The 570,381-nt window shown below is 42.2% G+C and overlaps 6 protein-coding genes, 3 long non-coding RNA genes and 2 pseudogenes across 17 annotated transcripts; 4 read left to right on the top strand and 7 right to left on the bottom strand.

Annotated features, from left to right (window-relative positions):
* Window positions 1-1,405: 1,405 nt before the first annotated feature.
* Window positions 1,406-3,869, bottom strand: SPACA3 (sperm acrosome associated 3). Its single transcript, XM_001113262.5, has 4 exons — window positions 3,564-3,869; window positions 2,273-2,431; window positions 1,755-1,833; window positions 1,406-1,566 (listed from the first exon to the last, which is right to left on the bottom strand). Exons 1-4 carry the CDS (start codon window positions 3,697-3,699, stop codon window positions 1,500-1,502), a joined length of 441 nt encoding a protein of 146 aa, XP_001113262.3. The 5' UTR covers window positions 3,700-3,869; the 3' UTR covers window positions 1,406-1,499.
* A 49,559-nt stretch (window positions 3,870-53,428) lies between these two features.
* On the top strand, window positions 53,429-58,199 carry LOC144335437 (uncharacterized). The gene is made up of 2 exons (XR_013406290.1): window positions 53,429-53,986; window positions 57,340-58,199. It is a non-coding gene; the product is annotated as an uncharacterized LOC144335437 (long non-coding RNA).
* Window positions 55,416-68,703, bottom strand: TMEM98 (transmembrane protein 98). Of its 3 annotated transcripts, XM_077970771.1 has the most exons (9): window positions 68,611-68,703; window positions 66,019-66,108; window positions 65,626-65,701; window positions 65,369-65,553; window positions 63,743-63,874; window positions 62,712-62,745; window positions 60,588-60,703; window positions 57,530-57,589; window positions 55,416-56,277 (listed from the first exon to the last, which is right to left on the bottom strand). In XM_077970771.1, the coding sequence occupies exons 4-9, from the start codon at window positions 65,497-65,499 to the stop codon at window positions 56,070-56,072; spliced, it is 681 nt and encodes a 226-aa protein (XP_077826897.1). In that variant the 5' UTR covers window positions 65,500-65,553; window positions 65,626-65,701; window positions 66,019-66,108; window positions 68,611-68,703; the 3' UTR covers window positions 55,416-56,069. The 3 variants fall into 3 exon arrangements, with proteins under 3 accessions (XP_077826897.1, XP_014974534.1, XP_014974535.1); XM_015119048.3 differs by lacking the exon at window positions 66,019-66,108; XM_015119049.3 differs by lacking the exons at window positions 65,626-65,701; window positions 66,019-66,108.
* An 18,974-nt stretch (window positions 68,704-87,677) lies between these two features.
* Window positions 87,678-99,436, bottom strand: LOC106993955 (histone H2B.N). Its single transcript, XM_077970770.1, has 2 exons — window positions 99,263-99,436; window positions 87,678-88,072 (listed from the first exon to the last, which is right to left on the bottom strand). The coding sequence occupies exons 1-2, from the start codon at window positions 99,434-99,436 to the stop codon at window positions 87,890-87,892; spliced, it is 357 nt and encodes a 118-aa protein (XP_077826896.1). The 3' UTR covers window positions 87,678-87,889.
* Window positions 99,437-110,435: 10,999 nt separating this feature from the next.
* LOC114673093 (uncharacterized) lies at window positions 110,436-112,749 on the bottom strand. Its single transcript, XR_013406288.1, has 3 exons — window positions 112,610-112,749; window positions 111,113-111,230; window positions 110,436-110,978 (listed from the first exon to the last, which is right to left on the bottom strand). It is a non-coding gene; the product is annotated as an uncharacterized LOC114673093 (long non-coding RNA).
* Window positions 112,379-491,905, top strand: MYO1D (myosin ID). Of its 6 annotated transcripts, XM_077970765.1 has the most exons (24): window positions 112,379-112,725; window positions 170,046-170,123; window positions 209,425-209,633; window positions 211,615-211,708; window positions 213,860-214,025; window positions 217,019-217,072; window positions 218,641-218,736; window positions 222,097-222,213; window positions 224,536-224,739; window positions 228,932-229,077; window positions 229,155-229,269; window positions 234,199-234,369; window positions 240,805-240,875; window positions 244,570-244,644; window positions 250,726-250,858; window positions 267,631-267,797; window positions 276,995-277,202; window positions 324,310-324,533; window positions 329,008-329,152; window positions 329,681-329,785; window positions 339,081-339,194; window positions 373,527-373,681; window positions 482,128-482,175; window positions 489,568-491,905. In XM_077970765.1, the coding sequence occupies exons 3-24, from the start codon at window positions 209,594-209,596 to the stop codon at window positions 489,722-489,724; spliced, it is 2,805 nt and encodes a 934-aa protein (XP_077826891.1). In that variant the 5' UTR covers window positions 112,379-112,725; window positions 170,046-170,123; window positions 209,425-209,593; the 3' UTR covers window positions 489,725-491,905. The 6 variants fall into 6 exon arrangements, with proteins under 6 accessions (XP_077826891.1, XP_077826890.1, XP_077826893.1 ...); XM_077970764.1 differs by lacking the exon at window positions 170,046-170,123; XM_077970767.1 differs by lacking the exon at window positions 482,128-482,175.
* On the bottom strand, window positions 309,291-454,560 carry LOC144335435 (uncharacterized). The gene is made up of 3 exons (XR_013406289.1): window positions 454,498-454,560; window positions 362,239-362,310; window positions 309,291-309,349 (listed from the first exon to the last, which is right to left on the bottom strand). It is a non-coding gene; the product is annotated as an uncharacterized LOC144335435 (long non-coding RNA).
* Window positions 491,906-493,253: 1,348 nt separating the features above from the next.
* Window positions 493,254-497,416, bottom strand: CDK5R1 (cyclin dependent kinase 5 regulatory subunit 1). 2 transcript variants are annotated; one of them, NM_001257715.1, is given in 2 exon segments: window positions 493,254-497,034; window positions 497,339-497,416. In NM_001257715.1, a coding segment is annotated over 1 exon segment (924 nt). In that variant the 5' UTR covers window positions 496,890-497,034; window positions 497,339-497,416; the 3' UTR covers window positions 493,254-495,965.
* A 6,064-nt stretch (window positions 497,417-503,480) lies between these two features.
* Window positions 503,481-540,751, bottom strand: PSMD11 (proteasome 26S subunit, non-ATPase 11). Its single transcript, XM_015119044.3, has 14 exons — window positions 540,647-540,751; window positions 538,196-538,297; window positions 530,626-530,750; window positions 520,892-520,963; window positions 520,436-520,493; window positions 517,305-517,499; window positions 511,178-511,322; window positions 510,304-510,364; window positions 507,551-507,613; window positions 505,144-505,269; window positions 504,620-504,655; window positions 504,309-504,360; window positions 503,874-504,016; window positions 503,481-503,752 (listed from the first exon to the last, which is right to left on the bottom strand). Exons 1-13 carry the CDS (start codon window positions 540,735-540,737, stop codon window positions 503,874-503,876), a joined length of 1,269 nt encoding a protein of 422 aa, XP_014974530.1. The 5' UTR covers window positions 540,738-540,751; the 3' UTR covers window positions 503,481-503,752.
* Window positions 511,741-512,399, top strand: LOC714217 (cytosolic iron-sulfur assembly component 2A pseudogene; annotated as a pseudogene).
* A 7,162-nt stretch (window positions 540,752-547,913) lies between the features above and the next one.
* On the top strand, window positions 547,914-548,656 carry LOC106993954 (nucleotide triphosphate diphosphatase NUDT15 pseudogene; annotated as a pseudogene).
* The last annotated feature ends 21,725 nt before the right edge of the window (window positions 548,657-570,381 follow it).

Raw genomic sequence — 570,381 nt, 5'->3', positions numbered from 1 at the left:
GTCTATGGAATGGTGGTCATAATAGTACCTGCATCATAGCTATTGTTCTAGGGTCTAGATTAGATGATGCATGGCACATGGTAGGCACATCGTGTTTGCCTTAATGTTAAAAAGACAGCAGCTTCTCCCTATTTATGATTTAATAGCTCCATTAGTCACTGACGCCCCTACTTCCAGCAGGGTTCTTCACCACTCTGTCCCCTTGCACGAGTCGCTCTCAAGTTTCATCATCACCTTGACCAGACCAACAGGGGAAGGAAAGTGGCCTGCCTTGATAATTGTGGACATTCCACACCCTTCTGGTGTTTGCTGACCCTGGGGCATTCAGGGTGCCTGAATTAGGTGGAGGAGGATGGTGGGGGGCAACATTGTCGTCCCCTCCTCTCCTTAACAGTCACCAGCCATGCCTCAACCAACAGTTCAGTACTTGCAGGTTTCTTTGGAGCCTTTTCATAAGAATCTACAATCTGAATTCAGGGTTCAGGCTTCTCACACATCACCCTGTCCCTGCAACTGCTGCTTTTGCCACCACATCCACCGTGATCCTGAGACCCCACCCACCTTCCTCCTTTAGAGGCAGTCGTTCCAGATTAGCAGGGGACCGCGCTGTCTTTTTCTGGGCTTCCCGTGTGCTGACTAAGGCAGAGGGCTGCACTGTGCGGATTGAAAGCCATGGTCACTCCCACCCCATCCTTCAACCCCCTAGCAGTGGTGGGTAAAGTGAGTGCACCGTCTCTATCAGCGGCACTTGAATCTTTCGCCACGAGAGGGCACTAGAGAGCAAAGTGACAGCTGAAGCGCCGAGTGGTCATTCCTCTCCCGCGACAAAGCAGCACCCCTGGGGCGGGAGGGGTGTGTGTTAGTAGTCACAGCTAGAGGGCCAAAGCACGGTGACCACCATCTGCAACCAAAGCTGCAGAAAATAAGTGTCCCAAGGATCTTCCCAATCAAGCCAGAGGTGCACAGCCCTAGATCCAGCTAGGGTTGCCACGTAAAACACAGGACACCCAGTTAAGTTTAAATTCTGGATAAACGTCAAATAGTTTTAATATAAATATGTTCCCATGCAATATTTTGGACATGCTTAAAATTATTTGTTGTATAACCAAAGTTCAAATTAAACCGGGGCATCCTGTTTTTGTTGTTTGTTATGTATTTGTTTTGTTAAATCTGGCCACCCTAGACCCAAACTCGGCCAGGTGTGGTGGACAAAAAATGCACTGGTGCCCCCCCCCCCCAATACCTGCCCTGAGGCCACCAGAAATGGAGGTAAGCCTCTGGTGCTGGACTTTCTGGAGTCCACTTGAACTACAGCCCAGGTGGACAGGTGAGGTGAGGGAACATGGAGGTGCTCTGGCTCTGACACGGCACCTGCAGACACACTGAGAGCTGAGAGCCACATTCACGTTCAACCATCCTTTATTTGCTGGCTTGTCTTCCCAAGCCTGGGTCAGGAACCAAACCACATTCCCAACCTGCTGTGTGTGGTTCCGTCCATCCTAGAAGTCACAGCCATCCACCCAGTCAGTGAGGTCTTTGCCCTGGCAGTGATGCCTCCAGGCCTCCCTGAGGATGGAGAACAAGGAAGAGGAGAGATCACATCAGCTGCAGTTGCCAGTCACTGCCCAGAGAAGAACAGGAAGGAGAGTGTGGGCTCTAAACCAGAAGTGAGGAAGGAAAGGGGTTTGTTCCCTGCTGCCGCCCACCTGTTCTAACCAGACCACTGCGGCAGGGCTGCCGCCCAAGTTACTTACCAGTAACCCAGACCCTGAGGCTCTTGGGTGATCTTCATGGCACAGATAACGGAATCCTTGAGATTAGGATTCAACAAATCTGGGTGATAGGCAGAGAAACACAATGAGGGAGCAGGAGACATCCAGAGTGTGTGTGTGTGTGTGTGTGTGTGTATGTGTGTGTGTATCTGTCTCTCTCTATATGTATATACATACACACACACACACTCCACTCCCCTAAATCCAGGCCTGTCTCAACCACTCTGGAAGCACAGGTTCCACCCTATCCTTCTCCCGCTCCATCAGAAACAATCCTCCCTCCATTCCTATAGCTCTAAGGCAGTCTCCTGTCTGGGACCCCAGTTCAGACTGATGGAAGACCTACCCTCATCCCTTGTCCCATCTCCCTCTCCTCCGTGGGCCCAGCCAGATGTGGGGGAACCCTCACTCAGAGATGCAGGTAGCAAACTAAACTGGGAAGGAAACAAAAGCTAATGCAGGGCCTGACTCCTGCCAGCCCTGGGCCCAGGCCCAGCTACCTGAGCAGTACATCCCGCACATGTTGGGGGCGTTGGGAGTGAGGTTTCTGCACCACCTCCGGCTGCTGATCTGGAAGATCCCGTTGTTGGTGCTCCCGTCAGCCTCGTGGTCCACAGCAGCTGTGTTGAAACCGCTTGTGAAATAAGCAAGGCAGACCCCTGCATAGGGCAGAGCACAGGCCTGGAGGTCAGACAGTTACGGCTACCCCAGGCCAGGGTACTCACTGCACAGGTCCCACGCTGGTTCCACCCAGCCTCACCTGCCTGATCAAGGTGATTGGGGAAGGTGCCTTCCCACCTGCTTTGCAAATGAATTAATCAATCGAGGCTTAGAGGTGCACAGAGACTCACACAGGCTCCCATCAGCTACCAAATAGCAGTGGTCGGGGCTGACCTCAGGCCTCTTGACTTTTAGCCCAGCAATCTTCCCACTTTCTCATTGTTCAGCATGTAGTAGGGCCCAGTAAATTTGTTGAATTAATCTACAAGTGCTAACTCTTTTTTTTTTTTTTTTTTTTTTTTGAGACGGAGTCTCACTCTGTTGCCCAGGCTGCAGTGTAGTGGCATGATCTCAGCTCACTGCAACTTCTGCCTCCTGAGTTCAAGGAATTCTCCTGTTTCAGTGTCCCAAGTAGCTGGGATTATAGATACCTGCCACCATGCCCAGCTAATTTTTGTATTTTTAGTAGAGGCGGGGTTTCGCCATGTCGGCCTGGTTGATCTCGAACTCCTGACCTCAGGTGATCCACCTGCCTCAGCTTCCCAAAGTGCTGGGATTACAGGCCTGAGCCACCGCGCCCAGCCTACAAGCGCTAAATCTTTAGTGACAAGATTAGGAAGACCCAGGTGGAATCTATAGAGGGCGCTGGACCTGTTGGAAAGATGAGCCCCGGTGTGACTTCCCTTCCCGCGTGGCCATCTAAAACTGCCACCAGCTGGAAAAGTTTGGCATGACTGCTCTGTTGTTTGTCTTTTCTAATTTCAGAAGGAATGTCTAATGCTAGTGGCCACGGTTAAGTTTAGGGGACTGAGCTGCTTGTTTCCTTTGACCCTGACTTTAGCAGCAGGGGAAAAGGAAGGAGTGAGTCCGATTTGGTTGCCTGCTGCCTGCCCTACTGCATGTTTAACTCAGTGCCGGCTTTTCTCTACCTGCCATCTCAAATCTTCTTCGGTTTACAGAAGGGCTCTAAAAGCTCCCGAAGCCACAGCCCTTGAATGAGAAGGAAAGAGGGAGGGAAGGAGGGAGAGAGGTGTGGGGAAGCCAGGGCCAGCCAGGGAGAAGGGTTCTCACAGTCAGCCAGGCTGTATCCCCGGTATCCGTCCAGCCCGAAGTCCTGTAGCACTCTGGCCAGTTCACAGCGACTGTAGACCTTGGCCTCACTGGAGGGTAGCAGGCAGCTGAGCAGAGAGACCAGAGCCAACAACATGATCGCAGCTGGGCACCACCGCCTTCCGAGAGCCCTGCTCCTGGCTTCTGTGCCGGTGGTAGAGGTGGAGCCACCACTCTGGCTCAGAGCTGAGCTTTGGGATGACCCACAGCTCACCAGCCTCGGCGGTCCACTCACAGAAGGAGAAGAAACGGGGCTTGAGTGTACCCCTGGGAAAGGGGAGAGGAGAGAAGGGGTGGGCAGAAGGCCAGGCTCCGGCAGCAGGAATCAGCCCCCTTGCATCCCTGATCAGCATCAGCCCTGCCCCCGAGGCCAGCCCTTCTCCTTCCCCATCCTGCTTCAAACCACCCTAGTCCGAACTGGGAAGAAAACTGACCTATTGTGAGCTCCATATTACACGATACACATTATTTAGTCCTGAGGCGCAAGAGTTTACAACTAGGAAGGGGAAAAGTTTGGATGGAGACAAAGTTCTATAAATCCAAAGCCCCGCTGAGCAGATGCTCCCGGAGAGGATGGCCAGGCGGTGTCATACCATGTTCACGGGCCCCTCAGCCCAGTTGTCAAGGGACAGCCCTTCTGGCACTGACCCTCCATCTCCAGATCTTAACTGAAACAAGGTCTCCCCCAGAACACTGCTCCCCTATAGCCCGCGCAAGGGGAAGCTGTTCTTTCTCCACACACAAGGCCCCAAGATGTCCCGAGAGTCTCCTCCACCCCCACCACCCCTTCTAAACCACAACCTGCAAAAAGCCCTTCTCCCTGGAAGGCCAGCCTGCCTGTCTGGTTTGACCTCCGTGCCCTCTCATCGCTGGCGGTGTGTGGCCAGTCCCCCAAATCATGGAGGACATTAGCATCTGGGTGTCACAGCCTCAGGGCTCCTTCATCTCCCCAGACCTAGTCCCCTCTGGCTCCACTGTGTCTCAACCAGTCCCTCCCCTGCCCTGTCATCCCTGCTTCTCGTCCTCACCCGCATTTCCCACCTCTGTGAGCTCCTATCCCACTGCCCACCACCTCTGACAAGCGTTCCCATGCCTCTCTTGAGCTCTGCACCTCCACACCTGCTCTCCGCCTTCACAGAGTCAAAAAGTGAAAGAGTTGCACAAACTCTTGTTTGTGCCAATGGGTGTCCCTGGTCTCCAACCTCCACGGGACTTTGAATGCCACCGAGGATGACAGTGGTTGAGGGCGTGGCTTTGCAGCAAGGCTGGGGTTGGAAGCCCCCCTCTGCTTCTTGCTCCATCTCTGACTTTGGGCCCTCCCTGGGCCTTGTTTCCTCCTCTATAAAATGAGGACGTGAGTAACACCTGCCTCATACGATTGTTGGAAGAATAAATGAGAAAAGGCGTGGGCACAGCTTAGCTCTTGGCACTAAAAATAAGTGAATTGTTGTTTCTGTTATGAACTACAACTAGCACTGGTACACGCGCTTGTCTCTGCTCAGATTTCTCTCTCCCGTTTCCCTCACAGGAAATGAAAATCCTCGGTATAGTCCTTGAGCACACCATACTGTCCCACCCCTTGGCTCCCAGAACATGATCTTGTCTCCCGATGCACTAAGAAAAGCAAGGTGCTCACTTGTGGAATTTCTTCCTCTTTCTGCCTTAGCCTCACTTACTTGCAAACTCATCAGTAGCCTCCTCGCCCTCATCTGCACCCCATCATTGTTTGGGTGCGGGGCTTCCACCCCCACGCAAGCCCACCTTCCTTCCCTCCAAGCTCTAGATTTGTCCTTCCCGTCTCCAAGTCTTGCTCCATTCATTGTCCCTCCTCTCCCAGTGCGCCAGCACCGTGCCCCTCCTGCTCCTCCTTCCCCTGCTCCTAGAGACTTGCTCAGTCTCCAGCTTCTAAATGCTTTCCCTCAAGTCTCATGCTGACTGGTACTCCCCTGTCTTTCCCCCTCCTCTCACCCAAACTCCTGGGGAAAATTACCACTTTCTCCCCTCGCATTTGTTTTCCAACCTGGTGAATTGCCCTCCCCGCCACCACCACACGCTGAAACTCCTCTGCAGGTCCTAGGAGGCCCCGTCGGTTCTGTCTTATGGGAGCTCTCAGCCGCACTCATGCTGTCCACCACCCCCTGTTGAAAGGCTTGCCTCTCCTGGTTTCCACGATGCTCCCCTCTCCCAGGTTTCCTCCTCCCTCTCTGGCTGACTCTCCTCTTTATCCTCTGTGGAATCCACTTCTGCCCAGGCCATAACCACTGATATGTGTTCCAGGCCTTCCTGCCTTGAGCCCTCTTCTCTTCCACTTTGAGGAAACCCTCTGGGCAGCCCTGCTGTCAGCCATCGCCTGCAGGCTGGCGACCCCTGTGGCATCTTCCCCAAGACCTCACAGGCAACTACTGGCTGGACACGTCCACTTGAATTCCTGCAGGCACCTCAAACTCAGCACATCTGAACAGAACCACTGTTCCCATCACTGCCTGCTTCTGCCTTACAACTTCCCTTATGTGCTTTAAAACATGACGGGCCACCCACTTACCCAAACCAGAAATATGGATGTCATTCTTCACTCCTTCCCCATGACATCTTTCACCCAGTCCCAGCCAACCAGTCCCAATGTCCTGTGAATTCCACCTTCCCTGTCAGAGCACCGTCCTTTCCTAGGATCACACTGGGTTCCTTCATGGTCTTCTTGTACCATGTCTTGACGACTCTTCCAAGCTATTCTATACATGTCCATTAGAACAAATTTGTTACATGAAAAGCCCAACCCTGTGACACCTTGGATGACTCCCACTGTTACTGCCCCTTCGAGGTCCACGCGGCCCTTCACGACCCTTCACGGCCCAGCCCTGCGGCCCACTCCCTCACTCATACATTATGTTCCAGCAATTGTTCTCTCACAATGACCTTGCTGTCTAGAACATTCACCTTCTCCTTTCCTCTACACGGTTAACTCTGACTCATACTTGAAGGGTCTCATCAGAGGGGGGTTCCCCAGTGAGAGTCTCCTGGCAGGCCACCGCCCCCCACACTCTCACACGCCCCATCTTCCACCTCCTCTGTCACACCAGGCTGGAATAGATGTCAGTCTTTCCCACCACGAAGTTAACTTCTGAAGAACGGCAGCCAGTTTTATTTATCTGCAGAGTTGCTGGCATGGAGTAGCCACTCAGGGGCTGCTTCTGAAATTCAAGTCCACAGAAGGCGTGGCCACAGGGACATAAGTCCTTCTCCTCACCGCGAGGGGAGTGACCAACCTGGTGGAGTTTGTCAAGTCTTTGAGCACCGTGCCAGGCCTTTCCCAGAGCTTTTCTAACTTAATCTCATCCAATCCTCTCAACAATTGAAAGGAGTGGGATTAATATCCCTAAGTTGTAAAGGAGGAAACCAAATTGTCTGCTACACAGGGACTGTTTTTGTAGAAAAGTGACTTAAAAGCAATTCCATCCTGACCATTTCACAGCAGCTCCAGAGTTTCTCTCTCTCTCTCTCTCTCTCTCTCTCTCTCTCTCTCTCTCTCTCTCTTCTCTCTCTCTGTCTCTCTCTCTCTCAGCTGATCAGTCTTCCAGGCCAGGACACCCCCATCCTAACCACCACCTTGTTTTACTCCACCTCTCTCTGGCCAGACCAAACCAGGGCCCTGTTAACAGCCCCAGGAAGAAGGGAAAGGGGGCTCACTGATCAGGAGTGCTCCCCACAGAGCTGAGATCATGGTGACAATGGCAGCAGCAGCAGTGGCCCAAAACCCTGCTGCAGCTCAGGATGCCCCCCACAACCTCGCCAGGGCCCCAGGCACCCAGTGTTAAGAGAACGATGGGGAAGGCAGGCTCCAGGTCAACCGAAGGCCTTCTAGAACTCCAGCTCTGTGAGCTCATCTTCCACAAACAGCTCCGCCTGGAGCTTTGACTAGCCCACCTGAGCCCTTCAACTCAGGGCCCAGGTGCAGAGCAGGGGTATCTAATCCCAGCCCCCTTGCACCTCTCTACCCCATCCCCCCTAAACACACACACACACACACACACACACACTACATTGAAGGATGACACTTCCTCTCCCAACAGATCTTTCAGATGATTTCCCAGGGACAGTGGGGGACACCAGGGATGGTGATGCATGTGCAGGGATGGTGGTGGGTGTCTGGAGATAGTGGTGAACATGCAGGGATGGTGGTGGGTGACCAGGGACAGTGGTAGGTTCCCAGGGATGGTAGCAGGTGTGCAAGGACAGTGGTCGGTGTGCAAGGACAGTAGTAGGTGCCAAGAGATCGTGGGGTGTGTAGGTATAGTAGTGGGTGCACATGGGCAATGGTGGGTGCCCAGGGATGGTGACGGATGTGCAGGGATGGTGGGTGTTCAGGGACAGTGGTGGATGTGTAGGGATGGTGGTGAATGTGCAGGGATGGTGATGGATGTGCCGGGATGGTGTTGGTGGGTGCCCAGGGATGGTGGTAGATGTTCAGGGATGGCAGTGGGTGCCCAGAGACAGAGGTGAGTGTGCAAGGATGGTGGTCCCAGTGTGCAGGAACGGTGTTAAGTGCCCAAGGATAGTAGTAGATTCCCAGAGATGGTGGTGTGTGCCCAAGGATCGTGGTGGATGTGGAGGGATGGTGGTGCGTGTCCAGGGATAGTGGTGGGTACCTAGGGATGGTGGTGGTTGCCCACTGCTTTTCCAGGCTGCCCATCTCACCATGGAGCTCCTTTGAGTGCCAGAAAGTTCTTCCTTAATGCTGAGTTACAAACCACTCCCTTCTCCACCTGGATAATGGCCATTCAGTGTGGACAAGTGCAGGGCAAAGGTTACACTACTGACCCTAAAACTTAAAGGGCAGAGAAGTGGAAAGAAAGGGCATGAGGTGCCTATGTCTGTGCCTCACAGGGGCCCAGGCTTGGAGGCCGTGCAGCACAGGAGCTAGAGCACAGGCTTTGGGGTCAGGCTGACCAGGGCTGAACACAGGTGCTAGTGACTTCCAGCTGGATGACCTAAAGAAAGTGGACTCACTCTCTGTTTCCTTGATTCTCAAGTGGGGATGACAATACCAACTTCACAGGGTACTAGGAAGGCTCAATGAAACAGCAATAAAATGCTTAGTACCCCAGGTGCTCAATAAATAATAGTAATTACTACTAAGTGCAGAGCACAGCCATGAATGTGTCTAGTTGCACCATGTCCACCCTATCTGCCTGGGCCCCACCCCAGGACAACCAAGTTAAAATTGAGGGTTGCCCCAGCATCAGCACCAGTGTTTTCTTTTCTTTTTTTTCCCTCTTTTTTTTTTTTTTTTTTTTTACTGAGGTAAGAACACTTAGCAGGAGACCTGCCCTCTTAACATATATTTAATGTGCAATCCATTATTGTTGACTGTATAGGACACTGCTCTACAGCAGATCTCTTGAGCTCATTCGTCTTGCCTGACCGGTTTTTTTTTTTCTTTTTTTTGAGATGGAGTTCCACTCTTTTGCCAAGGCTGGAGTGAAGTGGCATGATCTCGGCTCACTGCAACCTCTGCCCCCTGAGTTCAAGCGATTCTCCTGCCTCAGCCTCTCGAATAGCTGGGATTACAGATGCATGCCACCACACCGGCTAATTTTTGTATTTTTAGTAGAGACAGGGTTTCACCATGTTGGCCAGACTGGTCTCGAACTCCTGACCTCAGGTGATCCACCCTCCTCGGCCTCCTAAAGTGCTGGGATTACAGGTGTGAGCCACTGCACCCAGCCACCTGACTGGATCATTACGCTCATTGATTAGTAACTCCCTGTTTTCTCCTCCTGCCAGCCCCTGGTGACCACCATTCCTCTCTTTGATTCTATGAGTTTGACTATTCTAGGTACCTGATAAAAGGAGAATTATTTCCTTTTCTGGAACTGGCATATTTCACTTTACATATTGTCCTCAAAGCCCATCCATATTGTTGCATATGTCAGAATTTTCTTCTTTTTTACCCATGATTATTATTCCACTTTGTGTGTATATCACATTTTCTTTATCCATTAATCTATGTGTGTTAGTTTATTTTGCATTGCTATAAAGGAACATCTGAGGCTGGGGAACTTATAAAGAAAAGAAGTTTATTTGGCTCACAGTTCTGCAGGCTGTAAAGGAAATATGGTACCAGCATCTGCTGGGCTTCTGGGGAGGCCTCAAGAAGGTTTTACTCATGATGGAAGGTGAAGGGGGAGCAAGCATGTCCCATGGCAGGAGAGGGAGCAAGAGAGAGGGGAGGAGATGCCAGGTTATTTTAAACAACCAGCTCTTGCATGAACTAATAGAATGAGAGCTCACCCATTACCACGAGGACTGCACCAAGCCATTTATGAGGGATCCACCACCATGACCCAAACACCTCCTAACAGGACCCACCTCCAACACTGGAGATCACAACTCAACATGAGATTTGGAGGAGACACATATCCAAACCGTATCACTGTGGATGGACACACGTTTCCACCTCTTGGCTTTTGTGAACAATGCTGCAGTGAACATGTGATATTGTTTGGCTCTGTGTCCCCACTGAAATCTCAACTTGAATTGCAATCCCCATGTGTCAAGGGAGGAAGCTGTAATTCCCACATGTCAAGTGAGGGAGGAAGATTGGATCATGGAAGGTTTTCCCCCATGCTGGTCTCATGATAATGAATGAGTTCTCATGAGATCTAATGGTTTTCTAAGCATCTGACATTTCCACTGCTTGCACTTCTCTCACCTGCCACTGTGTAAAATGTGCCTGCTTCCCCTTCTGCCATGATTGTAAGTTTCCTGTGCCACCCCCACCAGCCTTGTGGAACTGTGAGTTAATTAAGCCTCTTTCCTTTATAAATTACCCAGTATCAGGTATTTCTTTATAGCAGTGTGAAAATGGACTAATACAGTAAATTGGTACCAATGTAGTGGGGCACTGCTATAAAGATAACTTGAAAATGTGGAAGCAGTTTTGGAACTGAGTAACAGGCAGAGGTTGGAACAGGTTGAAGGGCTCAGAAGAAGACAGGAAGATGTGGGAAAGTTTGGAACTTCCTAAAGATTTGTTGAATGGTTTTGGCCACATTGCTGATAGTGATATGGACAATGAAGCCCAGGCTCAGGTGGTCACAGATAGAGATGAGGAACTTATTGGGAACTGGAGCAAAGGTCACTCTTGCTATGCTTTAGCAAAGAGACTGGTGGCATTTTGACCTACCCTGGAGATCTGTGGAACTTTGAACTTGAGAGAGATGACTTAGGGTGTCTGGCAGAAGGAATTTTTTAAGCAGCCAAGCATTCAAGATGTGACCTGGGTGCTCTTAAAAGCATTTAGTTATACGCATTCACAAAGAGATGGTTTAGAATTGGAACTTATGTTTAAAAGGGAAGCAGAGCATAAAGTTTGGAAAATTTGCAGCCTGACCATGGGGTAGGAAAGAAAAACTCACTTTCTGGGGAAGAATTCAAATGGGCTACAGAAATTTGCATAAGTAACCAGGAACCAAATGTTAGTAGCCAAGACAATGGGAAAAATGTCTCCAAGGCATGTTAGAGATCTTCAAGCCAGCTCCTCCCATCATAGGCCTGGAGTCCTAGGAGGAAAAAATAATTTTATGGGCCAGGCCCAGGGCCCTGCTGCTTTGTGCAGCCTTGGCACTTGGTGCCCTGCATCCCAGCCACTCCAACTCCAGCCAGAGCTAAAAGGGGCTATGGATTCAGAGGGTGCAAACTCCAAGCCTTGGTGGCTTCCACATGGTGTTGGGCCTGCAGGTGCACAGAAGTTAAGAATTGAGGTTTGGGAACCTCCACTACATTTCAGAGGATGTATGAAAACACCTGGATGTGCAAGCAGAAGGCTGTTGCAGGGGCAGAGCCCTCATGGAGAACCTCTACTAGGGCAGTGCAGAAGGGAAATGTGGGGTTAGAGCCCCCACACAGAGTCCCCACTGGGGCACTGCCTAGTGGAGCTGTGAGAAGAGGGTCACCTTTCTCCAGACCCCAGAATGGTAGATCCACCGACAGCTTGCACTGTGCAACTAGAAAAGCCACAGACCCTCAATGCCAGCCAGTGAAAGCAGCCAGGAGGGAGCCTGTACCCTGCAAAACCACAGGGGCAGAGCTGCCCGAGACCGTGGGAACCCACCTCTTGCATCAGCATGACCTTGATGTAACACATAAAGTCAAAGGAGATTTTGGAGCTTTGAGATTTAATGACTGCCCAGACGGGTTTTGGACTTGCATGGGGCCTATAGCCCATTTGTTTTGGCCAATTTCTCCCATTTGGAATGGAAACTTTTACCCAATGCCTGTACCCCCATTGTATTTACTGTTTTAGCCCATTTTCACACTGCTATAAAGAAATACCTGAGACTGGGTAATCTATAAAGGAACAAGGTTTAATTAACTCACAGTTCTGCATAGCTGTGTAGGCCTCAGGAAACTTACCATCATGGTGAATTGGGAAGTTGGCAAATCTTATATGGCAGCAGGCAAGAGAAGTGCAAGCAGTGGAAATGCCAGATGCTTAGAAAACCATTAGATCTCATGAGAACTCTGGCTGGGCATGGTGGCTCATGCTTGTAATCCCAGCACTTTGGGAGGCCAAGGCAGGTGGATCACTTGGGACCAGGAGCTTGAGACCAGCCTGGGCAACATGGCAAAACCCCGTCTCTACTAAAAACACGAAAAAATTAAGTGTGGTGGCGTGCACCTCTAATCCCAGCTACTCAGTAGGCTGAGGCAGGAGAATCTCTTGAACTGGGGAGGCAGAGGTTGCAGAAAGCTAAGATCGTGCCACTGCACTCCAGCCAGACTTGGTCTCAAAAAAACAAAACAAAACAAAACAAAACAAAATCTCATGAGAACTCACTATCACGAGAACAGCATGGGGGAAACTGCCCCACCCCACCATGATCCAATCACCTCCCTCCCTCCCTCAACACATGGGGATTACAGATCCCTCCCGCAACACGTGGGGATTAAAATTCTAGATGAGATTTAAGTGGGGACACAGAGCCAAACCATATCAACATGGGAGTGCCAATATCTCTTGGAGATCATGATTTCAATTATTTTGGATAAATACCAAAAAACAGGATTGCCGGATCACATGGTAATTCTATTTTTAATTTTTTGAGGAATCTCCATACTGTTTTTCTTTTTTTGTTTTTTTTGTTTGTTTGTTTGTTTGTTTCTGAGATGGAGTCGTATTCTGTTGCCAAGGCTGGAGTGCAGTGATGTGATCTTAGCTCACTGCAACCTCCGCCTCCTGGGTTCATGCAATTCTCTGCCTCAGCCTCCCAAGTAGCTGGGATTGCAGGCGCCCACCACCATGCCTGGCTCATTTTTGCATTTTTAGTAGAGACGGGGTTTCACTATCTTGGCCAGGCTGGTCTTCAACTCCTGACCTTTTGATCCACCCGCCTCAGACTCCCAAAATGCTAGGATTACAGGCGTGAGCCACCACACCCAGCCTCCATACTGTTTTTTGTAACAGCAGCACCATTTTGTATTCACACCCATAGTGCACAAGAGTTCCAATTCTTTCACGCCCTCACCACCAGCACTTGTCTTAGATTTTTTTTAAAAATAATAGCCATCCTGACAGGTATGAGGTTATACTTCATTGTGGTTTAGTTTTGCATTTCCCTGGTGATTAGCTATACTGAGCATTTTTTCAAACACTGGTTGGCCATTTGTATGTCTTCTTTCAAGAAATGTCTATTTGGCATCAATACGTCTTTAAAGCTTCCCAGATGACTCTCACATGCAGCCAGGCTTCAGGTTTTATTGGAGGTGGGGGAGGGGAGAGCTTTGTACTTGAGTTAGAAACCCCAGTTCGATTTCTTGCTCTGCACCAACTGGCTAACTAGTCTTGGAAAGTTAGCCTCCACTTCCTCATCATTGAAATGGAGTCATTACCCTGCCCCGCCCACTGTAAGCTTGAGCACTGTACTTCATCTCCCCAAACCATGTTTCCCTCCCCTGTAAAATGGAAATAATAACCATCCCTCCCTCTTAGGTTGGTGGTGAATCTCAAGTGCCTCAATGCATGAAGATGCTTACCACTTGGAGCAGTACATTTTAGCTATTGTTTTTATTGCCTGGCCCTTGGTGGTGATTCTGTCTGGTCGAGTTTTGGGGGTTTTACTGCATCCGCCTGCTTTTACTATTTTATTGCTTATTTTTATTGAGTAATCTTTTAGCTTATTTTATTTTATTGTATGTTTTGTTATTTCCCAGTCGACATTCACTTTTAAATGGGGAATAAGAAACAGAAGCTCAAAAGCAACAGTTATGAGGGCAGACGAGGCCCCAGTTGGAGATCAGCAGGTCTTTATTTCCCTGCTGAGCTCTGCACAAGTGTTTCCTACCCCCAAAGTGAGCTCAGATTTTTGACCACATCCCAGAAGAGATACTCCTCTGCTCTCTCCAAGTTTAAGTTCTCCATCAGTCTCTCTTACATGCCTTATCCTCAGGCCTGGCAATACTTTAGAAAAACTACTGACTCCTGGGTCCCATCCCAGGCCATTTACACCAAAATCTCTGGGGGTAGAACCCAGGCATCTGTATGTTTGTAATGTTCCCAAGTGACTCCAAAGTGCAGCCAGGGCTCAGAGCCACTTCCAACCAAACTCTTATAGTTCCCCAAATGTGTGATGACATTTTGCATCCATGTCTTGTATGGGATCATATATTCATGAATGTCAAAATTGCTTCTTCTGACCCAACTCCCTGGCTAGAATCTAGTCCTTCTTAGAGCACTGCCAAAGCTTGACATCTCCCTCTGGACTCCTTGGGCTGACTTAGACAGTATCCAGTGGCACATTCTTGTACAGTGTCCAGTGCTAACTTATAATCTCAGCACATCCCACATGCTCTCAGTTCTTCTTTCTCTGTCATTCCCACCAGACTAGCAGATGCCTGATTTGTGTCTCTCATGTCTATTTTCCCAGCATCAAGAACAAAGATTTTTAGATGCTGGGTGAGTAAATAAATGAAGAAATGAATGAAAATCACCTAGTTAGTTGATTCAGAAGAAACTTAGCCCAGAAGACTTGGTCAGAAGAGTCCTCAGGCTGGCCACAAGGAATGTGCCAGGGTCACTGTAGGCAAAGAGAGAATGGGTCCTCCTCTGGCTAAGCAGAGAGAGCCTAAAGTCCATAGATCAAGATTCTCACCTGATTCACCCTGCTCTTTTCATCGGTGGGCACAGTACATGGGGGTAGTCATGTGGCATTGTTGGCAGGAGGACTGCGGTGTGTAAAGCCCCTTATTCCTACACTAGTCTCACACCACTGTATTCCTTTAGTGTTGTGTCTCCTTTATTATTCTATCTTGTCCTGTGTAATGGTTAATTTTATGTGTCCACTTGACTGGGTCACAGGATATTTGGTTAAACATTTTACTAGGTGTTTCTATTCTGGGTGCTTTAGATGAGATGAACATTTTAATTGGTAGACTGGATTGCCCTCCCTAAGGTGGGTGGGCCACATCCAATCTGTTGAAGTCCTGAATAGAAGAAAAGGCTCACCTTTCCCAAGTTAAGAGAGAATTCCTCCTGCCTGCCTGCCTGCCTGCCTGCCTTACAACTAAGGCATCACCTTTTTTTCCTGCCTCCAGTCTCAAACTGGAACATTTGGCTCTTCCTGGGTCTTGAGTCTGCCAGCCTTCAGATTGGAACTACAATATCAGCTCTCTTTGGTCTCCAGTTTGCCCTCTCACTCTGCAGATCTTGGGATTTGTCTCCATAATTGCATAAGTCAATTCCTTATAATAAATTTCCCTTGGCCAGGTGCTGTGGCTCCCGCCTGTAATCCCAGCACCTTGGGAGGCCAAGGCAGGAGAATTGCTTGAGGTTAGGAGTTTGAGACCAGCCTGGGCAACAAAGCAAGACCCCCATCTCTACAAAAATGAAAAATAAAAAATTAGCTGGGCACAGTGGCATGTGCTGTAGCCCCAGCTACTGAGGATGCTGAAGCAGGAGGATCCTTGGGCCTAGGAGTTCAAGGCTGCAGTAAGCTATGATGGTGCCACTGCACTCTGGCCTGGGTAACAAAGCAAGATCCTGTCTCAAAAACAAAAATTAAAAATTAAAAATATATAAAAATATAGATAGATAAGTAGGTACATAGATAATAGATAGATAGATAGATAGATAGATAGATAGATAGATAGATAGATAGATACATAGATACATAGATACATAGATACATAGATACATAGAATGATATGGTTTGGCTGTGTCCCCACCCAAATCTCATCTTGAACTGTAGTTCCCATAATCCCCACTTGTTGTGGGAGGGACCCAGTGGGAGGTAATTGAATCATGAGGGTGGACTTTTCCCATGCTGTTTTCATGATAGTGAATAAGTCTCATAAGATCTGATGGTTTTATAAAGGGCAGGTCCCCTGCACATGCTCTCTGCTCTCTTGACTGCTGCCATGCAAGATGTGACTTTGCTCCTCCTTCACCTTTTGCCATGATTGTGAGGCCTCCCCAGCCATGTGGAACCGTGAGTCCATTAAACCTCTTTTTCTTTATGAATTACCCAGTCTCAGGTATTTCTTCCTAGCAGTATGAAAATGGCTGGGCATGGTGGCTCACGCCTGTAATCCCAGCACTTTGGGAGGTCGAGGTGGGTGAATCACCTGAGGTCAGGAGTTCAAGACCATCCTGATCAACATGAAGAAACCCCATCTCTACTAAAAAATACAAAAATTAGCCAGGTGTGGTGGTGCATGCCTGTAATCCCACCCACTCTGGAGGCTGAGGCAGAAGAATCGTTTGAACCTGGGAAGTGGAGGTTGTGGTGAGTCGAGATTGCACCATTGTACTCCAGCCTGGGCAACAAGAGTGAAACTCTGTCTCAAAAAAGAAAGAAAGAAAAAGAGAAAAAGAGAAAGAGAGAAAGAAAGAGAGAGAGAGAGAAAGAAAGAAAGAAAGAAAGAAAGAAAGAAAGAAAGAAAGAAAGAAAGAAAGAAAGAAAGAAAGAGAGAGAGAGAAAGAAAGAAAAAGAAAGAAAGAGAGAGAAAAGAAGAGAAAAGAAAAGAAAAGGGACTAATACAGTAAATTGCTACTGCTAGAGTAGGGTACAACTATAAAGATACTCAAAAATGTAGAAGCAACTTTGGAACTGGTTAACAGGCAGAGGTTGAAACAGTTTGGAGGGCTCAGAAGAAGACAGGAAGATGTGGGAAAGTTTGGAGCTTCCTAGAGACTTGTTGAATGGTTTTGATCAAAATGCAGATAGTGATACGGACAATAAATGAAGTCTGTGCTGAGGTGGTGTCAGATGGAGATGAAGAACTTCTTGGGAACTGGAATAAAGGTGACTTTTGCTATGTTTTTGCAAAGAGGCTGGCAGCATTTTGCCCCCATCCTAGAGATCTGTGGAACTTTGAACTTGAGAGAGATGATTTAGGGTATCTGGCAGAAAAAATTTCTAAGCAGCAAAGCATTCAAAAAGAAGCAGAGCATAAAAGTTGTGAAAATTTGCAGCCTTACGATGCAATAGAAAAGAAAACCCCATTTTCTGGGAAGAAATTCAAGCCAGCTACAGAAATTTGCATAAGTAATGAGAAGCCAAATGTGAATCACCAAGACAATGGGGAAAATGTCTCCAGGGCATATCAGAGACCTACACAGCAGCCCCTTCCATCACAGGCCTAGGAGGAAAAAATGGTTTTCTGGGCCAGGGCCCTCCTGCTGTGTGCAGCCTCAGGACCTGGTACCCTGCATCACAACAACTCCTGCTGTGGCTAAAAGGGGCCAAAGTACAGTTCAGGCCATGGCTTCAGTGGGTACAAGCCTCAAGCCTTGGCAGCTTCCACATGGTGTCAGTCCTGCAGTTGCACAGAAGGCAAGAATTAAGGTTTGGGAACCTCCACCTAGATTTCAGAGGATGTATGGAAATGCCTGGATGTCCAGGCAGAGGTTTGCTTCAGGAGCAGAGTCCTCATGGAGAACCTCTGCTAGGGCATTGCAGAAGGGAAATACGGGGTTAGAGCCCCCACACAGAGTCTCTACTGTTGGAACTATGCCTGTTGGAACTATGAGAAGAGGGTCACTGTCCTCCAGACCCCAGAATGGTAAATCCACCAACAGCTTGCAACATGCACCTGGAAAAGTTGCAGACACTCAACGCTAGCCTGTGAAAGCAGCCAGGACTGTGGGGCTGCCCTCCAAAGCCACTGGGGCAGAGCTGCCCAAGACCATGGGAATCCACCTCTTGTATCAGCCTGTCCTGGATATGAGACAGGGAGTCAAAGGAAACCATTTTGGAGCTTTAAGGTTTGACTTCCCAACTGGATTTTGGACTTGCATGGGGCCTGTAGCCCCTATATTTTGGCCAATTTCTCCCATTTGGAATGGGTGTCTTTACCCAGTCTGTACCCCCATTGTATGTAGGAAGTAACTAACTGGCTTTTGATTGTACAGGCTCATAGGCAAAAGGGACTTGCCTTGTCTCAGATTAGACTTTGGACTGTGAACTTTTGAGTTAATGCTGAATGAGTTAAGACTTTGGGGGACTGTTGGGAAGTCATGATTGGCTTTGAATGTGAGGACATGAGATTTGGGTGGGGCCAGGGGCTGAATGATATGGTTTGGCTGTGTCCCTACCCAAATCTCATCTTGAAATCTAGCTCCCATAATCCCCATGTGTCATGGGAAAGACCAAGTGGGAGGTAACTGAAACACAGGGGCAGGTTTTTCCCGTGCTATTCTCATGATGGTGAATAAGTCTCATGAGATTTGATGGTTTTATAAAGGGCAGTTCCCCTGCACATGCTCTCTTGCCTGCTGCGGTGTAAGACAAGACTTTGCTCCTCCTTCGCCTTCCACTGTGATTGTGAGGCTTCCCCAGCCATCTGGAACTGTGAGTCCATTAAACCTCTTTCTCTTTATAATTACCCAGTCTCAGTTATTTCTTCATAGTAGCATGAAATGGATACATAGATAGATACATAGATAGATAGATATCCTATTGGTTCTGCTTCTCTGGAGAACTCTAACTTATACACCACTCATGTGAAGTTGGTAGAAAATTATTTGTTAGATAGATAGATGAATAGATAGACAGACAGATATCCTATTCTGTTTCTCTGGAGAAGCCCAACTTATATACCACTCATGTGAAGCTGATAGAAATTACTTAACAGTTGCCAAGATCCTCAATTCATGTGAATTTCCTTCCTGGACCTGGTGCCACTATAGGCTGACATTCTTCCTTTCCCTCTTGTGAGTTGTGGCTTCTATAGTCTGGGGCAGTGAGCTGTGAGAGCAGCAGACCTAGGGGGAGGCCTAATTTTACAGAACCTACCAGTTCTGTGAGCTTGGTGCATTAATTAACTTTGCTGACCTTCAGTATCCTCCCTGTAAAATGAAGAGAACTGCCACCCCAGGAAGGTGTGGAGGGGATTCATGAGATAACATGCAAAACATTTCACACAGTACCTGATACCAAGAAGACACTCAATAAAAGATTGCTTATATTATTATTTTAGGGGTGAGGAAACAAAGAAACTATGCTTTTGAGAACTACACTTGAATTGTCAAAAAGCCTCTGAGTAAGGACCTAAAGGATATTGCGAAGTTAAAACAGCATGAACTTGTTTTAACTGATCAGAGGCCTTTTCCTCATACAAGTTTGTGCTATCTTGGCTTTCATTGTAGTAGCAAGGTCTCTGGATAAGCAGGGAATGAATCTTCTTGCATTCATCTTCTTGGACTTACATCCTAGGGATTTTCTCTCAAGGAAACTGATATCACCTTAAAAAAAAAATCAGTCTTGGAAAAAGTGCTTGTTCATCCCTTTGATACTCCTCATTCCCATCCCGATCTCCTTCTGAGTTCAGAGCTGGTTCTTCCATACCTGTTCCCGCCACTCTGGTTGATGCCTTCTTCGTATCTTACCTGGGACTGCAGTCATTTCTTAACTGGCCTCTCTACATCACAGGACTCTTTCTAAATGACAGGGCTGAATGCACCATTCCCCATTTCTAAACCTTTCAGTGGGGCTCTGTCACGTGCAGAACTGGGCCAGCCCACTCGGTCAGAAGCCCAGATGGACCTCCACAGTCTGCCCTCTTCACCCGGCAGCCTCGCCTCCCAACCCCTAGGCCCTGGCAGTTCCAAACAACCAGCTCTTCCCAAGACATATCTGTCTAAAAGTTCTTCCTCATTTGGCAACAGATAACTTTGTCTCATCCTTCAAAATCAACCCGGTGTCACAACTTTTGCAGAAGGAGCTAATTCAATGCTCTCTGCCTCTTGAACACCTTCCCCTCTCACCTATTTTCTTGCCGCTACACCTTGAGCTTATTCCTATCATAGAATTACCACATTACACTATAATTTATAATGTACGTGACTATGGCCCTGTCTGTGAGCTCTTCCAGAGCTAGGAGTACGTTATATTTATCTCTGTATTTCCTTGACTTATTAATGGGTGAGGCACACAGAAGGCACTGAAGAGATGTTAAGCAAATACATTTAAAAATGCACAGGTTGGGGACGAAAGAAGATGAATGTAACTGTAAAGGGGTAGTACAAGGAAGAGCTTCGTGGTAATGGCATAGTTCTGTATTTGGATTGGAGTGGTGGGTATACAAATCTACACATGAGGCTGGGCAGAGTGGCTCATGCCTATTAATCTCAGCACTTTGGGAGGCTGGGACGGGCGGATCACCTGAGGTCAGGAGTTCGAGACCAGCCTGGCTAACATGGTGAAACCCCATCTCTACTAAAAATATGAAAATTAGCCATGCGTGGTGCTGCACACCTGTAGTCCCAGCTACATGGGAGGCCAAGGTGGAAGTAATCACTTGAACCCGGGAGGCAGAGGTTGCAGTGAGCAGAGATCCCACCACTGCACTCCAGCATGGGCGATGGAGCAAGACTCTGTCAAAAAAAAAAAAAGGAAAAGTTTCTTAGAAAGGAAAAACACACATAAAAGCTAGTTTTACTGTTCTGACTAATCAAATAAAATAATTGGAAGTAAAGGGCTGTCAAAGTCTAATTTAATATTATTTAAAATTGGTTAGAAGTGAATGATTACAACAGAAACATAATCCAAGTGTGCTTCAACATGTGGCTGTTTTAATCTGGTTTGAGTTGATGTTTAAAAAGAAAAAAGAAAAAGAAGAAAAGGAAAAAAAAAAGTGGTTGTTTTAGAATAATAACAAGTTTCTGCTCTGAAGACCTTTCCACCAGTGCCTAAGCGCTTAGGGCCATGAGTAGAGTGAATTAGGACAGTGCTGCTGTGGGTGCTGAACAAGCTCAGCAATGATGAAACACCTGAGAGAAACATACAGCTGCACTTATGGGATCTGATCACATAGAGGCTGAATGGGTGGAAGAAAACTGCTGGGCTGACCCACGACTCTGCGAAAACCTAAAACTCTGAGTCTGTGTCCATAGCAACTTGGAACCCGTGAAAAGCTACAGGTGCTAAAAAGTGAGGTTTTGAGTAGATTGACACCTTCAAAAGCTAAAGGCCTCTAGACACCCAGAGCCTCTAAAACCCTGAAATTCCTAGCAACCAGGTTGGGCTAGCAACCTAACAACTTCAAGAGCCTAGATCCGTAAGAGCCTAGGGCCCCTAGAAACTGATGTCTCTAATAACTTGGGGCCTTTGAGAAACATGAAGCTTTTAATAAATTGAAAATCTGAATAACCTGGGGCTTTTAACAACCCAAGACCTATAATAAACTGGAACTCTTAGCAACTTGGGTTGCCTAGCAACCTGGGGGCTCTAATTATCAGAGACTCCTAGCAACCAGAGAGATTGTACAACCTGAGGGCCCTGTACACATCCAACCCTGGACCCAGTCCGCCTCTCACTCTTGCAGTAGCTGCCGCTGGATCTTGAGAAGCAGTGTGATCTAAAAGACAGAGCTGGAATTGGAAACCAAAGACACATGCTTAGCGTTCTGATTTTGCCACTTACTAACCATATATCCTGTGGCCTAAGCTCCCTGACCATCACTTTCCTTACATATGAGAAAAGGCTGGGCACAGTAGCTCATGCCTGTAATCTCAGCACTTTAAGAGGCCAAGGTGGAAGGATTGCTTGAGGCCAGGAGTTCAACACCAACCCAGGCAACATAGAGAGACACTGTCTCTACAAAAAAAAAAATTAACCAGGTGTAATGGCATATACCTGGAGTCCCAGATATGCAGGAGGCTAAGGCAGGAGGATTTCTCAAGCCCAGGAGTCTGAGGCTGCAGTGGGCTATGATCACACCAGTACACTCTAGCCTGGGCAACAGAGCGAGACCCTGTCTCAAAAAACAAAACAAACGATCCAGTTATTAACATTTTAGTGGCTAAAAAGTCATTTGCATTAGCATACTTCCTGTGAATAAAACAGGTTAATCTGGATTCTAAAAATATACATTGTCCTTCATTGGGCTCAATAAAACTGTCATTTTGCATTAAAATAAATACGCCCTGTAAACACTGGTATTTGCCCCATTTGGTTCTCAAGGTTGCGGGTGTGGGAAGGCGGAGTGAACACCAGGAAGATGCTCATCCCTGGTGCAGTCCAATGTGAAGACGAAGACCCCCAAGGGGAAAGTGAAGACCTCCTGGGCTCACAGGAAGTAAGGGCTAGAGCAGGGACCAGATCTACCTTTCCAGAACATAACTGTGTACTCACACTACGCTTGCCATTGACAGAGAGGGCATAAGAGAAGCCCTCTGACATTATTGCTCATGGGCGTGGAGTTGAGAGACAGTAAGCCTGGGTATTCTATGGGGCTTCTTATGGTGTGTGGAAGGGAAATCACATGCGGCTCTATGGGTGTGTTCAACCCTCTGAACTTCTATGCCTTTCTCTGCAAAATGGGGAAAATGAAATGCATCTTTCAAAGAATCTGGTGTTCATGCTATCTTCCCTCTGACACATTCCCTATTACTCTCTGGGAGCTCCTCTCTCCTCGCTGAAATCCCGGGCCCCAGCAGAGCTCTCTCACGGTGCTGGAGGGTTGAGTGAGGAGGTAAGACAATATCCACTTCGCACCCAAAAGCAATTTCTCTCCCAAACTACAAGGAAAGAGCTGAGCTCCAGTTTCATGCTGTTCGATGGGCCCAAAGGAGTATCTTTTTTTTTTTTTTCTATTTAGACAGAGTCTCACTCCATTGTCTGGGCTGGAGCAATCTCAGCTCACTGCAACCTCTGCCTCCAGTGTTCTAGGGATCCTCCCACCTTAGCTTCCCAAGTAGCTGGGATCATGCCTGGCTAATTTTCTTTTTTTCTTTTTTTTCTTTTTTTTCTTTTTTGGTGTCTTAGTAGAGATGGAGTTTCACCATGTTGCCCAGGTTGGTCTTAAACTCCTGAGCTCAATCAATCTGCCCACGTTGGCCTCCCAAAGTGCTAGGATTACAGGCGTGAGCCACTGCACTCGGCCTTAAAGAATGATCTTACATAGCAATGATTTTCCACAGGAGATGGTTTTGCCCTCCGGAGGATGCATGGCAATGCCTGAAGACATTTTTGGTTACCACAACTAAGGGAGGGGGATTGCTACTGGCATTTGGTGAGGAAAAGTCAAGGATGCAGCATCCTACAAAGCACAGGACTGCTGCCCACAATAAATCATTATTCAGCCCAAATGTCAGTCGTGGCAAGGTCAAAACATCCTGATAGACAGCATAGAGCAGTCTAGGTCTGGATCCTTCACTGTTCCTAGCTTCCATGCGATCTTAGACAGGCTGTCTCATTTCTCTAGGCCATAGTCAGTTCCCTGACCTGTAAAATAAGACAATTTGATTTGATTGTGAGAAACACACATTCACCCATCCAAACCCAAAGAATGGACTTGGAGACACGAAGAACAGCGGAAGCGAGACTTTTAATGGCGGTCTTGCAAGATCAGGTGTCTGGTAGGCAGGCACACCCAGGGCAGTTACAATAGGTAATTTATCTCCTAGCAATCAAATCCCTTCCCCAGTTCCTCATCAGTGGAGTACTATGGTGTTACAATCCTCCTGGATATCGCCTAAGTTTCATTATCCCTCTTATAAGGTTATACCCTGGGTCCCCTTCCCCACTTAAGTTTCAAATTCTCAACAGCGAAACTTTCTTCCGTTTTATAGGGTGACCCCTCCTCTACACTCTTTTCACTTAATTGTGACCTTCTAGGTGCATGAGCCATGAGGTTTGTTACATTTGTAGGCTGGCTGCCAGTACTTAGATTTATCACGCCTTGAAAATGGACCATTTAAAATGTTTTCTTACAAACTCCCTCCTCTTTTCTATTTACTTCCTTTGGTCTCATTTTCATATGAAGCCTTTCGGTCCTCGAATTTCTCTTTTACTTTCTTCCTCATAGGAGAATGAGTTTAATTTGGTTTCTAATAGTAGCAGGTTATTTTCCTGGTAATTCATGGGCATTTGTTTATTAATAGCTGCTTCAGTTAATCTCTGTGCTAGTCCCCTCATACAAGGGATAACACAACATCTCACTGCGGTTAAGATTCCTGCCACAATTGTGAGAGATGTAAGGATTGAAGCTACTATGCCTTTCCAAACCAACTCCTAGCCAACCCACAAGTGGGTCATCAATTCCAGCATTTTCTGCCAGTTCGTTGGCTAGAGTTTTCAGTCCTTGTAAAGCTTCTGTAATGGTCCCATCTGGGGCAGTATTGTCGGGAATGAAAGTACAACATTTCCCACCTAGCATAACATATACGCCCCCTTTTTCTGCTAGTATCATGTCTAACACAAGCCCGTTTTCCCAGGCCATTTGGCTGGTGGCATCTAACTGGCTAGCCACCCTTTTGAGGGTGTCCCAAGTATAATTGATAAATCTCTGTTGATTATAATAGATGTAGTTAATCCAATCCACATTCTTATTAATAGTTGGGCCACGTGTGTTGGCTCACACCTGTAATCCCAACACTTTGGGAGGCCGAGGCAGACAGGTCACTTGAGGTCAGGAGCTTTAGACCAGCCTGGCCAACACAGCGAAACCCCATCTCCACTAAAAATACAAAAATTAGCTGGGTGTGGTGACATGCACCTGTAATCCCAGCTACTTGGGAGGCTGAGGCAGGAGAATGGCTTGAACCTGGGAGGCAGAGGAGGTTGCAGTGAGTCAAGAACATGCCACTGCACTCCAGCTGGGGTGACAAGTGAGACTCCATCCCCAAAAAAAAATGGTTGACCACCAGAAGAATGCTGACTTTGGGCCTTAAATTCATTAGGCCCCTCCCTAGGGACTCCTGTTGACTCAACATATATATTGGAGTCAAAATAATTTGTCAAATTTCTCCAGTTTTGATGGCCATGTGTATTTTCAGGTATCTTGTGGAATGCCAGGGTGAAGAGAATGGCCAATTGGACTAAAGCAAAGTCCTGGTCCAACTGGACAGTAACAAGTTATGGAGATTCCTTTCCCACAATACCACCAGACATCAGCCTGGGGTATATGGAGAGCTGAGTAATTGCCTTTGCCTCACCAGTGATGTTTAGGAATTGGGTACAAGTCAAGAGTTCTCATGGACTTACTGTACTCTGCCCCTGCCTAGAGAAGCAAGAGGAGTGGTTTATATTCCCTATAAAGAATGAGGGGATTGCTCTGGGATCTGACCTCCGCAATGCAGGAAAGAGTAATGACAGACTCCTACAAGTCTCATTTCCCCACGCATCCTTATCCTGGTATAGAACCAACATACAACGCATTCCTTCAGGATTGGTATCCCATCCTAAGGGCAACGGAACCACTTGTGCCTGAGGTCGTCCTGCAGCACACACATAATAGTTACTCTTGCTGAGGGCTTATACTGAAAATTTGACCCATTCGACCCAGGCATTCACATCTCTGTAAACTGTCTCAATTTCTATGATTTGCCTTAAATACTTTACCTCAATTATTTTTACCCTTTTAGGGTCATTATTTGGTGGACCGAAGTGTTTATTAGGGTCTGGGGTTGCAGTAGTCCCAGGCAAATGGGAGGTTGAGTTCTTGATTAGTTTGAGAGCAAATCACCCTAGGGGGTCTTTCTCTGTGATGCCTGCTCCTAACTTATACACATAAGATGCTACTTTTGGTTCTTGGTCTAGAACAGCTGGATTGTCAATGGTGATGAGTATAGGATTGCATTCTAAATTCTGACAGTTATTTGATGGGGAGCCCTTGGTCAGAGGTAGTTTATTCTTCAAGGGTCTCCAGCTCAGAGTTATCCACCCCAGGTTTACTGTCCAACACTCAAATGGGGTAATACACCATACATCATCCCAGCTGGGGCAGGGTGATGCCCTACTGTAACCTGCATTTGGCTCAGGGCGAAGATATTTATTCACCTGTGAGAGCTGTCTCTAATTTTCCAAATTCCCACAAGGTAAGACCTGGCAGGCATTAAATCTTATAGTTTGGGGTGCTACCATCTGGGTTATATTAATTACCAACCTGATTGGGTAGGCAGGAGTCCCCTGCCAGTTTCCATTTTGACCTTCTGCTCCTTGTGTGGTAGCACATCCCTGCCATATTAACTTCCAGAAATGGGGCCAGCCCATGTTTTCTTTTAAGATTTTTCTCAGAGTTGACTTTAAGGGTTCCTCAGGTGACCCATGCACTTTTCACTGGGTTTTTTTTTCCCTCCCTTCTGGGGTCTCTTTTACCAGTCCCTTGACTCAAGTATACTGAGTTCACCCCCATTCAGCTGTTTGCACAGCCGCCTCAGTGCTCAGGAGCACTTGATAGGGGCATTCCCAGCTTGGGTGCAGCTTGTCTTCTTTCCAAGTCTTAATCAGCACCAAGTCACCAGGCTGGAAGTGGTCAACCACAAACTCAAGAGGTGGAGTTTGAGTCAGAAGTCCTTTTAACCTAAGGGATGACAGGGTAGAGGATATGGCCAGTATATAATATCTTAAGAATTGATCCTTCGTTTCCATAGTAGGGAGATATGTAGTTCTGCCCAAATATGGGAGCCCATATAATAACTAATAGGGAGACAATCCCAAGTCTTTTCTTGGGGCTGTCCTAATCCTAAGGAGTGTTATTGGAAAACATTTTGTCCAAGGCATTTTAGTTTCTAAGATTAGCTTGGTGATACACTTTTTGGGTGTTTGATTCATTCTTTCTACCTTTCCAGAGGAAGGGGGATGCCAAAGGGTATGATAATCCCATCGAATTTGTAAACCTTCCATAATTCCCCTTAACACCCTTGAGGTAAAGTGGCTCTCATTGACTGAAGCAGTATTTTCCACCAGGCCAAATCTAGGTACAATTGTTCTAATATTATTTTGACCACATTTCTGGTGGTGGCTGTTGGAAAGGGAAAGACTTCCACCCAGCCAGGAAGGTGATCTACAATCACCAGTAAATACTTTAGTCTTCCTACTTAGGGCATTTCTGTGATATCTACTTGGATGCTTTGAAATGGTCTTAGTCTGGGAGGTCTTCCTCCCTTGTCCTGTTTTCTCATTACCTTTTTGTTTAGCCTTTGACAAGTTACAAAACTTGCACATACTTGTTTAGTGAGGGTATAAATCCCTATACACCCATAATTCCTAAGTATTGCATTACACAGAGCCTAGGATCCCCAGTGACTCCTTTTGCATAATACAGACATTATTTATCTTATTAGGGGTTTAGTCACACTGGCTCTCTCACACTGTCCACCTTTTTCTCTGCTGTCTGCTTTGGCTCTGCGGCTCCTGCCACCCCCACATCTGCAGCTGCACTCCCTGGCCTGCAAGGCCAGCTTTTAGTTACAAAGTTAACCTTTAAAAGGCCTTTCTCTGCTGGCTCCTCCAGATTTAATGTGAAGTATTTTCTCATCTGATCTCTGAGCGTCTGCAGGAATGCAGAGGGAGTTTCCTCTTTTTCTTGTTGAATCTCGAATGCTTTTGGGACATTTTATGTCCTAGGAGTGGACTCTTTGATCTCTTATAATTATTTGTTCCTCCATTTGAGCCCAGTCTCTGGGATCATTATTATCCCATTCGGGATTGACATTTGGAAATTTTTGTTTGGCTGGCAAGACCCTTTGCCCAGGAGGGTGCTGCTTCTCCCAGATGGTCATGACTGCTCTCCTAATCATTCCCCTTTCTTCTGCTGTAAACAGTGTATTTATAATGGAATAATTTTAGCCCAGGTGTAAAAGCTGGGTCCTAGGATTTGGTCCAACTGGTCTGCTAAACTGAGGGGATCTTCTAGGAGTGGTTTCATTTCCTTCTAGAAATTCCTAACTTCAGTACCTGTAAGAGGAGCATTTACAAAGCCAATCTCTTCGTGTCCCATGGGAACTTCCCTAAGAGGGAACATGCTAGATGCCTGCTGTGTGGAAGGGATAGGGGAGTTTTCAATATCCTCTTACACTGTTTTTTTGTTTGTTTTTAATTTATTTTTTTATTATACTTTAAGTTCTAGGGTACACATGCACAACGTGCAGGTTTGTTACATACGTAGACATGTGCCATGTTGGTGTGTTGCACCCATTAACTCATCATTTACATTAGGTATATCTCCTAACACTATCCCTCCCCCTTCTCCCCACCCCACGACAGGCCCTGGTGTGTGATGTTCCCCACCCTGTGTCCAAGTGTTCTTATTGTTCAATTCCCACCTATGAGTGAGAACATGTGGTGTTTGGTTTTCTATCCTTGCAATAGTTTGCCCAGAATTATGGTTTCCAGCTTCATCTATGTCCCTACAAAGGACATGAACTCATCCTTTTTTAGGGCTGCATAGTATTCCATGGTGTATATGTGCCACATTTTCTTAATCCAGTCTGTCATTGATGGGCATTTGGGTTGGTTCCAAGTCTTTGCTATTGTGAATAGTGCTGCAATAAACATACGTGTGCATGTGTCTTTATAGCAGCATGATTTATAATCCTTTGGGTATATACCCAGTAATGGGATGGCTGGGTCAAATGGTATTTCTAGTTCTAGATCCTTGAGGAATCTCCACACTGTCTTCCACAATGGTTGAACAAATCTACAGTCCCACCAATGGTGTGAAAGTGTTCCTATTTCTCCACATCCTCTCCAGCACCTGTTGTTTCCTGACTTTTTAATGATCAGCATTCTAACTGTTGTGAGATGGTATCTCATTGTGGTTTTGATTTGCATTTTCCTGATGGCCAGTGATGATGAGCATTTTTTCATGTGTCTGTTGGCTGCATAAATGTCTTCTTTTGAGAAGTGTCTGTTCATATCATTTGCCCACTTTTTGATGGGGTTGATTTTTTCTTGTAAATTTGTTTAAGATCTTTGTAGATTCTGGATATTAGCCCTTTGTCAGATGGATAGATTGTAAAAATTTTCTCCCATTCTGTAGGTTGCCTGTTCACTCTGATGGTAGTTTCTTTTGCTGTGCAGAAGCTCTTTAGTTTAATTAGATCCAATTTGTCGATTTTGGCTTTTCTTGCCATTGCCTTTGGTGTTTTAGTCATTAAGTCCTTGCCCATGCCTATGTCCTGAATGGTATTGCCTAGGTTTTCTTCTAGGGTTTTTATGGTTTTAGGTCTAACATTTAAGTCTTTAATCCATCTTGAATTAATTTTTGTATAAGGTGTAAGGAAGGGATCCAGTTTCAGCTTCCTACATATGGCTAGCCAGTTTTCCCAGCACCATTTATTAAATAGGGAATCTTTTTCCCATTTCTTGTTTTTGTCAGGTTTGTCAAAGATCAAATGGTTGTAGATGTGTGGTATTATTTCTGAGGGCTCTGTTTTGTTCCATTGGTCTACATCTCAGATTTGGTACTAGTGCCATGCTGTTTTGGTTACTGCAGACTTGTAGTATAGTTTGAAGTCAGGCAGCATGATGCCTCCAGCTTTGTTCTTTCGGCTTAGGATTGTCTTGGCAATGCAGGCTCTCTTCTGGATCCACATGAATTTTAAAGTAGTTTTTTCCAATTGTTTGATGAAAGTCATTGGTAGCTTGCTGGGGATGGCATTGAATCTATAAATTACCTTAGGCAGTATGGCCATTTTCACGATATTGATTCTTCCTATCCATGAACATGGAATGTTCTTCCATTTGTTTGTGTCCTCTTTTATTTCGTTGAGCAGTGGTTTGTAGTTCTCCTTGAAGAGGTCCTTCACATCTCTTGTAAGTTGGATTCTATTCTCTTTGAAGCAATTGTGAATGAGAGTTCACTCATGATTTGGCTGTTTGTCTGTTATTGGTGTATAGGAATGCTTGTGATTTTTGCACATTGATTTTGTATCCTGAGACTTTGCTGAAGTTGCTTATCAGCTTAAGGAGATTTGGGGCTGAGACGATGGGGTTTTCTAAATGTACAATCATGTAATCTGCAAATAGGGACAATTTGACTTCCTCTTTTCCTAATTGAATACCTTTTATTTCTTTCTCTTGCCTGATTGTCCTGGCCAGAACTTCCAACACTATGTTGAATAGGAGTGGTGAGAGAGGGCATCCCTGTCTTATGCCAGTTTTCAAAGGGAATGCTTCCAGTTTTTGCCCATTCAGTATGATATTGGCTGTGGGTTTGTCATAAATAGCTCTTATTATTTTGAGATACATCCAATCAATAACTAATTTGTTGAGAGTTTTTAGCATGAAGGTCTGTTGAATTTTGTCAAAGGCCTTTTCTGCATCCATTGAGATAATCACATGGTTTTTTTCTTTGGTTCTGTTTATATAATGGATTATGTTTATTGATTTGTGTATGTTGAACCAGTCTTGCATCCCAGGGATGAAGCCCACTTGGTCATGATGGATAAGCTCTTTGATGTGCTGCTGAATTCGGTTTGCCAGTATCTTATTGAGGATTTTTGCATCAATATTCATCAGGGATATTGGTCTAAAATTCTCTTTTTTTGTTGTGCCTCTGCCAGGCTTTGGTATCAGGATGATGCTGGCCTCATAAAATGAGTTAGGGAGGGTTCCCTCTTTTTCTACTGATTGGAATGGTTTTAGAAGGAATGGTACCAGCTCCTCCTTGTACCTCTGGTAGAATTTGGCTGTGAATCCGTCTGATCCTGGACTCTTTTTGGTTGGTAGGCTATTAATTATCACCTCAATTTCAGAGCCTGTTATTGGTCTATTCAGGGATTCAACTTCTTCCTGGTTTAGTCTTGGGATGGTGTATGTGTTCAGGAATTTATCCATTTCTTCTAGATTTTCTAGTTTATTTGTTTAGAGGTTTTCATTGTATTCTCTGATGGAAATTTGTATTTCTGTGGAATTGGTGGTGATACTCCCTCTATCATTTTTTATTGCATCTATTTGATTCTTCTCTCTTTTTCTTCTTTATTAGTCTTGCTAGTGGTCTATCAATTTTGTTGATCTTTTCAAAAAACTAACTCCTGGATTCACTGATTTTTTGAAGGGTTTTTTGTGTTTCTGTCTCCTTCTGTTCTGCTCTGATCTTAGTTATTTCTTGCCTTCTGCTAGCTGTTGAATGTGTTTGCTCTTGCTTCTCTAGTTCTTTTCATTGTGATGTTAGGGTGTCAATTTTAGATCTTTCCTGCTTTCTCTTGTGGGCATTTAGTGCTACACACTGCTTTAAATGTGTCCCAGAGATTCTGGTATGTTGTGTCTTTATTATCATTGGTTTCAAAGAACATCTTTATTTCTGCCTTCATTTCATTATGTACCCAGTAGTCATTCAGGAGCAGGTTGTTTAGTTTTCATGTAGTTGAGTGGTTTTGAGTGAGTTTCTTACTCCTGAGTTCTAGTTTGATTGCACTGTGGTCTAAGAGACAGTTTGTTATAATTTCTGTTCTTTTACATTTACTGAATAGTGCTTTACTTCCAACTATGTGGTCAGTTTTGGAATAAGTGCGATGTGGTGCTGAGAAGAATGCATATTCTGTTGATTTGGGGTGGAGAGTTCCGTAGATGTCTATTAGGTCTGCTTGGTGCAGAGCTATGTTCAATTCCTGGATATCCTTTTTAACTTTCTGTCTTGTTGATCTTTCTAATGTTGACAGTGGGGTGTTAAAGTCTCCCATTATTATTGTGTGGAAGTCTAAGTCTCTTTGTAGGTCTCTAAGGACTTGCTTTATGAATCTGGGTGTCCTGTATTGGGCGCATATATATTTAGGATAGTTAGCTCTTCTTGTTGAATTGATCCCTTTACCATTATGTAATGGCCTTCTTTGTCTCTTTTGATCTTTGTTGATTTAAAGTCTATTTTTTCAGAGACTAGGATTGCTACCTCTGCTTTTTTTGTTTTCCATTTGCTTGGTAGATCTTCCTCCATCCCTTGATTTTGAGTCTATGAGAGATTTTGTCACCACCAGGCCTGCCTTACAAGAGCTCCTGAAGGAAGTACTAAACATGGAAAGGAACAACCAGTACCAGTCACTGCAAAAACATGCCAAATTGTAAAGACCATTGATGCTAGGAAGAAATTGCATCAACTAATGAGCAAAATAACCAGTTAACATCATAATGACAGGATCAAATTCACACATAACAATATTAACCTTAAATGTAAATGGGCTAAATACTCCAATTAAAAGACACATACTGGCAAATTGGATAAGGAGTCAAGACCCATCAGTGTGCTGTATTCAGGAGACCCATCTCACATGCAGAGACACACAAAGCCTCTCACACTGTTCTAATTCTTTTCTAAAATTTGGATAAAGATTGAAAGGAGAGGTTGGTTCAGCTCCCCCATGGTCTCCAGGTCTTTCTTCCTCTGACCTTCTTCCTACCCCTTGATCTTCCGGTCCCCGATTTTGTGAGACGTATGGAGGGGGCAAGAATGGTAGGGGTTCCCAGGGCTTTTCCCTGGGTGAGGGCTTTTTACTAGGCTCTTTTTTTTCTTTGAGGGGGAACATGGGAGCTAATTCCATAATCCAGCAGAGTGTAACCTATCTCTTCTCGTGAGGATGGGGTTTTATAATTCACAGAGAGAGTTAAAGCTTGCCACATCCAGTCCTCCTCTGACCCAAAGTTAGGCCAAAAGACCGAAGGCTTACAAATGGGATCCTTGGGTCAGATAAAACAGCAATACTTTATCATCTTTTGCTTTTCCTTGTCCCTGGTTTGAGAGTTGTCCCTCCAAACCTGCAGCACTCTCCCCAAAGGACTATCCAGGGAATGTCAGAGAGAGTTTCTTTGATTCCCTCTTTCCTTTGTCCCCTCGGCCTAGAATTTCTGTTTCCCATTTTTGGTCAGTCTCTGTGTCTGAGTTTCCGTGTGTACTCAACCCCCCTCTACTGGAGGCTTCTCACACACCCCAAAAATCGCTTCATCCATTTCCAGCCATTTCCCTCGCAGGAGAATGGAACTGAGGATTGGGATTCTGCACTCGCTTCATATCTAAGATATGTCTCAGTCACACACACTCGACCTCCGAAAATGCCCAACCACCAAGGCAGTACTTATAGTCCAATTTTCTACCTTGCCTCATGCACAAGGTTGCCTGGTTGCCACGGTGTCTGCTTTTCTCCCTCTGTCGCCTCCGCTGCCTCCTGAATAACAGTCTCAAGTTTGTCTATGGCTTCTGCAGGGAGCCGGGACACTCGGACAGAGCAGGCCACCTAAGTTGGGTGGGACACATCTTCCCTCTCAGCCAGATTCTCACTCCACACAGGCACAGAGATCCCAGATGGGCCTCCAGGTTTGTGAGAAACACACAGTCACCCATTCAAACCCACAGAAAGGACTCAGAGACATGAAGAACAGCAGAAGTGAGACTTTTAATGGTGGACTTGCAAGATCGGGTGTCTGGTAGGCAGGCACGCTCAGGGCGGTCACAACAGGTAATTTAACTCCTAGCACACGAATCCTTCCCCCAGTTCCTCATTGGTTGAGTACTTCCTAGACGTCGCCTAAGTTTCATTATCTCCTTTCTAAGGTTATACCCTGGTCCCCTCCCCTGCTTAAGTTTCAATTTCTCAATAACAAAACTTTCTTCCCTTTTATGGGCTGACCCCTCCTCTACGTTCTGTTCACTTATGGTGACCTTCTAGGTGCATGAGACATGTGGTTTGTTACATTTGCAAGCTGGCTGCCAGTACTTAGATTTATCATGCCTTGAAAATGGACCATTTAAAATATTTTCTCACATTGATGATCCATGTGGCCCCTCCTAATGCCATCATCCTCTAGCTGTGCCCCCCACTCGCCCACCTGTTGACTTTGTATATGGTATTTTGAGTCTCCAAAAGCTAAAGTGGGTGTATTGTCACCTCCATTTCTTCAACTGTAAAATGGGAATAATTATTCCTACTTCACCATTCCTATATTGGCATAAGGAGAAAAAAGGGAATAATGTGTGTGAAATTGCCTTACACATAGTACATGCTTAATCAACATTTGTCTTTCTTAAAAAACCATCATAATGGGTTAGCATGGAAAAAATGTTTAAGAAAATTGTAATTCTCTGACAAGCATCTTCATTCAACAGCCACCGGGACAGAGGGGCCTTCAAGCCCCTCAAGACATGATGTCATAATTTTCCAAAAGGCAGTGATGGATCTCAGGTTTCACAGGCAGCCTAGAGAGGTGGAAAGAACTTGGGCAGGGAGATACATAGACCTGCTTTTAGGCCTCTGACCCATCCTTAATAGAAATATTTCTGTCCAAAAAAAAAAAAAAAAAAAAGATTACATTGGAATAATCATTTCAACAACTCCAGTCACTATAAGGTGGAAGGTTACAGAGCCTTGATGCCAAGTCTGAGCTGAGCTCAAACCCTTCCTTTGCCATTCTCTATTGAGTGACCTAATTGTCAATAGGGATGATAACAATTCAAATTATTATTAGGAGGCTGTGAATTTCAAGTGAGATAAAGCATTTAGTAAGTGCTTAATAATGTTAGCTATTGTTGTGTTCTAAGAGCTACAGATGGGTCCCAGTCAGTGTATTAGTGTATTGCCTGCCTAGGCACAACTGTATTCTTGTTTAAGATTTCCATGAAAAATCACACAACATTGTCAAACCCCATTATGGTTCCATGAGAAAGATGTTTAGTTGCCTCTGCTACCCTCCCTTCATACACACACACACGCGCGCGTGCGCGCACACACACACACACGTATTCCATTTTACATATAAAAGCTGACATTGGACGTTTGATCAAGATAAAGATCTGTTGTACTCTGAAGGATGGGGATATAAAGTTGTGTTTTTCCAGCATCTCATTCCTTCATCCCAAGAACATACTGCACTCCCAAGAACATACCCATCAAAAGAGGTTAAAATGCCCACTTTTGACTGTTTAAAGTGGGAAAGGCATCATCCTACCCCCTGAGCCTCTATAAAGAAAGCAATCTTGTAAAACAGAATCTGTCCCATGGTTAAGCCAAGACCATCTCTTATTGATTAAAGGTCAACAAGAATGTAGATTAGTTAAGCTATGCAGAGACCTAACATTCTGAAATGCCAAGTCCTGAGGCTAAAAGTCTAAAACCAATCATTCAAAATCCAAGGAGATGCAACCCTGGAGGAATGATCTGAAGTAAGCTACTTCACAGAATCTGAAATCCGGATTGCCAGTATCTCGCTAAGGCACTCCCACACAGAGGGCTGAAACTGAGCTCCAAATTCTGATAGTGCTCAGAATAGAGTCCTGCAAACATACACAGAGCTCATGGGGCTGTAAGGCAGACCCCTGAATTCCACAGTTGCTGGGAGTATTGGGACAATCAGGCTTGACAAGAGACAGAGGCAGACAAGAAGACAGAAGGAGACAGAGGCACGCACATGATAAAGAGAGTCAAGCAGCAGCTACCCACTTCTGGTTCCTTAAACATTCTAAATAAACAGTGGAAGCTTGCTCTTCTCTTGGTTAATCCTTCATCTCTCCAGAGAAGGTGGCTTTAGTTACTGACCAGTTTTCTTATCAGAGGAAGCCAGTGTGTACCAAGGCAATGGAGTTAGTCCGGAAGTCTTTATCTAATTATATTATCAGAAGTCAACAGTTGGCCTTAAACAGTGTCCACTTCTCTAGAGTCCAAGGCAGGGAGGTGAGAACAAGCCAGGCCAGAGCTCAGGATAGAGTTGAGTAGGGGGCAAAATTTCAGCTCCAGTCTGGACGCGGTGGCTCACGCCTGTAATCCCAGCAATTTGGGAGGCCGAGGTGGGTGGATCACTTGAGGTCACAAGTTTGAGACCAGCCTGGCCAACATGGTGAAACCCCGTCTCTACTAAAAGTATAAAAATTAGCCAGGCGTGATGGCGGGCGCCTGTAGTCCCAGCTACTCAGGAGGCTGAGGCAGGAGAATCACTTGAACCCGGAAGGTGGAGGTTGCAGTGAGCTGAGACAGCCTGGGTGACAGAGCAAGATAACATCTCAAAAAAAAAAAAAAAAAAATTCAGTTCCAGGGTTGGGCCCCTGGAGAAGGCAGCCCTTAAGGTTCAAGGTGTTTAGTTCAAAAGGTGAAGCAAACTCAAGGGTAAAAGGAGTAAATGTCTGTAAAGCTGATCTGGCTGGGTGAGTGCACAGCAGCAGAATGTCTAAGAAGTCAGCCAGAGCTCAGCAGCCAAACAAATGGAAGTCAGTTATGGAAAACATGTCCAGATGGGGCAAGACCTCACCAGCAAGTTGAGGGGGCAGAAACAAATATCTGGCTCGATTTTCTTGTTTGTCACTATCTTCTCATTGCCTAGCTTGGATGCTGGCATATAATCGGTGCTTAATAAACATTTGTAGAATTAATAAATGCAAGACAAAGCCCCTGTAGACGCCAAGTGTCTGCTTACCTTCCTGTCTCCACCATCCTGCCCATCACTGCCTTTCTTGCAGCTTCCCAGGGCAGTCTCATTAAATCACTAATTTTAATTAGATCACAAGAACAAAAGTACAGATACTGTCAGGTTGTTAAGGACAAGAATATTAGGAGAAATCTAGTGGGAAATATAAAGCTTGGAGATGGAGTTGCTAATTGAGCTCCAGGAGCAGCACCTGGGAGGGGAAGACTGGCTATTGCCAGAGGGTTGGAGCGGGCAGGGGAGCCTACTGGGGCATGGAGAGGAGAAGAGGGGGCTGGACCTTGCTTCCTGGTCCAGCCAGACACAGGGAACTAACCCCTAGTGAAAGCAGCCTTGCAAGCTCTCAATAGGACGTGGTCCCATCACCTCCACACTGTAACTCCAGTGGATGGGCTTCTCACACTGCCTATGGAAGAGGAAAGCATTACAGAAGCCACATGGGATGGGGCTGGCCTGTGGCTCCGTTCTGGAAACAGCAACCAGACTGCCTGCCCAAAAGGTGCTGCTAAGACCTTGGTGAAAGTCAATAACGATAAAAAGCCACCATCCCTCTGACAGAAGACTCATGACATGAGGGCCAGATGTTCCACAGGACAAGGATCTCCCTCCCTGAGTCAGAGGCAGGCAAGGAGCTGAAGTTGTGGCAATCCAGCCAGCTTGGGCCGAGCCACGGAGCAAACCAGGTCTGTTTGTAATCTTGTCATCTACTTTGCCTACGTTCAGGTGTGGCCTCAGGCATCCTCCTTACTCCTGACTTCCAGGAGGTGCCCCTTTGGGCCACATGTTGAGACTCAACCGTCAGAGAGGATCTGCTCCTGGTTGTGTTGCTGCAGATCCCTGGATCTTGCAGTGGGGGAAAGTGTTGACATCTCCTGGAAGAGGAAACAATGTAGGAGACTGGCTATCGAACTACCTTCCGTGAAGCTGGGGGACTCTGCAGAGTTGTTCCAGGAACAGAGGGGAGTTGAGCAGGCAGGAGTTCTGCACAGCCCCACTCCCACTTCAATCAGAGCAGCTTCACTTTTCTCCATTTTATACATTACAATTCCACATAAGATTTTGTTTCAAGAAAATGTTTCAAACTAGCCTGGGCAAAATAGTGAGAACCCCTGTCTCTATAATTTTTTTTTTAATTAGCCAAGCATGGTGGTGCATACCTATACTCTCAGCTACCAGGACGCTGAGGCAGAAGGATCGCTTGAGCCCAGGAGTTCACGGGTGCAGTGAGCTATGATCACGCCACTGCACTTCAGCCTGGCCAGCAGAGAAAGATCCTGTCTCCAACAAAGAAAGAGAAAGAGAGAGAGAGAGAGAGAGAGAGAGCTGGGCACAGTGGCTCACGCCTGTAATCCCAGCTCTTTGGGAGGCCAAGGTGAACAGATCCCTTGAGCCCAGGAGTTTGAGACCAGCCTGGGCAATATAGTGAGACCCTGTCTCTGCTTAAAAAAAAATAGCTGGGTATGGTGGCATATACCTGTGATCCCAGCTACTTGAGAGGCTGAGGCGAGAGGACCAATTGAACTTGGAAGGCCAAGACTGCAGTGAGCCATGATCAGCCACTGTACTCCAGCCTGGGTGACAGAGCAAGACCCTATCTCAAAAAAAAAAAAAAGAAAAAAGAAAAAAAAGATATTAGAAAAAGAGGGAGAAGAAAGAAAGAAAAGAAGGAAGGAAGGAAGGAAAGAAGGAAGGAAAGAAGGGCTCTGAAACTCAAAAACTTTGATGTCTGTGGTAGATTCAGTTATTGACCCCAGATCTTCCTTCCCCTGTAGTGAAATTAAACATCCACACTCATACCATGGCTTCCTGACGGACAGAGTGCATTTCTTGAGCTCTTGACTTTGGGCCTACCTATTCTTTGACCAACAGGATGATTGCACAACACTAGCAAAGATTTGAAAAGTGTTCGCGTGGGCCTACACTGGAGTTCTTGTCTTTTTCCATGAGAAAAATTTGCCTCAATTAGCTACAAGTCCAAGGAAGATGAGAGGCATGTGGAGTAAACCTGAGCCCAACCCACTGCTTGGAGTCAGGCTGAGTTGAACCCGTTGTGCATCAGCCAAACCCTACCAATGCACAGATCCATGAGCCCAAAATAAATGCTTGTTATAAAACATTCAAATTTATTTTTTTTCTTTCTTCTTCTTTTTTGTTCCATCTTGCCCTGTTGCCCAGACTGTGCAGTGCAGTGGTGCAATCACAGCTCACTGCAACCTCCACCTCCTGGCTCAAGTAATCCTCCCTCCTCAGCCTCCCAAGTAGCTGGAATTCCAGGTGCATGGCACCACACCCAGCTAATTTTTGCATTTTTTGTAGAGATCACATCTTGCTGTGTTGTCCAGGCTGGTCTCGACTCCCCAGCTCAAGCAGTCCGTCCGCCTGGCCTCCCAAAGTGTTAGGATTACAGGTGTGAGCCACCACGCTCTGCCACTATTCAAATTTCAAAGTTGCCTGTATGCAGCAACATTAACTGACTACACAATGCCGTTTAAGGGCCCTTCCAGCACCTTTATTTAAACAAAGAATCTGTCCAAAAAGGAAAGAAAGAAGTTTACAAAACACTCAAGCACTACAGTACTTAGTTCTATTGCTTTGGAGAGCAATTTTACAACATCTAGTAAAGCTGAAGATGCCCAAACCTTACCATTCATTATTCCACCTCTAGGTAATTACATAACAGAGAACAGGAGTTGGCAAACTTATTCTGTGAAGGGCCAGATAGTAAATATTTTAGGCTTTGCCAGCCATATGGTCTTAATTAACTGCTGTTTTAGCGTGAAAACAGGCACAGACAACACTTAAATGAATGCCTGTGGCTGTGTTCCAATCAAACTTTTCAATGGACACTGAAATCTGAATTTTATTTATTTTTCGCATGCCACAAAATAGTCTTATTATTTTTAACCATTAAAAATGTAGGGGATAAACAAAATGTATATGCACATGCAATGGAAAATTATTCAGCCTTAAAAAGTAAGGAAATTCTGACACATGCCTCAGCATGCATGAACCTTGGAGACATGAAGCTAAGTGAAATAAGCCAGTCACAAAAGGATGAATATGGCATGATTCTACCGACACAAAGGATCTAGAGTAGTCAAGTATACAGAGACGGAAAGTAGAATGGTGTTTGTCAGGGCGGGGGGAAGCGGGAAAGGGGAGTTATTAATGACCACGGAGTTTCAGTTTGGGATGATGAAAACATTCTGGAGATGGATGATGGTGATGGCCACACAATGATGCGAATGTACTTAATGCCACTGAACTATACCACTGAAAAATGGTGAAAACTGTACATCTTCTGTTATGCATATTTTACCATAATATTTTATTTTTTATTTGTATTTATTTTATTTATTTATTTATTTATTTTGAGACAGCAAGTCTTCTTCTGTCGCCCAGGCTGGAGTGCAGTGGCACGATCTTGGTTCACTGCAACCTCTGCCTCCTGGGTTCAAGTGATTTTCCTGCCTCAGCCTCCCGAGTAGCTAGGATAACAGCCATGCGCCACCACACCCAGCTAATTTTTGTATTTTTAGTAGAGATGGGGATTCGCCATGTTGACGAAGCTGATCTCGAACTCTTGACCCCAGGTGATCTGCCCACCTTGGTCTCCCAAAGTGCTAGGATTGCAGGCATGAGCCACCATGCCTGGCCCATTGTATCACAATTTTTAAAGTTAAAATTCAAATTCAGAAAAAGAAAAAATGTAAAAACCATTCTTAATTCATAGCTCCATACAAAAAACAAGTGGTAGCCAGGTATGACCTACAAGCTGTAGTTTGCTGACACTTGCCTTAAACAAACCCTCTCACTGTTCCCCAGGAGGAGGTAAGTAGAGGAATTCATCACAGCATTGTTTGAGTTATAAAAAAAAGAAAAAAATGGAAACAGCATAAATATTCATCAACAGGAAAATGGAGAAATGCATTGTGGTATATTTATACAATGGAATACTCAATGATAAGTGGAATCTGCTATAATTTATATACAAAATTTAAAACCCTACTGAGTAATGCTATATTGTATTACTGAATACATAAATATGTAGTAAAAGTGTAAAAACATACGTAGGAATGATAAACACTGGATTCATGGTAATAGTTACCTCTGAGGAGGGAGACGAACAGGGGTAGGAGTGGAATATGCAGAGAGCTTCAATTATATCAGTAACGTTTTATTTCTTTAAATGAGATCTGATGCTAATATGACATAATGTTAAGATTTGATAAAGCCTAATGGTGGGTAAATAGGTATTCATTATGCTCTTTTCTATTCTTGTCTATCTTTGAAATATTTCATGACAGAAAAATTAATTTAAAAAGAGCAAAGGGAGGAACAAGTTTTTTGAGGAAAGAAAAGAAACCATCAATTTCAAAACATGCCAGTAACAACAGCGTGAGTAACAGGCGAGGTAATCGGGCCATCTTATAGGTCCTGGCTCCCTCGGGCTTCTTCAGCCCACCAGCTGAGAGCTTAGGGGACGGACCACGTGCAGAGACCCACATTTGGAACCAAAGGATAGCTCTGTCCACAGGTTTGTCCCTCTGTGGCCGAGAAGACCGACAGAGCCAGACCACCCATACCTGGGCACCTTCCTCCAGCCACAGCCCTGGTTTCCAGAAATAAGCCCACCCACACCCACAAGGCATGAGAAGTCGTTTTAGGGCTTCAAGATGTTTTCTTGTGAAAACCCCAGCTTCTCTACAAATATCTGCAGAGATGGAAAAAGACAGGCCAGGCTTCTCTGGGGGACCCCCCCTCAACTCAACAAACATTTATTGACTGTTTCTAGTCGGTATCTAATGCTGTCTATTAGGATTAGGTTAGACTGCAAGTAACAGGAAACCCAAGCAACAGTGGCTTAAACAAGACAGAAGTTTACTTCTGTCTCATGTGAAATAAATCTAGAGGTATATAACTCATGGTAGTGTGAAGGCACTGTCATTCCTAGGCTGTGACGTACTCCTGTTCAAGATGACAGTTAGAGCTTCAGTTACCAGATCTGCCTTCCAAGCAAAAAGACGGAAGAAAGGGAGAAGAACCAGCATTCTCCCTTTTGAAGGAGACTTCCAGAAAGTAGCCTGTGACTTTTTCACTGACATCTCATTGACCAGACATAGTCAAATGGCCACACTTAGCTCCAAGGAAAGCTAGGAAATGTAGTCATTTATCAAGACACCATGAACTCAACTAAAAACCAGGGATGTGCAGTGAGCGGAGATTGTGCCACTTCACTCCAGCCTGGGCAACAGAGCGAGACTCCGTCTCAAAAAAAAAAAACAAAAAAAAAAACAAAAAAAAACAGGGATGCTATTGCTAAGGAAGAAGGGAGATAAGAGATTAGAAAAGGCAACTCGCAATCTTTGTCACAGTCACTATGTGACTGGCCTTGAGCAAGTGTCAATAATTCCTCATGCTTCAGACAATACATTGGATTAGGGCATTGCTAAGATCCTTTCCGGATCTAACATCTCTTTCTATCCTATACTATTCTATGCTAAAGTTTTATGCTTAATATAATTGATTGATTCAAAGTTGGAAGAGAACTAATATGTATTACTTATTTTCAAATGATCAATACTGTCATTATTTATCTTTTTTAAACCTCACAAACAATTATATGATGTTGGATGTATTATTCCCCCTTTTTTTTTTTGAGACAGAGTCTCACTCTCTCACCCAGGCTGGAGTGCAGTGGCGCGATCTCGGCTCACTACAAGCTCTGCCTCCCGAGTTCACGCCATTCTCCTGCCTCAGCCTCCCGAGTAGCTGGGACTATAGGCGCCCGCCACCACGCCCGGCTAATTTTTTACATTTTTAGTAGAGATGGGGTTTCACCATGTTAGCCAGGATGGTCTTGATCTCCTGACCTTGTGATCTGCCCACTTCGGCCTCTCAAAGTGCTGGGATTACAGGCATAAGCCACCGCGCCCAGCCTCCCCTTTTTTTTTTAGAGACAGGGTCTCACTCTGTCACCCAAGTTGGAGTGCATTGGCACAATCAGAGCTCAATGAAGCCTAGAACTTCTAGGCTGAAGCCATCCTCCCTGCCTCAGCCTCTTGAGTATCTAGGACTACAGGCACACACCACCATGCCCAGCTAATTTATTTATTTATTTATTTTAGAAACGGGTTATTGCTATGTTGACCAGTCCGGTCTCTAACTCCTGGCCTCAAGTCCTCCTGCTTCAGCCTCCCAAAGCGCTGGAATTACAGGCATGAGCCACCACACCCAACTGTATTATTCCCTTTCATAAATGAGAAAATTGAGGTTCAAGATGGATAAGCCACCTCCCAAGTTCATGCAGCTTTAAGTGGTGGGACCAAGATTTGAACCCAATCCAGGCTCCTTCACCACACCATGCTGCCAACTTCACTATCTGGAAATAGACTGGGGTACAGTCCCAGGTCTGCCATTTCCTAGCAGTGTCACCTTGGATAAATTACTTAACCTTTTTGTGCCTCGTTTTTCTCATCTGCAAAATGGAAATAATAGTACCTATGCCATAGGGCTGTTGAAAGGATTAAATAAATGAATAAATATATCTGCCACATAAGTATTAGTGTATAAGCATATTAGCTATTGTTACAACAGGGAACATTTGAGATGTACCTGGAGGAAGAACCGAGGAACAGGGAGGGTGTTGCAAGCAGAGGGAGGGATAAGCAGGAGGCAGTCGGTCTCCTCTAACTCCAGTACTTAAGCAGGGCCTCCACATGGGGCCGGTCCTCATTTGGCATGTATTTGACTCAAATAAGTCTCAAGAAAACCCCGAAGAATAAAGGACTATGAGACATGAATCTCAACCTCTACCCGGAAGGGGAGGGAGAGGAGCCCCTCTTAACTCCCACCTGCAAGCTCTCCATGGCACTGGGAGCATGTAAAAGGACGATGATGAGGGTCATACATGAACTTGGGTCCTTGCTCTGTCTTGGCCCATATCATGCCATATTTCAGGTGTTCTGGTTAGTTATTCACAGCAGGCAGCCAGCCAGCTGGGCAGCACTCAGCCCCACCTTCTGGGTGAGGCTGTTCTTTGAACTTTATCCCCAAGACATAAATTTTTTTTCTCTGTGTACTTAAGAAAAAGACAGCTACACAGGGTCACACCCACAGGTAGAGTTAGCCAGGGCACTGCAACCAGGAGGAGGGCTGACGGGCAGGGCTTTCCTCCCCAGTGCCAACTTCTCCCAAACAGAGATGTATCTCTACTGCAGGGGCCATGTGCAGGTCTGTCCTTCAGAAAACTGGGCAAATCGTGACATGCAGGCAAGCACATGAAAATGGAATTTGAGAGACCTGGTCTGTCATCCCAAATCAGTTCCTAAGCCACTCTGTGACTGTGAGCAAGTGCCTTGACCTCTCTGAGCCTTGAGCTGGTGGATGTAATAACACCAACCTCATAAGGTCATTCATCTCTTGTGAAGATTAAAAAAATAACGCATGTAAGGTGCTTCCAACAGCTCCCAACATGCAGTAGGGACCCAGTCACCCGAGGACCCTGTCTCTGCAGGCTCCTCTTGGCTATTTTAGCATTCTACAACACTGTGCTAGTGTGTCCCATAAGTCATAACATGACTTTTTTTTTTTTTTTTTTTTTTTGGCCCTAGGCATACCTTATATTTCCGAACTTAATGAGTTTACCTTTGAACTTTTTCACACTATTTATGCATTTATGACTTCTTCTTATAGCTTTTACAGGATGACAGATGTTAGGGGCTCCGAGTAGCACACTCCCCTCTTCTCCTCCAAGCAATGAACTGGGAAGTCCTTGGCATGCATTCTTTCCCAGTGCTTCCCTTACTGGCTGCACGAGCTTGGAGCATGAGTTTCCCTTCCTGGGCCTGTTTCCTCCTTGCTAAGTCTCATCTTCCTAACTAAAAAACAGGAATAATAGTTGCTACCCCTCCAGATCTCCCAGACGGTTTTAAGGAATCCATGGACTCCAGCAAGATGAGTGTGGGATGTGTGCTCCTGAGGAGAGGAGAGGAGATGGGGAAATCAGCAAAGTCCTACCAGGTCAGGATGAAGTGCTCAGTCCAACAACACCACCAACTAAGAGAAAGGGCGTCCCAGAGGCCAGGAAGGGTACCAGGGAGAGGCGCATGAAGAGAAGATGATTAATGGGTACAAATACAGACTTAGATGGAAAAAATAAGATCTAGTATTCGATAGAGCAGCAGGGTGACTATAGTTAACATTCATCAATTGTATATTTCCAAATAGCTAGAAGAGACTAATTCGAATGTTCCTCACTTAAAGATAAATATTTAAGGTGTTAAAGCAAGTTAAATATGGCCTGAGAAGGACTCCATACTTCTATATTTGAGTCATTGCGGACAAAATGTAACCTAGATTAATAGGCAGACAAGATTGAAAACCTAACTTAGGAGTATGTACCTGTAACAATAGCTGATTCTTGGCCAATCCCAGTGGCCATACTTCAACTACTCATGAACTAAGTGTTCAAAGGGTTCAAATAAGTTAAACACCAACCTGTAACCAATCCAGCTGTTTCTGTACCTCACTTCTGATTTCTGTACCTCACTTCCCTTTTTATAAATTTGTTCTGACCACAAGGCACCCCTGGAGTCTCTGATTCTGCTGTGATTCTGGGGGTTGCCTGATTCATGAATCGTTCATTGTTTGATTAAACTCCTTTAAATTTAATTCAGCTGAAGTTTTTATTTTAACAAAGGTGTTGGATGTCCCAAGTACTGTGATTTGACTATATGAATGTACCAAATTATCACTGTACCCCAAAAGTATGTATATCTAATATACATACCAATAAAAATAATTTTTTTAAAAGGAGAGAAAAGCAGTCTTATTCACCCTTCATAAGACAAATGGGGCTGGGTCATCTGGAAAGACAGTAAGAGGAAAGCCTCTCACAGGGGATGTATTAGTCTGTTCTCACGCTGCTAATAAAGACATACCCAAGACTGTAATTTATGAAGAAAAGAGGTTTAGTGGACTCACAGCTCCACATGGCTGGGGAGGCCTCACAGTCATGGCGGAAGAGCAAAGGACATCTTTTATGGCAGCAGACAAGTGAGAATGAGAGAGCCAAGTGAAAAGGGAAACCCCTTACAAAATCATCAGATCTCATGAGACTTATTCACTACCATGAGAAGAGTATGGGGAAACTGCCCCCATGATTCAAGTATCTTTCACTGGGTCCCTCCCACAACACATGGGAATTATAGGAGCTACAGTTCAAGACGACATTTGGGTGGCGACACAGCCAAACCATATGAGGGGAGGACAAAGCCACAAGTTTAAAAGAGTAAAATTAATAATCCCATGTGCAGAAGTAAATAACGAAGAGGAGAAGGAGAAATGGCAAAGTGCTGGATTGAAGCAGAAATCACTTTTAAAAAACCAAAGAGCCAAAGTGAGAAGCCTGTATAAACCGAATCCCAGGAATTAGGAGACACAGATGGAGTAGCAGGCAGGAAGGCAATGCCATGCACAGACCTTCATCAGAAATGCAAGGAGGTCAGAGGGCTGCCATAGGGTTGAGAGAGAATGCACAGGAAAAGGTGAGAAATAAGAAAGTAAGGACATCAGAACAGTGTAATCGTTCTGTTTCAGAAGCAAGGGAAGGCTCAGAGAAAGTGGGAGGCACGCTTTAGAGGAAGACTACAGCATCATTTCAGAATGGACCAAGCTATAAATCCAAGAAAGCACTCCCCAGGGAATCAGAGTCTGGCAATCAAGGTCTCTATATGGCCTCAAGACCAAGAAAACCTCAGATTGCCGTCCCAGGAAAAGGAGAGGCCTAGCCAAGGCAACAATAATATATTTAGAAAGGACAGTGGGCAGCTATGGCAAGCTGGAGCCCTCCAGCTCCAGCTCCAGCTTAAGTCCCACCACAAGCACTGGCAGCAACGGGTGAAGCTGGGGATGCCATGCAGGATGGCAGTGGACCACTCAGCAACCATAAGGGAAAACACAGAAGGGATGACAGAGTGAGCTGTGGGAGAACCGTCACATTCAGATCCATGATAAACTTCAGACCAGACAATGAGCCAGGGACCAATGTTGGCAGGAACGCTGGAGGTAAAGAAGATGCTAAACAACTGGGGAAGACAAGGGAAAGGACCTGGAGAGGAGCAGGCACATGGGGGCTGAGGCTCAGACATCTGCCTTCAAAGATCACATGGAGACAGACCAAGTGAAGTATCTCCCCCAAGCAGGGATGGGCCAGCAGGGCAAACACAGAAAGTCATCTGAGCAAACACAGAAAGTCATCTGAGTACTTGCTGCTGGAAGAAGACACGCTGAGCATCATCAGCATGTGCGTTTGTGTGTGTGTGTGTGTGTGTCTGTGTGTGTACTTTGAAGTGTACATAGCAACAATTTTTTTTTTTTTTTGAGACGGCGTCTTGTTCTGTGGCCCAGTCTGGAGTGCAGTGGGGCAATCTCAGCTACTGAAACCTCCGCCTCCCAGGCTTAAGCAATTCTCCTGCCTCAGCCTCCCAAGTAGCTGGGATTACCGGTGCATGTCACCACACCTGGCTAATTTTTGTATTTTTAGTAGAGATGGGGTTTCATCATGTTGGCCAGGCTGGTCTTAAACTCCTGGCCACAAGTAATCCACCCACCTCACCTCCCAAAGTGCTGGGATTACAGGTGTGAGCCACCACACCAGGCCCATAGCTACAATTTTTTTGAGCATCTACTGAATGTAAAGCAGTGAGTGAGGCACATTACATACATTAGCTCCCTCAGTTCACACATACACACAGACACACACATACACGATTTTGTGTAAGGCCACACAGTAAGTGGCAAAGCTGAGATTTGAATGTGTTTCTTGTATCCCAAGCCTATGCTCATAATTGCTCTTCTATTCCTTAAGATAAAAGGTAACTCTAGGAGAGACTTTCATTTCTCCTATTTGACTGGAAAATGGGAGGAAGGGTGGGCTCTGCAAAAAGTTCTTCTGGGATGAGACGGGGCACTGAGTCATCCACTCTGGGTAACCTGCCCGGCATTCTCACTTCCTAAGCTGGATCCCGGACGTCTCTTCTGTTCTCCTGCTGCCCCCCGTGCTTACTTCTGCCTTCACATTGTATTAAAATCATTTGTCTCCACATCTGTTTCATCCATTAGACCAGTGAATGTTTCTTATCCCTGGGTGCACATTAGGATCTCTGTTTAAAAATAACAATGCCAGGGTCTCAGTCAATACCAATTAAACCAGAATCTCTAGGGCTAGGACTTTAGAATTAGTATTTTTTTAAAGTTCTTCAGATGATGATTCAAACATGCCACGAGGTCTGAGACCCACTGTTGCAGGCTGTGAATACTTCAAGGTCAAGATCAGGTCATGGGTTTTTGAATCCCCAGAGTCCAGCACAGCGTCTGGTTCATAGTAGATGCTTGACACATGTTTGCTGAGATGATGAATTCAGATAGCAGAAGATAAAGATCAAGACCACAGAAAGGGAAATCAGGAAAGTGTCATGAAGAATGGGAAAAAAAGAAGTGATTTGAGAAGCAGAAAAGAATCTTCGAGATGCCAGGACAAAGGAAAAATCTGCATGAGGCTGCACGATCATGAGGTTGTCTTGCATAACAAATCTCTAGCTAAAGGTAATATGAAACTTCAATGCAAAATCAACAGCACTTGCCTCAGAGAGGAATGAGGTGGAGAGGAGTCAGAAACGTGAGTCTCTGAATGTGCTGGAACAATGGGCATTCGGGGCCAGAACCCTCATCGGTGAAAGGAGATGAAGAGGGCACGTGCCAAATCAGAAGAGAAAGAATGGAATCATGATTTTGAGAATAACAAAAATGTGTGAAAGAATATGGCCTGGAAGATAAAAATCATGATTTAAAAATAAAATGGGAAAACAAGAAAAAGAAATCTTATGAATAAGAGTGGATTTGTTAGCCATATGCGTGTTTGCTCAGAATGCTATTGTTTCAGCAGTGGGGAAAGGATTATAGGTAAATAAAATACGAAAATGCAGTTCATAATGAAAAATCCTTTGATGAACAACTGAGATAATCATTGTGAAAACTCCCTGAAAAAATACAAAATGTTCTGGAAATGCAAGATGACATAATTATCATTCTAAGGTGTGATCATCCAGTAGAAGTTGCTGTGTGTCCCAAGAAAATTAGCTCTCGGATGGGTGCAGTGGCTCATGCCTGTAATCCCAGCACTTTGGGAAGCCAAGGTGGGCAGATTGCTTGAGTTCAGGAGTTTGAGACCAGCCTGGGCAACATGGTAAAACCCCATCTCTACAAAAAAAATATACAAAAATTAGCCAGGTGTGGTGGCATGCACCTGTAGTCCCAGTTACACAGGAGGCTGAGGTGGGAGGATTGACTGAGCCCAGGAGGTGGAGGTTGCAGTGAGCTGAGAGATCATGCCACTGCACTCTAGCCTAGGTAACAGGGTGAGACCCCGTCTAAAAAAAACGAACGATCAAATGAAAGAAAGAACGAAAGGAAGGAAGGAAGGAAGGAAGGAAGGAAGGAAGGAAGGAAGGAAGGAAGGAAGGAAGGAGGGAGGGAGGGAGGGAGGGAGGGAGGGAGGGAGGGAGGGAGGGAGGGAGGGAAGGAAGGAAGGAGGGAAGGAAGGAAGGAAGGAAGGAGGGAGGGAGGGAAGGAAGGAAGGAAGGAAGGAGGGAGGGAGGGAGGGAGGGAGGGAAGGAAGGAAGGAAGGAAGGAAGGAAGGAAGGAAGGAAGGAAGGAAGGAAGGAAGGAAGGAAGGAAGAAAGGAAGGAAGGAGGGAGGGAGGGAGGGGAAAAAAAAAAAAAGACTGGCTCTCTGAGCACTGATCATTGGTAACCAAACAAAGGCCCAAAGTACCCTTACTTCAGCCTGAGACAGCTCTCTTGAGAGGTAGGCTCTCCTAGGCTGGGTCTTGGAGGAGAGTGATGCATGCCAGGTTCGTGCACTAGGTACCCTGGGGAAGTTGGAAGAAGTCAGCTTGAATCTCTGGCTGCAATACACAGAGCCAGGAAAGAGAGAGAAATAGAATAAAGGGAGCAGAGAAACAAAGGAGAAAAAGGAGATATGTTTAATATTTACTGAGTGCCTACTGTGTGCCAGGAACTGGGCATATGCAATTTCATTTAATCATCAACATAACTGTACAGAGCTTTGAACTGGCCCGATATCATATTCGATGTTAGAGTTTCTTATACCCCTCTGCAATTTTCACTCCACACTCTTTCCCTAGGATTGCACCCATGGCCAAAACTCTCATAATAACTTATGAAAAGCCTTTAGCCCAGTCTTCTCTGAGCTCCAACCATTATATATCTAACTCAACTCAGATATCTCAAATGCACCGCAAACTCTTCAAGTCCAAAATGGATGACTTTAAACTCGTCCCCAAACCTGATCCTCTTCTGGTGCTTCCTGTACCAGTGACCCCTAGCCCCAAACTGTCACCCCCATATAGGTATGCAAACTTGAAACGTAGGAGTCTTTCTTGGCACATTATTATCTTGTATCACTGTCCCATATTCAATCCACCCAAGTTCTATTTACTTCCTACACATCTCTCAAATGTGTCCACTCCCCTCTCCATCTTCCTCTCCCTGCCTAGACCAAGCTACCATCATCTCTCACCTAGACTGCTGCAGCAGCATCAGGCATCTCCTATCTGCTCCAGCCTCCTCCTATTGGTTCTCCATGTAGAAGGCAAAAGGATCTTCTCAAAATACAAATCTGATTATGTCTCCACCTCTAATCAAACCCCACCAGATTTGAGTAAACCATTTGAATGGGTTCTCATCACTCTTCGGAGAAAGACCAAAGTCCTTCACATGGCCTGCAAAGTCTGGCATGATTTGACCCCTCCCCCATTTTCATCTGACCTTCTTCCCCGTCTGCTCTCCAGTCACACTGGCCTGGTCTCAGTTCTTGTCCTTCTGCCCAAGGGCCTTTGCACGTACAGTTCCTTGTACACCCACTTCTTCACCTACGGACTTCTACTTTTCCTCCAGATAGTAGACCAAAGACTCTCTTAATGCAAGCCTTCCTTGACATCTGGATAGATCAGTTTCCCTTATAATCTCTCATAAGACTCAAATTCTTTTCTTACAACACTTTTAAAAGTTTTCATTTTACATTTATTTATGCAACATTTGTTTAATGTCTGTCTTCCCTCACCAGACTACAATCTCATGACAGCAGAAATTGTGTGGCTTTTCTCTGCCCTGTGAAAATTGTGTGGCTTTTCTCTGTCCCTGGCACTCAGACATGCTTGTTTCTTCAGCCTCTACCTTGGGACATGCAGCTTCCTTTCTGTGCTACTCCCACACACCCTGTATGCCTGACCAGCTCCTACTCGTCCTTCAAGGTTTCCCTTCCTCTTCTCATCAATTTCTTTGACCTGTGACTGTCTATTTCTTTGGCCTGTGACTGTTCCTACCCTTAACCTTGAGCTGGGTTTGGGGTGGATAAAGGAAGGTTTGGGTTTTTTTATACCCTGCTGGGTTTTTCTGCCACTCCACCTAACATGTGAATATTATTATTAATATTCCACCCAGAACACTCCACTGCTTCAAATATTTCTATGATATTTATTTTATCTCTGGGTAAGAAAGTATAAAAGCAATGGAAGAAATCACTAATGAAAAGAAAATCAATAAATTTGACTACACCAAATTTGAAACTTTTTGGACATCAGAAACCATTGTAAACAAAACTAAAAAGCAAATGACAAGGCTAGGGAAAAATATATGCAATAAATATGACAAAGGGTTGTTATGTTTAATATATAAAGAGCTTATATAAGTCAATAAGAATAATACTAAAATCCCAGTAGAAAAATGGGCAATGGTCATGAATATGTATAAATAGCTAATAAACACATTTTTAAAATGTCTAACTGCACCAGTAGTCACAGAAATGCAAATTAACACAATGCTAAGCCATTGTTCACCTATCAAATTAGGAAAACATTAAAGGCTGGTGAGGGTGCAGTGATCAATTGCTAGTGTCCCAGGAAAAAAATAAGAAAGCAATTTTCAACTTTCAATTGCCCCCTACGACCTAGAGAAAAAGTCCAAAGACCTCAGCAAGGCCTATGAGACTCTCCAGAGTTTCATCCTCACCTTCTTCTCCAGGCTCACCTCCCACCGTGCCCCGGCTCCCACCTGAGACTTGCAGTTACTGAACCAGCTGACATGTCCTGAGCATGGCATGGAATGTCATGTCTGCACAGATGGCCCTGCCTGGATGCTCTGTCCTCCACTTCCGCCTTCCCCAACCCCACCCTGTCTTCTCCTAACACCTACTCCTCCTTGACAGACAATTCTGAGATGTCACCACCTTTAGGAAACTCTCATGACCTGGGTTTGGTGGCCCTGATCCGTGCTGTCATCACACACACATTCCCTCCCTTATCCCTTACCACACTGTATTGAAAATGACTCTTTATGGTTTTCTTTCCACCTTAGATTGTATGTGCCTCAAGAGAGACATTATCTTTTTATTCATTCCTGCATCTCTGGGCCTAATCCAGTGCAGATGCTCAACAGATGACTCTTGAACTAATCAATCATGTAATAAATCAATTATTCTATTCTGCACCATAAATTTTTGCCGCTATTCTGGTAAATGCAAATTTTATTTTAAATAGATAAAATTAAGTCATTTTGGAAGGAGAGGAACTACCTCAGCCATGCCCCAGCCCTCATTTTAGTACCTATGTTCTATCATCCTGTGGACTGTAAGCCATGAAATTAGTTCATGGGTCACAATTACCATTTTTTTTTTTTTCACAAAAAAGATTTGAACTAGAAGAGAATGGAATGACTCTCATGTCTGTTCCTTTCCATGATGGATTTCCCACCTGCTGCACCCAGGCAGGAAGATGTGCCAGTGAAAAACACAAGTTGGGGAGCTGAAGATCCTGCTCTGATTCATATTAATTGTGAGACTCCAGGAGAGTTACTGATCTTTCTGCTTTGGTCTCCTTACCTAAAACATTGGGATAATAAAAATACAAATAGGATGAAATAGGAAGAACCAGTTTTGCCTCAAATTCTCAAAACTGCTCATCAGCCTTTCTCATAGAAACACAGTAAGACCCACCAGAACAAACACAACACAACCATATTACTTCCCCCGGCACTTTCTATGTGTGTGTACATGTGTGTGTTTTGAAACGAGGTCTTGCTCTGTCGCCCAAGCTAGAGTGCAGTGGCTCTATCAAGATTCACTGCAGCCTCCGCCCCACCTGGGCTCAAGCGATCCTCCCGCCTCTGCCACCTGAGTAGCTGGGACCATTTTCTGTTCTGTTGCTTGACTCTTCCTTTATCAAGTCTCCATTCAGGCAGCAGCTCTTTCCTATTTCAACCGCCCCCCTGCCCCGTCCCTGCTCTGTGTGCCCACGGCCCCTCTTGCGGTCCCCTCCAACACAGCACTGGCTACAGCCATGGCTCCAGCAGCTGTTCATTTCTCTATCGCTCCTTAAGGGCAGGGATTGTGCCTTTTGTTCCATAGCTCCAGCATCTAGCACGACCCCTCCTTCACAGTAGGCTCTCAGTATGCATTTATGGGAGACAGGGAGGAGGTGAGGAGGATAGAAATTCTTCATCTGACACTTTCCCCACATTTCCAAGGCCATAAAGCAATGCAGGGCCTTTGAACTATAGGCCATTTTCTAAAAGTCCACTCGTGTGGGCACACAGGGTCTCTGAAGAGAGGGAACTCCTGGAATGAGGCAGGTCAGGGGGAGCACCAGGGGAAGTTGGATGCCAGGAACACATGTTCCCTCTCGGAGATCTCACAAGCTGGGGGAGTTGCTCTAGAGGAATGTGAGCTTGCACAATCAACCCTTTGAATGTTGATAAGAGGCCCACGGCTTTGTATGTCTCCATATGAACAGACTTGTAGCAGGGCAGGGACAAGGCTACTCTCCCTACTGCAGGGATTCCAGATTTTTGGCCACTCAATTCCAGAGCCCATGAACAGAAGTCGCTGTTTGGACCAAGCCATGGTAACTGAGGTGATGCCATCTGGGTCAGCGGCATCAAAGAACGGGAAGCTGTGGAGAAAGAGGGGTTAACATCGACTAATCAGAACCAGGTCCACAGTTGGGCAGCTCACACATACCACTTCGCATGATTGGCATACCAACCCAATGACAATAGCCTTGATCATACAGATGGGAATGCTAAGGACCAGAATGTTAAGAACCTGACCAAGCTCACACTATAAGTCACTGAGCCCAAATTCAAACCTAATTCTGTCTGACTTCAAATATCTTGTTCTCTTCACATTGAATTCCTATGTCCAGGTAATTTCTTTTTCATCAGAATTTGAGTCTAATGCTCCTACTCCAGGCCAGGGGAAGGGAGACATGGAAGGAAGGCTCTACTACCATCTATATAGATGCTAGTGAACTAGGGACTTAGGAATGTGTCTGTTGCCTGGGAAACCACATCTGGCACAGAGACACTCCTGAGATCCCTGGCACTCACTAACCAGCCCCTTCCAAGGGAGGAAGTAACTTCAGCCAACTCCCAAAGGGCCTAGAGGAGTGGCATTGCCTCCTACCCCCTTACTGCTTCTACCTCAACCATCAGCCACCAACACCAAATTTATCCAGAGGCTTCTTGTACAGCACTAGAAAGAAAAACTACACAGCAGTGGAATCAGAAATCCTACAGTCCAGCAGACACCTCCAATATCTTTGGCAACCTCTCCTCACAACAGAAAGGGCAGCATCTACGGGATCCAGAAAGCCGGTGTGCCAGGACTTGCCAGGACTTAGAGAAGGTAATTGACATTGGGCATTGCTTTAGGGGTGCTGGGAAAGCTCTCCACCCCACAGACCCATACTGGGTGGATGGTATTTGAGATACTAATTCAGAACTGCTTCTCTGTGGCTTAGGGCTCTAGTGCAGGCTAAAATGCAGGGGACACTTACAACTGTGGCAGCCATTGCACTTAGCATGAATTGCTTTCCAGTCTAATTACGAAAACGGGCTCTGAAAGGGAGGTAAAAAGAAAATAGGAGGACTCTGGATGTTTACTGTGGAGGCCTCAAATAGAAAAGTCGAAGTAACTTTGTATACATTCCCCATTCACAGCTTGACAGGACAGGAAAGTTCACCACTTAACGTTTTTAGGGTTGATGGAAGCCACCAATCCAATAAGGTGTCCCCTGGAACCCATCCAGAATCCATCCTTTAGTCCATGAGAGTTGAGCTCCAGCTTCCCTCTCCTGACTCCATATCCCAGCTGTGGTTTGGTGTACATTGTGCAAGATGGAAATGGCCCATTTTCCTGGAGAGAATGAAATGTGCCCAAATTGAAAGACAAACCAGGCCCCAATCTTGCATTTGGGAATATGGGTTCCTGGTTTCCTAGAATCCAGCTGAGGAATTTCCTGACTTCAGTTAGAGAAACTGACATGGGAACAGGTATGCAACTCCAAACATGCTTGACAGCATAGGCTATGAACCTGGGCAGCCCCTATACCAGGCCCCTCTCCCAAGAGCAAGCTGGCTCTGAGAACCTGAGAAGTAAAGAACTTCAAGCTTTTCCTACAGGCTTATGATAGAAATTATGCCATCTGGGTATGTATCCAAATTATATAATTGTGATTCTGGGTCATAGTAAAGTTTCAAGTCATAAAAATGCCCCTCGTCTCAATGTTTCAAAATGAACAGATATTAATATCAGAAGAAAGGGGGAACACATCCTTCATGTCATCGCTATTGTTAATGTGGAAACTACTTCACAGTGGTATCTTCACTTCTGCCTGAACTTCAAGAAGTCTTTAAACATATTTTATATATATGTATGTTTTGGAGACAAAGTCTCACTTTGTCGCCCAGGCTGGAATGCAGTGGCACGATCAGGGCTCACTGCAACCTTCACCTCCTGGGCTCAAGCAATCCTCCCACCTCAGCCTACCAAGTAGCTGCATGTGTCACCATGTCCAGCTAATTTTTGTAGTTTCTGTAAAGATGAGGTTTCACCACGTTGCCCAGGCTGGTCTCAAATTCCTGGGCTCAAGCAATCCACCCAACTTAGCCTCCCAAAGTGCGAGGATTACAGGTGTGAGCCACTGCACCCAGCCTAAATATCTCATTTTGAGGCATACACAGAAATCATCTTCAGGATTCTTAGGCTCTCTCCTTCCATCTAAGTATGTCCCACAATACACCATCCATATGAATTTGACTCAATAACTACACACTTGAGGGAAACATTAAGTATAAATTTACTATCCACCTAGTGGTAGCTAGGTAAAATTGCAGGCATAATGATAAAAAAGAAATCATCAACTTTATAGTTCCTCAGTTTTAAACCCAAACCTGTAAGGGGGAGGAGAGACTCAGACGCCTCAGGGACCAGGCAGATAATACAAATAAATGAAACAGGCCAGATGAGAGTACAAGTCTTGCCAAAAGAAGCAACCCCTACTTAGTTTCAATTGATTGTCCTCTTCTGAAAATGCAGATCAGAATTGCCACACATTCTGGCTGATCGAGAGGCCAGAAATTCTAATTTTAACGTGAAACCTCTTGATTTCTTAGACGCTGGCTCAATTTTCTTGAAAATACTAGCTGAGCTAAATAAAGCTGACAGTCCACCAGTTTTCAGTGCTCCTCTGTGCAGAGAGTGAATGGCACCTCCCCTAACTGTAGTATTAGACTGCCACTCACCAGCCACAGTTTGCAACTGCAACAGAGGCATAAACTGATGCAGATCTCCTGCTTTACTATGCACACACAGGTGAACTCTTGAGCCATGGAGAACAACTAACTCTACAGGAAAAAGTGGAAGGCTAAGCTGAGCCACCCAGGAATGGCAGCAGGGGCCTTCATGGCTAGCTGCTGGCCTGTAGGCACTAAATTGCAGACTGCTCCTGCAGGAAGCCTTCGGGGCCGGGGAGGCCTTTATCTGGCTCAGAAGCTAGGGCTGCTTCTCGAAGGACTTCCAAATGCTCCTCAGCAGCCGACAGAGACTGGTCAATCCAGTCCAAGCCTCCCGTCAGATGGCAGGCATTCCTTGTCACCAGCACCAGATGACTGACAGACAGGAGCAGGGCAGTTGTCCTAGGGGAAAAAAAAATAGGGTCAGGTTTCCTAGGAAATGAGGGACTTTGCACAAAAGCCCAAATAGATAGACTTTTTGACTAGTATTCCCCAAACTGCACACCTTTCCCTATGATGTTGGTAGGTATGCAATTTAAAGTTGGTTCCATGCTCAAATAAATTTGGAGATGGCTAGGTTAAACAAGGTTAACTGAAGCTTGCCTCAGAGCCTTCTGAGATGTACCTGATAAAGCTCCGAGGAGAATATAACAGGCTGTCTCTCACAAGCCTATTTAAGACTGTGGAAGCCATTTTCTGCAGCACACCTATTAACATCTCCCCCAAAGAGCGCCTTGTGAAACAGTTCAGATATGATCAATCAGATGAGCACAATCCCCAACTGCTGCCCACTTAAACACAGGACAGACACACCCTCACTTAAACATTCCTTACTGATTACAAATCGGTAAGGCCCAGGGCTGGTTTATCCAACTCAAAAAAAACAAAAAAATGTAATTGAAAAGCGAAGTGAGGAGTAGATTTTTCAGTGCTGAAAAATTCACTGTAGAATACCTTTTATATAGTGAGTACCATGATGTATTTGAGAATATGTTACAGGTTATTAACCCATGGACAAAGCTGGGCAGCAGTAGGAGTGGGGCAGAGAAACCAAAGTTGAAGCGCTGTGACCCATTGCCGATCTGGCAACTGTTACATGCGTATGAAACAGTCATATAAATCCAAGGCAGAAAAGAATCTATCTTTCTTAAATGGCATGCATCTGGTACAGGAACATAACAATTTCATACGGCTAAGTACACTCTGTGTATGTGCACATCTGGTGGCAGGTGAGCACAGCCATGGCTGACCTGTCACTTCCATTCTCACTGCTCTGGGAACCACTGCCCCACCGCCCCACTGGGCAGCACTCACAGCTAAGGCATATCTGCTTCTGGGGTCCAAAAATCAGAGGGCGCAAGAGGAAAGGTGGAAGGGAAGGCACAGTTAGCATGTAACATGGCCGGATGTCTAATCATAACAATTTAAAATCTAAGACTGGCTCTTTCTTCTCTTGGGTTTCAGGAGAGGACTGGCCTCTATCACCCAGTCAGGAGCCACTCACTGAAGTAAATGGCACCTAAGGCCCGGGCAGCCTAAGGAGTCCGCAAAGCCACCCTCCCTACACAAGTCAGTCAGCCAGCCTCACAGATCTGATAAAACAGTTGTGGACCTCTGCATGACAAACCAAACGTGCACCCACCACCGCTCTCACCGTGCGTCCAGGAGCTTGGGGTCCAACGGAGGGTACATCGACTTCACAACATCATCCACCCTGACCAGAGGCAAAAGGTGTTCAGTACTTCACTTTCTTGATCTCCTTTTCTCCTTCTTTTTTTTTTCTGAGACGGAGTCTCGCTTTGTCACCCAGGCTGGAGTGCAGTGGTACTATCTCAGCTCACTGCAACCTCTACCTCCCGGACTCAAGTGATTCTCCTGCCTCAGCTTCCCAAGTAGCTGGGATTACAGGCGCACACCACCGTGCCTGGCTAATTTTTGTATTTTTAGTAGAGACGGGGTTTCACCATGTTGGCCAGGCTGGCCTTGAACTCCTGACCTCAGGTAATCCGCCCACCTCAGCCTTCCATAGTGCTGGGATTACAGGTGCGTGAGCCACCACACCCAGCCCCTTCCTTCCTGTCTATCTTTATTCCAATTCTTCTTTTTTGATATTCTAGACCCGGTCTTTAATGGTTCTTTCTCCAATTGCTTCTGCATTCTCAGACACTGAGGCACAAAGACTTCAGGTTCAGTCTTTGTAGAGACTATTTTGTTTTCCAGTTTTGTTTCAGTTCCAGTGGTTTTTAAAAATACAGTCATACATATGGAATGATGTTCAAGATTACTACTATATTAAAAAGGCAAATTGCCAAATAATATGTAAAGCTCGATCTGTCATTTGCATAAAAATAGATAAACAAAAGCTCTGAAATGTGGGATTGGGAAGGATCTGGAAGAACACTCACCACTTAATAGTGGTTACTTCCTACAATTGGGAGGGAGTAGACTTTCCAGGTCATCTATGTCTGCAGTATTTTAAATTTTTAGAAGCATGAATTACTCTTGTATTCAGGAAAAAAAAAATACAAAGCTAAAGGTATGTAAGACATGGAAAAAGAAGGCCATGAGTTTCATTTGGCTTCACACTGCTCTACTGGATTTCTTCTACCATGTGGTTAATTTTTTAAATCAAGTTCAGAACTACACTCCATTCTGATTTGCGTGGTACAAGGTTTTGCTCCAAATCTGCTTATAAACACTCGACAGGAAGAAAAAATAAAGATGTATTGTTTGATTTCTAAAAGCACTTGAAAAAAGATGGCCTCAAACACTCTTATTCAGGGCTGTGGGGCTGGTGAGGACATGCAGAGACACAGTCACCCTCGGCGCCTGTCTCAGCCAGTCCCTTTCTCTAGTACTGAAGCCACCACCTCGAGACTAATAGGCCATCAACACACTGTGTGGGATAAATGGAGCAGGAAAAACAATGGGGACAAAACATGGCCAGAAGGAGAAAAAAGAGTGAGGGCAAAAGGACAAAGTGAAGACCCTGGCTGAATTATGGCACAGAGCATTCTAGAAGTAGTCCAAGGTGCTCTTTAGGACCGGCCTGTGAGCACCAGAGCTGGTCCACCCTTTAGACAATGCCACACCCTCACCTTAGGACCAGTACTGATCCTACTCACCCAGGCTCACACAGAAACCTCAACCTCCTGAAAGTGCTGCCTTATAACCCATATCACAGGAATCTGCCTGGCCCCCAAATGGCTCGTAGAAGGCACAAAAAGCATGATGAAGGGTCTAGTGGATACCACAGTGCAGAATATTTAAAACTAATGGGGAAGGAGGCTGGGTGTGGTGGCTCACGCCTATAATCCCAGCACTTTGGGAGGCCGAGGTGGGCGGATCACCTGAGGTCAGGAGTTCAAGACCAGCCTGGCCAACATGGTGAAACCGCCTCTCTACTAAAAATACAAAAACTAGCTGGGCAAGGCAGCAGGTGCATGTAGTCCCAGCTACTCAGGGGCCTGAGGCAGGAGAATTTCTTGAACCCAGGAGGTTGGAGTTGCAGTGAGCCAAGATCACACCACCGCACTCCAGCCTGGGTGACAGAGCAAGATTTCATCTCAAAAATAAATAAATAAAAATAAATAATGGGGAAGGAATGCCCAGTGCCCACCCTGAGCCTGGGACGCGGGTTCTTATAAAGCCAGGAGCTGACCATGTAGCTACACCCCACTGGAGCAACTCCAGAGAAAGCCGGGAACTGTTCTGGGCTGAGTCCCTCCCTGGATTATCTCCCTCCCACTCTCTCAACTCATGAACTGCCTGAACCGAGTTCAAGCTGACCAGGTCGCGTCTTCCCTCAAAGGAACTCATGTGGCGACTCAGGAAACTGGTCGTTTTTATTTGGTTAATCTTGAGGCAGAGAACGGGCTGGTTCCCCGTGATTTACTAGGGGCCATGGCAACAAGGAACGTGTGGGTCCCTGGAACTTACAGCAGTGCCATTGTTTCACCAGGCATACAGAGGTGCCCTCCCGGTGGGCAGAGGGGCCAGGTGGCTGGCGGGGAAAACCCTCTGATTTGCATGTCAGCATACCAGCCACCAGGTGGCAGCACAAACTTAGTACAGCCCTTGGCTCTAAGAAAAGGGCTTTATTTTTCGTCAGGAAATCAAGCCCAAATGAGGGGGTGTAGCTGTTGACTGCAATCCTGCTGGTTGCCTCCCACACGGGATTTCACAGTCAGCCTGGAATTTGGGAGGTTGAAAGCCATATGGCTTCAGCTCCCACCCAGTGCTGGAGGTTGCTGACCTGGGCCAGGGATGGAGCAGTGGGCACAGCCAGAGTGGGTCCCCCAAGCTAGTCTCCAATACAGATTCATGCAGAGACAGGGGTGTGGGCGTCTGTGTGAAATGTTGGCCTGGGAGGAAGGTGTGGCAAGGGGAGCTGGTGTGTGGCTGGGAAAGAGGGGCCACTACGGGCTCTGCAAGGCAGAGTCTAGGACGGGGTCAGGACTAGGCACCTGCTGGAGCTTCCTCAAAGCCCTCTCAGATGGGTCATGCTGCAGGTGGGGATGGTGGGAGCACAACTTAGCTGGGAAGTCTCGATATCTAAACCCTCCTGGTCACTCTGTAAATGTGTGGGAAACAAATAGCTGAAGTTGCCTGTGCACCATTTTAAAGAAGAGCCCAGCTCTGCGGCTACCCCAGCATCCAGCCCCTCTCTTTCCTCATGGAGTGTGGGGACCTCGAGGCCGCCAATCGCTCACCTAGGGCTGATCCGCTTGGCCACCACAATGATGTCGCTGACACTGGCTGAAGTCTTCATCTTGGCCCCAGAGCCCATCGTCATGGCAACAAGCTTCTCTGTCAGAGTGTGACAAATCTAATGCGGCAGGGAGAAGAGAGATGAGGGCTGACCTGGCTCCACTCAGGGCCTCACCATCACCCCCCAAGACAAATCAACCCTGCCATGAGTCCCATTGCAGCTGGCCCCCTAACCTAATGGCCAGATGTGAAAAGTACAGAGATGAGAGGAAACGGGTGGGAAGTGGCAAAAGCCAAGGGCATGGCTGGGAGAGGAACTGGGGTGGGAGCCACAGATCAAGGGCAGGGTGTGGGCTCTGGGAAGACTAAGCTGAAATAATCTGTCTGAGAAAAATCATGTGCTCCAATTTCACCTTCTCGCTTAGGGGAAAAACCTACTTTCTTTTTCTATTCCTTCATCTCATGGTTTAGACTTCCACAAGAATAAATATCTCCAGCAGGGCACCCTCAGGAATGGGGCTGAACAAAGGGCCATTGTTCCCTTTGAGCACATGCTCCAAGAACAGCACTTATTTCAACAATGGTCTCAGGTAATATATTAGCGTGTTTGTCAAGCTGATGATGAAAGGACCTTAGGAAAAGCAGGGAAAAGGCAAGACTGACATACAGCCTTCTTTGTTGTCCACCCACAGAGCTGGCCACCCCAGAGCTTGCTTCCCCTTTCCAGGCCTCCCCATGCTAGAACCAACCAACATGGGTGCGTCTCTATCCATGGCAAGGAAGCACCTCTACCTGACCTATACTTGGAACTGGACAGTAGAGAGCAGAAAGAAGCCCAAAGGTCCATCCGGGCGTTAGCCCAGACCCCTCTCCCAGCTCCCACCACAGAGACTCAAGGGCGGGTGACCTAGCAAAAGTGTCTTAAGATCCCAAGAGGGGACTTAGAAGCGCTCTCCTTTGATCTGAGGTTCCCCGGGTAGACACTGATTCCAATTCAATACGACTCCCTCCAGCTGATTCGTCTCACACCACAGATGCCATTTATCCTCCTAATAGATGAGAACAGGAGACAAAACCCAGGCCCAGGACACATCTTGGCTGGGAGAAGGGAAATGTAGTATAGCATTATCCTCTAGTCATTATGCCTACCTAGCTCTATCAATAACCATATTTATATCTATAGCCATATTTGTATATCCAAAGAGCCTCTCGGAATTAACTAAACCTGGACTCTGAGATAATAACTTCCTAGTAGGCATTTATCCATCCCCTGAGAGAGACAGCCAAAGAAGAGGTGGGGTCAAGAATATTTTATTAATAGTGTCTTCTACTGAATGTCACTGAAGAAAAGACAAAGTTGTCTCTTTTGAAATCTTGAATATTTACTAGTCAAAGAGGTAAATGTGTGATTACCCAGGTTACTGATGTAAAAAAAAAAACCTGATATTTGCAACTGGCCGAATATTTCAGTATAGCTATTATTCTATTAGGTAGGATATTAACAGACAAGAATTGAAAACAAATGCTAAAACCATAAAATCACCCAAAATGCAAATTGGATGCAATATTTCAAAGATTCCAGGCATTCAAAGAAAAAATCGTCTGCCTTCAGATTGAAGTATGCCTGCTTTGGTTTTTTAACAATGATTGTCCCATTTGGCTGACTATGGTCACAGCCAAAGAGGGCTAGTGATGACTTTGTAGTCACAGTAGAAATCCAAATACAGAAAGAAACTCACTGTACAGGCCTGAACTCTGTTAGTGGAAAAAAAAGTGTGCAGGGGGAAGCAGGGAAACCCCATTTCTCTTGGCAGCTACATGGTCTCAGGCACACACAGCTTTCTCTATAAGGGGTGAAATGGTGGCTGTGTACCTAGGCTGTCTTTCCCGCAGGTCATTGAATTAAGACAACCAGATGAAATAAAGCCTTTGAAACAGCCTTGAGATTCTGTAAACAGCCAGTCCAGGCAGGAAAGGAAGGAAACCACAAAAATTCCAAGTGTCAGGTTAAGGAAAAGCCTCTTGCGAGGGGTCAGTGCCCTTTCTAAGGTCCTGTTCTACTCCGTCCATACACAGCGGTGCTTTTCGACTCCCCTTTATCCCACAGAGAAATGAGAGAGGTTTACCTTCAAGATGGCAATGCAGTGGGACATGAGACCCCTGGGAAAACAAGAAGAAGTCATCAGTGCTCATCTGGAGGGGCTCACCACCCTCCAGCTCCCACCCTTGCTCCTCAACTCGCCCTGACCAGTGGGCACAGTCAAATACCAACCACTGAGAGTGGGAATGCCTCAGTGTCAACATGGACCAGCCCATGAGTTAAACGAGAGAGCACCTCCCCTCCCTTCTCCTCCCTGCACCCAATCTACTCTTCCAGCAAACTCCACTGTGTGCCTAGTGAGTCATGCTTTATTATAACTCTCAAGCTTCTGGTAGACTGTTCCCTCTGCCCAATGTGTCCTTCCCCTGTGCTCAGCCTGGGGAACTCCTCCTCATCTTTCAAGACCCAAGTCAAAAGGCACCTCCTCTGTGGTAATATTCCGTGAGATCCAGCTCAACCTCCCCAACCCAGGCAAACCTAGACACTGCCTTCTCCATGTGCCTACTGCACTGTACGCAGGGATCTCTTACAGTTTCTGATACTGACTATAACTGTCTTCTCAACTGTTTCAGTATCTGCAGTACCTGACCCAACACCCTGCACATAATGCCCCATAAACATGTGCCCAGGGAATGGATGGCTAAATGGGTAAGGCAATGAAGTAGCAGCCACTTCTCAAAATGTAGGGGGTCCTGTTGGATGGAGAGATCCCTGAGATCCTAAAGAAAAAAGCTGCATCTCTGGAGCCTGAGCCAAATTTATGGGCACCTCAAGGATAACCCAAGCACACCAGGGTGACTTTATAACAACCTTTGCCACACATCTATAGGCCGCAGTGTTCAGGTCTACAAAATGTGGGCACAGAAGGAAAGGACAAACACTTTCAAGTCATATTCTGATTTCCCCCAACACTAAAGGCACAGGAAAGAGCAGCAAGTAACAGAGTGACTGTTCTTGAATGCCAGCTAAGTACTCTGGCAAAGGACGCCAGCAAAGGGCACCATTTTCCAGAAGCCCGGGGGGCCGTGGAAAAGCAAACAGTTCCCATGGCCTTACGAGGCATCTTCGATCCAGTCTTCATTCTCCAGAATGGCCTCAATGTGGGGGTTGGTGATAACGACATCATCCAGTTCTAACTCAGAGGGCTCAGACTGGGTCTCCATGGCACCGATGAGGTCCACAATGGGCCTGGAAGAAAAGGCCCCTGTCAAATGGTTTCATGGTGGGTGACTGCTGCTGACCCTCTCCTCACTGAGGCCCACATACACCATAAAAGAAGGAAGGGAGTCGATAAGCTAGAGCAGAGACCACTTGTCCCGGATCCAAACCTAAGCCTAGTGGGGCTGCAGTGCAAGGCAGGGCACGTGGCCAGACAGTGAGTTGGGGAGGCAGGCCGGGGGCACTAAAACAAAAGCAAAGTGAAATGGAGTCAGAAAGAGTAGGGTGTAACTACCTGATTACAAAGATGTTAGGGATATCCCTTCAGGACAAAATTATATCCTTCTGTAACGTATTTTCCCTTTAATCCTACATTTTATAGAGAGGCGGTGGTTCCTATTACCCAAACCTACGGGGGTTCCCTACCTGGTCTGCGGAATAACTCTTGTGAACCACTTTGGTCCATCCCTATATCCCTGCCTTTTCCTAGTAACACTGGAAAAGTGAAAGAAGTAAAAACACCTCAAATTTTACAACAGGGTACTTTAGGAAATGAGATACCATGGCATTCTGTTCAATAGAAATGCTTTCCTGGATCATATAAATGGGCATTTATAAATTATGAATCACTTGACAAAGATGCTGATAGGATTAAGACAGAAGGATGAGAAAAACTAAGGGTTAATCCCTGAAGGGTCTATCAATTAAAATATCCCTAAATTGAAAATTAAATCCTGCTTACAAAATATATTTCACATACAATGCATCACAAATAAATCTGCTGGGCAGGCCGAGCATGGTGGCTCATGCCTGTAATCCCAGCACTTTGGGAAGCTGAGGCGGGCAGATCACCTGAGGTCAGGAGTTCCAGACCAGCCTGGCCAACATGGTGAAACCCCACCTCTACTAAAAATACAAAAATTAGCTGAGCATGGTGGTGCATGCCTGTAATCCCAGCTACATGGGAGGCTGGAGCAGGAGAATCACTTGAATCCGGGAGGCAGAGGCTGCAGTGAGCCAAGATTGCACCATCGCACTCCAGCCTGGGAGACAAGAGTGAAACTCCATCTCAAAAAAAAAAAAAAAAACTCTGCTGTGCAAAGAGAGAGATGGTCCTAAGTTGGAATTTCACAAAACCAAATGTTTGTTGCTTAGATGTATGGGCAGAGTGTGGGCATCTGATTTCTGTTCCTCTGGGTCTGGCTGGAAAGTGATTTAGCTTGTCCAATTGCTAAGTGAGGTGGCCAGTTTGAGACAGATGGCTGAGCTTTTATGCTAGGTGAACATGTTCATATTCAGTGACTTTCTTCTTGGCTCAGGAAGCAGAGAAGGAGGTGACTCAGGATGTTGGGAGGCTTAAGGAACATTCTTAAACTCTGAGGCCTTTATAGGGAAGGACACCTGCAGGCACCATTTTAGAACCAAAAAGCTGAGTTAGAGTTGCCCAACACTGAACTACGTGTTCCTCTCTTTTTCTTTAGTTGGAGCCCACCCCTCCTCCTTGCCCTCCATGGGCTCACTCACTTAGAATCATAGCGCTGCAGCAGGTCTCGCGGCCGGCAGTAGCGCTGCCTGCAAACCAGCACCAAGGCTGCAAACGAAGCCAGAAAGATGGTGGCCAGCACACCTATGGCAACAATCACCACGGTCTCCATGCTTCCGGAGGGCTCCTGACTCAGTCCCACTCACATCCTCCTTATGGGCTAAAGCTTGAGAGAACATGAAGTCAGATCAGATCTGGTCAACAAGCCATGAAAGAGAGTGGGACAGGTGGGTCTTACCTGCTGGAAGTGGCAAATTGGGGGAGAGGATGACAGGTGCTAGGTTCCTCCACGACACCTGCAGAGATCTGAGGGCCTGAAGAGAACCAAGGTACATTTTATGCCGTGCCCCAAATTTGCCTTTTCCTTTATCAGAAGAATTTGCTCCCAATTGGACTATGACAGCTTTTTTTTTTTTTGAGATGGAGTCTAGCTCTGTCGCCCAGGCTGGAGTACAATAGCGCAATCTTGGCTCACTGCAACCTCCACCTCCTGGGTTCAAGAGATTCTCCTGCCTCAGCCTCCTAAGTAGCTGGGATTACAGGTGCCCACCACCACACCCAGCTAATTTTTTGTATTTTTAGTAGAGACGGGGTTTCACCATGTTGACCAGGCTGGTCTTGAACTCCTGACCTCAAGTGATCCACCCGCCTCGGGCCTCCCAAAGTGCTGGGATTACAGGCATGAGACACCACGCCGGGCCTTAAAATAGCTTTTTAAACCCTAGACAAAAGGAAACATTTTAACTAGCAGTTGTTTTCACATCCATAAACACATGCACAAAAGAACACCCATTAAAGAAGAGGAAAGATGAAACTGTATTTACTGAGGATCTACTCTGCACCAGGTACTTTGTTCAAACTTTTCCAACAGCAATCTTATGAAGTGGACATTAGTAACCCCATTTTACAGTTGAGGAAACTGAGGTTCAAGGAGGTTACAGAATTTGTCCAATATGCAGTCAGGAGGCAGAAAGCCATCCGCTTAAACTGAGATGGGCATTCACTATACTTTTCCTTACCAAGGAAGAAAGAAGACTGTAAAGGTTCTGAAAAGAGTTCTAATTGTCAGTTTCAATGCTGGAAACTTAGAATTGGCATTAAAGTGTCCATTGCCTCTTGCCTGTTTTCACTCAGGAGACTCTTTCACATCTATTTCTTTTTCTCATAGAATTCTTTTATTTGTATACAAAAGAAGAATGAAAGAAGTCCGTGCATTTGTATACACTAGTCTGTGCACAGAATTTTTTTTGGTATGAACACATAGATACGCACACACACACATAAAATGTAACTTGATAACAGTAGCTACCTCTGGAGAAAGGAACTGAAGAATAGCGGTCTTTCACACCTATTTTAAACTCATAAGCCAGAAGAACAAAGGCATCTCACAGAAGTACATATTCACTGTTATTTCATTGGAGGCCTCCTGCTTGCCTCTCTTTGTGCAAGCATTCTCCCCTCTCTGGGCTTTAATTTCTCTACGTGAAAAAAGAACACTCTGACTTAGGAGTCCTGGTACAATACCAGGATGGTGCTTTTCCTCTATTTGCACTTAATTCTATCCTCCATATATTGGAGGGCTCAAACGCTCTCAGTCACCATTCACACTGAGTATTTATTGACCATCTACTGTGCATCATGCAATGGAGATTGGAGACGGATAAGACAGAGACCCTGATCTTAAGCTGGTGGGAGAGGCAGACAGGTGACAAACCACTTCAACTCCATGTGCCTGTGCTTCCTGCAGAAGAACACGGAAAGGAGAGTAAATATGTTTGCATGACACTTTCTGGGTACTGACACTTCCACAGGAGTGCTGATGCTTGAGCTGGGTTTTGAAGGATGCGCAGGAGTTTGCTAGGTAGACAAGGCTGGGACGTGCCCGGCTTAAAGTGCCAAGGAGGCTTTTCTCAAAGGGCTCACAGAGCTGCTCTCCCACCTGGAGCTCACTGGACCACAAAGATGAGAAGGTTGGCATCTGCCTCTTTCATCTGTGTGTATCTCTGATTTTGTGAGAGGTAGGGTGGGGGGAAGGGGGTAATTGTCAGGGTCCACCCCTATTTCTCTCGATGTGTGTTTCTCTGTACTGTCCTTTCATCCACCTCCTTTTGGCCTGTGTTTTCTGCCTCCTCTTACGTCTGCCTTTATCTCTGTTTCTCTCTCCATGCATCTTTCCCTCTGCTGCTCCCATCTCCCCCTTCTCAGTGTCTCTCCTTCCCCTCCCCCATCCCAGGCTTCCAAGACCACCCACTTGGTTTCCTCTCTCTTCCTGTGCCTTGTGTTCCTCTGCGCGTGTTTCTCGGGGTGTGTGTGAGCTGAGTGTGCTTCTGAGTGTGTTTCTCCGAGTGTTTGTGTTTGAGTGTGCGCGAGCTGTTTTTCTTTGTGTGTGTGAGCTGCGTGTTTCTCAGAGTGTGCTTCTGAGTGTGTGAGCTGAGTGTGTTTCTCGGAGTGTATTTCTGAGTGTGAGCTGAGTGTGTTTCTGAGTGTTTTCTGAATGTGCTTGTGTGAGCTGTTTGAGTGTGCTTCTGAGTGGGTGTGAGCTGAGTGTGTTTCTCAGAGGGTGTTTCTGAGTGTGTGTGAGCTGAATGTTTCTCCGAGTGTGCTTCTGTGTGTGAGCTGAGTGTTTATCTTGAGTGTGCTTCTGAGTGAGTGTGAGCTGAGTGTGTTTCTCGGAGTGCGTTTCTGAGTGCGTGTGAACTGTTTCTCTGAGTGTGCTTCTATGTGTGACCTGAGTGTCTATCTTAAGTGTGCTTCTCAGTGCGTGTGAGCTGAGTGTGTTTCTCGGAGCGTGTGTTCGCGGTCCTTCCATGCAGTCTGTCTGCGTGGCGTTTCTTTGTGTTTTTGAAGAGTAAGTTTTCCTGTTTCTCTCCCTCTCTTTCTCTCTCCCTTACTTTCCCCCTTCCCTTCCGGTTCTGGACCCACAAGGACAAAACAGATCCAAGACCCTACCCGCTTCCCCGTCCGTGCTCGTCCACCCAGGACGCCCACTCTGTCCCTGGGAGGGAGGGACCCCCAGCCCGCCCGGGACGCGCTGCACGAGCCCCGGAGCGCTACCGGGCGCGGCTCCCACTCCTTTGCCCAACTTCGGGCGCGCGGCCCCGCGGCGAGAACAAAGCTGCGGCGCCGGCCTCCCCTCTCCCCGGCAGCCGGGCCGGGCCCCGAGCCCTCCTAGCCCCCCGCCCCGACTCGCCGCGGCCCGCCCGGCCAGGCGGGGCTCACCCACCTCAGGCTGCGGCTCCGGGGCGCATCCCGCGACAGTCCCGCCGATGGCAAAGTCCGGGCGCGGGCGCGGGCCTGCAGCGGAGCATGCCGGGAAGCGCCGCGGCCCTAGGAATCCAGCCCCGCGCCCCCGCGCCCCGGCCCCGGCCCCCGGCCCCCGGCCCGCGCCAAATCCCCGCCGCCAGGCGCCGCCGTCACCGCCAGGCCCCCCGGCGGCCGGGGCAGCTGGGAGGCGGGCCCTGGCGACCCAACACCCCTTCCTCGCGCCCCCGCGGAGGCCCGCCCGGGCGGCAGACGGAGAGGGGCGCGGAGGGTCCCTGCCGGCGCCCCGCCCCGGGCTGGCGGTCCCAGGCGGCGAGCGCCGACGGGTTCCGCAGGGGGGCTGGCGGCGGAGCCAGTCGGCTCCGCCACGGACTGTCCCATTGAAACCCTGCCTCTGCCACTCACTAGCTATGGGCAACTTATTTCAACCTCTGTGCCTCCGTCTGTAAAACGGGACTGCTGCTTGTCAGCGTCCTCAGAGTTGGTATTACGAATGATGGGATGCAGGATGCATCGGACTGTCTGGCCCAGGGTAAAGAGTGAATCGAGAGTCGCTCTTATTTACAGCCTGACCCACGGGGCAGTGACAGGCAGGCCCACCCCTGACGACTGCCTAGCCAGGGACAAGAGAACAAATGCAGAGCCCTTGCTAGTAGTCTTGCTGCTTCTATTCCCACACGACTCCATCCCATACATACCGAAGGGGGACTCCCAATGCATTCAGGCAAACACACACCCCCTACCCTGCCATCCTTCATTCTAACAGTGCAGGCTGCCCTGGGTGGAGGGAAGTCAGACCTTGGAAGCAGGCTCAGGGCTGTTTGCACAGGAATTTCCAGAGTCCAGGGTACCAGGAGCATGATCTAGAAGGGAACATGCCCTCCAGCTGGAGTGGGCCAACTAAAGCGTGGGGTGCAGGGCAGGATCCTGGTGGTCCAAGCCTAAGGTCAGTATCCGTGACAGGTAACAAAGCATACAGATAAGGTCCTAGGCCGCTTGACACAAGGTCTGGAAACTGGTACCCCCAAGGCCACATCCACCCCACAGAGGTGGTTTTTTTAGTTCATACTTCTGCTGTTGTTGTATTTTAATTTTTTTGAGACAGAGTCTCACTCTGTCGCCCAGGCTGGAGTGCTGTGGCACAGTCTTGGCTTATTACGGGTGGAAGATGTCCAGGTTCTTGTCTTTTTTTTTTTTTTTTTTTTTTTTTTTTTTTCAGACAGAGTCTGGCTCTGTTGCCCAGGCTGGAGTGCAATGGCACAATCTCAGCTCACTGCAACCTCCACCTCCTGGGTTCGAGCGATTCTCCTGACTCAGCCTCCCAAGTAGCTGGGATAATAGGTGTGCGCCCCCATGTCCTGCTAATTTTTTTGTATTTTTAGTAGAGAGGGGGTTTCGCCATGTTGGCCGGGCTGGTCTCTAACTCCTGACCTCAGGTGATCCACCTGCCTCAACTTCCCAAAGTGCTGGGATTACAGGCGTGAGCCACCGCACACGGCCGGTTCTTGTCATTTTGAACAAAGAATTATACAAAACGCACAAACAAAGCAAGGAAAGAAAGAATGAAGCAACAAAAGCAGAGATTTATTGAAAATGAAAGTGCATTCCACAGGGTGGGAGCAGACCCCAGCATAGGGGCTCAAGAGCCCCTGCTGTAGAATCTTCTGGGGTCCAAATACCTCCTAGAGGTTGTCCATTGGCCACTTGTTGTTCACCCCATGTAAATGAAGTGGTGCCACAATCAGTCTGATTGGTTGTGGAAAGCAACCACTCAGAGGCTGAAGTGAAGTTACAAAGGTTACACTCCTATGCAAAAGAAGATTTGGCCTGCAATCAGTCTGATTGGTTGCTTTCCACAACCAATCAAAGGCTAAAGTGAAGTTACAAATTTCCACTCCTATGCAAAAGAAGATTTGGACTGCAATTAGTCTGATTGGTTGCTTTCCATAACCAATCAGAGGCTGAAGTTACAAAGTTACACTCCTATGCAAACGTCGGATTGGTTATGGAAAGACAATCAGAGGTACTTTCAAAACATTTTCCATCTCCAAGAAGAAAGTGAGGAGTGGGAGTTGCAAAGGGAGTGGTCTCTGGTCCTTTTGTTACTTAGGTGCGGAAAGTTGAGGTTTTCCTTTTGATTTAATTCCAGGAAGTCAGGTGAACCCTTAGGTTCCCTATTGGAGATCATGGAACTATTGGAGATCATGGAACTCTGGCCCTACCCTGTCTAGTGGAGACAGGGTGGCATCCTGATGGCCAGGGGTGGTGTCTTCACCTGGAACTGACTGGAAACCTTGTCACATGATCATCTGAAGCTTGATGGTCTCTATGTGAGAGGAAATGAATATGGTTAAAAGATTTAACAGGAACCTCAGGGGGTGGATACTTATGCTGTCAGGAATGTTCATTACAGACATGAATTGAAACATTCTGCTAATTACTACAAAGGAAGTGATTCCATAAGTTTGGAAGGAGGCACTATAAAAATGGCCAGTATTATCCAGAGCAGGTGATCTCTCCTTCCATGTTTTAATAAGTACCTTATCTCCTGGCCTGATTTGGGGTTGCTGGAATTGGCCAAGACTCAGCTATTTTTACAGGCACGTATTCCTAAGTTAGGTTACCGTTTGTCCACAAGGACTCCGATATAGAAATACAGAGCCCTTCTCAGGCTATATTTAATTTGCTTTAACAATTTCCCCCTTTTGGTCATTTTCTCAATTTTGAGAGATTGACCGAAACTTTAGTCATTGATGTCAGTATTACCATCATAAATGTACTTATTTGGTCTTGAAACCCACTGGGAAACAATAAAACAAGAGTGGGTTTTGTAAGGTGGGAACAAGGACTGAGTAGAGGGTACCTCCTTATGGTGGAACATCCTGTTTGCAGGAGAAAAACAAAACCTGGTCTGTTTTAGGATCTATGTGTTTTGGTTTGTTTGGTTTGCTGGGGCCTAGCACATGGGCTCAGTCCAAAACACTGGCCTCCCAGAATTTTGTTTAAAAATTCTCCCTTTTTGGTCAGGTTCTCACTTGGGTGAGACTGTGATCAAAATGTAGGGCCTTAGCACCACACTCACTTGCCATCATTTTGGGTTTCCAACCTCACCACATCATTCATAGGTTATGGTATCCTCCTGGTCAGGCATTTTTTTTTCAGCTCTCATCATTCCAGTTGAAGAGAGACCATTTGACATTCTAGAGATGGCTGAATGCAAGCATTTAAAGCCTTTGAGAGAATACAGTGCACCAGGGAGACTATTATTATGACTACTGGGAGGATAATACCGAGAGTTTGGAGCATACTTCGTACCCAGGGTCCCCATAAACCAAACCACCTAAAATTAAATAGATCAGAGAATTTGCTAAAGAATCTACTCACTTAACTAAGAAATCTCTTCGCTAATCCCCTACAACTAAATCTCTATAGTCTTCATTTGATGTATGTCTCCATAGGCCACAAGTGCCAGCAGCTGCACAGATACTTCTCTGTTCAGCCGATTCTATCATAACTTTCACAAAAGAATTTAAAGTCTGTTGTGCAACTATAGCCTTTACAGTAGATGTTCTCAGAAGACCCAGTCTTTGGGTTCTAGATTGTGAAGGGGTTGACTGTCCTCAGTGAACCGTAAAGTTTTCTTTACCTGGTAAAAATACACTGTAGCATAATAATCTACTATTATAACATCAGCCCTCTTGCATAGGAAGGCTTTTTTACAACTAGAAACATACACTGAAAATGACAATTGAAATGTTTAAATGGTCCATGAGGTAACCAAATGTACCTGAAGCTTTGTCTTCTCAGCAGTATGGATTGACAAACCAAACAGTGGTTATAAACTACTTTAGCAATTTATAAGTCAGCACACCAATACATATTTAATTTGGATTATTTTATCTTTTCCATGAAGAGTCATGGAATGCATAACCTTTAATAACAGAAGCTTGAAGGACTCAGGAAGGGCAAGGCTGCTGTCCTGGTTCTTCATGAGTCCATGCTTAACATCTGACTTATGTCCTCTTGAATACCAGTTGTTTCTCCAATTTAGCTGCATAGCACTGACAACTGATGGGTTATCATAGGCAATTTGACTTAGACCTTGGAGTTCATTCAAACTGTATATCTAAACAATTTTAGTATCCGCTGATTTAGCATGCAAATCTGGCAAGGTATTTTCTTGGTACTCAATTAATTTTTGTTCTACTTGAGTTAACACTTTAATACAAAGAAATTTGGCTATTTTGGTGGTCTATAGTAAGTTAATATAATAAACATAATTATGATTGATAGCACATACTCAGACATATTTAGAATTTTAGAAATCCCCTATAATTTTGTAACATACGTTAATATTCACTGAAATATAACCTGAAGAAAATTAAACTTTTTTTTATTTTCACAATGCTTCCCATGTAACTAAACATGTAAGCTGAAATTTGATTTTGAAAGCCTATTAAATATGTTAAAGGTTTACAAAAACTTACATTCCCATACCTTCTTATAATCTTTTACCATTCATTCAATCGTTTGCACAGAGAGAGAGAGGCCAGAGACCCGACTGGTAAGAAATTCTTACCCTTCTGCCAGCGTGGCAGGTTTCTGGGTTCTCTCTCCCCGAGCAGCCCTAGTGACTGTGGCTCAACTATATGCAAACACAAACATTGCCACGAATTAAGAATATTCACAGGCCAGGCGCAGTGGTTCATGCCTGTAATCCCAGCACTTGGGGAGGCCAAGGTGGGTAGATCGCCTGAGGTCGGGAGTTCAAGACCACCCCAGACATCATGGTGAAACCCTGTCTCTACTAAAAATACAAAAATTAGCTGGGCATGGTAGCAGGCACCTGTAATCCCAGCTACTTGGGAGGTTGAGGCACGAGAATCACTTGAACCCAGGAGGCAGAGGTTGCAGTGAGCCGAGATCGCACCACTGCACTCCAGTCTGGGTAACAGAGCAAGACTCCATCTCAAAAAAAAAAGAATATTCACAAATAGTTTACAAAGTCTGGACAAATTAGGCAGAGAGAGAAAAACATAACTTGAAAGTATACTCAATACACTTAAAGTATCATGAAGCCTAATATCCAAAAAGTTAGTTTAAAGTTAACAAGCTGGTGTGCTCCATCAATTCCTGTGAACCCAACAAAGGTAGCCTAGAAATTCCAGACAAATGGAACAAATTACTTGCTAGAAATGCATAGGAAACAAAATAACTGTTCATAGAACCAAATAAAAGCCTTCCACTAGAAACTAAAACAATCATGGTTTTATATATATGCATACATAAGCAAAGCCCAGAGGAGCATAAACAGCAAACAAATGAAAATTAGAAGCAAAAACAAACAGGAAACCAACCCTAAATTCTTCCTACTCAATCTACCCGGGAGGCAGCAGTGTTACCCAGAGCTCCCCCAGAAAACCCACATAGTGAATATTTTATTCCTGATACACAATTCAGTATCCTTAAGTTCACCAATATCACCGTATATCCTGTGCAATCAAGAAATACACTCGACCAGGCATGGTGGTTCACACCTGTAATCCCAGCACTTTGGGAGGCCAAGGAGGGTGGATCACTTGAGGTCTGGACATCAAGACCAGCCTGGCCAACATAGTGAATCTCCAGGTCTACTAAAAAATATAAAAATTAACCAGGCATGGTGCACACACCCATAATCCCAGCTACTCAGAAGGCTGTGGCAGAAGAATAACTTGAACCCAGGAGGCAGAGGTTGCAGTGAGCCGAGATCGTGCCACTGCCCTCCAGTCTGGGTGACAGAGCCAGACTCCATCTCAAAAAAAAAAAAAAATTCACTCCAGGCATATAATCAGTAAGTACTCCAGTGCCAGCACTGTCCATGCAAAACAGTAAACATAGTGTGAAGCAATGCAAGCATGTATGTGAAATTTGACTCCACACATACATACACAGCTTAACTATATTAAAAAGGAATTGCCAAACTGCCAAAGCATTTTTTTACAATATTTCTTATTTTACTTTAATCAAGACTAAGAACTTTAACTACAAAAATGTTAATTAGCCGAATTTCTCCAATTCTCTACCAGGTTTTAAAGAATATTTTATTATCTAAACTTTTCCACATCTTTCTTCCCTACTTACTGGTCCCTTCTACCTTGTTTCATAAATAACTTTTTCAAATCTGTAATTTGAACTAACTTTTAGATAACTTATGAATTAGACAAAATTATTATTTTTCTCACTAATATCACAAACCTTTTTGGCATATTTTGTCCTTAGTAACCTAAAACTTTAGCAAAACACTAAAAAGCAAGAAATCTTGAACTATCAGACATGGGCATTTATAGATAAGAACAATTCCACAATTTTTAAAAACATATTTCCCCATATCACAATCCTCTCTTCATTGGAAATGATCCACGTATTCAATAAGCATCAAAAATAATTTTAAGATTTTAATTTACACAAAACATTTACAAAAACCATTTATCCCATTTACATGTACTCAATTTTTTCACTTACATTTATCTAGATAACTCCTGTAAAGTGAGATATTAGACACTATCATTTAAAGTTAGTTATTTCCTTGTTAACTACATTTTTAATAGCCAGTGAATATCAGGTGTTCACCTAAACCTAAGTAAGAAAGAGTCTCAGAGTTAAATACGTATGTATTTTTGCTAATAACTCACAAGATTTAGCTGACAACATTAAATTACTCATGTTTGTCAAAAAAAAGGGGGCACCCAAACCAAGATCACTTTGTTTTGGCTGGGTTTATAGTTTTATAACTTTCTATGCCAAACCTGGACACCTCAAAATATCCAGCAGAGACAAATATAAAATCCAGACAAAAATGTATGCTGACCATTCTGAAGGCATTTCTATTTTTATTTTACCAATAATTTTAAAAGCAGCTTGTTTAGTAAAGTTATACTTAAGTCACGTGAACTTGAAAATTGCTTAAACTTATTTATTTAATTTATGAGGGCTCTTCTACTTATAAGCCAGTTTGGTAGACACAACATATAACAATAAGCATACATACAAACAAACACATCTAGGCATGTATACACACACATAAACGAAGCTCCAATAGCTTTTACGTTGGAACCCTAGCTGTGAGATAGCAATACAAGCTTGCCAGTTTTACTTCGTTTGCCCCAGTAGGTAATCCAATGAAGGCCATGAACCAAAATTTCAGGTAAAGCAGTTTTCATAGCAGTTTGATTTTTAAAGGCCAGACCTCCCCAGATTCCAAAGAACGCTGGGGCCAAACAGCACCAAAGGAGAGCGTCACATATTAACCAGACCCAACCCTGCTTAGGACAGCAGCACTAAAGCCTGGATACATGCAACTCCATCCCACTTTCCCATTCAACAGCAAACTCCAGATTCCAAACAATATTGGGGCCAAACAGTATTGCAACTGCAAGAGAAAATTCTAAGGATGGCTTGTACTAGGCCTCAGAACCTGTGCCTAGGGCGTTCCCTTTGGAGAGGTTGCAGTCCAGAGGATTCCCCCAGGGTGTCCAATCTTAGAGTGTCAGATGTCTCTGACCTTAGTTGGGCATCAGTGCCACTTTGCATATTTTCCCTCCAGAGGTCATGGCCTACTATGAGCTTTCCTTTTATCCTTGGATGAAGGCCTGGACTTCCGGCACTCTTATAATTTGTTAAGGAAGGCCACACTTTCCCATGCTCTTCATTCCACTAGAGATAGCCATGAACTTTAATGACAGGAACTGGAGGCTGAGTGGGTTTCTTTCGCCCGCCCGTAGCCAGTCAAGTAGAAGAAGGGAAGAATTTAGCATAAGAAAAGGTTTAAGTCACCTGAAACACTTATGAGTTCGCCCCAAGCTGTGCTACTTGCAGCGATCAGGGACCACAACCAGAAAAGATAGAAGAGTCCTTCCTGCTTCTGGGCAGGGCAATTATCCCCGTTCACTCGGCCTTCAGGCAACAGTGGAGAGTGGTTCCAGCCAGTTGCCCTCAATTACCAAGGAGCTACTAGGAAACAGCCATGGAAAGACTGAAAAAGAAAGAAAGGAAAAAACAAGGAAAAATACCCAGGTCCCTTAAGCGAACTGGGCGGTGGCAGTTAGGTGCCTCCACATGGAAACCCTTTCAGTTCACCTGCCATAGCCAGATATCTGCAGTTGCCTCAATGCTTAGGCGCTGCTCACCAAGTGTCCCTAGTTGCAAAGGAAAAAGAGAGAGAGAGGGAGAAAGAGAGAGAGAGACAGAGAGAGACAGAGAGAGAGAGATTACTCTGTATGGAGCATAAAGGAAAGGGGAAAGGAGAAAAATGAACCCCAGACTTTGGGCTTGCCTTTTGGCTGGCTCACCAAAATATGTTACCAGTGGAAGGTGTCCAGGTTCTTGGCATTTTGAAAAAAGAATTAGACAAAATGCACTAAGCAAGGAAAGAATGAAGCAACAAAAGCAGAGATTTATTGAAAATGAAAGCTCGAGCAGGCCCAAGCATAGGGGCTCAAGAGCCCCTGTTACAGAATTTTCTGGGGTCCAAATACCCTCTAGAGGTTTCCCATTGGGCACTTGGTGTTCACCCCATGCAAATGAAGTGGTGGCCTGCAGTCAGTCTAATTGGTTGCTTTCCACAAACAATCAGAGGCTGAAGTGAAGTTACAAAGTTATCCTCCGATGCAAATGTCTGGTTGGTTTTGGAAAGCAATCTATCAGAGGTACTTTCAATTTTCTATCTGCCAAGCAGAAAGGCGGGTGGTTCACAAAGGGAGTAGCCTCTGGTCCTTTTGTTACTTAGGTGTGGGAAGTTGGGGTTTTCCTTTTGATTTAGTTCTAGGAAGTCAGGGTGAATCAGCCTTAGGTTCCCTGCCTCCAGACACTATTCTCCTGCCTCAGGCTCACTGCAACCTGTGCCTCCTGAGTTCATGCCTTGGCCACTCGAGTAGCTAGGATTATAAGCACCACCCCTGGCTAATTTTTGTATTTTTAGTAGAAATGGGTTTTCACCATATTGGCCAGGCTAGTCTCGAACACCTGGCCTCAAGTGATCCTCCTGCCTTGGCCTCCCAAAGTGCTGGGATTACAGATGTGAGCCACCATGCCTGGCCTGGTTCATGGTTTTTAAAAATCAAATTAGTTGCCAACATTTTAAAAAATCAGGACTCTCACTTATAATTATAGATTTCCAGCTTCCCTGAAAAATTCATAAGATCTCTCAAAAACACAGCCTACATTCCACCAGTATCAACAGTCAGCAGGAGAGGGCAGGTGCTGTCCAAGGCTTCTTTCCAGACCCAGCACTACCCCACTGCCCCTACAACATATGTGCACACACTCACAGCTCACCCTTTTGGTAAGTGCCTGGACCTGTAGGCAGCTGGGTTTTCCCACCATTGGCTCTCAGGGAAAAGAAGGCTGAGGGATGATTTTATCATCCTCTGAAGTGCTTTCATGAAGAAGCTACAAGCATTACAAACTGTGTAAGGAAAATAGGCTCAAAGCAAAGCAGCCACCATTGGAATGGGTGATTGGGGACATTAAATGTGTCCATTTCTTGGAGCGTCTCTGAGACAAACTAGGGGTGTTGGGTGGTTAAACATTTGGTGGCCTTGAGGTAAGAAGCTAAACCACATGATCTCTTGTGGACTCTTCCAGGTCTGGGGTTCTGTGACTTTGTACAAGAGATGTAAAAGAAAGCTTTAATCTTGAGGAGGTTACAGCACACATAGAAAACACATACACTTACCAAAAAACAAACAAGCAAACATAAACAAGTGAATAAACAGCTCAGCGACTGCCTGGAGCTGACAGTATGCATGCCCCAATTAACCACCCACTACCCTGCTGCTGGGAGGAAAGAGTTGTACCAAGGTTGTGCCCAGTACCTTTTCTAGCCAGCTGTCTCCCATTGTTCTAACAACCCAAGGCCCCTTGAAATCTCTCTCAGGATTGATCTGAGAAGACCTCAGTGTTGCACAAGACTGAATTGCAAGCAACAGAAATCGATTATCCCATGAGGAAAGGGGACCTGATGAAAGGACAAGAGGGTGCCCACAGAATCAGCAGGAGACTGAAGACCGAGATTAAGAACTGGGCAGGCTCCAGGGGCTAAGTGCCCCTCTCCATTATCCTACATTCTAGATCCCAAGTCCTGGGTAGGACCTCACCCTGTCTGCTTCCATGGTGGGAGGTGAGGCACAGGCAGTATCCTGCCTTCCAATATACTGCTTGTGAGGAGGTTATCCCCAAATAGGTAAGAGGTATGACTGCTGTATTGTTCTCCAAAATTCAAATACCCCTAGCTAAGGCCTCTCCTCACTAAGTCTGAACAGCAAACTGTGTAGCAAGGATCCCCAAATTGAAAGCTGAACCCAGTGATTAGAGAGGACAAGCCAGCAGGTCAGAAATGGTGCTGACCATGATAAGGAGGAAGAAGGCTTGGCTCCTGGCCACTGGGTGCATACTCATGCTCTACCCAGCAAGGAATGAATATTTGTTGAGCACTTACTATGTAACAAACATTAATTAGACATCTGACACACCTTATCTCTTTTGATCTTCTCCCCAACCCTAAAAAGTAGGTATGATTATGTTTTCAAATGAAGAAATAGCCTTGGAGGGGTAAGGCAACTTGCCTGAGCTCTTTCAGCTTATATATGGGAAGTCAGGAAGTGAAACTCAACACCTCCTGGCACCAAAGCCAAGACCACTCAAACCAGGAAACTGACAGCTCTTCCAACAACCTGGTTATTGGAACAGGACAGGTGGTCATGGCTCCAGCTGCAACAAATAGAGCCACTCCATCCCAGTTTTGCACACACTCCATCATCAAGAACAGACTTACTCTGGTCCAGATGTGACTCAAGTACTGTCCTTTTTTTTGCCTAGTCTCATCTTGATTTCCTTTGGTTCTGCTTTTTCTTTCTGATATCTGCTGCATAGCTGTATCTGTGTCACGTGTAGCTCCTGGATGAATCTCTTTGCAGCACCTAGCACTGTGTTATAACCAAGTAATAAATAAGTGGTGGTAGTGCTACCTGGCTGACTGGACACCAAGCGATAAAGATGCCCATGCTTATCCACTCAGAGCAGCTGATACCCCTTGAAAGACAGCTCAGAAGACAAAGATGGAAAAGGAGAATAGCAGACAGATGTTGGTTACCTACTCTCCCTTCCCTCCCCAATCCTTGTCACTGGACAACGGCCTCTTCCTTCCAGGCAGACAGGACCAGTGAGGTACAACAAACACCCTCCAGTCCCAACCAGAAAAGCTTCTCACATTGTCTGTAATCCACATGAAACTCTCTCAACTCACCTCTGTGTTGTCAGAGGGGCAGCAGAAGGACATCCTAAACCCCTACCAGGTAGGCAGTTACAAGCAGGAGCCTGAGCCAGAAGCACTGTGAATGGAGACCTCCTTCCCTCACTTAATGGCTGTGTGATCTGAGACAGTTCACTCAGTTTAAGTTTCCTCATCTGTAGAATAGGGATCACAGTAAAACTCACGGCCTACAGTTGTTTTGAAGATGAAATGAGATGACACATTTAAAGTGCTGACACCTAGAAAGTAGAATGGTGGTTGCCAGAGGTTGGAGGAGGGAGGGAGGGGGAGTCACTGTTGATGGGCACAGAGTTTCAATTTGAGAAGATGATAAAAAGTGCTAGAGATGGATCGTGGTGATAGCTGCGTAACAGCATAAATGTACTTAATTCCAGTGAACTGTATATGTCAAAATGGTTTAAATGGGGGACTTTATGTTATATATATCTTATCACAATTTTTTAAGTGCTCATCACTGTATGACATTAAAAAAAAATGAGGCCTCCCAGATGTTCCTCAAACATGTGAAGCTCATTCTACCCCAGTGATTTGCTGTGCCCTCTGCCTGGAAACCTTACCCCCATTATTCCCAAGGCTCCTTCTTCCCTTTGCTCAGGGACCTGCACAAGAGTCACCTCCACAGAGAAGTCTTCCCTGATCACCCTATCTAAAGTATCACCTCCCATCGTTGATGTGCCCCTGACCCTGTTGTGAAATGTGGGGTGTTTTTTTGTTTTGTTTTGTTTAGAATTTTTTTTTTCTTGCTCTGCCACCCAGGCTGGAGTGCAGTGGTGCAATCACGGCTCACTGCAGCCTTGACCTCCTGGGCTCAGGCAATCCTCCTGCCTCAGCCTCTCAAGTAAATAGGACCACAGATGCATGCAACCATACTTGTTGGGGACCAGTCTCGACACCACCCGTAGGGTACCCAAAGTCTGGTGGCGATAAAGGAATGAGAAGATACAGGTTAAGAGTGCATAAAGAGTGGGGGCCGGGGGCCAATTGTAAAATGGAGGCTGTAAAAGGCTCAGAGCTCTGGTCTCCACACTATTTATTGAGTACAATCACTTAGATCTAAGAAGCAGCAGATGTTCAGGGTGAAACAGTGAAAGGGAGGCAGTGTGTCATACGTGTAATCTATAGCAGTGGCGATTTAAATGAATCTCCCTTGTGCTCAAACAGTATATCTTTAACTTATTGGAGAGTAGTTAGTGGGAGTGGGTTTAACTGTACATCTGGCCACATTCTAATGTTTCAAAGGAGTGTCTTTTTTCTTGAACACAGTGTTTATGGGTAAGAGCAAGTCTCGCTCAGAGCATGGGAACATAATGGCGATAAGAAGACTTTCCTCCTCAGAGGCCTCTTGTGGCTTTTCACAATTTATTGTCCCATATTTTTATAGCCAGTTTATACAGGCACCCCATAAGCCTTTCCCCCAACACATACTCAGCTAATTTTTGTGTGTATATGTAGAGACAGGGTCTCTCTATGTTGCCCAGGCTGGTCTCGAACTGCTGGGCTCAGTGATCCACCCACCTCGGCCTCCCAAAGTGCTGGGATTATAGGCATGAGCCACCATGTCCTGCCTGATTTGGATTTCTGAATGGCATGTATCACTACCTGACACTGCACGGTATATTTATTACTTCTCCCCTTGCAGAATATAAGCTCCATAAGGGCAGGGACTTTATTGTCTTGTTCTCTGCTGACCCCTGATATCTAGAACAGTGCCTGGAGCTTAGGGCTTAGTAAGCACTTGTGCATGGAGTGAAAATAAAGCTTAGCTGTCATCGCTGTCATTCCACAGTGGGGATGGGAACTCTCAGCCCACACCTAGCACCAAGAGGCCCACTGGGGTGTGGCAGCCACTGGGAGGCAGGAGGGTTAAGCACATGGGAAACACTCAGACAGGGTAAGGCAGGGTAAGGCACCAGCATTGGAAAGAGAACGAAGGTTGACCCGAATTAAAGTGCCGCAATTTTAAATTTCTGGTTTGACTGAGTCCATGTTTGTTTTAAGTGGTCAGGCCCTTTTATGGACTAGTAAATGGCTTTCCAAGGAGAGCACCACCAGCCAGGAAGGGGTTTGTGTACACGCTGATCAGGCTGTCTCTGAGCTGTGGGTGTGGACAGAGACCATAGCGAAAGCCCGTCCTCCTTGGAGGAGTAAAAGTGAGCAAACACTCAGAACTGCTGTGGGTCTGGCTGGAGCGAGGAGGCAAGACCAGGAAGCAAGGAGAAAGAAAAAGGGTGGAGGAGGGTTGAGAGCTGGCAGGGCAGTTCTGAGCCGCTGGGGATACAGGGCAAGTTTGCATTTGCTCTAAGTTAAGGCAGCTGGGCCAGGGGACACTGAGACCCTGAGCAGGGTTTCCCTAGAGGAAAAGGCATGTGCATAGGGCATGTCCATCTGGCAATTGAGGCTTGGGGTGGGGAGGATGTACTCTTGGCAAGAACACTTAAAATCTTCAAAGGACTTCCCTGAAAAAGCTCTAAAGACAGATAACACAGCTGTCCTCTCTTGCCCATTTCCGTATTTTACCATGTCCCTCTTTACAGCCAATAGAACTCTCTTGCTTTAAGTATTTTGGGAATGATGTGTAGATGTGTATAAGGGGAAGTAAATCCCATATTTTAGTTAATGCAAAGAAGGTTGGTTCAAGGATGAATTTAATGCTATAAATAAAGTCATTTGGGTGTCTGGCTTTAAATCTGATACACTCTTTTAACTTTCAGCATTATCATATTAATTATAATCACTGCCATTTTTGAGACTTTGTTCATGCCAGGTACTGTGCTAGGTACTTTACATAGATTATATAATTATTACAATTATCTCTCAAAATAGATATTATTCTCCCTCACTTTACATAGGAAGAAACTAGGGCTCAAAGAAGTTAAATACATTTCTACAGCTGGTAAGTGGTAAATCTAGGATTTGAACTAGAACTGTCTATCTGAAAAGCTATAAGTGCTATAAGACAAAGTCACCCACTACCTAGCTTGGTGTCTGGCCCATAGTATATATATGTCCAAAATATCTAGTTTGGGATGACCTAAATGAATGCATTTTCATGATACCATATTCACTGAGTGCATACTCTATTCAAGGTGCTTTACAGGCAACACTTCATTGAATTTTCTCAACAGGTCGGCAGGGAAGAATTATCTCCACTTTATACAGGGGTACACTGAGCATCTGGGAAGTTCAGGAACTTGTCTGAGATGCCACAACCAGTAACTGGCAAATACAGGATAAGAAGCTAAGTCTGTCTGACTCCAAGCGGTGGATCTTCTCCTTTACCCACTTCTGTGTTCTCCCAGTCCTGGAAAAGACATCAACGGTCACTTTTCCTCTGACGGGTTCCCCCAGGGCCTGGTACACATCTAATGGAATTTCATTGCCATAAAGCTTTTTTCTTTTTCCTTAATGTCTGTGAAATCTGCCTTCGTATAAATATCTAATAATAATGCCTTAAACCAAAGCATTGTGTTGGTGTAAGAAACACTTTCATGTACATTGTTTAATTTTTCGCTACAACCATGTGCCATCACCACATCACCATTTTGCTAATGTGGAAGCAGATGTGGCCAAGGGATGACCTGACTACAAGTTCAGCACAGGCTCCTTCCACGACACCAGGCTGCCCTAAGTACAAAGTCAAGTTCAAACTGGGGAGTGTGAGATAAGAAATGGGGAAGCAGGATAGAGGTGAGTCAGAATCAGTTTTCCTCAATTTTTTGACCACCTTAGAAACCACCTCCCTCACCTACCCCATGCCATGGTTCATGCCTCAGTGACCCTCTTGTGTTTGAACTCAAACCTGATTTACTAACCTCTTAAAGTGGAAGGGAAAACAGCATGTCCTGGTACAGGGTAATTGATCAGAACAGTAAAAGTGCCTTAGGTTGCTGCAAAGGGGCTGTCCTGTCTTGGTCTTCTTTGTATTTCCCTATACCCTCTAACTAAGGGACACCCAACTGCTTGGCCCAGAAGTCACGCTCAGTACCTCTAATGACTGACAGGACTTTGGGAGGAATCTGTGTTTCCCTCTAGACTAAGCTGGATCCCAGTCCTTGGGTCAAGTGGAGCCAGAGACAGCAGGACCCTCTTAGAACCCCAGGGACAGTCAACTTTCGGGAGGTGGTGCTGAGAAGAGAGTCCTCACACAGTTCTGGGTCAGCCAGAATGATATTTCCCCAGGATAACTGCGGGCTGGAAAAGGATTATGTCACTACCTGGCATTTTTTTAAAACCCAGGCAGGGTTTTAGAATACCCAAAGTCATCCCAGGATTCAGGATCTGTCTCAGGACTAGCAGAGAAGCCCAGGTCTGGGGTCTGGAGCTAACAGCCCCCAGATTGCCTTCAGTCCACTTCTAGTCACCCCCTAAGCAGCAGCCTCTCCATCCCCTTGAAATGCCCGGGACCAATGGGACAGAATCCTGCGAGACAGAACCACGGAGAGAATGCCGAGGGCTCTGGTGCCTCCCAAGTGGAACGTAACACACACTTCCGGATCTGCTGACAACATAAAACCAAGAAGGTGCACTTCAAAGAGTGGTCACTGGGTGTCACCACTGCTTCTTAGGCAAGTGCCCTCATCGGTGAGCTAACGTTGAAGGTTGCTGGGGAGAGAAAATTCCTTCTTGGAGACTCTGTTTACAGGCCTGACATCTTCTATGCTTCCCTTGAGCTCCATGACATTCTCACTTCTCTCACCCCCTGGTGCTACCATCTGGCCTGGATCACATAGGCCACCATGGAGTTGCTCTCTTGCTCTTCTCTCCTTCCCAGCTTGCTTGGCAGAACCCAAACTCTGTGTTCTCCATGCTGGCACTGAAGCACGTAGTTAGGGAAAGTCACCCAAGACTGGCTTTGCTTTTGATTCATGATCACAAATCTCAAACAGGCACTTATTCCTAGTAATCCATCTGTCCATAAGTGTCCAACTCCCACTTACTCCCTCAAACAACTTTGCATCTAATCTTTAAACCTCCCATGCCCCTATTCTGCTTTTACTTGTGCCATTTAGGAAAGAAAAAAGAAATATGTACCAACTCCATCTTTTCATCACCAAACCTCTAAACCTACCAAAATTTGTACATATCTTCTCCTCTTTCACCTCTACTCTGTATCTCATCTCCCCTTACTTTCTCAAGGTCCTTTGGTTTCCTCTACTGTCTTCTGGATTAATATCTCCCTCTATGCTAGAGAATTCCCACCAATGAACAATTAAGCTCTAGTATCCCTCATCTTAAAAATCTCTGTATACCAAATGACTGTCCAGTTACCAGCCTGTGTCTCTCTTCTCTTTCAAACTAAATTTCACCTTTCATCTCAATATCATTTAAAAAAAAAAAAAAAAAAAAAAAGCTGTCTCTACTAACTACCTCCCATTCACTCTTCAACCTGCTAAAATCTGGCTGATACCCACCGTGCTCCAGAGTTGACTTCTCAAGATCACCATGACCCCCATGTCACCAAATGGACATAAATATCCTCACCTCCCCGCCAGGATTGTGAACACCAGTCTGACCATGTTCTCCCTCTTAGCTTCCATGACACTACCCTCTCCTGATTTGCTTAGATTTAGATTTATCCTTTGTTTCCTTTGTTGGCTCCTCCACTATCTGATTCTAAGTATTAGAATTTTTCAGTCTTTTTCCTGGATAGCTTTCTCTTTTCCTTTTTACCCCGTCTTCCTGGGTAATCTCATCCACTTCTGCTGATCTATACATTGCCTTTTGATGCTGATGGCTCCCAAATTTGTATTTTAGGCCCAGTCCTATCTATTTCACATCTTCACTTGCAAGTTTCATAGGTATTTCACAATGAGCATGTCCAGAATGGAATTCTCAATTTCTTCCTCTCCCCAAAACACCTGTCCTGTGTTTAGTCTTCTCCATCTCTGTAGATTGCACTGCTGTTTCTCCCGATGCCCAAGCTCCAAACCTAGGAATCAGCACTTTTTTCTTCACACTCATATTCATTCCATGAGCACATTCTATTCTCTCTCCAAAATTCATTTCAAATTTCTCACTTCTCTCCATTTTCACACTCATCTGGATCACCATCGCCTCTCTACGAAACTGACACAGAACATTTCTAACTAATCTTCTCATTTCCACACTTTGTGATCCATTATTGACACAGCAGCAACAGAGGTCTAAAAACTAAGTGATGGGACCATTCTGTATCTTAATCTGGTATACATACGTAGAACTTTGTGGTGTGCTTAAGATTTGTACACTTTACTGTAGGGTGTATCTCAACTAAAAACAACAACAAAACAAAATAAAGCTGAGTACATTGGTACATGCCTGTAATCCAGGCTACTTGGGAGGTCAAGGCAGGAGGTTGGCTTGAGGCCAGGAGCTTAAGACTAGCCTGGGCAACATGGAAAGACCCTGTCTGAAAACAAAACACCTAAGTAAAATGTCAATTCTCTAGCTAAAATTCTTCAGTGGTGTCCCTCTGTACCCAGGGAAAACCCAAGCCCTGCATCACGTGGCCCCAGCCTTTTCCTCCAGCTTCATCTCCTATTGTATTTCTTCCTTGTTTGCTAGAGCCCAGTTGTTCCAGCTTCATTTAGTTTCTCCAATTAATCCAAGAACTGTCCTGCCTGCCTCAGGGCTTTTGCTCAGGCTTTTTCCTTAGCCCAGAACCCTTCTCCATTCTTAGGGCCTTCTCCTTCCTGTCACCCACCCAGGCTTTCCCAGGCCCCCCACCCACCCATCTAGGGCATGTCATCCCATTTATACCTTACAGTTTTTTTGGGTTTTTTTTTGAGACAGGGTTTCACTCCTATGGCCAGGGCTGGAGTGCAATAGTGCAATCTTGGCTCGCCGCCATCTGTGCTTCCTGGGCTCAAGCGATTATCCTGCCTCAGACTCCCAAGTAGCTGGGATTATAGGCACATGCCACCACACCCAGAAAATTGTTGTATTTTCAATAGAGACAAGGTTTTGCCATGTTGCCCAGGCTGGTCTCCAACCCCTGGGCTCAAGCGATCTGCCCACCTCTGCCTCCCAAAGTATTGGGATTACAGGCTTGAGTCACCATGCCTGCCCTTGATTTTATCATACTATTATAATTGTCTTTTTCCCACAGTTGGGACCAGATTATACATTTGACACTTGCACACTTATTACACACGTTATTATACATAAGTGCTACATAGATAACCAATGCCACAATTCTTATACTCAAAGAGCAAGCAGATTCCTTTTGCTTTAGTTCCCATAAATCACGGCAGAGGTGCTTAAATTTTAAAAATCATCTTTCCTCATGAAGTCTAAACAATGTCTCAACACTGCCAAGAGCCATAGCTATCTACACAAGCCAGGTAAAAGGGAAGATTATGGCCAAAGCAAAGGTTGTGGGTAGGGATTGGAGAGGCAGGCACAGGTGGATAGGGAGAAAGCCAGAAGCTGGTAGCAGTCCTCATTACACTGCAAGTTTGGACAATACTGTCTACTTTCAAGCTCCCCTGTCCCTGGGTTAATACCCCCACATCTGTGCCCTCCACTTTGCCCCCCAGTCCTTTGTGATCTCAGTTCATTCTAGTGCAGCCATCTCCACCCTCAGTCTGGAGTGGGGAGAGATGATGGCTATGCAGTGTCATCGATCTAGTTGTGTCCTTCAAAGAATACAACGGGTAAGCACAAAACAGGGGATTAGCATACATAAGAAATTAAAAGCCATAGACAACAAGCACATACACACGTGCACACACAGCACACACAAGAGAAAATGCCTTTCCTTTATTATGTTCACGAAGTAAGCTGGAGGCCAAAAACACAGGACCCGGAGATTAGGTGTGTAGCAGTGAAACTCCTCATGCAGCAGGACAGCTTCTCAGACATCTTGTCTTCCAACCCAGCCTTCCAACACATCCAGTTGTTTTGACAAGTGAGTCATTTTAACAAGGCCATTCCGAACAACTTCATTTGTTCAAAAGCTCTTCTGAGAAGATCTCTGCTTAACTGCGCCAAGGATCTCTCTGCCAGTGATGGCTCTTCTGTGGTTGTAGAAGGACAGTCTAAATGCCTCCAGGCTAACCGATTCCAGTTGCCAAGCATTCAGAGCACCTAGTGCATACAAGACCCAGGAGCGCCCGCTGAAATCAGGGTGGATCTAGGGAAGAAATAGCACAAAGGTGAGACAGAAATAAAGGCTTCCCACAGTGAACAGTTGTGGTCTGACCCAGCACCCAGTACTCATGGTTTCTATGAATTCATGTACAAGTGGAACAACATAAGCGACCTTCAAGTTGAATGATGAATTAAAAAATAATGATAAACCACCTAAAGGGGCAATGACAGGCATTTGATGAAACAGGCTGTTGTACTGTGAAAGGAAAATAAATCTTAGGACCCCAAAATACTAAACTAAAGGAAAAAGTCAAACCAGGAACTGCTTAGGACAAACCTGCCTCCCATTCTATTCAAAGTCACCCGTCTACTGAGATAAATACATATCTGATTGCCTCATTTGGAGAAGCTAATCAGAAACTCAGTAGAATACAACCATTCGTCTCCTATCTACCTATGACCTGGAAGCCCCCTCCCCACTTTGAGTTGTCCCGCCTTCATCTCAAGTTGTCCCCTTTCCAGATGGAACCAAGGTACATCTGACACATATTGATTGCTGTCTCGTGTCTCCCTAAAATATGCAAAACACATTGTGCCCCTACAACCTTGGGCGTATGTCATCAGAGCCTCCTGAGACTGTGTCATGGAATACATCCTCAACCTTAACAAAATAAACTTTCTAAATTAACTGAAAACACACACACACACACACACACACACAACCACACACACGAAAATTAACTGAGACCTGTCTCAGATTTTCTGGGTTCACATTTTGGTAACCATAAAGGGATTCTCAGTAGAGATGCCCCTGACCTTTGACAAATCTTCTGTTGGTGCTTGGTACCAGTATGAGCTAACTTTATGGCTCAAACCAATAGGACAATTTACTGACGTCTGCGAGCACCCCCTCCAGAGAATTCCTCATCTCCTCAGATTTAGTCAAGAACTAAAGTTTATTTTGCTGTACAACTCCTCCCTTTTTTTTTTTTTTTTTTTTTTTTTTTTTTTTTTTTTTTGGAGTTTTACTTGCTTCCAACAAGGAAGGCAAGATTTCCTGTTGGAAGGCAGGTAACTCCTTTAATGGAGTTTGAGCTCACTCTCAGCAGGGAAGAGGAGTTGGAGGCTTTTGTTCCTGCTTCTAGGATGGTAGAAAGCAGTCTTCAGCCTCAGACCCATCCCTAGGTAAATAACTGAACTGGAGTTTTGTCTTGGCTAAAGTTTAACCACCAGCTGGTCTGAATTTTTTCTTGCCATTAGAACACTGAATGATCATATTGTTGGGTTTTCGTTGTTGTTTGTTTCAGTCTTTCTCCCATCAGATTTGACCAGCTTTACCTGACTTGATTAAATCCAAGTGAAAATTCCAAATTATGGGTAACAAAACCTCTCTCATTTGACTAAAATTCCTCACAACTATAAAAGAGTTTTAAAAATGTGTTTGGTTTCAGTGTTTACTTCCTGTCTTAAAAAAAATAAAGAAAAGTAAATGAAACTTTTCTTCCACCCTATACCTCCTTGCCCCTTTGCCATCTACAGTACCAAAAAAATCTAGAGAAGGCTTCTAATGACTTGAACCCTTTAAAAGAATTCAGAACGAAGGTGCCAGTCACCCCTTTTGGGGTGTTCTGTTTTCTTTGTTGAGTTTCAAGAGTCATAGGCAGATTTTTCTTAGGTCTGAGTATCTGTTTTTCTGTATTACATGACCTGACCTCTTTGGCTTTGGGGGTACCAGACATTATCTTGTACTGTTAGAGGATTTGACCTTGATGTGTGTAATGGCGGATGAGAACTACAAAGTAGGGAGAGTTGAACACAGTTTACAGGAAATGCCCTTGGCTATTGTTTATTTTTTTCTCTCCTAGGAAGTTGTTGTGTAAGGATCCTAATTCTAGTTCGGAGATGCATTCTAAGAGGTCTTGTCTATTACTTTGTCTCCCAAAATTTATCTCGATTTGGCTTGTCTGTGTACATTTACATGAGGAACTGAACTGTTGTTTTCATAGATAAATGAAAAACTGAGTTTTCTCAGCTCTGAAGAGAAAGGGCATTTTCTCCTCCTGGCTGAAAGGTGCCCTTGGGTGACCAGGGGCCTTGTGGGAGTGTCTGGGGGTTGACCCCCATGACATACAACAACCCCACAGGGAAATCTCCAACAAAAATTAATTTTAAAAAAGACTCATCCAGGAAACATGTATAAAGACTGATCACCTGGCATTTTGAACCCTCTCAGAAGTCTTAGACCTCTGGAGAGAGAAACAGACATGTAAGAGGGTGCAACAACCTAGTGGTGACACATTGTGGAGTGTGGCCACAAGCAGCACGCATCAACCCACCACACAAAAAACCTGAGGCCACAGCTGAGTTCCCCCTCTTCAGAAAAAAAAGTGAGAAATAATCTAAGAATGAGGAGAAAACAAGAATGACCCCTTTTCAAACACTCCGTAGGTTTTATGACACCTCTACTTGCCAGAGTTTACGTAAAATGGAATATGGTCTTTGTACACATTTACATTAAAGAAAAAGAGCCCTAATGTTGACCTGTAAACTATGGAATTCCTAAATTCTTTTTCTCTATTTTTCTTTTCTGCCTGCTTTAAATCTGCTATTATTTTTCTCTTCAGATAAAAACCACTGTTTAGATCCAACATGTTCATTTTGCAAGCTGGTGAATTTGTATTTATCTCATGGCTAAAGTTCTGAAGTAAAAACTATAGGGTGTGTGTGTGTGTATTTAAAAGGACTTTATAATTTCTATAGTTTTATGTTCAAATGACAATTAAATCCATTTTAATGTCCCTCTAACACAGACTTTTACTCTCTGTAACTTACGATGTAAATTTTGCTATTAGATTTTTACCTGAGTTGTTTCCTTTAACATACAAGTTTAAGACTATTTAACTGACAAGTGCCTAAGATAATAAAACAGGTTGTCAAGAATTTGAAAGTCTAAGATAGGAAAAAAAAGTTTTTTATGAATTGATAGGAAGTACTTCTATTGGCATGCCTAATACATCTATGTATTTATGTGTTGTATATATAATATTTCACTACTGAAAATATATAAAAGAACTCCAATTGGCTTAAGAATATAAAACACTTGAATCAAATACTTTATCAGGAAAAAAGAAAAGACTAGTCAAATGCTCTTTCAAGTTTATATAACAATTAAAATCTTTAATAAACTAACTTTAACATTGTTGGTAAAGTAATATTAGAAATATCTTAATAACTGCCAACATACATTGTTGTTTGCATTTATTAAACAATTTCATTCTTATCCCTGCCAAATACTATAAAGGTGTCAAAATTTGGTATAGGGGTTACAAAACTATAAACACAGCCCAAAAACAGAATTATCTTTGCTTGTGTAATTTTTTTTTTTTTTTTGAGATGGAGTCTCGCTCTGTCGCCCAGGATGGAGTGCAGTGGCGCAATCTCGGCTCACTGCAAGCTCCACCTCCCAGGTTCACACCATTCTCCTGCCTCAGCCTCCCAAGTAGCTGGGACTACAGGCACCCACCACCACGCCTGGCTAATGTTTTGTATTTTTAGTAAAGACGGGGTTTCACCATGTTATCGAGGATGGTCTCAATCTCCTGACCTCATGATCTGCCTGCCTTGGCCTCCCAAAGTGCTGGGATTACAGACGTGAGCCACCGCGCCTGGCCAACTTGTGTAATCTTTAATAAGATATTGATATTTGTTTAATAAAAACTACATCTTAAATTTAGTAAGATTATCAGAACTCCTAATCTTGTGACTTTCGATGGTCTAGTCTACAGGCAGTAAGGTTTGTTTGGGGAAGGGATTGTTATCTTTGTTTCAAAGCTAAACTATAAATTCCTCCCAAAGTTATTTCAGCTTACACCCCAAAATGAACAAGGACAACTTGGAAGTTAAAAACGAGATTGAGTCAGTTATGTCAGATCTTTTTCACTGTCTCAGTTATAATTTTACAATGATAGTTCCATAACTTTAAATGACGACTATCACAGTTTTTATAAATAATCTAGGTAAATGACTTCTGTCTAATTTAAAATGTATTTAAAGGTTATGTATAAAACAAGATAAAAGAAACCAAGAAATAAGAAAGATGTGAAGAAAGCTATAAAAGTAAAGAGGTGCCGGGCGCGGTGGCTCAAGCCTGTAATCCCAGCACTTTGGGAGGCCGAGACGGGCGGATCACGAGGTCAGGAGATCGAGACCATCCTGGCTGACACGGTGAAACCCCGTCTCTACTAAAAAATACAAAAACTTAGCCGGGCGAGGTGGCGGGCGTCTGTAGTCCCAGCTACTCGGGAGGCTGAGGCAGGAGAATGGCGTAAAAAACCCGGGAGGCGGAGCTTGCAGTGAGCTGAGATCCGGCCACTACACTCCAGCCTGGGCGACAGAGCTAGACTCCGTCTCAAAAAAAAAAAAAAAAAAAAAAAAAAAAGTAAAGAGGTGTTTTGTTTTTTGTTTTTTTTTTTGGTAAGAAAGCATAAAGAGAAATAATTTTATATGAGAAAGAGTCTTGTATGGTAGATTTAGTCCTAAAGTAAAATGACTGATTGTTTAAGAAAGAGGGATGTTCAGGACAAGCCAGAAAGTCCAAACATGTCATGAACAGTCTGTGTAAGTCACAATAAGAAAATTCAGTGTTTAAAAAAGTTTTATATGATCAAGTTGTCTATTAAAGTATAATCATCTTTCTAGAAATTGGGCTTGACATTTAAAAACACTTCTACACTAAATAATTGGTTAGAACAATGACATGTTCTTAAGGGATTGACTTACTCTCAATAAATTATAAGAGATTTTAACTTTTTTTAGCCCAAAGTTCAACTTTTATTGCATCTCACCGTTTTCAGTTTTCTTTCTCCTTTTAAAGGACACAAAATAGTATGCTCCTCTTCAACTCATTTTCAGCTCATAAATCATTTTTCCTTGAGTTCTGTTTATTGTGGATCAATACTAACAATGTTTTCTTGAAGGTCTAAAGGAATGTCTTCTTCCAACATAATATTCTGTACAGTATAGAAGGTCTTTTCTTTTACCTTTTGGTAACTGGTCTAACAGATTTTACATTTTATTGAAACAATTCCTATGCCATTATTATTAAGTTTTGGTTTGCTTAGGGAAAAAACTGAGATAAATTTTTTTTTTTAATTAAGGTTATTACATCCATGTATTTTTCTGTATGTACTTTTAAAGTACTTGTGACATTGAGTTACAGGACTTTGACTCCTGGGACTAAAAAGGACACCAAGTCCTGCTAAATCTTAAACACTGAGAACAATTAAAGCCTCATCTTCAGGCCCAATAGAAGATGCCAATTAAAATAAACTACATTCCTGAGTCATAGGGCCAGAAAATAAAATTATTCAACTCCTCAAGGCCCAGGGACTATCACAGAAGAGGTGACTATGTGAGATTGTAAGGGCCAATTTTGAGAGATAAAATAAGTTCAGTTTCCCTATAAATTAATAATTAATGTCAAAAACACACTGATTAAAGACCAACGCATAAGCCCCAATGTCAGATTAACAAGGTTTTTTTGAAACATTAACGGACTCCTTAATAAAAGTTATAAAAGGTATATGGAAATTATATCTTATGGTCAAGATTTAAAAAACAAAATTTTTTTTTGAGACAGTCTCGCTCTGTCACCCAGGCTGGAGTGCAGTGCCATGATAATGGCTCACTACAACCTCCACCTCCCGATTCAAGCGATTCTCCTGCTTCAGCCTTCCGATTAACTGAGATTATAGGCACATGCCACCATGCCCAGCTAATTTTTGTATTTTCAGTAGAGACAGGGTTTCACCATGTTGGCCAGGCTGGTCTCAAACTCCTGACCTCAGGTGATACACCCGCCTCAGTCTCCCAGAGTGTTGGGATTACAGGCTTGAGTCACCACACCCGGCCAAGATTAAAATTTTATAGATTGCTTATAAAATTTTTAAAAACAAGGGCCGGGTGTGGTGGCTCACACCCATAATCCCAGCACTTTGGGAGGCCAAAGTGGGCAGATCATGAGGTCAGGAGATCTAGACCATCCTGGCTAACATGGTGAAACCCCGTCTTTACTAAAAATACAAAAAATTAGCCAGGTATGGGGGCAGGCGCCTGTAGTCCCAGCTACTAGGGAGGCTGAGGCAGGAGAACAGTGTGAACCCCGGAGATGGAGCTTGCAGTGAGCCAAGATCACACCACTGCACTCCATCCTGGGTGACAGAGCAAGACTCCATCTCAAAAAAAAAATTTTTTTTTTAATTGGCTTCATACTGTTTATTAGGACTCATCGTTTGGAAAATTAAGTGTCCTCTCTCAAACAATGAAAGTTTTTGCCTTTTTTTGAAATCCTTGAGTTATCACTTTGGTCAGATGAATGACTTGTTTTATAATGACCTGTGATATCAGGTGTTTTTAACTTTTGATATTTTACAAAATTTCCAAAATCAAATTATAAATTATGTCTTTTTTCTGACCTAATTAATCCTTTAAGATATGAGGTTCCCTAAAGTCCAAAAATTAATCCTTTAAGATATTGGGTTTCCCAAAAGTCCTAGTTTGACTTATTTGATGTACAAATTACACAGGAAACAAGTCAAATATAAAATGATATTTTATTTTATTTGGGCTGTATTTATATAAATATGTTATTGGTATATGTTCCAAAATTATGGGAAATTCCTATAATTCTGATATGACTTAGTATACACTATCAATAATTATAATTGTTATGTTAAATTATTGTGTGCCACAGAAGTAACAAATTTCCTTGTCAATTGTATGTCAACTATGACTGACCTAAAACTGTCATCCACAGACAATTGTTGTCTTGCTTTGGTACTCTTTAGAAGGTGGCTTTATAAACAACTATAAGGCTCTAACAGATACTCTCGAATACAAATTTCTGATAACTATGGAGACTGTGACATGAGAATAGAAGAAAAACATTTAAGACTCACGGAAAATGGAAATGTTTATAAATATCAAACAGAACAAGAATTAATTATATGGAGTGACCTAATAGAAGACTGAAATAATCTTTTTAACTTTTTACTTAAAACTTTATTGCTGATCCTTTGTTTTGTTTTTTTAATAGTCAAGGAAACTTTTCTCTTGGGCTATTAACAACTTTTAACAATTTAGTATATGCCTATGAAACAAACTTTAAAACACACTTGTTTCTCTTTGATTTCTCCAGAATTTGGAAACTATTTGAGTATTCTTAACTTTTGAAAATACAATTATTTACATAAGTAGAGTAATAATCTATTTTCATTTATAACAGGACATAACTAGAGAAACTGGTTATTTCACCAAGACTTTGACGGGAATGGTGTGCTTTCCTTTAAAGAATCACACTTGACTTACGGAGCCAATAAAAGCCCCTTGGGAAAACTGGCCTCTCATACCTTGTTGGCACAGTCCCTATAAAGGTCTTCAGCCAGGCTGACCTATGATGAGTAAAGAATATTACTTTCTGACAGGCCCAGGAGCCCCAAGTTTATCTCGGAACCTCAAGAGGAGACGAATTCATCCAACTCATAGGTATTCGATGGTACAAATACATGACTGGGCTTGGCTTTTAAAAACTCTTATCTAAGATTCTTTCTATGGAACAAAGTTCCATCAAAGCCAATTTAAAAGCCTATGTTAAAAATTTTTTCCTACTGTACTATATACAAGTAATCAGGCCAAGTATAATAAAAGAAATCAGTCCTAGCATGATTTGTCTTTAATAAAAATGGGAAACTAGAGAGAAAAATTATATTTCAAAAACTATAGGACACCTGTTATTAGATTCTAGTCTTGCTTAATGTTGTTCAATTTTTACTGTTTTCTACAGTTTAAACCAAATTCTAATTTTTCTTGGCTACAAGTCTCCAAAATAATGTTTTCAATTTTTTTCTTTTCCCCCTCCACCCTTCTCAATTTAGAGTCACTGAAAACTAAGCTGTGCTTTCATAAAGCCCTACGAACTGAAACTAGACAACTTAAACTGCGGAAGAAAATAATAGCAACCTATTTACATACATAAGCCACTTTCATACCTGCCTACTAAAGTATGGACTTCAGAGTAATATAGCCTATACCAATTTTCCAAAATTGCTCTTTTGTTTTTGTTTTTCTCCCTTCCTCCCCCTACTTTCTCTTCATAGGTCACGAGACTTCACAACCTACTAAAAATGAACTTTCCTAATAACTCAAAACCTACCTATCTAAAAATAAGCCATCCTAGCCATGAGGGATCAGACGAAACCCGAGACCAGATTAATTGTCTCCTAAAATGTTTTCTCCAAAAGATTTTTTAAAAGGGGGAATGTGAAATGAAAATAAATCTTGGGACCCCCAAAATCACTAAAGAGAAAAGCCAAACTGGGAACTGCTTAGGACAAACCTGCCTTCCATTCTATTCAAGGTCACCCCCTACTCACTGAGATAAATACATATCTGATTCCCTCATTTGGAGAGGCTAATCAGAAACTCAATAGAATACAATCATTTGTCTCCTATCTACTTATGACCTGGAAGCCTCCTCCACACTTTGAGTTGTCCCACCTTCACCTCGAGTTGTCTCACCTTTCCAGGCTGAACCAGTATACATCTTACACATATTGATTGATGTCTCATGTCTCCCTAAAATATGTAAAACCACACTGTGCCCCTACCACCTTGGACACATGTCATCAGAACCTCCTGAGACTGTGTCACGGACACACATCCTCAACCTTGACAAAATAAACTTTCTAAGTTAACTGAGACCTATCTCAGATTTTTGGGGTCCACCGTACCTATCAGCAGTTTCTTGGGATGAGAAAGAAGAGAGGGAGGGGAATTTGGAGCTGGTGAGAAAGATAACCGTTGTTTGGATAACACAGACTAATTCCAGTCACTTCAACTTTTGTGACTTGGTTTTTCCTAACAGAAGTGGGTCCAACACCTTCTGAAGATGGAAAACACTTAGTTTAGAATGCGCTTTCCCATGTTATATTTCACTTTAAGTAAGCATTTTACTTTAACATTTCTCAATCTTCAGCCTCTCTTCCTTCCTATTACTTCCTTGTGGTCTTCAGCCAGGCTGGAAAACTTGGTTTTCCTCAGATATGTCCCTGTGTTTTCCAGCCTTCACCCCACTGTTCATCTGTCACTTCTATCTACCATGCTGACACCTAACTGCACTCTTCAGATCCTATCCATCCTGTAAGGCTCCTCCCCAAGTGCCAGCTCCCTTATCTGTGTTCCACACACACTTACTAAGTTCCTCCTCCCGCTGAGGACTTTGGCACTCTCTGCTCTCAGGCCCTGTATCACACGTTGCTACATGTCATTAGTGTCCTTGTTTGTTAGAGAGACAGCCAGAGTAGTAAAAAGAAGCTGTTCTGAGAATCATTTACCCAAGGCTCTAATCCTAGCTCTGCCTGGACATGAGACATATTGAGGAAGTCATATTTTCACACTGCTCTCAGCTTCTTTTTGCTGTGTGTGTGTGTGTGTGTGTGTGTGTGTGTGTGTGTGTGACGGGGGTGGGAGGGAGGGAAGAAGGGGAAGATGGGGGGTGAGAGGGAGAGGAAGGCTTGAGGTGAGATTCAAAAAGTTTTTCCTGGTTCTAATAATCGAGAAATACTTCCTCCTCAACACTTTCTCCCACCACAGGATTGTGAGTCCCTTTACAATAAAGGCTGCATCATTTTCATCTGAGTTCCCACAGCAAACAAGGCTTGCACTTAGACCATTTAGACCCTCAATACATTTATCCAACCAATATCTTGTTTTATCCTTATGGTGCCCTCAGACAGTGACTCCAGCCACAGATGCAAGCCTTGGGAGGTACAAGGTGGCCCGCCAGGACCACACAGTTAAGAACAAGCCAAAGAAAGGCTAATTAGAGGGCAATGTCCAGGGAATGCCCAAAGGACTACTTAATGCAAGTAATCCCATAGAGAGCCCTATCAGCCCTACGGGTCTAGAGCAGCAGTTCTCCACTAGGGGTTATCTTGCCCTCCAGAGGACATTCAGCAATGCCTGAACATTTTTGGTTGTCACAACTGCGAGGGAGGGTGCAACTGGCATCTAGCAGATAGAGGTCATAGAGGCTGCTTAACTTCCTACAATGCACAGAACCCCACAACAAAGAGTTAACCAGCCCCAAAATGTCAACCGGGCTACGGTTGAGAAGCTCTGCTCTATATATCCTCACTACATATCACGCACCTTCTCTCCTCTCCCATCTTTCCTTAATCCCATTCTCCCCTTCTTTTCCCAGGATAAGCAACAGATTCTAGATGATATTACTGGAATATGGGAGCTGTGGTATGACACACGTGAACACTCAAACTTACTTCCTTGTCATGAAGGCATAAAATTCAGTCAAGATTTCATAAAATCTCCTCACATCTTTTGAATCTCCCCAGCTTTTGAGGGGGAAGACTTTCCTGATTGTTTTCTACCAATTTTGTATGCCACGGGGTGAGGTTGGGTGGGCAAGAGGAAGGAACAAGGGTGCCTACCCCTCCTAAGAAATATTAGAAATACAGAGCATCATTTGATGAAAACCGATCTATGCCACTCTTCAAAGTTACAGAACAGACTAGATGGCGAATACCCGCTCTACAAGAAAAGGAGAGGGCATTTAAGAATCAGTTTAGGCCAGGTGCAGTGGCTCATGTCTATAATTCCAACACTTTGGGAGGCCAACATAGGAGGATTGCTTGAGTCTAGTAGTTCAATACCAGCCTGGGTAACGTAGTGAGACCCTATCTAAAAAAATAAAAACCCACTAAAACAAACAAACAAATTAGCTAGGCATGGTGGTGGTGTGGGCTTATAGTCTCACCTACTTGGGAGGTTGAGGTGGGAGAATCATTTGAGCCCAGGAGTTGGAGGCTGCAGTGAGCTATGATTGCAACAATGCACTCTAGTCTGGGTGACAGAGCAAGACCCCGTCTCAAAAAAAAGAAAAAAGAATCAGTTTACAGATTTACAGATTGCCTGTCAACAGATACGAGAGAGACATTCATTAAGAGCTCAGGTGTTCAGAGTTGCTGCCAAAAGAAAGAAAACGAAGCGAGAGAAGACAGCAGCCATTAGCAGATCCAATTTAGAAAAGCTGTTGGCACATAACGTTTCAGGAACGCAATGTGTGAAGGACTCCTGTATCACAGTATGTTGAAGTCAAGATCATACCCAGGACCGCTAACATGATACCTCTCTTAGCCATTCTAAGAGTGCACCAACTCACTTGCTTTAGGATTTTCCCCACGTAACTAAAATAGGCTTCCTTCCTCCTCTTCTTTCTCCACCTCCTCTTCTTCCCAGTGGCTGAGTTGGCCCGCTCATACTTCTTTTTCACTGGGAAATAAAGCTCAGTCTTGTTCTTAGGGAATCTTAGGTCATTTAAGCAAATGAAATACATGTTGAAAGCTCAATCCTTAGGCCACTAGCTCAGAGCACTGGCTGTATGCAAGTGTGTGCTCCGAAAGGGTTTTATAGGGAGGGCTTGAAGGTATGCTTTCCTAATTAAATTAGTGATCACACCTGCAAAGATGAAGGCTCTCAGAATCCATAATAGATATTAGGTGTAGGCCGGCACAGTGGCTCACACCTGTAATCCCAGCATTTTGGGAGGCCGAGGTGGGAGGATCACTTGACTCCAGGAGTTTGAGTCCAGCCTGGGCAATGTGGTGAAACCCTGTCTCTACAAAAAATAAAAATAAAAAATTGTCAGGCATGGTGATACATGCCTGTGGTCCCAGCTACTTGGGAGGCTGAGGTGGGAGGATCACCTGAGCCCAGGAGATGGAGGCTGCAGTGAGCCATGATCATGCCACTGCACTCCATTCTGGGTGACAGAGTGAGACCCTGTTTCAAAAAAAAAAAATAGAGAGCGAGATTAGGTGTAGACTCCAAACGAGAGAGGCTACTTTGATGCAATGGCCATTAATTTACCAGGCAACAGTCATTTCAGAAGTTATTCTTTTATTGTACCTAACTCAAGGTGTTTTTATTACATGATTCTTAGCCACTAAGATTTAAAAAGACTTGGAGTGAAACCTGGAAGACAGGTTTTTCTAAAGCATGCCAGGTGAATCTAATGACCAACCAGATACGGAATTTATTGATCTATGAAACCTTCCTGAAACAACTACACAAGCTTTGGGTTGGAGTGGAGGAGGCATATATGCACAGACATTGCACTTATGCCTTGTATTTGTATTTGCATCAGGAGAAAAATGCATCCTCTGAAAGGCAAGCATGTACCTGGTTATGCAATAGCAATTAGGAACTCGGGTGACAGCATGAACAAGAATGCCAGGAAGTCACTGTATGTACAAGACTGAACTTTGAGAAATCGTAGATAGGCCGTGAACTTCCTGCAATTAGTATATAAGCTCAGCTACAAGGAAGTGACCAGCCTGACACGAACGAACAGATAAGAGGACACCAGAGAACCAGGGTGTCAAAGGAGAGAAAAACCAGATCAGAACAGACACTCTTTCCCCTACCACTGGTTATAAGTTGCACCAAAGCCCCGGTGAAAGGGAATGACAGATAATAATAGTGCTGTCAACTTAGGAGCCCTAACTATGTCCCAGATGCCACACTAACATTCTTTATCCCATTTAATTACCAGAGCAATGCTATGAGGTAAGATATTAGCATTACTCCACTTAACAGAGAAGGACACTGAGGTTCAGAGGGCTTAAGTGACTTGTACAGGGTCATATACAGTGTCTGAGTGGCAGAGCCAGCCCTGGAGCTTTTGCTTTCTAACTCACATTCTACCTCCTTCCAAAACTGAACACCAGAGCCCCACAATGTTTGCAGTTACACATGTGCTCTACATAATTGCTACATGTATCAATTCATTGCTACATGTATTCAAATGTAACTTATTTATAGTGTAGGTTGAATTCTTCTGAATTATTTCTTTGATACTCTGCAAAGTCCTGAACTTAAAACCCTGAAAAAAAATCTGAATAGTGCCTGAGTTAACAACGACAACAAAAACTAAACAGAATACCTCTATGTACTGGAAAGGAACAAGTATGAAAGGAAAAAGTAGTTCCTTGTTGCCTGGTTGTCAAAACCATGCCCCCACCCCACCCCCAACTCTTACTCTCAAGTCACCAGTCTCACCTTTTAACTCTCTATTTTAAAATGCGAGTTTTATGGCCGGGTGCGGTGGCTCACGCCTGTAATCCCAACACTTTGGGAGGCCAAGGCGGGCAGATCACTTGAGGTCAGGAGTTCAATATCAGCCCGGCCAACATGGTGAAACCCCGTCTCTACTAAAAATACAAAAATTAGTCAGGTATGGTGGCAGGCGCCTGTAATCCCAGCTACTCGGGAGGCTAAGGCAGGAGAATCGCTTGAACCTGGGAGGTGGAGGTTGCAGTGAGCGGGAGCACACCACTGCACTCCAGCCTGGGCAACAGAGTGAGATTCTGCCACAAAACAAAACAAAACAAAACAAAATAAAATAAAATAAAATAAAATGCCATATATACACAGAGCATGTATGATAGAGTAAATCAGAAGGTTTTTCGTTTTGTTTTGTTTTTGTTGTTTTTATCTCATTATTTTAAATAAATTCAAGTCACACTTTAACAGAGTGAATCAGAAGTTTTAATGCAAATAAGTACAAATTGGCAGATAACAACCAAGGCTCCATGGGATGGCACTCTTCACGTGGAACAGGGAAATGGGAAGAGTTGTGCCAGGAGGGATGTAAACCAGGGCTGTATGTCAGGAAGATGCCGGAGAGCACTTGGGGAATGGGAAGAAGAAATGTGATGTTGCAGTGAGGGTGTAGCATAGAGGGCATTCACTCATTCAAATATATTCAAGAAGGCCAGGTGCAGTGGCTTATGCTTCTAATCCCAGCATTTTGGGAGGCCAAGGCAGGAGGATTGGTTAAGCCCGAGTTTGAGACCAGCCTGAGCAACATAGGAAACCCTGTCTCTACAAAAAAATTTAAATAAATAAATAAATAAGCCAAGCATGGTGGCACGTGCCTGTAGTCCCATATAGTCCTAGCTACTCAGGAGGGTAAGGTAGGAGAGTTGTTTGAGCCCAGGAGTTTGAGGCTGCAGTGAGTTGTGATGGCACCACTGCACTCCAGTCTGACAGAGCTGGACTCTGTCTCTTATTTTAAACACACACACACACACACACACACACACACACACACACACACAAGAAATTTTGATCCCCTACTAAGTGCAAGGCCCAGGGCTATACATGTAAATGGTCATAAATCAACAACAGGAATCATAAAACTCACATAGAGGAAAATCACAGGGTGATCAGAGACTCACAGACATCAATTAGAAATCTCCGTCTGCTAAAAAGGACATGCCACAAATTATCTGCTTCTAATAACTCCCTATTCTGAAGATAAAAGCAGCAATTGCACTAATAGCAATGCTAGCTTGTATTTACTGAGTGCTTACTGCCCACGTTAAATTACACAAAGCACTTTATAGATGTCACCTCACTTCACACTTGGAGGTGGGTTTTTCTCATCTTTATTAAAGGTGAGGAAACTGAGGCTTATGCAAATGAGCTAATTTGTTCACGGTCATACAGACCTAGCACCTGAACTCCAGTGTATGACACCAAAATTCCTCTCAATATTTCCCCAAGTTTGGTTGGCCCCCTGCCCACCTGCAGCAGAATCTCCTCAGCTGCTTATTAAAATTCAGATCTCTAAGCCTCTGGTGCAGGTACCTAAAGTTTGGGTACCACTGTGCCACCACTGCCTCCTGAGTACGGGGAGGATGCTACTCTGAACCGAATCCTATTCAGTTCAGGAGAGCTAAGTAGAGACTTGGAAAGGATGAGAACACTAAGAGAAAGTGACATTGTGAGGAGATAAGCAAAGTCAGACTGAGACATTGAGACGCTGGACCTCAAAAAGATCGGTGAAATCAGAGTTGGAATTTTATGGACAGAAACCCTAAAGAATTGTCAACTTGAGAAAAGTAGGAGGCTCCTTTCTACCTGGCCCTGACCTTGGCCCCCCAACTTGATTATAATTCACTTCAAGCTGGTCCTACCTTGGTGGCATATCAACTCCAAAGGACAAGTCAAGCTCATAAATAGGGATAATGAGGAAAACGAAGATGGGACAGTTGGGAGATGGTTGGCATACAGGGCATGGAGCAAGTCTGGGCAGTGGTTCAGGACTAAGAATGAGTGAGCTGTTTGTTTGTTTGTTTTGTTTTGAGATGGAGTCTTGCTCTGTCGCCCAGGCTGGAGTGTAGTGGCACGATCTTGGCTCACTGCAACCTCCGCCTCCAGGGTTCAAGTGATTCTCCTGCCTCAGCCTCCTGAGTAGCTGGGATTACAGGCATGCAACACCATGCCCAGCTAATTTTTGTATTTTTAGCAGAGACGGGGTTTCACCATGTTGGCCAGGCTGGTCTCGAACTCCTGACCTCGTGATTCGCCCACTCGGCCTCCCAAAGTGCTGGGATTACAGATGAGTGAGCTGTTTTTATGTAGATATATCTTCTGGGCATGAGGGAGGCCTAATGAGGCAAATGTCCCAGGTAGGTGCAGACATTGTGGCATATTACAGAGGGGATTCAGGCATTGGATGGGATATTGGGTTACATGACCTGTGGGATCTCCTAGATTGAAATTTTCCCCTGTATAATTTCTTTGGGGTTCAGGTTGTCAGATTTGGATATAAGCCTGGCTCATATTATTTATACCTCTAGATATTCTGAAGAATTAATCCAGTTGATTGGAAAAAGTTAGAGGGTCATGCTGTGCATTTTAATTCAGGATCTTAACCCTAGCAGATGGATACTGCTGCAGCTTACCAGTTGAAAAACTGAGAAACTCTAGATAAATGGCAGGAGGAAAGCAGTTTGGGGGAGCAGATTGTCCATCACCCTAAATATGATGTTGCACTCTTCCTGGAATGTCAATTCTGCAGATACTGACCCAATGTGAATGCTAGATGAAACTAGTACTAACTAGTACTAGGTATTAGATATTGTAGTAGTTGTTGTAGTATCTAGTACTATTTATTACTCTCATATCTTGTACTAGTTACTAGATATTGTTGGGTTTGGAAGAAAACTATTCCAATTCCTTTCTTCCCTCCACCTGACAAAGTAGCAAAGTATTTGGAATTGGAATGGTTTTTTCTTCCAGTCCCAAGAATATCTCCTCTTTAACTTCTACTCTAAGCTTTTAGGAGAAAAAGGGGACAGAGAAAAGGAAGACATCATCCCAATATTTAGAAAAGGGAAAGGAACAGAAGTTCTGGGGTTACCCAGAGAAGATCTAGGGTGTTGCTCTCCCTCACTTCTCCTTACCTTACCTCCTGAACTTCATCTCACGAAATGCAATGTCTTTTTTTTTTTTTTTTTTTTTTTGAGACAGAGTCTCACTCTGTCACCCAGGGTGGAGTGCAGTGGTCCGATATTGGCTCACCCGGGAACCTCTGCCTCCTGAGTTCAAGCAATTCTCCTGCCCCACCCTCCCGGCTCTATCTCTTAATTGAATGTCCATGCTAGGTAGTGGGAACTACCCATTACATGACCCAGACCAGATATTTTGAGTTCTGGTCTCAGCTCTACCACTGCCTCACTTTGATCTAGTTAGTCAGCCACTCTTCCTGGGACTCGGTTTGTCCATCTATAAAGGAGGATGTTTGATATGACCAAACATATCCTCCTTTATATATATCATCATACTTAAACATGATGTTTAAGTAACAACATTCTAGTCCTTAGAATCGTGCTACTTAAAGTGTGGTCTCAGAACCAGCAGCATCAGCATCAATTGGGAGCTTATTAGAAAAGCAGAATTTCAGGACCGGGACCTACTAAATCAAACTCTGCATTTTGACAAGATCCCTAAGTGATTTTTTTGTTTGGTTTTGGTTTTTTTGAGATGGAGTCTTGCTCTGTCACCAGGCTGGAAAGGAGTGGCATGATCTCGGCTCACTGCAACCTCCGCCTCCCGGGTTCAAGCGATTCTCCTGCCTCAGCCTCCTGAGTAGCTGGGACTACAGGCACCTGCCACCATGTCCAGCTAATTTTTGTATTTTTAGTAGAGATGGGGTTTCACCATGTTGGCCAGGATGGTCTCGATCTCTTGACCTCATAATCCACCTACCTCAGCCTCCCAAAGTGCTGGGATTACGGCATGAGCCACTGCGCCTGGCCCCCTAAGTGATTCTTCTGCACTTTAAAGCTTGAGACATCCTGCCTTAAGACACCATCAATCCATGAATAGATTGTGATATGTCTTTTTGTTTTCCCTCTCATGGGTTCCTATCACACTCTCAAACTTTCTAGCTCTAGGACTGCTTCCAATGGCCAGAATTGCTTGAGATTTAGTGATTATCTGGTTTGGGGCTTAAGGAAAGGCCACATGGCCCTTGAAATGGAACAATACATCTACACACATCCATTTACTAATTAACTTGCTAATTAATTCACCTACTCTACTCCAGAAATACCTGTTGGGTACCAGGCACAGCTTGAGGGGTTGTAGATAAGAGGATGAGCTGGGCACAGCCCCCGTCCTAGAGAGTTTAGGGATATGCCTGAACAGCCAACTCCAACCAAGCGTGATAAACACTTCCATAATTACTGAAAAGATGCATTCCCTTTCAATGTTTATAGTCAGAAACTACGTCATAGCAAGCAGGAATAATTCTGGAAGCAGTTGCAGGTTGTCCGCCTCCACCCTCTGATTCTATCTTTCCTGTGGCCTTACATCTGTGGCTTGTCTGCCCACACAGGGGGATGAGTTATTGGGACAGTCCCTGTCTGGTGACTCACAGGATACTGACGGTAATGGCTTGCTACAATTCTTCTCCATTCCATAACAATCAGGAATTGTGGTGTGATCTTTCCCTTAGCTCAGGAGTCCTTAACTTGGGGCCCATAGAAGAGAGGTTACTTCCAGAGGTGGAGGTGAAGAGGTGGCCCATGTGCAAACTGTTCTGCGTATGTGCTTAATATATGTGCCTCAAGAGAAAAAGTCCACAGGTGTTTTTTGTTTTGTTTTGTTTTGAGACAGAGTCTCGCTCTGTTGCCCAGGCTGCAGTGCTGTGGCACCATTTCAGCTCACTGCATCCTCTGCCTCCTGGGTTCAAGCAATTCTCCTGCCTCAGCCTCCCAAGTAACTAGGACTACAAGTGGGCACCACCATGCCCAACTAATTTTTGTAATTTTAGTAGAAATGGTGTTTCACTATGTTAGCCAGGCTGCTCTTGAACTCCCGACCTCATGATCCACCCGCCTAGGCCTCTCAAAGTGCTGGGATTACAGGCGTGAGCCAATGTGCCCAGCTGGAAGTCCACACTTTTTATTAAAGGATGATGAAACCTAAAATTGAGAAGCAGTACCTTGCTACTCTCCTCTTGCTATGGACACCCTTGTAGCAGTAGCTCCTTCCTTCTCTTCCTCCTCTATCTCCTCCCCTCTTCAGCTGACATCTCCCAACTCCCTCTGTGCTTAGCTTCATTAGTTAAAAGGAGCTCTGTCTGTGGTATCACAGTGACTCCTGTCCCCAACTCAACACCATCACAGGTAAGCATAGCTGGACCACAGGAACGATGGGGAAAAGAAGTCTCTAGAACTCAAAGCCAAGTCATTAGCAATTGGCTGGCTAGTCTTCTGGCTTTAAGAGTTAGAGGTGAGGGCCGGGCGCGGTGGCTCAAGCCTGTAATCCCAGCACTTTGGGAGGCCGAGACGGGCGGATCACGAGATCAGGAGATCGAGACCATCCTGGCGAACACGGTGAAACCCCGTCTCTACTAAAATATGCAAAAAAAACTAGACGGGCGCGGTGGCGGGCGCCTGTTGTGCCAGCTACTCGGGAGGCTGAGGCAGGAGAATGGCATGAACCCGGGAGGTGGAGCTTGCAGTGAGCTGAGATCCGGCCACTGCACTCCAGCCTGGGCGACAGAGCGAGACTCCGTCTCAAAAAAAAAAAAAAAAAAAGAGTTAGAGGTGAGAAGATGAACTTTAAAAATCACTTTTTGGGCTTTCAGGATGGTTTAGGGTAGTGATCCCTGCCATGAAAACTCCCTTTCCTTTGTCCTGTGAGATGTCTATATTGTCAGGTGGGGGGTTAGGGGAGACAGGGGACTCTACAGGTGGGTAAAAGTCATCAATGACATCAGAGAGCCAACTGTCAGGTCTCTTTATACTTAAATAATCTTTAGGCTTCAGAAACCATGAAAAGTACATATGCTATTTCTGATGTATCATTCTTAGTTCAAATCCAGGCTCATGCAGTAAAGAGGAGGAGGTATGTTTTGGATATTTTCTAAGGCAGAGTTCCAAATCATTTCTATATGGCTGTAAGTACATAATGAGGTTATTTTGCAAGATATATTTGCCTTTCTACTTCTGCTCTGTGACAATATGGGATTATAAAATAAATTTATAAAATGCCCTTAGAATACACTGTGTGACTATTGTTGTTGTTGTTGTTGTTTTCCTAGCCATTCTGTTTCTGTCTTGCCAGACTCATGCTGAAAGAGTCGTCTTCCTTGGATGCAGATCCCCTGGTAAAGGGAGGGAGGGCAGGGCAGCCCAGAAACATTCTGGGAAAGTTGAATGGGAATAAACATTTGCGGTGGAAAATTCAGGGTTGATTTTCGTGGATCATCAAAAGTAGACCCTCTGCAGCCACTGGTAACTACTGAAGGGTTTTTGGAACAGCAGCTTTTGGTCAGTGTGAACACACAGTGTGCAGGCCTGGCCCCAGGGCAAAAACAAACACAGCCCTGAGATCTGCTTCCGGGGCAGGAGATGAGACTGAGGTTAATGTTGTACGATGACTAATTTGCAACGCAGAAAATCTACCAATGGGGATGGATTCACAGTCTCACATTTTATGACCCATAGGTTCATAGACCATTTCATATTCATTTATCAAGCAAGTGTTTATTAAGCACTTCATCTCTTAGGCACTATGCTAGGAGGTGCCAGAGTTACGTTTACATCAAAAAACAGAAAAGACAGCTTCCAGCCCTCATGGCCCTTAAAAACAAGTGAGAGAGATGGACAATAGGCTCAAGGGCATTTAGTGCTGTAATGGGGGCAGCACTTCCAGGATGCTGTATGAGAGGAGGAACAGCCAATTCTGATTTAGGAGATTATGGAAGATTTCTTGGAGGAAGTGATGTTGAGACTGAGAGCGGAGGGATTAGCAGAAGTTAGCTAGGTCATAGGAGTGAGGGGTGGGGTGGCAGGGAGAATTTCAGGCAGAGAACAGGATGCACCTTCTCCGGGGTATATGGATATATTTGACATCTAATTATTTTTGTTTTTAGAATTACCTGTTCAGTGTTTATAATCTCCTAGCACATCTATGCCAAACAGAGCTAAGAAGTACCCTGGACCAGGGTTTTCAAAAATATCTGCTGGTTCTTCAGTTCTGGAAGGTTTGCAAAATTCTGATGTGACTTTTATTTCTAAGTGCTATTTAATTTTTTTAAAGTAAAAAATTTTATTTTAGGACAGTTTTAGATTGCTATTTAATTTTTAAGTTTAAATTTCAAGCCGAGTATGGTGGCTCACACCTGTAATCCCAGCACTTTGGGAGGCTGATGTGGTCAGATCATGAGGTCAGGAGCTTGAGACCAGCCTGACCAACAGGATGAAGCCCCGTTTCTACTAAAAATACAAAAATTAGCCGAGCATGGTGGCACACGCCTGTAGTCCCAGCTACAGGAGGCTGAGGCAGGAGACTCGCTTGAACCCTGGAGGTAGAGGTTGCAGTGAGCCAAGATCATGTCACTGCACTCCAGCCTGGGCGACACAGTGAGACTCTGTCTCTAAATAAATAAATAAATAAATAAATAAATAAATAAATAAATAAAATAAATTTCAAACTAATTTCAAAGTTACAGAAAAGTTGTGAGGATAGTACAAAAGAAAATCCCCTCAAAAGTCCCATATATTTTTAACGACTTTACCAGTTGTTAGTATTTTGCATCATTTGTTTTAATCATTTATATGTCTACCAACATATATCCATACCCTCCTTCCACCTCCTCATCTCCTTATTATTATTTTTATTATTCTTGCCAAACAGTTTGAGACATCATTTTACTCCTAAATACTTTAGCAGATATCTGCTAGAAACAAGGACATTATCTTGCAGAATCCCAGTAAAATGATCAAGTTCAGAAAAACTAACATTGATACTATTCTACTATCTAACATCGAGTCCATATTTGAATTTCACCAATTATCCCAATAATGTCCTTTACACTTTTCTGGTTGGAGATCCAGTCCAGAATCACACATTGCCTTTAACTGTGATGTGCCTCAGCCTCTTTGTCTTTCACACCATTGATATTTTTGAAGAATACAGGTCAATTGTTTTGTAGGATGTCCCTTAATGTGAGTTTGTTTGATGTTTCTTCATGATTAGATTCCATTTATGTATTTTTAGCAGGTCAATGATACGTGTCTTTTTCAGGAGATCACATCAGGAGGCTCATGGTGTCTGTGCGTCTCATGATTGGGGATATAAACTTATTTGTTTTATTTTTAGTATATTTTAAACTGTAACAAAAACATGCATCTCCAAATGTGTTTCTACTCAAATTTTGTCACAGCGAACGTGCATAATGAGCTAATCTGCTCTAGGTTACCTCGATTGAATACAGACCTCAGCATTCTGTCTCTCCTGCCAGCTTTGCATATACCTGAACTTTGCTCAAGTGTGCCATTGATTAATAAGGTTGTAACTGCACATTGGCCTAGAAATGCTGAATGTAAAGTTGTATGGGTAACAAATTACTGTGTAGTTATACAAACCAGAATTTCCTTGACACTGTACAATAAAAACAACATACAAAAGTAAACTGGAATCCTGAGGCTAATAGTGAGCCCCATTGAAAGATTTGGGTTCATCAAGAGAGCATCAATGCCTAATTTTACATTAATTTGGACTTAAACAAGAAATTAATAAAATACCCTTTGCATATGTTTTATATGTGTTTTATATGTTGGGTTCCTATATAAGATGTTGATTAAAATCAGGATCTCTTACTTTGGCCATTTGGAAACCACATTGTATCCCACCATAGCTCCTACCCACTGTACAATTTCTGCAACCCTCTCAGTCTGCAAGCCTTGATGTTTCTTTTCCTGGAACCTGGAATTTTGCCCTAATTTTTAACACCCACAAGGGCTCAGGGAACACACACATGTAATTTACCAATAGGTTTTGGGGTGTGGTCCCTGGATACTCCAAAGTCACACAGTTCGAGATTTCTTTCTTTCCGTTTTGAAGTTCAGTTCTGCTTATGTTTAAACATGCCAATACAAACATTAGGAATACAGCCATACCCTATGCAATAACCTACTTAGCCACTGACCGACATCTCCACAAATGACCCAACCATAGGTCAGTCCTACCTTATTCCAGAGCTTTTATTCCACGAATGAGGACACTGAGATCCAGACAGGTGGATCTCCTCCTTCTGAAGGACAGCTGCTAACGTAGTCAGATGCAGCCCAGCTCTGCTGGTGCCAGGGTTTGGGGTGGTTTTCTGATGTCAAAGGCAGTCCCTCAGGAGGTGACAAAGCCACTTTCCTTTCTCTTGGCAAGCGTGGGTGGCTGGCAGCTGAAGCAGGCCTTGGGCAAGGTCCTTCAGTCTGGTTTACTCATCTCAAACTCACGCAGAGTTGAAGCCCAGCCAGGTCCTTGGAGGCCTCTAGATTTCCTAGTAGATTTTGTAATAGAAGATGTCCTAACAGAAACACAGGACTGAATAAATGTAGATACCTTAGAAAGTCATTTATTTAAAAAAATAGCTGGGCATGGTATCATACACCTGTAGTCCTAGCTGCTCGGGAGGTTGAGGCTGGAGGATTGCTTGAGCCCAGGAGTTTGAGGTTGCAGTGAGCTGTGATTTCACCATTGCACTCCAGCCTGGGTGACAGAGGGATAATTTGTCTCTAGAAAAAGAAAAAAAAAAAAAAAAAAGAAAAGAAAGTCATTTGTAGTATATTTTCCTTGGGAAAACTCATTCTAAGTTCAAAAACAATTTTCCAAGCTCAACCAATGTGTCAATAAATTGGAGACTACTTACAACTCACTTCATTCCATTGAACCAATATGGATTTCATATTTATATATGCAAAGTAGTACAATAGCTATTTGGTGGATGCCCAAAGGATGGTCCCATGCTCAAGTCATCTGCAATAATCCTGGAGAGATGATACATAGATATATTAAAAACTTAATAATCATACAAGGTCATGTCTGATGACATGCTCGGATGAGTGGAAGAGAAAATGGGCCATTGGAGATTGGAGGTAGTCAGACGTGGTTGAACGCTGCGGCTCCTAAGTCAAATGACCTGCGTAAAACCGCAGCTGCTCCACTTCCTAGTCGTGTGGAAAGTTTGTTAAAAGTTCTCTAAGGCGCTGAGAACAACTCTGGGCATTTTTGGTGCCTCCAAAATGTTAGCCATTATTATTATCTTTCAGTCTGTGCTTGAACCACCACTTCAAAAATGGGCAGGGTGTGAGTAGAGAGGCGGGAGTGGGTTTTGGAGCAGGGTGACAGAATCATACTGAATTGTCCTCGCGAAAAGCTCCACGAACTACTTTTCTTTTTTATTTATTTATTTATTTATTTATTTTTTAAATTATTATTATACTTTAAGTTCTAGGGTACATGTGCATAACGTGCAGGTTTGTTACATATGTATACTTGTGCCATGTTGCTGTGCTGCACCCATCAACTCGTCAGCACCCATCGACTCCTCATTTACATCAGGTATAACTCCCAATGCAATCCCTTCCCCCTCCCCCCTCCCCATGATAGGCCCCGGTGTGTGATGTTCCCCTTCCCGAGTCCAAGTGATCTCATTGTTCAGTTCCCACCTATGAGTGAGAACATGCGGTGTTTGGTTTTCTGTTCTTGTGATAGTTTGCTAAGAATGATGGTTTCCAGCTGCATCCATGTCCCTACAAAGGACACAAACTCATCCTTTTTTATGGCTGCATAGTATTCCATGGTGTATATGTGCCACCTTTTCTAACTTTGTTGGCAGCTACCAAGTGTGCGCGGCAGGCGGCCATCCTCTTGGCCGCCTGAGATCCCAGCGTCTGTCCCCAGGGGGCGCTGCCGCCCAGCTGCCGCCGCCCGGCCCAGCGCGCGTCCCCGCCGCCCACCCGCGCGTGCGCGCCGCCCAGGTGAAGAGGCGGTGGCCAGGGCCGCGGCTGGGGCGGGCTCCTCAGTGGGCCAGGCGGGGCGGAGTCGGGAGGCCTGGGCGGGGCGGAGCCGGGGCGAGCCCCAGGCCGGAGGCGGGACCAGTCGCCGCCGTCTCTGTCTCGGTGTCCCGGCCCCTACAGCGCCCGGCAGCCGCGGCGGGAGGAGCGGAAACTGCCGGGTGCGTCCCGTACGGAGCCGCGCCGGCCAAGAAGGCGCCGAGGAGCAGCGGGGCGGCCTCCGTCCGGCCCGGACCCGCCGAGCGGCGTGCGCGCCCCCTCCCTGTAGCCTCGCGGCGAGGCCTCGCCCCGGCCCCTCCCGAGCACATCGCGGGCCCCCGGAGCGGCCCCGGCGGCCCGAGCGCGCCCACCTGAGTCCCCGCGCCGGCGCCATGGCGGAGCAGGAGAGCCTGGAGTTCGGCAAGGCGGACTTCGTGCTGATGGACACCGTCTCCATGCCCGAGTTCATGGCCAACCTCAGGCTCAGGTGAGGGCGGAGCGGCCGCGCGCAGGGGCGCGAGGCTGCGCTTTCCCGAGAGGGGGCGCCTCCGGGCGAGGCCGGATCCGGGGTGTCGGGGGGCGCCCAAGCTCCAGGGATGGAGGGGCGGCCGGGCTGCCGTGTCCGGGGATCTGCCGAGCTCCGCAGCTGCGCTTGCCCGAGAGCGGACGCCCCTGGGGTGCGGCCGCTTTGGGGTGCGGGGGGCGTGTCGAGCTCAAGGGCCGGGCTTCCCTGAGAGGGGAGCCCTGGGCGCTGTCCTGGGTTTGGGTGCAGGGGGTGTGCCGCGCGGAGGGCGCACTTCCCCGCGCCAGGTGAGGGATGTGGACGGGCCGGTGACCTCGTGGAAACTGAAGGGAAATAACTTGAGCGAGAGTTGCGGTGGCCCCGAAGGCCCTAGGAGGACTCAGGGTTATTTTAGAGAGAGGCTGGCGTCTCGTCCCGGCTTTACACTTGCTTCTTTTCTTTCTTTCTTCGCCACCCCCCCGCCCCGCCTTTTTTTTTTTTCTCCTGGCGTAGTTCCATCCTGTCATTCAGGATGCTATGGAGTGATCCCCGAGCTGTCTGTTCCGGGACACTGGCTATTTTTTTAGTTACTCTCTAAACGTAATTAGACACGTTTCCAGACATCGAAGAGACTGGTGTACTTGCCAGTGCCAAGATAAACTGTCTGAATTTGACAAGACGTTCATGGCTTTGGTTTTTTTCAAGGAGTTAGTGGATGGAGCCCTTGTGTTACTGACATCCTTGAGAACGTAGTCACAACTCATCGCCCCAAAATGGGCTTCCAAGATGTGAATTTGTTTTAGAAAGCCCTTTACATGGGATTATTTCACCCTTGATAGAGTAATATGTAAACAGTTTTAGTTTGACTTAAACGTTAAAGTAAGTGGAGTTTCAAAATAGCTGAGTTTTGGTGTGCGTGTATGTGTTTCCCTGCAAGCTTTGGCTCCATTTCTTCTAAGGTTTATAGCTAAACATCACTCCTTAAACTTATAAAATGGAAAATCATAATCTAGGCTTGGGTGCTTAACCCTACTTGCAGTTTTAACTACCTCTGTCAATCCAGTTGACAGGGGTCAATCAGATTTATTACATACCAGCATAATGATAGGATGTTACATTTCTGATCAAGTTTTGGATGCACAGCTTTTATAGAAATCACCTCAAATATTAATCAAAATGACATACTTCTACATCAGCTATAACCAATACCCATTATCATAGTGATTAAGAGTCTGATTGTTGAGATTAAAATTCTAGTTCTACTACATTTTTGCTGTGATTTTTGAGCAAGTTACTTAACCTCTCTGTGCCTCAGTCTTCTTGTCTGTAGGATTGGGTTTGTCCTGAGGGTTAAATGAATTATTAATAATATGTGTTTGTAACTTCAAAGATTAGTGCCTGGCAAATCCATATTAGCAAAACTGTTTTAAGTTTTCCCAAGTGCACGTAAAATAGATAAAGGGGTAAGTTACATAGCAATTTCATAGATTAAGGTTGTTTTAAATTAAGAGATTCTACTCCCCTGCCCCCAGGAAATAAGTTGTGTGCTTTGAGAAATGCCTTTATAATTTTGTCACTCTTGGCTTATAATCATTTCAGATTTTCAGACATTGGTACATTTATTATGTACATATTGTATACAAGACACTAGTAATAGTTGAATATGGAGCCATTCATTTTAACCTCCATCTGTCACCTGCAGCAAATACATGACCTCAGCCAGAGCTTTTGCAGAATTTTCAGAATTTGAAATTGAAGGCATAGAGTCTAACAGGGCTACATTAGTTTGTAGGACTACTCCTCTGCAATAGAATTGAAACTCATGTGGTTTTTTAAAAAGTAAATTGAGGGAAGGCACTTACAATTTCTGCTTTTTTTTTTTTCCTAAAGCATTAAGTCTCTTAAGTGTGAAGTTTGAATCTCAAGATAGATTACTAAGGTGAGGCTAACAACTCCTATGTGTAGAGAAGAGAATGCTGCAATTTTTTAATACTTATATTTTTTAGAGATGGGGTCTTGCTATGTTGACCAGACTGTTCTTGAATTTCTGGCCTCAAGCAATCCTCCCATCTTGGCCTCCCAAAGCACTAGGATTATAGGTGTGAGCCACAACGCCCAGCTGAATACTGCAATTTAATTCTACTGTGTGCAAGGTACTCTAGGAGATAAGCTAGGAGGATCCAAAGAACTACAAGATGTGCTCCTTACCTCTCAAAGGGGCGAATCTCAATGAAGACGTGGAGAAAGGTGGAATTTTCTAGGGGGTGATTTAAAGAATAGTTTAAGAAAACAACATCAGGAGGCTGAGACAGGAGGATTGTGTCAGTCCAGGAGTTCAAAGCTGCCATAAGCAGCTTTGATCACACCGCTGTACTCCAGCCTGTATAATAGAGCATGACCCTGTCTCTTAGAAGAAAAAGGAGAGAGAGAGAGAGAGAGGGAGAGAGAGAGAGAGAGAGAGAGAGAGAGAGAGAGAGAGAGAGAGAGAGAGAGAGAAAGGAAGGAAGGAAAGAAAAGAAAAGAGAAAGAAAGGAAAAGAAAGAGAAGATAAAAGCCTTATAAAGCTTAGGTGATTATTTGTCAAGTGATTATATAAATTGTTCTGTAAGTTCAGAAGAGAGAGAGATGCCTTAGATTGACTCCAAAACACCTTATAAAGGAAGAGAGGAGTTGAGCTGAGTTCCAAAGGGTGGGTAAGATTTGTAAAGCTAGACACGTGGCTGGAGAGCATTCCAGGTGGTTTAAGCAGCATGAGCAGGGGTTGGCGGCATGAAAGCTGACTCTGGGTGACAGTGAATAAGCTAAGTTGTTTGGAAGGGAAGGGGTTGGTGTTATGGAGATGTGGGAGGAATCACCAGCTCTCCACATGGCCAGTGGCTAAGGCCCAGGTTTTTAGGTCTACCTTTATACCCAGTCTCCACATCATTCAAGATCCTGGGTGTACAGATGTATATGTATTTGTACATATCTCATCTGTGTGTCCTTGATGACTCTGAGAATTGGCTGTGGTTCTCATCATACAGATCAGTGATTATTCGTGACTTACTTATAAATTAAAGTAGTTGGTTCACTGTAGTCATAAACACAGTGCCAGCAAAGGGTAGCACCCTTACCCTCCTCTCAAACTATAAATTCTGGCCCAGACAGAAAGCCGTCCTCTCTTTCCTTTCACTTTGCAGAAGGTGACCAGAAACCCACCACTGCATAATCCAGATGCTATTCTGTGATGCTGAAGTGTTTTTGTCTCCTGGAATATTGGTGGTTGGGCACATGTCTGGTTGTACATAGCTGAAATTGAACGTGTTTGGTCCATTGGTGGATATGGGTATGTGAGTGAAATTCCTATGTGTGCTTATACCTCATGACTCCTGCCCTCCCAAGCTGCAGTTCCTGCTCTTACTCCCCAGTCTGGAATGTCCTGTCCTCCCTTCCCACCTGGCTCTTCTGCAAGGCCTGTTTCCTTCCTTTAAGGCGTGTAATAGTCAAGCACTCAAGGCTGCAGGTGCTTCATGGGTCTGTGTTTTCTCAATAGCAGCACCTAGCGCAATGCTGGGTACAGAGTACCTTCCTTTGTGGCAACTTTTTTTTGAAGAGGGAAAAAAAAGTTACTTTTTTTTTTTTAAGCTTACGTGGCATTGTCCTTTTAGAATTATCTTCTTCTTTTGCTATTAATCTGGCCTTCTTTTTCCCTCTTGGAGCTAAAGCTTGATTTTTAGACAACTGCCACAATTGACGGAATTTTCTCCTACCATTTTTACTTTAAAAAATTGACCTAGATATGTGTCTGGATGGGGCAAGAGTAAAAGAGAGATGTGGATTAGTGCGAGTTAGGATATCTGAGAAGGAGCTTCAACTTATATTTCTTGCTTTATAACAAAACCTGCTTGTATTGTGAGGGCTCCTTCTTTCCCTCCCAGAAGTCTCTTGTTGGGGGATATTTCTTTTGCCTTTTTGGTGGAGGTGGTGGTGGTAAGTTCCTCATTCCAGTTTCCAAGGATCTCTGCCCAGGAGTAAGACTCCTGTATGAGTCCTGCCTGCTTCCATGGTCAGGAGCAGCTCCTGCCAGCAACCCTGATGACCAGTTGAAGCCCAAACCACAGCATCCCTGTCCTACCATGTTCTGCTTTCTCTGTAGCCACTTCCTTTTTAGATGTGGAGCTCGTTGGTTCCTTTTCTCCTTGCTTGGACCATTCCTATACATGAGTTCTTCCAGCATTAACATCAGCTTTGCATCCTCCCTCTGAAAGTCCTGCCAGGGCAAGCTGCTTGCATCTTCTCAGTGTGCTCCTTACTCTGCACACTCCTCACTCTCAGTTAGCCATGTGCATGAAAGGAAGAATACAGGCTACTTGCTCAGCAGTGGACTTGAGCCGTGGACGGTGTCCTTGACAGAAATGCTTTCCATTTTATAGGACAATGAAATATACGTTAGGCTTCCAGAGGTCCAGTTTCTTAACTTGCTTTGTTATTGGTTCCTGTTTTGAGAATAAAGCATCTATTCAGCCTTATATCTTGGCTTCTCAGAAAGTTAATTTTTCCTCCTCTCTTTTCTTAATGGGTTTTGTCTTCCATAAAAGGAATCATTTGAAGCACTGTGCGTGCCAAAGCTCCATGCAACTCCTCATTTTTAACCTAACACAGCATGTATTTTGTACCTTTGCTTAGGCCTGTGATTTTCAGCCTTGTCACTAGTGACATTTTAGACTTTTGTAGGGGCTGTCCTGTGTGTTGTAGGATGTTTAGCAGCATCTCTGGCCTCTATTCACCAGATGTCAACAACTCCACTCCTCTTTCGTTTATGACAACCAAAAATGTCTCTAGACATTGACACAAGTCCTTGGAGGAGGGGTTGTGTGTGGGTGGGTGTGTTTGTGCTCACACACATGCAATATTGTCCCTAGCTGCGAGCCACTGACCCTTACTGTTTTCACCCCCTGGAATGTCCTCCTTTCATCATCTCTGCCCTCATTCTCTGCCTGCCATACTCTTACTCATCCTTCAAGACCGGATGTGAGAAATCTTTCCCAATCCCCCAAAACAGGTCAATGTCACGTTCTCATGTGCTCTCAGGATACGTGGACGTTTATTCGTAATGGAGAATTTATCATATTCATAGGTTGCTTCCTCATCAACCTATGGAATCATAATGCTTGGGGGCAATCACCTTTAAGAAAAACAATGTAAATCATGAGTGCAGAATTAGATGCAAGGCTTTGGAAGGGGAAGGTGCAAGTGAGTGACTGTGAAGCAAACCTACCTTTAATGCTTTTGTGTTTTCTGTGATGCTACAGAATTTGCCCTCCCCCATGTTTAATACATCTTAAAATGAATTAACTGAGTACTCAAATGTTGGCTCATTGTTCTTCAACCAGTGGAATTCTTTCTTTCTTTTTTTTTTTTCTTTCGCATACAATCTTCTCAAAATATTGTACTTTAATAGAACTTAACTGTGTTTTGGGGCAGTGAGTTATAGATTAGAAGAAAGACAGGAAACAGACACACACACACTCACCACACCACCCCTGTATTCTTTCTCTGTGGCTGTTTGGTCGTTTGGAAAATTTGGTGGGACAAAGGGTTTCTCTTGCTTGCCAGGGGAAAAAAAAACCATAGATACCCTGGGTGGTCTTCAAGTAAATGTAAACCTGCCATTGGTTCAGGCCTCTAGTTAGAAATAGCTCTAGTTAGATTTATAGGAGAGGTGAATGGCACACTAAATCTTTTTGGCTTCCATGTGAAATTCTTTGGCAACCTCTTTTGAAGGCCTTTGGAAAAGGACAGTTTGCTCTCTGCCTGTTTTGTACATTGGCTTCATATTGGGACAAAAATGGGAATTTGGGTTTTGGAGCTGCCATTTGGAGTGAATCACCCTGCCGCCTGGTTTCCTTTCCTACTTTGTGACAGAGTTCCGAGACTATTTTTATTCAGGGTCATTTCTTGACCCTGGAGACTTCTGCTGAATTTAGTTCCCAAATAGAGCCAGATGTGGGTGGAATCAAGCACTTAGAAGTTGCTACTGGTTCATTTCCTTGCAGGTTCTGATGGGATCTTCTTTTGTTTTTCTTTTTTTTTTAGACAAGGTCTCACTCTGTCACCCAGGCTGGAGTGCGATGGCACAATTATGGTTCACTGCAGCCTTGACTTCCCCAGCTCAAGCAACCCTCCTGCTTCAGCCTTCTGAGTAGCTGGGACACACACCACCAAGCCTAGCTCATCTTTTTTTTTTTTTTTTTGTATTTGAGAACTACTTTTACATTAAAGAGATACACTTTGGCTTTTTGCTTAACTTTGAGACAAAAATGTTGAATCTGACATAGGTAGAAATGTGTTTACTTAGTGATCTCCGTGTTAGCTCTATGTGGAGAGCTGTTCGTTGACATTCTCACCTAAGTCTGAGTCAGCTAAGCAAAATGGACACTATCTCTAGGAGAGGTCCCATTTAAAGAGAATTCTTTAATACCCATTTGTGGTGCTGCCACTGGAACTGGTTTGGGTCATTGTATTATTGCCCAGCCACTGCCAAGTCGGGGAACTTTACCGTCAGCAGTGGCTCCAGCTCCACTGGGTTGATTACCTGTTCATGAGCCTCACCGACATGGCCTATAAAAACGCCAACTATATTCATCAATGGGGTCAGAGGGAAACAGCATTTTAAAATATGCATTGTATGTCTCTCCTTTATCATTTATTAGATGCCTTGATTTAGATGACGGTTTTATTTCCTGTAAGAAGCAGGTTTCTTTCAGTTCAACTACAATGTAATTACTGGCTAGATCTCTCTTCTGAGACAGGGCCTCCCTATGTTGCCCAGGCTAGGGTGCAGTGGTGCGATCTTGGCTCACTGCAACCTCTGCCTCCCGGGTTCAAGCGATTCTCATGCCTCAGCCTCCCTAATGACTGGTATTACAGGCACGTAGTACCACTCCCAGCTAATTTTTTGTGTGTGTTTTTAGTAGAGATGGGGTTTCGCTCTGTTGGTCAGGCTGGTCTCAAACTCCTGAGCTCAAGTGATCCACCTGCCTCGGCCTTCCAAAGTTCTGAGATTAGAGGCATGAGCCACTGCACCCGGTCAAGATCTCTTGAATAGAACAATGTTTTCCAAACTTTAGTTTTGAGCATTTATGGGAAAAAGAGAAGCAAAAGTATGCTTCCAATAGGGAGTCACAGAAAGAGCACAGGCTCTGAGACTAAGTGACCAAGTTCAAATCTCAGCTTCACTTTTATTCCTGTTAGCATGGGCTTCCCTAAGCCTCATTTCCTTATATGTAAAATGATCACCTTTCAGGGTTATTGAGATGAAATCACATGTGCAGCAAGTGCCTTGTATAGAATTCTCACTCAGCTAATGCTGACTCTCCCTGAATCCTTCCCAAATGGCCTCACCTCCCTACCCTGACCCCATAACTGCTAGAGAACTAGATATTTTCATGTCTTCCGTGTCATTTCTTCCTCCCTCATTAAGACAAATTTGTTTGTTTTGATTTTGTTTGCGGGGGGCAAGGATGAAACTTTGCAATGGCGCAAACTAGGGAATTCACATTACCTAGCAGAGAGTGCAAGAACACCGGAAATAGACAAATCTGGACCTTAATCTTGTCTTTGTTCATCTGCTACCACCTGTGTGACCTTGGACAAGTGACTTAGCTTTTTTGAGCCTCAGTTTTTTCATCTATAAAGATGATGTGTTCTTGTGAAATTATAGCACATTTAAAACATGTGTCAAATACCTATGGTGGTGGCTGAAGCATAGTAGATACTCAGTAGGTGCCCCCTGTCTCTGCTCCATTCCCTGGTCCAGCCCTGTGCACCAAAAATGCCCTTGCTATTCCCAATTCGCTCTGTAACTACCACCCTATGCATTCTCATAATCACGTTCCCTCCAGGTATCACTATTTAATTTCTGGAAAATGTTTTAAACTCTTTGGAAAATGAAATCTATTCATATTTAAGAGATTTCTAAACTATTTTATTCTGCATGTCACTGTTCTCAGCCTTCACGAAGGTTTGTAACATTTAGGCACTATTGCCAGGTAACAGACTTTAAGTCTAGAGTTGTTTTTTTTTTTTAATCTGTAACTAATTTCTTCATTCATCTCTAGACCCTATATATGTTATTTTTGTGTTATTATTTGTGTTATTATATGTGTTTCATATAATCTCCTGGTATTAAAGCTAGCAACTACTTGAATTCTTTTTTTTTTTTTTTTTTGAGATGGAGTCTTGCTCTGTCACCCAGGCTGGAGTGCAGTGGTGCGATCTTGGCTCACTGCAACCTCCATCTCCTGGGTTCAAGCAATTCTCCTACCTCAGCCTCCCAAGTAGCTGGGATTACAGGCACCTGCCACCTATGCCCAGCTGATTTTTGCATTTTTAGTAGAGACAGGATTTCACCACGTTGGCCAGGCTGGTCTCCAAATTCTGACCTCAGGTGATCCGCCCGCCTTATCCTCCCAAAGTGTTGGGATTACAGGCATGAGTCACCGTGCCTGGCCAACTACTTGAATTCTTAAAGTGTGCTTGGTGCCGGGTTGGGTACTTTGGTGGGGGTTACTTTTAATAAAGTTACTCTTTGAGAGATAATTTAATTGGGAGTAAGAGATACATTAATAAATGGATCAATATAAAGTGAAATATGATTGAGCTCAAATGAATAGCGCAGACAAGTCTTTTTTTTTTTTTTTTTTTTTTTGAGACAGTCTCACACTGTCACCTGGGCTGGAGTGCAGTGGCACAATCTCAGCTTACTGCAACCTCTGCCTCCTGCGTTCAAGCAATTCTCCTGCCTCAGCCTCCCGAGTAGCTGGGATTACAGGCACCCACCACCACAGTCAGCTAATTTTTGTATTTTTAATAGAGATGGGGTTTCACCATGTTGGCCAGGCTGGTCTCAAACACCTGACCTCATGATTCACCCGTCAGCCTCCCAAGACAATCCATTCTTTTAAGGGCTTCCTACAGAGAAGGAATCATATCACATTTTTAGAAAAGAGAACTGATGACAATATAATTAAGAGCTGTATGTATGTACTATATTAGGAGGGAATTCGGGAAAAGAAAAAATGGCATTGGGAGTAGGTAAAAAATGCCCTATGGAAGAGGTAGAATGTCAGCAGACCCTTGTTGAAGTATTTGGAAACAGCCCTTTCTCCCCCTGCCCTATGGCCTGAGCCATCCTGGCCTTCTTTTCTTCTCTCTCCACTCACTTTAAGCATGCGTGGGCTGGCTGTGCTGCTAGCCAGCCTCCATTGCTCAAAAATATTTTCCCCCACATTGTCTGCACTTCTTTCATTCTTGTCTTATGCTGCCCCAAATTCTCCCAACTAGAGATTGAGTTAGGTTGATAAGAATCCTCTTAGAAAGTCAAATACTTCTAATGCAGCACAAGTACATTAGTGTAAATCTGCTCAGTCTGGTTAATTTCTTTCTCATGCCTCAGTGGCATCAGTTAGAATAAGGAATAGAGAATTTCATTTTTGAGAAATAATTTTACAGTATGTTACTGTTCAGGGATATGGCAGACCTGGGATAGAGAACTGAACCCTTGTGGGAAGGGATGAGCAGCATATAGTATAAGGTTAGTTCATTCTTGGGGAGGCAGGTCCTGATGACAGCGAGGGGAGGGTACCTGATGAAAACTTCGCTCAATTAAAAATTGTGTCTGTGGTTTATCTTTGGATCTAGAAGAGGAAGAGAAGTTATTTTTTCTTTTATTTTATGCTCAATTACAGAACTTACAAGACTCAGCACTCAGTGTGTGTGGTGAATACTGTGGCCTTAACATTTGGGTTAAGGGGACATTAGTGAGGAGCCAGGTGCAATGACCCACACCTGTGGTCCCAGCTACTGGGGAGGCTGAGGCAGGAGGATTGCTCAAGCCCATGGATTTGACACTATGATCACACCTGTGAATAGCCACTGCACTCCAGCCTGGGCAATATAGTGATACTTTGTCTGTAAAAACATAAAAATAAAAAGAGAGACACTAGTGAGCCAGACTATGACTCTAATCATGGCTTTCAGCATTTCTTATTGAAATAGAATGGTCTGCTTTTGGAAAGCAGATCATTTTTTAAGAGAAGGGTTCCAGTAAGTGACTTCAGTTGATGGAGAAGGGAATCGAGAACATCTGCTAGTTCCTCTTGGTATTTTGTCCACCTTCCAGGCTCCTCATTGTCCTAGCCTTGTTCCTGAAGATATCCCAGTTTGTATTCCAGGCACAGCTGCTCACATAGGACTAGTTACAGTTATCCCAGAATGGGATTGCCTTTATTTTCCTACATTTCTGCTCCTTGATACACAATATAGAAATGGATTTCACTTTAATGAGTTTAAAGCATTAACTCTAGTAAAGCCATTTTGCTTTAATAAAAATATTGTTTACTCCTGAACACAGATTTTTCAGAAAGAGCCACAGGCCAGTTCAGGGTTCTAAAAGAACCTCCAGGAATAGATGGATAAACACACTGGGGAACAAACACAGCTTTCCTTTTATTCCTCCTCTCCTCATGTCTCTCACAGTTATATTGTTAAGTCTTGGGAAAAAACCCATTACCACTTACTGTATATTCACAAGGTTCACATATGCAGTAGAAGCAAATGAATTTATCAAAAAAAAAAAAATGGCTTCATCTAAAACAATGAAGCAAACAAATTTCGCCTCTGACCACAAAGTCGTCTTTGAGTAACTTGTACAATAGAGGACCATCTGTAGCGACGTCGGGTGATCCCAAATGGTTCTAGCTCAGACTGTTGCTTGGAGTCCAATATAAAGTCAAGATAAATTTTATAGTCAATTAAAAAAAAGTCAAACCCCATGGAAAAAAACCCAACAACGTATTTGTTTCGGATAAACCCCATCATTAGTCATATTTCAGCTTTGGGTTTTACAGATATTTAGGTCATTTTAAGTTTATTATAAGAATAGTCCTTGATATTGAGGTTGAGTTAACCTGATTCTACCATCTTATCCCATGTTCCTTCTGATTAAGACAAAAACCTATAAATGACTCAAAAAATCTCTAGAATAGTTTAAATGTCAGTGAGTACAACTATTTTTTTTTGTATTGCATTCAACCTTTCCTATCAGTTTATATTTATGTCCTACCTCTACACTCAAAGTTCTAAGGGCAAGACAAAGTCTTATCTCCCAAGGCTTATTCTGAGGCCTTAAGGACAAAATATTTTCACCTCTATCACAGAATAAACAAATAAATGCATAGTACTTCTGCATCTTTGATTCTTGGCTGAACTATGCATTTACTATATTTTATGTATGCTTTTTAATGTATTCTATTTTATGTGTTTATATAATCTGATTTTTCTGTAGTAACTTCAGTTTTTGGTAATACAGGAAAAATGAAATTACAGTTACTCTTGGAAAAAACCACTAAAATAGATTTTGGGCTTTTGTGAAATGGTAGACGTTTCTCTCCTTTTTTTTTTTTTTTCTTCCTCATTTGTAGAACTCAGACATGTGAAGCTTGACATGATACAACAAAGCAGGAAACATTAGTGGCACTGTAATCTTGAGCAGTCTCGTGTTGTTGCTTGCCTTAGTCAGTTAACTACATTTTACCATACTACCAAACTTTTCACAACATTGTGATGCCTTTATATAGCTTTGTGTTATTAGTTGAGTGTTTCTAAGGGACATGCTTTTACACAGCAAATCCAGGGACTAAGCTTGTTTAGATTGGTGCTTTTAAAAAAAAATCTGTATTCTGTGGTGTCCTGGGTCATGGAGGTGCCTGAGGAGCAGTCTTGGATTACAGGTAGAGGTGGAGTAGGGCTTCAGGCCCTGGCACTCTGGTGCTTTTAACAGAGCAGCTCTGCTCCTGCACAGTGGGGTTCCAAGGAATATGTCATTTGGGAAAAAATGCTATCACATTGGAAAAACAGCTTGCAAACAACTGTTTTAGATGATTTTTTTTCCAGAAGGCTTTTATCCTTGGAAACACCAAAAAAAAAAAAAAAAAAAAAAAAAGGAAGAAAGAAATGCTTGTAACCAAAATTACTTTAAAAGTGGCAATGTGGTATAAAATAATGAGCAAAGGAAATATTTCAGTTATTCAAAGTTAGACATCACTATGGCTACTTTCTGCGGTACAACTTTAAAAATCTACCTCAGTTCTCTGAGCCTTTAATGGCCCAGTCGTCTTCAAATGAGACTGATACCTACACTACAAGGTTATTACATCAAATGAGATAATAGCTGGGTTGTTTATTGTTCTTTACACATAGAGGGCACTCAGATGTTCGTGCCTTCTCATTTTTGCTTCCTTAAGCAGAATATAAAGAATGTGATTTAATTCTTTTTCTTAATGACTTAGATAATCATGACTGTAGTTATAAAAAGTTGTTTTCATGTCTTTGGTATTTATTGTCATATTTGTAATGTTTTGTTCCACACTAAGTTGATCTAAATTAACTTTTAAAAATACATGGTTCAGTTTCTGTCGTTGCTTTCTGTGTGCCTCTCCGTGAATTCCCTTCCCCCTCTTAATTTACAAAGGTAATCTGCTCTGAGTTTTGGCTGTCAGCGGAGCTCATTAGAAGGGTGTATAAAAAAGGAGTTAATATGTTCTAATGAAGACTGAGGGGTTATCTTGGCTGTATCAGTTGTAGGGCAAGAGTTTTAAGACGTCTGTTTTTTATCTTCTCTGCTGAGAGGTATTTTTTATTGCTTTGCTGTGTTTGGCTGGAAAGGCAAGTAGGCCAAGCTGAGTCCTAAGTAGGTAAGGTGCTACTCTAAAACATATTACTGCCCTTGGTATTTGAATTATTTGTGTGGTTGAACAAACCAAACATGATGAGTGGATTTTTCCACACTGTGTGCAATTTATGACTGCTTGTTGACTTGTGGTAGGCAGCTGCTATTGGCAGAATCTGTTACTGTTTGCATCTCTACCTCTCAGGTTCCTATTTTATCTGAAACGCTTACTGGAAAGAAACCTCTTCTCCAACTTCTTGATTTATCCTAGACTGGGGTTCCCAAATCCAGCCTTGTGTCACGATCACCCAGCTTTTAAAACACGCAGATTCCCTGGACTCCATCTCCTGGAGATGGTGATGTATTAAGCCTCCGTAGTGCCCAGGTGAGTCTCATATGCAGCCAGGCTCGGAGCCCCTGTCCTTGGCTAATGTTTTTTGCTCCACAGTTGTGTTCTGTTAAAACTGCTATGACTGTAATGTGAGCTGACTGACATATTAACAAATGTGTTACAACTTATCCAGATAATCAGTGTTCTCAGTTCTGTTTTGATTATTAAATCAATTTAATCATTTGATAATCACACTTTATTCCTTATCCTTATAACGAGTTTTCCATTTTTTCACCTGATGGTTATGGTTGTCCACTTTTAGCATACTATGTATGTATTTTCTGTCCTCAGATTCTCCATACAAAAATATATAATCCCACCCTCCTTGTTAATACCTTGATTTATTTCCCGTACAATCTTTTCTAGACATATAAAAATGTACATATTCAAAAATTTGGTATCTTCCTGCTTATACAACATATAGCTTTGTAAACTGTTTTTTCACACAGCATAGTATCTTAAATGTTTTTCCATGCCATTAAGATGCCTTTGAAAGTATGATGGCAACCACGTTGTCTTTATTCTTTTCTGGATATGCAGGAGCAACCCAGACAGACATGGTTCTTGTTCTCATGGAGCTGATAAACCAGCAAGGGGAACATACTAAACCAGTAAACAAACAAAAGGATAACTACAAGTAGTAATAAGTGCTATGAAGAGAAAGAGCAGAGTTCCCATAGGGGAAATGGAAGTGACGTGTCCAAGTTCGTGGATGTGTCACAGGGAGGGCACTTTATGGGGAAGATAGCTTTAAGCAAGATCAGAAGGCTGCAGAATGTGTGAGTGTTGGGGGAGAGGTTAGGGGCAGGGGAACACTCAGGGAAGAGAGAGAGAGAAGACAAAGAGACATACTTTTATTGATTATTTATTTATTGAGACAAGGTCTGACTCTGTTGCCCAGGCTGGAGTGCAGTGGCACAATCTCAGCTCACTGCAACCTCCACCTCCTGGGCTCAAGCTAGTCTCCTACCTCAGCCTCCCAAGTAGCTGGGACTACAGGCATGTACCACCATGCCCAGCTAATTTTTGTATTTTTTGTAGAGACGGGGTTTCACGATGTTGCCCAGGCTGGTCTCAAACTTATGAGCTCAAGTGATCCACACCTGCCTTGGCCTCCCAGTGTTGGAGTTACAGGTGTGAGCCATGGCATCTGGCCGAGACATATTTTTAGATAGACTCAATCAGTTTCTGAAACTGAAAGGCATCCAGTGAGGCTGGAGTCTTTGGGCCGAGTAAGGCAGGCAAAGTAGGGGCAGGTGAAGATGGAGCACTCATCAGGGACCACACTTTGCCGAAGGGGCTTGGGACATAAAATCCCAAGATTCAAAACTTAAGTATGTTGGGGAGCAATTGAAGGGCTTTACATCATGGTGACAGCACATTTATAACTATCTGGGCTTTCTTTCATTTAGCTCCTATAATCCCTCTGGTCTGGGAGATGGCTGAATGTTTATTTTTTGTCACATTCGTGAATTGGGTGCAGATTTGGCAATTGCTTTCTACACATTTCCTCTACTAAGAGTAAACACAAATACAGCCCAGACTTGATCTCTATAGTGTAATAGAGTTGTTTCTTGGAGTGAGTAGCCCAAGGGCAGTGTTTTGTTGATTTGAAATAAGTAAATCTTGATAATGACTAATGGGCTACCACTGATTTGGGGGGATTTACTTTTCTTGATTTTATGCTTCAAGCCAGAGAGAAATTCTGAGCCATGAATTCTCTGATGAAGTCTCTTGAGTCATAGAATTTTAATGCCAGAAGGGAATCTTGAGGTTCCTCACTGTTGTATAGATGCATGAAGTTAGAAACATAGAAAGTCAGGACTTTTTACTAGTCTAGTGGCACATTTACTATGGGGGCAAAAGTCTCCTGTCTCCTAGCTTTGTGTTTATTATTCTGTTTTTGCCCTATTCCTGGCTCTGTTGCTTTGCAGTCAAGTAACAACTCTTCAGTTTCCTTTATTATTCTCACTTAAAAGACCTGAACAAGTTGAAACAATGGAAAAGCTAACAATGTAAATAATAAGTAAACCTCTAGTTCTCTGTTGAAGGGCAACACTTTAACAATACAAATATAAAATAACATTGTTGTAGGTGTGAGAAAGGTGGACGTCTTAGTAGTCTATGTTATGTGTCACCATTGACCTGGGCTGTGTCAGAGGAAATACAGGGACTTGGAAGTTCCCTAGCTTATCACACCTCTCCTGGAGGGTTGTGTGGTTGCTGGCTTCACTCTGTATCAGTCAGAATGCTGTTGGGGGCAGCTAAAAAGAAAACCGGACCAAACTGGCTTAAACAGAAAAGAAACATGTTATCTCACACAACAAGAAACATGTTATCTCACACAACTGGCCAGTCCCTAAGAACTCTGCCTCCACTTGTCTGTGATCCTTTGGTCCTGCCCTTCTTGTTGTGCTGGTTTCATCCTCAGCTGGTGGAAGGTCGTTGCAACAGTTCTGTGCATCTCACCCAGGCACAGTAATGTCCTGAGGAAGGAGAGTGAGCTGTGTGCTTGTGTTGTGCTCCTTGCTTAGGAAGGCCCCCAGAAGACTTCCTTACATGTCTCATTAGTTAGCATTTGGTCACATGCCCATTATTAAACCTGTCACTGGTAAGAGGAATGTGGTTATCATGATTGAATAGTCAGGCGCTGATGGTAGATTTCACATTTCCTGCAGCATATAGCTCTATGGAAGGGAGTGGATACCTGAACAAAATCAGGCTTCTTTAGGAAAGAAGGAATTTTAGGGGCAGGATAGGATAGTGGATAGGCAACCAAAAGTGTTTCCTCTACAGTTTTACAAGCTATGTAGACAGAATAGGATTTATTCAGAAAAGAATGCTCAATATGATGAGGGTACTTGAAAATACGTCATTTAAGGAATGACTGAAGGAACAAGACAAGATGTGAACACCAACCTCAAATACTTGCATATGAATTGATTATGTTTATTATGGGAGACCCCAAAAGACAGAATTCATGCCAGTGGGTAAAAGTGAAGAGATGTAGATTTATCTTTCTGCTCCTTTTCTTCCTCCTCTTCTCTTCCTCCTGAAGAATTTGGTCCTAAAGCCATTGGGTTGGGGCACAGCATGGTAGGCATCCATCCCAGGGGAGGGGGAGCCACAGGGGCCCAGATTAGAGTTTGGAGCCAAGTTGAGTAAAGAGGGGGCCAATGCATGAGGACCTGAGTATGGAGAAAGAGCATCCGTGCTGGCATGGTCTTGGTGACAGCAGTGGGAGATAAGTGATAAACAGGGAGATTGACAAATAAGTAAATATGTTAAGGATAATGGAGTCAGGTTTCTCATGGTCATAAAAGAGAGCTCCAAATATGGAAAGGGGATAAGTACAATCAACCTTTTGTAGCTAGATTGGAATCAGAAGTTTTCAATATACAGCTAGACAGAGGAGTAAATATAAATGTGAATGTGTATCCATGTATATCCATACATCATATATTCCCAATCTCTGTCCATTGTGAGGACCTGGGAGCAGTGATACCTTAATATAATAGCAATGGTTACACCTAGTACCATCCTCCACTGAAAGAAATCAGGGCTCTGTGGAGAAATGGATAATTCCAGGGTTGTGGCAGAGTAAATATTAATACAAGGTGAGCCGGGGGGATCTTGTATCAGAAATCTAGGAAATCCTCAAAGAATGATGAAAAATGTAAAACAGATTCAGAAAGTAGCTTAAGTGAGTACCCACTAGCTAAATCTGGGTCAGTTTAATCATCAAAGTGAAATCGGAAACCATGAGTCCATACTTAACATGAAGTAATAAATAACTTTTGAAGTTTGATGAGGAATGGGATATTTACTTAGTATCTCCCTACAAAATGTTCAATTAATAAATATCAAAGAAAAAAAGATTATTGTTACAGTGGAGAAGCCTGACAGATGCTACCTTAATGAAGTGATCAAAATGAACAATATCAGAAACGGGACAGATCAGAATCATGTACCATGTGATCAGGTGCAATGAGAAAAACACAGCATTACTTCCTCTGTGACATTCCTGCTAAAGATGCATAACCTGAATCTAATCAGAGGAAACATCTAGCAAGCTCAAATTGAAGGCCAGTCTTTAAGTAGCCTGTAACCTTCAAAAATGTTAAATTCCAAGAAAGACTGAGGAAGTATTCTAGAAGCAATAAGAATAACAAGACATAACAACTAAAGGTGAAGCATGATGTTGAACTGTATCCTTTTGCTATAAGGGACATTTATTGGGGCATTTGGTAGAGTTTGAATGGGGTTCGAGAATTAAATCTTAGCAGTATACCATGTGTTAATCTCCTGGTATTGATAGTTGTATTATGGAACTGCTACTTAGACATCAAATGGTTCCCAAAGAAGGTAATGAGTTTCTTGTCATGTGAACTTACTGAAACTGGAGTTAAAAATTCACTCATTAGGTTCTTGTAAAGAGATGTTGTGCATCTGGAATATTGTTCTACATGGCTTCTAAAGTCATATATTCTAAGATTCCAGTTGTCTAAATGGATATTTTAAAGTAATAGTTGAAAATATTAAATGATGTTATGCCTTCAGTTATTGCAAATTAACAATTAACAAATTACCAATCAACAGGTATTACTTAAAGCTTTTTGCTAGAAACTGTGTATACTGAGGACTACATATAATTCATTCCAAGAATAATGATGTAATTGGAGATAAATAGAATGAAAAGATATGTAACCCCCAAAAGTAGCATATAATAAATGCCTGATGATTAGTACCAATATTCTACAGTTCACATGTGGAGGAAATTTCTGAGGAGTCTGAGCTTTGGTGGCTAAGGAAGCCCTTTATCGATTAAGGGATTGGGCTAAATGCTGGAATGTGAATAAGACTTAGCTATGCATGAAGTAAGAATGGCAAGGGAGAGCATTCCATGCAGGGGTGCCTCTGTGAATGGTGTGACATGTTCCGGGACAGTGAGAAGACCAGTCTGACAGGGTTAAAGGATTCTTCTTTTTTTTTTTTTTTTTTTTTTTGAGATGGAGTCTTACTCTGTCACCCAGGCTGGAGTGCAATGGTGCAGTTTTGGCTCACTACAAGCTCCGCCTCCTGGGTTCACGCCATTCCCCTGCCTCAGCCTCCCGAGTAGCTGGGACTACAGGCTCCCACCACCACACCTGGCTAATTTGTTGTATTTTTAGTAGAGACGGGATTTCACCGTGTTAGCTAGGATGGTCTCGATCTCCTGACCTCCTGATCTGCCCACCTCGTCCTCCCAAAGTGCTGGGATTACAGGCGTGAGCCACCGTGCCCAACCAAAGGATTCTTAAAGGATTGGCTCTGCCTTAAATTCATTACAGCTGGGAAGACAGGATTAGATTCCATAAAATGGAAAATGGGAAGGAAACTAATTATTGGGACAGCTACAAGGCATCATCAGGTGCAGCGTTAGGTGGTTTTCACTCATTACCTCTTATTATCTATTCAACCCCACAAGATAGGTGTTATACAGGTGTGAAACGTGTTTACAGAGAGAGAAGATGGCTTTGTCAAAGTCACATAACTAATTAAAAAGCAGTTTGAATTTGAAGCCAGACTGACAGGACTTCAAAGTGCTTGACCTTTCTGCTACCCCTGCTTGATACATATGGAAAGGAATAGAGAGCAGTGATACAGACTTGGGGGGAGGGGATGACTATATGTGTAGAATATTGAGAAGAATATTGGAAAAAGGAGGATGTTTCCCAGTACTTGTTCTCATGTTGAGATTGAAGTGCTCATAGAACATGACTCTGAGATTTAGATGATCAAAAATGAGCATAAAATGTAAGAAAAGGGCCAAGGATTGAACCTTCAAAGAGATCTATATTTAAGGGACAGTCAGAATAATAAGGATCCTAAGAGGAGTCTGAAGAGGAGTGTCCATGGAGGTTGGAAGAAAACAGGAAAGTATGATATCACAGAAGTTGAGAAGAGAGGGGTCAGCAAAGTTGCACACTTGAGAAACGCCAAGGAAGAGAAAGATGAAGAGGTGTCCATTAAGTACAGCATCCAAGAGGGCATTGATGACTTTCATTAAGGTCGTATCAGTGGAGGGGTAGAGGTGGAAAATAGTTTGTAGTGGGTTAAACAGTCAGTAGGGGTGAAGAAGTAGAGACTGAGTGGTGATACTGCTTTCAAGAAGTGTGTTTTAAAGGAAAGGAGAGAAGACCATAGCTATAGGTTTTTGTTTTTCTGCTACTTTTTAAGTCAAGAGAGTTGAGTGTGAATAAGTAATGATGGGAAGGAGGCAGTCGACAGAGAAAGACATTTGAGAGGACAGAGAGTCTTCTGCAAAGGATGAGATATCTGAGGAGATGTGAAGTGCTGGAATCTGGAGCAGCAGACATGAAGAGGATGAAGGCTCCTATGCTTTTTGCTGAAATTGTCCATGTCTCTCCCTCATACAATAGAAGTCTTTGTGTTCCCAGGCAGGGTGGTCTCACTGACCATAGTGTAGCTGCTGTGTGGTCTACACCATTTCAAAAAGAAAAAAAAAAAATCATCCAAGAACAGCATCTGCATGCACATTCTGATTGATGGCAACTAAGATACATTTTGTTTAAAGCTGCAAAATTCGGTACCGTCATTATAATGCTGTCATTCTGAAATACCTTCCTTAAAAATGAGAGTAAAAGGAGAACAAGAGAATAAGAATGAATATACTCTCAGCTAATGAAAGCTAGCCCTACAGACTATCATAGCATGGATCCATGAGTTAGCGCCTCAGACAGCCTCATCCAAAGAGCTCTGCGCTGTGCGTTCCAGAGATGAGTATGTTTCACGACATGTATTGTTTACTCTGTTGTGACCTCTTTCTCTCAATTTATTTTGGGTTCTGCAGACCTATTTTGATCTGTAATAGTTGCCAAAGATTTTAAGTGAATGAATGATATTAGGCATGCAAGAAGTAATACTAGACCTGCAGCTACTGCAGTGTAGAAATAAAGGGGGAAATTATTATGTTAGATGTTAAAATGCAATAGGAGTAGGAGTCGAAACCTGGGAAAAAACAAAGGTGACCGTCAACTGTGGGATGGAAAAATAAATTGTATTCATACAATAGAATGCTAGATGACAACAAAATTGAATGAATTACAGCTACATACATCAGCATGAATTAATCTCACAATCATAACATTGAGCAAAAGAAGCCAGACACAAAACAATACCGACTCTATGCTTCCATTTATATAGAATTCAAAAACAAGCAACACTAATCTATGCTGTAAGAAGTCAGGATCATGGTTATTTTTGGAGAAGACAGAGGGGACAGTAATTAGGAGGAGACTAAAGGAGGGTATCTGGGGGTGCAGGGAACAAATCTTCTTGGCACAGGCAGTGGTTATATATACTAAAGATGTGTATATTCTTATGTATGATGGTTGTACTTCAGTAAAAATGTGTTTTTAAAAAAGGCCACAAGGAGCCCTCAAGGAAATCATTGAGGAAACAGTATAAAAATCAGCAAGCAATTAAGGGTTTGTAGCAATCCTTTGACCTTATACATGGCATCATAAACCTCATTGCAGCCAATGGGGAAGAACAAACAATTTTATTGTTAGTTGAAGGTGTATGTCATGACTTCCTTGGATTTGCAGAGACTGCAAGAGTAACCGCCAAATATGGGATGTGTGCATGAGTGTGTGAGTGAAGCTACACTCGCACATGTACACATATACATTTGTATATCATATGTTGGCATCTTCATAGGGACCACAGTACAGCAACTCAATAAAGCGTGCAGATTCAGCCAGTGCCCTCATTCCAGAAAACTCTACTTACAGCTCTCTACTTTCAATTCATGTATTCTGTAGCTATAGTTACGGACTTTATTGTGCCTATTCAACCTTTACCCTGTGTTTATTACATGTCAAATCACTTTCTAATTTTATTTTGAGTTTCAGATGCCTTTCAAGAATTGCACATTTATGGGATGTTTTTACTCCCATAAATGTTTTTACTGTGTTAACCTGGCCCAGTTGGTCTGTGTACAGGGAGTACAAACTAATTCTGATGTTAGTTTGTCAAATAAAATTAAATCTGGTACCACTGCATAAAGTGTATAATGTATCCCAAAGTGAAGCAAGAATTATTTCTTGATTATTTGTTGTTTGCCATTGGCTTCACCAATGATTTCTCCCTTTAGCCCAGAAAAAAACTGAAGTTGATTCCTTTAGATGTGCAAGCTTTTCACATTCAGGTTTATTTCAGGTGGAACTTTGCCTTTCTTGGAGGACGGTGACTCACTTGTGAGGAATTTTGAATGGCTAAGTAAGGAAGAGATCTGTTTTTCAGAGTTTCATAAATTTTTACTAGTCTACTCTGCCAGGATCCATTTTTATTCCTTCATATAAGCTCTTATGAGTTAGATCTTAATGATGATTCTGATTAATAAGCTAAAATTCCCCAGGATTACCTATTGCCTATGCTTACAATTAATGTAAAAGAAATTTTCCATGGAGTAAAAAGGTTATTTTATTTTTCTTTAGTTTGGACTGATTCCAGTATGCTGAAATTGTTGATATTGCTAGTAAAAAGAGTATTTGAATTTTCGTTCTATTTTTAGGAAACTAACATAATTTTTGCCTATATTTGAAATCAGTGGCTATGAAAGGTAACTTTCAAGTGTATACCTAAGAGGAACTAAGAGGATGGGGGAACGTTCTAATAATTAAGTTTAAAATGTGCATACTTTAAATATCACTGCGAGACAGTTATTTGAACCTGAAGCAGGTACCATGCTTCATAATGTTGAATTTACTGTTTGTTTCAATAATTTATTGACAAATTTATTGGGTAAATTTGCCATCTTGCATATATTGATTCTAGAGCATTGGATCAGATATGTGGAAAAAAAGATCCATAATTTGTTAATCCATCATGTACTTTTTGTTTGTGAGCCAAATCATTCATTTAAGCAATTAGCAGTTAATTATCCATCAACTGTATGCTAGGTTTTTAGAGATACAAAAATGAATAGAATCCTTTCCTTGTCCCTGTGTAATCCAGGTCTATAGGGAAAGACAGACATAGAAATAATTACAGCAGTGTAATCCATGCTATGATGGAGATATGGATGACATGCCCCAGGAACTCAGAGGAGGATGCATCCAACTATTTCTGGGAGGTAAAGGGAAGCTTCAAAGGAGATGTTTGAACTAAAGGGTGAGCAGGAAGTTGACAAGTTGGCCATAGAATAAGAATTCATCAAATCCCATGCTAAAGAGTTTTTATTTTATTATGTGGTGATGGGGAGCCATTGAAGGATTTTAATTAGGGAAATGACTTGATCAGACTTACATTTTAGAAGACTGTGGTGTTAATGAAGGAGATATATAATCACATGACTGAAGCTGGAAGTAGAGAGAACATTTAGGAAATTGTTGAAAGAGTCCAAGTGAGACTAGTGAGAAAGTGGGAAGAGAGACACAGAAGCATGGTTTTCATATCTATTGAGAAGGTAGAATTGATCGGCTTTCATATTTGATTTCTAGTCTGGTTCACCTACTTACCTAAAGTAGGAGTTTGGGGTTGATGGTGCTGTTTACAAAGAGTAGAGATGCAAGAGGAAAGAAAACTTGGAGTGTGGGTTAGAAGGTAAGATAACAGGCAGAGGCTGTTGTTCTTGTGAGCCATCACACGGAATTGTCTAGTAGCCAGATGGAAGTACTGTACTGTACAGTTTTGAAGCACAGTAGAGTGGTGTGTAGTCGGGACATAGGTGTTAGAGTCATCTGTATATGATGACATTTGATGCTTTTCAAATATACGAGATTACCTTATTAGATAGAGAATGTATACAGTGAGAAGTGAAGGTAAATACTATCTTTCAAAAAAAGATCTTTTGGACCTCTGATTTGTTTCTCAAAATTGTTTCTTTTTTTAATCTAAATCTATAAATACATGATTCTTGTAGAAAAATTGAAAAATATAGAAATATATAAAGACAATAAGATAATAATATTCACCCATAATTCAATTCTCATTCCCCAAGAAAATCACTGTTGGGAAAAAACTATGCCTGTATTTGCCACATAGTTGAGATGACACTCTACAGACAATTTTGCACCCTATTTACCATTAATTCAAGCATAATATCATATTAGTATTATAAATAATACATCTGTACAAAAATTGTTTCTCTAAGATCACAATTCTTCTTGGTATGGATTCCTAGAAGTAGAATAACTTGGCTACAAGACATAAACAAATGTAAAACTTTACATTTTGTTTGGGCGCAGTGGCTCACGCCTGTAATGCCAGGAATTTGGGAGGCCGAGGTGGGTGGATCACCTGAGGTTAGGAGTTTGAGACCAGCCTGGTCAACATGGTGAAACCCCATCTCTACCAAAATATACAAAAACTAGCCGGGTGTGGTAGCGTGTGCCCATAGTCCCAGCTACTGGGGAGACTGAGTTGAGAGAATCGCTGGAACCTGGGAGGCAGAGGTTGCAGTGAACTGAGATCACACCAGCCTGGGTAACAGAGTGAGACCCTGTCTCAAAAAACAAACAAACAAAAAAGCTTTACATTTCATCAAGTGTTTTTCAAAATGGTCATATCAATTTCTACTTCCGCTGGCGGACAGTTCTAACATTGGAAGATTTTAGGGGAAGAAGAGTCAATAAAAGAAATAAGCTAGAAAGTAATGGTATGAGAGAAACTAACGGAGGAGAGAATTTCTAGAAGAAAACAACAGCAGTAGTAAATGCTGTAGATCAGGGGTCCCAAACCCCAGGCCCTGACCCGTACGGTGGCCTGTTAGGAACCAGGCTGGGCAGCACATCAGGAGGTGAGCAGTGAGCCAGCAAGCAATACAGCCTGAGCTCCGCCTCCTGTCAGATCAGCAGCATTAGATTTTCAGAGGAGTGCAAACCCTATTGCAAACTGCGCGTGTGAGAGATCTACGGTGCGCAGTCCTTATGAGACTCTAATGCCTGATGATCCGAGGTGGAACAGTTTCACCCTGAAACCACCATTTTGGGTCCATGGAGAAATTGTCTTCCACAGAACCTGCCCCTGGTGCCTAAAAGTTTGGGGGCCGCTGCTGTAGAGAGATCACGTAAGCAAACAGTGGAGGAGCCCATTGAGTTTGATGATGGGAGGCCTTGGTAGAATGGTAGGGAGTAAGCCAGGTTACAGTGAACTGAGGAGTAGATGAGGTGGATATGGACAGTTCGGTAGAAGGGCTGCAGAACTGGTGAAAAATATTGTGTTGTTTTTAAAGGTGAAGAGTCTTAGGCATGTTTGTGGGAATTGGAGTTGATCACTGATGGAACAAGATGCTTGAGGAAGTGAGAGAGGATGGGTTCCAGAGCTCTGGGGCTGCCTCTTTTGCAGGCTCAGGAAAAAAGGTGGTTAGGATTAGGGTGGATGTAGGTAAAGTGGCAGGAAGTCGGAGTTGTTTCTGTCTATTGGATTTTATTTTGCTTTGTGAAATAGAATGCAAGATGTTGGCCGAGAGTGAGGGGAATGGTAGAAACATCAGCTTGAGGTAAGAGTGAATAGGTTTACCTTCTGATTTGGGAGCTGTTGAAGGACAAGTACAAGGATCACCAGACAGTGCCAGAGGTCCTCCTGATGTTGAACTCCATGGATTTATAGAGTTTCCAGTTGGTCAACCTGAGTTGTTTTTTTTTTTTTTTTAATAGTACTTGGCAGCCTAGGTGCAGGGGAGAAATGAAGTAAACAGTTGGTCATCTGAAAACAAAATATTTTCGTAAGTGCTCTTAACTAACTTAAATTTAAAGTAGGTACAGGGAGGTTCATTCTCCAATAAGAAAAAAGAGACGGAGATTGACTCCCATGGTAAGTAGGTGATCAAGCCCAATCCAAGCCTTGATAAGACTCCATTCCCCTCAAATTCACTAATGCTTGTAGTTAAGTTTTAGAAAACTTGGTATATCCTTATATGGTGTATCTCAAACAAACAAGAAACAGGGTACATAAGAGTGAGTTAGGGAGAAGAAAAAAAATCAGGCAGCATTACTCTACTGTGTTATTCCTGTGCAAAATTACTTCATATTACAGAAGTGGAGTAGTGTTTAATGAGAGGAAATGCAGAGTAACAATGAAAGAGAGGCAAATAGAGCACTTACAAAAGTCACTTAGTTTTTGTACTGCTCATTTTTTCCTGAAGAAAACTTACAAAAATTAATATCAAATACAATTTTATTTCAGAATAAAATGGCTGCATTCTTTGATAGGATTGTTGTACCCATGGTGAAAGAGTAATGCAATAGTTGAGGTCTGAGTGTGTGATGTATTGGAGGATGGGCAGTTGTCCATTTAAATATCAGTGGATAACTGTTATTTTAAAAACTTCACATAGTTTGATTCTCTCTCAAAATATTGTAAAGAAATAACTCATTTACGAAAGTTACCATCATTGTTTTCTCTTACATGGTCTTGAGTGCCATCAGTTTTAAAGGATGTAAAGAGCCATCTCAAGAACAGTAGCTATTAAACTGGTTTGAAAGTTGCTTGACAATAATGGAAAAAAAAAGTTATTTCCCAAAGGATTGCAGTAAGACTGATGATTTTTATGCCAGTGGAAGGCCAGTTTTTACCACAAAAATTTCCCTGTAACCTTTCATGATTGAAAACATATTACTTGCTATTCAAAAACACAGGCAAATTAGTGAGGAGAGTTTCTAAAAGAAGCTCAAGGGTTAGACATATAATTTGTGGATGACATGTCATGATAGTGAAGTGTATTTCCTTCTGTGTTTTGTTTTAAACTGTAGAAGGGACACAAAAGTCCACAATTTGGGCTTCAAACATATTTTTACAGCTGTAAGATGAAAACACTTAATTTTTAAGAGATTTTGTGTTCCAGTTTTACATGTCTTACTACATGTTTATTTCTAACAATTTATTTCTTCTTATACTTCATAATATATGTTTATGTAACTTTGCATGGGTACGTAAGAATGTTAGGGAGCTTGGCATTGTCTATGAAATAGTCATCTAGGAGCCTCTTTATTACAATGTGGTTTATTCTCTTAAAGCATATACTTTAAGGAACAAATATGAGACATGGGACTACTGCATTGAATGAGCCCAGCTACCTACTATGGCAAGAAGGGCGTGGGACGGGGGACTGTGGTTAGGTAGCAATGGCACCAGTAATTCAAGCTGGAAGTCATCAGGGACTGATACCCCACAGAAACAAGACTGTTTCCACTTTAAGGAGTGAATCCGTTTTAAATCCAGTGTAAACAACAGAGAGCTAAGGACAGAGTATGGCAATTCCTCAAGCCCACTAATGGCCTCTGTAACATCCATTCTGAGACTTGACTACCACAGAACTACTTGTTTTCATAAGGAAATGTAAAGAATTAATGTTTTGGTAATGTTTTACTTGTGCATGATTTAAAATTTCAGAAAAGTTACAGGAATTCCCATGTACTTTTCACCCAGGTTCATCAACTGTTTGACATTTGCTTTATCACTCACCAATATTTGAGAGTGAGTTGCAGACATCCTGCCCCTTTCCCCTAATTCTTCGACGTGAATTTCCTAAGAACAAGGAGGGTCTCCTACATAACCGCAGCATAGTTATGAAAAGCAGGAAATTTTACATGGGGTAGATAATAATCTTGTACCAAAGTCCATATTTAGATTTTACAATTGCCATAATCATATGTTTTATAGCATTTTTCCTGGTCCAGGAGTCATATCTGATCTTTAATCTCATTTAATCTGAAATAAATTAACTAACTAGAATGGAGAAAGGCCCATTTTTCACAGTACACTCTGCACGCTTTCATTCATGTGTATTCATTTCAGCGTCTTCTCTGAAACAGAGTGACAGAAGCTTGTATATAGCAGGTACCCTGTAGGAAATACTTGTACATTTTTTTTTTTTTTTTTTTTTTTTTTTGAGGCAGAGTCTCGCTCTGTCGCCCAGGCTGGAGTGCAGTGGCCAAATCTCAGCTCACTGCAAGCTCCGCCTCCCGGGTTTACGCCATTCTCCTGCCTCAGCCTCCCGAGTAGCTGGGACTACAGGCGCCCGCCATCTCGCCCGGCTAGTTTTTTTGTATTTTTTTTAGTAGAGACGGGGTTTCACCGTGTTAGCCAGGATGGTCTCGATCTCCTGACCTCGTGATCGCCCGTCTCGGCCTCCCAAAGTGCTGGGTGGGATTACAGGCTTGAGCCACCGCACCCGGCCGGAAATACTTGTACTTTATGGCGTCTCAGTTAGTGCCTTTTTCAGCAGTGAATTAATTTTTGTATAAACAATCATTGGTTCTTATTCTACTGTATAGGTACTGTTGTATGCTGAGGACAATATTAAGCTTTCTTTGGTTTGAGCCATGTTTTTTAACGTGTTAGTAACTATTCTGGCTAGGCGTGGTGGCTCATGCCTATAATCCCAGCACTTTGGGAGGCTGAGGCAGGTTGATTGCTTGAGCTCAGGAGTTGGAGATCAGCCTGGGCAACATGGCAAAACCCCGTCTCTACTAAAAACACAAAAATTAGCTAGGCATGGTGGTGCAAGCCTGTAATCCCAGCTACTTGGGAGGCTGAGGCACAAGAATCGCTTGAACCCAGGAGGAGGAGGTTGCAGTGAGCTGAGATCGCGCCACTGCACTCCAGCCTGGTGACAGAGTGAGACTCAGTCTCAAAATAATAGTAATAACTGTTCTATCCCATTGGGACATTTTTGTGAGTCCCCGATGAAACGGTTCCAAAGTTCCAAAATATGTCCTGCAGTTTGTCTTTAGCTGAGAAAAAATGGCAAGTGACCACCATCTTTCTGCTTAGGGCCAGTGATTTAGTTTCTTTTCTCTGGGCTATAGTTATTCTCTGAAGTATGTGAACAAAGCAGCATATATATGCTTGTGATTCCAAAATCCCTTGTAACCTTCACCATGTTTGTTCCATTGAAAATTGCATGATAGTTTTTGGTACTGATGTTCCATTCTGTAGAAGTTTGGCACAGTTGACATTCTGCGTCTAACTCATTCATGCCACATATGAAGAATTCCCAAATTAGGATTTTTCTTAAAAGACTCATGGGCTACATGGAATTAAATTACTAAATTCAGGTATAGTTTTTAAATGGTTGTTTTGTTTAATGCTGTGATTCTATAAATTCTATAAAGGAGAATTGTGCTATCATCTAATCTCCCTGTTCTGTCTTATTTACCTATTTGTTTGTTTGTTTGAAACAGGCTCTCATTCTGTCCCCTAGGCTGGTGTTGAGTGGTGTGATCATAGCTTACTGCAGCCTCAGTCTCCTGGGCTCAAGCAATCCTTTTACCTCAGCCTCCTGAGTAGCTTGAACTTTAGGCACGGACCACTACACTTGGCTAATTTTTTTATTTTTTGTAGAGACATGGTCTCACTATGTTGCCCAGGCTGGTCTCAAAGTCCTGGCCTCAAGCAGTCTTCCTGCCTCGGCCTCCCAAAGTGCTGGGATTACAGGCATCAGCTATGACTCCTGTGCCTGACCTGTCTTGATTGTTTAAATTTTTATAAATGTTTGGCTACAAAAGGATTAGTGTTCTCCGCAAAGTCTACCTAGGTAATGCGCTTTGTTAATATTTGTATTATCAGTCTGCTTCCCTTTTTATTTAATTATTATTATAATTTACTTTTGCAAGAATGTATTTCTATTTCAGATGGTAGATTTCAAAACACAAAACACAAAATTAGATTTTTTTTAAACCTCAGAATGTACCTAGATACTCACCTGTACACATATTAGTAAAGCTAATAGAAATACTACACATACTAGTAAAACAGAGTGATGTGCTTGGCCCATATTGTGGACTCTGTTATACTGATGAGATAGAACTATTAATAGTCATGTATGTGATCACATGATACACATGCACTTTTTGGTTAATGCCTGAGATAATGTTGAAGTAGGTATTCTGCTATTTGGCCCTTCAGAGGCTAAGACCAAAGCCTCAAAAGGTGTTACTCTGTCAGCTAACTTTTTGTCTTACGTGATGAAGCCCAAATTGCATTGCAGGCCTGTTCCTGAACTGTGGGGTACAAAGCCCATATTGGGTAGGGGTAGATGCCAAAATAAAATCTTAGTCCTATTAAAAGGAAGAAGAGAGTGAATAGGTGCTAGGTGGGCGACCCTCAGAGTTCACTCTATCACCCTTCAGGCTTTCCTTGTGCCTTCTCCCACTACTCACCACTCTCTGGCTACCCTAGCAATCTTTGTATTATGAATCCAGCATTTTTTTTTCCTCTGCAGTATTTCAGAAGCTCATACCGTGTAGAGTAGGATGCTCAAATAATATTTTCCTTTCCTTTAAGAGGGCAAAGCAAGGGTGTAGAAAGCCACCACATGAGTGGAAAATGTTCTTGGAGTGGGAATCACATCAGTTCTGTGATGATGCAAATATTCTGTACTGTACTATCCAAAGCAGTAACCACGAGCCACCTGTGGCAATTGAGCCCTTAAAGTGTGGCCACTGCAACTGAGAAACTGAATTTTTAATTTTATTTCCCTTTAATTTAAGTATAATAGCCACATGTGGCTCATGGCTACTGTATTGGACTATGCAGGACAACACTGTCACTCCCCAGTTCAAGAACCTGGATACATCCCTCTACCTCTTCTAACTAAGACTACTTATCTTATAAGGGAGAATTATACCTCCCTGCCTTCTTCATAGACTTGAAAACCAAATATGATTGTAGTTGTAAAACCTCTTTGGAACTCATCAATCAAAAATGTGAAATGACATTATCAATATTATGACAGTCTATCTTTTTTTCGTAGCAAAGCTGAAAGCACCACTTTTTGTTGATGATCTCTGTCCTATTACTTCTCCTGTTCTACTGCTGATTCTTTAGGCAGGGGTAAACCTAGAGGCTATTGAGTGAATAGGGAGTGGAAGCATAATTAGAGTCAGTATTGTTGAACCGTTTTAGTTCTTAAAAAGGTTTACTAGTGAAAATTGAAGACGAAGTTTTTAAGTGAAAACTTCATTTATAAAAATAGTATGTGGCCTTAATTTTTTTAAAAGGGGAGTCAAAATAGAAAGTTACAAAGAGGAAAGTAAAAATCACACAAAAATCTCACCACCCAGAATAGCCATCAACAATGTTTTGGTGTAGCCTTCCAGATTTTTTTTTTTTTTGGGGGGGTGTGTGTCACTTTTTAGAAACCTGAATATGTTGCCTTAACCTGCATTTTTCATTTTAAAGCTGTATAGTTGACATTTTTACATGTCAGTAGATATACATCTACTTTAAAATATCTATACATTTCTAATTATGAATATAATACAAAGTTATACAAAATTCCTAACTCAAGTGTTTCATAAATACAAAATTTATAAAGAGAAAGTCTCCCAGAAGTCATACCCCATTTGACATTATTATTTGGTACATGCACATCAATATTACTTTAAAATTTATTTTTATAACACTTTATTACATTATACATTGTTTTTTTAGAGATAGGGTCTTGCCCTGTCATCCAGGCTGGAGTGCAGTGGCGTGATCATAGCTCACTGCAGCCTCAAGTTCCTGGGCTCAACCAATCCTCCTGCCTTAGTAACTCTGTAGTAACTGGGACTACAGGCATGTGCCACCATGCCCAGCTAATTTTTAAAAAATGTTTTACAGAGACATAGTCTTGCTATGTTCCCCAGGCTGGTCTGAACTCCTGGCCTCAAGTGATCCTCCTGTCTCAGCCTCCCAAAGGACTGGGATTACAGTTATGAGCCACTGCTCTCAGCCTCATACTGTTCTTAAACTTGATTTTGTCACTTATCAGCATATGTTTTATACAGGTATTTATTTTATATGTTACTTGTTGTGTTACATATAATAGAATATTTAATCAATTTACTGGTGAGCTGATACTAGTTTTTTGTTAATAAGGTTATCATTGTGCTGATGAATATCCATGTGTGCGTATATATGTGTATATATATGGGTGTGTGTGTATATATGTGTGTGTGTGTTTGTATGTATATATATAAAATATATTTATTTCTTTCTTAATATAGATTCCTAGAAGTAAAATAAGAAGTCAAGAAGTCAAAATGTATGCAAATTAACCATTTTTATATTTATTGCTGGATCAACATATAGAAAAGTGGTATTATTTCAACACAGAATGAGAGTTCTCCAGAATGGATATTGCCATATTCATTTGGAGGGGAAAAAAGCTTTACCATTGTTAATAGATTTTCTTCATGTTAATCCTAGACTAGAATGTGGCTGAATGAGTTTGTGTATATGTCCTTACGAAATTACAGATCCTACACCTTGCCTGTAGGATCTTGATGAAAACCACTGCCTTTCCTTCCATTCTGTTTCAACTGGATCTGTAAGCCATTCTTGCCTCCTTTATTTCCATCTCTTTCATTCTCCTTAAGATACGGGAAAATAAAGCTTGATGACTTTGGATTTTCTTAGCATACCAGATAGAAAACATGATGCTTTAGTGACTAATACACATAAGGCTAGTAGTCAGTATTATGAATTCCATTTGATTCATTCGACATTCCATTACTAATTTGGCAGGTTATTGTGCAGCTTTGAATACATTTTATATAAGCACACTTCTCTATTTTCTTCTTAGTCATTGGAGTTTGTTCTTTATGGATACTCAGTGTGATATGTAAGCTTTAGAATAAAAAGATAGTTGTCTACATGTTTGACTGGCTGTGTACTTTAAGTCAAGAGTCTTTCTTAGGCCCCAACTACACACACACATATTAAATTTTGAATTTAAGAGGAATTCTTGTCCTTAAAGAGAAATAGAAATAGACTGGGCGTAGTGGCTCACGCCTGTAATCCCAGCACTTTGGGAGGACGAGGCGGGCAGATCAGTTGAGGTCAGGAGTTTGAGACCAGCCTGACCAATATGATGAAACCCCATCTCTACTAAAAATACAAGAATTAGCCGGCCATGGTGGCAGGCGCCTGTAGTCCCAGCTACTCAGTAGGCTGAGACAGGAGAATTGCTTGAACCCAGGAGGCGGAGCTTGCAGTGAGCCAAGATCGCGCCACTGCACTCCAGCCTGGGCGACAGAGTGAGACTCCATCTCAAAAAAAAAAAAAAAAAAAAGAAATAGAAATAAAACAAATGACAGTGTAACTATGTTGAATACAAAAAACTTGTGTATTGAAAGAAATAGTGATTTGGGTTAGGTAGAATCTTGGAGACTTTCCTAGAAGAAATTGGATACTTACCTGGATGTTGAAGTTGGTGAGATTTTGAAGTCTGAACACACAGAATGTGGAAGCACATTCTGAATGAGAATGGGGAGAAGGTATGTAAGACACCTTGAGTGAAAGTTTGGGTGCCAGCAACATCTTGGAAATGGCACACAGCTTTGTCTGGTTGGGGTAGATCACCTTTGCTAAGAAAGAATGCAAGCATTTTATAGGAACCGATGGGAAGTGGGGGAGAGAAAAGGTGCCCCTTAAAGTGTATAAAGTACCTAAATATAAAGACTTGGAGGAAAAAACTGCATATTTCTAATCAAGAAAAATATCAGAAACCCCATTAATGCAGTGTGCAGCCAACTCCTAAGAGTCCTAAGTGACCCCTGTCCACTGAGGCACTGCTGGGATTAACTGTCTCGAAAACCTTGCAGTAACTTACGCTTTGCATCCCCTGTGTTCTCGGTTATCTCCCAGAATGTCATTCTATTTTATTGTTCTCATAGTGCTGCTTCTTCCTTCAGACCCACAACTCTCAGTCCAAGCTCCATTGTATCCCTGCCTTCCCAGCCTTAAACTGCCTTGTTCCTCTTTTCCTTCAAGGACCCTCACCTGGCAAAACCCCAGTCCTGGAACTATCAAATGGCTCATCTTAATTTGTCCCTACAGATCCAATATTGGGGCTGCCGAGACTTGCTGGAAAAAATGATACTACTGCACAGATGGGTATAAATAAATGTATAGTTGCTGACCTCACTCAGATCTTCAAATTTACGGACATTCGTTCTATGCTTCCCTAGACTCACTCTCTCTCTCTCTTTCTCTCTCTCTCTCTCTCTTATTTTGTGTAATGTCTCTTTCTTATCCTTTTCACTAATCTTCTGTTACTAGCCTACTCCCTGTCTCCTGCATCACCTTCCTGCCTCCCAGAGAAATACCCTGCAGACCTGAACTCCCACTTCCTCTGGCACGTGTGAAGACCGCATCTTTATCCATTCTTTCTTCCTTCCTTCCTCTTGCAATAGGAGATGGGGGCTTATCCTCTATTAGGCTAATCCTGCCTACTGTATCATGGGTCCTATCTTTTTTCATCCTCACAGGGACATTGATCTCTCAAATTATCTTTTTACTCTTTTGAATCTTCATCCTTGTCCTGTCTCCCAGATGCTTCCCTTCAGCATCCAAACTTTGTAGTAGACACCTGTTACTTTGTCTGACTAGTGCCCCTTTCTCCAATCTAGCCAAATGGTAACTCTGGGAGCTACAATTTAAATGCACATGCTTCTTGACTTACAAAGGGGTTGTGTCTTTTTTTTTTTTTTTTTTTTTTTTTTTGAGACAGGGTCTCACTCTGTCACCCAAACTGGAGTGCAGTGGCACAACCATAGCTCACTGTAGTCTTGACCTCCCCAGGCTCAGGTGATTCTCTCATCTCAGCTTCCTGAGTAGCTGAGACTACAGCATGCAAGCATGCCTGGCTTATTTTTTCTATTTTTTGTAGAGGTGGGATTTTTGCCCTGTTGCCCAGGCTGGTCTTGAACTCCTGGGCTCAAGCCATCTGTCTGCCTAGGTCTCCCAAAGCTCTGGGATTATAGGTGTGAACCACTGCGCCTGGCCTACAATGGGGTTACAGCCTGATAAACCCATCGTAAGTTGAAACTATTGTAAGTCAAAAATGCATTTAATACACCTAACCTACCAAACATCATAGCTCAGCCTAGCCTACCTTGAACATGTTTAGAACATTTGCATTAGCCTACAGTTGGTCAGAATCGTCTTACACAAAGCCTATTTTATACTAAAGTGTTAAATATCTCCTGTAATTTATCAAATACCGTACTGAAAATGAAAAACAGAATGGTTTTATGGGTACTTGAAGTATGGTCGTTACTGAATGTGTATCACATTTGCACCATTGGGAAGTTAAAAAAATCAAACCATCATAAGTTGGGGACCATCTGCACAAGATATTCCTACCTTTTGGTCACTGTTGATTTGTCCAAGGATGGGCACCTGACTCAAGCTGGACCAATCACAGTTCTTTCCCAGGACTTTATATTTGAAATGAAGTCATCTTTCTCTTTTGGTGGCTGAAATTCAGAATGTGTATGTTTTGGAATTGTTGGGAGTCAAGTTCTGAGGATTGAAGAGTAGAAAAGAGTAGAGAAGAATGAGGGGAAAGAAAGATAGGAGAGTAAGAGAGGGAGAGAATAAGAGTGAATTATAGCCAAGACGCAAAAACATTTCCTTAGTTCTTTACAAGCAGTGATTCCTAACCTTTTTTATGTCATGACACACATAGCAAATGGTAATATCAATACTGCCCATTGAAGGAGATGGACAAGGCTGTGCTTATGGCTGGCGGACACACCTGTAATCTGAACACAGGTTAAAAAGCTGTACTCTGCAGTGTTCTGAGAGGTCATACTTGTAAATCATTCCCATGTTGGGAAATGCTCTCTTCCAGAATCTGAGTCTAGTTATCTTGGTCCTAATCACCGGGTCCTATGAGATACCCATGCAACCTTCCTTTAGATGCCACTTCCTCCAGGCTGCTTCCTGAACTCCTCAGATGCCTCTCCTGTGTGCTCCAGTAACACCCTGGGCCTTTTGCTGTAATTATCTAATTATTTATCTGTATAATCTGTTGTACATGAACCCCAGGAAGATAAGAAGTAGTTTTTTTCATCTTTTCATCTGTCTTTTCATCTTTATAGCCCTAGTGCCTCCAGTAGGGTAAACATCTCCTGAATGAAGGAATTATGCTCTGCCCACATAAAAAGATGAACAAGAAAATTGTAATTGAAACAAGATCTTTTGTGTAAATATTCTTTCTTTCTAAAAGGAGACAGCTTTGAATGGCAGCCCTGGAAAGGAAAGTGCGTGAGAACTATGTCTTTTTGGCATTATCTATCTAGTAGTTTTGTCAGACCATCAAATCTTCAGTTTCTCAAATTTTGCCTTGAATTAAATATCTCACTATTCATGTTATAAAGTAAGACTCAATCCATTTTCAGAATAACAAATCCCCTGTGGAAAAAATGCATTAAAAATCCTGAGAGTAAATACAGGCCTAAAAATATGAGCAGTATCCCTGTTTTGTCGACTCACAGAATTATGTGTCCTGTCTTGTTTGTACTGAAGGGGTTGAGGAGGATTAATCTCTTCCTATAGGGTGAGCTTCCTTCCCCATACTTTCCTTCATCCTCTGCCTTTCTCTGGAATTGCCCCTTACCTTCAACTTGCTGTCCATATTCCAGCTCACAGTGTTTCCAGGTTCACAGCCTCACTTCACTATGGTGTGAGAGAATCCAAACTCAAACTGATTCAGTAAAGCCACACGCAAGTACTCCTCACTTAGTCTGGCCCAATTTAAAAGCACTTAAATTCTCTGCCAGGGTCTTTTCTACTCCTTTGGTTCTTAGGCCCTGCCACTATAGTTTATAATTATTTTGATAAGCCTCCAGCTCGTTTTGAATTCAGGTTGAAGTTTTTTCTTTATTCACGTCTTGGCTCTTGGAAAAATAAGGTTCTTTCTTCCTTGGGACCAAGGTATACCTCTGTTTAACACTGAATTAACAAATTGTCCATATCGTTCTCTCCAACAGCTTAGCCTACCTTCTTGGCTCAGACTTAGTCCTTTTTGCTTTCACTTTCCTTTAGTTTTTGACATTTCCTATGCTTTGAGACAAACTATTAAGGTGTTCCTAATCTGCCTGTTTTTCTTGGTTTTTGTTTTGCTAACAACTTATGTTATTCTTGCAAAAATACGTGATGGAAGGAGACATGGCTGAACAGCAATTGTTTGAAAACCTTAGGGAAAATTATATGTAATCAAGTTGTAATTCTTCATATATTAAGCATTTAGTGTACTTCCAAATAAAATCACAATTGGATTAGAGTTTGGTGTATAGGAGGGAAGTTGACTAAACAATTTCAAAGCTTATGTGGAAACTAAATATGTGAAAGTAGCATAGAAAAGTTGGAAGAAGAAGAAGAAGAGTATTGAGTCAGTTCTTAATATTCCTCATAGTCCCCTAAGTGGGCTCCTTGACTGAACTCCTGACTTCCTCTTGTAAATTATTTTTATTTTCTTACAGATGAAGTGATCTTTCTAAAATGCCTGTCTGAACACTTTGCCCCCTGATGAAGCCCTTCAGTGGCTTACCTTGCTGTCAAGATAAAGCACAAACTCATTTTTAAGGTCTTTAATATCCTGTGTGATCTCGCCCTTAATACTTCTCCAGCCTGAACTCTTGCCTATACTTTTCCCATCTGTCTGTTTACTTGTCTCCATCTTCTCACTAGTCTACAAGCACCGTAAAAATAGTGACTAGTTATGTCTTGTTCCCTATTTTATCCCTACAATCTAATGTGATACAGGTGCTTCGTAAATATTGGTCAAACGAAATAATTATAAGGCTACAAGAATGGAACAATATGATAATGTTGTAGGAATAGAGAACCCAAATCGATGGAACTGAAAAGACAGTCCAGAAGCAGACTATCTCGTGTCTAAAAATTTAATAAATGATAAGTATACATCATAAATCCAAAGAGGAAAAGAATATTTATTTGATAAATGGTATTGCCAGAACTGGTTATTAATTTGGAAAAAGATAAGAGTTGGAGATGAGACCAGTATATTAATAGTACCCCCCAAAGGGTTGCTAAGGCATTAAAGAGTTGATTTTTTTAATTTTAAGAATATAGTTTGATGTGAATATTTATAGGGAAATACTTATATTTATAGGTAATATTGTAGGGAAAAGATATTTCTTTTTTTTTAATTTATTTATTATTATTATACTTTAAGTTGTAGGGTACATGTGCATAACGTGCAGGTTTGTTACATATGTATACTTGTGCCATGTTGGTGTGCTGCACCCATCAACTCGTCATTTACATCAGGTATAACTCCCAATGCAATCCCTCCCCCCTCCCCCCTCCCCATGATAGGCCCCAGTGTGTGATGTTCCCCTTCCTGAGTCCAAGTGATCTCATTGTTCAGTTCCCACCTATGAGTGAGAACATGCGGTGTTTGGTTTTCTGTTCTTGTGATAGTTTGCTAAGAATGATGGTTTCCAGCTGCATCCATGTCCTTACAAAGGACACAAACTCATCCTTTTTGATGGCTGCATAGTATTCCATGGTGTATATGTGCCACATTTTCTTAATCCAATCTGTCACTGATGGACATTTGGGTTGATTCCAAGTCTTTGCTATTGTGAATAGTGCTGCAATAAACATACGTGTGCATGTGTCTTTATAGCAGCGTAATTTATAATCCTTTGGGTATATACCCAGTAATGGGATGGCTGGGTCATATGGTACATCTAGTTCTAGATCCTTGAGGAATCGCCATACTGTTTTCCATAATGGTTGAACTAGTTTACAATCCCACCAACAGTGTAAAAGTGTTCGTATTTCTCCACATCCTCTCCAGCACCTGTTGTTTCCTGACTTTTTAATGATCGCCATTCTAACTGGTGTGAGATGGTATCTCATTGTGGTTTTGATTTGCATTTCTCTGATGGCCAGTGATGATGAGCATTTTTTCATGTGTCTGTTGGCTGTATGAATGTCTTCTTTTGAGAAATGTCTGTTCATATCCTTTGCCCACTTTTTGATGGGGTTGTTTTTTTTTTTTTTTTTTGAGACGGAGTCTAGCTCTGTTGCCCAGGCTGGAGTGCAGTGGCCGGATCTCAGCTCACTGCAAGCCCCGCCTCCCGGGTTCACGCCATTCTCCTGCCTCAGCCTCCCGAGTAGCTGGGACTACAGGCGCCCGCCACCTCGCCCGGCTAATTTTTTTTGTATTTTAGTAGAGACGGGGTTTCACCGTGTTAGCCAGGATGGTCTCGATCTCCTGAACTCGTGATCCGCCCGTCTCGGCCTCCCAAAGTGCTGGGATTACAGGCGTTTGTTTTTTTCTTGTAAATTTGTTTGAGTTCTTTGTAGGTTCTGGATATTAGCCCTTTGTCAGATGAGTAGATTGCAAAAATTTTCTCCCATTCTGTAGGTTGCCTGTTCACTCTGATGGTAGTTTCTTTTGCTGTGCAGAAGCTCTTTAGTTTAATGAGATCCCATTTGTCAATTTTGGCTTTTGCTGCTGTTGCTTTTGGTGTTTTAGACATGAAGTCTTTGCCCATGCCTATGTCCTGAATGGTACTACCTAGGTTTTCCTCTAGGATTTTTATGGTATTAGGTCTAACATTTAAGTCTCTAATCCATCTTGAATTAATTTTCGTATAAGGAGTAAGGAAAGGATCCAGTTTCAGCTTTCTACTTATGGCTAGCCAATTTTCCCAGCACCATTTATTAAATAGGGAATCCTTTCCCCATTTCTTGTTTCTCTCAGGTTTGTCAAAGATCAGATGGCTGTAGATGTGTGGTATTATTTCTGAGGACTCTGTTGTGTTCCATTGGTCTATATCTCTGTTTTGGTACCAGTACCATGCTGTTTTGGTTACTGTAGCCTTGTAGTATAGTTTGAAGTCAGGTAGCGTGATGCCTCCAGCTTTGTTCTTTTGACTTAGGATTGTCTTGGAGATGCGGGCTCTTTTTTGGTTCCATATGAACTTTAAAGCAGTTTTTTCCAATTCTGTGAAGAAATTCATTGGTAGCTTGATGGGGATGGCATTGAATCTATAAATTACCTTGGGCAGTATGGCCATTTTCACGATATTGATTCTTCCTATCCATGAGCATGGTATGTTCTTCCATTTGTTTGTGTCCTCTTTTATTTCACTGAGCAGTGGTTTGTAGTTCTCCTTGAAGAGGTCCTTTACATCCCTTGTAAGTTGGATTCCTAGGTATTTTATTCTCTTTGAAGCAATTGTGAATGGAAGTTCATTCCTGATTTGGCTCTCTGTTTGTCTGTTACTGGTGTATAAGAATGCTTGTGATTTTTGCACATTAATTTTGTATCCTGAGACTTTGCTGAAGTTGCTTATCAGCTCAAGGAGATTTTGGGCTGAGACAATGGGGTTTTCTAAATATACAATCATGTCATCTGCAAACAGGGACAATTTGACTTCTTCTTTTCCTAACTGAATACCCTTGATTTCTTTCTCTTGCCTAATTGCCCTAGCCAGAACTTCCAACACTATGTTGAATAGGAGTGGTGAGAGAGGGCATCCCTGTCTTGTGCCAGTTTTCAAAGGGAATTTTTCCAGTTTTTGCCCATTCAGTATGATATTGGCTATGGGTTTGTCATAAATAGCTCTTATTATTTTGAGGTACGTTCCATCAATACCGAATTTATTGAGCGTTTTTAGCATGAAGGGCTGTTGAATTTTGTCAAAAGCCTTTTCTGCATCTATTGAGATAATCATGTGGTTCTTGTCTTTGGTTCTGTTTATATGCTGGATTATGTTTATTGATTTGCGAATGTTGAACCAGCCTTGCATCCCAGGGATGAAGCCCACTTGATCATGGTGGATAAGCTTTTTGATGTGTTGCTGAATCCGGTTTGCCAGTATTTTATTGAGGATTTTTGCATCGATGTTCATCAGGGATATTGGTCTAAAATTCTCTTTTTTTGTTGTGTCTCTGCCAGGCTTTGGTATCAGGATGATGTTGGCCTCATAAAATGAGTTAGGGAGGATTCCCTCTTTTTCTATTGATTGGAATAGTTTCGGGAAAAGATATTTCTAAGCTTGGGTGTGATCACAGATTCAACTACATAAAAATTTGAAAAGTACAAAGAACACTACATCTTGGGAAATGATTGCAGTAAATATAAAAATACAAATGTAATAAAGTATTCTATGAAAAGAAAAGCACAATACCGTAGTGAACAAGAAAAACTCCAAAAAGCCCCGATAAATGCATACACAAAATGAAGACCATTTATGAAAATGAGAATATAAATGACTAAACAAAAATAATTTCAATATTACTAGTAATCACTGAGCTAAACATTAAAACAATGAAATACAAATGTTTTGTCCTATCAGACTGATAAAGAAGAGGGGGAAAAGCCAGAGTTGGTGAGGACATGGTGAACTGGTATTATGATGCATTATTGGGCACCGGTATCAACTGATAGAATTTTTCTGAACCAGTTTGGCTTTGTCTGCATCAATACCAAATGGTCATATACATTAATTGAGTAATTCGACTTATGTGAGTATAGATGAAGGAAACATTTTAGATACAAATAAAGCTTTAAAATTTGGTTATCAGTGTTTAATTAAAGCAAAAATTAGAAATAGTCTATTTGTGCCCACCTATGGATGCAAAAAGAAAGAAAAAAAATACTCTAAATGTCCAGCAGTAGGAGAATCATTAAACGGTGGTTAGATCTAATTGAATAATACATAGCCATTAACAATGAACATGAGCCACAGTCTAGGAAAAGATTTTTGTTGTATATTATCATGAGTCCTATATAATACAAGGTTTGACAAAGTACTCATAGCTAGAACATTTAAAGAACTACTAAAAGAAAGAAAAAAAAAAGGCAGGCACTTTGAAAAGAAGATAACCAAGTGACCAATAAACATTTTAAAAAGTCCACAACATCATTGCACATCAAGAAAATGGGAGCTAAAACTACAATGAGATAATACCACACACTTATCAGAATGGCTAAAATTTTAAAAACTGACAAAAATCAAATACTGGTGAGGATTCAGAATGAACCATTTAAAAAAAAAGGAAAAAATACTGATGAGGATATGAAGCAACTGGAACTCGTATACATTGCTGGGAAACATGTAAATTACTTCAGCCAATTTGAAAAACTGGCAGTATCTCCTCAGGCTAACTCTATACCTATCCTATGACCTAGCGATTTAAACCCTAGGTATATACTCAGGAGAAGAGTTCTTGTCTACCAAGAGACTTTAAAAAGTGTAAAAAGAGTAGCTTCAGTCAAACTAAACCAAAACTGAAAATAATCCAAATGTTCGTAAACAGGAGAATGGCTTAACTGTGGTATAATCTAATGTAATAATTAGTGTAATTGTATGATGTCATTATGTAACTATAATAGTTAATATAATTAAATTGTGGTATATTCCTCTATAGAATACTGTATAGTAATAATGAAATAACAAATTAGTGACACACACAAAAACATGAATGATTCTCACTAACACTATGTTGAACAAAGGAAGATAGACCAAAAGAGTACATACTAAATGATTCCACTGATTTGATGGAAGAGCAGGCAAATTGACTGGTGATTGATCATCATAGAAGGCAGAATAGTGGTTACCCCTGGGTGGGAGAATTAACTGGGAATGGAGCAGAAGAGAACCCTCTGGTGTGATGGAAATATTCTATATATTGATCTCTAAGGGGGTTACATAGTTCTATCCATGTGTCCAAATTGAGCAAACTGTGCCCTTTATGTGCTCTTTTACATTCCTTACTGATAAACTGAGGGAAAAATAACACATGGCCTTGAGCAAGTCACTTAATTTTCCTAAGCTCCCATATGCTCTTCTCTAAATCACAAATACACTTGCAGGATTGTTAGAATAGCATATGGTTAATGGGTAAAAATGGCAGTTACTGTCAACTAGAAATACTTAAAAATATTATATGTGCAATATGTATAAATTGTGAATATATCATATGGTTGGAGGAATGTAAAACCAAACCTCCTTTGCATTAAAATATTAATTTACCAAACTATATGCGGTGGTTTAGATGTCTTTGGTTAATGAGATTTTTCTTCCTATTTTTAGCTTACAAAAATATGAATGAGCATTATACTCATAATGAAAGCAAATAAATCTTATTTTAAACATTTAAAAGTAATTTTCAGTCCATAGTGAGCGCAATGTGAACCAACAGTTAGTGTAAACCCCCAAATCTTAATTCTCTTTTAGGTTAGATTAATTGAAGAGTTGTGACTACAACAAAGGAAATAATATTCACTTGGTTTTAGATGCCACTGTTCTAAAGGGATATAAATAATCTAGGATGAGTTCAGAAGAAGCATGACCAGGTGGTAAAGAGATGTGAGGTTATGATATGTGAAAAAAGCTGAAAGACCTACTCATGCTTGTCTGGGAGAAGAAAGACACTGAAGGACTTGATGTCTACTTTCAAATTAGAAGCCATCCATGTGAACAAGAGTAGGTTATGTTCTCTGTGATCTCAAGCAGAACCAGTAACAGTAGGTAGAAGTTATGCCAGGGAACCCATTTCAGGGCCGTTTAAGAAAGCTCTTTGTGACAATGCATTTATTCAAGTTGTTTATGGAATGCTTTTCTGTTGCAGGCCCTCTACTAAGCGTAGAGTATCCAAAAATAACTAAGTCATGATCCTTTCAGTAGTGACCAAGGAAGCTAAGCAAATGATAACAGATCATGTTTTTCAGTGCTGTGACAGAAGTATAACAAATGTTATGGGAGCTTAGAGGAGGGAAATGTGCTCTTGTGTAGGGAATAGGAGAGAACTTCACAAAAGAGGTAACATTTTAGTTGAGTATTGAGTAATAGATTAATGGGTATTTGCCAAGCAGCCAGGCAGGGTATGGTATCTGGCAAAACAAATAAACAAACACAAAACCAAAAAGAAAAACCCCAAAAGAAAGCAAAACCAAAAACCAGAGCTGTGTTTCTACCTGTCAAGGCATGTTGGGGACCAGACTGTACAGGACCTTGAATATCCTTTTGTAGGCAATGGGAAACTGTTGAAGAAAAGTGGGTTTTTTTGCTTGTTTGTTTTTGTTTTCTCGCTCTGTTGCCAGGCTGGAATGCAGTGGCGCGATCTCAGCTCACCACAACCTCTGCCTCCCAGGTTCAAGTGATTCTCCTGCCCCAGTCTCCCAAGTAGCTGGGACTACAGGGGTATGCCACCATGCCTGGCTAATTTTTGTGTTTTTAGTAAAGACGGAGTTTCACCATGTTGGCCAGGATGGTCTTGATCTCTTGACCTTGTGATCTGCCCAGCTTGGCCTTCCAAAGTGCTGGGATTAAAGGCGTGAGCCACCGTGACCAGTCAAAAAATGTTTAAGAAAGGGAATACCGTTTGTTTTGGGGCAGGTAACTCCAGCTAAGGTGTAAAGATAGATTGGAGCAGGAGAGCCTGTGGTGAGATCCTAGTTTGGAGAATGCTGCAGTTCTCAGGTGGCAGATAATGTTGGATGAGGAACTGGATGATAGTGGAATTGGAAAGTTGGACTGCATTTGGAACATTCCTCAGGTAGACTTAAGAGGTCTTGATGACAAATTGGGTAATTGTTTTGGAAGGTGAGGGAGAAAAAAGAATTGAGGATAATTCACATGTTGTTAGCTCGGAGAACTGGGGGCCAGGTGACTTGGCCTTACCCACAGGTACCTTTTGGTTATGGTTATGGAGCAGGGGAGTAGACACCTTTACTTTGATTGCAAGCTCCACGAGGACAGGTATCATATCTACTTGTTCATTTCTGGTTTTCCAGTGACTGGAATAATGAATGAATGAGCAATTTGTTATCCCTCCCAAAGTATTCTACTAATTTGATGACAATTCTGGGACTTCTGTCTGTTGTACTTAATTAATATTGATCAGGCTAAACATAATATCAGGTGTTATTAAATTTTGGAGAAATTCATTTATTCGGCAAACATCTGTTGGGTGCCTACAATATGCTGAGCACCATCCTTGTCTTGACAGGTAAAATAGTAAGCAAAACAGACAAAAATGCATGCCTTCATGGAGTTTTAATTCTAGTGGGAGGAGACAGACTGAAAATAATAATAATGAAGCAAAGTATATAGTGCATTAGATGGTGATAAATGCTGTGGAGAAAAAGCACAATGTGGAGAGAGGGAGTGTTGGGAGGTGTAGTTGGGGGTCTTACATAGAACGGCCCGGGAAGGCCTCACTGAGAAGGTGGCATTTGAAGAAAGACTTGAAGGAAGTGAGCCATGCAGACAGCTGGGAGGAGAGACTTCCAGGAAGAGGGAACAGCAGATGCAGAGACCTGTTGATGGGAACTTGTGTGGTGTGTTCAGAGGAGCAAGGAGGTGGCCAGTAAGGCTGGAGCGAAGTGTGTGTGAAGAGGAGAGCAGAAGGACCTCCTGTCAGAGCTGTGGGCGGATCAGGGTTAGGAAGGCCAGTAAGGCCAGGAAGGCTGATAGAAAGACTTGACATTTTTCCAAGCTGGATGCCATTGGAGAGTTTGAGCAGAGGAATGGCATGATGTGACTTACATGTTAACAGAATTACTCTGGCTGCTGTTTTAAGAATAAATTGAAGGGAAACGTAGGGGCAGAGGAAGGGAAACCATTTGGCTAAGAAGCTATACAGTAATCCAGGTGGGAGAGGTGATGGTGACTTGGACCTGGATGATCGCAGCAGAGGTGGTGAGAAGTAGTCAGACTCAAAAAGATATGCTTTGAAGATAGATGGATTCTGGTTATACTTTGAAGATAGATGGATTCTCGATATACTTTGAAGATGGGTGGCTTCTGTATGTACTTTGAAGATAAACAGGTTCTAGATATGCTTTGAAGATAGATAGATTCTGGACATACTTTACTGACAGATGAGACATGGGGTACAGCGAGCAGGAGGAGCAGGTGGAGGACACTATCAGGGGCTCAGTGTTAACATGCTACGTTGAAAGTGGCCACTAGACATCCAAGTAGAAATGCTAAGCAGGCAAGTGGATGTACAGTTCTGAGATTTGGGATAGAAGTTCAAGCTGGAAATATAAATTAATTCTTAGGGAGCTTGTTACTGTGAGCATAGTTTATGATTTGAGCACCCGAGACTCAGGGGAATACCATATACAACACCACTTTAAAATAATCTAAAAGTCCCTTGGGAGAAATTTCTGATTGTTTTGTAGGCATAAAAACATTTTATAGATCAGATAAATTAAGCTGTCAACTTGTATCAAAGTTAAAAGTTCTTAGTTCTTTGTATGTTAAAGAACAGTAGATTCTTAAATCATATATAACTTCTATTCTTTACATTTACTTTTCCTTTAAAAATAAAGCATGCCTTTTTCTCACATCAATAAAATTGGTGAAATTCACCGTTTTAATGCAGCTGCTTTTACTCATAACACCTAATTTTTTCTTAGCTTTGTCTTCTCATTTATGTGTGTTCACAGATGGCAAGTTAATTTTAACAAAAGCAAATAGATAATTAGGAAATAATGCGGACTACACCAGACTTAATCTCTGACTTGTGGAATAATAACTATAAGAAGATTGGGAGCTATAATCATATTAAAGCTTTTTAAATAAATACTTAGTAATATATAACTAATGATATTCTATTATATACCATTACTTTGAAAACCCTGAATACTACTTACTTTGGTAAGAAATTATGGAAAACGCCGCTCTCCCCACCCCGCCCCCCGCCACTCTTTTTTTTGAGATAGAGTCTTGCTCTGTCGCCCAGGCTCCAATGCAGTGGCGCAATCTCAGGTCACTGCAAGCTCCACCTCCCAGGTTCAAGTGATTCTCTTGCCTCAGCCTTCCGAGCAGCTGGGACTACAGGTGCCCGCCACCATGCCTGGCTAATTTTTGTATTTTTGGTATAGACAGGGTTTCACCATGTTGGCCAGGCTGGTCTCAAACTCCTCACCTCAAGTGATCTGCCTGCATTGGCCTCCCAAAGTGCTGGAATCATAGGCATGAGCATCCACGCCTGGCGGAAAATAGCCATCTTGATGCAGGGTTTGAAATGAGGATTTGTTTTTAGTTTTTAGTTACTGAAATTTATTCTTCTTCTTTTAATATTTAGTCTTACATACATGATTGATTACCATCTATTAAGTGTATATTGTGGAGAGCATTTGACCACGGCTAGCAGGTTGGAGCAGTTGCCCCAGACACCATCTGAAAGAGATAAATATAGAGATTGAGTTGATGGAAGAGTAGTACTTTGTTCATTATTTCTTCTAAGAAACGTTTATGGAAAGGCTACTGTGTTTCAGGCATTTCGTTTGATCTTATAGATGTTAGATGCAGAGTTTTGTGTAGAGCAACAGAAGATAGTCCAGAAGACAGTGCTGTGATGGAGGAAAATAGGATCAAGACCCATTAGCAGGCAGCATCAGTAGATCCTGCTCAGCTCCACGTCACTGACTGTATGGTTGAAGCTAATACTTACGTGACACTGCGTCAAGCACAGTTTAGGCACTGAGCTACAATCCTACTGAGGTGGGTACCCTAATTTTCTCTATTTTTCTTTTGGGGAAATTGAGAGAGAAGTTTAACTTATTCAAGTTCACATAGCTATTAAGTGGTAAGTAGGGCCAGAATTTGAACCCAAGTAGGTTTTACATTTTTCAAGCATTGCCCTCAGGCAGTGTGCTGAATGGCGTATGTACATTCATTTAATGAATCCTTGTAACTCCACACGAAATCCCCCATTTCAGCCTGGGCAACATGGTGAAACCCTGTTTCTACAAAAAATACAAAAGAAAAAAGGAAAAACTTAGCCGGGTGTGGTGGTGCATGCCTGTAGTTCCAGCAGTGGAGTCAAGGGAGCTGAGGTGGGAGAGTTACCTGAGCCCAGGGAGGTTGAGGCTGCAGTGAGCCATGATTGTGCCACTGCACTCCAGTCTGGGCAGCAGAGCAAGACCCTGTCTCAAAGAAAAGAAAAAGAAGAGGAAAAAAGAAAATGTATCACTTCTTGGCCTTTTGGCAAAGACCTAGTGTATACATGACACTGCAGAATCCCAGTGAGATGATTACCGAGAATTACAGAGCTGAGCTGAGCTGAGGACCCAGGTGTGCTGGACTCCAAGGTTGGTTTCCCCTGCATTGCCTCACCTAGAAAAGTTAGGAGATGGTAAAAGATGCCTTGCTCTTATGTGTAATGACAACAGCATCCCTGGTTACCTGATCAGGCCATTCAAATTCCAGGCACTGAAAGCAGCAGATCACTGAGAACTTACCTAAATATTTAAGAATTATATGTAAACCTAAGTACAAACACCCCAGTATTTTAAGTATGTAGAAAAGTAATCTAATTCTCTGGGGCACAAATTGAGTTATTAAATGCAGTACAGTGGTTTTACAGCACACAATTCTAGTTATTTGTATTGCATCAATGATTAATTACATTGTTTACTTTATTTATTTAGATTTGAGCATATGTTACTTTGTAAGTGATCCTAAGCCATCATTCTAAAAACAAATTAGTAGAAGCCCTGTGTTCACACTCCTCTTTAAACAGATATTTTAATTGGATTACTAAGTATCTCATTATCTGAAAGCACTTAATGCTCCATCAGCTTGGGGTTTCCTAAGCAATGTTCACAAATTAGTGAGAACAAAAGTGAAATAAATTCCATCTGTGAGGACTTACCTGCGTGCTATTAGTAATGGGTACTTTTCATAGGTTTCTTGCAGTAAAAACTCAGCGTGATCTAACACAGCAAAAAATAACAAAAAGCTATTTATTTCTTCTCCAAGTGAATATCATGTGCTTCAAAAAAATGTTATTCTCTTTCTCAGCAGAATTTTGAAAGCCTTTTCTGATTAGATTAGCACTCTATTAAATTGCTGCTTAGTATTGTGTTGGCTTCTACTTTCTTAAGTTTGACAATATTCTATTGATCACAAGTCAGTAATGTGTTTATGAAAACTTAATCTATCCCTGCTTTTTGCACTCATGTCAGTTTTTTTTTTTTTTTTTTTTTTTTGAGACAGAGTCTTGCACTGTCACCCAGGCTGGAGTGCAGTGGCGCAGTCTCAGCTCACTGCAACCTCTGCCTTCTGGGTTCAAGCGATTCTCCTGCCTCAGCCTCCTGAGTAGCTGGGACTACAGGTGCATGCCACCACACTCGGCTATTTTAAGTAGAGACGGGGTTTCACTGTTACACAGGATGGTCTCCATCTCCTGACCTTGTGGTCTGCCCGCCTCGATCTCCCAAAGTGCTAGGATTACAGGCATGAGCCACTGCACATGTCAGTATTTTTTGAAAACCCTTTTTGTATAGAAAAATCAGAAAATGAGTATTAGGAAAAATTTAAAAACCCAATTTTTCCATTTAGTGATAACCATTCTTAATATTGTGTGTTTATGTGCCCAGATATTTTTCTATTTACATAGGTTAGATAAATGCCTATATGATTTTAAAAAATAAAAATGGGTTCATACCACAAAGCAGTAAAACACTGTATCCTTCATTTACTACTGCGTTCTTAACATCTTATGTCAATAGATAATGTCTCTGCTGCATTCATTTTTGTCAGCTTCATGTTCTGCTGTATTTCAGAGTCTTCTGTCTACCCTGCTTGCAGTCATCCCACTTTAATCTAGGGACAGTAGCTCCTGGGGGTACTATGCTGTTACACATTTTTAGTATTTTCTTATATCCAATGATAATTGTGTGATAAATGCTATTTAAAGCATCCCGGCTGTTCTGAAGGTAGTGAGTTATCTGAGTTGATTGTTCAGTCACTTGCAGATCAAATTCCTTGTTCTACTCTTTACCCCCTTCTCACTGCTGCACTTGACTATTCGAAAAGGAGCATCCCACATATTTTCATCAGATGGAGAATTTTGCTCTAATGCTGAATATCTTGATTTAAATGTTATCACTTTCTCTGTTTACCTCAGTTATCCAGAGCACAAAGAGAATAAAGTAAAATTTATTTAATGGAACTAAAATATATATTGTAATAAATTAACTTTATTCATAAGAAGACTGTTGGCCGTACTAGGCCGGGCGCGGTGGCTCAAGCCTGTAATTCCAGCACTTTGGGAGGCTGAGACGGGCGGATCATGAGGTCAGGAGATCGAGACCATCCTGGCTAACACGGTGAAACCCCGTCTCTACTGAAAAATACAAAAAACTAGCCAGGCGAGGTGGTGGGCACCTGTAGTCCCAGCTACTCGGGGGGCTGAGGCTGGAGAATGGCGTAAACCCGGGAGGCGGAGCTTGCAGTGAGCTGAGATCTGGCCACTGCACGCCAGCCCGGGCGACAGAGTGAGACTCCGTCTCAAAAAAAAAAAAAAGGAAGACTGTCTCATACCTTTTCTGGGAGCTCTTTTTCCCCCTAGCTTTAGGCAGGACTCTAGGGCTAAGCTTCAGTTACCTGGAAAATTTGATGTGAATTAAAATAAATTATTCTTAGAAGAGATGTCTGTTTATTTGATTAGCGGTGAGTGGGTTGGAGAGACCGTTTTATGATAGGTCTCATGCTAGGCACTTCTCATTGCTGCTTCACAAAAATCCCAAAAGACCTGTGGTCTAGTCTCTGTAGTATGTCTCTCATTTCCTTATTAGTTTAAAAAACATGAAGCCGGGCTTGGTGGCTCACACCTGTAATCCCAGCACTGTGGGAGGCCGAGGTGGGCAGATACTTGAGGCCAGGAGTTCGAGCCTGGCCAACATGGCGAAACCCCGTCTCTACTAAAATACAGAAAAATTAGCTGTACTTGATGTCACACTTCTGTAGTCCCAGCTACTTGGGAGGCTGAGGCGTGAGAATTGGTTGAACCCAGGAGGTGGAGGTTGCGGTGAGCCGAGATTGCGCCACTGCGCTCCAGCCTGGGTGACAGAGCAAGACTCTGTCTTCAAAAACAAAAACAGAAAAGAAGAGAACAGCATGAGACTCAAGTTCCCACCCCTAGAAAGTAATGGAGCTGGGGTACAACCTCAGGTCTGGCTGCAAAGCCAGAGGTATGTGTATAAATTCAAAGTGCATAAAATAACTTTTAGCCACATGATTTTATCCATCCACTTGAAAATGACTGTGTCTGATGTTCTGATAAACATCTGTCCCAGAAGGTGGGGAAGTTAAGGAAAGCACCCTGAGAAGACCTTACTAAAAAATGCCCTTAACCTAAGTATCTAGTTCCCCTATTCTAATACTTTCTCAGCTCCTCCCTGTTAGATGACTCTTTTTTTGCTACTATTTCAAGATTTCATCTTAAAAGCAAATGTTTTGTAGTTTATTTTGGCACACACCATAGCATATTTTCTTTCTAGCATTTCCATTTTTGTTCCTAACTTATTTTCTCCTGTCTGTGTGGAATTGAGGCGGTGTAGCTCAGTGATGAAGTCCTGAGCATTGGAGTCAGACCCGAGGTCTGCCTTCTGACTGTCGCTTACTAATAGTGTGGCTTTAAGCAGGTTTACCCGACTTGTATGTGTGTGCCTCAGTTTCCATAGCAGGAATATAGTAGTCCGGCACCAACAGAACTGATATAACAGAATACAACACCATAGAGTGGCTCTGAAGTTTAAATGAGAAAAATGCACATCTAGTACCACTTTGCCTCTTAGCATGAAGCAGGCATTCAAAATAGGTTAGCTTTTCTACCCCTTTTACCTCTTTAAATAATATGAAATAATTGATTTTGCCCACTGGCTTACATAGCATTTTCCCTCCCTCCCTCTGCATGTAGTAGCTTAGAGAGAACATTTAGAACCTGGCATACCTGCCCAGAGCCTGCTCATTCTCTGCTTGACTCATTCACTTACACACCTGTTTCCTGTCTTCTTTCTGATAGCATGGGAGAAAACAAACAGAATCCAATTTACTTACACAGAACAATGACCTCTTACCCAGCACCTTTCTGGAAAATAACGCCCGCCTTTAGTATCCCTGGCTTCCACGTCAGTTTCTTTCACTCATCCTTAACTTGAAGTGTTTTTCAGTGTGCTTTCAGCCTCTCCCATGCTCAGGGTTTTGGTGTTTGCCCAGTATTTAGCGGTTTGTGATCATGTGCTTTTGCCATTGGTGTGGTTTTGACTTGGTAAGAGTTATTTCTTAATGCTTTGTAATGTTATCCCTATTTCTTTAGTGAAAACCTTAGTTTATAAGTCATGATAAGCATCATATTTTACTTGTAAATCAGATTTCTGAAAATATTTTTCTGCTTCAGTGAGAGCTGGATTTTTTTTCAAGGTTGCTTTTTCCTCATTGCTTTGGCATAGAAGACAATTCCTCGTGTACATAGTCACTGACCATCTGTTTTGCGGGCTGTAGATTCTAGAGTTTGCCTTTAAACTTAATGATGTCTTTTTTTCTACTCTTTCCTTTTTGGGGGGTGTTCTTGTCAGTTGAATAGATTGGAGGTTTTAAAAATATAGAAATAAATACAGACTTGTTTTTTACAAAATGTTTATTAATTTTTTATTGTAGTAAAATATATGTAACATAAAATTTACCATTTTAGCCATTTTTAAGTGTACAGTTCAGTATTTCTGTAGCATTAAGTACTTTCACATTGTTGTTCAGTTGTCACCACTACCCATTTCCAGAACTTTGTCATCATCTCAAACTTAAACTCTGTACCTATTGGCCAATAACCCCCATTCCTCCCTCTTCACAACACTGGCAACCAACATTATACTTTCTGCCTCTATGAATTTTTTCATTCCAGGTTACTTCATATAAATGGAATCATACAATATTTGTCCTTTTATGACTGACTTAGTTCACTTATTCTACTGTTCTCAAGGTTTATCCATGTTATAGCATGTGTCAGAATGTCTTTCCTTGTTTATCCTGAATAATATTCCATTGTGTGTTCATACCACATTTTGTTTCTCTGTTCATCCATTGATGGACATCTGGGGTGTTTCCACTTTTTGGCTGTTATGAATAATGCTGCCATGAACTTTAGCGTGCAAATAAATTTCAGGCCTCTGCTTTCAATTCTTTTGGGTGCATACCCAGGAATGGAATGCTAGATCATATGGTAAATCTATTTTTAATATTTTGAGGAACTACCATACTGTCTTTCACATTTGGTGGCAGCATTTTTCCTAATATACATTCCCATGTTTTACATTTTACATTCCCATGTTTCCTAATATGCTCATATAGCATTTTTAAAAAGTTAAAAAAAAAAGTATATGTTTTCAACTATGATTGTATCAGAATTTAGCTGGAAATTATGAAACAGCATGATAAATGCATTACCAAATGTTGCACTTCTTAAATATTTTCTCAAGATATTTTTGTGTCCATTAAATTAGTTTACTATTAGTACTAGCTTGTCTTCTATTCAAATAGAAATTTTCTCCTATCACAAGAGTGTGGAAGATCCAGTGTCCACAGTCTTCTGTATCAGGGCAGGATTTTTGGTGTGTGGTGTCACCTATATAAATTACATTGTGTTCAGTTTTATTAAATGTCAAGTTTTGTTAGATTTCAGATTTTAGTAACATAGAAATTACTGAAGGGATGCACAGTTTTCTGCAGATAAATTTTCAGGCCATGATTTACCCATTTGCAACTAAATATTTAAACTCCTATTCTTTTTAAGGTAGTAAGCTGGCTACTGTAAGAAAAGCATCTCTATGTATTTTTTCCACATAGGCCTTAAAAGCATTCATTCATTCATATCAACAAACTTTTGTTGACGTCCTGTATGCCAGGCTCTGCCAAATGGGTGGGAATGGACATGTTGATTGCAGATAGGTGAACAGGCAAGTCTTTATTAGACTTGTATGGTTAAGTTATGTGAAGGTGGAAGTACAGAATGCTTTGAGAGTAAATGGGATGGGGCAAGCTAACCAATAGTTGGAGAGGAAGGGAGAATGTATCATCAAGATCTCTAAAATACCTCAAAATTCTTCAGGAAATGTATTCTCCCTAGAATAGTTAACCCCCAGAATAAAGTAGTAATACACTTTTTTTTTTTTAAGACGTAGTTTCACTCTATCACCCAGGCTGGAATGCAGTGGCAACATCATAGCTCACTGCAAGCTCCAACTCCTGGGCTGAGGCAATTCTCCTGCCTCAGCCTCCCAGTAACTGGGACTATAAGTGTGTGCCACAGCACCTGGCTAATTTTTATCTTATTTTTAAAATTTTTGGTAGAGATGAGATCTTGCTATATTGCCTGGGCTGGTCTTGAACTCCTGGGCTCAAGCAGTCTTTGTGCCTGGGTCTTCCAAAGTGCTGGGATTAGAGGCATGAGCTACCACACCTGGCTATGGTAAACATTTTTATAGCATTTTAATATCATATTTCACTTGTGAAATGAGTATACTGTTAAGGAAGCAGCATTCGACTTCTGTCATGCCCAGCAATTAAAACTATCAGTAGTTTTAAAACCCTATGCATATGAGTATGTGACCTTGCTTAAAGAAAAATTGGGCCGGGTGCAGTGGTACACACCTGTAATCCCAGCAGTTTGGGAGGCCAAGGCGGATGGATCGCCTGAGCCCAAGAATTTGAGATCAGCCTGGGCAACATGGTGAAACCCTGCCTTTACAAAAAATACAAAGATTAACCAGGCGTGGTGGCACACGCCTGTAGTCCCAGCTATTCAGGAGGCTGAGGTGGGAGAATCACTTGAGCCTGAGAGGTTAAGGCTGCAGTGAGCTGTGATCATGCCCCCTGTACTCCAGCCTAGACAATGGAGCAAAACACTGTGTCAAATAAATAAATTAATTAATTAAATTAAATAAAAGAAAAAGAAAAGAAAAATCATCCTGAAATAAGAAATACCCTGTGTTTATAAAGTAATGTATTATGGAAACTTTTGTTGCGATAGTACGTAATTTCAGTTTGAAAATGTTCTACACCCAAACAAGCTCAACGACTATTTCTAATATCACATTTTCAAAAGGCCACAGCTGAGATAACAAAAATATGCTGCTATTCTTTAATATTTTCATTACTTTTAATTTGGCTTACTTTTTTATCCTTATTTTTTAATTACTAAAGAAAAACATGCAAGTAACAGTCAAACAATCAGAAGTAAATGAAGTAAAACATGAAATTTCCTCCCTTTCTTCTCCTCCACCAATTCTACTCCACAAAAGTAAACACTGCAGTTTAATGTATCTCCTTCCAGAACATGCAAGCATTTGGACAACCAACTACTGTAAGAGGAGGGAGGAAGGAAGAGCAGGAGAGGGCAAGGGAGAGAAATTGTGCATACACATACATACATCCAAATTAAAAAATAAAGTATGCCATAATAATGTTCTGTATATGGTTTGTTTTCCATTTACTAGAAATGGAAAGTTAGACTAGAGTACCAGCTCCAAAGAAAGAGGTCCTGGGTCAATTCTGAGCCATCACTTAGCAGCCAGGGGACCTCAGACAGTAATGCAGTCTTCTTCAATCCTAATTTTGTCATCTGTCAAATAGGGGTAATTATTTGCTCCTTAACAAGGTTGTGAGGATTAAATGAGATACTATGTGTAAAGTACTTGGGGGAAGTGGCCGGCACAGAACCCCAAGCTCTGGACAAACAGTAAGCTGTTAGTTTTACGAGTACTGTAACTAGGATACCTGACCCATTATGCTATGCTTTGCTGTGTGAAAGGACAAATATCTCTTTATTGTTCTTTACTTTGCAAAAATTGAACTTTAAAGCCAACTTTTCAAGTTCCAAAATGAAAGTTTATTAGTCTTTTGAGTGCAGTTGCTTTGAATTTGTAAGTTCAATTTTGGGAGATTTAGTACCAACTTTCAGGGTTGTTTTGTTCCAAATGAATCTCCTGTGTTCAGCATATAATTTGATTCTACTTTGTGATCATTCTGAGAGTCTTGCTTTTAATGGTTTTATATGACAATTTATTGACATGACAGACATGTTTGGTCTCAGTTCTGTCTTTATGTAATTTTTCTGCCTTTAGTACTTTTTTTTAAAATTTTTGAAACAGAGTCTTGCTCTGTCACCCAGGCTGGAATGCAGTGGTCCGATCTCGGCTCACTGCACGCTCTACCTCCCAGGTTCACGCCATTCTTCTGCCTCACCTCCCAAGCAGCTGGGACTACAGGTGCCTCCCACCATGCCTGGCTAATTTTTTGTATTTTTAGTAGAGACTAAAATACACTGTGTTAGCCAGGATGGTCTCGATCCCCTGACCTCGTGATCCGCCCTCCTCAGCCTCCCAAAGTGCTGGGATTACAGGCATGAGCCACCATTCCCGCATGATGTTCACTGTTTGTGTTGCCTTGCTTTGTGTTTTCCTTTTGATAATGTGAACACCTAACATTAGGTTTTTTTCCTAGTAGTTACTTTTACAACTATAACTTTACATTCCCTCTCTCCATTTGATCACTCAATTTTTAATTACTTATATTACTATTATTGGTTTTCCTAGGTATATTTCGCCAAATCGGGGATATATATGACCAACCTATGGGCTTTCCAACAACCTGTGGCTTGATTTGCAAAGTTTAACTCAGTTTTAAGCACTATGCATGTTGTCTAGATTGAAATTCAGACTTAGCCACTTGCTAGTTGTGTAACCTTAAGCAAGTTACCCAAAGTTCACTATACCTCAGTTTCCTTCTCGTAAAATATTATGTATATGTAATGAATGCTGCAGAGGTTAGTAGTTGGGCTGATCTTCTAGCTGCATAGTGTCGTCGGTGCCCTGACCCTGGGTGACCACTCACTTAGCTATCCTTGGCTTATGACTTTTGTGCTCATGCTTGTCTTGTGGTCATATGATAGTTACTCCACCTCCAACCTCTCATCAGCATTCTAGACAGGAAGAAAGAACAGGAGGAAAAGGGGTGCCTATACTGAGGAAGCAAAACTTTACTAGAAACCCTCAACTTACATCTCATTGACCAGAACTAAGTCACATGATCACCCCTTCCTGAATGTGGGAAATAAAACAAGAATATTTACCATGATAATTTTACCAGATCAAGTAAAAGTCATGGTTAAAACCACTAATTTTAAAATGCTGCCTGTGGTTGGCAGAATTATGCCTCACCATCACCCCTTTCAAAGGATGTCCATAGCCTAATCCCTGCATTCATATTTTGTCTCTTTCTTTCACTTTTTGAACAAAAATCCTATACTTATAAGTAAAGGGAGTTTTTCCCTGAGAAAACTTTTCCCCCCAATCCCTAGTATGGACGAGTTTGAATTTGGTAGTTTGAATTTGGATCTGTCCTTGGAAATTTGGTTCAAATACAGGACTAGATCTCCCTGGATCCATAGAGAAGCGCCAGTCAAAGATGTGTGTGTGTGTGTGTGTGTGTGTATCTTCAGCTGACAAAGGTTGGCAGTTGTAGGGCACTTGGCCATCTCTTATTTCTTTACCACAAGGATTACTTCATCCCTATTTGTAATTCTTGAAAGTAAGTTATATTTTATGTACATATGTGTTTATTCATTTTTTAATTTTAGTTTGTTGGTATAAGAATATTCCCACAAGTTAAACAATGAAAGTGATGATTATACTAGACATATTAATGACTAATTATGCCTCCCACCACCTACATCATTTTCCCCCCAGCTTAATGGAGGTTTTATTGACAAACAAAAATTATATATGCTTGTAGCCAGTCATAAAAAAGAATGAGATCATGTCCCTTGCAGGGACATGGATGGAGCTGGAGGCCATTATCCATAGCAGACTAACACAAGAACAGAAAACCAAATACTACATGTTCTTACTTACAAGTGGGAGCTAAATGATGAGAACACATGGACACATAGAGGGGAATGCTAGACACTGGAGCCTATCAGAGGGTGGAAGATGAGAGGAGGGAGAGGATCAGGAAAAATAACTAATGGGTACAAAGCTTAATACCTGGGTGATGAAGTAATCTGTACAACTTACCTCCAACACACAAATTTACCTGTATAACAAACCTGCACATGTACCCCTCAACTTAAAATAAAAGTTAAAAAAAAAAGTAGGAAGAATGAACAGAAAGAATATACATATACTTAAAGTATATAATATGATGTTTTGATATATGTATACATTGTGAAATTATTACCACAGTCAAGCTAATTAATGTAGTCATCACCTTATATAGTTACTCTTTTGTGTGTATATGGTGAGAATATTCTTCTATAACTGAAAATTTCTACCCTTTGACCAGTATCTCTCCATGTCCCCCATCCCTTGACCATATATGACCTAATCGTATGAGGTTATCACCTCATAACAACCATTCTTTCTTTTTCCATGAGTTCAACTTTTTAGATTCCATATTGTAAGTGAAATCATGTAGTATTTGTCTTTCTGTGTCTGGCTTATTTCACTTAGCATAATATCCTCCAGGTTCATTCATCATTCGTGTCACAAATGGCAGGATTTGTTTTTTAAAACTGAATAGTATTCTATTTTATGTGTATGTGTTTATATCACATTTTCTTTATCCATCCATTTATCAACAGACACTTTGATTCTTTCTGTATCTTGAGACTAATGTGAATATGCTGCAGTGAACGTGGGAGTGAAGATCTCTCTTCAAGGTAGTGATTTTCTTTCCTTTGAACATATACCCAGAAGTGGGATTGCTGGGTCATATGGTAGCTCTATTTTTAATTTTTTGAGGAACCTACATACTGTTTTCCATAATGGCTGTACCAGTTTGTATTCCTACCAACAGTGTGCACGAGTTCCCATTTCTGTGCATCCTTGTTCTCACTTTTTTAAAGAGAAACTACCCTTCTATGGCCTTACTGAACAGTGATCATGTTTTGAACCACTTGATTCCTGTCTCCCTTTTCTCCCCCTGCCACATCTGGAATAGGACGTAATCCAAGGATGACCAACCTGTGGGCTTACCAGCAACCTGTGGCTTGATTTGCAAAGTTTTACTCAGTCAGTTTTAAGCACTAAGCATGTTGTCTAGATTGAAATTCAGACTTAGCCACTTGCTAGTTGTGTAACCTTAAGCAAGTTACCCAAAGTTCACTATGCCTCCGTTTCCTTCTCTATAAAATATTAGATCCTTATAATGTAGTTTTGAGAATTAAAAATAGTTAAGTCTTTAGAACAGTATCTGGCTCATACTCAAAGCTTCATAAATGGTAGCCATTATTATTATTCTGCTAGGAATTTGGAATTAAGAAACTGAATAAGTAAAAGAGTTACTAGGAGAGATTAAAGGTAGAGCGTCATGAGATAAAACAGTGGTTTTTATTCCTTTTTGGGGTCATTGCCTTCCTGAAGCATCTAATGAAAGTATGGGACATTCCCTTCAGAAAAGTTCGTAAGTATACATAAACAATAAAATCAAGGTTGAAAGCACCTGATGCAGAGAATGATGGGGGGAGGCCACAGCAAGTCAAAGCCATGTCAGCTGTGAGAAGGAGCAGAAAAAGCCACCAAAGCAGAAGGAACTGTTGAGTAAACGGAGGGGAATGGACTGAATCAAAAGGCAGAAACAGAAGCTGGGAGATAGCCCTTCAGTTCTGGTCCAGTGATTTCTACCCCAGAATTCCTGTGAGATCTCTGTTTATCTCCTCACAGCCAACTTCCCTGCTTATAACCAAGTTAACATAGCCTCCTGTCTTGCAATCACACTAGCCGAACCAAAAAAAAAAAAATGATGAAACCAACTTTTGCATGATGAAGCATTATTGCTGTGTCATTTCAGATTTCTTTCAGCCAACATTATGAAGTTTTCCTGTGGTGTGATTATATCAACAGCAAATGCTTTCAGAGTAAAGTGAATAACCAGCTGTAGTTACTTTTCAGCGGCTGCTAACTTCCTTTTTTGTAGGTTGAACACTTTCCAGGCATATCCTAGTGTTTAACATTCCACTTTAAGGAAAAAGCAAGGAAGAGGTAACATCAACCTACCTCTCTAGTAGAATTCTCTTTTATTTCGATGAATTTTTTAAAGTTTTTAAGCTGAAAATGAGGCAGAACTTCATAAGATTTTGTAGGTAAAAAGTATTTTAAGGATTTTTCCAGGCCCATTACATCCAAAGAAAACTGGACCCCGGTATTTTATTGCATACTTAGTCTCATTTAGTCCTCACAATAACCTTATGTGGTATAATACCCTTCCTTACAGATGAGGAAACAGGCTTAGAGAGATCTGACCAAGGGATCAGATCTGCCCAAGATCACTATAGCAAGTGGTAGAACCAGGATTTGAACTCAGGGTTTTCTGACTACAAAGTGTATGCTGCAATGCTTCATTGGACTCTAAAACTTAGGCTAGAGAAGAATGAGACTTTCACTTTAGTTTCCCCATTGGTCTCTCTCCCAGCAGCTGTTCTAGAAAAGAAGGCTGGAAACTTGCAAGTCCCATTTTTTTATCCTTGAGCTGGATGGGTCTTGAACGTGTCCATCGAGCATCTGCCTCCTTTGCAGTGTCATCTCAAGTGGTGTGGTACCTTCCCACTGGGCTGGAGCTATTATTGGATACTTAGCCAACCCTCCTTCCATACTGAGGCCTTCACATGGGACCATAGCTCAGCAGTGCTGGGGAGGATGGTCAGAGACTGCAGGGGCAGCAGTGACCCACAGTTTGAACAGAAGCATCACTAAGACTTGTTTACAGACTATTTGCAGGATAGGGGCATGGTTAAGAGCACTGGCTCTAGAAGTAGACTACTTAGGTGAATCCCAACTCTTCCATTCAATACTTGTAGGTAGAGAACCTACTACCTCTTAAAGTCTCCATTTCTTTATCTGTAATGTAAGGTATTTCTTTAAAAGAGCGTAACATATAGGGTTGTTGTGAAGATTAAATGTGATAATGCATGTAAACCACTTAGCTCAGTGCCTGGCATGGTAATGCTCAGTAAGTGTTGGCTATTACTATACTACTTGAAAACAGTTTAGAGAAAAAGCAAAGAAGGAGGAACATCAACCTCTCTACTGGATCCTTTTATTTTGGTTAATTTTGAGTTTTTGAACTGAAAACAACTCATAAACATATAGGCTTTTATAGCTGGGAAGGATTACTTTCCTTGAAAATGGGAACTCCTGTGTTTAGCTTTCAAAACCAGTTTTTAAACTGCAGTCATTTTATGAGTGTAAAATATTAACTTCAAAAGGCATAGAATGTAAATGCATTTTATTACTGTAATGAAGAGAGGTAGAAATATGTTCTTGTTCCAGGTTCTTTTGTTGCTAAACCATTAAATGATCTGGCTGTTGTTTTCCTGTTTCTCAGCAGCATAAAGAATCTTCAGTCTTCAGTCTTCATATCTTTTTAGAAATGCATAAAATTTGTAGATTTCTAATGTATTCTTGTAACATTACTGTTAGCCAGGCATGGTGGCTCATGCCTGTAATCCTAACACTTTGAGAGGCTGAGGTGGGAGAATCACTTGACGCCAGGAGTTCAAGACCAACTTGGGCAACATATCAAGACCCTATATCTACAAAAAAATTAAGTAATCACTGTGAAGTAGCTAGCAGATAATTACTATTTTTATTTTATTTATAGCAATACATCTAGTACCTCATTAAATAGAATTTGAGGTACAAGTAGTTACTTGCCTAAGTTACACAATTTTTCCTCACCAAAAAAATTTTTATTCTGTGGCATCTCTTGCCATTTGTCATCCTTTTCTTTAGTTAAAAATACTAATTTTTATTATTAAAAAAATTCAAAAAGGGACTGTATTATATTAGAAGAAAGACTAAATCCTGTGTTTGTGACGAAAATGGATTAAGGTTTTGATAGTGAATTTTAAACTCATACTTACGATACATCCAGGAATTTTGCATAATATCTACAGTTGAGGTGAATGCATCCATTTATTATTTAGACCACTTAATATAAAAACAATGAAGTAACTCAGGATTTACTAATTGTAAATACACAGTATAAGTATTTTTAGAGAAAAATTATATGCAAATGTTTTTTTCCTTGCCTAGAATTTGAAGATATTGTTAAAAAATTGCAATCCCTTGCAAACTTGATTGGTTAGAATCAAACAGAATTATTTAAAATTTAGTTTTAATAGTACTACAGCAATCAGGTAGAGAGAAACCAAAATAATTATTAAAATGATTTCAAAGTTCAAGACAAAAAGTAACATTGGACTAAGTTTCCAACCTTTCCCTTGGTCTAGGACATTAACCTTCTCTCTTTAGCTGTCTAACCCTTATGTATCCTTCTGGGCCCTGCGTTTGTCTCAGTGAAGCCTTTCCTAACCTTGTGAGGTCTCATGTTTAATACCGTGTTAGCACTGTGCCCTCTTCCTTTATCTCTAGTTTGTCTGTATTGTAATAACATAGTTGTTGATAATTTTTTAAAACTGTTCCTCACTTGACTCTAAGTTGGATCAGGACAGGAACCAAGCGTGCCCTTTTCACCGTCAGATGCTTAATGTAGTGTTAAACATCACACTAGACCCACAGACCTTCTCAATAAATATTTATTGACTGAGAGATGAATGGATTTCTTGTTTAGGATGTTGTAACTGAGAGATATTGAGAAGAAGCAACTGGCTACTTCCCACAGGTTTTCAGATCAGGTCACCATGGATAAATGATTTGTTATATTTATAAGCCCAGAAATTTAATTTTATCATCTTGATTATCAGTTATTGTTACTAGTAAACAAACTTACAAGAAACCAACTTGTATGAGAGAATACAACCTCGAAATTTACATAGGAAATGTACCTAGAAACCGGGGCTTGTGGCAGAGACAGTAGTCACTTACCTTGTCCTTCTCAACTTTTCCTACCTAGCTTGCAGTTAGATCGGGACCACAGGACTAACCTGTGGTATTGGCCAATGAACTCTGCATAGAGTGACGTGTCACTTGAGGCCCAGGGAATTCAGAGCCAGCATGCTTTCTTGTTTGTTTCTTGTTTGCCAAAGTGTATGTTTTTTAGACCTCCTGTTCTCAATGGCAAATCTATGAGAGGGAAGAGGGCTGCCTGACCAGGATTAGACTTAAGCATAATAACTATGCTTTTAAAAAAATTATGACAATAAGAGCCAACATGAAAATTTAAAGTATTTAAGTCATTATCATTGGTATTTTTCCATACTTTAGAACTAGTACTCACAATTCTTGAGCCACAAGTTTGGAATGGTTTCTTCTATTTCTTCTACCACAATATTTTTGGTGTCTTCCTGATAAATAAGGAAAATCCAGGTTGAAATGGGCAACTTCTATAAGTCAAGAGCCAGAAAATCTTTTTTCCTACAGTTTATGTATTTTAGCAGTAGTTTATGTAGCAAAATGGATCTCTTATGAGATAATTTTTTCATTAAGTATTTTTTCAACAGAATTATATTTGAACCTTGAGGGTCTATTTTCTTCAAGATACTGTTAAGCTCTGCAAAGGTGAGTAAGTCATATGTCTTGTCTTCAGGATTTTACCGTCCGTAATAGACTGCTAATTATTCACCAAAATGTGTTTCCTGTTCTTTGGCGGCACATCCTCCCTTGCAGTTATGTGTCATGTGACAGAGTACTCACTAGTGGAATTTTTGAGGTCTAGACACTTCTAGGTCTAACTCACAAAAGCCTCCCACAAGTGATTATCCATTCTCTGCCCCTTTTGCTGGCTGGCTGTTGATGCGCGAGGTAACTTGAAGTCATGTGTTGAAGATGGAAGCATTTTTGTCAGACATGCTACTGAACAATTGCACGTAGCAAAGGCCCACTCCCTCCCCACAGAAGCATTTGTATTGTATGGGTAATAAATCAGCTTGTCGTGTAAAGCCACTGAAAGTTTGGAGTTTATCTGTAATTGCTATTAGCATTACTCTAGGCAACTTTCAATAGATAATACAGCAATTCCAGTGTGAATATTTAAATTTTCAACAATGATTAATTTATATCTTATTTGTAATGCATCCTGCTAGGAAGAGACACGTTTTCATTTAAAATAGTCTGCTAATTCTTTGTCTTGCTTTCATTACTCCATATTACATGTCTCTTCTTTTAACAGCGAACAAATGGCTACTCGGATTGAGGAGGTCCTTCATTATCTTCCTTCCTTTCACACCATTTTATAAGGTCATTTATATGGTTTCTGTGCTTACAAATTCATTGAGCATTTACTATTACTTAGAAGTGCAGTAGAAAAAAAGAAGGAATAAATTTAGAATGTCAACACAGAACTGTTTTTTTGTTTTGTTTTGCTTTGTTTCGTTTCTTGAGATGGAGTCTCGTTCTGTTGCCAGGCTGGAGTACAGTGGTGTGATCTCAGCTTACTGCAACCTCCGCATTCCCGGTTCAAGTGATTCTCCTGCCTCAGCCTTCCAAGTAGCTGGGACTACAGATGCGCACCACCACACCCAGCTATTTTTTGTAATTTTAGTGGAGATAGAATTTTACCATGTTGGCCAGGATGGTCTCAATCTCTTGACCTCATGATCTGCCCGCCTCAGCCTGCCAGAGTGCTGGGATTACAGGCGTGAGCCACGGCGCCCGGCCAGAAGTGTTTTTTATGTGGCTGACCTGAACTCTGGCAGGTCACTTTTCTAAAAAGTGTTGCTACCTGGAGAAAGTTACCACATGTGAAAGCTAGTTTGTATTCAACCTTCCACCTAATGCCCAAGGCAGCAATCTAGTTATTCTTGATTCATGTATCTCCTCACCATCTCCACTCCCATCTGGTCAGTCACCAGATGAGGTCAATTGAGTCTCCTAAATATCTTTTGAATGTGACTACCACCATGCTCCAGCATAGGTTTCTATTAAGCGTACCATGGACGCAGCCGTCTCTTAACTGGTCTCCATAACTCCAGTCTTAAGACTTCCATGCTGTAGCCAAAACTTCTTAACATGACTTGGAAGGCCCTTGCATCATCAACAATTAATTCTCCTCTCTTTTCTCTATCTTTCCTTTCCTTTACTGTTGCTGTCTTCTCTGTGCCTTGTGCTCCGGGCTTACTGAACTTCTTTTCATCCTTTAAACATGCTTTTTTCTTTCTGAAGCCTCTCAGCCTCTGTTCCTGCTGAGATCTCCATGTGGGACACTACTCTTACCCACTCCTCCTCCTCCACCCCATTGCCTCAATAATTCCTACCGGTTCTTTAGTTTTCAACTAAAGATGTTACTTCTGGGATCACCTTCTCAGTCCTTGAGGTCTGCATTAACTGCGTTTCATTTGTACTGTGATATATCTCCCTGCATTTCCTCTAATAGCTCCTTTGCTATATTTTCCTTTTACTTGTCTGCATCCCCTACTGGGCTGTCTGGAGGAACACAGACCATAGTTATGTTGATCACCATTGTATCTAAGCCCTTGGCATATTGCTTAGCACAAAAAATATTTGTTAGATAAATGAGTAACAGGTTGTGTAAGAACCTAGTCTTTTTTCAGACTTGTCTGTAGGTGATATTTGAGGATATAGGACTGAAGTCAGTGCCAGAATATCTTTTCGCATATTGGGAAATCATCAATGAAGACCATTTACAGGAGAAATGATTGAATGCTGAATAGTTGTTGAAGATTGAACTAACAAGATTTGCCAGTGGATTGGATGATGGGTGTAGATGACTCCACATGTACAAGTTATATTTGCTTGGAAAATTGTTCATGAAAAGTTAATGTCGCCATTATGGTTAAGGGGGTTGTGAGAATTAAATGGCGTGTTATATATAAAGCCTCTACCTAGCCTAGTGCTTGGCATTTTGTAGGTACTCAATAAATATCATTTTCCTGTTTGTAAGTGACTTAGTACTTTGTTAAGGCAAGGAAGCTGAATGTGTTATAACATGCTGCTGTTTCTAAGCAAAACTGTGCAGCAGGTGAAGTTGGTGTCCAGTGTCTGCTGGAACTTCTGCAGTCCTCTCCGTTGTCCTACCCAGAACCCCACAGGCTATATCTCAAGGTCAGTACTCCTCCCCTTGACCTGGTACTCTAGTTGTCTCTCCAGTTCCCTCACTTGGAAGGCTTATTACTATCGTGTTTCATTCTGACTTCCTCTAACTTAAGTGCAGGTAACGCAACATAAAGAGTTAAGAGCATTTACTCTGCTGTCAGACTGCTGGGTTTGAACTGTGGCTCTATCACCCCTGACCCTTTGTAACCTTTCACAAATTACTAGATCTCTCTTACCCTCATTTTTTTTTTTTTTTTACCATATTTAGCATAGGAAGGGAAACTCTTAGAACTGTGAGAATAAAAGAGATAGTTCTTTTAGTACATTTGAAATTGTGCCTAGCACATAAAAAGCACTGAATAATTGTTTGCCATTTTGAGTCATAATCATACCTGATGACTTCAGCTACTTTTGTGTAGCCCTCAATATCCCTTCTGTACCAGTTCTTGAATCTCTGCACTCCTGTCCTCTCATCCATCCTTTGATCTTGTTTCCATTCAGAAAAGTAAACCCAAACTCAGAATTCAAAACTAAACTTATCAACTTCCCTATTAAGGCAAGCTTATCTCTCTTTGTAGCAGAATGTGTTGGCTACAAGTAGTAATAGAAAAACCCAAATAAAAGTGACTTAAACTATAAGGAAAGTTATTTCTGTCCCATAACAAGAAGTGTAGCAGTAGAACGGGTCCTGGGTTGGATAATTCAGTTGCTTAGTCATGTTTTCAAGGACCCAGGTGCCTTCCATCTCCTCAGCATTTTGACTTGTCCTTTTAGACTGGCTCTCCTCATCTCAAGATGACAACTCAGGCAACATGTGCATATGGCAGGTTTCAAAAAGGATTGCCTCACATCTTTACTCAGATCCGAGAAAAACTTCCTAATCTCATCAATGACAAGAGGACTGGAATTCCCAGCTTTACCTTAGACTAACCAAGATCCATTCTCTTGGATCTGGGGATAGCATTCCATTTCTGGAGCACGTGGCTGGGTAGGGGTGAACACCTGAACAGCATCAGGACCCTACTGGCAAAAAAAAAAAAAAAAGAAAGAAAAAAGAGAGTTGGGGGATAAATGTGGGTAGAGGGCATACTATGTCTACTACAAGGTTAAATATTTCATGATTAGAAGTAAAAGATCTAAAAATGAAGAAGAATTAGTAGTGACATTGAAGTTAGGGAAACTGGGTAGCAAGTACTGTAGAAAATCAAGTCAGACCAAGGATTGGGGCTGGAGTAGCGGGGATGGATTTGGGAGATGCAGCATGCATCCTCATTGACTGGACATAGGGAGGGGAAGAAAGGTCTCACTTGATTTCCAGTTTCTTTTTGGCTAAGTGGATAGCCATTCATGGAGATGAGGAAGGCAACAGGATGAGTAGGTTTGACTGGTAGAGGTTTACTTGAGCTATGTTTTAAACGCATTGAGTCTGGAATGCCTAGTGAGACATCCTAGTTGAAATATCGTATAGGCAGTTGGAAGAAATGTCTGAACTGGAAATGTAGATGCCCTTTTGAGAGCAGGAACTGCTCCTTCCCCTTTTCTTCGTTATTGTTGGTATCTCCCGGTCTTCTTCAAGTCTTCCTCATTCTTTGGTGCCTCTCAGGCTGATCGCCTTCTCCCTCTCTTCTTAAGGAATACACTCACTTTTGGTGAAGCTGTTGCTACAATTGCTGTCTGTCTGCCAAGGTTTCAGTGTAATGCCATAAGGCAAATAACCTAAACCCATTAAAATTAATTCAGAATTTAAAAGGTCAAATAATTTAATCTACTTTTTAAAAGACTCATAAATATTAAATTACCAAAAAAAAGATGACTCCTCCTCAAACAGAATACTTTTATCCTAAGCCCAGGAAATTGTGATAAGTGGACAGTTATTTAAAGGCATATTAAAAGTTAGACTTCTCATGCCTCTAATCCCAGCACTGTGGGAGGCCGAGGCGGGCAGATCACTTGAGGTCAGTAGTTTGAAACCAGCCTGGCCAACATGGTGAAACCCCGTCTCTACTAAAAATACAAAAATTAGCCGGGCATGGTGGTGGGTGCCTGTAGTCCCAGCTACTCAGGAGGCTGAGGCTAGAGAATCGCTTGAACCCAGGAGGCAAAGGTTGAGGTGAGCCAGGATCACGCCATTGCACTCCAGCCTGGGCAACAGAGCGGGACTCTGTCTCAAAAAAAAAAAAAGTTACAGACTTAACCTTATGTATGGTTCCCCAAAAGTGTAAACATGTGAAACAGAGATCAGGAATGTTCAATCATTTGCGATTTAGACCTAAATTACTAGGGAAGATCCCCCAGTACATCCTGACACAGGACACCCAACCATCTTTACCTTTTCTGAGTCTGTGAACTCTAAACTTCAGAGTCACCCTTAGAACTCTTTGTGTCTGCCCTTCTGTTTCTCTTGCCACCTACTCTCCCCTCCCTTTCTCAGCCTCCATCTGCTGTCTGGGTGCTCTTCTCTGCAGCTTCCTCACCCTTCAAATATAGTCCCTTGTCACATTGGTTCCTGACTCTGGCTACCCACTACTTCCTCCCCTTCACCACTGCTGCCCGGTGTTCACGTACACCTTTCAGCCACATCATTCTCCTGGCTGCTTCCTGCTCATGCCTCTCAAGGTCACCTGCATGCCACTGCTTTTGCTTTGTCCTGGCCTTTTCCCTTCACGCTTTACTTAGCCCTTTCCCACTGCCTTTAGGTATAGAAGAAGCGTTAATTAGTTTTTGCCTGTCTTTAGAGAAGCAGATCATTGATCATTGTGAATTTGTACTGCAAATACTATAAAGATTATCAGCTCACCTGACAATTATAGTTGGACCCCTTCTAATAAGATGATGCAAAAGGGTTGTCCAAGTATTAGCAGTTGCTGTTATTGCTGAGCACAGAAACACTGCATGAGTGCCTCTTGTTTTAAAAACAGCCCAATGGCTAGACGCAGTGGCTTACACCTGTAATCCCTGCACTTTGGGAGGCCAAGGCAGGCAGATTACTTGAGGCCAGGAGTTTGAGACCGGCTTGGCCAACATGGCAAAACCCTGTCTCTACCAAAAATACAAAAATCAGCCAGGCATAGTGGCACATGCCTCTAATCCCAGCTACTCGGGAAGCTGAGGCGTGAGAATCACGTGAACCCAGCAAGTGGAGGTTGCAGTGAGCCAAGAACATGCCACTGCTCTCCAGCCTGGGCAACAGAGCAAGACTCTGTCTCAGAAAAAGAAAAAGAAAAAAAAACAGCCTAGGCCAGGTACAGTGGCTCGTGCCTGTAATTCCAACACTTTGGAAGGCCAAGTGGGGAAGATTGCTTGAGGCCAGGAGTACAGTGCAAGACCAGCCTGGGCAACATAACAAGACCCCCATGTCTACAAAATAAAAAACAAAGAAATTTAGTTGGGGGTCGTGGGACATGCCTGTAGTCTTAGCAACTCAGGAGGCTAAGGTGGGATGATTGCTTGAGCTCAGGAGTTTGAGGCTGCAGTGAGCCATGATTGCACAACTGCACTCCAGGTTAGGCAACAGAGCGAGACCCTACCTTAAAATCAAAAATAAAAATGAATAAAAACCAGTCCAAGGAGGGTGTGGGAGAGCAGGCATTTTCTTTGAGATACAATTTAGAAATCTCTCTCATATCTACCCTAAATATACATATGCATGTGCATGTGTATATTTATATGTACATATACATACACGTATTTACATATATACATATACATATGGATATACATAAAGGCATAAAATTTTGCATACAAAATTTCTCAGTGTCTTAGTCTTTCAGGCTGCGCTAACGAAATATCATAAAGTAGGTAGCTTATAAATGGCAGAAATTTATTCTCACAGTTCTGGAGGCCAGGAAGTCCAATATTAGGGTGCTGACATAGTTGGGTTCTTGTGAGTGACCTCTGCTGGGTTGCAGACTGCCACCCTCTCATTGTATTATTACATGGTGGAAAAAGAGTATGTTAGCTGTGTATCCTCTTCCTTTTAGGGCAGTAATTTCATTCATGAGGGCTCTACCCTGATGACCTGGTAACCCCCAAAGGCCCCCTCTCCAAATACCATCACATTAGGAGTTAGATTTCAATGTATGAATTTTGGCATGGCAGGGGGTAGGATGCAAATATTCCATTCATAGTGCTCAGAATACATTAGAAATTGATAGCATTGGTTATAGTCAGATAAAAGCACTGGAAGTTCTGGAATAAAGTGTGAGGGGAACCTTTTCACTGCATTCCATTTATATCTTTTGAATTCTGATTATCGGTGTATTACTTAAATATTTCTTTCAAATTTACTTTTTTTTTAGAGACAGGCTCTCATCTGGAGTGCAGTGGCATGATCATACCTTACTGCAGCCTCGAACTCCTGGGCTCAAGCAATCCTCCTGCCTCAGCCCCCTGAGTAACTAGGACCACAGGCATGCACCACCATGCCTGGGTAATTTTTAAATTTTTTTGTGGAGACAAGGTTTTACTATGTTGCCCAGGCTGATCTTGAACTCCTGACCTCAAGCAATCCTCCCACCTCGGCCTTCCAAAGCATCAAATTTAGTATTCTATGACCCATCAGTTCTCACTTCAAGAAATTTCCCCACAGAAATACTTGTTTGGGTTAGGAAAATTGTGGGTAAGGTGATGTTAATGATAACATTTTTTATAGTAACAATAGCAACCACAAAAGCAGGAGCAACCTAAAAGTACCTCAGTAGGGGCTGATGTCTTAATTATAACATATCTATGCTGTTATTTAGGAAAATGAGGTATGCAAATATGGTAATGTGAAAGGGTTGCTGATTTAAGATAGGGTAGGTTATACTGCAGTTACAAACAACCCCCAAGTCTCAGTGACTTAATGTAAGAAAGGCTTATTTCTCACTCACATAAACTTTTCTGTGAATCCAGGGGACTCTCTAGTCAATCACTGAGCACGCAAGCTGCTTTGATCTTGTGGCTCTGCCATCTCAAACACAGAGGTTCCTCAGTCACCAAAGCATGTTCACACCAGCTTTTCTGTGCTTTGGCCCAGAAGTGTGTGTGTATCCTACAGCCTGTGTGGCAGAGCTAATAGTATTCTATTGCCTAACTCCCACAGAAGTGTGGGAGAACAGATGAAATGCTTGGGATATAAGCCTGCTTTACTATTTACTGCTAATGTTACCTTTAGTATTTAAGACATCCTAATTGAGAAAAACATGTAGATCAGATTATATGATATATATCACATACAGACAAGATATATTAATATGACACATGGGGTACAGTGTATATTTTATATATTATGTATAATTTTGTTTTAAATATGTATATACATACACAGGGTATAGGAACATAAAGTTTTATGGAAGAATATATAAGTTAACAATAGGAACCTTTAGAGAGTGGAACTAAGGTTACCCTGTTTAAATATTTTTACTGTAATTTTTTATATTTTCAACCCAATAATAAAGTTTAAACTGCTTTAAACACTATAGTGTAGTCTTTACCTTTTATTCATACATATTAAAATAGTAGGATTATTGTATATTAATTTTTGTGGGTTTTTTCCAGTCTAGTTTAAATTGACTTTGTGAAATCCTCCTTGAAAATAAATTCAAGTTTGAGAAATCTGAGTTGTGCAACTGTTGTTTCACCCTAAATGAAATTAACTTATAGCCTATTTATGTGTGTATATAATATGTATAGACCAAAGAGAATTGCCAAATTAACCTACATTTTTATTAATACATCCTATGTTATTTACTTAAGCCTTACATGTTGCCAATTTTGTAAAATAGGAAATGCCATTCACTATTTACTCTGCACCACTCCTTTCCTGAATATGCTGGAACTAAAGGGCAGGCAAAGAAATAAGTAATTCATTCATGGTGAACAAGCAAGGAACAGACTAGCAACGCCTTGGAAAGCCAAACACCCTTGGAGCTATAAAAACATAGTAACAGATGACATAATCCTTACTTGGAATATTTATTATTAATCTCTTTAGGCATTCAAAATGTGGAGGTTTGGCCAAGCATGGTGGCTTACACCTGTAATACCTGTACTTTGGGAGGCTGAGGCAGGAGGATTGTTTCAGCTCAGGAGTTCAAGACCAGTCTGGGTAACATAGCGACACCTTGTCTCTAGTGAAAATTTTTTAAAAATTTGAAAGATTAGCTGGGCGTGGTGGCATGCACCTGTAGTCCCTAGCTGCTTAGGAGGCTGAGGTGAGAGAATCACTTGAGCCTAGGAGGTTGAGGCTGAAGATTCACTTTTCACAGATTAATGACTATTTCTGCAAAGCCAAACATTCTAATTTACAAATGGGATATATATTAAATATACATTTAAAAAATACATTTAAACTCTAATTGAAAAACCAACAACATTAACACCTTAGGTATGGTGCGAAAATGTTACTTTTTTTGTTGTTTTTGTTTGTTTGTTTGTTTGTTTTTGAGACACAGTCTCGCTCTGTTGCCCAGGCTGGAGTGCAGTGGTGCGATCTTGGCTCACTGCAGCCTCTGCCTCCCAGGTTCAAGTGATTCTCCTGCCTCAGCCTCCCGAGTAGCTGGAACCACAGGCATGTGCCACCACATCTGGCTAATTGTTTTGTATTTTTAGTAGAGACAGGGTTTCACCGTGTTAGCTAGGATGGTCTCGATCTCCTGACCTCGTGGTCCACCCACCTCCGCCTCCCACAGTGCTGGGATTACAGGCATGAGCCACCGCACCCAGCCATAAGGTTACTTTTATAATCATGAACTTCTACCTCTCATCAAAATCCAGAAGGCAGTTTATTCCTTGAAGTTGCAGGTAACCTGAAAGTAAAGATGGTGAAAAGCCCTAAAGATGTGGCTTGAGGTCCTATGTCTATCAGGGAATAACTCTGGGAAGGAACACATAATCTTTGAAAAAGCTCTTCCAGAAATGAGATCCAAGAGCGATGCTTCTTTGAACCAGCCCAACCTGAATGAGCTGCCTTGACCAGGGTTAGACTATCCTGTAAACATCAGCTTTTAAAGCTGGCATTTTTTTTTCAAAGAATTATTTTGGCCTTGAAGTTATTTTTGTTTTATATATAAATGCTGTCTAATTTTGATGGTTTCATTGCTTCATTAGTCATCTCTGCAAATAACACACTTCTCCATCGGTTTTGGCTTCAAAACCAGACTCAATATGTGAGGAAATCACACCTCCAAGTAACAGCTAGTACAATCTCTTTTGGTCTTCATTTCTCTGAACCTGCTTCCTTCACCATAATTTGGTTTGCTATGACTGTACACACAGAAAATACATGTATTTTGGGGACAACGAGTCCATAAAGCTTATTTTGCAAAGGATTAGGTGTGAAACCAAATTAGGATTAAAAATAAATGATGTACTTTTTATTTTCCTAATATCTTAGTGTATTTGGGCTGCTATGACAAAATACCTTAAACTCAGGAACTTATAAGCAACAGAAATGTATTGCTCACAGTTCTGAAATTTGGAAAGTTCAAGATCAAAGTATTGATAGCAGATTTGGTGTCTGTTGGGATCCATTCATCATAACTGGTGCCTTTTTGCTGTCCTTACATGACAGAAGGGGCAAGCAAGCTCCCTCAACCCATTTTTATAAGAGCACTAATTCTATTCATGGGGGTGGAACCCTCATAATCTAATCACCTCCGAAAGGCCCTACCTCTTAATACAATGCAAATAATATTTTGAGTTAGAATTTATATAATACCCTTAAATAAGACAGTTTGTAACATGGTCGGACTGTGTGTGACTAATCCAGCTTGTGTCACACAGGACCTTATCATGCAGCCTCACCACGTGAGTTTGATAGCATGCAGATGCTCTATACTTTGTTGAATAAAATGAGTCCGCTGATCTTGCTCTTGGCTGCCACTGTAATGTCAAATTGTCCTTAAAGTTACTAAACTCTTAATTTCCTTACTTATCACAGACCAAGCAACAGACAGTTTGGAGACTGGAACCCTTGAAATAACACTGTTCTAGGAACTATTGGAGAATATAAACAAATGTAGAAACATTTAAAATACTAGATAGCAGTGAAACATGTAATTGCTTAAAAGGGCAATAGACAAGATGCCCCAGTGCAACATCCAATTAATTGGCAAATAAATTGTAGAGACAGTAATTGTCCTGAAAGTCCAGTGCAGGGAGAAAGATCACTCCAGGCTAGAGGTGTCAAGAAAAGCGTTATGGAGATGGTGGGTCTTCAAATAGTTCTTAAAGGACAATGTTTAAAAATAGAAATTGTATCAGTTTTATTAATAATTTTAGTATATTCCTGTAAACTCCAAAGTAAACCCTAGTCAAACTAGTTAGTGTTAGTCATACTATTAGAGCCCTCTGTATCTATGTGTTCTGCATCTGTGGATTCGACCAACTGCTAATAGAAAATATTTGGAAATCTGCATCTGTACTGAACATGTGCAGACTTTTTTAGGTCATCATTCCCCCAAAATATAGTATAGCAACTGTTGCATCACGTTTGCATTGTACTGGGCGTTATAAGTATCTGGAGATGATTTAAAGTATACAGGAGGATGTGCGTAGGTTATATGCAAATACTATGCCATTTTATGTCAGGAACTTGAGCATCCAAGAATTCTGCTATCCACAGGAGGTCCTGGAACCAATCCTCCACTGGTTTCAAGGGATGACTGCATATAAATACTAATATTACTAAATAAATCTTCCATTCAGCCTTTGAATGCAAAGGGAACTTCCCTGCTTGTGGTCTTTTTTAAAACAATTTTAAAAACTGAAAAACAAAAGTCTTTGTTCTCTTGAATCATTACAAATTTCCTGGTAATTACTGTGTTTGGAGTAGATTCTTTATAAGTGGCACTACTCTGTAAGATTCCTTTAAAAGCTCTGCTTTGCAGATGTTGTTTTGTAATATGGAATCAATCCTTGCCAGCAAGAGTGAAGTTTATATTGCATCACTTCCTTTGCAAGAGAATTGACTGCAGGATCCTTGGGGTTAGGGTCATTTTTTTTTTCATTGTTTTGCAAAGTGTGTATTGCCTATTTATGGTGTTAGAACTTTTAGATTAGTCATGACCAGATATTAACTGGAACGATTATTACACCTGTCAGCTGGTAGTGCAATGTATATAAGCTATAGATGATTTTTCCCCAAACCAGTTTCATAATTTGTAAACATTAGTTTCATTTTAAAATAGGATAACATCCTTTTAAAATATGTATTTCCAGCTTCTCTTGAAAAATTGGAAGTTCTGGCACAACTTGGTTCACATTTCAGAATGGGAACCATCTGCTAGAGTTAACAGCTGCTCACTTTATACAGGGCTCATGCTTCTCACAGCCCCCACCATGCCCTGTTTGACTTACTTCCTTTCTGTTCCACTTATCTTTGCCTGTCTAACTTCCATGAACAGTTTGGCTACCGGACTAGTGTGTAACAGTGTGATTTGGCCGCCAAATCTAAAACCACAGCAAAACAAAACCTCCAGCTTTTTCAGACCAGCAGATACCTTTCCTAACTTGATTAAGCATCATTTGAAGAACAAAATCATATATCATTCTGTGTTTATTTAGTTGGTTGATCACAGAAATAGATTATTATAATCTGTATAAACAAGTGAAATAGGTATGTATGTATCTATGTGTTATAGATATACATACACACATATATGTATATGTAAGAATAAGATTTGAAAACATTAACAATTGGGCAATCATCTGAATGAAATTTAGGAGTTTTTAATGGTTTTGTTAGAACTTTTAAGTTTGAAATTGTTTCAATGTGAAAATTATTTTAAAAGTCAAACTAACTCTTAACCACAGATTTTTAACAGTGAAAAATATTTTTCTTTCCTAAGTGATTAATCTTTGTCAGATTAGTCAGGATTTGAGAAAGGGAAAATTTAAGACCAACTTAATTGATACCATGTTTTACAAGTTATTTCCCAGAAAAAACATTTTTTTCTTTAGCTGATATTAAAAATAAAACTTAGAAAAAATATTTTTAATGCATAACAATGGAAGCAATTTGTCTCTGCATCCAAACTGTTAGTACCTTGACAAAATAAAGTACTCAAAGCATAAATAAATGTGTTGCTTCTCTGTGTCCAAAGAGGAAGCTTATTAGCAAAATATATACATATGTGGTGGTGTGTAGGCATCTACATATTAGGTACTTTAAACAAGTGATCATACTGTCAGAAGAGCACAGATGTGAGCTGTTTGTTCATTTGTGGTGATGAATTTGTGCCAGTTCATTCCCATTGGTCTGATCTCTCTTGTAATCAGTGGTATGTGTCTCCTAGAAGGCTGGTCAGGGTAGAAGCTGTAGTCCACACAGCCAAGACTGAGAACAGGTAGTCAACAACTGAATTGATTCTCCTTATTTTCCACAATAAACTATCCCAGATTTGGATAGTGGAGGTCCCTTTCAGCTGGCTGCAGTATCGTTTGGACATGTCTGTCATTCCATGAGAACTTCCTTATTTTCTGGCTCATAAGGATGGTCCAGGTTCATCTTGTATTTTCTGTATCCCCATAATGGAATCAGCCGTTTCCTTTAGTATAACATTTAGAAATCAAGAACTGGGTGGTAGATACAGTTGTTGCCATTGGTGTGTCATTGCTCTTACACTTTCTAAGCAAACAGAGCTAGTAAGGGGGCTGGAGAATGCACACACACATACATCTGTTTCTTTGTCTATTTATTGATAGGTATATTGATATTTATCATTTCAATCTAACACCATGGGGTTTATTTTAACCTTCCCTCTTTCATATTTGTAGTTTCTTTCTGTGATAGGGAGAAACCTGGGCTCCCATTATCCTCAACATACATACTTATTTTCTCAGTCTTCCTGTATGTCACTAATTTCTACTCTCCCTGCCATGCAGGCCACTTCCTAGACCCCTCCCCTGCTGGACAACCCAGCTGCACTGGTGGAATCCTTACCCTGGCCCCACCACCAGCCCAGTGATCTAGCCGAATCCTCAGCCCTGTCTCTGCCAAATATACTGGCCACGCTGGCCAAACCCTTGACTTTTTAAACTTAGACAAATTATAAGCAAAATCTTGAGACAAAGTATTTCCTGAAATTTTAAAATAAGAATATTAGTAGTTTTAGTTATTCAATCACATTGTTTAGTTTCAAGTCTTATTCACAGAAGATGTGAGACTTGTTTAAGTAAAGATTTGCAAATAATATTTTTAAATAGGCTTAGTTTTTCTTTCACTTTTTTGAAATGTCATGTTCATAGACACTTAGACTGTTTACTGCTTAAATGAGCAAGATTGAACTAGAGGACAGCCACTTTCCTTTTTTTCTTAAGTTTTATTAATTTAATTTACAAATAATTATATTTATGGGGTACAGTGTGATGTTTGATACATGTATACATTGTCGACTGGTCAAATCACGGTAATTAACATATCTGTCACCTCAAATATTTATCATTTCTTTGTGATGAGGACAGTTAAAAACATCTATTTTAGATTAGCTGGTGTTGTGGCATGCACCTGTAGTCCTAGCTACTCAGGAGGCTGAGGTGGGAGGATTGCTCAAGCCCAGGAGTTTGAAGCTATAGTGAGCTATGATTACGCCACTGCACTCCAGCCTGGGCAACAGAGTGGGACCCTGTCTCTGGAAAAACAAAAACCTCTCCTTTAGCTATTTTGAAATATACAATACATTATTATTAACTATAGTCACCCTGCTGTGACTTTTTCCTCCTCTCTAACTGAAACTTTGTACATGTTGACCAGCATCTCCCAGTTCCCCATCCAATCCTCCCCTAGTCTCCAGCCTCTGGTAGCCACCATCTACTTGTTACTTCTACTAAGTCTGACTTTTTTAGATTCCACATGTAAGTGTGGTCATGTGGTATTTGTCTCTCTGTGCCTGGCTTATTCTACTTAGCATAATGTCCTCTAGGTTCATCCCTGTTGTCAAAAATGACAGAATTTCCTTTTTTTTTTTTTTAAATAAAAGTTAAATAGTTTTCTGTTTTATATATATATCGCATTTTAAAAATCTATTCCTCTGTTGATGGAAACTTAGATTGTTTCTATGTCTTGGCTATTGTAAATAATGGTGCAGTGACTGAGAGTGCAGACTTATCTTTGACATAGTGATTTTAATTCCTTTGGGTATGTATATATCCAGTAGTGGGACTGCTGGATTGTAAGGTAATTCTCTTTTCAGTTTTTTGAAGAACTCTGTACTGTCTTCCAAAATGGCTGTATAATTTATAATACCACCTACACTGTACAAGGGTTCCCTTTTTTCCACATCATCTCTAACACTTCTTATCTCTTTTTTTTTGATAATAACCAGTCTAACAGGTATGAGGTGATATCTCATTATGGTTTTAATTTGCATTTGTCTTATTATTAGAGATGAGTAGCTTTTCATGTGTGTTGGTCACTTATATGTCTTCTTTAGAGAAATATCTATTCAAGTCCTTTGCCCATTTTTAAATAAATAGTTTATTTGTTTTCTTATTATTGAGTAGTTCGAGTTTCTTGTATATTATGGATATTAGCCCCTTTCCAAAGTACAATTTGCAGATATGTTCTCCCAGTCTGTAGACTGTCTCTTTAATAATTGTTTCCTTTGCGGTGCAGAAGATTTTTAGTTTGATGCAATCCCATTTGTCTGGTTTTGCTCTTTTTTGCCTTTGCTTTTAAGGTTATATCCAAGAAATCACTGCCCAGACCAATGTTATTGAGCTTTTCCCCTGTGTTTTCTTCTAGTAGCTTTATAGGTTCAGGTCTTATGCTTAAGCCTTTAATCCATTTTTAATTGATTCTTCTTTAAGAGGGGAGATAAAGTTATATTTTCATTCTTCTGTATGTGGATATCCAGTTTTCCTAACACCATTTATTGAAGAGATTGAGGTCAGCTATTTTTTTAGAACAACTAAAGATTTTCTTAATGGCTTATGAAGCTCAGAATGCAGTCACGGTTGGGATGATACTTAAAAAATATTATAGTATTTGTCTTAAATTGGCAACCAATCTACCTACACAAATTTCTTTCTCAGTTAGATCTAGCAATAAAAGAGATTTAATTTCTGCTAGAGGAGCTAAAAAAATAGGGAAAATTATTTGTTTTTTCCATTTCCTGATATATTTGATCTGTTTTTAGTTTTTGACTCTTTTCTTTGCCACTGCATTCTTATTCTCTTAGTTCACTTCCTGATGTCTGGTATTCCTGAGTATAGAAAATACTTGGTTATTTTCACAAGTGGAAAAGGATTGACTGGATAAAGCAAAGTAGTAGATTATTCAAATCATGTTTGTCTTTAGCGTGTGTTGATTAGTATATCTGAATATGGACCCATTTAATACTTACAAATTTTAATAATAAATCTCTTAGTGGTTCCAGTTCCCTCTTACCTTACTAAAAACCTTGTTGAGTTCCACAGCAGTGTACTGGAAATAAGTATAAATAAAAAGAAACCTGGCTCACAGTGTCTTAGGAAACTTGATTACAATCTAGGAAGAAAGCTGTAAAATGCCATATCTCAACCATCATTTAAAGATGAAAACTCTTTGCTGAGTGTCAATAGCTGATGTCTTTCACCTACTTTAGGTCTTCTTTATACCCTTCCAAATTCAGCTCTCTTTCCCTTACCATAATCCCTCTGTCCCAAAATGAACAGATATCACTGACGGCCCCAGTGAGCAGCTTTGGGTATTTCACTTTTGGATGCCATCTCACATTCTTAGGTTCCATTTAGGGGCTGTTGGCATCAAAAGAGTTACAGTATTACCAGATTAGCTCTGTAGAAGTTCCATGTGCCTCCAGACACTCCCAATGTTGAAGCAGTGATTAAGCCTCCTTAACTGTGGACAGGGGAAGGGAAGTAACCACTTACTCTACCTTAGACACAAGGAAGATTATTCTTTAAAAAAAGATAAACGTAAGCGAAAAGAAATTGCCAGATATAGGAAGTATAAGGATAGTGCAGAATATAGGAAATATTAAAAGCTTTCCACGAGGAAATGCAGCCTTACGGATGTTACAGACTTCTGACGAGGAAAGCCGAGGAGAGCCGGCGGACAAGGTGTCTGGCCCTTCATTCATTCAATAAATATTTTGGCTGATTTTAAAATACTTTGCTCAGTTCCGTGTTGGCTATTAATTCACTCCAACAGAAACAGTAGCCAAACAATAACTTTAGGAGCGTCTGGGAAGCTTTCCAGTTTTTCTACTCATGCAATCCATTCTGTAGTAGAAGTCGATCTCCTTCCCAGGTCAGTGAAAGCTTTGCTTTGTAATTCGTATTTCTCCAAGTCGAGATGATGGTTAAATGATTGGCATAAGTGAATTTCTTTCTTATCTGTTTAGAAGATTTTCTATTAATATTTAGTAAACGTACAGTTAGCAGCATACATGGAAAAGATCTAAAATAATTCTAGGCACAGAGTTGATGCATAATAAATATTAGGTTAGAGTGAATCTGTTTATTGAACTTAAAAAAGTTTTGTGACAGCAAACTGAAATGAAAGTAATCCATGGACTTGACTTTAACCACCTGTGAGTCTTCAGTGTCTCTTGTCACGACTACAGTAGCTCCGCCTCTTTGAGGGATCCGCTCCAAGACGTCTAGTGGATGCCTGAGACCGCCTATACTGAACACTATATATACTTTTTTTCCTATATGTACATAGATGTGATGACATTTAATTTATAATTTTGGCGCAGTAAGAGATTAACAGCAATAATAATAGAACAATTAATAAACTGTAGCAAAAGTTATATGAATGTGATCTTTCTCTCAAAATATCTTTATGTTTTTGGACCATGGTTGACCAAAGATAACTGAAACCACGAAAAGCGAAACTTTGGGTAAGGGGGACTACTGTGCCATCCAGCCTGTGCCCAAAAGCTGCCTGTCTAGGTACCTGAGGATTTTTACTAACACCTGGGAAAACCTTTCCTTAAATACATCACAGTCTTCACATGTTATGGAAAGTGGGATAAGGAACTACATTTTTAAAAAAGTGATGCAGTGGGCCAGGCACGGTGGCTCATGCCTGTAATCTGAGCACTTTGGGAGGCCGAGGTGGGCAGATCACGAGGTCAGGAGATCAAGACCATCTTGGCCAACATGGTGAAACCCCGTCTCTACTAAAATACAAAAAATTAGCTGGGCGTGGTGGCAGGCACCTGTAATCCCAGCTACTTGGGAAGCTGAGGCAGGGGAATCGCTTGAACCCAGGAGGCAGAGGTTGCAGTGAGCTGAGATCGTGCCACTACACTCCAGCGTGGTGACAGAGCGAGACTCCGTCTCAAAAAAAAAAAAAAAAAAAAAAAAAGATGCAGTGTACTGACTAGGTTTTCCATCATTTTCTGAATTAGGCATAGTTATTTAAAAGTGACAGGATAACTGTTTAGGTTTCTGTCATCCAGAGACCCCTTTACACCTCAGTACCGTGTAAGGTAGAGGGGCTTCCTACCAGTATAAATTTGACGGTGGGAAGGGATGAAAATCTTAAGTTTATTCTATTTAGTTAAAGTCCTCAGCCATCTGTGGGATTTGTTTTTTAAAAGTATGTTTGGCTGGGCATGGTGGCTCACACCTGTAATCCCAACACTTTGGAAGGCTGAGGCTAGCGGATTGCTTGAGCTTAGGAGTTCGAGAACAGCTTGGGCAACATGGCAAAAACCCCATCTCTACAAGAAATACAAAAATTAGCTGGATGTGGTGGCCCATGCCTGTAGTCCCAGCTACTCAGGAAACTGAGGTGGGAGGATCACTTGAGCTCATGAGGCAGAGGTAGTGAGCCGCAATCATGCCACTGCTCTGAAGCCCAGACAACACCGTGAGACCCTGTCTCAAAAAAAAAAAAGTGTGTTTAATACTGTAATTCAGATGGCTTTTAGTGTTATTTAAAATGCATAATTGTTATCAATTCATATAATTGTGAATTCCTACTAAAGAGTTTTCTGCATCAGGTCCAGGTATCCTTCATTTTCCTGAGCAGTGTTGATTTATAAACAAGCTAACTCCCCAGTTAAGGTAAAATGCAGCTAACTACTTCGCTAGGCTTGCCAAGTAGCCAAATGTTACCATAATGGGAAATCATTTCTAAATGGAATGGATGAAAAGGAATAAATATATAAATATTGAGCCCCATGTTGGAAAAATTATGTTTATTGTTGGTTGAAAGAGAAAATCAGTGTCATTATTAATAGGTTATTTTCATTCTTATGTTTTGGGTTAAATCTTTGTGCCATTCTGTCATTATTGGATACTGAGCGCTGTTAAGGTTCTTGTATCAGTTTGAACCGCGAGAGCGTGCTAACAGACAACATGAGATGGTATGAAGCAACATGCTGTTTTAATGAGCGCCTGGGTGCAGGCGGGCTGAGGCCTAAAATGGCGTCAGCACCAAGTGAGGACGGGGCAAGGGTTTTATAGTCTCCTGTAAACAGGAAGTGTTGTAGTCTGACGTAACTGCTACGTTGTACCCAGGTGGCCTCTTTCTAAATCTTCAGGGGTAGATGTCTTCCGCAGGCTCTCTTCCTGCTTCTGCTGTCTTGCTGGCTCAAGCTGCTGGCCCAAGCTGCTGGCCCAAGTTGCACCTTGGGACTGGGCCTGAGAAGGGAGGAGTTATTCATCTCCTTAAGCTTTCAGGCCCTGGGGAGACTCTTACAAGCACTTCATAGTTAAATAATGCTATTGTGATTTATTCATGTGTTGACGTTGTATAGCTTCTTTATGGTATTTTTTTAAAAAACTGAATTGCATGGGACCTTAGTAGTTAACCTTTTATGGGAGGAAGGTATTGTGTTTGTTTCTATTTTCTTATACCGGGAAGGTTGAATCACTGAGGAACTTGATATGATGAATTCAGTTAGTAAAAAAAAAAAAATTTCAATAGAACCCAGATATCTCCTATCTCTTTAAAATCTTTTTCCACTTTTAAATGGGACAGTGAAGTATGCGTTCTCCTTGCTGTGTTTGCCGGCCATGATGGTGGGGATATCTGCTTGCCCTTTCCGTTGCTGATGCCCTGTGTTTGCCATCCTCGGTGTTGTTCACTTTGTGTTCAGGGGATCAGGTTTAATTCGACTATGAGAGAAAGAAGCATGAGAAACATCTTCACTTGGATCTCTCTCAGGTGTCTCAAACAGATTGCATAGCCTGTCTGAATCACAGTTTCCTCCTGTCCCTATCCTCATTAATGGAGCATCATGGTCTGCTCAGTAGCTCATGTGAGATACTTACCCTGACACTTCCTTCTTTCTTGCCTCTCATACCCAGTAAGTTATCTTCTCCAATAGATTCTATCTCTACTCTTAAAGCGTGTCTACTTCTCTGTCTCTCCCCGGCTCCATCCCAACCAAAGACCTCGTCATTCCTTTCTGGGACCAGCGTAGTAGCCTCCTAACTGGTCCATTAGCAGGCACTCAATTCCTTACACCCTGCAGCCACAGGGAAGCTTTCAAAAAAGCAAATGTGATCAATACTTAAAGCTCCACCCTTGGATAAAGTCCACAAGCCCTAAGGCCTTGTGCGCTCTGGCCCTCCTCTCACACCTCCCTCCCTGTGCTCTCTCTGCTGTGATATAGTCACATGCCCTGCTCTGGATTCCTCAAACACTTGTTGCTTCCCTCCACCTGTACAGTGCACATTCTGTTGGCTCTCCCTGGACCTCCATTTAGTGTCTGTCCTTATCATTGCCTGCCTTAGGGTGGAGATGAGTCTGCTGTTTATTCTTCTGCCTGTGGCTCCAAGCACAATGCTTGGAAACATGAGTGCTAATAACTAATGATTGATTGAATAAACAAATGGATACAAATACAATTAAATACATCAGTAACATTTAAAATTAGGCATGCCCTAATAAATAAAAGAATTGTGTTTTGAAAAAGCAAGCATTACCTAAAAATGTATATATCAAAAACAGTTTTTTTCCATTGCAGAGAAAGGGTTAAATAATTCAACTAGGCATCTCCTGACTACATCTTCTGGTTAACTATCATTTGTGCAGCCCAAATGAAGAAATATTGCACCAGAAGAAGAAAACCAAAAGATGAAGTCACAAAGTCAGTCATTTAATCCACCACCAGTGGCCCTAACTAGTTCTTATGTCCTGTGGTAAGCCTAAGCATTTTTACTGAAGGCTTTTGGCCTTAGGGGTCCCCACGAACTGCTAGAAGAATGCTTTCTAAACATGATGCCAAGCTGGATCACCATTCGCTGTGCTAGAAGTAACCTTCACTGTGATGTTAAACAGAAACATAGCACAGATGCCGCATGCTAGACAATGGGACTCAAGTGGAGGAAAGATATTTCCTGCCGTTCTTATGACTTCTGCTATTGCTTATAATAAAAATAGGACTTGGTATTACTGTGCTGTTACCATGTACTAATTAGTGTGCTGAGCACTTAATGCAGAGTATCTCACTTCTTGTAACAATCCGCTGAGGGACAGGTATTATATCAGTTGAAGAAAGTGAGGCACAGGGAGGTTGAACAGCTTCCACATGATCATAGAGCTAGTCAGTGCTAAACTGTAGCCAGATCCCAGAGCCCACTTTCTTAATCAGTACACCCCTTCCTCTGCTATCGATGGGCCTGGAAATGCCCATATGCTGCACTGGTGGGCTGCCCTCTTCCAAGCTGGCAATTCTAGGCTTCAGTGTGTTAAGAAAAGGTCAAAACAAAGCATCCTTTTCCAAATCATTTTAAGACAGTGTAAACCAAGAAGTGGTTAGAACTGTCTATGTGGAGATTATATAATCATATAAATAATTCAAATGTCAAGCAATACAATTTTTAGGAAGTCTTCTTTGAAGCCTCCCACTCCTAAAACTGGGTTAGGTATCCTTCTGTAAGCTTCCATGACATTCTTTCTATCTTTGTTATTGCCTTAAACCTTTTCTGGAACACAGAGAGAGAGAGAGAGAGAGAGAGAGAGAAATGAGAACAAGAAGGGAATAAGTTAAAAAAAAAAAAAAAAAGCCTAGTTTTTAAACCCTCTATCACTGTGCTTACTGCATGGCATTGTCTGTTTATATAAGCCTTTGAGTACAATAATACTATGTCTTATTCTTCTAGTAACTAGTAAGTGTCCATGTGCCAGGTACTATGTCAAGAGCTTGAGTGCTGCACTGGTGGGCTGTGGTGGTGCTTCTTAAGTGCCCTCTTCGAAGCTGTCAATTCTAGGCTTCAGTGTGTTAACAAAAGGTCAAAACAAAGCATCCTTTTCCAAATCATTTTAAGACAGCTTGAGTGCTCTTGACATAGTACCTGGCACATGGACACTTACTAGTTACTCAGATGTTTATAAATGCACACAATCAGTAACTAGCAGAGCCAGGGTTCAAACCCAGGGCTCCAATGCTGTATGACTCTAAAGCTCATAATTGGAGGCCAAGGTAGGAGGATCATTTGTGGCCAGGAGCTCCAGACCAGCCTGGACAGCATAGAGAGAACCTGTGTCTACAGAAAAATCAAAAAATTAGCCAGGCATGGTGGTGTACACCTGTAGTCCCAGCTATTGGGGAGGCTGAGGCAGGAGAACCACTTGAGCCCAGGAGTTTGAAGTTACAGGGAGCTATGGTCATACCCCCGCACTGCAGCCTAAGTGACAGAAGGAGACCCTGTCTCTAGAAAAATAAAAACATAAAATAAATCTCCTACTCTTTCCAACATATGGTCCCTGTCCATCTCAGGAACACACAGTCTAACAAGGGGATAAAACTCATCGACTCCATCACGTGGAAACCATGAGTTTTGCCAAGAGAAGCAGAAACAAGATGCTTTCACCCTTGGGAGAGATTCTCATCTAAGAACTGGCAAGGTGGGCTGAACCTTATTGAAAGTAACCTAATGAACATTGCATAAGCTAGGCACATCTGTGAAGAAAGGGGTCAAAGTTTTGTGTATTTTCAAAATAAAACTCTGTCCTTTCTAAATAGGCCAGTATCGTTGGTTAAAAAACCCACACCCACGAAACAGAAACTCTCATACATTATAAGCAGAAGTTTAAATTGGTACAGTCTCTTTGGAGACTAATTTGGCAATATAATTCATAAATTTTAATTGCTTATATCCTTTGAACTAGTAATTTGAATTCTAGATGTGCGTTCTACAGATGTACATACACATATGCACAAAGAAATAGCTACCATTACATTTATGCTTGCATTGTTCATAGTAACAAAACTAAATGTTCAATAGGGACTGATTAAATATATTATTGTATAATCACCCATGAAATGGAATACTATGCAGCCTTAAAAAACTCGGCTTTTCTCTGTCTACTTGCATGAGACTTTTGCCAAGATAAACATTTTAATTAGAGAAAAAAAAATGCCATTCATGCAAAAACAACTACTACTAAACTGTTTCTAAACAAATTTACAGAAAAACAGCAGCAGTGGTTGCCTCTGAGGAGGGAAGCTATGAGAAAGATGAGAGAGAAACACTTTTTACTGTGTATTCATTTACGCCCTTTGAGTCTTTTACTAAGAGTCTTATCTTGCCTATTCTAAATTAATTAATTTACTATATAAAGAGGATTAGAAATTGGATTTTTATTATCAACTTCTAATTTTTATATAATTTTGAATTTACAGAAAAGATAGATAATACTACAAGAAACCCCCTTTTGTTCTTTACCAGTTGTTTACATTTTTGCTCTATTTGCTTCTTAATTTCTCTTTGTATATTTTTATATATGTATGTAGTTCTTTTTTGTAACCATTGGAGAATAAATTGGAGACATCAGGCCCCTATCATTAAATAAGTCAGGGTGTGTTTCTGGGGCCTGTCATGAGGTGGGGGGTTGGGGGAGGGACAGCATTAGGAGATATACCTAATGTAAATGACAAGTTAATGGGTGCAGCACACCAACATGGCACATGTATACATATGTAACAAATCTGCACGTTGTGCACGTGTACCCTAGAACTTAAAAAGTATAATAAAAACAACAACAACAACAACAAAAATACCTTTGGCTGAGAAAGAGAGGGAAAGAGTTTATCCAATAACTACAGAGGATCAAAGAATCTAGGAGTTCTCTATGAGATGTTTGTTCTGCGGCAGGCACTGCATCTCACTTAATATTCAACTGAAAAGTCTTGGTATGAAGGACATTCCCACATCCATTGTTAGTCACTGCTGAAGAGTTGATTTAATATCTTACTCCATTCCATGTCCCTGTAACTCCTCTGATAACTTTTGTTTAGAACTCAATGCCAGGAAACAGTTGTTTCTTCTGAATAAATGTGCTCTCTTTCTTTCATCTGACAGTAAAAAAAAAAACAATAATAATTCAGAGTGTGTTTCTTAAGAACAAGGACCTTGTCTTACAAAACCACAATACAATGATCAAAATCAGAAAGTGTAATTTTTTTACACAATTCTGGTTTCTAATTCATAGCTGATGTTCAGATTTTATCAGTTGTTCCAATGATATCCTTTTTTTTTTTTTTTTTTTTTTTGCCCAGGCTGGAATGCAATGGTGTGATATTGGCTCACTGCAACCTCTGCCTCCTCGGTTCAAGTGATTCTCCTTCCTCAGCCTCCCGAGTAGCTGAGATTACAGGCACGTGCCACCATGCCCAGCTAATTTTTGTATTTTGGGTAGAGATGAGGTTTCACCATGTTGGCCAGGCTGGTCTCAAACTCCTGACCTCAGGTGATCCGCCTCAGCCTCCCAAAGTGCTGGGATTACTGGTGTGAACCACCATGCCCCGCTCATTGCTGACATAATTTTAGTGCTCATGTGGTCCCAGATGGGTGCAGTGAAAGTCCATTCAAGCTAGCTCCTGTGTCCTTTTGACATGTGCCTTTCCTACTGTCTGGCTCAACAAGATAGTCCAGGATCATTTTGTACTTTCCCTGTTCCAGTGATAGAATCCGCTTTTCTTCAAGGAGCCCTGAGTCCTTTTCGTTAAGAAAAATGGTATTTCCAAGGCTGTATTTGGTGTTAAATGTTTCTCTAAGTGGACACAGTTAGGAAACGTGTGTGTATGCGTACCGATCTCTTCCTCTATACCTCTTCTCTCTCTTTGCCCCCCATATGCTATGAGTTAGTACTGATTCTTCCAATTCCAGTTGAGCCCCAATTTTGTAGCCTTCTTCTCCAATAATGAAAAATCTGTCTCAGAAGCTGAGTTGGAGTAGATACCATTTAATTTTATTTTTCTAGAATAAAAATTGCTATTTGTATCTAGATTATGTGAAGTTGTCCACATAGAGAAGATTGCTTGGAAGATAAAACATGAACAAGATAGATAATGTCCTCTATTCCTTTGCAGACAGACAAGAAACAAGTAAACAAAAAACAACTTGTGACCGGTATTACAAAGGAAACATACAGGTGTGGAATGATGGGGGATAGAGGAATTTTGATGGATAAGGAACTTGTGTGAAATTTAGGAAACAAACAGGTGTGGAATGATGGGGTTAGGAGAATTTAGGTGAATAAAGGCCAGTGCACACAGTAATCAGAGATAGATGGCATGAGATGAACCAATATCTGTGTGTCAGATTGGCTTGAGATTAAAGTTTCCCATTGAAAAGATTTAAGGCTCGGAATGCAGAGTAAGATAAGATTTATATTTTAAGACCATCCTTGCTACTGTATGGAGAACGGATGGAGAGTGAGCAGATCGGTTAAGATGATACCTATGGCAATGAAGATACCTGAGGCTGCATATTTTTGCTAACACCGTTCACTATCAAAACTCTTGCTCTATATAGGTGAAGAAGCTTATCTTATTGATTTGATTTGCATTTCTTTATTTGTAAGGAAGAACGAGACATTTTTATTGAATTTATTTTAGTATAACTAGTTTTATTCCTACGGTTATTATAACAAATTACTACAAACCAGGGGGGGCTTAAAATAAAGAAGTGTATTGCCTCACAGTTCGGAAAACTAGAAGTCCAAATTCAATGTGTCAGCAGAGCCATACCCCCAAAACCTTCAAGGGAGATACCCTTCCTGGCCTCTTCCTAGCTTCTGGCAGTGGTCGGCAATCCTTGGCTTGGCTTGGCTTGACTTGTGGCTGCATTCTTCTAGTCTCTGCCTCTGTCATTGCACAGTGTTCTCCCTGTGTCTCCCGTCCTGAGACATTTTTCTCTTTATTGGTTTAAGGTCCACCCTAATGACCTCCTCCTAACCTGATTTCGCCTGCAAAAACCCTATTTCCAGATAAGGTTACATCCACAGATACTGGGGGTTAGGATTTCAACATATCTTTTGGGAGAATACAGTTCTGCTTATGACACTAATGACCTGTGTTTTTTATTTTTCCAAGTGACTAGCCCATTTTCTAACACTGTTTATTGCTGTTTATTATTGGTATATTTATTTAATGTTTTGAAATGTTACCATTATCAGATACCTCACATCTATGACAAACTCACAGTCAACACCATACTGAATGGGGAAAAGTTGAAAGCATTCCCTGTGAGAACTAGAACAAAACAAGGATGCCCATGTTCACCGCTTCTATTCAGTATAGTACTAGAAGTCCTGGCCAGAGCAATCAGACAAGAGAAAGAAAGAGAGAGCATCCAAATTGGAAAAGAGGAAGTTGAACTGTCGCTGTTCACCAGTGATCTGATCATATACCTAGAAAACCCCTAAGACCCATCAAAAAAGCTCCTAGATCTGATAAACGAATTCAGTAAAGTCTCAGGATACAAAATCAGTGTACACAAATCAGTAGCACTGCTATATGCTGACAATGGCCAAGTTGAGAATCAAATAAAGTCCCTTTCACAACAACTGAAGAAAAAAAAAAAAACTTAGGAATATACTTAACCAAGGAGGTGAAAGATTACAAGGAAAACTACAAAGCACTATGGAAAGGAATATTAGATGGCGCAAACGGAAACATATCCCATGCTCATGAATGGATAGAATCAGTATTGTGAAAATGACCATACTACCCAAAGCAATCTATAGATTTAATGCAATTCCTATCAAAATACCATTATCATTCTTCACAGAACTGGGAAAAACAATCCTAAAATTCATATGAAACCAAAAAAGAGCCTGCATCACGAAAGCAAGACTAAGCAAAAAGAACAAATCTGAAAGCATCACATTACCTGACTTCAAGTTATACTACAAGGCTATAGTTACCAAAACAGCATGGTACTGGTATAAAAATAGGCATGTAGACCGGTGGAACAGAACAGAGAACCCAGAAATAAAGCCAAATACAGCCAACTGATCTTTAGCAACTGGGGAAAGGACACCTTATTCAGTAGATGGTGCTGGGAAAACTGGAAAGTCACATGTGGAAGAATGAAACTGGGTCCTTATACAAAAATCAACTCAGGATGGGTCAAATACTTAAATCTAAGACCTGAAAGCATAAAAATTGTAGAAGATAACATAGAAAAATTCTTCTAGACATTGGCTTGGGAAAGAATTCATGACTAAGACTCCACAAGCAAATACAACAAAAACAAATAGATGGCACCTACTTAAACTAAAAAGCTTCCGCACTGCAAAAGAAATAATCAGCAGAGTAAAAAATCAAAAAATAGTAGATACTGGTATGGATGCAGTGAAAAAGGGAACACTTTACACTGCTAGTGAGAATGTAAACTCACCAGTACAACCACTGTGGAAAACAGGATGGAGAACTACCATTTGATTCAGTAATCCCACTACTGGGTATTTACCCAAAGGAAAAGAGGTCATTAAGTGAAACAGACACATGCACACGCATGTTTATAGCAGTACCATTTGCAATTGCAAAAATATGAAACCAACCTAAATACCCATGAACCAACGAGTGGATGAAGAAAATGTGGTACATATACACCATGGAATACTACTCAGCCATAAAAAGGAACAAAATAATGTCTTTTGTAACAACTTGAATGGAGCTAGAGGCCATTATTCTAAGTGAAGTAACTCAGGAATGGAAAGCCAGATATCATATGTTCTCATTTGTAAGTGGGAGCTAAGCTATGAGGATGCAAAGGCACAAGAATGATATAATGGACTTTGGGAACTTGGGGGGAAAGGGAGTGAGGTGGGTGAGGAATAAAAGACTACATACCAGGCCGGGCACCGTGGCTCACGCCTGTAATTCCAGCACTTTGGGAGGCTGAGGTGGATAGATCACGAGGTCAAGTATCGAGACCATCCTGGCCAACATAGTAAAACCCCGTCTCTACTGAAAATACAAAAATTAACCGGGCCTGATGGCGCATGCTTGTAGTCCCAGCTACTTGGGAGGTTGAGGCAGGAGAATCGCTTGAACCCGGGAGGTGGAGGTTGCAGTGAGCCGAGATCATGCCACTGCACTCCAGCCTGGGCCACAAAGTAAGACTCAGTCGCCCCCCACCAAAAGAAAAGACTACATACCTGGTACAGTGTACACTGCTGCTTGGGTGACAAGTGTACCAGAATCTCAGAAATCACCCCTAAAGAACTTACCCGTGTAACAAAAACCCACCCGTTCCACAAAAACCATTGAGATTTAAAAAATTTAAGATTTTACATATGAGATAATACAAAAAAATTATTTTGCTTACTTTTCTCCACCTTTTCTTCCTGTCCCCTTCTATTTTCAGTGGTGTCCATTCTCTTTATGTCTTTGAATATGACTTTTATTGCTGTGGATTTTTTTTTTTCTCTCTTCTGGTTTTTTCTTGAGCTCTTCTAGCTTTTTATCTCTTGAAAACATGATTTTAAACACAATTTCTCCTTTTAAATGATGCCTTCTTTGATATCTTATTTTAGAGCGCTACATTTTCTTTGTATTCTTTGCTTTCATACAGAATGTTCTTTCATAATTTTTCTACTTTGTGATGTCTTTTTTGGGAGGAGGGTATGCTTGGTCTGCCTTTTGCCTGTCAGATGTTTTACTCATTACCTACTTTTTTTTTCTTTTCTTTTCTTCTAACATCTTACCATGTGCCCCATTCTGGTTCACTTCTAATGACCGTCAATTTTTTTTTTTTTTTTTTTTGACGGAGCTTTGCTCTTTCGCCTAGGCTGAAGTGAAGTGACGTGATCTCAGTTCACTGCAACCTCCGCCCCCTGGGTTCAAGAGATTCTCCTGCCTCAGCCTCCCAAGTAGTTGGGACTACAGGCCTGTGCCACCACGCCCGGCTAATTTTTGTATTTTTAGTAAAGACGACGTTTTGCCATGTTGGCCAGGCTGGTCTCAAACTCCTGACCTCAGGTGATCCACTCACCTCAGCCTCCAAAATGCTAGGATTACAGGCGTTAGCCACCGCGCCCAGCCTAATGATTATCATCTTTGAGTGGATATGGTTCATTCTGGGTTGAAAAACAAAATGCACTGAGTTTGGTGGTCTGCTGTTCATTCCCTGTCTCACCAGCCCTCTGCCCTGAAATGGCAAGAAGCTTGCCTGACTGGAAAGCAAGTTCTGTCTGTATGCCTGAGACTTCTGGGAGGTGATTTAGCATTACCTCTTTTCATTTATCAAGATCATCTGCTGCAGAGCCACTGCACTTTTTCTCTTTTGCCTCACCACTCTGACAGCCTGTTTTTTTATAAAAAGGAATTTCTAGTTATTTCTTTACCCTTACCTTACATATACTTAGAAGTGTCAAATGGGACTTATTTTGTTCCAAAGCCACCTGCATACTGAGACCCTGACATTCTTTGCAAAAGACTTTCAGTGTGGCTACTCAGGAACTGGCGCCTACTTCTGGAGAACTCCAATGCCGGAGATCTGGAGAGGCATACATTCACTCTTAGCAACCTGCCTCAACTAGGTCTAGTTTTTATAGCTTTTCACAAGCTTTCTTCATAGATTGTGGTTCAGAGTTGTAGCTAGTTTTTTGTTTCATTGTAGGTGATGTCTTTTTCTGTTTTTGTTATTCTTGTTGATTTTCAGAGGGTAGAAAGGGGGCCAAGATGTCATTACTTTATCCTCCTTCAATGGAAGACCCTTGAATGGTATTTGAAGTGATACTAGACTCAACCCTAGAGAACTGGAATATTTAGAGATCACGGAAAAAGAGGAGCCAGGAAAGGAGACTGAGAAGGAAAACCAGAGAAGTAGAAGGAAAATGAAGAGAACGTGGCTCAAAGAAGCCAATAGAAGAGTGCATTGAGGAAATGGGAGTCAGTGTCGAATAGTGAGAAGTTAAGTAAGATGACCACAGAAAACCAATGAGTGAGTTTAGCAATTTGGGCAGTTTGGTCAAGATTTATTGAAGTGCTGGAGTGGAACCAAAATTGCAGTTGTCTGAGGAGATAATGAAAGGCAAAAAAAAAAAAAAAATGGCATGGGTAGATGGACACCTCTCCTGAGAAATGGGAATGTTCATGGTAACTTAAGATTCCATTTAAATTCAAAAAAGGAAGGAAGACAGGCCAAATCAGTGTGATTAAGCAACACCTGCTCAGAAAGTGTATGTATGTTCCTCCTGAAGTAAATGAATAATACTTATGAATAAGATTTTATTAATACCGTACCTAGTAGACCATTCACAGAGAATTTTCTTCCTGATTATAATTGGTTCCGTATATTTCAAGAAGTCAACCAAGGATAACACTGAATTCTGTTAGTGGGTGAATCTAACTTAGAAGCTTCAGGAGTACATTTGAGATATAGTTATCTGAAATACATTCCTTTTTCTCTTCTGCCTAACTCAAAGTTAAATATATTTTTGTCCCTTTTGTTCAGTAAGTTTTAAGATTCTGTCCAGTTTCCCCATGAAACAACGCCGATTTCTCTTTCCTCGTTTCTTTTACCATTCCCCTCACTGAGCACCTTATTGATGTCTTGAACTAGAAAAGTCTTCACTGATTCCTTGTTTCCAGTCACATCAAATGTAAACTCCCTCAAATGTAAACTCCCTAAGCCTGGCTTCCATATCATATCAAATCTGACCCCCATGTACCTTTCCAACTGTTCCCCAGCATTCCTTATCACAGTCTTCTACTCTGACTGGGCCAGCCACATTGCTGTTCTCCATACCCTACTCCTCCCCGCAGTGTCTTATTTTTCTGTGGGGTTGTGCATGTAGTCTGCCGGTGACTGATCTGAAGGAGCTGATCGCATCTTGATTTCCTACTATAGATGGTCCTGTATATAAGTAACATGTGCAAATTTACAAGGCTACTTTAAAAAAAAGTTTCAGAATTCTTGTACAGTGAACTATTGTTTGCCAAAGGCATTATTATACCTTTATATTTTCTTCATTACTACTCACTAATTCAAAACTTTTTAGAACCTCTTTGTTTCACTTAGAAGCCAGTGAAAATATATGTCCCTTTTAATAAATATTTTTAAACTTATTAGTTTAAAAAATCAATTGCTATTAAGCTATGTTAACTATTTAGGAAGTTCTAAAAAGAAAAAAAAAAAAAGTTAACAGAGCAAAGACCATAAAACTGATGTTGGAGGTGGAGTATTAAGAGTGACTTCATAGAGGAACTGGTGCTTAGGCTTTTGAAGGAGAGGGAATCTGGCAAGCACATGGGGAAGAAGGAACCAGGAAAAGGTATGTGAGGCAGAATGAACTCCATGGGCAAAACCATGAAGGCATGGTGCTCTTGGGAACTGTAAATGCTCATCAATGAGAACGAGAGTAACAGAGACAGAGAGAAGTGGTAGGGGAGGTTTTGGTGGATGAAAGTGTTGTTGGTAGACAGAAGTCAAGAGAAACCTGGAGGCTAGACCCTGTATGCTCTGCTATGGAGTTTGGGTGTTATTCTTAGTGTTCCTCATTAAAAGTGGTTTATTGGGATAATCTTTGTCACTACAGTACATGCTTTTATTACCCTACCTATCATACTATATTGTTGTTATTTATGTACACTGCTTTCCTGTTCTCCTTTTTTAATTCCCAGGGTTTGACCCAGCACAAAATAGATACTGAATACATTTGAAGAATAATTATAAAAGTTTGTCATAAAAGGTTTGCACACAGAGGTCATAGGAACACCTTCCTTGGTATCTTGTAAAAGATGATAACATCCTATTTGTCATCTAGGATAATTACTGTAGTTCTTCCTGGAGGCAAACAGAGTAGGCAACTATGTTACCTTAGTGCTTACTTCATACCCTACGGCTTTCCAATGCAAACTGAAATTTGAGTTGCTGTTAAGGTGTGTACTGGCACCATCTAGTGGTGATTTTAAGACCCAGCCAAATTGAAAGTTTTGTATTTGATAACCAAACTTAGAATTTCAAGTAAAATGAACTTCTAACGTTTTGTGAATTGCTGATGCATTGTATTTAATGTCATATTCTGTTAATATTTGCCACTATCTTTGAATTAACAGTTATGCATTCAATTATTTTCTTAAGACATGAGATCTTGCTGTGTTGTCCAGGCCGGACCCAAACTCCTGGGCTCAAGTGATCCTTTTGCCTCAGCATCCCAAATAGCTGGGTCTGCAGGCATGTGCCACTATGCCCAGCCCTTTAATTATTTCGTACATGGTGCCTGTAGGTTAATAGAATATATTTTATTTGTAATAAAATATTATTTTAGAGCATAATGGTCTATTAGTGGCTTTAAAAAGTATCCAGTGAGAAAGAAGGTACATCATTGGACAAACGTGGAATCTTACAATATTCTAATCTCATACATTATTTGCTGTGTCTCTTAGTTGCACAGTTCCAGGCTCATGAGACATCCTTCTGCTTTTCTTCATTTCTTTTTTCTGTTTGGACAGTGCTTCTTCAAAACTAAAGAATCATCCCCTTTTGATTCTTTTCATTGGAGATACTTGAGCATGTACTGCAAATTTGCAGGTTGAGCCAGAAAAACTTGCATAGTGAATCTTAGCCTCTTATTATTTTTGCGAGTCTTTGAACAGTTGTTACATAGACATTTTGCTTGTGACATGTAGTTGACTGACAGCTGAGTCAGGGAATTGGATTTTTTTTTTTTTTAAAGACAGAGTCTTACTCTGCTGCCCAGGCTACAGTGCAGTGGTGCGATCTTGCCTCACTGCAACCTCCACCTCCCAGGTTCAACCAATCCTCCTGCCTCAGCCTCCCAAGTAGCTGGGATTATAAACATGCACCACCATGCCCAGCTAATTTTGTATTTTTGGTAGAGATGGAGTTTCACCATGTTGCCCAGGCTGATCTCAAACTCCTGGCCTCAAGTATTCCACCTGCCTTGGCCTCCCAGAGTGCTGGGATTACAGGCAAGAGCCACTGCATCTGGCCAGGGAATTGGATTATGATAATTGAATTCACTCATTCCTCATGTGTAAGGATTGTTGTGATTTCAGTAGCAATGTTTATAAAACAAAAACATTATTAAAAAATCTCCCTTATGCATAACATAATCAGAAGCATACAATTAGTGATCTTTTTTAAAAAGTACTTATTCAATGCCAGTAGATAGAGGGGTATAATTGTGACCATTTTACAGATGAAGAAGCTGAAACACATGGAGGTTAAGTAGCTTTCACAAGGTATCACTGCTATTGAGTTTGCAATGTGAGCATTCAAACCCAGATGTAAAGGACTCAAAATCAATGCTTTTAGCTACCATGTAAACTTCCTAACAATTGAGAGGATACATAGAAAACCCATAGTAGAAAAATGCACCAAAAACCTTGAAGTAGTTAATAACTCTTAAAATACTCGAAATACTTGATAAAAATCTTGGCTTCAATTTATTGTTGAAATTATCAACATCTGTTTGTTTCCATTACTAATTATAGCCAACAGCCTTCATTCCAGCTTAAAGGAAATTAAAGGTTCTTGCTCTTTGGTCCCAAGTGCTTAGTTATTTCTCCTGCTCCACTGGCCATGAAGCAAGCGTGCTTAGAGACATGCTGTCTGTGAACCAGCGTTTTGCTTGCCAGGGCACGCCCTTCGCTCAGTTCTTGGATGTGAGAGAGATGTCTACCAGTATCTCTCAGCTGGTAGAGCGTGTTGGTGGCAACCGCTTGTTATGTGGAAACATTGAAGCTCTGGGTCACATTTGTTTCTATGTGTGGATTACTGTGTAAAAACAGTGGATGTATATGGGTTTTCTAAATTTTATATTTAAAAATTTTGTTAAATAGACACAAAGTTGCACAATTGCAGTCATATCATACCTACTCAAGCTTTGTATTCTTTTTTTTTTTTTTTTTGTCCTGTGGCCTCTTCTCACCTGCCCATGTGGCCGTCCTCTTTATTTCTCTCCTTCCACATCACCTGTGTGTATAAAATGATGCATAAAATATAACATGTATTCTTCCATATTTTTTCATGCTTATGTACTCATTTATAAAATATATCTATGTACAGATACAAATACATATGTGATTAGATTTTTAACCCTATTTTATGGGGAAAAGGTAGAATCGTATTATGTATACTTTAAAAATACATGTGCCTTTCAACCAGCTGTTCCATTCCTGAGAATCTGTACCACAGAAGTAAAAGCACCAATCTGTAAGATTATGTATCAAGAGTGTTTTCTGCAGTATTGTTCATAGAGGTAGGACGGAACAGGAATTGTTGAATATATAATGATATATCTACACCATGGAACTTTAGGCAGTCATAAAAAAACAAATTTGATTTATAGCAGAGGTATCTCCTCTGCCATTCTCTCTGTTACGGATTTTACTGTTTATATTCATTTACCAACATTTTAGTGAGGTTCAAGAGGGAGAAAAAAAAATAAATGTATATGACAGTCCTCTTTATAATTGAAAATCTGACTAAGTGGATTTCAGGATCTGCTTTAACTTCTATTTCTTTTCCTCCTAGAGCTCTGAGATTGTCTCCAACTCTTTTTAGCTCTTTCATCTTCTTACCCTTTTGTATTTTGGGAACAGGAAATCCCCAGCCTCCAACAAGTTAAATTCTTCCTTCTTGCCTGGCTTTTAACCCCTACTGGTCTTTTCTACCAATGGCATCTGAAGGGGCACAGCCTCAAACGTTCTCTCTACAAGTTAACTCAGAGCCAATGAAATGTCAGTTCAGAAATTATTCCTAGGTTATTTGAACTTGCTTGGAAATAAGAGACTCATAGGACAGATACAGCATTTCTCTGTAACCACAGCTACGTCTTCCTTTTCTTTTGCTTCTGTACAGATTTGAAAAAGGGCGCATCTATACGTTCATTGGAGAAGTCGTCGTTTCTGTGAACCCTTACAAGTTGTTGAACATCTATGGAAGAGACACAATTGAGCAGTATAAAGGCCGTGAGCTGTATGAGAGACCGCCTCACCTTTTTGCTATTGCAGATGCTGCTTACAAGGCTATGAAGAGGCGATCAAAAGACACTTGTATTGTGATATCAGGTAATTGGAGGGGGTCCCCTGTATTTCCAAAGTCAAAATGTGTTTCATTTATATGATACTAAAGAATCCAAACAATTGATTAAATCTTTTTTTAAAGGTAGAAGCCTGAGCAATTCTATAGGAGAGAGAAAAGTGATGGACATTAAATACCGAATTATTTATATAATTTCTGATAATCCTCTAATCTTGGTTCATTTACGAATACATATTACACTTGGATGGCTTCTGGCCAATTTGTTAGATTGAGCTGACATGGAAAATGTTTCCATCTCATACCCATAAAAGTACTGGATAAAATGTAACAAAATTATTTTAAATAACAAAATGAAACCAAGAAAATGAAATATTGAGGTACGAAAAGGAAGAATGAACTCAAAATCAGACTGGTGCTTGGGAGCTAGTGTTGAGGGACCTACAGAGGCATATGGGCCAGAAATAAGCTTTCAGAGCTAAGGGGCTGAGCGTTGAAGCCCAGCGAGGCGGGAGATAGGCACGAGATAGGCTGCAGACCTCGCATGTTCGAGAACTGGAGCCAAACTACCTACGTTAAGGAGAGCCCTTCAAGGACCCTCGTGTAGTGAAATGGGGACAAGAAAAATATCTGTCCACTGACCCAGGATGGCCTCTCCCAAATTGTGGAAATTTCTTCAGGTGCTAATAATACCTCACATTTGCACTGGTGGTTTTATGCTTTTAGAAACACTTTTATAATCATTATTCCAACTCTCTGGTATGTAGAACACTTACTCTTCTACTTGATAGACAAGAGTATTAAAGGGCAGAGGAGTTAAGTAACTTAGTGTTGGAGTTAGAAAATTATATCCTAGGACTATGTTTTGTTTAAAACACATCACGAAAACAATATTGCTGGGTTTTAAAGGGGAGAATAAAAACAGTTATGTGAGTGTGTGGTGTAAAAGCAAAACATTTCTTCACCTTGAGTGCCTTATTCTTCCCAAAATTCCAGCAGTAACAGCTGTTAACAGTTTAGTGTTTATCCTTTTATACATTTTCTCTGTATGTGCAAACACATATAGTCATAATTGCATGTTATTATATTATAAATGTATAATTATATAGAGAGAATTATATCTGTTATATAACTCATTTTTCCATTTAATAATATATAGTAAATATCTTTTCATTGGTGTTTTCTATAGAGCTAGTGCGTTCTTTTTAATAATTGTGTAGTGTTCCCATTAAATAATTGAATCACAATTTATCCAGTTATCTACTGATGGATATATAATTTCCAGATTTTAACCATGACTTACAGTACAGTCTATAGAAATATTTTAAAACCTTTGAACATTATTATTATTTGGTTATGTTAGTATTTTTTAGTATTTCCTTAGGAGAAATTTCTACCAGTGGAATTTTTGAGTCAGAAGGCGTAAGCATTTAACATTTTTGATAGATACTTTGAAATTGGTTCCTTTTTCCCCATCCCCCAGCCATTATCCCAATTGTCATGCTTTTTCTATGATACCTTGTGTCTGGAGCTTGCTGTTTTGTTTTTTCATTAAAATTGCTCTAATTTTTTAAACGAATTATTTTGTCCCCTTTAAGATTAAAAGAAATTCTCTTGCAGAAAATAAGGTTATATGAATTTAGTTGTAACCACTGTTTGACTCACTACCTTATTTCTTTTCTGCTAGACTATGAGTCCCTGCCAAGTACTAAAACTTTAGTCTTAGTTTACCACATTGGTACTGTTTTCCTAAGTAAATTTTTGTTTGTAGTCTACTCATTATTTTAGTTTTATAATAGTTTTATTTTCTTCCTCATATTCACGTCTGTTAGAACCACTAACCATGTCAAGGCAGGATGAAATAACTCAAAAAAGCAAAAAAATGAAACAGTGCAACATGAGGGATTTTAAATGCATCACCAGTATCAGATTTTTAAATTACTCTATTAAAAATTAGCTTACTCTTGGTTTAAATTATTATGTTAAGCCCTGAACAATTTTTCCCCCCAGGGGAAAGTGGAGCTGGTAAAACGGAAGCCAGTAAGTACATTATGCAGTATATTGCGGCCATCACCAACCCCAGTCAGAGAGCAGAGGTTGAAAGGTAAGGGCACTCTAATAATGGGGAGGAATTCTTCTTAGCACTCCGTTTTCTCTATAGACTTGGCTAGGCCTAAACTCTACAGGTTGAGCATTTTTGGGGTCTAAACCTATGGGTTGAGCATTTTTTGATGATTAAGCTACTTTGATTCTCTTAAGTGCATATTGTCTCTGTACTTTTATTTATTTCACTGTATCTATTTCTAGATTTGTTTTTAGTAGAAAAATACTACTATGGTAAGCTTTACCTAATTATGAGACCAAAAGAATCATTACTCTGAAGCAGTTGAAAGTGTTCCCATCCTGGTTTGTTACTGTTGACTTAAATGTGGTCAGCAGAGCTGTTATAATTTACACTGGTAGGTTCTATTGTTCAAGCTCTCACAGGTTCCTTGCTCTTTTCACCATACCAGGGTTTTTAAAAAACTGTGTTCTGAGAGAAGTGGGACTCTGGAAGGCAGACCCATGCCTTTCCATCATCATCATTACAACATTCAGAACCCACTGACAGTGGAATTTCTGAACAAGATTCATTTTCTAAAAGGATTTCATGCCATACTGTGCTGTTGTTCACGGAAAGATGAGTGATAACGCTGGTCTCTACTGTCTGGGGCCCAGCATTTAGGGGAGCAGCTGGCACATAGTATTTGCTTAACAAATATGTAAGGGATGAATGGGTGATAGCTATCAAGCAACAAGACTCAAATTATGTGGCACAGCCTTTTTGAGGAGAGAAACTGTTTTCCTAATTGGTTACTTCAAAGCTCAGTACTAATTTAGTAAAGAGTCCCACCTCATCTACACATCACAATCTTCAGTTTTATGAATAGGAAGAAAGGATACTGGGTTGGTGTAAAAGAAGAGCGCTTACACTTCACTACCCCGCGTGCCCTTTCTTCTTTTCATCACGTTGGGCTGCATTGCTGGGTCAGGAGAGGCATTTTTCTTAATTGTAACACATTCCTGCTTGTTACTCTGACTTTGCAATCTAGTTTGACAAGGACAGGGATGTGTGTAAGTTTTCTTAATTTCCTTAGGAGCTCAGGAGAGCAACTAGATGAGAAATAAATTAATTTTACACCTACTATAGTAGAGTAAGGCATATATAAATTTACTAGTCTTTCACAAACATATCTTATCACAAGCAGTTTCCCTATGCACACATGTTTTTAAAATATGCTTTTGTTTATGAGGCGGTAAGGTTGAACTCTCCAGTATTAGTGGGAGTAACAGGAGATCTGCCACATCAAGTCATTTCAGAGGCCAAAGTTATTTCTGCAGGTATGCCTGTATAAGAGGAATTTTATCAGTGGAATGAAAACAAGGATATAGCATGAAGTTTAAAATGTATCCATTGGGAGGGACTGCTGTATAGAAAGTTAGCATTCGTCGAATAAAGAATGCATTAAATGACTGGTGCAAAGGAGAAGTACCATACAGCTTCAAACAAAATAATGAGCAATTTCTGAACTAGTGGAGATTAAATTTGTGATGTATAACTAAGTACAATAAAATATCACAATTCCAGGTTTTATAAGCAAGTGCCTTAAAAATTGTATCATTTTCTGTATCACCTATTCTTTCCCTTTTCAGAACACATCTTTTAAAAATTTTTCTTTATGTAGATAAAATATGTACATTTATAAAAGGAAAAACAAAAATTACAGAATTAAGTTGAAGGCGTAAAAGTTCCCTGAAATCCTACTTTGCCCACTCCGTCAGTCTCCTGTCTAGATAACCATAGTAAGGTGTGCCAATCCCTCCAATTTTTAAGCATTTGCTGGCACATGTGCATGCACACACACACACATACATGTGTACACACACATAGACACACAAGGATCCTGCAATGCATGTTGTTTGACAACTTGATTTTATATTCATTAATATATGCTGGACATTTCCATGTGAGTACATATTGATGTACCTCATTCTTTTTAGCACCTGTATAGTATTTCATTATATTGGGAAACAAAAATTTATTTTTATCCCTGTTGGTGGACATTTAAGTTGTTTGGGTTTTTTTGATATTGCAAACAATGCTGGAGTCAGCATCTTTGTATAAATATTTGTATGTGTTTCAGCAAAATCCAGTTTTTAAAAAATTCTAGTCTCTATAAGTTTTTATAATGACTTTCGTGTATCTGTGTTAAAGAGTGAAGAATATGTTGCTTAAGTCCAACTGTGTTTTGGAAGCTTTTGGAAATGCCAAAACCAACCGTAATGACAACTCCAGCAGGTTTGGAAAATACATGGATATCAACTTTGACTTCAAGGGTGACCCTATTGGTGGGCATATCAATAACTACTTACTGGAAAAGGTAAAATGTGCTTAATTTCTGAGGGTAATGTTTTAAGTGCTGAATGTTTAAACAAATTATAGAATTTCTTCTATTGACTCAAAATAGCTTTAAATCCTATTCTCCCTTCTGGATTAGCTTTTTATGATAAGATATTCTTCTTTTGTCTTCTCTTCTTAGCACTTACAATGTCAAGTTGGAAAAAGTTGTGGACTTTGTAGATAGATTTAGCTATGCGTGTGAATGGGTGGGGGCACAGGTATGAGTGTGTGCCAACTTCTGGGTAAGGTTTAGCCAAAAATCAATCTTAAGACTAATCAGTTCTAGTCTTTTTGTACATCACCATCTTCTATACATTTTAATTTTAATTAATTTGATATTTCATTTTCTTCTAGTTTCTATTTGTTCATTGCTTTATAGTAACATATATGTAATTTGTGGTCTTACATCCTAATTATGAAGCAAACTTATTTGGTCAGTAAAAACTTAAAATAGGCCCAATTTCTAGAGGATTCCAATTAGAATTCTCTTCTTGGGACCACCAGAGAGGTTATGTCTGGTTTTGTTTTGTGTTTTTTGAGACAGGGTCTCACTCTGTCATCCAGGCTGGAGTGCAGTAGCGTGGCTCACTGCAGCCTCAACCTCCCGGGCTTAAGCGTTCCTCCTACCTCAGCCTCCTGAGTAGCTGGGACCACAGGCAAGGGCCACCATACCCAGCTAATTTTTTTTTTATTTTGTAGAGATGGGGTCTCCCTGTGTTGCCCAGGCTGGTCTCAAACTCTTAGGCTCAAGCAGCTCTCCTGCCTCAGTCCCCCAAAGTGCTGGGATTACAGGCATGAGCTGCTGCACCCAGCTGGTTGTGTCTTAACTAATCTTGATTATCAGTGGACATGACTGCAAGAGAATACATAGAGTTCATTTTTACAGTTAAGCTTGTGCTTTATAAAATTAAGTCTCCACCTTGAATTTACACAGATCTAAGCTGATAGGTTTTCTCAGTTAAGGGTTTCCTATCTCAATTAGGCCATAGCATCCTTTATGACCATATAATGCAGTATAATCTTTATTTTTGTTTGTTATAGTGTAGTCGGACTGTTAAGGAAATAAATGTATTATCAGAGTCAGTTGAAAAAGGACAGGAAATGCCAGGTATTATTATCAGTCTTTTTTCCAAAATGTTTCATGAATTCACTTTATGTATAATACATATTCAATCAAAAGGGTCCTTTTGAATGAACTCATATTTTGAACCCTCTCCTAACAGCGGTGTTTTTGGAACCATCTAAGGCAGAGGTCCCTATGGATTGATCTTGCTCAACTGACTTTTATTACAGGATATAAGGCATTGCTTTTTGAAATGCCAGCAGACCCTGGGGAAAGGAATGTTGAGAATATTCCTCCCTAAGCATTCCTTCCTATTCTCCCCACTTCTAATCCTTATCCCACCCCCAACCACCAAATTCCATCTTTAGGCTCCAGGTTAAAAAAATCAAAATAGTTTCATTCTTCAAAAAGTTTTAGGGACATCTGTTTTAAGCAATAAAAAGAATTATCAAAGAATTGCAGGGGAAACCCCATAGAGAAGACTCATTCTTAGATTAGTATATAATCCATGGGGTCTTTAAGATATTTAACTGACTTGGGATAGGTCGGATAAAGAAAAAGGAGCATTAACCTTGACTATGCCTTCAGCTCCAGCCACCTCTTTAAGAGGAAATTGTTGGGCAGGTGGGAAGGCTAGTCATGGAACGAAACTGTAAGCTGGACCGGGTGTGAGGAGGGGAGAGGTGATAAAAGGATTATAGGATAGCGGAACAGAGGCTGAGGAAGAATTGGGACCTGGCTCGGACTGGTGAGGAGCAGCCTGGGGAGGAGGGGAAAGGCCAGATGGGTCCATAGAAAAGGATTCAAAGGACTCAGAGCTTGGGGTGGAGACTGAAGGAACAGATAGGAGAGAAAGAAGAAAGATTTGGGACGAGTTGCATTGGGAGCAGAGACTAGGGAGGGACTGATGTGTAAAAGAATGCCTGGATGTCAGGCATCTTAGACCATTTGCCCATTTTATGACAAGAATTATCTAGATCTTGTAGGATGGAGAAATTAAAAGTGCCATTTTCTGGCTATTTGGAACCACTGTAGAGTTTGTTTTGGGGTCAAGCGGTATTGCAGAAGAAAATAAGGCGTTTAGATTTAGGTCAGGTGTGAGTTGAAGAGGTTTTAAGTTCTTGAGAACACAGGCTAAGGGAGAAGAAGGAGGAATGGAGGGTGGAAGGTTGTCCATAGTGAAGGAGGCAAGCCTAGAGCAAAGAGAGGGTAGAGACATGGGCAGTGGCGGGGACGGGGGTGGCACTTGACACCCAGGGGAGGTGGTGCTTGCCACCAAGGTGAAGGATCAAGGCAGGCATCCCCGCGGTGATCAGACACCAGTGGAGTGTGGGTGAATAATCAGGGAGGCATCCCCACGGTGATTCAACACCAAGGGAAGACTGTCTTCCCGAGTCCGTGACCGGCGCTGGAGTTTTGGGTTCACGGATAAAACATGTCTCCTCTGTCTCTACCAGAAAAGGAAAGGAACTGAAATTAAGGGAAGGGAGAGATTGAAGGATAGCGCCAAGACTGAAAGGAGAAAGAGGTTGAGGGATAGTGAGAGAGGTTGGAGAAGAGAGTAAAAAGAGGCCGCTTACGCGATTTAAAATTGGTGAGATGTTCCTTGGGCTGGTTGGTCTGAGGACCTGAGGTTGTAGGTGGATCTTTCTCACGGAGCAAAGAGCAGGAGGACAGGGGATTGATCTCCCAAGGGAGGTCCCCGATCCGAGTCACGGCACCAAATGTCATCAGTTAAGGCAGGAAACGGCTATTTTTACTTCTTTTGTGATTCTTCAGTTGCTTCAGGCCATCTGAATGTATACGTGTAGGCTTGAGCTCAGAGGCCTGACAGTTCCCTAAGAAAGTGGCTCCTGTTTTATTTTAGGGGCACATTTTCAGGTTAACCATTTTAATTTGTTTTTTCTTAGTCTCGAGTGATTGTGCAACAGCCAGGAGAAAGAAGCTTTCATTCTTTCTATCAGGTTAGTAATCCGTTATACAGATAATTGATCATTTGCCCAGTTGTGCAGGAAATGAGTATTTGTGTCTTGGGCTTTCCCCTGTCCTATGCATCCCTCATCTCCATTGGCCCCACAACATGTCTTGCATGCACGCATGCACACACGCATGCACCACACCCCCTGCCCTACGTGCTTAAGAGCTTGGATGAGCATGACTGTTCCACCCAGCTGGCAGGAGCTTAGCCAACCAGATGACTGCCTTGGGTGAGCATCCGCCATATTTTCTTGCAGTGTAGATAACACTTTAATGACTGTGGAAGCTTTTGAAATGGTACATTCTAAATGTTAAATTAATTTTTGTTTTAGTTTGAATTGAAGCTGTTGTTTCCATATTTGGGAGTTCCAGAGATCAGAATACAAATTCAGTTTGTTTCACTCATACAGACTAAAAGCAATATGACTAGTTTTAAAAAACAATCCAGATTTATAACTTTTAGGGAGAATTGCCTTTTTAATCATCAAGTTTAGAAAAAAATTTGAGTATTTCAAAAGTGCCTTTAGATTCTAAAGCAAAAGTTTTTAAATAGCCCTCCTGTTGGCAAGTCTTTACACTTAGAGAACAAGTATGATACATTATTGTAATTTTTAAAGCCCAAAGTAATATAAATCAAGGCTAACAGAAAGTAATTGAATGGTGACAATACAATTGAATGCGATTCAGTCGAGTTCAGTTTCTTCTAGGTAACTGCTTTGATGGACACTAATTTGTATATATAAGTTCTGGTATATTCATTTTAAAATCAATTTTTAAAATCTGATAATTAGACTTTTTAAGTAAATGAAAGCATACAGTTTAATTTAGAGAATATAAACATAATACCTTCCAAAAACATGCTCTGTATAAAAGCACTATCAATATTGTGTTTATGGTTCTGTTGGCAATTTGCCATGTTTTAAATAAGCTATTTTTCTACCAAATTTAAAAGACTTCTGTTTATTTCAATAACCTGTAACTTTTTCCCAGTGTTCTCCCCACTTGGGTGAAAGTATTAAAATTTATGTTTATCCAACAGTACGATCATGGTTCCCCAGCTGTCCTCCTTTCCTGAGAGGTACTGATTGATGAGGAAAAGCTGTTTGTTTCCAGTGTGATTCAGCATATGACTGTCTGCTGATGCTTCTTACTTCCGTAGCAATATTGACTTTCTCTAAATTCTGAGACAGAACTATATCCTGTCTGTAATGAGGCTGCTAAGCAAGCAACCACCACAGAGCATAGGATCCTGTTTTACAAATGACAGCATTCAAAGCAAGAACCTTTGATGCCAGTTATATTGTAAATGAGATGAGACATTTTCAGATTAATTTTCTTTATGACTGCATAACATTCTCTGTAACTGATGACATTGAAGCCCATTTACCTTGAAGGTTTAAAAAAATAAACCAACAAACAAAACTTCTTCAAAGCTAGACAAAGGAAGACATAAGTGAATTAAGCCCAGAAAATGAATAAAAGCTAGATTACCACTAAGTTCACGTTTGGTTCAATGTACATCTGGCCAATTTATTTCTAACTAAATATTTTTCAGCTACTCCAAGGAGGTTCAGAGCAGATACTGCGCTCTCTACATCTCCAGAAATCCCTTTCATCCTACAACTATATTCATGTGGGAGCTCAATTAAAGGTGAGAATTTCCTCTTTGAGATTGCTCAGATATAAATCAATCAAAGAATTGGAAGAGACATTCAATAATCATCTGGTCAAGCCTGCTGCCTTTAGGCCAATAAGCATCTCTTTTATTCTCTTCTATTTTTTAAATTCTCAAGGACAGAGATTCAGCACATTTTTGAATCAACAACTTTGCTTAAAATCAATTGCGATATTTTATCACCATCTGACGGGAAAGAAGTTTTTTCCTATGTTCAATGTTGTATTTTAATTTCTAATCCTATCCCTATTCCTTTTATTTTGACACTATAAAAATATTGATAGGACTAGGAAGCCTACCTCCTGAGAAGATTCCGTATGATTTGGCCAAAGGCAAGTTAGTAAGACAAAATTAAAATGCACTTTGATTCTCCATTCACTGTTCGAATATTGATTTTGATGCACCCTAGAAATAGTTTTGTGGCCTTTGAGGCATTTCTATTCAACTTTCAAGTTTTTCCATTTTTTCTCTTTTCTTGCATACAAGCACTTGCATACACTTATATGCAGGCATATTTTTGCTCTTTTATTTCTAGTTCATTTTCTGCTAGTAATTTTACAACTAATTCTAATAATAGTTTGTTGATAATAGTTACACTATTATCCTGTTTCATAGGAGGGAAGGTATATAAATGCATATAATAAGATATGGCAGGATATAGATCACAGTATTAATTATTTATTCTGGATGGGTGAGATTATGGATGTTTGTGTTCTGTTTTTCCTTATTTAAAAAATTCTATATTAAAAAATCTATTGCTTTCATAGTTGGGGGAGAAATAAAAGAAACTGTAAAGGAAAAAGATCTAAGACATGGGAGATATTTCTTTAAAAATTTTATTAAAATAAACTAATTATACCTGCATTATTGGTTTAGTTGTATTTTTATTGCTGTGCATAGAAATTAATGATATTTTGGTTTCTGCAATTAATTTTCCATTATTTGACATTTAGGTTACAACAACTTTACTTTTACAGTCATCTGAGAGCAGGCATGTTTGACTGAAAATGAATTAAAAACAAAAAACAATAGAGGGCCACACTCCAGCTCTCTGAGAACTAGCCAGAGGCACTTCAAGATGTGTAAAGAATTGTAAAGTCAACTCCCAGAAAGCCAGTGACTGGGAATGTTTATTTTCAGTCAAATTGTCTTATTGACTAAGTTACTTTTGACCAAGTCATGTAGAGTCCCCACAGAAAGCAAATATTAAATTAATAGCCTTTTTTCTAGATTAAATTTAGCTTAGATTCCCTTTTTATCAAAAATTTCCATGTCTGCTTTCCCCACCTTTTTTTTTTGCTTCCTAAGAAAAACAAAGAAGTAATAAATGATCATAGTCAAAACCTAAAATATGAACCAAAAGGAAACAAAAATACACTAAATCTTACCATACAGAGATGATTATTGATAATGGTTTGTGTCTATATTTATAAATGGAATCATACAATAAATCCTGATTAAATAAACCTGTTTTTATTATAATCTTTCCATGCAAACAAATATAAATTAATAGAATAATTTTTATAACTATTGAGTATTGTACTGTCTGTATCTTAACCAGTCCTAAAATGCAGGAATCATATACAATTAAGATATTTGGGGTTGCAGGTAAGAGAAGACCCAATTAAAATCTCCAAAAACAATAAGAAAATTATCTAGCATAACAGGAAACCCTGAGATGGGACAGTTCCAGAATTAGTTAATCCATTGCTTTAACGATGTTGTTAGGGACCCGGGTATTTTTTTGGTTGTTTCCCCAACTTACAACTCTGCCACACTCAGTGGACAGCTTTGTCCTCTTAGGCTGGTTTTCCTTGTAGTCCCAAAATGTCATCAGAAGTTCCAGGAGTCACATGCAAAGGAGATGTTCATGGCTGATGTCCTTTTATAAGCGAGGGAAACCTCCCCAGAACCCTCCTCCACTCATCCCCTGTAAACACTTTCCCTCGTGTTGTATTGATCAGAATGGCATCCCATGCCTGTGGCTAACCAGCCATTTTGGTAAGGGAAATAAGATCGCTCTGATGAGTTTAGACCAGTGAAGATTTACCTCTTGAGGCTAGGTGGATGCCAGTCACAAAGGGCATGCACACTTAGGAGTAAACAAATCAGGGTTCGATCAGCAAGAAATAAATGAGGGTAGAGGATGACTGTTAGGTAAGCAGCCAACAGTTCCCCACAGTAGGACATTTAGATTTTATCCAGTTACTTTCTGATTTCAACATGGTTGCAGTTTATAATAATAGTAATATCTGATACTGCTGAGTGTTTTTTTTTTTTAAATGTGCTGGTACTAGGGAGGTGCTTTACATAAATCTTTATTCAATTCCGACAACCACCCTGTAAGATATATGTTATGCCTATTTTATTTCTGAGGAAATTGAGGTTCACTGAGGTTGAGTATCTTGCCCAAGGAAAAAGCAAAAACCTAGGAGGAGGAGGGGCTGGTCTGGTTGTCTCCTGGACACTAGAGGAACTTGTACTCACCAGGCAGAGAGGTCCCCTTCCAGGGCCCTTCCTCAACAAGTGAGCATCAGGCCAGGTCTCTGTATCCAAACAAGAGGAGAAACTTACTGAGGAAAGGATTGGTCAAGCCTCTGTGGCTGCTGCTGTGGTAAAACTAATATAAGCAGTTACTATTGCTTTATTGTGAATTTCTGTTTATGCACTTGTATTTCCAGTGTGATGGCCACACCTCTAAAAGGGTAGGTGATTCATCTCTGAGCTACCTGTACCAGTTAGTAGAGCTGACTTGCGAAATACGTATCAAGTGAGTGAAAGAATGAAGTTCTAGTTCCAGACTATTTAATAGCTTACTGAATGACTGAGGCTGGCTGTTTTGCTTTTGAGGGCCCACCTTGCCTCACCTGGAAAATAAACCGCCTGATTATATGAGAGTGAAGTGTCATTGCCAGCCTAAACAAGACGATTGTGGAACAAAGAGCCACAAACAGTAGCCAAGCATGTATCTTGGAGGCTCCCATATTCAGCACTTCCATTTGTGATCTCACATTCCATACTGTTGCCTTCACTGATCATGGAGTGGGGATCAGCTTGTCTGAGCCAGCTCAGGACTTGCTCCCTCACTGAAGGTTCCAGAAAAGGGCACAGTGCTTATTTTAGGTGATGACTTTCACACACAAGTGGGCTTTGTACGTGCTAAATAATGTTGCAACTCCTGAAATCATTTTTATTTTCTCTGGAGACTCAACATCCCCTCAAGTGATTTACTACGAAGGCAAAACCTTGGTATAACTTAAAGTTAGTTTTTTAATTGTTGAATTTTAACGCTCATATGAAATATCTGTAACCTAAGGTTTTCATTTTCATCCCCAGTGTTCTATCAATGATGCTGCCGAATTCAAAGTTGTTGCTGATGCCATGAAAGTCATTGGCTTCAAACCTGAGGAGATCCAAACAGTGTATAAGATTTTGGCTACTATTCTGCACTTGGTGAGTAGGGACACCTCTCAGAATGTATTGTCTTCTGCTGAGAACAGGATGCTTTCTCAGAAAACTTTGTTTTTTCCCTGTAGATTTAAAACGTATTCAGAGAAAATTTTGTACATGTTTTAAGAAATTACTGTGTCTGTGATTCTTGCCATCATTTTATAATATTATGAGGCATTTTCCAAGCCACTATAGGGTTGGAGACAACGACTTCAGTTAATTGTCTTTACTGGTATTGTCAAACTTTGAATTGGTTAATTTTAAGGATAAAATAATTCAGCAGTGATGTGACTACTAGTGGTATACATTTCTAGTGGCGTTTGAAACATAGAATCATAGGTTATCAGAATTGGATTTTTGATCGTCTCATTTTACAGGTTGGGAAATGGCCCTGATGGGTCATGACTGCCTCAAAGGCACAGCCAGCTCATCCCAGAGCCGACACCATAGACCACTTTGGCAGATTCATAGGCCACTTGTATCCCACTATACCACACCAAACTTAGAAGCAAAGAACTGTGTGTCAGATTTCTTTCATTAACATTTATGTAATTAGAGATATTTAAAATACACTGAACATATAATCTTACAATATGAATGACAACATGGATTCAAATCTGGAATAAAAATTACTTTTAATATAGCAAGATTTAACTATAAATGAATCAGAAATGTACAGGATCTTTATGAAAAATACTATATAGCAATATAAACAATAAATATTCCTGACTAGGAAGACTTTAGTATTATAAATTGTCTCATCTGTTTGAATTAGTTTTTAAATACAGTGCAGCAATCCCTTTCAGAATCCAAACAGAAATTTTATTTTGTTTTTAACTTGACCTATTGATTCTAGAATTTTCTGGAAAAAGATCAAGTAAAGTATATTAAAGAAGCGTCATGTAGGGTAGGGTGAGGGAAGAGAGAGAACATGACTAGTTCTACCAAACTTAAAATGATAGTGACAGCTGTAGTACTTTATAACTCTTTGCACAAATTCAGCACCAGATGAACAGATTAATCAACTGATTGGTTAATGTGCTGGACATTTGGTAGATGGTTAATAAGTATGTATTGCTTATTGGATGAGTGGAATATAAGTTGGTTAATGTGCTGGACATTTGGTAGATGGTTAATAAGTATGTATTGCTTATTGGATGAGTGGAATATAAGTAGACTCAAACACTTGAGGAAATTTAACATATTAAAAAGGTGACATTTCAGCTGGGCAGGGTTGCTCACACCTATAATCCCAGCACTTTGGAAAGTTTGAGGTTGATAGATTGCTTGAGCCCAGGAGTTCCAAGACCAGCCTGGGCAACATGGCAAAACCCCATCTATACAAAAAATACAAAAATTAGCCAGGCGTGGTGGCACGCATCTGTAGTCTCAGCTATTTGGAGGGGCTGGGAGTGGAAGGATTGCTTAAGCCTGGGACATTGAGGCTGCAGTGAGCCGTAATGTACCACTGCATCCCAGCCTGGGTCACAGACCCTGTCTCAAAAAAAAAGAGACATTTTAAATCAGAAAAAGCTAGACTGTTCAATAAATCCCGTTAGAGCAACTAATAACCATGTGAAAAATAGAGTTAGATTCTTACTTGACACCGTATACCAAAATAAATTGTGGATGGATTAAAAAGTTTAAGGAAAAAGGCCGGGCGCGGTGGCTCACGCCTGTAATCCCAGCACTTTGGGAGGCCGAGGTGGGCAGATCACAAAGTCAGGAGGTCGAGACTATCCTAGCTAACAGGGTGAAACCCCGTCTCTACTAAAAATACAAAAAATTAGCTGGGCGTGGTAGTGGGCGCCTGTAGTCCCAGCTATTTGGGAGGCTGAGGCAGGAGAATGGTGTGAACCCGGGAGGCAGAGCTTGCATTGAGCCAAGATCACACCGCTTGCACTCTAGCCTGGGCAAGAGAGCAAGACTCTGTCTCAAAAAAAAAAATTAATAAAATAAAATAAAAAACTTAAGGAAAAAAAAAACTATAAAAGCATTAGAAGAAAACATCAAATGCTCATAAACCCTTTGGAGTAGGAATGGTCTAAGTATGACACCAAAGAAAGAGAGATCTTAAGGCATAAGATTCATAGCTTTGATTACATAAAAATGTAAAACTTCTATCAAAAACATCACTGAAAACAAAAAGATAAATGAGTAGAGAAAGGGAAAAAGTAGATGAAACTCTGTTTTTATATGTTGAGATGTGTAATGTATTTAGGAAAATAGGTACAAACAAGGTCACCTGAATTATATTTTGTATTGGCAAATATATCCTTGACATAATGTTTCATAATGTGTTATTTTTTTTCACTTTTGATACAGGGAAATTTAAAATTTGTAGTAGATGGTGACACGCCTCTTATTGAGAATGGCAAAGTGGTATCTATCATAGCAGAATTGCTGTCTACTAAGACAGACATGGTTGAGAAAGCCCTTCTTTACCGGACCGTGGCTACAGGCCGTGACATCATCGACAAGCAGCACACAGAACAAGAGGCCAGCTACGGCAGAGACGCCTTTGCCAAGGTGAGAGTGTAACTGACCCTCTGTCACCTGGTGTTGATCACAGTGGGAATTCGAATGAAATCCTGTGAGCGTGTATTCAGACATTCTTGAAAGAGGGTTAAGGCTTTTGGAAACCATAATGATACTTTTTGGCCGTTGAAGCCTCAGTAAAACTCCCAGATGTAAGCATCACTGCCAGAAAAGGTTCTGAGAAGAGTGGAAGCTGACTGGGGGCGGTGCTCATGAGGGCTTCATGTGCACAGCTCCTCTCATGGCCTCCTGTGCTGCTTCTCTCACTCAATAATGCTTCGCCAGAGTCAACTGACTGAGCTCTGATCCATTTTTTTTAAGTTTTATTTATTTTTAATTGATAATAATTGTATATGTTTATGGGTACAATGGGATATTTCAGGACATGTACACATTATGGAATGATCTGATCAGGCTAATTAGCATACCTCTTACCTCACTTATTTATTTGTAATGAGAGCATTTAAAATCCACTCTTAGCAATTTGAAACATTATTAATATTATTGTTAACAACAGTCACCCTGCTTTGCGGTGGATCACCAGAAGTTATTCTTCCTGTCTAACTGAAACTTTACCGTTTGACTAATGTCTCACACTTTCTGCATCCACCCCCGTCCTCTATCCTCTGGTAATCACCATTCTATTCTCTGCTTCTATGAGTTTGACTTTTTCAGATTGCATAGAGGTGAGATCACACAATATTTGTCTTTTTGTGCCTGACTTATTTCACTTAGCATAATGTCCTCCAGGTCTGTGTACCAAGCCTGCAGTGATAGTACTACAATTTATTTAACCATCTTCCTTTTAAGTCATCCACTTTGCTTCCCTTTTTTGCAACTGCAAACAGTGCTGCACGTCTTTATACATCTATGCTTACACACTAGTGCTTTTGTTTCAGTTTAATGGATTCCCAGGAGTAGTCTTGCCAGGTCAAAGGGTATACTTATTTTATTTTTATTTTTTGAGATGGAGTCTTGCTCTGTCATCTAGGCTGGAGTGCAGTGGCACAATCTTGGCTCACTGCAACCTCCACCTGCCAGGTTCAAGTGATTCTCCTGTCTCAGCCTCCCAAGTAGCTGGGATTACAGGAGTGTGCCACCACACCTAGCTAATTTTTGTATTTTTAGTAGAGACAGAGTTTCACCATGTTGACCAGGCTGGTCTCAGACTCCTGACCTCAAGCAATCTACCTGCCTCGACCTCTCAAAGTGCTGGGATTACAGGCGTGAGCCACCACACCTGCCATATACTTATTTTAAACTTCATTTTTACTGATTTTATGATTGCATGGTAATATTTTATTGTTACTTTTATTTCATTACTAGTGTATTTGAGCGTCTTATATTTTTGTAGAGTATTTAAACATATTCTAAGAAATGCCTGGGTATATCTTTTGTACATTTTTCTTTGGAGCTGTTATCTTTTTATTGTCAATTTCTATCTTAGCATATCATAAACTTTAACCCTTTGTCTATTTATCTGTGTGGCAAGCATTGTATTTTCTCATGTCTAACTTTTGTTGTTGTTTTACTAGTTGATTAGTTTACTGTCTATTTCATTTTTTACTCTTGTAAGTTGGTCTTGGGGGAATTTGAATTTTTCCTAAGTGCAATGGAGAGCAATAGGGAGGACTTTAAGGAGGGGCAATGACTCAAGTTTGCTTTTTTTTTTTTTTTTTGGCTGGAGTGCAGTGGCACGATCTCAGCTCACTGCAAGCTCTGCCTCCCGGGTTCATGCCATTCTCCTGCCTCAGCCTCCCAAGTAGCTGGAACTATAGGCGCCCGCCACCACGCCCAGCTAATTTTTTGTATTTTTAGTAGAGACGGGGTTTCACTGTGTTGGCCAGGATGGTCTCAATCTCCTGACTTTGTGATCTGCCCACCTCGGCCTCCCAAAGTGCTGGGATTACAGGCGTCAGCCACCACGCCCGACCTTTTTTTTTTTTTTTTTTGAGATGGTGTATTGCTCTGTCACCCAGGCTTAAATGCAGTGGTACAATCTCAGCTCACTGCAACCTCCACCTCCTGGGTTCAAGCAGTTCTCCTGCCTCAGCCTACTGAGTAGCTGGGATTACAGGCACCCACCACCATGCCTGGCTAATTTTTGTATTTTTAGTAGAGATGGGGTCTCATGTTGGCCAGGCTGGTCTCAAATTCCTGACCTCAGGTGATCTGCCCACCTTGGCCTCCCAGAGTGCTGGGATTACAGGCGTGAGCCACTGCACCTGGCAAGTTTGCATTTTTAAAATGATCATTCTGGCTTTAGTATGGAGAATGTTATGAGGGCTAGAGTAAGAATGGAAGCAAAGAGGCCAATTAAGGGGATATTATGTTAATCCAGGAAAGAGATGAGGGCAGCTTGGACCAGAAAGGTGGAAGTACAAATGGGGAGAGGAGGAGGATTTGAAATGGACTGTGTTGAGAAAATAAAATCCATAGGACCTATTATGTGGAGAATGAGAGAAGCAAGGATAATACTTTAACATGGTCTGGCTCCAGCCCACCTCTCCCGCCTCATTTCTTACCATACCCAGCCCCCCTTTCTTCAGCCTAGCATATTAGTCTTCTCTCAGTCCTCACAGATTATCCTGATCCCTTTCTCCTTCCAGTCACAGGGCCTGTGCACATCTGTTCCCTCTGCTTGGACTGCTCTTCTCTACTCTCTTGCCTGGCTGCCTCTTACTCATCCTTCTGGTCTCAGGTCAAGTATCACTTTCCCAGAGAGGCCTTCCCTAACCTCCCTGAGCACTGCATAGATTAAATTCCCCTAAGACCCCATGTACCTCTCCTTTAGTGTGGATATGTGTCTGCGAGGTGGGGGGCAAGTGAGAGAGACAGAATAATTTTTTCCTTCACTCTGTTCCCTAAGTTTCTTGGAGATTGAGACCATATTTGTGTTTGCCTAGACCTGTATCTCTAACAAACTATATGTAATAAGTATTCAGCAAATATTTGTTGAATAAATGAGTGAATTTCTAAGTGGTGCTATTTATTTGTGGCTAAAAGTAGGATAGGAACAGTTGTTGGAGGAGGAAAGATCAAGAGTTCTTTGAGTTTGAGATGGCTGTGAGATATCGAAGAGTCAGTGTCAGGTAGACGGTCAAACTTGTGAGTCAGGAGCTCAGAGACTGTTCTCTGGGTCTGGATTTGGATAATACCTTTAGGAGTCATATTCGTATTATTTAATCCTGGGTGAGATGAGTTAGAAGGTGCTAGAGAGTGAAGAGAAGAGGACCAAGAAGAACTCCAACTTTTAGAAGTCAGATAGAGGAGGAGACTACCAAAGGTCACCAAAAAGGAACATCCAGTGAACAAGTAGTAAAAGTCAGAAAGACTGTTATCCAAAAAGAGAAGAGTATTGCAAGAAGGCAGTGAAAACCTAGGTTGAGTGATGCTGAGTGACAGAGCAAAATGTCCGTATGAGGTACAAGAAAGTATCTATGTAAAGGTGCTGGGAGTCTTTGATGAGCCATTTCAATGGAGTAATAGGATGTAAGAGGAGACTGGAGTGGATTGAAGAGTAAAGGGGAGGTAATGGATATGGGTGAAGAGAGTGGGTAGCAGGCAGGATACGTTAAAGAAAGTTTTCTAATGATGTGACATTGCAGAGTACACATGTATCGGGATGTGAATGTGTGTTAGCATGTGGTGCCTTTGTCCGTGTGTGGCTTAGTGTGTGTGTTCTTGTGCATTGGATGTGTTTGATTCTCAAGGAATTTCAACCCTTGATCTTTGGCTCAGATCTTCATTTAGCATTAGAAATCAATATTTATATTTTTAGAATTCATTTAGCTTTAGTAGATCATAGATATTAACTCACTAGTTCTCAACTCTTTATAATTGATGAAATTAATAATAAAGCAATGAACTGGCTTATTCAAGGAATCAGGCAAACTATTGATATAGCTGGGCAGGGAAACATGCTTGGAGGGTGTCATTGGAATTGGTGTAATGACCAGTAATAATCTTTTAAAAATACAAGCTATTTACTTTAGTTTTGCATACATCATGTAGTTTGGGTTTTTTTTAAATGGACAGTCTACATTTTCAATTGTTCTGCTGAGGCTAGTAATGGCTATGCTAAACAGTGAGAAGGGGGAAAGGAATTTAAAACTGATCACAAATCCAAACAGAGGACTCATTCCCAAATGGGCAAGCATTTATGATGCTATTTTCCTTGCAGGCAATATATGAGCGCCTTTTTTGTTGGATCGTTACTCGCATCAATGATATTATTGAGGTCAAGAACTATGACACCACAGTCCATGGGAAAAACACTGTTATTGGTGTCTTGGATATCTATGGCTTTGAAATCTTTGACAACAACAGGTAAACTGGAAAAGATACTTAAAACCTTGTTGCCTATTTTCTATTTGTTGAAACCTAATTTATTCCTTTTCTTGTAGTTTTGAACAATTCTGCATCAATTATTGCAATGAGAAACTGCAGCAGCTATTTATTCAGCTGGTTCTGAAGCAAGAACAAGAGGAATACCAGCGGGAAGGGATCCCCTGGAAACACGTGAGTGGACTCAATGGAAAATGCCTTCATGTGTTTCTTATATTATTGATAACGTCAAATTTTATTTTAGGTATTTCTTGATCTTTTGGGGGTACTTGAAACATCTGAACCTTAGCTTTCCTTTTTGGGATATGTAAATACAATTAATTTCATCATTTTTAGGTGGGATTGCTATAATTTGATAGACTTCCTTGTTGGTGCCCAGAACATCCTGAGTTAGAACCAGTAAATCTGTTTTCACTTTATGACTGATACCACGTGGGCTTTCTGGTTCATATCTGTCTATTAGAGTTTAGCATACTTTATTAAGTTTTACCTTAAATTGGCTGAACTTTGCTTCAGAATCTAGTTTCTTCTTCCCTTTTTCCTCCTTTTTCTCCTCTTCTACTTTGTAGACTATATGGTATTTTATTATCTTCAGTTAATGTTGTTTATATTCTCTGAAACCTGGGCATTAAAACACTTGTGTTACTTTCATCTCCATTTTCTTGTGTATTACACTTCAGTCATCACCTCTACTCTCATCAATCTTTGGGGACTTTTGTATTTGTCAGAGGCAAACTAACCTAGTAAGATATAGCTGGAAAGTATAATGGGTCCATGGTGCAAACCACAGAGATCATAGCTAAAAGGCATGACTTGTTCGGTTTTTAAATTTCCTATGATAAGACCTTCTGCTTATGATAGAAATGAGACATAGTAATTTTTCTTGTAAACTTGTATTTTTAAGCAGTTTTGAAAATGAACTTGAAAGATACAAAAACTAGGCCGGGCGCGGTGGCTCAAGCCTGTAATCCCAGCACTTTGGGAGGCCGAGGTGGGCGGATCACGAGATCAGGAGATCGAGACCATCCTGGCTGACACGGTGAAACCCCGTCTCTACTAAAAAATACAAAAAAAACTAGCCGGGCGAGGTGGCGGGCGCCTGTAGTCCCAGCTACTGGGGAGGCTGAGGCAGGAGAATTGCGTGAACCCGGGAGGCGGAGCCTGCAGTGAGCTGAGATCCGGCCACTGCACTCCAGCCTGGGCGGCAGAGCGAGACTCCGTCTCAAAAAAAAAAAAAAAAAAGAAAGATACAAAAACTTTTAAGTTTCCATAGTTTGAGTTTATAAGATTGTTCATCCTCTTGCCAGAGAATAAAAATAAAGCCAATATTTGTTTTTTGTTATCCAATATAATAGCAGCAAAAAATTATTTGAAATACTATATTTAAATGACTTTTATCTTCCTTTCTACCTTTCTATTTTCTATTTCCTCTCATTCTGAAATAAAGAGACAATGATATAACAAATAGCTTGCCTGCCTCAAAATTGTATCTTTGCCTTCCATCATGTGTTAAACGTTAGAATACTATAAAAAAGTTGCTCAAGTATATTGGCATAAATTTTACCTATTTGCAAATAAACCAAAGAGTTACTTTATATAAGAATTATCTATAGTTTGATTTAAATAGTGAACTCTCTTAATACAATTAAAATTTAATTCAGTTCAATTAAGTGTATATGAAGCTTTCTAAGAATGAAACTGTTGTATAATACACAATATAACTGAAGCTTGGATTTTTAATACCAAATGTAATCATAAAACTTGTTATTCGGATGTGATTCCAAGGTACTAGTCAAAAATATCCTTTAACAATCAGAATATCAAATTTCATAGGCATAATTGACAACAGAGTAAGTAATGCAGTAGACTATTCCAAACATCTCAAAAAGAATCAAGAATCCCAAAATGCAAAAAATTTTAGCTAAATAAACCAAGAAATATTTGTCCTAGAGGGAGCAGAAGGGTAACCCCAAAGTAACAGTTACTCACTACATGCCAGATCCCCCCACAATTAGAATCTCTGTTCTGGGTAAAACCCCAAACTTGTAAACGTAGTGATTCTTTTTAAAAGATATTTTATTACGGAAAATTTTAAACACACATTAAGAAGAGAGACTACAGTACAGTAAACCCTATATACCCATCACCTAGCTTTAACATTTACCAGTAGATTGCCAGTCTTATGCCATCTGTATTATACCCACCTACTCCCAGATTATTTTGAAACAAATTTCAGATATCACATTATTTCATCTATTCAGTTGGATATCTATTCAGTAAATATTTCCATGTATTTCTCTAAAAGAGTTTTACAAAAACCATAATCACGATACCATTATCATACCTAAAACATTAACAAAAATTCCTTGATATCATAAAATGTCCAGTCAGTATACATGTTTCATATTTCCTCAGTTATCTTCTGATTGTTGTTTTGCAGTTTAAATTTCAATCCAAATAAGTTTCTTACATTATGATTGATTGATAGGTCTCTTGCTTATCTATAGATTTTCTCCTTAATCTTTCTTTTTTTCTTTGAATGATCTCTCTTTGCAATCTTGTGTTGAAGAGAATGAGTCATTTGTTGTGGAGTTTCCCACAGTCTGGATTTTGCTAATTGCATCCCCTCAGGTGCCATTTAATATGTTTTTCTGTTTCTTGCATGTCCTGTATATTGGTTGTTAGATCTAGAGTCTTGACTGGATTCAGGGTCAGTTTTTTTCCACAGCCCATTTCATAGATTGTGTGTGAACTTCCACCAGGAGGTTCATAATGTCTGGTTATCTCTCTGATACATTCACTTTTAGAAGCTTTTGATGCTGTAGTTTGCAAATCATTTTAACTATTGAGAACTTGACACTCAAGCACAAAGCTGTTTTATCTGGAGTATGGACGAGAGGCCAGAGCCCTGTGTCCCTAAACTACCCCATCACAACTCTTCTGGCTCCTGGTATCGCTTAGCAAACCTCATGGGAATGCCAAGTTGCTGGAAGACCTTAGTTTGAAAACTACTGGTTTAAGCAATGTTTGAAGCAGTATTAAACTTACAAACTGAAAGTTACTAGCGGAGACCAATAGCTTTTAGTAATGTAATTGGAATTTTAGGGAAGGTAATTCTTTAGTCCCTGGAACAAAAGACTTGGTCTTTAATTTCATAGTCCCAAAGTCTAAGATGTCAACTATTAATATAGAGCTCCTGCTTTTTGAGTAGTATTAGGATTTTTTTGCAAAGATAGAAATAACTTTTCTCCCTAATTAGAAATGTAATAAATGCCCATAATGAAAGTAAATATTTAGACTTACATTGCTTCACCTCAGTACCACTGAAATTTTATGCCAGATAATTCTTTGTTGTAGAGGCTGTTCTATGCATTGTAGGATGTTTAGCAGCATCCCTGGCCTCTACCCACCAAATGCAAGTAGCACCGCTACCCCATTTTGACTAGAAATGTCTCCTGACATTGCCAAATGTCCCCTGGTGGGCAAAATTCCTCCTAATTGAGAAACTTTAATTTAGACAAATCAGAAAAGTATAGAAAACAAAGTAAAAACTACCCACTTTACAGGTTTCAGTCCATAAGATACAGAAGAGAATATGCAAGACTAGAAATGGAGCTAAAAGCCACGTACAAATAGCTGGCATAAATCCTTGGATTTTAAAGCATGAAATGGGAATACATGAGTTACTTGAGTGGTCTATTATGAGTATGTAGACCTTACAGAAGGTAATGGAGACAACGATCAGTTTAGGTAACTCCTGCATAAGATGGGACATAGCAACACACCAGATTAAACTGTGTGATCATAAGCTGCCCCTCGTTGCGACGTGCAGCTTGCCTGAGTTGGACCTTTGTGTGCCCTCTGTGTGTGGTGATAGGTGCATTGCAGGCTATCAGAATAAACAGGTGTGGCAGAGGATTGTTGGACAAACCTTGTATATATAGAGTTGCTGAAAAGCCAGAAGTTATGTATAACTTCATTCCGCTTGTGGAAGTAAAGGAAAAGCTTTTTCTTATCTTTTATAGATACTTATTTATTCAGAATTAAATTCTTTATATTATGCCTAGAAAAATGTCAAAATTCAATAGAATTTTGAATAAGCTTTTTAACTTTGGGGAAACTGAAAGAAATGCTCTTTTGGAGTTTAGTCATTCAAGGTCATGTAACTAAAAATGCAAGTTCTTTTTTTTCCGTTTTAAGTGGAGTTTATTTAACACTAAGAGATAAAGGGTTGTTAACAAACACAATAACAAATGGACATCTGATTGGTATGAGGCATTGCTCTGTACACATAATATTGATATTTTTGTGTACCCTCAGTGCATAGCATTTACACATAGAGCCACTGCTGCACAGCACAAGAGTATCTGAAGAGGCTGAATCAGAGTAAGGCTGTTTAACAGACTGAAATTTTTTAGTATATATATTCTATATGAAAACAGAACTTTTGAACTGGCAAGTAGAAGGCAACTCTGCCAAACACTTCAGTTAAAGACCCCACTTTAGTGCACAGTTCCACCCCTTCCATCTGCATGCATGACACATTAAGAGTATTTAAAGGTAAACGAGGCAGTTTGTGGCAACCACAGCCATCATTATGAACATATTGCACAAAATTTCTAAAACTAAACATTTAACTTGTACCCTGCTTTTATAAAAATGCAAGTTTTGTGTAGTACCTTAACTTTATTATCAAGTAGTATATCAGATAATACTTTAAGGTTATTTGTTGGCCCTTTGTGGAAGGTGGACCTTATGATTAATGGCAGGCAGATTGGTATGAAGGAGTAGGGTTGGGTGTGGGATCTGGAGGCAGGATTAAAATGAGTTTGTAATGGCAGAAATGGTGTCTACCTTATTATCTTTGCCTTGGGCTATACTAATCTCAGACAATGTATTTCATGATAGAAAGTTAACAAAGAAATTTAAAAATAAATCTCTGTTAGAACGCGTACTCGTTTTAGTGTAAGACTTCTTTAATGTCACTCACACATTGACACTAAAGTAGTTTTATCTAAACTCCTGATACAAATGGGGGTACCAGGGTTTAACCTGGCCTGGTCACTGTTCTCTTCAGAATTGCCTCCTTGCTGTGTCCTACAGATTGACTACTTCAACAATCAGATCATTGTTGACCTTGTGGAGCAGCAGCACAAAGGGATCATTGCAATCCTCGATGACGCTTGCATGAATGTCGGCAAAGTCACTGATGAAATGTTTCTTGAAGCACTTAACAGTAAATTAGGCAAACATGGCCATTTTTCCAGCCGAAAGGTAATGTGTTTAATGATGCCTTCTTCTCCCTTTTATCTGTGAGATTCTCCTTATTGTTTGATGGAGTTAAATGACTTTATTTGTTGGGTTAAAAGAATGTCCCCTTTTATAAGAAAGAAAAGTCACAAACATCCATTAAATGATTTATTGCTGTGGATAAATTCTGCCTCTCTGGTTTATAGTATGAAGAAATTGATAAAATCATGTTAATCCAGGAGAGGGAGCTCCAGACTATACAATTTCGTAGAAATACGAAAAATGAGCATGATTCTTTAGAAAGCATGATGTCATTTATAACCAATAGATGTAGAGGCCTTGCTCATGTGCTAGAGTTTTACTCCTGCATCTGATAATTCTGGCATGGAAAATAGCTTTTGTCCTTGACTTTATACTGTAATCCTCAGTAACAAAATGTGTTGTGTACTCTGCCGTACTTCTTCAGACCATATGACTTTCTTGAAAACAGAGAGATTCTAGTTGTAATTCTAGTTATTACAAAGAAACTTATTCATTAAATAAATGGGTATCCTCTTAACTCTCCATTTTTCACGATCTAAAAATGTCATAAACAGATCACATATCTGTAGTAATTGGTGGCAGTTGTGATTATCAGACCTTTGTGCTGATATGGACATATCATTTGCATGGAATATTCCATTTGCATAGTGTTTGTTCAAGAAATTCGTGTTAGAAGAGGAAGACATCATCATCACCCCTGAGACTTCCCTGCACATAGTCTTGTCTAGTAACCATATGCTAAAGGGAAAACAGGCCCCTGCTCCTTCACATCCATAGAAAAAGGGGGCAAACATTTCTGCCTCTCCACAGTTCCATATAAATCTATGACACTGCCATTTTTTAGTGTGAATAAAGTCTATTTTCTAACTTCGTCTCCTTTGAAATTATGTAATCAGAACAGGGAAATTCTGCAGTTAACTAGCTAAAGCCCAAATCGTCAAGAAATAGATTACTAGCTGATATTGATTTTAGGCCAGTTTTTTCTAAAATATTCTCCTTGGTCTGTTACTGAGGATTGATTGTAACCCTACTACAAGTTGGCTTTCAGATACTACAGTTTGCTCTTTCATATTAGGATTTTGGGTTAGGACTGCTTCAGTCATTCCCCATTTACACCACAAATACCTAATATGTGTTTCTCATCTTCCAGATGCAATCCTAGGTGCTGGGGACAGAGCACTGAGCCAAGTTAGAAGTCACCTAAATAATTTAGAGTGATGTTTTTAAAGATGGCATGATTACATGGGCAAATGTCCTATCTTTGAGGGAAAGTTTATAAATGCCCTTTATAATCACAGTTCAGGTTTTGGAGACTCACTTAGCACTGTGCCTACCAGATGGTAGACATTCAATCAGTGTTTGTAAAGTTGAATTGAATTTTTCCCAATCATATCAAATAAATCTTATTTAAATTTTCATTTAAATTAGCTATGAGTCTCACATGAGAAATCAAATCTACCTCATTTTGATACCTTCTACCTTGGCCATTTATATACCTGAATTAAATGTGTCAACCAAATATTTTGAAATATAATGCCATTCCTTTTTTTTTTTTTCTTTTGAGATGGAGTCTCACTCTGTCGCCCAGGCTGGAGTGCATGGCGCCATCTTGGCTCATTGCAACCTCCGCCTCCCAAGTTCAAGCGATTCTCCTGCCTCAGCCTGCCAAGTAGCTGGGATTACAGGCACCCACCATCATGCCCAGCTAATTTTTGTGTTTTTGTAGAGATGGGATTTCACCGTGTTAGCCAGGCTTGTCTTGAACTCCTGACCTCAGGTCATTTGTCCCTCCGGGTCTTCCCAAGTGCTGGGATAACAGGCATGAGCCACCACGCCCAGCCATGTCATTCGTAAGAGTAACTATACATACTACATCAGTATTTGCTACTGATTTGATATGAAATGCTAAATAGTAATTTATCTGTGGAGAGGATTTTCTTTTTCTTTTTCAAATTTGTGGGAGCCCAGGTTTCCCAACTTTTAGACCAAGTAGCTCTTTCTTTTGGTATCCCTAAGACAAGTGCTGAGATAGTGATTATTTATTTGTTTATTTATTTATATTATTTTAGATCTGGGGGGTACATGTTCAGGTTTGTTACATGGATATATTGCATAATGGTAAGCTTTGGGCCTCTAGCATACTTATCACCCAAATAGTGAACGTTGTACCCAATATGTAATTTTTCAACCCTCACCCCCCTGCTTTTGGAGTCCCCAGTGTCTTATTTCCATCTTTGTGTTCATGCATATGCATTGTTTAGCTATCACTTATAAGCGAAAACGTACATTATTTCACCTAGTATAATGTCCTCCAGCTCCACCCCTGTTGCTGCAGAGGACATGATTTCATTCTTTTTTATGGCTGCATAGTATTCCATTATATATATGTATATGACATTTTCTTTCTATCCAATCATTTGTTGATAGACACTTAGATTGATTCTATTACTTTGCTATTGTGAATAATGTTATGGTAAACATATGAGCACTAATGTCTTTTCGTTATGCCTAGTAGTGGAATTGCTAGGTCAAATGATAGTTCTATTTTTAGAACTACCGTTTAAAAGAAATGTTTACATTTCTTTGAGAAATCTCCATACTGTTTCCCATAGAAGTTGTATTAATTTACATTCCCACCAACAGTGTATAAGCATTTCCTTTTCTCCACATCTATGCCATCTGTTTTTGACATTTTTGGTAATAGCCATTCTGACCGGTATAAGACGGTATCTCATTGTGGTTTTAATTTGTATTTCTCTGATGATTAGTGATGTTGAACTTTTTTAAAAATGTTTGTTGGCTGTTTGTATTTCTTCTTTTGAAAAATACCTGTTCATGTTCTTTGCCCACTTTTTAATGGGGTTATGTAATTTTTTTTGTTATTTAATTATTTGAGTTCCTTGTAGATTCTGAATATTAGTCCTTTGTTGGAGGCATAATTTACAAATATTTTCTCTGATTATGTAGGTTTTTTGTTTACTCTGTTGATTATTTCTTTTGCTGTACAGAACCTTTTTAGTTTAATTAAGTCTCATTTGTTTTTGTCACATTTGTTTTTGAGGTCTTGGTCATAAATTCTTTGCCTGGGCCAATGTCCAGAAGAGTCTTTCCTAGGTTTTCTTCTAGGATTTTTATAGCTTCAGGTTTTACATTTAAGTCTTTAATTCATCTTAAGCTGGTTTTTGTGTATGGTGAGAGACAGGGGTCCAATTTCATTCTTCTGTATATGGCTAGCTATTTTTCCCAGTACCACTTAGTGAATAGCATATCCTTTCTCCATTGTTTATTTTTGTCAACTTTGTCAAAGATCAGTTGATTGTAGGTATACAGCTTTATTTCTGGGCTCTCTGTTGTGTCCCATTGATCTATATGTCTATTTTTGTACCAGTACCATGCTGTCTTGGTTACAATAGCCTTGTAGTATAATTTTGAAGTCAGGGTAATATGATGCCTCTGGTTTTGTTTGTTTTGCTTAGAATTGCTTTGGCTATTTGGGCTTTTTTTGGTTCTATATGAACTTTAGGATTGTTTTTCTAATTCTGTGAAAAATGACATTGGTAATTTGATAAAAACGGCATTGAATTTGTAGATTGCTTTGGTCAGTATGAGCATTTTAATGACATTGATTCTTCCAATCCTTGAGCATTGTATGTTTTTCCATTTTTTTGTGCCATCTATGACTTCTTTCATCAGTGTTTTGTAGTTCTCCTTGTAGAGATCTTTCACTTCCCTGTTTAAATATATTCCTAGGGTTTTCTTTTGTGTGAGTGTTTGTGGATATTGTAAATGGGATTGAATTCTTGATTTGGTTCTCAGCTTCAATGTTATTGGTCGTGTATAGAAATACTTATTTATTTTTGTACATTGATTTTATATCCTGAAACTTTACTGAAGTTGCTTATCAAGTCTAGGAGTCTTTTGGAAGAGTCTTTAGGGTTTTCTAGGTATTAGATCATGTTATCAGTGAACGAGAATTATTTGACTTCTGTTTTCCAGTTTGAATACCTTTTATTTCTTTGAGATAGAGAGTTTTAAAATGTGTTCTTCTTTGGGATTTTTACCTAATGAAGAAAAGAAATGATCAAACTATCAAAATATTTTAATCACTGTGAACCGTTTATTACATATGCTATTCTGTGTGTTGAGCTGGATATCATCATTTGCTACTGGTTACTGATTAGCTAGACTTACTGGCATGTTAAATTAGAGGTTTCTGTCTTGTAACAGTTATTTCATTTAGGGACTACATTGTTTCCTCCGCATTAAAGTTGCCATGGAGAGACAGGCAAATGATCCAATAAAGCATAAAATTATTATTTAAATTATTAATATAAAAAGTTAAATGATCGATACATAACTTTGCTGTTACCAAAAAAGTAAAGAAAAATCTAAAACCTCCTGTGTTCAGATCGGTTGGGACTTTGCAGTATCCAAATGTAAGAATGTTCCATTAGTGTAGACATCTCTTGGGTCCTTTTCCTTAAGGGGTTTGTAAAGAAAATGGTTTGTAAAAGGGGTTAATAAGAGAGAGAGCAGGAAAGGGGAATTAAGTATTTTGGAGACCTCTCTGTATGGTAGATGCTTTGTTCTCCATATTCATTTAATCCTCAGGACAACTCTCTGAGATAAGTAATTATTAAAGAAGTCAGAGTGAGTAGATGGTAGAGCCAAGATTTGAACCTTGGAGGTCTGACTCTAATTTCCTATAATTATTCACTTGTCAAATTAATAGAAAACACCTTTCAGGTTGAGATTATTTGTTACCTAACATTAGAACCTGAGTGAGTTTTGTATATTTCCCCAGGAAAACTTTTTTTTTTAGATGGAGTCTTGCTCTGTCGTCCGGGCTGGAGCGCAATGGCACAATCTCGGCTCACTGCAAGCTCCACCTCCCAGGTTCACGCTGTTCTCCCGCCTCAGCCTCCTGAGTAGCTGGGACTACAGGCACCTGCCACCACGCCCAGCTAATTTTTTGTGTTTTTTAAATAGAGACGGCATTTCACCGTGTTAGCCAGGATGGTCTTGGATTCCTGACCTCGTGATCCGCCTGCCTCGGCCTCCCAAACTGCTGGGATTAAAGGCATGAGCCACCGCACCCGGCCTTCCCAGGAAAACTTTTGTGAACTCTCTTAGATGTCTGTTTAAAAAACTATAAGATTCCAAGTGATTCTTCACAGGGCAGACAAAGAAGTCTAGGTCCTACTATAACAAGGAACGTTGTAGAAAGTCATAGAGACCTCCACAGCCATATAAAAACTGCCTTCCCATAAACTATTCCTCTTCTGTGGGAAAGAGCTGCAGAAGCTTTATCTTCTGTGAAGCAATAGTCCTGAACTGGAGTCTCAGCTTAGCAGACAGATTAGCCAGGCCTCCATGTATATAAGAGAGCACAGATGTTACATTCGATTCCAGGAGTCCTTCCCAGGGGTACCGCTTACTAGCTATGTGATCTTGTGCCAATTATTTAACCTCTTTGAGCCTCAGTTGCCATGTGTGTTATAGAGAGATCATTATACCTTAGATGTCAACAGTGAGGACCGAATAAGATGTATGTGCCTAACAACTAGTAAGCCTTCGGTATGGTCCTCCTTAAGTGGACCTTAGAGGAGAAAGAAACTCTGTCAGTCAGGGTAGGCTGGACTGCATGAAGAGAGTAGCTAAATTTTGTTTGGTTTGGTTTCGTTTTTGAGATAGGATCTCGCTGTATCGCCCAGGCTGGAGTGCAGTGGCCCAATCTTGGCTCACTGCAGTCTCTGCCTTCCACTCTCAGGGGATTCTCCCATCTCAGTCTCCCCAGTAGCTGGGACTACAGATGCATGCCACCATACCTGACTAACTTTTGTAATTTTTAGTAGAGATGGGGTTTTACCATGTTGCCCAGGCTGGTCTTGAACTACTGGGCTCAAGCGATCCGCCTGCCTCAGCCTCCCAAAGTGCTGGGATTATAGGCCTGAGCCACCGTGCCTGCCCTATAGCCAAGATTAAAGTTCATAACATAGTAGAAGTCTGTCTCTCTCTCAGGGACCCAAACTTCCTCTGTCTTCTGACTATTCCATGCCTTAGAGACTACCCTCTGCATCCAACTAGTGGGAGGAGAGAAGAAAGCACAGAAGGGGGGTCATTCACTTTTCACCAGTTTAGGCCTAGAACAGCCACACTTTACTTCCATTGTCCAGAACTTGGTTACTTGGCCATATCCATCTGTAAGAGTGGACAGGAAATGTAGTCTAGCTGTGTGGATTTCTAGTGAAAGTTTAGTCTTTACTATATAATACATAAGCCATATTTTTAAATCAAGCCCCACACAATGTGATGTCATAATTTGTGATATTATCATCATTTCATATTAAGTTGGACTATATTTTTAGGAAAGCAAAAATGTCCGTTTTCAAAATAATATCCTTCTTGATTTCTTAGCTCTGTGCCTCAGACAAAATTCTGGAGTTTGATCGAGATTTTCGAATTCGACATTATGCAGGAGATGTGGTGTGAGTATCTTACATTGGTAACTACCATGATTTGCATGCCACCTCACTTTAGAAAATATAACCAGGAAAAATGTATATTGGTTTTATATTCATTTGCATGTTTTGGTCATTTGATATGTCAACGTATTTTAATTTGTTCAACTGAAAAAATGGCATAGCTTCATTCATTCCTTGCTTTTCAGTCGTTCATTGAACACACACTATGTGCCCATGTGCAGTTCCTGGCATAGTTAGGATTCAGTAAAAATCAGCTGGTGGGTCAATAAATCGTGGAAGTATTTTAAGAACTGAGATAGAAAGATGGATAAGATGGTCCTTGCCCTAAAGAAACCAAGAATTTAGTGAAGAATATAGGCATGTACATCAATCAAAGGTCACTATAATGAAGAATGGAAACAGTTAAACTAGAGAAGCACAAGGCATTATAGGAGCAGTGAGGAGGAATAATTAACCCGCTGAGAGGGGCAGAGAGAGGTCTTGCTCGAGGAAGTGGCATCCAAATTGAGTCCTAAAAGTAAAAGAGCGTTAGTCAGGGGAATGAATTAGGAAGAGGGGAGAGAAAAGAGAAAGCTTTCCAAGTAGAAGAAATAGTAGGCATAAAAAGACCCCTGGGTGACAATTGCTCCTCTATATGAAGTTCTACGAATAGTTGGGTAACTGCATAAGCAAAAACCATTTTTGCTACATTATTTTCCAAATATTATTTGAAAAAGTAAAATTCTTACTAGTCATATTTTTATTAACAATACAATAAAGTAGAAATTGATCAGAAAGTGTTACTAAAAATTAAAACTACCTTAGTACATTAGGTTCCAAGGGCTGCTATAACAAATTCACCACAGTCAGAGGCCTTAAATCAACAGAAACTTACTCTTTCACAGTTCTGAAGTTTAAAAGTTCAAAATCAAGATGTCAGCAGGGCCACACTCCCTCTGGGGGTTCCTGTAGAGAGAAATCTGTTCCTTTTTTTCCAGCTTCTAGTAGCACTGGACATTCCTTGGCTTGTGGCTGTATCACTCCAGTCACATTGCCCTCCTCTTTGTGTGTCTGTTAACTTCCCTCTGTCTCTATCTCTTTTTTTTTTTTTCTTTTTTTCTTTTTTTTGAGATGGAGTCTCACTCTGTCACCCAGGCTGGAATGCAGTGGCGCGATCTCAACTCACTGCAACCTCCACCTCCCAGGCCCAAGCAATTCTCCTATCTCAGCCTCCTGAGTAGCTGGGATTACAGGCACATACCACCATGCCTGGCTAATTTTTGTATGTTTAGTAGAGACGGGGTTTCACCATGTTGGCCAGGCTGGTTTCGAACTCCTGATCTCAATTGATCTGCCCGCCTCGGCCTCCCAAAGTGCTAGGATGACAGGCATGAGCCACCGAGCCTAGCCACTCTGCCTCTATCTTAAAGTGACATTTGATATGGCATGTAGGGCCCATCTGAATAATATAGGATGAGCTTCTCCTCAAGATCATTCATCACATATTTTATGATATAGGTAACATTCCCAGGTTCCAGGGAATTTGATGTGAAACTTTTGTTGGGGCTGCATTTCTTAGCCTACTGTATTTGTTACGCCTTTGCTGTCTACTGAACACTGCTCCTCATCTTATTGTTTAAAGAACTCTTTTTCTTAGTTTTTGCATTAGGAATTCTTTACATGTAATCCATTGCAGGAAGAGATTAAACAAAAAAAGGTAAATCATCTTCTCTATAAATGCCGAAAAGATGTTTAATTTTTTAAAAATTAAAAAGAAATGTTAATAGCTGTTCCTGATTTAAATTAAAATTCTAGGACCATAAAATGATATGGCTCAAAATTATCATGCCATCTGTCAAGCTAACCATTAGTGATGGAATGGCACCATTTTCCACTTTTTCTGGTCATGTTCCCAGGTTCTGTAATACTGAAGAGGGAAGATCCAGTACCATACAAATATCTCCACTAAAAATCCAAGCCTCACTTACAGGGTACTTTCATACAATGCAGAATGGCACAAATGCAGAGCTGGATAGAGGCCTTAGAGATGACCTAGACCAGCCACTTTGTTTTACAGATGAAGAAACTTATGCAGAATGAGTACAGTTCTTACTCAATGTCACTTAGCAAATTTACAGAAGAACTGAGATAATAACTAGCTTTCTAGACTCCTAGTCTAGAACTTCAACTAATCCTTTTGAGGGATATTCAACGCCTCAGACTTCCTCTTCACTTCTTAAACTCTTCAATCCTTTTCTAGATTTTTACTGAGTATCTTCTGTGTGCTCAATACTTCATAAGGTATGGTCCCTGCCCACAAAGAGCTTGCCATGTAAGATACATACATACACATATGTACGTTTGTATGTGTTCTTATTTATACACATGTAAACACACATATATACACATAGACACATTTATATACATGTATACAATAACAATGGTCTAAAATAATTGCCATATGAGTAATAGCAATTACTCAGTTGGAATTTAGAGTAAGGAAATACTTCCAGGTTTGTGTAATAAACCCAGGAGGGCTGATGCTGGTCTTCGAATGCTAGGAATTATTTTTATAAGAAGAAGTGGGAAGAGTGCTACAGAATATTCAGGAAATAGCAACTAGGTCCATCTGATTGAAGTGTATCCTTTTTTGTAGCACAGAGAAGTAGAACTATCTGGAAGAGTAGCTTGAGATCAAATCACAAAGGTTCAGTCAAAAGTGACTTGAAAGTATTAAGAAGACCTAGGTCGGGGCAAGCAAGGAAATAATTTTGGATACGGTAACCTTAAAGTACCCATGGACAGCACAGCCTGAAGGAACTTTCTTGCAGGATTAAATATGTAAGGCAAGGAATCCAGGTTAGAGATCTGGGAATTGCCTATACTGATCTGATTGCCAAGGGAGAAAACAGGCACGAGAGCAGAACTGTAAGGTGTAGCTGTATCTAAAGTTCCTATTTGCTTAATCTCTTAGCCTCTGTCTTAATCACCCAGAGTCCTCAATTACTTTTAGAACCCCAAAACTGAATTCACTCCTCCTAGAGTTCATGCCAGTCACTGGAGTAGTATAGTTCTATTCCCACTCTTCTCACCAACTGCAATCTTAGCTGGACTTTCAAGACCTTACTCATCTCCCTTCCTCCAAATCATCTATACTGGCCTCCTCATTCTCTCTCCAGAATGCCATGCATGTGCCTGCCTTCATCACTCTATTTGATCTGTTTCCCTGTGTGATCTGCCTGCCTTTTTCTCCTCTGCTTATCCAATTCTTACCATCCTTTGCAGTTCTTCTTGGATTCTTTTATCCTACCCTGAACATTGAGTGAACCTTAGGCAAGTCACTTGATCTCCCTACGGATGAGACTGTTAGTTCCTGTATGTTGCTGTTTTGCTTTTATCTTAGGAATGCTGGATGATAAATACAGCTATCTTTTAAAAAGTCATCTTCTTGAGGTAAGCAATAAACCAGTAGGAAATTATCATCTTAATCATAATAATAGTACTGATGCTTGCTCTCCTTTTGAAGAATAGAAACAAAGTCCCTTCTATTTAGTAGGTAAATTCGGTATCCTTTAATACAGACAAAGTGAACAACATCAGCTTTTAGATGATTGATTGCATAATTAACGGTGGAAAGGCTTGTCGCCTCCTAGAAAATCTTAAATGTGGCTCTTGCTTGGTAAATAATACATGTTTTCTGTGATTTCTCTCCTGTTAGCTATTCTGTCATTGGTTTTATTGACAAAAATAAAGACACTTTATTTCAAGATTTCAAGCGCCTTATGTATAACAGGTAAGATTTAAATTTTATTAACTCTAGATTAAGCTCATTGACATATGTAATATATGCATATGGTTATATTTATATGAAATTTTAAGATTTTCTGGCACATTTTCTTGTTCTGCTTTATCAGACTTAATAAATAGCATATAACTAACTTTATGATAAAATCTATAAATTTTGGGCAGGGCCCTGCTAATAATATGATTTGCTTTGATTTCCCTTGGGTTGCCTCAGTTTCTGTGCTCACTGCTGCCAGCCTTCCAGCATCCCCTACCAGTATACTCAGCAGTCCTCAGGCCAGGCCAGTGTGATGAAGAAGTGTCAGGTGACATCTGGCCCAGCTAGAAGTTTTGCATACTCAGATTCCCATTGTAGTGTCTTCACCCCCAAATAAGAGACCGCTCTGATATCAGAGTGGCATCTCGTGTCAGTGAGCACTGATGGTGACTGAGCCAACAGAATCTTCTCACAAACCAACAAAATGTGGAAAAGTTATGGCAAAATAAAACTAGGCAAATGATAACAAGTTTAAATCTAGTATGGATACTTTAAACAGAAGGTCCATGAAGAAGAAAGAGGATTCCTGGCCATCTTCTTACAGGTTAAAGAACTATATTCATTCATTTATTAAGTCTACTTAGTCAGTTGCTCAGTAGATTATCAAAAATATATTGAGTACCTTTGAGGCACACATTCTTCTATATTCTGGGATACAGCTGTGAAAAAATGTAGGCAAAGTCCCTGGCCTCATGGAGATTATAGTCTAGTGAAGGTGACTGTTAATAAACAAGGAAACAATTTTCAGTTTGTGCCAAGTGCTATGCAGAAAAATAAAGTAGGTAAGAGATTGAAGGGTACAGACGAGGAGGGGCTGGGAAGGAATTATAGATAGGGTAGTCAGAAAAGGCCTCTTATAGAGGTGACATTTCAGCAGAGACCTGAATTAAGTGGAGGGAGCCATGCAGATATCTGGAGGAAGAGCATTCCAGACAGAGAGAATAGCTAGTACCAAGGCCCCAAGGTGGGAATGAGCTTGAGTGTATTAACAGCAAGTGGGGAAAACAAAGTGAGGGATGGGGAGAGTGACTTTAGAAAGGTAGATAGAGCCTGGATCACAGAGCCTGAGTCCGGGTAAGAAGAAAGTCTTAAGGGAAGCATTGGAATTTATGATGTGATGTGATGTGATTTATGTTTTAAAGATATCAATGCTGCTACTACTATGTAAAATGCTCACAGTAAGGGACAAGCATGGAAATAGACAGTAAAGCAGGCGAGTTTAATAATGCAGGCTGCGGCCTTGTGCAGTGGCTCACGCCTGTAATCCCAGCACTTTGGGAGGCCGAGGCAGGCAGATCACGAGATCAGGAGATTGAAACCATCCTGGCTAACACGGTGAAACCCCGTCTCTACTAAAAATACAAAAAAAATTAGCTGGGTGTGGCAGCGGGTGCCTGTAGTCCCAGCTATTCGGGAGGCTGAGGCAGGAGAATGGCGTGAACCCGGGAGGCAGAGCTTGCAGTGAGCCAAGATTGCGCCACTGCACTCGGCCTGGGCGACAGAGCAAGACTCTGTCTCAAAAATAAAATAAAATAAAATAAAATAATAATAATAATGCAGGCTGAGGCCTGGGTGGTGGTGACAGAGATAATGAAAAGGGGTCAGATTGGATGATGTTTTGCAAGTAGAGTCGACAAGATTTGCTGGTAGAGACCATGTGTAGTGTGAGAGGAAGACAGAAATCAGAGGTGATACCTGAGCCTGATAGGAGAAGACAAGAGGAAACGCTAATTGGTTCAGGGAAATTAAGAGTTTTGTTTTGGATGTGTTATGTCTGAAGTGCATTTTGGATACTGAATTAAAAGTGCCAAATCAGCAATTGCAAATGTGCGTGTGGCTCTCAGGGGAAAGGTGGGGCTAGAGATATAAATTCACAGTCGTCAGTGTATTGATTGTATTTAAAGCTATAGACTAGATGAGAGTATCTAGGGAGTGAGCATGGATTTCAAAAAGAGAAGAGGTTAAAAAAACTAATTCCTGAGACACTGTAACATGTAGAGTCAAACAAGGAAAGAGGAACTAGCAAAGGAAACAGAGCATGCCAGTGAGGAAGGAAGTAAACTGGGAATCTGGTGTCACAGAGGCCAAGCCAAGAAAAAATGTTTAAAGAAGAAAAAAATTGATACACTACATCAAATCTTGTCAAAAGCAGGAGTGATGAGAGGACCAAGACTGACCATTGGATTTGCTAATGCCGAGGTCAGTGGGACTCTTGACAACACTGGTTTCCATGTAGCGTTGAAGACAAATATCTCATTGATGTCAGCTCAAGGGAATACAGGAAATGAGGATACAGAGACATTATGTTTAAACAGTTCTTTCAAGAATTGTTATCAAATGGTTCATCTGTGTGGATGTTGAAGCCACCAAGATTAATGATAGCACTATCATTAGTAGAAAGTTACAGAGACATAGGAATGTGAGAGAGGATCCTTGGAAGAACTGGGCATGGAGAAAAAGGACTTTCAGAAGGGAATTTCAATGCTTAATTTATCAGGTAAGGCACATTCATTTTGAGGGACAAATGACGGAGTCTAGCATTTCTCTGTGCAGAAAATGCTAAAAGCTCAACTTGGAAAAAACAGCCTTATTTGGCCAGTGGTACCATCAGGGTGTGTTGCCAGTCTGTGTACCAAGAGGCTGCACGAGGTGGTGTTTGTTAACTTTGGAATGTACCATGGCCCAGAAGTTCAGCTACTGGGAACAGCTTCACCTTTCGGTGGTGAACTAATATAGCCCAGGCTCTCTGGGCCAGGTAGAAACAAAACAGCATGTGGATTTATTTCTAGTGGAAAATCTAACAGTAACATGGAATGGAATCCAGTTGTCCCGAAGTATCCGTGGGGAATTAATTCCATCCCGTACCCTCCTCCACTGAAGATACCAAAATCCATACATGTTCGAGTCCCTTATATAAAATGGTGTAGTATTTACATATAACCTACCCACATCCTCCCAGATACTTTAAATCATGCCCAGATTACTTATAAAACCTAATAAAATGTAAGTGCTGTGTAAATAGTTGTTATATTGTATTGCTTAGAGAATAATGACCTCCAAAAAAGTCTGTACATGTTTAGTACAGGCACAACCATCTTTTAAAAAAATATTTTCTATCCATGGTATGTTGAATGTGGAAGCCGTGGATATGGAGGGCCAACTGTAATTGTGTTCATATAACAGGCTGGTTTTCCCTATTGGAAGACCTGCTTGGGAAGTCAAATAGCAGTGAGAACTCTGATTCATTATTACGCATGGAATCCAGAATGCTTAGTTGCCTGGTAAGCACAGAATCAGAACAAAGGAACTTAGATAAACCCAACAAGTAAAGGCATCAGGCTAAGATGAATCCATTTCACAATAGGAATAGTTTTGCCAAAGGGGTGAAAGATTGAAAGTCTGTTAAATGCAGCATATTGCATATATTCCATAATAGGAAAGGCCTTGCCCGTGAGATGGGAAGTCTTGACTTTATTTATTTATTTATTTATTTATTTATTGGATAAAACCATCCTCCTAGATGGTATTAGAATGAGCCACCTTCACCTCTGGACACTATTTGATGCTTCCATGGCTAACAGCCTTCCAAAATTTGAATCCATTTTTTCTTTGTATATGTTAATATAATGATTTTTATTTTTCTTTTTTCTTTTTTAGAAGTGTTATCCCAGTCACCCAGCCTGGAGCACAGTGGTGTGATCATAGCTCACTGTAACCCTGAACTCCTGGGCTCAAGTGATTCTCCCAACTCTGCCTCTGGGGGTACAGACATGCACCACTACACCCAGCAATATAATTATTTTTAAGCAGTGTTCCTTGAATTCTAGTTCTGTAGACCTTGATAGTATACACACATGTATGCATGCATGTATGTGTGTGTGTGTCTGTGTAAATGGAGGGAGGAAGGGAGCAAGCATTTTGCATTCCAGGTGCACAAACTTTTACTCTTTACTGCTGTCTTGTTAGCCAGGTGAGATCTGCCTTACCTCTTATACATACTAGGTCTCTGGAGGAGCTTCTCTTTTGAGATAAGGGTTCTGGTATTTAAAATATTTTGAAAACTGTTTTGTTAATATTACATTCAGGCTGGGCATGGTGACTGACACCTATAATCCCAGCACTTTGGGAGGCTAAGGTGGGAGAATCGTTTGAGACTAGCCTGAACAACATAGGGAGACCCCATTTCTACAAAAAATTAAAAAGCCAGGCATGGTGGCACGTACCTGTAGTCCCAGCTACTCGGGAGGCTGAGGTGGGAGGATCACTTGAGCCCGGAAGGTCAAGGCTGCAGTGAGCTATCATCTCGCCACTGCTCTCCAGTCTGGGTGACAGAGTGAGACGCTGTCTCAGAAAAACAAAAATATTACAGTCATGACTTGGCCTGAAAGTTCTTTCTCTTTAAAATGACTCCCTATAACTGTTTGGATTCATTTTGTATCAATTCTGCTATTTAACATGTTATCTTATTTCCTTCATTTCCAACCTTTACAGTGTAGTGCAGGAATAGTCTCCAAATATGGCCAACAGTGAGTAAGGTAGACAAAGAATTTGGTGTAGAAACTGCATAGACCAAATGCCAGTGACTAAAAGACACAGTCTTTTGACGTGTGTCAGACTTTTCAAAGTACACAAAGTACAGTTTTCTACTTTCTGAAAATTCTATTCAGTAAGTGTTAGAATGGCATTCAGGAACCATGTGCACTGTAAGTTAAGAATGTTGCCTTAAATTATTTCTGTGCTAAAGATAAGAATGAAAAGGTTAAGGAAAAACAATATACATCTATGTAGTCATTTTGATGTAAGTGTACAAATGGAAAATTATGGAATAGGACTAGAAAGTAATGAAACTGGGTTCATAAACCACAGGTTATTGCAGCGTTTTGTAGCCACTTTGACAGTAGTTGGCACTGCTTGCTGATGATGGTAAGGTCTGGGAGTGTTGCTCTGTCTGTGTTCACAGACCCAGTCAATCCACACATCACCATTTATCTTCTTCGCTTTGTGCTCATCTGCTCTTTCATCTTGCGGCTATTATTTTGAGCACCTACATACAGAAACATTCTGGGTGCTATGGAGATCCAATTCAATTTTTAAAATTTTATATGAGGGAAAGAAAGTGGGTAAAATGTTAGCAGTAGTAAGAACAATTAGCAGTGAATGCTAATGTTAATTATTTTCTCTTCTCAACCCCCAATTTTCTAAGGAAAGTTTTTTTCTGATAAAAGTTTCTAGGAAGCAAGCAACATTTTCAGTTCCAATTAGTTTAACATCAAAAGCACCCAAAATGAAACCAGAAAAAAATGACAGTTGAGATCACTACACGTTTTTAAAAATACCTCCACAGAGCAGAATGATGAATATATAATTTTAACCTGAAAATTGGCCTGAAATGCATTTTCAGAATTGGACTGCAACAGTCCTAATGTCACATCAATAAAATATTGTAACTGCCAATGCTACCTACAAATTTGTTGACAATTTGAACTACAGTAAACTGATTTACTAGGGACAATATAAAAATGGTTATTTTATATTCCTACCTGTGTTTTTTTTAAAAAAGCGGGTTTTCTGTAGTGTTAACTGTTCTATTAATATATAAATATTTGCTTTAATTCAAAGATGTTGCCACTTTTATGTTTTCTGCTGTGACATTGAGGATCATTTTTCTACTAGTGGTTTGTCCTCATTTTCTAACCATCACAAAAATGAATTTGTTTTCTATATGTATTGCAAGGGCCATATTGACCCTTTGAGGGTCCTAGGTAGGTAGAATAAAGATGTCACTTTAAAGAAGTTTAAATAATTTTTTAAATATGCTGTAGTTTGGAAAAAAATCTCAATTTGCATTGCAGTATCAGTCATTATACTTGCAGCATAATTTTCTGGATGGAATCATCTTTCCAATTAGGCCTTGTGAGTTCAGTCTGTAGTCCAATTATGATTCTCAGGATATATTTCAGCAGAATTGCTTATCAGTTTTTATCCAGCTTATTTGAATGTGACATTTGAATTGTTTTTTTCTGTGCTTCTCAGTTCAAATCCTGTGCTCAAGAATATGTGGCCTGAAGGCAAACTGAGCATTACAGAGGTGACCAAGCGACCTCTGACTGCTGCTACCTTGTTTAAGAATTCTATGATTGCTTTAGTAGACAACCTTGCATCAAAGGTAATTATTTTCTTTTCTAAATATCCATTTTAACTCATAGATTTCCTCTTGATGCATTATAAAGAATGTATATATGATTTGCTTTTTAGGTAATCACATGTAGATTGAAGAATATGTATAAAGTGAATGTTATAATAGAATTTTTATTCTTGCATTTAAAAAAATCTCACCTCAGTGGAACAATTGTTTGTGTCCCAGATTAGTATGTATCTTAAATTTGAGCTTTTTAGTCTACTGTCATGGTCAAGGGAAAAATCTTGAATTTAAAAAATATATCAGGCATAGCATGCACAGCAAAAGGAACTTTTTTCCTGTGCTGAAAACAGGACCTGGCCGAGATAAATAAGTAAAATCCTGAATTAAGTTGTAAAATGCACCATTTATATACTGTGTTTGAGTACAAGGTGGCCAGAGAGTTTTAAGAGGAAATTTAGTATGCAAGTATTGTCCTTAGGCTATTTTAAATAATTGAAATATAAAGATGTATTGGCCTGGGTGTTGTGGCTTATATATATGTAATCCCAGCACTTTGGGAGGCTAAGGCGGGAGGATCACTTGAGACCAGCCTGTGCAATATAGTGAGACCTCCTTTCTACAAAAGTTAAAAAAATTAGCCGGGCATGGTGGCATGCACCTGCAGTCCCAGCTACTCAGGAGGCCGAGGCAGGAGGATCACTTGAGACCAGCCTGGGCAATATAATGAGACCTCCTCTACAAAAAGTTACAAAATTAGCCAGGCATGGTGGCACATGCCTGTGTTCCCAGCTATGCTGGAGGCTAAAGTGGGAGGATTGCTTGAGCCTGGGAGGCAGAGGTTGCAGTGAGCCAAGATCGCACCACTACACTCCAGTCTGGGTGACAGAGCAGGACCTTGTCTCAAAAAAAAAAAAAAAAGATGCACTATTGACAATTATTTGTGGTTTTCATTGTTCCTTTGAGGACTAATACTATTTGATAACTTTTGTCTGTTTTTTTTCTTAAAGAACATATTTCTACCCTTAACTGCTACTGTTGACAAGTTTGATAAATTAGGCAGCATTCTGAGCCATGTTATTTTTAGTTTCTTCATTTTTATCTTTCTCTTCTGGTGCTTCTCCTATGTAGTTTCTTCTTCTTTATCTTTTTTTTTTTTAAATCAACTTCCTCTCTAAGAATTTAAATCTATACCGTTTCTGGTTACTTCACTATGGATAAATTAGGCAAATGCCACAGGAACACATCTGTTCAGTAGCTTTCTATTTCCTTTTGTCAGGATTCTTTGGCCTGAAGTGACCGCATATAAGCACAATTTGTTGGCTTATATAATCAAACCTCCAGAAGGGCAGGGGTAAGGACACTGGCACTGAAGGCTAGAATGCCATTAGGACTCTTCACTCTTGTATCTCAGCTTTTCTTTGCATGTCAGCTGCAGCCTGCTTCATCCAGCAAGAAGAAAAGTGAACCTGGAACGAAGGCAAAGGACACAAGAAACAGTTGAACACTGAATTTCATGAAATATTTTTAAATATTCAGTTTACTACAGTTAGTCAATTAACTAGAAAAAGAATTGTTGTGTTTTCTAAACTTGGTAGTTAATGTGCCTTGTAAAGAAATAAAATTCTAGAACTTTCTATAATTTCTGTATCAGGAATTGCATTCAACTTCTAATAAAACAGATCCCTGAATTAGTAGCTTAAATAAAAGAGACATTTATTACTCTCTCCTATAAATGAAGTATAGAAGAAGGCATCCCAGGACTGGTATGGCAGATCCAAAGTTATTAGAGACCCAAGTTCTTTCTGTCCTTCTGCTCTACCATCCTAGTGCTTGCCATCCATCCTCCTGGTCCATGATGGCAGCTGGAACTTCCTCCTTTTCAAAGAGACTTCCTGGAAGTTTGACACAACACTTTAGCTACATCCTATTTGCTACATAGAGTTGTAAGGGAAGCTGGGAAGGGTATTTACATTCTGGTCAGCAGTGCACTCAGCTAGCAATAAGAATTCTGTTTTAAAGTAAGAAAAAGATACTGGACATAAGGTGGGGAACTAGCCTAGCAATCTCTGCTACAGCTTCCCAATCCATGTGTGTGTGTGGAGGTCAGGGGAGAAGGGAGGCAGCAGAGACAAGCAGAAGAATATAGACAACTTATCAGTACAATAGAAGGCAAGAAGGTGAAGCCAAAGTGAGGGGTTCTAGAGGACGGCAGAAAAAAAAAAGAGTTGCATTTAGAACAAAATAATATGATAGAAATAAATCTAAATAATTGGTCTTCATCATAATGTAAATAGACTAAGCAGACTAGATAGGTGGAAAATCCAGCTGTATGCTGCTTAAGGGAGACACACATAAATAACACCATGCAGAAAGCTCGAAAACAAAGGCATAGATAAAGATATCAAGCCACCTGTCACCAAAAATGGTTAAAAGCAACATTCATGTGAAAGAACATAGAATTTAAGAAAGCAAGTATTAATACAGGTAAACTAGTGATAACAAAATAAAACTGTCCAAGACAAGCCATGTTGAACTAGGTACCTAACAACATACCCATGCTTCTTATAAATTCTATAAAGAAAAAAAAAAAAAACCTGAAAAATCTTAAAGGAAAAATTGACAAATTGACAAGTCCACCATCATAATGGGAGATTTTAAACCAGTGCTATCAGAAAGATAAGTGATAGATGAAGCAGACAAAAATGTTAGTAAGAATGCAGAAGCTTTGAAAACCAAATTTAAACTTTATCAAATAGATCAAAGGAACCCCATACCCAGGGAATAGGAAATATATATTCCTTTAAAGTATACATCGAGGCCAGATATGGCGGCTTACACCTGTAATCCCAGCGCTTTGGGAGGCCAAGGTGGGAGGATCACTTGAGGTCAGTAGTTCAAGACCAGCCTGTCTAACATAGTGAAACCCTGTCTCTACTAAAAATACAAAAATTAGCTGGGCATAGTGGCCTGTTGTCCTAGCTACTCAGGAGGCTGAGACAGGAGAATCACTTGAACCTGGGAGGTGGAGATTGCAGTAAGTGAGATGGTGCCACTGTACTCCAGCCTGGGGAACAGAGCAAGACTCCATCTCAAAAAAATAATAAAGTATACATGGAACATTTACAAGAATTAACCACATTGGGCTGGGCGCGGTGGCTCAAGCCTGTAATCCCAGCACTTTGGGAGGCCGAGACGGGCGGATCACAAGGTCAGGAGATCGAGACCATCCTGGCTAACACGGTGAAACCCCGTCTCTACTAAAAAATACAAAAAAACCTAGCTGGGCGAGGTGGCGGGCGTCTGTAGTCCCAGCTACTAGGGAGGCTGAGGCAGGAGAATGGCGTGAACCCGGGAGGCGGAGCTTGCAGTGAGCTGAGATCCGGCCACTGCACTCCAGTCTGGGCGACAAAGCGAGACTCTGTCTCAACAAAAAAAAAAAAAAAAAAAAAAGAATTAACCACATTATAGATGACAAAGGAAGCCATTTTGGTTGTGTGTGTGTGTGTGTGTGTGTGTGTGTGTATGTGTGTTTTCAGATGGAGTCTTGCTTTGTTGCCCAGGCTGGAGTGCCATGGTGCTATCTCAGCTCACTGCAACCTCTCTGCCTCCTGGGTTCAAGCAGTTCTCACACCTCAGCCTCCCAAGTAGCTGGGATTACAGGTGTGTGCCACCACACCCGGCTAATTTTTTTTTTGTATTTTTAGTAGAGATGGGGTTTCACCATGTTGGCCAGGTTGGTCTTGAACTCCTGATCTCAGGTCATCCACCCACCTCAGCCTCCCAAAGTGCTGGGATTTCAGGTGTGAGCCACCACACTCAGCCATCTCAACCACTTTGAAGAAGCGCATATATAGATATATTTTTCATCTTAAAAGCAAGTAAAATAAAAACCAGCATTAAAAAAAAAATTTAATGTTTGGGAACTTTGAAAAGTACTCTCCTAAACAGGTCATAGGTTGAAGAGGAAATCACAATGGAAATTACAAAATGTCAGGAAGTACATGACAAAAAATTTGTCAAAATTTATAGAATACTGCTAAAGTTATCCATTTGTTATGCCTTTGTAAAATAACAAGAAAGACTGAAAAGTTAATGGCTAAGTGCAACTCAAGAAGCCAGAAAAGGAACTCCAAAGAAAACCTAAAGAAATAAGTAAGAAAATGTTTTTTTTTAATAGTAAAACTTTAAAATAATGGAAAAAAAAGTAATCAGTAAGACCTCTAATAAAGCTGATAAATTAAAAAATTATGAACAAAAAAGGGGCTATTACTATGCAGACATTATAGAGATTTTTTAAAACATAAGAATATTATAGATAACTATATGCCAGTGATTTGGAAATGTAGATGGTTTTCTAGAAAAAAAGTTATCAAAATTAATTCAAGAAGAAAGGGACAACCTGAATATATCAGTAACCTTAAAGAATCCGAATAACTGATGATAAATCCACCTTTTCCCAACTTTGCCAAGGACATCACATCTAGATGGTTTAGAAATCAGTTTTATAAAACCTTTGAGGAACCATTCATCCCTATCATATGGAAACTGTTTTGGAGGATGGGAAGAAGAGAGGCAACTACTCAACTCATTTAATGAGATTAATGTTACCTTAATATAAGCTTAATATGAGAAAATAAAATTAGAGATCAATTTAACTTAGAAATATAGATGTAAAGACCTCAAAAATATATGAATAATGCATTTTCTGGCAACATGGTGAATGAGGTGCCCACTAAAGCCAACTGAAAACGACTGAAATATTAGATAAAATATAAAAATCAACATCTTGAATGCAGCCGTGAACTAACAAAAAGTAAGGTATATGCAAGCCAGGAGCTGAGTGAATGTAGAAGTTAACTGAGTGAAGGGAAAAACCCCTAAAGCTGCCCCTCACCCTGTGGGGATTTGTTGAAGTGGGTAACTTTGAATATAGTTATTCAAGGCTGGGTCCTTGAAGTGAAGCCCAGGGCCTCCCCAAAGTAGGGTGTCTAATAAGAAATTCTGTGCACACACACACACAATGGTGAGTCTTTAAAGGGCTACATGTAGAGTGAACTACAAGTAATTCCCCATTATCAGTAAGGAAAACTACGTGTCTTGGTTCTTGGCATTGAGCCACGGGTGGAGGGGGTGTGAATCTCTCTTGGGAATTTATAATCATAAGTGAGCTTTTAGGAGGTTTGCAACCCAAACTCATACTACCTGGGTAGCTTGAAAAAGCCTCACACTGACAATTTGATTAAAGGTGGTCCAGGTCTTATAATTGCCCCAGGCATCTGAAAAAAGCAAGTAAAACTGTTTTCCTTAAGGAAACTATTTTCATACTGTCACAGGATCCTTGGGGTGTCACTTTTCTGGCCAGAAACCTTTGTGGCTGGTGGTGCCTTTGCCTGAGTTTTGCTCAAGCCTGCCGGGCTTGTTCCACCTGCTCAGCCTGGCAGGCTGCACTCAGCTTGCCCTACCAACCTGGATTCCACACCTGCCAAGGATGAACCAGGCACAGAATGGCAAGGGGTGTGTGAGTGAGTGAGCATAAGGTCCAGCCACTGCACACAGCCAAGCACACCGGCTCCAGCAGGGCAGGCAGCTCCAGGCAACAACACAGGCACTGGTTCCCTGTGAGGCTGCAACTGGACCAGGCATAGGAAGGGCCATAGCTCTTCTCCTCTCTTCACTCCTCGTCACCCACAACGTGGCAAGCAAGGAGCGTGTTTCAGCCCTGTTTGTATTACAGCTCTTTTAGCCCTGCCATTCAGTGGATTCCGAGTTCTTGTCTTGTGTCCAGGAAGAATGAGGTATGCATACAAATAGAGGGTGAGCAAGGCAAAGAGGTGCTTTATTGGGTGACAGAATAGCTCAAAGGAGACTTTCAGTGGGTAGCTCCTCTCTGCAGTCAGGTCCTCCCATCGTCTACTCATCTCTCAGCACGCAACCCCAGCCGCGCCTCCCCAGCTGCAGCCAGCATCATGGCAGCAGCGGCTCCAGATGGGCCACCAATACCAGACCTTAAAGAATTTCCACAAAGTTCTAAGGAAAATTAGCTCACAGTAAAGAATCACTACAAGATACTATAGGTAAAAGGCAAACTAAACAACAAACAGCAGGTTCAGACTCATGAAAACTTCTGATACAGAAATGATCCGAAAGAGAATGTAAGAATGTTTAATATATATCAAGAAATGAAAGACCTGAAAATGAGAGAGAGCAAGCAACTAGACAATTGATAGAAATAAAAACTAAGTAATTAAAATTTAAAAAATCAATGGATAGGTTTAACATGTTTACATAAAGCTGAAGAGAAAGTAGTGAAATGAAAATAAGAACTGAAGGAGTTATCCAGAATTCCACTTAGACCAAGAAATGAAACATATAAAAGAAACATTAAGACTCACGGGGGCAGGGCACAGTGGCTCACGCCTGTAATCTCAGCACTTTGGGAGGCTGAGGCGGGCAGATCACAAGGTCAGGAGATCAAGACCATCCTGGCTAACACGGTGAAACCCTGTTCTACTAAAAATACAAAAAAATTAGCCGGGCATGGTGGCATGTGCATGTAATCCCAGCTACTCAGGAGGCTGAGGCAGGAGAATCACTTGAATCCGGGAGGCAGAGGTTGCAGTGAGCCAAAATTGTGCCACTGCACTCCAGCCTGGGTGACAGAGTGAGACTCCATCTCTTAAAAAAAAAAAAAAAAAAAAAAAAGAATAAAAAAAAAGACACATGGGAGAGAAAATAAAGTGGTCAAACATGTATCTTATCAGAGTTATAGAAGAGAAAATGGATAGAACAATATTTGAAGAAATACTCCTGAGAATTTCAAGAATATTGAAGGACTTCACTTAACAGAATCAGGAAGCCCAGTGAATCTGAAGTTGAAAACATTAAAAGAAATCTGCATGTAGACACCTAGTAAAATCCTAGAAGATTAAAGACAAAGAAAATATCTTAAAAGCAGCCAGAGAAAAGACAGATTAGATTCAAAAGTATGACAATTAGTCTGAGAGAAAATAACTGTAAACCAAAATTCTATACCCAGGGAATATATTTTTCCAGAACAAAGGCACAATAAAGAATCTTTCTGAAAAACAAAAACCAAAAACAGAGTTTATCAACCTCACTTAAGGAGATTCTAAAAGATATTCATCAGACAATAGGAAGAGTATACTAAATGAAACTCTGAAATGCAAAAAGAAAAGAAGAGCAAAGGATTGGTGAATACGTAGATGCATTTAAATAAACTATGTTAAATAATATTTCGTGGAATGGAAAATACAGATTAGAATTAACACAGTAACAGTTGCATATCAATTAGAAGAGTAGCTAATTGTAATTCAAGTGTTTAAGGTCCTTAGTTCAGAAAAAAGGAATAAAAATATTGTTGAACGTTCAACTCTGATGAGTTAAAAATACATGTGGGCCGGGCGCGGTGGCTCAAGCCTGTAATCCCAGCACTTTGGGAGGCCGAGACGGGTGGATCACGAGGTCAGGAGATCGAGACCATCCTGGCTAACACGGTGAAACCCCGTCTCTACTAAAAAATACAAAAAAACTAGCCGGGCGAGGTGGCGGGTACCTGTAGTCCCAGCTACTCGGGAGGCTGAGGCAGGAGAATGGCGTAAACCCGGGAGGCGGAGCTTGCAGTGAGCTGAGATCCGGCCACTGCACTCCAGCCTGGGCAACAGAGCGAGACTCCGTCTCAAAAAAAAAAAAAAAAAAAAAAAAAAAAAAAAAAAAGTGAAAATTTTCTAGCATAATCATTGAAAATAGTAGAAAATAGAGGTTATAAATTCCAAACTAGTAGAGAAGGGGAAAAAAAAACACAGAATAAAAACAAAGAATCCTCCCCCCGCCACCCCCTAAAAAAAAAACATAAAAAAGAAGAAACAAAAGAACATAGGAAAGCTGGATATTTATTTGGTAGAAACAAATTAAATATATTCATAATTACATTGAATGTAAATGGATAAAAGCCTATTCAGATTAAAGAAAAAGAATTCAGATATATGCTATTTATTAGTGACACCCATAAGGAAATAGAACAACTGAAAGTTTATATCAGTTCCACAGTCTGGGATCACCTTTATCCCATTTTAGGACCTGTAGTAGCTCAGTGTTGGGCTGTCGTCCATTTACCTTTATCTCCCAGGTTTAGCTATTCAGGATTGCAGACCAAACTACATTCCCTCATCCAAGACTCCAGGTTCTAACTTTGGTACTGAAGTCCCATGAGAGTCAGAAGCTATGCTCAGCCTTATGACTGCCTTTTCCATGTCAACAGTAGCTGCTAAAACAAAACACAACCGTGAGATGTAGGCTCACTCATCTTGATTTTAGTTTTCTAATTTTGGCCAGGTCTTTCCTCCCTATCTTATTAGCTCTGTGATGCACTTACCAAAACCTTTTCCCCATATTTTGTCTAGCACCTTTTTTAAGTAACTTCATCAGGAAGATTGATAAGTATTATCTAATCCTCCATTACCAGGAGTAGAAGTCCCTGGCTCCTCACTTTCACAGAATCCATAGTGTCTTCAGTTCACGACTTGTGTCCCCACCCAGATTATAAATCTTTTGAATCTAGAGAATGGGTTCTGTTGATTTTATGTGTTAATTCCTGATAAGGTACTATAAACGGATTGTCAGTAAATTATTAAATTTGCTATGACTAAGCAGGTTAAATAGATTCAAAGCAGGTTAAATAGATGTATATTTGGATAGTATATTCCAGTTAATCTATATACTGATTGGTGTACTTTCACAAATGGTATTTTTTTCCCATAAAGTATATAGGGAGAGACAGGTGAAAAAGTTCAAGTGAATAAGATCACTATTAACTTTTGCAATTTAACCTTTATAAGACACTCTGAATTTGCCAAATTTAGGATTCCTTAGGCTGAGTCAGTCTGGATATTTATAAATGAGAGAGGAGGCAGCATTTATAAATTGAGACAGAATGCTGATTAAATATAGAGAAAGTATTCCCACTAGATTCCTTATCCAAAGACTTTCATATTACTAAACAGGATGAAAGGGCTTCCCCCCATTTCATAGTTGGTTGTTAGTGTCTCATCCAATGTTGCCACTTCCTATGCATAGTCACTCAGTACTGGTAATATTCCTTTCAGCTGTTTTCTGGTTAGTAAAGTTAGTTATATTAATACTTCTCATATGATGCCTTATGTTAAGATTGCCTTGCCCGCATGATTTTATACATTATTCAGTCCAAAATATTTTCCAAATCACATTGTAATTTCCTTTTTGACCTAAGGGTTAGTTGTTTAGAAGTATTTTTCTTAATTTTCAAACACACAGGATTTTCTCATCTTTTTGCTCTTGATTTCTAGCTTAGTCTTATTTCATCAGAAGACATACTCTGTGTGATTTCAATGTTTAGAAATTTGCTAAATTTGCTTTATGTGTATGTATTGTGTGATTTCAATTTTTAGAAATTTGCTAAATTTGCTTTATGTATATGTTTTGTTTGTCTTTAAAAAATTTGCGGCCGGGCGCAGTGGCTCACGCCTGTAATCCCAATATTTTGGGAGGCCGAGGCAGGTGGATCATGAGGTCAGGAGTTCAAGACCAGCCTGGCCAACATAGTGAAACCCTGTCTGTACTAAATATACAAAAAATTAGCTGGGCATGGTGGTGTGCACCTGTAATCCCAGCTATTCAGGAGGCTGAGGCAGGAAAATCATGTGAACCTGGGAGGCGGAGGTTGCAGTGAGCCAAAATCATGCCATTGCACTCCAGCCTGGGTAACAGTGCGAGACTCTGTCTCAAAAAAAAAAAAAAGTTGCATTCAATATTCTACACAAGTCCATTAGGTCAAGTTTGCTAATAATATTGTTCAACTTTTCTATTTTCTTCCTGACTTCTTTGTTTTGTCAACATTGAAAGATGTTTTAAACTCTACCTAGATTCTGAATTTATCTACTTGTCCTCATTGTACCTTTGATTTTTTGTGTAAATATTTAGAGAATTTGTTAGGTTCATTCAAGTTAGAACTGTTATATCTTCCTGGTGTTTGAGTCATTTATCATTATGAAACATCTCTATTTCCATATTGCTTTTTGCCTTGAAATCTGCTTTGCATGAATAATATAGCTATGCCAGCTTTTCTTTTGGCTAGAGTTTGCATGGTATATCTTTTTCATCCTTTTACTTTCAATCTTTCTATATCCTTATGTTTCAAGTATGTCTCTCATAAGTAGCATATAGTTAACTTTGATTTTTTTAATCCAATCTGACAATTTTTATCTTTTGAATAAATCATTTAGTTCATTTACTTTTAATATAGTGTGTGTTGCATTTAAATCAGCCATCTTGTTAATGCTTCTATTTGACTCTTCTGTATTTCTTTTCTTTTCTTTTTTTTTTTATTTCTTTTACATTGATTCTTGTGGGAAAAAGGTAAACAAAGCTTTATTCCTTCTCCTTGACAGCTTAACCTCAGTTAAATTTCTAGCTCTGCTCCTCTGGCAACCTAGTAAGACATATATCACTTAACAACATCACTTATGGTGAAAATTATCCCTGTCAGTAAATTGCATCTGTCTTGGGAGAATGGTGTCTGGTGGGGATGATATACTTTGGGTTTGCCTGAGCTCAGTGACTCTTGTATTAGGCCTGTCCTTTGCTGGACCCTGGAAGCTATGTCTTCTGAGCTGTTCTAAGAGATATTTGGTCCTGTAGGGCATGAGGCTTTTAAGCCAAGGTCACCTCCCACACTTGCCCACTGTGGATCTCATCTCCTTATACCTAAGCTGTCAGTTGATTGCTGTGTGGACTGCCCCAAGGACACTGACGCTACCTGCTAGCAAACCGTGTTCTTGGCCTTTTGAAGAGATTGGTGCCAAATAAGCCCTATGAGTGTTTTGAGTTAAAATGTTTAGTTAGACCTAAGAACGTACTCTTTCCCCTCCCCTGGTGTTACAATTATTTTTTATCATTTCATTTATTCTCTGTATTATTTTGGAGGATTTACGTCATAAATGCTGTTACAGTGGTTACTTGACTTATTGCAATATCATTCTTGAATTTAAAAATCTAATATTATTTGGTACTTTTACCTCCTTCCTAGAAAATGCAAGGCCAATTTAATTCCATTTACCTTCCTTCTAACTTGTATGCTATTTTGATCATGTATTTTAATTATATACCAAAATAACATGCATATACATTTTTAAAGCCAGTAAGACATTATTATATCTATTTAGATATAATAAATATATTTATATTAGGTATATATAGTATATCTGTATTATCTATATATTATCTATATCTAATTTTATTATCTATATGTTTAATATCTATATCTATTATAGATATTAGATGATATAGATATATCTAAATAGATTTATATTTAGATATAAATAGATATATCCATTTAGATTATAATTTACATCTATTGTATCTGTTTATTCAGTCGTTTATCTATTTTTCTCTTCCTATTTTTTTTAATATCTTTTGGTTTTATTTTGCCAGGTTACTCATGAAAAGCATGACTCTTTTTCTTTTTCTTTTTCTTTTTCTTTCTTTCTTTTTTTTTTTTTTTTTTTTTGAGATGGGATCTCACTCTGTCACCCAGACTTGAGTGCATTGGCATGATCTCAGCTCACTGCAACCTCCACCTCCTGGGTTCAAGCAATTCTCATGCCTCAGCCTTCCAAGTAGCGGGATTACAGGTGCACACCACCACACCTGGTTAATTTTTGTATTTTTTGGTAGAAATGGGGTTTTACCATGTTGGCCAGGCTGGTCTCAAACCCCTGACCTCAACTTATCTACCCACCTTGGCCTCCCAGAGTGCTGGGATAATAGGCGTGAGCCACTGCACCCAGGCCCTATATTGTTGACCTTCCATCTGGGATCATTTTCTTCTGCCTTAACCTCACTCTATTATATTTGAAGTCTGGGGGTGACAAATGTAGTTTTTGTTTACCAAAAAATATTTCTGTATGGTTTTCATTCTTGAAGAATATTTTTCCTCAGTGTAAAATTCTCCGTTAACAGTGTCTTTTGGCACTTCAAAGATAATGTTCCTTTGTCTTCTGGATTTCATAGTTTCTTATGAGAAGTTAGTTCTCAGTCTTTTTGTTGCTCCTTAAGGTAATCTTTTTTTTTCCTCTGGCTGCTTCGATTTTCAGAAGTTTCACTATGATGTGCTTAGGTGTAGATTTTTTTTAAAAATATGCTGTAGTTTGTAGAATCTCTTCAATTTGTAGCTCAACTTTTTAAATCAGTTTTAGCAAGTTCTTTTCAAATATTTCTTCTGTACCTTCTGTCTCCTCTCCTTTAGAACTCCATCTCACTGTATCTTCTATACCTCTTAGCCTCCCATCTTTGTTTTCCATCTTTTTGTCTATCCATGCTTCATTCCAGAAAATTTATTCTCACCTAACTTCTGATACATTCATTTTTTCTCCTTTACCTATTTCTTTTTTTTTGTTTTCCTTCAAGATGGAGTCTCACTCTGTTGCCCCGGCTGGAGTGCAGTGGTACGATCTCAGCTCACTGCAACCTCCGCCTCCCAGGTTCAAGACATTCTCCTACCTCAACATCCTGAGTAAACTGGAATTACAGGAGCACGCCACCATGCCCAGCTAATGTTTTGTATTTTTAGTAGAGATGGGGTTTCACCATGTTGACCAGGCTGGTCTCAAACTCCTAACCTCAAGTAATCCACCTGCCTTGGCCTCCTAAAAGGCTGGGATTACAGGCATGAGCCACCACGCCTGGCCTTCTTCACCCACTTCTAATCTACCCTTCTACTGATCCACTGAGTTCTTAATTTCCTTTATTATATTTTTCAGTTCTAGGTTTCCATTTGGCTTGGTTCTTTTTCATAGTTTCTGGTTCTATACAAAATTCCCATTGTTGTCTTTTGTCACCTTGAATATGGTAAGCATAGTTATTTTAATATCTCTATCTGATAACTCCGGTGTCTGGATACCTGCAGGTCTGTTTATTTTTTATTTTGTTTTGCTGTTTCTAATTCCAATTTACTTGGCTACTTATATGTCTGGTTACTTTTTATTTTGTTCCAAATATTATATTTGCAAAATAATCTGTAGAAATAATTGGAGGCCCAAGTTCATGTGATTTTTTTCTTCAGGGAAGAGTTAATTTTGCTTCTTTTAGTTACCTAAGAACAATACTATTCCAAATCAGCTATTCCAATTTCAAGGACTCAGGTGATTCAAAGCTGAATTATGGTCCCTGTAAAGGACTGCCTCCTTCTAATTCATCCTTATTCCTGTTGGTGGGATCCTAACCCAAAGTAAGAGGGGTTTACCTATGTCCCCTCCTTTTCAGGCCTTATTCGCTAATCTTTGTCCCACTAGGCCCATGAAGTTGCTGATGATCCCATCACTACTCAGATCCCATCTACCTTCTCTGGAAGTGGCAAATTTCCCCAGGAAAAAAAGGCAGCCTCAAATCTGGGTTCTCCTCCACGGTTTTCTTCCTCTCCTGGATTCTGACCCAGTAAATTCTCCACTGTCTTGTTAGATCTCCCATGTCTTCAAGCAAACGTTCTGTTTATTTTGTTTAGCTATTCTAGTTAACCCTCAGCATGGGTGTCAGTTTAAATTACCTAGTCTGTCATTACTCAAAGAAAGCCCTAGTATCTTCATTTCATAAATTAGCTAATTAATTCCAGAGAGAATTTACAGCCAAGACTCAAGTGTTCTGATTTTGTACAATGCTTATTCTGTTACACTAGTACCAAACATGCAGATAAATCTGGAAGCATTTTGGCATTTACTGTGCTCAGTGCCACTTTTCTTGGTTAATTCACCAAGAAGTAAAGACACTCTATTCCAGCAAACTAATAGAAAATCCTTAAGTAAACAGTGCCTCCTCCCGACTTCCCCATCCTATTAAGTTTTTTAAAACACTTAACTATGAGCCATTTTTTAAAGTGAGCTACAGTTTTTCCCCCAATATAGATGTTCCACTTGAAAATCAGTACAAATTTAATGAACATTTGATCACCCATCACTATTTTTTAAAGTAGGATTTTGCTTGTGCTTTATAATAAAATATTGATCCTCAGCTTAAATATACCAAAATTTAGTATCTAATGAATGGGTTGGTATTCCAAAATAGGGAAGAAGTGTAAGTTATCTATTAATCCATAACAAATCACTCTAAAATATAGTGCTTAAAATAATGGTTCTTCGTCATGATTCAGGGGTTGACTGGGCAGTTCTGCTGGGCTCACCAAGCAGTTGCAGTCAGCTGGGGCTAGATAGGCTAAGATGAGCTCACTCAAATCGTGTGCCTGGATGCCTGGGCATCTTATGTCATGTAGTCTTTAATCCTGGGTTTCTTCATGTGGTAGAAGTGGTCCAAGAGGGCAGAACCTCTCAAGGATGGGTTTCTAGAAGTAACCCAGTGTTGCTTCTGCTGCATTCTACTGGTTAAAGCATGTCACAGGCCAAGCCAGATTCAAGAAGTGGTGTAGAGACTCCACCTCTTACTGGGAGGTGGTGCAAGATATTGAGGTCATGTTTTTTGTTCTGCTACAGATGACAAGATGAAAAGGGGCAGGTGTACTAGACAGAATAATGGCCTCTGCATTGCAACAGCAACTCTGACATCAGCTAAGTGTGCTACAATTCAATTCAATTCTGACACTAACTACCCAGAGTTAGCATTAATCTGAAAAATTAAAGGACAGGGTCCCCAACAAGACTCTCCTTTACTTCAGACACCAGCTGCAAGTGAGGTCCACAGAACACCTGCCCTTATATATGACTTGGGTACAAATTTGAGGATTCCCTTGACCCCCCTCTTCAGGTTTGATAATTCACTAGAATGATTCACAGAACTTGGGTCCAAGCACAGGACCTCTGTCCCCCTGGAATCAGGATGCTCCCCTCTTTGAGTACATTCATGTGTTCACCAACCAAGAAGCTCTTCTGAGACTCAGCCTCCTGAGGTTTTGTTATTTTTTGTTTTATCAGTGTTTCATCACAAAGGCATGATTGACTACATCTTTGATCACGTGATTAAGCTTAATCTTTAGTCCCCCTAACCTGCCCAGAGGTCAGGCAACTGTAAGTTCCAGCACATGAAGGAGTTTTCTGGTGACCAGCTCCCATCCTGAAGCTATCTAGAGGCCCAGCTATGAGTCACCTCATTAGCATAACTACGACACTCCTATCACTGAATAAATTTCACAAGTTTTTGAAGCTGTATGCCAGAAACCAGGAACAAAGGCTAGATAGATAATATTTTTTATTGTTATTATTACTATACCATAGTCATCCCAGATGTCCACATCCTAATCCTCAGAACCTACGAACATGATACGTGCTGTAGCAAGGTGGAATTAAGGTTGCAGATGGAGATAAGGCTGCTAATAAATGGGCCTGAAGATAACAGCTTATCCTCCATTACCCAAGTGGCCCCAGTGCTATCATGAGTCCTTCAGTGAGAAGGAGGGAAGCAGAAAAGTCAGAACAAGGAGGTGACATCTATAAAAGACTCAACTGGCTATTGCTGACTTTGAAGATTGAAGGGGGCTACCAGCCAAGGAATGTGGGCAGCCTCCAGAAGCTGGAAAATAGAAGAAAATGGGTTTTCTTCTGGATCTCCCAAAAACACCAACCCTGCTGACACATTGACTTTTGGCTCAGTTAAACCTATTTCAGACTTCTGACTTCCAGAAATGTGAGATAATAAAACTGTGTTGTTTTAATCCACTATATTTATGATAATCTGCTACAGCAGCAATAGGAAACTAAAGCAGCAGGGCCTAGAAAAAGGCAAAAAATGGCATTACCTTTCATCATGTGGGACAGCATGATAAATGTACTATCGGAGTTTCTTTTTTTAGGTATTGGAAACTGTTATTCTGTTCAAAATGCAAGTAAATTTACATCCTTCAAATCTCTCCTGCTTAAATTATTTACTACCCCTTTCTACTTCTAGCCCTTAGCAGAGCTCAAAACTGCCTAATTTAACTACAGAGGATTCTGTATTTTAAAGTGCATCTGTGTGTCTGATAGATAACAGATTCAGAGAAGAAAAAGAAATTCTTTACACTTATAGGATACATTTGACCTAATTGATTCATCCAGTGATAATTTATTCATTATCTTCAGTGTACCAGGATCTATGCCAAGCATGGTTTTATATTTAAAAGGGGTTATGATCTAATATGTGGTATAAAGCTTCATTGGCACAGAGGGAAGGATTGCTAGCTGAGCTCCTTCATAGAATCACTGGTGCCGATAGGTGGTTTTGGAACTTCTCTACTTACCCATGAAGTTTAATCTCTTTTCCAAAGTACAAACTAATGCAATAATATTAATACTGATGGCTGACACTTAAGGAGCACTTACTATATACCAGAGCTGTGCCTATCATTCCTTAACATAATATTAACATTAACAACGAATGTCTTTTTACATTCTCCATCCATTTTCATCGTTAACTGCTGCCTTTTTCTATTGAATTACTCCTTCAGCTGCTTTAACCTTGTTTTCATAAACACACAGAAACTCGATCTTTACATCTCTGTTATTTACTTCCTAGTTTTATCCCTTTTCTACTATTCCTAATAAAGCCTAAAACAAAATTAAACAAACATTTAGCTGAATGCACGAGAACTTCTAACCTTGAATTGATGGAGAAAGGAAGAATAACTACTTTATTCATAAGTGTATGCCTGAGAAATTAGAGGCACTGAGCTTAACTTGACACAATTAACACTAATTACATGTTAGTGTCCCTAGGTGGAGAATTTTCTCCAGTGAAATTTACCATTTGCTGATTTGTTTCTTTAGGAACCATATTACGTTCGTTGCATCAAACCCAATGACAAGAAATCTCCACAGATATTTGATGATGAACGCTGCCGGCACCAAGTAGAATATCTTGGACTACTGGAAAATGTGAGAGTGCGTCGGGCAGGATTTGCCTTCCGCCAGACATATGAGAAGTTTCTTCACAGGTGAGAATAGACTCATCAGAGAGGCCTAGTTCACTGAGAATAACGGAGTCCTCCCCATACAACAGTGCATCAGTCAGCACATATTAGGCAATCTATAAATATTTGTTCGGTGAGCAAAAGAGCTGAGGAAATTACAAATATGAAAGACTTTCCCAGTTTCAACATGAGCCCCTGAGTTCATGGTTTATGGACCATGAAAAAGTTTCCGCCTTTGGGGAAGAAATGCGGGCATCGTAGCATAGCAGAAAGAACACTGATCTGAAGTCACATTGTGGGTGGAATTCTTATTGTGCCACTTACTTGCTGCTTGAGCATGGGCCAGAAATTTAACTGCTTTGACCCTGTTTTTGCATCTGTAAAATAAGTAAAATAACATTTCATGGAGTGTTATGAGAAATTAACCTAAGTAAAAAGCCTAGATTCCTAGTACATCATAGCTATTTAATCAACGCTGCCTATCATTACTGGTGTTGGTAATTATCATAATAATAAAATATTAAGGAGTTAAGCATGGAGGGCCTGAAATCATTCTGCTTGGTTTGAGTCCTGGCTCTGTCATTTTTCAGTTGTGTGACCTTGGACAAATTACATACCCTTTTCATGCCTGTTTCTTCATGTGTAAAATGGGGATAATAATAACAACTACCTTGAAGCTAGAGGGTTAAATAAGAAAATATATACAAAGCACTTGGAGTAGTAGTACCTCCATATAGTAATCACTCAATAAGTATAATATATTGTTGCTATTGTTAATTTATTGTTGATAATGTTGCTTAATGATACCATGTCATATAAAAAAAATAATGATAATTGATAACTTGGAATCACAAGAATGCTTTAAATTCTATTTGTTTTAAAACATTTATTGAACATTTTCTATAATCTCAACTGTAGATTTCTCCCAAAAAACGAATAAATATATACACAAAATATAAACCAGAAAAATGCGGAAAATTCAAGTACTTTAGATTAGTGGGTCAAAAGAGTCTCTAAGGAGCTGACAATGATGGGAAGCAGCCAGCCATGCAAAGATCAGAGCAAAGAGAAGGTGGGACAGTGGGAATAGCTAAGGAAAAGGCTCTATTGCAGTAGTAAGTGAGGCATTTTAGATGCCAAACGTAGTCCACTGGTTGGAGGACACTGACAGGACAGTTGTGTGAGATGAGATCAGAGAGATGGACAAGAGCCAAATCATGTCGAACTTTGTAATCAGACTAAACTGTTTAGGTTTTGGTTAGGTGTGATTTAAAAAAGAAAGAAAGCCATTGGTGGATTTTAAGCATGGAGTTACACAACCTTATGAATGGCTTAAAGGAATCACTGTGGCTGCTGTGTGAATAGAAGGCAAGGAGATGTTGGCCGGGCGCGGTGGCTCACGTCTGTAATCCCAGCACTTTGGGAGGCCGAGGAGGGCAGATCGCGAGGTCAGGAGATCTAGACCATCCAGGCTAACACAGTGAAACCCTGTCTCTACTAAAAATACAAAGAATTAGCCGGGCGTGGTTGTGGGCGCCTGTAGTCCCACCTACTCAGGAGGCTGAGGCAGGAGAATGGCGTGAACCTGGGAGGCGGAGCTTGCAGTGAGCCGAGATGCCACTGCACTCCAGCCTGGGAGACAGAGCGAGACTCCATCTCAAAAAAAAAAAAAAAAAGGAAGGCAAGGAGACGTTTAGGGATGCTATTGCAGGAGTCCGGGAGACAGGGCTTGATGATAGTGCCTTCAGTAAGGGACTATTGTAGATACAAGAGCATTGGACAGATTTGGGATATGTTTGAGGGATAAAGTTGACAAGACTAGCTCATGGATTGGATATGATGAAACAGGAATAAAGAGGAATGAAGGATGAAAATTAGATTTTGGCTTGAGCATCTAGGTAAGCGCAGTACCATTTGCTGAGATAAAATTGGGTAAAATAATTTTGAGGAAGAGGATATGGAACAGGAGTAACGATGGAATCAAGATTATTCTCTTGACTGTGTTAACTTTGAAACATCTCTATGTTCACTTTTTTTTTTTTTTTTTTTTTTGAGATGAAGTCTCGCTCTGTCACCCAGGCTGGAGTGCAGTGGTGCGATCTCGGCTCACTGCAAGCTCCGCCTCCCGGGTTCACACCCTTCTCCTGCCTCAGCCTCCCAAGTAGCTGGGACTACAGGCGCCAGCCACCATGCCCGGCTAATTTTTTTGTATTTTTAGTAGAGACGGAGTTTCACTGTGTTAGCCAGGTTGGTCTCAATCTCCCAACCTCGTGATCCTCCCGCCTCGGCCTCCCAAAGTGCTGGGATTACAGGCGTGAGCCACCACACCCAGCCTATGTTCACTTTGAAATCCTACTAAATATCTAGGCAGAAATTTTAAGCCATTAAACTTTCATACCTGGAGTTCTGGAAAGAAGTTTAGGCTGCAGATAAGAGATTTTGGAGTCACTGGTAACATAGATTACATAGAAAGTCTTGGGACTGTATAGTGAAGAGAAGGAGGTCCATGACAATGTTTATATTTGTGGTCTGGCATGAAAGAACCAGCAAAGATAAGAGAAGCAGCAACCAATGAGGTACAAGAAAAACCAGAAGAGGATTATGTCACAGAAGCTAAGAGAAGATGGCTTTTTTTTTTTTTTTTTTTTTGATAGGGTCTTGCTGTGTCACCTAGGCTGGAGTGCAGTGACACCATCTTACCTCACTGCAGCTCCACCTCCCAGGTTCAAACAATTCTCCCACCTCAGCCTCCCAAGTAGCTGGGATTACAGGGGCACGTCACCAAGCCCAGCTAATTTTTTTTCATTTTTAATAGAGACAGAGTTTCACCATGTTGGCAAGGCTGGTCTCAACCTTCTGACCTCAGATGATTCAACCGCCTCAGCCTCCCAAAGTGCTGGGATTATGGGCATGAGCCACCATGCCCAGCCAGAAGATGACATTTTAAGAAGAAAAGTGTAGCAACTTTATGCTGCCCTTTACATGAAGTTCAAGAGCAGGCAAAACTAATTTATGGTGATAGAAATCAGAATAGTGGTTAGCTATGTATTGGTATGACCTCTGTCTGCAGACTGGAAAGCAGAATGGGGGAACTCTCTGAGATGATATATCTTGACTGGGGTGTCGGTTTCATGAGTATACACATTCGTCAAAACTTACTGAATTATATACTTCAGTGTGTGTATTTTAGTACATGTAAAGTTGATCACAATTTTTAAAATTTTTTTAAAAACTAAACTTTTTAGAAAAGTGAATTAGTGGGCCAGAGGATCAAGCTGAAGTCTTGTTCCGGATCTCATCACAAAGAAAAAAAAGATGGGAAGTATTCAAGAAAGGTCTAGCCACATGTAAAGTTGATCCAGGAGCAGCAAAACCCATGTAACAGAAGGACTAGAGGAAAGAACACCAAGAATAGGGGAGAGGCCCTATTCAAACAGTGGCCAGGGATTTGCCTGAACTGAAAAAAGATGAATCTTCAAATTAGAAGGATATACTGATTGTCAAGCATAAGAATTTTTTTAAAACTTAAAAATACATTTGTTCACTTTTAGAATGTTAAAGAAAAATATTTATAGCTCCCAAGAGAAAAAGACAAACTGCCTATGGGGGGAGAGAATCACGCTGACATCTGGCTCATGAACATTTGATCAAATAGACGAAGGAGCAAAATGCTTTCACAGTGCAGGGAAAGGGCCTTCATGTCTAGAATTGTATTCTGTGTCAAAATACCATTCAAGAGTGTGATTAAAATAAATAGCATTTTCTGGCATACCTAGTTTGAGAAAGTTTATTATTCATAGACCCTCTGAAAAATGTCCTAGAGGGTGTACTTCAGCAAAAAGAAAGATGAATGCAGAAAGGAAACATGTGGCAGGATATATGCAAAAAAGCAACATTGAGCAAAGAAATCTGTAAAACTTTTTGTTAAATCTAAACAAGTAGTGATTGTAAAGGTGGGAAAGTAGTCTTTAGTAATAATCTGGAACTAAAATTAAAATGGGAGTGAGAAGTAGAGATAATTAAAGATTTTGTCCTGTTTATGGAAAGGATATAGACTGTGATTAACTAGACAGGAAAAAAAATTATGTGTTGAAATTTTCAAGTGAGTTATAATAATAGTTGTGAATATTTTGAAATGTTTACTGGATGTACTAGATACTGTTTTAAATGTTTCACATGTAGTAAGTCACTGAAACTGACAACCACGTGAGGAATATACATTATCCCCATTTTATGTGGCTCATCCAGTGACGATGAGAGAAAAGGTAATATTTTCTACAGTGAATTTTTCCTGTTAGATTTTGCAGATTTTTGCAAGTAGTTTAGGTTTGAACCTAAATTTTTGCTTGTGACTTTTCGTCACTTTCATTTATTTTACTGAGAAAAGAGAGAAGGATTTAAAACATGCTGATAACCTTAAAAGTTAGTCCTTTAGGGAGGTAAAACTCACTGTCAGAAAGCAGATGAGTTCAACTTTTTAATTAGCAAGTTCAGATTGCTGGTTTGCCAGAGAACCAGGGTCATGCACTTTGCCGGCAAGAAGGAAGGCAGAGTGCCTCTCCCCTGCCATGGGAGCTGAGCAATGGGGCTGTAGGATAGCAGTCCAGTTTCTGCAGCGTGCCTGAAACAAACACACACCAGCACTACCCATATGATGACCCAGATGTAGACCCCTACTATAGTTTGGTAACGAATTTGAGAGGTTTCTGATTTCGCGTTTTTTTCATGTGACATTGTTTGGTATTACCTCTGTCTTTATATTAGAACTTTTTCATTGGGCTTTGATCTCTGCCCCCATCTAGCAAGTGAGTAAGCTTTAAATGATTTCCTTTCATTCATTCTGCAAATATCTATTGCCTCATAGTATAGCAGGCAACGTGATAGGCACATGGTATATAGTAGGGAACAAAACAAAGTCCCTACCTTCATAGTAGCCACAGACTAAGGAGGGAGACTGACATTAAGCAGATAAACCCACAAATCAGTATGATTACAAGCTGTGATAAATGATGTGAGAAAAGAATAAATAAAACTAGTAGCCTTAGAGAGAATATTGGGGGTAGGGGGTTTGTTGATATACAAAGATCAAGAAAAGACTAAAGGATGAGAAGGAGCCAGACTTTCAAGGACTAGTGGTTAGCTATGTATTGGTATGACCTGGAATACATTGGTAAAATGTATTCCAGGCAGTGGGAACAGCATGTGCAAAGACTCTGAAGCAGGAAGAAGGCAACCGTATTACAGAACCCCAAAGAAGTCAACATGATTGAAGGATAGTGAGGAAGGAAAGCAGCCAAAGACAAAAATGATTTCAAGCTTTTTAGAAAACTACTCTGACTGATGTATGCAGAATGGATTGGAAAGGAAACGGAAAACAATTTAGGAGTCTGTTGTAAACTAGAAGGTGGCTTGCCTTTGAATTGAAGCAGTAAGGATGAGGAGAACTGTAAAATTTTAAATATATTTTGGGGGTAGAGTCAATAGAACTTAATGATGGATTAGAAATCATGATAGAGAGGGAAAGAATAAAAGTATTCTCAGGATCCTGGCTTTAGTAACTGGGTAGATTGAGGTAGGAAAAGACTGAAAGAGTAATTAAGATGCCTTCAAGACCTGTGTAGACTTTGGATATATAAATCTGAAGCTCATAACTGAGCGCTAGACTAGGGATGATACACAAATTGAAAGTATATTTTTATATTTTTTATACCTATAAAATACATATTTTTGTTTTTATATTTGGAATGTTTTATTAAAAGTAAGTGGACTAGATGAGGTAATGTGGGGAGAGGATACATAGAGAGAAGTCCTGATCTTAGCCTTGGGACACGCCTGCATTTGGGAATATAATAGTAGCCGAAGTAGACAGAAAATCAGATTGACAAGAAATATCCAGAGAGGCAGAAGGAGAGCATGCTGTCATGGAATCTAAGAAAAGAGATATGTCAAGAAGAAGGAAGTAATTTACTGTAATTAGGGAGTAATTAACAGATGCTGCCTACATATCTACTATTTTAACAAGAAATATGAAAAGCCCTATGAATGATTTATATTCCTTTAGGTATATACCCAGTAATGGGATTGCTGGGTCAAATGGTATTTCCGGTTCTAAATCTTTGAGGAATTGACTGTCTTCCACAGTAGTTGAACTAATTTACATTCCCACCAATAGTATAAAAGCGTTCCTATTTCTCTGCAACCTTGCCAGCATTTGTTGTTTCTTGACTTTTTACTAATCACCATTCTGACTGGTGTGAGATGGTATCTCATTGTGGTTTTGATTTGCATTTCTCTAATGATCAGTGATGTTGAGATGTTTTTTATATGTTGGCCGCATGTATGTCTTTTTTCGAGAAGTGTCTGTTTATATCCTTTGCCTACTGTTTAATGGGATTGATTTTTTTCTTGTACATACATTTGCTTAATTTCCTTTTAGATTCTGGATATTAGTCCTTTGTCAGATGGATAGATTGCAAAAATTTTCTCCCATTCTGTAAGTTGTCTGTTCACTTTGATGATAATTTCATTTGCTGTGGAGAAGCTCTTTAATTTGTCATTTTTGCTTTTTTTGCAATTGCTTTTGGTGATTTCATCATAAAGTCTTTGCCCATGCCTATATCCTTGATGGTATTGCCTAGATTTTCTTCTACGGTTTTTATAGTTTAGGGTTTTACATTTAAGTCTTTAATCCATCTTGAGTTAGTTTTTATATAAGGTGTAAGGAAGGGATCCAATTTCAGTTTTCTGCATATGGCTAGCCAGTTCTCCCAGCATCATTTATTAAATAGAGAATCCTTTCCCCATTGCTTGTTTTTGTGGATATGTGCACAGGTATGTTCATTGCAGCACTATTCAAAATAGTGAAAACATGGAGTCAACCCAAATGCCCATCAATGATAGACTAGATAAAGAAAATGTGGTACACACACACCATGGAATACTATGCAGCCGTAAAAAGGAAAGAGGTTAATACCCTTTTCAGGGACATGGATGGAGCTGGAAGCCACTATCCTCAGCAAACTAACACAGGAACAGAAAACCAGACCCCACATGTTCTCACTTATAAGTGGGAACTGAACAATGAGAACACATGGCCATATGGGGGTGAGTAACACACACTGGGGCCTGTTGGGGTTGGGGTGGGAGAATAGAGATCATCAGGAAGAATAGCTAATGGATGCTGGACTTAATACCTAGGTAATGGTCTGATTTGTACAGCAAACCACCATGGCACACATTTGCCTGTGTAACAAACCTGCACATTCTGCACATGTACTTCAGAACTTAAAAAATAAAATAATTATTAAAAAAAAAGAAGAAAGAAAGAAAGAAAAGGCCTATGAGAAAACTTTAAAGATTCATGTAAGGCACAAAGCAGAGTAGATCAAGTGGGAAGACATCTCTTGTTCTTGGATAGGACAACTGAACACCATATAAAATTAATAGATTCTCTGAGTGCAGTGGCTCTTGCCTATAATCCCAGCATTTTGAGAGGCCAAGGCGGGCAGATCACTTGAGGTCAGGAGTTCAAGACCAGCCTGGCCAACATGGTAAAACCCCATCTCTACCGTTAACACAAAAATTAGCTGGGCATGGTAGGTGCCTGTAATCCCAGCTATTCAGGAGGCTGAGGCAGGAGAATCGCTTGGACTGGGAGGCGGAGGTTGCAGTGAGCTGAGATCGCACCACTGCACTCCAGCCTGGGCAATAGAGTGAGACTCTGTGTCAAAATAATAATAATAGTAATAATAATAATAATAATGTATTTAATGTTTCAACCCAATAAAACTATCAAGGGTGGTTTGGGTCTTTAAAAATTGTTTGTTCACTGGATTCTGGATTTTTTGCCTGGAACTATAAAACTTGATTCTGAAGTTCATATGGAAAAATATGTGTGCCAGAATAACTAGAAAGACCTTTAAAAAAGAAAAGAATTAGGAAAAAACATTAAAATGTACTTGTATCCTCTATAATTAAAACCATGTGGTAGTGATGCACAGATGGACAGACACGGCAATGAAACAGACCAGAAAGTACAGAAATAAACTGAAGAACATATGATAAAGGCAGCATGTTAATCACAGAGGGGGAAAGATGAACTTTTTAATAGTGTTGGAACGGCTAGACAGCCATTTGTTAAAAGATAAAATTAGATCCATACCTCACACCATATACCAAAAAACCATCTAAATGATCAGAAATCTAAATGTGAAAAAGGAAAACATACAAGTACTAGAAGAAAACATAAATGCATTACTCTGTAACCCAAGTGAAGAAAGCCTTTCATACAATGACTTAAAATTTAGATGTACTATAAGAAAAAAGCTAAATTTGACTACATATATTAAACAGCTTTGCATGGTGGAAAAAACTCTGTGATAGGCAGCCTTCTAAGATGCCCTCTACCTCCTGGTATCCATGCCCTGTGTAATCCCCTTCCCGTGAGTGTAGGCTAGACCTAGTGATTTGCTTCTGACAAAGTAGAATATGGCAAAAGTGATAGGATGTCACTTTTGAGATTAGGCCACAAAATACTGTGACTCTGTGACTTCTGTCTTGTTCACACTCACACTCAAGCAAGCCGCCATGTGGTGAGCTGCCTTATGAGAGGCCCACATGGCAAGGAGCTGTTGACTGCTCGTATGTAGAAATGCAATTAATTTTTGTGTGTTGCTCTTATGTGCAGCAACACCGCTATTTAATTTTCTTTTAGTTATAATAGTTTTTTTTTTAATTTTTTTTTTATCTAGAGATCTGCTTGATTTCCTTTGAGGAAAGTTACATTATACATAAGTAGTATCCATTTTGTTTTTCCCTCAGTCATTTACCAATTATCTCTTGGTCTCACTATGTTGACTAGACCTCCAGAGCAATGCTGAGCAGGACCCATGACAGAGCCACCCTTCTCTTGTAGCTGTTTGTAAAAAGAATGCTTCTGAGGTTACCCCTTTATGAACAATATTTGCTGTAGGATTTTGGCAAATAGACTTTATGAGTTTGAGGAAGTCCCTTCTATACCTAGTTTAGTAAGAGTTATCTTAAAGTGTTTTATTTTACTGAAGCCTTTTTTTGCATACCTTATGAGGCTAATGAAATTCTATTGATAGTTTGCTAAGATTTGGCTTGGTTTTTTACGAGGTGTCTTGAATTTTATTCAATAGTTTTCTCTTGAGATGACCATATGGTTTTCTCCCTTAACCCTATTTCTTTTTTTCATCCAGGTATAAGATGATCTCTGAATTCACCTGGCCCAACCATGACCTTCCTTCAGATAAAGGGGCTGTCAAGAAACTGATTGAACGGTGTGGTTTTCAGGATGATGTAGCTTATGGGAAGACCAAAATTTTCATTCGAACACCCCGAACGTTGTTTACCTTGGAAGAACTCCGTGCCCAGATGCTCATAAGGATTGTTCTCTTTCTACAAAAGGTAATTTTATATTTTCTATATAAGGATAAGATTTTGCTTTTATGTTCTTAAAAATTTGTTGCATATTTTGTTTAATTCAAGAAATATTCCTGGATGGTATGTTGTTTTGTGTCTATGCATATCTTGAAATGTTTTCTGTTGCCTTCACACATGGAAAACTTACTTGGTTGCCCAAGTTCAAAATTATTTTATCTTCAAAACTCTGAAGACATTTTGTCTTTAAACTTGGAGAGATGTCTGAACCAGTTTTTCTGTCTTTTACCCTTAACCATGTTTTTTCCTTCAGCTTAAATGTGTAAAGGACTTTTTTTTTTTCTCTCGAGACGGAGTCTCACTCGTCTCGCCTTGGCTGGAGTGCCGTGGCACATTCTTGGCTTACTACAACCTCCACCTCCAGGGTTCAAGCGATTCTCCTGCCTCAGCCTCCCAAGTAGCTGGGATTACAGACGCACACCCCCACACCCAGCTAATTTTCATATTTTTAGTAGAGATGGGGTTTCACCACGTTGGTCAGGCTGGTCTCAAACTCGTGACCTCGTGATCTGTGCTCCTCAGCCTCCCAAAGTGCTGGGATTACAGGAATGAGCCACCAAGCCTAGTCACGTAAAGGACTTCTAAACCTTGTAATTAAAAAATGTTGCCAACATGTTTTGAAATTGCCTCCTTCACCTATCATTACCCGCTCACCACCACTTGTCCGCAGTGTTGACTCAATGCTTGTTAGTTGATGGTACTGTACCTGTCATCATTGATCTGTGCAAGGCCCCTTCTCATTTCATTCACTCATTCATGTATGTCTTTTTATCCCCCATAGCCTTTCCCATATCTTCCATGTGAACTATTTTAATGCAAAAAATTGTAGAGCTATATGAAAAATCATGTACCTCTGTGAGGATGTCCTTGGGATATATACCTAGGAGAAAAGTTGCTGGGTCATAGGGCATGTGTATACCTAATTGATATAAATAGTGCCAAGTTGTCACGCATGAGCCAGTTTGCACCACCAACAGCTGTATGTATATGAGGGTTACTGTGTGCCATATCCCTACCACTATCTTCCAGCTACCTACATTTTGTCAGATTAATAGACAGAATGGTATCTCATTGTTGTTTTACCTTGTATTTCTCTGATTACCTTTGAGTTTGATTATCTCATTAAAGGCTTCTTTGCTTGCTACATTTTCCTGTAAACTGTGTGTTCATATTCTTTGTCTATTTTTCTACTCGAGCTGGTACTTTCTTGTTGATTAGCAGAAATGCCTTCAATATTCCAAACATTAACCTCTTATTTACTTTAGACGTTATATATTCTCCTATTCTGTAAGCATTCTGATGAACTTTATCCATAAGATGCTTTGTTGGACCAAATTCTTAATTTTGACATAATCAAATTCTTCAATATTTTGCCTTATAGTTTGTGATTTGGAATTTTCTTTAAGAAGGCTTTTCATGACTCTCAGTCACAAAGATATTCTGTATTTTCTTCTATGAACTGTACGGTTTTACCTTTCACATTTAGGTCTTTAATTCATTTAGAATCCACCTACATACGTGGTTTTATATAGGAAACTAACTTTATTTTTCTCCATATGGTGAGAAAGTTTTCTCAATATCGTCTACTAAGCAATCTGTCCTTTTCCCATTGATTTGCAGTGCCACTTTTATTATATATTAAGTTCCTGTATGTAGATAGGAAATAGTTTTATTCACACTATTATACACACACACACACACACACACACACACACACACCCATCTCTGTGTACTCTATTCTGTTCCATTTTTCTATTTGCCTGTTTTTGCACTAATGCAACACAGCTTTTATTATAATATATATTAGTGTATTAGAGTTTATCTTTTCTATTTCTTTATTAAGGTTGATTAACCGATACATAGACCTTTATTCTGCAGTATACATTTTAATGTGCATAAGTTTATTAAATTCAATAATTTTTATTAGGATTGAACTGAATATAGATTAATTTGAAATGATTAACATTTCTACAATATTAAATCATCTATTAAGAGTGTAATATAGATTTACTTAAATCATCTTTGTTAAACTTTAGACTTAGGCCCTATGAATTCGTGGTTAATTCCTAGATACTTTATTATTTTTGTTGCTGATGTGAATTTTTAAATTATATTTTCTACATGGCAATGTTAGTACAGAGAAATAATATTGATGTATGTTGCTTTATCTAAATCTAGAATTAAACCTTTCTTGATTTGTATTTGTTGATTCTGTTGGCTTTCCTAGGTAAATAATTATATCATGTATAAATAATGAGTTTTTTCTTCCAGTTGCCAAGATGTTTCTAAGTGTTGGTTTCTTTTTATTTATTTTGCCTAGAACTCAGGAAAACATTTGGACTGGAATACTAAATTCTGTTTCATCCCAAAACATTTTCCTTCTATTAATTTTTTTTAATGTTGCTTTCATTGAGTTCTGTTTTATTTCTCAAGAATGCTTGTAAATTTTCATGTTGGATCTCTGTTTTCTGCCATAGTAAATTATTTTCAAGTATCTGTTCTTCCCTGTCTTCAAGTCCTGGAATCCTTTCCCTTGGATCTTAAGTACTTACCTGTAGGCTTGTTTTTAGGGGTTTTTGTCCCCGCCCCCAGATCTGTTACTATGTCTTTTTTCTTTCTACCTGTTCAAGAGATTGATTCGAGCTCAGAGTTAGGCTCTGAACCAGGGTGGCCATACCTCTCAGTTTGCTTAGGACAGTCCTGGTTTATGGCAATTGCCTGTTGTGACTATTAGTAGTACCCCTTTTACTCTCAAAGTGTTCCAGTATGGAGAAACTACATAATCACTCTACCCTGGAACTCACTTTCTGTCTACATGGCACCTGGTAGATTCCTCTTTTTAAATCTACAGCGATAGTTTGTTTACTTCCTTCATAATTGTCAGTGTCCCACAGACTTAAGTCTGTGGCAGCTCTGCTAGCCAAAGATGGGCCCGGCTCATACATAAAAAGATACAATTCCAGGTGTGCTACTAGGGCTGCAGCCAGTAGGCCTCTTCCTTTCCTGGTTCTCTCTGACAGCACTGTGCTTCTAGAAATGCTGAGTGCCATTACCAGTCCCTATCTCTGCTTTTTTTTCTGGTGAAAAATTAGTCTCTCTCTAGGAAAGAGATTCTAAAAGAGAAGGGACAATGGCTTCAAAAATTATCGCATGTGCAGTGAAGGGAAAACTGTCCAGTCTTCTCTGTGAGAGATCTCACATTTCTTCACCATAAGGCAGTGGAGTAGGGAATATAACAGTCTCCTTCCCTGTGCTTAAGGAGACCGTTGCAGGGTATCTTATGTGTGACCTACTGATTATGTTTTTTAGATCAACTCCACAGGTCATAAAATTAGAGGAAATTTCTCTGGGCTTTTGGGAATGGATCATCAGTCACCTAACCATGTGATGTGTGTTTTTACTTTTTCTGTATCCTTATAGAAATTTAATGGGAAGTTAGGAGAGACAGTATCAGGAACTGTTATTGTAAACAAAAATCTCCAACAATTGATTTTTATTTCCTTTTAAAATAAAAATAGCTGTACTGATTATATAAATAAATTGTGCTCATTGTAAGAACAAATTTAAAACATACAAAAAATGTAAGGGAAAATGTGAAAAAGTCACCTAAAACCCCGCCATCCAGAGGTAACATCATTAACATTGTGGTGGTCATCCTTTTTGATATCTTTCTGTGCATATAGACAAACATATCTAATATAATATAAACGAGATCATAGTTGATATGAGTGTATTTTTATGATCAACTCTCTCTTTTTTCTGCAATAATTTGTACTCTCTTTTTTCCCCACGTTTACCCTCTCTGCCCACATTTCTTCTCACCCCTTATGTTGAGAGTCCTCAAGACTAACCCATTTTGATGATTCACTAGAAGGATTCACAGGACTCAGCATAGTGTTGTACTGATGAATAGAATTTATTACAGCAAGAGGATCAAAGCAAAATCAGCAAAGGGAAAAGGCATAAGGAGTGAGATCCAGAGGAAACCAGGAGCAGGCTTCCAAGAGTCTTCTCCCAGTAGAGTGGTACCAGATGCACTCAATTCCTCCAGCAGTGAGCTGTGTCAACACATGCCAAGTGTTGCCTACCAGGGGAGCTCTTTAGAGACTCAGTACTCAAAGTTTTTACTGGGAACTGGTTATTTAGGCACCTTCTACTTATCATTTACCAAAATTCCAGTTTCTCAGAAGAGAAATCAGGTATTCAGCGCAATTTACATTTTTTGTATAAACACAGTTTAAACACAATAAACCAATCTCATCACTTAGGGAAAGTTTTGTATCAACGTAGGGAACTGTTGACCAGCAAGTTCCCAGACACCAGCCAAGGACCTGTAGGGACCAGCCCCACAGGGTCGGTGGATTTTTCTCCTTGTGTGTGGAGATGAGAGATTGTAGAAATGAAGACACAAGACAAATAAAAGACAGCTGGGCCTGGGGGACCACTACCACCAAGACACAGAGACCGATAGTGACCCCGAATGCCAGGCTACACTGATATTTATTGGATACAAAACAAAGGGGCAGGGTAAGGAGTGTGAGCCATCTCCAGTGATAGGTAATGTCATATGGGTCATGTGTCCACTGGGCAGGGGGGCCCTTCCCTGCCTGGCAGCCGAAGCAGAGAGAGAGAGACAGCTTACGCCATTATTTCTGCATATCACAGACTTTTAGTACTTTCCCTAATTTTGCTACTGCTATCTAAAAGGCAGAGCCAGGTGTACAGGATGGAACATGAAAACAGACTAGTAGTGTGACCACTGAAGCACAACATCACAGGCAGATGGTTAGGCCTCCAGATAACTGCGGGTGGGCCTGACTAATATCAAGCCCTCCACAAGAGGTGGAGGAGTAGAGTCTTCTCCAAACTCTGCCAGGGAAAGGGAGACTCCCTTTCCTGGTCTGCTAAGTAGCGGGTGTTTTTCCTTGGCACTGACGCTACCGCTAGACCATGGTCCGCTTGGCAATGGGCATCTTCCCAGATGCTGGTGTTACCGCTAGACCGAGGAACCCTCTAGTGGCCCTGTCTGGGCGTGACAGAGGCTCACACTCTTGTCTTCTAGTCCCTTCTCTCTATGTCCCTTCAGCTCCTATCTCTGTATGGCCTGGTTTTTCCTAGGTTATAATTGTAGAGTAAGGATTATTATAATATTGGAATAAAGAGTAAGTGCTACAAACTAGTGATTAATGATATTCATATATAATCATGTCTATGATCTAGATCTAGTATAACTCTTGTTTTATATATTTTATTATGCTGGAACAGCTCGTGCCCTCGGTCTCTTGTCTTGGCACCTGGGTGGCTTGCCACCCACAAGGACCAACCTTGCAAGCAGACCACTGTAAGCATAGTAGTCTCAGGCCTGCTATGTAAACTCTTTTCTGGGAACCCCCATAGTTTTCCCTAAACTTTAATAGATATATTTATACATATAGCCTTCCATACTTGTGCGTTCATTTCTATGCACTGGATTCCCAGGAGTGAGATTGTTAAGTGAAGAGTATATATGGTTTTAATCTTAAGAAATATTTCAACCCACAATGCAAGTGAACTCTTTTCTCTAAATTTTTTACCACAGTGGCTTTTACCAGGCTATTTAATTTTTTCCATTGTGATCAGTAAGAAATGATACCTTATTTCTACATTTTTTAATTTCCGTGACTACCCTTGAGTGTGTGCTTATTGACTTTTTGGATTGCCTCTCTTGTTACTTATATTCTCGGCCCATGTTTATATTGGGTGGTTCATATTTTTCCTATGAATTTGTGGGAACTATCTGTATATAAAATGCATTAATATTATATATCACAGTTATTTTTTTAGAGTTGTCATTTGACTCTGTTCATCGTAAACTCTTCCATGTGAAAATTTTCACTCTCAATATAATGAAATTTGTCTTCTTTTTCTTTATAGCATCTGGGTTTCTTCTAAAAAAATTAATAGATCTGGGGGGCTGGGCGCAGTGGCTCACACCTGTAATCCCAGCACTTTGGGAGGCCGAGGTGGGTGGATCATGAGGTCAGGAGATCGAGACCATCCTAGCTAACACGGTGAAACCCCGTCTCTACTAAAAATACAAAAAATTAGCCAGGCGTGGTGGTGGGCGCCTGTAGTCCCAGCTACTCGGGAGGCTGAGGCAGGAGAATGGCGTGAACTCGGGAGGTGGCGCTTGCAGTAAACTGAGATCGGGCCACTGCACTCCAGCCTGGGCGACAGAGTGAGACTCCATCTTAAAAAAAAAAAAATTACAGATCTGGAATTTATTTTTGTACATGATTTTGTTCCAGGTGAATAACTAGATGTTTTAATTTTGTTTATTTAAACATTTCTCTTTTTTCCACTAAATTGAAATTTCACCTTTGTTCAGTGTTAATCTTCCATACATTCATGAATGTATTTCAGGACTCACCATTTTATTCTACAATCAATTCCTATGGCAATACCATGCTGTTTTTGTTGTAGTACAGCATAATAGATTTTAATATCTGAGAACCTGGCTTTAGGTGTATTTTCATACCTTTTCTGTGTCTTAATAGAGATTTAGGCTAGGTGCGGTGGCTCATGCCTGTAATCCCAGCACTTTGGGAGGCTGAGGCGGGCAGATCACTTGAGGCCAGGAGTTCAAAACCAGCCTGGCCAACTATGGCAAAACCCCATCTCTACTAAAAATACAAAGATTAACCGGATGTGGTAGCGTGCACCTATAATCCCAGCTACTCAGGAGGCTGAAGAACGAGAATTGCTTGAATCACAGGGAGAAGTTGCAGTGACCCAAGATTGTGCCACTGCACTCCAGCCTGGATGACAGAGTGAGACTCCATCTCCAAAAAAAAAAAAAAAAATTAGAGATGTATTGGTAAAGTTGTAGAAGGGACAGTCAAAAATGTTGATTGTATTAGTCTGGTCTTATGCTGCTAATAAAGACATACCCAAGACTGGGTAATTTATAAAGGAAAGAGGTTTAATTGACTCACAGTTCCACGTGACTGGGGAGGCCTCACAATCATGGCAGAAGGTGAAAGGCATTTCTTAACATGGTGGCCGGCAAAGAGAGAGATGAGAGGCAAGTGAAACAGATTTTCTCTTATAAAACCATCAGATCTCGTGAGACTTATTCACTACCATGAGAACAGTGTGGGGGAAACAGCACCCATGATTCAATTACCTCCCACCAGGTCCCTCCCAGAACGTGGGTATTATGGGAGCTACAATTCAAGATGAGATTTGGGTAGGGACACAGCCAAATCATATCATTAACTAAAACCAGAACCTCCAAAATTTGTCGTTCTTAGAGAGATACAAACTGTGTTACTTTCCGATGCATAAAAAAATGTATAGTCTATCATAATCTAAACCGTTAACTACTCAGTATAAAGTATTACAGATAATTGGCCGGGTGCAGTGGCTCATGCCTGTAATCCCAGCACTTTGGGAGGCCGAGGTGAGCGGGTCACAGGTCAGGAGATGGAGACCATCCTGGCTGACATGGTGAAACCCCGTCTCTACTAAAAAAAAAATACAAAAAATTAGCTGAGCGTAGTGGCGGGCGCCTGTAGTCCCAGCTACTGGGGAGGCTGAGATAGGAGAATGGCGTAAACCCGGGAGGTGGAGCTTGCAGTGAGCCAAGATGGCGCCACGGCACTCCAGCCTGGGTGACAGAGCGAGAGTCTGCCTAAAAAAAAAAAAAAAAAAAACCGATAATCTGTTTAGTGCATATTGTTTCTCTTAGTATACAGTCAACCCTCTGTATATGCAGGTTTTGCATCCTGTGAATATTGTATTTTCTATCTGCATTGGGGTGAAAAACACCTCTGTGTAAGTGGACCCACACAGTTCAAACCTGAGATATTTAAGGGTCAGCTGTACTCAGTCATGTGCTTGATATTGTAAGGAATTTGTGAAATGAGTAGAAAGATCTTTTTTTTAAAGAAATAACTATCTAGATTGCAAAGACTTAGTGATTTTATAGTGGATAAGTTGTAGCAATACAAGTTCATGTCGAAAAATGAAAAAATATAATTTTATATTATTTAAAATGTTATTTTATATTAAATGCAAATTTAAATTGTTATATCACTGTTGTGTAATACTTTTTTGTTATATCTTTACCTCTCTACACATTTACTGCATATTTGTAATAGGTGACTTAGTCCTTCATAGGATTCCTCAATCTACATTTCCTCAATCAGTCTACTATTACTGGGCATTTAGGCGTTTCCAATTCTTCACTCTCACAGGTCTCATTGCATTGCACATCCCTGTTTACCTAGAGCAGTGCTTGACAAATACTAACAATTCAGTGAATGTTAGCTGCTGTTATTACTACTAGTGCTGCTACTACTACCATTGACTATTTCTAAATATCCTTGATTATTTTGTTGGAATAAATTCTCAGACACAAAATTGTTGATTTAAAAGATATACCATTTTCGAATGACCCCTAGAAAGATTGTACCAATTTATGCTCCAACCAACTAATGTGTGAAGGAGTTTGTCTCACTGATGCACTATTTTCATTTTTTAAAACACTCTTTGTGAATGACTCAAAACCGGAATATTTTGTCTGAATATTGAAAAATGTATTTTATAAAAAGCCCCAGTTATACTATACCCATTAAAAGAAATAAATCAATGTAGCCAGTGAGATTTTCATAAAGGTCATTCTTCTCTATCTTTCATAATGCACGTTTGATTCATTTACCCACATATCCTCTACATTTGAGTTTGTGTGTGTGTTCCTTATTTCACATTTGAATGAGAAATCACTAAGATGGTATTTCTAGAAGGCACTGAAGAAACTATATAAGTTTTCAAAATTACAGCTTTAAGAAAGGAGGTGCTAAGAAATCAGTAAAGTATGTTGTCATTTCAGCAGCAAACACGCGGATGGAGCTGAGTTGAAGTATACAGTGATTTAGCGTATTATGAGATAAATCTGTTCACATTGATTTTGTTATTTTAGCTTTTTTTCTTCTTCAGCCTGGCCCTTTCTGGTTTGGGATTTATCATTCATCTTCTATGTGTCATATTCATTAATTCTCAGAAAATAGGACACTTATTTGTTGCATGGTTGGGGAAATCATGAAAGAAGACTGTAGTTTTAACTTTTAACTAATAATTAACAATTAGCTGATTTTTAATGAAAACAGTGTACCAAATGCATAACTGAGATTTATAATCCTCTAATATTCTGTAACCATTCAGATTAAAATGTTTTGTTGTCTTGGAAGAGGGATGGGATATGAAAGCCTTCAGAAAACTTCCTTTCTTTTTTGGTAGATACATAGTTTATATTTGTGTTCTCATTCTAGGGAATCATAGGGCAAGATCAAAATTGTCAATAGCCAGGCACTGTAGCAGGCATCTGTAATCTCACCTACCCAGGAGGCTAAGGCAGGAGGATCACTTGAGCCCAGGAGTTCAATACCACCCTTGGCAACACAGCAAGACACCTATCTCAAAAAAAAACAAGCAAAAGGGATCAAAATTGATATATAAAGTTGTGTTAAGAATGGATTCTCAAAGGGAGATAGAAAAGAATTGAGAAAGTTTGTCTGTTTTTTGTCCATTAACAACAAATTTGGACAGGTAGATAAATTGGAAGGATAGATTTCTTGACCCAACTATAACACAGATAGGTGCCTGTGTGAATTGTGTTTATCTGGGGAAATTGGCCCTTTTTTAAAGGGTATCTATAATTAATTATAGACAGAGATCTTAATTGCTCACTGTGTCACATAGTCGGACCATTTCAGATTGCATAGCTTTGATTGTAGCTCTAGAAATAGAATCAGCTCTTCCGGTGTAGTTAAGAGGGCAAGGCCCTTCCTCTGTCACTCAGTGAAAGCTACTAAACATACAAATTATTTCTCAAAACGGTAATGTCTTAAGACTCTAATCATTTTCCTCTGAGCAATTTGTAGGTAACTTAGCATCACAGTTACAGCTTATGAATTCTACAGCAGCAAGAATTGTCAACTCTTTGGAAATTTAAATTATGCTGCCCCTTACCTGCTCCACATTCCATGCTATGAGTTTTCCAGTTTTTTTTCAGGCCTAAATGTGACTCGCAGCTTGTAGCATCCATGATACAGTGAACTGTGGGGTCCACAGTCAAGCTTGAATTTGAAGTCAGTTGGCAGTCTTCCATTGTAGTTGTGTGAAACTACAGACATGTCTTTACAGGAAATAATATAAATCCTTGCTGTAAATATTCAGATGCATTCAGTCCCAAGAATTTATTGTTGCTTATCTGGTAGACTCCTAATTAGAGGATGATAGTAATTTGATTATTAAATCATTGCAAAATTGATGCAATTCCAACAGCAGAATAGCAGTGGGGGGGGGGCGAGGAGGGACAAAGGAATGAGTGGAGAAGAAAGTCTATGGAAAGACATGAAAGAGAAAAAGATATGAAAAAGATAAGCCAAGAACAGGGAAAAAAAAGCCTCAAGCTAGTGAAATAAAATATTCAAGATATAGGCTAAAATTATATGACTGTTTCTAATTTTATGTGGAATTCAAGGTGGAATTATAGGGTAGTTAGGGATCTTTTCTTAATTCAAAATAAACATTTGGCCTTCCCCTAGCAAACTAATATTATGAAAATATTGTTCAAAAATAGGGCTATGTGATTTTATCAATAAATTAGTGCATGCATAATGTGTATACAAATAGCAGGCACACCATGTACATATATGCACACAAGTATAATAGTGGGAAAGGAAAAACAGAAGCATGTAAAACTCAGCATCGTCTTCGTGCTGGTTCATGGGAAAATTTTTTTCTGTTCTTATATCAGGATTAGCTGTACTTCTCCCGGGCCACTGTCCTCAAACTGGCAGTCATATTGTGGGGAGGAGCCAGGCTGCTGCGTAGCCTCCTTGTGAGCTTTCCTTAAGCAGTGATGTTAGAAAGCCTTGAAGTATTCCTGCACTTAATGGAAATGTTTCTAGTGGTTTCTACTTTTGATTGATACTGGTTGACACAGATACATTTGAACATGCAAACATGCTAAGGTAGTCATCTATTCGAGTTGTGTTAAGAGTACTGTACTTTGGCAGGGCATGGGGGCTCACGCCTGTAATCCTAGCACTTTGGGAAGCCGAAGCTGGAGTATTACCTGAGGCCAGGAGTTCAAGACCAGCCTGGGCCACATAGCGAAACCCCATCTCTACTTAAATAAAAATAAAATATTAACTGAACATAGTGGAGCACACCTGTAGTCGCAGCGACTCAGAAGACTGAGGCAGGAAGATCACTTGAGCCCAGGAGTTCTAGGCTATGGTAAGACGTGATTGCAGCACTGAATTTCAGCCTAGGTGACAGAGTGTGAGCCTGTCTTTAAAAAAAAAAAAATGAAAGTTTTAAAAAGAGTAATGTACCTTAAAAATCAAGAATAGATGAATAATGTCAAATTACTTTTCAACAGATATCAGGATGCTCATGTCATTTTTTTCTCTTGAATTATCGGTACAGAGAATTCTAACCAATTTGATAGCAGTATGATGTTTGCCTAACAAGATAAAATGGACACTTCTCCCTTTTTGTCTATATTTTGGAACAGTCTAGCCTTGGAGTTAATCTGTTGAGGTTAAACTCCCTTGTGAAGCCATCTGGAAGGGGGTGTTTGTTGGAGTGTAACTCTTCAGCAGCTTACTCTAGTTCTTTGTGATAATTGATCTGTTTTTATTTTGTGGGATTAGTTTTGGTAATTTATATTTTCCTAGAAAATCATTCAGATTCTCTAATTGACCAGAATTAAACAAAGTAGTCTCTTACATTTCTTCTCATTTCCCTTGAATCTGTAGTCATTCCCTCTTACCATTTCTTGTTTTGTGAATTTAATTTATGCTTATTATCTTTTTTCTTCATCAACTTTAGTTAATGATGTATTTTTTTTCCTCAGAAAATCAGCTCTGATTTATTTATTCTACCATTTTCTTTTTCTTTTCTTTCTTTTTTTTTTTTTTTTTTTAATTTTTTTTTTGAGATGGAGTATCACTCTGTCATCCAGGCTGGAGTGCAGTGGCGTGATCACAGCTCACTGCAACCTCCACCTCCCGGGTTCAAGAGGAGATTCTCCTGCCTCAGCCTCCCAAGTAGCTGGGATTACAGGCGCACACCACCATACCTGGCTAATTTTTGTATTTTTAGTAGAGACAGGGTTTCACCATGTTGGCCAGGCTGGTCTCGAACTCCTGACCTCAAGTGATCCACCCGCTTTGGCCTCCCAAAGTGCTGGGATTACAGGCATGAGCCACCGTGTCCAGCCCATTTTCTTATTTCTAATTTATTAATTTTTTTCTTTTATCAATTCCTCCCCTTTTTGGAATATAAAGAGCAGAGGCAATCAATTTATCTTTCTCCAGCTTCTGGAATTGAATACTTCATTCAGTTTTTTCTTTCACATTTATTAGTAATGAACTATAAAATTTGTTGTGGATCTGCTTCTGCTGTATCTGTATCAGGGGTTCCCAACCCTTGTGCCACAGACTGGTACTGGTTTGTGGCCTGTTAGGAACTGGGCCCCACAGCAGGAGATGAGCGGAGGGCAAGCAAGCTCCACGTCCTGTCAGATGAGCAGCGGCATTAGATTCTCATGGAGCAGGAACCCTGTTGTGTGTGAAATGCCCATGCAAGGGATCTAGGTTGTACACTCCTTATAAGAATATGATGCCTGATGATCTGGTGGAACAGTTTCATCCCGAAACCATCCCCTACCACCTCCCAGTCTATAGAAAAATTGTCTGCCATGAAACTGGTCGTTGGTGCCAAAAAGTTGGAGACTGCTGATCTGTAGGACCTGATATATTATTATTTAATTATTTCTTATGTTTAGATTTTCTTTTTCCCTAAAAGTTGTTTTAAAAAATTTTTTTAAATCATTTCCAGGTGATAAATGTTTTGTGTATGTATTTTCTTTCATTTTCTAATTTTGCTCTTAATTTTTAGTTTTACTGCTTTGTGATCACAGAATGTTAAATGTTCCGTTTCTACTTTCTGGAATTTATTGAGGTTTACTTTAGGGCCTGGCATGCAGTGATTTTTTTGTGAGTATAATGTGAAATAAGGTGTATGTTCTTTTTTAATATTTTTATTATGGAAAATTGCAAATATTCACAAAAATAGGAAGAACAGTTTAATGAATCTCCATGTTTCCATCACCCAGTTTCAACAATTAACAATATTTTGTCATTCTTACTTTATCTAATACCCACCTCATGCTTTTATGTGTGTTTGTTTTGGTTTGGTTGAAGTTTTTAAAGAACATCCCAGATATCTTTTGTCACCCTTAAATACCAATCTACAGATAAGGACTTTATAGATAAGGACTTCATACTGTTATCATACCATATAAAATTAATAATCCCTAGTTTCTGTTCATCGTTCCCAGTTGACTGGAAACTGTCTTTTCACAGATGATTAGGGATAGGCGTGGCCACCCCCAGAGCTGAGGCAGCATTAAGAAAGGAGCACACTCATCTTTATCAAAGGGCAGCGTCAACACCTAAGGCAGTGAGTGGTTCCTGGCAGTCTAACAGTTATCTCTGTCATTTGGGGGTTTTGTTCCCATGTATTTCAGAAACTTGATATGTAATATTAATTATGATTTTCAGTGACGTATCATTTCATCTTTAAAAATTGCATGTTTTAAAGGCGGCTTATGGGCCGGGCACGGTGGCTCATGCCTGTAATCCCAGCACTTATTTGGAGGACAAGGCAGGCGGATGACGAGGTCAGGAGTTCAAGACCAGCCTGGCCAACATGGTAAAACCCCGTCTCTACTAAAAATACAAAAATTAGCCAGGCGTGGTGATGTACACCTGTAATCCCAGCTATTCGGAAGGCTGAGGCAGGAGAATTGCTTGAACCCAGGAGACGGAGGTTGCAGTGAGCCAAGATGGTACCACTGCACTCCAACCTGGGCAACAGAGCAAGACTCATCTTAGAAAAAGAATAAAAATTAAAAGAAATGTGGCTTATGTATGGCGAGGACTGGCCTGATTGGTTTGTCTTAATTAACAATTTTATATTATTTATATGTTCTTATATTTATTTGTTAAATTTGCATTTTGCATTTTTTATTATTGGATTATATTATGGCTTTAGCTCCCTTATCACAAGAAAGATCTTGTGAAGGACTAAAAGTGGCTCATTAAAGCATAAACATATAATGAAAATAGTAAATTCTGAAACTGAGAATAATATAATAACTGTTAATTATAAGTAGAATCAAAGGTTAATACAGTGTAATCATTTTCACTGAGTATAATAATTTTGTAAACCAGCCAAAAGAAAAAGTGTGAATAGAATCATTATCTGAAAATTGGATTTTATTGGTTTTATCATTCATTTGCCTAATGTTTTATTTGTTAGGAAACTGTCAGGTAGAGACATTAAGCCATGGGGGCTTTCATATGATTTCTAAACAAAGCACTCTGACTTCTTTGTAAAACCAATCAAGTGTTTTATTTCTAAGACTAAAAGCAAAATAATTATTTCTCATATAAAATTGAGTATTTTTGTCCTTAAAAAAAAAAAAAAGGAAAGGAGGAAAGGAAGGGAAGGGAAGGGAGGGGAGGGGAGGGGAGGGAAGGGAAAAGAGAAAAGAAAGAAAACACAAAACCTACTAATATGGTAGCTAATATTTCCTGAGTGATAGGCACTCTTCTGGTTACTTTACTATTCTCGTTATTTAACTAAGTCATTACCAAGAACCTTGTGAATAAGTGTCAATTGTTATTTCCATTTAATAGATGAGGGAGCTATAGCCACTGAGTGTGGTTAAGGACCTTGACAGAGGTCACACATGGTAAACACCAGAGCTGGGATTTGAACCTAAGAGACCTGCTTCCCACACACACTCTTTTGACTGCTGTACACTTTTGTACCATAGTGGCATCATTTGAGAAACAGCTATGACTCACACTATTGAAAAGTTTGAAAAACTAGTCACAAAGGTGATGGGTTCATCATGTTCACAAAGAAAGCAGAATGCAATTTGCAAAATTGCTTTATTAAATAGCCTTGGTAAACTGATAATGTCTTCTGAGTTCTTCACTGTCAAGTGTGTGGACTAAGATACAGTAACACAATTGGAAAAAAACCCTGATGTTGAAGTATGAATCAGCTCTTGACATATGTATAGTAACAAAAAGTGATTGATGACTTTTTTTTTTTTTAACTGAAAATACATGCTCGAGGAGAAGAGATTTTTGTTTGTTTTGGAAAAAGTGACTTTTGAGCTATGGGTAGGTTGGGAAAGGTGCATTGACAAAGCAACCAACAAAGCGTAAGCTGAAACAGGAAGCTGGGGTATGCTATTGTACAATGAAAGATGTTGCCTGCCCCCAGTGCTAGTCCCTTCGTTGCTTTATTGATGGGGAATATTTATGATAAAAAATATGCTGCTTGATCTTGACTGAGTGTTGAAAGAAACAAAAGCATACCTTTGATTGAATGGTGGCCATTGACTCCATATTTTTCCATTATACTGTGAGAAGAAATGGGTAGCATTTACAACACTGTGACATGTGGCTATGCAGGAAAATGTGTTCACATGCATTTTAAAATGAGTAATAAATGTGGATTTGTTCATTCATTACTGAATGGAAACAAGAAAATGAGCAAGACAAAGCTCCATCCAGAAGCTGACAACCCAGCCAGGGGGGAGATGTGTTAGCACCCAAACCAGTGAAATGGAGTAATTATGAGGCCCTGGGGTAGACAGTGACTGCCAGATGGGCTCAGAGAACAGGCACCTACCTGAGCTGGGGAGAGGACACTTCCTGGAAGAAGTTTGCCAAAATCTTAATTAACTCTGTTAGATTCACATCTTACTTGAAAACACATTGACAGGGAGGACAAATCTTAATCTGTATTTCATAAACCATTTATACAGATTGAGTTCATATTAGAGCTGGAACTTGACATTATAGTGGGTTAACTGTCACTAAAGCTAGTGGGTAAAATGGACTTCCTTTGACAAATATAGAGAGCAAAGTTTTCTACAAAAATATTCAAACAAATATTGTTTTCTGTAACAAACATAGACTAGTCTTGGTCTTTGGAATTACTAAAACAGCCTTTCCATATTACAGGAAAGTGCTTGCCCTGCATAGCACACAGCCACATGGGTAACTAGCACGCAAACACACGTGGCAGCAGTGCCACGTAGAAGGACAGAATTAAACTTAGAATAACTTGAATTTTATAACAGGTATATAAATATTTAGTAACCTTTTCCTTATTTATCTAACAAGATGTAAAGAGCTAGCTCAGGACTTGTCTTCTCAAAGCACCTGGATCAACTAGCTCCCATTCTGTCGAGGTTCTTCATTACTAACTACTAGTTGAGCTTGGCAGCCTCCGATTCGGTTATACTTTTTTTGTCATGGTGTATAACGTTCTGTTTCCACATTATACTGTGCATAGTCTTCTGCACTTTGTTTTTTTTTCCACTGAGAATAATGTTTTTAAATTTTGTATAGGTCCATAAGTGTACTAATAGCTTATTTACTTGTGCTTATGTTATTTTACTATTAAATACTCACAGTTTATTTAATTTCCCAATAATAGTCAGTTTTTCCATTTTTTGTCATTCTATGAAATGCCACAGTGAACATTTTTGTACATGTCCTCTTGTCTGCAAGTGAATAGGTCTCCAAAGAGCTTACCTTAGAAAATTCTACAAAATGCAACAATATGCAAGCACACATTCCATTAGCTATCAGAGTGATGATGTCATCACATGTGATATAGTCTCTGGAAAATTCTATCATAGGCTGAGAGGGTGAGAATTTAAAAGGCAAATAACCTGCTGGTATTCTTACAAAATTAGTTTTTATCTTGAAAATCCCCTAACAGGAAAGGGTCTCGCAGTGCTCAGGGTTCCCCAACCACACTTTGAGAACTACTACTCTTGGGTATAAACCCCAGATTGCAAATGCTAGGTTGTAGAGTCTGCACATTTTTACGTTCACTAAAGTTTGCGCGGTTGCTTTCCAAAATAATTGCACCAGTTTATGCTCACCAAGAAATGTATGAAAGCTTTTATTCTTCTACATCCTTATCAACAATTCACATTGGCAGATTTTTAAATTTTGGCCAATCAAATTTTGATCCCTGAATATGACCTTTACTTTCTTACAAGCTCAGCTGTGCATAGGGGTGTTTGTTACATTGTTGTAGTAATAGGGATATCAAGTAACCTGTTCTTCTACCTTCTTGCCATACTCAGTGGAAATCCTACTGGAAGTTTTAGAGAGAAGTGGTGTGGTCAGTTTGTGAGTATTAAATAGATCTGTGTCAAGGAAACATTAGAAGCCAATAAGACAAGGAAGGATGGCCAATTAAGAGCCTGTTGCTGTAATCTAAGGCAGGGGTCCCCAGTCCCTGGGTGGCAGACTGGTACTGGACTGTGGCCTGTTAGGAACCGGGCCTCACAGCGGGAGGTGGGCGGCAAGTGAGCGAACATTACCACCTGAGCTCCGCCTCCTGTCAGATCAGTGGCTCACTGGATTCTCATAGGAGCATGAACCCTATTGTGAACTGTGCATGCAAGGGATCTAGGCTGTACACTCTTTATGAGAATCTAACTAATGCCTGATGATCTGAGGTAGAACAGTTTCATCCTGAAACCATCCCACCCCTGCCACCCTGGTCCATGGAAAAATTGTCTTCCACGAAACTGGTCCCTGATGCCAAAAAGGTTCGGAACCACTGATCTAGGGGAAAGCTGATGAGAACCTAAATTTGCAGCAGTGGTAGTTAAGATGCAGAAAAATGTGAGAAATATTTAGGAGACCATGAAATAATCAGCAGACCATGATAGTTGTTGGACAGGAGATTGATGAAAGGCAGGAACCAGTGATTCCCAGGTTTCCACCTTAGAGTCCTGGATAGCTGGCATCACTGACAACTGAGATAGAGGTAGAAGGTACAGAAGCAGGGGCATATCTGGAAGATGGTAATAGTGTGGGACATGTTGTAGTCGAGGTGCCTATGAGACGTTCAAGTAGAGGTGACCAGCAAGCAGTTGGATATATGAGTCAGAGAAACAAAGGAAGTAGCAGATTTTAAATAAGAAGAAACAGTCAACAGCATCAGACATCGTAGATATGTCCAACACCATAGCAGCTGAAAAGTGCTCACCTAGTCTGGCAATTAGTAGGTCATTGATTTATTAATAACCAACATGTTAAAGTTGGTCAGGATGAGCTCAGAGTGTAGAAGAAAAACCAGGTACCAAATTCCTCCAGTGAGGAAACAAAAGTGTTTTGAACATGTATTGGTGAATCATGGAAATGAAAATAGGTATAGGAAAAAGGTGTTCCTAGTGAAGAAACCAAGAAGCATTAATTTTCCATAAGACATTTAGTAAATGTTGAAACATTGAAGACTTACCCCTATATATATTACTAAGCAGCACTATTAGAATAGCATTACTATGTACAACTCATTGAACTTACTATGGTGAAAAAAATCTCAGTTGATTTATAATATAAGCCTATAACTGGTCCATTTAGCATTTAACATATTGGCAAATGTAAAGCCCTTTTAGAGCAACAAAAATGCTTCAGCACAAATTTAACATTGAAGCAACAGTACATTCCCCTCCACCTGGCCCCACTCTCCTTTTTTCTCTTCCCACTTACTTGGTGAATAAAACGATAAAAGCATATTTGGAAAATAATGGTGACATGTCAAAAATAATTTGTTTCTTATTTATCTCCTCTCAGACACTGCCAATAAGAAACCATTGCCACCCCATCCCCAGCCTACTCTGCTGTAAGTTGGAAGCAGATGATTTGCTCTCCTGAAAGAGCAGCAAATCCGTTGCCTGGGTGATATCTCATTACTAAGGCAACCAATTTGGCGCATCAGTGTGAATCTCAATTTTAAAATGTAATTATGCCAAGAGATGTACATGTGCTTGAGGTTTACTTAAAAGAAATCTGTTCGCCTTTGCAAGGAAAACATTTCCTATGTTAGGTGAAAAAAGGGGAAATACCGCTTTTATTCTTTGCTAGCTAAAATACACCTTTCAGTTGAGCCCCCACTATGTTTAGTAAAACAGCTTGCATTGATTTCTCCCTCAGCACTTTTTTTTTTTTTTAACTTGAGGTGTTCCCTTTCCAAGACACTTCTCTCTTGAGACTTGTCACTCATAACCCAACAGATGTTGTCTCCATGACAACACTTTCTGGCCCCTATAGGTGGTGGTAGGAAAAAAAGGAAGGAAAAAAAAAATGGCTACATTTTCATTTCACTTTTCTTTTTTAATTGCTACAAGCTCAAGAGATTTGACTCTTTGTAAGGAATTAATTAATGAAGGGGAAGTCATTTTGTGAATAGATGCTTACATTAAATTACAAAACTTCTGAACAATTTAATGAGAATTGCTATCCCAACCTCAAATGAAAGGTCTTATAGATAAGGTGTATACAATCAAAAGCTTGTCTGGAGGAAGACTGTATTACAGAGGTAGCTGAAGATGTGCACAGCCGAGCCAAGTAAAATCCCACTGAATTACTGCTGAGCAATTATTTTTCTCTTCCTTGCCAACAATAAAACATTTGTTTAAAAATAAAAAGGGCATATTTTGGTGGAGGGAGTATTTAATTATCAACCTTATTAAAGAATGCCTATTAAATCATGAAATCCTTGCAGCTCATTAAGTTTCCCGTTTGCTACAGATGCCAGGAAGCTCAGGGCTCAGATTTATATGTAAATCCAGGAACCATCCTCAGTTTGTGAGTTTCAGTGGAACTGACTCCCTTTCCTTCCTACAACCCTGCCCCTATTGCCCAGCTGTCCTTTTATTCTTACTTTGGTAATTCAGTTGTCTGTATACCTTTTTGTGTAAGTTCCCTCTAATCCTTTGAAAAAATAATTAGGGGCCAGGCGCGGTGGCTCACGCCTGTAATCCCAGCACTTTGGGAGGCTGAGGCAGGAGGATCACGAGGTCAGGAGATCGAGACCATCCTGGCTAACACAATGAAACCCCGTCTCTACTAAAAATACAAAAATTAGCCGAGCGTGGTGGCGGGCACCTGTAATCCCAGCTACTTGGGAGGCTGAGGCTGGAGAATGGTGTGAACCCGGGAGGTGGAGTTTGCAGTGAGCCCAGATCGAGCCACAGCACTCCTGCCTGGGCAACAGAGGAGACTCCATCTCAAAAAAATAACTAAATAAATAATAATTAGGTAACAAATATTAAAGGCAATGATGAAAATCCTTTATTGTAATAGCCATTCACTGCTTAGTCACCATGCTGACATTTAATGTAAAATATCACCCTAAAAAAGATTTTTAAAACAGACTTTTCTGAAAAGAAACAGCTTTTCTAAAGTACGTAATTTTGCCCATGTTTCACTGAGGTAAGAAACTTTATAGATGTCAAAATATATCGTGTTTACCAAGTTAAGTACATAATGGCATATATGTGGTTTACGTGTGAAGCCTACAGTATTGAGGTTTATTTTATTCTCTTCTTGCTCTAGCAAATGTATATAACTACTACCAGGAGATCTAAGTGTATCAAAAATTGCTCATATTCTTTGTCATGGCACATTTAAACACATTCTGCTTGGACTATCGAGTTTTGCTAAACTAAAACAGAAAGTTTATGAAATATTCAACATGTTCTGGGAAACGTGTATATTTAGAGCATTCGATTTCTATTAATGAGGAGCTATATGGCAGTCTTAAGCTATATTTTTTAACATTTCAGCAACTTCAGATTATGAATACCTTTAATGTACAAAAGGTCCCTCCTAGGAAATGAGATAAATTCCTCACTAGAAAACTGAATAAAAATACGGACACTCTGTCCACAGAAGAAGAAAAATGGCCAGCAACCGTATCTCACCATCAAATACTCGAGATTTTTCAAAAAATCACACACAGTGTTGCTGAGGATGTACACTACTGGCATAAGAGTAAATTGGTGAGAACTTTCTGGAGGGGTAGTTTGGCAATGTGTTTCCAAAAAATCTAAAAATTATATTTGCCTCTAATCCAGCAATTATACCTCTAGAAATTAATGCTAAGGAAAATCTTAAGAATATATGTAAACATTTAGTTGTAAGAAATTTTTTGGTGGCCAGGCACGGTGGCTCACACCTGTAATCCCAGCACTTTGGGAGACCAAGTTGGGCAGATCACCTGAGGTCAGGAGTTCGAGACCAGCCAGGTCAACATAGTGAAACCCCGTCTCAACTAAAAATACAAAAATTAGCCGGGCATAGTGGCAGGCTCTTGTAATCCCAGCAACTCGGGAGGCTGAGGCAGGAGAATCGCTTGAACCCAGGAGGCAGAGGATGCAGTAAGCCGAAATCACACCACTGCACTCCAACCTGTGCGACAGAGTGAGACTCCATCTTTAAAAAAAAAAAAAAAAAAATTCTTTGCAACATTTCTCATGACAGTGGAAAATAATGAAGAATCTTAAGTGTTAAGAAGTTAGTGGAGATGAAGAGTGATTGGCTATGGGTATAAGATAGAAGAAATAAGTTTTTTTGGTTTTTTTTTTGGACACAGTGTCTTGCTCTGTCACCCAGGGTGGAGTACAGTGATATGATCCTAATTTGTTGCAGCCTTGAACTCCTGGGCTCAAGCAATCCTCCTGTGCTGGCCTCCCCAGTAGCTGAGTCTACAGCCATGTGCCACAACATCTGGCTAAATTTTTTTAAGAGATGAGTTCTGACTCTCTTGCCCAGGCTAGTGTTGAACTCCTGGGCTCTAGTGATGCTCCCACCTCAGCCTCCCAAAGTGCTGAGATTACAAGCATGAGGAGAAGTAAGTACTAAAGTTTGAGAGCCCACTAGAGCGACTATACTTAGCAACAATATAATGTATATGTCAAAGTCACTAGAAAAGAGGACTTTAAAGGATATTGTGTTAGTCTGTTCTTGAGTCGCTATAAGAAAATATCTGAGGCTGGGTAATTTATAAAGAAGAGGTTTAATTGACTAATGGTTCTGCAGGCTGTATAGGAAGCATGGTGTGGGCATCTGCTCCTGGTGAGGGCCTCAAAGAGCTTCCATTCATTGCAGAAGGCAGAGGGGGAGCAGGCATCACATGGCAAGAGCAGGAGCAAGAGAGGGAGACATCTCATGAACTAGCAGAGCAAGAGTTCACTCATCACCAAGGAGATGGCACTAAGACATTCATGACGGATATGCCCCATGATCCAGTCTCTCCCACCAGGCCCCACCTCCAACATTGGGGATTCAGTTTCAACCTGAGATTTGAAGGGGACAGACATTCAAACCATGCCAGATGCCAACACCTAAAAATGATAAACACCCGGTCAGGCACCGTGGCTCATGCCTATAATCCCAGTACTTTGAGAGGCTGAGTCGGGCGGATTGCCTGAGCTCAGTAGTTCGCAACCAGCCTGGGCAACACAGTGAAACGCTGTCTCTACTAAAATACAAAAAATTAGCCAGTGTGGTGGTGTGTGCCTGTATTCCCAGCTACTTGGGAGGCAGAGGTAGGAGAATTGCTTCTAGCCGGGAGGTGGAGGTTGCAGTGAGCTAAGATTGTGCTGCTGCACTCCAGCCTGGGTGACAGAGCAAGGCTCCATCTCAAAAACAAAAAGAAAAGATAAACACTCAAGGGAACAGATACCCCAAATACCCCAACTTGATCTTTACACATTCTATGTATATAACAGACACTCACACATAACCTATATATAAGTAAAATAGTATATATCAAGAAAAGAGTTATATAAATTATGATGTATCTATACAATAGAAAACTATGGGCCAGGCATGGTAGCTTATGCCTGTAATCCCAGCACTTTGGGAGTCTGTGGCGGGTGGATAACCTGAGGTCAGGAGTTCAAGACCAGCCTGACCAACATGGTGAAACCCCGTCTCTGCTAAAAATACAAAAATTAAAAATTAACTGGGGGTGGTGGTGGGCACCTGTAATCCCAGCTACTCGGGAGGCTGAGGCAGGAGAATCACTTGAACCCAGGAGGCAGAGGTTGCAGTGAGCCGAGATCGCACCACTGCACTCCAGCCTGGGCAACAGAGCGAGACTCCATCTCAAAAAAAAAAAAAAAAAAAAAAGACCGGAAAACTATGCAGCCATTAATAATGACAATGTGAAATATTTTAACAAAATGAAGAGTGTTCTTCATAAATGTTAAGTGAAAATATATGTTACAAAACAGGATATTCAATGTGATTCCTCTTTAACCACATTGTTAATTCTGGAAATATCTACGCACACACCCATTATATTTACTGAAGAGGACCTGATGAGTCATACTTTTGGTGGCTGGGGGGACATTATTCATAACTAAGGAAAATTAGGAATATTTTTATGCAGTAGTTTTTGTTGAAGTCTTAATGTTGCCAAACATCGCTGTCTCTTCAAACTTAGTACTATAATGAGAGTCAGTATTTTTAAGAAATTCAAATTCAAAATAAGGTGTTTACTGCTCAGGTGTCCTAAGTTAGTTGTGTTGTATATGTGTGGATAAGAAACCAAACACTCAGAAAATATGTTGGTGACAAGTATCCTTGGGGAACTCAAAATATAATCAAGCATTTATAATTTTAATGCGGGTTTACAAACAAAGTGCTGTATTCATGAGTTTATTGTACTTTAAATGGATTATAAATAGAAACAACATGTAACTATGATCACATTATTTCAGCCTAAAGTTTTAAGTAACAGTTTTTATTTTAAGGTAATACATGTTCATTGTGAAAGATTTTTTAATTTAAAGAAGAGAATAATATTACCCATCATCTCACCACCAAAAGAAAATCACTGTTAACATTTCGGAATATATCATTCCAGTCTTTGTTCTGCTGTCTTACATGCACGCACACAGAGACACATACACACACACACACACACACACACACACACACACACACACTTCAAAAATCAAGGAGACTATATGCACTGTAAATGGGTATTACCATTTGAAAATCAGCAGAACCGTGGTGATAGTTGTGGTACTCTGCTCCTAAACCACTTCTGTGTGATCTTCCAGGCTTCCTACCATGACTCTGATCTGCACAGCATCACAATGTTAGGTTTTATGGTGTTGCGTCTCTGTTCAAAAACCCTTCAATCACCCACAGAATTAAGACTAGACTTTCCCAGAGTCTGGCTCCAACCAACCACATCTGTGATACCGTAGCATGACATCGTTTGTTTGTTTTTATTGAACCCTCAAACATCTCTGCTTTTTCACCTGTGTGTGTACTTTTACACACACTGTTTGCCTTGCTTATAGTGTTCTTCAAATTCTATTCTGCCTCACTGAAGTCCTCCCCACCAGACCACTGTAAATAAAGTCATCTTTACTTCTTCGCCAGAACCCATTTGTCAGTTGTGTGTGGCTCTATGAGACAGTGAGTCAAAGGGAAGCAGGAACAATGCGGCTGCTGTTAGTTTTATTATAGGATTTAGGTTTGTGTGAGGTTTTAGGTCATTCTCACTTCATTTGTCTGTAAAACGATGGGGATGGATATGAGCATATCTATTATGATCAGGTGTGAAGTGTGTTACAGGTAATTTTTTACTAAGGTTTTGAAGCTTGTGAATTATTTTATAAGTAGGAGTTGATTCAAGGTTATTCCTATGGAATTTATACGTGCTTTCTTGAGTGGGCAAGGAAGGCACATCTCAGAGATTGCACAGCTCCCGGAAAGGTGTTACGCATGTGAACGTTCCTCCCAAGCGGTGCTATGGAAGAGGCAGAGCAGAGAACCTCTCAAATAGATGACTTACAAGGAGTCTTTAGCTCAGAAATTCCCAGTGGATTCTTTGTTTTTTGTAGTCTTTAACCAGTGTTTAAATCTTAGATCATTTATTAATTTTGCAGATGTGTCTGATCTCTTCAGCTACATTATAAATTACTGAGGGCAGCAGAATCCTTGTACTTTATTATGTTCCACAGAGGACTCCCAGCATCATGCCCTGTACCCAGTAGCCTTAGGTAACATTTTGTCAATAATATCCTTATCATGATTCAATACTAGGTAGTAATTTGCTTCTGGATTTACAAGATTCCTTATTAGCTATGTTGTGTATAAAAGCAAAGATATTTTTGAATATATAAGAGCTATTTGTGTGCATTTAAATGAGATGCTTTAGTAATACCAAGCAAATGGAGTAATCAGTAGGCCCAAGAGTTATTCCCAACTGGGCCGGGCACGGTGGCTCACACCTGTATCCCAGCACTTTGGGAGACTGAAGCGGGAGGATTGCTTGAGCCCAGGAATTCAAGACCAGCCTGGGCAACATGGTGAGATCCTGTCTCTACAAAATTTTTTTAAAATTAGCCAGGCATGTTGGCCCTTGCCTGTGGTACTAGCTACTCAGGAGGCTTGGGGGCGGTGCGGGGGGAAAGGGGGAAATAAAATAGTATCCACCTTATAGTGTAGTTGTATTAAATAAGTTAATATATTTGACAGAATTCAAACACTTTGTAAGTACCTCTATTTACTGGGTTTTGTGTGTGTGTGTATGTGTGTGCGCGTGCACGTGTGTGTGTGTTTTGAGACAGGATCTCGTTCTTATCACCCAGGCTGGAGTGCAGTGTGTGTGTGTGTGTGTGTGTGTGTGTGTGTGTGTGTGTTTTGAGACAGGATCTCGTTCTTATCACCCAGGCTGGAGTGCAGTGGCACAATTATGACTCACTGCGGCCTCAACTTCCAGGGCTCAAGCAATCCCTCCTGCTTTGAAACAGGGTCTCACTCTTATCACCCAGGCTGGAATGGAGTGGTGTAATTATGGCTCACTGCAGCCTCAGCCTCTGGGGCTCAAGTGATCCTACCTGCCTCAGCCTCCCGAGTAGCTGGGACTATAGGTGTGTACCACCACCTCAGCTAATATTTTCCATTTTTGTACAGACATGGTCTCACTTTGTTGCCCAGGCTGATCTCGAACTCCTAGACTCAAATGATCCTTCTGTCTCAGCCTCCCAAAGTACTGGGATTACAGGCATGAGCCACTGCACCTGACCATATTAATACTAATGGTTTGGGTTTTCATCAGTTAACTATTGTCACAGTGTACATCACAGACCACCTGTGTTAGTGTCCTAGGGCTGCTGCAAAAAAATTATCACCTACTTGGCAGCTTAAAACACAGAAATTTATTCTTTCACAGTTCTGGAGGAAGGTTTGAAATCAGTTTCACTGGGCCAAATCAGAATGTCAGCAGGGCCACATTTCTTCCAAAGGTTACAGGGGAAAATCTATTCCTTGCTTCTCCCAGCTTCTGGTAGCTGCCAGCATCCCATGGCTTGTGGCTGCCTCCGTGGTCACAGTGCCTTCTCTTCTGTTGTCATATTTTCCACTGCCTCTGTTTTACAAGGATATATATGATTGCATTTAAGGTCCAAGCAGATAATCCAGAATAATCTGCCTATCTCAAAATCCTTAACTTAATCACATATGCAAAGTTTTTGTTTTTTGTGTGTTTTTTTTCTCTCCTACCACAGATCTGTATACAATGATAACTTAAAGCTGGTAACATTCACAGAGATTTGAAGTTGGCTATTTTGGTTATTTTTAAGGACCATTGTTCAGCCTACCACATCACTCTAAAACTTAGTGGATATAACAGTCAGAATTTATTTCTCTCTCATGCATCTAGGGTTTGGCCAATTCTGGCTCAGTTTATCCAATTTATATCCCCTTGTCCAAAGCAGGTCACATCAATGGGATAACCTATGGAGGTCAAGAAGGAAGAAGTGAATATTTGCTAAACTATGATGTAACCTAGCATGGGGTTCTCTGTAGATGACAATAACTTAAAGCTAAGTTAGCAATATATTTGGGTGAAGAAGAAAATCCAGAATTAAAAGCAAAGTTATTTAGTAATAGAACAGTTTTCTATAGTTCTTATTTGATGGTTAAATCAAGGAGCTCTTTCTATTGTGGGCCTAGTCTGGCTAAATACAAATATTTTCCTGAATCTAATAATCATAGAAAACCTGTTCTAGGATTTTTTATTTATGAGATAAACCTCTACAGACATGGAAACTCCAGCACTCCTTTAGGCTACCTGCCATTATATAGTTAATCAGTGGATTCCATGGAGTTATGAATAAGAAGCAAGTGTTTTCTGCCCTTTTAGAAGAACAGAATATCTGCTGGATAGCCTCTCAAAATGAGAAGTGAACCTGGAGATTGCTCACCAGCTGCTTTCCTGAAGCCAAAGCTATATTAATTACAGTATTTTCTCATGTCATCTTTGGCCTGTGAGCTTGGGTATCTAGTTCATCTAAATAATCCAACCGAGATTTGGTTCCTTACCCATTACTTGGAGTTAATTTGAGAACCCGTATATAATACTTGAGTTTGATAGCATTTCCTAGTCTAATTTTTTTTCTTCCCTCTCATTCCAATAATAGAGGAATTATATCATTCTCACAGGCCCAGTGAGAAAATGAACAACACACAGTGTTTATTGCTTTCTGGGTCTTGTTGACTTTAAGAGAGAGAATAAGGATGTGCACATTTTCCCTGGTCACTTGATAAAACGCAGTGACATTGAGGTATTGACTTTTTTTCCAAAAAAAAAAAAAAAAATGATAAAGAGAAATTTTCCATGAAAAAAATCCTGTAACTAGAATGAATAGGGAAGCAGGAACTTAATTTAGAATATCCACATTTTCATGCTATAACAGAACCAGCTTATTTAAGATGAAGAGTTTATATTTTCAGTGAAATTTTTATGTAAAAGGAAAATTCACTGAAAATCAGACATTTTCATGCATCAAGTTGTTCATTGGCAAATTGGCAGCAGTTTTTCAAGTTGATGCTTATTCATGCTAGTCTGCTCTAGAACCATCAACCGTCAACAGTGAATTTGAAATTCTCTTCAGACTTGAGAACTACATGACATCTGCCATGTATTTTCTTCCTTGAATGTTCATAGTTTGCTTGGCTCATCCTCACAGTTGTGTGATAGGATGGGCTGTTTCTTTTTAGTGCTCTTATACCCTAAGGTTACTGAGCCCTTGGATGTAACACTTCCACGGGGCCTTGTTACAGATCAGCGAGTCTTTAAACTTCAAATAAAGATATTTAGTCTATTCAACCCAGTGATCATTCCTTCAGCAAATGTGTTTATTGCTAGGTACTCTTGGGAAATACAGGAATAAATAAAATGAAAATAGTCCTTGTCCTCATGGATTACACATTCTAGTCAGACAAAACATGAGTGAACACATAATTACAAATTGTGTAACAGTCATGAAGGAAAGAAAATGCTGAGTGGGGCAAGCATTCAGAGGACAATGTATTTTTGAGAGGATGATCAGGGAAGACCTCTCCGAGGAGGTGCTATTAAGCTGGGACCTATAGAATATGAAGGATTTGACCCTAGGAAAAGTTCAAAGAGGAAGAATTCAAGCCAGGAAATACATAAATAAGAAGGCTGTGGGAAAGAGCTTGAACGTTTGAAAGACCTTTTAAGCAGTTTCACCATAGTGTCTGTCTTCTGTCACTTTTTGACACTATTGCACATCCATTTCTTCAAGGTTCAGTGCAGCAGGATTTATGTCTATGCTGGAGTTTAGGTTTTGGTTTTCTGGAAGGACACCTGGAGGGCAGCTATAGAGAAGTTCCATGAAATATTGATCATAAGCCAGTTGAGATGAATGAAAAAAGACCAAAAAGAAGGGCAGCTTTTGATGATCCTAAAATATTTCCATAGTTCACATACAGAAATAACTGTTTAGGCAGCCTAATGCTTGTGTTCATTTGAAAAGCAGTCTGATTTGTTTTCTGAAATCAAGACATGCATTTCTGACTTTGTATGAAACCACTCATTTATTATGACACATATTAAGAACTATGCTATATACCCTTTTCATCATACTTAATGCCTTTTGTAATCAAGTAATTTATTTATATGTGTCTGTGTGCATATATATATATATCCCCTGATGACTTCCCAGTGACTTCTTACACCTCTATTTCAGAGGAGATATATAAAGATTTCAAATATTAACCCTTCTTAATGCCTGACCAGGTGCTGACCTAGATTCACACCACTCATATAGAACATTTCTCCTGCCATCTTCATCATCTGTAGCCAAAAACTCGTTTGTATTTCAAAGAATCCAGAGCTTTAGTGGGCATTTCACACATTTTTAATTATGGATAATCTACTGGAATAGGCAGAATCTGCTGCCATTCATGGAGTGATTATAAAATAAAGGCTTTCTGCTCATCATGGTTGAATTCCCCTAATGTTTTAACAAAAACATAAATTAATTCTATGGGCATGTAATTGATTGTAAAGTAGGGAAGACCTTTCCAACTATAGCAGCAGTAAAAGAATTCACAAAGGCAAAGTTTGATAGATATTCCTGCGTAAAAATTTAAAACTTCTGGCCGGGCGCAGTGGCTCACGCCTGTAATCCTGGCACTTTGGGAGGCCGAGGTGGGCAGATCACGAGGTCAGGAGATCGAGACCATCCTGGCTAACACCCCGTCTCTACTAAATATACAAAAAATTAGCCGGGCATGGTGGTGGGTGCCTGTAGTGCTACTTGGGAGGCTGAGGCGTGGACTCGGGAGGCAGAGCTTGCAGTGAGCCTAGATGGCTCCACTGCACGCCAGCCCGGGCGACAGAACGAGACAACGTCTCAAAAAAAAAAAAAAAAAATTTAAACGTCTGTTTTTCAAAAAACATCGAAAAACATCATTGTATCACAATATGTTTAGTTGCAAAAACAGAAAACGCGATTCAAACTGGCGTAGAGAGTAACAGATTTATTTCATAGAACATGAAGCCCTCTATTCAGCCTTCTCTTGGGTCGTCTTCTAAGTCTGGCTCCCCCTTGTGGTTGTGAGGTGGCGGCTAACAATTTCAGCCGCCACAGGTTCTAGGTTCAAGGAGAGTCGCCTCTAGAAGTCCTTGGACATTGTCTCAGACAGGAGAGAATGTTTTTCTCTGAAACACCTATCAAAACTCCTCCTGTTTCGTTGACCTGAACCAATAACCATGGCCAGGAAATGATAAAAGGCAAAATGCTAAGAAATCTTTATAAATATAATAAAAAGTTAGTTTATTTTCATTTACAAAAACCCCTTACAGATCATTATGTAAAGTAATGAATATGTTATGGACAAAAAAAAAATAGAGAAACAATTCACAAAAGAAAAAATTTAAATAGCTAATGAATTTTTAAAAGTTGAATAACCCTAATTAAAGCAGTTTAATCAGAGCTACATTATCCCATCAATTTATTTAATTCTTTTAAACTATTTATATGGTAGATTTTGGAAATGAGGGCTTTAATGTGTGGCAGCTGAAAATACAAAGGGATCACAACAACAATTCTGTTTCGAGAACTTTGCATGAATCATTCATGTGCTTGAATTTATGTACAAAGATACTACTAAAATGTTACTGTATTTATAACTACAAAAAAAGAAAACATCAGAAATATCTCACAATAGGAGATTGGTTAACTGAATTTCATATTTGTCTGAGTACTGCAAGGATGCTTAGAATCACATCATAGGAGGATATTTGATCACATGGGAAAATATTTCTGATATATGAAGTAAAATGCATTGCAAGGCATTCTATGATTCTGTACAGTTTTGTATAAAAATGTATACAGGCATAAAAGAAAAATGAGTACATCTGACTGCATAAAACTTTTTTAAAAACAACTTCTGTATAGCAGTATGCCATAAACAGTATCAAGAGATCATCAACATACGGAAAACAATAAAAACACCAATGACAAAAGGACGGTTCACTTAATTTATGAAGACCTCATACAAGTGAATAAAATAGAAGCCCAAAGAAAATGGATAAAAGATAGAAATACACAGTTCACCAAAAGAATTACAAATTACTAAGAAGATATAAATTTTTTTTAAAACAATAGATCCAACTGTAATAGATGTTGATTGAAAAATTAATCATATTCCTGTTGACATTTATTTAAAATGTGTTCTGACTTGATTGTTATTACATAGCTAAGAAACCTCAATTTTCAAATACTGTGTTATAAAACATTTATTTAGGAAGAAATAGATGAGGTAATAGGATTTTCCACATTTACAAGCACAAGATTTTGTTTCTGGTAGGTATGACATTTTATCAGTGATAGATAGTTACAGTTATATTTACAAGTTGAACATAACATGATTAATTAATTATGAAGACCATATAAAACTTCAACATCACAGGAGTATATCCAGCATTCTACTTTGTCTAGGTTTTTCTCTATAATAGCGACATTTCTTTCTATATCACATTATTCCAACATGAGCTACTCATTACTGTGATCATTTCTGTTACCCACTATTATGATAAACCATGCACCCAAATAATACAGTTGTATTCCCTTAGCAATATATTTTTCTTTTTGTAATTGAGTTATGACCAGTAACATTCTTCATAGTTAATTGTATTATGTTCAACTTGCATTATGTAAACTTGTACTGTTGAAAAAGTATGTCCTTAATAAATGTACATTGTCATATCCTGTCATTCCCCCTTATATCAATTATAATCTAAGAAAAGAAAATGAAAAAGAAGAAATGTGTTTGATGTTTAAGTAAATGGGAGCCTTTTCCAGATTATTCCCTTCCCTGCAACATTCTAAAATCCCCTTCCAGGAAGCATCTTTGCCCAGTGTCTCTGTTTTAGTGAGCACTGGAAACTGATGTATTTTGGGATGCAGGGCTGCATTGAGGAGCACTGGTCAATGCCTACAAGAGCCAGGCTACTAGCAAAAACTGGAAACATGGATTATGTTTCTCTGTAGAAGCAGAATTCATAGGGCTGAAGAATGACTATTTCCCAAAACCAAGCATTTGCCAGCAAGAAAATATTATCTATGACTTAAGGAAGCTTATGTCAAATATATTTTCTGCTTTTTATGGTGAATTATTAGTAAGAGAAACATAGCAGCACAGTACAAATAAATGTCAAGAAAAAGTACTTTAAAAAAATAAAACTATTCTTAATGTATGTCAAGTGTCTAGGACAAGGCATGGCACATACCAGTGAAATGATGTGTTCTCTCCCTTCTCTTGGGGTAATACCAGTCATCAGATGAAAATCAAATATAGTGTTTATCAGTTCCATGTGCACTTTGGATCAGAAAAAAAAAAAACAAAAAAACCTTTGAAATAACATTTTGAAATGTTTACTCATTATCAGTAGCTGTTATGATAGAATGCCGGTATATGCTCTTATAAATCATCTAATGTTGAATCCTCAGTGTACAGGTGAAGAACCCAAAGCCTATAGAGTTTGAGCTGCCTGATTCCCCGGTAGTTGGTGGGAATTGCTTGCCTCTCCCTCCAAACCAGGGCTGTTTCCACTCCACCCCCACACGGTGCCAGTCAAGGAGCTGTCCGTTAGAACAGTGCTGCACTTCCTTGAAACAGCCTCACTCGAGCTGAGGAATTCAAGCTGCATACATGGAGGTTGGCATTGTTGTGGCGTTTGATCAGATCTTACTTTTAAGGGATTAGTCATAGTTGTTTCCCAGTTATCTCATAGGTATATTTTGTTCTTCCTAGAATACCATAGATGTTTCCCGTTCTAATCATTGCAGTAATATATTATACATCAAGAAAAACTGAAAGGGAAAATAATCCAAACACCAGTATTTTGTAAAGATACAAAAATATTTTCAATTTAATACACTGACACAAAACTGATACTTGGATGGAAATCCAGTTACCCCAAAGCAATTAAGAACTATTGATGAGCATTTGATGTGTCATTGGCCTGTATGCAAAAGATTATCTAGAAACTGGAAACAGTTATCCAGTTTTGCTAAGAGATAGGGTCTCACTATATCACCCAGGTTAGTAACTCTTGGCCTCAAGCAATCTTCCCACCTCCGCCTCTCAAGTAGCTGGGACTACAGGGATAAGCCCCCATGCCCAGCTCTTCAAATTTTAAGTATTACATTTTTCCGAAGCCTTGTTCATCATTAATACTTTTTAGTTATCCTATGTTTATGAGCACAAAGTTGACTTAGCTCAGCTATCAATTCCAATTTTATTTTATTGCCAAAATTTTAAATCGTATATTTTCTTCCTTCAAAATTGTTTTCCCAAACTGTTATTTCATTCTCTTATTTAAAAATATAGCATGTTAGCAGGGCACAATGACTCATGCCTGTAATCCTAGCACTTTGGGAGGCCGAGGCGGGTGGATTGCCTGAGCTCAAGAGTTCAGGACCAGCCTGGGCAACATGGTGAAACCCCGTTTCTACTAAATACAAAAAATTAGCCAGGTGTGGTAGCACGTGCTTGTAATCCCAGTTACTCAGGAGGCTGAGGCACAAGAATCGCTTGAACCTGGGAGGTGGAGGTTGCAGTGAGCTGAGACACTGCACTCCAGCCTGGGTGACAGAGTAAGTCTGTCAAAAAAAAAAAAAGTAGCATGTTTATGTAATTCCTTACAATGGTCAACCAGAAGTTAATGAAGAAAGCCTTAACTAACCAATAAAGAGATTTTTTTTTCTTTAAAGTATGGTTGAAGTCAAAAGTTTTGCAGTATATATATAGTTTGGCAACAAACCGTGCTCTCTGCCTTTTACTAAATGCAACAGCTACAGTGTACAAAACCCACTTCCCCTCAGTGGCCACATCTCTGCCCCTTATTATTATTGGAATACTGTAAACCTACTCCTATTAACTGTCAGCACAAGGAAAACTGTGCTGATGCCATTAGAGATCACACTCAATTCAAAACTTTATGATTGGCTATAATCCAAGCACTTTGGGAGGCGGAGGCAGGTGGATCACCTGAGGTCAGGAGTTGGAGACCTGCCTGGCCAACATGGCAACACCCCATTTCTACTAAAAATATTAAAATCAGCCAGGTGTGGTGGTGCATGCCTATAATCCCAGCTACTCAAGAGGCTGAGGCAGGAGAATCGCTTGAACCCAGGAGGTGGAGGTGGCAGTGAGCTGAGATCACACCACTGCACTCCAGCCTGGGTGACAGAGCAAGACTCCATCTCAAAAAAAAAAAAAAAAAGCTTTATTATTGGGAATTGTCTATGTATATATGAAGAATGTAGTAGTGTAGTAGCTTGGATTATGTTTGAAACCAATCTTCCTGTTAATTATTATAGCAAGTCCAAGTCTCTCAGAGGGAAAATTAAATAATAGGCATTATTGCTTTATATACCATTAGACTGCTTTAAGTGTGATACATTTAGGAGATGGCATGATCAATTCTTGGAGCCAGAGAGAGCTGAGATACAGTTGTATCATTTACTGTGTTATCCAAAGTATATCACTCTCTTTGAACCTTAACTTTCTCCTTTGTAAATGCTAAAAACATCTGCCTATTGGGACTATTGGAAGACTTAAAATGAGATAGCATGTGTCCCCTAAGACAGAGCCCACCACATGACTGGCATTCACTCCCTTCCCTTCCTCCGATCTGCCAAATACCAGGCTAGGTTTGTTCTGTAATTTTTGTTTCCGTATGCAGGGCCAGGACTCAAATGTAAAATTTAAGGAGATACCAAAAATGTGGTCAGGATAGATAATATGTTCATGCAATATTTTTAAAAATCCAAAATTAATGCAGGAAATCCATGGTGAACAAAAGATCAAAATTTTAAATAAAGATGGGATCCGTATTATTGAGTTTTTTCCTTTTGCCTCAGGCTCCAATATGGCCTGACACGGCACTGCCTTTATATATAACTCAGTGTAGGTTACCATATGAATTAACTTAGCATCCTTTAAACATGTTTCCAGTTTTTTAAATTAGCATAGACTAATTTACAAACTCATAAAATTGCCGTCATTTTCAATTTTTATATATACTCACCAATATTCAGAAAACACAAGTACAACAAACTTCTTAGAAAATTTAAATTTTTAAAAAAGGTATAATGATCACTCTTGCTTATGTAAAATTGTTAAAAATACATTGTGCAGTTTTTCTTCACCACCCCTTAAAGATACCTGTTGTTTTATTTTGAAATAATTTTAGATTTGCAGAAAAGTTGCAAGAATAATATAAAGAATTCTTATACATATGCCTTTCACCCCAATGCCCAAATGTTAAAATTTTAACTATATTTGTTTTATCATATTGATGCAGGATTTTTCTTGGCCCCTTTGCTGGACTCACAGCAGAGGCACCCTGTCTACTCGGCCCACTGCACTCAGCCCCTGGCAGGAGGGAGCACGTGAGCGAGGGAGTATGGGGTCTGGCTGGCCACTCCAAGCACCAGCATAGGAGCAAGCTCCATGTAGGCTACATGACCAGACCAGGTGTATTACCCCCAGGGGAATGCAGTGATGCCCAGGCAGGGGTGCCCATGACCCCAAAGCCCCAGAGGGGGTGTTACAGTATGCTAATTAGCTCTTTTAGTTCTGCCATCTGCAGCCCAACAAACAGTGATGTGTTAGCAGCTCTGTAGCCTTTTGCCCCACTCTGGCCTGCGGCTCCGGGACAGGCATGGCTCTGGGCCAGCTCAGGACCACCGTTGCTTCTATTGTGTGAGGTGGCTGCTCTCCATTGACACAGGCAGAGGGTCAGTGTTACAGCATTTCTGAATATCTGCGTTCAGTGGGTCCTGAGCTCTTGTCCTGCATCCAAGAATGAGGTCATGCTGACAATTGAAGGGTGGTAAAGGCGGAGAATTGTATTGAGCAACAAAACAGCTCTCAGCAGAGAGGGGATAGGAGGGTCAGATCATCTCTCCAGTGTGGCTGAGTCTGGGGCTTTTATAGGCATGGGGTAAGGAAGTGCATGTTAATTGGTATGTGAGTATGCAAAAATGGTTACAACAAAGGCACCAGTCAAAAGTGGACATGGTGTAAAAACAGGGAAGGGTATATGTAAAATAGGTGAAAGGTGGGGATCAATCAAAGGAAAGCACACCAAATGGGAAGACAGGTTCTCAATCTCGTCCATGGATTTGACTTGTAGCTTGGCCTTCAGGCTTTAAACTGTCTTTGGCTTGAAGGTGGGGTTGCACCAGGGACCCACCTATGTCTGTCTAGGATTTCTCTGTCTCCTGCCTCTATCAATGCTTGTTCTTTTGTTCTCTCTCTCTCTCTCAATCTGTATATGTGTATATCTGTGTATGTAGATCTATTTGTGTGTATATATACAATTGGTTTTGGAACTATTTGAGAGTAATTTGCAGATGTAATACCCCTTTACCCCTAAATATTTCATGTATATTTTCTAAAAACAAGGGCATTCTCTTCTGTAACTATAGTATAATTACCAAAATCAGAAAATTAACATTGATACAGTGCTATTTTCTGTGAGTTTACTTGGTTTAGGAAAATGTCTTTCAGCCAGGCCCAGTGGCTCACACCTGTAATCACAGCACTTTGGGAGGCCGAGGAGTGCAGATTGCTTGAGGTCAGGAATTCGAAACCAGCCTGGCTTACATGGCAAAACTCTGTTTCTACTAAAAAAATACAAAAATTAGCCAGGCACACCTGTAATCCCAGGCTACTCAGGAGGCTGAGACAGGAGAATCGGTAAAACCAGGAGATGGAGATTGCAGTGAACCAAGATCACACCACTGCAACTCCAGCCTGGGTGATAGAGTGAGACTCCATCTTTAAAAAAAAAAAAAAAAGAAAAAGAAAATGTCTTTCCTGACAAATGTGTATGCCTCTTATTAGCTAAATAAAATATGTATTGAATACCCCATTTCCCTTTCTGCTTTGACTTTTAATTAAAGTAAGCTTTATACACAATAGCTTTTCATAGTCTAGGTTTTCTGGTATAATTACTCTTTATCTTATTTGAATAATTCTTTTATTTTGTTTGATTTCATTGCTTCCCAAAAGGATAGAACCTGGTTCTTTGGAAATTGTAGAGAAGGAAAAAACTTCCTCTACCTGCCTAGATTCAGTGCCTGGGGCCTGCAAATTTAACTCACAAAAGACAGATTAACTGGAGAAAAGGCATACAATTTTTACTGATGTAAGTATTGTATATGCACAGGAACTTCACAGAAAAGAAGTGAAAACCCTAAAGAAGTGGTAGACTCAGGGTCTTATATACCATTTTAAAGAAAGGCAATAAAATGTGACCAGACATGAGATAGGGGATCTGGGATTCTAGGAGCAATAAATTGTGAGAAAGTGACAAGGAACTGCATGAAAGGAAGTAATGGAAGATAAAGGCTATTTTAGTAAGACCTGTTTATGTAGACTCATCTCGATGTGGACTTTTCCTCTCTGGCGATAAGAGTGTTCTTGTCTTCCTAGTACAAGGAGGGGGCACTTTTCTCATGGGAAATATATGCTTTTTAGGCAGATAGGGGAAGGGCAGAGAGCTTTTCCTGCATCTACTATTTCTTAGTTGTCTTTAGCTCAAAATAATCCTTGTGCCAAAGTGGCATAATCTGGGGTGGCATATCCTGATGCCCTTCAAAATTAGTACTCTGTATACAAAGAAATCTACAGTCAATTATGGTTTTTTTCAATTCTGTTAAAGTAGATTTATATAGAAATTCTCAGAGCTTCGGCTGGGCACAGTGGCTCACACCTGTAATCCCAGCACTTTGGGAGGCCAAGGCGGGTGGATCACAAGGTCAGGAGATCAAGACCATCCTGGCTAACACGGTGAAACCCTGCCTCTACTAAAAAATACAAAAAATTAGCTGGGCGTGGTGGTGGGCACCTGTCCCAGCTACTCAGGAGGCTGAGGCAGGAGAATGGCATGAACCTGGGAGGCGGAGCTTGCAGCGAACCGAGATCACGCCACTGCACTCCAGCCTGGGTGACAGAGTGAGACTCCATCTCAAAAAAAAAAAAAAAAGGAATTCTCAGAGCTTCTAATATGCTAATGTTCACCATGAATCTCCATAAAGGAATTGCAGTATACAGCTTTCCCAAACTTACTGAAATTGGAACCCTTTTTCTCTGTGGAATCAATGTTAGGGTATACCTTTGGCTGGACCTTTCAAATATCAGTTATTTTGGCAATCTAGAGAACTAGTCAAAATTGAGATTATTTGCAAACAACTAAAGCAAATGTATACTGTGTTATTATTTTTATGGAGTACTGTGTGTTTTGAATTCTAGGCATTTGTCACACGAGGTCAAAGCCTGACCTGTACTCTTTACCAGGTGGTAAACCATCTCGGTATCAGACAGAGGTACACCTGGGGATGGTAGAGGCTGTAGGAGTCTCCTCAAAAAGCTGAAATATTGCCAGACACCACTTGGATCTGCTCAGATGCTCAAACACTTGACCAGAACTTTGTAGTTCTACATCAAAATGCAGTTTAAAGATAGTCTTCAGAGATTTTGAAGATGAATTACCAAGTTTTTACCTCCTGTTTTAAGAAAACCAAACCAAACCAAAGAGAGCAGTCACTTTCCTACAGCTCCACAGAGTATTTACAAGATTGAATCCTGGAAGATCTGTCAGAATTACTTAACCTATTATCTGGAGTAATTTTATTTTCATTTGTCTGCAAAATAATTGCAATTTGGGTTTCAATAGTGTTGATGTTGGACTGTTCTTCTGATAGTAATTGACCAAAAGGTTCAATTACTTCTTGAAGTAACAGTTTTAAGGAGGCTGCCAGATCATGTCATCATCATAGTGAAGAAATAATTGATAGGCAGCAATTGTGTGCACTAAAGAATTGCAAGGTTAATGAATCTGGACAAGGCCATATATATAAAATGGGCATGTCCTAAAGGAAGGTTCATGGGTCAATTAACTTGGCAAGTTAGTCTCCCAGACCAAGGTAAGACAGCTCAGGGGTAGTCACTTCTAAATTATGTCCCACCAAGCACATACCAGTACCACCACCTGCAATAGTTAAGTTCATCAGGACAGCTTGTAATGATCAGACTCACATGTGCTTTTTGTGTGTGTGGCTCTTCATTTTATTGATTTTTACATTTCTTTATTGACTAAAGATTTGGTTCTTTTGTGTCTTAGATTTCTCCTATATCTTCCAAAATATTATTAATTTATCTGTAAAACGAAGGAATTTTGCATCAGGAATTATGCTAATAGCCTATAAATTATATTCAATGGATTGTATTTTCTTATTGGTACATATTAACCTGCTATTCTGGTAAAAACATGAGCACCAGCATTTTAAAAATAGCACATCAAGTCTTTATTCATTTTGTCCCTTATAGAGATGGAAGAGAAAGATTTTTCTTTCTCTGAGTCTTCCTTTAAAATAGCTCTTAGAAGGGGCCACGCCTTTCATCAATCAATCATGGAATATCCCAAATTGAATGTGACTGTCATATTCTAAATTTGATGGAATGTGTGTATACCAAATTTTGTATATTTACAATTTGCTCAGAGTTCATTCAACCAGAGTTCATTATTTACATAAATAAACCCTCCTCTACCACAACTTTTTAATGACCATAAGGTGTCAGAACTCTCTGCCCAAATAACCATATAGGGAACTTAAAGGTAGAAATGGAAGAAAGATGCTTCTAAAAATCGTCCTTAGGCAAGGAGGACCTGAGAAGCTGGGAGCTGAAACGTTGAATGATTCTGTTTGTGGAAACCAAGAGAATGTCTAATTCAGAGCACCAGGGAGCTATGAAGTAGGGATTTGTATTGACAACAAGACAGAAAGAGCCCCAACACCCATAATGACTAGAATTTTGAAAAACAAAACATGGGGAACTAGGAGAAAAAAGGAAAGGTGACCTGTGTTTGATTCTGAGACTAAACGGAAGATACATAATTGCCCTACTTCTTAATAGAGTGTAACCTAGAATCCTACTTTTTTTGCAAAGTTTAATGACTGTTAGATGTTGCTTTGAAACATCTGACCACTAAAGAAGTATGGACCAGAAGAAAAAATGGTAGAATTAAGATGGCATTATGAAACATCTGGTTAAACATGACAGTTGTGTTTATATCCACTCTCTTAACATCTCGAAAAGAGCAGAAAAGGAATAAAAAGTGGATAAACCTACGAGGACAAATAGTACCATAGTAGAAACAACAGCAGACAAGAGGTGTCAGCATCAGTTTAGAAGTAAGTAAATGAGTGGTTACTCCTAGGCAAGTGCCTGCAGAGAACAAGGCAAACAGACAAGCCAGTTCATCTGACTGTAGGGCTGTAGAAAGATTCTAGACTGGGAAGGACTGGGTGCCTCTGTAGGTAGGGATGAGGGGTGGCCCTGACAGAGGAGGTTGGTTAAAATCTATGTAAGGAGGAATTAGATACTAGGTCTCTCCCCAGACCTCACAAAGCTAAGGGACTACCTCAGCCTCATTCTGATAGATGGCAAGAAGTTTCCTGTCTGAATAAATTGAACAGGATTTAGAGAAGTTCTGAACTTAGGGACGCCAGGCTCAGTGGAGGAGAGGGGTCTAGTACCATATTGAGACCAAGGATATTAAGTGAAAGTATAGATACTGAGGAGTAAGATTCCCCCCACCACCTACCCCAGACCCCTTCACTCTGAGGATTCTGGCAAGAAAGAGAAAACACTTTATGATCCTGACATTCTGGGGTTCCCCACAGATGGCTACTCCCAACCTAATCACCCTGTACTGAAGTTCCCCATCCATGAAGCACTTACACAGAGCTTCCAAGGGCTGTTCACCCTTCAGTGTGAGTGGAGGTCCAACGATCCCTATACATTTGAGGAAGCCTTGGGCAAGGCCAAGACTAAGACAAATAGGAAAATTGGGGATTTAGAGGTAACAGGTGCAACACAAGGAACAGTGCAAAAAATAAAACCATAAGTTATATACTCAGAGGCGGGATGAGATGTTGCATTCATAAAGTAAGAGCAACATGCTTTTAAAAGAAATATTACAAGAGCAAGGATAAGGATAAAGTAAGCAAGGAAAGGATAAGGATAAAGTAAGAGCAACATGCTTTTAAAAGAAATATTACAAGAGCAAGCTCTTGAAGATGGAAAACATGACAGCCGAAGTGAAAGATTCAATATCAGGCTTGGAAAATGAAGTAGAATACATTCATTCATTCAGCAAATATTATTAACTAGGTCCTTGGCATTGTTCCAGACAGTGGAAATACATCAGTGAGCAAAACAGATAAAGACCCCCAGCCTAGTAGCCCTTAAATTCTAGTGGGCGAGAGCATAAACACCACCATAATATGGAAGTTACATGATACATTGGAAGGGATTGAGTGCTGGGGGAAAAAGAAAAAGCAGAGCATGGTAAGGAGAATCAAGAGTGCTTGGGGGCAGTGGTGGGGAGGTGAAGACAAGTTGAACTTTTAAATAAGGCCAGAGCTGGCCTCCCTTGAGAAGGTGACAACTGAGCAAAGATGCAGAGAGTGAGGAAGTCAGCCATCTGATGGCTGGTAGCAGATTATTCCAGGCAGACGGAGCAACTAGCACAAAGGCCCTGAGACAAGAGGGTGCCTGGCCTGTGTAGGGTCCAGCAGGGAGGCCAGTGTGGCGGGAGCGAGCAGGGGAGAGGACAGCGGGAGATGAGGCGGGGAGGAGACAGTATCAGACCACATAGGGCCATGAACGCTGTAGGAAGGACTTTGGCTTTTCTGCTCAGGGAAATAGCCACTGCAGAGTTTGAGCAGAGAAGTGACATGATCTGACTTTGGTCTTAAAAGGATCACTCTGGCTGCTGTGTTGAGAATTGGCACCTTGGTTGCAAGGATGTGTGCAATGCCATGCCAGCATTCTCTGTTTATACCTGAGTTGTTCCCTCTGAGCAGGCCTCTCTGTTTGCCGCTGTCCTCTTTTCTGAGAAATGGTCCCTGGCTTGCTCCTCTGTCAGTATGTTCTCTACCCGATATCCTCTACTGACTTCACCTCGCAGGTCCCAGCGTGTGTCCTTCGGCTCCCGCTCCTCTGGCCTCATATCCTAAAGCACGTAATGTCTGGCTGGTTCTACTTTTATGTTAATATTGTCTGAAGCAGGGCCCCTTTTGGCTCCCTTGTTGTTTGTTGAACCTCTCAGGCATATGCAAATACGTACTAAGCACTTGTTTTTTAATATAACATTTAATTTTCTGCTTTCTGAAGCTTTGTCATCAGGCATAGTCCTTTACAAACGAAAGCTTTGTATGACTCTCGACAAACTCACCAGTTTAAGCTGCTTTAAACAAAGAGAAAACAGGAAAATCTGTCTTAAGGTATACCTTAAATTCCAAATCTGCAGACCCTTGGTGGGAAAACCAACCAACAACCTCCTGCCACACATACACACAAACTTTTATGGAAGCATATCTATTTAAACCAAATATGCTTAGATTATAAGGAAAAATGCATGAATCATTTTTCCTGTAAATCATTTTCCTCTGTAGTTTTCAATGCTTGTCCTTTGATGTTAAAAAATAGAGCCTAAGGGACTTCTGATAGAGTTGGTGATATAACTGCAGGTTCACAAAATTTCCTTCCCACAGAATTGTGTAAGATTAACAAATATCAAATGTAAAAATAACAAAGAACATGCCATCAACCCTGAAACCAAGAAAAGATTCCAACTTTATACCATCAACTTTGAGAAGTGTCATCCAAAAAAAGAAAACTTGGGCCAAATTGAAAGAAGATGCTTTTAAAAAATCGATATATTCTTCAAAGAGAAGAATGGAGCATGGAGAAGTACAAGGAGGAAATTCTGAAAAGTCGCTTTGCTTTTGAAGGTGCTACATTCAGTATAAAGGTGTACCAGAGGGAGGGCTTAGAATACCCCACACCTTCATTGGGGACTCTTTCTTTCATCAAGAAGACTTCCTTCACAAGCAAGAAGAGTAGGCAAGGTTTGCCATTTTTCTTGCCTCTGATATATCAATAAGTGGGTGTTAAATGAGGAAAGCATCTGCAAGCAATGATTATTACAGCCAAACCAAGGAAAAGCTCCACTAGACATGAAAAAGGAACACTTAGCCCCATAACAAGCCAAAAGTCTCCAATACAACCCAGATTTGGTGAAGCAGACCTCTGATGCACTTATTTCATAGGAGGAAGTAAAGACCCCAGTGGTAGTTACTTAAAGCCCCTGCACGCTGTCCTCTCCTCTTAGGCAACTAAATGACTGGATAAGGTATATAAACCATGGACACCAGTCCATATTATAGGTGGAAGAATAAAACAGTATCAGTTCAGGCACTGTCTAGGGGCAAATGGCAGACTGAGAAAGAATGGCTTACATTTACTAAACAGTTTTCAGGTCACACTGACAAGTGACAGAGGCAAAAAATCTGCACATAGGAAAAAAGAAAGTAGCACAATCGCCGGGCGCGGTGGCTCACGCCTATAATCCCAGCACATTGGGAGGCCGAGGCGGGCAGATCTCGAGGTCAGGAGCTTGAGACCGCCCTGGCTAACACAGTGAAACCCCATCTGTACTAAAAATACAAAAAATTAGCTGGGCGTGGTGGTGGGCGCCTGTAGTCCCAGCTACTGGGGAGGCTGAGGCAGGAGAATGGCGTGAACCTGGGAGGCGGATCTTGCAGTGAGCCAAGATCGCGCCACTGCACTCCAGCCTGGGCGACAGAGTGAGACTCCATCTCAAAAAAAAAGAAAGTAGCACAACCCACAACCCAATAAAGAATAGACTTTCAAATAGTCATAACAGCCTATGCTTATTGAGCACTGACTACTCACCAGGCACTATTTTAGGTGTTGTTTAAGTATTATAAACTCCATTAATCCTCATAACACCACAAGGTAAGCACCATTATTATCCCCATTTTACAGCTAAGAAAACTAAGGCACAGAGGAGTTAGGAAGCTTGCCCAAGTTTACACAGTTCTTTTTTTCTTTTTCTTTTGAGACAGAGTCTCGCTCTGTCGCCCAGGCTGCAGTGCAATGGTGCGATCTCAGCTCACTGCAACATCTGCCTCCCAGGTTCAGGTGATTCTCCTGCCTCAGCCTCCTAGGTAGCTGGGATTACAGACGTGCGCCACCACACCTGGCTAATTTTTTGTCTTTTTAGTAGAGATGGGGTTTCACCATGTTGGCCAAGCTGGTCTGGAACTCCTGACCTCGTGATCCGCCCACCTCGGCCTCCCAAAGTGCTGGAATTACAGGCATGAGCCACTGCGCCCCACCTGCGCAGCTCTTAAGAGTGGGACCAGGACTTGAAAACAGGCAGTCTGAGTCCAGAGCTTGTTCTCAACTACTCTGCTTTTATAACTCAAGAAACAGACAACATTTTAGGCAACTGCTTTTTACTTTCAAGGAAATTTAAGAGAATAGAAATGTATTGGCCATACACCTTTTCTTGAAAGCTACTGGGTGCGGGGTGGTGGGGGAGAACTCAGATCTAACATGGAAGAGTAATTTAAAAAGTCCCAGGATAGAGAACTGTTCAGTGGATACAGGGAATATCAAAGAAAAAGATTCAGTTAATGTGCTCAATGAGTAAAAAAATTACTGCTAATCATTTGATGGGTCTGTAAGAGCATTTGGCAAAAATTAGCAGTAGGTTTATAGTAAATAAAGCAAATTTTAAAAACAAGGCAGTTACTAATGATAGGTAAAAACAAATACAATAAAGAAAGAACATTCATACTTCTTAGCACAGCAATGAACCAAATATATGTGTAATATATAACACAATGCAATATAACATATACATATCATATGTAAATTATTCAATGTATAATAGAGTTAATATATATAATGTGAACATACTTTATCATTGGGAAGATAGACAAGAAGAAAGAATGATGGTGGGAGAGCTAAGTCTCCATCTTGTGTGATTTGGATAGTATCTAAAAGGATCAACCAAGAAATCATAGTATATGTAGTTTTTTTGGGGGGTATCTTTTTGTGGGGGGGCGGTCAGGGTCTCACTTCCATCACCCAGGCTGGAGTACAGTGGTGCAATCTTGGCTCACTATAGCCTCAACTTCCTGAACTCAGGCAATCCTCCCACCTAAGTCTGCTGAGTAGCTGGGACTACAGGTGCACACCACCACACTCAGCTAATTTTTCTGTATTTTTAGTGGAGACAGGGTTTCGCCATGTTGCCCAGGCTGGTTTCGAACTCCTGGGCTCAAGTGATTCTCCCACCTCAACCTCCCAAAATGCTAGGATTACAGGCATGAGCCACCGCACCTAGCCATAATATTTATAAATATGACAGTAAATATGGAAGAAGCATCTAAAATAGTTTGTATGGAGGTAATAGTTCTACTGGAGGTAGGGAGGTGGGTTTAGAAGGGTGAAGAGAAGGGCTACTGTGTTTTTTATATGCATTTTTGTGCTGTTTGGTTTTTTCAACTATTAAAAACCTAAATAAGCCAACACAGATGAAATTATAAAGGTTGTCAAAAAAAAAAAAAAAGACCCCCTTGATAAAGTAGGTTTCTTGTAAAAGAAATAAACTACCGCTTAAAAAGTACTTATAAAATGTTTTTTTCAATTTGCTAAAGAATCTAACCAAAAACATTCTAATAGGAAGCTCTGTAAAACACTTCTTGAAAATTAAAGATTGATATCCTATATAGATGTGGCTCCAAGGAGTCTTAAATTCCTCCCAATAAAAAAAAAAAAAAAGCAACAAACAGTAGGAAACTTAAAAATGTGTTTTGTCTAAGAAACTAAATCACATACTTTCACCCTGTAATTGTATTTTTTTGGTTTTTCAAGATACTAAAGAAGGGAGCTTTATTTTTGCACTTGGGTGGAGGCGTAACAAAGCCATCTGTACAGTGGATTTGGCTACAAGGAAGGGAGCCATTTTGACTAAAAAGGGCTGCTGTACTGACGCCACATGAGATGACCAGTTAGTTTTTATTGCTTCATTGTCTTTAAACGTTCTATTTATATGTGGACTCTAGATTACCATCACAAATTGCCCATGTGTCATGTTTCCCTTAAATATTATGGTTTTTCTTGACCCACTGGGGTCCCTTGATGATCTTCTTGCACGTAGTGTGCAAACAAATCTATATTGTGCAGCAGGCTGAAAAGGGAGAACACTGCAAGCACATGGTGTACTTTAGGAGTCCGCATGAGGACAAACCTAAAACAACTGAGTCAAATGAGGCACTGCGCAAGTTTTGCTGAGAGGAATTGGTGGGCACAGATGGGGATTTTTAAGAAGAAATGAAAGAAACCTGAGGGAGTCTGCAGAACCCATACTGTGGGCTTTGAACTAGAGGTTGAAAATCTTGGCTCTGAAAGGCCAGGGACTAGGGAGGGAAATAATACAATCAACCTAAGAGTTGGAACAGTTATTTAAGTAGCAGCAAACAATATACTGGGGCATGATGGCTATGTGTTCAAGGAGTTCATCGAAGAAAGCAACTAGGGTTGTTTAGCATCTTGGAGACTGGTAGCAGAAAGGGGTTTTACACTTCCATATTATGGAAGAAGGAGTAAAGTGGTGGTGGAGAGGATATATAGGGGAAGAGCCAGTGATTAAGTAAAGATCACACCAAATTTGTTTTTGCTTGAGAAGTTGAGAAATATGGGCACCTGACAAAGGTCCTGAAAAAGGTAAGTATCTCTGACTTTGCCATGCTTGGATGAAGTTGGCATTGAGACATTTATAGTGTCATTGATTTCTGAGCACTGAAAAACTTTTAACAAAGTTTCACATGATATTACTACGTAATCTGATTTACCCTTTCTCCATGAATCCTCGAGAGTTTACGTAGTGCCACGCGAGAGTAGGTGCACAGGCTGTGTGTAAATCAGTTTGTAAATCCAAAGTGGCGTTACACCAGTGGCCAGCATGTATAATCTATGTAAAGTTAGGTTTCACAAGAAAACTATAGATGCTTATGGCATGATGTTCTGACTCATCTCACTTCCCTTCAGCATTCCTAAAATATTTATCCAAAGATATTTGCATTTTGGCTTTCTTCTTTTCATGACAGTAAAGTTAAAACAGGACTCAGCTTCAGGCTCAGCACACACTTCAGTGTAGAATAATGAGCAGCTAGACAGCTGAAACAAAATGACTGACGTGACTCCCCACGCCATCTGTTGGTGGCAGGTGGAACTGACATCCTTTGGCTCTGGCTGATTTTGTGCACACTTGCAAGTTGCCTGGTTGAGTTTGTAAGTAGAGGAGCTGCTATAATGTCAAAGCCATCCACAACTCAGCCAGCCAACAGTATTTTCCTTTTTCTTTCTCTATTGTGAAGGTGTGGCGGGGCACCCTGGCCCGCATGCGGTACAAAAGAACCAAGGCAGCTCTGACTATACTCAGGTACTACCGGCGCTACAAAGTGAAGTCATACATCCATGAGGTGGCCAGACGCTTCCATGGCGTCAAGACCATGCGAGACTACGGGAAGCACGTGAAGTGGCCAAGCCCTCCTAAAGTTCTTCGCCGTTTCGAAGAGGCCCTGCAGACGATTTTCAATAGGTAAGGACGTGTTGCTGTGTGCTGCATCCATTTATGGTGGCAGTTAATACTATGCAAAGTCACAAGTCTGAGACCGTGATATTGGCTCAGCTATTTGCTGTTATGACATTTACCTTTACCTTATGTTTTCAGTTTTGTAGATTTGGCTTTCAAAGAATATCTGCTTACCCCTCAAAATAAAGGAACTGTCAATTTGTTTTTCCGGTAGCAGCTGACAGCAATGTGCCACAACCCCTGGACACAAGCCATAGTTAAGATAAGCTACTAGCATGCTGTTTCTACTTTCTTTTATTAGCTAAAAATAAAACCACCACACATAACTCAAACTAGAAAATCCATTAATCCTTTCAAAGCAGTGCTTCTCAATTCTGCTGCACCTTAGAATAACGAGGAGTTTAGGAAATATGCCAGCACCCAGGTTCTACCACCAGAGAGTCCTGTTTAATGGTGCTGGGGGGGTGGGGCCCAGGCAGAGGTCCTTTTTTAAAGTTTCCCACGTGATTTTAAAGTGCAGCCAAAGGGGAAAATAACTGTTTTTAGAGTGAGCTGTCTTTTAAATAAATAAAAACCCATGTAAAATTTGGTACCTTTCCAACTGGTCTTTATTTTTTTATAACCTGCCCTGGGTCTGAGTGTGTAGTTATTTTCTCCTCGCTTTTTGAGCTTATTTATTGCCAGTATACACCAGATATATTTAGTTCTGTCTTAGATACAGCCATCTAGTCACATAAACTAAGCTACTTCTTCTCAAATAGTCATTTTATCATGATACTCCATAAAGAACACTTTCAACTAATTGATATGCTGAATGTACAAGAACTAATGTATAATTTTGTGCTAAATCGGATTTTACCTTCTTTAGATTTTGCTCTAAATATAATTGATGGAAGGTATCAAAAGATAAAGAAAACTGCCTGGAAGAAAACTCTTTAATATATATCTCATATGCTTTTTTAAAAAAAAGAAATAATTGCTCATAAGAAGAGAAAAGCACAGAATTATTGAAAACAAAAGTACCTCAACCTTCAGTTCTCAGATATAGTACTATAAATAGTTTTTAATCTTGGCAGGCTTTTTACATAGGCACATATGATATGGGCATTTTTTTCCTCTTTTTTACACAAGCAAGATTATATGTAGGCTATATGACTTTACTTAAAAATAAGTCTTGAAGATCTGTCCATGGCAATAAAGATCTGTGTAAGATTTTTAAGAGCTGCGGGAGATTGTTATTCATTTTGATTAAATTGCACTACAGCCTACACAGTCTTCTTTTTAGATTTTGAGGTTTTACTTGTGGCCTAGAATTGATTGATTTGTACAAAATTCAATGTACTTATTCAGCAAATACTTACTGAATGCCTGCTGTGTTACAGCCACTGACCTAGGTTTTGGGGATATGGTGACAAACAAGAAAGATGTGAAAGACAGTTCCAGTCTTCCCAGGCCTTATAGTCAATGGCATTTGAAAATAACAGGTCTGCTACATTTGTTCTGTATATGCATATGTGCGTGCACACATGCATACTCTCAGGCACACACACACTGAATCTTGCCAGTTGTGTCCATCTAGTCCAGGGGTCTGCGAACTTCTTCTGAAAGGGCCAGATATTAAGTATTTTAGGCTTTGTAGGCTACAGATGGTCTCTGTCACATATTCTTCATTGTTTTGTTTTGATTTTGTTAAATATATAAAAATATAAAAACTGTTCTTAGCTTGTGGGCAGTACCAAAACAGACCATTGGCCAGATTTGGCATAGGCTGTAGTTTGCCAACCCCTGATCTAGTCACCATCAGGAATTTTTTGATCTGTGGAATAGAGAGAGAGATATATTAAAGAATTCTACTGTGATTGTAGCATTCTTGTGTTTGTTTTTCTAAAATCTCAATGTGCATCTAATCATGTTTAAGTTCACTCCTGTTCTTCACAGTAATTCTTTTTAATTGAGCCTTCTCCATGCCCAGCTTTGTCCCCTTTTCATGTCATTGAGGCTGGTGATTTTTATGGCTGCAGCTGTTGTTGGCTACACGTATTTATAGACAGCAGTTTGCTTGATTAGGATGAGAAGCATGGGTGACTTTCTCCATGGTTGTGCAGGTCAGGTCCTGACTCCCCCAGTGTGCTTCTGTGGCCTTTGGAGTCAGTCAGTGACAGACCTTGTCCTGAGCCACTGTGGGCAGCGAAGACAGGACAGGCTGACCAGGTTTGTAGACTGGAAACAGACCAGTAGACAGAGCAAAGATGTCTCCCCACTAGTCATGAAATTTGGAGACCAAGGGCTGATTCGAGAAGTTGCTTAGGAAGCCACTGACTATTGTAAGACCCACCTGGCACAGGGTCCCTGACTTTGACCACCAACTGCTCTAAGCCTGTCACTCTTCTAGTCTCTTCTGGAATGATCTTAGGACAGTCTGTCTTGTTGGAGTGTTGTTTGTCCATAGGAAGTAAAGAAGAGGATTCTACTCTTCTGTTGAGCCATTACTTCTTCACGGTTGTTGCTTTGCCAGCCTACTATCTCCTACATGTGGCCTGCCTCCCTGCAGCCAGCCATTCCATGTGCAGGGAACAGGCACAGCTCTCATCTTAAAATCCTTCACCTCCTGCCCTTGCTACCAGTCCCTGCCACTTCAGGCTTCAGGATTCTCATCTATGCCTGAGGGGTTCTCTCCTTCCACTGAGTGCTCTGCCCTGAGTTAGCCACTTCCCCATCAGCTGGATCCCATCTGCTTTGTATCTTCAGAAAGTCATTACACTTTCTACTTCATTGACATCATTCCCATTTTCTGGTGGTGTTATACATTTTTCCTCATTTTTATATTTATTTGGTTATTTCACTGGGAATTTTCCATTTTGGTTAAATCTCATTCTATGGAAACAAGTTTGAGAACAACTGGCCTTGATTATTCATCTGATTAAAAGGAAGTTCTCGGTTTGCTTCCAACCTCCCTGCTTCAAGCTCCTGTGTCAGAAAAGAGGATATAAGCATCGTGTAGAGAGCTAGGATGCTGCCAAGAGCATAAGAGAACTTGTACCTGTTTCTTCCCAATCAGGAACAGGTTATTTTTGGTTTAAGCTTTCAGTTGCTTAGCCAAAAAATCTTGGAGTTGTCCTTAAATCCTCTCTGGCCCCCAGATCTAATCCATTGTCAAATTCTATTTGTTCTTTTTTCAGAAATATCCAGAACCAACACTTATCTCCACCTCCCCCTCCGCCTCCCTGATCCAAGCCACCTTGCTGTAGCACGTGTGTTACGGAAATAGCCATCTAACAGGTCTTCCTGTTCCCAGCCTACAGCAACCACAATGATCCTTTTAAAGCATGAGTCGGGTCATGTCCTGTCTTTATTCCAGATCTTCCAATGGCTTCTCATCTCATTCAGAGGAAAGGCCAAAGTCCTGATCATGGTCTCTTGGCTCTGTGGATTCTGACCCTGACTCTCCCAGCTCCTTACACTGCTCCTCTAACACACCAAGCAAGCTCACATCCCAGAGCCTTTGCACTTGCTGTGTTCTCTTCTCTTCCTGGAACACTCTGGCTCAGGCCTCCATATGACCAGCTTCCTCACGTCCTGTAGGTCTCTGCTCATCTATCCTTATCAGTGGTGCCTGCCCAGACCACCCCATATAAACCACCCTATATAAACCACACCTGCTCCTCCTTCCCTCTTGCACACTCCCTGTCCTCCTTGCTTTACCTTCACCATCCTACATACTATATGTCTACTCATATATTTGCTGTCTGTCACTCCTCTCCAGAACGCAAGCCCCTAGCAGAAAGGACCTTTGTTTAACTTATTACTGTGCCCCCACTGCCTAGAACAGCACCGGGAGTTTAGCAGGCACCTAGAAAACCTTCGTCGAATGAATGAATGATGAATCCAATTTTCTATGCCCTAAATATAAATATTATGAGAGCCCATGTATCACTAAGTTCTAGTTGCTTTCAAAACACACAAACAACAAAGCAAGTTTTAGAAAAGATCTGTCTACATAAAATGATATGTATTTTAGCAACTTCTGTGTGTATTTTGGAGACATTTTACTTTTTTTAGCATGCCAGTACTTTGATTTCATTCTACTTAATGACAGCTTCAGTTATTTTTGAAAATGCATGGAGCCCAGGCACGGTGGCCCATGCCTGTAATCCCAGCACTTTGGGAGGCCAAGGCAGGCAGATCACTTGAGGTCAGGAGTTCAGGACCAGCCTGGCCAACATGGCAAAACCCCGTCTCTTATAAAAATACAAAAATTAACCAGGCATGGTGGTGCACACCTGTAATCCCAGCTACTCAGGAGGCTGAGGCAGGAGAATCACTTGAACCTGGGAGGCAGAGGTTGCAGTGAGCTGAGATCATGCCATGCACTCCAGCCTAGGAGACAGAGGGAGACTCAAAAAAAAAAAAAAAAGAGAGAGAGAGAGAATCCATGTGATTGCATTTCTAAAGTCTAAACATGTTGTCTATTTACTTGTAGATGGAGAGCATCCCAGCTCATCAAGAGCATTCCTGCCTCAGACCTGCCCCAGGTCAGGGCAAAGGTTGCAGCCATGGAAATGCTGAAGGGTCAAAGGGCTGACCTCGGGCTCCAGAGGGCCTGGGAGGGCAACTATCTTGCTTCAGTAAGTCCAAAGGAACAAAGTGAAATCTACTCCTACTTCCTCTACAGAAAAAAGAAAAGAACATTTCTCCAGAGAATTTGCAGAAAGGATAAAACACCTTTAGAAACTAAATAATTTCTATGAGATACTAAAACATTTGATTGCTTCTAAATGTACAGTATTTGATGTTTGTCCCATTTTAAAAAGGGTTCTCTGTGTTGTATCCATATATATTAAATACACTGTATAACCTGGCCTTTGACACTTAAACCTTTCCTTATATCATTCAGTGATGATTTTTAAATTACTATCTTTATATTAATTATTCCCAGACCTACACTTTTTCCTCTCTCCCATTCCTTATTTTACAATTTTTATAGGATCTTTGATGTTACAACAGCCGTTAGTAGCTTACCATCTGGGGTGAGGAGATAAAGAGCGCATGTGTGAAACTATATAAGGATAGTTATAAAGCAGTACACTGAAAGACTGCCTTTCCTTCTACAATGCTAAGCATACTCATTTTGTCTTGTTTCCTTTTTCTTTCAGAAGCCAGATACACCTCAGACCTCAGGCACTTTTGTCCCTGTTGCTAATGAATTGAAACGGAAGGACAAATACATGAATGTCCTCTTTTCCTGTCATGTCCGTAAGGTAAGGCAAGCTTGAACCAGATGATCTTGGAAAGGAAAGACTGATTCAGATGAAACTCACTTAAGTAAGCCTGTAATAAAACATAACAGTAGGTACATAACTAGCTTTATCATCAGTGCACTAGACCTGTCTGTGCTGAAGCATTGTAGGAATGGCTGAGGTGACTACAACTTTACAGTTAGGCTATAAAGCCTTCTTTAGGGAAGTGATAACCATTTCCTTTTTTTTTTTTTTTTTTTTTTTTTGAGATGGAGTTTTACTCATGTTTTCCAGGCTGGAGAGCAATGGCGCAGTCTCGGCTCACTGCAACCTCCACTTCCCAGGTTCAAGTGATTCTCCTGTCTCAGCCTCCCAAGTAACTGGGATTACAGGCATGCACCACCACGTCTGGCTAATTTTGTATTTTTAGTAGAGACACAGTTTCACCATGTTGGTCAGGCTCGTCTCAAACTCCTGATCTCAGGTGATTCACCTGCCTCAGCCTCCCAAAGGGCTGGGATTCCAGGACTGAGTCACCATGCCCAGCCAATTTCTTTTTAAAACTAGAAGGAAAAAAAAACTAGATAGCAGGGACCTCTTTGAAGTCAGGGATTTGTATTTCACTGCATGTGTATCTTTCATAGCAGTTGTATGTATATCACTGCATGTGTATCTTTCACAGCAGCTGTATATCTGCTTTATATTTAATGGTCATTTAGTACTTTTTATACCTACATTATTTCTTTTTTTTTTTTTTTGAGATGGAGTCTTGTTCTTCGCCCAGGCCGGACTGCCCCAGTGCAATCTCGGCTCATTGCAAGCTCCGCCTCCCGGGTTCACGCCATTCTCCTGCCTCAGCCTCCTAAGTAGCTGGGACTACAGGCGCTCGCCACCACACCCGGCTAATTTTTTGTATTTTTTAGTAGAAATAGGGTTTCACCGTGTTAGCCAGGATGGTCTCGCTCTCCTGACCTCGTGATCCGCCTTCCTCAGCCTCCCAGAGTGCTGGGATTACAGGCGTGAGCCACTGCACCCGGCCTATACCTACATTATTTCCATAAAACAGGGTTTGGGAGAGGAAGAACTGAGTTTAAAAAAAAAGGAATAGGGCATATTGAGATTTGGAAGGTGAGGGAAAAGTTACATGCTGTGAATGTATTTGCCTGTCTCATGCAGGATACTTGGGCTGCTATTTACCTGAAGATGATAGCAGTTGGGCAAATGGAAGTTGGGAAATGGAAGGCAAAGGACGTAGATAGTCTTAAAAAAAAAAAAAACCTTAAAATACTTGTTTAGAAGAACACAGAACAATTGAAATTATCATTAAAAGAGTATTTTGTAGAATTATCCAAATACATTTTAAAATATTAAAGAAATTGTAATTTTTTTAAAATATTGACTTGGTTGATCCAAGAAGAGACAGTAACATAAATATGGCAATAGACAAAGGAGGAATTAAGAAAATTATCAAAGAATTACCTCATTACAAAGGCCCAAGTTTAGGTGATTTTACACGTGCTTCATTTCAGATCTTTTAAAAAATAATAATTACGGTATTATTCAGATCAAAATAATGAAGTATGATTTTTCAGCTATAAAAATTTGGCAGTCTTTAAAGTGTGGATAATAACCAATGTTTGTAAGGATATAAGAAGACATTTTTGGTAGGAGTATAAGATATAGTCTAAAAATTTAGAGTGGACAATTTGGCAATATCTATCAAAATTTAAAATTCCCATACCACTTAATCTAAGAATTCCACAACTCATATTTACCCTACAAATATATCTGCACAGATACCCAGAGAGAAAGATGTACAGGTTTGTACATTGTAACAGCCAGAAAAACTGGAAAAAATGTGAATATGTATCAATAGGTAATTAGATTAATCAATTGTATATGTATACAGTAATATACAGTGATATTATTTAAATGAGCGGGAGGCCAGATGTGGTGGCTCACGCCTATAATCCCAGCACTTTGGGAGGCTGAGGCAGGTGAATCACGAGGTCAAGAGATCAAGACCATCCTAGCCAACATGGTGAAACCCCGTCTCTACTAAAAATACAAAAAAAATTAGCTGGGTGTGGTGGCATGCACCTGTAGTCCCAGCTACTCAGGAGCCTGAGGCAGGAGAATTGCTTGAACACAGGAGGCGGAGGTTGCAGTGAGCCGAGATCGTGCCACTGCACTCCAGCTGGGCAACAGAGCAAGACTCCATCTCAAAAAAAGAAAAAAGTGGGAAAAAGATATATGTGGGGAGAAAAGGACAAAATATGTGAAACAGTGGTTTTCAAGACAGTGGACATCAAGCAAGGAAAGACAGTGTTCCCTGAAATATGAAGAAAAAAATGAGGTGATGAGCCCTGCAATTTGCCAGTTTTCTGTCTTGAGAGACTTTCCAGTCCCAGGATGAGCAGGCAGGGAAGCCCAGGCAGAGCCCAGTAGACAAAGACAAAGCTTTTCAATAGTGAGAGAGCGACTAAGGCAGCTAGAATTTGCAGAGCAGAGTATCAGAGAGGAGAGAGTTGCACAGAGAGAAAACTCTAAAGATCTGTAGAGGGTTCACTTTGTTCATCTGAGTACTGATCAGCACATACATATGTGTGTATGAAGAAATAACTCAAGGCTGGGAAACAGCACCCCAAAAGGATTATAGGCAACAATACCCAGTACTCACACAGGGTTGCAATTAGTGCCTGTTCACACCAGCCAGATTGGAAAACCTTGTGATTTATGAGGCACTGAATAGAGCACTGACAAGAGACTGCCTCAGTAGAGGGTTATAACTAGCCCTTGACCAAACACTGTTCTGATCCTACCTAATAAATCTTGAAAGCACAACCAGAGATGATCAAACTGTTCCCAAGTAACCTAACCAGAACAAAGCTCAAAAATGTTTATAGGAATACAAAAATACCCCGCTCACAGAAGGTAAAATTCACAACATATGACATCCACTCAAGTTTCCAAGCATACGAGAGACTACAACTCATAAGGAGAGAAAAATTAATCATTCAAACTGACCCAGAACTGATATAGATTATAGAATTAACAGACAAGGTCATTAAAATAATTATTATGATTATATTCCATATCTTCAAAAAGCTAGAGGAAAGATTGAACATGTTAAATAAACACATGGAAGATTTTTTTAATGACCTGCATGAAGTTGTAGAGATGAAAAATACAATTTCTGGGAGGAAAAAACATACTCAATGGGATTAACAGCAGATTAGTCTCTGCAGAAGAAAAACTAGTGAATTTGAAGATACAGCAATAAAAACTACCCAAAATTAAACACAGAGAGAAAAATAAAAGGCTAAAACAAAGCATCAGGAAGTTGTTAGATAACTTCCTGTGGCCTAATAGAGGAGCAGTTGAAGTCTCTGAGGGAGAGGAGAAGAGAGAAATGAACAATATTTTCTAAAATAATGGCTGATATTTCCCCAAAATTTGATGAAATGTTAAACGCACAGATCCAAGAAGCTCAACAAACACTAAACACAAGAAACATGAAGTAAACTATACTAAGGTAAATTGTGATTAAATTGCTCAATACCAGTAATAAAGAGAAAAAACACAAAGAGGAACAAGGAAAGGATGCATCCAATTTCTTGTCAGAAGCAATGCAAGTAAGGAAACACTGGAGTACTTTAAAGTACTGGTGAAAAAACAACAACAACTTAGAATTCTATACCCAGCAAATATATCTTTCAGAAACCAAAGTGAAATAAAGACTTTTTCAGACATATCTGAAGATAAACACTATAGGAAATATTAAAGGAAGTCATCTAAACAGAAGGAAAATTATACCACATGAAAATGTGGACATGCACCAAAGAATGAAGAGCAAGGGAAGTGGTAGCTACATAGACAAATACATGTCTTTTCTTACTTAAATGTCTTTAAAAGATAATTGACTGTATACCAATATTTATGGCAGCATTATTCATAATAACCAACAGGTGAAAGCAATTGAAGTGTCCATCGATGGATGAATGAATAAAGAAAATGTGGTATAGACCAGGCATGGTGGCTCACGCCTGTAATCCCAACACTTTGGGAGGCCGAGGCGGGTGGATCACTTGAGGCCAGGAGTTCGAGACCAGCCTGGCCAACATGGTGAAACCCCGTCTCTACTAAAAATACAAAAATTAGCCGGACGTGGTGGTATGGGCCTGCAGTCTCAGCTGCTCGGGAAGCTGTGGCATGAGAATCACTTGAACCCAGCGGGTGGAGGTTGCAGTGAACTGAGATCACACCACTGCACTCTAGCCTGAGCAACAGAGTAAGACTCTGTCTCAAAAAAAAAAAAAAAGAAAAAGAAAATGTGGTATAGCCATACAATGGATAAAAAGCCATAAATACATGCCACAACCAAGGTGAACCTTGATATTATACTAAGAGAAATAACCAGATACAAATGGATAAATATTGTATGATCCCACTTCTATAAGGTACCTAGAATGATCTGATTCTTAGAGACAGAAAATAGAATGGTAGTTCTAGGGGTTGGGGAAAGAGAGGACTGGGGAGTTATTGTTTAATGGGTATAGAGCTTCAGTTTGGAATGATAAAAGTTCTTGAGATAGATAGTGGTGATGGCTGCACAACAATGTGAATGTGCTTAATGCCAATGAAGCATTGACCTATACACTTAAAAATGATCCAAATCGAGAATTTTGTTATGTGTATTTTGCCGGAATTTTTTAAATGAAAAATCACAATTGGCTACTTAAACGGAAACAATGATAAAGTAGCGTAGAGTTTATAATATATGTAGAAGTAAAATTTATGATAACAATAGCACAAAGATGGGGGAAATGGAAATATACTATTGTATGGTTTTTATACCATAAAGTGATATAATGTCAGTGACTGTGATATGTTATAAATGTATTCTGCAAATCCTAGAAGAACCACTAAAATGGCAATACAAAAAGTTATAACTAATAAACCAACAAAGGAGAAAAATGAAATTATTTTTTAAAAATCTCAATGCAAAAGAAGCAGAGAAATGTGGAAAAGGGAACAAAGAGCAAATGGGACAAATAGAAAACAAATTGAAAATGATAAACTTAAACCTAACTGTACTGATAATCACATTAAATGTCAATGGTCTAAACACACCACATTTAAAAGGCAAAGATTATGGCTTCTTAGCATGTGGATGTGTGCACCAACCCCAAAGCTCTCCAAACCCCATAATTTTGAGTTTATGGTGGTTGTATTACACAGGCATGGTTGATGAAATCATTGGCTATGTGTAATTAACTTAATCTCCAGTCCCTCTCCCTTCCATGAAGCTTAAGGGGTGGGGCTGAAAATTCCAACCCTCTAATCATGCCTTGGTCTTTCTCGCAACCAGCCCCAATCCTGAAACTATCTAGGAGCTTCTAGTCACCAGTTACCTGATTAGCAGATAGAAACTCTTATGTTGGGAATCTGGGACTAAGACTAAATAAATATCATAACAAAAGGTGATTCTGTAACGTCTATCACTCATAAAATCACAGGAGTTTTGAGAGATTTGTGTCAGGAACTGGGATGATGAGCAAATATATATATATTTCTTATATCACAATCAGTGTTTGAACAGTATAAGGAAGAAGAAAGAGGTCAACTCAACGTGATAGAGGCTTGTTTTTTTGTCTTGTTTTTTTGAGACAGTCTTATTCTGTCACCCAGACTGGGGTGCCATGGCACAATTTCGGCTCACTGCAACCTCCGCCTCCTGGGTCAAGCGATTCTCTTGCCTCAGCCTCCCCAGTAGCTGGAATTACAGGTGCACACCACCATGCCTGGCTAATTTTTGTATTTTTAGTACAGACAGAGTTTTGCCATGTTGGCCAGGCTGGTCTCAAACTCCTGACCTCAAGTGATCTGCCCGTCTAGGCCTCCCAAAGTGCTGGGATTACAGGCATGAGCCACCTGCCCAGTCATCAGTGTGATAGAGGCTTTTTAACAAAATAGAGAGCAGCTGGTTACAGTTAGAATGAAATAAATGTCATCAAGGAAAGACTGCTGGCAGTATCTTGGGGTGGGTTACCACACTCCAGAGTTTAGTTCTGAACTCTGAGATTTAGAAACTCTATTTTATAAGTATACCTAGAGTTGATCAGACTATCAAGAAAAGACTTTTGCTAACCAGATTCACACACCCACGCAAGAAATGTATAAGCTATAATGTCAGTTTGTAAATATAACAAAGGAATGTACCATGTCAGTGAGTCCTCATATTCACTCTCTAGTATACTTTAGTACCAAGCGGCTGGGAAATCAAATTAGTAATCAGAGCAGTTGATCAAAGACAGTAGGATGGTTTTAAGAATTAGGTCATTTACTAAAGAAACCCTTGATGTCTCTATCTTTCCAGCAATGACAATTTTATGTCTGACAGAGAACATGTCTTTACCTGGGTCCTGCTGGATTAAAAACTGAAGCATTCTTATTCATGTCCCTGTATTTCCAAGTTCAAAGCAAAATACTCTTTGTTCACCCTGTAGCTTAAATACGACTTTAGAAACTGTTCAGTCCCAAGGCTATGCCAAGGTAAACTTGATAGGATTTCAGTAAAGCCCTCTTCTTTATGCTTAGATTCTCTCTGAAACAGCCACTTTCCATTAACCACGTTACAAAATGTCCTTTGAGGTGAAAGACTTCTGTAAATAGCTACTTTCACCATAATGTGTTTTCTCCTTGTCTGCCTCTCCAGATGAACTTTTATCTGTGGCCCCCATGGTACTGACTAAACCTAAAGACAGAGATCACTTGTAGTGTTTAGGGAAAAACAAATGTTAGGAATTTTTTTCTTTGGTTGAAGATTTTAGTTTTGGATAATAGAAGAAACAAGATGAGGGTTTATCTAATGCTGAGTCTATAATCTAGTTTTTCTATTACTGTATGAATTTAAGTGGAAGAAAAGAGTGCTTTTATGCCATAATTATAAGTCTGGAATTTCCATCTATATGTAGAATTTTTTCCTTTGCCATTTTGATATAGCTAAATTAATGCAATCTAAGGCTTTTACTTTGTTACCTGATGTCCTTCCCACTCAATTCATATTTTGAGGATAATTTAAGCTGCTGAAACAGAAGGTAAAGATTTGCGATGGGTTCTCTTTAGAAATTACATTTTTTGCATATAAAAATGTAATATTTCCAAACAGTGTTTTCATACAGTTGCTGCTTTGAGGTTTTTGTTTGTTGTTTTTAGATTAACTCGGGAACATATAAAAAGGACATGGGACCTACTTATTTCGACTCTGGAATGACCTTATGAAATTATGTAACAAGTTTTTTTAAATCATATTCTTTTACCCTACACTCATATGTTTTTCAACATGATTCCACGAAAGATGACGTGCATGACTTTTACTTATTATTGTTTCCTTTCTTTCATATATATATATATATATATATATATATATATATATATTTTTTTTTTTTTTTTTACAGAGAGGGTCTTCTTCTGTTGCCTAGGCTGTCACTGCAGCCTCAAACTCCTGGGCTCAAGCAATGCTCTTGCCTCAGCCTCCCAAGTAGCTGGGATTAGCTATTATTCAGTGCCTATTTCAGATATTCTCTATGAACTCTAAGACTGATACAAGTGATAGTAAGTGTTCTTCAACATGGGTTTTACAGAACCAGTGTTCTATTGAATATTAGTAGGTGCTGAAAAAGGGTTTCATAGTTAAACGTATTTTGGAAATACTGGGTTAAACATGCTCTTTAAGTGCAGAATTCTCAGAGCCTTTAATATATTCGTGGGATGTGAATATCCCTAGTGGAGGCTGTGGTTTGCAGTATTTCTCAAACCAACTTATCCATGGAACCCTTACTTTCACAAAACCTCACATAAGGCTGGAACAGAACAGCTTGGAAAAATGCTGCTATGGAAGCTCTTCACTCACTCTGTTCCAAGTTTTCTGACAAGTGCCAATCCTCTGTTGTAGCAAAAACTGTTGCTACGTAAAGTTTTTTGACTGAGGGTAATAATTATTCCACCATATAGATTCTATTTTACTCTTAATTACAGACACCATTTTTGTCAAGTTGAAGATTGAAAAAATGTGCTTTGGTTATAAAGGAAATGCTTAGAGAATTGACTGATTTCTAAAACTATGAGGCAAAGGGTAGAAGATTGAATAAAATTCAAACTAAAATTTAAATTTTAGTTTGCTGTATCCTCCCTATAGCAATATATCCTGCTATGTTCCATCCTGCCAATCTTAATTTAGTTAGCTAAATAGCCTACCGAAGCTAACCAAGTTTTCAAATTGATCTCTAACTTCTTTGTTTGCATCTTGGAAATAAGAATTTGAAAGAGGGAATGGGGGATATGGATCACAACTATGCCTTCTTTTCTAGTTGAGGAGGGCGTTTTAAGTTTTTGTTTGTTTGGTTTGCATTCTTTTTCCTTCTAGTTACTGAAAAACATGACATCGTAGTGGTTCAAAAATTTTTATTGCTAGGTACATTGATTAAAATAGTATCCAACTCTAGCTGGATGTGGTGGCACATGCTGGTAGTCCCAACAACTCACTGCGTGAGCCACTACACTCTATCTTGGGTGACAGAGTGCGACCCTCATCTTTTTAAAATACATATGTGTTTATTACCCAAGTCTAAGTAGCTAGGTACTTACTTATAAAATGTCCTGTGGTTAATTCTGCTCTTAGGAAAAGATTTACCTGAACATGTGAATCTTCTCTGAATTTACCTGAACATGAGCCTCTATCTAATAAAGTAGCATTCTACACACACACACACACACACACACACACACAAAATTTCTCCCAATCTCATTATCTAGTTTATTTTCTTTATATCATTATATGAAATTATTTTTACTTATTAGTTTCCTATCTGTCTCATCCCTATATACTAGTCTGAGATTCTTATTATAACCAAGGGCTTCATATTATTTCTTTGTATAATTGGGTTATTTGCCTTTTAGTTATTGATTTCTATTAGTTCTCTACATAGTCCAGATACAAGTCCCTTTTCAGATGTATGATTTTCAAAGTTTTTCTCCCATTCTCTGGATTTGCCTTTTTACTTACTTGATGGTGTCTGAGTTACATATGTTCAGTCCTTTAATTCTATGGTTTTCTTGTTTTCCATGTTCAGTTGTAAAATTTCAATTGCCAAATTCCACAAATCTGGGCACAACTACTCCTTTTAAATCCTTATTGCATCCAGTAGAGTGGCCATACATGGTTCATATCTATTAAAGAATTTGTCTTCACAATCAGCCAACTTGATTTCATTATTGATGAGATACTATGATTTACTGGTTTGTTCTCTTACAGGTAAATCGATTTAGTAAGGTGGAAGACAGAGCAATTTTTGTCACTGACCGTCACCTATATAAAATGGATCCCACTAAACAGTACAAGGTGATGAAGACTATCCCTCTATACAATGTAAGTCCTCTGTGCTTCTCTCTGGATAAAGATTCTTAACCTGGTGCTCATGGACCACTAATAGGTCAATAGACTGAAGCTCTTTGGAGCTTTAGGATGCCCATGAATTCCTGAAATTTTATGTGTCATATGTTTTGTAGAAATGTACAGTTTTCTAAAAGGAGGATCCAAAGTTTCCAAGAGATAAATGCAGACGTTTTTTAAAGTGTAAGGACTACGGATTCTTTGTGATCTTTCTCTATTCCTGATCCACTGCTTAAGTGCACTGGTGTATAATGCATTTTCTTATTTGTTTTCATAAGGTTTGTTTTTATATGGAAATGGAATTAGGTAGAAAATCGGTAGGGGATTACTTAAAATATTACTTTTTCTCTTTTAAATGTAAAATGTATGCTGCTTCCAGAATTCTCTTCACCATATATTTGATGCATATTTAGTTGTTGATTGTGTGATCTCTGGTGTAAGTCCACTTTATTGTTCACTATAACCATATGGTTTTCTAATTTCGTCATCATTTTTCATTTGAAATATGAAATTTCGTGGGTATCTCCTTGAATCTCAATACGAGTTTGTTTATTTGTTTGTTTGTAATTTGTCCTTCTTAACAGAGTCTGCTTTACAAGTGACTGTTTATTCTGATTCTTCGGAAAGATCCTACCAGAATATGGGATCTTTTCATGTGTCAGGTGATTTTCCTCTGTTAGTTCTTGAAAAAGGAAGACTGTGTTTGTCTAATACTGGGAACTATGAGGAGTATTACTTAGAGATTATTTTAAATCCTTTTGGTTGCTGCAAGAGGCAATAGGAAACATATTGTTTTACAGTTTTATTTTGCTAAGTCAGGGGTCCTTTTAGTTATAAGGTACAAGGAAGACAAACTATTCCTGGCTTTGCTGAAGGCTTTAGAATGATTTAGACTATGGGGTGGAGATCTGACTTCACTATGCACCCCTCACCCAACCCCCTCACACACATACCTTTTTTCCTTTCAATAGAAAGGCCAATAGATTGCAACTAAGGCTAAAATGATATTATAAGACACTCTTTTTTATTTTATTTTATTTTATTTTATTTTATTTTATTTTTTAGACAGTCTCACTCTGTCCCCCAGGCTGGAATGCAGTGGCACCATCTCAGCTCACTGCAACCTCCACCTCCCAGGTTCAAGTGATTCTTGTGCCTCTGCCTCCCGAGTAGCTGGGATTATAGGCACACGCCACCATGCCCAGGCATTTTGTATTTTTAGTAGAGATGAGGTTTCACCAAGTTGACCAGGCTGGTCTCAAACTCCTGGCTTCAAGTGATCCACCCGCTGTGGTCTCCCAAAGTGCTGGGATTACAGGCGTGAGCCACCACACCCAGCCCTAAAACACTCTTGATTATATATAGTCTTCTTATATATAGACTTACAATCTTCCATTGCAGCCACAGTTTAAGCCTAATAACCCTCCAGTCTTAAAGTAGGAGATGAAGGTAGATGAGACAGGAAATCAAATTTTGTCAAAGTCTAAAGAAGTGTGAAACCAAAAATATTAATTGTGGTATGTGTTTTGTTCCTTTTCCTTGCTTTCTATTAAGGGGAGATTCATCAGGCACATGATATAAATTCAATAAATAGTTAGACAGCTCTTGGAACCGAAGTTGTTTTCCCTTGTTCACGTCGACTGTTTTGTACTTATAGTCACTGTTTCCCTTTATCTTCATCATTATCATTGTTAATTGTTCTTAATAATATCATGACATCATAAAAACTAACAATGTTTAACTACTGTAGTAAAGGTAAAACGTCAATGGGATGGATACACCCTGTTGCAGATGCTGTCAGCACCCTGCCCATACCGTCTTGTATTCCCATACCATATTTGTGCATGCCAGCCTAATTGCCAGCAGCCAGTGTCTTTGTCAAAAAGCTGCCCTCAGGCCGCCAGACCCACTTTGCCCTCACTCACAGAGGGCTGGAAGTGCCTACGCACTCATTGTGTGATGGGTGTGGGGTATAAATACTCCATCTCCATCACTCATTGGCAAAGACAATTCCAGGCTGTTTCACACCATTTCCTAGAGCTTCCCTGCAGGAGTAAACTTGCCGACAGTGGTGGCTGCCTTCTCTCCCCACTCCCTTGCCAGTGTCCCTGAACCTCCCAAATCAACTCTGTATACTCATCAGCCTTTGTCTCAGGGTCTGCTTCTGGGTGGAACTAACTTCAGAAGGGCAGCCATCTTTTCAGAGGGAGCAAGTTCGATGTGATGGGGAACTTCCAACTAGACTTATCATTGTTTTTAAGTCTGAAGCAAGTATGTCAAAATATTAAGTATGGATGATAGGGCATGAGTATTTGTTATATTATTTATACTTTTCTGTATGATTGAAATATTTTGAAATTAAAAACAAAGTTTAAGATATGATGATGCTAATAATAGTGTTGGAGAAGCTAGGAGAGGATGAAGGAAAGTGATTTCAATTTTAACCATATTGAGTTTGAGGTTTTGGTGAAACTTACAAGTATACTTTCCGTAGATAGTTGGGAGTCTAATCGTAGAGAGGGGGAAAGAATTCATCACTTAAAATTTAAGAGTGGACCCATGTATAGTTGGAGGCTGAAATTATGAGTCAAGAGAGAGAAAGGGGGTGAATTATTCAAAAACATCCACAGTTAAATGGTGGGAAAAAGAGAATCACTGAAGGAAATGGAATAAAAAGGAAATTTCTTTATGGTTCTCCATTTTCTCATCTCTCTTTTAATGGACTAAATGAGCTCTAATTTCCCTTCAGTTCTATACTTTTTAAATTCTAGGAAAGAAAAAACTATGAGAACATCATGGTTCAAAATCAAATTGGAAAGTTTTCAGAAATAAGAGTAGTCAATAAAAACATACAGGGCATAGCTAAGGGCGTCCACACTTCTCTCATTCTCCACCTTTCATTTCTCCTTCTATAGAGGCTCCTTTCCTGTTTTAGTTATTCCTTTCTTGCTCCAAGGACAGACTGTGAGCTCATTCTCTCTTAAGTAATGTTTCTTTGCCACCTACCCCCCGCTCGAGACGGAGTCTTGCTCTGTCACCCAGACTGGAGTGTAGTGGTGCCATCTTGGCTCACTGCAACCTCCACCTCCCGGGTTCAAGCAGTTCTCCTGCCTTAGCTTCCTGAGGAACTGAGATTACAGGCGCCTGCCACCATGCCCAGCTAATTTTTTTTTTTTTTTTTTTTTTGTATTTTTAGTAGAGACGGGGTTTCACCAGGCTGGTCTTGAACTCCTCACCTCGTAATCTGCCCGCCTCGACCTCTCAAAGCGCTGGGATTACAGGCATGAGCCACCACACCCAGCCCCATTTTTTAATTTAGTGAAGGTACATAGGGTAGTAAGGGAATCAAATCCCATGGAAAGCCAGGAAATGCTACCATTCAGGTTTTAAGGCAGCTTTAAGGGACCGTGCTATCGTTTAGCCTCCTCCACAACCTGAGTTTTGCATTTCTACCATTCTTTCTCTTTTTCTCTTTGTCTGTCTTCTTACTCGCAGTTACTTCTTTCTTGCCAGACAGCATGGGTCAGCTTTAGGCTAAGGTCTGAGTCAGCCAACTCAGCAAACCATTAGAGTTTCATCTTGCAGTAACATATTGAACACAGTGTCTCAGATAGGGCCTCACCATAGCAACCAATGCTGGGTGATCCAGATCGGTACTTTTGTTCATGCCAAATGCTTGCAAATCTATGCATAGTCTTTCCTTACTTTTTCTGGTATGGCATGGATAATTCCTACTATTCATTTTGGGGTATAACTGATCCCTCCTCCCTCCACTATTTATGACTGTCATCCTTAAGCCCAAGCCACATTTGGACCTTGGTCACAGATCACGCTGAATATTGGGGTGGGTCACTGAGTTTTCCCAGAAGAAAGGAGCATCAGAAGAGAAGTGCTTCAAATAGGCCAGGCTGGCCAGGCATCCTAGGTCCTTGAATCTTCCCAGCTACTCCCCCTCCAATTGCCAGCATCCCAGTCTTTGTCAAACAGGACCTAAAATTGTGCTCATGAATCTCCAGGATGGGTGAAATGTCAGCTGATGTTGCAACTTGGCAGTATGTCTAATAATTCCTGAACGTAGTCTTCATGAGTGCTTTCAGCAGAAAGTGGTTCCTCTGTTTCCTTAACTCCCTCCAGCCACGCACTATGGGACCAGTATTTGTTGTTTTCCTAATGCACTATAAAAAATACCCACCCAATTCCACTATCCTTACATCTCCTAATGCATTGAACTTCTATAAATCAGCAACTAACTTTAACCGGCACACCAGCCATCTCCCATGGGTCACCAGTAGATAGGTTAAGTAACATCTTCCTCCCTGCAGACCATGAACTGCTGGTTTTTCACACTGGGTGGAGTGATCCTCGTTTGCCCCTCCTTGCGAAGGTGCTGCAGCCAATTGCACACCCCCTCTTGAGAGTTGCTTTTTGCAGCATCCTGGTACTCATTTCTTCCTGCTAGGTTTTGAGTTGCAATGAACAGAGACTTAAGGGACCTCAAGTAGATAGGAGGTGGGAGATTTTAAATTGCATCTGGGTCAGAGAGAGTGACAGTCTAGAAATTACCTTCTTTGGGATTTTAGGCAGTTATACATCAGATCATCTGATCACACCCTCAATAACTAAACCATTCAATTCAGATAATTACTAAGTGTTCATTACGTGCCAGCCACATACATATTAGGAACACAGAGGTATCAAAACAGGCAAAATCTCTGCAGTCTTGGAATTTACATTCCAATGGGGAAAAGTATATGTGTGTATATGTATATACATACATCCATGATGTGGTCCATAGAAGGTGATAAGAGAAAAAAATAAAATCAGGAAAGAAGATAGAACGTGTGAGGGGTGTGTAATTTTAAATAGGGTGACCAGGCCTCGCTGAGAAGTTGACATTTAAGCAAAGACTTGAAGGAATTAAGGAATGAACCATATGTGTACTTGGTGGAAAGTATTTTAGACAGAAGGAACAGCAAAGACACAGAGACGTGAGCAGGGAGGAAGGAGCCTTCTGTGGGGGCTGGAAATGTGTAATAGCTTGATCTGGTGGGGGTTTCACAGATGTATACATTTGTAAGAACTCATCAAGCTGTTTACTTGAGATTTGTGCACTCTAGGGCATGCATGTTATACCCTAATAAAAATGGGAGGAGAAAGAGAAGAAAAAGAAGAAGAAAGCAAGCTAACTATGAAGGGGGATAAGAGGAGGATGTAAGTAAAGAGGAAAGTGAAGCAAATTAGGTAAATGATGACTCAAGCCTGGGGAGATTTCAGCATACTTAAAGAGAGGGGTGTGTGAAACACTAGAGTGAAGAGCTCTTCATTGTACCTATAGGTATATACCCCTTTGTGTTCCTAATATTGATTGTATGTACTTTTTCTTATTTATTCCAAGATCAGTTTTGCTGTAGGTCTGTCTCTCTTACTGATTTTGTGATCTTATCATTTACCTCTGCTCTTATTTTTCCTTCTTCATTCTTTAGGTTGTTCTTTTTCTAGCCTTTTTAGTTGGGAGCTTAACTGTTTTGTTTTTAAATTTAGTCTTAAAAATTCATTGAATTTGTAAATTTGTATTTAAGAATGGCTTGAGCTGAACTTCACATGTGTGATACTACCTTTGTTGTTCAGTTTTAATTATTTTGTGATTTCCATTGTGGGTTCCTCTGTAAGCCATGAGTAGTTTGGTAGTATGTTTTTAAATTACTACATAAATAGTAATTTGTGGTACATGTGCTTTTGTGTTCTACGCGGGGAGATCATGTTTCCCTGTTGCTCTTCAGTGCCATATTGGTCATAAACCGAGTGTCCATAACCGCCTCTGGATTCTCTGTTCTATTGGTCTGTTAGATATCCTCGTGCCAATTACTGTTTTGATTACTGTTGGACAAAGGTATTATGAACCCAAAAATTACAATAAATTCCCAGATACCCTCCTTTCACTCTTACCTCTTCCCAACATAGCACTCTCATTTGCCACAACCATACGAAGGGAAAAAGAGCCGGGGATGGTGGTAAAAGGAATTCTGCCAGAAAGGACAGCTTCCTATTTGCCTATTTATATATATATAAATATGCAGCCGCCACTGTGCTCCAGAAGGTTTGGGCCATGTCTGAATCCAGGGGGCCAAAGCTTTGGATTTGCCTAGAAAAATCAGAAGTCTGCATTTTATGTAAAATCTCCTAATTGTTAAGTAGTATGAACTAACTTTAAAACGCCTTGCAAGCCAAATAAACATGTCTATAGGCCATATTCAGCCCCAGGTTTCCAGTCTGCTACCCTTATTAAAAGAGGGCTTGTTGTTTGTTATTTGAAACGAGCTATAACCAGACTCCTTGGCCTCCTCCATGCCAAACTTTAAAAACTCTAAAATCTATGTTATGTGTTATTCTAGACTTTATGGAGCAGAGATAGACACCATTTCTCACTCACTTATAAGGAGCTATAATTGGGTGCAAGCTTTAGGAGAATATATTTTCTACTTCAGTTAGCAAGTAAGGAAGGGAATAAAGGAAATCTCTGATAAGTAGATCTTTCCTAACTTGAGAGCATTCTGTTCCCTCAGAGTTCACTACTAATTCTATCCCTCTAACTTTTTATTATGAAAAATTTCAAACTTACACAGAGAATTTGAGAGAATAGTACAGGGAACACCCTTGTGCCCCACACCTATATTCACTAAGGGCTTACTTTTTGCCATTATGTGTTTTATTTCTCTTTCTCTCTTGTGACACTTCACCCTTGAAATACACGTGTGCATCTCCTAAGAATAAGGACATTCTCCTTCATAACCACAATACCATTTTCTTATCTAAAAAAATTAATATTTCTATAATATCATCTCATATGCAGTACATATTTAAATTTCCCCAGTTGTTCAGACTGCCTTTTTTTTTTTCTTTTTTTTTCTTTTTTTTTTTTTTGAGAGACAGGTTCTCGCTCTATTGCCCAGGCCGGAGTGCAGTTGCGCGATCATAACTCACTGCAGCCTTAAACACCTGGAATCAAGCAATCCTGTCTCCTCAGCCTTCCAAGTGGCTAGAACTGCAGATGCACACCACTACTCTTGGCTAAACTTTGAAAATATTTTTGTAGAGACGGGGTCTTACATTGCCCAAGCTGGTCTGGAATTCCTGGCCTCAGCCAATCCTCCTGCCTCAGCCTCAAATCCCCAAGTGCTGGAATTACAGGCACGAGCCACGCCACACCTGGCCAAAGACTGCCTTTTAAACCTGTTTTTTTAATAACAGAATTCTATGTAGGTTCACATTTACATATCTAGAAGTAAAATTATTCCATCATATGGCACTTGGTAGTTACATCTCTGGTCGTTTTAGTCCACACTGCACCTCCATTCACACATACCCCTACTCTTTTTTTTCCCATCATACTGACTTTTTAAAACCGCTTTCTTGAGGTATAATTCACTGTTACAGACTGAATTGTGTTCCCCCAAAATTTGTATATCAGAGTCCAAACCCCCAGTACCTCAGAATGTGACTGTATTTGGAGATAGAGTCTTTAAAGTGGTAATTAAGTTAAAGTGGGATCATAAGAGTGGGCCCTAATCCAGTAAGACTGGTGTCTGCCTCAAAGGAGATTAGAACATAGGTACAGAGGGAAGGCCATGTAAAGACATAGAGAAGACAGCCATCTACAAGGCTAGGAGAGAAGCCGTCAGAAGAACAACTCTACCGGCCGAACGTGGTGGCTCACGCCTGTAATCCCAGCACTTTGGGAGGCCCAGGCAGGCAGATCATGAGGTCAGGAGATCAAGATCATCCTGGCTAACACGGTGAAACCCCGTCTCCACTAAAAATACAAAAAAATTAGCCGGGCATGGTGGCAGGCAACTGTAGCCCCAGCTACTTGGGAGACTGAGGGAGGAGAATGGCGTGAACCCAGGAGGCGGAGCTTGCAGTGAGCCGAGATCGCACCACTGCACTCCAGCCTGGGCAACAGAGCAAGACTCCATTTCAAGAAAAAAAAAAAAAAAAGAAGAACAACTCTACCAACATCTTAATCTTAATTTTAGACTTCCAGCCTCCAGAACTTCAAGGAAATAAATTTCTGTTGTTTCAGCCACCTAGTCTGTGATACTTTGTCATATCATCCTTAGCAAACTAATGTGTTTACATACCATAAAATTTTCCCATTGTAAGGTGTAGTTATTTTTAGTAATTTATGCAGTTGTGCAATGATCACCTAATCCAGTGTTAGAACATAACTAGGCTGGACGTCTGTAATCCCAGCACTTTGGGAGGCCAAGATGGGAAGATTGCTTGAGCCCAGGAGTTTGAGACCAGCCTTGGCAAAATAGTGAGACACCATCTCTACAAAAGAAAAATGAAAAAGAAAGAAAGAAACAGATCTGAGTACTAGATGTGCTTGTTGCTACTGGGGATTCATTTCTTTCAGGTCCTCTCAGCTGGCATAGCACAGAAATTAATGTGTATAATCTGTGTATATACACATATTTATAAATATTTTTATATGTGACCACCTTTATATGAAGTTAAACATGAGTTTATATTAATGTCTCTCACTCTAGTCCATGACCACATTAATCATTCTAGCCTTCCCCCATTGCTTATCTTTAAATTCCCTGTCCAAAAGTGAGAAAACTGGCTTGCACCATCTACTGTCCATTTACCTAATTATTCATTTCCAGTATCCATGCATGGCAGTATCAGAATTGTTAACCTGTACCCTGTGAGGCACAACTTTATCAAATGGAGTACAGTGCTACGTGTACTTCCTTTTTCCTTTAGTCTTACACACTCCACTCATTTCCAAAGTTACCTAGGTCAGCACCTTTTCCTCCCACCCTCTTCAGTGAGATTGTTTCATACCTTTTTTTTTTTCTTGAGATGAAATCTCGCTCTGTCGCCCAGGCTGGAGTGTAATGGCGCAATTTTGGCTCACTGCAACCTCCACCTCCCAGGTTCAAGCAGTTCTCTGCCTCAGTCTCCCGAGTAGCTGGGATTACAGGCGCCCGCCACCATGCCCGGCTAATTTTTGTGTATTTTCAGTAGAGACGGGTTTCACCATCTTGGCCAGGCTGGTCTTAAACTCTGGACCTCATGATCCACCTGCCTTGGCTTCCCAAAGTACTGGAATTACAGGCATGAGTCACTGTGCCTGGCCCATACCTTTTAATATAGGTAGATTGTCTTGTCACATTTTTGCATTCCTACGTGAAATCTCCCAACCTCCTAATTTTTTTTAAGTTGCCCACATTAAGGTTCACTCTTGATGCTGTTGAGTTCTGTAGGTTTTGGCAAATGTATAGTGTCATATATCCACCATTACAGTATCACACAGAACAGTTTCACTGCTCTAAGGATCCTGTGTGCGTAACCTGTTCATTCCTTTCCCTCTTTCCCCTGAACCCACAGGAACCACTAATCATTTTACTGTTCTACAGTTGTGCCTTTTCTAGAATGTCATATAATTAGAATCATACAGACTATAGCCTTTTCAGATTGGCTTCTTTCACTTAGCAGTAGGCCTTTAAGGTTCCACCATGTCTTTCCATGGCTTGTTGGCACATTTTTTTTTTAGTCAAGAAATAGTTCATTATATGGAGGTGCCATAATTTGTTTCTCCATTCACCTATTGAAGAACATCTTGATTGCTTCCACTTTTTGGCAACTATGAATAAAGCTACTATAAACATTTGCAAGCAGGTTTTTTGTATGGACACAAGTTTTTAAATCTATTGAGTAAATAGGAGTGCTATTGCTCAATCCTGTAATAAGACTAAATTTAGCTTTATAAAAACTGCCAATATTTTCCAAAGTTGCTGTATCATTTTCCATTTCCACCAGGAATGAATAAGAGTTTCTGTCACTTCCCATCCTCACCAGTATTTGATAGTGTCTTTTTTTTTTTATTTTAGCCATTCTAATAGGTATGTAGTTATATCATGTATTTTTCTCTTATCCTAAAATACATAACTCAGTACACACTGGATTATCAGTGAATCTTTATGAGAACCATCTCTCCACTCTTTGTCATTAGTTGGTTTGTTTTCAGGAAACAAAGCTTGATCTTTATGTAAGCCTAAGCAAACATAATTAAAAGATGAATTTGGCACTTTTTTCCCCTCTTCCATTAGCAAGAATTATTCAGTCAATTTACCATTTAATGATGGTTCTAGTCACTCACACAGGAAAGATCAAAACAGGAAATCGTGATAGGTTTTTGAGTCTCTTTTCAGCAAACACTGTTCTCACAAATGGCATGGTCATATAATTATAAACAACATGAAACATTAAGTTACAGGTGACCCCTTTCTATGTATAAATATTGCACACTAAGGTTAAGGTTTCAGCCAACTGGAATCTGCGTTATTGTCAAATTAGCGTCATCCCCTTTGAGTCACTATGCTATATTTGTATGTAATATTGAATTAAAGCATTAGTTCTAAAATTGTTAAGAAAGGTTAAAATTTTTACAGGGACAGTAGCGTTAGAATTTGAATGTTTTTTGAAGCTGGGGAACTTGTGGTTGCTGAGGCTTGATATGGAAAACAGAAGCAAGAAATAGCCTATATAATTAGCAATGTTGTGTCCAAAGCTTTGATCACAATCTCTTTGAAAATCATGCTAGAGATCAGTATAAATTGGTGGGAAAGATTGCTCCCCATGGCTGAAGCATGTTGCTTGAATAAATGCACTTCGGCCACTAGAGTTCATGTGGACATTAGTCCTCCCAAACCAGCATCCATGGAACCGGTTGCCAAGATTGAGTTTAATTTGCGTAAACAAAAAATCTGTTCGCCAGTTTTCAGTGAGATCACATAAACCAAAACATAATAGCCTTACCTCAGCTAGAATTCTTCTTACCCTTCTTTTGTTGTTGAGTCGTGTTAGTTTTACCTGAGTGTTTGGTCTGAAGAATGTTTGAATCTGTCTATTAATGTTGTTTTGATATAGTCCCTTTTTATCAGTATGGGCTTGATGGCTAAGGAAGCAGCCAATTAATTACACAAATACCTCCTTTAGTTCTGTGGAGAATATGAAGCAAGCAGGGGAGAGAAAAGAGACAATTATCTGAACTGATGTGACTGTTTTGTAAAGGTAAATGGACTGTAATTATGCCAGACTTCATGCTTTATTGCTCTATTTGACGTGACTTGCTGGAAAGATATCATTTCGTTTGGAAGATGGATTGTCCTTGTAATGTGTACAGGGTGAACCCTGCTGAAATCCATCCGCCCGCCGGTCTGCGCCCCATCACCATTTCTAAAGCACCCTACCCTCGTGGCAGTGTCCCAAAGGAAGGGGTTTCCATGGTAACCTCAATGGAGGCAGTCAGCTGACGTCTGGCACCGCCTGTGCTGGTGTGCGCTAGCCTGTTCACTCCCTCGGCCCTCCCTCAATCCTTTAAACTATATTTATTAGTTGTCTTTAATGGAAAGCATATAATCCCTTAATGTCAGACCCTGAGTGGCACTCAGCTTTATTAATTTATTTAGGTAATAAATTTACCTTCCTAATTAATTCTCAGCAGTCCTGGGAGCTGTATTATTTTTAACATCTTGCGCAATGTTTATAGTTCCGCGTGTTATAACAAAGAGAGTCACTTAGCAAAATTAGATATTTGGAAACCTCTCTTCTTAGAAAGAAAGTAATGTCTATATTATAGAGAAATTTAGAAAAATACAGATGTCAAAGTTTCAGTTTAATTTTTCAAGAAATTTTTTTCTTATTCCGGTGGCGTTGGCAATGAAACAATCTTTCCCCTGCCTCTTATCATTTCTTTTTAGCACTCAATGACTTTATTATTGGATTTGAGTGAGCCACGTGGTTTTAAAATACTTCTAAGAAATGTGACGACTAAGCCACATCCTCTCTCTTTTTTTTGTTAATAAGAGAGAAAGAAGTCAGAATTTCAGAGCTCCCCTATTGATGGTTTTCCTGACATGTGTTCAGAAGCAAACGCCTTTTGTTACGCTGGTTAGAGACAGCTGCTTATGACAAACACTACTAAGCAAACTGTTTTTTTTAATGTGTTTTTCCTTACATGTGCAAAAATCTGACTAATAAGCAAACCGATTTATAATATCAAAAGTCACTGCTTTTGGGCACAAAGTAGAGTCCATTTTCATCAGTACTGTACTGGGAAATTCAATTTCATATGTAAAAGATGTCTCAAAGCAATGTCTGAAAGCACCAAGCACTAGGACCAATTTATGACTCCTTTAAAAAGCTATCTTGTTAAAGAAACACAATGCCTTTTAAGAACTAAAATGTAAGCAAATTAGTACGGTACCACCTTAATTTATCCAGAGGTCAGATTGCTAGAAGCAAGATGGCTTTAAAACAAAGCCATACACGGAGATGTACATATTTTTTAAATCTCTACATTTGCAGAAATAGATGTTGCTAAGCTGAGGCAATAATAGGCTTTCTTTAGACAGCTGTCTTTATCAGAGCTCTCTTTTATTCAGTAAACATTTTGGAGCACCTCCCATGTGCTGTGCATTTGGCAGGCACTGGCAGTGCAAGCATACATCACATAGCCTCTGCCTACAAGCCTTGTGGACCCGTGGGAGAGGCAGGGAAGCCACCAGCCCGTCAGCACAGTGCCTAGATTGCTCACTGTGGCAGCCCCGTAGATGCACAGCACAGTAATACCTTGCTGTCAAGAGAAAACCGGTGCTCTGAAAGGTGAAGCAATCTGCCCAGGTCACAGAGCTCACCAGGAGTGGAGCTGGGCTTCACCCTTCGTGTTTGTGACCTAGCCCTTAATCCCAAGTGTGTTTGACCTAGGCCAGTTCCAGCAGCCATCTGCTACCTGCCCCTCCCTTTGACAGATGACACATGAAACTAAAATCCTATTTGGGGCCCAGAGCAGTGGCTCACACCTGTAACCCTAGCACTTTGGGAAGCTGAGGCAGGCAGATCACCTGAACTCAGAGAGTTCAAGACCAGCCTGGGCAACATAGTGAAACCCCATCTCTACAAAAAATACAAAAATTAGCCAGTAGTCCCAGCTACTCAGGAGGCTGAGGAAGGACAATTGCTTGAGCCCAGGAGGAGGAGGTTGCAGGGAGCCAATATCACACCATTGCACTCCAGCCTGGGTGATAGAGCAAGACCCTATTAAAAAAAAAAAAAAGTCCTGTTTTAAGAGGAAAGAAATAACAGAACTAACATTCATCGCATGTGTCATGCCAGGTGTTTCTTAAATGATTTACCCAGACTATATCTCAATGATTGTAAGAATCCTGGGCAGGAAGTCTTATTTTATAGATGAAGAAATAAATTCTCAGAGAAGTTGACCACTAGTGCAATGTTTCAGTGCAAGTTCTTCTAATCTCAAAGCCAGAGGTAGCCACAAAATTAGGTATCTTTCTACCTAACTTAATTGCCAAAGTTGCTCTCTTTCTCTCTCTCATTTTCTTTATTTATCTATGTAAGTCTTTCTTACATTAATAATAGTTTTCTAAAATAGTTCGCCTTAACCTTTTGAGGATTAGTGACTTGTAGGCCCACAGGAAACTGAATAATCAAGATGAGAATGTGTGTATTGGCCCTGGTCTGCATATCAAGAGCTCCAAAGGTATGTCATTAGGATACAAAAAAAGGTGGCTCACGCCTGTAATCCCAACATTTTGGGAGGCTGAGGCAGGCAGATCACTTGAGTCCAGGAGTTCAAGACCAGCCTGGCTAACATGGTGAAACCCCATCTCTACTAAAAATACAAAAATTAGCTGGATGTAGTGGCACGTGCCTGTAATCCCAGCTACTCAGGAGGCTGAGGCAAGAGAATCGCTTGAACCCGGGAGGTGGAGGTTGCAGTGAGCCAAGATGACAACATTGCACTCCAGCCTGGGCAACAAGAGCAAGACTCTGTCTCAAAGAAAAAGAAAAAAGAAAAAAAAAAAAAAAAATATATATATATATATATATGTATATACACACATATGTGTATATATAAAAGCAAAACAAGAAAAAGAAAATGTCTTCATTTCTTTTAAGGGGGAAAAAAACAGCACCTTTGAAGAGAGCTGTCACGTTATACTTTTATTTGTACTGTTTGTTTCTCTCAGTTGCAATCCTGCCTCCTCAAAGAAGAAAAGGTACTACAGTCTCAAGAAGGCCAGAAAAAATATAGTGGTTTTACTGCTAACCTGCTATTTAGAAGATCTGATTTTTATTTTATTTAGTTTTCACTTTTAAAGCCAAATAAAAAGTGTTAGTATGTTGATAGTCTAACTCAGGGGTTCTCAACTGTAGCTGCACATTAGAATGACCTGGAGAGTTCTTAAAATTTCTGATACCCAGGCCATACTCCAGATCAGTGAAATCAAATCTCTGCTGGTAGACCTAGGCATCAGCATGTGTTAAAGCTCTCCAGGCCAGCCAGGCGCAATGGTTAACACCTATAATCCCAGCACTGTGGGAAGCCAAAGTGGGAGGACCACTTGAGCCCAGGAGTTCAATACCAGCCTGGGCAACATAGCAAGACCTTGTCTCTACAAAAATAAAAAAAATAAAAAATAAAATAAAGCTCCCTAGGTGACTGCACTATGCAGCCAGAGATGAGAACCACTTACCTAACTATTCTGTTCCCCAAATTTTTTCACTTTTGTTGTTTTGGCTACTTCTTGGAAACATCTGTTAAAAGTTGGACTTGCCCCCAAATTCAATTCTGCCATTAGAGTTTTGTTTTTTTTTTATCACTTATGTATATGTGTGTGAGAGAGAGACGGAGAGACACAGAGTGCTAAGGTCTGAATGTGTTCCCCAAAAATTCCTATGTCAAAATCCTAACCCCCAATGTGATGGAATTCGGAGATGAGACCTTTGGGAGGTTTCTACCCTCATCACAGGATTATTGACCTTATACAAGAGGCCCCAGAGAGACCCTCGCCCTCTTGCCATGTGAGGAGACTACGAGAAGTTGGCAGTCTGCAACCTAGACGAGGGCCACCAGCACCCTCATCTCGGACTTCTAGCTTCCAGAACTGTGAGGAGTCAATCTCTGTGGTTTATAAGCCACCAGTTTATGGTATTTTGTCATAGCCACCTAAATGGACTAAGACAGAGTTGGAGAGAGAGTGTGTTTTCTAGAAAGCCTCATGATCCCGTATCTGTATCAAAAATTAAATTGTCTTTAAGTCACTGACCATGGTTTAATGTTTGAGGACAGTCTCATCAAAAGATTTTCCTTAAACAAGAGGAGCATAAGATAAAGAAATCATCTTATATTTGATGATTTTCATTCCTCATAGTGGACATCTGCATATATTGTCTCATTTGGCAACAACCCCCCACCCCCGCCACCACCACACACACACCACTGGGAGGTGACCTCTACTGGTCCTGGACTGTAGCCATTAAATAAATGAGTTTGTTTCTTTGTTATTGGCTAAGGTCCAGAACAAACTTTCTTTACACAGAATTGTTATGATGAAGTTTTGCACTACAGGAGGAATCTGAATTTTTTAAATATAATAAACATTACAAGGGTTTCATTTTATTGTAATCATATCTAAGCATAGACCTCTTTACAGTGTGCCATGGTTAGAGGTATATCTACTGGGAGCAAGTAAAATTGACAGGCTTAGGGTCCTCTCTCCTGAGTTAGCTGAACTACTACTTTGGCTGCTATTGAGGGAGCAGCCATTCTGCTTCTTGGGAGCCACCTCTGATATCCGCCCTTACCATCCCCTCTAATAGCCTTTCACAAAGCTTGTTGAGTTGTAAAAATACCTTACATTGCATTTAAAGATCATTACACTATAAATGGTAAAGGACAAAAGAAAAATCACACCCCAGTGGGGTCTGGCAACACAGGTGTTAGGATATTTGGAAGCAGATGGGTGGTTGTTGAATTCATGCCCCATTTTAACAGTAGCACCCATCTCAGTTGAAGGTTGAGGCCCAAAATGAAGTGTATGAAATAATGCGAGGAAAGTCCTCAGCATCGTTCTTATCACATAGTCAAATGCTCCATAATTAGAAACTGCTCTTTGCCCCCTTGCAAACTGACAATCCCGTGCCTGTAGAAATCAGAGTCGGATTAAGTCAGCTTTCAGTGCCCTCACTGTCTAATCTTTGCTCTCAGTTTTCATTCCCCTGGAGTGTTCTTCCAGATAACTGAATGGCTTCCTCACTTCATTCAGGCCTCTGCCCAAATATAACTTTAAAAGACTTGTTCAGAATGATACCCTCAACTCCATCTTATCCCTCTGTATGCCTTTACATACTTTATTCTTCTTCATAGGCCACATCACCACCTGTCACATTATTAGAGTTCTTTACAGTCTGGCTCCCCCACACCCCCATTAAAACATAGACTCCATGGGAGAATGGTTGGGGGCTCTCTTGTTCCCAGAACACTGCCTGCCATACAGTAGGTGTTCAATAAATGAGTGTTGATGGTTGAGCTGGAGAGGTCAAGACTGGTGACAGGAAAAGTAGTTAAGATGCTGCTTCAGAAATTACAAGGACCTGAACTCAAGCAAGGACCATAAAGAGGGGGAGATGGGTTCAAGACCTGTTTATGTGCTAGAACAACAGGCCTTGGTGCTGGTGACTCACCAAGATAGGAAATACAGGAAAAGAAGCAGGGATGTGGTAGCAGAGTGTGCGAAAGTTCAGTCTCAAATGGGCTTCATTTGAGGCAAGGCCCAACACACAGTCAAAGAGCAACCTAGGATGGAGACTGTCTTAGCATGCGGTGCTGTAACAAGAAACCACAGACCACGTGGCTTCAACAACAGGAATTTATTTTCCCAGTCTGGCTGGAAGTCCAAGATCAGGGTGCCAGCATGTTTGAGCTCTGGTGAGGGCTTTCCTTTCAGTTCACAGGGGACTGACTGCCTTCTCATTGTATCCTCACATGGGGAAGAAAGGAGGAAGCAGGTTCTGGCCTGTCTTTTCTTATAGAGACACTGATCCCAGCGTGAGGGCTCCACCCTCATAACCTAATTACCTCCCATAGGCCCCACCTCCAAATACCATCACACTGGGGATTAGGGTTTAAACATATGAGAGGTCACAGACATTCAGTTCTTGAGCAGAGACATGGATTTGGAAGCCGTAGACAAGAGCGCGGGGAGGGGTATGAGGAGAGAAAGGGGAAAGTATCTGCAAGGTAACCAGTAAGAATAAAGCTTTTAAGGCTGTGATTAAGGGTTGGCTTTGATAAGGAACACACGGGAACCATCAGTCTCCTAAGCAGGGAGAACCTTTTGAATCCATCCATAGCTTTTACTCTGGCTTTCACACATTCAATAAATTCTATCATCTACCACCTGCCTGGTAGGTAGTAGGGAAATAAAGACAAGAAGATGCAGCTTCTGCTTGTCGTTTAGTGGGAGAGGCAAATACAAACAAAAATAATCACAATGCAGCTTGTTAAATGCAAAAGCAGAGGTGAGCATGAAGTTCTATGAGGGTGCAGAAGATGGCAGAAATGGCTTTTCAGGACAGGGAAACGTTTGAGGAGGCTTATACGAACAGGTTGAGCATCTGTAATCCAAAATCCAAAACGCTCCAAATTCCAAAACTTTTGGAGCACCCGTATGACACCACAAGTGAAAAATTCCACATCTGACCGCATGTGACAGGTTGCAGTGAAAACGCAGGCACACAGCACAGCTTATTCGATGTCCCCAAGGGAAAAATAAAATTACTTTCAGGTTATGTATATAAGATTTATAGGAAACATAAATGAATGTCATGTTTAGACTTGGGTTCCATCCCCAGGATGTCTCGTTATATATATGCACCTATTCCAAAATCTGAATAAAATGCAAACTCTTAAACATTTCTGGTTCTAAGCACTTTGGACAAGGTATACTCAACGTGTATATGCAAATACTTGTGCATGTTTGCACTGGGCTCTCGTAGCTTTTTTCAGATTCTTAAAAGGAGTGTGTGCTCCACTGCTATTAACAATGCAGAGCAACCACTTTTAAGTGGCGTGATGAGGTTTGTGTTCTTAGGAAGCTAATTCTGACAGCATTACAAATATATACCGAAGTGACAAGAGGCTGGTGAAATAAATACCATTTCAGTGGTTCTTGGAATAATCTCAACAGATAAAGTGACACCAGAAATGGAGAGAAGAGACAAGATGTAAGCGGTTTCTGAGTTATTCTTAATTAAGGTTAACATTTTTTGGAATATTTTCTATGAACCAGGCACTAGTTTAATTTTCTACCTGTGTTACTTTAGATAATTTTTTCATCTTCCCTGTGAGGATGAAACCCCACTTGAAGGTGAAGAAACTGAGGCACGGAGCATTGATAGGGCTTATCTGAAGACATAAAGTCAGTAGGAGGTAGTGCCAAAATTGGAGCCCAGGCAGTGTGGCTCCAGAGCCTGTGCTGCCTCCCAGGTGAGAATGGATGAGTTGGGGAAATTGAAGCATTCTCTTTTGGGCTTGGGAGGTGGTATGGCTGGTGGCACTTTATTGAGATACGGCCCTGAGAAAAAAGAGTAGTAAGGGTAAGGTGATGAGTGTCATTTTGTCCAGGTCAAATATGTGGTTCCCCTGGGCTCTCCAGGAGACTCCTTGTGCTTTCCCTAGACAGGCAGAAATGCCCATCTGAAGCTCCAGAGAAAGGTCTAAGCGTGACATGCACGTTTGAGAATTAGCAGCATTTTAAAGAGGGAAACTTGCAGTCTCTTCTCTCCAACTGTGGTTCCCATTGTCCAGCCTGTGATGTTTGCTTCCTGGCTCCTCCCCTGTGTCAGAAACCCTCTAAGGTGAAACTACATTTCTGATTTGTTTGGGGCATTGTCTAGAATGAGAAGTTGGGCCTTCCAGTTCTGAACAAAATGGAAGAGATGCATTTCTCCCTTCCTGTCTCACTAAATACAGCTAAAAACCCTAGACATTATATCATAAAACAAATGTAAGGAGATTCTGAATGCTGGAGAGAGGAAAGTGGACCAGCTAGGGACCTCAGGACTCCGGAGGAACTTGGCAGGGAGGGATTCCCTGGCTTTTCTTTTTGCCTCCTTTCTATCCCAGACTGGCTGCCGGAGAAGCCCGCCATCCAGAAACACCAGCAGGCACAGAGAAGAGCCTGCTCTCTCGCCAAAGTACAGGAAAGGGGTAGCCTAGCAAAACAGAATCTTTTTTGACAATAAGCACCCTTCTCCAGAAAAGCACCAGGCGGAAAATATGGGTACCTGCAGCTCTCATCAGCAAAGGCCTAGTGAGAAGCCTAGCCCTCCACCCTCACCTGGCAGTAAAGAGGTACCCCTCTCCTGACCCTTCCCTGTTGGGGTGGTGTCGAGGAGGCTCAGTGGGGAACCAGCCTAGGGGTAATGAGGTGCCCAACCCCTCTCAGTATGTCAGTGGAAGCAGAGGGACATGCCTAGGTTTCTACCCCCTCCTGGAGGCTATGAGGCGCTTGTTCTACTCCCCACAAGAGCTGTGTCAATGGAAGCCATGTTGAGGGGCCTGGATTTCCACTCCCATCCAGCAGTAAAACATGTGTCCTCCCCTTCTGCTCCTGGCCACTTTTAGTGGAAGCCTGCTAAAAGAGAAGATTTAAGTAAGATGAAGAGTCTCATAACACAATATCCAAAATGACCAGGATACAATAAGAAATCAGTCATCATATCTAAAATAATTGTTAGTGTACACTGACTCAGAATGGAATAAGGAAAATAAGCCTCAAATGATGAGTGAATAATCTTTTTTTATTTTGCATCAAGAGGGTCATTAATTTGTAAGGCAAAAAAAAATTCAATTAAAGACTAATAAGGAAAGCAACTTAATTAAGTTGGTATTTTAAGAGAGAGAAAAAAATAAATTTAAAATAGATAATATAGAGCTTGATTCAATTAGTAAAACAATTAGCTTTGTAAAATAATAATTTGACTATCTAGGACCCAATTATTTAGTAGTTTTACGTAAATCAGTGGTTACGTGTGATTTGAATCACTTGGGGAGCTTTTACAAACTGCAGATGCCCAGCACAAACCAGACCAAATGTATCACAGTCTTCCCTGTGATTCTCATACACAGCCATGGTTGAGAGCCATTGGCCCAAACGAACCATAATCAGAAGGCAAATGGGAGGATGTTTATACCTCCCAAATAGATGAGACAGAGTCAAAATAGATGGGACAGAGTTTGTGTGCTAAACTTTGTATGTTCTTTCCAAAGGGGCACCTTCTTGGGCCATTTGTCTTGCTTTATGTACCCTTGTGATGAATCTGATTATCTCCTTCCCCAGCCCGAAACAATAAATCTGAAGCAGTAATTAAAAGGAAGTCAGTCTCTTACAGGCAGGCATACTGATGGTTGCAATATATGAAAACTGAAAGAATAGGAAGACTCAGAGATTTAGTTCAGTTCCACTAGATGGCTTGGTATTAAAAACTGGTTGAAGTGATTTCTTGAGCTATGTCCTGAGAGCAGTCTGTTTGGAATTAAAATTGAATTTTTCATGAAACTACTGAACTCCAGGTTACAAGATGAGCCCAGGAACTCAAACTGCCAGATATTCAGGCAATACCTGGCCTGTCTTAGATTTTAACAAAAAGAAGACAGTTGCCCATTTGGCTGATACCCGTGAACCTAGTAGGTTCTAAACACCTTTCCAGTAAGGAATTTGATATTTAATGTAAATGTGAAAAAGCCAAATTTGCTTGCTACAAACAAGGTTCTTGCAACAAAAGGGAAAAATAACCAACCATTTAAATTAATGGAGTTGCGAGGCACCGTGACTCACGCCTGTAATCCCAGCACTTTGGGAGGCCGAGGCAGGTGAACCACTTGAAGTCAGGAGTTCGAGACCAGCCTGGCCAACATGGTGAAACCTTGTCTCTACTAAAAACACAAAAATTAGGCAGGTGTGGTAGCAGTCGCCTGTAACCTCAGCTACTCGGGAGGCTGAGGCAGGAGAATCACTTAAACCCAGGAGGTGGAGGTTGCGGTGAGCCAAGATCATGCCATTGCACTCCCGCCTGGGTGACAGAGCAAGACTCCATCTCAAAAAAAAAGAAAAAGAAAAGAATTAATTAATTAATTAATTAATGGATGAGGCTTTGGGAGGCCCAACTTCCTGTGTGTCACTCTCTAGAGGGATTTGTATTTAATTTTGTTAAGTACAAAATCCATTGTGATGAGAACATTATGTGGGTTATAAATGTTCTTGATGGTGCCCTTGATCCCTGTCAGGATGTGCAATATTGGGAAGAAGTTGAAGCTGAATGTGCAGATGTTTTATTTATTCAGTGCAGTGAGGTGAATTGGTGTTGGAAACTTATTGAAGAGTTTTGTGGAGTGGCTTTCATCAAGCTGTTAAAATCAAGGGTTGAAAGCCCTTGTCAATCAATGATATAAACTTAGCCCTTTTAATCAGTTGATTACAATTATTTTCCTTGACCTGAATAATGTTGATCAATAGTACTAGGCTCACAACAGGCACTTGGGAATAAAGTCGATTATACTGGTTTCAAGACAGTTTTTCATTACTGCTCAAGGCTCATGTTTTGTAGAAATAGGTTTTGTTTTACCATTAAAACAGCATGTGGCTCACACATACTGGTATGATGTTTGGATCATGTGATCCAGGCGTACAGTCACAAGAGCCTAGTAGCCCTGAAGATGCATCTGTTTTAAAGCATACTTACTAATTAACATTCACCATAACAACTCTGAATCCCTGAGAAAGGAAGAGAATTTTATTCTGTTTCATGAAGTGGGAAAATATTTATAAATGTGGTATTTTTACTGTTTATTTGATGTGTTCAAATAATAACAAAAGAATTTTGAAAGTGACTGTTTGTGAAGGAATTAATTCTTAGTTATCCCAACCTATGCATTCTTTCCCTGATGCATTTACAAAATTAAGGTTTCTCTCTGTTATGGTCATATGTTCTTAGGTCAGTGATTCAGAATAGGCGGGCTGGGAGCAGTGGCTCACGCCTTTAATCCCAGCACTTTGGGAGGCTGAAGCGGGTGGATCACCTAAGGCCAAGAGTTCGAGACCAGCCTGGCCAACATGGTGAAACCCCATCTCTACTAGAAATATAAAAATTAGCTGGGCGTGGTGGCAGAGGCCTGTGATCTCAGCTGCTCAGGAGGCTGAGGCAGAAGGATTGCTGGAACCCGGGAGGCAGAGGTTGCAGTGAGCCAAGATCGTGCCACTGCACTCCAGCCCAGGCCAACAACAGACAACAGCGAAACTCCTTCTCAAAAAAAAAAAAGGGGGGGCAAAGCAGGTGGCTTCTCTCTGCTCTGCAGTATCTGAGGCCTCAGCTGGGAAGACTTAAAGGCTAGGGGTGACTTAAGGGCTGGGGCTGGAATCATTTGAAGGCATGTCCACCGAGGTGACGGACACCTCAGTGGGGAGGACTCAGAGACTGAGACTGCTGACTGGAGAGCCTTATGAGGCCTTTTGGAGATGCTTGGCTTCCTCACAACATGGTGGCCTCAAGGTAGTCAGACTTCTTTATTGTTTTTATTAACTTTTTTTGAGACAGTCTGCTCTGTCACCCAGGCTAGAGTACAGTGGCGTGATCTCAGCTCGGTGCAACCTCTGCCTCCCGGGTTCAAGCAATTCTCGTGCCTCAGCCTCCAGAATGGCTGGGACTATAGGCATGTGCTACTATGCCCAGCTAATTTTTGTATTTTTAATAGCAACAGCCACGTTGGCCAGCTTGGTCTTGAACACCCAGCCTCAGGTGATTCACCCAACGTGCTGGGATTACAGGCATGAGCCACCACGACTGGCTGGTAGTTGGGCTTCTTATGAGCTGACTTAGCGCTCAAAACATGAATGTCCCATTGAACACCGCAGAAGCTGCATTGCCTTTTCTGAGCAGGCCTCAGAAGTCACACAGCTCCAATTCTGTTGCATTTTATTGGTCAAAAGCCAGTCATACGGTAAGCCTAGATTCAAGGGATGGGGACATAGACCCCTATCTTTCTATGGGAGGAGTGTCAAAAGTTTTGCAAACTTGTTTTAAGTCCTCCACTTTCTACCTGCTGGTCAAAAATTATTTTCGTTACTCTGACTTAAAATGCACTTACCAGTCAAGGCGGGAGGATCACTTGAGGCCTGGAGTTCAAGACCAGTCTGGGCAACACAGGAAGACCTCATTTCTACCAAAAAAAAAAAAAAAAAAAGTGTTTTTAATTAGTTGGATGTGGTGGCACATGCCTGTAGTCCCAGCTGCTTGGGAGGCTGAGGCAGAGGATTGCTTGAGCCCAGGAGCCCAAGGTCTGAGCCATCATTGCACCACCACACTCCAGCCTGGGCAACAGAGTGAGACCCCGACTCGAAAAAATGAAGTAAAATAAAATAGAATGTGTTTACCCACTCGCAAGATGTCCCAGAAGTCTCATCTCCTTGTAATACCAGGTTTAAGGTCAAGGGCCAGGATTTCATCTAATTCAATCCAGGCGCCATTCCTTAAGTAGAGTTCCTGCAATCTGAAGACCAACTGAAAGGAAAAGTAATCTGTCCGGCACCCATCAGCAATGGTGATCTAGGGATGGGATACCTCCCACCGACACTTCTATTCAAAGAGGAGGGGATGGGGGTCACAAAACACTCACTGACCTTCTGTGTTTGCAACTAAGTAGCTTTCTTAGCTGCTTCCTGTCCACAAAAGGTTGGGGGCTGGGTGCAGAGCCTCTTTGCATTTTGCCATGCCTATGTTGCTTTCAGTCCAGTCCTTTGAAATTTTGGTGGATTTACTGTGTATCAATTTATAACCACTCCATTGGACAAAATCACACCCACAAATCTCTGCAAAATAAACTCTCCCATATCTTGGGCTCCTCATGAGCTATTGTGGGACAAGACCCTTAAGATTCAGGAGCCCTGTTGTTTAAAGGATAGAATTTGTAAGGCATGCCCTAAAGATCTTTAGAGCCTCATTTAGCTGTCTGGAAGATACTATGAATGCCTTAGATCTTTCTAAGGTTTTAACAAAGGATTTTACAATCCCACTCTGGATTCGATCCATTGCCCTGAAACCATTTCTTAATTTGAGAATCATTGCCATCTGGAGAAGCTGGGAATAAGAAACAGTTTTATTTTCAAGCCCAGCAATTGCAGGCTTCTTTATATTTCCTCTAATTTTTACATGAGAGCAGAACAGTTCTTTATTAAGGTCCTCTCTCTCCTCTCACGTTTTTTTCATAGACAGCAAGAAGAAGCCAGATGGCACTTTCAGTATTCTGTCTAGAAATCTCCTTATCTAGATCATCACATTTGTTGGGTACTTTTTCTGTTTTCTGCCTTCCCATAGGCAACAGGGTTGTCAAATTTTCTCCTGTTTAACGACCAAGGTCCCTTTTCTCCCCTTTCCTCTGGCTGGGAGTAATCTTTTCCCTGTTTTCCTCAGGCCCTCACTGACCCCTCTTAAAGGCCTGCCATGATTCCCCCAGCAGTCTCTGAGGACCTTTCCAGCTTCCACCCACTTCCCAAAGCCAGTGCCAACTATTTGGGATTATGTTACAGGAGCACCCCACTCCTGTTACAAATTTTTATTCCAATTACTATTGCTGTATAACAATCCATCCCAGACACCGCTACTTTATTATGTTCTTGGATTCTGTTGGTAAAGAATTTGAAAGAAGCGCTGTGAGGCCAGCATGCCTCTGCTCCACAATGTCTAGGGCCTCCGTTAGGAAGATTCAAAGTTGGGGGTTACTTGATAAGTGAGAGTCGGAATCACTGGAGCCCTCATACACTCACTTGTCTGGCCCCAGGACTGTGACCAGAGCACCTGCACACGACCCCTCTGAGAGGTTTGGCTGCCTCACGGCATGGCATCTTAAGACCATCAGCCTGCTTGCATGAGGGCTCTTGGCTCAAGCAATTTGTTGCTTTCAAGAGATACTTGCTTATAAAGGGATAAACTCTTAGTTATGCCACAGCTTCCATTATTTCCATCATGAGCCCACACAGCTGAGCTTCCTAAGTTATAGCTAGTTGAGGAGTAAGGAGGGAACAAGAGGTGGGGGACTGGGAAGGGAGAAGGAGGGAGATTAGGAGAGACAGATGAACAGAACAGAGAAAGGTGAAAAGAAAGTCATCGGGTGTCCTGCAAAAAGCCAGAGCAAACTGTCTTCCAAGTTTCTGAATGGAAAACAGAATGAACAGAATGTTCTCCATCAAAGAGCAGCCAAATAAATTTGTTAATTGAGATCAAAAGAGCATAAACATTATCTCTGCAGTCTAATCAGAGAACAGAAGTTGAATAGGACATCCGAAAAGCCAAGTGTCTATGTCAAAATACAAGCAAACACCTGAAGAAATGAAGTGACCGCTACAATTTCATGAAAGTTCTTCGTGTGTCAGGCATAGCTTTGGATGGGGTGTCGGGGGCAGGGGTGTGGAAGGGCAGGGAGGTGGAGGGAATACCAAGAATGGAGTCTTTTAGAGGTGTATGTAGAGAGCAGTAACCAAAGAAGAGGAGAGATTCTCCAGGAGAGAAGATTGTGGAGCAGCTGCTACTGGGAGGAAGTTTGGAACAAAGATGCTCCAGAGTAAAAAATAAAGAAATAAATAAGTAACACTGATTATTATAGTGATGAAATAGCAGTAAATACATTTGAGTGTTTACCGTCTTACTATAAAATGAAGTATTGCTTTATATACCATGGTATACTGTAAAATAAAAACAATACAAATACAAAACTTCATACTTGGCTCAAAAAAGTGAAAGCCACCGAGCCTGACCCCAAGGAGATCATTCCAGTTGGACAAGCACACAGATAACACATAAATGTGACCTATTAATAAACTGAGGTATTTCTTTCTTTCTTTCTTTTTTTTTTTTTTTTTTTTTTTTTTGAGATGGAGTCTTGCTCTGTCGCCCAGGCTGGAGTGCAGTGGCGCTATCTCGGCTCACTGCAACCTCCACCTTCCTGGTTCATGCGATTCTCCTGCCCCAGCCTCCCGAATAGCTGGGATTACAGGCACACACCACCACGCCCAGCTAATTTTTGTATTTTTAGTAGAGACGGAGTTTCACCATGTTGGCCAGGATGATCTCGATCTCCTGACCTCATGATCTGCCTGCCTTGGCCTCCAAAAGTGCTGGGATTGCAGGCGTGAGCCACTGCGCCCGGCCTATGTTGAGGTATTTCTTACAGTGAACCACCCCTTACACTTGTGAATATACTCTCTCTCATGGTCATGGTGTTTATCTTGTTGTATCCAGTTTGTTAATTATTTTGGATTTTGCATCTATTTGTAAGTTACATTGATTTCTGGGTGTGTTTTTGTGTGTGAGAGAGATTCAGCAGGTTATGTTAGCAGGATAAATAAAATGAGTCAGTATGGTTTCTATCTTTTTCCATATTGTAGAGCGTTTAAGTATGATAGAAATTACCTGGGCCTATAACATAACCTGTGCCTAGTAAGAAGTAGGAGAGTGTTTTTCTGATAATATAAAAAAAACTTTTTGCTAGTTATAAATAGAAATTAATTGTTTTATCTTTCTTTAAGTCAATTTTACTAATTTATATTTTCCTATAAAATCATGCATTTCAGGCCTGATGCAGTGGCTTACACCTGTAATAAACTGGTGTTTGTTACACCAGTAATTAAATTAAAATTTAAAATAAAATTAAAAACAGGTTTATTATACCTGTCATAAACTGGTGGTATTACAGGAGGCTGAGGCGGGAGGATCGCTTGAGCTCAGGAATTCATGACAGCCTGGGCAACACAACAAAACCCTGTCTCTACTAAAAATACAAAAACTAGCCAGGCGTGGTGACATGCACCTGTGGTCCCAGCTACATGGGAGGCTGGGTGGGAAGATTGCTTGAGCCTGGAAGATAGAGGCTGCAGTGAGCCGAGATCGTGCCACTGCCCTCCAGCCTGGGCAATACAGCTAGACCCCATCTTAAAAAAAAATTATGCATTTCATTAATATGAAATTACAATTACAAACGTTTTTTCTCTTGTAATTTCTTCTTCTTCTTTCTTCTTCTTCTTTTTTTTTTTTTTTTTTTTTTTGACGGGTCTCACTCTTTCACCCAGCCTGGAATGCAGTGATGTGATCAGCTCACTGTAACCTCAAACTCCTGGGCTCAAGCAATCCTCCTGCCTCAGCCTCCTGAGTAGCTGGGGCTACAGGCACACACCACCACATCCAGCTAATTTTTTTTTAGCCAGGATTTTGCTCTGTTGCCCAGGCTGGTCATGAACTCCCGGCCTCAAGTGATCCTCCTGTCTCAGCCTCCCAGAGTGCTGGGATTAGAGGCTTGAGCAACTGCTCCGGCCTCTTATAATTTCAAAAGTCAACACACCCTTTCTTAAATCCATTTCTCATTCCTAATGTTAAATATTTGTGGTTTTGCTTGTTTTTTCCTTGGTGAAACTCTGCCAAGGGTTTGGTCTGTTCAAAGAACCAGCTCTTTAATTTATTATGTATGTTGTTCTCATTCATAAACTTCTGCTTTTATCTTAATTAATTTTATAAACAGGGTATAGTTAAAATTTGTTTTTTACTTAAATCCATATAACCCCTCGCCCTCCAATAAAGGAGTTGTATCCTGTTCACATTTTTTACAGCAACTGGCGAAAAAACTTCTTAAATCCAGTCATGTTATTTAAATGCTTTCTATTTTTTATGCTCCCACGCTATTTCATTCTTTTTTCTGTTGCTGCATTGGTCAAGTTTTATTTATTCTCTTTTTACTAATGGTTAGAACCTTACACGTCCTTTTTCATCTTAATGATTACTGTTAAATATTTGAACTTATCTTTCCTAATTGATATCAAGAATAAAATGGATTTACTTATCTCCTCCTGTGAATTGTGGCAAAAGTAATATGAGTTTTCTTTTTGTTTTTGAGACGGAGTCTCGCTTCAGTGTCCAGGCTGGAGTGCAATGACACAATCTCAGCTCACTGCAACCTCTGCCTCCCAGATTCAAGCGATTTGCCTGCCCCAGCCTCCTGATTAGCTGGGACTATAGGCACCCTCCACCATGACCAGCTAAATTTTGTATTTTTAGTAGAGGCGGGGTTTCACCCTGTTGGCCAGGCCAGTCTCAAACTCCTGACCTCAAGTGATCCTCCCATCTTGGCCTCCCAAAGTGTTGGAATTACAGGCGTAAGCCACCACACCCAGCCAAGTTTTCTTTTTTAAAAAAGGATATAAGCCTGAATTTTATTTTCCTATAGAGATAACTTATTTTTGTATGCCTAGATACTTGAAGATTTTTTTCCTTTATTCTACAGGTCTAAAACTTCTCTGGGCTACACAGCCAGAAGATCCTCTAAGTTTGGCTGGTACCTGTGGTTCCTTTCTATCTAAAGACTCGGACGTTTTCTTCTATTATTCTTTAATTTTCTGCAGTATCTATTCAGTTACTGTAGTTTATCATATTTGTCTTTTGGAATTATTTCTCTTTCTAATATCGGTCTGTTTGCGCTTAGTTTGTAAATGAGAATTTGGATTAGATATTTTCTTGTATGGTGAGCTCTGCTCTCCTGTGCTCATTCCATTGCAGAGGAGGAGAGGACATCTGCTCTGACTTCTCAGGCCGGCCTCCTCTTCCAGAACTGCTCAGCTCTTTACCTATCTAGTTGTATTCACTGTTTGGTCCTTCTTAGTAAGGAGAGGCTGGGAGAATTGAAATGGGTTGCAATCAGAGGCTCCGTTTGCCCTGTTCAAACCTTCAAGTCCAAAGAAGAGGAAGGCTTAGAATTATCACAGCATAGAAATCTCATAGATTAGGAGAAATAAGGAAGCAACGGGGGCAGGGGGAGCCTCGATAAGGAGTTTCCCTTTTGTTCGGAGAAACGCATCTATGTGTTATGGCTGCCCAAAGGCAATGAGGTAGTGACCCCGTCCCCAGCTGAGGTGTTTCACACAATACCTTCCATTTCCGTGGTGTTGTAAGGTTTTAAAATTATATTTTCAGTGTAAAGTTTTGCTGACATATTTTCACTTAGAGTGTAAGACACTTGAAGACGGAGGGTTTTTTTGCTTATTTACTTTTTGTACTCCAGAGTTGCTACTGTTTGATCCTTACCACAACCCTGCAAGGTAGACAGGGCACCTGATGTTATCCTTATTTTGCAGAAAAGGGGACAGATGCCCCAGTAAATTAAATGAGTCACTCAAGATCACATGGCTGAATTGGGATTAACACCCAGGTCATCCTTAGTACACTAATCCCCACTTACCATCCTTTCTCCCAGATCTAAAGGGGGTATTCTGGGTGCTGTTTATCCTGCCTTGGCGACAATAGGGACTTAATCTTTCATTATTTGTGTAGCAGAGCAAGTTAAGTGCTGTTTTCTCTCATTTCTTCTGAGATTGTGACACACCACTAGGCCTGGGCATACACATGAAGAATTCCCACCCACAGCAGATAAAGCCACCCAGACAGTGAGGGAGAGGGAAGGGGAGGGAGAGAAGCCCACCCGCTGAGAAGGGGTGGTGGCCGAGAGCAGAGTCATTGGCTCCTGTCCTCTGGTCCAGGCAGCACCTAGGAAGGGATCCTCTATCCCTGTGGTTTCAGCATTCTTTGCCGAATCTGTCTCTTTTCCCTGAACCCCTGCAGCTAATGCTCCTGGGATATACTGGCAGAGTTACTGCTGTTACCATTCTCATTTCATTAGGCTTTAATCAAGCTCTCCTGTGAAGTGCTACATCAATGCAATTTTGAATTTCACATATAAAATAATCAAATGAGAGTGAAGCATGATAGACATAAGATTTTTTTAAAATGAAAATGATATTTTTAATTTAATCATATAAAAATCATCTGGATCCAGTACATCTAAGTGGCAGAGAGATTGCTATATTCTCTTACCAATGGCCTCAGAAAAGCCCATGATCCGCTTTTTGGTTGGTGAATGATTTCCAATTTCTTTAATATTTTCCCTTCTCTCCTTTAAGCACTGACCCTGGCATTCTTTAAAATCAACCCAAGAACTCACCTCCTGTGAAAATGTATTCATGGGAATACTTATTTATAGAACCTGTGTTCATTTATACATGATACTTGAAAAACCTGGTGTGATGGAAAGAACATGAGTCCCCGTCAGTCTGCAGGTCTGAGTTCTAGTTCCCGGGCCTACAGACAGTCTGAACTCCTTCAGTCTCAATTTCTGTCTGTAAAACATATAGGCATGGAACCAAGTGGCGTTCCAAATCTGTAAACTGTTAAGGTGTTTTTCTTCAGTTATTTGTTACTTATCTCTTCCTCTGATCCAACTGGATTGCGAATCCCCCAAGAACAGGGATCACATTCTCAGCATCTCCCCCACGTCTGTCCCTACCCCAGGCTGCCTGGCTGATAGCACCTGTGGTAGCCAGGTGATGGCACTTCGGTACTTTATGCAATAAGAGAACAGACCACAGAATGAGGAAATCACTCTGGCTTCTGCTTTATTGACCAAAGTAGAATATCTAGAGATCAAATCAGCCAGGGTGTGGAATTTTTTAAATTTATAGGCAATGAATATAATTTGCATGGATGGTGGTGTACAGGTCTCTTGAGTCTTAGTATGGGCATAAATTTGTGTAACCACTGCCACAGTCAGGATACAGAGTAGTTCCATACCCCAAAAAACTCCCTTGTATTGGACTCCTCTTAACCCCACACCCTGGCAACTACTGATCTGTTGTCCATCCTTATCCTTTTATCTTCTAGAGAATATCATATAAATGGAGTCACGCAGGCTGTAACCTTTCGAGACTGGCTGCTTTCATTCAACCATAATGCCTGTGAGATTTATCTGCGTTGTCACCTGTCAGTACTTTGTATCATTAGTTTGTTCATTGCTGAGTAGCATTCCGTTATTTAGATGTGCCACAGTTTGTTTATCCGTGCACACACTGCTGGATATTTGGGTCTTTTCCAGCTTTTATCGATTATTAATAGAGCTGCTATAAACATTCATGTATAAATTTTCATGTGAAGCTAAGTTTTTATTTCTCTTGGATACGTGCCTAGGAGTAAGATTGCTGGCTCATATGATAATTTTCCATTTAATTTTTTTTTGAGTTAACAACCACTGTTTCCACAGTGGCTGTACCATTTTACATTTTCACTAATAATGCATGTGAGTCCCACTTGTTCTGTGTCCTCACCAGCATTTAGTATTATCACTTTTTTGTTGTTGTAGTCTGTTTTGTTATTTTAACCATTCTGATGGGTTTGCAATGGTTCCCATTGCAGTTTTAGTTTGCATTTCCCTAATGGCTACTGATGTTGAGCACCCTTTCATGTACTTATTCAGTCCTATGCCTACTTTGGTGAAATGATTTCAGATCTTTTATCCATCATTTTTTATTGAGTTGTTTACTGTCTTAAGTTTTAAGCGCTCTTTATAGATTCTAAATACAAATCTTTTATCAGATATATCTTTGCAGATATTTTCTACCAGTCTGTGGCTAGTCTTTTCACTCTCCCACCAGTGTCTTCCTTAGAATAAAAGTTTTAAATTTGATGAAGTTCAGTTTATCAATTTTTTTGCTTTATGGGATTGTTTTGGTATCATTTCTAAGAAATCTTTGCCAACGCAAGGTCACAAAGATTTTCTTCTGTTTTCTCCTAAAAGTTTTCTAGTTTTACATTTTGCATTTAGATCTATAGTCCACTCTGAATTGTTTACGAGATGTGAGATTTAGGTAGACTTTTATTTCTGTTTGTATGGGAATGTCCAAATGTTCCAAGTTATCCAGATGCCAACATTATCCTTTCTTCATTGAATTGTCTTTGCACCCTTGTGAAAAAATTATTGGCCATATTCATGTGAGTCTGTTTCTGATCTATGTTTTTTTTACCTTTCTAAATTATTGTCTTGATTAACATAGCTTTATACTAAGTATTAAAATCAGCGTCTGTGAGCCCTCCAACTTTATTCTTCATTTGCAAGACTGTTATGGCTATTCTAGTTCTTTTGCTTTTCCAAACACATTTTAGAATCTGCTTGTTGATATCTACAAAAAATCTTTCTGGGATTTTGGTTGGGATTTCATTAAATCTATAGATCAATATGGGAAAAATTGGTATCTTAAGAATTTGTGTTTTCTAGTCCCTGAGGATATTATTTCCCTTCATTTATTTAGGTTTTCTTTTATTCCTTTCATCAGCGTTTTAATTTAACTTGTTCAACATTTTGTAGTTTTCAACATGTAGGTCCTACAGATAGATGTTTTGTTAGATTTATATCTAAGTATTTTTGTTTTTGCAGTTGTTATAGATGGTTTTGTTTTTAAATTTTTGTTGCAAAGTTTTCATTGCTAATACAGAAATATTTTTGTATGTCAGCCTTGTATCCTTTGACCTTACTAAATGCACTTATTAGTTCTGGGAGCTATTTTGTGGATCCTTGGCATTTTCTAAGTACACGATCATGTAATCTGAAAATAGAGACATATGTTTCTTCCTTTTCAATCTGTATGCTTTTTAATTTTTTTTTTCTTTGAGACAGAGTCTCGCTCTGTCGCCCAGGCTGACGTGCAGTGACATGATGTCAACTCACTGCAACCTCCGCCTCCCAGGTTCAAGCGATTCTCCTGCCTCAGCCTCCTGAGTAGCTGGGATTACAGGCACCCGGCCACCACGCCTGGCTAATTTTTGTATTTTTAGTAGAGACAGGGTTTCACCATATTGGTCAGGCTGGTCTCAAACTCCTGACCTCAAGTGATCCACCCACCTCAGCCTCCCAAAGTGCTGGGATTACAGGCGTGAGCCACCGCGCCCAGCCGCTTTTTAATTTCTTTAACCTGCCTTGCTGCACTGGCTAGGGCTTCCAGTATGATGTTGCATAGCAGCAGTGACAGTGGAAATCCTTTCATTGCTCCCAATCTTAAGGGAAAACATTCAGTGCTTCTCCACCAAGTATGATGTTAGCTGTGGCATGTTGTATATGTCATTTTATCAGGTTAAGTTCCCTTATAATCCTGGTTTGCTGAGAAATTTTTATCATGGATGGATGTTGAATTTTGTCAAGTACTTTTTCTGTGTCACTTGATACAATCATGTGGATTTTCTTTTTTATCCTGTCATTTTATTCTGTCATTACCTTGATTAATTTTTGAATACTGAACTAACCTTGCATTTCTTAAACTCCACTTGGTCATACTGTATTATCGTTTTTATATATTGTTGGATTTAATTTGCTAATATTTTGTTGGCATCCGTTTTTACATACATGTTGATAAAGGATATCAGTTTGTAGTTTTCTTGTACTGTTGTGTTTATTTTTGATATCAGAATAATGCCACCTTCAAAATGAGTTAGGAAGTATTCCCTTCTCTTCTATGTTCTAGAAGAAATATGGTGAATTGGTATTATTTCTTCTTTAAATGTTTGGTGGAATTCACTAGTGAAATCATCTGGGACTAGAATTTTCTTTTTCAAAATGTTTTTAAATATAAATCTAATTTCTTCAACAGATATAGAATTATTCAAGTTATTTCTTCTTGGAGAGTTTTACTATTTTGTGGCTCTAGAATAATTATTTGTTGTTGTTTTTGAGACGGAGTCTCACTCTGTCGCTAGGCTGGAGTGCAGTGACATGGTCGCAGCTCATGGCAACCTCTGCCTCCTGGGTTCAAGCAATTCTCCTGCCTCAGCCTCTCGAGTAGCTGGGACTACAGGCACATGCCACCACGCCCGGCTAATTTGTGTGTGTATGTGTGTGTTTTAGTAGAGATGGGGTTTCACCATGTTGCCCAGGCTGGTCTCAAACTCCTGAGCTCAGGCAGTCTGCCCACCTTGGCCTCCCAAAGTGTTAGGATTACTGTGAGCCACCGCACCCTGTCGGAATTATTTGGTTTTAACTAAATTGTTGAATAAGTTTTTGTACAGAGTTGGTCCAAATATTTTAATATTATCCTTTTAATGTCTGTGTGGTCTGTAGAGATGGCCCATCTTCCGTTCCTGATATTGATAATAAGGTCTTCCTTCTTTTTTTGTTTTGGGCTAGAGGTTTATCAATTGTATTGATCTTCTGAAAGAACCATCTCTGTTTCATTAATTTTTCTTTATTGTTTTTCTATTTCAAATTTTATTCATTTCTGCTCTTATCTTTATTATTTCCTTCCATCTGCTTGTTCCATGAAACTGATAAAGATTAAAGTCAGGAGGGTCACTGAGCAAAACCCTTAGAAAATATATGGTGTTTTTTGTTGTTTTTAGGCATGATGTCTTGTTATGTTGCCCAGGGTGGATTCAAACTCCAGGGCTCAAATGATCCTTCTGTTTCAGCCTCTCAAGTAGCTGGGACTACAAGCACATGCCACTGTGCCCAGCTCCAAAATGTATTTTTTAATTCATTCTTTTGAGAATGATCCTAATAGTTTTCCATGCATTTTCTCTTTGCAGTTGACTGGTCTGAGTGTCTCCAATGGAAAGGACCAACTTGTAGTGTTCCATACAAAAGACAACAAAGACCTCATTGTCTGCCTCTTCAGCAAACAGCCAACCCATGAGAGTCGAATTGGAGAACTTGTTGGAGTGCTGGTGAATCATTTCAAGAGGTAAAGTTTGATTTTTGTAACTAAGACACATTTTAAATCTATGAAATCTTCAATCATAATCATCACTGAGCTTGTTTTATGCCAATTTTAATGTATTGAGCTATTTTTCTCCATAAGGACAACTTCAATCATCTGTTTCACAGAAGGTAAAATTAGCATCCCGGCTTACTTTCAAGATTAGGGATGGTCCTCTATTTTTCCAGCCTCCAGCTGAACCATCAATGAGAGATTTCCCTAATGGTGATTTTTTTTTTCCACTGCCGATCCAAATGTAATTAAATTCAAAAGACAGACAAATTACTTTATATTCTTCTCATCATAGCTTCTCATTTACCCCAAGTATAATCAGTTTGAGTGTCCACTATGACCATAAGCAAATTAGAAGGCAGATTTGGGATGGCATGCAAGTCCATGAAGACTACAAGAATTCCTGAGAGAGGCAGTAACCACTGCAAAAACGTGGAGTCATGATGGAACACGGCATAACCTGAGAAGTTCATAGTAAGCCCTGATGACACCTGGGGCAGGGGGGTGAACAATGATATAATAAATATAAACAGAGAGCAGGTCTTGAGGGTGACGGGGACCAGTGAATGGATAATTTTAAGCAGGGGAGTGATTTTGTCTGCTTATTTATTGGAGTTGTTTCAGAGGTTGGATTTCTCTTCCCATAAGGGGTCATGGATTGTTTGGGTGGGTATGTCTATCCAAAGTCAAGTGCTCTCTTTGTGGCATGCTGCCTTCACCTCCCCAACCCCACCTGCTGCTGGGACAAGACCACTCATCAAAATCAGTGACTGAGAAATGATATAAGTGTAGTTCCTTTTTCTTCCTAAAAGACATTTCCTGAGTTCCTAAAATTAATCAAGCATTCTTATTAGTATGTTTTTCTTTTTTTTTCAGTTTAGATGTGACTTCTCTTTCTCTCAACAAACACATATTTGGAATCAGATGTCCACATATCTAATTCTATTGTGTTCATTTTGGCTGATAAATGTATAGAGCATCATTTTAGAGGTGGGCTGCACAGACCATTTATTTTATGTTATTATACCTTGCATTCTAGATCAAAGTGGATCTTTAAATATTTTCTATCATTAAATGCTTTTAGATGCTATAAGTAAAATAATACTTAATGGTCATTTGTGGGGGAAAAATAAGAAAGTAATTACCAAAAATAATAATAAACGCATAGGCTTTTGCAAATTCCTTTCCATCTGCCAAATAAATATAAAGCTAAGAAAATTTTTAGAAAGTTTAGAATGTGGCTGGGCACAGTGGCTCACCTCTGTAATCCCAGCACTTTGGGAGGCTGTGGTGGGTGGATCACGAGGTCAGGAGATCGAGACCACCCTGACTAACATGGTGAAACCCTGCCTCTACTAGATATACAAAAAATTAGCCGGACGTGGTGGCGGGTGCCTGTAGTCCCAGCTACTCGGGAGACTGAGGCAGGAGAATGGCGTGAACCCGGAAGGCGGAGCTTGCAGTGAGCCGAGATCGCGCCAGTGCACTCCAGCCTGGGCGACAGAAGGAGACTCCGTCTCAAAAAATAAATAAATAAGTTTAGAATGTAAGGAAAAGACATAAAGAAGGCATCTCTGCGATAAATGTCTATAACTCAAATAAGCAAGCTTATTTTCCTGCTAATATTTATAGCAAAGTATGGAAAATTAAAGGAATTTTAATTTGTTACTCTTACTTTGGATACCAGTACTAATGGATGCAAGAGTTTTTGCCTGGGAAATTGAAGTATTTTATCTCTGTCTGGGTGCTTATTTAGCAAATTCTGATCTATTAAGTGCCTTCTACAGGTGATAGAAATATGTGAATCTGGAGGTAGATTTCATCAGTTGCTTTCTTTTCCTAGCTAGCAAATGCATGCTGAGGTACATTTCTAGGCATATGCCCTCTATCTTTAATGTATGTAAGGATTTTTAATTTCTTTAAAATTTATAAATGTAAAGAGAAGACTCAAGGTGCTAGGATATTTTTGGTTTTTTTGTTTGTTTGTTTGTTTGTTTTTTATTTCTTGGTGTTTCTATCTTATGAATTAAGAGTGAAGTGGAAATGAGAGATAAAATCTTGCCTCTCAGCCCCCAGAAAATCAGGCTTGAAATTTTGGGTTAGAGTTATAGTCATCAACTTACTATTGACTTTTTGAAGAAAGGTTAATTTGATTTTTTCTAGCTATTTTCCTTTATTGTCAAGTATTATATCATTGCCATGACATTGAAATTCACATTGTATTTTATAAGCATAATGTTGTGGCACATAATCTTATTTGTCCCTGAGTTAATTATGGAAATTCAAAGGTGAGAGGGAATTAACTTCAGACCAATTCTTTATCTTCTAGATAATTTCCCTAAAGTACATTCTGAGATGTTTTCTAGTCAGCAGTTGGGAGGAAAGGGCTCAAAACTTCCCAAGGCTGAGGAAAGAACCAGCTAAGAGGACCAGAGGGAACAGTGCCCAGCCTCACAAAGAGCCAGGGGTAGTTTCTGATCTAACAAGGCAGACTAAAGAACTTCGTCATTCACAGGGTAATTGGGTAGAGTACTCAGAAGGGTTTTGCCTCAGTAGGGGGGAATAATTGGCCCTAGAATAAATGCTGCTCTGGTACTGCCTAATAAGTCTTAAAAGCAGGACCCAAAAGGATCAAACTGCTTCCAAGTAACTTAGTTACGTCCTGAAACAAAGCTCACGTATATTTATAAAAATACAAAAATAGGCCGGGCGCGGTGGCTCAAGCCTGTAATCCCAGCACTTTGGGAGGCCGAGACGGGCGGATCACGAGGTCAGGAGTTCGAGACCATCCTGGCTAACACGGTGAAACCCCGTCTCTACTAAAAAATACAAAAAACTAGCCGGGCGAGGTGGCGGGCGCCTGTAGTCCCGGCTACTCGGGAGGCTGAGGCAGGAGAATGGCATAAAAACCCAGGAGGCAGAGCTTGCAGTGAGCTGAGATCCGGCCACTGCACTCCAGCCTGGGCGACACAGCGAGACTCCGTCTCAAAAAAAAAAAAAAATACAAAAATATCCGTCCCCAACAGGGAAAATTCACAATGTCTGACATCCAGTCAAAGATTACAGGCATGCAAATAGGAAAATACAGTCCATTATGAGGGGGAGAATCATCCCTTTGAAACCAACCAAGAACAGACAAAGATACTAGAATTAGCAGATACAGACATTGTAAGTCATTATAACTAGATGTCAGATGTTTATAAGTTAACTAGAGATATGGAAGATGTAAGAAAAAGACCCAAATCAAACTTCTAGATGAAAAATACACTGATGTTTGAAATGTTCCATGGTTTAAAAAGGAAACAAAAAAAGACAAAGCCTCTCCTGGAATAAATTTTTCCTCATCACCATGAGCTGAAGCCAGACCTTTCCTGGCATTTCCTTTCACATGAATCTTGAAACGAAAACCAACTAAGTATAAATTAGTCTCTCTTTCACCTCCCGCAGTCTTGATTCAGTCTGGACCCATTATTTCTGCCTCTCCAAGTACACACCCACATATTTTATGTTTGCTAAACATTTGAAGACAATCTTTAATAAAGTACAGGCATAGCTCGTCTTATTGTTCTTTGCCTTATTACACTTCACAGATATTGTGGTTTTTATAAATTGAAAGTTTGTGGCAACCCTACATTGAACAAGTCTATTAGCACCATTTTTCTAACAGCATATGCTCACTTTGTGTCTCTGGACACTGGAAGAAGATGCCATCTAGGACTTTCATAGCTAGAGAAGAGAAGGTCAATGCCTGGCTTCAAAGGACAGGCTGACTCTTTTGTTAGGGGCTAACAAATTGCCACAGCAATTTTGATAATTCTCATAATATTTCAAAACTTTATATTGTTATTATGTGCTATGATGGTCTTTGATCAGTTATCTTTGTTATTACTGTAATCGTTTCAGGGCATCACAGACTGTACCCATGTAAGACAACAAACTTAATTGATCAATGTTGTGTGTGTTCTGAGTGCTCCACTGACCTCGTCCCTCTTCCTCTTCTCAGACTCCCCTATACCCTGAGATACAATAAGATTGAAATTAGGTCAGTTAATAACCCTACAATGGCTTTTAAATGTTTAAGTGAATGGGAGAGTTGCGCATCTCTCAGTTTAATTTAGAAACTAGAAATGAGCCAGGTATCATGGCTCATTCCTGTAATCCCAGGACTTTGGGAGGTTAAAATGGGAGGATTGCTTGAGGCCAGGAGTTCCAGACCAAGGTCTGTGCAACATAGTGAGACTCTATCTCTACAAAAAAATTTAAAAATCAAGTGTGGTGGCACACACCTGTAGTCCCAGCTACTTAGGAGGCTGAATTCAAGGTTGCAGTGAGCCATGATCGTGCCACTGCACTCCAACCTGGGTGACAGAACACGACCCTGTCTCAAAAAAAAAAAAAAAAAAAAAAAAGGAAAATAAAAAGCTAGAAGTGATTAAGCTTAGTGAGGGAAGGGCAGGTTGAAAGCTGAGATAGGCCAAAAGCTGGGCCCCTTTAATTTCCTTCAAGAACTTTTCCTTTGCAATCACAAAAGCCCAGTTGTGAATGCAAAGGAAAAGTTGTTGAAGGAAATTAAAAGTGCTACTGCAGTGAATACATGAATAATAAGAAAGTGAAACAGTCTTATTGCTGATATGGAGAAAGTTTGAGTGGTCTGGATAAAAGATCAAACCAGCCACAACATTCCCTTAAGCCAAAACCTAATGCAGAGCAAGGCCCTAAACTCTTCTTAAATTCTTTGAAGGCTGAGAGAGGTGAGGAAGCTGCAGAAGAAAAGTGGAAGCTAACAGAGGTTGGTTCATGAGGATTAAGAAAAGAAGACATCTCCATAACATAAAAATGCAAGGTGAAGCAGCAAGTGATGATGGAGAAGCTGTGGCAAGTTACTCAGAAGATCTAGCTAAGATAAGTGATTAAGGTGGCTATACGAAACAACAGATTTTCAATGCAGACAAAATAGCCTTATGCTGGAAGAAGATGCCATCTAGGACATTCATAGCTAGAGAGGAAAAGGTCAATGCCTAGCTTCAAAGGACAGGCTGACTCTTTTGTTAGGAGCTAATGCAGCTAGTGTCTTTAAGTTGAAGCCAGTGCTCACAGACTGTTCCAAAAATCCCAGGGCCCTTAAAATTACACAAAATCTACTCTGCCTGTGCTCTATAAATGAAACACAAGGCCTGGATGACAGCCCATCTGTTTATAGCATCGTTTGCTGAATATTTTAAGCCCACTGTTGAGACCTGCTGCTCAGAAAAAAAAGATTCCTTTGCTACTCATTGACAATACATCTAGTTATCCAAGAGCACTGACGGAAATATACAAGGTGATTAATGTTGTTCCCTTGCCTTCAAACACAGCATCTATTGTGCAGCCCATGGATAAAGAAGTAATTTCAACTTTCAAGCCTAATTATTTAAGAAACACATTTCATGGCCGGGCACAGTGGCTCATGCCTATACTCCCAACACTTTTGGAGGCCAAGGTGGGCTGATCACCTGAGGTCAGGAGTTTGAGACAAGCCTGGCCAACATGGCGAAACCCAAGCTCTACTAAAAATACAAAAATTAGCCGGGCATGGTGTCACGCACCTGTAATCCCAGCTACTGGGGATGCTGAGATAGGAGAATTGCTTGAATCTAGGAGGCGGAAGTTGCAGTGAGCCAAGATCACACCACTGCACTCTAGACTCTTTCTCAAAAAAAAAAAAAAAAAAAAGAAAGAAAGAAAACATTTCATAAGGCCACAGCTGCCATAAATAGTGATTCCTCTGATGGATCTGGGCAAAGTAAACTGAAAACCTTCTGGAAAAGATTCATCATTCTAGATGCCACTAAGAACATTTGTGATTCATGGGAGGAGGTCAAAATATCAACACTAACAGAAGTTTGGAAAATGTTGATTCCAACTCTCGTGGATGACTTTGAGTGGTTCAGGACTTCATTGGAGGAAGTTATTGCAGATGTGGTAGAAATAGCAAGATAACTTGAATTGGAAGTGGAGCCTGAAGATGTCACTGAATTGCTGCAATCTCACGATAAAACTTGAATGGATGAGGAGTAGCTTCTTATGGAAGAGCAGAGAAAGTGGTTTCTTAAGATGGAATGTACACCTGATGAAGATGCTGTTAATATTGTTGAAATGATGACAAAGCATCTAAAATATTATATAAACTTAATTGATAAAGCAGTGACAGGGTTTGAGAAGACTGACTCCAATTTTGAAAGACATCCTATTATGGGTAAAATGCCTTCAAGCAGCATCGCATGCTATAGAGAAACCTTTCATGAAAGCAAGAGTCAATCAATGTGGCAAACTTCATGGTTATCTTATTTAAAGAAATTGCCACAGCCACCCCGACCATCAGCAACCACCACGCTGATCAGTAAGCAGCCCTCAACATCAAGACAAGACCCTCCAACAGCAAAAAGATTGCAGCTCACTGGAGACTCAGATGATCATGAATATTTTTAGCATTTTTTGTTCTTCTTTAATATCCACGTAATTAAAGGAGCACTCTCATTGGATTTAACTGAACATTAACCATCTTCTCTCTTATAGTTTGCTTATATTCTTTTTAAATCACACTTTCTTTATTGTTTTTCATTAAAGTATGTGCAGTATTTAGACATGATGCTATTGCATACTTAATAGACTACAGTATAATGTAAACAACTTTCTTTTTTTTTTTTTTTTTTTTTTTTTTTTTGAGACGGCGTCTCGCTCTGTCGCCCAGCCCAGGCTGGAGTGCAGTGGCGCGATCTCGGCTCACTGCAAGCTCCGCCTCCCGGGTTCACGCCATTCTCCTGCCTCAGCCTCCCGAGTAGCTGGGACTACAGGCGCCCACAACCGCGCCCGGCTAATTTTTTGTATTTTTAGTAGAGACAGGGTTTCACCGTGGTCTCGATCTCCTGACCTTGTGATCCGCCCGCCTCGGCCTCCCAAAGTGCTGGGATTACAGGCGTGAGCCACCGCGCCCGGCCAACAACTTTCATATGCACTGGAAAACCAAAAAAACACAAAACTTGTGTGACTTGCTTTATTGTGGTATTTACTTTATTGTGGTGGTCTGCAACTGAACCCAAAATATGTCCAGGTTATGCCTGTACCTTCCAAAAGGTGACATTAAGAATATGTAATAACCAGTATGGCTCAAGCACAGACCAGTCAGAAGAGACACCATCCAGAAACACCTGATACCAGCAAGTCCAGGCTGTATTCCACAAATCAAAAATTCCACCATGGGGTAGGAAGACCCAAAGTCAAATACATTTGGGATATGCTAATGAAGTCAAATGGGTTTCTTTTTTTTCCTTTTTGAAACAGAGTCTTACTGTGTTGCCCAGGCTGGAGTGCAGTGGTGCAATCTCGGCTCACTGCAACCTCCGCTTCATGTATTCAAGAAATTCTCGTACTTCAGTCTCCTGAGTAGCTGGAAATGCAGGCATGTGCCACCATGCCCAGCTAATATTTGTGTTTTTAGTAGAGATGGGATGTGGCCATGTTGGTCAGGCTGGTCTCGAACTCCTGGCCTCAAGCAGTCCACCCGCCCTGACCCCCCAAAGTGCTGGGATTACAAGCGTGAGCCACTGTACCTGGCCCTAACAGGTTTCTTTACTGCAGTACCTCTCAGAGTCATTAACATGCTTTTGTTCATTGTAAATGCTACCAATACAAGAACAAGAGAATTCTATCTATATTGATATAAAACCTTTTCCAAATAAATAGGAAAAAAGGGCAAGGTACAGAATGGTGTGTATACCATACCACCATTTGTGTAAAGAAGTTGAAACGAGATTTCTTTTTTTTTATTATTCTACTTTAAGTTCTAGGGAACACGTGCACAACATGCAGGTTTGTTACATATGTAGACATGTGCCATGTTGGTGTGCTGCACCCATTAACTCATCATTTACATTAGGTATATCTCCTAATGCTATCCCTCCCCCCTCCCCGTACCCCATGACAGGCCCCGGTGTGTGTTGTTCCCCTTCCTGTATCCAAGTGATCTCATTGTTCAATTCCCACCTATGAGTGAGAACATGCAGTGTTTGGTTTTTCGTCCTTACAATACTTTGCTGAGAATGATGGTTTCCAGCTTCATCCATGTCCCTACAAAGGACATGAACTCATCCTTTTTATGGCTGCATAGTATTCCATGGGTGTATATGTGCCACATTTTCTTAGTCTAGTCCACCATTGATGGACATTTGGGTTGGTTCCAAGTCTTTGCTATTGTGAATAGTGCCGCAGTAAACATACATGTGCATGTGTCTTTATAGCAGCATGATATATAATCCTTTGGGTATATACCCAGTAATGGGATGGCTGGGTCAAATGGTATTTCTAGTTCTAGATCCTTGAGGAATCACCACACTGTCTTCCACAATGGTAGAATTAGTTTACAGTCCCACCAACAGTGTAAAAATGTTCCTATTTCTTCACACCCTCTCCAGCAGCTGTTGTTTCCTGACTTTTTAATGATTGCCATTCTAACTGGTGTGAGATGGTGTATCATTGTGGTTTTGATTTGCATTTCTCTGATGGCCAGTGGTCATGAGCATTTTTTCATGTGTCTGTTGGCTGCATAAATGTCTTCTTTTGAGAAGTGTCTGTTCATATCCTTCGCCCACTTTTTGATGGAGTTGTTTGTGTTTTTCTTGTAAGTTTGTTTGAGTTCTTTATAGGTTCTGGATATTAGCCCTTTGTCAGATGAGCAGATTGCAAAAATTTTCTCCCATTCTATAGGTTGCCTTTTCACTCTGATGGTAGTTTCTTTTGCTGTGCAGAAACTCTTTAGTTTAATTAGAACCCATTTGTCAATTTTGGCTTTTGTTTCAATGGCTTTTGGTGTTTTAGACATGAAGTCCTTGCCCATGCCTATGTCCTGAATGGTATTGCCTAGGTTTTCTTCTAGGGTTTTTATGATTTTAGGTCTAGCATTTAAGTCTCTAATCCATCTTGAATTAATTTTTGTGTAAGGTGTAAGGAAGGGATCCAGTTTCAGCTTTCTACATATGGCTAGCCAGTTTTCCCAGCACCATTTATTAAATAGGGAATCCTTTCCCCATTTCTTGTTTTTGTCAGGTTTGTCAAAGATCAGATGGTTGTAGATGTGTGGTATTATTTCTGAGGGCTCTGTTCTGTTCCATTGGTCTATATCTCTGTTTTGGTACCAGTACCATGCTGTTTTGGTTACTGTAGCCTTGTAGTATAGTTTGAAGTCAGGTAGCATGATGCTTCCAGCTTTGTTCTTTTGGCTTAGGATTGTCTTGGCAATGCAGGCTCTTTTTTGGTTCCACATGAACTTTAAAGTAGTTTTTTCCAATTCTGTGAAGAAAGTCCTTGGTAGCTTGATGGGGATGACATTGAATCTATAAATTACCTTGGGCAGTATGGCCATTTTCATGATGTTGATTCTTCCTATCCATGAGCATGGAATGTTCTTCCATTTGTTTGTGTCCTCTTTTATTTTGTTGAGCAGTGGTTTGTAGTTCTCCTTGAAGAGGTTCTTCACATCCCTTGTAAGTTGGATTCCTAGGTATTTTATTCTCTTTGAAGCAATTGTGAATGAGAGTTCACTCATGATTTGGCTCTCTGTTTGTCTGTTATTGGTATATAAGAATGCTTGTGATTTTTGCACATTGATTTTGTATCCTGAGACTTTGCTGAAGTTGCTTATCAGCTTAAGGAGATTTGGGGCTGAGACAATGGGGTTTTCTAAATATATAATCATGTCATCTGCAAACAGAGACAATTTGACTTCCTCTTTTCCTAATTGCATACCCTTTATTTCTTTCTGCCTGATTGCCCTGGCCAGAATTTCCAACACTGTGTTGAATAGGAGTGGTGAGAGAGGGCATCCCTGTCTTGTGCCAGTTTTCAAAGGGAATGCTTCCAGTTTTTGCCCATTCAGTATGATATTGGCCTGGGGTTTGTCATAAATAGCTCTTATTATTTTGAGGTACATCCCATCAATACCGAATTTATTGAGAGTTTTTAGCATGAAGGTCTGTTGAATTTTGTCAAAGGCCTTTTCTGCATCTATTGAGATAACCATGTGGTTTTTGTCTTTGGTTCTGTTTATATGCTGGATTACGTTTATTGATTTGTGTATGTTGAACTAGCCTTGCATCCCAGGGATGAAGCCCACTTGATCATGGTGGATAAGCTTTTTGATGAGCTGCTGGATTTGATTTGCCAGTGTTTTATTGAGGATTTTTACATCAATGTTCATCAGGGATATTGGTCTAAAATTCTCTTTTTTTGTTGTATCTCTGCCAGGCTTTGGTGTCAGGATGATGCTGGCCTCATAAAATGAGTTAGGGAGGATTCCCTCTTTTTCTGTTAATTGGAATAGTTTCAGAAGGAATGGTACCAGCTCCTTGTACCTCTGGTGGAATTCAGCTGTGAATCTGTCTGGTCCTGGACTTTTTTGGTTGGTAGACTATTAATTATTGCCTCAATTTCAGAGCCTGTTACTGGTCTATTCAGGGATTCAACTTCTTCCTGTCCAGGAATTTATCCATTTCTTCTAGATTTTCTGGTTTATTTGCATAGAGGTGTTTATAGTATTCTCTGATGGTAGTTTGTATTTCTGTGGGTTCGGTGGTGATGTCCCCTTTATCATTTTTTATTGTGTCTATTTGATTCTTCTTTCTTTTCTTTATTAGTCTTGCTAGCAGTCTATCAATTTTGTTGATCTTTTCAAAAAACCAGCTCCTGGATTCATTGATGTTTTTGAAGGGTTTTTTGTGTCTCTATCTCCTTCATTTCTGCTCTGTTCTTAGTTATTTCTTGCCTTCTGCTAGTTTTTGAATGTGTTTGTTCTTGCTTCTTTAGTTCTATTCATTGTGATGTTAGGGTGTCAATTTTAGATCTTTCCTACTTTCTCTTGTGGGCATTTAGTGCTGTAAATTTCCCTCTACACACTGCTTTAAATGTGTCCCAGAGATTCTGGTATGTTGTATCTTTGTTCTCATTGATTTCAAAGAACATCTTTATTTCTGCCTTCATTTTGTTATGTACCCAGTAGTCATTCAGGAGCAGGTTATTCAGTTTCCATGTAGTTGAGCGGTTTTGATTGAGTTTCTTAATCCTGAGTTCTAGTTTGATTGCACTGTGGTCTGAGAGACAGTTTGTTATAATTTCTGTTCTTTTACGTCTGCTGAGAAGTGCTTTACTTCCAACTATGTGGTCAGTTTTGGAATAAGTGCAATGTGGTGCTGAGAAGAATGTATATTCTGTTGATTTGGGGTGCAGAGTTCTGTTGATCTCTATTAGGTCTACTTGGTGCAGAGCTGAGTTCAATTCCTGGATATCCTTTTTAACTTTCTGTCTCATTGATCTGTCTAATGTTGACAGTGGGGTGTTAAAGTCTCCCATTATTATTGTGTGGGAATCTAAGTTTCTTTGTAGGTCTCTAAGGACTTGCTTTATGAATCTGGGTGTCCTGTATTGGGTGCATATATATTTAGGATAGTTAGCTCTTCTTGTTGAATTGATCCCTTTACCATTATGTAATGGCCTTCTTTGTCTCTTTTGATCTTTGTTGGTTTAAAGTCTGTTTTATCAGAGACTAGGATTGCAACCCCTGCCTTTTTTTGTTTTCCATTTGCTTGGTAGATCTTCCTCCATCCCTTTATTTTGAGCCTATGTGTGTCTCTGCACATGAGACGGGTCTCCTGAATACAGCACACTGATGAGCCTTGACTCCTTTTTTTTTTTTTTTTTTTGAGACAGAGTCTCGCTCTGTCGCCCAGGCTGGAGTGCAGTGGTGCGATCTCGGCTCACTGCAAGCTCTGCCTCCTGAGTTCACGCCATTCTCCTACCTCAGCCACCTGAGTAGCTGGGACTACAGGTGCCCACCACCATGCCTGGCTAATTTTTTGTATTTTTAGTAGAGACAGGGTTTCACCGTGTTAGCCAGGATGGTCTTGATCTCTTGACCTCATGATCCGCCCACCTCAGCCTCCCAAAGTGCTGGGATTACATGCGTGAGCCACCACGCCCGGCCAGGTCTTGACTTTTTATCCAATTTCCCAGTCTGTGTCTTTTAATTGGAGCATTTAGCCCATTTACATTTAAGGTTAATATTGTTATGTATGAATTTGATCCTGTCATTATGATGTTAGCTGGTTATTTTGCTCGTTGGGTGATGCAGTTTCTTCCTAGCATCAATGGTCTTTACAATTTGGCATGTTTTTGCAGTGGCTGGTACCAGTTGTTCCTTTCCATGTTTGGTGTTTCCATCAGGAGCTCTTGTAGGGCAGGCCTGGTGGTGACAAAATCTCTCAGCATTTGCTTGTCTATAAAGGATTTTATTTCTCCTTCACTTATGAAGCTTAGTTTGGTTGGATATGAAATTCTGGGTTGAAAATTCTTTTATTTAAGAATGTTGAATATTGGCCCCTACTCTCTTCTGGCTTGTAGAGTTCCTGCCAAGAGATCCGCTGTTAGTCTGATGGGCTTCCCTTTGTGGGTAACCCGACCTTTCTGTCTGGCTGCCCTTAACATTTTTTCCTTCATTTCAACTTTGGTGAATCTGACAATTATGTGTCTTGGAGTTACTCTTCTTGGGGAGTATCTTTGTGGCATTCTCTGTATTTCCTGAATCTGAGTGTTGGCCTGCCTTGCTAGGCTAGGGAAGTTCTCCTGGATAATATCCTGCAGAGTGTTCTCCAACTTGGTTCCATTCTCCCCGTCACTTTCAAATACACCAATCAGACATAGATTTGGTCTTTTCACATAGTCCCATATTTCTTGGAGGCTTTGTTCATTTATTTTTAGTCTTTTTTCTCTAAACTTCTCTTCTTCATTTTATTCATTTGATCTTCAATCACTGACACCCTTTCTTCCAGTTGATCGAATCAGCTATTGAAGCTTGTGCATTTGTCATGTAGTTCTTGTGCCATGGTTTTCAGCTCCATCAGGTCATTTAAGGACTTCTCTATACTGGTTGTTCTAGTTAGCCATTCGTCTAATCTTTTTTCAAGGTTTTTAGCTTCTTTGCGATGGGTTCATCCTTCCTCCTCTAGCTCGGAGAAGTTTGATCGTCTGAAGCCCTCTTCTCTCAACTCGTCAAAGTCATTCTCCATCCAGCTTTGTTCTGTTGCTGGCAAGGAGCTGTGTTCCTTTGGAGGGGGAGAGGCGCTCTGATTTTTAGAATTTTCAGCTTTTCTGCTCTGTTTTTTCCCCATCTTTGTGGTTTTATCTACCTTTGGTCTTTGATGATGGTGATGTGCAGATGGGGTTTTAGTGTGGATGTCCTTTCTGTTTGTTAGTTTTCCTTTGAACAGTCAGGACCCTCAGCTGCAGGTCTGTTGGAGTTTGCTGGAGGTCCACTCCAGACCCTGTTTGCCTGAGTATCAGCAGCGGAGGCTGCAGAACAACGAATATTGCTGAACAACAAATGTTGCTGCCTGATCGTTCCTCTGGAAGCTTCATCTCAGCGGGGTGCCCTACTGTGTGGGGTGTCAGTCTGCCCCTACTGGGGGGTGCCTCCCAGTTAGGCTACTTGGGGGTCAGGGACCCACTTGAGGAGGCAGTCTGTCCGTTCTCAGATCTCAAACTCCATGCTGGGAGAACCACTACTCTCTTCAAAGCTGTCAGACAGGGACATTTAAGTCTGCAGAGGTTTCTGCTGCCTTTTGTTCAACTATGCCCTGCTCCCAGAGGTGGAGTCTACAGAGGCAGGCAGGCCTCCTTGAGCTGTGGCGGGCTCCTTCCAGTTCGAGTTTCCCGGCTGCTTTGTTTACCTACTCAAGCCTCAGCAATGGCGGGCACCCCTCCCCCAGCCTCGCTGCCGCCTTGCAGTTGGATCTCAGACTGCTGTGCTAGCAGTGAGTGAGGCTCCGTGGGTGGGCATTAGACCCTCCCAGCCAGGCGTGGGATATAATCTCCTGGTGTGCCATTTGCTAAGGCCGTTGGAAAAGCGCAGTATTAGGGTGGGAGTGACCCGATTTTCCAGGTGCTGTCTGTCACAGCTTCCCTTGGCTAGGAAAGGGAATTCCCTGACCCCTTGTACTTCCCGGGTGAGGCGATGCCTCGCCCTGCTTCAGCTCACACTTGGTGGGCTGCACCCACTGTCCTGCACCCACTGTCCAACAAGCCCCAGTGAGATGAACCCGGTACCACAGTTGGAAATGCAGAAATCACCCGTCTTCTGTGTCACTCATGCTGGGAGCTGTAGACTGGAGCTGTTCCTATTCAGCCATCTTGGAACTGCCTCCTTTTTTTTTTTTTTTTGAGACAGAGTCTCGCTCTGTTGCCCAGGCTGTAGTGGCACGGGCAACAGAGCGAGACTAGATAGTGGCACGATCTCGGCTCACTGCAACCTCTGCCTTCCCAGGTTCAAGCAGTTCTCCTGCCTCAGCCTCCTGAGTAGCTGGGATTACAGGCACCCGCCACCACGCCTGGCTAATTTTTGTAGTTTTATTAGAGATGGGGTTTCACCATTTTGGCTAGGCTGGTCTTGAACTCCTGACCTCAGGTGATCCACCCACTTCGGCCTCCCAAAGTGCTGGGATTACAGGCGCCCGGCAAGAAGTTGAACCAAAAAATATCCATATCCGTCACTGGATAACTATATTATAGGTAGATATATATTTATATAGATAGATACACATATAGTTATCTCCGAGTTTTTCTTACAAAAATGGTGATATGCTACACATACCATCTGTACCTTGCCTTTTTCTCCTCCTAAACAATGTATAGATATAGGTACAGATAGATATGTATACACACATGTGATTATGTATAATACAGACTATATCTGGGAAGATATTCAGGAAATGGATAACAGTGCTTGTCTCTAGAGAGGGAACTGAGATACCTCAGTACAGGGAGAAAGAGGTAGGAGGGAGATTTATTTGTTGTTCATGGTAAACCTTCTGCAACCAATATATATGTTACTGATCTAAACTTTTTTCATTTTTATAATTAGTGCAGCTAGTTTTTAAGCATATCATAGGTGGCTCTGAATTCATTTTTATTTTCCTTTCCTGCTTAGAAAAGTAGAAAAGAGGCCGGGCGCGGTGGCTCACGCCTGTAATCCCAGCACTTTGGGAGGCCGAGGCGGGCGGATCACAAGGTCAGGAGATCGAGACCATCCTGGCTAACACTGTGAAACCCCGTCTCTACTAAAAATGCAAAAAATTAGCCGGGCGAGGCGGCGGGCGCCTGTAGTCCCAGCTACTCGGGAGGCTGAGGCAGGAGAATGGCGTGAACCCGGGAGGCGGAGCTTGCAGTGAGCCGAGATCGCGCCACTGCACTCCAGCCTGGGCGACTAAGCGAGACTCTGTCTCAAAAAAAAAAAAAAAAGAAAGAAAAGTAGAAAAGAACAGAAGAACTGTCCAAGTGAACAATCTCTCATAGCATTTCAATATCTTGAAACAATCCCAAATACAGCCTCTTGGAATATTATCTTTCTGTATGGTCTTGTTGTATATATCACATGAGCCTGAGGTGAGGTTTCTTTTTCTGTGGTTGTAGTGCCAGGGGTTTACAGAGGTTTTGAGTGTGACTGACTTTTGGTTTGCATTTCATTCTCAGCAGCAGCTACCTGCTGGTACTGAGCTTTTCTGCCCGCTACTAAACAGATGGTCTCATGTTGGCTGCCCTAACTATGAAATCACCAGAAACTCTGCAGTATTAAGCTGTCAAAGGACCCATCTGCCCTAAGCAGCTGTCCAGGCATTTGCCTGTCTGGATGCTGGAAACCTCAGTATAACTCCAATTGCAGGCATTAAAATTTCTTATTTTTCCTGTTCTCTTTCTGTGGATGAAAGCCAGAAATCAATGCCATCTGCTGCTTGTTCTTCTTTAATATCTGCTTAATTAAAGGAGCACTGTTACTGGATTTAACTGAACATTCGACCAGCTACTCAGTTGTAGTTTGTGTATGTTCTTTTTAACTCACACTTAGAGCCGTGGGGGACCCACACCGATAAGCAGGCCAGCAGTTGGTGGCTGCACATTGCTGTCACTGCCAACGCAGTACAGGTGAGGAGCCAGGGAGGTGAGGCCTCAGGACAAGAGGTGAAAGAAGCAGAGGATGGGGCCACCTCCCAAAGTCTCAGCACCTGGCACTCCCCGTCCAGCACGGCTGCTGCTCACGCCTTCTGCTGCTCCTGCAGTGAGGCTCCTCTGCCCCGACCCTGAATACCCATTTCCGTGGCCCTTGATCTGTGTTCCCAGACTGCTCTCTTTGAATGCCTGGCCACTATAAATATAGTTTATATTCCATAAGCAAAATAAAGGTATGCCATGTCAATTGCCAGCTATGGTTGATTAAATTTTGGTCCATCAAATTTAGGGTATTTGAGCTATTTAAAATAATCATTGAAGACACCTGATTTATGGGAGACAGAAAAGTGAGTGGCCACAGTTCACTCTCTTCTGCCTTCCAGTAGAGATACACATGAAAACACAGGAAGCAAAGCCAGCTTTCTATAGTGCTGGAAACTAGAAATATGACTCAATCCTGGACCTACCGAGAGGGGCGTCCTTCACCCCTGCTCATGTATCGCCTCACCAGGTCTTCCCTGACTGTCCTATGGAGAATAGCAATTCACCCTGTCCCACCACTCCCTGTCCTCAAATCCCCCTAATCTTTCCCCATGGATGTCATCTCCACCTGACATGCTGTATCTTTACTTGTGTGTTGTATATATTCCAACTGGAATACAAGCTTTATGTAAGCAGAGACTTTATTTATATTGTTCCCTGCAGTTTCCCTAGTGCCCAAAACAGTGCCTGGCACACAGAAGGTTCCCTGTAAATAACTGTTGAATATGGATTGTTAAACAGAATTGCTTACTGATAGGCCCCACTCGTGGTGGGATGCTTCTAGCCCTTCCTACTGATAGATGCACCTTGCCCACCAGAAGATGTTAACTCAATCCTTCTCCTGTGTGAAAGAAAGGAAAAATTCTTCTAATAGTTTCCTTCCCTTTATGAATACCTCTTTTCCTTTTTTTATTTTTCTAACTGATACAATGATTATACATATTTATGGGATACAGTGATATTTTGATACCTGTATACAAGGTATGATGATCAAATCAAGGTAATTAGCATATCTGTCACCTCAGACATTTATCATTTCATTAGGAACATTGAAAATCCTCTCTTCTAGCTATTTGAAAATATACAATAAATTGTTAATTGTGACCGATTATAGATAGGATTACAGATACAGGGTTCTATATTCAGCCTGCAGTGCTAGAGAACACTAGAACTCATTCCTTCTATCTGGCTGTAATTTTATATCCGTTAACCAACCTCTGGCTATCCCTGCCACTTGCCAGCCCTCGTACCACCATATGAATGTCTCTTTTCTTGACTGATTCCAGGATTACAGCTCTAAGCAATGTAATACATGTGGGACAGAAGGGAGGAGGCATTTCAAGATATTAAATCAGCAACTAAAAGGGCTGTGGGCTGGAAGAGCCATGAGTATGCTGAATGCTGCGGGCTGCAGCTTTCCATTCACTTTTCTTTAACAACTACAGAATTAGAAATAATTTCAGACTCTCCTTGTCAGTGAGCTGACAAGGAAGCAGGATGTAGGAATTCCTGCTCAGATCAGCAGTTTCATAATAAGCAGAAGACTTTGAAACCACAACTAGAGTCTGCACACCAGCCAGCTCTCCAGCTTAAAAACTGATAAATGATTTTGGCTACAAACAGGTGGGCTGTAAGAAGGAGCCCCGAAAAACCCATATGCCCCTTTATGTAAGAAACCAAAACTACATAGATGTCTCCTTAGTTGGGAGGCCTATAAAGGAAGATATTAACAGTAAGAGAGATATAGATATTATAAGACTTGAAAAGCCTATTTCTGAAAAGGCCAATAACATAAAATTTATATTACAGAAACCATCTGCTTATACTCTGCATAAAATTCAAGAAAGCGTAGGTTCTACATAAACAGGCCCAAGATTACATGGCAGACTGAGACGAAGAGTGTGCTGGCTGAGAAACAAACAAAAGTATTCAATTATTTGAATGAATTAAGGAAAGATATTTTAAAATGTAAATCAACATTAAAATCTGAAAGTGGCACAGTTGATATTGAAGAAAATAGAATTGATGTGAAAGGAAAGTTTGAAGTCTCTCAGTGTGCAGAATTTACTGTTATAATGGGCATCATGTTATCTTTCTTAGCAATACACAAAATAAGGGTACATCTTACAGAGACAGCATCTTATATTCAATAAAGTATGGTAATTTAAAACATACAAAAAGAAAATGTGTCTGTACTGAATGCACCTTTTCTGAAGCTCCAGAGAACTTACTTTGTTATCATGATGACCTTTTTTAATTTCAAGGGTTAACTATATATATATGTGTATAATTTTCCAGCTTAAAAGCTGAGAAATGATTTTGGCTACAAACAAGTGGGCTACAAGAAGGAGCCCCGAAGAGTCCATATGCCCCTTTATGTAAGAACACCAAGACTGGTGTCCTTTTAATATATATAACTTTTTTTTTTTTTTTTTTTTTTGAGACGGAGTCTCACACTGTTGCCCGGGCTGGAGTGCAGTGGCACGATCTCGGCTCACTGCAACCTGTGCCTGCCAAATTCACGCAATTCTCCTGCCTCCGCCTCCCAGGTAGCTGGGATTACAGGCATGCGCCACTGCGCCCGGCTAGTTTTTTGTATTTTTAGTAGAGACGGGGTTTCACTATGTTGGCCAGACTGGTCTCGAACTCCTGACCTCATGATCCGCCCACCTCAACCTCCCAAAGTGCTGGGATTACAGGCATGAGCCACCGTGCCCAGCCAATATATATAACTCTTAATATATATAACTCTCCTTTTATATATAATTATGTATATAGTTAATCCTTGAAATTACAAAGTATGTATTAAAGACACAGACCTGGGAGTGGAATGAGATTCTCTTACAAAGGAACAAAAATTAGGATTCCCTCCATCTTCTGTACTGCAGCAGTAAATGCTAGAATCCTGTGGAGCAACATCTTTAGTCTTCTAAGGAGAAAAGGTTAGAGAGCAAAAATTATATGCCCAACCAAGTTGTCATTTGTGTTTATCAGGCAAATGAGCCTCAGAAAGCCTGCTACTGGGGCTCTTTGGAAGAGAAACAGCTATGATCCAGGAGTCAAATGCTGTCACAGTCTCCATCTCTCATCTTCACATCTCTTGTCTTACCAGCTTCACTCTCCTGTAATGGTGGCTTCCACATGGCTGGAAACTCTATATCTCCTCTTCCAGCTTTGCCACCAGTGGGAAATTAAAAGAAAGTTCCCTGGGCTATTGTCCTAAAACCCACTGTTCCCACTGACTCAATAACTGTGGCCAGAATAATGATTGTCATGGCATGGGTAAGACGCCTACCCCAGTGACAGTCACTTTGGCCAAAGAAGTGGTGTCTTCCAAGAACATGGAAGTCTCCAGGAAAACCTGAGGAAGAGCATGTTTTGGAACAGAGCGAGACAGAGTGGGGTGGTAGTGACTGGGGACAAAGTGTACGGGGCCAGCATTTCCTGAAAGGAGCGGAAGTGATACACGGTCTTGGGCAAGAAAAACAAATGGTATCACATTGTTTTTAATTGCAAAAACATAACAAACCATATAAAAGTTCATCAAAACAAACAGGGTTAAATACGTCATGGTATTTCCATAAAATTGAGAAGCATGCAGCCATGAAAAAGACAATGACAGTCTTTCTTTATCAGGGCTCCTTAAAGTGTGGGCTCCATTCTGCATTAGAATCACCTGAAGGTGTTTTTTCCAAAAAGCAGCTCCCCGGGCCCATCCCAGGCCCTCTAAATCAGACTTTCCAGGAACCTACATTCCTCGTAAGCTACCCAGGTGATCCCTATGCTGAAGCTTGACAGCCACTGGTTTCATGAACTGACATAGAAAATGGCCAGAAGGAGCACATCATGTTTTGGCATGGCCAATTTGCTGATGCCATTGTGATGAAAGCGGGTTTTTTTTTTTTAATGAAATCACCAAAGATTCATGTTTTTGAAATTGCTGACAAGTGCAAAAGAAACATTCCCTACTGCCCCAGTGAATACAGGTGGGGTGGAAAGAGGGCTGAGGCTCAGAGAAAAGGGGTAAAAAAGGAATGGAGAGTAGAAATGGGTGAAGGATTACAAAGAAATCACACAGAACCAGGATCCTGTTTACCACATCCAGTTGTCCCCTAGACAGAGCCGCCTGTCATTCCAAGCAATGGTTTTTAATTACCCTAAGAAGTTCACAGTGAGGGCCCACCTGCCCACTTCCAGCTAGGAAACCCCACCTGCGAAGAGCAGGCTTCCACATAATGAACTTAACCTATTTATATACACTCAGCCCACCTGCTCTACACAAAAGAGTGCAGAGAGAAATCTTAAAAGGTTTTCAGTGTGACTAAGCTGGGAAAAATCAAACAGTGTTAAAATGTAACAGCTGTTGTGTACTGTGAGCAGTCTACTGACTTTCCATCTCTCCCTGTGCACTGTGCCCATCTGCACTGAGAAGCAGCTGCCCTTGGGCAAAGCTCACCAAGAGGATGTGCAGGGGCACAGTCATCCTCAGCTTTACCTGCTTTGATGACAGGAGATTTTCTGGGGATTTTTGTGCAGATCAAAGATTCTTATTTGCTTTGTGACATGTTCATCATTGCCTTTTATGCTGAAAGATTGAATCCAAAAATACTGGAAAACTCATCTTTTCAGCATTTCCACGGCTAGCTATTGTACCTGTGGAGTAATCATATTACTTTTTAAAGGCCACAGCTCTAAACTTCACAATATATGTTAAAACAGAGATCTTCCTGTGAGGTATTCATGAATTCATCAAATGATGAGTGAATAATACCCTGGTTCGTGCTGTCTGTTGGAATTTTTTTCTAAATTGAATGTCAGATATAACTCTTCAACTTAATGCGATTTTTAAAAAGCTCTCTTAATGTGTTTATTTCAGGTCTTAGCAGCTATACTGGAATCAGGAGTTTGTATAAGCATAATATAGTCAGTGAAGTGTTTTATCTGCGACAAACACTGTTCGGTTTTTATACCATCATTCAGCATGCATTCACTGAGCACCCATCACAGGTCAGGCTACGGGTGGTAGGAGGGATACCAAGAAGAACCCTGCAGTCCTTTCCGTTCAAACAACTCTTAATCCCATGAAAAGACAGCATGTACATTATACTGCCCAGTACGTACTATAATAAAACCATGGACAAAGGCCATGGAAACACAGGGGATAAACCAGCCCCCTTTGCCTGCCAGAGTCAGGAGATCCCTGGCAGAGCAAATGATCACCCAGTTGGGTCTTCAAGTCTAGTTGGAGGTTATCAGCTTGGGGATGAGGTGAGATTTTCCCCAGAGAAGGGAGCAGAATATGCAGAAACTTGGTGGAGCTGGTACATTGGGAGAATTGGATGATTGCAGGGGACGAAAGGGGCTGTAGCAAGAAATGAGACTGGAAAAGTAAGTAGAAGCTTATAAAAGCCCATGCCAATGAATTTGTGTAGCAGGACGAGCCACAGACAAGAACCCCTCAGACACCGAGTTGTAGAAGGAAAGGGCTTTTTTCAGCTAACAGCAAGGGCAGACTCACGTCTCCAAAAACCAAGCTTCCCGAGTGAGCAATTCCTGTCCGTTTTAAGGGCTCACAACTCTAAGGGGGCCCATGTGAGAGGGTCGTGATCGATTGAGCAAGCATGGGGTACGTGACTGGGGGCTGCGTGCACCGGTAATTAGAATGGAACAGGACAGGGATGTTCACGATGCTTTTCCATGCAATGTCTGGAATCCATAGATAACACAAGCAGTCAGGTCAGGGGCTGATCTTTAACTACCAGGCCCAGGGCACAGTGCTGGGCCATCTGCCTGTGGATTACATTTCTGCCTTTTAGTTTTTACTTCTTTCTTTGGAGGCAGAAATTAGGCATAAGACAATATGAGGGGTGGTCTCCTCCCTTATTTGAACTTTAACATATAAGTAATGGGGAGAAATAAATATAAAAATATAAAACTGCCCAACAAGACAAAGCCTGATGACACAGCTATCGCCTTGCCCGGACATGCTCAAGAATGCAAAATAATTGTTCACTTAAGGGAAGTGGGAACTTGAGGAACACTAGTTGATATGTAATACATCTGTGGGCCCCACATGCCAAAAAAGTTAATTGAACAGAGAAAGAGCTAGCAAGAGAGACGTTACAAAGGCAGATATGAGAAACCTCAGTAATAAAACCAGGAATCAAAAATCGTCATGGAGTAAAAACTATAACAAAATTCTTTAGCTTTTGTAGCTCCCCTGAAAATTGTTATTTTGCCACCCCTATAGTAATTAGCAATAAAAATCCCTAGCATGAGAAGGACCTAGATTTTTGCCTTCAGGGACAGCAAGGAAGCAAGAAGTTAAAGAAGCTTCCTCCTGTTCTACAGCCATTCATAGGGGGAGAAGATTCTCAAGGGACAGTATGAATGATGGTAATGTTACATTGGGGAGGAGGCGGAGCTTGGGTGTGGGAGCATTTATTTGTTTGGTCTGTCCAGTAACCCCTTCTTCTGGGACTTTCCTCTCCCCTGTCACACTTCTGCATGGTCCGACGAGAAGCACCACATCCTTACATCACCCTACTCCCTGGCAAGAGCTGACTATAGGGCACAGGTAGTATCTGACCCAACCTGGACCGCTTTCCCTATCCCTCAAGATTTTTGGGCTTTGGATCAGAGAAGACTTATAACTCATTGACTCTCCTATGCATGGAGGCAAAACGCTTGGGAGCTGTGGCTCACCATGTTTCCAAAGGTGAGAAGTTGGGTTCAGTAAGAGAGAACAGCATAGAGCATAGCGAACCCACGGGGAGCAGCAGGACTCGAGGTGAAGCAGGACCTGAAACATCCAAGCCCCAGGTCTGCCTCCGCAGGAGGCCGGCCACCTTGTAGCCATCAGACTATATGCCCTTTGTTGATTTTGTGTGACCTGAAACAGGCCAATTTGTCAAAATCCAGTTCACAAATGTGCACATGGTTGACACTGTTTTACTATACACTTGGATATTGTTGGGAGGATGAATTTTATTCTCTTGGTGAGGCAGTGGGGTGCCACAAGTTTTGGGGTTTTTTGTTTTTTTGTTTTTGTTTTTGTGTTTTCGAGACAAAGTTTTGCTCTGTCACCCAGACTGGAGTGCAGTGGTGCAATCTCGGCTCACTACAACCTCCACCTCCTGAGTTCAAGCAATTCTCCTGCCTCAGCCTCCCAAGTAGCTGGGACTACAGGCGTGTGCCACCAAGCCCAGCTAATTTTTTAGTAGAGATGGGGTTTCACCACATTGGCCAGGCTGGTCTTAAACTCCTGGCCTCAAGATATCCAACTGCCTCAGCTTCCCAAAGTGCTGGGATTACAGGCTGAGCAACCATGCCCAGCCTTTGCCACAGTTTTTTAAATGGATTTTTAAAATTAGTTCACCAGAAGTCAGTTTGCCCAATACCAATTCATGGAACTTTTAAAAATTTGTGAAGTTACCAAAAACTAGTCTTGAAAAAAATCCTTGAATATGTCCCTTCTAACAGCTGTTTAATACATGTTCAGGGTGAAAAAAAAACTAAGGCTCTTGGGTTGGGTTAGTCTTTTTAAGTGGAGCAGAAAAAAATGGACTTCACTCAAATGTACAGGTATGCTGTTTGGAGTTTATTTTGAACAATCAGGGAAGGACATCCCTCTGTCAGATGCTTCCAAACAGCTAGCAAGCACGTGTGTCTTTTATCAGGCATCGTGCTCTTAAAGGGACTCCTCCCAGATAGCAGTGCCAGATACTAGGGTTTGACTATCAGAAACAAGCAACCTACACTTCAGGTCATGGAGATCCACATTTTTCCTGAAAGGTCGCTCTACACACTTTCCAACCAGCAGCTATCAAAATCCACAGATTTTAGCATTTCCTATGGGGACTTTAGCTTATCCTAAATTTTGAAATCCTCTTTGTTATTTTCCATTTGATATTTAGCTTTCTTCTATCAAATTTGCCAGATGACTAATTATCTAATTTACCAAATTTATAGATTTACCAAAAATGTGTTTCTTTTGACTTTTTATAAAGTGTACAATTCAGCTAGGTGAGTTGGCAATTAATAGTTTTTGAGGATTTCTACAAAGTTCTAATTGATTGCTTTTCATTTTGTTTTCATAACAACAGTTTAAGGAATGGTCCGTTTGTTTCTGGCCCTGCTGCTGCAGCTGGAAGTAGCTGGAACAGAGGAGAGAAGGGAAGAAAGGAGAGTCTGTGCCCAGTGCATCTGGGCTGCCAATCCCACAGGGAAGGGAGGCTGAAGAGCAGAGGGAGGGGAAGACTAGGGGGCCAAGAAGGGGTAGGCTGGAGGGTGAGAGAGGCTGAAGACCCAAGAACCCCAGGTATTCACAGCCCCCATTGACCCTGCTAATTCGTCCAACAAAAATTGGATAAACAAAAGTCAGCCTTGTTAAATATGCAAATGTGGTAAATTTGGCAAACTAGTCATTCAGCAGATGACCTTTGGTGAATTCACCATTTGGCAAGTGACTTTTTTTTTTTGGAAACGGAGTTTCACTCTTGTCACCCAGGCTGGAGTGCAGTGATGTGATCTTGGCTCACTGCAACCTCCACCTCCCGGGTTCAAGCAATTCTTCTGCCTCTACCTCCTGAGTAGCTGGAATTACAGGTGCCCACCACCACATCTGGCTAATTTTTGTATTTTTAGTAGAGACGGGATTTCACCATGTTGGCCAGCCTGGTCTCAAACCCCTGACCTCAAGTGTTCCGCTCACCTCAGGTTCCCAAAGTGCTGGGATTACAGGTGCAAGCTGCCACCCCTGGCCTGGCAAGTTACTTTTTAATCAATGAATTGCCCTAGTTCATAACAACTTCTCCTTTTTGCTTAAGTCATTATGAATTGAGTTTCTGTCACTTGCATCCAACAGAGTCCTAACCTAATGAGTCTTGGAAAAACTAGTAACAAAAATGAGAGAGGAGCACTGCTTGTTGTTACAAGGGTAGGACAAACATGTTTAGAGAAAATGGTATCATGTTAAAGAAACTTGTTTTCATCATACCCATCAAGAAATTAGTTTTTGAAACTAAGAACAAGCATCAAGAGGGAATTTAAAGCCCAACTAGGAAAAGAGGACTGCTGGATGCTTTATTAATTCACACCTCCAGGCCAGATGACTCACATCCTGAGACACTGGAAAGCATTTTGATAGGAACCCCCATTCACTCTCAGAAATCTTTGAGCAGTCATGGAGAGTGGAAAAGGGCCAAGAGACTGAAGGCAGGCAAAGGTTTTCCTTGTTGTGCAAACGTGAACACAGATGCAAAAATTATAATTATTGTTGAACCTGACACAAATTTTCAGCAAAATTCTAAAATTATCATAGTTTATACATACTTAAAGAAAAAAAGCAACAAAAGAAAGCATAAGTTCAGTGAGAAGAAATTGGGTAAAACTAACAATTTTTCTTAAACAATGACTTGAATGAAGACATACTTACAAATTTTGCAAATAAGAAAAACCCAGGAAGCGGCTGGGCGCAGTGGCTCATGCCTGTAATCCCAGCACTTTGGGAGCCCAAGGCAGGCAGATCACGAGATCAGGAGATGGAGACCATCCTGGCGAACACTGTGAAACCCCATCTCTACTGAAAATACAAAAAAATTAGCCGGGCGTGGTGGCGGACGCCTATAGTCCCAGCTACTCAGGAGGCGAGGCAGGAGAATGGCGTGAAACCCGGGGGTAGAGCTTGCAGGGAGCAGAGATTGCACCACTGCACTCCAGCCTGGGTGACAGAGCGAGACTCGTCTCAAAAAAAAAGAAAAACCCAGGAAGGTTAACTTGTATTTTGATGACAGGTTAGGATTCGAAGTCTCTTGACAGACTAGAATAATGAGAGGAAACCACACAACTATATAAATGTAAAATTCTGCCTTTGGGTTCAGAATGTCATTAGCACACATAGGGAGTAGGAAAGCCTCTGGGCCCATTCAGTCCCCAAGATGCTAAAATTTGTGATTCTTTCAGTCATAGGCGACACTAGAGTGGAGATAAGAAACCACCAGAGAGGAGAGGAAGAGATCACTCTTTCAGATTAATTTTTCCCCCTGAATTTTCTTTTTTTTTTTTTTTTTGAGACGGAGTCTCGCTCTGTCCTGCAGGCTGGAATGCAGTGGTGCGATTTCGGCTCACTGCAAGCTCCGCCTCCCGGGTTCACGCCATTCTCCTGCCTCAGCCTCCCGAGTAGCTGGGACTACAGGCGCCCGCCACCGCGCCCAGCTAATTTTTGTATTTTTAGTGGAGACGCGGTTTCACCGTGTTAGCCAGGATGGTCTCAATCTCCTGACCTCGTGATCCGCCCGTCTCGGCCTCCCAAAGTGCTGGGATTACAGGTGTGCGCCACCGCGCCAGCCCCCCTGTATTTTCAGAGGGTAAGGAACATAGTATTTTCTGGAGCTTAGAACACGGACAAAGGCTCAGCAAACGAATTCCTATGGTTTGCTCAGGTGTTTCCCTATGGCATGCATTCCTTACCAGATCCTCTGCAAATCCCAGACTTCTGTATTTAATGAGGAAAGGTTTGTTCGATTGAATTCAAAGACCATCCTCTAACCTTTCTTAAAAAGGTAATAGCAATTGCTTCCTTTAACTTCTCTTTCACACGTAGAGAAATTATTCCAAGCCTCCTTTTCTTCAGTATTTGAAATTGAAAGAAGTAGCCGAAATGATATTTAAGGTAAAAAAAAAAAAAAAAAAAGTTTTTTGCACTTAATGTTTTTTATTTTTGGTCTTTAGCTGTGTCAAAAAATATATGGAATGTTGAATTTCCTATAATTGTTATGTATTAATTATATAACTAGAAAAAAATATTTAAACATTAATATGAGACTATTTTAGACTGCCCTTCCTTTTTTTTTGAGACAGATTCTTGCTCTGTTGCCCAGACTGGAGTGCAGTGGTGTGATCTCACCCACTGCAACCTCCGCCTCCCACATTCAAAAGATTCCCTTGCCTCAGCCGCCTGAGTAGCTGGGATTACAGGCGCCTGCTACCACACCTGGCTAATTTTTGTATTTTTAGTAGATAAAAGGTTTCGCCATGTAGGCCAGACTGGTCTCGAACTCCTGACCTCAGGTGATCCTCACACCTCAGCCTCTGAAAGTGCTGGGATTACAGGCGTGAGCTACCGCGCCTGGCCAGACTGCCCTTTCTTACAGAACCAAAGCAACTAGTAGCCAGTAAATTCACATAACATTTTCATAATGGATAAAATCAGCTCAGTCCATGCAACCATCACTGGCAAGACAGAATCATTACTAAATGAAGCAAAGAGTTATATCTTGTCTTAGGAAGAAAGATACCAGGCCTAGAATATCGTTTACGAAATGAAAAGAATCTGAGGGTATAAGAAGAAACGAAATTTAGATATAAAATGGAAAAGGAAAGCAGCCTTACAGAATGATTCAGAGAACTCCTTGTCAGAAAAAAGGAAAAAAAAATGAGAGAACAATTTGTTAAAGAATATTGTATTTCTTGCTAACCAAGACAAATGAAAACAACCCAAGCCCAGCGTAGCTAAATTATTCCATCAGAATTAGTAACTTTCCACATCTGAGGCTTTGATGCATGGAAATTCTTGGCCTTCTCTGCTTGGCATATGCTTTGAATTAACAGACCTATTAGGAATGAGTATTTGACAGGAAACAGACAATGTGGCTTCTAGTCTTAACTCTGCCACCAGCTAGCTATAGGCCTTTGAGCAGATCAACATTTTTTTGTCCCATAGTTTATCAAAAGGCAGCTCCAAATTTGTTCATTCCTTTAAAATATGTATGTCTTTTTACAAGATGAAAAAGTTCTGGGCCAGATGCTGTGGCTCATACCTGTAATTCCAGCACTTTGGTAGGCTGAGGCAGGAGGATCAGGAGTTTGAGACCGGGTTGAGCAACATGGCAAGACTCTGTCTCTTCAAAAAAATTTAAAAATTAGCAGGTCGTGGTGGCATGCACCTGTAGTACCACTACTCCAACTGCAAAGGCTGAGGCAGGCAGGAGGATCACTTGAGGCCAGGAGGTCAAGGCTGCAGTGAGCTATTCCAGCCTGGATGACAGTGTGAGACCCTGGCTCAAAAAAAAAAAAAAAAGTTCTGAAGATCTATTTCACAACAGTGGCAGTGGAAATATGCTTATTACTACTGAACGGTATACTTGAAAATAATTAAGATGGTAAAAGAATAACATAAAAGTCAGTGTTGGCTGGCCAGCATCATAGAAACCAGAAAAATCTATTTCTTGAGGCTCAGTCACATATCAGACATTTTAGGCACAAGGATGCAAAGACCAACCTCCTGCCATAGGTTATTGTCTTATCAAGGGAAACAAATGTATAATGTATAATAAGTTTGTAGAAGTATAAAGAAAGTGGTTTAAAGCACAGAGTTTGTAAAAGTACATCTTTAGACAGAAGTGAGATTTGGGGAAAATGTCATAAAAAAATAGGTAGTATTTGTTCTGGATACTAGAACAAAGACAGTCCCTAAAAAGTAGGACACAGCTGGACATGGTGGCTCACACCTGTAATCCCAGCACTTTGGGAGGCTGAGGCTGGAGGATCACTTGAGCCCAGGAGTTCGAGGCCAGCCCAGAATTGCCGCAGATGTTAGAAATCACCAATAACGACATTAAAATAATTATTATAACTGTGTTTTAACAAAAATTAAAGGTGTGCAAGATATCAAAAAATACCCAAATCAGCAGGGCACGTGGCACATGCCTGTAATCCAAACACTTTGGGAGGCTGGGGTGGGCAGATCACTTGAGCCCAGGAGGCTGAGGATGCAGTGGGCCATGATTGTGCCACTGTACTCCAGCCTGGGTTACAGATCAAGACCTTGCCTCAAAAAAAAGAAAGAACAAACGAAGAAAAAGACTCAAATCAAACTTCTAGAAATGAAAACTATGATGTCTGATATTAAACTACAGTGGCTGGGAGTAACAGCATATTAGATATTACAGAAGTAAAAATTGGTGAATTTAAAAACATAGCAATAGAAACTATCCAAAATGAAGCACAAAGAAAAGGTAAAATTTGAAAAAATGAATAAATCATCAGGGAACTGTGGGATAACTTCAAGTGACCTAATATATAAAGGAGTAGTAAGCGAAGTACCCGAAGGAAGGAGGAGGACAGAAAAAATACTTGAAGAACTAATGGCTGAAATTTTTCCAAATTTGATGAAAACTGTATAAATCCTCAGATCCAAGAAGTCAGTGAGGCCGGGCATGGTGGCTCATGCCTGTAATCCCAGCACTTTGGGAGGCTGAGGCAGGTGGATCACAAGGTCAGGAGATCGAGACCATCCTGGCTAACATGGTGAAACCCCGTCTCTACTAAAAATCCAAAAAAAAATTAGCTGGGCATGGTGGTGGGTGCCTGTAGTCCCAGCTACTCGGGAGGCTGAGGCAGGAGAATGGCATGAACCCAGGAGGCAGAGCTTGCAATGAGTCGAGATCACACCACTGCACTCCAGCCTGGGTGACAGAGCAAGACTCCGTCTGAAAAAAAAACAGTCAATGAACCCTAGGCACCAAAAAAAAAAAAAAAATCATGACGAAAACTACACTAAGGCATATCGCAATCAAATTGCTCAAAGTTGGTGATAAACATTGCCAGAGGAAGAAGACACATTATATACAGAGGAATAAAGGTAAGATGACAGCAGATTTCTCATTGGAAACAGTGCAAGTAAGAGAGCAGTAGAGAAACATCTTTAAAGTACTGAAGGAAAACCCCCTCTACCTACAATTTCATACCAAGCAAAAATAGCTTTCCAAAACAAAGGTGAATTAAAAGACTTTTCAGACACAAGAAACATAAGACAATTTATTCCCAGAAGACTCACAGTAGAAGAGGTGTTAAAGTCCTTCAGAAAGAATAAAAATATACCACATGGAAATAAAAATATACCACATGGAAATATAGATCTCCAAAAGTGACGGAAGAGCACTAGAAATAATAGCTACACAAGCAAGTTTGTAAGATTTTTTCCTTGTTGTTTAAATCTTCTTAAAAAACAATTATCTGTTTTAAAAATAATAGTAAAAGTAACGTGGATCAATTCATGAAGAGAACATAGCAAACCTAAATATATATGGCCCTAAACGAATTTGAAAGTATATAAAGCAAAAACAAACAACAAGGAAAAATGGACAAATGTCTCCATAATTGATAGAACAAGTCAATAGAAAATCAGTAAGCATATAGAAAATGTGAACACTATCAACTGAGTTGAACTGAGTTGAACTAGTTACCATTTATAAAACATTCTGCCTAACAGCATCAGAACACACATTCTTTTCAAGTGCATATTTGCCAGAATAGACCATATTCTGGGTCATGTCACAGTTACAGTAAATATTATATAAAAGCATTCAAAATCTCTGCCATAATGAAACAAAATTAGAAATCAATAGCGAAAAGATCCCTGGAAAAATTCCTAAATAATTGGGAGCCAAATAACACACTCCAAAGTAACTTATAGGTCAAAGGGGAAATTAAGAGACATTAGTATTTTGAACTTCATGAATATGAAAGCAATAACATTTCAAAATTAATGTAATGCTGCTGAAGCAATACTTTTTATAGAAAGATATAGGACAATAAAATGCTTTTCTTCTAAAATGTGTAGATTTTAAAAGAAAAGTCTCATATCAGTGCCCTCAGCTTTTATGTTAAGAAACTAGAAAAAGCCAGGCATGGTGGCTCATGCCTGTATCCCAGCAATTTGGGAGGCCAAGGCAGGTAGATTGCTTGAGTCCAGGAGTTCGAGACCAGCCTGGGCAACATGGTGAAACCCCATCTCTACTAAAAAATTACAAAAAAATCAGCCAGCCGTGGTGCCTCATGCCTGTAATCTTGGCACTTTGGGAGGAGGCTGAGGCAGCAGATCAACTGTCCAAGACAGGTCAGGAGTTCAAGACCAGCCTGGCCAACATGGTGAAACCCCATCTCTAGTAAAAAATTACAAAAAAATCAGTCAGCCATGGTGCCTCATATCTGTAATCTCAGCACTTTGGGAGGAGGCTGAGGCGGGCGGATCACCTGTCCAAGACAGGTCAGGAGTTCAAGACCAGCCTGGCCAACATGGTGAAACCCCATCTCTACTAAAAATACAAAAATTAGCCAAGTGTGGTGGTGCACACCTGTAGTCCCAACTACTCAGAGGCCGAGGCAAGAGAATCACTTGAAACTGGGAGCAAAGGTTGCAGTGAGCCGAGATCGCTCCACTACACTCCAGCTTGGGTGACAGAGCAAGATTCCATCTCAAAACACACACACACACACACACACACACACACACACACACGTTAGCCAGGTATGGTGGCATGCACCTGTATTCCCAGCTAGTTGGGAGGCTGAGGTGGGAGAAACACCTGAGCCCAGGAGGTTGAGGCTACAGTGAGCCAGGATCGAGCCACTGCACTCTAGCCAGGACAGCCAGAGTGAGGCCCTGTCAGGAAAAAAAAAAAAAAAGAGAGAGAGGGGAATGAGGGGGAGACAGAGAGAGAGGAAGGAAGGGAGAGAGAGAGAAAAGGAAAAGGGAGGGAGGGAGGGACTAGAAAAATAAAAGCAAATTAAACCAAAGAATGCAGAATAAAGGTCAGAACAGAAACCAATGAAATGAAAATCAGAAAAACAATAGCAAACATCAATAGTACCAAAATAAAATTGATACACATCTAGTAGGACTGATGAGGAAAAGCAGAAGACACAAATTCCCAATATCAACGTGAAAAATGTGACATCAATACAAATTCTATTGATATTAACTGCGTAACAAAAGAATGTTATACAACTTTATGCCAGTAAATTTGACGGCTTAGATTAAATAGACTCCTTGAAAGACACAAACTACCAAAACTCACACAAGAAGAAACAGATAACCTGAATAGCTCTATGTATATTAAAGAAATTTAATTCATAGTTAAAACCTTTCCACAAGGGAAACTCCAGATCCAGATGCCTTTACTGGGGAGTTCTACTGTAGATTTAAGAAATAACACCAGTTCTACACAAACTCTTCCAGAAAATTGAAAAGGAGATAATGCTTTCCGGCTCATTCTGAGGCCAGTCTTCCCCTGATACCAAACCAAACGAAGATAATACAAGAAAAGAAAACTACAGACCAATGTCCATTAGGAGCATAGATGTAAGAATTATAAGCAAAATTTAGTGCATCCAATTCAGCATTTTATAAAATAACTAATCCAACGGTATATAAAAAGGATAATACATTGTGACCAAGTGGAATTTATCCCAGGCATGCAAGGTTGGTTTAACATCCAATAATCAATATATGAAATTCACCAAATAAACAAACTGAAAAAAAAAATCATCTCAGTGGTTGTAGAAAAAGCATTTAAAATCCAACATCCATTTCTGGTAAAAAAAAAAAAAAAAAAAAAAAAAGTACATCTATGAAAAAATCTAAAGCAAATATCATATTTAATGGTGAAAGACTGAATGCTTTCCCCTTAAGATAGGATTTAACTCTATTGCATAGGATAACTGGTTTGTCCATTTTGAATAATTGTATTAATTGAATAATTTATATTGCCATTTTATATTATCATGGTGGGAACAGTTTGACAGTGTTTTAAGCTAACCATATCCCTGCCACATATTCCAGCCACTCCAATCCTAGATATTTATCTAGGAGAAATGAACATATTTATCCGTATAAAGACATACACAAATGTTAATATCAAATTATTTGTAATAGCCAAAAACTGGGAATAACCCAAATGTCCATTAGCATTGGAAGATGGATAAACAAACTGTATTATATCCATACAGTGAACTACTACTCGGTATTAAAAACAATGAGCTATTGATACACACTACAACATGGATGAATTTCAAAATAATTTTGCTTGGTGAAAGAAGCCAACCTGAAAAGTGTATCTGTTTATATACAACTCTGGAAAATACAAACTATAGGAGCAGGAAGCAGTTCAGTCATTGTCAGGGGTTGGAGAGTGGATAGGGAAGGGCAGGAAGTAGGAATTACAAAGCAGCACAAGAAACCTTTGGGGAGTAATGGACAGTATGAGTGCAATGATGGTTTCACAGGTATAATATATATCTCAAAACATGTCAAATTGTATACCTTAATTATGTGGACTTTATTGTATGTCAGTGATGCCTTAATAAAGCATGCCTTAATAAAAGTGACTAGAATCTGGAGTATAGGGAGGGATGTTCAGGTGAGACAGGGCCATGAATTTTGTGTAGAGGAAAACAGCACAAACAAATACATAAAGGAACTATTTGAAAATACGTTGGGCTGGACATGGTTGCTCATGCCTGTAGTCCCAGCACTTTGGGAGACCAAGGCAGGAGGATCACTTGAGCCCAGCAGTTTGAGACCAGCCTGAGCAACATGGTGAGACCCTGTCTCTGCAAAAAAAAATTTTAAATTACCTGGGTATAGTGACACATACCTGTAGTCCCAGGTACTCGGGAGGCTGAGGCAGGGAAGGATTGCCCAGGAGGCTGAGGCTATAGTGAGATGTGATCATGCCGCTGCACTCTAGCCTGGGTGACAGAGCAAGACCCTATCTCAAAGAAAGAAAAAGGGAAAAGAAAAGGAAAAATAAAAAACATTGCCACTGTTCTGAAAACAGTGAGTAGTCCCACGTGGCAAGATCAGAGATTGTGTTGAGGGGAGTGGCAGGAACTACCAGAAAGGTATGTAGATATGACCAGATTGTCAAGGAACTTGAAGGGAATGTAAATGAGTCTGAAGTTATGCCAAAGCAGGAGGAAGTCACCAAGGAAACATGTAGAGTGAAAAGAGGGGCCAGGATGGACCCCTAGGCAACTCCTACATGTAATAAATGGGAGGCCAAATGGTAGGAGGAGACTTAGGGGAAGTGCTCTCCCAGAAAGAAGACAGCAAGGTCAGATGCCTCCGCATTAAAGGAGGCCTACCCCTAGAGCAGTCCATTTGATTTGGTGACCTTTGAAAGCACCTTTGGTAAAAGCATTGAGGGTAAAAGCCAAATTGCATGCTAAAATTAATAAAAAGACTAAATGGAAGTATTATCTGATCTTTAGAATATTATCTCTTTCTATTACAAATTCTGTCATTTCAAACTCAAAAGCTTCATTTTTCATACTGTACAAGTTCAAGAAACCCAGTTCTGAGGATCTGTTCTGTAGGTGAGAACCTGAAAATCTAATTGTAGGTATGTCCTAAACTCGGCCAGCTAATGCTGATTCCCAGATGAGCAGGGTTCTGAAGTTATTATTCTGCTATCAGGTGAAAGTAGTAACCTTACAAATGTGGGTGTATGATCCTGAGAAGACAGGGTATAGTTTCCTAACCTTATACACATAGGAAATCTGATATGCCATGCCCCTCGGGGCCACTGCCTACGTGACCCTGTATGATTTGATGGCAAGTTATTGGACCTCTCATATGGGTTGAATAAAAGAACTTAGGACCATTAACAAAGGGAAATATTTTTACCACATAATTTATGTATATGAGGTTTCAAAGCCGTATTCTGCTACCCTCTTATATACAGTTTGTGCCAGCCATCTCTTATGTTTTATAAACCTGGGCATTCTAATAGCTACCTCTAAGGTCTCTTTGAAATGTTTCTGAGGCCCGGGCGCGGTGGCTCACACCTGTAATCCCAGCCCTTTGGGAAGCCGAGATGGGCGGATCATGATGTCAGGAGATCAAGACTATCCTGGCTAACACGGTGAAACCCTGTCTCTACTAAAAATAGAAAAAATTAGCCAGGCATGGTGGCAGGCACCTGTAGTCCCAGCTACTTGAGAGACTGAGGCAGGAGAATGGCATGAACCCGGGAGGCAGAGCTTGCAGTGAGCCGAGATCGTGCCACTGCACTCCAGCCTGGGTGACAGAGTGAGACTCTGTCTCAAAAGAAAAAAATATATATATATATGTTTCTGAATCTTGAAAGTTCTGTCTGTTGGATTCTTACTTAGGCTCTATTTTCAACTCTTACTAGTGAAAGCTAAATCACATTCATTTTTTTGTGACTAGACTATGAGTCTTTAGTAAATAAACTCAGTATTGCTGTTAGTTAAATGATAGCCATCTGTTCAGAAGAGCAGAACTCAAACCTTTCAGCAAAAGGAAAGGTATAAAAATAAAATCTCAGCACCTGACAAATGTTGATTAATCATTAGACACTATATATTATCTCTGTTCTAAATCACTTATCCTGGCAGGGTGTGGTGGCTCACACCTATAGTTCCAGCACTTTGGGAGGCTGAGGTAGGAGGATCACTTGAGCCCAGGAGTTCATGACCAGCCCTGGCAAGACCCAGTCTCTACAAAAAATACAAAATAAAAAATTAGGCCAGGCATGGTACCTCACACTTTTTTTTTTTTTTTTTTTTTTCTGAGACTGAGTCTCCGTCGCCCAGGCTGGAGTGCAATGGCGCAATCTCAGCTCACTACAACCTCTGCCTCCTGGGTTCAAGTGATTCTCCTATCTCACCCTCCTGAGTAGCTGGCATTACAGGTGCCCACCGCCACGCCCAGCTAATTTTTTTGTATTGTAGTAAAGACAGGGTTTCATCCTGTTGCCCAGTCTGGTCTCAAACTCCTGATCTCAGGCAATGTACCCGCCTCAGCCTCCCAAAGTGCTAGGATTACAGGCGTGAGCCACCGTCCCCGGCCTACCTCACTCTTTTAATCCTAGCACTTTGGGAGGCCAAAGCAGGAAGATCGTTTGAGCCCAGGAGTTCAAGAGCAGCCTGGGCAACAAAGCAAGATCCCATCTCTGTTTGAAAAAAAAAGATAAATAAAAATTTAAAAGTAAAAAATTAGCTGGGCATGGCGGTATGTGCCTGTAGTCCTATCTACGTGACAGCCTGATGTGAGAGGATCGCTTAAACCTGGGAAGGTCAAGGCTGCCATGAGCCATGATCATGCCACTGCACTTCAGCCTGGGTGACAGAGCAAGACCTTGTCTCATTCATTCATTCATAAATAAATGACCCTTTTTAAAAAGAGGCAATAGTAAATCAAAGCTGATATTAGATTAACAAAATATGAATGTTACCACAGAAACACATTTCTTAGGCACATGGACTACCATCATATCATTTAGTAAAATTAAGGTTATTTTGATATCCTGAATAGTATGTGATACATTATGGATATGTATTACAGAATTCTCTTTAGAGTTTTGTACTGCTTTAAAAACCTTTTCACCGTCCTTTTATAACAGATTACAGTTAGATAGTCACAATTGTCCTCAGAAAGCCTTGGTAGTTGACTCTAATGCAGATTCCTAAATATGCTGTCTTTTGTTGCTTCTATCTTAGATAGAGAAATAAGGTCAGGAGACCCAGGTTCCTTTAAATATAAAACCTTGTAGTTTACAAACTTGCCATCAGTCATAGTGCTTGGAACCTAAATAGCAAGTGGGGCAGAGTAGCAAGCTTGCAAGTTCTCCAAAGTTCTTTGGGATAATAGATATTTTGACATGCTTCCTCTTTATTCTCCTGACTCACCCCTGATCTACCTAAGAGTGAACTAATTTTACTCTGATTTTGTTCTTGAAGTCTACTAATGGATTCCCTTTTATAGGTAAAAGGAGTCAAATATACAGCTTTTAGTGGTTTTGAGGTTCCTGTGGTTTTGCACCTTGACTGTTGTCACATCTCTTAGATGAGGGCATTGATTGAAACACACCAAAACAAAAAGATGCTCCCTCGACAACAAGCATACTAGGAAGCTACCTTTTAAAAGCCAGTGTTTCCTTTTCTGTGGCCATGGAATGCTAGCCTCTGCAGGTTGATTGCCACTACAGGTAGTTGAGCACAGAAAAATCTTGGTGATTCTGGAGTCCGTATGGTGAATGTATTTCTGACCCATCAATCTAGCAGTCATCTCTCTGACAGGCAGGATCCAGGCAAACTCCAAAGAGAAGAAACAGGAGCCATTAAAAGATAATGAAGTGAAAACAAAGTTAGGAGCAACACACCCCAGAGGGAATGGGGGGTGAAGTCCATGGGATTCCCTGCATAAGATGGAAACCGGAGCAGATAGAGAACTCACTATGCATCTGATAGGACTGAGATAATAAGATGGGTATCCGTAAGTCACCCCGGAAGATCTCTTTCCTTGTACTATGTAATCACACCACACGGAAAATTTTATTTAACCAAGCAAAATTTATTGTGGATGTCATGAACTTTCAATAAAGCCTCACTAATTTCAATTTTACTCTTTCAAAATTTTCATCAGTAAATTAAAGGATACAAAAGAAATCAAATGTAAGACTTTGTAGCCTGAGGCTGCTGCCTAATGATTTTTTAATGGATTGAGCTATATACAGACAAGGTAAATCAGTGGTCCTCAGATTGGAACTATAGAAAGTAGGAAGAACATTTGGCTGGGCCAAAAGGACCCTTATTTAAATACCTGCTAATTATTTGAGTTTTACTGTAGAATGTTTTTATCATACTTAGTATTATGTGAATAGTACATACATTTGGGATTCTTTCATCAAAATTAGTGCTTTAGGTTTGATTTATGTATATCAACATGTCGTTCCTTTTATTAATAACAATAATACTTCCAATACTTTCTATCGGCTCCCACAATTATGTCAATAACTTTACCTAAACTATCTTATTTAACCTTCAAAGTCACTGTCTTACAAGATAGTCATATTTATCCTCATTTTACAAATGAAGAACCTGGAGTTCAGAGCCTATAAATGATTTGTCCAAGGTCATACAGCTAGCAAGTGGCGAGCACAGACAGATTCAAACCCAGTCTTTCTGACTACAAAGCTCATGATCCCTGCAAACCACTGTTTTGATGTTAGGACTAGGGAGCCTAAACAGCTCGCCAGGGATGTGCTTCTTGACTTTGAGAGGGCTTCAGCTACACCTCACCTTTGTGTGCCTTTACTTTTATTTTCTCAATCTGTATAGTGAGCCCACACTCAGAAGTGCCAGGCTCTCTTTCAAGATAAGTTAGGTACCAGAGATAGAGCAATAAGCAAGATACTATTTCTTACCACACTGAATTTTCAAAGAATAATGAAAAGCAAGTACAATGGTGATGGGCAGCATGAAGGAGAACTCTGCTGTGAATAAGAAGTTTACTAAGAAAATGATTAAGAAAAGAAGACTTGCAGAAAGACAATTAGCCTGATTTGGAGAAGAATTTGTGGAGACGCTATTTATATTTGAAAGAAAGAAAACTGAATTTCTTTACTCAACATACTATAATTCAAACTAACTCACTTAATTTAAATTAGCTAGCTTTACAAAATTTCATTTTGGGTGCGTCAATCCGGATAGTCTTTGCCAGTAATGATACAACTGTGTGCATGTATGTGAACTCTCTTCACTTATACTAGATGCTAAAAGAGAAGCTTTTGTAAAGTACGGAAAGATAAGTATTGGCCACCTATAATTCTATTCCCAGCCAAAGTATCAGTCAGATACAAAGTTAAAAAAAAAAAAAACAAGAGATAAAATTTGGTCAGAGACTGGGCGCAGTGGCTCACACTTGTGATCCCAGCACTTTAGGAGACTGAGGTGGAAGGATTGTTTGAGGCCACGAGTTCAAGACCAGCCTGGGGAATATAAGGAGGCCCTATCTCTACAAAATAAAAAATAAATTAGCCGAAAGTGGTGGCACATGCCTGTCATCCCATCTACTCAGGAGGCTGAGGTGGAAGGATTGCTTGAGCCCAGGAGTTCAAGGCTGCAGTGTGCAGTGATCACACCACTGCACTCCAGCCTGGGTAACAGATCAAAACCTTCCCTCAAAAAAAAAAAAACCAACAACACAGTCAGAGCCTTTCACACACACCCTTTCCTATGAAGTTTCCTGAGGATATATTCCAGCAAAGTAAGGTAATAAAACAGGAAAGAAGACATGAGAGCCAAAGGTAGCAGATCCAAATCAAGAGAGAAATAAAGTCCCTGAGTGGCAGCTGTGGTACTGACTGACAGAGCAAGAAGACCCAGGGCTCTGATGATTGGTACCTATGAAATGCAGGGATTCAAGGGATTTTATTCAATTCTAGACCATGGAAGAGAAAAAGCAATTGTAAGTTCCAAGAAAGAAAATAGAACATACTTGGGGACATTACTTAAACAGTGAATAATAATTATAGGTTTGCAGGAATAAAACATTCTTTGATTTCCAACTTTTAGAATTAATCTTAACCAAAGTATAGAAGCCTTAATTAAGGCTACAGAACACCGAGTTGATAATAGTCAATATTTTTTCAGTGCCTTGTATGTGCCACACATAGAAGGTGGTTGGGAATCTACAGGCAGTGAACGAAACATTTCTTAAAGGGCTTATATTCTAGAAAGGGGTATGAATGCCAAGCAAGTACACATAAGGTAATGTCTGGAGTGCTATGAAGAAGCTGAAATTGGATAACATGAAAGAGCATAGGTAGGGAGAAGAGGTTGCTTTTGCTAACATGGAAAGCCTGTCAGAGAGTGACCCTTCAGTTAGGATTTGAATGACAAGAAGGAGGAGATCTGCGATGTTGCCAAGCAGAAAAGTAAAGTCCCTAAAGTGGAAATTAGCTTGTGACAGTGGAACGATAAGGGCCTGTGTTGCTCTAGCAGAGTGAATGAGGGGAAGAGTATAGAAGATGGAAGTGAGAGATCGCCCAGGCCAGATCATTGAAGGCCTCGTGGATAATGATAAGGGGATTTTAATAAGAGATTTTTTAGCAAAGGGAGTGACGTGATCTGACTTATATTTCTGAAAAATCACTCTGGCCATTTTGTGGAGGGTGGATTATAGCAAGACAAGAGGGTGGCTATTCCTAAAATTAGAAGACAGTGGCTTGTACTAACATTTTAGGCATGGAGATGGTGAAATATATTTGGAGGTAGAAATGACAGGACTTTGTGGGCGAAAGGGAAAGAGGATTTGTTTGTGGCTGAAGCATCTGGCTAGATGGAGTAGCAGTGGCTGAGAGTGGGGTAGCTGGGAAAGGAGCATCTTTGGGAGATAAAATCCAGGTATCAGTGTCACAAAGGAAGCTGCCTCAGCCTCTGGTGTAAAAGTATAGCTGGCGGGAGGTGGGCGAGGGGGAGTAGAAGTGCTGGAAGGAAGGTGGAGATACTGGCATCTACACCTTAGAAAATGGGGAATACAGAGAGAGTTTCTTGTTGATGGAACAAAAATAAAGGATACATATGTTATTTAATGTGGTCAAGAAGTGATACAACTATTGATGAAGTTACAGGTGAGGAGCAGAGCAGGGGTTATTCGTGATATGAACCTAGATCTGTTGTAAAGGGAAGTCAGTGGATATATATCAAGTTGATAATTTCAGATAAATTGAAGTTGATAAATTCAGAAAGGCAATATAAGCCTATTATTTAGTGTTTGGAGTTCACCATAAAAAGAGCTAAAAGTAGAAGCAATTTAAAGCAAGCATGAAAGAACCAGCAGTGGGTTAAGGGACTGTTGCTTTTCATTTTTTTCAGTCCTCTGTGTGGGTTACTTTGCTAGAGTAAAAGGGTAATATTCTTAATTGCCTTGACAAAATCAGATTTTCTGGATGTGGAATGGAAGTGCTTTTTGATTTCCCAAAACTAATTGAACAGGGGAGAGAGCGTTTCAAAGTCTTATTTCTTCAATATACCACCAAGAAGTTTTCATTTTAAAATCTGCTAGAAAGCGGCAGTGGGTATGCTACCAAGTGTCAAAAGAAATGGCTACTTCCTTTCTTGACTTACAGAAGTTTCTACCCTTTTAATTTAAAAGGGTACCTTCTGGAGAACAAGGAATTATCAACCCAACCCCACCAGAATTTACAGTTTTTCTAGGCCATATGACAAATTTAGTGGAATTGCAAGTTCCAGGAAAGGAGAAAAGGCTTGATACAGGGAACAGCCCAGGGGAGCAGCGCAAAGTCAGCAGCAGAAACAGATGCTTGGAAACTTCCAGTGGAGGGAGGACCAGAGCTGGGGTTGCCAGGGTTAAAAACCAGAAGAGTGTGGTTTAGCAACCAATGAGGTTTTCTTTACCCGTTCGTTCGCCTGCTTCCACGCCCCACTCCCCCACACTTCTTCCCTCCTGGCCACCCTGCATCCTCTCAGCCCAGCAAGCCCCACACATACTTCCCACTGATTCACCTACTCTAGCACCTGTGGTAGAAACACCCTTTAAGGTCTCTCTTCCAAGGGCCCTTCTGTGCATTTGTATTTACTTTTCCCTCCACCCGCCCATCCTGTGACTTCTGAGTCCCCTTTTGCCCAGCACGCTCCCTCCAGCACCCTTTCCTCTCCGGAGCCAGCCCTTTCCATAGCCTCAGGTGGAACTAATCTGTCACTTCTTTCTCTTACCTTCTATTCCCAACAACAGACATGTGTGCTTGGTGACTTAGATTCATATCTACAGCATTAATAGACACCTTTAGGATATGCGTGTTAGAAACAGGAATGTTGTGTTAAAAATCCATCCAAGTTTCCTGTCTCAGAACCCAGAACTTGGCATTGTAGAATCCATCTGTGCAGATTAATCATATCAAACTGGGATGTCACTGAGTTTTTAGAGGTTCGTGAACTTTACAAGAGTCGCTTTGAAAGGAGCTTTGAAAGCATGAAAAGTGTTTGTTAGAAGAGCCTTAAAAAGTGTGATAACTGACTGGGTGCAGTGGCTCACGCCTGTAATCCCAGCACTTTGGGAGGCCCAGGTGGGCGGATCACGAGGTCAGGAGATCGAGATCATCCTGACTAACACAGTGAAACCCCGTCTCTACTAAAAATACAAAAAAATTAGCCGGGTGTGGTGGTGGGCGCCTGTAGTCCCAACTACTTGGGAGGCTGAGGCAGGAGAATGGTGTGAACCCAGGAGGCGGAGCCTGCATTGAGCCAAGATTGGGCCACTGCACTCCAGCCTGGGCAACAGAGCAAGACTCTGTCTCAAAAAAATAAAAATAAAAATAAATTTTTTTTGAAATGTGATAACCTTGGCTTACCATACATGAGGGTTGATAAGAGGAAACTATCCTGTACCTATTCTACACCAAGGAAGTTGGATTAAATGTAAGGACAAATTTTTGACTGTCAGAGACTGATTACATGATAACTCCTTGAGGGCCCTCTGGTTCTGGGTTCCACCGTCTCTCACGGGCAGTCGGTGAGGGTGAGGCATCGTGAGACTCTGGGGCTGGCAGGAACTTAGAGATTCCAGCCAATGCAGCACGGTGGTCAGACTTAAACAGAACTCATCCCTAATTGCTCAGTTACTGCTCTGTTTTTAAAGACCAGCAGAGGAATATATTCCACAGTTCCCTTGGTGATTTATTTAATGATCTTAAACATCCTGCTCAGAAACTTGGTCCTATTTCTAACCAAAACTGCGTCTGCTGTGATTTCTTCTAGTTCTCAGAGACTGTGGGAAGCAGCTGTCCCCAACTAGTGACTCGCCCTGTGATACCTTCACATACTCATCCTCTGACCTTTTATCTCCCCTTTATTCCCGGATCTTGTTTTCTGGCTCCTTAATATATTCAAGTTATATGTGCTAAAGATCAGCAACAGTTCAGAAGCTCTCAGAGTAGGATGACTACTGTGCTGTGTTCACTTTCTCACTCTGTAAAGCAACTGGAAATTCAGATTTAACTCGAGAGGAGAGTTACCAATCATTGCTCATCTCTCCAAGACTAATGCTTTGGGAGAGAAAAGGCATTACGGAGGCAGGGAATTCACACTCCTGGGCGTGTCTCATGGCTCATCCAGTGGGAGGTGACGGTTCCCAGTTCTCAGTCTGGGGTACTTCCTTTCACTTCCCCTGGGTGTTCACCATTGAGGAACAGGTTAGATGGGGAAGAGCTGCACAAGAATTTCACACAGTGTCTTTTCTGTGGCAGATACTATTACAGAATTGGCCATGCAGGTCAGAGAGTACCACATGCAAGTTAAAATGCAAGAAGTCTGTGCACCCTTGGGCCTAGTGTACCTGCAAACACTTCCTCGATTAGTCAGCGCTTAGCAGTCTCAGCGTCTTGGCCTAGAGCAATACTATCCCCAATGAACAATGGAAGGGAAATATGCCCGTTTCGGTCTTCACCCAGAGAAAACAGATTGCTCATATAATATTACTTCTTCCATACACTCACTCACATGGAAATCAGCTGAAGTTTCTATGATACCAGGACAGTCAGCAGCTCTGCCATAAAACATTTTAGTCATAAACATTTATTTATAACACAGACCTCAATGTATTTATTTAAAAGGCACCAGATTATCTAGTCGTGGAATGTATTTATTATCAACTGACAGTTTCTGAACACTGAGGATGTACAAAACACTCCTCTACACATCAGGGGTAGCCACAAGGATGACTTAAACCCCCCAGCCTCAAGGATTTCCCAGTCTAGAGAGGGCAATATACATAAAAACAAATAATGACTGTGTCCAGTCAAGGTGCGTAGGAGCACAGAGCCTGGACCTGTAATTCCAGAGAGTAGGTGCAGCTGCTCTTCGAGCTGCTCTGGAGGTGTGTGTACTCACTCTTCCAGAAGAGAAGCCGGAGGGCTGAGGTCTGGGAGAGAAAGCACGGGAAGGGCAGGTCCCTCTCAGAGACTGATCTGGGTGAGGAAGAGTCAGAAAATGTGGGTTCAGTTCAGATTACCAAGGACCTTCTATTCCATGTGAGGTGACCACAGATCCCCACAGATCCCAGTTTGCCTAGGTTTATGCCTGTTGCTCCAACATAATCATCGATAGAGCTGCATCCTTTAACTCTCAAGAGTGTCCCAGGTAGTTGATAAGTCCCATTAACACCGGACTAATACAGCTCTGCAAAGGGGGTTGATAGGCTGTAGAAATCAAATGAATGAATCAGATATGTGTCCTGGAAAGATAACTCCAGCAGCCATAAGAAAAATAGTTTGCAAAGGGATGAGACTGGAGACAGAATCTCTCCATACAGAGAGAAGTAGAATGAGACATACTTGCCTTGAAAACTAACCATATTCTAAACACACACTTGCCTAAATGTTGGTTATAAGATTGTCTCTGTTTCCAATGACAATTTTTTGAACTGTGTCAGACAAGTTGCATAGATGTTCTGAATGTCTTTTAAGTTCTCAGTAATTTTCAGAAATAATGCTAGTTGCCTGACACCAGCCTTTTTTTTTTTTTTTTTTTTTTGCAATATCACAGAAATGTAAAGAGGATTCTGATAAATACTTGGGGGAAAAAATCTCAAGACTCTTTTGGGAAAAGGGACTTAATATTGCAGAGGAGCGCTGATCACCCAGGTTTGGTGCAGAAGTTTCCGTGACCTTTTTCTAGGAAGCTGCTGCTGGCCATTATTGCAGCATACCTTTTGCATTGTTTTGCTAGTGTTGCAAACAGGTTTCACCAAGCCACCCACACTTCCCAGCCATCTTTTCTGAAACTACTGAATGCAGCTCTGAGATGGATTGGGGTGTAGTCTCCAAGGCACAAAGCTGAATTAATTGGACGTGGAGACTGAACCTGTAACAGTGGCCTCATTAGCACCACTGAACTACCCAGACACAGCCTCAATGACGCAAGGCACTTTTGGTAAGATGCTTCCTGCAGGTGTCTTGTGCACATATGCTTCCTTCTTCCAGGGCTACTTGGACTTGATGACTAAGAATGACGAAAGAATGAATGAGACCCCAGAGTGGTCAAGTCATCTGAAGGGGCTGGCCGTGGCTGGAGCCCAAGTTCTCAGCATGTTCATGCTTGAGAAGCAACACAGCACAGGGCAGAGAGAGTACAAGGTTTGGAGTGAGATTGGTCTGTGTTTAAGTCCATCCCTGCTACTTACTAGACAAGAGACGTCAGATGTTACTTAACCTTTGTGTACCTTGTTTCCTTCCCAGGAAAGTGGCGACAGCGCCTGCTGTACCTGGTGGTGGGGTTTGGGTTAACCTAGCCACACCCCCCGCACAGGTGTGGCACACGTAGGCGCTTAGTTGACGGTGGCTAATTTTATTACTATTGTCATTGTGATTATTACAGAATAGGTTCTGTTTAAATACATTCATTCGCTGAGTCAACATCTGTTTTTTGAGCTTGTGTCACTTGCTGAGCAGTGTTCTCTGCCCTAGGGATATAGCCATGAACAGGATAAACAAGGTTCCTGTCCTCAGGATGCTTAGACAAAAGCTCTAATTCAGCTCTTCTTTTTTCATTTTCGCTCAATTTATTGACTTCTGCCACCCGCTCGTTTGTTGCCCCTTCCTAGCATCCTCTACCCTCAGCCAGAAACCCTGTTTTCTCAGTAGCTTTGTCCTGTTAATATCCCAGAGGCCAGCAGCTGCATCATCTGCTCCTTTTTGATTTCCTCCATTCTGTAAACATGGATGGAGCACGGGCTTTGGAATGACCCGTCCTGCCCTGAGTCCCAGCTCTGCCTCTCCCCACCTCGGATGCAGAGGCTCCCATTCCTCTTCTGAACTGTTGGAAAGATCACACAGATGTGTCTCAGAGGCTTGGTACACTGCCTGCCTGATTTGGTTAAAAAGAAGCTTAAAAAGAGAAAGACCAAAGAGGGAAGCTTTTACAAGTTGCTTTTTAAAGCTTTGGAAGTTTGTGTTTGAGGTTTCAAACAGATAACTAATTAAGTTATTAGAAGTACTCCCTGTGATTAGGACAACAACTGTAACTACTGTCATGTTGCTACTATTAATTGATTCTATTTGGTTCCAATTACATGGGTCAAAAAAATATTTTCCCAACTGTGGTTGGACTCAGTTGACTTTCAAATCATATCACTCCCCTCCTTCAGTGGCTTCTCAAGATCAGGTCTGAGGTCATTCCCACCGCCTACATGGTGTGGCCCCACCTCCTCACTCTGCATTTTCCTGCACTTACTGCAGGCTCACTGCAGGCCACACCAGCTAGCCCCTCACTGCCTACCTCAGAGACGGCTCCGGTGCCATGCCCTCTGCCAGGAATGCTGTTCCTAGCCTCTTCCCCAAGCTCCCACGCATCTTCCAGGTTTCAGCTTAAATGCTTACTTCCCCAAAGCAGCCTTTTCCTGACCCTCTCGTCAAACATGTCTAAGTCCTCATGTTAGTGTCATCTAATAGCACTCTGGTTTTCTCCTTCATAACACCACAGTTGTAATTAGTTTTTGTATAATTTTTTTATTCAACATCTGTCACTTTCAGGGGGTTATAAGGAGTACATGAGGGGAAGAGTGTGTCTGTCTACCTGTGTAGAAGCTCAGGAACTGTGTGTTGAATTAATATATAGGAAGCTGTAGGTGGATTTCTTATCACTGCATGTATTCAGTCTTAGATAGAAACACACTCTGAAGGCTGGGCACGGTGGCTCACATCTGTAATCCCAGCACTTTGGGAGGTCGAGGAGGGTGGATCACCTGAGGTCAGGAGTTCAAGACCAGCCTGGCCAACATGGCGAAACCCTGTTTCTACGAAAAATACAAAAAAAAAAAAATTAGTCACTCCTGTTGGCTGTAATCCCAGCTACTTGAGAGGCTGAGGCAGGAGAATCGCTTGAACCTGGGAGGGGGTGCAGTGAGGCGAGATCTCGCCACTGCACTCCAGCCGGAGCCACAGAGGGAGACTCTGTCTCAAAAAAAAACAAAACACACTCTGAAACAGGTGCGTGAAACTGACCTTTAGATCTGGACTTCCTGTTCAGATGCCAGTGGTAACAAGGTCATTACTTGATAATGTTTACTGATGGCCATGACCTAGCTCAGTTCAGTCCTGAGTAGATGAGCATTCACAGCAGCCACACTGTCACCGGCCATATGAAGACTGGCCATTCTTGAGAGCAGAGGTGACAAAGCAGATGATCGAGGGCTAAGGGCCGAATAGATTCCAGAATCTGAGCAGCCGCTCTCACCAGGTCGTATCTCCAGGGTTCAGAGGTGAGGTTTTAGCGGGATGGAGGTGGGAGCTGCATCATATAAGTGAGTGGTGCCAGGGTGCCTTTCGTTGCTACAACGAAGAACCCTGTCTTTAAGGAGCAGGTTTTGCACATGAAAGTATTTTCTTCAGGCTTGGTGTGGTGGCTCGGGCCTATAATCCCAGCACTTTGGGAGGCCGAGGTGGGCGGATCACTTGAGGTCAGAAGTTCGAGACCAGTCTGGCCAACATGATGAAACCCCATCTGTACTAAAACTACAAAAATTAGCCAGGTGTAGTGGTGAACACCTGTAGTCTCAGCCACTCCGGAAGCTGAGGCAAGAGAATTGCTTGAATCTGGGAGGCAGAGGTTGCAGTGAGCTGAGATTGTGCCACTACACTCCAGCCTGGGTGACAGAGCAAGACTCCATCTCCAAAAAAAAAAAAAAAATAGTTTTTTATAATGAAATTATGTCTAGTTGTATGCATTATGAAGCAGGAAGAGTTATCAAGGGTGATTGACTGTTTTACATAATTGTGAGATGGGGGGTATGCTGTTTCTAGAATAAACACAGATTGACCTTTGTAACAGTGACCCCAAAATGCAGACAGGCCTGATGGGGATTTGTTCCTATACTCTGCCCTGTAAACACCACATGGCTTGGAGCCTCAGTTGGCGCCTTCGAGTCAGGGTTAAAGGTGCAGCTGTGTGGAAGGGCTTCTGGCTCTTTGTCATGTCTTGTGCTCGCTGCTGCTTTCCCACTTCCTTTGTAGTTGTCTGTATCCTTAGTCCATCTCCCCCATTAAACTACAAGTTCACTGAGAACAGGGACCATGTCATAAATATATTTGACTCATCCCTGGCACCTAGCACAGGAAACACTAAATAAATACCAAAAGAGGGAAGGAAGGAAAGCAGGTAGGTCAGTAGGCTCTGGTTGAGGGAAGAGAGGGTGTGGGATTCACCTTGGGCTGTACACTATGCTGCAGCACTGACTGTAAAGCCACTTCATAATTGCTAAGTAGAGGGTGTCGGCTTAGAAAGGAAAGGGACCACATGTTGACCAAGATTTTCCCAGGTGATGCTGTGAAGGAAGCTGATGTCAGCTTCACATCCAGACTTGTGTAATTAGAAATTTCAGAGGGAGGATAAAGAAAATCAGCCTGCTAGTTGACAGTCCCCTTCTCAGCCCCTATGAACCAACTCCTGAAGGGGAGGAAGCAGAGGGCATGAGGATCCATTCCCAGGTTAGCCTGGGTTCTGCTTACTGCCCCCAGGCAGGGCTTCAGCACCTGCAGGCCAGGGACTCAGCGGGGTCTTTGGAAGCCACTATTGCAAAGCAGAAATACTTCTGTACATTATCTGCTAATTGTCAATGGGCAGGTTGGAGGCAGCAAACTGGCTTCTGGACCCCTACAGATAAATTTCAGCAAAGAGACTTAAATCAATTGTTGATGGATCTCACTGTCTCCTGCTGCTTGCATATTCCCATGCAGCCTTTAGCCCAGCAAGAATTGTAGTAAACCAAGATCGGCATCATACTGAATCAAAAGAGGGTTTAAGAAACTAAATACACTAAGTCAAATGTTTAGTAGCTTATCTTAACCCAGTATGTAGCAGTTTGAGGTGTGATTGAATGCCACATGTACAGTGAAGGGACAGGGTGAGGAATGAGGTAGCCATGTGACTGTCCAGCTCCTTCTCATGAAGTGGAACTCAGTGTACTGTTTGTTGATGGCTCCATTTGAAATGAAGTTGACCTTCTGTTTTTCCAAATGTTTGTTAACTATTTGTATGTCTTTTTATTGGCCATTTTCATTGCAATTACAGTTCTCCCACTGACGTGCTGAGGCACACACAGATCAATCTCATCCTCCACCAATGCATTTATATATTTAGAAATCACCGTAATTGCAGGCTGGGTGCGGTGGCTCACGTCTGTAATCCCAGCACTTTGGGAGGCTGAGGCAGGTGAATCACTTGAGGTCAGGAGTTCAAGACCAGCCTGGCCAACATGGTGAAACCCCATCTCTACTAAAAATACTAAAAAGCATTAGCTGGGCACAGTGGTGTGTGTCTGTAATCCCAGCTACTCAGGAGGCTGAGGCAAGAGAATAGCTGGAACCCGGGAGGCAAAGGTTGCCGTGAGCCAAGATTGTGCCACTGCACTCCAGCCTGGGCAACAGAGCAAGACTCTGTCTCAAAAAAAAAGAAAAGAAAAAAAGAGCTGTAATTGCAAAGAAAACAGACAATAACAACATATACAAATAGTTAACAAACATTTGGAAAAACAGAAGCTCAACTTCATTAATAATCAAAGGTATCTTAACAAAACAATGAGATACTATTTTTCCCTCAAGTCAGTATAGTTTATTTTGATAATAGTCTACATTCATGAGAATGCAGTAAGATTCTGCATTGATATATTGCTGCTGAGAGGTAATATAAATCTAGAAAACCATTTGAAAGTATAAACTAGAGTCTTTCAAATGCCCCTCCCTTTAAAAAGACAAAGGAAATACCATAAAATGTTAATCATAACTATTTCTAGGATTATGTTGTACATTTAGAGTTAAAGGGAAAAAATAACATTACTAATATTTTAATGCTCAAATCGTCTGCCCTAACAATCTCCTTTTAAGAAATATCCTGTCCAGGTGTGGTGGCTCACACCTGTAATCTCATCACTTTGGGAGGCGAGGCAGGAGGATCACTTGAGGCCAGCCTAAGGAACATAGCAGAATGTCATCTCTACAAAAAATTTCAAAATTAGCTGGGCCTGGTGTCATGCACCTGTAGTCCTAGCTACTGATGAGGCTGACGTGGAAGAATCACTTAAGCCCAGTTCAGTGAGCCATGATCACACCATTGCATTCCAGCCTGGGCAACAGAGCGAGACCCTATCTCTAAAAAAATTAAAAATTTTAAAAATTTAAAAGGAAAGAAATATCTTAAGAAAATAATCAGAAATATGGGTGTAATTTTATATGTAAAGATCCATAGAGAAGTTATTTATAAGTAGTGAAAAACTGGAAATGGTCTAAATGATTAAAGAATATCTAAATAAATAATGATATGAAATTATGAAATGATGAAATTTTTTGCAGCTTACCTTTACAAACTTTTTGATATCAAATGAAAGTGCTTATGATAAAATAAGTTTTTTTATGTGTGTAATATTCCGATTGTGGTTGCAATTTCAGAAAAAAAGTTCATTGAAAGAAAGAGTGTACCAGCCTGGGCAACATGGCAATACCCATTCCTACAAAAAATACAAAAACTTACTTAGCCCAGCGTGGTGGCATGCACCTGTAGTCCCAGCTTCTCGGGAGGCTGAGGTGGGAGGATGGCTTAAACCCAGGAGGGCAAGGCTGCAGTGCGCTGTGATTGTGCCACTGCACTCCAGCTTGGGCGACACAGCAAGACCCCTGTCTCAGAAAAAAAAAAAAGAAGAAGAAGAAAATATGCCAAAATGGTTTACGCTGAGTGCTTTTGTTTTTACTGCTTTGAACTTTTCTGTGTTTTCCAGCTTTACTTCAATGAGGACATATTGCTTTATAATCACAGAAAATTTTTAACTCTTTATAGCAAAAGTTAATTACTAAAATGATATGTAAAATATAATGTTTCTATGTTAATATGTCAAAATACTAACAGTAGTTCTCTCTTTAGATGATGAGATGGTATTATGGATAAAATTTGATTTCTTTATAGCTTTTTGTCACTTTCCAAATTTTCTTTTTTTTTTTTTTTGAGACAGAGTCTCACTCTATCTCCAGGCTGGAGTGCAGTGGCACGATCTCGGCTTACTGCAACCTCCTTCTCCTGGGTTCAAGCGATTCTCCTGCCTCAGCCTCCCAAGTGGCTAGGACTACAGGAGTGCACCACCACGCCCAGCTAATTTTTTTGTATTTTTAGTAGAGACGGGGTTTCACCATGTTGGTCAGGATGGTCTCCAACTCCTGACCTCATGATCCACCTGCCTCGGCCTCCCAAAGTGCTGGGATTACAGGCGTGAGCCACCGCACCTGGCACACTTTGTATGCAGTTGGATGAGAGTTTCTATAGGATAACTACTCTGTCACTGCATTACAATACCATAGCATTGACAAATGTAGACAGTGACACTGAAGGTCAAAAAATACTTCATTTTAAGGTCTGTGGCTGGGAATGGATATAATTGATTTAAATTACAAAAAATTAATGATAGATATCAATAAAAAGAGAAGTTAAAGATAGTAAAACGTATTAGGATGGAAATGATGAAATGTGATAAAACGATAATGGTAACAAAGTGCTAAAAGTGTTCAATTTAGGCAAATTAAATTTAACAGAGTTTAACTGAGCAAAGAATGATTCACAGATCAGGCAGCCTCCAGAACTAGAATAGATTGAGAACGACTCTGGGGCTGCCACATGGTCAGATAACGTTTATGGACAGTAAAAGAAAGTGTGTATAGAAAACAGAAGTAACCTACAGAAGCAGCTGGATTGGTTACAGCTGAGCCTGTGCCTTGTTGGAACTTGGCTTGAACAGCTGAACACCTGTGATTGGCTGAAACTCAAGTGATTGAGTGAGACTCAGCTCCAAGTTTCAAGAGTAGACTATGGTCTGCTCACACATCCAGTTAGGTTACAGGTCATTATGTGTGAAGAAACCTTTAGTCCAAACTTAAAATATGTAAGGAGGCAACATAAAGCTGAACTTAATTTAAGAAAAGTATATGAGAAAAATAAATTGCGCTTCAGAAAACAATTAAGATCCCTATTGTATATGGATTACAAACCCTTTTTTATAGAAGTTTTTCTTTAAAGAACATGCCCCAACAAGCAAAGTTCAGAAATTCAAGATCCCATTCGGTAATTTAGAAGCCCTTGAAAGACAATTTGGTTCATATTGCACACACACAAGCACACATTCTGAGGTACTTGGTAAACACATGCAGATAATAATAAAAATAGTTAACATTTGTCTAGTCCTTAGTCTGAGCTAGGCTATATTGAAAGCACCGTGCATATCTTAGCTCATATAAGCCTCACAATAACTCTAGAAGGTGGGACCTATTATTACTGCCATTTATAGCTGGAGAAACTGAGGCATGGAAGGGTTCAGTAGCTTGCCGAGGACCACAGCTAATTATTATAGTAATGGACCAGAGCTCAGGCAGTCTGGCTCCAACATCTGTACCCGCCCCCCACCAGTGTCTTGTCCCAAGACTATACTGCCTGTCACATGTAAGGTACTGGTATTATTCAGAGCAGAAGGAGTAAAATATTTAGAACAGAAGCACATTTTAAAATAGAAAATGAGAGGGGCAGAAGAGACCTTGTTAATGACCTCTATTTCCTCTCATCTCCCTGGGAATTCATTCTACAGCAAAACCAGGGACAACTGTGGAGGAAGCCTGGTTCTCTTCAAAAGAAAGAACGTTTCTGGGCTCTTATTGTCAGCAGTTGTGTTATCTGACAATGCGCCCTTGCATGGAGAGCAGTTTGTTTGCTGTTTTCAAACCACAGGTGTGAGCATGTGATGATAGCCATGCATTACTGATTTTCTGTTTATCCTGCAGTGAAAAAGCATGATATAATGTGCTTCCATAAGGTGTGAAGTAAAACACTTTTAATCAAACTTCAAAGAACACTCTTCACTTCCGAGAGCAAAGCCTTGTTTCCTTGCTGCTCCGTCTTCTGTTCAGCATTAACTGTCTGCTGCCCATCTCCAGCCTGGCAGTGCTCAGAAATAAATTGTTTCCATTGGGCCTAGGCACTGAAGGGTTGGAACTTACTCTTGAGATCAAGGAGGGCCCTGCCTGTCAGAGTGTTTCTTTTTATCATCCCATGGCTTCCCACACAGACAAACTGTTTTAAACTAGACCTCAGGTTGACAAACTTTGATCCACAATAGAATCTGGCCCACCACCAAGATGACTTTGCATTTTTACATGCTTAAGGGGCAAAAAACTCAAGAGAGGTTTAATATTTTGTAATACCTCAAAATTATGCAAAATTCATATTGTGTCTATAAATAACATTTTATGGGAACACAGCCATGCCCATTCATTTACGTCCACAGTTTCAATGAATGTGGACATGGCTGTGAAGTGTGGACATAAACGAATGAGCATGGCTGTGTTCCCATAAAATGTTATTTTATAGACACAATTTGAATTTTATATAATTTTCAGGTATCACAAGACATTATGTAATTATGTCCAAATTATATAGTTACAGCACAGACTGTATGACCTGCAAAGCTGAAATATTTACCATCTGTGCTCTTATAGAAAGACTTTGCTGAGCAAAACCCCGTCTCTGCAAAAAATACAAAAATCAGTCATGGTGGTGTGCACCTGCAGTCCCAGCTACTGGATGGAGGTGAGGTTGGGTAACGGGAGGATCGCTTGAACCCGGGAGGTCAAGACTGAAGTGACCCAAGATCCTGCCACTGCACTCTGGCCTGAGTGACAGAGCAAGATCTTGTCTCAAAAAAAGAAGAAAATGGGAAAAAACAGTTTGCCGACTCCTCAACTAGAGCACCAGAGCATCTCAAGCCCCACCCAGTTTGGCTGGCTTTACTAAAGATGAACTAGGCCAGGCGCAGTGGTTCACACCTGTAATCCCAGCACTTTGGGAGGCCAAGGTGGGCAGATCACAAGGTCAGGAGTTTGAGACCAACATGGTGAAACCCCATCTCTACTAAAAATAAAAAAATCAGCCGGGCATGGTAGCAGGCGCCTGTAATCCCAGCTACTGGAGAGGCTGAGACAGGACAGCAGCTTGAAACCGAAAGGCGGAGGTTGCAGTGAGCTGAGATCACGCCACTGCACTTTAGCCTGGGCAACAAGAGTGAAGCTCTATCTCAAAAAAAAAAAAAAAAAAGATAAACTAAGCCTGTCAAGTGAAAGGCGCACATCATTTCACCGAATGATAACTGCAGGGTGTCCCACAAGCTGCTCGCCATTCTCTACATTCATCGTGGTTTAAACTGCCTTAATTGGGGTGATTTCCCTGCATTATTTGTCTGTAAAATATGTGAGATCTCCTCCTGAGGTCTTACCAAGCCATATTGTAAAGGAGACAAACATCATCAAGTTACAAGTTCCACAAAGAGCCTGTAAATCCCTTAGGTTAGGGAATTTAGCACAGATCATTTTCTGACAGACCCGAAACACTATAGTATTCCTATTTTCCCTTCATTTAATTCCCGAAACACTATAGTATTCCTATTTTCCCTTCATTTAATTCCCAAAACACTATAGTATTCCTATTTTCCCTTCATTTAATTCCCGAAACACTATAGTATTCCTATTTTCCCTTCATTTAATTCCCAAAACACTATAGTATTCCTATTTTCCCTTCATTTAATTCCCATGATCTTAATGTTAAATGTGATGTTCATTTTTTTAATGTGAAGCTCAAGAATAAGTTGCTAACTAACTCGTTGCTAAAATCCAGTTTTAAATGTAGTTAAAACATTTTGGCCAAGTGCAGTGGCTCATGCCTGTAATCCCAGCACTTTGGGAGGCTGAGGTGGGAGGATCTCTTGAGCCCAGGAGTTCAAGACCAGCCTGAGCCAAATAACAAGATCCCATCTAAAAAAAAAAAAAAACTTTTCGTGGCCACAAACCCTGTGTCTGCACAGTTTATAGTGGGCTTGTGTGAGCTGAAGCTGGCCTATAGGCAGTGTTCCATCATCTGTGTGACCTGTAGCAACTGTTCAATTCTAGAATGGCTTCCTCTACCCACTTCGAGCCCTCAGGAGCCCCACTCACCCATTTGCTCAGAGCACCCACTTGTTGAGCACCTGCAATGGGCCAGGCCTTGGCTGCTCTACCCAGTCTGTGTCAGAGCACCCACAGCCCATGGCACGCAACAGCTGTAAAGAAACAACTGCATTAAGTTAAAAAAATACAGGTAGAGAAGCTTGGTAGAGATGAGTGCTGGGAGTCCCATGGGAGCACATAGAAAGGCTTTACAGAGCAGTTGGTCCTCCCGTTTTTCATCCATTCCATAAATATGTGCACCTACCATGTACAAGGCCCTGGGTTCAACACATCACAGCCCCTGTTCTCAACCTTACATTCCAGTGGGGCAAACACACAAAACCCAAGTAAACAAATGAGTAAAAATAATTTGATATGGTAATAAGTGCTAAGGAGGAATAAGCAGGGTTCTGAGGCAGAAAATGAGGTGCTCTCTTTTGCTAGAGTGGTGAGAGAAGACCAAATGAAGAGGTGACACTTCAGCTCAGGCTCGGAAGATGAACAGGAACTGTGAAGACCAACCCAGTAAGGAAGAATGGTTGGTGCAAAGGCCCTGAGGCAGAAAATAACTTAGTGTGCTTGAGGAATTGAAAGCTGGATAGGAGTTGGAGGAACAGACCATTAGCCACAGCTTTGCGTGTGGTGTGAGGAGGGGTGTGGCCATTGTGGGCAAGGGTCTGGAATGGCATGGGTGTTGGTGGATGTGCCACGGATACAGGATTCCAGCCAGGATGAGCGGGAAAAGCAGGCTGGAAAGCCAAGGAGGAGGCAGATTGTGACAGGCCTAGGATACTAGGCCAAGAGATTTTGGTTTTATGCAACAGGCAACAGGCAGCCAAAACAGAGGAGGATCTTGTGTTTCCACTTAAAAATATTTTTTCTGACAACAGAAGTAACTCTATTTGTAGAAATTTTGGAAAATGTACACAAGTACATTAAAGAAAACCGGAAGCACACATTCAAACCATTGTTCACATTTTTATATCTTCTTTGCCTGTAGATCTGTGTATAGTTTTCCAAATATGAGATTTTTCGTACATTCTATTTTATAATTGCTGTTTCACTTAACAGTGGAGAGCAAACATCCTGAAAATGTTTTCCTGTGTTGCTGTTCTTTTCCAGCACAGCTTTTAATACCTGTGTGGTATTTCATGCTAACCACACAGGTATTAAAACTGTGCTGGAAAAGAACAGCAACACAGGAATTTGTGCTAAATTCCTACATTCGGCCAGGCGCGGTGGCTCAAGCCTGTAATCCCAGAACTTTGGGAGGCCGAGACGGGCGGATTACGAGGTCAGGAGATCAAGACCATCCTGGCTAACATGGTGAAACCCCGTCGCTAATAAAAAAAAAAAAAAAATACAAAAAACTAGCCGGGCGAGGTGGCGGGCACCTGTAGTCCCAGCTACTCGGGAGGCTGAGGCAGGAGAATGGCGTAAACCCGGGAGGCGGAGCTTGCAGTGAGCTGAGATCCAGCCACTGCGCTCCAGCCTGGGCGACAGAGCGAGACTCCGTCTCAAAAATAAATAAATAAATAAATAAAATAAATTCCTACATTTATTTAACCAAGCCCTGCGATTGAGCACCTAGACCGTTTCTGATTTTCAGCCTTAAAAACAGTGCTGTGATAATTATCCTTAAAAGTGTGTATTTATTCATATCCGTAATTGTTTCCTTAGAAATTCCTAGAGAGAGAGTTGCGGGATCAAAAAGTGTATATTTTTTAAGGCTTTTCATACATTTTTCTAGATTAGCTCAAGTTTTTTATACCATGTTATGCTCCTACCAGCCAAGTATGAGCATACTTCACTTACCAAGCTACTCACTTTGCACTAGATTTAATTTGCCTGTTTGAAAAAGAAAAAAACTTTGTATATCCATTGTTTCAGTCTGCATTTCTTAAATGAAATTGAACATTTTCTGCCATGGGTCTACCTGTGATTTGTACGTGTTTCACGGATTATTCACATCCTTTGTTGATTTTTTTCTTTTGGTGTGTTCATGATTTGGTTACTAATTTTTAAGAGCTTTTTATATATTAAGACCATTAACCCTACTTGCAGATACTTTCCCAGTCTGTCTTTTTTTTCAACAAAAGTTTTGCATTTTTATGTGGTCAGTTCTGTCTTTTCCTTTAGCCTTTACATGAATGCTTTTCCCCACTGAAAGATCAGGTCAATATTCACTTACATATCCTTCCCATTCTTCAGTACTTTTACAAATTTTATAATTTTTATATTATAAATTTCGATAATTTGTCATCTTTAATCAGATTTCTGTATTTAAAAGATAACTGAAGAAATGTGGAGAAGGTTCTAGAGGGGAAGGAACTGGTATCAGGGAGACCAATTAGCTAGATGTTGCAGTTGCCCAAGAGGGATCTGGCCATGGCAGTGATTCCAACCCTTTCCTGTCCCCACACAGTCTAATTGTACAGAGTACACCCACAGGAGTAGCTCTCGCTATGTGCAGTGATTCTCAACCTCAGGTAGGGGCAGGGGCAGGAGCAGGGGTAGGGGTAGGGGCAGGGACTCAGCTCAGCTGAGAATCCCAGTGGAGTTTTAAGGGAAAGAACATATTGAACAGAAGCTCAGGAGGGCAGGCAACTGAATGGCTGTAGGTGATGAGCAGAGTAACTGGTGACTCAGGTATTTTATTTAGGTGAGTGAGTAGATCATGGTTCCATTAGCCTAGACCATAACAACTATGGGATGCAGAGCCCTAGAGAAGAGGGGAACAGCGTGGAAGATGACATAGACATGTTAGGACTTACTCATTTTTAAAGGATATAGTTAAGTTCAGGTGGAAATAGCTAAGCAGTGAGAACTGGGAGCCTGGAGCCCGGGAGTCTGTACCAGGGAGTGTGGATTGGGAAGCCAGCTGAAAGGAAGTTGAAGTGGTGGGAGTGAATGAAACAAGCCATGTGTGGAGAATAAGAAGAAAAACATGGCCAAGAAGGAACTCTCAGGAACATAAAATTCCAAAGGTGGGAAAGGGGCATTGAGGAGGATAAATAAGCAAAAAGGACTAAGAGGAACTTGTCGAAGAAGTAGGAGAACCAGAATGACAGCAATGCCGAGAGAAAAAGAATTTGAAGGAGAGGGAATGGTCTTCAGCTTTGGAACTTTCTAGCAAGACACCTAGGCCCTTCATTGTGCCATCAAAACCCACGTCCTTTTTCAGCTGCTAGAAAAGGAGCTGACTCTTTCTGCTAGACTCTTTCCTATTCTATGTCTGGTCCATTCGCAGCCCTGGTAATTGCACACACTGCTTCCTCCACCCCCAGCACTCTCCCCTGCTCCTCCTGGTGAGCCACTCCTCTTGCAGGAACCACCTCAAATATCACCTCCTCTGTAAAGGCAGTCCTATTCAGCCTTCTCCAAAATTCACTCAGCACTGTTGTGAATTTCTCAGAGCTCCCTTGGCACTATAGTTCGTCTCTCTAGCTAGCATGCCACCTTGTGTGGTAGTTATCTACTCAGTGCTTTTCAGGCTCCTCTAAGGAGTTCCCCCAGCAACAGAGAAGAGTTAACTCAACATTCACTAGGGACATATCACAACACAGCCTATGATATGCTGCTGCTTTTCTTTTTTTTTCTTAGAGAATAGGGTCTCACTGTATTGCCCATACTGGCCCCAAACTCCTGGACTCAAGCAGTCCTCCCACTCAGCCTCCCAGAGTGCTGGGATTACAGGCGTGAGTCACTGCGCCCAGCCTGGCATGCTTCTTTAAAGGCCTGTGTTTTTGTAATGGTTGATGCTGTTTTTCATGCTGTCATTCTAAATGTTGGTTTTAATTTACTTGGGCATCAGGTGTTTCCAGTTACTTACATGGAGTAAAGCTTATTCTCCAGCATGTTTCTCCATCTTTGTTCCATGGTTTCACTTACTATAGCACCCTAATGCACATCCAAGGGAATTCGTGTCCTGGTTTAAGAAGCTTCAGTTTCCACATCTGTATCTTTCACTGGATCAAGAGCATTTCCACTGCAGTGACTGTTCTTAAACATCCTATCTCTAGTACCCAGCACAGTACCTAGGACATAGTAAACATTGATATATACATTTACAGAAGCAAAGGACAGAAGGAGGAAGGTAGGAGATGAAAGAGTGGATGGATGGATAAAAGGAAAGGAGGGCAAAAAAAGGGAGGTGAATAGATCAACAGATGGATGGGAGGGAGACAAGGAGGGGAGGGAAGGAGGGAGGGAGGAAGGGATGGATGGATGGATGGATGGATGGATGGGTGGATGGATGGATGGAAGGAAGGATGGATGACAGAGGTTAAAGAGTGAACAGTGCAGGCCAGGCTATGGCTCATGCCTATAATACCAGCACTGTGGGAGGCCCAGGTGGGCCCATCATTTGAGCCCAGGAGTTCAAGACCAGTCTAGGCAATATAGTAAGACCCCAATCTCTACAAAAAATACAAAAATTAGCCAGGTGTGGTGTTGCATGCCTCTAGTCCCAGCTACTCAGGAGACTGAGGTGGGAGGATTGCTTGAGCCCAGGAGGCTGAGGCTGCAGTAAGCTGTGATTATGCTACTGCACCTCAGCCTAGGCAATAAAGCGAGACCCTGTCCAAACAAAACAAAACAAAAAACAGTGCATAAGTAAAGCTTGACTGCAAAGTATGATGAGAGAAGACATTAGCTATGGATAGTTTATTTTAATTTCAAGGCATTTGGCAGCAGTGGAGGGATAGGGAAGGACAGGTGGACTTTTTGGTCTTTTGTTTAATGTAGGAGATTTGAACATGCTTCTAGGCTAAGGACAAAGCGGATAGCCACTGGAGGAGAGACTGAAAATATTTATTCAATCAAGAAATATTTATTGAGTACCAACAATGGGCCAGGCTCTGTACAGGGAGTGAGCAAGATATAGACAGCATTCCTGTGCCATGGCGCTTTCATTCCAGCAGAAAATAAAAAGGATAATGGGTCATCATCCACGAGAAGATGGAACCTCGTGCTGATTGGTGTGTTCTCGGGAAGAGCAAAATGTTTTAATGTTAGTCCAGGTCAAACATAATTATGAAGGTGAGACTGCCGAAGGGAAAAGCCACATACATTCCAAAGCCACCTGGATGCGTGGGGTGGGGGCAGAGGTGGGGCACGGTGCAGGGCATAGAGAAAGAGCAAAAGTAAAGCTGGACATGTCCAATGTATATTTGCCAAAAACATTTTTCTCTCCTGTGATTCAGACAAGGTGGTGCTTTCAGGATATACAAGTGAAACCAAGGCAGAAAAAGACATGGCCAAGTCTTGTCTAGCCAGTTAGCCTAAGCTTTTCTGGTCTTTTGTAAGTGACTCATTTCCCTTTTGTGTGGTTTTCTTAATATATTCTGCATAAGGCTGGCTGTTACATCCAAACAAACAAAATATGTGATCTGAGCATGAACTGCCTCTTGATCTAATCCACTTCTTAATTACATTTATGTTCATTCTCTTTGAGTCCTATAGTTTGGGACAATGCTATAGGCTCCCCACCCCTAGAAGTCATTTATTATCAGCTACCAGCCACTCAATGTTTAGTTATAGTGAATAAAATACTTTCAGTGTCAGAAACCATAGATCTCATTTCTAACTCGAGATTAATTCTGTTTCACTGATAATATTAAGAAATGGCTGTAAATTAGATGAAAATATTCTTAAATTATTTCACTTTTATCATTTCTTTCTTTCTTTTTTCTTTGTTTTTTTTTTTTTTTTTTTTTTGACACTCTGTTGCCTAGGGCTGGAAGGCAGTGGTGCAGTCATAGCTCCCTGTGACCTCAACCTTCCAGGCTCAAGTGATCTTCCCACCTCAGCCACCCGAGTAGCTGGAACCTAGCTAATTTTTAAATATTTGTGAAGACCAGGGTCTCACTACATTGCCCAGGCTGGTCTCCAACTCCTGGGCTCAAGCAGTCCTCCCTCTCAGCCTCCCAAAGTGCTGGGATTTCAGGCGTGAACCACAGTGCCTGGCCCACTTTTATTACTCCTGTTTCTATTATTATAGGCTAACCCCAAATACTTTTTAGAAGTAGGCAGAGTATATTCGCAAGTACCTTTTTAATTACCTAGAAAACAAATCTACAAAGAATGAAGACATTGGACTCAGTTTGTGATTTCCTGATTTTTAATGTGTGTTATTATAGTGGCCTTACTAATCCTCTGTGATTAACTGTGGAAAATTTTGCTTTAATCTTTGCAACAGGTTAGATCATGAGACAGTGAACACCAAAAAAAAAAAAGAAAATTGTAGCTCTGTAGTTTTGAAAAAAATTTATATGGCATATTTCTTGTAACAAATCATAGCTCAGGCTAGGCGCAGTAATCCCAGCACTTTGGGAGGCCAAGGCAGGCAGATCACCTAAGATCAAGAGTTCAAGACCAGCTTGGCCAACACAGTGAAACCCCGTCTCTACTAAAAACACAAAAATTAGCCAGTCATGGTGGTGCACGCCTATAATCCAGCTACTTGGAAGGATGAGGCACGAGAATCACTTGAACCAGCGAGGCAGAGGTTGCAGTGAGCCGAGATTATACCACTGCACTCCAACCTGGGTAACAGAGTGAGACTCCATCTCAAAAAAAAAAAAAATTATAGCTCAAAGTTTGAAAATCATTTTGTTTTCATGGGATTCATTGTAAAGGAGATTTGACCTAACCTATTATTAATATTGATCTTTACATTAAGTATTCACTATCATAGAACACTAAATTAAGCACATTCCTTAGAACTTTATCGTTTCATACTTTTTGTGATGGTTAATACTGTCAACTTGATTGGATTGAAAGATGCAAAGTATTGATCCTGGGTGTGTCTGTGAGGATACAAAAGGCTTCCACACTGCATTTTACTCCTATTTCACAATACTTCTGTAAGACAGTTAATGCAATTAACTTGTCCTTTATGTGACAGATGAGGAAAATGAGGCTCTGGGATTGAAGAGACTTGACAAAAGTCATTCAAGTCATTGGTATCTGCATAGAACACACACCTTGCCACCAAGGAGTTCCTACACCAAAGCAGAGGCAAATGGCCATTTATGAGTGTAACCCTCCTAGCACAGCATCCAACTCATGGCAAACCCTCTCCAAACATTAGCTATGTGCATTTAAATTACAATTCCCACAAACAGAAGTGACATTAACACTATGGAAAACAGCTTCATAAATTAGAAAGTCAGTGCTATGCCCCTCCTATGACCTCGCTGACATTTTCAGAAGGTAGCCCAGGGATTCCTGCTCACTGCTTATCTTTAATGTTTATATTTGTTAACAAAAGATTATGAGGCGGGGTGCAGTGGCTCACGCCTATAATCTCTAGCACTTTGGGAGGCGGAGCTGGGTGGATCACTTGAGCCCAGGAGTTTAAGACCAGTCTGGGCAACATAGTGAGACCTTGTCTCTACAAAAATAATGAACAAAAGTAGCTGGGTGTGGTGGTGTGTGCCAGTAGTCTAGCTACTCTGGAGGCTGAGGTGGGAGGCTTGCTTGAGCCCAAGAGACAGAGATTGCAGTGGGCTGAGATGGCGCCACTGCACTCCAGCCTGGACAACAGAACAAGACCCTGTCTCAAAAAAAAAAAAAAAAAAAGATTATGCATTTTGTGTAATATATATTTTCTCAGTGTAAATGTTTGTGTATATAGATATATATAAATAATTAAAAGTCGGCCAGGTGAGGTAGCTCACGCCTGTAATCCCAACACTTTGGGAGGCCGAGGCGGGTAGATCATTCGAGGTCGGGAGTTCAAGACCAGCTTGGCTAACATGGTGAGACCCCATCTCTACTAAAAATACAAAAATTAGCTGGGTGTGGTGGCGCGCACCTGTAATCCCAGCTACTTGGGAGGCTGAGGCAGGAGAATTGCTTGAACCTGGGAGGCAGAGGTTGCAGTGAGCCAAGATCATGCCACTGCACTCCAGTCTGGGCAACACAGTGAGACTTTGTCTCAAAAAAAAAAAAAAAAAAAAAAAAAACTAAAAAAGAATTAAAAGTGGTACTGAATAAGAAGTCAGAAATTGCCTCATTGATGTCCCATGCAACACAATGGCTTCCCACTGGCACTGGGAAACAGGATTTTTCCCCACCTTGCCAAATGCTCATAGAGCCAGTGACCTGCTGAGGTCTTCTTGAGGAGCTCAGACAGATCTTAACCTAGCTTAACTTCTTATTAGGCCGCTTCTCATTTTCCCTCCTCTGCCTTCCATACCTAGATAATTCTAGAGGACAAATTTTTTTTTTTTTTTTTTTTTTTTTTTGAGACAGGTCTCACTCTGTCACCCAGGCTGGCGTGCAGTGGCGTGATCTTGGCTCACTGCAACTTCCTTCTCCTAGGATCAAGCCATTCTCCCACCTCAGCCTCCCAAGTAGTTGGGACTATATACATGCACCACCGTGCCCAGCTAATTTTTTGTATTTTTAGTAGAGACAAAAAATATAAAAGACCAGCCATGTTGCCCAGTCTGGTCTCGAACTCCTGGGCTCAAGCAATCTGCCCACCTCAGCCACCCAAAATGCTGGAATTGCAGGCATGAGCCACCATGCCCTGCCTAGAGGACGAACTTTTGGCCAGAGCCATTCTTCAGCAGGTGATAGACCCAGAAAGAAGGGGCTTAGGGTTCTATAGTGGCTGCAATGATGAGTGCCCTCTCTTCATGTTAAGAACAAACTAAGGAAATTAAGAACTGGGCTGTCCAAAATGGACCACTCTCTGTAGTTAATTTTTTATTTTTTTTAAAGACAGGGTCTTGCTCTGTCACCCAGGCTGGAGTGCAGTGCCATGATCTCAGCTCACTGCACCCTCTGCCTCCCAGGTTCAAGTGATTCTCCCACCTCAGCCTCCCAAGTAGCTGAGACTACAGGCGTGCACCACCATGTCTGGCTAATTTTTGTAGTTTTTTTTTTTTTTTTAGTAGATTCAGGGTTTCGCCATGTTGGCCAGGCTGGTCTCGAACTCCTGGCCTCAAGTGCCACCTGCCTTGGCCTCCCAAAGTGCTAGGATTATAGGAGTGGCCCACTGCACCCAGCCACTGTAGTGAATTCTCTATCACTGGAAATACTCAGGCTGAGATCAGACAGTCACTTGGGATGCTGCAGAAGCGGTTGGTTGATTGGACAAGATAATTATGAACGACCTTTCCTAATCTGAGCTTCTGTGATTCTGCGACAGCAGAAGTCACCTTTATGCCTGTGGACACATGAAGTATGACATGTTAATAACTATGAATATGGAAAAGCATGGCATTTATTTAATTTACCTAACTTAGAGCCTCACATTCCTTAGCTGTAAAATTGGGATAAAAATACCTGTCCCATGGGGTTTTTATGCAGATTAATTTAAATCATGAAACATAATGTAAATTGCCTGCCACTGTATCTGTCGGATGCTCATTAAGTGCTGGTTATCTGTGAATATTCACAATATACCATGTGCTATAACATATATGAAAAAAGACTTGATTGCTGCTTTAAGTTAAATGAGTTCTTGGGCCGGCACAATGCTCACACCTGTAATCCCAACACTTTGGGAGGTAGAGTCAGGAGGATTGCTTGAAGCCAGGAATTTGAGACTAGCCTGGGAAACATAGTAAGACGCTGTCTTTACAAAAAAAAAAAAAAAAATTTTTTTAATTAGCTGGGCACGGTGATGTAGTTCCAGCCACTCAGGAGGCTGATGCAGGAGGATCACTTGAGCTCAGGAGTTTGAGGCTGTAGTGAGCTGTGATTGTGCCACTGTACACTCCAGCCTGGTGACAAAGCAAGACCCTGTCTCTAAAAAAAAAAAAAAAAAAAAAAAAATCCTTATTTTTGTGACTTGGCCAGCCTTCAATAATAGAGCTCAGTGATAGCCTAGATAACCCAAACAAAATAAAGCAAACATCACTTTGAGTTGCACCTCTGAACTTGCATTTGGGCATTACTGATTTACAATACTACCTTTGCATTTTATAGGCTGTAAACTCATTGAATTTGGGATTCCTTTCTTGGGGTATCAACTAAAAGGCAGGAGAACTCATATTTTCATATTTGGGAGCACCGGGATTTGGGGAAAGAGAAGGTTCTTTTTAAATGAATATTCCTGGCAGCCGTCCCCCCAAAAATCCTTTGTCTGCTTCTCTAGGAAGGTGCTGGAAAGGAGCCAGCACATAGGAATTAAAAAGACAACCAGCACAGAAGAGAAATGGGTGCTAAAAATACTAAAACCAACCAGGATTCATCATCTGAAAGCAAAATTGGTTTTCTGTGTGCCCCTGCTTCTGGACTTGCGCACAGTCGTGATGGCTCTGTGTTATTTGGGGGTGACAGTAATTATGGAGCTGGAGTGCTCCTCGGCAAAGACAGACAGAGCTCCTCGCAGAAGGGATGGTTTCCATGGCAATAGCATCAGCATCTGAATGACTTCCTGTCACAACAAGTTGGTGATTTAATGAGTTCATTACTGAATTCCAAAGGAAAACCAGAGAGTGGATGAGCTACTGTTCAGCCCTCAAAGTGACTGAATCCATAGTGAGGGAGCCATTTCTACCAGGCGCAGCATCAGAACCATTAACAGCTCAGGGCTATTACAAAGGCAGCCTGGGTGCTCCAGGGCGGGTGTGTGAAGGAAAAGTGACCCAGACTGTGAATCTGCAGCCACGTGGTCTGGGAAGGCCTCGGTGGCTGTTATTCCAGGAGTGTGAAAGAATTGTGTGAGTCGCCACTAGAAGCTTTCCCTGGTTCAAACCCAGTGAAATTCATATCACAGGAATTTAGCTCAGGGCTTCAAATGCATACTCCCAAGTACCCCAGTCCTTTAGAAAAGACACCGAGAAAAAGAAAGAGACCTTAAATTCTTATTGTGTATAGAGGAAAGGGAGAAAGCATTTCATCCTACTTTCTATTCTTCAGTATTTTAGAGATTGACACTTACGTGGAACCAAAAAAAAAAAAAAAAAGATCGAGGCTGGGCATGGTGACTCACGCCTGTAATTCCAGCACTTTGGGAGGCTGAGGTGGGTGGATCATGAGGTCAGGAGAATGAGACAGTCCTGGCTAGCGCAGTGAAACCCCGTCTCTATTAAAAATACAAAAAAAAAAAAAAAATTAGCCAGGTGTGGTGGCGGGCACCTGTAGTCCCAGCTGCTCGGGAGGCTGAGGCGGGAGAATGGCGTGAACCTGGGAGGTGGAGCTTGCAGTGAGCCGAGATTGCGCCACTGCACTCCAGCCTGAACGACACAGCAAGACTCCATCTCAAAAAAAAAAAAAAAAAAAAAAAAATCACCTGGATACTTGCAAGCTTTAAGCTGGGTACAGTGGCTCATGCTTGTAATCCCAGCACTTTGGGAGGCCAAGGCAGGAAGATCGCTTGAACCTAGGAGTTCAAGACCAGCCTGGGCAACATAGTGAGACAGTGTCTCTACAAATTTTTTTTTTCTTTTTAATTAGCTGGGTATGGTAGTGCACACCTGTGGTCCCAGGTACTTGGGAGGCTGAGGCAGGAGGATCACCTGAGCACCAGAGGGAGGTCAAGGCTGCAGTGAGCAGTGGTCATGCCACTGCACTCCAGCATGGGCAACAGAGTGAGACCCTGTCTCAAAAAAAAAAAAGCAAGATTTGGCCAGGCGCAGTGGCTCACACCTGTAGTCCCAGCACTTTGGGAGGCCAAGGCAGGTGGATCACTTGATGTCAGGAGGTCAAGACCAGCCTGGCCAACACAGTGAAACCCTGTCTCTACTAAAAATACAAAAATTAGCCAGGTGTGGTGGCACACGCCTGTAGTCCCAGCTACTAGGGAGGCTGAGGCAGGAGAATTGTTTGAGCCTGGGAGGCAGAGGTTGCAGTGAGCAGAGACCACGCCATTGCACTCCAGCCTGGGCGACAGAGTGAGACTCTCTCTCAAAGAAAGCAAGATTTAATTATTGCTTTAATATGCATGGGATTATCTAGTCAAGATTTAGCATGCCACCTCTTAGGGCTGTGAGATCTGTACTGTGCACACTCCACAGGTGCCACTCACCTAGACTGTGACACGAAAGGCATCCTGGAGTAGTACAGCATGGCAGCCTTCACATTTTATTTATTTATTTATTTATTTATTTATTTATTCATTCATTCATTCATTTTTGATACAGAGTCTCGCTGTCGCCCAGGCTGGAGTGCAGTGGTGCAAGCTCCGCCTCCCAGGTTCACACCATTCTCCTGCCTCAGCTTCCCAAGTAGCTGGGACTACAGGCACCCACCACCACACCTGGCTAATTTTTTGTATTTTTAGTAGAGGCGGGATTTCACCGTGTTAGCCAGGATTGTCTCAATCTCCTGACCTCGTGATCCGCCCGCCTAGGCCTCCCAAAGTGCTGGGATTACAGGCGTGAGCCACTGCACCCAACTGGCCCCCACATTTTAAATGACTCACCAGATAATCAGATACGTAATATATAATCATCGAATCCCAGGGTCAGAGTGGAGCTAATGATCATGAAATCCAGCTTCCTCTGTAGGCAGTGCTCCCCAGAGTGTCCCACCCTTGCTTGGATACCTCTGGGGTTAGGAAACTCGCTACTTCTAAGGGTTGGAAGGCAGATTCCCACAGGCCTCACTGGGCTTCTCACTGGACTACACTTATACAGGAAATATTTAGAAACTAGTCATTCATACATTGATCAGGAAATATTTAGATATTCCTGATATATCATTGATACAGGAGATATTTAGAAACTAGTCATTCCTTCTTGTCCCCTAACTGTTGGCTTTTTTTTTTTTTTTTAGCGTTACCTCCTACAGGGTTTGCAAATGTAGTTTTGACATGCTGCCAGGTGTGAACAGCACACTGCTTTTGCTCTTTGGACGTCCCTTCTCATTAATACACATGTTTGGACATGAGGATCAATGAAGTGTTAATAAACTGGCCAAGCCACAGCTGAAATAGGACTTCACCAGTGTCACGAGACAGCCAGTGGGCCTCCCTTTCCTGTCACACTGTGGAGGCAAAAGCAGGGCAGGCCTGCACACATATGCATTTAAGATACGGCACAATAGCAGTGTGCCAGGCTCCTCAGCTCCAGAGAACAGAGAGGTTCTTCAGTCTGGATAGTGAAGTGGAAAATGCTTTCTTTTCTTTCTTTGTTATAACTGCTGGTGCCATGATAATCCTCTTTCGGCCCGGTGGTTATTTGGCACTTCCATTTCTTTCTCTTTTTCACTGTGCAAGTCACTGAATGTAAAAGGTGGATAAGACTTGAGGCACACAGACAAATGCTGCTGAGAAGGGTAAGTGCTGTCATAGATGTGTGTTCTGGGAGCCGGGGGTTCCTAGAAGGAGCTGCAAACCTGGTGAAGAGGGAAGGACAGTCTCAGAGCCCTCGGGGGAGCTTCCTGGAAAGGGCTACAGCTGAGGAAATGCAGAGGAGGAGGAAGAGAGGAATTAGCCGGGTGAAGTTAGGGGAGGAAAAGAGAGAGTATTACAGTAAAATCTGGATGTGCTGAAGCTGTTTCAGAGAAGGCGAAGAGTTAAGTCTACCTGCCTAAGCGGGTGAGGCGGGCAAGCACCCTGGAGGAGAGTTACAGTGATGGAAAGGGGGCAGAGAGAGGCAGGGGCCTAGTCCCAGGAAGCTTCAAATGCCAGGTGAATAGTAAGAGTGCACACATCGAGTACCTACTGCGTGCCAGGTCCTATGCAAAAGTTTTACACGGATTTTTGCTTTCATCCACCTGCACATTCTCTCGGAGCTGGGACTGGACCACTCTCTGATTCTAGATACTTTCTGGCTAACTATCTAAAGAGCTTTATTGTGATATAAATTCACATGCCATACAATTCACTCACTTAAAGTATGCAATTCAAAGGTTTCTAGTATATTCAGAGTTGTGCAACTATCACCATAATCAATTTAGAAATAATTATCATAAATGGAAACCCTTTGGCAGTCACCCCCATTCTCTGAAAGTTCCCACCCAACTCTAGGCAATCGCTAATCTATTTTTTGCCCCTGTAGCTTTGCCTACACTGGACATTTCATGTCAACAGGATTATATAATACGTGGTCCTTTGTGACCAGCTTCTTCCACTTGGCATAACATTTGCAAGGTTCAGCTATGTTGTAGCATGAATCAGGACTTCATTCTCTTTTATTGCCAAATAATATTCCACCGTATCGATAGAGCACATTATGTTCACCTGTCTGTCAGTGGGTAAACATTTCAGTCGTCTCCACTTTTTGGCTATTATGAATAATGCTGCTTTGAACTTGTGGATATAAGTTTTTGTATGGACATGATTTCATTTTTCTTGAGTTAAATTTTTGAATCATATAGTAAACTACATCTTTAACTTTTTGAGAAACTCCCAAACCATTTTCCAAAGCAGGTGACCACTTTATATTTCTACCAGCAGCGTATGAAGCTTCTCCTTTCTCCATTCCTTGCCAGCACTTACTGTCTTTTTTTTTTTTTTTTGAGATAGAGTCACTCTGTCACCTAGGCTGGAATGTAGTGGCACAATCTTGGCTCACTGCAACCTCTGCCTTACAGGTTCAAGCAATTCTCCTGCCTCAGCCTCCCGAGTAGCTGGGATTACAGGCCCATACCACCACGCCCAGTTAATTTTTGTGTTTTTAGTAGAGACGGGGTTTCACCATGTTGGCCAGGCTGGTCTCGAACTCCTGACCACAAGTGATCCACCCACCTCAGCCTCCCAAAGTGCTGGGATTATAGGCGTGAGCCACCATGCATGGCCATTATCTGTCTTTTTGATTATAGTCATCCTAATTGATATGAAAAGGTATCTCAGTGTAGTTTTGATTTACATTTCCCTGATGACTAATGGTGTAGAGCACATTTTCATGTGCTTATTGGCTATTTGTATATCTTCTTTTAAAAATATCTGTTTAGATCCTTTGTCTGCTTTTCAATTGGGCTGTCTTTTTATTATTGAGTTCTAAGAGTTCGTTATGTAGTCTAGATACAAGTTATTTATCAGATACATGATTTGCAAAGTTTTTTTCTATTCTGTGGGTTTTTTCACTTTCCTTTTTTTTTTTTTTTTTTTTTTTTTTTTTTTGAGACAGAGTCTCTCTCTGTCACCTAGGCTGGAGTACAGTGCCATGATCTCGACTCACCACAACCTCTGCCCCCCGGGTTCAAGCAATTCTCCTGCCTCAGTCTCCTCCCGAGTAGTTGGGATTACTACACCTGGTTAATTTTTGTACTTTTAGTAGAGACAGGGTTTCATCATGTTGGCAGATTGGTTTTGAACTACTGACCTCAGATGATCCGCCTGCCTCAGCCTCCCAAAGTGCTAGGATTACAGGCATGAGCCACCGCGCCCAGCCTCTTTTCTTTTTCTTGATGGTATCCTTTGAAGCACAAACGTTTTTTATTTTGACAAAATTTAGTTCATCTATTTTTTCTTTTGTTGCTTGTGCTTTTGGTTTAGAGACCATATTTTTAACCAATAACATTATTTGAACTTGATTCTGTGAGTTATGGAAAGCGACTGAAGGACTTAAAGTTGTAGAATGACCTAAAACTTTTAATTTTTAAAAATCAAACTAATGCTTATACATGTGTGGCAGGCTAATGATGATTCCCAAAGAGATGTTCATGTTCTAATCCTTAGAACCTGTGAATATTATCTTATTTGGAAAAAGGCTCTTTGCAGATTTAATAAGAATCTCAAAATTAGATTATCCTGGATTATTCAGGTGGGCCCTACGTGGCACTAATAAATCCTTATAAAAGAAAGGTAGAGGGACATTTAATACTCACAGAGAAGGCAGTGGGAAGACAGAGGCAGAGACTACAATGATGAAGCCACAAGTCAAGGAGTGCTGGCAGCCACCCGAAGCTGGAAAAGACAGAACCCTAGAGGCTCTGGAGAAAACATGGCCCTGCCCGCACTTGGATTTCAGACTTCTGGCCTCCAGAACTGTGAAAAAGTAATTTCCTGTTGTTTTAAGCCGCTAAGTTTATGGTAATTTTGTACAGCAGCCATAAGAAACTAATACAATATGGTTTTTTTAAAAATCAAAGTGAAAAGGTTTTAAATGAAAAGATAAACAACATGCTGCTGCTGCTCTGTGTGTGTGTGTGTGTGTGTGTGTGTGTGGAGACAGGGTCTTCCTATGTCACCTAGTCTGGTCTTGAACACCTGGGCTCAAACGATGCTCCTGCCTTGGCCTCCCAAAGTGCTGGGATTATAGGCATGAGCCACAGGGCCAGGCCTTTAAAAAAAATCATATTTGAACATCATCTATTTTATTTATTTATTTATTTATTTTAAGTTCTGGGATGTGCAGGTTTGTTACATAGGTAAACATGTGCCATGGTAGTTTGCTGCACCTATCAACCTATCACCTAAGTATTAAGCCCAGCATGCATTAGCTATTTATCCTGACTCTCTCTCTCTCCCCCAACCCCCACCCACAACTGGCCTCTTGTGTGTGATGTTCCCCTCCCTGTGTCCACGTGTTCTCATTGTTCAGCTCTCATTTATGAGTGAGAACGTGTGGTGTTTGGTTTTCTGTTCCTGTGTGAGTTTGCTGAGGATTATGGGTTCCAGTTCCATCCTTGTTCCTGCAAAGGACATGATCTCATTTGTTTTTATGGCTGCATAGTATTCCATGGTGTATATGTATCACATTTTCTTTATCCGGTCTATCATTGATGATCATTTGGGTTGATTCCATGTCTTTGCTATTGTGAATAGTGCTGCAATGAACATACATGTGGACATCATCTGTTGACCTTTGACTATAAAAGATGGTAGTTTAGGGCAGGCATGGTGGCTCATGCCTATAATCCCAACGCTTTTGGAGACCAAGCCTCAAGGATCTCTTGAGTCCAGGAGTTCAAGACCAGCCTGGACAACACAGCAAGACCCCATCTCTATGAAAAATAATAATAATAATTATCCAGGTGCAGTGTTGCATACCTGTAGTCCCAGCTACTCAGGAATCTAAGGCAGAAGGATCACTTGAGCCCAGGAGCTCAAGGTTACAGTGAGCTATGATCATGCCACTGTACTCCAGCCTGAGCAACAGAGCTAGATGCTATCTCTAAAAAAAAAAAAAAAAAAGATTTATTTTACTTAGATGCCTTTGGCTACTCCCTCCCAATTTTTACTAGTTTTTCCATTATCTTTAGCTTACTGTCAGTTACTGTTGCAACTCAAAATACTGTAATCATCAAATCTAAGAAACCATCTACTATAAGATGCACCATTATTTTCTATTCCACTAAGGAAAAACAGGACTGCCAATTATACTTCCGCAGTATCATGAAGAGTAAGGAGCTTCCCAGTTCAAAGACATTACGGGTTGAAAAAAATGGGGCCTTGGAAACAGTGAAATAAAAAAAATACAAGAATTTTTTTTCATGCTCCATCAACTTCAGACCCCCTTGACTCACCACGTAAGTGGCCCAGATTTTCTCCTTACTGTTCCCTGTCTCTCTCTGAACTTTTGACAACTATAGCTTTACTTTTTTACATTGTTAATATTAATATTTATATTGTTTTCCACTTTGGTGATTGATTCTAAAGCCAAAACCCCAATAGCTGACATTTATATTACTATGATTTTACAAGCATTGTTTCCTTCAGAGCCAGGTAGTATACTAGGTTTACATTTCCTTCTCATGGATTCATTTCTCTCTCTATGGACCGCTATGCTAATGGCCAACCCTCAGTTCAAACTGGTCATTTCATAATTGGAGTCTTTAAATGTTGTTTGTCAGTCTTTAAATGTTGTTTGTCAAGTCTCAGGCTAATTATAAAAAGCAATTAGACCCTAAAAACTAAACATTTATGATACTGGCATGTGTAGCCCCTGCTCTTTGACATCACTCTATCTGTAGACCTTCTCTTTAATTCCTTATCATCTAAACCCGGAGTCAGCAAACTTTTTTCTGTAAAGAGCCAGATAATAAATATCTTAGGCTTTGCAGACCATATGGTTCCTGTTACAAGTATTCAGCTTTTCCATTGTGTCACAAAAGCAGCCATGGACAATATGGAAATGAATGGACATGACTGTGTTCCAGTAAAATTTTATTTACAAAAACAGACAACCAGATTCGGTCCTGGGTCTTAGTTTGCCAACCCTTGATCTAGAAGAATAAATCCTGGCCCTCATATATTGGGACGCTATGAATATTTCAATTTGGAAGGTTTTGAATACTCTAAACTGAAATGACTGTAACATGGGCCACACAGGACTGAAAAACACACTTGAAAATATAAAATTCTTTAGATGTCATGAATATGGGTCATCTTCCGGCCCTAGGAGGAAGGAAGTCTGCTGAAGTTGCACTCGTACGTTTCTCCATTCCTTGGGCAAATCAAGTAAGACAGAACAGAGAAATGTGTTTCATCCAACCACACAATTTCTGGGTCAAAGGTGGCCTTTCAACTCCAAAAATAGAACTCTTCGCAACCTCCACTTCCTGCTGACAAGAAGTGTGAACCCTTGGATTTCTAACTGTGAAAGGATGCGATTCATGGAACTTTTTTTCCTAACCACCAAAATGAAATCCTGGGTGATAAAGCTTACAAGGAATCAGTAACAATTGTTGGAATGTTGCCAGGGTTTAAGGGTATCAGATGGAAAATTCTATACATGTGACCCAGATCAGATTCTAAGAAATAATTTCAAACTTTAAAATGAAAAATATAATGCATAATAATATTTCTTTATTCATACTATCACTAATTTCCCAGCTCAAATCTAATTCTGGGAAATTAATCATTGGCATTGTCTTTAGATTTATCCTCTTGAAAATTTAGGAATTTAAGCCAGCATGTAAGATCTATCACTCATATAAGCCAAACAGCCATATTTATGATTCATTTTAATATCTAAACCAGTAAGAACCACTCATTCGGCCATGATAATAAAAGTTGTGTTTTGAGTTTAAAATGACCTGATATAATAGAATCTTCTTTTTGTTTTCCCTCTTCAAGATATGACTTGTGATTTAATATACGTTTCCTTTTTTAGACCTAGAAAATAATAGAAGTTAGAGTGTGTATCCTGGGGCTAGGCACGGTGGCTCATGCCTGCAATCCCAGCACTTTGGGAGGCCAAGGCAGGTGGATCACTTGAGGTCAGGAGTTCGAGACCAGCCTGGCCAACATGGTGAAACCCTGTCTCTACTAAAAATACAAAGATTAGCTAGATATGGTGGCGTGCACCTGTAATCCCAGCTACTCTGGAGGCTGAGACAAGAGAATCGCTTGAACCCAGGAGGCGGAGGCTGCAGTGAGCCAAAATCATACTACTGCACTCCAGCCTGGGCAACAGAGCGAGACTTCATCTCAAAAAAAAAACAACAACAAAAAAGAGTCTGTATCCTGGGAGACCCATAACTCTTCTCTGTCTGCACTCTCCCAGTCTGCAACTATGCTCTGCCTCTCATGGCTTTGAGTACAAACACTCTCTGCAGGAATAGAGTTAAGCTTAAGAAAGAAATTTGCCCTTCTCCCTCACGTTACTACAGTCTTATTTCTGCAGGGAAAACACCCTGAGATCCTCAAAGATATTATCTAAATGCTGTTGAGTTTTGTATAAGTATTATATAAGTACAATATATTGTTTCTCTCTTCAAATGTATTGAATCTCTCTTCAAAGAGATTGAAACCTACGTTTCAAAGAGTGTGTTTTTAAATATTATTACATGGTTTACTTTGCAAGTGCTATGTACTAGGTCATAAAGTGAAAATTTAATCTGTAATTATACTTAAGTGAGCAAAAGATGCTGCATTTTCAGTTTTATGCTTTAAAATATTTTTGCATAAGCTAAAAGTATGGCCTCATTTTCCCAAAGTATGCCATTCACTTCTAACAGTTTACAGATTAAACTCTAATTTAATTAAGACTGAAAAAGAGGCCGGGCGCGGTGGCTCAAGCCTGTAATCCCAGCACTTTGGGAGGCCGAGACGGGCGGATCACGAGGTCAGGAGATCGAGACCATCCTGGCTAACACGGTGAAACCCCGTCTCTACTAAAAATACAAAAAATTAGCCGGGTATGGTGGCGGGCGCCTGTAGTCCCAGCTACTCGGGAGGCTGAGGCAGGAGAATGGCGTAAACCCGGGAGGCGGAGCTTGCAGTGAGCTGAGATCCGGCCACTGCACTCCAGCCCGGGCGACAGAGCCAGACTCTGTCTCAAAAAAAAAAAAAGACTGAAAAAGAACCTGTAATGGAAATAGCATACATGCTTGATTTGGTGGGAAACTGTCCTTAAATTTAATATTCTCAGGTCCACACCAAATGTCTTGTGTGACTTTGCAAAGACTGACTTCTCACAACTGGCCACTAGATACATCTGTATGGACTTAGCTGAATGATTTTCATTTTTCTAAATAACAAAACATTTGTGTGTTAACTTTCCATTCTCTATAGGTAGTTGGGCACAGATTGACTAAAATGGCACCTCTTGTTCCCTGTTGACTGAAGCACAGCAGCTGGGGGTTTTTAAGATTTATTTAACCGTACTTTGCTCACTCAATTCCATTCCTTCTTGTGGCCCTCCAGCTGGTCTCATATCTACAGGGTGTAAAGAAAAAAAAGGGGGAATTTCTTCAGTAATGGAAGCACACGTCCCAAAAGCAAGGAATTAATATTAGCCCCAGCATTTGTCAGAGAAGCATCAGCAGAAGCTTCCACCACCCTCTTCAGCTGTTTTTTGTACTTCACCCTTTGCAACAGACTATTATAGGACTCACTGATAAGCCTCTAGATCTCATCCCCATTAAGGATTTAAACTTTCCAAATAAAACATTCCTCCTTGAGAAACAGAATCTTTGCTGTATGTCTATATATGCCCTCATTACCTTGCTTAGGGATGTTCTTCTTTTAAAATATATTTTTCCAGCTGGGTGCAGCGGCTCATACCTGTAAACCCAACACTTTATGAAGCTCAGATGGGAGAATCGCTGAGGCCAGGACTTCAAGACCAGCCTGGGCAACATAGCAAGACCTTATCTCTGTGAAAATAAGAAATTAAAAAATTAGGTGGGCATGGTGGCACATGCCTGTAGTTGCAGATACTCAGGAGAATGAGGCAGGCAGGAGAATCGCTTGAGCCCAGGAATTCAATGCTGCAGTGAGCTATGATCACACCACTGCACTCCAGCCTAGGTAACAGGGAGAGACCCCATCTCTAAATTAATTAATTAATTTTTAAAAAGTAATAAAAGTAATTATGGCATATGGATGGGGAAATATTGGAAAACTTAAATAAAATTATAAAGAAAAAATTTAAGTCACCTATAATTTTGCCATGCAGAAATTACTATTACTATCCTATTTAAGTAGCTATGAAGTTATAATAGAAAGCAGGTTGATTTTCTCCTTTAATATACTACAAGTAATTTCCTGTTAACAGAAAACTTTAAGCAGTCATTTAAAAATTTTTGTTTATTGGGCATTTTGATAATTTCCCATTTTTTATTGTAATTTATGCTATGATGAAGCATCCTTATAATAAATATTTGTAACACTTCAGATTTTTTTAGGATAACTTCAAATAGGGTATGGGCAAAGAAGAAAGTGTGTGTTATCCAATGGAAGAGCAAGTATGAAAGCCAGGAGGGAGCAGAGAGCCCAGCACATGGTGGACCTGAAAACGGTTGAGTAGGGCTGGAGCCTAGAGAGCTGGGAAGGAGCAGGAGGCCTGGGAGCTCGAGAGGTCAGCGGATCACAAAGACACCCAGAGGAGCTTGGTCTTTTTCCTGAGAGAATTGAGGAGCTAATAGAGAGTTTCAAGCACGAAATCAGGCTTGTGGCTTAGAGACATGTGCTTTAGTAAGATCATTCTGGTTGCAGCTTGAAGAGTGGATGGCAGGCAGCAGCTGTTAAAATGCTTCAGGTGAGATCTGATGAGTCTGAGTAGTGAAGTGGTAGTAAGGGAGGAAAGAAGAGAAGTGGGTTTGGAACAGGTTTAGGAGGTAAAATCTTCAGGATGTGGTGATGGATCGCTGTGGAGTGGGAGGGAGGTGACATCATGGAGGGTCCTCAGACTTCTGGCTTGGGTGATGGGTGGCCAGTGAACCCAGCTGTCTCTTATCCAAGTGCAAATATCTAAGAGGCAGCTGAATATAAGGTTTGGAGTTAAAATGGGCTAGAGGTATAGATTTGGGAGTTATCAGCATATGGCATTACCTGAGTATCAATTTACAAAATAAAGTTTCATTTTGCCATAGATCTAAAAAATATATAGAGAATTACCTGAAGTCCTGCGAATGGAAGAAGAGGGTAGAGGAGACAAAAGGAATGGTAAAAGAGTAGGAAGACCAGAACACACTGTGCCTTGAAAGCCATCATGATCTTATTCAATAGTTGGCAGAAAACCAACTATTGACAGAATTCAGTGATTTGGAAAACCCAGGGAAGCACGATGGGATGATCAAGTCCGGCTTCTTGAAGAGGACCTGCTGTTATTCATTTTGTAACCACCAAACAAAATAACCTTAGTGTAGATAAAGCCAAATAGAGTTGTTTTGCACCAAACAATGGGAGTGGAGGGACTCAGCCCTGCTATGGTAAAATGGGCATATCAGCCTCGTGCACTCTTAAGACCTACATAGAGTTTTTAGTGAGACTATCTACCCAATACTAGCCACCTTCTACTTTTTTTTTTTTTTTTTTGAGAAGAAGTCTCACTCTGTCACCCAGGCTAGAGTGTGGTGGCGCAATCTTGGCTTACTGCAAGCTCCGCCTCCTGGGTTCATGCCATTCTCCTGCCTCAGCCTCCCGAGTAGCTGGGAATACAGGTGCCCACCACCACTCCCGGCTAATTTTTTTGTTTTGTTTTTGTTTTTGTTTTGAGATGGAGTCTCGCTCTGTCGCCCAGGCTGGAATGCAGTGGCGTGATCTCAGCTCACTGCAAGCTCCACCCCCCAGGTTCACACCATTCTCCTGCCTCAGCCTCCCGTGTAGCTGGGACTACAGGCGCCCGCCACCGCGCCTGGCCATTTTTTTGTATTTTAGAGAGACAGGGTTTCACCGTGTTAGCCAGGATAGTCTCGATCTCCTGACCTCGTGATCCACCCACCTCGGCCCCCCAAAGTGCTGGGATTACAGGCGTGAGCCACCGTGCTCAGCCCCTTCTTCTACTTTTAATATTCCCTCATTTTTGCTTCTTAGATGAGTACAGATACCCCACTAAGGGCACCTCTTTTAATGCCATGGGTCACCATGAGACGTTGGCAGTACACTGTTTATTCTGCTACAAGGAATATTTTAATTTCTGAATTGGTGTCATTGACTAAGCCTACTTGAGGCGGCAGATATAAACTTGTGTAGAAGTTCAAAAGAAAGCAGATCATTTCTTGTTGAAAGGTAAAAGAAAGGTGGAAATCAGAAAACAATCACAGAGGGGACTGTTTTTATCCTTCCTTGGTCTGATACTTGTTTTAAAGAACTGCCTTCTCACCACTTAAATTGGAAATTGTCAGTTGAATTCTCAGCAGCCACATTGGAGGCAGGGATGGCACAGTGCAGGACCTTGAGAATGTCCTCATCCTGTAGCACAATGGATTAGCTGCCACTTCCCAACAGACTGGCTACTTGGTCATGGTGGTTTGCAGCCAGATGATGACATAGCCATTAAGAGTGAGTGCCATTGTATGATTCCTGATATTAGTGTTGAGACATGAAATTTTCCAGCTCTGTAAGCAAACAATATTGAACATAAAAAGTAACACATAATACTCTAGAAGCTTAAATGTTGTCCCAATCACTTTTCTCTACATTTCAGCATGATTGCCTATATATATTTTGAATGTACTTCCCCATGCTGATCATGCTTTCAGGTGTTAGAATAATCTAGCCAAACCTTCACTGAATGCTTCTCCACTATCCATCATTATGCATGCACATGGCCATTTTTGTTTGATGCACACAGAAGGTTAATGCCTTGAGCCAGGTTTAGAAAATTGGGGATTCATGTCTCTAAATGCGGAGCTGATGCCATTTTTTCAGGAAAAGCAATGACCTTTATAGAATCTTTTTCCAACAACATTCTTATTTGCCTTCCATCAAGTTTTATTTGGTATTGCAGAGTAAGCTTACTATATAAATCAGAACTCTTTCTGATGAAGTGACCAATTTAAACCCAAAATTGAATGTCCTAGAAGGAACTCAAGAGAGTTGCAGGACCCTAGGGACTTTAAGCACTAGAACCAAGGACGTGATCACCATCAAGATCCCCTTTTCTTCTCCCAACCCAGCTCTCTTTCTCCACTCTCCTCAGTCTCTGTGTGCTGGCCACATTTAGTCCGACTATAGACTTCTACACAGGGGAAATCTTGGCCACAGGCAGCTCCAGACTTCCATTATGTCAGCTTAGCATCCTGAAAGAGAAAGCCTTTCTGACTTCAAAATATATGAATCCCAACAAAAGTCTCTGGTTGGCCCAATTTGGTTCTCATGCCCTGTACCCAGGCCAAGGCACGGAGGCGAGGGAGCAGGGTCCTGGGATTGGTAGATCACACGCCCATCCTCACGGCTGGGGAGTGTCGGCCTATGATGGGCAGCACCACCCAGGGTTGCAGTGAGGGAGGACCAGTTCTCCAAAGGGAGTGAGGACAGAGAACTAAAAGAAGGGAGCAGACAAAAACCAATGTTAATTATACTCAATGATGAGATGCTCTTTTATTTAAAAAAAAAAAAAAATTATTTTTAGCAACAGGGTCTCACTCTGTTGCCCAGGCTGGGGTGCAGTGGCATGATCATAGCTCACTGCAACCTCAAACTCCTAGGCTCAAAAGATCCTCCCACCTCAGCCTCCTGAGTAGCTGGGACTGCAGGCATGCACCACCACCTCTGGCTGATTTTTGCATTTCATATAGTGATGGGATTTCAACACGTAGCCCAGGCTAATCTCAAACTCCTGGACTCAAGTGATCCTCCCACCTCGGCCTCCCAAAGTGCAGGGATTACAGGCGTGAGCTACTGTGCTCAGCCTTTCTTTTGTCTTGAGTGATCTCTTTCATTCTTGTCCCAGTGTCCTGATGCATCACAATGAAATTATTACATTCTTGGAATTAGACTAGCACTTAGTCTGTATTTTTTTCTCATCATGTAATTTTTTTAAATTTCCTTATGTTGTACATTACAGCATTTGTTGAGATGCAATTATTATAGTTTTAAAGGGGCTTTCACATACATTATCTCATTTAATTCTCACAATCTTCTAAGCCATTTTTAAATGTATTAAGCCTATTTTATAGATGGACAAAAAGGCTTAGAGAGGTTCTGTGATTTTCCCAAGACCACAGATAGAGTGTAATAGAGCGGCAGGATGAACACAGATCTGGCTCCCTTGCCTGTTCTTGGTGTCACATGCCTTAGATAACTGTCACCTATGTTTTTTAATTTATATTTGTCTCATTGTCCCTGGAGAACTGAGACTCTGCCATCTACTTTTACCACAGAGCTCCACGAAACCTCGTCTAGTGCTGTATACCTTATGAATGCTGAATAAGTGATGCAGACTGGTAATGAACCAAGGAGTTTAAAACACTATTGTTGAAGTGGAGATACAGCTGGGAGCCTTTGAGGTTGTGGAGCCCATGCACAGTGGGAAGACTGCCCGGCTCCCCGTGTTTGCTTACGCTTTGGGAGTCAGCACGGGGCCTCCCCCCCAGTGAGGAGCGCTGTCCCTGGAGAGCCTCTTGGAAAGCAGCCATGATCGTGGAGAGGAGTGTCCATGTCTCATCCGGGAAATCTCTCACCACCCGTGCCCCTTCCCTGTCTTCTCTCAGACAGCCCATAGAAACACATTAGCATCCTGGGTCTGATGCCATTCCTTAAGCAAAAGGGACCTGCCCACCCGCATATCCACATATGTCCATGTGAGTCTCACCCACCTGAAAGCAGCACCCCCTGAGCCCATCCTGGCCACATCCACAAAGCACACCCAGCAGCTCATTGCCCCTACATTATACACACACACAACACACACACACACACACACACACACACACACACACACATGATTACAGAGTTTACCCCCGTGGAAAGTGTTTTCAGATGGAACAGGAAAGGGTCTAGCATCCCTTACTCTGTATTCTTCTTAAGAGAGCAACTTACAACTGCAAAACAGGTCCTGCCCTCCCCACCCACCCCTTTTCTGGTGGGTTTCTTACCTCCTCTGTGTCCAGGCAGCTCACGTCTCTGGAGGGACACCTCACCTGCTTCCTGCTATAGCCTCTGCTATGTTCTGTGATGCCTTCTGAGACCCCGCCAGACTACCTGGGACAGCTTGTCTCATGATTCTCCTGCTCAATTCACAGCTCCCTATTCCAGTACAAGCTAGTTAAAAACAGACGCAGATTCAGATCCAACTGAGGGGTGGGTTGGTGTGTGTGTGTGTGTGTGTGTGTGTACGTGCAGAATTTTGATGCTGCTCCTGCACATTGCACGTAATGACGTGCAACACTTGTTCTTCTCACTTAGGAGTCCCACTAATGACTACGGGAAGTAAATCAGAAGTCTCATCCGAGGACACCATCTACCTATCTATGTCAGTTTCCTATTGCTGCTGCAGCAAATTACCACAGATTTGGTGGCTTTAAACCACAGACATGTTTTTTTTCTCACAGTTATTAAGGCCAGCAGTCCACATTCATTTCACTGGGCCAGAACGAGGGTGTCGGGCAGGGCCTGTTCCCTCTGGAGGTTCCAGGGAGAATCCACTCCTCGGCCCCTCCGGCCTCTGGGAGCTGCCGGCACTCTTGGTTTGTGACTGCTTCACCCTGATCTGTGCCTCCGGGGTCACACTGCCTCCTCCTCCTCCTGTCTGTGTCAAATCTCCCTCTGCCTCTCTTATGATTGCGTCTAGGGTCCACCTGGATAATCCAGGATACTCTCCCCATCTCAGCAGCCTTACATAATCCCATCTGCAGACTTTTTTGCCATGTAAAGTAACATTCACAGGTTCCAGGGATTAGGATGTGGGTATTTGGGGGTGGGAGGCCATATTCAGCATCACACACTACCCTTCCCAGTAATTCCCCCGACACACACACACACACACACACACACCCCTAAGTTCTACTCAAGGGCTGGCTCTGCTTCTCTCAACTTCCCAGTTCTGAGGAACCAGCTTCCCAGTTCTGCCATGCACTTCCTACCCATTTCACCCTTTGCCACCCGAATGCAGTAATTCCTCAGTGCCTTGCTACCAGCTCTCCAAAGGGCAGAGGAGGTTAGACATCACCTCTGATCAGGATACTGGATACCTTCTTCCCCAAAACCACTGGCCCAGTAGGGCAGGAGAGGGCAAGCCTTAAGTGGGGTAGAACCCAAATGGGCCAATTTTACTACCATAAGAATCAAGTCAGCCAGGCGCCGTGGCTCATGCCTGTAATCCCAGCAGTTTGAGAGGCTGAGGTGAGTGGATCACAAGGTCGGGAGTTCGAGACCAGCCTGGCCAACATGGTGAAACCCTGTCTCTAAGAAAAATACAAAAATTAGCCAGGCCTGGTGGCAGGCGCCTGTAATCCCAGCTACTCAGGAGGCTGAGGCAGGAGAATTGCTTGAGCCCAAGAGGCAGAGAATGCAGTGAGCCAAGGTCGCGCCACTGCACTCTAGGTGGGAGACAGAGCAAGACTCTGTCTCAAAAAAAAAAAAAAAAAAAAGTTGTTTTGCTTTTGTGTAGCTTTTGTTGTTTTGTTTTGTTTTGATAGAGTCTCTCTCTTTTGCCCTGGCCAGAATGCAGTAGCGCAGTCACAGCTCACTACAGACTTGATCTCCTGGGCTTAAGCAATCCTCCCACCTCAGCCTCCTGAGTAGCTGGGACTACAGGCACATACCACCATGCCCAGCTTTTTTTTTTTTTTTTTTTAAGTATAGACGGAGTCTCACTATGTTGCCCAGGCTGGTCTCAAACTGCTGGGCTCAAGCGATCCTCCCATCTCAGCCTTCCAAAGTGCTAGGATTATCGGTGTGAGTCACCAAACCTGGCTACTTTTATGTAGCTTTGACAAGTGCAGGAAATGTCTTGCCTCTGCCCCTCTGTCAGAATATCTCTAGAATTTAAAGTTAGTGAGGACAGAAAGCACATCCTTGGCTTGCAGTCCACAGGGCCTGGCAGTGCCTCAACAGGCTGGACACTCCTTGGACTGCCACATGGACTCCTCCTTACTGTGGTTAGCTGCTGTCAACCAGTCCTCTCGCCAGCATACAGGGTGGGTTTGGCAGCGCCAGGCACAGATTCACATGCTGTCAGTGTTCTTCTGAAGTCCCCTCTCTGGATGGTGACCTTGTTCATGTGGCCATTTTTAAAGCAGAAAGTTGAATCCCAGGTCAAATCCTGCCTTGCAGTTCCAAGAGGCATGTGCTGTCCCCCTTCACACTTGGTGTGTGCTGGTGATGGTGGGCTGGAGAAAGACCCCACTGTGGTCTTATGAAAAGTGGTTGTAGAGAAACCAAGCAGCACTGTATGGAATGGCTGATCATTGCTGCTGTTGGTGTTAGTTCCTATCTGCTTAGGCAGAGGGTTGGGGCTGGGGAGGAGGAATGTTAGTGGAGATTCTATGTAACTGTAAACTTCCTCTCTATTGTAAGAAGGATTCTCTTGAAAGAAAATGAAAAACAGTTCCAGATGGTCCATGGAAGATGTTTCATGGTTGGAAACCTATTCTATCTCCTTGTCAAGAGTAGCTATGCCTTGGCTGGACACGGTAGCTCACGCCTGTAGTCCCAGCACTTTGGGAAGCTGAAGCGGGAGAATTGCTGGAGCTCAGGAGGTCGAGGCTGCGGTGAGCCATGATTGTGCACCTGCACCCCAGCCTGTACAACACAGCAAGATTCTGTCTCAAAAAATAATAACTATACCTTGGAAATAGGGGTCCATACTTACCAGCCCACAAAAAACAGAAGGCTTTATGAAGAGGAAGTACCAAGATCTAGATAAAGAGTCTCTAGCTCCTTTCAGTTATCCAGCTAAGATGTTCACTTTGTATTTAGGTATTAATCTTAGGCACAGACACCATCTAGGAGTCTGTAGTGCCACATTTTCATACATAAATGCACACTTGAAGATTTTTTCAAACTCATAACTGACAAAGGACTTTATTTGAATAGATATGTGCTACCTTAAAATAGAAGACTTAGAGGCTATTTGAAGGGCAAATAATTTGATGTAATCTAAGAAATATATTGGAGGGAAAAGAAGAGAGGGAGTTCTTGTTGAGTTCGGAACAACATAGAGCTGATATTTACAGAGGAGCTATTATGTGCTGAGCCAGAAGTGGGGATAAAACAGTGAACAAAACCCAGACCCTGCCCAGGTTTACAATCTGGGGGGGAAATCAGATGAGTAGACAGGAGATTACAATGCAATGTGTTAAGTACATTAATAGGGGATATACGTCAAAGGGGCAGTTAACCCTTTCTTGGAAGATCAGGAAAGGCTCCTAAAAGTGATGCCAATATTGAGGAAAAAATAATAAATAGAAGTTGATCTGGAAAAGAGACCAAGGGTCTTCCAGGCAGGGAATAGCATGTGCAAAAGCCTAAAGGCAAAACCATCATGGCAAACAGGTGTATGAGGGTGAACGAGGAGACAAATAGCTGAATGACCTAGAGAGAAGGACAAGTAGGTGGGGAGTTTTGGGAGGAGGTAGGCAAGAGAGCAGGAGGAAGCATGCTCTCTGGTCCGGTTTCTCCTCGGGCTGAGTGACCCTGCCTGTCCTCGTGTTAGCTGTTGTCACTGTCACTGAAGGTAGCTCCAGGGAGCCCAGCATGCTGCCCAGTTCTCTCTACTTTCTTCTGTGGCATCTGAGACTCCAGGATGGGCTCCATTTAGAAACTGCAGGGAGGGCTGCTGCAGTGTCTCTCGGCCCCAGAACTGATATTTCTGGGGCAGAGAGAGTTGGGTCCTGAAAGGTGAAATAAATGTTCCTTTCTAGCAGGTTCTGATCGCTTCTCGGCCATTTGGCTAAGATCAAGTATAGCAGCATTCTGGAACTGTTTCCAGTGTGGAGCAGGTTATCAGATGCACAGCTCTGATGTCATACCTTATTCCTCAAGAAAAAAAAATGTTCTTGGTTACCTGAAAAAAAAAAAAAAGAAAAAAAAAAAAAAAAACAAGGAATTTTAGAAATCACTTGACAAGAAATGTCAAGACATACTGACTAGAAATCAAACCGCAGCAGCTGCTTCCCACAGCTGCATGCCATGTGGCGACCTCGTTTGAACGGTTAGTGAGGCTTAAAATAGCCAGGAATGTAAAACTCTTCATGATCAGGTCTCTCAGTGAGATAGCCACAGAAATCCACGTGGGGAAGGACAGAGGGGAGGTTTGTCTGGAAACCGTTGGACCAGTGGTCAGAGGACTATCAACTGACAGCCAAATAAATCATACCAGAAGCCTGCAGTTCCCCACTCCTATGAATGATTGAAGCTAATGGTGCCCATTTGACAGATGGTGAAAAAAAGCATGTTGGCCCCTGAATGCTTGCAGATTGAGAATTCCTAATCAGCTATAATCCAAATACAGTTGACTTTCTAAGGAAAACAAAAGTAACGAGATGTAGGCCAAGTGTGATGGCTCATGCCTGTAATCCTAGCACTTTGAGAGGCCAGTGCAGGAGGACTGCTTGAGCCCAAGAGTTTGAGACTAGTCTGGGCAACAGAGCAAGACCTTATCTCTACTAAAAATTAAACTAATTAGTCAAGGCCGGGCACGGTGGCTCATGCCTGTAATCCCAGCCTTTGGGAGGCCGAGGTGGGCAGATCACGAGGTCAAGAGTTTGAGACCAGCCTGACCAACGTGGCAAAACCCCATCTCTACTAAAAATACAAAAATCAGCCAGGTGTGGTGGCACGCACGTGTAATCCCAGCTACTCAGGAGGCTTAGGCAGGAGAATAGCTTGAACCTGGGAGGCGGAGGTTGCAGTGAGCTGAGATCGTGCCACTGCACTCCAGCCTGAGCGACAGAGCGAGACTCTGTCTCAAAAAAAAAAAAAACAAAAGACAGGCATGATGGCACCCACCTGTGTGGTCCCAATTACTCTGGAGGCCGACACAGGAGGATTGCTTGAGCCCAGAAGTTCGAGGCTGCAGTGAGCTATGATGGTGCCACTGTACTCCAGCCTGGGCGACAGAGCATGACCCTGTCCAAAGGAAAATGAAATGTAGAAGTAAATAACTTCTTCATTTTTTCCATCCTACGCCCGAGCCTGTTAGCACAGAGAGTTTTTTGGTTGTGAAACCAAGACTGGGACTTTCTCACCAATAGAGGGAAGAGTGAGTTGACATCAGCAGGAAGCATGCTCCACCAAAGACAAAAGCAAAATGATGCTTTTTTTATTGTGGGAAATTCAAAACGATGCATATACTCATTCAGCCCCAGAGAAAACAGATGCACTTTCCCAAACATAGAAAAGGACCAACAACTTTTTTATTCCATTTTTCTTGTAAGAAAAACTAGTTTCCCCTGGTTGTAGTAGCTCTGTGGCAATCATAATAAGAGCAGCAGCACATGCTGATTATGCACTGCACTGTGCTCCAGGCACTGTGCTGAGAGAACTCTTTGCCATGGATCATTATCTTTTGATCTACACAAAGTCTGTATGAAAATAATACTACTGTCATCCCCATTTCATGGTTGAGGAAACTGAGGCTTGGAGAGGTTAAGAAGTTTGCCCCGAGGCTTACTGGCTGTTGGGAGAAGATGGGATTTGCCCCGACCACTCTCACTCCAGGGCTGGCCCTCTTTTTTTTTTTTTTTTTTTTTTTTGAGACAAGGTCTTGTTCTGCTGCCCAGGCTGGAGTGCAGTGGTACAATCGCCGTTCACTGCAGCCTCGACTTCCCAGGCTCAGGGACTCAGCCTCCTAAGTAGCTGGGACTGTAGGTGTGCACCACCATGCCTGGGTAATTTTTTGTAGAGATGGGGTTTCTCCATGTTGCCCAGGCTAGGACTGGCACTCCATTGTAAAGCTCCTTGGGCACTGTTTTGTCATGAGACTGAATGGAATGATTTTTGTAGTCTTCTAAGTCTCCTGTGGAGAGCTTTTCTGTTTCTCATTTGCATCATGCTCTTTCACTATTGGTGACATTTCGCACTTCTGCCCTTTCCTTTTCTCTCATGGACTCGATGAATGAACACTGAATCAGAAATGTGAAGCCCAAGGTGAGAGTTTCACTTCCACCCCTAAGTGATCTTGACAATTCATAACCTCTTTGGGCCTGGTCTCTTGTCTGTAAAAGGAAGTTGTTGGGTGAGAGCCAAAGCCCACCCCTGTGCTAAATACCTTTCTTCTCTTTCCCCTCCCCAACCTGCCTTCCCATCTCTTTTCCCTTCTTTCTCTTCCAGTCCACTGGCAAGGCCTGGGTCCCACCTGATCCTCTTTCCTCCCATGTGGTAGGCAGGCAAAGGCAGTGGCATAAGCACTGCTGTCTAAGAGGCATGGGGGGGCCAGGCTCAGTGGCTCACGCCTGTAATCCCAACACTTTGGGAGGCCGAGGCAGGCGGATCACAAGGTCAGGAGATCAAGACCATCCTGGCTAACATGGTGAAACCCCATCTCTACTAAAAATACAAAAAATTAGCTGGGTGTGGTGGCAGGCACCTGTAGTCCCAGCTACTCGGGAGGGTGAGGCAGGAGAATGGCGTGAACTCGGGAGGCGGAGCTTGCAGTGACCCGAGATGGCGCCACTGCACTCTAGCCTGGGTGACAGAGACTCCATCTCACAAAAAAGAGGCATGGGGGACACTCAGACTGAGGAGCCTGACAGCCACATGATGCTCCTGGTGGAGCCCACAGGCAGCACTGGCCCTCCTCAGTGGGTAATGAGCAAAAGCTGGCTGTGCGGCTCCTCTACCCCACTCATTTTTCTGTGTTCTCCCCATCATTAGGATCCTCATACTGCCCCTTAGCTCACCCTCCTGCTTTGTGCCAGGCCATCCCAGCCTCCACCAGTCCCTCCCCACCTTAGCATCACCTCTCAGTGCGCTGCGCCCCATCCCCTGGGAACTCTGCTGTCTGTTCAGGAAGCAGTGCATCATGTCTTCCTAATATGTTCACCATGCATCCCTTCCAGCCAGTATAATGCTTTAACTCATTGTAAGTCAACAGCTAAAACTTAAGGCCTTAAAGAAACTAGAGTAGTTTGGGACAAAATTCTTTCATTCTGACCACCAATGGGGGACCCATTTTTGGTGAAAAGGCTTTCATTATAACCCTGAACTCTGTGGTTTCAACTCCGCATTAGGCCACAGTGTCAGGCCTTTAGTGGTGAGATGGAAGCAAGGATAGCAAATGATGTCATAATCCATGAAGAGAATTTATTTCATACCTCTGTCATTTTTAGTTAATGTTTTGCTTAATTAATTTTAATTATTTGCTCCTAGAGGATATGTAAATTTTATTGACCTGAATATTTGGAATATTTCAGAGAAACTGAGTTTTTTTGTTTTTTTTTTTAGACAGAGTTTCACTCTGTCGCCTAGGCTGGAGTGCAGTGGCGTGATCTCAACCCACTGCAACTTCTGCCCGCCGGGTTCAAGCAATTCTCCTGCCTCAGCCTCCTGAGTAGCTGGTATTACAGGCGCCTGCCACCACACCTGGCTAATTTTTGTATTTTTAGTAGAGACAGTGTTTCACCATATTGGCCAGGCTGGTCTTGAACTCCTGACTTCGTGATCCCCCACCTCGGCCTCCCAAAGTGCAGGGATTACAGGCATGAGCCACCACACCTGGCTTAATTTTTTTATTTTTAGTAGAGACAGAGTTTCACCATGTTAGTCAGGCTGGTCTTGAACTCCTAACTTCGTGATCTGCCCACCCGGCCTCTAAAGTGTTGAGATTATGGGCATGAGCCACCGCACCCGGCCCTAAGATTTATTTATTTAATCTAGGTTGGCTGGCTAGGGTTCTATGGACCAAGAAGTACTCACTACCCGTATCTCAGCAAATTAATGTTTTCCCAAAACATTTTAAATTATTGATCATGAATTTCACTGGTATCTATATTTAAATATTCCTAGACGCTATGGCTACTAAACATAGGAGCAACTTATATGAGGAAATGAAAATTCCTCCTTAACCTCACAGTTCTTTTCAGTTTGTTCCTGATTATGCGGGAATTTACAGGCCTTCATCACATGAAGTCGACCTCTACAGGAACGCAGCTTTACTCTTCACTATCATAGCACTCATTTTGGATGACAGAGACAATATGCATTTCTTGAGCCTTCTCTTCCCTATTTTAGGTGTGTTTCTAAGGAGTAGGTTGGTTGTCATGGTTCAGGATGGAAGAATACTGGAGTAGGCAGCGGAGGGAGGCAGGCCATCTGGCCCTGAGGGAGGGGTCTTCAGGAAATCAGTAGACAGCCTGCTGGCCAGAAGGTTTTAGATGTGTTCTTGCTTAAAGCTGAACTCAAGGTCAGATCTTTTCTCAAGGCCCAGTTCTAGACTTCTAACCTTCCAAACTGAGGTCTGATCTTTTGGGTAAGCCCATGGAAAGATTGTGTGTTGTCTCCAGGTTTTGCTGAACAAAGTGGCCCGATTCCCCGCCCCATGTTCTCAGCAGCTCAGTCCTATCATTCCCTGATTGATTTCCACCCCCTGCCATTACAAATACCACCTGCAAGGAAGATGAACTTTGTCAGTCACCTTTGAATATGGTGCAGTTTGAATTCTGGAATGCAGGAATAACAGCAGTTCACACGTATTATTTTTATTCTTCATTTTTCTGTCAGTGGCTGTGGCAAAGTCTTAGGATACCACAGTGGCTTCTAGGATAACCAAAGAACACATATGACTCTTAGGATGGACATAGCATCTGTCTCGATAAACAGAAGAGTGGTTAGGAAATGGCACTCCAGTCAGACCCATGCCCTGTATCCTGGGAGCCCCACAGCAGCGCCAGCAGAGCAGTCGGAAGGCAGCTCCCTGCCAGCCCACACCAACCTGTCACACGCCTATTATTCATCGACATGCCTCTCTATTATCTCACAAAGCATGGTGCTCCAGACCCAGGAGAGATGTGTCATAAAAGGGAGACTTTGCCTGATGGATAAAAAGACATATGTTCCTGCCCCCGTTTTGCTATTCGCTGAGTTTTCAAAACCTCCTCAACCACACCCCTTGGCTCTTTGTGTGACTTCATAGCAAGGCATTCGTGCTAACAGGATGTTTCTGGGCCCAGTCGCTATTGCATTCCGGAGGCTGACCTCGGGAAGTCCTCTCTGTGAACTTTGTCCACAGCAGTAGGGTCCATCACCCTCAGCTAGTGTGCGGCAGGTCCCATACTGGGCTCAGCAATTACAGGGATGGTTCAGACCGGTTTCCACCCTCACAGAGTACAGTCTCATGAGCCTTTTCCTATTCGTGCTGAAATACAGTTTGAGAGATGATACCATGAGTTTGGGCTTTGAATACAAAAAAGAAAAAAAAACGATGCACAGATTGATTTTCTTTTTCTGGAGCAGGAATCTGAGCAGGAAAAGTGTCACGTGAAGCAAACTGCTGCAGTATGGCTCCTGTGGGCCTGAGTCTTCAGGGTTTCCACTAATCCTATTTCACATGGCTGCGGGGGTAGCCCTTTCTCCTCCCTTTTTAACTATTTCTGGCTAAGACATCGCCCTGGTTTAAAAAAAAAGAAAAAAGAAAAAGCTTGCTGTTTACCCACATCTCCATTTCTTAATATTTTATCTTCTATTGATCTTGTACTCTTAGCCGACCCAAGTCCCTATCCCCTTCCCTTTCAGTTCTCTTTCAGCAACCCAGTGAGCTCATCAATATGCCAGCAGATGATCTAAGCCCCAAATCATCACCTTCTCGGGAAAGACAGACAAACAAAAACAGCCGGAAGGAGGGCGGGCGGGCTGGGAGGGGCTGCCGGCTAGGCGGAGAAGCGCAGCCTGCTGGGGCTGCGGGGGGCTGCAAAGGGGGCGTGCGCGCTGGCGCTCGGGCTCGGGCGGCGGCTTCGCTTCAGCCGCGGGCGCTGGGGTCAGCGTTGCCTTGGCGACCGCGTCGCGCTCCGAGCCGCAGCCTCCGCCCCCGCTGCCGCAGCCCACCCGGCTGGTGCAGATTCCCTTTGTCTCCTCCGCCTCCCCTCCTCCTTGCTTCCCTGCGTCCTCCCCCTCCCGCCTTTCCTTTGTCGCCCCGGATTCCCCGGCAGCCGCCCTTCCTGTGCTCGGTTCCCGCTGCAGGTGCCCGGGCCCGTGAGGACACGGCCTCGCCGCCACCCCCACCCGGCCCGCCCAGTGCCTGGCATGAAACCAGTGTTTCAAAAAGCGGTGCCGGGCTGAAGCGCTGCACAGGAACTTGCTTTCCTCACCTTGGCGGCCTCGCTGGCCTTCAGCCGGCGTATACCGCGCAAAGCAGAGCTAGGAGACGTGACAGCCCCTTTTAAGGACCCAAGAGATTCCCCACGGATCTATTCCCTTTCCTTCTGTTTGAGAGGGAGCGGTGTCACTTGGTGAGAGGGAGGAAAAGAAGGTGAGACGGCGTCCAGTGCCCGCTTGGCCTGGCTTGCTTGGCTTTCCCTGCAGCGAGGTGGGGCACACATCCCCTACCCAGGCCGCTCCATGGCATTGCGAGGCCCAAAGCAGAATTTCCAGGGCCTTTGAGAGTTGAAGTCGTGATCTGGGGGGAGGGGGTTCTGTGAGCAGAATGTGCTGCTGTTAGCGTTCACGGTCACCTAGTGATGAAGAGTGCTGGGGATTTGGCCACAGCAATGGCCCTAACCCAGAACCCCCTTGGTCCTGGAGCGACATAGCAGCTCTAGTGGCACTGGCGTCAAACATCAGATTGGCTCATATTCTAGCCGATACCTCTTCGTGTGTGCCAGTCTTAGTGTTGACTGATACACCCTAAGTGGGACTGTGGTTGCTCATGAGGAGGGAAACGGAGGCCAGGCGACGGGTGGAAGGAAACAGGCTTTCCCTCTAAATGCTTTGGGACCTGTGAATGTCATACCATGTGCATTTCTTATTCACTCTTTAAAATGAGATGTTTTAATATCACTTCTTCAAGAAAGCGTTCCCTGACTCCCCCGAGAGTAAATAAGATAGATTAGGTTTCTCGTCACGATTCCATTGCAGTCTGTACTTTTACCGTGAGAGCTCTTCACAGAATTATGAATAAACAGTAATGAGTGTGTAATTCTTGTTTACAAGAGTCTTCCACACCAGGCTCTGAGCTCCATGAGGGCAGGAGCAAGACCTGTCTTATGCACCACCGTTCCACAAGGGCTGACACACAGGCTTTAGTCAATGTTGAAGAAAGAAATGAGAAGGGGACAAGAAAGAGGGTGATGGTGCAGTGGTGGGCCAGGTATTGTCCAGAGAGTGATCGCAGAGTGACAGGCCAGGTGCTGTCCAGAGGGTGATGGCAGAGTGGCAGGCCAGGTGCTGTCCAGAGGGTGAGCCAGGGTGACAGGAGGGGTGCCCATCTCCACGTCCTCCTCTGAGCTCTGTGACCCTCCGGGGCTCAGCGCCTCCTTCACAGGCACTTCTAGAATGTTGTTCCAAATCATTCTTGTAACTCTTCTTTCTAGTATCTGTTTAAGAATTGTCATAATAAAAAGTGCGATTAATCAATTAAATTGTATGTAAGGGGAATCCTGTCATGTGCTAGGCCAGTTCCCAGGCAGCTAATTGGAGCATTTATGTGAAGCAAAGCGGGGCCAGCACTTCTTCCCAGCGTTCCCAGGGAGGGTGATGCTTGGACGGTTTACAGCAGTGGTGCACAGGAAAATCACCCAGGGAGCTTTAGCAGTGCGACATTCAGGGGCCCACAGGCAGACCAATTGAAGCAGAATCTCTGGGGTTGGAGCCTGACCACTACTAGGGCCAGTATTTTTCATAAGCTTAACGTGCAATCAAGGTTGACAATCTTTGCTCTGGGGGCACCCAGAGACAGACAAGAGGAAGTGGCGACAGGCACTCACCAAACCCAAAGATTCCATTTCAGCTGTAAAGCTGACGCTGATAGACTTGAGGCTAGACAAAGAGGCTGTTTGCTTCAGCCCACTTCAGATTGTTTCAGTACTGCTCATAGAACTTCTCTTTGCCTTAAAATGCCTCTGGATCCCCTCCTATGACAGTCATTTAAAACAAATGTGTAACTGCCTAATCAGGGCACAAACCATTTTTTCAGACTTGCCTGGGCAGCAGTGACCTAAATATTACTCAGGGAGTCTGACTTCCAGCTCCAGAGGAAGAATGTATTTGGTTTGATTGTTTTCTTGTTAATAAAGTTGGGCCAGTCGTTCAAGGTCCCCATTAGGATAACTGGACCCTTCGATGCTCTGCATTAGTTCTTTAGACAGAAAGCAGTGGTGTAGAGTTTTTATTGAATTATTCGCCTTCCACTGGAATCACTATGCACCCATGCTAATTTGTTGTGCCATTGTTAATGGATATAAGATAAAAGGAGCAGGAACTGGAGAGGATGGTGGAAGTGGCCCAGCCCATTTACACCAGCCAGGTATATGGAGTAAATCTTGGGAAAATGTGTCCATTTCATCCACTTACAAGCCAAAGGGTGTAGCAAGTAGCAGCAGATCGTTCTGCTCTCTCTCTCTCTCCCAGGTAAGCCTGCAGGCAGTAAATAAGGCCTGTATTAGAAGCCACTAAAGCTGTAAACACACACAGCAGGGAAATCTGCCTAAACTGCTCGCTGAGGTATCAGATGCAATTGGCCTTCTACTAGAAGTGTGTCTGCACTCAAGGTCAAGCCAAATTTGGCAAGAAGCCATATGGAGACACTTCACATTTAAATCTCCTAGGAGACTGGGGACAGGGAAACCAAGTTTGCTCTGGGGCTCTCAAATCCAATCGGTGATTCCAGAGAAAATGGGGACTCTTCATGGCAGGCAGGAAAAGGGCAGATGTGGCCTGAGAGAACCCACACTCTGGTTCCCAGCCAGCAAGCTCCAGCCTGGATCTAAACAACCCATTTCTGGGAACTTAAAATAAAAAATAAGAGAGCAGTCAAATGGACTTGAGACCCCCACAGGGCCTTTGATGTGTCTACCAGCAGCAGCATGGTGAGTGGTTTCTGTGATGTGGGATTCCAGAGCAAGAGGCACTGGACCATGGCCACTGGTTCATCTCTCATTATAGGGCCAGAAATAGATGCCCCATCCCAGGAAAAGGGAAATAAGGCTGCATGGAATGTTTCATCTGTTGGAATATTGTTCTGCTCTGCCTGACAAGATTACTGAGTTCTCAGTTCTGTAGCAATGGCATTGAGTAAGAGTCTGAAAATTGATGCATTATGTACTCGCTTAAAATAGCAAATGCAGAATAGAAAAAGCAGAGCTGCTAGGAAGTGTGCAGAACATATTGATAGAAAGACCTGCTTTGCCTCTGTTATTACCAGCATGAAAGTGTGTATCGGAGCAGGGGGTAGACTTTCCATCAGAAGCAATTGAGCAGTGGAGGCTCTTTTACCGCAATGAGACAAGGGTACATTTTTTTTAGCTGACATAAGTGAGTGTAAATCTTTCTGTTCTCAAACAGGTGGTAGAAAGTGGGCAATTTGTTTCTTTTCATCTCGGTGTTCTGGGCTTGGTTTATGAGATAGCTGCCTCTGTTTTAAGTTTTTTGAATTCCCCTCAGAACAAAAATCCCCCACCACCTGCTACTTAATCAAATATTCTTCACTGTGGATTATAGTTGCCTGGATGGGAGCAAGGTTCAGTGACAATGTGACGGAAAATATACAAAAAGAACTATGTCATCATCCCCAAGAAGGAAGCATTATCCTTTGTCCTTAAAAATGGGATTTAAGGCCGGGCACAGTGGCTCACACCTGTAATACCAACACTTTGGTAGGCTGAGGCGAGAGGATTACTTGAGCCTAAGAGTTTCTAAGGCTCTAAGGAGTTTCACATCTAAGACAAGCCTGGGTGACAAAGCGAGACCCTGTCGCTACAAAAAATCAAAAAATTAGCTGGGCATGGGAGCGTATACTTGTGGTCCCAGCTATATAGGAGGCTAAGGCAGGAAGATGACTTCACCAGGAGGTGAAGACTGCAGTAGGCCATGGCTGGGAGACTGGGCGAGACTCTTTATCTCAAAAAAAAAAAAAAAGGCAGGAGGAGGGGATTTAAAAATACTGAGTAACGTGATAAAGAGTCCTTCTGGAATTGACAAGTCTTTTTGCCCTAGAAGGTGGCATAGTTGCTTCTTAAGGGAATATCCATGGTCAGGGGCAGAGGCCTTGAGAGGCTGGGCAAAGATCCTTTCAGCCCTGGTATCATTTGTCTAACCAGCATTCCGCACCAACAGCCTCCCCCATTCAAGCGCTTACTCCATTAACAAACGTTAATGGGGCACTTATTCAATGCCAGGCACTGCACTAGCCACTGTGCATATATTTTCTCCTTTAACTCTCTCCAAAACCCTTTAGAAAAAAGAACATTATCACTGTTCCTTATCCCGGTTAAGGAAACTGAGTTTAAAAGGATAAGTAATTGCCCAGAGCCAGGCCATACAGCTGGATTTGAACCCTAAACTATTGATTCCAAACCTTGTATTCTTCCCACTATGCCTCCATTGTCTCCTCTTTTGATTAAGCAACATTCCTAGAAATACAGGGAACCTAGAAGGCCCCCGTCCCCATCTCTTTCCTGCTGCTGCTGCCAGCTGGAATGTCTGACTCCCGGATGTGTTATAACTAAACTTCTTAAAGACCGGTTAGTATCTGAGAAAAATCCCTTTATTCAAGCCCAGCAAGCAATGTGATGTGCTAACAGCCCCTACGTCGTGACTCACACTAACTATAATTTACCGATTGTTGTTGGACATTGACTAGTTTCCAAATTTTTATAGGTCACCACGATTTTGGAGAGTGTGACTTGCTATTTACAAAGCAAGGATTAGACTTTCCCTCTTTTCCCCTTTATAATTTGCACTATTGCTTCTAAGAATACTGTTTTGTAAAGTTTGGACATTTTCAGATAAAGATTGCTGGAAATAATAGTGTTAAAAGTTTTTTTTAAATAAAAGAATAACATCGAATAAAAAGAAATCTTGGGCATCTGCGGTGGCTCACACCTGTAATCCCAGCGCTTTGGAAAGCCAGTGTGGAAAGATGGCTTGAGCCCAGGAGTTCAAGACCAGTTAGGGAAACATAGGAAAACCCTGTCTCTACAAAGAAAAAAAAATTTTTTTTTGAGACAGAGTCTCGCTCTGTTGCCCAGGCTAGAGTGCAGTGGCACAATCTCAGCTCACTGCAACCTCCACCTCCCAGGTTTAAGCATTCTCTGCCTCAGCCTCCCGAGTAGCTAGTATTACAGGTATGTGCCACTGCGACCGGCTAATTTTTGTATTTTTAGTAGAAATGGGGTTTCACCATCTTGGCCAGGCTGGTCTTGAACTCCTGACCTCGTGATCTACCCGCCTCAACCTCCCAAAGTGCTGGGATTACAGACCTGAACCACCACACCCGGCCAAAAAATCTTTTTAAATTTGCATGGTGTCATATGCCTGTAGTCCCAGAAGGCTGCAGTGAGCCATGATCACACCCTATACTCCAGTCTGGGCAACAGAGCAAGACCCTGTCTATTAAAAAAAAAAAAAGAAAGAAATCTTACGGAGTTTGGGGTGGTGAGAATGAGAGCCAGGTTGCTGAGGCACAGCTGTGCAGGCAGGCTTACCATTTCAATGCTAAATTTTCAAATTCCAGACTTTATTTGCTGTCTCTTAATATAGCACAGCATCACTGTAATATTGTAAGTGCTGATTTTATAATAGAATTTTCTTACAAAAATAGGTTTTGTGAAACAATTTTGATATATGATAAACTGTTTTGACACATGATCTACCTTGCTGGATCACATCTATTCCTTTAAGCGAGAGAGAGCACTGAGCCCTGTTTACTTCTGGGTCTACGTGGTGTGTAGTGAAACCCTTTGCATCCTTTTCCAGAGGTCAAACTCAACACTGTCCAAAACCAAATTCATTCTCTCTTTCCACCTCCTTCTCCATCACATGAGCTCAAAACCTGGAGACATGGTAGAGTCTCCCTCTTATCACCCTCATTCAGCCAGTCACCACGTTCTCACTCCTAAGCATCTCTCCAGCGGGACCCCAGTCTTGCCCTCTCACGATCACAGCTCTTTCTGTCTTGACTTACGGTTTCCTAATTGGTCTTCCTGCCTCAAAATGCCCCCATCAGTCAACAGTCCATCTGCCATACTTCCTAGTTTATCAGTTTCATGTATTGGCTCTTTATTAAGCACCTACTGTATGCCACGCCCTCTTTTAGGTACAGGGGATACAGACAAGGTCCCCCCTCCCATGGAGCTTACCTTTGGGCAGGGGATGGAAACCATAGGAGACAGACAATTAACCAGCTAAGTATCAAACAAGTCCATTTCAGTTAGTGGTAAGCACACTGAAGAAAACAAAGTATTATCTATTTTCTCTCCTCAAGAATCCTTGGCTGGGCGTGGTCAGGCTTCAAGGTGCCTGAAACATAGCCCCCACTCATCTTGAACTCCCTGTCAAGTCCTCCTCATCCTCCAAAGGGCAGCTCATCGCCTTCTTGTCTGTGGGGTCTTGGAGACCACTGTGGCTGGAGAAACCCAGTTAGGCTTCAGGGAGAAAGGACAGGTAGAGCTTGAGGGACATTATTAAAGGAAGCTGAGACACTGGCTGAGCAGGTGAGTCACCTTCAACCCTGGTACACCAGGCTCTCTCCCTCAGCACTCTGTTTAGTGGCTCTGTCTTCATCCCTATCTGTGGGGAGTAGCACGAGAATGAGAAATCCTGACATGGACCTCTGGACCCAGTGCTGAGAGCCTAGTTTATTCCAATGATGCATCTGCATAGCAAAGCCATGCAAAGCCAGGACACAGCCTAAGAGGCCACACCCTTGCAGGGAGCAGGCGGAAGTCCTGGGCACCTCCCTCCACCCTGGGCCTGGTTAGCGCACTCTAGACCTTCTGTGATGCTGACTCTATTGCACCTGACACAGTAGCTCAGGAAGCCTCCCTCCCCAGGCTCTGAGCTTTCTGAGAACTGAGGCCTTTTTATTATTTATCTTGCATCCCAGAAGATGCAGATGTTTCATGATGGCTCTTTTTATTTATTTATTTTTTTTATTTATTTTTTTTTTTTTTGAGGTAGAGTTTCACTCTTGTCACCCAGGCTAGAGTGCAGTGGTGCAATCTCTGCTCACTGCAACCTCCACCTCCTGGGTTCAAGCGATTCTCCTGCCTCAGCCTCCCAAGTAGCTAGGATTACAGGCGTGCACTACCACCCCTGGCTAATTTTGTATTTTTAGTAAAGATGGGGTTTCACCATGTTGGTCAGGCTGGTCTTGAACACCTGACCTCAGGTGATCTGCCTGCCTTGGCCTCCCAAATTGCTGGGATTACAGGCATGAGCCACCGCACCTGGCCAGCTCTCTTTTTAATACATATGTCCCCAATGTGTTTGTGTGCAGGTGCTAACTGCTTTCAATGTTCAATTCTCAGGTGGCAGGGACTGGGATCCTGTTAACTCCTCTATCCAGTGACCCACAGCTACACACAAATATAAATTTAAATGCTTCTTGATAATGGTGAGCTGAATAAGCAAATATATGATGGCATTCCTGACAAACCACTAAAAATCGTCTGTTCAGAGGAAGGTGTGGGTGCTGGTGCATGTTCCGTCCAGTCTTACTTAGCGCCTTCATTAATGATGTGAATAGAAAATAAACATTGGTGTTCACAGATGGTGCTAACTTTGGAAATGCTGTTAACAGAAGTGTCAAGAGAGGAGAACAGAAATGTAAGCAGGAAATAGCCAAGATGTCAAAAAAAAAAAAACCTCAATACAGCAAAGGCGAAAACCTCTTTCAAACATGTAAAATAAAGCCCTACAGACATTAGAGCAAGAGCATCAAGAGATGAGAAGTTAACGGGGTACCTGGACATGGTTGCGCTGGCCTGTAATCTCAGCACTTTGGGAGGCCAAACCAGCCTGGGCAAGACCAGCTGGGCAACCTAGTGAGACCCCATCTCTACAGGAAATTTTAAAAATTAGCCAGGCCTGGTAGCACACACCTGTAGTCCCGGCATCTCAGGTGGCTGAAGTGGAAGGATTGCTTGAGCTCAGGCATTTGAGGCTGCAGTGAACTATGATCACACCACTGCACTCCAGCCTGAGCAACAGAGCAGCAAGACCGTATTTCCAAAAAAAAGAGTGAACAAGAGAAGTTTAAGGAGAGTAGGGGAGGTAGAAGAAGGAAGAGATGTGAAGAGGCAGGGGAGGAAAAGACAGATGTCCTCTGATTGATGTGCGAGGGTCTCAAGGCTCCAGAGCCCACTGCCCTCTTGAGGGTCAGATGCTGGCGCAGGCGTCCCACCGAGGTGGCCCCAGCCCTCTGCTCACAACTGCTGTCTCATTTGTTTTGTGATGGGGCTTTGGTTTGGTTTGGTGGTGTTCTGTTTCTTTTTTTTTTTTTTTTTTTTTTTATTCTTCCCTCATATTTGAGGGAGCTGTGGGTATAGTTTTGTTCTTTAGCTCTGGTTTTGAAAGGTTTCATTATGCCTGGCATAAAGTATTAATTTGGGCATTTTGTCAGGGTCAGAGGAATGCAGCCTTTAAAAAGTACAGATTCCAAATAGACAAAGCAAAATGAAGCTTCCTCAACAACTCCGAGTCTGACGTTGGTGGAGGGGAAGCAAAACAGAACTGATGCAGGGGTTGCCAGGCCTCTCCCGGGAGCTCCACCAGGCCACCTCCAGTGCACGGAGGCCCTGCCTGGCCCACCTTGCCAGGGGAAGCCTGCCGAGGCACAAAGCATAGGAACCTTTTGGTTGACAAAACAGAAACCAGGAGTCGCCATGGAGTACTCCCCAGGGACTACAGCTGGAAAGTCAAGACAAAGATGTGCGCTGGAGAATAGTAAAAAAAAAAAAAAGCATACAGGCCGGGCGCGGTGGCTCAAGCCTGTAATCCCAGCACTTTGGGAGGCCGAGACGGGCGGAGCACGAGGTCAGGAGATCGAGACCATCCTTGCTAACCCGGTGAAACCCCGTCTCTACTAAAAAATACAAAAAAACTAGCCGGGCGAGGTGGCGGGCGCCTGTAGTCCCAGCTGCTCGGGAGGCTGAGGCAGGAGAATGGCGTGAACCCGGGAGGCGGAGCTTGCAGTGAGCTGAGATCCGGCCACTGCACTCCAGCCTGGGCGACAGAGCGAGACTCCGTCTCAAAAAAAAAAAAAAAAAAAAAGCATACAAATTCTCCAAGCACCAGGAGAATGCCTCTTTCTTTAGCAACCTGGAATCATCTATGCCTGTAAACATCAGTGTCTTCTGGCCAGACAAAGGCCGAGCAGTGAAAGGCGCTGTGCCCAGCAAGAAAAACATACAAGTGGTGAAAGTGCCTGTGCAGGGGGTCAGGATGTGGGTCAGAATGTCCAAACCTCAGCATCATTACAGCAGGTTCAAGTGCCTTGTCCTCTGACTCAGAAGCACCTGGTATTAAAGAATTCCATGCTACAGGGGCGGCTGTGCTCCACACGAGAGCCAAAACAGCATTTTAGTGTGGAAACTAAATGGAATGGAGGCGCAAATGCTGTTCAGGAGACAGCTGCCCTGGGTCAGGTCCTAGCCTCACCACTTTCCAGCTGCAAGAAGTTGCTTGACCTTTCTATGGTTCTGCTCCCTCATCTATAAAGTGAGCAGAATGACAGTGCCCCATAATGACAGCTTCAGTAAGCTTTAAATGAAATTACGTATGTAAAATGTTTAATACAGTGCCTCGTACATTCCTAATAAATAAATGGATGACAGTGATTTTCAACCTTCTCCCCGCAATCCAGGACCCCTTTACAACTCCACAGGCATGATGCTGAGGAGCTCCGGGCCCAAATATTTCACTAGAAATATCTGCCCACATACTTTGGGAGGCCAAGGCGAGCAGATCACAAAGTCAGGAGATCGAGACCATCCAGGCCAACATGGTGAAACCCCATCTCTACCAAAAATACAAAAATTAGCTGGGTGTGGTGGTGCACACCTGTAGTCCCAGCTACTCAGGAGGCTGAGGCAGGAGAATTGCTTGAACCCGGGAGGCAGAGGTTGCGTGAGCCGAGACCGTGCCACTGCACTCCAGTCTGGGCAACGAGAGCAAGACTCTGTCTCAAAAAAAAAAAAAAAAGAAAAAGAAAAAAAAGAAATATCTGCCCATATTTCTGAAGCTGTTGCTGAGAAATCTGCATGGAGCCAGTGTCTGTGTCTGCTCATCTCCGTTAAACCTCAGGACATAAAAATGACAACATGTTCATTGATACAATTCCCGGAGCTTCTCTAACGTTGCGTATGTGCTTCCAAAGCCCATCAGTCCAAATGTTTTCCATGCTACCAAATGTTTTTATTTCACTGAGAACTTCATTAGCAGTGGGGAGGCGGCACCTAATACAGCAAGTTTGGGTTTACAAAGCAAGGTAACGACTCCCTTTGCAAGAGGATTCTTCAGTTCCCAAAAGGCACCCTTTGAACAGTGAGTGTCCTAGTGCCTCTTCATATGTTTTCATCACACTTGACACATAAACAGCCCCTTACACAGAGCAGGATACCTGGCCGCGACATGTACCCCACCTGACCCTTTGTGTTCAACCCCACCCCACTGATGGCTCCGCCTCACTTGCCTCACTTCTCAACAACCCTGCTGTGAAGATGCGTGAGGCCAGCCTCTTGTCTCCCAGTTGAAGACATGTCTTGTGTTGACATTAGCCTCAGCTGCTTTTTTAACCATGTCATTTTGTAAAAATTCATTCTTTCTATAGACATTTATGGACTATATATATATAATGGACTATAAAATAGACATACATGTCTATTTTGTATCAGACACTTCATGAGGAGCTGTTGATAGGGACATGAAAATGCTCAGCCCGTCGCTGTGCTCAGAAGCACACAGCAAACGGGGACCACAGCTAGTGATGTGCTGTTTTAGGGGCAGGTTGCATATAGGTTAAGACTCCAGCTGTGGCCTAGACTGTCTGGGTTCAAATCCTGCCTCTACTCTATCACTTTGGGCAGGCAGGTCCTTAGGCAATTTGGGCCTTCTCATTTCCTCTTCTGAAAGGGAAATTCACCTTGTGCTGTAGTAAGTCCATGAATTGATATCTGTAAGGCACGTAAGCACTGTATACTGTTTGACTATTTGTCTTAGTCTGCTCAGGCTGCCATAACAAGATACCGTAGACTGGCCGGGGGACGTGGCTCACGCCTGTAATCCTTGCACTTTGGAGGCCAAGGCAGGTGGACCACTGGAAGTCAGGGGTTCAAGAACAGCCTGGCCAACATACCAAAATCCCGTCTCTACTAAAAATGCAAAAATTAGCTGGGTGGGGTGGTGGGCGCCTGTTAATTCCAGCTACTCGGGAGGCTGAGGCAGGAGAATTGCTTGAACTGGGGAGGCGGAGCTTGCAGTGAGCCAAGATCATGCCACTGTACTCCATCCTGGGCAAGAAGAGAGAAACTCTGTCTCAAAAAAAAAAAGATACCATAGACTGGGTGGCTTGAACAACAGAAATGTATTTTCTCACAGTTCTGGAGACTAGAAGTCCCAAATAAAAGTACAGCATGGAGCTGGGCACAGTGGCTCACGCCTGGAATCCCAGCACTTTGGGAGGCCAAGATGGGCAGATTATGAGGTCAGGAGTTCGAGACCAGCCTGGCCAACATGGTGACACCCCATCTCTACTAAAAATACAAAAATTGCCCGGGTGTGGTGGCACATACCTGTAATCCCAGCTACTCAGGAGGCTGAGGCAGGAGAATTGCTTGAACCTGGGAGGCGGAGGATGCAGTGAGCCGAGTTCACACCATTGCACTCCAGCCTGGGCAACAGAGCGTGACTCCATCTCAAAAAAAAAAAAAAAAAAAAAAAGTCCAGCATAGTTGGGTTCTGGTGAGGGCTCCCTTCAAGGGTTGCAGACTGCCACCTTCTTTCTGAGTTCTCACATGGTGGGAAGAGAGAAAGCAAGCACCCTGGTTTCTCTACTTTCTGTCAGATCAAGGCCCTGCTCCTATGACCTCATTTAACCTTAATTACCTCTGTAAAGCCCAGATCTCACAATACTGTCATGTCGAAGGCTAGGGCTTCCATATAAGGAATTGGAGGGGACACAATTCAGTCCATAGTACTATTGTTATATTATTATTTTATTCTCCTTTTATTTGATTTCTAATTTTATTTCACCATAGACACACAAGATGGTTTCTATATGATGCTAATTCATAGGCTGTTATTGAACTTTCTTCTATGGTCTAGTATGTGTTCTGTGTGTACTTTAGAAGAATGTGTGTTCTCTAATTGTTGAATGTAGTGAATACACACACATACACCCAAGTTTTTTGTTTTGGGGGGAGTTTTTTGAGATAGGGTCTCATTCTGTCACCCAGATTGGAGTGCAGTAGCACAATCACAGCTCACTGCAGCCTCACCCTCCAAGGCTTAAGCAGCCCTCCCACCTCAGCCTCCCAACTAGCTGGGACTATAGGCTTCTGCCACCACGCCTGGGTAGTTTCTTTTTTATTTTTTGTAGAGGCAGGGTCTCACTCTGTTACCCAAGTGGGTCTTGAACTTGTGGGCTCAAGTAATCTATATCTGTCTCAGCCTCCCAAATTGCTGGGATTTTAGGAATGAGCTACCACACCCAGCCCATTTTTACTTTTACTATGATTGTGGACTTGTTATTTTATCTTTGTAAATCGTATATATGAGAGCATCTTCTTGGTAAACTGTTCCTTAATAAATAAACAAAACAATTATCTAATGAGCTTTTTTTTTATTTTCCTGAGACAGGGTCTCACTCTGTTGCTCGGCCTGGAGTGCAGTGGCACAGTCATAGCTCACTACAGCCTCAAACCCTTGGGCTCAAGTGATCCTCCCACCTCAGCCTCCCAAAGTGCTGGGATTACAGGCATGAGTCACTGAACCCAGTCTCTAATGAGCTTTTTCTCCAGCAATGCTTTTCGCCAGCTTTCTTTTGATTAGTATTTGATTTCTATATCATATTCCCTACCTTTTTAAAACTGTCATCATGATTTAAATGGTGTCTGTTACAAAGTAGCATATAACTGCATTTTTAAATTAAATCTGAGAAATCCCTTTTAACCAGAGGTTTGCACATCTAGGTTTATTGTGCTCATTTACATATTTAAATGTATTTATTCCATTATTAGTTTGTGCCTTCTTGTTCCCATGTTTCTTCTTTGCTACTTTTGTTCCCCTTTCCTGCCTTCTGTGTGATAGATCAGATTTGTTTTACGCCCTCCCTTCTACTGCTCTGAGAGTTGTACATCACAGTCTACTGTAACCGTTTCCCATTATTATTACTTTTTGCATCTGTGCGTGCCTGAAGGGAGCCTCAAGTTCATCAGTCTCCCTACCCTCCTCCAAAATGAGACATGGGCCTTTGAATGCTTTCCTGGGACCACCACCCCACCTTTCATGTTGCTGTTATCTATGATTTTAGTTCAACAGTGTTTTAATCCCCCCACATGAGTCATTTTTAATGTTTCTTATAGTGAATGTGTATTTGGGTTTGCTTATATGGTGACCTGTTTATTTGCTCCTCATTGTGCCTCATGCTCTGCTCTTTCCTTCTGGATTCAGTCTCTTTCTTAATGAGGTGTCCCGCAGCAATTCTTTATAAGACAGCCAAGATAGGCCAACTCTCAGAGCACTTGTCTGAAAAAGTCTTTTTTTATTTAATTGTTTTTTCCTTATTGATGGGGTCTCACTCTGTTACCCAGACTCGTCTCAAACTTCTGGCTTAAAGCGGTCCTCCCACCTTGGCCTCCCAAAGTGCTAGGATTACAGGCATGAGCCACCTCATCTAGCCTGCCTGAGAAAGCCTTTGTTTGCCCCTCTCTCAAATGACGGTTTGGGGATAGAATTCTAGGTGTACGGTTTTTTTCCTTCAGCCCTTTGAAGAGTCTGTGTTTTCATTATGTCCCTGCATTAGATGTTCTTTAGCAAGTAACGTGCCTTTTTTCTCTGGGTATTCTTTTTTTTTTTTTTTTGAGACAGAGTCTCGCTCTGCCGCCCAGGCTGGAGTGCAGTGGGTATTCTTAAGGTTTTCTCTTTGCCTTTGGTGAGCTGCAGTGGATTTGCTTTTCAAGAGGTCAAGAGAGGAAAGTGTGAGGTTTCTGTTTTTTACTGAAAATTTGTTTGCTGATTTGTTTTCCCACCCCGTGGTTCCTTGCCTCTTTGCCAGGCTGGAAGGCAGACTTCTTCTGGTGTCCTATTCACAGACGGGGCAGCCTGCAGAGGGCCCTGCCACATGCAGGGCCTGGGTCCTCGTTCCCTTGCATGTGGTCCCGGGCTTGACTCCTGTTCAGGCTGGCACTTCCCAGAGCTAAGCCCCAGCCTGACCTTCCTCCCGTACTGGCTTCCCACCCCCTCCTTTCTTCTGATACCTAGAGGTTTTCCTTTCTTTCCTGTCGCCTCCACTTGGATTTTAAATCTTCTGTCTGCTGAATTGTATTCAGCACAGGAAGATGCTTGCAAGGGCCAGGTTCATCAGCCCCGTCCCTGCTGCTGGAAGCAGCACAGCAGAGCCTCATGCTCGGGCTGAGATGGAGCAGAGGCCTGCAGGCGAGCACCCAGCTCAGCTGGGGTTGGCCCCGGTGGTGGAGGGTCCTCGAAAGCGCTGGGGACGATGGCAGAAATATTGGCAGGGGAACCGCAGGGTCTGTTTGAGCCCATAAAAGATCTCTCTGATGACTGTGGAGGACGTGTTTCCACACAGGGCTGGGGCAGACCAAAGGCAGAGAAGCCAGTCAGGGCTATGGCAGTAACCAGGAAGGAAGGAAAAGGGTCTGGGCTGAGGCCTCGGCAGAGGACACAGACAAAAAGTGCAATCGGTAGAACTCAGAGACTGTCGGCCGTGGAGAAGGGGCGGGAGTGCAGCTGCCTGCCAGCTCTCTGGCCTCAACGACTGAGAAGACGGCACCTCTCGCGGCACAGGCTTGATGGGAGGAGGGAAGCACTTTGAGGGAGGGGCCAAGACGATGAGTTCAGCGTTGGCCGTGTGAAGACTCAACTCTCTGCAGAGCATTCCAGGGATTTGTCTAGGAAGTGGCTGAAAAGACATGCATGGACCTCACGCTAAGAGAGGGGACACTGACTGGCTCGTTGTCATTGAAACCACAGACATGAGTGATGCCACTGTGAAATAATGTATAAAACGAAAGGGGCTGAAGATGAAGCAATATTTAAGAAGGAGTGAGAAAGTAAAGCCAAAACAGCGCCTACAGGAGTCCCACTTATTCTTGCAGTATCAGTCCGTGTGTCACCTCCTCTGGGAAGCCCACCCCAGCCACCCAGGGTCAATGACCCTCCTCCATGCAGCAGGTGCTTCCTACAGAGCACCAGCATCCACGAGCTTGGGCCCGGGTCGTGCTCACCCCTTCCACCCTGGGCACTCCGTGAGTCACTGCAAACAGAACATGGGCAGGGAAGGGAGGAATGGGTGTTGGCAGCATGAGAAGAGTACCATGGGGGAGGGGCAGCCCAGGCTGGGAGGGTGGTGGCAGTCCTGTTGGGGACACAAGCAGGGTGAGTATGGATTGTGCCCCCGGGCCTGGGAGCCAGGTCAGTTCAGTGCTGTGGAGAGGCAGACAGCAGGCTTGGGTGAGGTCTCAGGGCATGCTGGCTGCCGACAACACCCAGATGTGACCCAGTTGGTTCATGACAAGAGAAAGGTTTTATTTTCCAAATACAAATGATGTTGCCCCATTCCTCACCAGCTGCAGACCCAGAAAGGACTCAGTATGCCAGGAAGCACAACGCCACCACTCCTGGACTTGCCTGGTTGCTGAAATCATAGCCTCACCTTCTAGGTGACTGTGGTAAAAGTGTCCGTTCAACCCTGACAAAAACAGGAGTAGCGTTTCCTAAAGCAAGGTTTTGAAAGAGCTGCCTGTGTGGTTTGACATCAGCAGGGAATTTACTTCTTGAAGGAACTGAAACGTAGAGTAAACAGCTGCAGACATGAGCTCCTAATGCCCCAGTCAGTAGCTGTTGTCCTCAGTGTGAGCCAGAGAGCATGCATTTATGTCCTAGTGACATCCAGATGGAGGATGGCCTGTCTCTGTGACTCTAGAGTTTCTCATGAAGCACTTAATGCATTTACTATCACTTTGAAAAGCACCTGTCTGTGCTTGGTGCAAGGCAGTGTTCCTCCTACCACATCCTGTTACCAAACACGAGAGAACATTGCATTAGCCTCACAGTCTTCTCAGGCACTCCTTGCTGCACCCAGAAAAATGTTCTCAGCAAGTTACTGTACTGCACCCCACTTCCACTGCATTTTCCCTTGAAGTGCATTTGTTAGAACCTGGATCACCCCCACTCTCATAGAGAATGCCATCGAGAAGAAAAGTGACTCACTGATTTCCTCAAATCCTGCCTGGCTTCTGTAGGGGCAGGGCAGGCCAGCGGATGAGAGTCTCCTAATCCCAGCTGAGCCAGGGCTGCCCGCAACCTCCCGGGACCTGCCTTCCTGGTTGGCTTTGACCTAAAACCCTGCACTGCCCAGCTGACCAGGGGCCTGGATGGGAGGGGATGTTTTCTGGGCTGATTCACCTTCTGGACAGGAGTGGCCTGTCCCACTTTGTGCAGGGCCTATGAAGGCACAGGTAGCCCAGGGAACATGTTTGTTCATTACATTGATCAAGTCTTGCATTTACTCACGGGTTTCTCTAAGAGCAGAAGGCAGGAGCCTAAATGAAAAATGAAGGAAAGTAATTTGATAAAGGCCATTTGCCTTCAATGATGGCTTGGAACAGATGAAACGAGATGAAAGTCCCCGAATTCCACAGTTTGCTGAGCCATTAAATCCTGTAACAGAAGATGGGGAGGGAAAAAAAATATCCCTCCCCAATGCAGCCAGCCTCCCTCGGCAGCTGTCCCTCGGCTTGGTGCACCCTCAGAGGGAGACACCCTGCCTCCATCTGTATGATGTTTCCTTTTCTTTAAAAAATAAGGAAAGAATTCTGGCTCTAGATGGATTTCCAGAGTGTGGCGAAGTTCAAACAAGAAAGAAGTCACTGACCCCAAGCGTCTACTCCGTCTCCTGCCCAGGACCTGCTCCGCTCTGTCTCCAGGATCAGCACAAGAAATTTCTTATTGGTCTTAAAATTACTTTGGCTAAACATGAGATGAGGAAAGAAAACATGTTTGAAGGCAACTTCTAATTTTTCATTTAGGTCAATCCACATTTTTTTAAAAAAATTATTGTGGTAAAATACACATAAAATGTATCATTAGTCACATTTAGTACATTCACAATGTTGTACAACCATCACCTCTACCTAGTTCCAGAATATTTTTATCACCCCAAAAGGAGACCCCATGCCCTCTAAGCAGTCCCTCCACTCCCCTTCTCCACGGCCGACAGTCTCTGAGTTCTACCGGTTGCACTTTTTGTGTGTCCTCTGCCGAGGCCTCAGCCCAGACCCTTTTCCTTCCTTCCTGGTTACTGCCACTCCCTGTAGCCCTTAGCAACCACTAACCGGTTTCTGTCTCCTTAGCTTTGCCTCTTCTGGCTGTTTCACATAAATGTAGTTATACAATATGATGCCTGTTGTCTGCCACCTTTCACTTAGCATCATGTTTCAAGGTTCAGAGTTCATCTTGTTGTGACATGTGCTAATACTCTATTCTTTTTCATTGCTGAGTAATATTTCATTGAATGGATGTACCACATTTTGTTTATTTGTTCATCCACTGGTGCACGTTTGGGTTTATGTAGGGAAAATCTCTCTCCAACTGTGTTTCCTCTGCTCTCACAGCACCACCACCACAGTCATCAACACAGAAGACGACTTCTGTGACCAAAGGTACGGAGGTTTTCGCCACACACCAACCAGCGATCACCAGCTGGGTGTCCTCCAATTCCATTATGACGCCATCTACCTGGAGACAGTGTCAGATCCCACAGGTGGAGGGCTCATGGCCCCCATACCACCCCCAGACACCAGTTGCAAGTCAGGGTCTCTGGAACTTCTGACCAACCAGCTTCCAGTTGGAGTTCCCAGGACCCCCTCTTTGGGTTCAATTAATTTGCTCACAGAACTCAGGGAAACACTTCCTTACATTTACCAATTTATTAAGAAGGGTATTCTAAAGGATGCAGATAAACAGCAGATAAAGAGATAGACAGGGCAAGGTATGGAAGGATCCTAAGAAGCAGAGGCTCGTCTGTCCCCACGGACTGGGATGCCTCCCAGGACATGAATGGGTTCTTCTTTCCCTTCCCATCAGCCTCCATGTGTCCAGCTCTCCAGAAGCTCCAAACCCATCCTTCTTGAGTTTTTTATGGAGATTTCATTGGCTGTGCATGATTGAAGCCTAGACAACTGTGCCGAAATGAGATTGGCCAAAAGGGGACTGATCTAAACCCACCAAGTCCTGTCCATTCAGATCCTTCCTGGCCTCTCTGTGCAGCATTCCTTCCTCCAAGGTGTGGGGCAGGACCCCCTCGGGAATGAGGGTGTTAGGACTCACAATCAGATTAGACAACTGACTTGGGCAGGAGAAGGTCAGCGAGAGAGATTTTGTTTCCTGAGACCTGGTTCTGAGGCCTAAAGCACCTCAACGTTATAACAAAAGACTAACAGTGGTTATGGGAGTTACAAGCTAGGAACTGTGGATGACACCTCATCATCATCATCATCGCATCACAGGGCTGTTGCTACCTTTTGTAAACAGTGCTGCTGTGAACATTCATGTATAAGCTTTTGTCTGTTCTCAGTTCTTTTGGGTATATACCCAGGAGTGGAATCACTGGGTGATGTGGCAGTTCTATGTTTAACTTTCTGAGAAGCTGCCAACCTCAATCCACATTTTCTTTCTTTTTTTTTTTTTTTTTTTTGAAACGGAGTCTAGCTCTGTCACCCAGGCGGGAGTGCAGTGGTGCAATCTCGGCTCACTGCAAGCTCCGCCTCCCGGGTTCACGCCATTCTCCTGCCTCAGCCTCCTGAGTAGCTGGGACTACAGGCGCCCACAACCGCGCCCGGCTAATTTTTTTTTTGTATTTTTAGTAGAGATGGGGTTTCACCATGTTAGCCGGGATGGTCTCGATCTCCTGACCTCGTGATCCGCCCGCCTCGGCCTCCCAAAGTGCTGGGAGTACAGGTGTGAGCCACCGCGCCCAGCCCCTCATTCCACATTTTCTGACTGTTATCTGCTGATGGCATCATGTAGATGGCGTCAGCTGGGCAGTGCTCAGCCAAACTCCAGAGCAGGAGGCTGGTTCTTCTTGCCCTCGTTCGGTGGTGAACTCAACACATGTAGTCACTCAACCCCTCTTCTGCCCAAACCTCACAGCAGCACCACGCAAACAGGCTGGGAGTCAGGCAGGCCAGGGCTGCCCAGGGCTGTGCCAAGGAAAAAAGTAGTAACCCAGCCATATTCTGTCACTTATAGTGGCAAAACAGAGTATCTCTCTGCTAAGGAGCAGACCTCCTTCCCAGGACCCTCCTGGTTCACAGGTATCTGGCCACTTTCCCTTTAGAAGGAACTTCATGGACTGGGTGAGTCTCCATCCCAGGAGGATCTTGACCAGTTGTGCCATTGTCTTCCTCATTCATGAGGCTGCAGTGAGTGTGCGAAGCTGACGAAGTGAGCAGATGAAGTTGTGTTACTGGGAGAGAGCCATTTACACAGCAGATGGACTGAGGCCTGCAGCCTCACGCAGCCCCAGCACGCCCAGAACCTGTGGCCTGGCCAGTGTTGCCCATCAGCACCTGGGAGCATCCCCTGTGTGCAGGGCAGCACCACGTATGCAGCTCTGTAAGACCCTCCCCTCCCCGCCAGGACCTTGCATTCTGAAAGTGGAGACCAGTACATGTGGTGTGAATGCTCCATTAAACTTGTAGGGTTATTTTTTTATTTTGTTTTATTTTTTATTTTTCAAAGATGGGGTCTTGCTCTGTCACTCAGGCTGGAGTGCGGTGGCACAGTCTTGGCTCACCACAACCTCCGCCTCCCAGGGTCAAGCGATTCTCCCACCTCAGTCTCCCAAGTAGCTGGGACTACAAGCCCACACCACCACACCCAGCTAATTTAAAATTTTTTTTTTGTAGAGACAGTATTTCACCATGTTGCCCAGGCTGGTCTCGAACCTCTAAGCTCAAGCAATCTGCCAGCTTCCGCCTCCCGAAGTGCTGGGATTACAGGTGTGAGCCACCATACTTGGCTTTTTATTTTTATTTTTTTTATTTTTTTATTTTTCGAGATGGAGTCTTGCTCTGTCACCCAGGCTGGAGTAAAGTGGCGTGATCTTGGCTCACTGCAACCTCAGCCTCTCGGGTTCAAGCGATTCTTCTGCCTCAGCCTCCCGAGTAGCTGAGATTACAGGCGCACACCATCACACCCGGCTAATTTTTGTATTTTTAGTAGAGACGGGGTTTCACCATGTTGGCCAGGATGGTCTGGATCTACAGACCTCATGATCCACCTGCCTCTGCCTCCCAAAGTGCTGGGATTACAGGCGTGAGCCACTGCGCCCGGCCGCCTTTTTAATTTTATTGTTAGAGACAGGGTCTCAATATGTTGCCCAGGCTCGTCTTGAACTGGGCTCAAGTGATCCTCCTACCTCAGCCTCCAGAGTAGCTGGGACTACAGGTGTGCACTACCATGCTTGACACTTGTAGGACGTTTTTTGTTGTTGTTTGTTTTGTTTTGTTTGAGAGGGAGTCTTGCTCTGTTGCCCAGGCTGGAGTGTAGTGGTAGGATCTCGGCTCACTGCAACCTCTGCCTCCCAGGTTCAAGTGATTCTCCTGCCTCAGCCTCCCGAGTAGCTGGAACTACAGGCACACGCCACCTCACCTGGCTAATTTTTATATTTAAAAATTAAAATATAGGGGTTTCACTATAGGGGTTTCACTATATTGGTCAGACTGGCCTCAAACTCCTGACCTCGTGATCTCCCCGCCTCAGCCTCCCAAAGTGCTGGGATTATAGGCGTGAGCCACTGTGCCCGGCCTACTTGTAGGATTTAAGCACAGAATCAGAATCCAAACCCCTCCCCACAAGATGTAAAATATTTAGGAAGAGAATATTCAAAACAGAAACATTCATATGGTTTTGTGAGCTATGCTAAAATGTGAAGAACATAATCTGATTCAATAATAATAGCTCTCTTGAACCATCTCTTTTGGAGGTTCTTGACACTTAACTGAGAAAGCAGTGAAAACTCCTTCTGTGAAGCAAGGAATTGGCGCGTTTCCCACACAGTGCTTCACATCCTTCAGAGCGTCTCCTGTGCATCCCTCCTCAGACTGTAAATTCCACGAGGGCAGGCAGCTTCCCAGGCTCTCAGGAAGACCCCTGTCTGGCTCCCAGCTCATGTTTCCAGTGCTGACCGGTGCCTGCCGTGGAGTCAGTCCTTGTGGAGCGCCTGGAGGGTAGATGGTTTGATGGTTGTAAAAACCAACAGAGGTTTAAGTGACTTGAACGAGGTTGTGAAGCCAGGAAGCTTGGCAAGACCAGGACAGAATCCAGACTCTCCCACCCTTAGGCCCTGCTCAGAGGGATCAGGAGAGAGCTCAGGTGGGCTTAGAAAACAAAGTCCTGGGAGGGGCAGTGTGGGGACCGCCACGAAATACCACCTTTTCTTTCCTAAAGTGTTACTGATTTTTGTTCAGTTGGGGGATGTTCTGGGGAAGTGGGAAGTGGATGTTCGCCTCAGATCAATATCCGTGGTCCAGGAGAGGGACAGGTCCCGCCAGCCTCAGCACTCGGGCGAGTCTCTGCACTGCCTCCCTGTCTCCTGCAGCGCTGGGGCTTCTCCACCCAAAGAGAAGAGCTGGCAGGAACACTTCCTCCGCCAGGCCCCATGGGCTGGGCCCGTGGTGTGGAATGCCGGAGAGCCAGAATTGCCAATGGGAAGGAGAGGACCAACTGGCTGTCCTGGGGCAGTACCCACCACCAGGGAGGAGACTGAGCAGCTGTGGGGCTGGCACAGCAGAAGTAGGACAGGGAGAGGGAAAGGGGCCCACAGCTCATCCACATCCACAGCCCAGAAGGATCCAGTGTCCAACTTCTGCCTTCCTTCTTGCTATTCGAGAACCTTCATTTCAGCAGAGTGGTGGCCTTGGGTAGGGGAGAGGAGCTGGCCCGACAGTGGGAGCGCTGTTGACTTGTGCGTGATTGGCTTGGACCTTCCAGAGCGTGGTCTGCTTTTCCCTCTGCTGGACACTCCCTGAGGAAGGGCCTCCCCCAGGCAGCAAGTACTCCACGGGACCTACTGACAGGGACACCAGGGGCCAGGAGGAAAAGGTTTCAGCCCAACCCGTGTGAAAAGCAGCAATCTGGAGCAGGGGTTCTCTGCTGCATTTCTTTCTTTCTTTCTTTCTTTCTTTCTTTTTTTTTTTGAGACGGAGTCTCGCTCTGTCGCCCAGGCTGGAGTGCAGTGGTCGGATCTCAGCTCACTGCAAGCTCCGCCTCCCGGGTTTACGCCATTCTCCTGCCTCAGCCTCCCGAGTAGCTGGGACTACAGGCGCCCGCCACCTCGTCCAGCTAGTTTTTGTATTTTTTAGTAGAGACGGGGTTTCACCATGTTAGCCAGGATGGTCTCGATCTCCTGACCTCGTGATCCACCCGCCTCGGCCTCCCAAAATGCAGGGATTACAGGCTTGAGCCACCACGCCCGGCCTCTCTGCTGCATTTTTTATCCTACAACTCCCTGAGGACAATATCCTGGGTGCCAATTTATTTATTTATTTAGAGACAAGATCTCACTGTTGCCCCGGCTGGTGTGCAGTGGCACCATCATGGCTCACCCCAGCCTTGAATTCCTGGGCTTGGGAGATCCTCCTGCCTCAGCCTCCCAGGGAACTAGGATTACAAGCACAGGCCACCACACCCAGCTGATTAGTTTGTTTTTTATTTTTTGTAGAGAGGAGCTATGGGCTCCTGGGCTATAGGCTATGTTGCCTAGGCTGGTCTTGAACTCCTGGCCTCAATCGATCCTCCCTCCTCTGCCTCCCAGAGTGTTGGGATTACAAGCGTGAGCCACCACACCTGTGCCATCCTATGGCAGTTATTTGCTTCTCCCCATTTTCCCACCAGCCCAAACCCTGCATCCTGGAGATACACGGAGCCCAGAGGAAGCAGGGAGGGTGGAGGCAGGGGCCCCCCTGCTGGGCGGGAGTCAGGAGAGCCCTGCACAAAGGAGCATGTCCCGATTGTCTGAACGCGAGAGGGTGAGGGTGAACTAATGGTTCCCATTTTCTGTCTTAGTTTTTTTGAGCTGACATGGAGTGTGGCCTGTTTAGAGCCCGTTCCCTCAGACTGAGTCACCAGGTGATTCTGGAACCCACTGTGTACATGCAGTTCCTCAGGGAAGGGTGAGGGCAGAGCCTGGACTCCAGCACAGGGAAGGGCACAGGCCCTCCAGGAGGGCGGGCAGGGGGGAGGCCGCTGCCAGGGTGAGGAGGGAGGCTCCCAGAGGGCAAGAGTCCAGTGAGAGGAACCCAACACCACACCAGGCTGACAGAGGGGAGGTAGGGAGGCCACCCCCAGCTCAGGGACCAGCCTGGTCCTGGAGGCATCTGGTCCAGCACGAGGGCCGCAGGGGCCCCACCTGGACCCCGCTGCCAAGGGCCACACATGAGCCCTGCAGAGCAGCCCTGGTGCCCACAAGAGTGGAAGAGGGCCTGAGTCACTGCCTCTGCTGGGCTCTGCTATTTTTATGTCCAAGTCTGCTTAAAAATAGCTGTCTAAGCCAAGGTTTTAGCTGCAGCTGACAAGACATTAAGTATTAGATACCTAATGCCCACAAGTGACAACCGGGGTCTCTTCGTGTGTCCGTGAGAAAGCAGGGAGGAGACAGCCACGAGGACAGCCCCTGAGCACCCCGCACGTACCTCTGAAACTTTGGGGCCTGCTGTGGGGCGTGCCCACAAGGTGTCCTCAGAAAGCGTGTGCTGGGCCGGGTGCTCTACTGACACCCATTACTCCACAGGGGCACGCTGACCCCCTGGAGCCACTGCACATCGGGGCCCTTTGAGCTGCCTCGGCCTCTGAGCAGTTGCGCCTCCCGGGCAGCCAGTGCTTAGAAAGTGCCTCACGTGCTCATGGCCTGGTGAAGACGCCTCCAGGCTGGGCAGAAGCTCAGCACGTGCTGGCCTTGGCCCTGGCCTTCCCCTAGCCGTGTGAACACGACAGCTCGGCATTCACTGCCCAGCACTAAGAGCAGCTCCCTAAGTCCAGCAGGGCGTTCAAAGCGGGACGAACCTGCCCACGCCCCAGACGCCATCCTGAGAGCAGTGAAATTCCCAGGGCTTTTGGCGTACGGAACAGAGCCAGCCAGTCCTGACTGGAGGCTCCGAGGCCGGGAGGCCTTCCTCCTTTCTCCTCTCGCCTCCCAGCTCAGAGCTGACAAGGCACAAGCTGAGGTACAGCATGGGATTGTGCTGCCTGTGTGAGCAAATATTAGGGGGCCAGCCTATTGCGACAAGTGTCTCTGCTTTTAAAACCAGCAACCGTTTCTTAGCATGTTCAGTGCCGTGTGGGGAGCTAGCGGAAGGGCTCTGGCTCTGCCTAGCAGGAAGAGCACAGCTTCCACCTCTGCACCCGACCTGGAGCCCAGACACCCGGCTGAGGCCGCCTTCATGTGCTCCCAGGCCAGCGGGGCTCCTGCCGCACAGGGCTCCCTGCAGCCCACGGTGGGGTGCCGGCCGCACTGTTCTGCAGCCACCAGGGTGGGCAACCAGCCAAGCGGCCCAGCTCCACATGAGAGCAGCCTCTCGCTTGGGGAAACCCGGCTCAGGCCCACTTCCACAGCCGGGCTGTGACAGGCGGGGACCAGCCAGGAGCGGGGGACATCTCTCTCTCACCGGGGCGTGTGGCACAGGTCTCCCGCAGGATGGATTAGTGTCAGGGTCAGAACCCCAGCCCTCGTACACCGAAGGCCCCGAGGGCTTGGTCCTCAGCCCCAGCCAGAGGCCTGGTGGCATCTGTTCAACCACATGGCCCCCCACTGTCCAGTCCCATGTGCTGGTGTGGGAGCCAAGGGCCCTGCCACGGTGCCCAGGCTCTGGTTGGAGGCCCAGCCAGTGCCACGCTCGCATTCCTCGGCCTCTCTGGGGCCCTTCAGGCATCCTCCGAACACGTGTGGAGGAAGCAGGCCAAGCCAGAGCCAGTGGTGGCTGGGAGCTGCCGGGGAGGTGCCCTGTTCTCATGCCGCCTGCTCACTGCCCGTCTGGTGTTTTTGGTTCTTGCAGTGAGAAGCGCCACCTTCAAGTGAACGTCACCAACCCAGTACAGTGTAGCCTGCACGGGAAGAAGTGCACCGTCTCCGTGGAGACGCGGCTCAACCAGCCCCAGCCCGACTTCACCAAGAACCGCTCGGGCTTCATCCTCAGCGTGCCCGGGAACTGACGCCCCGCAGAGGCCTGGCCCAGAGCCTGGCCACGCTCCGAGTTCTGGGTCCCAGTCCAGCTGCTGCCTCCCAGCCCATGCCCGCTAGAAACCTGCTGTGAGGGCCCCTCCCGGAGGATCCCCGTCCCTGTGAGGTTTCCTTCCTGGCTTTCTGCCTTTGGTATCATCTTCCTCTGTCCTGACTGTCCACGGTCCCTGCTCAATAAACCAAAGACCCTGGTGCCCCGCCCAGACCCCTGGGCTGACGTCCAGACCAGTCTCACCCAGAGGCAACTGGATGGTGCCTTTAGTTGGTGGGGGTGCCCCTTGGCCAGGTCAAGTCGGAGCACCTAGGCAGGTGCCCTGCTGCTGACCCTGTAGAGGGCAGGGGTTGGGATGCAGGTGCCCCGCTCTCTGGGAGCCCCACAGCCACCTCTCTCGCCCAAGGTGAGCCAGCCCTGGGGACCCAGCTCAGGGAGGCTCAGCTCAGAGTTCAGCGGACCACCTCTCCCACCCAACTCCCAGCCACCAGCCAAAGCCACTGGGTGAGCAGAGACACCCACAGGGCCAGCCCCTCAGCCAGGAGCCAGTGGCAGGAGCAGAACAGCCCGTCGAGCAGAGTGAGTCCATCCTTCCCAGGTTCTCCCCCGGCAGACTCCCTTTGCCACCAAGGTCCCTGTCAGGGCCTCTGACCACCACTCTGGAGAGGACAGCGTGGCACGCTCCAAACAAAGATCATCTTACTTCACTCACAGCCTGTGACCGTGGCCCTCTTATAGATACTTTCACTGTGTGCGGGGTTGCTAATCAGATACCTGCTGTCACCACACTTGGGTCAGGAATCCTAATGAGAACGGGGAGCTGCCGGGATGAGGGCAGCCCTCAGGGTTGGCCGCTTTCCCTCTGGACCACCTCCCACTACGTTTCCTACTCAGTGAAACAGCAAGGGCGGGGTCAAGGCACAGGATGACGGGAAGCAGGGCAGCAGCACAGCGTGGGGTCCTGGCACTGCAGGCCAGGCCAGGACACCCACCCCACACCCTGCACGGCCCCTTGGGGCCTGCGCCCGTGAACCTGGTGCCAGGGAGAACTGCCAGCTAGCCGGTTTCTGCCCAGCAAAAGCATGTATGCCTCAGGGGCCTTCTGAGACAACCCTCCCCGCTGAGCCCCAGCTGCTGAGGAGGCCTTGAGGGAAGTAGAGGCTCAGAGCAAATGCCTCATGTGATGAGAAAGTGAGGGGAGCCCGCGCCTCAGGCAGGTGGTGAGAGGATGAGGGGAGCCCGCGCCTCAGGCAGGTGGTGAGAGGATGAGGGGGAGCCCATGCCTCAGGTGGAGTGGGCAGGGGTGCAAGAGAGGGACGTACTGAAGCTTCTTCCCATCGTGCCACAGACGCTGCCCCACCATGCTCACGTCCTCCCACCCTCACCCAGCAGAACCCACCAAGTGCCTGTGGGCAGCCTCCTGTGCCTCACCCAGGGCCTGGCCCGAGTGGTTCCAACAACCTGGTCTCATGCCCGCTCCCCATCCCTGCTTCCCAAAAATTGCACTGTGTGCAGTTTGCAACAAAGAATCCCGCTGGCATCCTGTCCTTGGGAACCCTTTCTCATTCCCCAAGCCTGGTCAGCTGCCTGCATAGGCAGAGGTGCCCCCAGCCCAGGTTAGCAACGCTCATCATTTTGCCAATTACCAGTAGACACTAGTGGAACCATCTAACTGGAACTTCCTCTCTCCTTCCACACTTGTTGCTTTACACTAGACACATGCAAATGTATGTTTTAAACACACCAAAACAGATTATGCCAAATGAGTAGCCTGTCAAAGGCTGGAGGGCAGGAGGAGGGCCTGGGTTTGGGTTCCTTCCTCCCGGCCTTTGTACGGTGCCTTGGGCCCCTCAGCCCCAGCGCCAGGGCCTCCCAGCTGAGGCCACAGGACAAGCACTTATTTATGATGTACTAAAAGAAGCCACAGTATGTGGCAACTGCAAAAGGATCAGGAATTTAGGGTGTGATCTCAGACACGTGTCCTGGGTGCTGAGGGGAAAGGAAGCGGGCACAGTGATTGTAGACAATGAGGGGGTTTCTCTTGATGTAATGAAATGCAATTTTATGGTTTGGTGCAAAAACTCCTATTTTCCAGTAAATTAACTTTATTTCTAAAGCATATTTTGATTTACCATCAAGAGCAATAAAGCATTAAATCTTATTTTTAAAGGTGTTTTGCTTATCTGTCACTGAAAACTTTGTGAAATTTTTGCTTATATAAAGTCAACCATTATCTGAGAGCATAGAAGGGAGAGTTAAGCACAAATAATGTAAAATGGAGGATGATTTGCCTGAAGCTTTGGAACAAAAAGTGAACAAGAAGTAAGCTGTGGACAGGAGGCGAGAGGAGGGAAGGAGGCCATGGGGTTGAGTCCCAGCACTTTCTCCTGCCATCTTGAGGCCTGTGCACTGGCAGCCGGAAGCACACTGCTTCGTGCCAGGGAACATGTTTACTGCAACAGAAGCATGTATGTAGAAAGGAAAGGCTCAGAGACTTACAGTAGCAGACGGGACAGGCCAGGCTAGCCCAGTGAAAGGGCTGGGAGGAAGTGCGGGGGCAGCTGGGAGAGTGAGAAGCAGCAGCACCTCCTCCTGGGGAAGGGAGCAAGGCCCTGAAGGAGCAACAGGGCATGGCCAGCACCCGAGGGTCCTGCAGCCAGGGTGCTACCAGTCACTGGTCATTGGCAGAAAAGAACACGCAGCAGTGGCTTCTGTAACTCAGATGAAGAGAGCTGCTTTGCGGAAAGCAAGTGGCCTTGATCACAAGGCTGACAGCTCCCAGGCTACAACTTGAGGACAAGAAAAGACTTTCCTAGTACTCAGGCAGCTTCAGACCGCAGGGTGCAGGGCCTGGGGAGAGCCACGTCCAGCGTCCCCATTACCATCTTCCTGAGGCTGACACCAGTGGCACGTGCAGGCCTCAGGCTGGCAGTCAGGACAGGCACAGATAGAGCTGGTGGGAACCCCACCCATGCCGCAATTATGGGCTGGAGTGGCTGCTTCCCTGGGAGCCACAGGGCTGGATTTCTCCCTCCTGGAAACCCGCATGGAGCTAAACCCGCAGGGTTGGCCCATGTGGACGCCAGCCCACCCCTGCTAGCCTGGGAGACCCCGGGGGAAGGGAGCTCAGAGCAGAGCCAAGCCCAAGGATATGTGGGAGCAGCAGCTTCAGAGCCACACCTCGACACAGAGTCTAGGGCCCAGAGCCTCTGCAGAACCCACCTGGCCAGACCTCACCAGGCCATGCTTGGGCCTGACCCTCCTTGGCTGGAGGTTCCAGTCACCCAGCTCTGCCACGGGAGCCTTTGGGAAACAGCTGCCCCCGCCTCGGCCGACGCTAAACCAAAGCTGACTTAACCTGTGCTTCCTTCTTAATCACCTTAGTGTGTGAAGCCCTCGCCCCCAACTCTGTCCTCCCCTCCCCCAGAACACAAATCCAATTACGTTCTGAGTGCATGAATCATTTATTAAAGGGGGCCCCAGCCTGCCCACAAAAAGAGGTCTCTGTAATGGATGGTCAGTGCATTTTATTGAATCAGCACAGTACAAAAATAAATAAAAATAAGGGAAGGGGAATTAAATTAGAGCCAAACTGAGCTTCATGACTTTGTCAGATTATAAACCACACATACAAACACACTACACATACATACAAAATGAGACAAATATAAATTAATATTAACAATACCCACAGTTTGGTCAAAGAATAGCTACAGAAGAAATTGCACTAAAAAACCAACATACATCACACGTGTGTAATTAGCAGTTTCAAATATACAGCTATGAATAATTCCAAGTGAAAAAAAAATGGCACATTTTCTTTTCATTGCAAGTTTAACTGTTGGAACAAAACTAAGTTCTAATAACTGCATGGAAAGAATATATCAACCCTCCAGGTTTACAAGAAAAAGAGAAAAACCAAATCCTGAACTATTATTCCTGTGGCTTGTTCTGTGCATGGGTGTAATTTTCACAGCCATCTGTTCTAAGATTATTTTTCTTAAGACACAAAATGCTCCTGGTTTGCATGCACAATATCACTGTAAAAGCAACAATTAAAGAATAAAGGTTTTTTTGTAGGTTTTTTTTTATTGTTGTTCTAAAAGTAGTCTTCATAGCAGCATGGCAAATGGGTTCTTTGCTTGCACACTCAAGTATATCAGTTGTTCCTTTACACAATACTGATGACCAGTGCGAGGGAAGAGAGGGAACACGACAGGCTTCACACTGAGGGAACTATAGAGTTCTTCCCTTAGTCCCCACCACTTCCAAAATGTCCACCTCTTCCAAAGAATAAAAAAATAAATACGGAGAAAGAGAAGGAAACAGACACGCAACTGGAATCCTGTGGATGCAATGTAACCGCACAACTCCAGGTCAGGTTCCACCAGCTGAAGGTGATAACACACATGCGCCCTCCTCCTGAGACTTGGCACTGACCCTCCCTCTTCCATGCCACCAGGGGCATCCCACCTCTGGTCGCACGCGGCAGCAGGATCTGAAGACAGGCTGTGTGGAAACCCAGCAGAGAGGAGGTGCTGTGTGAAGTCTGTGCCAGCAGCCGCAGGCTCCTTCCAATGCTGCACCGATTATCCGACAGTCCTAGGAACGGCTCCGCTGGGCCTCAGGTGCAGCCAGGCAGCTGCTCTCCGGCAGGGCAGGCTCTCTTCCCCACCTCTGGGAATGCCTCCGGCCACCAGGTTCTGCTTCAGGACTCTTAACACTGGGACTTCAATTTCACAGCTTTCTTTTTGTGTAAATTTCAGTAGTGCTTGTGCTGAAATTGGTAACCACCTTGAACCTAATCCTATGTAAAGTGACCCTCTGCCTCCCCACCCCAGGTCCCCATTCCAGCACTCCCGGGGGGACTGGGCCTGGAAGACAGAATCCTCTGTAGCGTCTTCACATTGGTCTTTGTTCTCCACAGCAGAGTGACGGGCCATGGAGGAAGGCTTGCTCCCTCTCCCAAGTCCCAAGCCACCAATACGGGAGAATGAGAAAGAAAATCAATAAAGTACACATTTGTGTTTTTACAGCCAGTAGGGGAAGGTGGAAACCAAAACCAGCAGCGGCAAATGATCAGTTGTAGAAATCAGCAGGCTTCCAGAGCAATCAGGAGTCTCACTCCCGTCTTGTAATTGTCTCCAAGATCCAGCTGTCTCACTGGTCCCTGTAGGGCAAGTCTTCCTCTTTAGAAGAAACTCAACTGTTTGGAAACAGCTTTAAATTAACAGGGGTGGGGGTGGGGCCACCACATCGCCTTCCCCCCAGCTCTGCAGGACAAATGTCATGTGCACCAGCAAGAGGCCTTAGCCCTTAGGTGGGCACCGGCTTGGTCTCAAGGTATGGCATCCCTCACCTTGCCCAGAAGGCAGGCGTTGCTAATGGGCACCTGCAGCTGTCCTGGCATTTGCCACAGGGCGACTGCACTGCATTATTCAAAAGAAAAATTCACCCAGGAAAGTCGTCTCCAGCTTCACCCCACCTCTTTAGCTGGGACCCAAAATGAGAAAAAGTAACGAGTCAAAGCAGCTCATCGGCCAATACCAGCAATGCGGCTGTGAGCAGCAGACAAGGGGGCAACGGGCGAGTTCCATTTCTCCACTAAAGGAAAGCCCTTCTCCCTAAAAAAGAAAACAGCAAATCAGGGCGGTGTGTGGTCAAACGACCAGACACAGTCTTTCCACTAGACCTGCTCAGCTTCGCCTCGCCTAGATTGAAGATGTCCCAGCGCAGCGGGGATCCTGCCTCATGACCCCACTGGCAGCTCAGTTAGGGTGGATGGCTCCAGGAGCCTCTGGGAGAGCGAGTAACTCCACACAGGAGCCAGAAAAGGGCCTCCAACCAGAAACCCCAATTCCTCCCTGGGTCAGGCAGCCAGAGTCCCCTCTCTAGCGCCATACAGGGTGCAGCCGGCAGCCTCGCCTACCCTGGACCCAGCAAGGGCACAGGCGGCAGGGGCAGGTCAGTTCTTTGAGTTCCCCAAAGTGGGAGGTCAGTGGCCTGGGTGGCTCCGAATACATCTTCTGGGTTTTGCGCAAGGCTCGTGAGTTCAAAAGTGCCCAGAGTTCTTGGCAGGGCTGAAAAAACCCCAGGGAGAGACTGTGGGAAAGGTGAGGCCCTTGGTGGCTTTGCTAGACACATACTGTACACAAAACTGATTTAATAATAAATTTTTAAAAATGCATTGAATCCTTGAGCCATGGCGCAGGCTACAGTGCTCACCGATCCAGGCCTAGGAGGAGCCGTTTCTTGTCCTCCTGGCTGCTCTCGTTCTTCAGGTCGGAGAAGACCTGTGTGAAGTAGTGTGGGTCGGCATTTATCTGCAGCATCTTTGAGCTCATGAGGTTGATGACAGAGAGGCAACGGTCCCAAAAGGCCTCCTTGCAGCTCTCCACCAGGAAGGGCTTGAGCGGGTAGGAGATCTCGTTGCCCATGTAGGAGTAGGAGAGGTACAGGCACGTCAGCAGGACGGCCTGGAGCTCGTGATCCGAGCCCACCTCGGAGGAGATAACATCCCTGCAGAGCATGTAGAGGAAGACCACGTTGGCCGGCGTGATGAAGCCCTGGTCCTGCCAGCCCTGCAGAAGCAGCGAGCGGTCCACGCTGCGCAGCCAGAGCACGGGGTCCGTGGGGGACAGGTGCTTCAGGCGGTAGCACCGGCGGCAGAGAAACTCACCCAGGCAGCGCAGCAGCTCGCTGGTGGACGCCTGGACGATGACCCGTTTGGGCGTCCCTGCGGAGGTGACGGCAGGGTGAGGGGCTTTCTTGACCGAGGAGGAGCCCCCGGTCTGGGAGCCCGAGAGCTGGCTGGCCGGGGGTGCGGGCGGCTGGGCCGGTGGGGGCTGGGCGAATGTGGACAGGTTGGCGCACGACAGCGACTTCTTCAGGTTCTCATTGTTGAGGTGCGTGATGTTGTTCTGGTAGCTGCTGTTGGGCTGCACCTTCTTGGAGTTCTTCTTCTTGGCCGACACGGCCACGATTCTCTTCCAAGGCAGCACGGAGATGATGGAGTGGCGCTTCAGGTTCTTGTCCTTGGCGTTCTTGCTGTTCTGTACGGCCGTATAGTGGCCCACGGTGGCCGCGCCATCCTCAAACAGCGTGGCCTTCCGGTAGCTGGGGGACAGGGACAGCACCGTGCCCATGGTGCCGCTGCGCGCCGGGCGGGGGCTCGCGCCCCTGCGCGCCCAGCCTGCCGGCCGGAGGGATAAAACCACTCACGGAGCCTGCGGTGGCCCCGGGGAGGAGGCGGGGGCGCTCCCGGGAAGCGTGCTGCCCCCTTGGATCTGCCTGGAAAACAAGATGGTTCTTAGCGCCAAGCTGGGCTCCGCGCCGCGCCCCTCCGCCCCGCGCCTCCGCGGACCCCGCGGCCCCAGTCCCGGGCCCTACCCGCGGCCCCGCGCCCCCGCGCCGCAGCCTCGCCGCCTCCACTGCAGCACCCCCGCCCGCCGCCGCCGCTGCGGTCCCCAAGCGCAGCTGGGAGGGGCCCGGGCGCCGACGGAGGCGGACGAAGACCCCCGCCTGGACACCCCGCACGGGCGCGACCCGGGCCCGGCTCCTCTGGGCCAAGGACGGCCGCCCAGCGCAGGCTTACCCGGCAGGCGGCAGCTCCTGCGCTCCGCGCCCTCCGCAATGCGCGCCGCGGCTCTGCCGCCGCGGTCCCGGCGCTCGGGAGCGCTCGGCGGGGATCGGCTGTGCCCGCGCTCGGCGGCGGCGACGGCGGCGGCGGCGGCGGCTGCGGCTCGGCAGCTTCTGTCCAAGGTTCTGCAGGCGCCGCGGCCCCGCCCCCCGGCTCGGCCGCCCGCACCTTCGCCGCCGCCGCTGCCGCCGCCGCCGCGCTCCCGCTCCCGCTCCCGGCGCGCGCCTCAGCGCCCTCCCTCGCGGGGCGCGCGCGCAGTCCACGCGCCGGCCTGGTCTCGCCGGGGAGTTGCGGCCGTTGATGTCCTCAGCTCGAGCCGCGCACGGTGCAGGTAGGACGCGGCGACGAGCGGGAGGCACCTCTACGCACCGGGCCCCATCTAGGAGCCGGACTCGGCGGCGGCGGCGGGACACGCGGCGCCGGCCCGCCCCGCCCCTCGGGACCGCCCCTCCCGCACAGCTCGCCGCCGGCTCCGCGCCGCCGCCCAACAGCAGCCCGGCCGCCTGAGAGTCCCGGGCGCCCGCGCAGCCCAACTCTGCTGACGCTCGGCGGGCGCCGAGCAGGGCGGGGCTGAGGGCCGACCCCGCCCGCGCCCCGCCCAGACACGTGCTGTCTTTGTTCCCGCCGCGGCGCCCGCAGCTGCCGGCCGCGGGGGCGCTCTCGGCCGAGTCCTGCCCTGGCAGCGCGCGGCCCGCCCTCTCGGAGGCTGCCGCCCGGGCCCTGGTGAGGAGCCCTCCGCCGAGGCCAGGGCCGGTAGCTCCCTCCTTCCACCTGACATCCCCGTCCCTGTGGAAAGCAGCCAGGGAGCGCGGGAAAGAAGGCCCTGGGCGGGGAGAGGCGAAGCCTTTACTGAGACCTCCCAAGTGCCAGGCGCACCTCGAGTGGACAGTCCCATCGTTTCTGGCCACCCTTCTGGGGCCTCCGTTCCCTCATCCCGGGGTAGATGCCCGTGGCCCGAGTGGGCCTCAGAAATCCAAGCCAGAGAAGCGTGGCCCGTAGCAGTTCCGGGCCACCAAGAGCCAAGCCTGAGCCCGTCACAAATATGACCTCGAAGTTCCCACTCGCCCTCTTTGTTGTATTAAAGCTGAAGCAACTGCCCCTCTGGCCAGCTTTCTGACCCTCTTAAACGTTTTCAGTTCTAAGTATGTATAATTTAAGAACTTGATGCTAGCGAAATTGAGTAAAATTCTGGTTCTCAAAGAGCTGTTCCTGTCGGATGTGAATCCAGATCCTTCACAAAGGCCGTTGTTCATTTACTATTTTACCTTGTTTCTGGAGATTGAGTCAAAACTGACCACAAACCTGGGAAACAGGAGACTTAAGCCCTGTCTTAATCCAGATCATCTCTGGACCTAGAGATGATGTAGTGGCACTCCAGAGGAGAGGATGACACCCAATTACCTGACCACTCTGGCCCACTAGGCTTTCACCCTGCACCAGCCCTGTCAACTGCCCTAGGGGGAACAGAATGGGAATCTGACATCATTCAAAATGCTGCAATCACGGCAGAAAGTGCTGGATTTTGTTTATGTGCCACTCAGAAATTTCTGTCAATGGGAATTCCAGGCTTTAGGAACCTTAGGGGGCAGGCATACAGTGGAAAGTCCATTGCTCTGTACCCAGAGGACAACTTTGTCCACAGCCCTTCAGAACATCCACAGCAGCTGTTAGGGGAACTCAGAAGAGGAAGGCAGGCTCCCAGCTCAGTGTGCCCCTCCCTGTGAATGTTCCTTGGTGTACAAGCCTACCTGCTCTTCACATGGAGCTGTCCTCAACCCTCCTGCATCTAACAGTAAGAAGCCAGAAGAGGCCGGACATGGTGGCTCATGCCTGTAATTCCCAGCACTTTGGGAGGCTGAGGCGGGCGGATCACCTGAGGTCAAGAGTTCAAGACCAGCCTGGCCAACATGGTGAAACCCCATCTGTACTAAAAATACAAAAAAAAATTAGCCGGGCGTGGTGACGCATGCCGGTAATCCCAGCTACTCAGGAGGCTGAGGCAGGAGAATCGCTTGAACCTGGGAGACGGAGGTTGCAGTGAGCCAAGATCGCACCATTGCACTCCAGCCTGGGAAACAAGAGCAAATCTCAAAAAAAAAAAAAAAAAAAAAAGGAGCCAGAAGAAACAATCTCCTTTGAGACCCTGACCAAGTGTCCCTCTTCCTTCTCAAAGGAAAGCCGAACCCCAGCCTCTTTTCCTCAGCCCCTACTTGGAGCCTCTAGCTTCTGAGTTGGCTCTGTGCCCCCCTTCAGATTCTAGTGTTGAGCCAAGGTTAAATGTTTTCCACTTCCCAAAACATGTCCAAATTTTGAAGCCTATAATCCACCCCGGCGGGGCGTGGTGCCACACCGTGTCCAGCAGTTTCGGAGGCCAAGGCAGGTGGATCACCTGAGGTCAGGAGTTTGAGACCAGCCTGGCCAACATGGTGAACAACCCGTCTCTACTAAAAAAAAAAATTAGCTGGCCGTGGTGGCAGGCACCTGTAGTCCCAGCTACTCAGGAGGCTAAGGCAGGAGAATCGCTTGAACCTGGGAGGCAGTGGTTGCAGTGAGCCGGTATCACACCACTACCTTCCAGCCTGGGTGACAGAGTGAGACTTCAGCTAAAAAAAAGAAAAATCCACCCCCTAGAAAAACCTGGGCCTACTCTGTTGTTACCTTTAACTCTCAATCTCAATGCTAGCTATTCCAATTAATTCACAGGGAAGCGGACCAAGCTCACCCCACTACCCTGCTTCCCACACCAGAGCGGCACGCCTCTGCATGGCCCTTTTCAAGCCAGGCCGCACCCTGTGTCCTCTCACCTTTGTCCAGCCAGCCTTTCCCTAGCACCTTCAAAAAGAGCTCTCGGCAGAACACCAGCCTCCTCACACTTGTCCAAGCAAAGTCACAGTTGCAGCACAGCAGGAATGGAATGGCACTGACAGCCCACTTACTGCTGCGACTGAGGGAAGGGGTCTCCAGGAGCTCCTACCTACCCAGGCCATGCCTGTTATGCTCGTTTTCAGACACCACACAGCTCCTCTTTTCACTCAACCCACCACCACCTCCCCACCCCCAATTCCTATCACTGCTCCAACTGGAAGCAAGGAAGAAAGGGCAGTCAACTGCCAGAAACGGCAGAATCAAGGACCCAGAAGGCAAACCCAGTTGAATGAGGCAGGGCTGTTTTCTTCCTAGCTGCCTTCATCATAGAACTGCAGGGAAGATTTCCAAATCCCACCCCCATCAATCAGCCTACTTAGCCTATAGCCTATCTCTAGCTGCCTGAAGGGCCAGCCTGCTTGTTAGCTTCCCTGCTGGGCTGGGCTGCCCATGCACTGCTGGAGAGTCCACTTTTCCTGCATGCCCCACTTCCCATAGCATCCTGAGGAAGGGAGGCCAAGGCAGGGGCCAGCTACAGCTTCCAGGAAGGGTTCCAAATAGAGCAGGCCTGAGCCCTTACTCCTGAGGAAGTCAGCTTTGTTCTTTCAGGGATCACAGAGCAGCATCTAGTGGCCCTTCTGGGCAGCACAGATTACATAACTAGCACACAGCAGGGGACCAGAGCCTCTGCTCCCAACTCCAGTAGAGCCTTATTAACACACAAAGTCCTGGCACCATGAAAGCTGGAGCCTAGAAGGGAGGTGAGGGAACCGGGCCCAGGCCAACCCACCAGCCAGCTGACCTTCCCAGCTGTGCCTGGACTCAGGTCATGAGAGGCCTGGGAGAGGAGGCAGTGGCACAACTGCTGGTCCTGGAGGTCTAGAGCTGCGCTGTCCAAGAAAAGAATAATGTGAGCCACAGATAGAAGCCACATAGGTAACTTTATATTTTCTAGCAGCCACATTACACAAGTAAAAGGGAAACAGGTGAATTTTAATAATATATTTTATTTAACCCAATACCCAAAATATTTCAACACATATATAAAAAAGTTATTGACATATTTTACACTCCTTATCATACTAAGCCTTTGAAGTCTGGTTTGTGTTTACACTTGCAGTGTATCACAGCTCGAACCAGCCACATTGCAAGGGCCTCACAGCTGCACGTGGCTAGCGGCTACATATTGGACAGCACGGGTCTAGAGGGCATCATCTGACCAAGACCCGCAAAGGGAACCAAGAAAAGGGCTGCCGCCTGAGCTCCTCAGGACTGCCCTAAGTTTGAGAAACCGTCTCCCCTCTCCTCCAAAACTAGATCTCTTTGGAGTACTTTTTAAAGTCCTTTATAGAAGCAAAACTCTTTCTGCAAGTGAAATACAGAGATGATACTAAAACTGACAATGGCTGAACTGCTCAGACTCAAGAGGATTTAGCAGGTTCCCCCGGTGGTCCCAGAGCCCCCCCAGGGTGTGAGGCAATATGAAAATCGCTGCCTTTGAAGATTCCAAAAGGAAACGAAACCACAACTGAATGTCAGGACTCTCCAGACACCTGCACGTCTATGACTTATTAAGCTTCACATCACAATCACCTGCCAAGGAAGCAGCATCCTCACTGAGTAGAAGAGGAAGCAGGCTCAGAGGATCTACCGCCCAAACCTACACGTGCTCACTGGAAAAAGACACCTGAATTCATTTCCAACTTCAGAACTCACACACCAACTTTCTTGCCCCCAAAGCCCTTCAAATTTGGACCCCAAATTTAGCTTAAGGACTCCCATTACACAAATGAGATAACAGCTTTGGCCAGATGAGAGCTAGACTAGTGTGGGGCTACACAGAGCTGTCTGGGCTTGCTTGGAAGCCCTCCAGCACTCAAGAAAAGACACCTTTTGAAAAAAATTATTTTTATTGGAACTCATCTGAACATCAGATATACCTGGTGTTGGTTAGCAAGAACCGTTTGTACATTTGATACGGATGGTGCCAAAACCAAAACAATGACTGGACATGATGGGGAGAAATGTTGAGAACAAAAACCTGATTTTGGAGAGGAAAATAAAAGCCAGTCAGATTCAGTGAGGATGCAAAGCCTGGTACAACAAAATCCTTTTACAAAATATAAATGTATTATGAAAACCCGGAAGGATAATCCAAGGAAGGTAAAGAAGAGAAAAGGCCAGCAGGAAGAAGGCAGGAAGGAGAGGAAAAGAAAAAGACAAAGAAGAGATGAGAGAAGAAAATACAGTTCAGCACAACAAAGGTGCAGAAGCTCACCTACCCAAATGGCATTAAAGCCTCGCTGTGTAATCGTGTCAGAAAACAAAGCATGCTGACACACAGTGCTCTACTTCCCATCCACTCAAGTTCTAAGAGGTAAATTAAGAAGCTCCCTGGGAAGGGGACATGAGGTTGCTCAAAAATCCAACAAAGAAAATTTAAAAAAAGAGAGAGAAAAAAAAACACACCCCACAGTGTCATTCCGATGTTCATTGTTTAAAAAAAGGAATAAATCCATCTGAAAGCAGGAGAGGAGGAATGGGAGAGGGAGAGAAGCTCATGGATTTCAAAGACAGCCTGGCTCCCCTGGAGGGAAGAGGAGGAAGGCAGAGAGACATGGCGGTCTTCTGGTTGAGAGGTAAAGAGAAGGGAGAGAGAGGAAAGAAGAGAGGAGAGGAACGCAGAGGAGAGGAGAAGAGGGGCAATTAAAACACTGACAACTAATCTAGTTTACTGTGTTAAAAAAAAAAAAAAAAGCCACATGCACAGCAGGCCCCTTGGGGGCTAAGGGCCCACACTGCTCCCCGTGTGGCCATGGTAGACACTAGCTCCTGGCCTCATCCCCATTCCTTCACAGGTCAGAGCGGAGCTGTGCAGGCGCTGCTGCTGTTGTTGCTGCAGTGGTGGTGGTGGTGGTGGCGGCGGCGGCAGGACCTTCGGCTACTCTGCTGGAGCCAATGTGGGGAGAGAAGGGCGGACAGGCCGTATGGCAGGGGAAAGAACACCAAAATGCCTCATTTCAAATAAAAAAGAAAACAGCAGTCTATACACAGTTGTTTGTTTTGGTTCAGTACAAACAGAATAAAAAGTCGTTGCTTTTGATGGTCAGCAAACACCCAATTCTGAGGAGGAGGAGAGGTGACGCCCAGCAGGTGGATTAGGACCCCCAGTGGTTGGCGGGGTGCCTGGCTTTGCGGCCCTCTCCCAGGAGGCAGAGAGGACAGCTTTAGGTAGTGTAAGCCTTTTTCCTTTTATTTAGAATAATCTTTTTTTTTTCTTTTTCTTTTTTTTTTAAGCAATTTCCCCACTCCCAAGTTGGGCCAGTAAAGATTACATGAAAACTGGCACACCTATTGGCTGGAATACAGATGCACCAAATGAAGATTTAAAAACTTTCCGAGCGAAAAGTAGAACAAAAAGAAAAAAGAATCTCCTAGCATTTTCCCCCAAGGTTTCACTCTCCCGCCACACACACTCTCCAAAGGACCGCTACAGATCCAACTCTGCAAGAGAAGACAGAGCAGTGTCAATCAGGAAGCCATGAGGACACCAGGAGGAGGTTTTCAGTCTCGACACGCAGAAGACAGAGCTGCCCAGCCCTGGGGTCCTGAAGCCAGCACTCACCTATGTCAGTTTCTTGGCTTTGTTGTAGAGGGAATCCACTACTTTACTCATGTTCTGAATTGTTTCCAGAGCAGCTTCATAAGTTTTATCTACTGGGGGTTCATCGAAAATAATCAGGACACCCTCCCCCTGGTCCAAAATCCCTGCAAGAAACACAAGGGCAACCCAGGTAAAAAGTGACATTAGACACAAAGCATTTGTGAAGCAGCCCACTCCCTAGTTGACTCACTGTCTCCAGAAAAGAAGGGAAATAGAATTCATCTCCCTATTCCATGTACACATGCTTATTACACATTCTCACCACAGGGGAAGAGGGGCCAGGACCCCAGAGTGAACCATCAGGGGAAACAAATAGAACATCTTCTTTGAAAATAAACTTCTTCAACCATCTCATCACCACCACCAAGCCCCCTTGCCTGTGTGACTGCTACTCACCATGAAATTTCTTGTCAAGAATCATCTGTGATAATTTCCTTTCCACATCGGCCTAAAATCAAAGCACATGATTAAAGGGACCCATATCCACTAGTCAGAGATCACCCTGACACAAAAGCTTTGTTGGAGGGGTCTTACACCAAATGGACTGAAAACAAAATAGCAACAATGCAACTCCTACTCTAGCCCACACTGCCCACTCCCCACTGAGAAGCTGAGGAGCTTTCCAATGAGGCCAATCAGGTGCATGTGCCATCCCTCCTCACCACCCGTTCCCATTCCTCCCTGCAGATGGCCTTAAGACTCCTTACCTTGGAGAGTTTGATGAGACTAGATATGTGTTCAATCTAAAAGGAAAGGCAGAGAGACACCAACACTGAAAGTTTTACTTTTGCCTCCAATAAGAGAAGGGAGGGAACAGGGGGAACTGCTGTATTTCTCAAAATTCTAATGTATGTCTCTATACAAGACAAGACCCTCCTTGGCCGTGCTTAAATCTCTTGTGTTCTTCCCATCTGCCCGCCCTTCATTGCTACACACAATAAACAGACTCTTGTCCCACACACCCAATACAGAAAACAGGTACAACACATGCAGTGACTCAAAGCGAGGAGGAAACTGCTCGGAACACATGCAGGGGCAACCCACATGCCTCTACCCACGGCATCTCCTCCTCGATTTTTGTTCATTTTATCAACAGAGGCCCAAGCTCTTGGTGGCCTCTTGCCCACCAGGCACACCCCTACAAGTGAGTTCCCATTCTGGACAGGTGTGGAAGGGATGTGGCTACAGTGAGAATGCCCGGCCAGAAATGGAGTCCCCAGAGGGTTCTCACCTGTACTCTGGAAAAAGGCTCAATGACTCGGATCAGATTCTGCTCCAGTAAGTTATCATACAACTTGGCCAAGTGTGTGCTGATGATTGGGTCATCCCGGAGCTCTGCCCGGTAATCTGTCAGAGCCTGCCAAAAGAACCAGTCGCAGAGATTGGCACAGAATCACTTGAAAGTCATGCTACTCCTGCTTCCTAGGTAGTTTGCTGGCCCTTATAAAACTACATGGTTGAATGAAGTTAGGGGAGATTTGGGCAGATGCATGATACAAAGCAGAAAAGGAATGTCAAGAACTAAAAGGGAAGTTTGGCTTGGTGGCATATGCACCTGAAGTCGCAGTTACTCAGGAGACTGATGTGGGAGGACTGCTGAAGCCCAAGAGTTCAAGTCCAGCCTGGGCAACACAGAGAGCCTCCATCTCTTAAAAATAAATTTTTTTTTTTTTTTTTGAGACGGAGTCTCGCTCTGTCACCCAGGCTGGAGTGCAGTGGCCGGATCTCAGCTCACTGCAAGCTCCGCCTCCCGGGTTCCCGCCATTCTCCTGCCTCAGCCTCCCGAGTAGCTGGGACTACAGGCGCCCGCCACCTCGCCCGGCTAGCTTTTTGTATTTTTTTAGTAGAGACGGTGTTTCACCGTGTTAGCCAGGATGGTCTCGATCTCCTGACCTCGTGATCCGCCCGTCTTGGCCTCCCAAAGTGCTGGGATTACAGGCTTGAGCCACCGCGCCCAGCCAAAAATAAATTTTTAAAACTGCTATTCTGGCCAGGCACGGTGGCTCACGCCTGTAATCCCAGCACTTTGGGAGGCCGAGGCGTGTGGATCACAAGGTCAGGAGATCGAGACCATCCTGGCTAACACGGTGAAACCCTATCTCTACTAAATATACAAAAAATTAGCCGGGTGTGGTGGCAGGCACCTGTATTCCCAGCTACTCAGGAGGCTGAGGCAGGAGAATGGCGTGAACCCGGGAGGTGGAGCTTGCAGTGAGCCAAGATGGCGCCACTGCACTCCAGCCTGGGCGACAGAGCAAGACTCCGTCTCAAAAAAAAGACCAAAAAAAATGCTATTTTATGATAGTCTTTAAGAGAAAAAAAATTATAAAATAGAACAAAAAAGGTGGAATCACCCTAGGGACCATCTTTCTGTCTGCAGGCTTCAGGTCAACAGCTCAATCCATGGAAGCCCCAAGAGCAACTCGGCTCGTGAACCAAATTAGCTACACCAGCATTTCTCAGCATGTATTCTAAAGAATAAATAGGGTCTCCATGGGGGGGAAAAAAGAATATTGAGGTTAAAGAATAGGAAATGCTGAATTCCACAACTAGCTCTTGGGAGTTTTATGAGGGCCATCAGCATAATATGGCTCTGCAATTATTAAGCAAAATCAGGTGTTTTAATTATTATTGGCCCTAGTATTTTGTTTAGCCCTAGTATTTCCCAAATATCTAATCACAGAATCCTTCTTCCAAGGAACTATTTGGAATAAAAATGTCCCATCAAACATCCCAGACATTGGGATAAAATGATCTGGACCGTGTATTTGTGTGATTTACTGACCATCAATAATGGTCTCAACATCCCAGCCTCATGTCAGCTGTGCTACAAGATGTTAAGGGAAGCAGGCAAATCATGCCAAGTAAGAGGCAACGGGAATTGGCAAGAGCCCTCCAGGAAGATGGTGAATCTTAGGGACAGTCAAAGCCACATGGTCTAGTCTCCATCCACACTAAGTTTTTCTTTCTGGATCTAGGTTTTGTTTTTATTAAGCTGGTCATTATACTCAGACTAAGAGGAGAAAAGTTCAGAAAAGAATATACAATTCTTACCCTAATGCCCAGACAGGCTTTTTTCCCTTTTCAAAACTCCCAAACAATGAGCAAAAGGCACCGGAGTTAAAGAAAGCCTGGAACATCATCCTGAGAATGTTTCTTTGGGTCCAAGTACGCACATCAAGACTTCCCTTCTATCCACAGAGGAGAAGCAGTCCTGGCATTTCCGGAACTGAAGGAATGCCTACAACTGTGTCATGTGGAACAAGCACCAGGCCTAGAGTCAAACTCTGACACTATGCTGTGTGACTTTGAGTGTCCTCCTGAATCCCAGTTCCCTTAACCATAAAACACAGATAATAGATAGGTGTGTTGTGAAAAATCAAAGTGAAGAAAGGACAGAACTTTTGAAATAGAAAGTTATTATGTATAAATAATATATATTTTATATCAACTCAGTAAGTTTCACTGTACGAAAGTGCTTAACTATTTCCTGGTTTTAACACTGTCCTAGGTGAAGGATACATGGAATCATCTGCAACTTCTTGTGAAACTATAATTGTTTTTAAAAGTGTGTTTTGAAGTACTTAAACGTCCCTCTCTTCCACCCACATTCCATACCAACCCAATGTCATGCTCACCTTTTCAAAATCTGCCAGTGATCTGTTCTTGCTAGCCTGAGCCACGCATTTTAATGCTTCTGTCTGAGAATAAAGAGACAAATCATGAAAGTGATCTATTCTGCACACTAACATTTACCCAAGTCTCATAAGCAGTATGCTGTGTCCACACAACTTCTGCTCTAAGGAAGAACCCGCCCCACCATCATTCTTCTTCAGATGCCTGGAAAGAAGAGCTCCAAGTACTAAATACCACTATATGCCAACCTGTTTCCCTTTGAAACCTGAAATGACTTAAGAATACTAGGAAACAGAAATTTTCCAAACAGACCGACCCTAATACAGCATTCTCTAGAGATGACAAGCTAAAAGGAAAAATGACAAGAGAACAGTGATTTCCTCCCCCTTCCTCCAAGGCTTGTTATTGCTACATCCACCCAAACTCCTTCCTGCCCTTAAACCCTATTATATCTGTGCTTTATCAAGATTCATTCTGCTACATTTGAAACAAGGCACTGAACAAGGTCTACCTCATTAAGGCTGAGGCATCAAGGCTGGGCACGGTGGCTCACGCCTGTAATCCCACCAGTTTGGGAGGCCGAGGTGGGTGGATCACTTGAGGTCAGAAGTTCGAGACCAGCCTGGCCAACGTGGTGAAACCCCCCTCTCTACTTAGCCGGGCGTAGTCGTGGGCGCCTGTAATCCCAACTACTTGGGAGGCTGAGGCAGGAGAATTGCTAGAACCCAGGAGGCAGAGGTTGCAGTAAGCCAAGATCACGCCACTGCACTGCAGCTGGGTGACAGAACAAGAATCCGTCTTAAAAAAAAAAGGTTGCGGCATCAAAGTTGAGGCATTAACATATTACACCAAATGTTAAGACCCCACAGAGTGATGAAGGTATAATCAATAGTTGAGAACAACTTCTAACCTCGTTAAAAAAGGCACTTGACCAAGCTATCAAGTCTCCCCTCAGCAAAAAATCTACAACACTCATCTTTCTGGGAGATCAGCCTATCTTCTGCTTAAAAGCTAACATCAAGATGCAAGAGACTAAGAGAAGCTGCTCTTTTATCAGCCTACATACTTAAATAAGAACAGTGTGTCTTACACAGTAGACTAAATGGTACAAGGCTAATCATTAGTGTGTTTGTCTCCAGCATTTGTCCTATAGACAGAAAAAAGTATCAAAATGAGAAAAGCCTGGAACTTAGAGCCAATGACCCTAGTTCAAAGTCTAGCTCCACCACTGATGAGCTACCTGACCATGTCCTGAACACCTGATGTCCCTGAGCCTGTCTCCTCAACTCTAGTTATAGTGAGAGTCGTGCATCTTTCTTCTTCTTATTTTTTTAAGACAGAGTCACCCAGGTTAGAGTACAGTGGTGCTATTTTGGCTCACTGCAACCTCCACCTCCCAGTTTGAAGTGATTCTCCTGCCTCAGCCTCCCGAGTAGCTGGGATTACAGTCGCCCACTACCATGCCCGGCTAATTTTTTATTTTTAGTAGAGACAGGTTTTTACCATGTTGGCCAGGCTGGTCTTGAAATTCTGACCTCAGATGATCCTCCTGCTTCTGCCTCCCAAAGGGCTGGGATTACAGGCATGAGCCACCACATCCAGCCCCTAATTGGCTTTTTATCAGCAAAAGTTTCAGGTCAGCTCCTGGTTTTGACCTCAAGAGTACTGGTTATTACTATATTGTAAGATGCATGGCTGGATGCAGTGGCTCACGCCTACAATCCCAGCACTTTTGGAGGTTGAGGTGGGCGGATCACTTGAGGTCAAGAGTTTGGGACAGGCTGACCAAGATGGCAAAACTCCATCTCTACTACAAAAAGTTAGCTGGGCATAGTGGCAGATGCCTGTAATCCCAGCTACTCGGGAGGCTGAGGCAGGAGAATCACTTCAAACTGGGAGGAGGAGGTTGCAGTGAGCTGAGATACGCCACTGCACTCCAGCCTGGATGAAAGAATGAGACTCCAACTCAAAAAAAAAAAAAAGCCAATTAGGGCCACTTGTAGAGAGGGAAGAAACCATCTATGTGGCCACTCCTCCAGAGACATAGTGAGATTATACAGACAGCCAATCAGTCTGTGTTTAGAGACAACTGCAGTTGAAATCCAGAAAGATTACTTTTACTTTACTAGTGATAATCAAGCAAAATACAAAGAGGAGACAGTCTAGACATCATCTTTGCATAGGTCCTAACTGTCTGCTCTCAGAAGTCACACTCATACCTACTTGGGCATTAACGTAACACAAAAAAGGGGCCTCTTTTTACACCACACCCAAAATTCAAAGCATGAGTAGAAAGGGACTGATCTGAGAAGCACAAAAGTAAATCTCAAAACGTAGTTTCTGCACCAAGCAATCAGACCTCTCTAAAGCACATATGCACCAGATGTTACCAGGCTCCTGACATGGAGAATCTAAGATTTCATACTCTGCGTATGTTAAATTACAAGTCAGACTCATGGTAGATAAATCTTCTGGTCAAAGCCAAATGCAAACTAAGTCAATGCAAACGCTACAGTTCAGTTCCCTAAGTCCCTCAAACCACCTGATGTCCATAAGAGCTCCAAACGCAGACTTTCCAGGCCAAGAATTCAACAGTCTAGGAAACACACTGAATGGGCTTAAGGGAAAGAAGTGAGTGGGGGAGAAGGAAGAGAGTAGTATGAAGACCTGAAGAGCACTGGTCTCATCAAACGTCGTGACTCTGAAAACATGCTGGCCTCAGAGTGAGCAGAACTGCAGTCAAGGGAGTCCCTACCTGCCTCCCTGCATACCGAAGTGCAAGCTTCCCGCTCACCAAAGCCTGGACATCTTCTGGGCTAGAAAAAAAGACATACTTGGTCAATTGCTACAGATGTTATGCTTCTAAAGGTAGGTTTGGGCAAATTTCTTTTTAACAGAATTCCACTGAAGACTCTGCCCGCACAGATCATCAGCCCAACCCCTAAACCCATATGCCCATCACATTGCAAAAGCTAGGTTTTCTCCACTCTGGGCCACAGTTCAGCCTGAAGAGTAGAAAAACTCCAATATTAGAAAGCTGAACTGAACCTACCAAAAGCAGTAGACCCAACAAGCAGAACTGTAAGTTTAAGTCAAATCCCAGTGTAACAGGTTTTATTAAAACATAGCCCTTATGTAATCCAAAGATCCAAAGAGAGTTCTTAGTCAATACTTCATTTATTCCCAAAAGAATTGAATAATTCTGTAGACTTCTTTGTAAGTAGGTCTGTCATACTTTTGTTGTTCACTTTTTCAAACTTCTCCTTAACCCTTCCTTCCTCATTCTGGGTGGCTCAGTTGGCTGGTACTGGCTGATCTGTAAGCTATTTCCTGACCCTCTGTCCTGTGCTCTGCACCTATGAGGACAGAGTATTTAAAGGATGAGGAGAATTCTCCAAGAGGAGCTGGGAAGGGGATTTCTAAAATGTCTCCCTGATTCTGAAAGACTAGCAAGCCAAAGTTTTCTGGACCACCTTTGATCCTCCTGCTCTACCTCAGCCAGTCCTAGAGGCTGCAGCTACTGCTGTTTCTGTAACTGGCCAAACTCCCTGCTCAGGCCATCTCTGCCATGGCAAACAGACTTGCTGAAGGATCTGAGTTCTTGTAGTCCAGAGTTAAGGTGCACCTACGTGTTGAGCATGATTTTGCACAGCAACATGTACTTCAGAGATGTGATGGCCTTGGGGCTGTCGATGGAGTCATAACCCTCAAATGCCTCATAGAAGTATGAGTACGCAGTTTTCCAGTCCTTCTCTTCTGCTGCATGGATAATACCTGGGCATTGAAAAGAAAGGAATAAGAACATATAAAATAATAGAGCCATAAAAGATCACAGCTAGGAGGCACTTAGAAATCTACCTAACCGGGCACGGTGGCTCACACCTGAAATCCCACACTTTGGGAGGCTGAGACAGGAGAATCACGTGAGCCCAGGAGTTCGAGACGAGCCTGAGTAACACAGTAAGACCCCATCTCTTAAAAAAAAAAAAAAAAAAAAGGCCAGGCATAGTTTCAGCTCACGCCTATAATCCCAGCACTTTGGGAGGCTGAGATGGGCAGATCACCTGAGGTCAGGAGTTCAAGACCAGACTGACCAATGTGGAGAAATCCCATCTCTACTAAAAATACAAAACAGAAGACCAGGAAGCTGATCAATCCTGAGGCTGCTGAGAGACAGTGGCGCGAGTGGGACAGTCGCCAGGGATGGCTGAGCGTGAGGATGCAGCCGGTGTCCGGGCTGCTCTCCTGGACGCTGAGCAGAGTCCTGTGGCTCTTGGGCCTCTCTGAGCCGGGAGCTGCCCGGCAGCTATGGATCATGGAAGAGAAAGTGCTAGAGGTTTATGATCTGATTAGAACTATCCGGGACCCAGAAAAGCCCAATACTTTAGAAGAACTGGAAGTGGTCTCAGAAAGTTGTGTGGAAGTTCAGGAGATAAATGAAGAATATCTGGTTATTATCAGGTTCACGCCAACAGTACCTCATTGCTCTTTGGCGACTCTTATTGGGCTGTGCTTAAGAGTAAAACTTCAGCGATGTTTACTTATTTAAACATAAGTTGGAAATCTACATTTCTGAAGGAACCCACTCAACAGAAGAAGACATCAATAAGCAGATAAATGACAAACAGCGAGTGGCAGCGGCAATGGAAAACCCCAACTTACAGGAAATTGTGGAACAGTGTGTCCTTGAACCTGACTGATAGCTGTTTTAAGAGCCAATGGCCTGTAATTGTTTGATATATTTGTTTAAACTCTTTGTATAATGTCAAAGACTCATGTTTAATACATAGGTGATTTGTACCTCAGAGCATTTTTTTAAAAGATTCTTTCCAAGCGAGATTTAATTATAAGGCAGTACCTAATTTGTTCAATGTATAACATTCTCAGGATTTGTAACACTTAAATGATCAGACAGAATAATATTTTCTAGTTATGTGTAAGATGAGTTGCTATTTTTCTGATGCTCATTCTGATACAACTAATTTTCGTGTCAAGTATCTACTGTGCCCAAATGTACTCAATTCAAATCATTACTCTGTAAAATAAATAAGCAGATGATTCTTGTAATGAAAAAAAAAAAATACAAAACAAATTAGCCGGGTGTGGTAGCGCGTGCCTATAATCCCAGCTACTTGGGAGGCTGAGGAAGGAGAATCACTTGAACCCAGGAGGCAGAGGCTGTGGTGAGCCGAGATTGCGCCACTGCACTCCAGCCTGGGCAGCAAGAGTGAAATTCCGTCTCAAAAAAAAAAAAAAGCCAGGTGCGGGAGTTCACTCCTGTAATCTCAGCACTTTTGAGGGGCTAAGACAGGAGGATAGCTTGAGCCCAGGAGTTTGAGCCTAAGTAACAGAGTTAGACCTTGTCTTTTTTTTTTTTTTTTTTTTTGCACAGAGTCTCGCTCTGTCACTGAGGCTGGAGTGCAGTCGCGCAACCTCGGCTCACTGTAACCTCCGCCTCCTGGGTTCAAGCAATTCTCCTGCCTCAGTCTCCCAAGTAGCTGGGATTATAGGCACCTGCCACCACACCCAGCTAATTTTTTGTATTTTTAGTAGAGACAGGTTTCACCATATGTTTGCCAGGCTAGTCTTGAGCTCCTGACCTCAAGTGATCTACCCGCCTTGGCCTCCCAAAGTGCTGGGATTACAGGTGTAAGCCACCACACTCAGCAGACCTTGTCTCTTTTAAAAAAAAAAAAAAAAAAAAAGGCCACGCGTGGTGGCTCATGCCTGTAATCCCAGCACTTTGGGAGGCAGAAGCAGGAGGATCATCTGAGGTCAGGATTTCGAGACCAGCCTGGACAACATGGTAAAAACCTGTCTCTACTAAAAATACACCACCAGCCAGGCATGGTGGTGGGTGCCTATAATCCCACCTACTCGGGAGGCTGAGGCAGGAAGATCTCTTGAACCCAGGAAGCAGAGGCTGCAGTGAGCAGAGATCATGCCATAGCACTCCAACCTGGGCGACAGAGTAAGACTCTGTCTTTAAAAAAAAAAAAAAAAAACCGGCCAGGCACAGTGGCTCACATCTGTAATCCCTCACGTCTATAATCCCAGCACTTTGGGAGGCCAAGGCAGCCAGATCACTTGAGGGTCAGGAGTTCAAGATCAGCTTAGTCAACAAGGCAAAACCCCATCTCTACTAAAAATACAAAAATTAGCCAGGCTTCGTGGTGCACGCCTGTAATCCCAGCTACTCAGGTGGCTGAGGCAGGAGAATCACTTGAATTCGGGAGGTGGAAGTTGCAGTGAGCCGAGATCATGTCACTGCACTCCAGCCTAGGCAACAAAGCCAGACACCGTCTCAAAGAAAAAAGAAAAAAAACTCTACATCAATTCCATCAACTTACTGATGAGGTCAGGAAAGGATAAAGAACCTGCTCTGCCAGGCACAGTGGCTCACATCTGTAATCTCAACACTTTGGGAGGCCAAGGTGGGCAGATCACCTGAACCGAGGAGCTCAAGACCAGCCAGGACAACATGGTGAAACCCCATCTCTACAAAAAATTAGCCAGGCCTGGTGGCACATGCCTATGGCCCCAGCTACTTACTCAAGAGGCCAAGGTAGGAGGATCACCTGAGCCTGGGAGGCTGAAGCTACAGTGAGCTGTGACAGCGAAAATGCACTGCAGCATGCATGAGAAAGTGAGACCATCTCAAAAAAAAAAAAAAAAAAAAAAAAAAAAACCTGCCCAAGGTCCCCATAGTTAGCAATGTGAGAGCTGAGATTAGATGAGAATCCAGGTCTCTGACCTCCCAGCTCAATGTCATATTGCCAATATATGTTCCCAAAGGAGTTAGAGACCCAACTTAAAAGGGACCTGAAAAACACATACTGTACGATCTTTCTTCCATGCTTCTCACCACCATTCCAGTCCTGCTATCTTTTGGAGCTACAGGAAAAGGCCATGTTTACCCTCCATGACATCACATGCACATGTCAGGGAGTTGACCTAAACATCTCTAGACTGCCTGAATGACCTGTTTTAATAATATTAACTACTTTAAGATAGCTTTTCTAAGCCTGATAGTTTTATATTTATGCAACTGTCATGGGGCAGGGGAGACGGAATCCAACGTCTTATATTTTCATTTCAAATATTTATCATTTATGGATGTGCTTTTGCCTAAATGCACTCAGTGTACAGCTCTCACATTAATGCCAAATCCATGAACTCAATTATACATGGCTAAGCAGTATTTCAGACTGATATACCATATACCATATATATGACTGATATACCATAGCTGACCTAACCAATCCTCTACTGCTTAAGAAGTTGAGTTGCTCCCAATGAGCTTAACTTTGATTGAACCTGCTACTACTGCCAACCTATGCTATCACTTGGGATAACATAAAAATTAGTTCTTTCCAAGCTTGGGAGGCATCTAAACCCTAAAATTCTCTATTTGTGTATATTAGCTCTAACTCTGCCCCAGCCCTTTAAGAAGTTACAGAACTGAGCCCCATCCATTTGTTTACCACAACTGCTTCCCAACATCTTTCACATCAAGATACATGTAGAAAGTATTTGGCACACTAGAGTCAAAGGACGACGCTGCTGACACATGATCCCAAGAACTCAATACCAGCAGGAGCCTTCTGACTTCACCATTTATTGAGTGATGCGTCCTTTCGGCCTATCCAAAAAACCTCCTACTTTGGGTTTCTGGGAATCAGATCCTTTTTCTACTACTGTTAAGTATAGAGGCCTCAAGGAATATCTGTTCTTCTCTGTAGCCAAGGGAAGTCCCTTCAACAACCCAACAAACTATTAATGCTGCTAAATTAAATGAGACACATCTCCATTTCTCCACATCTCCCAGTATAGAGGGAGAACAGGCCAGACACAAAAATATGTATGATTAAAAAACAAATAAATAAAATAAGCCCCAAGAACCAGTATACTGCTTTGCTAAACACATTAGTTAATAGGGGCCATATCAGCACTCTGAGTATCATGGATGGCACATGAAGTTTATTGTTAAAAACAGAAACAGGCCAGGCACAGTGGCTCACGCCTATAATCCTAGCAATTTGGGAGGCAGAGGCGGGCGGGTGGCCTGGCCAACGTGGTGAAACCCCATCTCTACTAAAATACAAAAATTAGCTGGGCATGATGGCAGGTGCCTGTAATCCCAGCTACTCGGGAGGCTGAGACAGGAGAATCGCTTGAACCCAGGAGACAGTGGTTGCAGTGAGCCGAGACTGCGCCACTGCACTCCAGCCTGGGCAGCTGAACAAAACAAGACCCCATCTCAAAACAACAACAACAACAAAAAAACAGAAACAAAGGCCAGGCATGGTGGCTCATGCCTATAATCCCAGCACTTTGAGAGGCCAAGGTGGAAAAATTGCTTGAGCCCAGGAGTTCAAGATCAGTTTGGGCAACATGGCAAAACCCCATCTCTACAAAAAGTTAGCTTGGCATGGTGTCACGCTCCTGTAGTCCCAGCTACTCAGGAGACTGAGGTGGGAGGATCACTTGAGCCTGGGAAGTTGAGGCTGTGGTGAGCTGTGATTGCACCACTGTGCTCCAACCTGGGCAACAGAGTGAGACCCTGTCTCCAAAAAAAAAAAAAAAAAAAGGTAAAAACAAAATAAAAAACTAGACTGTCACTCATTCAACACAAACATTAATGAGCGTCTATCATGTGCCAATTATTACCATTTTACAGATGAGCTAAACATAAATTAAGTAACTTGCCCAAAGTCACATACTAGAAAGCAGCAGAACAAAATGTCAACCTAAGAGAGCCTGATCCTGGATCACTACATCCCTGACAGATGAGGCAAGTAGGCATTATCTTTTACAGATAAGAGGTAACACAAGCACTTAATTAAACTAGACTTCTGCCTCCAATTTCAACATTCCTTCAATAATGATGCCTCCAGTAAAAAAAAAAAAAAAAAACTGCTGAATACAAAAGAAAGTATTCCACCTGCCAATCCATGGCTTCCTAGCCCCACATTCACACACTCTATCGGAAAACCACATACCACACTCAGCTGAAATCGGGTTATCATTCTTCAGCCCTGATTTGAAGCCCTTTGGAAAAGTCAACCAACTTTACAAAGATCTCCAAGAGTCAACAGACTTGGGGTAGGCCAATCCCAAAGGAAAATGCTACTACTCTGAGTAAGTGGCTAAGAGGAAAGTTAAGGGAGTCTTCTAAGTGCGACCTCTCTAAGTTTGGTTCTAATAGTCAGATTGCCTGGTCTAGTACAGATAGGTATGTTCTTAATACATTTTAGGCAGTTAACAGGAGGGGAGCTGCCAGTTAGAAAGGTAGCTTTCAAATTGGTGCTTTGAAGAAGCTAGAGCCAAATCAGCCAATTTTATTCTCCAGCCCCAATCCCCGATTCCTTCCACCTATAACTAAGACGAGCTTTTTTTTTTTTTTTTTTTTTTTTTTTTTTGAGACGGAGTCTCGCTCTGTCGCCCAGGCTGGCGTGCAGTGGCGCGATCTCAGCTCACTGCAAGCTGCGCCTCCCGGGTTCACACCATTCTCCTGCCTCAGCCTCCCAAGTAGCTGGGACTACAGACACCTGCCACCACGCCCAGCTAATTTTTTGTATTTTTAGTAGAGACAGGGTTTCACCATGTTAGCTAGGATGGTCTCAATCTCCTGACCTCGTGATCCACCCGCCTCAGCCTCCCAAAGCGCTAGGATTACAGGCGTGAGCCACCACACCCGGCCAAAATAAGATGAGCTTTAAGAAAACACATCCCAGGAATAGCTACGTCTGTTACCCGACTGCATGTCCAAGGTGGCCTGCAATTTAGGTGGGCAGTAGATGGCATTTGCTGTGGTTCGAGCAGAGGTTAAGGCAGCTCGGGCTTTCGGCAGGTTGCTCAGGGCATGGTATGTTTTGCTTTCTAAAAGTTGTACTTCCACCAAAAGAGCTTTGTCATCCATCTTTTTCAACTCCCGCAGCAGCTGAGAACCTGAAAAAAGAAAAGATACATTCTCCTTTATTAGCCATCAGCTTAATAGCTAAATACTGTAACAGCCCACTCTCCCACCCTCATAACACTCAGGATTTAAAAAAAAAAAAAAAAAAAAAAAAGCCTAAACTCAAAAAAGGTTATCTCTAGACCCCATGCAATAATTAAATTTTCCACTAATGTGCTATCTTCCAAGAGAAAAACACAACTCTTTGAAGTTTTCTGCTTCCTGAGGACAATATTAGAGCCAAGAGTCCTATGAGCTTACTCCTAAGATTTAAATACAGTGGGAATCTCTACCTATAAAATGCTAAATCTAGTTATCCAGTTCAGAAAGACACAATCTTGCTCTCTTCTTGTCCAGCAATCACAAGGCTATATAAGAAACACTGAGGCCGGGCGCGGTGGCTCAAGCCTGTAATCCCAGCACTTTGGGAGGCCGAGACGGCCAGATCACGAGGTCAGGAGATCGAGACCATCCTGGCTAACACGGTGAAACCCCGTCTCTACTAAAAATTACAAAAAAAAACTAGCCAGGCAAGGTGGCGGGCGCCTGTAGTCCCAGCTATTCGGGAGGCTGAGGCAGGAGAATGGCGTAAAAACCCGGGAGGCGGAGCTTGCAGTGAGCTGAGATCCGGCCACTGCACTCCAGCCTGGGCGACAGAGCGAGACTCCGTCTCAAAAAAAAAAAAAAAAAAAAAAAAGTGTTGGGGAGGATATGGAAAACTGGAACCCTTATACAATGTTAAAGAGAATATAAAATGGTGCAGCCACTTTGGAAAACAGCTTAGCAGCTCCTTAAACAGCTCATCAGTTACCATATGACACAGTAATTCCACTTCTAGGTATATACCCAGAAGAACATGTCCACATAAAACCTGTTCATAGCAGTATTCTTAAGAGCTAAAATGTGGAAACAACCCAAGTGTCCATCAACTGATGAATGGATAAACACATGTGATATATCCTTACAATGGACTATTATTCAGCAATAAAAAGGAATGAAGTACTGACACATGCTACAACATAAACCCTGAAAACATAATGCTGTGTGAAAGAAGCCAATCACAGAGAAACAAATATTGTATCATTTCATTTATAAGAAATACCCAGAACAGACAAATCTACAAATATACCAATAGCTTAGTCATTGCCCAGGGCTGCTAATGGATAGTAAGTTTCTTTCTAGGGTGATAAAAATGTTCTGAGGCCATGCACAGTGGCTCACACCTGTAATCTCAGCACTTTGGGAGGCCAAGGCAGGCAGATCATTTGAGGTCAGGAGTTCGAGACCAGCCTGACCAACATGGTGAAACCCCATTTCTACTAAAAAATACAAAAATTAGCCAGGCATGGTGGCAGGTGCCTGTAATCTCAGCTACTTGGGAGGCTGAGGCAGAAGAATCGCTTGAACACATGAGGCAGAGGTTGCAGTGAGCCAACATCGCACCACTGCACTCCAGACTGAGCGAGACTCTCTCTCAAAGAAAAAAAAAAAAAGTTCTGAAATTTTTTTCTTTCTTTGGAGACAGTGTCTCACTCTGTTGCCCAGGCTGGAGTACAGTGGCATAATCTTGGCTCACTGCAACCTCCACCTCCCAGGTTGAAATGATTCTTCTGCCTCAGCTCACAAGTAGCTGGGATTACAGGTGTGCACCACCACGTCCTGCTAATTTTTTGTATTTTTAGTAGAGATGGGGTTTCACCATGTTGCCCAGGCTGGTCTCAAACTCCTGAGCTCAGGCAATCTGCCTGTCTTGACCTCCCAAAGTGCTGGGAATACAGGCATGAGTCACTACGCCCAGTGGAAAACATTCTGAAATTAAGTAGTGGTGATGGTTGTACAACTTAGTGAATATACTAAAAACCACTGAATTACACACTTTAAAAGTGAATTTTATGGTAAGTGAACCATATCTTATTAAAGTTATTTTTTAAATGCTACTATTTGAACCATATGAAATTGCCACTTTTGCAGTCCAAAAATTGAATGTTGGAAACTCTTCAACCTAATAGATCATAAGAGCCATGTTCTTTTGTTCGGAAAAAATAGTCCAGATCTACCCACTCATAAAAAGCAAGCAGTGGCCAGACACGGGGGCTCATGCCTGTAATCCTAGCACTTTGGGAGGCCAAGGTGGGCAGATCACTTGAGATCAGGAGTTTGAGACCAGCATGGCCAACATAGCAAAACCCCATCTCTACTAAAAATACAAAAACTAGCCAGGTATGGTGGCACATGCCTGTAGTCCCAGCTACTCAGGAGGTTAAGGCAGGAGAATAGCTTGAACCTGAGAGGCAGGAGTTGCAGCGAGCTGAGATCGCGCTGCTACACTCCAGCCTAGGCAACAGAGTGAGACTCTGTCTCAAAAAAGAATAAATAAATAAATAGATAGATAGATAGATAAATAAAAATAAAATTTAAAAAAAAGCAGGGAAGATTTCAAGGTGCTTAAAGGCCACAGGAGAAAGGCTTCAGCTGGCCACTCCAGCTTCCAAATATATTTATACCCAATTAATTTCTTGATTTTTAAAACAGATTTTAAGGATATAAGCAGATACAGTAAACAGGACAGCAAGCCAAACATTTCCAATTTAAAAACCTAAATCTGAAATTTAACAGAGTACTATATGCAAAATATAGACATACTTTTTTTAAATTTCAGTTATTAAAATGGAATTGATTTTACTGCTCTAAATTCAAGTAAACTTAAAACTACCCATTTGTCCTCTAAATTTGACAGATTAACTCTAGCCAGTTTTTTAAACTTTCAAATGACATTTTCCCATGACAAATGCAGCACTGTAAGCTACCTTAAAACCTTCTTAGAAGTGGGTAGAATATAAATTATTAACAGGTAATTAATAAGAGTAGGCAGGTGGTTTAGAATACACTCATTTAGCTAGCTGAGATGACTTATTACCAGCTTACTTACCCAAATGCAATGCTTCCTGGTACCTCTTGGTATCAAAGTACAAAGACACCAGTCTTGCCTAGGAAAGAGAAAAGGCATTGATTGAAGGGGGAAAAAAAAGCCACAGAAAGAAATCAAAGATTGACATCACAGAACTGTTACTGTTAAATACGCAATTTCTGATGATAGCATCAAATTCAGCATAAGAGATGATCTAGCCAACGTATTGTCCCTATTATAGCCAGCAAATGACTGTTAACTTTACCATGTTGTTGCTTATTACTCTGAGCCAAGAAGCAAATCTGTCTCAAAACTTCAATTAGGGCAATTCTCATAAATGGGGCTACCATCAATAATCTTTCGTTATTTAGGTAATTACGAAGTTGCTGAAGATACTTTTGATAAGGATGGTATTGCTTACATTCGCCATCTGTCTCATGCTTAGAGACCTGAAATCAGTACCAATGTAAAACCTACCTCCAAAGCTTGGCGTAAGAAAGTTCTTTTCTCTGATTTGGCCCATTCGATGCACTCTAAACACAGCTCAACCTGCAATAAGAAGAGACAGTACATGCAACATTATGTCCTCAAATTCTTCCCACAAACCATGCTTTGGAGAACAGCTTAAATTCCCTCCTTACATATTATCCATATTGCTCTATTTAGTGTCTGATCCACAGTATCTCAATGTATAACAGTTATATCATAATGGAGCATCAACTTGGCTTTTTACACATAAAATATCTTTGTGTTTAGATTATGTTTTTTAGGAAAAGAGCTCTATCTTCAAGACTCCTCTTCTACCTACCCAGGAGAGACCAAGAACTTCCAAACAACATGTATAGCTCTGGAATGTAGATTTCTATGATATATTAGGAATTTTTAAAGCACAGATTTCTCACTGGCTAGAAATAGTAATGGTAATGTATAATACACAGGTAATAAAGGGGAGAAATTCTCATTCTAAGCACTAATGCCTCATTCCTAGCAGTTGCTTTTAAGACTCGAAAGGTCCAGCTGGCTTTTTCCCTTTCAGATTCTAAGCGATGCAACTAATCAATTCATCATCACTCTTAAAGCAAACAGGTACAGTAACTTAGCTTGTATTAAAGGGAATAAAAGCTGGTCCAAAGGTAGTGACGATTACAGGCATGCACCACCATGCCTGGCTAATTTTTTCTATTTTTAGTAGAGTTGGGGTTTCTTCATTTTAGTCAGGTTGGTCTCGAACTCCCGACCTCAGGTGATTCACCTGTCTTGGCCTCCCAAATTGCTGGGATTATAGACATGAGCCACTGCACCTGGCCAGCATTTCTTAAGAGAACTTTGGATTTATATAAAAACCTGTTGTATTAGCAGTTAGTTCTCGATTGTTCACAGTTACAGATTAAGCTCCTGATCTACTCTTTCCCTGCTTCTCACTACTGCACTTTGACTAGTCTTAAAGAAAATATTTTAATAAAAAAAAAATAAAATAAATTAGAATTAGCCTAACACGTAAAAGCGCTTTTAAGCTTTAAAGGCACTCTGAACCCCGACTCCTATCTGCCACCTAAGTAGTGAGGTAAGGTGCAAAGTAACTGACTTAAAGCAGCACTCAATGCTAGACAGTCTAGCACGCCATCATGTATCCCTGACATGCTAGCTTTGACAGAGTAAATATTAAGTACTGCAGATCTTCTATCACTTTGGTTACTGCAAGTTTTATATTAAGGTTGCTAATTAGAGCATAAGACCAAAAGAAATGAAATGAGAAACTGAGCTCTCCAGAGAACTGCTAATACAACAGGTTTTTATATAAATCCAAAGTTCTCTTAAGAAATGCTGGCCAGGCGTGGTGGCTCATGCCTGTAATCCCAGCAATTTGGGAGGCCAAGGCAGGTGGATCACCTGAGGTCGGGAGTTCGAGACCAGCCTGACCAAAATGAAGAAACCCTGTCTCTACCAAAAATAGAAAAAATTAGCCAGGCATGGTGGTGCATGCTTGTAATCCCAGCTACTTGGGAGGCTGAGGTAGGAGAATCCATTGAACCTGGGAGGTGGAGGGTGTGGTGAGCCAAGATCGCACCACTGCACTCCAGCCTGGGCAACAAAAGTGAAACTCCGTCTCAAAAAAAAAAAAAAAAGAAAAGAAAAGAAATGCTGTAAGAAGGAAAAACTACAGGGACATAATCCAAATTGACAGGATCTTCTACTTTTACATCCTAAATTCTAGCTCTGTAAATAAATTAACAGATAACATTACACGGTACTCAGAGGATGCACCAGGAAGAGAACCAACAAAACCTTTACAACTCCTCACTGGTGCCCCCTGGTGGCTACCTAATCTCCAACTCTAAACTCAACTGAACTCATAAAAATTATCTAAAAATAAGACAAAACCAAAAACTAAAATAAAAGCAAGCTATATCACAATTGCAGAGTTTTGAGTTATACTCTGAAAAGCTAAATTCCAAGTAAGATTTTTAATATAAATGGAAGTGAAAATATTTCTCTGAATAGTCTTAGCAAAAGGAAATATTAAGTGTTTAGTTCTACATGACTTGGAAGGGTAAGAAATGTTCCCCCCACCCACCGCAAGTTTTACCCAGCGAGATTTTTCAAAGGACACAAAAATGAATACCTGGGACTTAGAAATATTCCTCTCTAAGTTATATTTCAATAAATCATTTACCACACCCACCTACCAAAAAAAAGAATGCCTGGGCTATTGATTCATTAGTCTAGAAGAGAGCTTGGTCACTTAAAGTATATCGCTAATTAAGAAACAATGAATTATACTCCTGCAATTAACCTGCCTCCATTTCCCTGATAGTCCAGATATTAAGTGATTCACCTAAGGTGAACTGACGGGTAACATCAGAGGATTTGCCAGTAAGAGAACCAACAAAATCTTTGTAACTCCTCACTGGAGCCCCCTGGTGGCTACCTAATCTCCAACTCTAAACTCAACTGAGCTCATAAAAATTCTCTAAAAATAAGACAGAACCAAAAACTAAAATAAAAGCAAGCTGTATCACAATTGTATAAGATGAATTTACCTAAGGACTACTAATCAGTTAATATCTGGACTATCACATATATCTGCTGCTGGCACCAGAACTTGTGCATAACTGCAGCACTCTATCTTAACCTAGCCTTAAGTTGAGGTCATCACAGGTGTTTCTTCTACAGCAAGGATTTTTTTTTTTTTTTACACGAACTGGATATCTTTTTTTTTTTTTTTTTTGAGATGGAGTCTCGCTCTTGATGCCCAGGCTGGACTGCAACGGCGTGATCTCGGGTCACTGCAACCTCCACCTCCCGGGTTCAAGCACTTCTGCTGCCTCAGACTCCTGAGTAGCTGGGACTGCAGGCACCTCCCACCATGCTCAGCTAACTTTTGTATTTTTAGTAGAGAGGTTTCTTAAAACGTGCTATTTTGGGCCGGGTGCGGTGGCTCATGCCTGTAATCCCAGCACTTTGGGAGGCCAAGGCGGGCAGATCATGAGGTCAGGAGTTCATGACCAGTCTGGCCAACATAGTGAAACCCCCAATACAAAAAATTAGCTGGGTGTGGTGGTGTGCACCTCCCAGCTACTTGGGAGGCTGAGGCAGGAGAATCACATGAACCTGAGAGGCAGAAATTGTAGTGAGCCGAGATCATGCCATTGCACTCCAGCCCGGGCGACAGTGTGAAACTCAGTCTCAAAAAAAAAAAAAAAAAAAAAAGTGCTATTGTGTTTCAGTTGGGTAGACTACACCAGAAAAGTTGCCCATAGGCTACTCCCTATAGATCCCTGGAAGGTAAGGTTAATTCTGCAAGTTGAGTTCACTATTTGGCAAGAGTCTGATTCGGTCTTCCTTCCCTCCTCTTCACCTTCCTTTTCCACTCCCCAGCCCTTGCCCACCAACCCATCCTCACTCACTCCCCGACTCACATGCCCTCACTTTCTAGGCTCCAAACCTTGCATTTAAATGAGCAGATCATAACCTGAATCATAACAACTTTGGGAATAGCAAGCTGAAGATGGTTCTATAGATGTATCTGTCTTTTGTTTTGTTTTGAGACAGTCTTGCTTTGCTGCCCAGGCTGGAGTGCAGTGGCACAATCTCGGCTCACTGCAAGTTCTGCCTCCCGGGTTCACACCATTCTTCTGCCTCAGCCTCCCCAGTAGCTGGGACTACAGGCGCCGCCACCATGCCCGGCTAATTTTTTGTTTTTGTTTTGTTTTGTTTTGTTTTGTTTTTGAGATGGAGTCTCGCTCTGTTGCCCGGGCTGGAGTGCAGTGGCCGGATCTCAGCTCACTGCAAGCTCTGCCTCCCGGTTCCCGCCATTCTCCTGCCTCAGCCTCCCGAGTAGCTGGGACTACAGGCGCCCACCACCTCGCCCGGCTAGTTTTTTTGTATTTTTTAGTAGAGACGGGGTTTCACTGTGTTAGCCAGGATGGTCTCGATCTCCTGACCTCGTGATCCGCCCGTCTCGGCCTCCCAAAGTGCTGGGATTACAGGCTTGAGCCACCGCGCCCGGCCCAATTTTTTGTATTTTTAGTAGAGATGAGGTTTCACCGTGTTAGCCAGGATGGTCTCGATCTCCTGACCTCGCAATCAGCCCGCCTCGGCCTCCCAAAGTGCTGGGATTACAGGCGTGAGCCACCATGCCCTGTCATATCTGCCTTTTTTTTTTTTTTTTTTTTTTTTTTGAGACAGTGTCTCGCTCTGTCACCCAAGCTGGAGTGCAGTGGCACAATCTCAGCTCACTGCAAGCTCCACCTCCCAGGTTCACGCCATTCTCCCGCCTTGGCCTCCTGAGTAGCTGGGACTACAGGCGCCCAACACCATGCCCGGCTAATTTTTTGTATTTTTAGTAGAGATGAGGTTTCACCGGGTTAGCCAGGATGGTCTCGATCTCCTGACCTCGCAATCGGCCCACCTCAGCCTACCAAAGTGCTGGGACCACAGGCATGAGCCACCGTGCCCGGCCAGATACATCTGTCTTACTGTTAGTCCTCAAATAGAAAAAAGCAAGGGAAATCCCCTCCCTCATACTCTCAGTACCAAACTCCTTAACACAAAACTCTAGCTGTCTTAACAGTTTTCTAAAATGTCTTCTTTTACCAGGCACGGTGACTCACATCTATAATCCAGGCACTTTGGGAGGCTGAGGCAAGCAGATCGCTTAAGACCAGAAGTTTGAAACCAGCCTGGGCAACACAGCAAGATCCTATCTCTACAAAAAATTGTTTTAATTAGCCAGGTGTAGTGGTGCACATCTGTAGTCTCAGCAACTTGGGAGGCTGAGGCAGGAGGATTCTTTGAGCCCAGGTGTTCAAGGTTACAGTGAACTACGATTGCACCCCTGCACCCCAACATGGACCACAGACCAAGACCCCCATTTCAAATAAATAAAATAAATAAAACTTCCCATTTTGCCTTGGGCCTCAATACTACCATGATAGCCATCCGCCTGTGACTTGCTTGTCTATTCTTTCCCAACACCCAATCAAAAAATTTTAAAAAAGAACTAAGAATAAAGCCAGGTGTGGTGGCTCACACCTGTAATCCCAGCACTTTGGGAGGCCAAGACAGGCAAATCACCTGAGGTCAGGAGTTCAAGATCACTCTGGCCAACATGGCAAAAGCCCATCTCTACTAAAAATATAAAAATTAGCTGGGTATGGTGGCGTGCACCTGTAATCCCAGCTACTCAGGAGGCTAAGGCAGGAGAATCACTTGAACCAGGGAGGTAGAAGTTGTAGTGAGCCAAGATCACACCACTGCACTCCAGCCTGGGACACAGAGAGAGACTTTATCTCGAAAAGAAAAAAGAACTAAGAATAAAAATTATATCCTATTTCCCCAAGTCAGAGACCTTGAGTTACCTAAACGAATGTAGTAACAACACCCAATGCTTACATCTCAATTCAATAAACTCAGACCTTAATTCAACAAAGTATTTCCTGGCTGGGCATGGTGTCTCACATCTGTAATCCCAGCACTTTGGGAAGCCGAGTCCAGAGGATCACTTGAGCCCAGGAGTTTGAGACCAGCCTAAGCATCATAGCAAAATCCCATCTCTGCTAAAAATACAAAAAAAAAAATTAGCCAGACGTCGTGGTGTGTACCTGTAGTCCCAGCTATTTGGGAGGCTGAGGTGGGAGACTCACCTGAGCCCAGGAAGTTGAAGCTGCAGTGAGCTGTGAGCACACCACTGCACATCTACCATAGGGAAGACACAGGCACAGTCCATACATTCCTTCAACAAAAAGGTATGCAGCTTCTTCAAGCCAAAGTACTCTAAATGCCAGGAATACAACACTTAGAGTATATAAGTATACTCTAACACAGAGTCTCACTCTTCTCACTCTTGCCCAGGCTGGAGTGCAGTGGCACCATCTCAGCTCACCGGAACCTCTACCTCCCGGGTTCAAGCGACTCTTGTGCCTCACCCACCTGAGTAGCAGGGATTACAGGCATGCACCACCACACCTGGCTAATTTTTGTAAAAAATAAATATTTTTTAAAAGGAAAAAAAGATAGGCTGATCAAGGAAAGTCTCTGAGGAAGTAAGATGTAAGATGTAAGCAAAGACTTGAAACAATGTAAAGAAAAAAACCCTGTTAAGATCAAGCTGACAGCAATCCATATGTATATAAATGTCCCAACCCCAGACAGTTTGAAGCATAAGGCAATAAGGCCAGTAATTACAGCTGTAAAGAAAGTAAAAGGAGACTAGTATAGTGGATGTGGTCAGAGGTAGCCATGGTTAAGGAATTTGAACTGTACTGGGAATGAGGAAGGCTCTGTGCTACAGCAAGGCATATAGTGCTTCACCTGAGTGAGATTATATTACAGTAAAGGAGATAAGGCAAGTGTAAAGCAATTGTCATACAAGGCAGAATAATCAGAAATAGAGCATGTACAAAATATAATGTGAGTCACTGAAAGAGTTAAAACCACATCAAATTCAGGAAGGAAAGAGTTGAGAGGAGGTGGAACTTGAGATAAGGCTATGGAAGAGAAAAGTACAGCATGAGGGTCATACAGGCTTGTTCAGCAAACAGCCAGGCATCCAACATGGCTGACATGTTTGATATGCTTAGTAGAGTCCTGGGAGATTAGACTACTGCAGTAGGTTGCAGTAGGTTGTATTATAGAAAACCATTAATTATCTAATTCTGCAGGCAATGGAAAGCCACTGAAGGTTTGAGTTGTGGGAGAAGAGGGAGAGGAACAAAATTATCAGAGGGCTATTTAGTAAGGTATCTCTGACAATGACTGAATGAGGTTTTTGCAGTAGTCCAAATAAAAAATAATTAAGAACCAAACTAGATGGTAGTTGTAAAGAGAGAACACGGCTGGGCACAGTGGCTCACACCTATAATCCCAGTACTTTGGGAGGCCAAGGCCAGCAGATCACAAGGTCAGGAGTTCGAGACCAGCCTGGCCAACATGGTGAAACTCCATCTCTACTAAAAATACAAAAATTAGGCGGGTGTGGTGGTGGGCGCCTGTAATCCCAGCTACTTGGGAGGCTGAGGCAGGAGAATTGCTGAAACCCAGGAAGCGGAGGCTGCAGTGAGCCAAGATCGCAACACTGTACTCCAGCCTGGGTGACAGAGCAAGACTCTATCTTGGGAAAAAAAAAAGAGAACAAATACATACGAAAGAGGTGGAGAAACTGAAGAAAGCTGAATTGACAAAATTAAACAAATGGCTGGATGTTGAGGTTGCCCATATTGAGTCTGAGGTGCAGGTGAGACAATCTGGATGATCCACAATTTGCTCCAAAACAAGCAAATAACCTATAATCCACAAAAATTACCAAAAGAAGTCCTGCTTAGTGGAATAAGACTCTGGTTCTTGATAAAAGCAAAGCTGCTAACCATCAAAAATATCAGCTTTAGCCGGGCATAGTGCTGCATGCCTGTAATCCCAGGACTTGGGAGGGCAAGGCAGGCAGATCATTTGAGCCTAGGAGTTCAAGACCAGCCTGGGCAACATGGCAAACCCCCCCCCCCCATAAAAATACAAAAATTAGCCGAGCATGGTGGTGCATGCCTGTAGTTCCAGCTACTCAGGAGACTGAGGCAAGAGGATCACTTGACTCCAGAAGGTTGAGGCTGCAGTGAGCCAAGACTGTGCCACTGCACTTCAGCCTGGGCAACAGAGCAAGGCTGTCTCAAAAAATGAAAACAAAAATAGCCTTTACTAAAAACTAAAATGACACTGATGATAAAATGATACAATGCCTAAAAGTGTTTCCTTTCACCCTAAGGAAAGGAAGAAAAGTCTTTAATGTATATAAATGTAACGTGCAATGAACAATGACAACATACAACCACAGTTAAGAGAGAGCCTAACCAGTCAGGGAGCCACATGACAAAGTCCAGGAAATCCTACTAGTGAACTATAGCAGAGCACTAAAATATGACTTGAATGGATTTCCACAAAGGAATAGGAGAAATGATCATTAAACAAATGCAGGTCAGGTGCGGTGGCTCACGCCTGTAATCCCAGCACTTTGGGAGGCCAAGGCGGGTAGATCACCTGAGGTCAGGAGTTCAAGACCAGCCTGACCAACATGGTGAAACCCCGTCTCTATTAAATATACAAAATTAGCCAGGCACGGTGATGCATGCTTGTAGTCCCAGCTACTCAGGAGGCTGAGGCAGAAGAATCCCTTGAACCCGGGAGGCGGAGGTCGTGGTGAGCCAAGATCGTGCCATTGCACTCCAGCCTGGGTAATAAGAGTGAAACTCCATCGCCAAAAAAAAAAAAAAAAAAAAAAAAAAATGCTGTTCTACCCACTGAGCTCTAGGTTATGGGGAGGGATAATTTCAGAAACTTCGGTGTGCAAAAAGGAGCAGCTTCCATAATTACCTTTTCTGCCCAAAACCTTCCAAGCAACATTTATCAGTTTCAAATTAACATTTACTGATCAATCTATTTTAAGGTACTCTATTTCAAACAAAGGATGGTACCACTTTCATGAGTTTTTTAAGGTATAATTTTTTTTAAAAGTTAGTTAAGACTAATACCCCAAATAACTTTTAATATATTTCTTAAAATAACTGACACTTTAATTCAAAATAGCCATCTATTTTTTATATACTATCATTAAACAGTTTTGTCAGAGACATAAATTTGAAGACTGCTCTACAAACGAATTTTCTACAAATAAAGTTAGTATATAGTGTTTAAATCAGCATTCAAAGAATCATTAAAGCCAGATTTTATAAAAGGTATGATTCCAAAGTGGGATCCATGTGTCCCAGGTTTCTGAAATTCTCATTTATTCAATACGCTACTATGGCCTTTCATACCTTTCATGCCCACAGAGGCCACAGCAAACAATCAGACATATAACCAACTAGCAATTCTGCCCTTACATTATCTGACATTTTATATTTGTTCATTGCCTGCCTTCCCCATTAAAAAATAATCCTCATGACAACAGTGACTGTGTTTTTACAACTGTATCCCCAATACCTAAAACACTGCCTAACACGTAGCAGGCACTCAATGAGTACTGATCAATATATCCATAAGAAAAACAACAACTATATTCTTCCTACAAACAGATTCAAGCAATGACAATATACCCTGCTTGAATCTGCCACTTTTTACAGAACGATGTTTAATTTTGGTATGTGTCTCTTCCTGAATTGCAGAAAATACAGTTATCTTTGAGAAGGTTGGAAAAGATTCAGTGATTACAGAGAGGCACTCTTTAATACAGCTCAAGGTCTAGTCTGAACTTGTGGGACACGCACAGGAACACCGGAGTCACTTCTGCACAATGAGACACAAACGGATGGATGCTCACCCCTCAATAAAGGTATATACGCAGTACAAAACATGCTAAGAAGGAATACCACAAGACTTAATTAGTGCTCAGAAGGAGCTTTGTGACACGAGATGAAAGGTACCACAGACACAGAAAACATTACAAAGGTGTGGCAATACAATACCTCAAAGACAAGAATCAGTTTGTGACCCTGATGTAATGAGGATTCCAGGGACCACTGACAATCTCCACTTACAAAGCAAAGCATGGAACAGACCCAAAGTATCAAATGCCCTGTAACAAAGAGAAACTGACATGATAAGTCCTGTGCTGTCCTCCCAGCTTTCCCTTCCACATTAGTACTAAAGTGCAGGCAGGCATTTCTTTCATGGAAACAAACTTTTCTCCATATTGTCTACTTTCTGTCATTAATACCACTTACCTCCTGCCCTGTAGCTGCTTCCATATCAAGAAACAGATCAAGAAGAGATCGGACCAGGCGAGCTGCTTTAGCCTTGCTGATGGAATTCAAGAAGGGTCGTACATACTTCAGGAGTCCCCCAAGCTCTGTATGAAAGGCAATTCAAAAAGAGAAGTAAACATCAACATTTGAGACAAAATACCCACTTAAGAAATTGACCGAATGTCATAAAAATCAGTACTTACATCACTGGAATCAGTCTAAATGAAACTTACTAGGAGTTTAAAGCATTCCTAGCAAATAGCAGAGTAGCAAAAATACGTTAACATCTTATACCAAATTTGCATTCTGTTACCTACTTAGCCACTGGATTACTATGAAGTTCCAAGAAAAGCTCATGTCTCTGCTTCATTTATCCATCTTAATGAAAGATAAACAGCCAAGTATTCATAATCTCAAAAAGCAGTTTTCTAGAACATGAAATATGCTGTGTCCCTGCCACCTTCACAAAATTACTTCCTCACAACCAACAAATATGATCAGGTTATACAAGTAATTTTTTTCTAATTTCCAAGTCTGCTTCAGCTGTTCCCCTTAAACAGACAAGAGATTTCCCACTCCAGATTCCTTTTTCATGTCTTTCTGCAGTGCTCCCCAGTTTAGCCTTTCTGCAATATCACTTCCCTGGCACTCTTCTGAATAAACTTTTCACATAGAAGAGTGTTTTGCCCTTAAAGTGCTACTATATCTCTTTTAAATTCCTCATTAATCTTCAAAACCTAAGTCTTAAACTATGACCAAAAAAGGGATCCATCATAGAGCTTTTCCCCCACTTTATAGAAGAGGGCAGTATACGAACTCTAAAGAAACATCTTTCGAAACAATAAACTAGAGATATGCTTGTTAAATAGTAAAAATTAGAGAATGTTTCAACTAAACAGCTAATGAGGTATTTTTGGAATGTAGGTTAAAATTACTTTAGTGCCACTGCCTCTTTAATATTCTCCAATTGCAGACTCACCCTCCTGAGAACTCTAATTCAGGGCAAGCAAACCTCACCCTCCAGAGAATGCTAATTCAAGGCCCTGAAATCCTCATCTGCCTGAATAGTCAGAGAATGCATGGGACTGTGTCAGGCACTTAAGAACTTGATATAGAGTAGAAAAGTTCATCTTTTCCCTTCACTCCCCAGTAATGACCTTTGATTCCCAATGTTTAAAACTTTTTTCATTCTGCCACCTCATTCGCCTCTGCACAAGACTACAGCATATACTCCTGCTTTCAAGAGGCACTAATGCCATAATCCCATCTGAAATGTCTTGCCATCTTCTCAGCCTATATAAATCTTATATATCCTTTTAGGTCCATCTGAAGTCCTATTGAGTTTTCCATGTAACTCCAGTCTACAGTGATTCTCCCCCTCAAATTCCTTTTGCATTTATTTCAATTATATTATGTAATGATAGCTTTTTTAAAGTAGTCCGGAGCAATGTCCCTTCTCCCACAGAATTTCCTCCTGTGCCTGAACAATTCTGAATGATTTCTAGTCACAGAAATGTTCACAAAGCAGCCTATTCTAATGTTGACCAAAACAAATTATTCCTTTTTGAAACACAAAACAGAAATCTATACCTTCTTTCATATGGCTTTAAATACTTAAAGGTAATTATCATTTACATTTCCCTAATTTTCCCTTTATCCAAGCTTAACATCTTTGGCTATTTCAACTGTTCCTCCAAAGTCCTTGTTTCTAGATAACTTAGTTGCTCTCCACTGAACAAACTCTACTTTCTAAAGGTACTACCTGTGGTATTTTGTGGTACCCAGAAATGAAAACAATTGCCCCAGGTAGGGTCTGACAGTAGACCAGGAGGCCATGATATGTAACATAAGAGAGCATGTTTTGCTTTTTCTAACACCTCTCTTTGTTCAGACTGAGTCCATTAAAGTCCTTTTTAATAGACTACTGTCAAAACAGGTAATTCCCCCAACTTCCTCTGTTTTGAAAAATACTTTAAGTATATAACTTAATCCTTATCACAACTGAATTTAATCTTCCTGGCTTTGGCAATAACTGTGAATTTTAATTCTGTCTTCTAACTGTACTGAGTCATCTACAAAAATAAGCATGCCTTCTGAAATGGCTTTAACCATGATTCCAGATGCTGACCAGAAAAACAAGGACAGATCTTCACGACACAATGCCTGAAGACTTCCCTTCAGGTTGACAAATGATCCATTTATTAACATGTTTTGGATACAGTTACTCAGCTCATTGTAAATTCATAACCTGTACCTTTGATATTAATATTATGGCAAATGTTCAACTATCCTGCTTACATCAGATATGTAGTCTATATCATTCCTCTAATCCAGAGGCTGGCAAACTTTTTCTGTGAAGGACCAGACAGTAAATTTTTTTGGCTTTTCAGGTTATATGGTCTTAGTAGCAGGTCCTGAATTCACTCAGTCACACACAATGGGGAAACAAATGGGCACGACTTTGTTCCAATAAAACTTTATTTACAAAAACAGGTGGCACACAGACCCCTGAAAATCTATGGGTCTGATAAAGCTAACCAAAAAGAGAACTAGGCTGGGTGCAGTGGCTCACACCTATAATCCTAGCACTTTAGAAAGCCAAGGCGGGCAGACTGCTTGAGCTCAGGAGTTCAAGACCAGCCTGGGCAACATTGCGAAACCCCCACTCTACAAAAAATTAGCCAGGCATGGTGGTGTGGGTCTATAGTCCCAGTTACTTGGGGGACTGAGGCAAGAGCATTGCTTGAGCCCAGGTCGAGGCTGCAGTGAGCCAAGATTGTGCCACTGCACTCCAGCTTGGGTGACAAAGTGAGACTCTGTCTCAAAAAAACAAAACAAAACAAAACAAATAGAGAGAACTAAGGTGAATTTGGAATAATCTGTTCACAATAAATCCACTGTTTTTAAGAGATTACTATCTCCTTATCAAATAATCTGTCCCAGAACTCTACCACTAATGACCATGTATAGTGTCTATTCTTTATTTTTAATTTATTTCAATGTGCAGCACACAGTGAATACATCTATTCTTTGCATTATCCTCTTGAAAGGCAGGATAATATTTGCCTCAGTTTCCTTATACCTCTCCATGATTTTTCTCAGAATAATAAATGGCTCTATAGTTACATCTGCTAGAACTATTTTTTTAATAATAAAAGAAACTGTTAGAGCCTAGAGACCTGAACTTATTTACAGAGACTATCTGCTCTGTCTTCTCTCACCTATTTCTTTCAGTTTGAAAATCATTTTCCTTCCTAGAAAAGGCAGAAGCGAAACATGAGCTAAGCAGTCTGCCTTTCTAACACCTGCTAGCATTACAATATTTTCTCTAAGCACTGAGTGTTATTCTTCTTACCCCAAGAGAGAAGCAAATGATCTCTTAGTTGTCCTCCTGCATTTTTCTTTTTTTTTTTTTTGAGAAAGAGTCTCACTCAGTCATCCAGGCTGTAGTACAATGGCACAATTGTGGCTCACTGCAGCCTTGACTTCCCAGGCTCTAGTGATCCTCCTGTCTCTGTTTCCCAAATACCTGGGACACAGGAATGCACCACCACACCCAGTCAATTTTTTAATTTTTTTGTAGATATGGGGTCTCCTTATGTTATCCATGCTGCTATTTTTAAAAAAAAAATTTAACAGAGATAGCATCTTCACTATGCGGTTCAAACTGGTCTCTAACTCCCGGTCTCAAGCAATCCTCCCACCTCAGCTTCCCAAAGTCCTGGGATTACAGGTATGAGCTACTATGCCCAGCTGCCATTTTTCAGACTTAGTTCATCATCTGTTTTAGTCTACTACTGTTTTATATTCATTCTTGTTTGTATTTCCTGTTTCTTTCCATTTTCATACATACTGAGATAATTTTTTTTTAAGTCCCATAAAATCATACTGACTTCCTCCTATTCTTACTGGGATTATTTGTAATTATGTGACCAGAATTTCCTTGTCAGTGGCTCACACCTGGAATCCCAGCACTCTGGGAGGCCGAGGCGGGTGGATCAACTGAGGTCAGCAGTTCAAGACCAGCCTGGCCAACATGGTGAAACCTCTTTTGTACTGAAAGGAAAAAAAAAAAAATTAGCCAAGCGTGGTGGCTCACGCCTCTAGTCCCAGCTACTTGGAGAAGCTGAGGCACAAGAATCGCTTGAACCCAGGAGGTAGAAGTTGCAGTGAGCTGAGATCACATCACTGCACTCCAGCCTGGACAACAGAGTGAAACTCGGTCTCAAAAAAAAAAAAAGGCTGGGCATGGTGGCTCATGCCTATAATCACAACACTTTGGAAGACCAAGGTGGGTGGATCACTTGAGGTCAGGAGCCCGAGACCAGCCTGGCCAACATGATAAAACCCCACCTCTACTAAAAATACAAAAATTAACTGGGTGTGGTGGTGGGCGCCTGTAGTTCCAGCTACTTGGGAGGCTGAGGCAGGAGAATCACTTGAACCCAGGAGGTTGAGCCGAGATCGCGCCACTGCACTCCACACCAGCCTGGGCAACAAAGCAAGACTCTGTCTCAAAAAAAAAAAAAAAAAAAAGCCCTCACAGAACTCAACAGATTCCTTTGAAAAGTTTTAGGCTATGAAATCCTGAGCCTAGGCATCATGTCTGATGATGCTCAACACTATTAACACTACTTACAATTACAATTACACATCAGACATTGTTTTTTTCGGTAATCCCCAAGTGATTGTTATTGGCCAGGGATCCTATCTTAAATTTTTGAGTAGAATACTTAGCATAATGCTATGCACTTATTAAATGCATAAAAAACAAAACTGGACATTAAAGGAACAGACATACTTTCTATTCTCAGGGAGCAAACAATACAAACCTATCCATCAATAATAGCAAACACAGCTAAATATATGTAGGCCTTAACACCTCCTTAGAGTTCCCATTGTGTATACCTATACTCATCAAACTTTCTTAGAAAACAGTAGGTAACATGGAAATGTTTTTGAAAGTTCTTATAATTCATCTATTAAATTCCAACAGGTTTAGCAGTACACTTCTAAACTTCTCAAGTCACAAGGCAGGGCAAGAAACAAGGGGAGAATACATATAAAATAGGAATTTCAAGCAAAACAGTAATATTTTTGGATGAAAATTACTGAAGTGTTGACTATATACCACACACTGTTCTTAATTCATGCCACTGAAGGAAAGTAGAAATTTGGATATCTCAACAACAACAAAATCTTTTTTTGAGGCAAGGTCTTGCTCTGTCACCCAGGCTGAAGCATAGCGGTGTGATGACAGCTCACTACAGCCTCAACCTCCTCGGCTCAAGCAATCCTCCCACCTCAGCCTCCAGAGTAGCTGGTACTACAGCCACATAATACCACACCCAGCTAATTTTTCTATTTTTTGTAGAGACGGGGTCTCACTATGTTGCCAGAGCTGGTCTCAAATTCCTGGACTCAAGGGATCCTCCTGCCTCAGCCTGCCAAAGTGCTGGGATTACAGATATGAGCCACCACGCCTGGCTAACAACAAAAAAATTTTCACATCACTTCTGTTGGCTTTATAATTCAGAAAAATTACCTTACTATATTTTGCATGGAGTGATTATCAAAACTGTTCTTGATAATTTGATTATCAAGCTCAAATTAACTGACAGACAACTGGAATCCATATGTATGTTAAATAGGAGGGAAGTCAGTCTAAGATGAAAAGACACCACCCACCAATGATAATTCGGAAGTAGACAGTTACAGGAAAGCAATAATAACCATGATGTCATGTGGCTATATGGGCTCTGAAGTAAGACTACATGAGTTCAAATCCTAGGTCTACCAGTTATTAGTTGAATGAGCTTTGGTAAGTTATTTAACTTTTCTGTGCTCAGTATCCTCCATGTGTAAAATGGATAACAGTACCTACTTCAAGTTGTTTCAAGGATTCAATTAACTTAAACCATGTATGTGTTTAAAAGAGTAACCAGTTGGCCAGGCACCGTGGCTTACACCAGTAATCCCATCATTTTGGGAGGCCGAGGTAGGTAGATCACCTGAGGTTAGGAGTTCGAGACCAGCATGACCAACATGGTGAAACCTCACCTCTACTAAAAAAAAATACAAAATTAGCCAGGCATAGTGGCGCATGCTGGCAATCCCAGCTACTCGGGAGGCTGAGGTAGGAGAATCACTTGAACCTGGGAGGCGGAGGTTGCAGTGAGCCGAGATCGCACCATTTGCACTCCAGCCTGGGCAACAAGAGCAAAACTCCGTCTCAAAAATAATAATAATTAAAAAAAAAAAGAGTTCATAGCAATCAAAAACCATTACGTATGGTTCTTCTTATAGCTACTTAACGATGTTTTAAGTAAGATATAAGGCCCATGTAAACACATCCTCACAATTTCATACATCTTTATTCAGCTCTATAGACTGCGCCTAATAATAAGTTAGTGATCTTTAATTGAAAAAAATCACTGGCTGGGCACAATGGCTCACGCCTGGAATCCCAGCACTTTGGGAGGCCAAGGTGGGTGGATCATGAGGTCAGGAGTTCGAGACCAGCCTGATGAACATGGTGAAACCCCGTCCCTATTAAAAATACAAAAATTAGCCAGGCGTGGTAGCGCGCGCCTGTAATTCCAGCTATTCCAGAGGCTGAGGCAGGAGAATCGCTTGAACCCAAGGGGCAGAGGTTGCAGTGAGCCCAGATCGCGCCACTGCACTCCAGCCTGGGTGACACAGTGAGACCCCGTTTTGAAATAAGAAAAACATCTTTAGCTCTCAAGTTCAAGAAGTTGTGCCAACTAACCCCCATTATTCTCTTAAACAACATAATTTTAGGGGAAATAACTCATGAGGTCACTTAACAGATCTTAATCCAATTTAATCAAATGAGCTCTAAATTCACTTTAAACTTAACAAAAACCACCCATTTGAAGTTAAACAGACTTCTCTTTAAATACTATTACCACTTTACTGGTAAAAGGTCCTTCCTGATCAAAAGGACTCCCTTCTCATTCCAAGGACACACCCATCATCAGAATATTATGTCAAATCTAATCAGTCAATGGTTTAATTACAACTAGAATGTCTGAGCAATGATGTGCACAAAGTCCTAGGTACAAATGGAGAAGTCTTAGGAAGACTCCATTTAATGTCTTATTCTTATTCTTAATCAATCAGAAAAAAACGACAGTGAGTCACTTGTATACAAAATCCTTTGTCATTTTTGAATCTGGCGCTTAAAGTTGTTATCTATCTTAAATACATCAGAGTTGCTCAGTGAAATTATTGAAGACTGTTGCTGCCTCTATGTGAGGGAATACAGTGAGAATTCAAAAACCAGAAACAAATCAGAAATCACTATATCCCAACAAAAATAAGATTGTCTCTCATTTGCAAAACTAAACTACCATGAAAGAACTGAGTTTAAAGGCCACTTAATTGCCTGGTAAAAAACTGAAACTCAACAAGTTGCCAAGAAAATAAAGTTGAATTCAGTTTGTGGATCAGTCCCATGATTCTTCACTCCAACAAAAGACGGGAATTTCACTCAGCATTTCAGGTACAATCCATGTGTAGCACTTACCTGCAGCTTGTCCAGTCTTTGCCAGGAGAGATCCCAGTTCCAGGATGCTCTGCTCTTTGACTTGCACTGCCTCCTCATCGTTTTCCTGAATGTCACGCTTCACTAGGAGAGGAAAATGCAAACCCTCTTAAAATTCTTACCAAAAAATGAAGACTGAGGGAAATTTCACCCTCATAAGATCCATTACAAACTCAAACATATTTACCAAAAGACAAATTCTAGAGTTAAAAAAAACTCTAAGTCAGGAAAAAAAAAAGATAATATATACATAGAATATGTTCCATGTAAATCATAAAAAACAGGATTCTTCTCTTTGATTTTAAATGTGCCTTTTCATTCTACCCACCAGATTTTTGCTTACCTATATACACTAAGTTTCCGTTGTGGTCACTTGGTTAAAGCAAAATTAAAACAAAACAAATCATTCATACTTATGGTGCCAAGATCTATGCCAGTCACTATGTTATGTGAAGATATTAAACATGCCTGTGCATTTATGCCACAAACCAAAATCAATTGACCAAGTTATTGATGCCTGTAAGTCAAAAGCCTTTCAATAAACTTTATGTCTGTGCAAAGCCTCAGCTGATGGGTGTGTTAGGGATAAGCAGGTCTATAAAGCCATTCAAGAAAAACAACCCTATCAAAGCCCCAGTGTGATCCTGCACAGCTACACTTAGGAGACACTGCTGCTTTTTAATGCACTGAGGTCTGTTAAAATAACTTTGTGCTATCTGTCCTATTTTCAACAGCTAATAACTATTTTAACATGCAAGCATGGAATAGCCTCTCCAAGTTTGTAGTGATCATCACTGGTTACCACTACTCTTACAAAGAAAGCATCATGACTTGACAAAAACCAAGATTTTGATACTCCATGATGGAGTCCAGAAAAAGTAAGGCCGTCAACCATGATGACTCAAGCTTGCTCTAACAGTGAAGCTTTCAGGGAACTCTCCCCTAGAATAGTGGGCCAACAGGAAATACTCTAATTGTAATGTTTAACATAATTTCTACTTTATGAAAGACAAAATATTAGGCACTAGGCACAGACAATTAAAATTCATGCTCCTCACATTAGTTCTAAATAATAATGTGTACTCAGAATAAAATACCCATGTAACGGTGAATGAGATGACTCTGGTTCCGTAGAAGCAACTGACCTAAGTCAAGATCAGAACTTTTCAAAAGAAACACCTTTTACCAATATCGCTCAAAGATACATCTTGACGCCCACCTCCTCTCCTTCTCTAGTATCCCCAATGATAAAGTATCAAGATCTTGTCATTGTCCTTTCTCCGTGCAGGTCTGGAATACCAAAATTCAACACACTATGTCAAATGCCAACATCTTGCAAGTCCCACATACAGGTGCATTCTCATACTACTTGTTGAGCTAATTCAAATCTTCCCAAGCTACACTAAAAAGATCCCATTACATGTACAGTGAAGAGCTGGTCCAAGCCCTAACTGAATCCTTTATGAGTGAACATTTAAGTCTTCCTCTGTCATAAATTTCTGTTCACACTTGAATCCCAACAGAAAGCTGCAGGAAACGACTGGCTGGGGTTGTCATTTCAGTTTTCCTGTTGTGTGCAGGTGTAAGACCATCATATTACAATGCTAAGAAAATTTTAATTTTTCCGGCAACATGCAGCCGACCCGTTCCAAAGAATTCCCTGAACTCTGCGGCTGACAACTAACTCCCTTAACTCACTTCCAATCCCTACAGGGAGTCTGGAAAGATTAGTCACCTCCTCTAGCCCGGCGGTCCCGCTCCAACACCTCACTCTTACACCCTACACAAGGCAGATGAGCGTCTCGGCCACCTCCACAAACCAAATGCCAACCTGAGGTGTGTGTCACCCCTGAATTTCCCACATTCTGAAAGAGACCCTCCTCTTAGTGGAGCTTTCCGCCGTGGGGCTGGGGAGTAGCAGCTCCCAGCGTCCCATGGAAGGAAACTCCCAGAGAAGAGCAAGCGCTCGCGCTCCCACCCGGAGCAGACTGTGCTGATTACAACGGCGGGAAATGCCTGTCCTGAGCTGGTTTCGCCAAGGCCTTTCAACTAGAGACTCTAGGACCAGTCCGTGACAAGCACGCCGGCCGGCACTACTCCGGGTCCCAGACCAGCTCGTGCGGGCCAGAGCCGGGGACACAGCTAGGGAGGGGTGGGGGCCCGGCTCGGCCCACTCTCCCACCCTACGCTAAGCCCCCCGTGAGTCAGCAGCCGGCGACGGGACCTGGGGATTGCCTCAAGCCCTCCCACAAGAGTGAGACCCGGGGGGCTCTGGGGAGCTCCGAGCGGCCTGCGCCCCCAGCCCGGCCCCCCTCACACACACAGTGAGTCAGCAGCACCAGAGCCGGCTAGCCCGGCCCCTCTCCGCTGCCGCCGACCGACATAAGCCGAGCTGGGCCGGCGGGGCCGGGGAGACGGCGCGGCGACCTTTACCGATGGAGTGGAGGATGTCGATGGAGGCCTCCCGGTCGGTGCTGAGCAGAGACTGGGCTCTCTGGAACTCCACCACTGCCGCCGCCGCCATCTTACTGCTCTCACACCGTCCCCGGCCGCGGCCGCCGACGCCGGAAACACACACCCGGAAAGCCCGCCCTCGCGTCCCTCCGCCTGTAGCTCCCGCGGCTCCGTTCCCAGAGCACTCCGGGAGTTGTAGTCTCTCGGAGCGCCTCGCCCGTGGGCTGCAAGCTCCCCAGCGCCGCCTAGCGGGCGGCCGGCGAGGAAAAGAGGCGGTGCCCCGCAGTGGGAGCTCAAGATCGGTCCCCGCCCACCCCAAAAGAGGCTTCTTGATTCCGGCCCCGCTCGCGCACCCCTGAGAGGGATTCTTGAGTACCGAGCTAGGTCTTCAGTCAAAGCTGTGTGGCTTTCTTTGCGGCTTCCACGATTTAACCATTCATTCAGGACTATAAGTGACCTTATAAAGTGCTCGCTATGTGGCAGACAAAGAATAGCACCATTCGAATGCGTTCCAGTGTCTGACGCCTGTACGCCGCACACACGCTTTCCAGGCTTGACTCCCGCAGAACGCTAGCCGGCAGGAGGGCAAACCCGCCAGAACCGGAGAAAACTGTCCTTCTCACGCGCCCACTTAACCTTGGGACAGTGCTGGACGTGATGAAATGAAACATCACCTTTGCTCCATTCACGCCACAAACACCTCTTGGGAATCCACAGAAGCCTCACCCAGCTCCCCAGCTCAAAAAAAAAAAAAAAGGAAGAAAGAAAAAGAGAAATTGAATTATTCTTCCCAATATCTTCAGTCCCTTCAACTAAAGTCACAGATATCAGTGAAGACGTCGTGTGGACGGAAAAATGACATTCTATGAGACCACTTAGGGTTAAACTTAAGAAAGATGCTAAAAGGGTACAAAGACAATTCGGTATAAGGAAGACCTTTCTCTAGGCGATGACGATCCAAAAATGGAATGTGCTGTCCCATAAAAGGACGCATAAAGGGGACTAACATTGCACACGCTCTTCTGTAAGTGGATTAGGCCATTTATATTCCTCTATCTCCTTTTATTCTCCCAACGATGTTCTGTAAAGAAGATGTTTACTCCCCTTTAGTATGTGAGGAAACAGGGGGTTTGAGTTATTTGGTGAAGCTCAAATCCTGATTGGGAAAGCTGAGAGCTGCCGGTTAAGGAATGCCCTCCTAATTCCTGGGTGTGTTCACGTGAAAAGTAGATGACATCTCATCAGGTTGTTGTAAACAGTATTCATGACTTTGATGGAGAGTTGGATTAAGTGGCTTCTAGCAGGATGCGGTGGCTCACGCCTGTAATCCCAGCACTTTGGGAGGGCAAGGTGGGCAGATCGCTTGAGCCCAGGAGTTCAAGACCAGCCTGGGCAACATAGAGAAATCCCCCACCTCTACTAAAAATACAAAAATTAGCCAGGCATGGTGGTGCACGCCTGTAGTCTCAGCTACTTGGGAGGCTGAGGGGGGAGGCTTTAGAAGAAATCGTAGGAGAGGATAGATTGCTGGTCTCACTACAAAGAGGGGGAACCATAAAACAGCAAACCCCAACATTTCTGGCACCAGGGACCAGTTTGGTGGAAGACAGTTTTTCCACAGATGTGAGGAGGGGGGATGGTTTCGGGATGAAACTGGTCCACCTCAGATCATCAGGCATTAGATTCTCATAAGAAGCAGGCAACCTAAATCCCTGGTATGCTCAGTTCACAATAGAGTTTGCCTCCTATGAGAATCTAATGTTGCAGCTAATCTGACAGGGGGCGAAGCTCAGGCGTAATGCTGGCTCCCCAGCCACTCACCTCTTGCTGGGCGGCCTGGTTCCTAACATGCCACTGACCAGTAGTGGTCCTTGGCCCAGGGTTAGGGACCCCCACTGTAAAAGACTAGGAGTGTCTGCCAGATCTTTCTCCCAAGCTAGTGAGTCTTGCTGACTGTGGAAACTTATGAGCCCATCCCTGTATGATCATCATGGTGAAAGTTTTGAGATGAACTAGACATGTCTCTTGAGGAATTTGGCATGTGTGCACATTCATGAAGATGGTCACCCACTTCTAGCCTGCAGAATTATGAATTAGGGAAGCTGGCTGGCACACTCTACAATAGGACCAGGAGAAAAGACAACAATAGGGTAGCTTCCACTCCTGTGTTTGACATGGTAAGGTTCTTATGAGCCAAGAGGATGCTGAAAAGGTAGACCAGGCCGCGCGCGGTGGCTCACGCCTGTAATCCCAGCACTTTGGGAGGCCGAGGCGGGCGGATCACAAGGTCAGGAGATCGAGACCATCCTGGCTAACATGGTGAAACCCCGTCTCTACTAAAAATACAAAAAATTAGCCGGGCGCGGTGGCGGGCGCCTGTAGTCCCAGCTGCTCGGGAGGCTGAGGCAGGAGAATGGCGTAAACCCAGGAGGCGGAGCTTGCAGTGAGCCGAGATCGCGCCACTGCACTCCAGCCTGGGCGACAGAGCGAGACTCCGTCTCAAAAAAAAAAAAAAAAAAAAAAAAGGTAGACCATCCAGGACCTTCTTAAAGGAACCTATTCAGAGTGCAGTGGCGCGATCTTGGCTCACTGCAAACTCCGCCTCCCGGCTTCATGCCATTCTCCTGCCTCAGCCTCCCGAGTAGCTGGGACTACAGGCGCCCGCCACCACGCCCAGCTCATTTTTTGTATTTTTACTAGAGATGAGGTTTCATCTTGTTTGCCAGGATGGTCTCGATCTCCTGACCTCGTGATCCGCCCGTCTCGGCCTCCCTAAGTGCTGGGATTACAGGCATGAGCCACTGCGCCTGGCCCAGCTGATTTTTTTTTTAAGAGACAAGGTCTTGCTATGTTGCCCAGGCTGGTCTCAAACTCCCGGCCTCAAGGGATTCCCCCCACCTTGACCTCCCAAACTGCTGGGATGACAGGCATGAGCCACTACGCCCAGCCTATTTCACGTGTTTGAATCTCATCTCCCTTCAAAAGGTTGCAGGACTACATGCTATAGAAAATGAGCACAGAATTTGAAGTCAGACAAACATGGAGCTCAATCTTCACTCTGCTACCAACTAACAGTCAAATTACTTAAACTATCTGATACAAAGTTTGATCATCAGTAAAACTATTTTAAAAATCAATTTCACTTAATGGTTGTACAATAATTTGACTGTATTTAATGCCACAGAACTTTTATTTTTTTTTTTTTTTTTTTTGAGATGAAGTCTTACATTGTCACCTGGGCTGGAGTGCAGTGGTGTGATCTCGGCTCAATGTAACCTCTGCCTCCTGGGTTCAAGCAATTCTCGTGCCTCAGCCTCCTGAGCAGCTGGGACTACAGGCGCCCGCCAACACAGTCTGCTAATTTTTGTATTTTTAGTAGAGAGAGGGTTTCACCATGTTGGCCAGGCTGGTCATGAACTTCTGACCTCAAGTGATCTGCCTGCCTTGGCCTCCCAAAGTGCTGGGATTACATGAGTGAGCCACCGCACCAGACCGGAACTGTATAATTTTAAATGGTTAAAATGATAAATTTGATGTTATTCATATTTCACCACAATTTTAAAATTTTACTTCACAGATTTGTTGAAATTTATTTTTTTTAAGAGACAGGGTTTTGCTATGTTGCCAAGGCAAGATTCAAACTCCTGGATTCAAGCCATCCTCCTGCCTTAGTCTCCCAACTAGCTGGAACTACAGGTACACACCACTGTGCCCAGCCCAGCTTTGAAGTTTACATTTTTAAAGATACTAGAACACTTCAGTGCTATGACTGACACATATATAAGTATTCAATCAGTGGCAGTCATTAAAATTGCAATTAAGTTGCTGATTAAATTAGCTGGGATTAGCACCTACTGCTCCCCTTCCTCAGGGAGCCCAGTTGGAGGGCTAAATGAATCTTTAATAGGTAATTTTCATAGTAATGGAGTGGTGATCAATTGTCAGTTCTATTCCCACCACCCCCTTTTTTTTTTTTTTTTTTTGAGACGGAGTTTCACTCTTGTTGACTGGGCTGGAGTGCAATGGCGTGATCTCAGCTCATGGCAACCTCCGCCTCCCAGGTTCAAGCAATTCTCCTGCTTCAGCCTCTCAAGTAGCTGGGATCACAGGCGCCCGCCACCACACCTGGCTGATTTTGTATTTTTAGTAGAGACAGGGTTACTCCATGTTGGCCAGGCTGGTCTTAAACTCCCGACCTCAGGTGATCCACCGGCCTCAGCCTCCCAAAGTGCTGTGATTACAGGCGTGAGCCACTGCACCCGGCCCAATAGGTAATTTTCATAGTAATAGAGTGGTGATCAATTGTCAGTTCTAGTTCCCATCTTAAGCTTCCTCACCCTCAGTACCCTCAGTCTTGTCTCCCTCCCCTCCCTGTCATGCTTCTTTCTGTCCTCATGCCACCCCCAAACACACTACACAGCCCTAATCTTCCCTATGCTACTGTATATTCCACAACAATTTCCTTTTTCTATGTAGCTCTTAATTGTTCACTGGTCTTTCTAAACATTTTGTATCCCAAAGTTGAGCAAATAGAGGAATACTATGATGTACTATACTGCCAATACAAGCATGTATGCTCCTCCTTCTCCTCTCTCTCCTACCCTATTGTTACTGGAAAAAGGAGTCTTGGTCCAGACCCAAGAGAAGGTTCTTGGCTCTCCCACCAGGAAGAATTCAAGGAGAATCAGAGTGCAGTGAGAAGAGATAGTTTATTGAAAGCTACTTCATTATAGAATAGAGTGTCCTCAGAAGGCAAGTGGAGGAATGCACAGTCTTTAAGTTTTTCTTCTATAGGGATCTTGTGTATACAAAGACTAAACTAAGCTGTGCTATATGCGGATGGGCAGACAGCATGACCAAATTTATTATGGTATTGATTTAAAGAAACCTATCCTTGACATTCTACAGTGTGAGTACATCAAAGCATAACTATCTTGAAAAAAAGCACAATTATCTTGAAAGCAAATCTTGTGATGGGTATTGGGACATCTGGGCTTTTCTGTTTTTGTAGAAGCCTGTCCTTGCAGGTAATCTTTAGGTTGTTTCCTTAACTATAAACATCTTATGACCGTGGGTTGTGACCAGCAAGGACTGTGTCTTGCTAGTTGTTTTTTTGGTTTTTTATTTTTTTTTCCAGAGTCTCACTCTTGTTGCCCAGGCTGGAGTGCAATGGCATGATCTCGGCTCACTGCAACCTCCGCCTTCTGGGTTCAAGCAATTCTCCTGCCTCAGTCTCCCAAGTAGCTGGGATTACAGGCATGTGCCACCACACCTTATTTATTTATTTATTTTTTGAAATGGAGTTTCGCTCCTGTCACCCAGGCTGGAGTGCAGTGGTGCAATCTTGGCTCACTGAAACCTCCGCCTCCAAGGTTCAACTGATTCTCCTGCCTCAGCCTCCCAAGTAACTGGGATTAAAGGTGCGCACCACTACACCCGGCCTAATTTTTGTATTTTTAGTAAAGACAGGGTTTTGCCATGTTGACCAGGCTGGTCTCGAAGTCCTGACCTCGGGTGATCTGCCCAGCTCAGCCTCCCAACATGCTGGGATTACAGGCGTGAGCCACCACGCCTGGTGTATCTTGCTAGTTTTAAGATGGAGTTGACTGGCCAGGCGAGGTGGCTCACACCTGTAATCCCAGCACTTTGGGAGGCCGAGGCAGGCGGATCACCTGAGGTCAGCAGTTCGAGACCAACCTAGCCAACATGGCGAAACCCCATCTCTACTAAAAGTAGTATGGGTGTGGTGGCAGGTGCCTGTAATCCCAGCTACCCAGGAGGCTGAGGCAGGAGAATCGCTTGAACCCGGGAGGTGGAGGTTGCAGTGAGCCGAGATTGTGCCACTGCACTACAGCCTGGGTAACAAGAGGGAAATTCCATCTCAAAAAAAAAAAAAAAAGATGGAGTTGATTTTAAAATGGCCTTATTCTCCTAGGCTTCTGCTTCCCTAACACTGTGACAAGGAGTTAAGGCTTGCAGTTCTACACTAGTGCTGACTCGATAACTACACATTCATTGCTATTCGAGCTCTGGAGAGCGGGAAAAATAGTAAAAAACAAGGAAAATATACATTATATTTGATCTCTTTTGGGGAACCCTTCTCTCACACACTGCCACATCTCCCTAGACCTCCAGACACCTTATTGTATTTGAGTTGTATTACAGTTCTCTCTTAGTGAAAGTCTGTTAGTGATGACCTCGTCTTTGACTTTATTTTACCCTCACCCTTTATTGATAGTTCAAGTGGGTATAAAATTCCTACATTGTCACTTTTCAGTCAACATTTTAAAGGAAACTGGCTTCAGTCTAATTGAAGTTCCTTTGTAGGTAATCTATCTTTTCCCCTTAGTTAATTTTAACAAATTTTTTGTTTTCAGCTTTTATCAGCTTCACAACAAAATATGTACATCCTGATCAGGACACACCAGCTTTCCTGAATCTCAGGATTCCTGCCTGCCAGTAATCCGGAAAATTATCTGTCATTATCTCTTCAAATATTGCCTTCTCTGTCTCCCTTTTCTCTTGGAAATCTTATTACATGTAAGTTAGATCTGCATTGTCCAGTACAATAGTCACTAGCCGCATATGGCTGTTGAACACTAGTTAGTTCAAACTGAGCTGCGTGTGGTGTAAGTGCAAAATACACACTGGGTTTCAAAGACAGTAGGAAAAAAAGAATATAAAATATTTCTTCATGATTTTATATTACATGATGAAAAAATATTTTGGATTAATGTGTTTCTTTTTACTTTGTTAGGTTGGTACTAGAAAATTTTAAATTATGTATGTATGTATCTCACACTATATTTCTATTGGACTGTGTAAGACTATCTGCATCTCTTTTCTATATGTTTTATATTTTCTCTCTCCTTGTCTCTCCATACTACAAGGAATTTTCTTAATTTCATTTGAGAGTTTACTAGATTATATCATCAACTCGTTCTAATCTGCTACTTAATCCATCCGCTAAACTTTATTTGTTTTCCAGACAGAGTCTCGCTCTGTTGCCCAGGCTGGAGTGCAGTGGCGCAATCTTGGCTCACTGTAACCTCTGCCTCCCGGCTTCAAGCAATTCTCTGGCCTCAGTCTCCTGAGCAGCTGGTACTACAGGCGCACGCCACCATGCCTATTTTGTTGTTGTTGTTGTTGTTGTTGTTGTTATTGTTGTTGTTGAGGTTTTTTTTTTTATTTTTAGTAGAAACGGGTTTTCACCATGTATGGCCAGGCTGGTCTCAAACTCCTAACCTCAAGTGATCCACCCGCCTTGGCCTCCCAAAGTGTTAGGATTACAGGCATGAGCCATCGCACCCAGCCCATTCACTCGACTTTAGTGTTCATCAACTTAAAACATATTTTTTGGTCCTCCTGCTTGCGCTATGACAGCCAGCACGGAGCCGCAGGGGTGGCCGCCCAGAGTCAGAGTCTGAGTCATGGTGACCAGCTGCAAGCATCTGCGTTGCGTCCTCCTGGGGAAGAGGAAAGGGTCGTTTGGAGCCAGCAGTTTCCAGCTCTCTGAGGTCACTGGGAGTTCGGTGAGAGCTGGGAAGAATGTGCTCAAAGGGAAACCTGTGAAGAAGCTCTTCACCTGAAAAATGTTTGCTTTGCCTCAGTTGCTAATTCTTTCATTGAGAAGGAGAATTACCATTATGTTACTATATTAGTGAAAGGAGAAGTGGACGTGACTCATGATTCAGAACCAAAGAATGTAGAGCCTGAAAAAAATGAAAGTTGGGAGTGGGTTCCCTGGGAACAATTTCCTCCTTCTGGGCCCTGTGTTCTTTAAAAGAACAAGACTATGTTCCATTTAAAGATCTGAACCATCTGGTAGGATACAAAGGAAATCATCTCTAGGTGGCCAAGATTTCTTGATTTTCTTTAAAAGACAAAAATAAGGTCGGGTTAGGGAATGAAAATATCTACATTTCGGTGCAACTCCATTTTATCTTAAAAAGTTCTTGTGATCCCCAGTTTATTTGCAGTCTCTTAATGTACCCACCACCCTTTCAGCTAGTACTTGATAAAATTTTTCTGAAATACGTATAATTGAATTGTATTTCAGACACAGGATGTATGATAAATACTGATATTATGGGTAATCTACTTTCCATATTTATCTATGATATTTACTATGCAGTTTGTCATTACTAGCTTGCATGGAATAGGATGCGGTTGAATTTGCCTTAGTGTTCTGTTCAAATAGAAATCTGAATTCAAATACTGTAGTTTAGATTCAAACACAGTATGCCCGTTGCAAAATTTACCAAGTTTGTTGATTTATTGATTTAAATTATTTTTTAAATTACTAATTTATTTTTAAAAAGTGGGTTGGGGGGGCCGGGCGCGGTGGCTCAAGCCTGTAATCCCAGCACTTTGGGAGGCCGAGACGGGCGGATCACGAGGTCAGGAGATCGAGACCATCCTGGCTAACACGGTGAAACCCCGTCTCTACTAAATACAAAAAAAAAAAAGTAGCCGGGTGAGGTGGCGGGCGCCTGTAGTCCCAGCTACTCGGGAGGCTGAGGCAGGAGAATGGCGTAAACCTGGGAGGCGGAGCTTGCAGTGAGCTGAGATCCGGCCACTGCACCCCAGCCTGGGCGGCAGAGCAAGACTCTGTCTCAAAAAAAAAAAAAAAAAAAAAAAAAAAAAAAAGTGGGTTGGGGGTAATACATTGTGACAGTCTTTGCAACTTACAGGGAATAGGACAGGTCATTAGGGTGTGTTTCCCAGGTTTCTAATTGAGAACCTAAACCCAGAGAAGTGAGACAAACCATCTAATGTCTGTATCCCACTATTAACAGGCTGTGTGACGTTGGATTTCTCACTTACTCTCTCTGAGGTCCAGTGTCCTTTTTTGTAAAATGAGGACATTCGTCTAGAGCAGTGGTTCTCAAAGTATGGTCTGGGGGTCCTCAAGAGCCTTTCACGAGTATTCTAGGTCAAAGCTATTTTTATAATACTAAGACATAATTTATCTTTTCCACTCTCATTTTTTCATGAGTGTCCAGAGGAATTTTTGAGAAGCTATCTGGTGTGATATTATAACAGGCTGAATGAAGAAGCAGACATGAGAATCTAGCTTTCATCTACCATCAGACATTAAAGAGACCGGCAAAAATGTAAAGCAGTGTGACTCTTCTCACTAATGAATTTTTATTGTTGTTTAGAAAAAGTTATTTTTTGTGAGTCTTAATATGTGAAAAAAATAGCTATTTTTCAAAAAAAATTTATGTTAACACATATTGGGCTTTTGTTACTCGTAAATAATTAATATATATATATATTTTTTTTTTTGAGATGGAGTTTTGCTCTCGTTGCCCAGGCTGGAGTGCAATGGCGCAATCTTCGCTCACCGCAACCTCTGCCTCCCAGATTCAAGCGATTCTCCTGCCTCAGCCTCCCGAGTAGCTGGGATTACAGGAATGAGCCACCATGCCTGGCTAATTTTGTATTTTTAGTAGAGACGGGGTTTCTCCATGTTGGTAGGCTGGTCTCAAATTCCCAACCTCAGGTGATCTGCCCGCCTTGGCCTCCCATGGTGCTGGGAGCCACCGCGCCTGGCGAAAATAATGAAAATCTTAAGAAAAAAATTAATAAAACCTGTTTTTTTATTTCTACAAGATTGGTTTGGTCCTTCTCTAAAGCTGACTTTTTTCAAAGTATCATATTATTTTCTTATGCTTTGGGTTCCTTCTTTTGTGTTTTTTATTCTTAAAAACAAAGTCTCTAATCTGTATCTTATCATTATCGCTGTTCGTGGAAACCTGATCCTGCAGTTTGTTGTGTCTGCTGATTCTCCCTCCTGCAGGATTGTTTTCTCCTGTGTTTGTAATTATGGATTACGAGCTTATCTTCAACAGGGTTTTATCTTTGTCATTCCTAGGAGATCTGGGTTGAGTTTGCTTCTGCAAACACATCTCAATATTATGTGTTCATGACTACATTTATGTTAGCTTACAGACTTTGGGGAATTTCTCCACTACAAAGATAATATGATTTAATTCCTGATATAGTTTGAATGTGTGTCTCTGCCCAAATCTCATGTTGAATTTTAATTCCCAGTATTGGAGGTGGCACCTGGAGGGGGGTGATTGGATCATGGGGGTTGATTTCTTATGGTTTAGTACCATCCCTTGGTGCTGTCCTCATGACAGCAAGTGACTTCTTACAAGACCTGGCTGTTTAAAAGTGTGGCACCATGGCTGGGCATGGTGGCTCACACCTGTAATCACAGCACTTTGGGAGGCCAAGGTGGACGAATCAGTTGAGGCCAAGAGTTCGAGATCAGCCTGGCCAACATGGTGAAACCCCATCTCTAGTAAAAATACAAAAATTGGCCAGGCGTGGTGGTGGGCGCCTGTAATCCCAGCTACTCAAGAGGCTGAGCAGTCCGAAAAAATATAAAATAAAAAATATATAAAAATAATAGGCTGGGTGCAGTGGCTTACACCTGTAATCCCAGCACTTTGGGAGGCCAGGGTGGGTGGATCACGAGGTCAAGAGGTTGAGTCCAGGAGGCAGAGGTTGCAGTGAGCCGAGATTGCACTGCTGCACTCCAGCATGGGCAACAGAGCGAGACTCTGTCTCAAAAAAGTAAAAGAAAAAGAAATATCCGAGACTGAGTAATTTGGTGAAACCCCGTCTCTACTAAAAATACAAAAATTAGCTGGGTGTGGTGGCACACCACAGGAGGCTGAGGCAGGAGAATCGCTTGAATCCAGGAGACAGATGTTGCAGTGAGCCGAGATCGCACCACTGCACTCCAGTGTGGCGACAGAGCGAGACTCCGTCTCAAAAAAAAATAAAAATAAAAAAATAAAAGTGTGGCACCTTGCTCTCTCTTGTTCCTGCTTTCACCATGTGATGTGCCTGCTCCCTCTTTGCCTTCTGCCATGATTAGAAGCTTCCTGAAGCTTCCCGAAAAGCAGATGCCACATGACTTCCTGTGCAGCTGCAGAACCATGAGCCAATTAAACCTCATTTCTGATAAATTACTCAGTCTCGGATATTTCTTTTTCTTTTACTTTTTTGAGACAGTCTCGCTCTGTTGCCCATGCTGGAGTGCAGCAGTGCAATCTCGGCTCACTGCAACCTCTGCCTCCTGGACTCAAACGATTCTTGTCTCTCAGCCTCCCAAGTAGCTGGGATTACAGGCATAAGCCACCATACCCGGCTAATTTTTTTGTATTTTTAGTAGAGATGGGGTTTTGCCATGTTGGCCAGCCTGGTCTCAAACTCCCAACCTCAAGTGATTCACCCACCTCAGTCTTCCAAAGTACTGGGATTATAGGTGTGAGCCACTGCACCTGGCCTCCGGTATTTCCTTGTAGCAACACAAAAACAGCCTAATACAACTCCCAAATGAGAAATCCATAAAGTTACAATTTACCAGAGCAGATTTTTATTTATTTTTCTACCCAGGCTGAAACAAATATGTTTCCTTGTTGGCTGCCTGTGTCAGGGGACAGCTTTTTTTTTTTTTTTTTTTTTTTTCCTGGCTACCTCTTTCATTGAAGGGACAGCCCTTTGAGCATCCTGGCTTTAGATAGATATCTTAGTTTCAATTTCCATGTTGACCAAGCTAAAGCCCTTGTCTCTCTCCCTATGTGTGGTTTAAAATCCAAGCCCCAAGATTATCAGAAGATAAATTCCATCTATATTAGTCTGTTATCACACTGCTATAAAGAACTACCTAAGACTGGGTAATTTATAAGGAAAAGAGGTTTAGGCCAGGCGCAGTAGCTCATGCCTGTAATCCCAGCACTTTGGGAGGCCAAGGTGGGTGGATCACCTGAGGTCAGGTGTTCGAGACCAGCCTGGCCAACATGGCAAAACCCCATCTCTACTAAAAATACAAAAATTAGCCAGGCATGGTGGCAGGTGCCTGTAATCCCAGCTACTCAGGAGGCTGAGGCATGAGAATGACTTGAACCTGGGAGGCAGAGGCTGCAGTAAGTCGAGATCGCACCACTGAACTCCAGCCTGGGTGACAGAGTGAGACTCCTCTCACAGGGGACGGCAGGGGGAAGAAAGAAAAGAAAAGAGGTTTAATTGGCTCATGGTTCTGTGGGCTGTATAAGCTTCTGCTTCTGGAGAGGGCTCAGAAAACTTACAATCATGGTGGAAGGCAAAGGGGAAGCAAGCACATCTTCACATGGCTGGCAGCAGAGATGGGGGAAGGGGAAGTGCTACACACTTTTAAACAAGCAGCACTAGGGGGATGGTGCTAAACCATTAGAAACTGCCCCCATGATCCAATCACCTCCCACCAGGCCCCTCTTCCAACACTGAGGATTACAATTAGACATGAGATTAGGGCAAGGACACAGAGTCACATCATATCATTCTGCCCCTGGCCCCTCACAAAGCTCATGTCCTTCTCACATTTCAAAACACAATCATGCCTTCCTAACAGTCCCTCAAAGTCTTAACTCATTCTAGCATTAACTCAAAAGTCCAAGTCCAAAGTCTCATCTGAGACAAGGCAAGACTTTCCTTCCACCTATGAGCCTGTAAAATCAAAAACAAGTAATCAAGTTAGTTGCTTTCAAGATACAATGGGGGTATAGGCCTTGGGTAAATATACCCATTCTAAGAGAAATAATTCAGCCAAAACAAAGGGGCTACATGCCCCATGCAAGTCCAAAACCCAGCAGGGCAGTCATTAAACCTTAAAGCTCCAAAATAATCTCCTTTAACTCCATGTGTCACATCCAATCCACACTGATGCAAGGAGTGGGCTCCCAAGGCCTTAGACAGTTGTATCTCTATAACTTTGCAGGGTACAGCCCCTGCAGCTGCTTTCATGGGCTGTTGTTGAGTGCCTGTGGCTTTTCCAAGTGCACAGTGCAAGCCATTCATGGATCTACCACTCTGGGGTCTGGAGGATGGTGGCCCTCTTCTCACAGCTCCACTAGGCAGTGCCCCAGTGGGGACTCTTGTAGGGGGACTCCAACCCCATATTTCCCCTCTGCATTGCCCTAGTAGAGGTTCTCCATGAGAGCTCCATCCCTGCAGCAGACTTCTGCCTGGACATCCAGGTGTTTCCATACATCATCTGAAATCTAGGTGGAAGCGCCCAAGCCTCAACTCTTGCCCTCTGCACACATGCAGGCTTAATATCACATGGAAGCCGCTAAGGCTTTTAGCTTGCATCCTCTGAAACAATGGCCTGAGCTGTACCTCGGCCCCTTTTAGCCATGGCTGGAGCTGAGTGGTCACAATGCAGGGTGCCATGTTTCAAGGCTTCACACAGCAGCAGGGCCCTGGGCCTGTCCCACAGAACCACCCCTACACCCCAGGCCTCCAGGCCTGTGATGGGAGGGGCTGCCACGAAGGTCTCTGAAGTGCCTTGCAGGCATTTTCCCCATTGTCTTGGCTATTAACATTTGGCTCCTCTTTCCTTATTCAAATTTCTGCAACCTGCTTGAATTCTTCCCCAGAAAATGGGTTTTTCTTTTCTACCACATAGCTGGGCTGCAAATTTTCCAAACTTTTATTCTCTACTTCTCTTTTTTTTTTTTTTTTGAGACGGAGTCTCGCTCTGTCGCCCAGGCTGGAGTGCAGTGGCTGGATCTCAGCTCACTGCAAGCTCCGCCTCCCGGGTTTATGCCATTCTCCTGCCTCAGCCTCCGGAGTAGCTGGGACTACAGGCGCCCACCACCTCGCCCGGCTAGTTTTTTGTATTTTTAGTAGAGACGGGGTTTCACCGTGTTAGCCAGGATGGTCTCGATCTCCTGACCTCGTGATCCGCCCGTCTCGGCCTCTCAAAGTGCTGGGATTACAGGCTTGAGCCACCGCGCCCGGCCTCTCTACTTCTCTTTTAAATATAAGTTCCAGTTTCAGATAATCTCTTTGCACATGCATATAAGCATACACTATTAGAAGCAACCACTGTTAAATGCTTTACTACTTAGAAATTTCTTCCACCAGATACCCTAAATCATCTCTCTGAAGTTCAAAGTTCAACAGATCCCTAGAGGAGGAGCAAAATGCCACCAGTCTCTTTGCTAAAGCATAGCAAGAATGACCTTCACTCCAGTTCCCAGTAAATTCCTCATCTCCATCTGAAATCACCTTGGCTGGACTTCATTTTCCATATCAGTATCAGCATTTTGGTCACAACCATTCAATAAGTCTCTAGGAAGTTTCAAACTTCCCCTCATCTTCCTGTCTTCTTCTGAGCTCTACAAACTGTTCCAACCTCTGCCCATTACCCAGTCCCAAAGTCACTTCCACATTTTCAGGTATGTTTATAGCAATGTCCCACTTCTCTGGTACCAATTTTCTGTATTAGTCCATTCTCACACTGCTATAAAGAACTACCTGAGACGGGGTAATTCATAAAGAAAAGAGATTTAATCGGTTCCTGGTTCTGTGGGCTGTACAAACTTTTGCTTCTGGGGAGGCCTCAGGAAACTTGCAATCATAGCAGAAAGCAAAGGGGAGGCAAGCACATCTTCACATGACCAGCAGCAGAAAGGTGAGTGGGAGAGGTGCTACACGCGTTTAAACAAGCAGCCCTAGAGGGATGGTGCTAAACCATTAGAAGCTGCCCTATGATCCAATGACCTCCCATCAAGCCCCTCCTCCAACACTGGGGATTACAATTAGACCTGAGATTTGGACAGGGACACAAAGCAAACCATATCACCATCCCTCCTCCAACCAGGGCTGCTGAAATATACACTCATGATTACTACTCTGATCTTACACTATTTTTTCTTTGTTTTTTAACTATGCTCCTTTTTTCTTCTTCTTTTTTTTTTTTTTTTTTGGAGACAGAGTCTTGCTCTGTCACCCAGGCTGGAGTGCAGTGGCACAATCTCAGCTCACTGCAACCTGTGCCTCCCAGGTTCAAGCGACTCTCCTGCCTCAGCCTCCCGAGTAGCTGGGATTACAGGCACATGCCACCACCCCCGGCTAATTTTTGTATTCTTTGTAGAGACGGGGTTTCACCATGTTGGCCAGGCTGATCTCAAACTCTTGACCTCGTGATCCACCTGCCTCGGCCTCCCAAAGTGCTGGGATTACAGGCATGAGCCACCGTGCCCAGGCTTTTTTTTTTTTTTTTTAAAGACAAGGACTCACTATGTGTTGCCCAGGCTGGTCTTGAACTACTCCTGGCCTCAACTGATCCTTCCAGCTTAGCCTCTCAAAGCTCTGGGATTACAGGTGTGAACCACCATGTCCAACCTATCATTCTTTTGTTTTTAAAGTCTCACTATGTTGCCCAGGCTGGTCTTGAGCTCCTGGGCTTCAGAGATCCTCCTGCCTGGGATCAGCCAATCTTTCCTTCTTTTCTTTTCTCTTTTCTTTTTTCTTTTCTTTTCTTCTCTTCTCTTTTCTTTTTTCTTTTCTTTTCCCTCCCTCCCTCCCTTCCTTCCTCTTTCTTTCTTCTTTCCTTCTTTCTTCTTTCTCTTTCTTTATTTTCTTTATCTCTTTCTTTTCTTTCTTTCTCTCTCTCTCTCCTCTTTTTTTTTTTTTTTTTTTTTGAGACAAGGTCTCACTTTGTCACCTAGGCTGCAGTACAGTCACAAGATCTCGGCTCACTCCAACCTCTACCTCCCAAGTTCAAGCGATTCTCCCGCCTCAGCCTCCCAAGTATCTGAGAGTACAGGCACAGGCCACCACACCCGGCTAATTTTAGTATTTTTAGTAGAGATGGGGTTTCACCATGTTGGCCATGCTGGTCTTGAACTCCTGAGAATGATCCACCCACCTCATCCTCCCAAAGTGCTGGAATTACAGGCATGAGCCACCATGCCCAGCCTATCATTCTTAATATTCATTCATTTATCAGACATTTATTGAACCCCTACTATTTTCCAGGTACTAATCTAGGTACTGGGAATACAGAAACAATGCGAAGTCCTTGGCTCCTATATTCTACTCAATTAGAAAGACAATTATGGGCCAGGTGTGGTGGCTCACGCTTGTAATCCCAGTACTTTGGGAGGCTGAGGAGGGCAGAGACCTGAGATCAGGAGTTCAAGACCTGTCTGGCCAACATGACAAAACCTTGTCTCTACTAAAAATACCAAAATTAGTCGGGCATGGTGGCTAGCACCTGTAATCCTAGCACTTTGGCAGGCTGAGGCAGGAGGATTTCTTGAGGCCAGCAGTTCAAGACAAATCTAGCCAACATTGTGAGAACCCATCTCTAAAATAAAGAAAAAAATTGATTTTTAAATGTTATTTTTCAACTTGAACTTTAAAATGTTTTATTTTATCCATATTTTATGATATAATTAATATATAATTTAACATATGGAATATTACTTATAATTTAATTTATATAAATTAAATATGATACATTAATGTTATTTATGAATAAACAGATATGCATATAATGGGAGATATATACCCCCCCGTTTTCATTGATGGAGTTCACAATTGTAAAAGCTTGGGAAACCAATTCCTTTAAAACAGCCACCACTCAGGCACCTGTAATCCCAGCTACTCGGGAGGCTGAGGCAGGAGAATTGCTTGAACCCGGGAGGCAGAGGTTGCAGTGAGTTGAGATCACGCCACTGCACTCCAGCCTGGGCAGCAGAGAGATACTCACGCCTGTAATCCCAGAACTTTGGGAGGCCGAGGCGAGTGGCTCACCTGAGGTTGGGAGTTTGAGACCAGCCTGGCCAACGTGGTAAAACCCTGTCTCTACTAAAAATACAAAATTAGCTGGGTGTGATGGCACATGCCTGTAGTCCCAGCTACTCAGGAGGCTGAGGCAGGAGAATCACTTGAGCTTGGGAGGTGGGGGTTGCAGTGAGCCAAGATCACACCACTGCACTACAGCCTGGGTGACGAGTGAGACTGTCTCAAAAAATAATAATAATAATAAAATAAAACAAGATATGGGTTTTGCTATGTTGCCCAGGCTGATCTTGAACTCCTGGGTTCAATGAGATGCTCCCACTTAGGCCTCCTAAAGTGCTGGGATTACAGGTGTAAGCCACCATACCTGGCCTCAAGAGAACCTTGTGCTAATAATTCTGAAACTCATAATGAAATAAATATTTTAGGAAGGTGTATATTACCAAAATTTAGTCAAGAAGTGGGAAAAGTAGCTGGACGCAGTGGCTCATGCCTGTAATCCAGCACTTTGGGAGGTTGAGGCAGGAGAATCACTTGAGGCTAGGAGTTTGAGACCAGCCTGGGCAACACAGTGAGATCCTCATCTAAAAAAAAAAAAAAAAGAAAAAGAAGTAAAAAAGGTGATAGACTGGACACGGTGTCTCTATCCCAGTTAAGTCACTAAACATTAAAGTTAAAGAAAGAATTCCTTGAACACAACCAACCAGACAATAAAGCAAGTTGCCTAAAAGGGGTGAAGCAGAGTTGGGAACTGGACTTGTCTCAGACCTCTGAGAGGCAAAGTTCAATGCCAGAAAAACATGAGAAACATGCCACAAATTTCAGAGACAAAGAAAATGTGGCCCGGCCGGGCGCGGTGGCTCAAGCCTGTAATCCCAGCACTTTGGGAGGCCGAGACGGGCGGATCACGAGGTCAGGAGTTCGAGACCATCCTGGCTAACACGGTGAAACCCCGTCTCTACTAAAAAATACAAAAAACTAGCCAGGCGAGGTGGTGGGCGCCTGTAGTCCCGGCTATTCTGGAGGCTGAGGCAGGAGAATGGCGTAAAAACCCGGGAGGCGGAGCTTGCAGTGAGCTGAGATCCGGCCACTGCACTCCACCCTGGGCGACATAGCGAGACTCTGTCTCAAAAAAAAAAAAAAGAAAATGTGGCCCAAGAAAATGATACCCAGTCAAGATGTTGTTCAAATATAAGAAAAAGAGATAGTCTCAACATGAAAAAATCCAAGGAATTTAAGACAAAGAGCTTTTCTAAAAAAACAAACAAAAAACCAATAAAATCTAATTTAATAATTAATCAATACAAATAATCAATAATGGGAAAGTACTTCTGGTGGTGAGCAGTGATTCCACCTGAATATAGAACTAAGACTACACAGGACCTAATGTAAATGCTGTAAACCTCAGCAGACAGTACAACTACCAAAAACAATGGGATGAGGAGAGAAGATAGGAAGCTGAGTGTTAACTTCATTTTCTTCATCTTTCCGTAATAAGATGTTAAGCAAAACTGTCCAATAATAAAACATGTAGCTAAAACATATAATGATTCTACCACTTAGTGTTTTTCATATCCTTTTTCTTAACTTTGAAGACATAGACTGAGAAATAATAGCTCTTAGATGAAAAATATTGACTAATGTTTAACCATTTCTTCCATTTACTTTAATTTCTTTCTTTCTTTTTTTTTTTTAGTTGTCAATTTCCAAGAAAAAACATTAAGAGGAGAGAAGTAGTTGGAATTAGGTGAGGCAAAGTGGCTTTCACCTGTAATCCCAGCATTTTGGGAGGCCAAGAGTTCAAGACCAACCTGAGCAACATAGCAAGATTCCATTTCTACAAAAAATAAAAAAAATTTAAAAAATAATTAAAAAAAAAAACAAAAAGGAAAATTAAAAAAAAAAATTAGCCAGGCGTGGTGACTATGCCTGTAGTCCCAACTACTTGAGAGGTCAAGGTGGGAAGATCACTTGAGCCCAGGAGTTTAAGGCTGCAATGAATTATGATTGCGCCACTGCAGTCTAGCCTTGGCAACAGAGCAAGACTCTGTCTCAAAAAAAAAAAAAAGTAGTAGGAATTATAAAATAAGTATATATATATATATATGTCTGATATTATCTGTTACTATTTGTCTGATATTATCATTTTTCATTTCTTAATATTTAGGTTTTCTATGTTGTTTTACATGTGTCTTTTATAAACATCATATAGCTGAACTTTGGTATACGTGTGTAATTTTAATCCAAGTTGAGCCTTTTAAAAAGTACTGTGTTTACCATGGAATACTATACTATATATTATATATAATTATATATATTATATATATAAAATATATATAAAATACATTCCCATCTTTCAGAATTAATAATTATAAATGTTTTTGTTTTTTTTTTTGAGACAGAGTCTTGCTCTGTCGCCCAGGCTGGAGTGCAATGGCACTGTGCCCAGGCAGAGTGCCCGGCTCACTGCAACCTCTGCCTGCCGGGTTCAAGCGATTCTCCTGCCTCAGCCTCCTGAGCAGCTGGGATTTCAGGCACATGCCACCACAACAGGCTAATTTTTGTGCTTTTAGTAGAGACGATATTTCACCATGTTGGCCATGCTGGTTTCGAACTCCTGACCTCAAGCGATCTGCCTGACTTGGCCTCCCAAAGTGCTAGGATTACAAGCGTGAGCCACTGCACCCAGGCATTCGTTTTCATTTTATTAGATACTGCCAAATTGCTCTTCCAAATGACTCTATATCAATATACCCTATCCCTATCTCAAGTGTTGTGAAAGCATATCATTTTCTCCACATCTTTGCCCGTACTTGACATTTTGGGCAATCTAAAGTGCAATAGTTTCAGTTAACAAAGTAGCTAAAAAAACAAAAAGTGCAATAGTATCTTGCTATGTTTCCTTAATACTAATAGTGTGAGACTATTTCTATGGTTGCTAATTTATTTTAGGTAGATTCTTCCTTTTATTAAAATAAAATGCTCCTTTAATTTTTTTTTTCACATCCTATTTTGCTTGGTATTCAGTTGCTACTCCCAATGTCTTTTGGTTACTATTTGTCTGATATTATTATTTTTCATTTCTTAATATTTAGGTTTCCTATGTTGTTTTACATGTGCCTTTTATAAACAGCATATAGCTGAACTTTGGTATATGTGTGTAATTTTAATCCAAGCTGAGCCTTTTAAAAATTACTGTGTTTACCATGGAATACTATACAGCCATAAAAAAGAATGAAATTGGTTGGGTGTGGTGGCTCACACCTGTAATCCCAGCTACTTTGGCTGAGGCAGGCGGATCACCTGAGGTCAGGAGTTCGAGACCAGCCTGGCCAACATATAGTGAAACCCCGTCTCTACCAAAAACATACAAAAAATTAGCTGGGTGTAGTGGCACACGCCTGTAGTCCTAGCCACTTGGGAAGCTGAGGCAGGAGAATCGCATGAATCCAGGAGGTGGAGGCTGCAGTAAGCCAAGATTGAGCCACTGCCTGGGCGATGAGTGAGACTCTGTCTCTCAAAAAAAAAAAAAAAAGAACGAAATCATGTCCTTTGCAGCAACATGGATATAGCTGGAGGCCATGATCCTAAGGTAATTAACACAGGAACAGAAAACCAAATGCCACATGTTCTCACTTATAAGTGGGAGTTAAACATTGGGAACACATGGACATAAAGATGGAACAATAAACACTGGGGACTCCTACAGGGGGAGGGAGAAGGATGAGGACAAAGGCTAAAAAACTACCGAATGGGGACTATGCTCACTATCCAAAGCTCATAAAACATATTTTAAAGAATTGCATAAAATGCCAGGTGTGGTGGCTCATGTCTGTAATCTCAGCACTTTGGGAGGCCAAGGCAGGTGGATCGCTTGAGCCCAGACGTTCAAGACCAGTCTAGGCAAACCTGCAAAACCCTGTATCTACCAAAAATACAAAAATTAGCTGGGTGTGGTGGGGAGTGCCTGTGATCCTAGCTACTCGAAAGGCTGAGGTGGGAGGATCGCTTGAGCCTGGGAGGTCGAGGCTGCAGTGAGCTGAGATCACACTATTGCACTTCAGCCTGGGTGACAGAGCAAGGCTGTGTCTCAAAAAAAAGCATCAGCTGAAGAAATACTGGTTGATAACATATGTCTGTTATTGATCATTTAAGTTATAAATAGTCTCAATTACTTTACATATGCATTTCCTTTCACTTTCCCTCCAAAGTATAAATACTATGTCAAATTTCTAGGTAGAGACAGCAGTTCAGTTTTCTTGTCTCCCGGCAGCTGCTGCTATCAGGCTTGAATTACAAGTACCTCATGGGTGGGCGCAGTGATTCACACCTGCCATCCCAGCACTTTGGGAGGCCAAAGCAGGAGGATCACTTGAGCCCAAGGGTTTGTGAACAGCCTGGGCAACATGGCAAAAACCCATCTCTACAAAAAATACAAAAATTATCCAGGTGTGGTGGTACATGCCTATAGTCCCAGATACTCAGGAGGCTGAAGTGGGAGGATCACTTGAGCCTGGGAGGTTGAGGTTGCAGTGAGCCATAATCGCACCACTGCACTCCACCCTGGGCAACAGAGTGAGATCCTATCTCAAAAAACAAACAAACAAATAAAATAAAACAATAAAATATTCTACAATGTATACACAGGAGAAAGGTTCACTGGTGGATTAGATAATCTTTAAAAACAAGGGTAAGACTAGCTGTGGTGGCTCATACTTCTAATTCCAGTACTTTGGGAGACCGAGGCAGGAGGATCACTTGAACCCAGGAGTTCAAGACCAGCCTGGGCAACATAGTGAGACTGCATTTCTACAGAAAAATTAAAAATAACTTAAAATTTTGTTTAAGTGTAAATGGGGAAAGGGAGGCTTGTTCTATCAAATAATAAGGCATACTGCAAGGCCATAATGATAAGGCCTCAGAACAAAGTAGAGAACTCAGAGAAGGACTCATTTCTATATAGGAACTTGATGTAAAATAAAGCAAGCATCACAAATCAACAGGGAAAGAAGAGATCATTTATTAGGTGATGCTGGAAAAACTGATTCACCATATGGAGGAAAATAAAACTAGAATGCAACCTAACATCTATAAAGGTGAATTCCAGATGAAATAAGGAGTGAAATGTGAAAGAAAAACTATAAAGTTAACTGAATAAAATGTAGGATGAACTTTGTGATTTAGAGACAAGGAAGAAATTTTTTTTTTTTTTAGATGTAGTCTTACTCTGTCGCCCAGGCTGGAGTGCAGTGGCCCGATCTTGGCTCACTGCAACCTCTGCCTCCTGGGTTCAAGCAATTCTCCTGCCTCAGCCTCCTGAGTAGCTGGGATTACAGGCATGCACCAACACGCCTGGCTAATTTTTGTATTCTTAGTAGAGACGGGGTTTCACCATGTTAGCCAGGATGGTCTTGATCTCAACCTCGTGATCCGCCCACCTCGGCCTCCCAAAGTGCTGTGATTACAGGCGTGAGCTGCTGTTCCCGGTGAGACAAGGAAGAAATGTTTAAAACTTCTAAAGTACAAACCATACAGAAAAACAAATAAAAATTTGATTACATCAAAATTATTTCTACCCATGAAAGGCACCACATATACAAAGTTGCTAGGTAACAGGAGAATCGAAGAAGGTATTTGCATTGTCAAATACCTGAAGTTTATGAAGGCCAGGTGCGGTGGCTCACGCCTGTAATCCCAACACTTTAGGAGGCTAAGGCAAGCAGATCACTTGAGGTCAGGAGTTTGAGACCAGCCTGGCCAACATGGTGAAACCCTGTCTGTACTAAAAAAACCAAAATTATGGCCAGGTGTAGCAGCTAACACCTGTAATCCCAGCACTTTGGGAGACTGAGGCAAGTGGATCACCTGAGGTCAGGAGTTCGAGACCAACCTGGCCAATATGGTGAAACCCTGTCTCTACTAACAATACACAAATTAGCTGGGCGTGCTGGCGGGAGCCTGTAATCCCAGTTACTCAGAAGCTGAGGCAGGAGAGTCACTTGAACCCAAGCAGCAGAGGTTGCGGTAAGCTAAGATTGCGCCATTGCACTCCAGCCTGGGTGACAAAGCGAAACTCTGTCTCAAAAAAAAAAAAAAAAAAAAAAAAAAATGGTATGTGAGGACTCAAGAATCATCTTTCTGTTCTGCCTTCTCAGAATTGTTTTTGTTCCCTTCAGGTGGCAAGATGGCCACTGCAGCTCCAGATAGCGCATCCAAACACAGGGAAGCAATTTTTCCTTGTGCTCTTCTTGGTATTGTGGAGAAATATCTTTCATAAAAATCGCCTAGCAGAATTCCTGTCAGATCCCACTGATTGGGACTGGGTTATCCATCCACGCAGCGGCTACAAAGGTGGCTGGAAAAGCAATCTGTGGACATTTTCAGCCTCTATAGTGGGAGACAGGACGGCCAGCAAGGAAGACGGGTTACAGAATGGCATTTGCAGAAGTAACAAGGAACACTGGCCATATCTCCCCTCCATTTTCTGCAATGTCTAGCACTCCTATTAGACTGATGTTAGCACTTCTGGATCTTCCCTCCATGTCTCCTAAATTTTCCTTCATATGTCCATCCTTCTCCTTTCCTTTCCTACTGCATTCTGGGAGAATTTCCCTGTCCAAACATCTAGCTCACTAATTCACTCTTTAGTGTATCCACTTTATAATCAACATTTTTTGAGCATTTTATTTTTAAAATTACATTTTTCATTTTCAAGATCTCCAGTTTGGTTCCATTTTTTATAATGCCCATTCTTGGTTCATGGATACAATATCTGTGCATCTCTTTGACAGTATTATGCTTTTTCTTTTCTTTTTTGAGATGGAATTTCACTTGTTGCCCAGGCTGGAGTGCAATGGCACGAACTTGGCTCACTGTAACCTCCGCCTCCCAGGTTCAAGCAATTCTCCTGCCTCAGCCTCCCAAGTAGCTGGGATTACAGGTGCCCGCCACCACGCCCAGCTAATTTTTTTTTTTTACATTTTAGTAGAGACAGGGTTTCACCATGTTGGCCAGGTTGGTCATGAACTCCTGACCTCAGGCGATCCATCTGCCTTGGCCTCCCAAAGTGCTGGGATTACAGGTGTAAGCCACTGCACCTGGCCAATATTAGTTTCTTTTTACAAATAAAGAAACTGAAATTCAGAGAGGTCAAGTTACTTGCCCAGAGTTATACTGCTAGAGATAGCACAGATCACTCTGCCAACAAAATTTCTGTTCTTTCAACTCCGGGCCACTTTCACCAGGAGCAGTGATATGCACCTATAGTTCTAACTACTCAGAGGCCACGGCAGGAAGACTGCTTGAGCCCAGGAGTTCAAGTCCAGCCAGGGCAACATAGCAAGATTCCAACTTTTAGAAGAAGAAGAAAAGAATGCCATTCTCATCCCCAAATCCTGCACAAAAAGGAAGTCGAATTATCCAACCACTGTGAGATTTTCCAAAACTTACCAATTATCTTACAATGTCCCCACACGTCATGGTTAGTCACTGATAAAATCAGCATCTGAATTCCACAAAAGCAACCAGAGAAAATCACTAGGCCATGTAAATACATGCCTCCTTGCAGGTATTGTTATGGAATGTATATATCATCCAAAGGCCAGTCTCGGTGAAAAATCTTGTCTTGGCTTTGTAAGGTGACGGCAGAACCTCTGGATCACTCTGGAGGCTAGCTTTCCCTGATTTGATAGTAGAGTTGCTCCAAATCATTCCATTATCACATTGAGTAGAAGTCTTCTGTTAGAATCAATTATCAGAGTAAAGGGATCCCATTCCAAAAGAAAACCAACCTGCAACAAAGTTTTTCTTATAGTGTTTACAGGGTCAAGTTCATATGAAGTAAGAAATTTTTTTTTTTTTGAGACGGAGTCTCGCTCTGTCACCAGGCTGGAGTGCAGTGGCGCGATCTCAGTTCACTGCAAGCTCCGCCTCCGCCTCCTTCAAGTGATTCCCCTGTCTCAGCCTCCCAAGTAGCTGGGATTACAGGCACACGCCACTATGCCTGGCTAATTTTTTGTATTTTAGTAGAGACAGGGTTTCACCATGTTGGCCAAGATGATCTCGATCTCCTGACCTCGTGATCCGCCTGCCTCGGCCTCCCAAAGTGCTGGGATTACAGGTGTGAGCCACTGCGCCCGGCCTTGAAGTAAGAAATTCTACACAACTTACAAAAGAATCTGCAGTAAATGTGGATATTTTTCTTTGGTATACAGAATTGTATCCATGTAATTAATATAAATGCACTATTTTTTTTTTTTTAAGACAGAGTCTCACTCTGTCACCCAGGCTGGAGTGCAGTGGTGCAATCTCGACTCACTGCAACCTCCATCTCCTGGGTTCAAGCGATTCTCCTGCCTCAGCTTCCTGAGTAGCTGGGACTACAGGCGTGCACCACCATGCCTGGCTTATTTTTTGTATTTTTGTAGAGACAGGGTTTACCATGTTGGCCAGGCTGGTCTCAAACTCCTGACCTCAGGTGATCCATCCGCCTCAACCTCCCAAAGTGCTGGGATCGCAGGCATAAGCTATCACGCCCAGCCACAAATGCACTATTTATTCATCACTGAGGTTTAACTTACAAAAAGCAAGCTTTTCTGAGTATATAAGAGACATATCCTAAAGCAACGGTTTCCTTATTTCTTAAATTTTAAAAATACAATTCCACTTAATTATGTCATTGATATCCTGATCACTTCAACATCCCTGTGAAGCTAATAATGATAACAATCACAGATTTTCTGTTCTTCATCTCAAGGACTTTTATTTTTATTGATGCTTGATTGTTTCACACACTTCAAGCAGTGCCTCCCTCTAGACTTGCCATGTTTTATTCCTCTTCATCTTTTTCAGATCTAAAAATAACAGCAAAAAGCCTACAAAGCATTAATTATCTAAAATATTTCTAATAAACAAAACTGCATTTTGTATGCAAAGGACTAAATTATGCACATAAATTAATCATTCCTTCCACAAACACATTACCAAGGAGTGTAGCTTAGGTCGAATGTTCTAATAGATCATCCAGATTTTTCAGAGGAAAGACAGTGTAATTGTAGAAAATGTAATATAATTTTCAAAAGTATATCATCAGGGCGTGGTGGCTCATGCCTGTAATCCCAGCACATTGGGAGGCCGAGGAGGATGAGAACACCTGAGGTCAGGAGTTCGAGACCAGCCTGGCCAACACAGTGAGACCCCGTCTCTACTAAAAATACAAAAAATTAGCCAGGTGTGGTAGTGCGTGTCTGTAGTCCCAGTTACTCAGAAGGCTGAGGCAGGAGAATCACTTGAACCCAGGAAGCAGAGGTTGCAGTGAGCTGAAATCACACCACTGCACTCCAACCTGGGTGACAGAGCGAGACGTTGTCTAAAAAAAAAAAAAAAAAAAAAAAAAGTATATCATCAGATGGCCAGGCACAGTGGCTCATGCCTATAATCCCAGCTCTTTGGGAGGCCAAAGCAGCGGATCACTTGAGATCGGGAGTTTGAGACCAGCCCGGCCAACATGGTGAAACTCCATCTCTACTAAAAATACAAAAATTAGCTGGGCGTGGTAGCACGCACCTATAGTCCCAGCTACTCGGGGGACTGAGGTAGGAGAATCACTTGAACCCAGGAGGCAGAAGTTGCAGTGAGCTGAGATCGTGTCACTGCACTGCAAGCCTGGACAACAGAGCTAGACTGCGTCTAAAAAAAAAAAAAAAGAAAGTATATTATTAGCTATGTAAATTGTGAAATATAGTTTCAAAGTGGTGTAAAACACACAATTCTTCCTTGAAACAAAAAATATAACAAAGCCTAGGAAAGCCATCACAACCTACCATTACCACATCCTAATCATATGTGTCTCCCTCCTTAATTATTGTTTCCAAAGTTATACTCCTGGTTGTGCATATATCCCAATGTTACCTGTCTATGTTAACTTAAAGTCAAATTCTTTGTCTTATTGCTGGTTTCCCAAGATCTAGTACAAAACTTGGCACAAAACCTTCTCAATAAATGATCACTGAATTGAAATAAACCTCCTTTACATACCTTGGAGGCACAAATAACATAAGGTATGCAAAAGTACTTTGGAAACTATCAAGCACCATACAAGAGCTGGTTATTACCAGAATGCCACCAGAGAACAGCACCTCACCATTGGCTGTCCTCTGTAAATTCTGTTACTGGCATATGTAAACCATTGGATTATTAATACCCATATCACACATGGCCAAATTTTACTCTGAAAATTTTGTTCTTCACCTGTCATTTCTAAACGACCTCTCCCAAACAATAAGATGTCCCCAATTTAAAATACTATTTCAATCATGAGATCCAAATAACTAAATCTAAAGCAACGTAACTGTATAATAGATAGCTCCAAAAATCACGGACTTCTTTCCCATGGAATAAAAGCTTTCCTACACTGCAGCCAACCTGACACCACACTTAATACTGAGTACATTCCTGTTAAAGGCTTGCTGAATTTTAAGCAAACACAAACCCTATACTCAAACTGTACAAGATAAAATTTGCTTAAGGGTATCTGTAGACAAATTAAACAAATTAGTCAGCTCTCTGTCCTGCCCTTTCTCAGAACTCAACTTCCCTGGTCTTTGAGTTCTGAGTCACCCTCACCCTAATCTTCAGGTTCAACCCTTCCAACAACTACCACTTCCAGAGTTAATCCTGACCCCAGGCAAGAAGTAATATAAGGACAGGAAAGACCCAGGGTTAACTTTCACTTAATTATCCCCCAAGCAACTCATTGTTCCACCCATCAGTCTACTGAGCAAACATTCATTGACTACTGTCTATGTCAGGTGCTATACTAGGCTTGAGAACAATTATGGCTTTATGGTTAATTGCGGTCTCTACGAGGGTAAGTCTCCTCACATTATTATTCTTCTTTAACGTTGTCTTAACCATTCCAGGCTCTTGCCTTTTCATATAAATTTTGGGTTAAGCTTTTCAAGTTCTAAGGAAAATCATTAGGTATATCATTTAATTTATAATTTGGAGAGAGTTAATTTTTTCTTTTTTAAAATTTATACAGTCTTTATTATTGAAACATTGCATTTCCAAATCACAGTGGTTTCTACTGACACAGTGCCTACAATTCATTTCTTTATTAATTACAAACATTTCAGAGTAATTACACAGCACTTTATCTTGTGCCAGCCAAACTTCACAACAATGCTAGGAGGTAAGCTGTCACACCTACTGTTTGTTTTTCCCTCTAAAGGAGAAGGCAGAGAAAGAAAGTCTTTTGCAGAGTTATACAAATATTTGGCAAAATTCAGAAGAAATCTGAGAGGGCTATTGATAAGAAACTCTTTTCATTATAGACATTCATTCTATCCAAGAATGAGAGAAAAAATAGAATGGAAGATTTAGTCATTACTTCAATTGGAGAAATGAGATAGGAGAGTGGCTAACACAAAAATCCCTAAATATTGTTTTAGAAAGTATGAAAAGTGGACTGGGCGTGGTGGCTCATGCCTATAATCCCAGTACTTTGAGAGGTCAAGGTGGGCAGATCACCTGAAGTCAGGAGCTCCAGACCAGCCTGGTCAACATGATGAAACCCCATCTCAACTAAAAATACAAAAAAATTAGCCGGGCATGGTGGCACATGCCTGGAATCCCAGCTACTCGAGAGGCTAGGGCAGAAGAATTGCTTGAAACTGGAAGGTGGAGGTTGCAGTGAGCCAAGATTGCGCCACCGCACTTCACCCTGGGCAACAAGAATAAAACTGTCTCAAAATAAAAAAAAAATGTAAAGTGGCATTTTTATCCTACTTTGTACACTGCTTATATCTTACCTATGTAGCTCATCCAATATCTCATTGCATCTAACAATTATTTCTGACTACCTTTTAAAAAGATGGAAATGAACCAATTTCATAATTCATTTATTTATAAATATATATTTGTACAAAGGGGAAGGGCCTAAAAGATTATTACAGAACTAATTTTTTTTTTTTTTTTTTTTTTTTTTTTTTTTGAGATGGAGTCTTGCTCTGTCACCCAGGCTGGAGTGCAGTGGCCGGATCTCAGCTCACTGCAAGCTCCTCCTCTCGGGTTCACGCCATTCTCCTGCCTCAGCCTCCCGAGTAGCTGGGACTACAGGCACCCGCCACTTCGCCCAGCTAGTTTTTTGTATTTTTTAGTAGAGACGGGGTTTCACTGTATTAGCCAGGATGGTCTCGATCTCCTGACCTCATGATCCGCCCGTCTCGGCCTCCCAAAGTGCTGGGATTACAGGCTTGAGCCACCGCGCCCGGCCACTAATTTTTTTAAAAAATTCAAAATTACATATTACCACCAGATAGCATTTTCCTAGATAGGACTTTGAGTAGGCCGGGACAGTGGCTCACACCTGTAATCCAGGCACTTTGGGAGGCTGAGGTGGGAGGACTATTTGAGCCCAGGAGTGTGAGACCAGCCTAGGCAACATGGTGAGACCCTGTCTACAAAAAAAATTTAAAACTTAGGCATGGTGGCACATGCCTGTATCCCAGCTACTGGGGAGGCTGAGGCAGGAGGATTACCTGAGTCCAGGAGTTCAGGGCTGCAGTGAGCAATGATGGGTTGGCAACACTGCACTCTAGCCTGGATGACAGAGCAAGATCCTGTCTCTATGTTAAGTAAGTAAGTAAATAAATAAATATTGGCTGGGCGTGGTGACTCACGCCTGTAATCCCAACTCTTTGGGAGGCCAAGGTGGGTGGATAACAAGGTCAGGAGTTCGAGGCTAGCCTGGCCAACATAGTCTCTACTAAAAACACAAAAACTAGCCGGGCACAGGGGTGTGCACCTGTAGTCCCAGCTATTCAGGAGGCTGAGGCAGGAGAATCGCTTGAACCCGAGATCGCACCACTGCACTCCAGCCTGGGCAAAAGATTGAGACACCATCTCAAAATAAATAAATACATAAATAGTCCTGGCGCAGTGGCTCATGCCTGTAATCCCAGCACTATGGGAGGCTGAGGCCAGTGGATTACCTGAGGTCAGCAGTTCAAGACTAACGTAGTCAACACGAGGCCAGTGGATTACCTGAGGTCAGCAGTTCAAGACTAACCTAGTCAACATGGTGAAACCCCATCTCTACTAAAAATACAAAAAATTAG

This window comes from Macaca mulatta, chromosome 16, assembly GCF_049350105.2.
Source record: "Macaca mulatta isolate MMU2019108-1 chromosome 16, T2T-MMU8v2.0, whole genome shotgun sequence".
Taxonomy (NCBI): Eukaryota; Metazoa; Chordata; class Mammalia; order Primates; family Cercopithecidae; genus Macaca; species Macaca mulatta.
This window is presented reverse-complemented; position numbering and strand designations above follow the sequence as displayed.

What these genes read in the sequence shown, in the direction of transcription:
- SPACA3 (XM_001113262.5), bottom strand. Translation starts at nt 3,699, where the DNA reads ATGTTGTTGGCTCTGGTCTCTCTGCTCAGCTGCCTGCTACCCTCCAGT. An exon ending in GGGATACAGCCTGGCTGACT is followed by an intron (nt 2,432 to 3,563) that starts GTGAGAACCCTT and finishes TGCCCTATGCAG; the next exon opens with GGGTCTGCCTTGCTTATTTC. An exon ending in GTGCGGGATGTACTGCTCAG is followed by an intron (nt 1,834 to 2,272) that starts GTAGCTGGGCCT and finishes CCTATCACCCAG; the next exon opens with ATTTGTTGAATCCTAATCTC.
- CDK5R1 (XM_077969373.1), bottom strand. Translation starts at nt 496,889, where the DNA reads ATGGGCACGGTGCTGTCCCTGTCCCCCAGCTACCGGAAGGCCACGCTG.
- LOC106993955 (XM_077970770.1), bottom strand. Translation starts at nt 99,436, where the DNA reads ATGTATTTCATTTGCTTAAATGACCTAAGATTCCCTAAGAACAAGACT. An exon ending in TGGGGAAAATCCTAAAGCAA is followed by an intron (nt 88,073 to 99,262) that starts GTGAGTTGGTGC and finishes TTTCTTCCCTAG; the next exon opens with ATCCACCCTGATTTCAGCGG.
- MYO1D (XM_077970764.1), top strand. Translation starts at nt 112,631, where the DNA reads ATGGCGGAGCAGGAGAGCCTGGAGTTCGGCAAGGCGGACTTCGTGCTG. An exon ending in TTGTTCTCTTTCTACAAAAG is followed by an intron (nt 277,203 to 324,309) that starts GTAATTTTATAT and finishes TCTATTGTGAAG; the next exon opens with GTGTGGCGGGGCACCCTGGC. An exon ending in TTTCCTGTCATGTCCGTAAG is followed by an intron (nt 329,786 to 339,080) that starts GTAAGGCAAGCT and finishes GTTCTCTTACAG; the next exon opens with GTAAATCGATTTAGTAAGGT.
- PSMD11 (XM_015119044.3), bottom strand. Translation starts at nt 540,737, where the DNA reads ATGGCGGCGGCGGCAGTGGTGGAGTTCCAGAGAGCCCAGTCTCTGCTC. An exon ending in TGCAAAATCATGCTCAACAC is followed by an intron (nt 510,365 to 511,177) that starts GTAGGTGCACCT and finishes CTTTTTTTCTAG; the next exon opens with CCCAGAAGATGTCCAGGCTT. An exon ending in CACTGGCAGATTTTGAAAAG is followed by an intron (nt 505,270 to 507,550) that starts GTGAGCATGACA and finishes TTCTTTTGGCAG; the next exon opens with GCTCTGACAGATTACCGGGC.
- TMEM98 (XM_077970771.1), bottom strand. Translation starts at nt 65,499, where the DNA reads ATGGAGACCGTGGTGATTGTTGCCATAGGTGTGCTGGCCACCATCTTT. An exon ending in GCCAAGCGGATCAGCCCTAG is followed by an intron (nt 57,590 to 60,587) that starts GTGAGCGATTGG and finishes GCCTCTGGTCAG; the next exon opens with GGTGGATGATGTTGTGAAGT. An exon ending in CCCAAGCTCCTGGACGCACG is followed by an intron (nt 56,278 to 57,529) that starts GTGAGAGCGGTG and finishes TTTTTCCCCTAG; the next exon opens with GACAACTGCCCTGCTCCTGT.